Here is a 576,716-nt window from a genome sequence, read left to right as displayed (position 1 = left end):
TGAGTCTCGCTGCAGTCTCTCCCTACTCTTGTTCCTTGATCTCCACGCACATCAGCGTTCTGCCTCAGTCCTCTCTCACCCACTTTGTGACTTGATCTGGTAATTGTTTTCTTATTTATTCAACAAGAGTAGCGTGACATTTTAGAAAACATGCCATAAAGTCAGTGAGTACATCGCATAATACAAAAATATGATAAGGGCACAGAGCAGATATAAAAATTGGATTTTTGCAGAAAGATGCCGTTCTACGATGAATAAAGAGCAAAAATAAAGAAAACATACAGATTAGCTGCATAGTACAGTTTCCCGTTAGCTATCCTAACATAAAAACAAGTTACATCATCTAGATTCACAACCGAAGTACTTACAATTTAGATACAATTGTTTTTAAATGGTTGAGTTTGGGGCATACACCGATCTCAGGTGGCAGGTGCAGTACCAAGTGGATCATGTTCATTTTGACGTGTTCCAACTTCTTGGCATGAAGCAGGTCAGAATTCGGCAAGGTAATCCAGGCAAATGCCTTGCAGACGTTGAAAACAGTCAGCTGCCCACATGCGGTACATGGTTCAACCCTCTAATATTTAGCAATGTACGATGTCCTGGGATAAAGCCACATTGGTCCTTGTGTACCTATTGTAGGAATGACTCGGAGAAGCCTATTCACTAAGGTCTTGGCTAATATCTTCACGCCTGATCCCATCATTGAGAGAGGCATATAGAATCCTGGGATATCCGAGTTTTTTTTAAAGACTTCAATACTTAATTATACGGGCTTCTCTCATGGCCTCGGGTAATTGCCTGATTGCTTGGCATTCCCATAAACCTCAAAAGGTTTCTCTGAGAGGCGTGCATAGTATATTTGGTAATATTCTGGCGGTAGAGCATCCATCCCTGCAGTGGCGGTGCGTCCATTAAGGGCGCTGGGGCGTTGCCCCACAAGCCGCCCGCACCGGCAGCTCCCTCTGCGTCAATCATGTCAGTCACAGTCTCAGCAGACAGCATGAACTCGGACTGCCCACCCCCTTCAGATTCTGAAGGGGGAGGGCGGTCCGACGTCATGCTGCTGAGTGACTGACAATACATGCAGCAGACCAGGGGTGGCGCAGAGCGCACAGCAGGCAGCAGTGCGCATGCTGGGTGAAGGAGGCGAATTTTCGCTCCGTGCCCAGTCATGCGCACTACTGTCATCTGTGGCTGGTGCATGCCCATTAGGAGAGCGAGGGTTGAGCAAAGGCTCAAACCTCGGTCTCCTAATGGGCAGGCGGGCGGTGAGTCACCCTGCTGTAAGCCAATGCTGGCGCTGCTGGAGCAGCGTCACTGCGTCAGTATTGGCTTAGAGCTGCCAACCAGTGCTGTTGCCTGTTCCTAAGTTAGAAGAGGCGCCAACGGGACCCGGCCGAGAAGCAGAGAGGGGCCGCGCGGTCCGGACCTGGTCTGGTAAGCTAAAGTTTAGCTTTCTTTTTTAAATTGTAATCCCCCCACCCCCGGCGGCCTCCTCCCCTCTCCCGCTAGTATTGCGCGAGTAGTAGTGAAGTTGTATAGTTCAATATTTTGCTTAATTAAACTTGCAGCCTCCTCGATTAGCCAACTCTTTTTGAGATGTACTTACTACTTGATCAATTTGTCACAAAAGTGTTGCATTTTGGTTTGGAGGCAACGAGTAAACACGGCTGCCAGAGGATCGATCCCTGGCCTGGCAGCTGCTGTGTGTGCAGCTTATTGGAAGAGGTGCCGGTCTCCTCAGAGTTGTGCACACCAACATGATTTAAACTGGATTGTGGCCACCTAGCGGGATCTCCGCGCTGTGGCGAAACGTGAAAACCTATGCAGACTTGAGGGCGAAGAACTGGGCAGTGCTAGAAAAGCGCTAACTACATATAAAATGAAAATAAATTAAAATATTAGACAGAAGGGACAGCTCTGTAGTTTCCTTGGGCATCTGTAGTAGTTGTACAGAGATTGGTGGGTGCTTGGCTTGGCTAACTTTCAAACCCTGTGTCTTCAGTTGTTATGTTATGCTGTGTTACGTTACGTTATCTATATTAGGTGACGTTACTTTACAGGTATCACTTTTGCCTCTGGTGCAACCTTTCATTCCTGAGCTCCATTATGCGCTGCTGTAAACTGGAAGTGTCCGGTATGCAGATCGAATGGTATTTTCAGATGGGTCTAATTGGAACAAGAAGTGGGTTCTGTTCTGTTATGCTGTGTCACTTTACGTCACGGTATCTATCATACCTTACATTACCGATCTCACTTTTGCCACTGGTGCAACCTCTTTCGTATTCCTGAACTCCATTATGCGCCACTGTAAGCCTGGGTGTCTGCTATGCAGATGGGATGTTATTTTCAGATGGGTCGAATTGGCACAAGAAGTGGGTTTACTTGTCAAAGAAGGCGTAGGTGATATTTTTGTAAATGAAGACTAGACTGAAGCTATTTGTGGTGGGGTGTCAGCTCTTCACAGAGATGATACGTGATGCAGCAGGAAGCAAGTTGCAAACTGTGATGTTTTGCACCGTTTTCAAGGAAGAGAAAACAAATCTTTTTGCTTCAAAATGATTTTAAGGAGCATTATTTAGAATAACGCTAGCATTGCAAACAGGCAGGCTGTACATGCTTCATATACAGGCCCGCTCTAGGATTTTTCCTTTGAGAGGGTCGTAATTGTTGCATGTATCATGCAAGGACAAGAACAAGTGGTTGTCTGACCAGTACACACAAGTAAAACAAACCACGGCAAGAATGATGTGCGTGTGTGTGTATGTGAAGTGGGCTGCTTATCTGTCATTAAAACAAGAAACTGCAGTTTGCCATAACCTGTAGCAGAATTTTTCAAAGCCATTCACCAAATCACGCTTGAAGCTCAGCAGTCGAAACACAACGGGAAAGTACTTAACAGCCTTTCATTTTCTCATTTCGCTTGTTATGAAGAAAATAGCTGATCTATTGCAGCCTACCCCGGTAGGTTTTTCGGGCTCGCTCGCTACGCTCGCTCGCCTCAGTGCAATACCACGATAACTTCCCGCCTCACCACTTTCAAATGTCACCAGCCACCACTGTCCCTGGGGCTATCCCTGTAGAGTTCTTTCTCCAGCCCCTCTAACTGCTCACTGTGAGCCTTGGTAAGCACAATTCAGACAGTGCATCTTCCAATAGGTTTGACCACAATGTCAGGGATCGGTGAACAGTTCTGTAAGGTCCTGGTGTAGGGTAATATAATTGCTAGCGTTAGGATTAATGAGGGAGGTGGTTCCCTCTTTAATATCCTAAACATGCCACAGAGCTTCATCTACTCCTTGACGAGTTTGATTTTGATGCTCTATGGCTTACGGAAACTTGGTTGGTCGAATTCTCAGATCCTGCTGTGGTGCAAGCCCTGCCTCCGGGCTATTTGATTCAGAGAAGAGACAGGGAAACAGCTAGAGGGGGGGGGGTCTCGCCATCATTTATAAAGAAAAATATCATTGTAAACTGTCTCTTAACAATATCGCTGACTGTGAAAGTTGTCTATTTTCCCTCGGGTTTTCCCCCACATGTAGCTTTTCTGGTGTCCTCGTATATCGTCCCCCCGGCTACAGCGGTAATTTTACCAGGGATCTCCCAGACAATCTCTCTAAATTAGTCAGCTCCTTTTCTAACTTCACTGTACTAGGAGACTTCAATCTCCACTTTGACAATATCTCGTCTGCGGAGGCTGCGGCCGTAACTGATTGTCTTGGCGCCCTGGCACTGAAACTTAAAATATCTAGCCCCACCCACCAATTGGGTCATCTATTGGACCCACTTTTCTCCAATAGTATCGACATTACAATAGGTAACCATTCTCCCCTGTCTTGATCCGACCATTTTCTGATTTCTTTTAATTGGACGCACCAGGATGGTGCCCAAGTGACAACTAAGACCAAGATTTGGAAGCATAATTGGTCTAGACTTGATATTGACCAGTGGACAGCGACTCTTAAAGAATCTATCCCTCTCCTAGGAAAAGATCCCGAGATAGCCAATCTAAAAGTGACTAGTTGGTTGGAATCCTCGTTAGATTCGCTAATCCCTAAAAAATTGACCATTAATAAGAAAGACATTCATGGTCCCGAATGGTATAACCCCAATCTTAGGGCACTTAAACAAAACTGCAGACGTTTGGAAAGATGTTGGAGAAAGGACTTCTCTGCGACTAAAAAACAAAACTATAGAAAATCCATCAAATCCTACAAAGTTGCAATCAGACAGGCTCAAGCAGAATACTACGAGAACAAGATTCTCTCCGCCGCAAACGCTCCCCGAGAAATTTTTAAAATTGCCAAAACCCTTATTAAGCCTCCTGAGCCTACCCCCTTACTGGCCGACCCCTTAGGGCGGTGTAATGAGCTGGCCCAATTTTTCTTCAAAAAGATTGATAACATCTACTCTACTTTTCCGCCCCCCTCTGGTCTAGGAGGAGATACTCCATCCCATGGCCCTGTACAAACGTTTGAGTCTGAAATCACTGTTTTACCCTCGTTGGATCTGAACTCCTTAAAAGTTTATGCCCATAAGCTTAAATCCGGCTCCCCTCATGATGTGATTACCCCTGCTCTTTTTAACCAGGCGTTTGACACCATTGGTCCTGTTACTCTCGACCTCATTAATCTCTCATTTTCTATGGGGGTTGTGCCGTCTTCATGGAAACAGGCCATGGTAAGAGCCCTCCTCAAGAAACCCTCCCTGGACCCAGAAATTCTGGCTAATTTTCGACCTATTTCGTTGCTGCCGGGAGTCGCAAAAATATGTGAAAAGTATGTCAACAACATTCTTTCTTCATTTTTGGAAGAAAATGGCCGTCTTCCCTCCTCTCAAACCGGGTTTCGACCGCAACAGGGCACTGAAACTGCTCTGTTAACTGTGGTTGAAGAATCGAGGAAAATCTTAGGACGCGGGAGGGTCTGTAGCCATCGTTCTTCTTGACCTCAGCGCGGCCTTTGATACTGTCAATCACCCTATCTTGCTGGAAAGACTGAGAGAGATCGGAGTCTCTGGCATTCTGCTTAAATGGTTAGAACCTTTTCTTAGTGATAGATCATTTCAAGTCTTTGAGAATGACTTGGTCTCGGAAAGAATGCCACTGCATTGTGGGGTTCCTCAGGGATCTTCCCTGAGCCCCACGCTTTTTAATGTATATATGCGTCCTCTGGGTGAGTTGGTTAGGCCATTTGGGGCGAAGATTGTCTCATATGCAGACGACACAAAACTGATCGTCTCTCTGAACCATTTGAATAAGGAGCAGTTCGGTTTGGCTAATTGCATGGAGCATATTGCCAACTGGATGGATAATTCCTTCCTTAAATTAAATGGCGAAAAAACGGAGCCGATGTTCCTTGGGAAACCCACCAACATTAACCCCAAGGCTTTCTGGCCGAAGTGCCTAGGGGAGATGCCCACGCCTAGAGAACATATAAAGAGTCTTGGAGTGTGGTTTGACCACAAACTTAACTTCAATGTTCAAGCACAAAAAGTGGCAGCCACGTGCTTTGGAATCCTAAAAATGATCAGGAAGATTCTTCCAGTTTTGCCGTTTGAGGCTGGGAAATTGTTGGTCCAGGCCTTGATTCTCTCCAGAATCGATTATGCTAACGTCCTCTATCTTGGTGCCCCCAGTTCTGTGATAAAAAAGCTCCAAAGGGTTCAGAACTGTGCGGCCCGGTCCTTGATGCAGGCTCCCTACATTACTGCTTCCAGTCCTCTGATTGCCTCGTTGCATTGGCTGCCAGTGGCTGAAAGAATCCAGCTCAAGGCTCTCTGCATCATGCATAGAGTAATGTCCTTGAAGGCTCCTCCTATCCTCAGATCCATCATCTCCCCCTACTTCCCTAAGAGAACTCTACGCTCGGAATCAAAGCGTCTAGCAATAACCCCTAGAGTACAGAGAGCTCGGAGCGGGGGTCGGATGTTCTCCACCATCGCTTCTCAAAAGTGGAATCGACTCCCTGATAAGATTCGGCTCGACACCAGCCACTCTTCCTTTCGGAAAGCTCTAAAGACCTTGCTGTTCCCTTAAGATGTTCCCTTCCGTTTGCTTTGTCTTCAGCGCTGGGTGGCCTTTGGTAGCCATGCGCTCTATAAATATAGATTAATTCATTCATTCATATCCGGGACAGCAGTTTACTGGTTTTGTTACCGTGATCTCTATGAAGTTTATCTCGAATTCTGTCAGGATGTCTGTCCTTTCCCCACCGCATGTCCAGCACAGAGTACTTCCTACCTGGCCCTTGGGTCTAACACCTCCCTTGTCTGTAGTTGGCCATCTAAGTGTTCACTCTGGGCCAAATTCTTCTGTAGGCGTTGTCTAATACCATATATTTTATTTAGACACTCACTGTGCAGTACCAATTTCAGTGTCTCCCACTTTTTTGCCCTGGTTGAGGTCATTCTCCAATTTCATGCAAAAACATTATCAAGGACTTTTCGCATGCTTGCGTGGAAGGTGGGTGCATACAGTATTTCTGGATTTTGTCGCCATGTCGGTATGGGTGCTCTAACTGGAGTGTCAATATATTCTATCATAAGGGGTGAATGGTCTAAGAGGCATCTGTTCAGGTTTTTGGCCGTATGAACCTTCATGGCTAGATCCCTTGTGATTAATACATGGTACCGTCTACTTTCAGTGTCACATGGGAGCTCTCTCCACACGTCAAAGGTTTCATATTTGAGATCAAGATTACGGATTATTTTGGTATTCATTCTTTTGAGGTCCGTATTTTTTAATAGTTTTTAAATTAGCAGTTCATTGAGGACACCATTTTACTCCAGTTTAATTTTTTTAGCTACAGATGAGAGTGTTGCATCACACACTTAGTAGTGTCTTTTTTTTTAAATTAATTTTTGTATTATGTTTTATTTATTTATTTGCACTTTATGGACGCAACTCCCTCCAATCCCACAATTTGTTACCTGCTATTTTTCTGCACCTAGCACTATGACTTACCTATCTCTTACAAATGTATTTGTTCCATTTTTCTTGCTTTAATATTTTTTTGTACGGTTTTATTCTACGACTAGCATTCCTGGTTTGTGTTTTTAACGTCACCTAGTGTTATGCCAATTTAGGGGTGGGCGCAGTCTTGATCTGAACTGTGGCTGCGCTGCCCCAAGCCACTTGCAATCGGTCCTAAAAAGGTAACAAAAAATCTGCTTACCAGTAATTCTAATTGTCCTTCAGAGGAATCTCTATCAAAATCATAAGCACTGAATAGCTTTCCCCATGTGCGGGATTCTGGGGCACTTTTGGAAATAAACAAATATCTCTCCTCTGAAAAAGCTTGTTTTGTTTTTTTAAAAATAAAATAATCTTGACAGCCTTCGTAAGTCTACGTTAGACAATATTTGTTTAGTTTTAAAAAGTTGGCAATTTATTTTAAAAAGTACGGGGCTCAGGCCAAACACAATGCTGGCTGCATTGAGCATTGTGATTGGCTATGGGGAGTCTGGGAGCCGGGTGCTTCCCTGTTCCGGCATGAAGAGACAATGGAGGAGAGACGAGGAGGGACGTTGCAATCAGGTAAGATTTTTTTCTTTTTTTTAAACCCTCTAACCCCACTACTGATCCGTGCCAGCCGCCACTGCAATCCCCTCGGGCACTGGCCCGGATATGACATCGGGCCCCCATATATGAGCCACTGCCATGTGCCACTATCAGCTTCTTTCTGATCTCTGTCTGTGCTGTTGGACGAGGAGCCACTGAAATCAGAATATGGCAGTGAGCAGACTTCCCGATTTGGGATTTTATTAATGGACTGAACAAGACCTTGCCACAGAATGGGGAGGATGGATGGAATGGTAAGTAATCTGCCTTAGATAGAGTCTTTATCAGAAAAGAAGCCACCAAAGACAAGTAACTTGTTCTTCTGATAGAGAATTCTAACTGCAGATTCCTCTCCTGTAGATAAATACCAAAGCAGTACCTCCTAGGAGGAGGGTCTGTGGAATGGCTCATATAAGGAAATCCTGCAGAACAGTGACAAAGTACCCTATCAGGCAAACCAGGCTGTCCAGGCAGTAGTGTTTCATGAACATATGGAAAGACACCCATGTAGCTGCTTGGCAAATGTCCAGAACTGCCAGCCTTCACTCTGGTGGAATGAGCACCAAGCCATCTTGGGGTTACTTTTAAGCAAGCCCATAACAGATCTTGAATCATAACACAATCCACCGGGAGATGGTTCCCTTTTGCACTGCTTTGCCCTTTGTTACCCATGAGAAACAGACTAAACGTTGGTCATCCTCTAGGTAGTCTCTGGTTCTGTCAATGTAGAAACTCAGGGCACCTCTTAGGGTCCAGACGATGGACTCGTTCTTCCTACCTGGAGGGATGCAGTGGTGCATAGAAGGTGGGAAAGGTAACGGATTGCCTTATGTGGAAGGGTGTCACTACCTTTGAGGGGAGTGCAGTTTTTGTGCGGAGGACCTGCTTGTGTGTGAAAACGTAGGTGTACGGCTGTACCACACACAGCGCCTGCAGTTCAATGACATATCTTGCAGATGTAATGGTGATTTTTTTTTTTAAACACCATCGAAATTAACTGAAAACAAACATTACAGTTAGATGAATATAATAGTGACAACATTAATGTTTTGAACTTGAAAAAAAAACAGAAATTCACCAACTATAACTTGCGCCCCGGCCTGCACTGCTTACGACCTCACATATTACATCACTCATGACATGTTCTATGACATAATTTATGACATCAATGTTGACATCTTAAATTACATCATTGATGACATCATTCAATTAATATGCTAGTTTGTTTTATAACTTACATAGTGGCAGGTAACTATCATATTGTTTTTCAACCTAATTTTGTACAACCTGTGTCCCGCTAATCGGTATAAGTGTTTACAAAACGCATGTGCTCCTAATGCACCATAGGTGTGTAGAGGTATTGAACACGCTATAAATATTTGTATTGAAGAGTAATTCTGTGTGCAGGTGACAGTTGACAACTTATGTTCCACACACGTTTTTTGGAACTGCAGAAAAAGTTTCTAGCGGGGCAAAGATTCTATGTACTACATACTAAGTATTGTTAGCACCTTGAGTTACTAGACAGACTCGTCTCAGCATGACAATTTCTACTTAACAAAGAAGACTATGTGTACCAGGTACTAACCTATGTACATGTGCTTGTTTTACTTCAGAAAATGGGCTATATGTAAAGATTTCACCACAGTATGAAGACTACAAGTAGTATGATCTTTAACACCTTCGGACCATGGTTATTTTAAGTGAATCGTTGCTGTTTGGACACATTTTGCATACAGTGTAGACTGGTCTTAGTTGATAATTTTTAATACTCTGTGGTATATTTCTCATGAGAGTCTCACTGTCTGCAAACAGTGTGATACAGAGTAAACTTGCTCCGTAGAGTAGACAATGTTACCAGTATCCACTTTTCTACTTATATCCACTTCTTTTCTCAATGTAGGTTCAGTAACTGTCAGGTGTTTGATACAGGTAAAGACTGTCCATAGTAGGCCATTAGGTATGTAACAGGGATGCACTTTCTGATGAAACTTGCTTTCCTTGAGCAGTTGTATACAGATTGAACACCCTGTGCAGGATAGGTTACCCTACCCTTTCATCTGTGGGTCATAGTCAACATGAACTTGGCTACCCATGAAGTGTATGGTATAGGGTCAATGTTGCACATAACAAAAGCTTGCTTTACCTATAGGGGTTGATAGCAGTAATGATGCTTCGTAATATTCTAGGCTATTTTGCAGTAACTTTCATAGCTCTTAATGCTATACCCATTTATAGAGCAATGTGTACAAAAGAAGCTTGGATGATGTCATTGAACGTCATGAGTGATGTAATATGTGAGGTCATAAGCAGTGCATGGCGGAGGCACAAACCATAATTAGCTCTGGCAACTATAACTGGTGAATTTCTATATTTTTTTAAGTTCAAAACGTTAATATTGTCACTGGCATATTCACCTAACATGTTTTTTCAGTGTGCCCGCCATGCACTGCTCATGACCTCACACATGACATTACTCATGACATGTTCTATAACATCATTTAGGACATCACTGATGGCATTTCAACCAGGAATCTTTTCTTTTCCAGTGATGGGTGTGTGTAGTAGGGTGTGTAGAGGGACTGACCTCTCTACCCAGACCTTTCTCTGTAATGATGGGTGTGCGCAGTAGGGTATGGGGAGAGACTGCCTCCTCCTTTTACACCTATCTCAGATGACAGATGTGCGTAGTAGGGTGTGTAAAGGGACTGGCCTCTCTAACGAGACCTCTATCTGTAATGATAGGTGTGCATAGTAGGGTGTGAGAAGGGACTAGGCTCTCCTTTCAGACCTTTATCTCAGATGACAGGTATGCATAGTAGGCTGTTTGGATGAGCCTTAACTCTACTCACAACTCTTCTCAATTCAATGAGCATAAATAGTAGAGTCTGATAAACGCCATCACCAAGAAGATTCTTTCATACTGTAATAAGTGTGTATAGCGGAGTGTATTCAAACATCACCTACTCCTTCCTTTTTTTCACGATCCTGCGAGAGTCTTGTGAGTTTCTAACATTTAAAAAGTTATTTAGCCTTCTAATCAGTGGCATAGCAAGTGGGAGGGGGCAGTCCACCTCTCACGGGGCTGCAAGCGCAGGAATCAGCAAACCCCCCCTTTACATGCGCCCCCCACAGGTGGCAAATGCAGGGGCTGCCACTGGCAGCAACTGGTCTAGCTACACCTCTGCTTCTAATCATCTCAGTAATTATCTCTTACACACTTCCTCTCAAAGACAAGGACCACAATATGCATTTCAACTAAGAGTGTATTGAGAACTCATCTACTCCTTTTTACTATTCACGATCCAGAGAGTCCAGAAAGAATGTAAGAAATTAAAGACAATATACATTTATTTTCTCCACAGTACTTATCCCTTTGACACCTCATCTCTAAATTTAGGGGGACAACATGCCTTTCTGCTGCCCCTTTACATAACTTTTTTACTTCATTTCCACAACATCTCCAATTTTTCACTGTAAACAGTAATGGCGGTCATTTCATTTCTAACATTGCAACAGCCAGCCAATCAAAGCGCTTGCTCTCATGGGGATTCACGGGAGCCTCTCACTCCCGTGAGAGAGTGAAGGCTCACAGGAAACATTGGCCTCTCGAAGAATCACAGGCCTCTATTTTTGATTTTGCATTCTTGTGGGAAGCCCGAAGAACTCTTGCGAGCCCAACTGCCAAAATATAGAACTATTTTTGACCCTTCATTTCTCAAATACGACTGAACAGATTTACACCAAAGCACAATCTCCGGACCATGATCTGGCTTCCTGCCCGGTTTGGTGTAATTCTGTTCAGCAGTTTTTGCTGTAGCCCTGCATACAAAGGTCTATGGAAAAAGCATGGAGATTTTACTGTCTTGGAACCTCCCTTTTTTTTCGCGGCCCCCATTTGACGAATCATCCGGAAACCTTCAAGGAAGGAGCCGAGGTCGATGAACTATGTTTTGGGAAGGCTTTCTGTAGATCCGTCAAATGGGGCCAAAGTTATTAGCAAACCAAAAAAGGCTCCATCTATCGAAAAGCAGATCTAACTACCAGTAGGGGATGTATGATTAAACAACTACCACTTCAACAACGAATGCCTAAACCAAGAAGGCTGAACCACGACCAAAGCCAAACCACTACTTTTTTATCAACGACTTACTAAACCACGAAAATGAATTAATTGCCATGTTACCAGAATCTACCACTACGTTCAATTCTACGCAAGACTGAAACTTGAAACAATTGTATTTTAATTAAACAACACTTATTTAAACTATTTTTATTAAAGAAACTTTAAATTTACAATCAAATATTCATTTTTCTTTAAATAAAGATGAACTTACAAAGATATAGTAATGTATGGCAAAACACTATAAAATATAATTCCTTCATCTTTTTTCTCACAGAAAATAAAATTATAAAAAAATGGATTCCAGAACATATTTTCATTTTTTTAAAGCATTGTCTCATATAAAACATATAATTTACGTCCAACCACCCTTTTGTGACCATTTCAACTGTGAAAACCTTGATAGGAACAGTCACATCGAGCACAGTTCAAATTCACATAATTAAAAATCAAACCTACAGTGCCATCTACTGACCTAACATTTTAAATTTATATAAAGTCTATTATATCAACAGCGTAATTAAAATAATGAAATGTATAAATCAATTTAAAAAAAAAAAAAGTGTAACTTTTTTATTTAATTATTGACACTTACCTCTGATTTTGGAGGTCGTGGTTCAGGTACAGGTCATTGTTTGGGAGTCGTTGTTAAGCCCACTCGTTGTTAGGGATTCGTTATTATGGTTGTTTGCCACCAGTAGTCTATCTATATCTATATATATTACCTACTGGCGGTCGCAAGTAGGTAGTTATAGTTAGGACCTAGTTTCAATAGGAAAAGCATTTTTTAACTTGGCTATAACGTTGGCGTTGTTAGACCAATCTGCATGAAATTTTGCCCAAAAAATGTAACAGTGGGTACTACTGATTGGTAAAGTTTGGGGGTGATCCGTGTAGAGGGGACCGAGAATTTGAGACGCGAAATAAGGTTGCGTTTGTAATGGTAATTCCCATAGGAACCTTTAGCCACTTCTACAGCCCGAACCGCTGAACGGACTTACACCAAGTTTGGCAGGGCGGTAGATGTCGGTTCAAGGAAGTGTCTTTTGCTTATTTGGTGTAATAGTAGTAGTTTGTGAGAAATGTAAGTTTAAGATTACAGTGATGGGGACGTGGCCAAGACGCAAATGGAGTGAGACGTGTGAAGCTGGGTCTCCGCTCCATCGCATCCTGCTAACGATGTAATCCCCAGCCACCGGGTCTGCTGACTGTCACTGGATGTCTCGCTGGTTGAAGGAGAGGGCAGAGGAGCTCCCGGTTCCGGAAAAACAGCCCCGCTGGGGGGGCGCTAGAGAGCCCACAGCGGAATGGCTGCCTCGTGAGACAGCTCCGCCGACCAGGCGCACATAACGGCTTGCTGAGTGGCATGGCGGGCTCGTATCCTCATTCCGCCGATGAAGACTGACATCTGAAGAACGTGGCTCTAAATGCAGCGACCAGAGAGGTCCCCCATCGAGCGGCTGTCCAGTAAATTGTATTTTTAGCTGAGCGGCGAGCGCGGCGCCCGGCATAGCCAAGATGGCGGCGCCCTGAGGCTGGGGACTCGCGGACGAGTAGCGGAGAGACACGGTGAGCTCCCATGCTGGGTCTGAGCTGGCGGACACAGGCGACCGGCGCGGATATCACGAGTGCTATCACTGGACGCGGCGGTATAAGAAACGCCACTTAACGGACCCTAGCGCCGCTACAACGCCTGCCTGGCTGGGATGTGGGCGCGGAGGGGAGACCGCCTGAAATTGAATCGCGAATGCTTCCCGGGCTGACCTGGCGGCGCGGCTGTGGGAGAGACGTGCAGACGCGCTCCTGTGTCGAGACTGCCTACTACGAGGCTCCTTGGATGCTGGCCGGGGTCTGAGGCCGCCTGTGGTCACCTCTGTCACGATGGATCGTTGTGGGCGACTGGCGGCTGAGTGCTGAGGATTGCGCTGGTCCAGCGGCGGATATACCGCGTAATGCTGACGGCTGCCTGCGGAGGTGGTCCCGAGGTCACACGGGGCCTGGGCTCCGATGAGATCGTCCCTGAGGGGACTACCCCATGCGAGCATCCTGCTTCAAGACGATGTTAGGGCGCTACAAGACACACCAGAAGTGGGGAGCAACTCGCGCGCTGTGGCGACTGTGGAACTGTTCTGATAACGCGTAATGCGCACGTATGGACCGCTTGTTGGGGCTGTTGGTGCTCCTCTGTTGTGCTGATTTGCTGCTGGGCCGGTGCTCTCTTGGCCTCTGATGATCGGCCGGGCGACGGTCGGCCGTTAGTCCTACTGCGACCATTGGGAACGGCTTCGCTGTGGATCTGAGTTGGGGGGAGTTCCTCCTGGCCTGCTGAGCTCCTGGTGCCTGGCGTCTGGTGCGAGATACCTGGCCTGTCGGCTACTGCATGGAGAGTTACGTGTGCAGCATCGCGATGGGGAAACCGGATAAAACGCAGTCCAAGCTGCCATTTGAAGCCAAAAAACCCGCAAAGGAGGCGACGACGACGCCGGTGCCGCTGCCTGTGCTACCTGCAGAGGCGTCTGCGGGAATGGAGGGAGTATTGATGGCAATACAGCGCAGTTTGCAGGACATCAACGGCAAGTTGGACACCATAACACTGCGAGTGGACATCATGTCGGCCAAACTGGACGGCCACGGTCTGCGCCTGGAAGAGGCAGAGTCCCGTATCTCGGCGGTGGAGGATGAAGCACATGGCACGAAGCAACAATGCACTGAGATGGAGAAGCTGCTTGACGTTGTCCGCAACAAGGCGGAGGATTTGGAAGCGCGCTCAAGGCGCAATAACATCCGCGTCGCGGGCATTCCGGAATCCACCAACACAGGCAGAATGGAAACATATTTCGAGGAGTTGATTCGTGGCGTGTTTGGTGTGGAACACCTTTCAGCTATTTTTGTGGTGGAACGTGCCCACAGAACCCTTGCCCCGCGCCCGAAGCCAGGAGCTACCCCCCGGGTGATTGTCGCCCGGATTCTAAATTACCGTGACCGTGATACCATTCTGAGGCTGGCTCGGGAGAAACGGCACATTACTTATCAAGGCAACGCACTAGAGTTCTTCCCGGACTTCACGATGGCGGTTCAACTGGCACGCAAGGAATTCAATCCGGCGAAGAAGAGACTCCGCGAGTTGAATATTGATTAATCCATGCTCTATCCGGCGAGACTCCACGTGACCCATGATGGCCGACAGACGATCCTCCAGACGCCGAGGGCGGCGCAGGAGTTCCTCAAGAAGCTTGGAGGGAAGCGAAGGCAGCGGCGACAGACAGAGCAGCGACAGGAGGCTGACACGGAAGCTGATCTGGGCTGAGATGCCGGTCGCGCAATGATGGTCCAGAACTGGTAAGAATGGTGCATGTTCTGTTGTGAGGGACCGCTCCGCTGACTTCTGCTGAGACCCAGTGCCAGCCGGACCTGGTTGGAGTGCAGTGACAATGATGTATATAGCGGTGGTGGCTCGGGATGGGTTGGGTCCTCCTGCTTTGGACTCCCTGAACTGCGAAAGCTGAACTGGGTGCGACTGCATTGTGCGCTGCACTCGAGAGGTGGGGGTGCACGATCCATAGGACCATGATACCTGACTGCCCAGCTGGCTGCACTGTGGTCCAGATATATCCTGTGAAGCTGGCTGTGGGACGGCCCTTGAGGGTAGGGTGGAGGGGTGTGGTGGCCTATCCCTCAATTACATTGCGGTGGTGCACTGGCTGGCCTTGGGAGTGGACATAGTGGCGGTCAACTGGTGGCATGGGCCTGTTGGGATTACTTAGGATCATTTTTTTTTTTTTTTTTTTGTGTCCTCATACATACGCCAGATACAGATTGCTCTAGATGGGAACTATCCGGGCCCTCCACACTGACCATTTCGATTCCTGCCCTCGGGGCCTATGTGCAGCCGCCGGATTCCCCCAGAGAAGGGCTGTCTCCTTATCCATTTCCGTTTACCACTGGGAATCACGTTGGTGCTAGGAAAGGATTGACCACAGACCCCTGGCTTAATCATTGGACCCATCAGACTTTCTTTAACCAGGCCAGTAGAGGAGACCAAAGTGTCTCCGAATTTCTTTGATCACATGCAATATCTGACTGGCTAATCCATATAATATTACTTAGGATCATGACATGAGGAGCGGGTATGTGGGGTGGGGTATGCGATGCCCTGCAGTGATAACGAGTGCCTGGTCACATCCATTCTTATGGATGAAGTGGTGAGTTCTCGGTGGATCCCCGCAGCGGGTGCTCCCCATTTTCAGTTACACTATGTTGTTATGTAGGGGTGGGGTATGGCTTTGGCATGGTTGGGTTGCTGAAGTGGGAGGGGGGGTGGGCTTTCAAATGTTGGGGCATGTTCAACAGGTTATGGTGCATGAGAAACATGGCTGAACTCCAGTTTTGCATGAGGCTCTATAATTTTTTGCTTTGGATTATTTCTGATTACTATGGTGTGCAGGATTATCTGGCTGTTATTTGGAAACTGCATTGTGTCCGATGGCTGAGGTGAAAGAGCGCAATACGCCTTTAAATTTGCTGACCTGGAATATAAGAGGTCTTAACAACCCTAGAAAGATTAGGCAGATATTTGCATATTTGGACAGGCACCACATCGATATTGCCCTATTACAGGAAACGCACCTCGCGCCAGCCTCCCCCGGTCACGTGGGAACAAGATGGGCAGAGGTCATAAAAAGCTCCTCCTATTCGTCCTATTCCAGAGGAGTCATGATCCTAATTAAAAAGGGTGTACAGTTCAAGGTGATTGACACTATTACGGATGATGCAGGGAGATTTGTTCTTCTAACAGGGGTGTTACGGGGGCAGCAAATAGCGTTATTGAACACATATGGCCCGAATGTGGATGACCCTCACTTTTACCATACAATATGGCGTGCATTGGGTGACCTCCCTGACATTCCCGTGCTATGGGGGGGTGATTTTAATCTTGCACTCAATGATCAGCTGGATAGATCGGAGGGATCAGTGGAACCACACAAGAAGGCGCTGGGTAAGCTGAGGGACATATTGGTAGACAGACACTTAACAGACATTTGGAGGGTCAGACATGCGGAGCTCCGAGAAGCCACACACATCTCAGCAGCGCACGGTAGCTGGTCTCGTCTAGATTATTGGGTGGGTTCGAGTGAGACGATGTTGTGCACGAACTCCATTGCCCACCTCCCCAGAACATTATCGGACCATAGCCCGGTGATTCTATCCTTACATATACCGCACTACACGCCACCACCATATAGCTGGAGGTTTAATGCGAGGGCGCTGTTGGACTCGGATTACACAGATACCATACATCAGGCCATTAAGGAATATTTCGACGTCAATGCTCCTGCGGTGGATGATCCGGGGCTCCTGTGGGAGGCTTTTAAGGCTACTATCCGGGGGGTGTGCCTGGGCACAACCGCAGGTATCCTCAAAGACATTAGGCGCCAGCTGACACGACGTGAGGATAGGCTACGAGAACTGGAGTCGGAATATGAGCGGACACATAACACAACAATACTGGGCAACATCAGGGAAGTGATGTCTGAGTATCAATCCTATGCTGAAGATGAGCTTAAATACATAACCAAACGCACAACGGCACGACAATATGGTGAAGGCGGTAGACCTGGAAGGTGCTTGGCCGCTAAGATCTGCTCGGGATCTGGCCCACACACTGTGCATGTGGTAAGCGACCCCACGGGGTCGCTAAAGCATGACACGCAGGGCATTCTGGGGGAATTCATGGCTACATATGAAGCATTGTATGCCTCGCGCCCTACGGAACCTCCGGAGGTGATTAGAGATTACCTAGAGGACATAGCAATAGCATGGATGTCGGACAGACAGCGGGAATATTTATCGCTTCCAGTCACGGTGACGGAGGTGATCAAATCCCTGCCCAACGGGAAAGCCCCGGGCCCAGATGGGTTCACTTGTGAATTCTATAAGGCATTTGTGGACCAACTGGCGCCGTACCTAGTTGAAATGTATGGGGATGCCCATGAAAAACAGAGACTGCCACCTACATTACGTGAGGCCATGCTGATTGCATTATTAAAACCAAACAAAGACCCGGAGCAATGCGAGTCGTATCGTCCTTTGTCCCTTATTAATGTGGACACCAAGATCCTGGCGAAGCTTCTCGCCAGTCGGCTACAGCCCCTGATGCCTAAATTGATTCTACCGGATCAATCGGGGTTTATCCCCTCTAGATCTACCGCTCACAACACTCGGACAATTTTCGCCTTATCACATTATTTGCTTCCTACCACGAAAGCGGCGGCGGTATTACTAGATGCTGCCAAAGCATTCGATTCTATTGAATGGCCTTATCTATATACCATACTGCAACGTATGGGATTTCCCCCGCTTTTTCTGCAATGGGTGACTCTTCTGTATGCGGAACCGACGGCATGGATAAAGGTTAATAAATATGTTTCCGACCCGATCAAAATCGCGAGAGGCACGCGGCAAGGTTGCCCGCTGTCTCCGTTATTATTTGCTATTGCACTGGAGCCACTGGCCTGCAAAATTCGCCAAAAATACCATTACTCAGCGCTCCAGTTCCCGCAAAGACCACTTCACATCTCGCTCTATGCCGACGACATGACGCTGTACGTGAGAGACCCGGAGGTAAACTTGAACCCACTCTTGCGGGAATATATAAAATTCGGCCAGCACTCTGGTCTTACTATTAATTGGTCCAAATCGGTGATCTTACCTTTGACAGACACCACAGACCCCTGTTCAGTGGACTTTCCGCTGGAATGGCAGTCGGACCCCGTGAGATACCTGGGTGTCTGGTACCACCGAGACCCAGAGGTGGTGATACGCACGAACTATGGACGTGTGATCGAGACCCTAGAAGGTAAAATAGGGCGGTGGATCCAGCTGCCATTGTCACTGGCCGATCGCATAGCCATAGTCAAAATGGTCATTCTCCCAAAGCTATTGTACCTCTTTAACAATATTCCGATCAGGCCTCCGGCAGAGGTGTTTCGCAGAATCTCAGCCATGGTCCTCCGACTTATATGGGGGGGAAAGCACGCTAGGATAGAATTGCGTTCCCTCACGCTACCTTATGCCCAGGGGGGATTTAGAGTCCCAGATTTTCTACTCTACTATCTCTGCACACAAGCGCAATATGCGCATTATTGGTACCATCCGGTTCCGTTCCTGACGCATGCTGCTATCGAAGAAGGGGATGCACACCCTGTCCCACTGAGTGCTATCATAACGCACAAGAGACCTCCATTGCAAAATCGGGACATAAATACTATAGACACGACCAATAGAGCCTGGCACACGATGGGAGGGAAAGCGCACAGGCTGCCTCTATATGCGCCGGCATTGCCGCTGCAGCATCATCCTGAGCTCTCAGTTACCCAGGAGAAGGTTGGCATGGATTTGCTCTGGCAGGTGGGCCTGGCCACCATGGGGGACTTGTATGAAGGCGGTACTTTTAAAACACATGAGGAACTGACGTTCATTAGCAACCCAACACTATTGTTTAAGTTCACATACTATAGGCTACAGAGGGCGCTGCAGAAATTATTTCCAACGCATCCTGCGGAACCGCCTCCCTTGTCCGCCTTGCAGTTGTTGATCACAACCCCTACTGCAACAAAGCTGGTGTCCAGATTATATGCAGCGCTGCAGACAGACATTGCTGACACAACACACAAGGCAATGGAGCGCTGGAACGGTAGCCTGCCGAGTCCCCTGTCTGTGGAGGACTGGGGTGTGGCCTGTACGATCACTGGGATGCTGACGCCGAATGGGAACCTGCGAATGTTGCACTATAAATACCTCCATCAGACTTAATATACCCCTGCGAGGCTTTATAAGTATGGGCTGAGGGAGGACGCTAAATGTCGTTGCTGCGGGGTAGATCCGGCAGACTTCATACACCTGGCGTGGCATTGTGGAGCGGTGGCTGAATACTGGCAGAGGGTGGTACATGTATTGGGTGAAATGGTGGGTACAAACCTTGAATGCACAGCCCGTACATGTCTGTTGGGCTTACTGCCCGGAATCAGGGCTAACAAACGTAAATTCTGTTTGATTGCATTGCTAATTGCCAAGAGGCGAGTGTCATTGTGCTGGGGTGGACGTATGGTGCCCGAGATCAAACACTGGCTTCAAGATTTGACTTACTGCAGAGACACGCTGCAAACTTACGAGGAGGAGTTGCCCACAAGGTCCAAACCCAGGGACTACTGCACATACTTGATTCAATATTTACAATCGCACCAAGCTGTTTAATTTTTTTCTATTTGCAACGCACCACCGGGTATGATGAAATGTCAGTATAATGGCATGCTGGTGCATGCTGGATGAAGGATGTTGTTGTGCCATGACCTGTATTATGTTTACATGATGCCATTGTATTTTTTTGCTTACATGCTAATAAAACTCAATAAAAAAAAATAAAAAAAAAAAAAAAGAAGCCCCGCTGGGCTCAGGGGCTCTGAAATCCACGACTCCTCTCCGGCAAGCCTCTCCGCCGCCATCTTGGACGGAAGGCGCCGTTGTGGGGAACTTAGAGGGGCCGCGACTCTCAGTTTAGAGGCCACGGCTGCAAATGCAGAGCTGCGGATGAACCCGGGTGCTGCCCCCCACCAGCAGCCATCCTGAGACCTCCGGGAGGGGAGCCGCGTTTTGTGGACGTCCGGGACTTCTGTGACGATACAACCTGGGCAGGCCTTTATGAAGTGGCAGAGGGAGCTGCAGACGCGCCGGAGCAGTGGCGCAGTGAGTTTAAATGTGCGCCCTGACTGGGGACGCTATGGTGCCTGAGGGTGCGGCCCTGATGCAACTGGGGGCCTTATCTTTAACGTCCTGCTTGTGGTGAGTTACACTGCCGCCATCTTAGACTAGCAGCTTTATTGAGGTGTTCTCGGCGGACTGCATCAGTGGGACTGATATTGGTGACGTGTGGAACGGAGGTGCCAGCGGGATTGGTAGACTGCTCATTCCCAGTTTGTCGCAGAGGGTGTTGAAGCATGATTGAGCCTGCCGCTGTCCTTGCCGGGGGGGAGATGTGGATGGGCTAACTACCTGCATTGTGCCATCAAAACCAACACTGCTGTCTCCCTCTCCCCTGGTACTGCTCCTCACAGAGCTTGGGTTCGAGACGGTCACTCTTTTTGCTGCTTGGTGGCTGGGACCCATATTCGTATCCTGACTGGTGCTGGGGCCCCCGCTTGATTGAGAGTGGATTGGCGGGAGTTCCGTGGACGGAGGGGGGGGGGCCGTTGTTTCTTTTGGCCCTGTGACTTGCTGTGAGAGTTGGTGGAGTTGGAAGGGCTCTAAACGGCTTGTTGCTGCTGGGTCAATTTGCAGAGAGCCACATCTTGAGCCTGGCCCTCGCCAGAATCTACCCAGGGCTCTGGACGTAAACAGAAGGTGACAAAGTATGGTCTTCTAACCGGCCTCTCCCAGTATTCCCGGACCCACCAAGCAAGCTGTACATATAGTGGGGCAGCGGGGCGAACAGGTACAGAAGCAGGGCTCCCGAGGGTTTGGATGAATAATGAGAAAATGTTTCAAGGCAGTGTAAAGTGGATGATTTGACCGGGGATAAGGTAACTCCCCTTAAATGAGGCCTCGTTGGGAATTACTGGGTTGGCGGGCCCGCTCAGATTCCACTGCCGCTCTCTTGGCCTGCGGTTGGGGTCGACCTCTACTCACTCTCATTTCTCTGAAATCTGGGAGACGACTCACCTTGACTGCCTTGGGAGTTGACAATGGGTGCTGTCTAGCAATGCCTCCTAAATATAAGGTCAATAAAGACTCAGATTCTGCCTCTACCCAGGACAACCCTGTAACGTACTTTTGGTCTAAGTCTAATGTACAGTCACAGGATGTACCTGTACCTCTAGGCGCTGCTCCAGAAAAGGCTGGTTCGGAAATGCCAAGTACTCAGGCCTTCATGGCGTCATTCCTCCAAGAGATTATGGAGGAAATTGGATCCCTTAAGCAAGACTTTAAAGCGGGGTAGCAGGACATCCGGCGGGAGGTCACGGAGATTGGTGGAAGGGTGGATGACCTCGAGCGCACCATGGATGCTAGATCGGAAGACCACAAGGGCCTCTGGAGAAAGATGGCAGAACTGAAGGAACAAAACATTAATTTGCAGCTGAACAGGAGGACCTTGAAAAATACAGAAGGCGAAACAACCTACGTATTAGAGGAGTCCCCTTGGGGGCGGAGGGTGAGGACATCCTGACTTACACAGCGGTCCTCCTGTAGGCGATCAGAAGAATGAAGAAGCTTCCTCCCCTATGCTCGATAGAGCCCATCAAGTCCCAGGCCCTCGCAATCAGCATGATTTTATCCTGGATATAATTACACGGGTTCACTTCTACGCCGACAAAGAAGATATTCTGAAAAAGATCCAGGGAGTCAAGGCTCTTTCTTACAATGGTCTTTTAATTGAGGTCTTCCAGGACTTGGCGCCGACCACTCTTCAAAGAAGGAAAGATTTTAAATCGGTCACGGACAAGCTCAGAGACCTTAATATTAAATACTAGTGGGGTCACCCCTTTCCCCTGATGTTTACCTGGGAGGGTAAGCGATGTGCTTTTCGGTCATTGAGAGAAGCGAAACAGCTCTTACAACTCCTGCTGGAACCTAAGGGTGACGATCTGCCGACTCCTAGAGGGCGCCCGGGTGGATCCCAACGCCCGGACTGGTCTACTGTCATGCCACCTAAATACAGGCGATGCCTCCAGGAACAGGAAGCTTCACAGGGCAAACACGAGATCATCAGCCACATTCGATCCCTGAGCGACTCCTCTCCGCTATCTCGATCACCTGACCATAAGGACTAACTCGCCCTGGATGCGTTTACACTCATATGCTTTTCGTAGCAAATTCTTTGCGCTCAGCTATTGAGAACATTAGGCTTAACCTTTGTATGCAACTGTACCAACTTCATCTGTGCCCGGACAAGGACTGAATTACTGCGAGAGCGCAAATCTACCCACTAGAGCCTGCTCACTATGGGGGAAGAGCCTCGGACACTAATATCGATGGACTTGGCTCTGGCTCCCTGGATGATGACCCGGTGGTGGATGACTCTTTCGAACATTTTGTGTTGCTACAGGTCGCAGGATGCAGAGACCCACGAACCTCTTCGCACCTGTCCCCACCCCCCTTTCTCAGAGTCCCTCCGGAGAGTGATTTCTCCTGAATGGCCCGTCTTATAGACGTTGGGCTGTTCCTGGTAGACTCTGGTATTGCTTGTCCCAGTTGGCCACCTGTTGTTGAGTTCTTCCTCTTCCTCTTTATTCTATTCCTTTGTCCCCCTTTTCTGGATCCGCTGCTGCTGGGGAGATGGGGTCTGGGGGATTACATCCTTGGTTCTTGGGGGATTGCTGGGAGGTACCCTGGTTGTTCAATGGCTTTTGACGGGTTGGCAGCCATACTGCTCTGTTGTGGGGTTCTGGGGAGGAGAAGGTACACCCATGATGATGATGTGCAGGCAGTTGTGAGCGAACCCTCTTTTTAGACTTAGTATGACCAATCCTATTAAGTTTCTCTTGCTAACGTTAAGGGGCTTAACTCCCCCAATAAGAGACAACAGATTTGGAGATACCTAATCCACCAGGACCCGGACATCATTTTCATGCAAAAGACGCATTTGCTTTCCTCCAACACTCGTCTTATGTCCCATCCTAAATACCCTGCTCAATACTGGGCTTTCTCATCTTCTAAAACTGGAGGGGTAGCAATTCTCTTTAAAGCTGGCTGGAATGCGATGTCACCTAAAGCTACAATAGATAAAGCGGTTCTTAAAAGTTCACATGCACTGGGGTAGGCTATTCCTGACCCTTGTAAACATTTATGCTCCCAATCATAATCAGGATGTATATCTACGCTTACACCTTAGCGATCTCTTACGCACGTCACAACACCGATTATTCGTGAGGGAAACTTTAATTTGGTATGGAACCCAGACTGGGACCGCACAAAACACGCGTATCAAAGCGCTGGGGCTATGTCTGCAGCTCTACAGAACGCCATTACAGACTTCGGATTAGTTGACTCATGGAGACATTTGCTCCCTGACTAAGGACTACTCTTTCTTCTCTCACGTGCACCGATCTTATTCTCGCATTGATAAATTACTTTTTTTCGCTACCTCTCCTACATGCACTAGTCGGCGCGGAGATATCTGATATCTCTTTATCGGATCAAGCGCACGTCTTGATTTCTCTACAACCCCCCAATCCTCATGGAGAGACCCTACCTAGCTGGAGATTGCCTCCTCAGGTCCTCCGAGATCCTGTTGATGTGGCATATGATCGAAAGGAGATCGAGGCCTTCTTTGTAGTCGACGAACTTACTGACGCCTCCGCAGCTATTTTGTGGGACGCTTTTAAGGTCACCATCCAGTGTGTTATTTCCTCTATATCAATAGCCAGAACCCGTGAATCCTGTTTGCTGGAGGTTTCCCTCTCCGCGGACATTTAAGCTCTAGAACGGAATGATCACTTACGACCATCTCTACATAATAAACGTCTGCTCGCTGAGCTACGGGGTCAACTGCATTTACATCGTACGAATAAGGGGGAGAGACTTTTGCTTTCCCTTAAACAGAAGTTTTACACAGGAGGGGATAAGGTTGGGGTATAGCATAGCACCCCGCAGCGCAAATCGACATATAAACTCATGACGCGATGGTACTTCACCCCAATCCGTTTACAACAAATGCTCACACATTTCCCCCCGACGTGCTGGAGATGTCAGGATGACAGAGGTGACTTAATTCATATATGGTGGTCTTGTTCGAGACTCACAATGTTTTGGAAAGAGATTCTCAGCCATATTAAGGAGGTAGTGGGGTTCCCCATTCCTTCCTCTCCATCAGGCACTTTATTAGGTATCAGGCCTTTGACGTTGACAGCTATGACATACACAGATTGGAGTCTGCTTTTACATACGTTGGGAGCGGCCCAGCAGACCATAGCCTTATTTTGGAAGAAACCCCCCCCCCCCCCTCCCGTAGCCACATGGTTTCACCGGTTATGGCATGTCCTAGCCCTTGAACTACTTACTGCCCATATCAACCACACAGATGCTAAATTCACCCGCATCTGGCAGCCGCTTATACACTACTTTTCCAAGATTGAACATTCTCAACAGGTTCCCCCCCCGCTTACGAGCTTTGCAATTATTTGACGACCTTCTTGAGCCTTACTTTAGGGGCCAGCAGCCGGAATCCCCATCTCCGGCGACATATTAGAAAAAGCTTCACCTCTCTCGCTCTCATGAGGCACCCGTTTTCCCTTAACACCAAGGTATTCTCAGCGCATCCTCCCTTTTTCCCCTCCCCCCTGATGTTTCCCCCTTTATTTAGTAACAGTTGAAGACATGCCTCTGTAGCTCTTTGGACCAGAATACCCAAACGTTTAGAGAACAGTGCGCGTGCGTAAGGTTGATGAAACATAGCCGGAAACACACCGTTCAATATCTTTGACAACGACAGAGCCTTAGACAACTCTTGGACAACGGAGTATTTCATTTTGGCTCTTCCTGAAGTGAGGCGTGTATCAGAATAGCCGGTGAAGGGGTTTTAACACATCGCTTCCTCTCACGTCTCCGCTTCCTAGAATTGGGGGCGCGTTGGAAGGTATTTGCTTGGTCGTATAAGTGCTCACTGAAGCTCTGTGCCATTTAAAATGGAACGTGGTTTTAATCATATGTTCTTTGACAGGGCTGTATGTCTTATACCTGTTTGATTTTTGTTGTTTGATATATACTCAAACAGATTTGAATCAAAATTACAGTGATATCTCTGGCCGCGAAGCCTTCATGAACAACGACGAGCTCGTGCAGGGAAATGCACTGCTCTGATTGGCTGCCAACATTTCAACCAGGAATTGTTGGCAGCCAACTTGGGACTTGGCTTGAAGCAGAGTTCCAGAAAAAAAGGAAAAAATAAAGACACAGCTGGATTGCTGAGAGGTGGTCAGAGGCCACGCCCCCTTTGTCCACCACTCTGCAAACGTGCCTACAGGCGCACTGCTGCTTGGGGGAAGAAGTCCACTTCTTCAGCGATTATGTGGATGATGTCATCAGTGATGTCATTTGAGATGTCCTCAGTGATGTCATTTGAGATGTCCTCAGTGATGTCACTGGCCATGTCATGAGTGATGTAATATGTAAGGTCATAAGCAGTGCATTGCAGGGGCGCGAGTTATACTTAGCTCAGTTAACTATAACTGCTGAATTTCTCTGGTTTTGTACAAGTAAAATATCACCTTAACTATAATGTCCCTGTAACCCTTGGTTTTTTCAGTGAATATAGATATCTTGCCAGCCTTAGGGCTGGCAACCCTCCGTAACCTGTTTCAGTACAGTCGAGCTTGCTTCCAGATACATAGATATATATCTATTTCTCAGGAACCAAGCTTGCCTTCACTGAAACAGGTTACGGAGAGTTGCCAGCCCTGCAGCTGAGAAGCCTGCTGCAGTCACATCCAGAGAATAGTATTGTGTGAACGTGTGCCTGTTCCTCAAGATAGCTGCACAACAGATGTCTTGTAAAGGCACACCAGCATAGAGCGCAGCAGTCGAGCCCTCACTGTTGCCTGGGGCGGATGCTTAGCTTTATTGTGGCAGAAAGCAATGCACTGACTGGCAGCATGTTATCCCCAGCCTGGAAAGAGGCAGGCTTCTTCCTGAATGGTCAATATACACAAACAGTTGGTCGGATGAACATGCATCATCTCTCTTATCCATGCTAAACCTAAAGAATCTTCGTATATATCTATCAAGCACAATGATTTTGCCGCTACTGTTGTGGGATTTGGGAAAAAGAAGCATAGAATGACAGGCTCATCTGTATGGAAGTCAGTAGGGACTTTAGGCATTGATTTTGGGCTGGTCCATAAGATGTCTGTGTCCCTTGTAATGAGGAGAAAGGGTTTGTTCACAGTAAATACTTGAATAACTCCTACTTACCTGGTCAATGTACGTGTCAGAAGTGCTGTTTTCCATGTGATAACCTTTAGATGAGCTTTGAGGATTGGTTTGAAATGTGTCAGCATAAGCTGGCTCAAGAGCGTTGAGCTCAAAAGGAATGGGATGGTTCCACGCTGTAGGAAATGTGATGAAAAGCCCATTTATAAGCTGTTTTATTATCCTTTGCGAGAATAGTGTAGACAAGATGTCATCTGTTTATCTAAACCTCAATACTGGTGTCTGATGGACTTGTAATGATGATTATTTAAGGCCTTTCTTGGCTAGGCCCAGCAAGTATGGAAGCAACAGACACTCCTCCATCTTTGTAGATGACACAAAAACACTTCCACTTGGTATTATACTTCTACGTGGTTACTGCCAATTATGTCGGTTATAGAATGTTCCTCCATTTTGCTGGCACTTCCAAACGACCAAATTTTTGGTGGTCATGTACCAGGCTGAGCAACATGAGGTCGTGGTGGAATTTCTCTCTGTTGTGCCTGGAGAGAAGCATAGAGTGCATTTCCAGCAGTGTCGCTGGAAGTGTGAATAGCCCCAGGAGTTTTCTGTATCAGCAATGGTGAAGCCATACCAAGGCAATAGGAATCAGGGTTCAGAGACCTCATTCAACTTCCTCAGTACTCTGGGGATTATGTGAATTGGGGGAGAGGCATATGTAAAGACAATGGACCATTTGATTAAAAGACATTGCCCTTGCTTCCTAGGGGAAGGATTAGTTACTTACCTGTAATCCTAGTTCTCTTTCAGGGGTATCCTCATCAAAGTCATAAGCACTAGAATATTCCCACCCATGCGCGGGACCCCGGAAACATAATCATATATGTGACATACATATATGCATCTCCACATATATATACATATATAAATATAAATAATAAAAAAGCAAATGCAGCCTTTCACAACCAGAGCTGAATAATGCTGTAAGGACTCCCCTGTATATTATAAATAATATATCTAATATAAACAATATATCATAAAAACGGGGAAGAAAACAACAGCAAAGCATGTTTGAAAACTGTTTTAATGCTTAGCATTTAGCCGAAAACCTCAGATAGGACTGAAAGCATTGACAGCTCACAGGCTGCATTGCAGAAAACTACAGCCTAGAAAGGCTAGAAAGCTAACTCATGGCAACACAGAAAAAACTGGCACCGTGCCTTTAAGGCAGCCGTGACCCCTAGCTTCCCATCATGCCTCAGGGGTGACAGTTAGGTCAGCTGTTCTTTGCGGTGACACAAAGCCATGACACAAAGAGTTGATTCCTTAAGAATAAGGATCCTTTGCCCGGGGAGGCGGCAGGGTTGCTTATGACTTTGATGAGGATACACCTGGAAGACAACTAGGATTACAGGTAAGTAACTAATCCTTCTCTTCCAGGGGATCCTCATCAATAGTCATAAGCACTAGAATAGAATAGCGAGCCTCACCTCATCCACTGTGGGCAAAGGAAAATAATAATTAACAATCAAGCTCAGCCAACTAAACTTGAAAACCCAGATATTTCTCTTATCTGAACAGATTTCTCAAGGAGGCCTGGCCTACTTGAGTATCCGCCCTGGAGTCAGATTCAAGACAATAATGCCTTGTGAAAGTATGCACCGATCTCCAGGTTGCTGCCTAGCAAATTTCTGCCATCGGAACATCATGCAAGAAAGCTATTGTAGCTGCTTTCCCCCTAGTGGAAGATGCTTTAGGTGACAACAATAGGGGTTTATTTGCTAGCTGGTAGGCCAATTTTATACAGGACACTATCCATCTCGAAATGAACCTTTTGGTAGCTGGAAAACCTGTTCTCATGGAACCATAATTTAAAAACAATTGCTCTGATTTTCTTATGTCCTTCGTTCCCTCTAGATAGAACCTAAGCACTCTCTTAAGGTCTAAGGAGTGGAGTGACCTTTCTGCAGGAGTAGCGGGATTGGGAAAAAAGGACGGTAAGGAAATTGACTGATTAAGATGAAAATCAGATACAACTTTCGATAGAAAAGCAGGGTGAGTCCTTAATACTACTCTGTTGTGGTGAAAGATAGTATATGGCTCTTTGGAAGATATCGCTTGGATTTCGCTTACTCTGCGGCTCAAAAGGAGGACCCATCAATCTAGAGAGGACTAGATTCAACTCCCAAGGAGGAGAAGGAGGCCGAACAGGGGGATACACTTTCTTCAACCCCTGTAGGAAATCCTTGACCACCGGTAGTTAAAAAAAGGAAGGCTGGTTTGGAGACTTTCTGTAGGCCGTAATGGCCGCTAAATGTACTCTGATCGATGAATACTTTAACCCTGATTTAGCTAAGTACAGGAGGTGAGGGAGAATAACCTCCTCCTGCCCTGTGGTAGGATTAAAATGATTACGAATGCACCACAAGTAGAACCGTTTCCACTTAAAGGAGTACAGCGCCCTTGTGGAAGGTCTCTTTGCCTCCTTTAGTATATGCATACAGTCCTGTGGTAAGTTCAAATGTCCATATTGCAGGACCTCAGGTGCCATGCTGCCAAGTTCAGTGAGGGAAGGTTGGGATGTAGAATCTTCCCGTCCATCTTGGTCAGTAGGTCCGATCTGCAAGGAAGCCTCCTGGGGAGGTGCACCGACAGCTGTAATAGGTCCGGGTACCACCACTGCCGAGGCCAGTCCGGGGCTATCTGGATCATTGACATGTTGGACCGGATGAGCTTGGATACCACCTTCGGAGGCAGGGGAGGAAAGGCGTATGCAAATATTCCGGACCAATCCATCAAAAGAGCATTCCCCCTTGTCCCTGGATGGTGGAACCTGGAGGCGAAGGCGTGGCATTTTTTGTTTTGATCGTCTGCAAACAGATCTATGGAAGGATGCCCCCACTGATGGAAAATTTCTGCCCCTACCTCATCGTTTAGCACCCAGTCTGGCTGATCTTCGAAGTGCTGACTGAGTGCGTCTGCTCGCACGTTTCGTTCCCCTGGGAGGTGCACCGCTGTGACGGAGAGGCCTCGGGCTAGAAGCCAATGCCATATCTTTTGAGCTTCCAGGGAGAGAGGGCGAGAACGCGTACCACCCTGTTTGTTGAGGTAATACATGGTGGTCATGTTGTCTGTTTGGATGAGGCCTGAGTTGGACATGATCGAGGGCTGAAAAGCTTTCAGAGCTAGATGGACTGCTCGCAGCTCTAACATGTTTATGTGGTAGGATTGCTCTTTGACGGACCACCGCCCCTGCATCTGTAGGCAATCCATGTGTGCTCCCCATCCCTGTAGAGATGCATCTGTTACCAAGGACTGGGTCGGAACAGGTTGATGGAAGGGGACTCCCACTAAGAGGTTCTGTGGACGAGTCCACCATGGAATAGACGATTTTGCTGCTTGTGAAAGCACAATCCGGTCTTCCCAGTGACCCGATGCTTGGTTCCACTTGTCCTCCAGGTCCTGTTGTAAAGGCCTCATTCTCAGCCTGGCGTTGGGAATGAGGAATATGCAAGAAGCCATAGATCCCAGTAGAGACGCCACCTGCCGGACCGTTGGACGATTTGTCTGGAGAAGAACTTTGCACTTCTGTCGAATTGATGAAAGTCTCTGTTCCGAAGGAAACTCTCTTCCTAGGCTTGTATCCAGAGTGGAGTCTAGATAATGGATCACCTGAGTAGGCCGGGGAACCGATTTCTCCATATTCACGTGCAGACCTAGCCTGTGGAGTAGAGATAGACATATCCGGAAGCTGCTCTGTACTTGCTGAGGAGATGGACCTTTCAGGAGCCAATCGTCCAAGTACGGATATACGAACAGACCTCTTCTGTGTAGAGCCGCCGCTACCACCGCCATGCACTTGGTAAAGACTCGAGGGGCAGATTTTAGTCCGAAGGGCAACACCCTGAACTGATAGTGATTGCTGCCCACCACGAATCGCAGATATTTGCGATGAAGGGGAATTATAGGAATGTGAAAATACGCATCCTGGAGATCCACTGAACACATCCAGTCGTCTGCCTGCAGATGTGGACATATTTGATGAAGCGCCAGCATGCAAAATTTCTCTTTCAAGATGGTTTTGTTCAGCGCTCGAAGGTCCAGGATAGGTCTGAATTTGTGCTCCTGATCTCTTTTGGGTACAAGAAAGTACCTGGAGTACACTCCCTTTCCCCGTTAGGAGGGAGGGACTTTTTCTATGGCCTTTTTTTGTAGAAGGGTTATCACTTCTTGTCGTAGCAACTTTAGCTGGTGAGGACGAGATCTTTTTGGAGGAATGTCCTTTGGAGACACACGGAAACGTAGTGCGTATCCATTGCGCAGTATACTGAGCACGCAGCGATCTTTTGTTATGTTGCACCACTCTTTCAGATGACGTGAAACACTTCCTCCCACTGGAGTGGGCAACGGCGGCAGAGGAAGCTCTGGCTCATTGCTTCCCTGCTGATCTAGCTGTGGAAGAGGATTGCTGTTGATTACTGTAGGAGAGTAGGGTCTGCTTTCTATGTTCACCCCCACTTTTTGCTTTTGCTTTACTGGTTTTCGACTTAGATGTGGCTGTGGGCCTGCTAATCAGACCCACAGCCCTGCTGTTCTCTCTCTAAATTATACTATGTACTTTAGGTGCATAACCCATTTGGATAGGATCACCTTATTGGCCCCTGTACAGTGTACCCTAGGTACCCAGGGCATAGGTGTACCCTAGGCCTACCAGGGGCTGCAGCATGTATTATGCCACCCCTGGCCTGGCCTTCCATTTTGACACAACTGGCTGATCACTCAGCTGGGGCAAGGTCGTGTAATCACCCCTTGCTTAGGTGTAGTATTCCTATACCTAACTTACATATAGACACATGTGTACCTATCAGTCACTCCTATGGTAGGCCTTGACAATCCTGGAGGCAGAGTGCTTGGTAACATGTGAGATGGTGCTCTAGCATGAGCTGAGCCTGTCTGCGGCTTTCGGAACCTTGTCCTTATAGCTGTTCTATGATATAGCCTACCATATACTCTTAAAGTGCCTTATAATCTTAGACGGTTATGGTAACTATGGTTTGGCTTTATCGAAACATGTCGTGTAAGGTGTCTAACACTGTGGAATAATACCCCCATGCCATTTCTGGACATGAGAATATTATTCCCCCCTTCTAGAGGGAAAGACATGTTAAAATCATACTTCAACTGTTAGCCTCTGACCAAAGCCTCAGCATCACAAAATGGATGCTGCTGCCACGACACAAGTCTGACCTCCTGCAGCTGGGAGTGATCCCAGCCAGGGAGGCCTGGACAATAGGTTTCCTGCTTGGGGAGGTGCTAGCACCTCCCCAGACAGCCTTTAGTGTATTGGGGCAGGGTGGGCTGAAAGGAATGAGACATGCCTGGGGCACACAAGGTGTTCCTTGCATAGTCCAGTTCAAACCGGCGCTGGGGCACTCCAGCCCCAGCTCTGGCGCGAAACTGGACAAAGGGAAGTGGGTGTAACCACCCCCTCCCAGGTCCCACCCATAAGGCGTGACCTAGCAGGTATCCCAGCCCCCCAGATTAGTATAAGAGTGGGAGTTGGGCCTCAAGACTTTAGATTATCCTGAACCTGCAAAACTGAACAGAAACTCTGGACCTTCGACATTCGACGAAAGAAGAAGACTGAAGAATCTCCCTTGTAGCCAAGGAGTGGCTACCCTGTGCAAACAGGCACCATCAAGAGACTACCCTTTGCTTTGCCACGTTCTACGAGGAACCGACTGCAGAGCCCGACCAGAGCCTTGACTTCCAGACTTCTCCGACCCTGATCCACATCTACAGCAGAGCTGAGATCCGTGGAGGCGACGAGCGACGTGGGACCGGCTACCTGGAAAAAGTGGCTAGTAACTTAAAGCGCAGCTTCTGAGGTACCCTCGAAGTTGTGCACCGGGGATTGAGAAGCCCCAACCCCAAGCACCATCTGCACCGAAGATCAGCCCCCCACACTCCACGAGTCCTGCGTGAGGCCCTTCAGCATTTTCCTGCTTGCCGCGTCTGTCCGGTTGCTTGCCCGCTGGCTAGTGGCCTTTGTGACGACGCACCCTGAAATCTTCTGCGCTGGTTTGGCTCCTCCAGACTGGCTCCCGCTTCTCTGCAAGGAAGAAGCACCCCAGACCTTCCTGGTCTGCACCAGAAGCAAGTCCTCCGTTCTTCGTGGGTTCCGCTTGCCAAGGCTTGGTGAGTCCTAGTCCAACTTCGACGCCGCCGACAGCAAGAGCCTTCGTGGGACAGCTCGCCTCCTGGTCCTGGTCGTCCTCGACGCTTCCTGGTCCTCCTGGCTGCAGCGACAAGCTTCACCTTCACCTGCAATCTTCACGACATCGCCTGGTTCCTTCCTGGTTCCACGTGGTCACTGGCTAGTGACCTTGACTCTGTCCCTTCTGCTTGCAGGTTTCCTTTCTTCTTGATCCCAGCCTTGGGATCCACCGGACACTCTTCACTGACTGCCTGTCAGCATCTTTCTTCAGGCATCCATAGGAGTCGACGACGAAAACGACGCATCTTCACCCCTATGCACCCGCAGCCTGTGGGCTAGGTAACTTGGGTACTCCGGTGCTCATCAGGATAGTGACTATCCTAGTGTCTAGTTTTCAAGTCTCAACTTCCTAGCTACTCCGGAAGTGTCCTAAATCTACCGTTTTCTAAACTGTACTATTGCTATTGACTTTTACGCATTACGCGTGAGTGTTTCCACTCTGCACACGAATCCCGTGGGCCTCCCACTTACTAACTAACACTAGTGTAGTGTAGCCCCAGCGATTCCCTAGGCCTAGGCCTAGGCCTATTCTATTTCCGTGACAGTGGTCCTTATACCACTTACTTAGTATATGGTTTGCGTGGCCCCTAGGGCCTAACTGTATTACTTACCTGTGTGACTTAATGTATGCTTAAATAAGACTGTGTTGTACTTACCTCTAATCTCATAAAGAGTGCTGAGGGTTTGACTAGAATAAATACACTTTATTTTATATATATATCTGTTGTGGTGTCCTTTCATTTGGTATTCAAGGGATTATATATGGTATCACAGCTGGCTTCACATGCCATTCAGAGTTTAGCCTAAGACTGCTCTTGTCCATGCTACCACTAGGATAGCTGGTCTATAAGGTTGACTTTACAACCAATCACCATAAGGGTATTTGGACTGATATAAGGTGTACACTAGAACTAGTGACATCATACATCAGGCCAACTTCTCACATTGGTGAGCAGCGTTTGGGATCTGAGCTTGCTGTTGTAATACCATTGTAATCTTGAGATACTAAATTGAAAGATCACACAGATATTGTCTAGGTACATATAACATAGATTATAATACTTAAGTCCTACTGGACTTTGTAGTTGTAGGTTGAAGGGAGTAACACACCCTGACTACAACTACTAGAGAGGTTTAGTAGATACAACTAGTGTAGGTAGGTGCACACACCACACCCTCACTAGATCATGTCTCTGAGAGGAGATCAAGTAGATGCTCCCTCAGGAGGATCAGGTCTGCAAAAGACCCCCTCTAGATATGATACCTTAACATTCCAGGAGATGAGACACTTGTGTACCTCCAGAGGAATAAAACAGGGTGCAAACCCTACCCTCCTTCAGTTAAGACAACTCCTAGAGGAGTATGACATTATTAGGGCATCTCAGGCAGGTACCCTAGGTACAGAGGAGGGTCTACCCACCACAGGGGAGTCAGAGGAGACTTCAGATGAAGAGGTAGACAGCCAGGGCCAAGTAGGAAGACTTAGCCAGGCTAACCTAAGCTTACATGGGAGTTTACATGGGGTCCCCCCTTACAGACCCCCAAGTAGGCTTACACAGAGAAGCAGGAGGGACAGATCCCCTTCAAGGGAATCCATCCACTCCCATGTCTCTAACATCTCTAATGCTTCCTCTCACAGGGGAATGACTTCCCCTGAGAGAAAGGAGCATGAAGCCAGAATGAGGGAAGCTAATCTGAGGATTCAGAGGGAAGAACTTGCCCTTGCCAAAGAGAAGCTTGCTCTGGCTAGAGAACAAAAGTTGAGTGGGTCAGAACCCACTGGTGGCAGCAATATCCCTAAGGATAGAGACAGGCACTATGATAATAGAAACCTGAGCAAGATTGTCCCTCCCTACAAGTGTGGGGATGACATCCACAAATGGATAACTGCTTTGGAGAGAGCTTGCAAAGTACAGCAGGTACCCCAAAGTCAGTGGGCAGCTATCTTGTGGCTCTCCTTCTCTGAGAAAGGCAGAGACAAGCTCCTCACAGTTAGTGATGAGGATGCAGATAATTACACTGTCTTGAAGAGTGCTCTGATTGATGGGTTTGGCCTAACCACTGAACAATACAGGTTGTTGTTCAGGGATACCCAGAAGACACAGACTCAGGACTGGACTGACTTTGTAGATTGTGCCACTAAGGCTCTGGAAGGCTGGCTAATGGGAAGTAAGGTTAAGGACTATACAGGATTGTATAATTTGATCATGAGAGAGCAAATACTTAACAACTGTCAAAACCAGCTATTGCATCAACACCTGATTGATTCTGATCTGACTTCTCCCCAAGAATTGGGAAAGAAGGCAGATAGATGGGTCAGGACTAGAGTTAAGCAGAAAAACCAGAACCAGGGCGGTGATCAGAAAAAGGCAGACCAGAAGGGTAATGAGCAGAAACAAAAAGACCAGAAGTCTTCACCAGGCCCCCAAAAGGCTCAGGGGGAGGGTGGTCCCAAAAAGGATAAAAAGAAAGATGGCCAAAAGAAACCATGGTGCAACTATTGTAAGTCCAACTCACATTGGTTTAGTGAGTGCACCAAAAAGGATAAGCCCCCAGCCACCATTGCCCCTAAGGCAACTGTACTCCCTAGTTCAGCTGTAAGTGGTGGTTCCCAGCAAAAGGGTGTAGTAGGGTTAACCCTGGGAACTGAGGAGGATTCTGGCCTAGTCAGAGTACCTACTCAGGCTGTTCTGATCTGTGATGGGGACTTAGCTTTGTCCTCTACAGTAGGCCCCAGTAACCTGGGCAAGTACAGACAGACACCTTTTATCAACCAAAGAATGGCTCAGACCTACAGGGACACTGGAGCTAGTGTCACAATGGTGACACCTGCTTTTGTGGACCCTGGACAGATCATACTAGGTGAGAATTACCTAGTGACCAACGCTAGCAATGCCACTACCTCCCATAGTGTGGCTATTGTTAACTTCTCCTGGGGAGGGGTAACTGGCCTCAAGAAAGTTGTTGTTAGTTCAGACCTTCCTGTAGAGTGTTTACTGGGCAATGATCTTGAAACTTCAGTTTGGTCTGAAGTGGAGTATAGGACCCATGCAGAAATGCTGGGGATAGATGCACATGTCCTTGCTGTGACCAGGTCACAGGCCAAAAAGTGCACCACTGAACAAGTGCTGGATCCTGAAACTATGGACCAGTCACAACCCAAGAGAAAGAGCAGTAGGGTTAAGGCTGTGCCTTCCCCCCTGCCTCAGGTGGTGGATCAGCCCTCCCAGGAGGATGATTCTGAGAGCCCTGAAGGAACTGTCCTAGAAGAACTTGAACCTGATCAGGTTGAGTTTCTTGGGACAGGGGGACCTTCAAGGGCAGATCTGAGGCAGGCTCAATTAGACTGCCCCTCTCTTGAACCCCTCAGACAGCTGGCTGCTGCTGAGGCTGCAGGGAATGCTCAAGGTACCCATAGAGTGTATTGGGATGAAGGGCTACTGTATTCAGAGGCTAGAGACCCCAAGCCTGGTGCATCCAGGAGGTTGGTCATACCACTGAAGTTCAGAGGCTTCCTTCTAACCTTGGCCCATGATATTCCCCTTGCAGGACATTTAGGCCAGAACAAGACTTGGGACAGGCTTGTCCCTCACTTTCACTGGCCCCATATGTCAGAAGATACTAAGGAGTTTTGTCGCTCCTGTGTCACCTGCCAAGCCAGTGGCAAATCAGGTGGCACCACAAAGGCCCCCCTCATACCACTACCTGTGGTGGGGGTCCCCTTTGAAAGAGTGGGCATAGATATTGTAGGACCAATGGACCCACAAACAGCATCTGGGCACAGATTCATACTGGTGATAGAGGACCATGCCACCAGGTACCCAGAAGCAATTCCCCTGAGGACCACAACAGCTCCTGTTGTGGCAAGGGCCCTGCTTGGAGTATTCTCCAGAGTGGGCTTTCCAAAGGAGGTCATTTCTGACAGAGGTACCAACTTCATGTCAGGATACTTGACTGCAATGTGGAAGGAGTGTGGTGTTAACTATAAGTTCACCACACCCTATCACCCACAGTGCAATGGGCTTGTTGAGAGATTCAACAAGACCCTAAAGGGAATGATAAAAGGATTACCAGACAAGCTTAGGCGAAGATGGGACATCCTTTTACCCTGCCTTCTGTTTGCTTACAGAGAGGTCCCACAAAAGGGGGTTGGCTACAGCCCTTTTGAGCTTTTGTTTGGGCATCCTGTAAGAGGACCCCTGTGTTTGGTGAAGGAAGGATGGGAGAGACCTCTCAGACAACCCAAACTAGACATAGTGGATTATGTACTTGGTCTCCGCTCCAGGATGGCAGAGTATATGAAGAAGGCTTCTAAAAACCTTGAGGCAAGCCAAGAACTCCAAAAAGCTTGGCATGACCAAAAGGCTGTACTGACTGTTTACCAGCCAGGGCAGAAAGTGTGGGTGTTGGAGCCAGTGGCCCCAGCAGCACTCCAAGACAAATGGTCTGGACCCCACACTATTGTTGAGAAAAAGGGGGAAGTCACCTACTTGGTGGACCTTGGGACTCCCAGAAGCCCCCACAGGGTGCTTCATGTCAACAGATTGAAGGCATATGTTGACAGGGCAGACATGGGGCTACTCATGGCTACAGATGAGGGGCAGGAGGAAGAGAGTGACCCTCTCCCAGACCTGTTGACTCAGAACCCTGATGATGGCTCAGTTGATGGTGTGGTCTTTTCTGACAGCCTCACTGTCCATCAGCAACAGGACCGCAGGCAGGTTCTGCAATCCTACAGACACATGTTCTCTCTGACCCCAAGTCAGACAAACTGGTGCACCCATGAGGTGGACACTGGTGACAGTCTGCCTGTGAAGAGTAAAATCTACAGGCAACCTGACCATGTCAGGGACTGCATAAAAGTTGAGGTACAAAAGATGTTGGAGCTGGGAGTCATTGAACCTTCAGAGAGCCCTTGGGCTAGTCCTGTAGTTCTTGTGCCAAAACCTCACACCCAAGATGGTAAGAGAGAGATGAGGTTTTGCGTGGATTACAGAGGTCTCAATGCTGTCACTAGGACAGATGCCCACCCAATACCTAGGGCAGATGAGCTCATTGACAGACTGGCAGCTGCTAAGTTTTTGAGCACATCTGACCTAACAGCAGGCTACTGGCAAATCAGACTAGCTGAGAGTGCAAAGGCCAAAACTGCTTTCTCGACCCCAGGAGGACATTACCAATTTGTGGTAATGCCCTTTGGTTTGAAGAATGCACCTGCCACTTTCCAAAGGTTGGTGAATCAAGTCCTTACTGGGTTGGATGATTATTGTGCAGCTTATCTTGATGATATTGCTGTCTTTAGCTCCACCTGGGAGGATCACCTGGTCCACCTGAGGAATGTTTTAGAGGCCCTGCAAAAGGCAGGCCTCACTATCAAGGCCACTAAGTGCCAGATAGGGCAGAGCAAGGTTGTATACCTGGGCCACCTAGTTGGTGGGGGTCAGGTTCAACCACTGGAGAGCAAGATCCAGACCATAAAGGACTGGGCTCCTCCAACTACCCAGACTCAGGTCAGAGCTTTCTTGGGCCTGACTGGGTACTACAGAAAGTTTGTTAAGAACTATGGGTCCATAGTGACACCACTTAATGACTTGACCTCCAAGAAGATGCCAAAGAAAGTTCAGTGGACAGTAAGCTGTCAAAAAGCATTTGATGACCTGAAGCAGGCCATGTGCAGTGCACCTATTCTGAAAAGTCCAGACTACTCCAAAGAGTTCATTGTCCAGACAGATGCTTCTGAGTTAGGTGTGGGAGCTGTTCTTTCACAACTGAATGTAGATGGTCAAGACCAGCCCATTGCTTTTATAAGTAGAAGGCTGACCCCTAGAGAGAAACGTTGGTCAGCTATTGAGAGGGATGCCTTTGCTGTGGTTTGGGCCCTGAAGAAGCTGAGGCCATACTTGTTTGGCACTCACTTCAAGATTCAGACAGACCATAAGCCCCTCTTGTGGCTAAATCAGATGAAGGGTGAAAATCCCAAACTTCTTAGGTGGTCCATTTCCCTACAGGGGATGGACTTCACAGTGGAACATAGACCTGGGACTGACCATGCCAATGCAGATGGACTCTCCAGATATTTCCACTTAGAACATGAAGACTCAACTGGTCAAGGTTAGTTTAATGTCCCTAAGTTGGGGGGGGGGGGGGGGGGGGTTGTGTAGGAGAGTAGGGTCTGCTTTCTATGTTCACCCCCACTTTTTGCTTTTGCTTTACTGGTTTTCGACTTAGATGTGGCTGTGGGCCTGCTAATCAGACCCACAGCCCTGCTGTTCTCTCTCTAAATTATACTATGTACTTTAGGTGCATAACCCATTTGGATAGGATCACCTTATTGGCCCCTGTACAGTGTACCCTAGGTACCCAGGGCATAGGTGTACCCTAGGCCTACCAGGGGCTGCAGCATGTATTATGCCACCCCTGGCCTGGCCTTCCATTTTGACACAACTGGCTGATCACTCAGCTGGGGCAAGGTCGTGTAATCACCCCTTGCTTAGGTGTAGTATTCCTATACCTAACTTACATATAGACACATGTGTACCTATCAGTCACTCCTATGGCAGGCCTTGACAATCCTGGAGGCAGAGTGCTTGGTAACATGTGAGATGGTGCTCTAGCATGAGCTGAGCCTGTCTGCAGCTTTCGGAACCTTGTCCTTATAGCTGTTCTATGATATAGCCTACCATATACTCTTAAAGTGCCTTATAATCTTAGACGGTTATGGTAACTATGGTTTGGCTTTATCGAAACATGTCGTGTAAGGTGTCTAACACTGTGGAATAATACCCCCATGCCATTTCTGGACATGAGAATATTATTCCCCCCTTCTAGAGGGAAAGACATGTTAAAATCATACTTCAACTGTTAGCCTCTGACCAAAGCCTCAGCATCACAAAATGGATGCTGCTGCCACGACACAAGTCTGACCTCCTGCAGCTGGGAGTGATCCGAGCCAGGGAGGCCTGGACAATAGGTTTCCTGCTTGGGGAGGTGCTAGCACCTCCCCAGACAGCCTTTAGTGTATTGGGGCAGGGTGGGCTGAAAGGAATGAGACATGCCTGGGGCACACAAGGTGTTCCTTGCATAGTCCAGTTCAAACCGGCGCTGGGGCACTCCAGCCCCAGCTCTGGCGCGAAACTGGACAAAGGGAAGTGGGTGTAACCACCCCCTCCCAGGTCCCACCCATAAGGCGTGACCTAGCAGGTATCCCAGCCCCCCAGATTAGTATAAGAGTGGGAGTTGGGCCTCAAGACTTTAGATTATCCTGAACCTGCAAAACTGAACAGAAACTCTGGACCTTCGACATTCGACGAAAGAAGAAGACTGAAGAATCTCCCTTGTAGCCAAGGAGTGGCTACCCTGTGCAAACAGGCACCATCAAGAGACTACCCTTTGCTTTGCCCACGTTCTACGAGGAACCGACTGCAGAGCCCGACCAGAGCCTTGACTTCCAGACTTCTCCGACCCTGATCCACATCTACAGCAGAGCTGAGATCCGTGGAGGCGACGAGCGACCGGCTACCTGGAAAAAGTGGCTAGTAACTTAAAGCGCAGCTTCTGAGGTACCCTCGAAGTTGTGCACCGGGGATTGAGAAGCCCCAACCCCAAGCACCATCTGCACCGAAGATCAGCCCCCCACACTCCACGAGTCCTGCGTGGGGCCCTTCAGCATTTTCCTGCTTGCCGCGTCTGTCCGGTTGCTTGCCCGCTGGCTAGTGGCCTTTGTGACGACGCACCCTGAAATCTTCTGCGCTGGTTTGGCTCCTCCAGACTGGCTCCCGCTTCTCTGCAAGGAAGAAGCACCCCAGACCTTCCTGGTCTGCACCAGAAGCAAGTCCTCCGTTCTTCGTGGGTTCCGCTTGCCAAGGCTTGGTGAGTCCTAGTCCAACTTCGCAAGAGCCTTCGTGGGACAGCTCGCCTCCTGGTCCTGGTCGTCCTCGACGCTTTCTGGTCCTCCTGGCTGCAGCGACAAGCTTCACCTTCACCTGCAATCTTCACGACATCGCCTGGTTCCTTCCTGGTTCCACGTGGTCACTGGCTAGTGACCTTGACTCTGTCCCTTCTGCTTGCAGGTTTCCTTTCTTCTTGATCCCAGCCTTGGGATCCACCGGACACTCTTCACTGACTGCCTGTCAGCATCTTTCTTCAGGCATCCATAGGAGTCGACGACGAAAACGACGCATCTTCACCCCTATGCACCCGCAGCCTGTGGGCTAGGTAACTTGGGTACTCCGGTGCTCATCAGGATAGTGACTATCCTAGTGTCTAGTTTTCAAGTCTCAACTTCCTAGCTACTCCGGAAGTGTCCTAAATCTACCGTTTTCTAAACTGTACTATTGCTATTGACTTTTACGCATTACGCGTGAGTGTTTCCACTCTGCACACGAATCCCGTGGGCCTCCCACTTCCTAACTAACGCTAGTGTAGTGTAGCCCCAGCGATTCCCTAGGCCTAGGCCTATTCTATTTCCGTGACAGTGGTCCTTATACCACTTACTTAGTATATGGTTTGCGTGGCCCCTAGGGCCTAACTGTATTACTTACCTGTGTGACTTAATGTATGCTTAAATAAGACTGTGTTGTACTTACCTCTAATCTCATAAAGAGTGCTGAGGGTTTGACTAGAATAAATACACTTTATTTTATATATATATCTGTTGTGGTGTCCTTTCATTTGGTATTCAAGGGATTATGTATGGTATCACAGCTGGCTTCACATGCCATTCAGAGTTTAGCCTAAGACTGCTCTTGTCCATGCTACCACTAGGATAGCTGGTCTATAAGGTTGACTTTACAACCAATCACCATAAGGGTATTTGGACTGATATAAGGTGTACACTAGAACTAGTGACATCATACATCAGGCCACCTTCTCACAATTACCTCCTCTACCTCTGTTCGACTTTCGACCTTGAAACTGTGATCTTCCTTGGTTTTTGCTTTGGGACCACTGAGGGGTTTGAACCCTCTGTTGGTATCCCTTGCGCTGGTTGGGTCTGTATCTCCACCTGTATTCTTTTTTGTTCTCTAACCCCACCGGCTTCAAAGTGTCTGATTCGGCTTTCATACAAGCCATCTCTTCATCTGTGTGGGTGCCAAACAATGAAGAACCAGAAAAAGGCAGGTTAAGGATCCTTTGTTGAGCATCCGGTTTGAGAGCTGTAAGCCTTAACCAGGCAGACCTCCTTGCGCAAATGTCATGCGCATACGAATGCCTCGATAGAGTGGCACCATCGGCTGCAGTGCTAATCATTTGATTAGCTACCAGGGATCCTTCTGTAATGACTTCCTCAAAGTCCTTCTGATCCTCCTTTGGTAGCTTCTCTTTGAAACGATCCAAAGAGTCCCATAAGGCTCTGTTGTACCGACCCAATAAGGCTGCTGCACTGGAGACTTTTAGTGAGGACGCTGCAGACCCACAAACCTTTCGTCCCCAAGAATCCTGGGACTTACTCTCTTTATCCGGAGGGACCAACGCATGTGCAGAGACTGCGTGCGTTTTACGTGCCGCTGCGACGATAACTGAATCTGCAGGCAGATCCGTTTTCAAAAACACCGGGTCTGCATCAGCAGGTTTGTATTTTTTTTGTATTCTGGCAGGTGCAGCCTTAATCGCGGAGGATGTTAGAAAAATGTCCATCACTGGTTCCAGAAGTCCAGGAACCAGAGGTAGTAACGGACGAGAAGCAGATCTTTGGTGCAGCGTCTCGAAAATCACTGTTGTTGCGACCTGAGGGGTGGACATTTCGATGTTCAGTTTCTGGGCCCCTCTCTGTAGCACATCATGATATGTGTTAATGTCATCTATCGGAGACACTCTCGACTGAGGGCTGTCCGATAGAGTAGGCGAATAGTCCCTTTCAGAGGAGTGGGTGGAGGAAGATGACCATGAAGGAGACCTCCTTCTTCGGTGATGAGACGTAGAAGGCCAGCGTTCTCGAGATCTTCCTGCACGTACCGGCGAAGGAGATCTATCCACCTCTTGTACCAATCTTTGTAGAGGGGATCTGTGGATAGGGCTTCTATATTCGTCGTCCCTTCTCGATGCTCCCGCCGGAGCCTTACTCCAGTGATGGACTGGTAAAAGCCATCTTGGGGATAGGTGAACAGAAGGAGAGGCCCTCCTCTGATGTGATAGGGACCTTTGTCGTGACCTCCTCGAATGATGTTCTGGGGACGCAGATGGAGAATGCGTCGACGGACGTCTCGAGGAATGAGAGGATGAGTGTCTCGAGGCTGACTCAGTCACTAAAACCACTGAACCCACGACAGATCTAACTGATGTGGGTCTCAACGTCGAGCGTAGAGCCCGCTCCGACGGAGCACTTCTCGACGTCGATCTAGATCTTCTTCTAGCCGTCGAACTTCGACCAGGTTCTGGGAGCGATCTCGGCATTGACTCCGCTTGTTTCGACGTCGAATGTCTCAACGGCGAATGGCGCATCGACGACGTCAGGGTACTTCTTCGTCTCGACGTCGAGCATTGTGGGATCGACGACGCCGAAGGACTCCTTCTCCTCGACGCCGATAGTCGGTGGGATGACGTCGGCGGAGGGCTTCTGGTCCTCGACACCGATCGTCGCCGGGATGACGACGGCGGAGGGCTTTTCGTTCTCGACGCCGATCGCCGCCTGGTTTGCGACGGCGTAGGACTCTCTCCCCTCGACGTCGATCGTCGCTGGAGTGACGACGACGGAGGATTGTCAGCCTTCGATGCCGAACCGACGCCGACGGAGGTCTGCTGATCCTCGACGCCGATCGTCGCCGGGTTGACGATGGCGGAGGACTTTTGCTCTTCGACACCGATCGTCGCCGAGTTGACGTCGGCAGTGGACTGTAACTCCTCGACGCCGAACGCCGCCGGGTTGACGACGGCGGAGGCTCACGAATCCTCGACGTCGACGTTGAATGTAGGGACATACCTTCATGCCTGCATTCTCTCTATGGCGAGCCTGCCGTCGAAGGTTGTTTCTTGGCTGTATGCCCCTCCGGTGGCTGTTTTCTCAGCGCTGAGCCCGAAGCTGATGGATTCCTACTCCTAGAAGAGGATCTGGGCCTCTTAGAGCCCTTTCTCACCGGAGACCTGCCTCTGGAAGCCTTTTCTGCCAGCCCATAAAGACGTATACGCTCCCTGTCTTTCAAAGTTCTTTTACAGGGAGACTGGCAATGAGGACAAGTCTTGGGAACATGATCTTTAGGCAGGCAGAGAATACAGACTGAGGGAGAGACTGACCTGGCCTTCTTGTTTCCACAAGAAGGGCAGGGATCAAAAAGGGATGGCATTTTGAGTGGAAAAAAATGTCAAAATTAGTCAGAAAAAGTAAACACCTTACTTGACTAGATGTAAAATGTCGAAGTAAGATAACATTTTCCTGAGAATTGTAGATTATTTCTGAATACAACCAGAAAAGAGTGGAGCTGTGTAACCAGGGTCCTGACTGAAGGAGCCGGAAAGAACAACTGACCTAACTGTCACCCCTGAGGCATGATGGGAAGCTAGGGGTCATGGCTGCCATAAAGGCACGGTGCCAGTTTTTTTTGTGTTGCTATGAGTTCGCTTTCTAGCCTTTCTAGGCTGTAGTTTTATGCAATGCAGCCTGTGAGCTGTCAATGCTTTCAGTCCTATCTGAGGTTTTGGGCTAAATGCTAAGCATTAAAACAGTTTTCAAACATGCTTTGCTGTTGTTTTCTTCCCTGTTTTTATGATATATTGTTTGTATTAGATATATTATTTATAATGTACAGGGGAGTCCTTACAGCATTATTCAGCTCTGGTTGTGAAAGGCTGCACATATATGTATGTCACATATATGATAATGTTTCCGGGGTCTCGCACATGGGCGGGAATATTCTAGTGCTTATGACTATTGATGAGGATCCCCTGGAAGAGAAACAGCCATTATAACGTGTCTGTTCCACGCATGCCATTACAACGTATGCCGTTACTACGCATGCTCCATTAAAATGCGCAGCATTTACTATGCACTTTTTTACTACGCTTATGCTTTTACCACACATCCCTTTACAATGAATTTCGTTGCAAAGGTATGTATGGTTAAGGCATATGTGTAGTAGTAAGGGCATATGCTTGGAAACAGCGTTTGTAGCAACCCACGTCGTTAGAGGAAAGGGAGAGACTCTTCAACTTCCTAACAACGATGTGCAGCGCCCCTTAGATGAAGAGCCTGCACAAGGGAAGAGAGGTAAGGGGGATTGGGACTGGGCAGGGGCTACTATTTTAGGGGTTTGCGTTAAAAAAGGGCTGAGGGATGAAGGAACATAGGAGTAGTGTTTTAATGTTTAGGGTAGAGGAAGGGCTGTGGGGCATGGGGGGAGCACAGGGGTAATGCTTTAGGGTTTAGGGTAGCGGAAGGGCTGGGAGAGGTCTGAGGGCCAGGGGGTGACAGGTGTAGAATTTTAGGAATTTGGGCAGGGGAAGGTATTTTTTTTTAAAAGGGTTGGGGGCCTAGGGATAAGCCAGGGACAGGGATGAAGGTTTAGAGTAGGGGTCAGGGAAACTTTTGCCATGCATATGCCTATAACATGCAAGCTTTTACAACGACATTCATTGTAAAGGCATGTGTGGTAAAGGTATATTCGTTGAAATAACATGCATGGTAAAGGTTTGCTTTGTAATGGCATTCGCGTTGTAACGCATGCGTGGTAAAGGCATGAGTTACAACGGAATATGATGTAACGTCATACATCGCTTCCAGTTGCCAAAACCTGCTGACATAGTACTGGCATTTGTTGTAGAGTGTGGCAAAGAAATCCAGTGTGGGGCGGTATAGGGAGCTGGCTCTGTATATACTATACCAAGGTATAGTGTGCACCAAGTCCAGGAGATCCCCTGACGTATAGCAGAGGCTAAATTAGATAATCACTAACAGCTCTCTTTGTGGTAGTGTGGTCAAGTAGTTAGGCTTATCAGGAGGGTTTGTTAAGCCTTTATTGTATTCACTCAATCAAGACTGATGGCACACGCTCAGAGACAGAATCCAGACCAATTAGGTAAGTATAAAAAAAGGTATACTTCTGTTTTATTTATAGAACCAGGCAGGACTTGGCACAGGTAAGTAGAATATACTTTCAAATGCAAAATGTTAAAGGAAATACAGTTGTGAGTGGAATTGGAAACTGTTTGTTTTTGCTTTTAAAACTGTTTAGAATACATAGAAATTACTTTTGATTACTTTTCAGTTACTTTGACTACTTGGGGTGATATGCTGAGATATCACACAAGGGGACTTACAAATTACAGGTAAGTAGGACAGTTTTGGGTTTAAGGCAAAGTTACTTTGTTTTCCATACAAAAGTCAGTTCAACACAACATTTTTGGCACAATAATCATAACATTGGTTCCTAACGGAAAAAAGAAGGTTATCGGTTTATAGGTAAATAAACGACCTGCAAGAGTAGCTTTTGGGGATTAGAAGCAAGGTTTAGTTGGGCAATCAAATCGCACCACCAGTGGCACTATGGCAGCCGGGTGCAGAATGCAGGGGCCCAATGTTAGCCAATAGGGCAAGGGGGCCTTCGGTCAGGGTCTGCTTACGAGCAGGCCGCTCAGTTGTGGGAGCAAAGCTCCTGGGGCTAGGATCAGCACTGCAGGGCCCAACAATCAACCCATATGAGTTACACCACCTGCCGCATGGAGGCGGTCCCCGGTTAGCAAAAGATGCTGCTGGCTCAGTTAAGGAGGCTCCCTAAATGCGACCACCAGCTTTAGAGGTAAGTTGGGTTCTTGGGGGATGCCTGGACACCGTCGGTTGGGCCACCCAAGGCCGTGGAGCATCCGGTGCAGGGGTGTCTTGTGGCATCAGATCTTCTTACCAGCTCCGGTCGTGGATGAGGGGACCCTTCAGTTTGAGGCTGCAGGTGTCGGCTCGAAGCTCACGGTAAGTCGGGGATCACCAGATCCCAGGTCAGGATCGCTGGGAAGACCTCCTTGTGGTGTTGGGCCACTCAAACTTCGGCCGTGGGCGTTGGTGCAGAGTGGTGCAGAACTGCCTGAATCCAGGTTCAGTGTTTGAAGTCTTTGGCTGAGCAAATCCAGTGCTCACAGGAGACAGAGTCTTTGAGATGAGTGCAGAGCAGGTCCTCCGGGTTCAGGCGGCTGCTGGCACGCTGGAGTTTCGCTGTAGGCAGGTCGGAGTCATGACAGGCTGGTAGGGCAGGTGGTGTCCTCTTCTTCCTGGGTCAGCACAACTCTTAGGTCCTTCTTTCTTCCTTGAATCTGAGGGGGCAAGGTTCAGGGTCGCCCCTAAATACTAAATTTAGGGGCGTTTACAGGGGCATGTAGGTCGAGACCAATAGGTCCCTTCCTTGGGGCGAGTACACCCACTATTATGCCAACCTGCAGTGGGAGGGAGCATGAGCCTCTCTCTAATTGGCTCGGTCCCATCATCTTCAAAATGGAGGGGTCAGAGATGTGTTCTTCACCTCGCTTCCCAACCTGAGGGGTGGGGTTGGCAAAGGTGGGCCCACCTCTCCTCCTAACTTGGTTTTGCAACCGATTCTCCTGCCTAAAGTGGGTGTCAGAATTGGTGGGAGCCAGTTGCTAGGGTCAGCAAAAGGCAGGGACAGCTTACAAAGGTGTCAGGCCTTTCAAGCTTCCCCTTGTGGACCCTGGCCAACTACCATGTGCACACAGGAGCAGATCACAAATATTGCTGAATCATAGCCATGCTGGATAGCTTTGTTTGAGGTGCCAGAAGGCTGTCTTAAACTACTGGTAAAACTTAGGCAACAAAGTCCCATAGGGCAAGGGAGTACCAGCTGAGAAGACACCTGGCATCTACTAAGCAGAGAGCAAAGCTTGAAGATGAAATAAATATGCTTGTCAAATGTTTTTATCCTCTTGGACTCACGATCAGGTGGAGTGATAGGCAAGACTATGGAATTAACTTTACTGGTGGATGCCTATACCACCTAACTCTCTGGCGTAGGATGATGAGTAAGAAAAGAGGGGTCTGATGCTAGGCGAAGGCGTTAAGCGGCCTGCCAATTAACTGGTGGTCCCAAAACATGGTTTCACTCAAGTGCCCAGAAGGTATCAGTGAGGGCCTAATTAAATGACATTAGGTGTTATGTAGGGGCTTGATCAGTCTGTAGTAGCTTTGTCATAACATTAGTCTTCTTCTCCATAGTTGGAAGTTGTAGGTCTAATACTTCTGCTTCCCTTCGCATGACAACAAAGAAGGAAGCGTTTTTCTCAGTACCAGGAGGAGAGGTAAGGTCAGTATCTGGAGAAGTATCTAGGCCACTGGCATCTTGGAGTTCTTCGCACCAGTTTCCCTCCACATACTCAGGGACACAATCATCCCCTTCATCAAAACTGGCATTGTCTGAGTAAGTGCTGAAAAGATTTGGGCTCAAACGCTTGGTAAGGGCAAAGTGTCAGCACTTAAAGGAATTCCTGTTGGTTGGGCGCTAGTAGAAGCCAGGTGTGGCCTTGGTCGATGTGGATTCTGCTTGGAGCTGGATAGCACAATAGGCTGCAAATCCTCCTCTGGCACTGTTGTCACCAGTGTTGTTGCAAAGGGAAGGAGTGCAGCAGGTGGCGCCGGAACTGTGGTCAGCATACGTACCGGTGCTGACCCGATGCAAGTTCAAGGGGCATAGATGGCACTGAGGGCAGACCCGCCGGCAGAAGCCTGATTGGAGGCCCCTGAGGATCCTTTGAGTCCAAAGGTGCTTCAGGTAAGGTGCCACAAATTCACAGAATGGCCTCCCTGAAGGCCTCTACTTGCTGTGACGTTGCCAACGGACATGGAAATTCAGGGTACATCGAGACCAGATTCGGGATCGGCTCTGATGGAGATCAACAGCAAAAGAGGGTGGTACATTGACACCCGTATGCCCTCTCTGGAGTGCCAGAATGAAGTGAAGGGGCAAGTCCCGATTAAACTTTTTTGTGCTTCTTCTTCAACTTACCCGAAGTCTTCGATTGCAGGAAGGACTTCTGCAATGAGAATAGAACCTTCATTTTGAATTTGACCAGTATCAGCACACAGTCATTTGATCTTTAGTGGCATACCACTTCACCTCACTGTTGGAATGGCCTTCAGATTCATCTGAGTCCAGTTATCAGAGACCCTGGAATTGTGCTCTCATCCCAGGCACCATAAGCATACTTCGTGAATATCCATCTCAGACATCTGTTTGAGACAGTCACTAGGTTTTAAACCTGTTGTCTAGGGGTGATATTTTCTCTTGCACACACTGTGTATCATTTTTATGAAAAAAGGGTCTAAAAAGACCAAGAAGTAGCTCTGGATCCGCATCATGGAAAGTAAGCAACTGACACTAGTGCGCATGGGTGTCATTTATAAGTGGCTCCACTTATTATTGTTGTCGGCGGAATGATGACGATGCATAACCAAATGACCCCACCTACTGTCGCACAGGGGTACTGCTGTAAAGCTTCCAGATCCAGTCTGACGCTTGGGGAATATTCACAAGGTAAGGAATCTGCAGTCCGAAGCATTCATCACAAAAATTGAATAATATTCCACCTCAGTCTAGAGCTTGCTTAAGAACAATGTACTTGTGCACTATTATTCTGGACTCTATATGAGCATGCAGGTCGGATTCGGGACAGGCAGGTAGGGCAGTTGGTGTCCTCTTCTTCCTGGGTCAGCACAACTCTTAGGTCCTTCTCTCTTCCTCGAATCTGAGGAGGCAAGGTTTAGGGTCGCCTCTCAATACAAAATGTAGGGGGTGTTTACAGGGGCGTGCAGGTCGAGACCAATAGGTCTCTTCCTTGGGGCGAGTACACCCACTATTATGTCAACCTACAGTGGGAGGGGGCATGCGCCTCTCTCTAATTGGCTCAGTCCCATCATCTTCAAGATGGAGGGGACTGAGATGTGTTCTTCACCTCTCCTCCCCTCCCCACCTGAGGGGTGGGGTTGGCAAAGGTGGGCCCACCTCTCCTCCTAACTTGGTTTTGCCACCGATTCTCCTGCCCAAAGTGGGTGTCAGAATTGGTGGGTGCCAGTTGCTAGGGGCAGCAAAAGGCAGGGAAAGCGTGCAAAGGTGGCAGGCCTTTCAAACTTTCCTTGTGGACTCAGGCCATCCTGGAGGAGGAGGCATGACACCTCTGCCAAGGATGGCCTTTGTTTCTGGACCCAGAGAGCAGAGGCCCTCTACCCAGGGATCCATAAACCTGTCTGGCGGTGGCAAATGGCGGGCAGCCATTCAGGAACCACACCATGGCTGGTCGTTTTCCAGGGGGCATCTCTAAGATGCCCTCTGAGTGCATTTTACATTATATTCCACACTGCCATCAATGTGGGTTTAATGTGCTCAGAAGTTTGCTATCAAACTTCCCAGGTTTCATTAAAGCCATTATGGAGCTGTGGGGTTCATAATGACCTACTCTTTGTGGCTTTATTGCACTTACAATGTCTAAGAATGGACTTATGTCAATAAGAGAGAGGGGGGGGGGGGCCAGGAGCTAGTTAAAGGTCCAGTGCCTGTGCTCCTAACGTTAAGCGTAAATGCACAAAGGTGAGGACACTGTTCCTAGGGAGGTATGCAGAGTATTACTCACTCCTAAGAGGGAAAGGAGGCAAAAGGAGAGAGGGGGGGATAGGGGTACTAGGTGTACTAGGCCTTGGACTCAAACAGTGAAAGGGAAGAACAAGTCTTTTCCTTGTTGCCCTCACACACACATTGAAGGATGTCATGCTTCATCATCGGGCAGTTGCTTCTCGTCGGGCCGGCACTGCAATGCCCTACGGGTCCCCCAATTAGTCACTTTGTCGGAGATCTTCTGTGAACTGCCGTTTGGTGCATGCGGGTGTGCAGGGGGAGTCCTAAGTGAGGAGTGTGCAGGGTTCATGCAGTGGTTAAAATTGACTAAGGGTTACCAAATGTATATGTTTTAATATGGCGGTACCCGTGTCAAAGTAAGAAAACCCGTAAGTTAAGTGTTATCTCTAAAGCGTAATGCGCCTGGGTAACTCAAAAGGTCAACATGTTTCGCGCCTATGGGGTCCCATAGGATCCGTGGCGCTTCTTCAGGACCGTGTATGTAAAGTGTTGTGTAGTGCACGTGGTGAAAAGTGATGCACAGAATAGAGAAAATATATCAAGGATTATATGTACACAGAGGGTATAGTCGCCCTCCAAGGTGCTCAGGGCAGGCCCAAACCTGTGGCTACTACTGGTGGGCTACAACTAAATAGTTGAAACTGCTTCCTGATTGAAGGCCTAGGGAAAAAGAGAGACATAAAAATACAAGGTACGTACATCAGACATGTAAGTAGGCTCAATGGAAGCACACTGATGTACATGGTATCTTAATGCACAAGAGAGTCGCATTGTAGACATGACAGACCGTTCAGAATGGGATTGGGGTTGTACGTCCTGGTATGGACCTTAGATCAAAAGGCGGTCAGTGGAAGGCGCGCTGCCTAGAGCCACTCAGGAGGTAGATAAGGCGCCCGAACCACCAAAACCCCCAACATGTGCCACACCCAGGACTGTGCGGTGATAAGTAGTTCTCCGGAAATGCCAAGGCCGGGGGCACTATGGGACGTTTGGTCTGTTCAGGCATTAGGGCATCCAACACACAGTACTCAAGAATAGCGTGTCTGTGGAACACTCTAACCTCAAACAGTACCAAAAAATGCCCTGCGCCAAGACGAGTTATTGTCACCGTAGTTACTTGTGGACATAGTAGTAAGACAACAATAGCGGGATTTGCAGCGGAGCCCTTACCTAAAATGAGAGGGAGAAGTACTCCAAGGGCTAGGAACGTGGGTTACCCGCACCTTACCAGGCTGGGGGGGGGGGGGAAGAAAAAACACAAGGCGACAGGGCACATTGTATGAGTATCCTTAAACACATACATACAGCAGTACAGTGACTTACTGTTTGTCGATCCTCCTTCGGAGCCTCGTGGTGTCATACTTACAAAAAACTTCAGGTGCCGGCTCATCTGCACCTACCCGCACCTCACGTCTGCCCAGTAGTGAGAGGGAGTGCCGGGAGTTCACCTAATATGGCCACTTTGATTGGTCACCGGGCGGAGACCTCTTCCGGTTTGTCTAGTCATGACCAGTTTCAGTAGCGCATGCGTGAGGGCAAGTGAGCGTTGTGCGCATGCGTACAGGGGTGCGCATGTGCGGAAAATAGTGTTAAGTTGCCGCAAGTTGAAGGCAGATTTTATCGCCGGTTAAAAGGGGGTCAAGGGACGTGAAATTGATCCAAAGAACTGGTTCAAGGCGTGATCAGTTGAACAGACGGGATGTTAAAGTAAATTGTGTGTTAACCGGAATGGTACATTGTAGGGGCAATGTGGCTGCATGTGAATGTCCAAATACAGTCCTAAAGTAGTGTGGAGTGTTGACCTTCAGGGCTAAACGTAGTGGTGCTAGATTGGCGGTACCACTCTTATTTATCTGCCTATGGGTCTCCCCTTAAATGTGGCTATGTAAGTTCCAGAGAGGTGGTATCATGAGGACAAAGGTGAAGTCCTCAGTACCAAACGGGATGGAGTAAGCCGTCACTGGGTGTGCGGACCGACAGTTTCGGCTGAATTTCAAAAAGGCCCCCGGTTAGACTGGCTACATGGTCATGTGCGTCTCTATGGGTGTGTTACTTAAAGAAAAGGGGGGAAGATAAAGAGGGACATCCGCGGGTTCAGCAGAGCGCCTAGGAGCGTGATGTTCAGAGCTCGGTCCACGGGCTATCCTCGTTCATGCTGTGGCGGTCGGTATGGAGGCGATGGACCCAGCGTTGCTCTCGGTGTAGTAGGGAGGCACTGCTCCAACTCCGATTGGCTCCAATGATGGTCCATTGTATTTCATCACAGAAATGGCCTTTCTCAATGAATTGATTGGTCATCCTGGTCGCAGATCGTCCATGTCTGATGGTGCTCTTATGCTCACTGATCCTAATCTTGATTGGACGAATTGTCATGCCCACATACCTGAGTGGGCAGGGGCAGGTCAGTGGATATACGCAGTTGGCCGTGTTACAGTTCGCATGTTTGCGCTGCTCCCAGGTTATGTCACCCAGACATAGTGATTTTGTGTGTTTCGTTTGGGGGCAGGCAGTGCAGTGGCCACATGGGTAATGGTCAGTCACGGGGGGTAAGCTCCACAGGGTAGTGTCCTGAGCTGGTTTTCTTCTGCGTGGACGGGTATTGACCAGTTGGTCACGTAAGTTAGTGGTGCATTTATATGCAAAACGCGGTTGTTCAAGCTGTAGTGTATCAGTGTTCAGGATTCTCCAGTTTCGGTTGATTATCTTCTTGAGTTGGTTGGACAATGGGGTGAAAGTTGTGACGCATGTAATAACATTGCTGGTCTTCGGTTCTTTAGACTCGAGGAGTGCCTGATGATTATTGTTCCTTGCACGCTTTTTTGCTTTCTTTATCACCTGCCCGGGGTAGTCCCTGGCCTGCAGGTTGTTGGCCAGAAAGTTGGCTTGGGTGTCGAACTCAGGGAGACTACTACAATTCCGTCGGAGCATGAGAACTTGGCCGTACGGTAAATTTTCCCAACGGGCTTTAGGGTGGTGGCTCCTGAAACTGAGGAGACTGTTGCAGTTAGTTGCTTTTCTGTATATCGTGGTATGCAGGTGACCATTATCCAGGGTGATGAGTAGGTCCAGGAACGAGATAGCCTCCTTGCTCGATGTCTTCGTGAACCGTAAATGAGGATCGAGGGTGTTGATCCATTCATGGAAAGAGGTGGCAGATTCCTCAGTGCCTTTCCAGAGAATGAGGACGTCGTCAATATATCTCTTCCAGGTAATCATATTTTGATGAAAAGGGTTGGTTTCAGTGAAGATATTGACGTCTTCGTTGGCGCGAAAGTGCTCCCCATACTCGTGCCCTACACTTAGTGGTATATGGTAGTCTCGTACTGGAAGAAGTTATTCTTGAGGGCAACGGTCATGATGTCGATGATGAACTCGGCGGGTGTGTTGCTGGAAAGGGTCGCCTCTCGTAGGAGGTTGCCCACGACCTCGATGGTGGCGTCCTGGGGGATGTTTGTGTATAAAGCCTCAACATCGAGTGTGAGCAGTAAATTGATCTCCTCTGTGTTATCATCATTGATGTTTTGTATCAAGTTGAGAACATCACGGGTGTCCTTCAGGTATGCTGGTGTCCCTTGGACCAATGGGCGTAAGAAATGGTCGCTGAATTGGCTCAGGTGTTCCAGAAGGGAGCCTATTCCGGACACAATCGGTTGTCCTGGTGGAGGGGTGATGCCCTTGTGGATCTTTGGGAGAAGATAGAAGTACGGCATCTTAGGGTCCGTATTCACTAGAAAAGCCGCTTCTTTTGGGGAGATCCATCCCTCATTGGCTGCCTCGTTAACCTTGATCCGGATTCCCGTGAGAAGTCGTGTCGTAGGGTCGAAATCAAGTCTCTTGTAGTACTGTGTGCTACTGAGTTGGCGGGAGCATACATCTTCGTAGTCTTTAGTGTCAAGGATCACTGTGGCGCCCCCTTTGTCGGCGGGCTTGATGACGATCGTGTCGTCTTCTAGTAGAGATTTGAGGGCATCACGTAGTTTGATAGACATGTTGTTGAAGGTGGGTTTCCTCTTTACCTGGTTGGCCTCCGTAAGTACAGCTTTTCCGAATGCGAGTACCTCGCTGGGGACCATACCTGCGGTTGGGGTGAACTTGGAGGGGGGTCGTAGTCCCGAGTCTTCACTTTCTCTGGTGGATGTGTCACCGAAGAAGGATCTGAGCCAGATTTTCCGGATTTTCCGGAACAGTAGGTGAAGTTCCTCATTCATCCTGAAATTGTTCTCCCTTGGTGTGGGTACAAACCCTAGTCCCATTTCCAGGGCAGTCGTTTCTTCGGTGGTCAGCTGTCTGTGAGAGAGGTTGACGATCAGATTCTTTGGTTCGTCGTGCTCCTCGTAGATCTGGGTTGCGTCTAAGAGCCCCGCCATTGTACCTGCTTGTTCCCTCTTCTTCTTCCTCTGCCTCTTCCCCTGCCTCTGTTCTGAAAAGGAGGAGGAGGGTGTTGGAAGAGAGGTTGTTGGAATCCTGGTTGTGGGCCGGGGAACGCCGGGTACCACATAGGTCCCTGTGCTTGGAATGGTTGGTTAGGGAATCCGTACATCGGTGGAAACTGAGGGGGGTGATGGAGTCCTTGAGCATTAGATTTCCTACACCAGCTGTTCCGGCTGGAATTGCTGTTGTATGAGTGTCCTGAGTTATTGGAGGACGTCGAGCCGTCATCAGAGGAGGCATCGTACTCTGAAGGTTGGAAGTCTTCCTTGGTGTAAGGGTATATCTTCTCCCTGTCAAATTTCTGGAGTTTTGTGATCTTTGGTTACCAAATGTATATGTTTTAATATGGCAGTAGCGTGTCAAAGTAAAAAACCTGTAGGTTAAGTGTTACCTCTAAATCGTAATGCACCTGGGTAACTCAAAGGGTCAACATGTTTCATGCCTCTGGGGTCCCATAGGATTAGTGGCGCTTCTTCAGGACCACCAATACCAGTGGCATCCCTGTACGCAAGCGCACAACACACACTTGCCCTCACGCATGCGCTACTGAAACCGATCATGACTAGACAAACCGGAAGAGGTCTCTGCCTGGTGACCAATCATGCGGCTATATTAGGTGAACTCCTGGCACTCCCTCTCACTACTGGGCAGACCTGAGGTACGGGTAGGTGCAAATGAGCCGGCACCCAAAGTTTTTTTTAAGTATGACACCACGAGGCTCTGAATGAGGATTGACAAACAGTAAGTCACTGTACTGATGTATGTATGCGTTTAAGGATACTCATACAATGTGCCCTGTCGCCTTGTGTTTTTTCTTTCTCTCCCCCCCAGCCTGGTAAGGTGCGGGTAACCCATATCCCTAGCCCTTGGAGTACTTCTCCCTCTCATTTTAGGTAAGGGCTCAGCTGAATAGCCCCCTGTTGTTGTCTTACTACTATGTCCACGAGTAACCACGGTGACAATAACTCGTGCACCCTCGGCTCCCGTCTTCGCGCAGGGCATTTTTTGGTACCGTTTGAGGTTACAGTGTTCCACAGACATGCTATTCTTAAGTACTGTGTGTTGGATGCCCTAGTGCCTGAACGGACCAGATGTTCCATAGTGCCCCCGGGCCTTGGCATTTCCGAAGACCTACTCATCACCGCACAGTCCTGGGTGTGGTACATGTTGGGGGTTTTGGTGGTTCGGGCGCCTTATCCACCTCCTGAGTGGCTCTGGGCAGCGCGCCTTCCACCGACCGCCTATTGACCTAAGGTCCATACCGGGACGGGCAAACCCAATCCCGCTCTGAACGGTCTGTCATGTCTACAATGCGACTATCTTTTGCATTAAGATACCACGTACATCAGTGTGCTGCCATTGAGCCTACTCACATGTCTGATATACGTAGCTTGTATTTTTATGTCTCTCTTTTTCCCTAGGCCTTCAATTAAGAAGCAGTTTCAACTATTTAGTTGTTGCCCACCGGTAGAAGCCACAGGTTTGGGCCTGCCCTGAGCACCTTAGAGGGCGACTATACCCTCTGTGTACATATAATCCTTGATATATTTTCTCTACTCTGTGCATCACTTTTCACCACATGCACTACACAACACTTTACATACACTCGGTCCTAAAGAAGCGCCACGGATCCTATGGGACCCCAGGGGCGCGAAACATGTTGATCTTTTGAGTTACACAGGCGCATTACGCTTTAGAGGTAACACTTAACCTACAGGTTTTTTACTTTGACACGGGTACCACCATATTAAAACATATACATTTGGTAACCCTTAGTAAATTTTAACCACTGCACGCACCCTGCACACTCCTCACTTAGGAATCCCCCTGCACACCCGCATGCACCAAATGGCAGTTCGCAGAAGATCTACGACAAAGTGACCCATTGGGGGACCCGTAGGGCATTGCAGCGCCGGCCTGACGAGGAGCAACTGCCCGATGATGAAGCATGACATCCTTCGGGTGTGTGAGGGCAACAAGGAAAATACTTGTTCTTCCCGTTCACTGTTTGAGTCCAAGGCCTAGTACACCTAGCACCCCTATCCTCCCCTCTCTCCTTTTGCCTCCTTTCCCTCTTAGGAGTGAGCAATACTCTGCACACCTCCCTAGGAATAGTGTCCTCACCTTTGTGCATTTAAGAATGGACTTCGACACTGTAGGGGTACAGTGCTCATGCAACTGTACCCTAACCTGTGGACTAGTGCACTCTGCTAGAGGGTTGACTTACCTAGGCCCCAGGCAGTGGGTTGCAGGCATGGCACACAGGTATGTGTGCCATGTCAACTCTTCACTTTTCTCTGCACTAAAACATGCAGCCTGCAATGGCAGTGTGTGGGTGTGAAGTTGCAGGGTCTCTCAGGGTGGCACAATAGGTGCTGCAGCCCTTAGAGGCCTTCCCTGTTCACAGTACGCTAGGTACCCATGGTACCTTTTACAAGGGCTTACCTGTGATCAGAGATTTGCCAATTGCGGGTACAAAAGTCACAGTTTGGTAATGAACATAGGCCCTGGGAACCTGAATGGCAGGGACTCCGGGCACATCAAGTCACGTTTCATCAAATGTCAGGCAAAAAGTGGGGGGTAACAATGCAAAAAGGGACACTTTCCAACAGGCGGCCCCACTTGTGGAAGATTTAGTTCATATGATCCTGGTGGAGCTCCCACTCATTGTAGTCCAATAGGGCTAGGTGGAAAGTGTCTTTCTAACTATTTTGGTCTCCTGAAAAGTGCTTGACAGTGATGCTTGACAGTGATGCTAACCTGGTGGGAGATGACAGTCCCATAGCATCTCTTACGACAGACCTGAGCCCTCATTCCGCCCTGTTTGTTGATCTTCATGATCATAACTTGTCCTGCTAGTCGCAGGAGGAACAATGGCACGCACAGTCTTACGGCGCACTGGATGTTAAACTGAAGCATTTTTTCTGTTCCATCCCAGAAACCTCTAGTCAACAGTTTCTGCATGTGTGCTGCCCAGGAAGGAAGCAATTGGTGCTAGGCACTTGGTGAAAATCCAGGGTGCCAGCTTGAGACCAAATGGAAACATCTTGAAATTGATAGCGTCGACCTGCCACTACAAAGGAAAGGCAATTCCTGTGTTTCCACTCTATGGCAATGTGCAAATAAACATCCTGAAGTTCCAGGGAAGCTAGGTAATCTCCTTCCTGAAACATCAGGAAGACTTCTTGGAGTGCCAGCATGCAAAGCCGGTTTTTCAGGAGTAACACCCAGTTTCTACTTCTAACTATGGTCCCTTTAGTAAAAAGGTCCAGCAATTCCTGCTGCAAGATGGGCAGGTGGTCCACCGTCAACCGCCCTGATAGTGGTGGAATGGGCAGTGGGTTGGACAAAAATGGGAAGGAATAGTCTCTATGTACATTTGTCTGAATTGATGGCTTCCCCCTCATGAAGGAAACATTGAATCCTACCTCCGGCAGAGTAGCTGTGCGCCACCAAGCACATAATAAAATGGTTTGGGGACAGCACATTGTTCCAGCTGTTCTGGGCATTGTCTTTGCGACCCATGGCATGGGCCAGGAAGGGCTGAAACACCTGCAGGTTGGTGCATGACAGCCAGGACGCACTAAAGCTGTTTTGGAGCTGCACATTGTCCCAGCTGTCCTGGGTGTTGTCTGTGTGACCCATAGCCTTGGCCACAAAAGGGATGAAAGGCCTGCTGGGTTGGTGGAGGGTTCTGGTGTTGGTGAAACTGAAAACCCTGACCATAGCCATGGTGAGGGTAAAATTGGTGTTGGGGTCAAAAGGACCAAAGGAACATGCTGGAGAAGCATGAAGACCTCATCCAGGCGTGGCGCCGAGGTACCACACATGTATCCACCGCCCGACCTAGGCAGTCTGCCATGTGAACGCAGGAGCAGATCACAAATATTGCTGCATCATACCCATCCTGGATAGCTATGTTTGAGATGCCAGAAGGCTGTCTTGAACTACCGGTACATCTTAGGCAACCAAGTCCCATAGGGCATGGGAGTACCACCTGAGAAGACACCAGGCATCTACTAAGCAGAGAGCAAAGGTTGTAGATGAAATAAATATGCTTGTCAAATGTCTTTATCATCTTGGACTCACGATCAGGTGGAGTGATAGGCAAGACTTTGGAATTAACTTTACTGGTGGATGCCTGTACCACCTAACTCTCTGGCGTAGGATGATGAGTAAAAAAAGAGGGGTCTGATGCTAGGCGAAGGCGTTAAGCGGCCTGTCAATTAACTGGTGGTCCCAAAACATGGTTTCACACAAGTGCCTAGAAGGTATCAGTGAGGGCCTAATTAAATGGCATTAGAGGTTATGTAGGGGCTTGATCAGGCTGTAGTAGCTTTGTCATAACATTAGTCTTCTTCTCCATAGTTGGAAGTTGTAGGTCTAATACTTCTGCTGCCCTTCGCATGACAACAAAGAAGGAAGCGTTTTTCTCAGTACCAGGAGGAGAGGTAAGGTGAGTATCTGGAGAAGTATCTAGGCCACTGGCATCTTGGAGTTCTTCACACCAGTTTCCCTAATCATACTGGGGGACACAATTATCCCCTTCATCAAAACTGGCATTGTCTGAGTAAGTGCTGAAAAGATTTGGGCTCAAACGCTTGGTACGGGCAAAGTATCAGCGGCGCTATTAGAAGCCAGGTGTGGCCTTGGTCGATGTGGATTCTGCTTTCTGCTTGGAGTTGGATGGCACAATGGGCTGCAAATCCTCCTCTGGCACTTGTCACCAGTGTTGTTGCAAAAGGAAGGAGTGCAGCAGGTGGCGCGGAACTGTGGTCAGCATAGGTACTGGTGCTGACCCGATGCAAGTTCAAGGGGCATAGAGGGCAGACCTGCCGGCAGAAGCCTGACTGGAGGCCCTGAGGATCCTTTGAGTCAAAAGGTGCTCCAGGTTATATGCCGCAAATTCACAGCATGGCCTTACTGAAGACCTCTACTTGTTGTGACGTTGCCGACAGACATGCAAATTCAGGGTTCTGATGGAGATCAACAGCAAAAGAGGGTGGCACATTGACATCCTTAAGCCCTCTCTGGAGTGTCAGAATAGAGTGAAGGGGCAAGTCCTGATTAAACTTTTTTGTGCTTCTTCTTAAACTTACCCCAAGTCTTCGACTGCGACGAGGACCTGCTGCAGGAAGGACTACTGCAATGAGAATGGAACCTTCATTTGGACTTTGACCAGTATCAGCACACAGTCATTTGATCTTTGGTGGCATACCACTTCACCTCACTGTTGGTATGACCTTCAGATTCATCTGAGTCCAGTTATCGGAGACCCTGGAATTGTGCTCTCATCCCAGGCACCATAAGCATACTTCGTGAATATCCATCTCAGACATCTGTTTGAGATGGTCACTAGGCTTTAAACCTGTTGTCTAGGGGTGATATTTTCTCTTGCACACACTGTGAATATTTTTTTTGAAAAAAGGGTCTAAAAAGACCAAGTAGTAGCTCTGGATCTACATCATGGAAAGTAAGCAACTGACACTAGTGCGCATGGGTGGTATTTATAAGTGGATCCACTATTATCGTTGTCGGCGGAATGATGACGGTGCATAACCAAATGACCCCACCTACTGTCGCACAGGGGTACTGCTTTAAAGCTTCCAGATTCAGTCTGACGCCTGGGGAATATTCACAAGGTAAGGAATCTGCAGTCCAAAGCATTCATCACAAAAATTGAATAATATTCCACCTCAGTCTAGAGCTTGCTTAAGAACAATGTACTTGTGCACTATTATTCTGGACTCTATATGAGCATGCTAGTGAAAAAATGATTTTATCACCGATTAGGAAATGTAATATTAGATCTTGAAGAGAAGGGGGGCGTGGCCAACAGCCGAACATGGCGGCTGCCTTTTAGCAGAGCTCCGGACCCGGGCTCCTAAATCCTGTGTACATCCGATCCGCGCTGCACCAAAGTGCCCTTTTCGGTGCACCCTAAGCCCAGCGGAGTGGGGGCGATATTCGGACCGGCTCCCGGCCCGTCTGCTGCCTGGAATCGGGACTCGCTGATGCCCGGGGCCTTTTGAGCTGCATGAAGTGACGTGACGGACCTACTGTCGGGAACCTGCCCGCTGGCTGAATAGATCGAGGCCGGCCCCTGGCGGTGGCTGCTCAGCAGCGGAGGGCCGGCGGAAGGTGTCCGGACAGGGGCGGAGTGCTCCCTTGCCAATCCTGCACTCAGCGGCGGACCAGACCGGCTGTGACTGCTGGCGGCAGCCACGCATTGAGAGTAATCCCCGGGACTGATCTATGCAAGACCCGGGGATGCATTGCGGCCTAAGTCGGGCACACAGAGAGGGAGCGCTGCTTCGATAAAGCTGGATTGCGGTGGCCCCCCAGGTGGAGAGACAGGTATGCTGGTGGTGGTGGCCCCTGCCCTTGAAGGAGTGCCTGCCATACTGAGTGCCCAGCAATTGAACTGAGGAATACCTGGAGGGTGCTGACACTGGAGATTAACTGGCTGCCCCTGCTGGAAGGGAGGAAGCGGTGTGTTGCAGGCCGCATTTGTGGAAAGTTTGTGTCCTTGGCGACAGGGGGCCCCCCCGCAGACCTACGTGGGGCAGTAGACACTTGTGTGTATTAATTCCTGGACGGCCCTGATCTCGGCCCTGGTGGGGCACCTACACCTACATGTGCTGCGCTGCCGGAGTGTGCTGGGGTTTCCGCGGGGTCCTGTTCTGGGGAACGTCGGGACCAAGGTTGTCCCGGGCACTAGCTGAGACCTGCCTATGGTGTAGGCCCCCGAGGTTGTGAGACCGACTTTGCTGAGCTGTAATACGCCCGACTCTCCGCCTGCTCCAGCTACATGAGGAAGGGACGCACCGGTGGCCTTCCACGGTCTGCCCGACGGTGATGGGCCGCAATAAAGGGATGCAACAGGACGCTCGGCCCTTCCCGGACCCCGCAATGGCGCATGTGGACCTTAGTGGGGCGTCTCAGTTGCCCAGCTGCATCCCGCCTACAGCTGAGACGGAGCCTGTGGACAAACTAGACCTCATTCTGCAGGAGGTCAGGGACTCGAGGAGGGCCATTGAACAACAAATCGGTGCTCTCACCACGGGTCTCACGCTACTCAAAGCGGACCACGCTAAACTGGCGGACAAGATGAAAGATAATACCATGGCGCTGGCAGATCTCTCCCCGCAACAAGCTCCGAACACGACCCACGTGCAGCAACTACAGAAGCAAGTTAACACCCTGCTGGTCTGAGTGGAAGACGCAGAGGGAAGGACAAGGCGGTACAACGTCCGCGTCATTGGCCTGCCGGAGCGCTGCGAGGGACGAGACCCGGCTCCGTATATGAAGCAGTGGATCCGCGAACACGTTACCCTGCAGGGTCTCTTCACCCAGTACTGTGTGGAACGTGCGCACAGAATACCCACCGGTCAGCCCAAACCGGGCGCCCCACCACGTCCCCTCATTGTCCGGCTGTTAAAATTATAGGGACAGGGACACACTACTGCAAAAAGCAAGGGAGCTGGGCCAGATACACTTTGAGAATGCACAGATCTCACTGTACCCGGACTACACACTTATGGTACAGCGACAGCGCTCCTCTTTCATGGCCGTCAAGAGGAAATTGAGAGACCTGAACCTCAAATATGCCCTTCTCTTCCCATCCCGTTTGAAGGTCATCTATGACCGCAAGACTCATTTCTTTGAAAGCCCAGAGGATGCCAAAGAGTGGCTGGAGGTAATGGACCCCACAGAGACCGGTGATAATGCCTCCAAAAGTACTCAACACAGCTCCAATCGTGCAGAACGGCCTGGCGTCCGCCGAAGTAGACGTCTACGTGGAGACTCCCGAAGACCTAATCCGACGTCGCAGCAACAACAACAGGGCAAGGAGCAGGCACTAATGGCAGCCGCTACTTTTCGACAGCCTGCGCTTGTAGAAGACTTAGCCTCTTCTGAGGAAGATCTGAACAAATCGGACTCCGAGGGTAGTGTGGCTCTGTTTCCCTCCGTAACCCCTCAAACCGCGGATGGACTGTTTGGCTGACAACAGTATGATGCCACCACTAACAAACTGGACCTGAGCGCTGATGTGATATCCTTTTGGTTTTGCAGTAAACTACATGTATGGTCCAGCGTTGCGGAATGTGTTTATAATTTCTTGAGCCCGGGTTCCGTGAGGTTCGGAACTCGATGACATAATGGAGCGTGACCCGCGCTCTGTGGACGGCATTGGCGATGTTCCCCAATGTGCGAATGCTGTTGTGGTTCAGGGTATAGTTCTGTTTACTGTGCTTTGTTTTGTGGTCCGGTATAGTTCTAAGACCGGACCGAGTATTGGGGGTTTTGGGGAGGGGTACGGTCCTATTTATTTGTTAGTCCTGCGTAGGCTGGTCACTGTCACACATGCGTCTTGGTCTGACTGCAGGACCAATAAAATCTTTCAATGCATACACTCAGTCAGTTTAACATAGTACCGTGGAACGTTAGGGGACTGGGCTCCATACAGAAATGCCATAGGATACACGCCCAATTACTAAGGAGGAAGGCGCAAATAGTATATTTGCATGAATCCCACATGTTGAATCAGGAGGCGGTAGAGCTCCGAAAGAAATGGAGGGGGCAGGTTTTCACCACTAGCTACTCGGGGTATGCACGGGGAGTCACTATTTGGATTCGTCACGGGGTGCCCTTCACGCCACTGGAACACCGAATAGACAAGCAAGGGCGCTATATATTTGTACCTGGATCCCTTGATGGCCAAATGGTAGTGCTGGGTAGCATGTACGCACCAAATACCGACCGAAAGTTTCTTTACCACCCTGAACCTAGCACTGGCATGATAGGAAGCACACCCCTGGGTTATAGGAGGGGACTGCAACAGGATTATGGACATTTCCTTAGATAGGTCCCAACCCCCCCGAACGGTGCGGGAGTAATTAAGCAGGCGAAGGTGCTTTGTGGCTGGGCTACTGGTTGGGCCCTGTGTGATGTGTGGAGGATGCGGCACCCGACGCACAGAGAATACTCGTTTTACTCCCCGGTTCACATGTTGCACACCAGAATAGATAGAATTTACTGCTCTAACCACATCGCAATGCAGGTAACACACTACATACCTTGCAAAATCCTTTTCGGATTACAAGCCACTGGAGCCAACGATCACATGGGGTAGAGTACCTACTCCGTTGCCAACCTGGAGACTATGGCCACAATTGTTAGAGGACACAGTGTTCCGTGCCGCTATGGCCGACACCATTTCACATTACTTTACTGAAAATAACAATACAGCTTCTAGTGGTTCAATTGAATGGGACGCCTTTAAGCCGGTAATACGCGGAAGGACCATCAGCACGACTGTAGGGGCTAGGCAGGAGGTTAATAAATACCTCATTGACACGGAACACAAGATGGATCGCCTAGAACAAGAGGCAGCGCGAGATAGGGGGAAGCAGGGGCTACTTCAAGAAGTCCGCATACAACATGCGGAACTGTTAGAATCCCTTCGAACTATAGATTACCAGCGATACACAGAGAACCCACACGGAAGCGGACAAATCAGGGGCGCTGTTGGTGAAAATATTGAAGGATGACCCCCCCGGCCATGGTGATTAGGGAGGTCACTACCTTGGAGGGTGGTACAGCACATACACAAAATGACATCAACACAGCCTTTTACATTACTATGCCACGCTTTATAGCAAGCCTACAGATTGTATGGGCACACAAATTGATGACTTCTTACACACCCTGACGTGCCCACAACCGACTCCAGCTGCCTCAAAGGAACTTTCAGGCCCGATTACCAAAGTGGAGATAAAACTGGCGATCAAAGGGCTACCCCGCAATAAAACTCCTGGCCTGGACGGGTTGCCAGCAGAGTTTTACGACACTTTTCGGGATTCCCTCCTGCCCCACTTGGAACTCCTGTATAACACAGCATTGGAGAAAGGCGAATTGCCACTCACTACAGCACAAGCGTTGACGGTCACGCTCCCGAAACTGGGTAGGGACCCCACCGACATGGTAGGCTACCGTCCATTGTCGCTACTGGCAACGGAATATAAAATCCTTAGTAAGATTCTGGCAAATAGGCTCCTACCCCTTCTGCATAAACTAATACACATAGATCAAACAGGTTTTTTTTGCCAGCCCGTAGCTCGTCTTTGAACACCAGGAGATTGCATTACCTATTGTCGGCTGCCCCACCACACTATACTCACACTGGCTGCGTGTTGCTGGACCTCCTCCAAGCGTTTGACACACTAAACTGGGAATACTTGTTTAAGGTGCTGGGCAAATTTGGGCTACCGGAGGATTATATTAAATGGCTCCGCCTGTTATACCATGCCCCTACGGCTCATATCCATACTGGAGGCCATATCTCGGCTGCATACCCGATATTTCGAGGGACGAGACAGGGGTGCCCACTATCGCCACTCCTGTTTATATTGGCACTGGAGCCCCTGGCTATTAAATTGCGAGCGGACGCACAAGAGATGGGTATTCCGATCGGGCCCACCATACACCTTTTTTCGGAATACGCGGATGACATTATCCTCTATGACAAAGACCTTAGGTCCGATTTAACACCTCTGGCAGAGATATTTACTGTCTTTGAAAGTATATCGGGACTTGCCGTTAATCCGACAAAATCTCACGCCTTTTTCTTCCGGGAACAGGCCCTACTGATGACTGTTCCTTTCAGCCAAATGGAGATACAAGTTGCACCACATACATTTAAATACTTGGGCATACATATCTACCGGACTCCCATCGATCTGCTGGATGGCAACCTACACAGGGCAATTAGAGCCCTTCGATCTAGTATTGCCTTTTGGATTACGTTGCCGCTGTCGGTCATCGGTAGGGTGGCTATTACAAAAATGGTAGTCCTCCCGGGGCTAGTTTACTACTTTTCGAATTTGCCAGTACTGCTCCCACAGCGTACTTTTAAACTTTTAAATACCATGCTCGTCGATCTCATCTGGGGGTCTGGCAGGCAGAGGATTAGTCTCAAAAAGCTCCAACTCGGTACGGACAAAGGGGGACTCGATGTCCCACACCTTAGAGCCTATTATTACGCCTGTCAGTTGCAGTGGCTATCCTTCTGGACGGCCGGACGTAATCTACAGGAAATAGGGTACACCGAGCGAGACCTAGCGTCAGGAGACTTGCACACACTATTGCTACCACGCTGTAAACTCCCACAAGTGCTTCCTACATTGTTGCGTACAGCGCTGCAGTGCTGGAAAGCAGCCCTTCATTACACGAATACGCACCCTGCCTATGCAGGTAACATCCCCCTGGAGAGCATACCATTGACGGCAGGGCGTATAACGCGCCGCACTATTGCCCCCTGGACCGAAGCAGGAGTTAGCACGGTATCGGACCTGTTCCATGAGGGGCAATTGTTAGATTATGATAACTTTGTCAGGAGCACGGGAGTGCCGGATCATCTGTACATTCTACATGCGGCTGTGTCACAATATGTAAAAACACATTGGGCCCCGCACCGACAGAACCAGATACACACGAATTAGTCAAGATGCTATATTACATGGGACAAGACAGACACTTAGTGAAATGGCTGTACGTAATGATCCGTGCACATGCGGGAATAGCCCTCACCCAGTTACAGGATGCATGGTTGGGAGACATCTGGCGGGCCACAGAAGAGAAAGAGTGGGGGAAAATTATGGAACACCCTAGAAGGCTTACCGGAAACGCCAAATTTAAATTTATCCAAATCATGGTGCGTCACAGGACCTACCTTACCCCTCATAGATTGGACAAAATGTTTCCGCTAACACACCACTGCCCTAGATGTTACGCAGGTGGCGCTGAGCTGGCACATATGCTGTGGTACTGCCCTCACTTAGGGAGATACTGGGACTCGGTCAGACGGCTCATTTCTGCAGCCATACAGAAGGAAGTAGACAACACTACGGGGGAATGTATCCTGGGCCTCCATAAGTCCCCCTCTAAAAATAAGGTACAATACAGATTTGCAAACTTGTCGTTAATCCTAGCAATACGAGCCATCACTATGCGGTGGAAGTCCAAGAAACCACCCCCATACATATGTGGCATAGCGAGGTGATCAGGTGGGGTAGTGCAGAAAGTGCGGCCCTAAGGCGAGAGGAGGCCAGAGGGTTACGAAAAACCCCAAGATCACTGGAGTGGGATACAATGTTAGAATCCCTCAAAACGCAGGAGGTGGAAGTTGTGGTATCTCGTAGCAACTCGCAATAATGCCTGCGGATCCCAAAAACCCGTATTGCACACGTTACTAATATCCACGTGATAATATCTCACTGTCTGAGGTTGAATAGTGCGAAGCGTCGCTTCTATATTGATGTTGGTTTTAAAATGTGAAACTGTCAGCTGGGCTTTGTGTGGACGATCACCCTAAAAGATGTTATCTGGATGTGAATAAAGGACTGTAGGGAGGGGGGAGGGAAATTTTAGTTGGGATTGTTAGGTTTTATTATTGCAGACTGCGACACTATGTGACACTATGTGACCAGCACCAGCCCTAGGTAGTCGTGGCTGCCCGGACAATGATATGCATGTATTTGACATTGCGGGAGCATTTTCTCCGCGGATTGTTCGGATGGTTGGTACAGAAAAAAGATGCTAATAATACCATTTTCTGAGACACGACCATTTTATTGTACATGTTACAAATACTAAGACTACAAGGCTGAGGGTGCCATCTCACGTGTTTAAAGCATAACAGTGTTTGTATTGTATATCATGGAAAAATGCTAATAAAATTTTGTTACAAAAAAAGATCTTGAAGGGAAGCTTATGTGCTGTCTTATTCAACTGATATTTTCTATTGTTCTTTCACAAACTCTACATTTTTAACTTAATCCTGACAGAGAAGATTGAATGTAAAAAAATGTAAACATAACCAGATTATTAATTTGTCTATTTTATGTATGCAGTGTTTTTGTTCAATTCGTTTTTATTTTCATATTTAACAAAAGGCAAAATAAGTTACAACATATCATACACTCCTGTTACAATACATCTGGAGGGAGAAACAGCATTGATTAGAAGTTTCAGACAAATATGGTGGAAGACCAAATGAGATACATCAAGATCTGCTATCAAGGTGAAGTAAAAGTGCAGTGTTGGTATTCTAAGACGCCTGGTTCGACAGGAGTGTAACATGGTAAATTGAGTGGCTCATAAGGAAAGAGAGAGATAGGAATATAGGGAATGCAAGATTGAAAGAGGAAGGGAGGATGGGCAGGGGGAGGATGGAGTGGAAAGGAGGCTACATTGGGTTGGGCACGCACTTAAAAGTGCGTGCGCCCAAATAGAGGGGAAAGAGACCTTTATAAAGTAGAGTTAGAACTTGGGGTGGTTTGTTTTCTTATAGGTATTTGTCTAGGTCATCCCAAAGACGTCTGGGTCCAGAGAAGGTGTGTATTTTAGAGTATAGTATATCGTCAGCCCCCCCGGATTGAGCATAGTAAGATACGCCATTTGTCAAAAGAGCTTGGGGATGTCGCTTTCCAATCTGCGAGTATAGTCTTAGTCTCCAATGAGGTGAGGAGATCCACTAGTTGTCCGGTACTTCCAGTAATTTCAGAGGAAAGGAGATTAGCGTGGATGCCCAGTGCTGCCGTTAAGAAGTCAATTTCTATTGCTGACCTTGAAGTTTCTGCATCAGTGCTTGTATTCTCGACCACAGCGGGTGTGATATTTTGCAGGTAAGGAACATGTGTTGTAGGTCACTTGTGCCTTCCTCTCATCTCCAGCATAGGTCCGAATTTCTTAGCCTCAGTTTATGTAGTCAGTAAGTATTGCGAATTGACTAGGACCTTGACTGTGCAAGAGCTGGTGTGATTTTCATTGAAAAGGGGGACTGCCAAGTATCACCCCACCTTTTGTCTGTAAAATCTGCTTGACATGTTGATAGTATGTGCAGTCCCCATATACGGGTAAAGAGTTGCAGTGTAAGGGTGTTGGGTGTGTCCAGGAGTTTGTATACACATGAAGGGGTGTGGCCCTTTCTTCGACATTTTTCCAGGTAGGTCTGAGTGGTGTGGAGGCTTCAATCAGCTGAATGCACCTTTCAATCTCAGTAATCTACAGAAGTCAATGTTCGGGAGACCGAAACTCCACTGCAAAGATGAGAATGGGATGGGGTTTGCACGTGAGCACTGGTCACTTATCGAGGTAATACCTTTCCTAGCCCGTGTTTCCCAGTAGACTGTTTTACACTCTAGCTTGATAGCATGCTTATGCCATAGGAAGGTTATGGTGAAACCATATGTGCGATGATCTAATTGTTTGTCTAGCCGTAGGAAAAAGGCAGCAGTATCCATTATGATATGTCTGGAGTGTTTTAAAGGATGTTTTGAGAAATTCTGTATTGTGAGGGAGGAGGAGAGACGTATAGAGTAGGTTAAGTCAGATTCGATGGTAAGCCATGAGGGACAGCAGCTCTTTCGCGGTCGGAGCCACCATGAACTCTGTAAAATCAGAAATGCCTTTTAATAATGTCGATATTACGGAAGGTTTATACCGCTAGAGAGTTTGTTTTTCTTCATAATTTTCATGGAGATTCTTGGTTTCTTGTTTTTCCGCAGGAAGTTGGAGATTGCTTTATCTACTGATTTAAAGAGGGGGAGGGTGATCGGGAGCATCCCTGAAGTGAAATTAATAAGTGGGGCAACCATCATCTTGACAGTGTCCACATGTCCCCACCAAGTGATGTTCTTCAAAGACCAGGTTTTAAGAAGTTCTTTGATTTTGGGGAGTGTTTTCTTCTCATTGATATCAACAGAGTGTTTCAGATCCGAGCCAAACCAAATGCCTAGGTACTTGATAGCTTTCGACTGCCAATGCTGACCGAGGTCACCTATTACTGATGATCTACAGTGGACGTTTAGGGGGAAAACTTCGTTTTTTACTTTGTTTAGGGAGTATCCTGCCACTATTGAGTATCTCTCTATTTCTTGCATGATAATTGGGTTAGCATGTGGGGCATCTTCGGTGAACAGAAGTACATCGTCCGCATAAGCTGTCACCACTTGCCTACCGCAGCCGAAGTTGATGCCCAAAATACCAGGGTTATTTCTGAATAGAAAGATGAAGGGTTCGATGGCTAGTAGAAAGAGAAGGGGTGATGGAGGCAGCCCTGACAAGTGCCTTGGGTAAGGTTGAAGGGATGGGATAGTTAGCCACTGACTCGGATTATTGCTTATGGGTCGGAGTAAAGGGCCATAATCATGCTGATAAGGTCACCTCCATGATTGTATTTATAGAGGATTGCTTGCAGGAAAGGCCAAGAGACTTTGTTAAAAGCCTTCTCTGCGTCTAGTGCGAGGACCGCGGTTGGAGAGTGGCACAGTTTGGCCTTCTTTCTGACATTCATCAGCCAGCCCCAACAGCTGCAGGACGTCTCTGACTGCTCGGCCTCAGGCTCCCATTCACTGCCCTGTCGCCCCTCTAAAGAAAATTACATTCTCCAGGCGGATCTATGTACTGCCAAGCTGCTTGTTTTCAAAAAATTAACCTTTGAAGCCCCTGCCTCCCACTTTGGAGACTCTAGGAACTTTACGGGCAGTTTAACTTCAAAATACATGCTCACCACTGTCCTGAAGATGAACCCCAATAATTGGGTTCGAAACGCCGTCGACCACCCCACAACATGAATTCTTTATAACTTGTAAAGATCAATTATGGAATTCAACTACTATATTGTTGTCAATGCGATGTCTTTTTAAAACTACTATCACTATTTCACACCACGCTTTTCTTATTTTGTGAGCATTCTAAAATTGACTTTGTTTAAATAAATACCTGCTATCTTTTGACCTACATGACCCTTTACGTACTTTGTCTCCTGCTCCCTACGGAATTGATTTCACTTATCTTAAAAAACAAGTGACCCTGCCTGGGTCACCTTTTCTATTGGACCCTTTTGGGCCATCCTTGAACCATTGTTCTTAACTCTTCATTATCACCCCAGGTTCACATATCGGGGTACCCTTGTCTCCTAAAACCCCTTCTTTCTGACATGGCAGAATATTCTGATGTTGTCAGCAGCTAACCTCACTTTGAGAAAACCAGTTTGCGGGTTCGCAATCAGGTTTTGAATAAATAATTCCAGTCTGCGGGCTACGATCTTAGCGTAGATTTTACAGTCGATGCTTATGAGTGAGATTGGCCTGTAGATTTTAGCATTTAGCGGGTCCTTCACTTCTTTTGGGATTAACACAATAGTGGCTTCAGTCGCCAAGCCAGTAATGCACCCAGAGGAGGCGTATTGGTGAAAAACCACATGAAGCGGACCCGAGTCCTCGCAGCTAAAAGTCTTATCAAATTTGGCTGAGTAGCTGTCCGGGCCTGAGGCTTTCCTGGTTTTAATGGTCTGTATTGCAGGTCTGATTTAATCTTCAGAGATAGGTTTACTGATGATGAGGAGCCATGCTGTGATAGCTTAGGGAGGTGGCAGGATTCCAAATAATCATTAATTGCTGAAGCGGAGGTGGGGGTATTGGAGTTACAGAGTTTGGCGAAGGATTTGAAGATGTCAAGGATACCTTGGTTTGACAATGTGATCACACCATCGGTGTTGTTTACTGCGGCTACGTGACTTTTGTTTTTATTATATTTTTGGTAGTTTGTCAAGGTTTTCCCTGCTCTGTTATTGCAGAGTCTCCTAGCGTTAACTACTTCGATCCATTTAAGCGCTCTCTGAGTTGGAGTTGGATGTATTCGTATTGTACAGAACAGAGTTTGTTTAAGACCGCTGAGCCTTTGGTGTGACTAAGCTGTCGGTTTTCTAAATGGATATCCGTCTCCAGTGTCTTAAGACGATTAGATATATCTTTGTTTTTGGCTGACATGAGCTCGATCTACGTGCCTCTCAGGGGGGCTCTGAGGGCGCCCAATCTTATGGTGGGGGATGTGTCACTGGGGAGGTTTCCTTTGAGGAAGTTTTCAATGGTCTTTGCAATTTCTGTTCTGCTGCTGGGGATATCTAGTAATTAGTCATTTAAGCACCATTGTCAAGGTGGAGGGGTTGGATAATTGAGAGATGGTTGCACTGTCACACATGAATGGTCGGATATTTGGGGTGTGGGCGAGCTGGAGAAGGGATTGGCTCACTAGAATATGATCTATCCTCGAAAAAGAGTGGTGAGGTGCTGAGTAGAAGGTATAGTTGGATCCTGTGGGGTTGTATAGTCGCCATATATCTAATAGATTATTGTTGTTGCAGCAGAATATCATATGTTTGTAAGAGCTACTGCCTATACATTATGTGCTGAGGTCCTGTCTAGGTTCCCATCCAATGAGAAGTCTCCACCCACAATTACATTCAAGTTGTCTGGGAGTTCTGAGAGATGTTTGTCTAGGTCTTTCCAGAAAGTCATGTCATTGGTGCATATATGTTAACTATAACTCTAGATCTCTTTTCTTTACTTTGGAGATGTGCCACCTGCCCTCTTTGTCGTGGGTGTGTGATATGACTAAAATATCAGCAGTTTTTGATATCAGAGTGATCACTCTGTTCTTTTTTTTTTGGCAGGTGAGAAGCCACTGTCTGCAACCCATGTGCTGTCAAATCTTGCATCAAGCATGGATTGTTGGTGGGTCTCCTGTAATAGAATGAGGTCTCCTTTGAGTTTATTGCAATAGTCTGTCACCACTTTGTTTTACAGGTCAGTTAATCCCTTTAGTGTTTAGCAAGAGTGTGTTTTAAGGAATAGGCATTGTGGAGTGATGTAGACTTTTTGGGCGCTAGGATGCTGGCCCCTCGAGAGTGAACACTGGATGTGTGTGAGAAGTGTGTGTGAGGGCATATTTGAAGGCATAGGAAGACGTAGGGGTCATTTGGGAGCATGTGTGATGAACTGCTGTGGGGCGATGTGAGCCATGGTGTGGCGTGTTATGGAGAGGCAACCAAGTAGCCTGGGGACCGGGGAGAAATAGAAGGGGAAGTGAGGGGAAGAAGGGTGGGAGAAGAAAGCCAGTGAAGAGAGAGAGAGAGAGAAAGAGAGAGAGCAGAAGAAGAAAAGAGACGAGAAGACAAGCAGATATAACAAACAAACTAGAATGAAAAAATCCATCCCAAGCCCACCCGCCATCCAACTTTAGAAATGCGTGGATTTAGTAACGATGTTGGTTTGATTTAATCGCATTATGGGTTTTTGACATGTATAAACCAAATAAACTTGAGCCTGAAAAAGTTTAAAAGGGCAGCCAGGTAAAAAGGAAAATATGTTTACCAGTATTCCTAGTTCTCTTCCAGGGGTATCCTTATCAAAGTCATAAGCACTGGCTAGGGGAACCCGGAGCACTTATAAAATACATATATGTGTACATATATCAGTCTAAAAAGATATTTACACTCGCAACAATTGCAGCCTATGAACTGGCAAAGAAGTCCAAATGTTACTTTCGTTTAAAAAAAGAAAATCATTTTCTTTCATATAGATCACCACAGAGTATAAGTGAACGTAGCAAATCTTTGTCAAACTTTCTTTAAAAGGAAAAAAAAAGGACAGAACTATCCAATTAACTGCAAGTAATACATTCAGCTAATGCAACTGGCACTGTGCTTTTAAGAACCTCACAGTACCCTCAGTATCCCATCATTCCCCACAGGTAATAGGTCAGGTCATTTTTATGAGCCAATATAGGATCCTAGGTAAAAGTTAATGAGGGCTGTGGTATTTCTTGTCCAGGGAGGAGGGAGGGTTGATTATGACTTTGGTGAGGATACCCCTCAAAGAGACCTAGTAATACAGGTAAGTAACTTTTCCTTCTCTTCCAGGGGGATTCTCCTCAATAGTCATAAGCACTGAATAGAATAGCAAACTCGTCCCTCAGAAAGCAGAGAAGAAATAGAGATAATCCAAATATTTACCCACAAAGATTCCTCAATGATGCCTGCCCTACTTGAGTATCTTCTCTGGAGTCTGAATCTAGACAATAGTGCCTAGTGAAAGTAAGGGCAGACTTCGAGGTTGCAGCTTTGAAAATATCAGCAATGGGGACATTCCTTAGAAGGGCTATAGTAGCCGCTCTACCTCAAGTAGAGTGAGCTTTTGGCTTATCAGGTAAGGGTTTCTACCCTAATTGATTAGCAAAACGTATACAAGAATCTATCCATTTTGATATTGATTGTTCTGTAGAAGGCAAACCAGTTCTTACTGGTCCTTAATTGATGAAAAATGTATCAGATTTTTATGTCTCTAGTTTTGTCCAAATAGAATTTCAACACCCTTGATAAATCAAGGGAGTGGAAAGATTTCTCCGCCAGAGTTGATGGAGTTGGGAAAAAAGGGGGCAAAGAAATTGATTCATGTGGAAATCGGAGACTACTTTACAGAGAAAACTAGGATGAGTTCTAAATAAAACTCTTTGTGAAAATTTGTATATGGTTCATTTGCACACTGGGTTTGGATTTCGCTTACTGTACGCGCTGAAGTAATTGAGACTAAGAAAGCTGGTTTCCATGTAATTTGTTGTAAAGACAACTTGTGACAAAGTTCAAAAAGCGTTGCCATTCATTTTGATAAAACAATGTTAAGCTCCCATGGAGGGGGGGGAGAAAGAGTTCTAACTGGAGGGGAAACCTTCTTAATATCCTGTACAAAATCCTTAACTACAGATTTTTTTTTTTTTAAATGTGAAGGGGATTTTCTGGAGATGGTTATGGTTACGAGGTACACCCTGATAGAGGAGTCCTGAAAATTAGACAGGTGCAGGAGGTAAGGTAACAACACTTCAGCATGAAAGTTAAATGAAAATCCTTAAATACAAAAATCTATTCCATTTCGTAGCAATAGGATTTTCTTGTGGAAAGACGCTTGGACTCTCAAAACATCCATACAGGTTTGAGCTAGCTTTAGATGGCCATATTGTAAGAATTCAGGAGGCAAGTGGTCAATCACAGCGATGGAAGATTGGAATGGAGAATCTGACCTCCCAACTTGTAAAGGAGATCCTGCCTGCACAGCAAACTCTTGTGCAGGCGCCCAGAAAGGTGAGGGTCTGTGACCACCATTGATGAGGCCATTCTGGCGCTATTAGTATCATTCTGGTCTTGAGGTTTTACAGCTTGAGCAAGACTGTCAAAATGAGAGGGATCGGTGGAAAAGTGTTGAGAAATGTCCTTGACCAATCAATCAAAATGGCATTCGTAGTGGCCTTCTCCCTCGTAGAATGCGCCTTGGGAGTAGGTCCAAGGGGCGTTTGTGCTTGTTGATAAGCTAACTTGATGCATGAAACTATCGACCTGGAGATGGATCTTTATTGAGGCTGGAAAACCTGCTCTGATCGACTCATAGTTAACGAATAGTTGATCAGACTTTCTTATCGACTTAGACCTATCTAGATAGAATTTTAAAACTCTTTTTAGGTCAAGTGAATGCACAGCCCTCTCTGCTGGAGTGGAGGGACTGGGGAAAAAGGTCGGAAGTGAAATGGTCTGATTCACATGGAAATCTGACACCACCTTCGGAAGGAAGGAGGGACGAGTCCTCAAAACCACCCTATTGAGATGAAAAACAGTGTACGGTTCCTTTGAACAGAGCGCTTGTATTTCGCTCACTCTGCGAGCTGAGGTGATCCCTACCAGGAAAGCTACCTTCCACGTAAGGTGTTGCAAGGTTGCTTTGTGGATAGGTTCGAAAGGTGGACCCATCAACTTTGATAGCACCAAGTTCAGGTCCCAGGGCGGTGAAGGAGGCCAGACCAGACGGTAGACCTTTTTTAGACCTTGTGAGAAGTCCTTCATAACCTGCAACTGAAAGAAGGACGGCTGAGAAGGCGAACGCCTATATGCAGTAATGGCCGCTAGGTGTACCTTAATGGAAGGACACTTTAAGCCTGCCCTAGCTAGGTGAAGCAGGTATGGTAAAATTACTTCCTCCTGCCCCTTGGTGGGGCTACAATTGTTTTGCACGTACCACAAATAAAAACGCTTCCACTTGCAAGCATATGAGTGTCTAGCGGATGGTCTCCTAGCTTTTTAGGTCTCGGCCTGGCGAAAATCAGCGTATGCTCTGCACTGCCATGCAGAGAACCTTTTGGAATCGATACGATTCCAGCGTGCACGCGAGAAGACAAAAGACAAAAGATGTGCACGCGGAATTGGATGCTTTACTGACGGTGTGATACACTGGGGACTTCTTTTTGCGCGGCCAGTAAAGGCAGTCCCCACGTTCACATCTTCTGTCCATCCCATGACAGGCCGCGCTGTTTTTGTTGTAAAGAAAGATCGTCGCCCGTTTCAACTTTCCCTGTTACACCCGGCGAGGTTGCCTTTCTCTCCTCAGATCTCGCTTTCACCCACTGTAAGCTAAAGAGATACAATGAATCATGCTCTGGGTACCTATGATGTCGCCTTGCAGTTCACAGCCACCTCCACTAGGTGGCGTGAAAGACTGACTGAGTTTCACAGACATCTTCATTGCTCGCGTCTGTTCACGTTTTGATCGCATCCGGGCAGTAGTACTGTACAGCTTTACAAAAGTTTGTGAACGAATGTTTGAATATGCTTTTTCTTGTCATAAATGATAAAATAATTCCAAAGAGTGCGATTCTTTCAAATCGTGTTAAGGACTTATTGTCTATCTGAACATTACCAAACTGATAGCCCTATTTTAAAAACATGTTTTGAGTCCTCGTTCCTCTCAAGGCCAGTGTTCTATCTGTTGAAGCTCTCCCGTGTGTCACTGCACATGTACCGCATGCCAAACATGCATACACACCCTGCCGTTTTACCAACCCGGTTTGTAGAGATTGCGGCAGGGGTCACAAATACACTTTCTCAATTTTCGAGTACTGCAGTTAGGGTAAAACATCCCCACCTCGAATATTCATATCTTCTTGGTTTCGGGTGGAAGTACTGGAATACAAGTCCACTACGAATAAATAATGTTTTTTTGTTAATGTCGCCTCTAGTGAGTTTAACACTATAAAATATAATTGATCGATAGGCGAGGTTCTCCTTGTTGCAACGGCACACTGCTCTCTACAGCATTCAGAGGATAAGCAGAAGAATTCCTTAGACAGAGAAAGATTGTCGCTAGCCAGGGATGCTCATCGGAGAGCACTGATTTTGAGACACCATGCTGGGACTGAAACAAAGTGAAAAGCCTGGATTTCTTAGGTTCAAGGGAGAGGTGCAGATTCAGATTTTAGGATGCATAGAGGGTGTTGGAGGACATGTGCTAAGAGGAATATAGGAATTCATACGGCATTATCTGTTGCCTTTTTTTAACCCATTCTATGATCCTTTTTGGAGGCACAAATATAGTTCCATTATGCTGCTTGATATGGACTACTTGTTTACTCCTCTATTAGTCTGACTTGTTATGATGATGTGTGGTGGCAAGTTTTTGCCTAATTTATTTATTTATTTTAACTTTATTCGAGAAAACTGAGATAGGACCACCCACAGGTTTTTCTGACATTGCTAATGGAGCATCAACTGTAAGACGCCAATCTCTTTGGAGTCCCAGGCTGGACATGTTTAGTCTCAGCTTAAGTAGATCCTATCAAGGGTCAGCAGTCACCACTTGCAATTTTTGTCTAGTGGTGAGATGGTAACCAGAGATGCAGAGCCAGCTACCAATGGGATTGTTTGCAGGGTGCTGCAAGCTATGAAACTGGATCCTTGCTTAGTTAAGGAGTACAGGTCCCTTCAGCCCAAATGCAAGAAAGAATAAGCATTAAAAATGCTATAGGTCTCGCCTTTAATTAAGTTAAAGCCATTTGCTTTGCTATACAATACCATTCGCAAAGCAAATGGCTTTAACTTAATAAAAGGCAAGACCTATTGCATTTTCAATGCTTGTTTTAAGATGGTCATGCAGTCTTGTGGCGGTCCTAAATGACCATACTGGAGGACCTCAGGAGCCATGCTGCCAGGTTCAGTGATGGAAGGTTGGGGTGATGAATCCTCCTGTTCATCTTGGACAGCAGGTCCAGTCTGCACGGAAGTCTCCTGTGTGGGTATTCTGACAGGTGCAGAAGGTCCGGATACCACCATTGCCTCGGCCAGTCCGGAGCAATCAGGATCATCCTCGTGTGTGAGTATGAGAGTTTGGTCACCACCTTCGGGATGAGTGGAAGGGGTGGAAAGGCGTACACAAATGCCCCTGAAAAGTCTATCAAAAGGGCATTCCCCTTCGACCCTGGCCGGTAGTACCTTGAGGCGAAGTCTCGGCATTTTGTGTTTTCGTCGTCCGCGAAGAGGTCGATGCTGGCACGACCCCACAACTGGAAAATGTCTTCGACGACCTCATCGTTGAGCACCCAGTCTTGCCGGTCCTCAAATTGTCAACTCTGGGCATCCGCTCGTGAATTCTGCTGCCCCGGCAGGTGTACCGCTGTGATCGATAGGTTCCTTGCTAGGAGCCAATGCCAGAGAGCTTGAGCTTCCAGCGACAAGGTCTATGAGCGAGTTCCTCCCCGTTTGTTCAGGTAGTACATGGATGGTGGTATTGTCTGTCTGTACTAGAATGGATTTTGCCTGAATCGAAGGGAGGAAAGTCCTATGTGCCAGATGAACGGCTCTCAGTTCCAACATGTTTATGTGATACGACCGCTCTTTTGATGACCATTGACCTTGCGTCTGGAGAGGCCCCATGTGAGCTCCCCAGCCTTGGAGGGAGGCGTCCGTGATCAGCGTCTGAGAGAGAGGTGCCTGATGGAATTAAATCCCTACTTGCAGATTCTCCTTCATCCACCGTGGGATGGATGCTCTGGCTGCGTTTGAGAGATTTATCTTGTCGTCCCAACGAGCTGTTTGCTGATGCCATTTGTCCTCCAGATCCTGCTGCAAAGGACGCGTTCTCAGTCTGCCATTGGGGACCAGGAAAATGCAGGATGCCATTGACCCTAGCAGGGAGGCAATCTGACGAACTGATGACATTTTTCTGTCCACAATTTGCCTGCCTTTCTGTGTGATGGATAATAGTCTCTCCTCCGAAAGAAACACTTTTCCTACCTCGGAGTCTACAACCGCACCCAGATAATGAATTCTCTGTGTGGGTTGCTGAGTTGACATTTCCAAATTCACGTGAAGTCCCAGCTGGTGACAAAGATCTAAGCATCGCTGGAAATGATTCCTCACGCTCTGGGGAGAGGGACTCTAACAGCCAGTCGTCCAAGTAAGGGTACACAAAAATGCCTCTGCGACGTAGTGCGGCTGCCACTACTGCCATGCACTTCGTGAACACTCTGGGAGCTGACTTCAAACCGAAGGGCAGCACTTTAAATTGGTAGTGGGACGATTCCACCAGAAATATCAGATATTGCCTTTGATGCTGACTAACCGGAACATGAAAGTAGGCATCTTGCAGATCCAGTGAACACATCCAATCTCGCTGTCGAAGATGTGGATATATTTGATGGCGAGCCAACATGCAAAACTTCTCCCTTTTGATGGACTTGTTGAGTTTTCGCAGGTCCAGAATGGGTCTGTATTCTGATTTTAGACCTTTCTTCTTCACTAGGAAGTATCTCGAGTAGATCCCTCGACCTCGTTGTGATTTGGACACCTTCTAGATGGCTGACTTTCGCAGAAGGATATCCACTTCGTTCTGCAGTAACTTCATCTGTTGGCACGATAATGGAACTGGAGGGATTGAGGGAGGATGGCCTTGAAAACGTAGAGAGTACCCATTCTGCAGTGTAGCTAACACCCATTGGTCCTTCGTGATAGCTCGCCACTCTTTCAGATGATTTGCAATACTTCCCCCCCACTGGTGAGGTAAACGGCGATGGGGAAAGTGGGAACTCATTGTTTGGTTGGAGTCTTTGTGAAGGTAGTGGACTGATGCTGGTTTCCTCTAACTCTAGAGGAGCGACGGCCTTGGTACTGAGACCTTTGCAGACCTTGTTGGTTTTGATGCCTTGTCCAATGAGGGGTTTGAACCCTCTGTTGGAAGGGTCGTGGACGGTACGGCTTGAAACGTCATTGGAACTCTTTTTTCTTTTCTAGACCCACCGCCTTTAGTGTGTCTAGGTCCGTCTTCATCCAGGACATTTCCTCATCTGTGTGAGAGCCGAATAAAGATGAGCCGGAGAAGGGGAGATTGAGGATCCGAGACTGCGCTTCTGGTTTAAGCGCCGTGAGGCGAATCCAAGAAGATCTCCTAGCGCATATCCCATGGGCATAGGCATGAGCTGAAAGAGTCGCTCCATCAGCTGCAGCGCTGATCACTTGGTTCGCCACCAGGCTGCCTTCCTGCAAGATTTATTCAATGTCCTTGCGATCTTCCTTGGGCAGTTTTTCCGAAAATCTTTGAAGGGAGTCCCACAAAGACCTGTCATAGCACCCCAAAAGGGCCAACGCACTTGAGACCTTGAGCATGGAGGCTGATGTGCCGCAGACCTTCCTCCCCACGAATCTTGTGTTTTGCTCTCCTTATCTGGTGGAACCGTAGAAGAGGAGGCTACTGAATGTGTCTTTTTAGCTGCAGTGATTATAACTGAATCTGGAGGGGGGTCAGACCTGAGAAACAACAGGTCTTCATCCGAAGGACGGTATTTCTTTAGAATCCTCGCTGCCGCGGTCTTAAGGGTCGCCGGCGTGATGAAAAAGTCCATAACCGGCTGGAGTAGCCCCGGCACCAATGGTAACAGAGGTCTAGCTGCAGCTCTCTGGTGCAAAGTCTCGAAGATTACTGACGACGAGCTCTGCTGAGTGGGCATAGGGATGTTCAGCTTACTTTGAAAGCACATCCTGGAAAGTGCCAACATCATCCACCGGAGAGACCCTCGACGGTGGGTTGTCGGTAAGAGTCGATGAGTAGTCTCTTTTTGACGTACGTGTGGAATAGGAAGAGGGTGTTGGAGATCTGTACCTTCTCCTCTCCCTTCTGGATCTGGACCTCCTCCTAGAAGAGGGTGCAGGAGTGTGACTGTGATCTCTGCCTCTCGATGGTGTTTGAGCCCTGTCCACAGCTTGCACCAGTCGAGCCAATGGAGACCTGTGCAGGGGGCTTGAGTAGTGTTGAGCCCCTGGAGCTTGAGTAGGAGCCCAGTGATGCAGAGGCAGGTTCCATCTAGGTGAAAGATGGATAGAAGGTGACCTTTGTCTCTCTCGTTTCTCAGGGAAGCGTGCAGGAGGGGATTTTCTTCCCTCTGTTTGTGCAGGCCTGTTCGCTGAATCAGGGTGCACAGTGGACAATGGACTGCTTGACATAGAGATAACCACTTCCGGTGATCTAGAAGATGATAATCTGGAAGGAGAGCAGCGGGAACCTGTTCCCGACGTCGGTGATGGCGACGGAGAAAGGCTTACTGGACGTTAGTCTCCTCGAGACTGCAGCCTCGACATCGATCTCGAACGTTCCCTCGGGATAGACCGTCTCCTCTTCGTCGAGCGTCGACCCGGCGACGTTGGTGCTTGCTTCGACGTTGACCGTCTACTCTGCAATGGACTCGGCGTCGATCGTGCTGTACCTGGTGGAGACCTGTGCCTCGACGTCAAACGTCTAGCCGACGCAGCCTCGACGTTGGTTGCCTCTGCTCCGACGACCTGTGTCTCGACGTCGAACTCCGGTGTGCCGATGTTGACGGAGACTTCTGCTTTGACTTTGGTGACGGCGTCTTGTGTCTCAACGTCGAAGATCTCTGCACCGATCTCGACGGAGACTTGTTGTAGGAAGGTGGATATCTGACTATGGTTACCCCCAACTTTTTGCCTAGTGTCTAGCTGGTTTTTCGACTTAGTTGGCCTGAGATCCTGCCATTCAGGGTCTCAGGCTGTCTGCTCTCTCTTTAAAATGGACTCCATGTACCCTAGGTGCATACACAATTGGTAAGGATCACCTTATTGGACCCTGTACAGTGTACCCTAGGTACCCAGGGCATAGGTGTACCCTAGGCCTCCCAGGGGCTGCAGCATGTATTATGCCACCCCTGGTCTGGCCTTCCAATCAGACACAACTGGCTGATCACTCCGCTGGGGCAAGGCCGTGTAATCACCCCTTGCTTAGATATAGTATACCTATATCTACTCTTAAAATAGACACATGTGTACCAATCAGCTACTCCTATAGCAGGTCTTAACAATCCTGGAGGCAGAGTGCTTGGTAACATGTGAGATGGTGCTCTAGCATGAGCTGAGCCTGTCTGCAGCTTTCGGAACCATGTCCTTATAGCTGTTCTATGATATAGCCTACCATATACTCTTAAAGTGCCTTATAATCTTAAACGGTTATGGTAACTATGGTTTGGCTTTATCAAAACATGTCGTGTAAGGTGTCTAACACTTTGGAATAATACCCCCATACCATTTCTGGTGATGAGGATATTATTCCCCCCTTCTAGAGGGAGAGACATGTTAAAATCCTACTTTGCTGTTTAACTCTAACCAAAGCCTCAGCATCACAAAATGGATGCTGCTGCCACAGACACGAGTCTGACCTCCTGCTGCTGGGAGTGATCCCGGCACGGGAGGCTTGGACAATAGGTTTCCTGCCTTGGGAGGTGCGAGCACCACCCCAGACAGGCCTTAGTGTATTGGGGCAGGGAGGGATGAAAGAAACTAGACACTGCCTGGGGCACACAAGGTGTCCCATGCATAGTCCAGTTCAAACCGGTGCTGGGGCACCCCAGTCCTGGCGCGAAACTGGACAAAGGGAAGGGGGTGTAACCACCCCCCTCCCAGGTCCCACCCATAAGGCGTGACCTAGCGGGCAACCCAGCCCCCCAGTTTAGTATAAGTGTGGTAGCTGAGCCCCAGGAGATGAGATTATCCTGAACCTGCAACTTGAACAGAAACTCTGGACCTTCGACATTCGACGAAAGAAGAAGACTGAAGAATCTCCCTTGTGGCCAAGGAGTGGCTACCCTGTGCAAACAGGCACCATCAAGAGAGTTACCCTTTGCTTTGCTGAAGTTCTACGAGGGACCGACTGCAGAGCCCGACCAGAGCCTTGACTTCCAGACTTCTCCGACCCTGATCCACATCCACAGTCGAGCTGAGATCCGTGGAGGCGACAAGAGACGTGGGACCGGCTACCTGGGAAAAGTGGCGAGTATCTTCCAGCGCAGCTTCTGAGGTACCCTCGAAGTTGTGCACCGGGGATTGAGAAGCCCCAACCCCAAGCACCATCTGCACCGAAGATCAGCCCCCCACACTCCACGAGTCCTGCGTGGGGCCCTTCAGCATTTTTCCTGCTTGCCGCGTCTGTCCGGTTGCTTGCCCGTTGGCTAGCGGCCTTTGCGACGACACACCTTTGAATATTCACTGCTGGTTTGGCTCCTCCAGACTGGCTCCTGCTCCTCTGAAAAAGAGAAGCACCCCAGACCTTCCTGGTCTGCATCAGAAGCAAGTCCTCTATTCTTCGTGGGTTCCGCTTGCCAAGGCTTGGTGAGTCCTAGTTCGACTTCGACGCCGCCGACAGCAAGAACCTTCGTGGGACAGCTCGCCTCCTGGTCCTGGTCGTCCTCGACATCTCCTGGTACCCGTGGCTGCTGCGACAAGCTTCACCTCTTCGCCTGCAATCTTCACGACATCGCCTGGTTCCTTCCTGGTTCCACGTGGTCACTGGCTAGTGACCTTGACTCTGTCCCTTCTGCTTGCAGGTACCCTTCCTTCTTGATCCCGGGCTTGGGATCCACCGGACACTCTGCACTGACTGCCTGTCAGCAACTTTCCTTCAGGCATTCATAGAAGTCCACGACGAAACCCGACGCAAGTTCACATCTATGCAAGGGTAGTGACTATCCTAGGGTCTAGTTTCCGAGTCTCGACTTTCTAGCTACTCCAGAAGTGTCCTAAAACTGCTTATTTCAGAACTGTACTATTTCTATCGATCATACGCATTACGCGTGAGTGTTTCCACTCTGCACCTGAACCCCGTGGGCCTCCCACTTCCTAACTGTTGGTAGTGTAGTGTAGCCCCAGCGATTCCCTAGGCCTAGGCCTATTCTATTTCCGTGACAGTGGTCCTTATACAACTTCTTTAGTATATGGTTTGTGTGGCCCCTAGGGCCTAACTGTATTACTTACCTGTGTGACTTAATGTATGCTTGAATAAGACTGTTGTACTTACCTCGAATCTCATAAAGAGTGCTGAGGGTTTGACTAGAATAAATACACTTTATTTTATATATATATATGTTGTGGTGTCCTTTCATTTGGTATTCAAGGGATTATATATGGTATCACAGCTGGCTTCACATGCCATTCAGAGTTTAGCCTAAGACTGCTCTTGTCCATGCTACCACTAGGATAGCTGGTCTATAAGGTTGACTTTACAGCCAATCACCATAAGGGTTGTTTGGACTGATATGTACACTAGAACTAGTGACATCATACATCAGGCCAACTTCTCACATTGGTGAGCAGTGGTTGGGATCTGAGCTTGCTGTTGTAATACCATAGTAATCTTGAGATACTAAATTGAAAGATCACACAGATATTGTTTAGGTACATATAACATAGATTATAAATACTTAAGTCCTACTGGACTTAATTGTTGTAGGTTGAAAGGCCTAGCACACCCTGACTACAACTACTAGAGAGGTTTAGTAGATACAACTAGTGTAGGTAGGTGCACACACCACACCCTCACTAGAATCATGTCCCTGAATGGAGATCACACTGATACTCCCTCAGGAGAGGAGAATCCTGGACAGATTCCCTCTCGATATGATGCATTCACTTTCCAGGAGATGAGACAACTGTGTACCTCCAGGAGATTAAAACAGGGTTCCAACCCTACCCTTAGACAGCTAGTGGAGTTTCTGGAGGCCTATGATGCTGAAAGAGCTGCCAAGTATGGTGCCATAGCTGTAGATAAGGGCCTCCCCTCCACAGAAGAGACTCCTGACTTAACTGATACAGATGAGTCAGATGGGACTTCAGATGAGGAGGTAGACAGCCAGGGCCAAGTAGGAAGACTTAGCCAGGCTAACCTAAGCTTACATGGGAGTTTGCATGGGGTCCCCCCATACAGACCCCCAAGTAGGCTTAACCAGAGAAGCAGGAGAGACAGATCCCCTTCAAGGGAATCCATCCACTCCCATGTCTCTAGCATCTCTAATGCCTCTTCTCACAGGGGAATGACTTCCCCCCAAAGAAAAGAGCATGAAGCCAGAATGAGGGAAGCTAATCTAAGGATTGAGAGGGAAGAACTTGCCCTTGCTAAGGAGAAGCTTGCTCTAACTAGAGAACAAAAGTTAAGTGGGTTAGAACCCACTGGTGGCAGCAACATTCCTAGAGATAGGGATAGGTCTTATGACCATGGAAACCTAAGCAAGATAGTCCCCCCATACAAGAATGTGGATGACATCCACAAGTGGATGACTGCTTTGGAGAGAGACTGCAAAGTACAGCAGGTACCCCAGAGTCAGTGGGCAGCTATCTTGTGGCTCTCCTTTTCTGACAAAGGTAGAGACAAGCTCCTCACAGTTAGTGATGAGGATGCTGACAACTACAAAGAGTCCTGAAGAGTACTCTGATAGATGGGTTTGGCTTAACCACTGAGCAATATAGGTTGTTGTTCAGAGACACCCAGAAGACACAGACACAGGACTGGTCTGATTTTGTGGATTGTGCCACTAAGGCTTTGGAAGGTTGGTTAACTGGCAGCAAGGTGCAGGACTATACAGGATTGTACAACTTGATTATGAGGGAGCAGATCCTTAATAATTGTCAAAACCAGCTTCTCCATCAACACCTGGTAGACTCAGATTTGACCTCTCCCCAAGAATTGGGAAAGAGGGAAGATAAATGGGTCAGGACCAGGATTAGGCCTAACAATCAGGGTGGTGACCAAAAGAAAGATACCACCAAGCCTCAAGAGAAGGGTGGGGATAAAACAAAAGAGAAATTTTCCTCAGGGCCCCAAAACTCCACACAGGGTGGTGGGTCCCAAGCTCCCTCCTCTACCACAGTTAAAAAGCCTTACTGCCATGAGTGTAAAACTCCTGGGCATTGAAAAACTGACAGCAGTTGCCCAAAGGCTAAAAACAAAACTGTTCCTCCAACTACTCCTGTCACACCACCTATTACTGTCAGCAGTAATCCCCCAGGTGGTGGGAGTGCCCCCAAAAATTTGGTTGAGTTTTCTTGGGTAACACAGGGGGACCCTGGCTTAGCCAATTCCCCTACAGCAGCTACTCTTGTCTGTGATGGTGGCATGGGGTTTGCCAACTTCACTGCCTGTCCCAACACTTTGGGTAGGTACAGACAGGAGCCCTACATTAATGGTAGAAAAGCTGAGGCCTACAGAGACACTGGAGCTAGCATCACTATGGTGGCCCATAGGCTAGTTCCCTCTGAACAGCTTGTGCCTGGTTTCTCATACCAGGTAACTAACATTGATGGCAAACAGAACAGTCATCCCATGGCAGAGGTATGTTTCAGCTGGGGAGGTGTCACTGGCCCTAAAAGGGTGGCAGTGTCTCCAACCTTGCCTGTGGACTGCTTACTGGGGAATGACTTAGAACTCTCAGCTTGGGCTGGAGTTGAACAAGACACCCATTCTAAAATGGTAGGCCTTTCACAAAAGGGTAGTGAGGTTGTGCCAGCCACAACCCCTGTCCAAGTAGATTTCCTCCCTGAAAAGGTTGGAAGGGCAGTGGTAGCCACAGCCCAGGCAAAGACAGACTTCCCTGTAGAGACTGGCAGAGCTGTGACAGTCACAGCTCAAACGCAAACTGAGTGCCTCCCAGAAAAGGCTGGCAGGACTGTAATGGTCTCAGTCCATACTCAGACTGACATAGGTGTAGTGAAGCCTGAAACTATGGATCACTCCACACAAATAGAGAGTAGTGGAGAGGAAGAAAAGTCTCCCTCTCCCCAGACATTACGAAAAGGTCAGCCTCCTCAGGGATCTGACCTCACCCCTTTCGAAGGAACTGCCCCAGAGGTAGCCAGGCCTGGCCTGGCAGAGCCTCTGATGTCAGTGGCCCCTTCCAAGGTGGGACCCAGTCTGGTGCAGGTAGCCTGCCTCTCTCTACCCTGCCTCAGTCAGCCCAGGGCTGCAGAGGTCAGGGAGGCCAGTGGACCCCAAGAGGGCCCCTGTCCACAGGAACCCCCCCATCAAAAGAATGAGGATTGCCTGGCTAGTAGCTCTAGCCAGGTGATGGTTAAAAACATTCCTGAGGGATCCCCTTTACAGGTACTTAGGGACCTCCCCCAGAGGGATTCTGTTGGGCACAGGCAAACATGGGACTTTAGGGCCCCAAACCTGACCTGTCCCAACAGTAAGCCCACAAAAGGGACCCAGCCTCCAGCTTTAGGTAGCCAGAGGCTGACCCTGAGAGCACAGTGCAACTCAGTTAAAGAAAGAAAGGCATCCATGGTGGAGGATGATTGGAGGAAGCTGAGGCCTCACTTTGAGGACACTCACTTCAGTACTCCATCTCAACACCAGCCTTTTACTTTGCAAAGACACACCTAAGGTAGAGATTCCCTATGGTGGAGACCCTATGATACCTTTAGGATGAGGGATTGCTTAGTGGACCAATAGACAGGGGGTAACCATGCCAGTGCTGGTTCTTCCTTATATGGCCACTTGGGCAATATAGGCTTACCTGGTCAAGGACAGCCTTATCTCCTTTCGTTTGGGGGGGGGGGGGGGGGGTTGTATAGGAAGGTGGATATCTGACTATGGTTACCCCCAACTTTTTGCCTAGTGTCTAGCTGGTTTTTCGACTTAGTTGGCCTGAGATCCTGCCATACAGGGTCTCAGGCTGTCTGCTCTCTCTTTAAAATGGACTCCATGTACCCTAGGTACATACACAATTGGTAAGGATCACCTTATTGGACCCTGTACAGTGTACCCTAGGTACCCAGGGCATAGGTGTACCCTAGGCCTCCCAGGGGCTGCAGCATGTATTATGCCACCCCTGGTCTGGCCTTCCAATCAGACACAACTGGCTGATCACTCAGCTGGGGCAAGGTCGTGTAATCACCCCTTGCGTAGATATAGTATACCTATATCTACCCTTAAAATAGACACATGTGTACCTATCACCCACTCCTATAGCAGGCCTTAACAATCCTGGAGGCAGAGGGCTTGGTAACATGTGAGATGGTGCTCTAGCATGAGCTGAGCCTGTCTGCAGCTTTCGGAACCATGTCCTTATAGCTGTTCTATGATATAGCCTACCATATACTCTTAAAGTGCCTTATAATCTTAAACGGTTATGGTAACTATGGTTTGGCTTTATCAAAACATGTCGTGTAAGGTGTCTAACACTTTGGAATAATACCCCCATACCATTTCTGGTGATGAGGATATTATTCCCCCCTTCTAGAGGGAGAGACATGTTAAGATCCTACTTTGCTGTTTAACTCTAACCAAAGCCTCAGCATCACAAAATGGATGCTGCTGCCACAGACACGAGTCTGACCTCCTGCTGCTGGGAGTGATCCCGGCACGGGAGACTTGGACAATAGGTTTCCTTCCTTGGGAGGTGCGAACACCACCCCAGACAGGCCTTAGTGTATTGGGGCAGGGAGGGATGAAAGAAACTAGACACTGCCTGGGGCACACAAGGTGTCCCATGCATAGTCCAGTTCAAACCGGTGCTGGGGCACCCCAGCCCCAGTCCTGGCGCGAAACTGGACAAAGCGAAGGGGGTGTAACCACACCCCTCCCAGGTCCCACCCATAAGGCGTGACCTAGCAGGCAACCCAGCCCCCCAGATTAGTATAAGTGTGGTAGCTGGGCCCCAGGAGATGAGATTATCCTGAACCTGCAACTTGAACAGAAACTCTGGACCTTCGACATTCGACGAAAGAAGAAGACTGAAGAATCTCCCTTGTGGCCAAGGAGTGGCTACCCTGTGCAAACAGGCACCATCAAGAGACTTACCCTTTGCTTTGCTGAAGTTCTACGAGGGACCGACTGCAGAGCCCGACCAGAGCCTTGACTTCCAGACTTCTCTGACCCTAATCCACATCCACAGCCGAGCTGAGATCCGTGGAGGCGACGAGAGACGTGGGACCGGCTACCTGGGAAAAGTGGCGAGTATCTTCCAGCGCAGCTTCTGAGGTACCCTCGAAGTTGTGCACCGGGGATCGAGAAGCCCCAACCCCAAGCACCATCTGCACCGAAGATCAGCCCCCCACACTCCACGAGTCCTGCGTGGGGCCCTTCTGCATTTTTCCTGCTTGCCGCATCTGTCCGGTTGCTTGCCCGTTGGCTAGCGGCCTTTGCGACGGCACACCTTTGAATCTTCACTGCTGGTTTGGCTCCTCCAGACTGGCTCCTGCTCCTCTGAAAATGAGAAGCACCCCAGACCTTCCTGGTCTGCACCAGAAGCAAGTCCTCCATTCTTCGTGGGTTCCGCTTGCCAAGGCTTGGTGAGTCCTAGTTCGACTTCGACGCCGCCGACAGCAAGAGCCTTCGTGGGACAGCTCGCCTCCTGGTCCTGGTCGTCCTCGACGTCTCCTGGTACCCGTGGCTGCTGCGACAAGCTTCACCTCTTCGCCTGCAATCTTCACGACATTGCCTGGTTCCTTCCTGGTTCCACGTGGTCACTGGCTAGTGACCTTGACTCTGTCCCTTCTGCTTGCAGGTACCCTTCCTTCTTGATCCCGGGCTTGGGATCCACCGGACACTCTGCACTGACTGCCTGTCAGCAACTTTCCTTCAGGTATCCATAGAAGTCCACGACGAAACCCGACGCAAGTTCACACCTATGCACCCGCAGCCCGTGGGCTAGGTAACTTGGGTACTTCGGTGCTCACAAGGGTAGTGACTATCCTAGGGTCTAGTTTCCGAGTCTCGACTTTCTAGCTACTCCAGAAGTGTCCTAAAACTGCTTATTTCAGAACTGTACTATTTCTATCGATCATACGCATTATGCGTGAGTGTTTCCACTCTGCACCTGAACCCCGTGGGCCTCCCACTTCCTAACTGTTGGTAGTGTAGTGTAGCCCCAGCGATTCCCTAGGCCTAGGCCTATTCTATTTCCGTGACAGTGGTCCTTATACCACTTCTTTAGTATATGGTTTGCGTGGCCCCTAGGGCCTAACTGTGTTACTTACCTGTGTGACTTAATGTATGCTTGAATAAGACTGTGTTGTACTTACCTCGAATCTCATAAAGAGTGCTGAGGGTTTGACTAGAATAAATACACTTTATTTTATATATATATCTGTTGTGGTGTCCTTTCATTTGGTATTCAAGGGATTATATATGGTATCACAGCTGGCTTCACATGCCATTCAGAGTTTAGCCTAAGACTGCTCTTGTCCATGCTACCACTAGGATAGCTGGTCTATAAGGTTGACTTTACAACCAATCACCATAAGGGTTGTTTGGACTGATATAAGGTGTACACTAGAACTAGTGACATCATACATCAGGCCAACTTCTCACACTTGTGCCTCGATGTCGATCGCCGTCTAGATGGCGACAACGGAGTGATCTGCCGCGACGTCGAACGTCTAGCCAACGTTGACAGAGATTTGCTCCTCGACGTTGAGCATCACCTGCTTGACGACAACGGAGGGCCCTTTACCTTGCTCGACGTTGATTGCGAGGTCTTCGACTTCGCAGAAGTGTGATGTGCTTGCACCACCGCAGTCTTCCACGACGATTGCTTCTTCGCCGCCGGTAACTTCGACGCCAATCCCGATGCCAAAGGAGAACAGATCGGGACCCTGCGTCTCGATGTCAACGTGTTCTCTTTCTCTTTTGTCTCACTGGAGACCTACCTCTTTCAGAGAGGCCATACAGACGAATTCTCTCCCTGTCTTTGATGGTTCTTCTCGACAACTTCTTGCAGTGATGACAGGTGGCAGAAGAGTGAGAATCAGGGAGGCAAGGTATACACACAGAGTGTGTATCTGACCTAGCCTTCTTTTTGCCACAGGCATGGCAAGGGTCAAACAAGGAAGGCATTTCTGACAGAAAATAACCTTTTCTAGAACACCAAAAAGGTTAACCTCTCACTCTAAAGTCAAAAGATGTCGAGTGAAGTGGAAAAAAACACAAAATAGTAGACGTTTTTTGACAGGAAAGTCAAAAAAGAAAGAGCTGTGAATCCAGGATACTGACTGAAGGAGCCGGAAAAAACAACTGACCTGTCACCCCTGAGGCATGATGGGAAGCTGGGGGTCAGAGCTGCCTTGAAGGCACGGTGCCTGTTCTTGTGTGCAAATGCTTTCATTTTCTATGCTATTGGTTTACAATGCAGCCTGTAGGCTAACAATGTCTGCTCTTTTGCAGTTTTTCATGAGTTTTACTCATTAAAAAGAGTTAAAGTGGTACTTGCCCTCCTGTAGTTTATAAATACATTATGTGTTTGCAAAAGCAGTCATTTATTATTGCACTGTTTAGCCTCCTAGATGAGGGCTGCATTGGTATCAGAAAAAATTATATATATATGTGTTTATCATATATATATATTTTTTTATTTCCGGGGTCGCCGCACATGGGCGGGAATATTCAATGCTTATGACTATTGATGAGGATCCCCTGGAAGAGAATTGTTAGGTTCTTCGAAATGAGCCAATTCCATATGGTCTGTGATGTGAGGGACAGAGGTCAGAAATGTGTTATAGTCTTGCCTGTCTAAACTAACAGGGAGTTCGTATTTATCACAGGAAGGAAGGACTCAATGGTAGGCGATTTGCTCTCAGTTCTAGGAAATTTATATGGTCAGATACTTCTTTGCCTGGCCTTTGTCTTTGAGTCTGTAAATGACCCATGTGAACACCCCTTCATTGGAGGGAAGCATCTGTGACAAGAGTTTGGGTTGGGTGATCCTGATGGAAGGGTATTCCCACTTTTAGATTTTTTGACTTGGTCCACCATGGGAGAGACTGGAGTGCATAATATGTCAGAGTTAGTTTCTGTTTCCAGCTGTTCGAGGACTTCTTCCACTGATCCTCCTACACTGTTACAGTGGTCTCATGTGAAGTCTGGCATGAGGATCTATGAAAATGCAAGATGCCATTGACTCCTGTAGGGATGATATCTGTCGAGCTGAAGGATGATGAGTTCGGAACATCATGATGCATTTCAGGACAGATGACAGTCTCTCCTCCAAAGGATACACTTCTGCGGATTGGGTGTCCAGAATAGTACCCAATTAGTTTATCTTTTGGACGGTACATACTATTCATTTGTTCATGTTGATTTGAAGACCTAGTTGTGAGAACGTGTCCAGACATATCTGGAAATGCTTCAGAGTTGTTACTGAGGATGGACTCTATTAGATCTAGATAGGGGTAGACTTCTTTTGCTATCTTAAATGAGCTGCGACAACAGCCATGCATGTTGAAAACACTCTGGGGACCAGGGCCGGCTCTAGGGCGGTGCGAGCGGTGCCACCGCACCGGGCGCTGTCTGGGGGTAGGGGCGTCATTTTCACAAGTAATATTAGCATTTTAAAAGCACCAACCTGCTGGCGCCGTTCCTGGCGTCCAGCAATTTTTGTAAGCATCAATTAAAACGTCAAGATAACTCATGTGATTTATCGTCTTCCTGGAAAAAGACCGGAGGTTTGTCTATTGGAAGTTTTGACTCATCCGAAGATAGCGCAGAGGGTTCAAATGCCTGCTGCTAAGAACCTGTACCATGCAGATAACAAAGTGCATGTAATGTATATAGGTCAGTGGGTTACTGCTTCTGTAAGAGAGCTCCTTTTGTAACTTGTCGTTTGTAAGTCAAAATCGTAATATAGAACATTGAGCTATTAACTGTCCTCAAAGAGCTGTCTGTAAACTGTAAGGTATAGGTTAGAGTTATATGGTTTTTGCCCAGTCTTTCATTATCCTTATCTTGCCAAAAGGGTTCATTTGGGTGGAAAACAATTCTTGTTATTAAAGAGAACCCCTAACAATGGTGTTACATTTTAAATTCTGAATTTGTGCTTTTCCAGAATAAGGTCTCTTAAACTATATTGCCTACCAGTATCGATGACATGTTACTCCTACACTACACCTCGTAGTCCTGTCTGAAGTAACATTTCCTATACACTGATTTACACACCTATGATTGTCTCTGTGCAACGTGTGTGTGATGTAAAGTGCTCTGACACTTTACACTGGTGTGAGCGATGCTATAAAACTAAATGAATCCGAGAGACAGTGGTTCTGGAGACTTGAGGGGCACTGTTAAAGGGCAGTGGTGAGGGAATCCATGGCAGAGGTGGCCATTGGGGGGGCGCCAACAGACATTGTCGCACAGGGCGCCACCAGCGCTAAAGCCAGCCTTGCTGGGAACCGACATTAGCCCAAATGGTACAACTGTCAATTGAAGATCTTTGGATCCTATAACGAATCGTGAAAATTCTTTATGTTTCTGTATGATCAGTATGTGGAAATAGGCATCTTGTAGGTCTATAGAACACATACAGTCTCCTTGTTGTACCTAGGGATATATATATTGTAATGCTGGCATCCCTAATTTTTCTTTTTTTTTTAAATTTGTTTAGGTTTCTCATGTCTAGTATAGCTCTGAATTCTTATTTGGGTCCTTTTTCCCCAAATAGAAAGTACCAGGAGTAAACTCCCAATCCTTTTTGATAGTGCAGAACCTCCTCCACTGCGTTCTTCAGCACCAATGATTTGACCTCCTTGTACAACAGATCTATCTGATAGTCTGATGGTTTGGTTGGTGGTACTGAAGAAGGAAGGGATCTGAAACAGAGAATATCCATTCTGCACAATATTCGAGACCCATTTGTCTTTGGGTATTCGGAACACTTTTAGACATATTTTCCTGACACTTACTCTTACTGGAGTAGGGGACAGAGAAGGAGGCAGGAGGAAATGATTGTTTTATTGGAGGTTTTCCTGCAGATTCAGATGCAGTTTGTGGTTGTTGGAGACCTCTTTTCCCTCTAGAATTCCTGTGTTGGTACGTTTGCCCAGGTTGATGCTGCTGTTGATGCAACAAATGAGAGGTTTGAACCCTCTGAGGAAATTAATGCCTGTCATAAGGCTTGTATCACCTTCTGAACTCCTTTCTCGTCTCCAGACCAACTGCTTTTAAAGTGTCTATTTTAGAGTTTATTCTTGACATTTTGTCTTCCGCATGTGAGCCAAAAAATGTTAAGCCCGAGAATGGTAGGTTAGCAATCCTCTGTTGAGCTTCCAGTTTTAGGCCAGTCAGTCTCATCCAAGAGTTGTGTCTTGTTGAGATGCCATAGCAGTACCTATCAGCTGTCAAGTTTGATGTATCTGCTGTTGCCCCAGTGATCTGATTTGACAGTAGCATTCCTTCATTAAGGACCTCTTGAAGTCTTATCTATCTTCCTTGGGGAGTTGCAGAATATTATTGTAAAGAGTTCCACAGGGAACAATCATTTCTTCCCAAGTGAGTTGGTGCACTTGCTGCCTTCATGATTGATGCAAATGTTCCACAAATTTTTCTGCCCAATGAGTCAATCATTGTGCTCTCTTTTTCTGGTGGGGCAGTAGAAGTAGGAGCAACTGTATGTGATTTATTAGCTACAATCACTGAATCCGTCTTAAAATCTTTCATTAAAAAAAGGGGGTCCTGATCCAGTGGTCTGCACTTCTTTGAAAGTATGGAAGGAACAGGCCAAATCGATGCAGGCTTCAAGAATAGCAGCACTGCTGGTTCTAAAAGACCTGGGACCAAAGGTAATAGAGGTCTAGAAGACGTTCTTTATTATAAAGTCTCAAAGATGACTAAAGTGGAAGTAGTTGTGGCAGGTATTGTGATGTTCAACTTCGTAGCACCTCTCACAAATGGATCATTAAAGTTGGAGAGATTGTCTAAAAGAGAGACTAAAGTCTGATAAGGTTGAAGATTAATCCCTTATAGACGATAAGGTAGTTGAAGGCGAATATCTCCTATGGTGAGATTGAGACCTTGCCGATCTTCTACCTGACCGTCTTGAATGAGAAGAGGCAGATCTTGCAGTAAATCATCTTCTAGATCTAATTCTAGATCATGAGAGAGTTTGATGCCTTCTCCTCGGGGATCTTGGTCTTCTTCAAGGAGATGTCTGTCTGACTGGGGACAGAGAAGAAGCGGCTTCTCTTAATAGCCTTGGAAATGAGACTGGTCCAAGAGACAGCGAGATGGAACAGACCGACTCTGGCGTGTTCCTTGAGGGTGAATATATTCAACAGTAATCCGAACCAGGAGTACCTGCTTACTTAAGTCTTGCAACTATCATGGTGACAAGTAAAGTGATGAAGATTCTAGATCTTGATATCACAGATGTTGGTCTAGACCGCAACTGATGTAATGCTGACAGTGAAGTTTTCGACAGAGGAGGGCTCAACGTCGTTGAAAGATGCTTTACCCCTGACAGTGGTGTCTTTGATATCTGCAGTGGATGCTTCAACCTTTGTGATGTCTTCAATGTTGTCCACGTTGAGGCCTTCGGGAGATGTTTTGTCCTTGATGGTGGTGTCTTTGACGTCTCCAGTGGATGCTTCGACGTCTACCTTAGTGGTGTCGCCAACAGAGGGGAATCTATATCAACGGTAGTGGTCTTGCCGTCAATGGATTCTCAACGTAGATCAACTGTTGTCCTTTGATGTCGAATGGCACCTCGACTACTCGGAGCTCAACTTGGAGAAGAGAGAAGTCCTCGTCCTTGGACCCAAACCCTCAGCTTGGGACAACACCTGATGTCCCGCCGCCCTCGGCAACCCCCCCCACCCTCACAGACCATGCCCAGAACCTCGGCATCATACTCGACTCCTCCCTCACCACGACTCGTCAGGTCAACACCATTGCCTCCACCTGCTTCAACACCCACCGCATCCTCCACAAGACCTTCAAGTGGATCCCCCTGAAGCCAGAAAGACCGTCACCCACGCACTCATAACAAGCAGACTGGACTACGTAAACGCCCTCTACGCTGGAATCAACAAATCCCTGCTACGCAAACTCCAGACCACCCAGAACACCGCCGCCAGACTCAACCTTGGCATCCCACGACATAAGCACATCACCCAACACCTGCGAGTCCTCGACTGGCTCCCTGTCGAGAAAAGAGTAACCTTCAAGCTACCCACCCACGCCTAAAAATTCCTCCACAACACCAGACCCAAATACCTCAACGAAAGCGTCTCCTTCCACATACCCAAAAGAAACCTCTGCTCCGTCGTCCTTGCCCTAGCAGAAACCCTGCACATCCGCATCTGCAAAACCAAAGCGGGTGGAAGAGCCTTCTTCTACATCGCGGCCAAGGCCTGGAACGAGCTCCCAGTCAACATCAGATGCTCCCCTACTCTGCACACCTTCAGGAAGAGCCTCAAGACCTGGCTTTTCAGCTGACTAGGAGCTGCACCCCCCGCAGCACCTTGAGACCCTCTCGGGTGAGTAGCGTGCTTTAAAACTGATTGACTAATTGACTACGATGGAGTATCTGTCAAAGGCGAACAGGTAGGCAGGTTCCTCATCGTCATACTCCTCAACATTGATAGGTACCAATCTCTCTCCTCTTGATGCCTTCTCTCCTAGGATCTGCGTCTAGAGGAGTCCTAGGAGCGATAGAAAAGTGCTCTAGTGGTAGACTAACCTTCACCCTGGCTTCTTGAAGAACCAGCAGTCTTCTACTGATTTTCTAGTTTCTTCTGTAGTCCAAACAGTCTGATTTTTTTTCTCTGCCTCTCAATGTTCCTTAGGATAGTTTTTTACAGTGTCTGTATGAACTAGGTCAGTGATCTTCTGAAAGGCTGTGGATACAGACTCTAGGTGGATCTTTTGAGCCATCTTTTTTCCACAGTAAGAGCACTTCACAAAGAATGAAGGCATTCTGACAGAAAGATCACCACTTTTAGTCAGAAAAAAGGTGGTAAATTACTCTAATCCTAAAAGGACGTTGAGTACAAACCCGAAAACAAGTTTGAATAGAACTGCTCTCTGAATATTTGCAAAGAAAGGCAGATCTCAGTGCCACAGGATACTGTTTACGGGAGCCGGAAAAATAAAACGACTTGTCACCTGTGCGGCATGATGGAATATTGAGGGTACTGTGAGGTACTTAAAGGCACAGTGCCAGCTGCATTTGCTTACTGCATTACTTACAGCCTATAGGCTAATTCTGTCGTTCATTTCTTTTTCCTTTTAAAGACAGTTTGAGAAAGATTTCCCATGTTCATTTATACTCTATCATGACCTAAATAAAAGAAAATGTTGTTCTTTTTTTAAATGAAAATACATTTTGGACTTCTTAGCCTGTTTAAAAGCTGCAATTGTTGTGAATGTAAATATTTTAAGATTAATATAACTACACATATAGGTATTGTATAAGTGCTGTGGGGTCCCAGCGTGTGGGACTATTCTTGATGAGGAACCGCTGGAAGAGAACAAGAATTTACTGAAAGGTCTTTCGTAATCTTGACTCTTCTTCTTGCAAGATGATACTCTCAGTATATAGTTTGGCCATGGCAGGTCATGGTACCTGTTTGAACAACTATTTATGTCGTGAGAGGGAGAAACATCCTTCAGTAGCTATTATGATATTGCTTGGACCCCTGCAGTGTAGATTTGGAGACTTCAAAGTCTAACCTTTATTCAAATTAGATAGCACCTATCTGAATTCTGCTACCTTATGCCAATCAAATGGTATTCGGCAAAACACCCCCAATCAGAACTGGTAACAATGAGGATGGAGTGAGGAAGTCATTGTTTGAATGTTATTGGGAGAGCTTCCCGTGGAGGCTGATGGCCGTTGGCCTCTTGAGCTTGTTGGCAGATGATGTTCCAGGCGGCTGCCAGCAGACCTGATGACGCACTCACAGTAACAATGCTCTTCAGATCTGTTGTGCATGGCTAAGCAGATCGGGCTAGTCACTGTTGTTGTTTATGTTAAGCCCGTGTGATTTGCATAGCCCGAGCAGCTCACGTTGGCTTCATTTGAATTTAAACAGGTATTTTTCACTACTGTGAGAGAAAATTGTCGGAAGCGCAGGTAGAGCAAGCCAATTTTAGCGCACTGGCAGACCGCTTTTTATTTATTACATCACAGTAAAAACATACTTGAACAACGCGGATCTTCTCAGTCAAGCCTGACTACACGGGCGGCCGCGGCGGTCACGGCCCCACTTCGGCACACATGATGAGCTGCACCACTGCTGGCAGACTCCCCGCGCCGATCATGCCAGTTATGCAGCGCCGCGGCCGGACGGGCCATCATGCTGTCAGTGACAGGAGTGTGCGACGAACTCGGGAAGCTCTTAACGCCGCTGCTGCGGCCGGCTGAGTGGTGTATAATTTAAATGTTTATGAGCCACACTGCCAGAGCTGCTGGCGTCTGGAGCAGCAGAGCCGGCGCGCTAACACCTGCGCGGTAGCCAGTTTCAGTGGCATTGAAAATGCGTGTCTTAGCATTTCAGTGCGGTGATGCGGAACACCGCACTGAAATGCGTTAGTGTCATACGTGATGCGTGATAATTGGCAGGACTGAATCATGGAGGAAAGATGGAAAGATCCGCCATGCTCCCAATTTAGTAACTTGGTTAAAGATAAATGTATCTCAATTACAAAGGGCATCTGAGTATCAATAAGTTGGAATGAAAGGAGTTCCTGCGACTCAGGATACTCGGGAGTCGATCTGAAAAGAAAGGCTGGCTTCAGTGAACTTCTTTAACTATCTAACTACACATGCCGGAGTAGCGTAGGCAAACTTCCAAGAGGGTAATGTGGGACAGGACTAGGTATAGTACAACGCAATTATCGCAGCTGCAATTGAGATGTCACCGTTCAGCTAGAATAATGGGTTGAGAATACCTTAATAACTCATCATGAATATTTAAAGTACAAATGATAAATAAGTTCAAATGACTGACACACTGTAAACAATACAGAGTGGATGTAAAAATACAGCTTTTAAAGTTAAGGCCACTGTGAAGCACACTGCATACTGCTCACACCCATCAGCAAAATTCTGCAAAGAAAAGCACAATACTACAACAATACAGTAACAAAACCTTTGGTAAATGTAAGTCATGTGCGCAAACAATTTAAGGCTTCTCAAGCCTCGCCCAAAATAAAGCCACATGAGTACAAGCCAGTTAAGTGCACATGTTTTGAGCATGTCAGTGGTGCAAGTTATGGCATCTATCGTGTAGCGGTAACCACAACTGGCAAATTTCAGGTTTCTCACGTTTGGGCCAGAACCACAACTACGGTGTTTTTTCCATTGAAATTTATTGCGTTTTTTTATGGAGCATTTAAGTTCCAACCACTGCTGCAAAGACCTTCGGTTAATTTTCACTACTATACTTCAGCCTTCCCTCCTCCCTCACCAAATAAGGGTTGAGCTCCATTGGCAGAACAATTATTAAAAATCTATCATGTTCAGAGCCTGGAAGGGTGTGTATTTAAGTGATATATATACATGTCATTAGGTCATAAATTTATGACACAGACATATCTTTGCTAGAAGGAGTGCAAAGGGGTTATTTTTGAGTTAAACAGTTCCAATAGAGAGCAAGGTCAATATTTGAATTTGATATGGTTTGAAAAAAAATATCTGGTATTGGCTACTGGGTATATTTCCTAGAATTAAATGACATTATTTAATAAGACCTCAGTGTTGCTTTTTATGCACCCGTAATCCTAAAACCACGAAGATACTCTCATCGAGTTCTAAACATAGCATCGTAGGAAGCATACAAATACTTGCATTGCACATTTCAAATATTCTTCACATTCCACAAATCACTTCTGTGCACTGCACACTGTGCACTTTTCCTACATGGCAAAGCTTAGGAAACCCAGGATCTCCATGTAATTTTGAGACAGTCAGCAAAGGATTCTTGGGGCAGTGGGTGCGTGAGGGAAGTTGGAGCTTCATTCCATCACCAACAACATTCCGCATCAGTTCTGAATCGGGGGGAAAGCTTCAACCGAATAACAAAACCAACAAGTGACACGGGTTGAAATTGCTCAACAAATAATCTGTATTAAACAAAACAAAGTACCAAAGACATTACCCTCGCGTTTTAAACAAGCATAATAAGCAGTTCATTTCCGGAATCTAAGGGGATTAAATCTCACATCTCATGATACAAGTACTACGAGTACTCTTTAAGGAAACACCTTCAAGGCATTCACCGTCACGAAACATTAAGTGCTTAAAACAAAGTCAACTACTTCTTACATAAATTACTTTCTTTGAGAATTAAATGAAGATCGGTTTATGTTCAGGCTGGGAGGTGCAGGAGTGAGCCGTTGAAGAAGTCTTGGAGGCCTCAGCAGAACTGCAAGAATGGAGACATGTAAGAGTATTTATCCCTTACTTTTAAATCTCCAGCCTACCACAAGTGCCTTCAATATCGAGCCTGGATGGAAACACTAGCAAGATGGCCTTGTTATGGACCTTATACGACAGACAGATAACAAACGACAAACATAATACACCGTTCCTTTTGTAGCATTAGACTCCTTCATGAAAAAGATGGCACCAGCGCAAAACCCAGAAAGAAATTGCATCATGCATTAAGTGCAAGCAACGTGAAACCCAGCAGCAGAAAACAGGCATGCTACAGAACTCTTCGTGCAAGAGAAACTGCAGGAAAAACTTAACCTACAGTGACACCACTTTAAACACCCACTCCCAATGCAAGGGAATATTCAGCACCAAGCATGCATGATTCATCTATAAAGGATGTATTCAGAAGCAAGAACAGTGGATGTTTCAGAGTTACAAAATACAGAACGCATGCAAGTAAACCCGTGCTTTAAGGGTGAAGCTAGACAGCAACACAGGACAGAGCTTGAAAACTGCAGTAGCAGACTCATCAGCCGACCAGTCGCAGAATATTTCCACATAAAAACTAACCCCTGCACCAAGAGCAAGCAACATGCTATAAACTGGGAGTGTAGCATATAGAAAGCTGTAATCTGTATAGAGATGCAGAAGGTGGATCTAGAAACAGCTGGCACAAATGTATGGCTGGTGGTTACAGCAGACGGAAATGCAATGAACAGACCATACATATGAGGCATATGTATCAGAGACTATACATCCTGCATCACTTCATAACAAAGCCTTTCAGAAACGTTCATGCATCCAACAAGGCCTCAAATGCAAGTGGGCATGCAAGATAAAGTGACAATGCGATGAAGAGGCATTACACAACTGGAGCTCAAGCCCTTTACCAAGAGGGCAAGGTTCATTTAGACCCCACATTGCTGGAACCATGCAAGACACAAATGGTAGTTTCAGCGAACGTGTATGAGAAAAACGTGCGAAGAACAACAAAAATGCAAACTACAAACAGCACTGACAGAAACAAGCCACAGCACACAGATTTCTCCATGCAGCAAAAGGGCGCACCTCATTTTGGTCATTGGGTGACATCTGCATAAAATCTAAATTAAATTATTATAACGAAAGAAGTGGATGCAGGCATCTCTTTCATTAAAAAAATTGGATTATTTCCAACGACTTGTCTGGAAACTTGTTAGATCTTCAGTCGGCAAATTATTCTCGTTGATAAAGGGATGTAAAACGAGACAGATAAAAATCATTCAGTGCCTACAACTGAAATTCCCCGTTCTCGGAGATTAAGTGGAATGTGCAGTTTGCCAATCTGACTAGCAGGCCATTACAATCTAAAATGTCCATCACCATATAGTGATAGCTCTCTCATTAACTGACGCCCAAAATGCAAAAGAAACAAGTGAAACAAAATGAAACACTCACCTTCCATCGGTTTCCACATTCATTACAGAGGACAAAAGTGGTCATTGGCTCATCCGCACTGCGGGTCTGCACCTATAGAGGATATTGAAATAGAGAAAATCACTTATCACATCAACTCTAAGACAACTGGAACACAGGCTCCTTAATGTTCCCATCTACCGAGAACATCAGCGAACTGTTGACAAAGAACTAAAAAACTAAAAAATCCTTCAGTGTAAATACTTTTTACAGGGACTCATTACTGAAAACCTGCTGCCACACTGGAGCACCAGACATTGCACACATCCTGTGGAGAGGTGAGGTTGAGAGCCATGGGTTCCCATACTTCTCGCCTTTCACCAGCTCCACCTCTCGTTATCTCCTATGGATTACACCTCACTTCCAATGGGGAAAAAAAAGGGGTGATACACAGCCAAAGTAGAGTTAATGGAGTGTGAACTAAGGCAAAAAACAGAAGTGGATGGTAAAGACTGCTGTCCACACATTACCTGATGCCTGTAAACAGGTTCATTACCTAAGCAAAGGTACTTCAGTAGGCTTCAGTAGATCACTTGTATACACACACCCCACTAAAACCTAATCTGCCTCTAATGGAGGCCCAACACCTATCGAGCACTCTACAGATTTCCAAGCAGAACCCACTGAGAACCACACTCTGTAGCACTCCGCCAGGAAGCACTTAATAAACTGCGTCTTAGTAAACAGGTCTACATTAGTCTTATAAGCTAGCTCTCCTGCAAAGGGAAAGGACCTCTCATCCAATGAATTGCCAATTCCCTTCTCGCCAACAGTAACAGCACTGCCACCAGCCCCCTCACAGACTTTGGTTTATTGGCACCATATCCAAGTATTGCAACATTCGGCGTATTCAACTCTCCAGCCCACCACCGAGTTATTGCATCCAGCAACTGCCTCCAGTAGACCGCAAGTATTCGACATTCCCGTATTAAATGGATAAAGTCAGCCTGACGATGACGACATTCGGGTGATTTAACACACTCAATTTTGTGTAGTTTAACGGGTGTAATACTGCCTGTGCAACATTTTGACATGTATTAGCTTATGTTCATAGTTCCTGAAGCTTGTTTCCAATTGAACACAGTTGGCAGTTATGATTGTCCCATAGGTCCCCCAGATCCTTCTCCCACAGGGTAACTCCTGGTATGTGATCTACAAGCTGTTCACTGATAGTTAATCTGTGAGACGATCCCTTGGAATATTCAAGACTAAGCAACTTGGTGAGAGGCACAAATTCTGGAGGTTCTTGTGGAAACTCCGATATATAGGGTCCGATTTAGAGTTTTGGGGGAGAGAGTACTCAGTTGCAAAGGTAACAAAGTACTCTCTCCACCAAACTGAAGTTCCGTATATGGAGGCAGGACGAATGTAGGTCAGCAGCGGAGACTACTTCGCCTCTGCCATACACCTCCAACCTGACCGACAAAGGTTGTCACAGGCGTAGCCATTGGACCGCTCGCTTGATTTAGAGTGGCTGTCAAATAGCCAGTTTTCACTGTTCATCACCGCTTGTAAATAAACCCAACACAATGGGAGAAATTTTGGGCACAGCCAGATTGTCCTAAAGCATGTTAGTATTTCCCATCTCAGACGTGCCTGTCTGCCGACCCATATCAAGCGGCTAAAATTTGAACTCAGTGAGGCCAAAAAGGTTTGCCAGTCGTATACATAAATTCATGAAGAGGTAGATGACTTTAGGTACAACCTTAATGGCCCCTGCTATGCTTGCAATCGAAAGGGGCAAGTGTATCTCTCTGTCCACCTTTGTGTGGAGTCTAGCCACTTCCGGGCCATAGTTGTCCCTAATGACGGTTTCTTTGTACCTATGAATAATGATGCCCAAGTATCAAATCAAGTCCTCCCTCCATACTAATGAACAGCCCATTGTAATTTCAAGGGTGGATGGCGTCAAAGGCTATATTTCAGATTTGGTCCAATTAGGCGAGATATCACAATATGTATCAAAGTTAGTAACGACAGCAGAATTCAGCTGACAAATTATCTATCTGGTGCTTTATGAATAACATTATATCGTCTGAATTAGACCTGTCAGCCTTAGGCTGGGTTTTGAAAACGTTTTGCCTTCACTCTAGGAGGCTGGCTTAGTATACGGTGCTCATTTATGTTAGTGTGGCACCCTGTACTAATCCAGACAACCCTTATGGTGATTGTAGTGGTCTTAGACAACCTTAGAAAGCTCTCTAAGTGGTAGCTGTGGAGAGCAGCCTTCGGGCTTACTCCAGAAGGAGTGCAAAGCAGCTTGTTTTATCAGTAATTAATCTTATGGTGTAGGTTAAGTGAAAAAGAACCACACAGTGTAGTTATAAAAATATGTATTAATTATAAACACTCACTAACACATTGCAATATCTCCTACCCGGAGATGTAACCACAATACTTTGATAATAGAACACGTAAGCAGCACAAATACACAGTGGTCCCCAGGGGAGACTAAAGCATATACTAAAATAGTGGAATGCGAACCACAACCTAAGTCGAGAATAGACTCAGAAGATGTAGAATAGCCGGGACCCAATGAACCATCCAAGGTAAGTATCTAGGTAACCCACGGAGGCCGTGTGCAGAGTGGGAACACGGCCACGTGCTCAATACAGGTCAACTGGTAAGTCAAGGTTGCAGTTTTAAAGAAGAAAGAGCCTTACCTGCGGACCCTGAAGAAACCCCGTGGAAGACAGAATGTTAGAGAGACACCCCACCAGTGGATACCCCAATAACCAGGATACCTACACCAGTGAAGCCGGGTGCACAGATGCAAAGTGATGTTGGAAACCGCCATAGACCACAATGGAGGACTTCAGTAAAGATGCCGCTGGCGAAGAAGGTGAAAGAGTTCGGTGGAACCCAAATGTGGATTCAAGATGAGAGGTATCTGCAAGCAGAGGGGACAGAGGCTAAGCCACTCAGGAGTGATCAGGAGTCACGGATGACAAATTGCAACCGATGTTGGAGCTGTAGGTGAGTTGACGGTGCCCTTGAAGTTGCAGCTCTGTGGACCAGGCAATGCTGTGAAAGTTCAGGAGCCATTCACGAGCTGTCCCACATTGGATGTCAAGAGCCAGGGGGTCAGTGTCCGGCAGGGGCACCAACTAGCCTTGGCAACGGCAACCAACGTAATAGTAAAAAAAGGTGCAGTGTCAGGACCAGCAAGGTCCAAGTGACTCACCACGAGCAGGTAAGTCAGAGCAGACCCCGAGCAAGCAGGAGAGCCCATTGGAGCCAAAGAAGACCCTCAAGAGGACCCCGGGCCGAAGACACAGGAGTCACAAGAGGACCTCGAGCAGCTCAATGAAGGCCCACGGTGCAGAGGATGCGATGCAGGCGAAGATCTTGGTTGCAGGAGATGCTTGAGGCTGGAGCTTCTTGGAGCCCGAAGATCTCTGATGAAGAGAGTCAATAAGCCTTGTCAACAGCAAGTTGACGCGGTGCACAGGGGTACTGTTGCAGCTGTTACGACGAGGGATACTGGCTTCAAACTAGCTACGAAGACAGTGTAGGCCTCGAGGGAGTTGCAGAACCACCACCTGTGTTGCTGAACCTTTCAGAATCGATAAGAGTTCAGCAACAGCGGACCGGTTAGCTTTGTTGTGGTGCCTGCAGGTGCAGGGAAGTGACTCCACCACTTCAAGGGAGATTCCTTTGGGGGTTTCGGATATTCACAGGCCTGTAGAAGATCCTGTATGGAGCACAGGCACAGAAGACGCTGGAGACTGCCTGGAGGACGAGACCAGGAGCAGCAGGAGTCTTCCCAGTTGCAGTCTTGGTTCCCAAAGCGACGTCAAAAGTGCCCAGATGGTTGAAGATGAAGTGGTTTCGGATCTAAATCTTGTCCCACGACGAATCTAAGGAACCACCCTCAGTTAAGCCCTTAAGTACCATAAGGAGAGGGTTGGGACGATTCAGGGTACTCTCCCAGAGGAGGAGCTGGACAGTAGGGAGGATACTCTCATGTGCTTTGTCCAGTTTCGCACCAGAGCGGGAGCCAACTGCTCCCTGAACTAGTTTCAACTGGAGTATGCAAGGAGGGCACCAAATGTGCCCTTCAAAGCAGTATAGTGGTGCTGGCAAGCACCCCCACCCTGTCCCTATACACTGAGCTGGGAGGTGGTCACACCTCCCTGTGACAGGAAACAAATTGTCCTGTCTTCCCCCGCTCGAGCTTGGCTCAGCAGGAGGGCAGAATGGTGCCTCTGGTCGGCAGCAGCCATAGGTTGCTGTCCGGGTCTAGAAGACTGGTACAGAGAGCACTGAGGGCCTCCCGAAGGAGCTTTACAGTGCATGGATTCATACCTCCAACACCGTTTACGGTGTTGGGGTATGATTCCAACATGTTTGATACCAAACACGACTGGGTTTCTTACAGCCAGTTTAGAGTTAGCCATCGCGTAATGACGCATGGCCACTCTACATATTGTAATGGCTGATGCACTTACAACCCGGGAGAAGGGACTCCGTGGGTTGTAAGGGTGTCCTGCTGATGCAAGGGCACCCCCACACTTATAACCAAGCACCCTGCCTTCAGTTTTGACAGGCCTGCCTTAAGGTTGACTTATAGGTTTTGAGTGAGGAAACATATCTGCCGTAAGTGGTGCTAGCAATTTGTATGGTCTCCCATTGGGTGGCGTAATACATGCTTCAGACATACAAGGGTAAATCAGAAGCCAATCTGGGGGGTACCTACATACTCACCATGTCCAAATTAGGGAAGGAACAGAGACTGGGGTCCTGATCCAGGCAGACTAGTCAGTAAAACATAATGACACCAGCAAAACGTGGGGGTGACCATGAAAGCAGATCCTACTTTCCTACATTCACCCTCCTATTTTTCTGATTAGTTTTTTTTTGCTGGCCTTAGACTCTTTGCACTTTATCACTACCAACTAGTGCTAAAGTGTTTGTGCTTACTCCTTAAAACATGGTAAAATTGGCTAACACCTGATTGGTATATTTAACTTACTTACAAGTCCCTAGTAAAGTGATCTACTATATACTGAGGGCCTGTAAATTAATTAAATGCTACTAGAAGGTCTTCAACAGTGATTGTGCCACTCACTTAACTAGCCTTCTAAAACATGTCCTAGGTCTGCCCTTGCAGCCTGAATGCAGTTTTAAGCTGTCAATTGATTTGCCAAGCCTTAAGCTCCCCTTTATTAGCATGTAAGGCACCCCAGAGATAGATAGACCCTAGATAGCCAATAGGGCAGGGTGCATTGTAAATGGCAGGGAACATTGTAAATTAATAGATGGACATGTACCTTTAAGTTTTACATGCCCTGGTAATGAAAAACCCACAAATACATGCTTTACTACTGTGAGGCTTACCTCTCCCATAGGATTACATTGGGTTGCCTTATCACATTCAATAAGTGCTTTCATGTTTGGTGTCTAAGAAATTGTATTTTAAAATCTTCTTTGATGGTAAAGTTGGATTTTAAATTGCAATTTTAAAAATGCTACTTTTAGAAAGTTGGTATTTGGGGAAACTAGAAACCCTGCGTCTCACCTACCTGTTGGGGGAACATTTCGCTGCCCTGCCACTACAGCGCTGCTGCCGCAGTCCCTGGGCCGCTTCTTGCTGTGTGTCTCCCCCGCCGCCGCCGCCACTGCTCCTCGCGGCCGAGAGCGGGGGGAGACTACAGCCCCCAGGCTCCCTTGCGGCCGCTGACGCCGCCAACGTGCCCGGAGGCGCTCAAAAGATTGCGGCTCCCTCGGGGGAGCGGGAAACTAGAAACCCTGCGTCTCACCTACCTGTTGGGGGAACATTTCGCTGCCCTGCCACTACAGCGCTGCTGCCGCAGTCCCTGGGCCGCTTCTTGCTGTGTGTCTCCCCCGCCGCTGCCGCCACTGCTCCTCGCGGCCGAGAGCGGGGGGAGACTACAGCCCCCAGGCTCCCTTGCGGCCGCTGACGCCGCCAACGCGCCCGGAGGCGCTCAAAAGATTGCGGCTTCCTCCGCGTCGCGGGACGCGCGCGGGCGGCGCCGGGCTAAGCCCGGGCAAAGGGCGGGCCGTCTGTGGCCGTCCGGGGCTGACAGAGGCTGGGCTGGGCCGTATTATTTCTAACCCGCCCAAGACACCCCTGGATTCGGAAAAGACTGGAGAAGACCGGTTGGACGATTCATGAAGGTACCTTGCATGGACCATTGAAACCAGTTTTTTGTCTGATGTGGCTCCTATAGTTTTGCCCAAATTTCTGGTTTTACTTCACATTGGATTCTTTCTGACACTGTTTATATCATTCCGGATATACCATGAGTAAATTGGGCAAGGTATTAAAGCCTGCTGCTTCCCGCCATAACACTAGATTACATCCAGCTACGACTCAGCCTTTACCGACACTTACGGCCATTGACAAAATGTTACAACAGACTATTGGAGTTGTGGCCACTGCAATAGAAAATACAAAAAGGAGACTATCTATTACCCCCACATTATGCTTACAAGACTATGGGGGGGACTGCTCTGTAATTACTATTGATCCTATGGTTGCTGATTCCTATCTTGTCCCTACTTATGCTGAGCTCCCATGTTCTCAGATGCCTCCAGATTCTTTGAGGAATGAGGAATTAGTTCAGGCTTCCGTGATGTCTTCTAATAATGTTGAGGACCCTCACTCCATCCCGTCCTCTTCTTCCCCTATAGTGATTGTAAAATCTGGGAAGCCAGGCCTTAAGTTAAGGAAACATTGTATCCCGAAAAAAACTAGGAAACCTGGGAAAAAATCGCAGGCCAACCATAACTTGGTAACCCCACTGGATAGTACATTGCATCCCCAAGCGGGGGTGCCATGTTGGGTGGCTGATCTACAGGCATGCTTGGAGCAGATTATTGCCTCCCATATTAAACCCCTTGTTTCTAAATTAGATAGAATTGTTTCCATTTTAAACAAGAAGGAGGGGGCCATAGCAAAGCCTATAATTGCCAAGGATAAGATATTACCACCTGTAACTGGTAGTCTGAGGATAGCAACTGATGATACTCGAGTGGTACAGAACTCAAACCAGGGAGCTCCAATAAGCACTTACGAGCAAATAAACCCCATGCCTTCACTTCCCCCCGTACCAGCGGTAGTGAGCTCTACTTCCCAGCCTCCAAGGACTCCACTCGCTAATCATAGGCCACAATCTAAGGAGAATATGATGCTCCCAAAAACTGTTTCATCTATGGCAAAGAGACCCGATGAACCTAGGGCTGTCCCTTCCCAGTTGTCTTTCATAAATCTGCCTCCAGAGGCACAACCTTATGTGGTAGTTCTAGTAGGTGTCCCGGCCCTTGCAGAGGGGAAAAAAGAATATGAGAGTGACCTGAAAAATACATGTATTCAATGGTTAAGCAAAAACAGACCTCTCCCCCCCCCAATATTTCAGGGGAAATCTTGGCGGTGAGAAGAATTGATTGGATAGGAAGGGGTCCCAAAACAGTGGCAGGAGATGCCATAATAATAAACTTTAGGGACCCTGTTGCAGTGGACTATATCTGTAGAATCCCTTCTTGGTGGAATTCTCAGATATTTCCCCTGCACTTGTCTTATTTCTACCCTACCCTAAGCTCAAATCCGATTTGTGTACAGAGGCCCCAATACGATAGGAACCAGTTCCTGCCATCTAATAGGACCTGCCAGTGGAAGCCATTCATGGAATGTACCTCAAATCCCATCACCCCCTTTCAGTCATAGGCCCATAGGAACAGGTTCAGCGTTCTAGAGGAGGTAGATTGACTGATTTATGGTGAAACTCCTAGCATAGAGTCAAATAACAGTGATTATAAGGTTGATTCTGGACCAATGGTGAATACTACACCTCCGTCCTCTGGCGCTGATTCCTGCTGTATTGGTACTAGGAGGGCGCAAAAGAGAATCGAGGACATTCCTGTTCAAGTACCTTTAATAGAACAGGGGAAGGAGCAAGGTTTTGACAAAAGGAAACAGGGATGCCTAAAGATTCTATCATGGAACATAGCTGGTCTAAGGAATAAATTACTAGAACCGGAGTGGTTTGCCTTTATGGCAAACCATGACATCTGTTTGATGCAAGAAACTTGGGCCCTGGAAGGGAGTGTATGTCATGGTTTTGCGACCTTTGACATCCCTGCAGTTTCGTCAGGCAAGGGCCGCCCTTCTGGTGGCTTATCTATTTGGGTAGGAACACATTTAGGTATTCAGGCCGTTGAGCTTGGAACAAACTCTTTAGATATCCAATGTGTTCTATTAACCCTTTCTGATAAGTCTCGAGTGGCCTTTATAAATATTTATTCCAGGCCCGCCTTGAATGGAAATGAGTCAAACACTATTACTATCCTTGACTCCTTCATCCAGTCTCTTGACCCCACTATAACGATAATCTTAGGTGGCGATTTTAATTGCCAGTATGAACCTTTGACCATCCCTGACCGTGGCAATTATGATGAAGTGGATTCGCTGGGGTGTATTCCAGCCCCCGCGATAGCCCCAGTAAGGGCTTGGACCAAGCTGGTATTGCAAATCAAATCTCTTACACTCGCAATGTCCTTATGGGCATGCAACGGAAGGTTTGATAATCCTTGCTCTGGTCTACCAACATTTAATAGGTCTAATAGCACTTCTATTTTAGACTATATTCTAATAGAAGCTAAACACTGGGATAAGCTAAAAGATTTTGCGGTTGTAAACAGACATGATAGTGATCATAATGCCCTGGTTCTGACGCTCAAGCCAGGTGCTTTTGGCCTATTTAACCTAGACCCAAGTACATCGTCGGTTCCTCCACCGCATATTTTGTCTAATAACAGGAGAAGGGTCAAATGGCCAACATGTCTGGACTCACCAACACGTCTTGCAGCAATTTATCAGATTGCCACTCCACTTATCAGTGAAATGGGGGACCTCGTCTCCCCTAGCCAGGCCTTAGAGATACACAGGAAATTGACCACGAGCCTTGGTGAAGTATTTTATCCAGTCGCCAGAGCTCGGAACGCAAGGGTCAAAATACATCCCTGGTATGATCACGCTTGTAAAATCGCGAAGAGAGATATGCTTGCAGCAATTAAATCGAAGGTCACCTCTAATATCAGAGCACTTAGGTTATCCTATAAGAAGGAATTGAATAGGGCCAGGAAAGAGTGGGAGGAATTCAGATGGAATGACATGAGACAAGCACTCCTTCTCAAGGATCATAAGAGATTTTGGGCCATTGTCTCTCTTTCTTCGAGAGGCGATCAGGAGGAGGGGGTACCTAATATTGCTCCCTTAGTATGGGAGGCACATTTTAGAGAACTTTATTCCAGCCCCGATTTGAGGGCTACTGTCGATTTGGCACAGGACAATACACCATCTCAAGGGACTGCTGTATCTGCAGACCCCTTCTTTCTCCACAGCCACTTAGGATCAGGGACGAGTTCACAGGATTTTACCGTTGGGAATGAGGCTGACTATTATTCTGATTCAATTTCTTTGAAAGAAGTTGAATCTGCAATCGAGGGATTGCCCTTAAATAAAGCGCCAGGCCTTGATAAGCTCCCTGGGGACCTTTTTCGTTCCCAACCTAAAATCTGGGCCCCATACCTGACCGTCCTGTTCAATGCGGTCCTGCAAGGTTCAGCATTGCCAGAGACATGGCTTGGAGCCGAGATCGTTCCAATATTTAAGAAGGGTTGTCCACTTGCCCCATCCAATTATAGGCCCATCAGTTTACTGGATACCACTCAAAAACTGATGGGCAGAATACTTCTGAATAGAGTATTAGATTGGATGGAGGCGAACAAAATATTGACTCCCTTGCAAGCTGGTTTTCGAACGGGAATTTCTACCCTTGACCAGATCTTTCGGCTGCAGGTCCTCTACTGGAAAACCACAAGAGTGGAGGGTGGCAGCCTCTATCTCGTCTTTGTGGACCTGCGGGCCGCATTCGATCTGGTCCCCAGGGAGAAACTATGGATGGTGTTGAAGGATCTTGGTCTCCCAACCTTTTTACTCGACGTCTTGGTCCGCTTTCATACAGGGAACTTTGCACAGGTGAGGTGCGGGAAGAATGGGGAGCTTTCAGCCCGCTTTCCCGTAACCCGTGGGGTTCGCCAGGGGTGTGTACTGGCTCCCACACTGTTCAGTTTATATGTAAATGGTCTGATTAATGAATTAAATAATCTTAGGGATAGTGACGCCCCGTTTCTGGCTTCTGGCCGGGTGCCCACTCTGATGTTTGCGGACGACACATTGTTGCTGTCGCGGACATCAACGGGTATCCAGAGGGTCTTGGACGGTTTTATGATCTTTTGTGCCTCGAGGGGATTGGAGATCAATCTGGTGAAAACTAAGTTTATGATCTTCAATCCCCCGAGGCACACCCGCCCGAACCCTGCACTAGCTGGTGTCCCCCTAGAAAGAGTTAAGACCTTTATTTATTTGGGAGTCACGCTGACTGAGCACTTTGTGTGGGATGCCCATGTAGCTAAATCCTCCTTGAGGCTTTCGCAGATAGCAGGAGGAATTGGAAGATCACATAGAATCTCCATATTTAAACCAGTTACTCCTGTACTTGAAATTTACAAAATACAGGTGAGGTCAGCGGCCTTGTATGCTGCTGAATTGTGGGGACATTCAAACACATCCAACTTGCAGAAGGTAGAACATGCTTTTATGCGTGGTTTGGTTGGTCTTCCCCAGAGTACCCCTCTAACACCATTGCGTTTGAATATGGATCTAGAACCCGTTAGTGACCTGGCGGCTATACGACCTCTCCTCTTCTGGAGAAGGCTATGGTCTGTCCCCGAACTTGCAACTTTTAGAGGGGAATTTATTCCAGTTTGGAGACAGCTAAATTACATGAAAATACCATGGCTACTCCATATAAAGACTTCCCTGTACCAAGTTGGTTTGCCCCATCTTTGGGATACCCCGGCCATAAGCTGTGTGAGGACTCAGAAGTCAGAGATATTGGCGGCTGTAAGATCCTATAATCTTAAAAATTTATGCTGCTCGACCACCTTGGGGAGGTTGATTTCTGCGTTCTTAATGGTGAAAACTGATTTTGGCTTCGAGGTATTCTTGGACTTAGTACAGCCTCCTTTAGCTAGAAAATTATACATTCAGTTGAGGCATGGATCCCTGCCAATTGGGGCATTAACATCTAGATGGGATAAAACGAAGGAGGGCATCTGCCCAGCCTGTAAAATCTGCAATGAAGATATTATTCATATTATGTTCTTCTGCCCAGCTTATAGTATGATCCGAAAATGTTGGCTTGTCCCTTTGTGCAAAAATGTGGGCCTCAGACAGTGTGCACAAGCATGCAGAGTTTTGACGCATGATACTAATCCCCTCATTGTTTATGCAGTTTCCCGCTTTTTACATGGCATGTGGCGGAGATGGATGAGTTTTAATTGATGAAATGCTTTGCCTTAGCTTCTTTTTTTATTCCTCTCCTTTAACCATGATAACTCATTGTTTAATAATTGTCTTAAAACAGTTTCTTTATTTATGGTCTTATCCTTGTACCTGTATATATTTTATTGTACTTTTATGGTCTGATGACCGAAATAAAGTTATTCATGGTCCATGGTATTTTTCTGTCCTGGTGCCTGCAGCCATCACTGGGTGTAGCTGGCAGCTGCATTTTGTTTATTCTTCCCAGAAATCACACAATAGAAGGATTAGATGTGCCTGGAGGGGCCATCATGAGCAGGAAGGGGGTGAACCTGGGCACAGCCCCAGTTACAAGTCAACACGCTGTGCCCTCCCTTCACACAAAGAATTTCACACCATCTCATTGTTTATGTAGTCAGGCTGGAGCCAGGGTAGGGTAGGCAGGAAACTCCAAACACTTCAATGGAAATTCTCTAAAACAACATCTCCTACTCTAAAGAAGGCACCAGGTATAAAAATAAGACCCTCAGACCCCTCTTCAGTTCACTTTCTGGACCTGCGGAAGGACTCTCAGAGGACTGCCTGCTGCTCTGGCCTGCTGTGTACTTCAGAACACAGATATGCTACACCTGGAAGGACTTCCTTGCTGCCTGAAGCCTGCCTTGAACATTCAGAAGCCTGCCCTGCTAGTTGAACCTAGTTCCACCTCTTTAACCCTAGGACTACCAGAGTGACTCAAAGGGCTCGTTGGATGCCTCCACATCAGAGCCTCTGGGACTAAAAAAGCTCCAGCCATCTTGAACCTGCACTTGGGCCTAGACCGAATGAGTCCTGACCCTCCTACTGGTGCCCCCCAGGTCTTTTACCCTTGGAAGTGGTGCTAAAGGTGATAGCCAAAATCCAAAACTTGATACTTAGGGAGTTTTTGGCTAAGACGTGCTCTGAGAAACAAGAGGAGACAGGGACCTACCTGCTTGTTAATATGCCCACAGTGCATCACCAGTCGGCCTGACTTCGCAACAGCTCCCGCTACATTATTCTTTCAGCAGAAAATCCTGTTTAGCTGTCCTTCAGAGAAGGAATATCTGCCACCTCACCCTTGGACACCACCTGCAGCCTTGCCCCACTGAACTTTACATTCTCAGAAGATTTTTCTCAAAATTTCTTTTAAGTCCGAAGGTAAGCAGTGACAAGGCCTACTCCACAGTTTGTATCTGACCTACGCTCTATCGCTGGCGGCTATATTTTTCAACTATGGCTGGATCTTGCGGGACTAGATGTCTGCGGTTGGCGCTTTGATCTTTTAGGGGCTACTTTTTACCTTAAACTTTAAAACTTCATAAACTTGGTTCTACTAATTGGATTTTTGTTGTGTTGGTCTCAAATCAATTGAAATGTACTATATTTTTCTAAACTGGTATTGGATTTTTCTTTTGTTGTGTTTTCACTTGATTACTGTTTGTATGCTCCATAAATACTTTACACATTGCCTCTAAGTTAAGCCGGACTGCTTTTGTGCCAAGCTAGCAGAGGGCGAAGCACAGGTTCATTTAGTGACTTTTGTGGATCACCCTGACTGGGTTGTGGCTTTTGCTTGAGCAGGGTGAATACCCCACTCAACCAACAACCTAATTTCTCACATTGGCAATAAGTGGTGGGGTCCAATACGTGTGTTTGTGCAGTACCATACAGTGATTTGTGTAACGCAAAAATCCCTTATAAATAATTTGACACCAGAGTTCACCTCTTCTTAATTTTTACTTAATTATCAACAAGCTGTTTTCTCTTTTTCCTAAATCTAAGTGCCCTACGTCCCTTTTGTGTACCATGGAGATGGATCTGCTTAACACTGGCACCCTCACCTGTGCTGAGCTGCAGAGGCTCTGCAAGGAAAAGGGGCTGAATGCAGGCAAGAAGGAAACAAAGTTGGACCGCTAGATAGCCCTCAGAGCTTATGAAGAAGCCACAAGTTGCAGGCCACACCAGAGGAGCACAATCCTGATAAGGAGGGAATACGTTTGGATGATGAGGAGGAGTAGGATCTAAACATGAATCCTGAGTGGCAGAAAGATCACAACTCACTTCCAGAGGAAGCCCATGAGGGGGAAGGAAGTAGTGTGTCTGTCCTGGGTCTGTCTCCAGAGGAGCTGGAGAACAGGAAGGCAGAAAGGGAGCTCAAACTACAGCTGGCCAAAACGAATCTGGAAGCGGAGGGGAGAAAGTCTGGGGCAGAGAGGGCCTTGGCAAGAAAAAGGGGAGAGGCGGTGAGAGCCATAGCCAAAGAAAAAGCTGAGGTTAAGAGGGCCATGGCTGAGAGAAAGCTATTGTTGGGGCATTAACAGCACATGAAGGAGCTTGATCTCAAGGCATGGCAAACTTCAGGATCTAGCAGTGATGGTGGCATCATACATTGTTTCCTGGAGAGCTGAGGGTCCGCATACCACAAGACCTGGTGCCCAGTTATATAGTGGGAGATGACAGACAAGTAGTTTTCCACTTATGAAGAAGTCCTGAGAATGCACAGGGTCCCAGATGAGTATTTGGGAGCTACCTTATGGAAACACATGCCTGCAGTGGGAGAGACACACTTCTTACACTTGAGGTTAGTGACCTGACAAAATACATCCCTATGAAAACCATACTGGTCTCTAAATGTGGGTTGATCCATCAGAAGTTCAAGGATTGCCACACAATTCCAAACCAGTCTTGGGTGGCTTTCCTGGACTACTACAACAAAGCACTGAATGGCTGGGTGAGAGGCAAGTTCTCTAGGGTAGTCCTGCCATGCCTGTGGATGTTAGCTTGGAAATGACCTGGAGCATACTGCCTGGAAGGAAGTGGAGCTCAGATCACACCTGGAAATGTTAGGGTTACCTGATTGGGTGTGCATGACCACAAGGTACATGGTTGCACAGGAGGCGAGTCAAGGATGCCTGGAGCCCGGAAGAATACGCAGGTAGCTGCCAAGAAAGTAAAGGACAGGGGGCGTGGGAAACCAGCCCCTGAAACTCCCATGATACAGGCGGATGGGCAGAAAGCCCAAAACCGGTCCCAAGATGCTTGTTTTCAGTCCAAGGAGGACCTGGCCTGGCAGTTCTGGCTGAACCCTGTTCCCAATTGGCGCAGGGTCAAGGGGCTGGGTCCAAACTGGAATGGCATGGTGAGCAAAGAAATGATGGATTTAGGCCCAGATCTCTGTACTGGGGTGAATGTATGACATTGTTCTGCATTCTGTCCATCAATTGTTCTTTTTGCATTTGTCACAGGCGGATGAGGTGCCAGAGGAGGCAACCGGAGCCTACTGAGGAGGACTCCGCCTCCTTAGGAGACAAGGGCATGAGGAGACAACCTGGAACCCAGACATCTGGAGACACCGCTGGAGATCACCTCATACATTGGGAGAATGACCTCATGTATAGTGTGCCTAAGGTGCCAGTGCATGGGGCAACACGTGTTGGTGGCCCCTGAATGCTACTAGGCCTACCTACTGGGACTAGCTCATTAAAAAGAAACCTTGATAGGACATCTGCAGCAGGACAAGATCTTTGCCAGGCAGCTTTTCTCCCACTTTTATTGGCCCCTAATCAAGGCATCCTCATATATATTCTGCAGGGCATGTCTCACCTGCCAATCCAGAGGGAAAACAGGGAAAACGCTTAAGGCTTCCCTGAATCCCTTACCTGTCCTTGGCACCCCCTTTGAAAAGGTGGGCATGAACCTTGTTGGTCGTTCGGATCTCAAAACTGCATCGGACAACAGGTTTATCCTGGTTTTGGTGGACCATGCAACTAGATACCAAGAGGCAATATCTCTTAGAACTGTGACTGTACCTGCAGTGGCTAGGGCCTTGATGGGGATGTTCACCCAAGTAGGGTTTCACAAAGAAGTGTTCAGGTCTGCCTACATGAAGTCTATGTGGGAAGTGTGTGGAGTAACCTACAAGTTCTCCACACCCTATCATCCGGAAACCAATGGGATTGTTGAAAGATTCAACCAGACCCTAAAAGGCATGATTATGGACCTGCCTGAGCCCATGAGGCAGAAGTGGTATGTCTTCTTACTATTTCTACCATTTGCTTATAGGGAGGTGGCACAGAAGGGAGTTGGGTTTAGCCCACTTGAGCTCCTTTATGGCCACTCTGTTAGGGAACCTCTCAGTCTGGTGGAAGAGGGGTGGGAGCAAGCTCTCAATAACCCCCCCCCCCCCACAATGTGGTTAGCTACATGCTAGCTCTCAGAAACCAAATGATCCAAGTTCTCTGGGAACATGGAAGCCAGCCAGGAAGTCATGAATCTCTGGTATGACCAGAAGGCCACTCTGTGGAGTTTCAGCCTGACCACAAGGTACAGATGTTGAAGCCGGTAGAGCCCAGAGTCCTCCAACACTCTTGGAGATGGCCCTATGAGGTAAAAGAAAGGAAAGGGGTGACCACCTACCTGCTGGACCTCGGGAACCCCAGAAACCCTCAAAGGTTCTTCACATCAATCACCTCAAACCCCACTACAAGAGGTCTGAGGGCAACATGCTGTTAGTGACAGTTGAGGAAGACGAAAGTGAACCTCTCCTTGACCTCTTATCTAGGAAAAAGGATGGTTCAGTGGAAGCTTTCAATCTCTCCCCTACTCTGACCTCAAAACCGCAGAGGGACTACTGCCAGTTGTTGGGACAGTTTGCTTCACTGTTTTCTCTCACTGCTGGGCTTACACATGTGTGATATAGATAATTGGGACAGCCTACCTGTCAAAAACAAAATGTACAGGCTGTAAGACAAAGTGAGGTCCAGCATTAAGGAGGAAGTCTCTATAATGTTGGAATTGGAAGTGATTGAGCAATCCAGTAGTACCTGGCCCAGCGGTGCTGATACTCAAAGCTGCCCCCACTGGGCCCCGCCCCAGAACTCAGGTTCTGCGTGGACTAAATGGGGCTCAACTCAGTCACCAAGACTGATGAACACCCCATTCCCAGAGCTGATGAGCTCATTAGTGTTAGACCTGTCAGCCTTAGGGTAGTCTTCCTACAAACATTTTGTTTTCCTTCTCCATATTTTTGTTAGCCTTGGGCCTCTGTCCACTTTACCACTGCTAACCAGTGCTAAACTGCATGTGTTCACTCCCTAAAAGAGGGTAACATTGGCTTACAGCCAATTGGCACATTTAATTTACTTATAAGGCTCTAGTAAACTGGTAATACATGTACCCAGGTGCTGTAAATTAAATGCAACTAGTAGACCTGCAGCACTTTTTGTGCCACCCCCTTAAGCAGCCTTTAAAAGTGTCTCAGGCCTACCATTACAGCCTGTGTGTGCAGTTTAAACTGCCATTATGACCTGGCACAATAAACCTTCTGTCAAGCCTAAACCTTCCTTTTAATATATATAAGTCACAATTAGGGTAGGTTCTGATTATCCCATAGGGCAGAGTGCAGTGAATTTAAAAAGCTGCACATTGTTTGAACATTTCTTTGATTAATCATAATTTATAGCTAAGGCTTGATAATACGCCTGAATAAGTTAATGGCATATTCCAGAGACATATAGCGATTTTTTTTTACTGATGCCCTGACGTTTGTGGTGAAGTGTACAACAAAACATAATGAATATTATGAATTACGAGCTCATGAAGAAAGCTCATGCAACGCCTGCAATAAATCTACCTAATTAATTGCAGATAGTAGAAACTGATGTCATTGATGTAATTAAAGGATACCGCAGTGGTCCGGTATCTTGACAACTAGAAACAGATATTCATATTTGAGAAAAGAGATTGATGGTCAATTTACATTTTTTATAAATCAACTTTATTGATTTTAGGGGGGCCGCTAGGTGGCGCACAAACAAAATGGCCGCTCACCTGTGAGGCTCTTGCTACTTGGCGGCATAATCCGGCAATAATCCTGACTACAGCTGAGATCAAAAGCACTTGCCGCTTGCTCATGACCCTCTTCCCCAACTCCGCACCAACTATCAGTGGAATCGGACGCTCTCAGGCTGTCTGGCACCCGCCTGTGTCCTTGGGCGGGGTGGCGCTGCGGTTACTGCTGGAGGTGTAGCTGGCTCTGACTGCCACACGAGGCCCGGGGATTCCACGTGGTGCCTAGGCCGCCAAAACAGACACGGAACGGAGGTGAGCGGATTGCTCTAGTTTCCCGAGCGCACCAATACTCTACCAGATTTTGGGCCTTCCTCCAGTCTCATCAGCACTGGACCGTGCCGTTACGGAGGAGAGACGCTATTGCCCTTTCAGCCTGGCACGAGCTGCTGCCCTACCGGCCTGTCGCACATCCCTCACAGCCTCCGGTATCGACTGCGTCGTCAGTGACAGGATCGGATTCATCTGATCTCCCTGGTGCCTGGAGCTACATCAGATAAGGAATTGAGAGGCAACGCTACGGGACACAAAAACAAAATAGACCAGCTGCCATTGATTCCGGAGTACCGCAGACACCACCGAAGCGCGCGTGCACAGCGCATAGCAAACAGAGCCCCGCTCCTCAGCCGAGGCTGGAGTGGCGCTGAGACGCCTGGAACACCCTCCTTGCCTCATTTGCGGGCGGCAACTATACTACGGTAAGGAGCAGGGCCACAACTCCCACTGGCACACCTGGTTGACTCTAAGACATCCTACACCCCCTGCACCGTCCCAAGCCCATACTAGGACATAAGGAAGGCCTACAATACCGAACTGCATGTGGCCTATATTGATCAGATCGTACACTGCTAATACCTGACTCCTCAACCCCGTATCCCAGAGTTACAAAAGTGTGGCGTAAGCACCTAACTTCGTGGCACTGGGTTTCTCTTACTGGGAAGTGCCACACCGCATTGAAACTTCAGAAACAGGCACTGCTGCCCCCACCTACCACCCTATACTACAGGCCTGCGACGACACTGCTACTATACGTTGACTGCCTGTCATAACACCTATGTACACATGCATGCACAACCGCGGGGAGAATGACGCCGCCATGCCTGCTGTGAGGTGAAGCCACATGTCAAATAGCTCCGGTTGGGACCTATTGTGGTGAGTCGCGGAACGGTAGGGGAAGCTGCAGGCTCCACTGTGACATACAGCACTGGACACTACTGAGATACCGCGAATAGCCGCAGTTGTGCTCCTGACATACTGTTTGAGAGTGGATTATGGCCGGCTTGGCTTGTCCATGCGCCGCCCTACTCCCAACACCTGCAAACCGCATTTATTGACCCCCCTCTTTGGTTTGAATCACCGGCATCGTTTCATACCTATTGTAGAATGGGGAAGACAGACGTCAGACAGTCTAAACTGCCCTTTGAAACAAAAAAAGCCAGACTACCATCTCAAGCAAAATGGACTTAATGAACAACCGCATGGACTTCATAGTCCAAAAACTAGACAAACATGATGAGAAAATCAAGGAGGCGGAAAGGCAAATTTCAGAAAACAAAGACACTACGACGCAGGTGAAACAGCAAGTTACACAGATAGACAAGCTCCTTAAAGTAATTGCCGCAAAAAAACGAAGACTTAGATCCGCGCAGCAGGCGCAACAGCATCTGAGTCATTGGGATTCCGGAAAGTACCAACACGGGGCGCATGGAGGAATTTATAGAGTGCCTCCTGACAGTCATATTCGGAGCCGAATCATTCTCATAGCACCTGATAGTAGAACGAGCACACCGCGCACTGGGCCCTAGGCCCCCTCCAGGCAGTAACCCCACCCGATCATAGCCCGCTTGCTCAACTTTCGAGATCGTGATGTCGCCCTGAAACTTGCCAGAGAGAAAAGATACCTGCGGTTCGACGGCGTTGAATTTACCATTCATCCAGATTTCGCAGCAACAGTTCAGGAAGCCCGCCGTAAATTCTTGCCTGCCAAACAGAAGCTTCGTAAGGCGCAAATTGACTATGCTCCTATGTGCCTTGCCCGCTTGCGGGTTACACATCAGGGCAAACAACACTTCTTCCTAAATGCGCAGCAGGTACATGATTTCCTCAAGAGCGTCAAAAAACATTCTTCACACCGGGATGACAGAGACCGCCCTTCTAGATCTCCATCTCCAACGACGGACTGATGCACTAGCAAAACGAAGTTCCATGCGGCGATGTGAAGCGCCATAAATTGGTTTCCGGGACTGTTTCTGTTCTGCCCTCAGACTCTAGTTTTGGAACTCTGCGGCTGCGGGGGCGCGGCCTGCGGAGTAGGGGGCATTGTGCATCGGTTGCAGATGGATGACCAGCGATGGACTGGAGTCAGATAAGTAGTATGAGAGACACATTTGTTGGGTTATGGGCAAGGCATACTCTGTGACAGTAACAAACTATGCCAAGTACCCCCCCTTCTCCACATTTCCCTCCCATTGTGGAGTTGTTCGTACCATCCACTGGAGAAGGGTGACTATCGTTCTGCCTCTAGCGATCCCCCACTTGGGTTTTCCCCTTACATTTAGAGAACTTGTTTGGACTATAATCGGATGGGTGGGTTGGGTATTGGGAGGGCAGTACAATGCCAGCACGACTGTGGTGCTGTTGTGGGGGTGTGGGGGGGGGGGAGGCGGGACGGGTAATTGTTAGTTTTTATTCTATCGTTTGTGTTTACTCAGCAAAAAGACTTGCGTCTACACACCATGAGATTAAATCCCATTCACGTCAGGTTCCACTTTGACCATGGATCCATGGCCCTATTGACTGAGGTGCAAAAGATACATCTGCTCATTTGGAATGTTAGAGGCCTAGGAGACCCCCGTAAGCATCAACAAATTTTTGCGTACCTTGACAGACACCAAATTCATATAGCCATGCTGCAAGAGACGCATTTTGATCCACGCCGTGCTCCTGTCTTTGCTAGTAAATGGGCTGCAGATAGAGTTTTTTCCTCGTACTCCACATACTCTAGAGGCACGATGATTCTTATTTGAAAGAATTTCCCCTTTATACTCAGTGGGATCAGTCATGACTCACAAGAGAGGAGCTGCATGGCTTGGGGCAAGCTAGGATCACAGTCCGTCACGCTCGTGTGTTGCTATGGTCCCAATACGGATGACCCCGACTTCTTCGCCACACTCTGGGGACAAATCCTTAAAGTAGGCTCCACGCACATTATCTGGGGCGGGGACTTCAACACGGCACTTAACCCCTCTAGAGATAGGTCGAACGCCCTTCCGCACCACTACACTAAAACACAGGGCCTATTGACAGATATATTCGCTGACCATGGTCTGATCGATGCATGGAGACATGTACACCCAAATACTCTGGATGGTACGCACCACACAACAATGCATGCAACTTGGGGGCGCTTGGATTATTGGGAGTGGGCCCGTGGATAATCAGCGTGGAACACCTGGCCAAAATGTATTCTGACCACGCACCGGTGCGCTTGACGTTAACTCCCCCTGACCCGCTCTTCCCTGCCAGGAGCTGGAAACTCATGCCAGATGCTTTATTAGATATCGCTTTTAGGGAAGAACTAGGAGCGTAAATTACAGAATTTTTTCAGAGGAATGTTAGCTCGGTCACACATGTAGGCGTGGTCTGGGAAGCCTTTAAAGTTACAATGAGGAGCTTCTCAATCCCTAAAAGCTTTGGTGTTCTAGGAGATATACGACGTTACCTAGGAAAGATAGAGGGTGAATTAAAGCAATTAGAGGGTGACATGGGTCATGACACAACTGGGGCGCTACTTGTTGCGTTCGGGGATAAGTTGTCTGATTACAAGGATACTGCTGAAAGGGAATTGCGCTTCCGGGGGAAATACTGTACAGCCCGACAGTAGGAGGAGGGAGAGTGGCCTGGCAAGGCTCTAGCAGTGGAGATTCGTACACCTCGCTTCTCCAATCATATACTGGAAGTCCAAGATAGTACTGGGACACGTCATAGAGATAGCCAAGATATTCTCGGTGTATTTGTTTCATTCTATTTCAACCTATACAGCACTCGCAGGACACAACCCCCTGATCTTTCCGCATTCCTGAAAGACATAGCTCTTGGCTGGCTAGGAAAAGATCAGAGAGAGTTTCTGGTGGCACCCCTCGAAAACGACGAGATCAGGGCTGCAATCATGCAGATGAAGTCAGGGAAAGCGCCGCGGTCTGATGGCCTTTCTATTGACTTCTACAAAGCATATGTTGACCAGTTGATCCCCATACAGAAGGAGGTCTATGAAGAGGCGCATGAGCGTGAGGTCCTCTTAAACTCTTTTAGAGAAGCTCTTATCGCATCGCTTCTGAAGCCTGGTAAACCCACAGATCTATGTGATTCCTACCGTTCTCTTTCCTTGATTAATAACGGGGCAAAACTCCTCGTCAAAATATTGGCAAATAGCCTCAGCCTGCTAATGGAAAAATTAGTTTTACCTGATCAGTCCGGCTTCATTCCGGGGAGGGCGACGTAGCACAATCTCCGCACCCTCTTCTCTATTCTGCAAAATATTGATCCGCAGCTGGCCCTAGTGGCAGTCTTCTGAGACGCCACAAAGGCCTTTGATTCAGTCAAGTGGGATTACCTCTTCACCATACTTCAAAATATGGGGCTGCCAAAAGGCTTTCTGTCTTGGATACGACTCTTGTATACATCCCCAGTAGCCAAGGTTTTGATTAATGGGCATACCTCCTCCCCCTTCCCAATCACACGGGGCACTCGTCAAGGTTTCCCCCTTTCCCCTCTCCTTTTTGCGCTGGCAATTAAACCTCTCACGGCCAAAATTAGACAGCACCATCAAGATAAAGCACTGAGATGTCAACTCCGTACTATTTTAATCTCATTATATGCATTTTGTGCGGTCCGGTGGGCTCTCAGGAATACACATCAATTGGTTGAAGTCTCAGATTTTTCCCCTCACGCCCTCAGTGAAAGTGTTCATGCCGGACTTCCCAATCGAATGGTGTGAAACAGAGGTTAATTATCTGGGGGTATGAATCACCACTGATCGTGAGGAACTGATGCGTCTGTACTACGGCAGGGCGTTGGAGAGCATTACTAGTAACGTCACGAGATGGATTGCGCTCCCACTTTCTATGGCAGGACGTACCTCGCTCATTAAAAATAGTCATTCTCCCAAAACTCTTTTACTTTTAAAAAAATATCCCTTATGACCCAGGTAGACAATTCTTCTCTGCGCTACGCACGGAGCTGATACGACTAACTTGGGGAGGCAAGCAGACTAGGCTACAATGGGATACGCTTACAAGACCCTACTCCCAGGGAGGGTTTGATATCCCTGATCTAGAACTGTACTATCTGTGCGAGCAGGCACATTATGCTCACTACTGATTTCACCCACATAAGTATATGCCACAAGTGGCTACGGAACACTGGTTAGCAGACCCTAACCCACTGCAAGTGGCTATACTGTTCTCCGTCACACATCGAGAGACTGTCCCTACGCCGGTCATGTGTACGGTGCGAGCATGGTAACGCATTGCCAAATGTATTCACACGGCCATGGTACATTCCCCTCTCCTACCTTTGGTCGACCACCCTAGGATGCCAGTACTGCAAGAAGAAGCTTTGAAAAAAACTAAAGCGAAGTTCAACATTACCTGGTGGGGTGATCCCTATTCAAATGGCAAATTTTGTACCCTACAGCAGCTGTTTGCCAGTGCGACGCCCTCTCCCTTGGACACCTTTCTTTATGTTACACTCCGTCAAGGCATACAAGAATACACTCCCGCGTATCCATAAGAGCCACAAGGCCTCCCCCTGCTACATTCAATACTGTGCAGTGATGACGTCTCACATCTGGTAGTGACATTATACCATAGCTTGTATACCATTCCAACTTCAGCCCAATGCCCTGCTAGAGACAGTTGGACCACTGACTCCGGACATAACTGGTAAACAGTGGGGCTATTGCTGCACACAGACGGAGCGAATCTCGTCCAGCAGCCGCCTGCGCATTACACATTACAAGTTCCTGCACCGCACTTACTACACTCCTGCTAATCTGTACATGTACAAACTGAGCGATAACGATAAATGCGATAGGTGCGGCGTAGGAGCGGCAGGCTTCCTCCATCTCGCATGGGAATGCGGCACTATACAGGCATATTGGCGACAAGTATTTCACACTTTAGAACAGATGGCATCACTACAGCTACAGGCTTCTCCCCTACTGGCGCTGCTAGGTTACACAGAGTATATCGGTGTTGCACATGGACGATTTGTTTAATTTGTTCTCCTACTGGCCAAACGAAGAAGAGCATGTAGATGGGGACGGGGCAGAGCGCCCAAATTTAAGGAATGGATCAATTATATGATATTTTGGCAGGAGCAGACATTCACATATGCTGAGCTCCTCCCTCTGACTTCACGCCCTAAGGATGTATGGGAACCCCCTAAAAACATATCTAGTTGCACACCCTACAGATGCCCCACTCACAACACATTCGCCCTCAAACGAAAAAGGCCTGCATGATTCAAATGATGCTGAACTACATTCCTAAAGCACATTGTATTGACAAGCTACAACTCTCTGCCCAATTTGGCAAATTGGCTTGATTGTTTTGGGAAAATTACTGTATTTGACTGATGTAATACTGAGTACTGCTATTTATGAAGATTTGGAAACTGCTGTGCATCTATATGTGCCTATTTAAACTGAAAGAGCAATCTACCCAAGTACTGTATATGCTGCGTCGGGTTTATATTTAATAAATAAATACATAAAAAAATAAATTTTCTTGATTTTATTGAATAAGCCCATAAAAACAAAAAGTGTTCAGTACCTACATCATCTTCCCATCCCTGTACCTCCAATAATGTCATCTTAACATGTACCTCATTGTTCATTTGCCAGCCCATAGTAATCCCACCATCTCCCCCAAATCCTGGAGTGTTTGACAGGAAATCCCGGGCCTTATAAATGGGTTCCTCTTGGTAGCACATCAGTCCATTGCTATATGTCATTCTGATAGTGTGGGAGGGTCTGGGGATTTCCATTTAAGAGTCATTTTCTTTTGCAGATTATCATAGCTATTCCTACAAGTGTGTGCCCCCCCATTCACACTGCTCCCTCCCACCCCCAAATTATCTAAGATACCCACAAGGCCACTCTAGCGACAGGTCTACCAGTGGACCTGGCTGCCAAGACAGTAGGATTTTGTGAACATGTGCACCAACGGTCATGTCACAGCCTGGCATATGTTCAAAAGTGGCACTACCGTGCCAAGATAGTTGTAGCCACTTTCTGCCCCTTGCCTCTGCTGCTAAAGATTTAACCGAGCAGGGTTCATGAAAGCAGTTTTGTGTTGTCATGAACACTGCTAGTATGCAGGACAGCAATCTTGGCCTCGGTTCCAGGCTTCTGATAACAGGTGGAAGAATATTGCTGGGGGGGGGGGGGGGGGGGGGTGGAATGAAACACAATACAGCTACAGAGTGTTGTTTAGAAACACAGCACTCTTATAAGTTGAACTATGATCCCCTCGCAAAGGTTCAATCCATTTTATTTGATGGGCAAACTGTGCATGCCTTAGGCAGCACAGCATATCTGCTAAAGTGTGGCTGTCAGGGCCTACATCAGTGGATCCCTGAGTCCAAGTGCAGGTTTCCTAGCATGTTATAGGGCTGTGATCCAAGTCCTATCCAAGTTTCTATCAAGAAGATGTGAGAGGGAGGCGGGTCTTCCCATTTTCAAACCTGGCCTTGATGTTCTGTCTGGCTCCTCGTTGGGAATCGGGGCTTGCTGGGTCTAATGCCTAGTACCAGATTCCTGCTCTGCTGCTGCCTTGAAGCCTTCCAGTTGCCAGCTAAAGAAGCGAGGTAAGCGAAAAAAAAGTTATTTCTCTGTGCATGTGCATGTAAATGTTTGTCAGTGAATGATACTGAGTGAGAATGGATGTGAGTGTGTTTGAGAGTGTCAGAGTGAAAATGAGAATGAATCTGAGTTTGATTGTATGAATAGAAAAAAATTAGTTCGAGGGAGTGGGTGAAGGAGTGTGAGATTGGAGACTTTGGGAGGGTCTCAAGGCGCTGAGGGGGGGTGCCGCTACTGCTCGAAGAGCCAGGTCTTGAGGAGTCTTCTGAAGGCGAGTAGGTCTTGGGTCTGTCGTAGGTGGGTAGGGAGGGTGTTCCAGGTTTTGGCGGCGAGGTAAGAGAAGGATCTGCCGCCGGCGGTCGTACGTTGGATGCGGGGGACACCTGCGAGGGCGAGGCTGGCGGAGCGGAGCTGGCGGGTGGGGGTGTAGAAGTTGAGTCTGCTGTTCAGGTAGGCTGTTCCGGCGTTGTGGAGTGCTTTGTGTGCGTGGGTGAGGAGTTTGAAGGTGATCCTCTTGTTGATGGGGAGCCAGTGCAGGTCTCTCAGGAGGAGGGTGATGTGGCTGCGGCGGGAGGCGTTGGCGATTAGTCGGGCGGAGGCGTTTTGGATGCGTTGTAGCCGCCGTTGGTGTTTGGCTGGGATTCCTGCGTAGAGTGCGTTGCCGTAGTCCAGTCTGCTGCTGACGAGGGCCTGTGTCACTGTTCTTCTTGTTTCGGTCGGGATCCATTTATAGATCTGGCGGAGCAAGCGTAGGGTGTTGTAGCAGGAGGAGGAGACGGGGTTGACTTGCTTGGACATGGAGAGGGAGGAGTCGAGGATGAATCCTAGGTTGCGTGCGTGGTCGGATGGTGTCGGTGCTGTCCCTAGCGTGGTCGGCCAACAGGAGTCGTTCCAGGCTGAGGGGGTGGGTCCGAGGATGAGGACCTCCGTCTTGTCCGAGTTCAGTTTCAGACGGCTGCTCCTCATCCAGTCGGTGATGGCCTTCATGCCCTTGTGAATGTTGGTTTTGGCGGTGTGGGGGTCCTTGGTGAGGGAGAGGATGAGCTGGGTGTCGTCGGCGTAGGAGATGATGTTGAGGTTGTGGTGGCGGGCCACTTGTGCGAGGGGGGCCATGTAGATGTTGAACAGCGTCGGGCTGAGGGATGAGCCCTGGGGGACGCCGCAGATGATGTCGGTGGCTTCTGACCGGAAAGGTGGGAGGCGGACGCTCTGGGTTCTGCCGGAGAGGAAGGACGTGGTCCAGTCAAGGGCCTTCTCTTGGATTCCGGCGTGTCTTTAGGGTGTGGTGGCAGACTGTGTCGAATGCGGCTGACAGGTCCAGGAGGATGAGGGCTGATGTTTCGCCGTTGTCCAGTTGGCGTCTGATGTCGTCTGTGGCGGCGATGAGGGCTGTCTCGGTGCTGTGGTTTCGTCTGAATCCGGATTGGGACGGGTCCAGGATGTTGTTGTCTTCGAGGTGGCGGGTCAGTTGAATGTTGACGATTTTCTCAATGACCTTTGCCAGGAACGGGAGCAGGAAGATGGGTCGGAAGTTCTTGAGGTCCTTGGGGTCCGCCTTGGGCTTGGGAGGGTGTGGAAAGTGAGTTAGGGTGTACCTATCAATTGTGCAGCAGGTGCAGTTTCACCAGGGCACAAAGTCCGTGAGTGATGGAGTGAGTATGTGTAAATGTGTTTCTAAATGAGTGTGAGAACTTGTGAGTTTGAGCATGTTTGTGTGTGATTAACAATGAGTGGGAGTGAGTATGAGTTACAGTGAGTGAGGTGGAAGACAGTGAATGCAAGAAGGAGTGAGTATGAATGAGAGACTGTAGAAGTGGATTTGTGTGTTTAAGATTGTGAGTCTGCCACTGGCCAAGGTATACATCATATAATTCTGGGCTTATGGGGGTAAACAAGGTGGCATGCTACCACTGGCATATTTGAACTAATTCATGGCTTGAGGCCTATGGCAAAATGCAGGTCTATAGAAAAACCCTGTAGGTAAATGCTGGTGCTTACATACTGGAGAAAAGTATTGGCATGGGAGCACTGTAGGAAGCTGGCTTTTTATCTAGAGTACCAACAATAAGTAAAAAGCAAACAAAATAAAGGAGGTAGACTATGTAGAAAGTCCATGCAACCCTTATTGGCTTACAGGGTTCAATTAGAAAATCCTAAATGCTCTCTTTTGTGGTAGTGTGGGCGAGCAGTTTAGGCTTATCAGAGGGTAGTATTAAGCATTTGTTGAACACATTCAGTCAATAAATGAGATGTACACTCAAGAAGAAACTTGAGAACAATTTAGAACAAGAACAGGTATTTTCTTATATTTTTTAACTGGTAAAGTACTTTTTGGGTTATCCATTTTTAGAGCTAAGCAAAAATGGCACACTAAAGCGTTCCTAAGGAAACGCTTTCCTAAGGAAAAAGAAGCATATCCTGCATACAAGTGCTTGCAATCGTATTTCAGGAATCCCCTTTAGTGCTTACAGTGCTAGGGGGTCAAGGTTATAAGGTTATAAGATCCACCAGCAGTTTGGGTTTAACTGCCTGAAGTGTCCGAGTGCAGAGGTGCTGGTCGGGTTGGTAGCCTTGCACGCAACACTGTAGGCAAAGAAGTGGGGCACCTAGAAACAGGGTGCAGAGGGGGACTTGGGGACAAGCGCAGAAGCTCCCAATGGAGGGCTCAGTTCATGATGAGCAAGGTGGCACAGTCGGTGTTCGTGGACTCAGGTGCTCAGGTGCAGAGGGTTTTGGTTAGCTGTACCTGTGCGTCAAAGGCACTCAAAGTCCTCAGTCAGACTGACTGACAGTGGGGGACAAAACAGGACAGCTGGGCCACTCTCTGTGCTGGCCTCCGTGATGCTGATTTCCCTCATCGGTTGGTCGGTCTTTCCGGTGTTGGAGTCCGAATTGGACTTCAAACAACAGTTGATTGCTGCAATAGGTCCAATATCCCGGGTAATGGTGGAGGGCAGATCCTAGGGGTCCTGGTGTCTCTAAACTTGGTGGGGAGATCAATCGGGCCTCCTGGAGCACACCGCGTAGCTGCAGTGTCAGTGGACCCAGTGGTCAGCAGAACAGCGAAACGGACGTTGCGGTCAGTGCCTGAAGGTTGTAGGGAAGTGGTTACTTCACTTCAAGGGAGATGCAGGTTGGCCAAGTGCTGGCAGCCCTCCGAGGCTTTTGAAGGATGCACAGCTGCTGCCAAGTCGAGTTGTCACACTTGTTGGGACAGGAGCAGGTAGGCAGACTTTGATACCAAAAATCTACAGATGGTACAAAGTTCCTTTTTCTTCAGCTTTTTTAGTCAGGCGAATCTGAGTTCCTGGTGTCAGGGGCCCACCTAAATACTGAATTTAGGGGCATTAATGGGAGTGAAGGATAGTAGCCAATGCACTACTTACCCTTGGGGTCACTACACCCCCCATAGGACCACTTCCTGTGGGGAGTGGGCATAACCCTGTCCCAGATTTCCTAATTCCACCAAAATAAAGATGGTGGAATCCTTCCTTCATGTAGTACAACAGGCAGTCCACCTTAGGAGTGTCACTAGCCTGGTGGTGCAACACGCCTACTTGCAGATCTGCTTTTCAACCTGTCCTGGTGCCAGAGGGGCCTCAGGACATGTGGTGGCGTCTCCCAGGTCTGGGGGAAGCTGGGGTCGTATATCAAAGGTGGCAGAGGCTTTGAAGCCTTGGTATGAGAATTCACTAGCCATCCTGCTGGAGGAGGTGTCAACACCACCTGCAAGAGAAAGCATTGTTTCTGACCACTGAGAGCGCGGGCTCTCACCTCCAGGGGGTCAGAAACTCATCTGTGGTGGCAGGCTGGAAGATACCAGTCAGCCAGCACACTAAGAAGCAAGTAGGTTTCCCGGGGTTACCTCTAAGGTGTCCTCTGGGAGCATATCTTAATAAATACACTACTGGCATCAGTATGGATTCGTTAAGACAAGGTGCTTGATACCAAACACCTTAGGTTTCAGTGAAGACATCATATAGCTGAGGAACTTGTAATGACCAGTACACAGGACATATACTTAAGAACTTAAGATGGCGTCGCTGGTCACTTGTACTATCTAGTAATCAAACTGGACAGCACAGTGGCATGTCTGCCCATGAAGATTTGTCCTCACTTGTAATATAATGCACCCTGCCTGAGGGCTGGAAGGCCTGCTGTAGGGGTGACTTACATACATTGCTTGCAATGTCTGGGCAATGGTAGGCTGCATGAGGTGGGTGGTGGGTCCTTTGGGGTGGCACAATACATGCTGCAGCCCTTGGGGACCCCCTCTTTAGTACCCATGCCCAAGGTACCACAGCTACAATTTACTAGGAACTTACAGAGGTGCTAAAGGTCTTGCCAACTGGGGAACAATTAAACAGTTACCTTGTTTTAGGGAAAGAGCACTGGAGACCTGGGCAGCAGGAACCCAGTACACGTCAGTCAATTACATCAAATGTTAGGCAAAAGTGGGGGTGACCATGTCAAAAAGGGGCACTTTCCTAAAGGCACCCATTGCAAAATACTCGGACTTTGGAGGTAATTCTTAGCATAAAAGAGGGCACCCAAAGCAAAATGCAGACCCTGAAATACTGGAAGTAATACTTAACATAAGGGGACACCTATGGCAAACTGCTGGTGCTAGCATACTGGAAGCAATGCTTTGCCTTAGATGGCAGCCATAGCATATTGGGGATGAGAGGAGGGGTAGGTGGAAGCCAACCATAATAAAATGATGGCTCGGAAATACTGGGAGACATTTTTACATACCGGCCAACCAAAGTATAGGGGCAATATCAATGGCAAAAGCCTGGTATTGAAATATAGTATGAAATTCTTGGCATAAGTGGTATCCATCACAAAATGCCACAAATGGCACAATAAAGGTAAATCTTAACATAGGGAGAACGCTAGAGGATTTTTTTTTTTTATTGGGTGAATTCCTGGCAAGTAAAAGCCCCATTACTTTCAAAGAGCACAAGTCGCCACTACGCTTTGGTTAAGGTGTAAAGAGCTGGTAGGCCTTCAGGGTGTTGCTTACTGGCCAGTGCATAGCAGGATTTTAATGCAGAGGCCTATCCATATTGGCAAGGTCTTTATCTGCACCATATCCTTTTTGTTTGGTCCTCGCAATTCTCCCAAGAGTTGGTCATCCACAAAATGGTTCCTCATGTGGACAATGTAGAAGTGCCTGGTGGTGGTGTTCCTGCTGGGACTTTCTCCTAGTACTGGAGGCCATCTAGGGCATATCCCTGGGCTCCTTGTGGCTGCACTGAGTCGTTGATCTGGACGCCCCAGAAACAGTGAAATCTCATGCTATTTGTATTAATGTTTTGCTCCTCAACTCAAGCGCTGTGCCGGTTTCTACACGGTTTGAATAGCTTCATTCAGGGGGAACAGCTCCTTGCCACTCCAGATGGCCTTTGTTTTTTCTCCTTCCGACACAGCTGCTATCTCCTTTTCCATTTGGCATTCCCCAAGAGGACAGTCTTCTAATACCTTCTGCTCAATGAGTTTGATTATTACTTCAATGCAGAAGCAGAACCTCAAGTAGGGTTAGGACTCAACTCTACATTGCTCCTTAGTAAATAGGCAGTCTGGCTTATGAATCTGCAAGGCAGGCTCTTCTCTGGGGATGCAATCCGGCAATTCCATTTCTGCAGCAAGCAGCTGCTCTTTTTCCAGGCAGTAACCAGCAATTCCTTGCAAGTACCTTGTCCATGCAGTCCCCACCTGGGAAGGATGCCTGCAATCCAGGATCTGGAGATCAAGTCATTCTCACACACATTACTGTGATAGTCCTGGCAATTGTCAATTAGAATCCATATACATTGACCTGGCACTCTATCCAATATGCCTCTAGTTTTATAGATGTAGTTTCGGATCTCTGAGATCCATTTATGGGGTTACTTACATGCAGGTTCTGACATTTTATGAGCTCCAGATTGGATAGGCTAAATTCTTTGTCACTCACATTCAGCAAAAAAAGTGTAAGTAGCTGGGTGTTTCTTGTTAGAAGAACCTGAGAAAAAAGAATAAGAGAGCCCTCCCCAAACAGATACTATATGAGCTATCTGCATTTACACCTCTGGTGAAGAATGAAGTAGAAAGGGCCATCGTTCTCCCTTCTTTCTGTCACAGGCACATTGCCCACTACAAAGAAGCCTTGGAATGTTCATATAAATCGCAATCCTCCATCTTGATTAATGGCGACACACAAGAGATTCACATTGGATCCCTGTCAGGTAAAGAACAACAGATAGCGCATGCCTACCCTAACCCATAGATGCAACATGTCCAATGCACACATACTCTTTACATGTACTATCAACCCACCCAGCGCCACTTACCCTAGTTGGTCACAGACGTCTGGTTTGAATTGTAAAAGGAAGGTACTATAGGTAGCTGCCCATAAGAACAAGTTACTTGCCTTCGGTAATGCCCTATCTGGTAGAGACATCATCCAGCCGCAGATTACTTACCTTTAAATTTCCCAGGCGTCAGACTGGATCTAGAAGACTTTTCTTCGAGCAATACCCCTATACGCGCTGATGGAAGGCATTGGTTGACTCCACGTGACATTGTTGGCGTCGTATGCACCGTAGTGACAACCGCGTCACCTATATAGGCATAACCTCGATGCGCTGTTGTCAGTTACTTTTCATTAATTTCCACGCCAGAAGGGCGGAGCCATGAAGTACACTCACAATGGTGTGTTTTGAACAACTAGGGCCCTAAAAGGGATCAGCCCTGACCTAGAAACCTGTCCACAGAGCGGGGAGGATGGCTGGTGCGGTAAGAAATCTGTGGCTAGAACATGTCTCTACTAGATAAGGTGTTACCAAGGTACGTAACTTGTTCATCTGATAGAAACATCTAGCCGCAGATTCCTTACCTTTGAACAGATACCCAAGCAATAGGAGGAGGGACTGCAGACAAATTTAGACCATAAAGTCCTGCAAGACAGAAAAGCCAAAGAAGCCTTCTCTGCGGACCTGACCATCGATTGTAATGCTCGCTAAATTTGTGCAGAGATGCCCACGTTGCTGCCTGACAAAAGTTGAGGTCTGGAACCCCACATTGCACTGCTGTGGAAGCAGCCTTAGCTCTGGTGGAATTAGCTCTTAAACCTTCACAAGGCTGTTTCTTTACCAGAGTGTAGCAAACCTTGATGCAGAGGATGACCCATCATGAGATATTCCTCTTCTGCACCACACACCTATCTTTGCCTCAGCATAGCCTACGAAGATTTGGTTGTGTCCCAGGAATTCTTTTGTGCGGTCAAGGTAGAATGACAACGCTCTTTTTGAGTCCAGGCAGTGGAGTTGCTCTTCTTCCTTAGAGAGATGCAGCGAGCATAGGAACTGGACAAGGTGACAGATTGCCAACATAGAAAGTTGTTACAATTTTATGAAGGAAAGAGGCCCTAGTGCGAAGCACCAACTTGTCAGGAAATAATGTCAGGTAAGAAGGCTTGGATGACAAAGCCTGCAATTCGCTCACCCTCCTGGCGGAAGTGATTGCCTCTAAAAAGGCTGTTTTGATGGTAAGCAGCAGAAAAATGTGCAAAGGTTCAAATGGAGCGCTCATGTTATGTTATGTTAGAACTATATTTCTTGAGCGCACGGCTACCCAGAACGGGTGTCCCGGCGCTTTGGCAGAGAGTCCTAAACACAACCAAGAAAAACCCAGCGGCAGAAACACTGTAGGCCCACTGGTTAGGCGGAGAAGAGGAGCGTCTTGAGCTCCTTTCTAAAGGCCAGAAGATTGTTAGCCTTGCGGAGTGACAGAGGGAGCTCATTCCACAAACTGGCCGCCATAAACTGGAAAGACCGGCCTCCCATCCGCACGCGTTTGATCACTGGTACCTCCACTTTAGCCAGGTCAGCAGATCTCAAACTCCTCCGGGGAACGTAGAGAGCAATCCGCTTCCTGAGGTAAGCTGGGCCAATGCAGTGGAGGGCTTTAAACGCCAACGTGAGGACCTTGAAACTAATTCTGCTAGGGATAGACAGCCAATGCAGCCTACCGCGCAGTAGAGAGGCACTGGCTCTCCGTGGAAGGCCAAAGATGGCTCTGGCCGCCGAGTTTTGGACAACTTGCAATCTGGATACCAGATATTTAGGCAGACCAGAGAAAAGTGCGTTAGCGTAGTCTAAACGCGAGCCCACAAGTGCTTGCACGATGTTCTTGCGATATTGAAGGGAAAGCAGTGGGAGAAATTTCCTCACCATCTTCAAGATACCGAAGCATTTCCCCGCCAGGCCCGTGATGTGGGGGCGAAAAGAAAGACTGTCGTCAAATACCACACCCAGATTTTTTACTTGGGCAGATGGTTTCTCAGGGGGGAACATGTCGGAAGGCCACCACGATTTCCAGCCAGGGTCCTCAGCGCAGCCAAAAAAGAGCAACTCGGACTTATCCGAGTTACATTTCAGGTTCTGGTGCTGAAACCATGCAAAAACAGCACTCAGGCAGTCTCTGATTCTGTCGCCATTAAAAACCTCTCCCTTCCTGCAGGTAAACAGGAGCTGGGTGTCATCAGCGTATGAGATGACCCGGGCTCCAAATGCCTCCGCGACCTTCGCCAAAGGGGCCACATAAATGTTAAATATGGTGGGGCTCAGGATGGATCCTTGAGGCACCCCCACCTCTAGCGAAGGCATTTCCGCGGAGAACGGAGGAGCCCAGATCACCTGCCGACGGTCGGTTAAGAAGGATTGAAACCAGTCCAACACCGTCCCCCGCAGACCTACCTCCCTGAGTCTTAGGAGGAGGCCGGCGTGTGGGACGGTGTCGAATGCCGCCGACAGGTCCAGCAAGACCAACATAGCCTTTCCCCCAAGATCAAGCGTTTCCCTGATGGCGTCGGTCACCTCCACAAGAGCTGTCTCCGTACTGTAATTGGCACGGAAACCAGATTGGGAGTCATGCAGCAGTTTGTTATTCTCTATAAAGGTGGTAAGAGTATGCTGAACATGTTTCTCCGCCACCTTCGCCAGAGCAGGGAGGAGGGAGATTGGTCTATAGTTGGCCCACTGTAAAGGGTCGAGCAGAGGTTTCTTAATCAGGGAGGTAAGAACCAAAGTAAGGTTCCACTGAGGCTTAATGAAAGGGGAAGGTGGGAACCTATGTACAAGGCCCTTGAGGAATCTATTTACAATGGGAGATTTAAATAATGAGGGTTGGTCTGGCAGCAACAGAAAGGCAGACAGGGCTGAAAGGTCCCCTTTTAGAGCGTGCAGAGCAGAGCCCTGCTGGGCAAGGGTTATAATAGAAAGCAAAACATCAGAAAGGGAAAAAGAAAGAGGGTTGATAGACTTTTCAGTACAATATATTACAAATTGTTTCCATCGGCAGGCGTATACTGTTTCGGTGGAGGGAAGCCTGGCTGCCAAAATAACATTAAAGACTTCGGGAGGAAGGTCGAATGCTGTCAACAGCCGCCGCTCAATCTCCATGCAAGAAGACCAAGAGTTGACAGGTTCGGATGGAGGACCCTGCCCTACTGCTGCGACCGAAGATCCTCCCAAAGGGGCAGAATTTTTGGAGGATTTGGAGGACCGATGCTCAGTTGGAGAAGCTCGGCATACCAGACTCTCCGTGCCTAGTCTGGAGCCACAAAAAAACATGGGCCCTGTCGCTCCAGATCTTCTTGAGAACTCTGGGCGGAAAGGCGGGCAGAAGCCCTGAGCTCCACTCAAGACAAAAAGCGTCTCCAAGCAAGAGCCGCCTTGGAAACTCCGGCGTGCAAAACTGCTGACATTGCACGTTCTCGGTGGAGGAGAACATATCTAAGCAAGGCTCTCTCACTACTGAAAGAGACCTTGCGCTACCTCCGGATGGAGATGCCATTCATGATCCGCTAGGCATCGACGGCTGAGTTTGTCTGCCCTGGCGTTCAATGAACCTGCCCGGTGTTCCACTAGAAGTCCAGAGACGCAGGGCCTCTCGACAAAGGGTCCACGACCCCATCCCACACTGTTTGTTGCAGTACCACATGACGATGGTGTTGTCCATCAAACACTTGTACTAGCTTCCCCTTGATGGAAGGAAGGAAGGCTTTCAATGCCGAATTGCTCGGAGCTTCAGCAAGTTGATGTGGAGTCCGGATCCAACAGGAGACCAAAGTTCACTGGTCACCACCTTTCTCCAGATGGCCGCCCTACCCCAGAAGTGGCACATTTGTAACTATTGTGAGACCCGGTTGGGGAAGGGAGCGAGGTCTGCCTGTGACCCAATTGCGGTTTGTCAGCCACCATTGCAATTCCTGTGCAGTTCCCTCTGGGATCTGGACCATGTCACTGAGATTCCGCTGATACTGCGCCCACTGAAACTTCAGGTCCCACTGCTGTGCCCACAAATGTCATCTCGCATGTGTCACTAACGGAATGCAGGAGCCATGAGGCCCAGCAGCATCAGAATCATTCTTACTAAAATTCAGGATAGAGGCTGAAACATCGGTATCATAGCCTTAATATCCTGGGCGCGCCGCTCTGGAGGTTAAGCCCAAAACTGCACTGTGTCCAGAACAGCTCCAATGAAAGTGAGCGTCCGAGAGGGAGTCAGCTGTGACCCGGCACGTTGACGGTGAACCCCAGCAAATGTAGGAGGTCCACCGTAGTCTGGAGGTGGGAGACGACAGCCTGGGGATGCCCGCCATCAACAGTCATTCGTCGAGATAGGGAAAGACTGAGACCACCACCAGTACCTTGGTAAAAACGTGAGGGTCGCTGGTAAGGTCAAAAGGGAACACGGTGAACTGAAAATGCTCATCGTAAGAAAGTAGGATCTTTCTGGCATAGATACCCCCACTTTCTGCCTGGTGTCAGTGTGTTTTGACTGCAGTTCACTGGGATCCTGCTAACCAGGACCCCAGTGGCAATGCTCTCTCATCGAAATTCACTGGTAAATACTTTTCACACTCCACAATTAGCATACTGGGGTACCACTGTAAGTCCATAGTATACGGTACTAAGATGCCCAGGGCATTGGTACACCAGGGGTCTCCCATGGACTATAGTATGTAATGTGCCACCCATGGGAGTCTATGGCAAACTGTGTCTACAGAGCTGCCATCGCAGTCTGTGTGACATGGTGCATGCACCTTTCACTTTAGATACAAGTTTTTCTTATATCCCAGTCACTGCACTATAAGTCATTCCTAAGGTAGGGCCTTCAATCCAAGGGCAGGGTGCATGGTTCTAAGTGTGTGGGTACCCCTGAACGGGTTGAGGTACCCTTACAAACCCAAAAATCCATTGTCTTGGGCTTTGTAAGTGTGGGGCAGCCATGTTAAGGTATGTAGTGGACACTGGCAAGTCGAGATGTCCAACTACATAATGGCTGCTCCGAACCTAGTCATGTTTGGTATCAAACATGTTTGAATCATGCAACTACACCGATTCCAGTGTTAGTTGCATGATACCATGTTCTGGGGAGCTCCTTAGAGGACTCCCAATACCTATCTATGTAGCCTTACAGGGTCTGCCTGCCAGCTTGTGCTGCTGCCGACCCCAGACACAGTTCTGCCCCCCTGCAGAAGAGCTTAACTCGGTCAGGGGAAGCTGAACAAATGATTTCCTGTGCAGGAGAGGTGTGACCACCTCTCATTTAGAATTAGGTAAGGTGGGGCGCTTCTAAGCGCCACCAGCCTGCATTGAAGGACACATTTGGTGCCCTCCTTGCATACACCAGTTTTGCCCAGTTCAGGAGCCCTTGGCTGCTGCTCTTGCGTGAAATTACACAAAGGATAGGGTAGTGTCCACCCCCCTGACCAGCTCCTCCTTAGGGAGATGCCCAGTGATCCTCTGGGTGGCCACTTGATTCTGCCATCTTGAATCTTGGCCACTGGGAGCATCTGACTGAAGAGGCCAGCTGAGTAGCGTCCTTGACCTTCCCTGATAGGTGAGTCAAGCAAAAGACGCCCTTCCCCCTTTTAGGGTTACTTAAGGACTCACCTGAGGGTGGGTCCTTAGATTCGTCCAGGACTTTATCAAGATTCGTCAAGACCTGTCTCAAGACGCTTCTGCTGTTGGGCACTGGAACTCTGCTGCTGGATCGAGCAAGGACCAAAAACAAGACTACTCTTGGTGAGAAGATTCCTGCTGCAACTTCGTCTCTGTGCTCTTCCAAGTTTCTGCAACTCCATGGCTGCGCATCCTCCAAGTCATCAAGGACTCTGCATGCATCCAAATAAGAAGGAATCTCCCTTTGAGAGAAGAAGTCACTTCTCTGCATCCGAAGGCACCTCTACATTGACAAACGGATTGCTGATCCTGTTCTCCGCCAGACATCTCCTGGCTCTGTAACACAGGTGGTTTTTTGTTGCCTCCCAAGAGACCTGACCAGTCTTCCCTGCAACTTGGGAGACTGTAAACCCTATCTAACTGACCTGAACCACCTCCCTGTACATTACATCTGCCATTCCCTGCCAAGGCTTCTTGACTCTCTTTACAGAAGATCTTCGAGCTCCAAGAAGCCCCAGCATCAAGCATCGCACAGCTCTAATAACGACGTCCTGCCTGCATCCTCTGCACCATGGGCCTCCATCTTCTGTGTGCTGCTGAGGCTTCCCAGTGACTCCCTGTGCCTTCTGCCAGAGAGTCCTCAAGGGGGCTCCAACGATTTCTGCTGGCTCTCCTGTGTGCCGAAGCTGGCCCTGACTTACCCTTGCTGGGTGAGTATAACAGACCTTAGTGGTCTGCAACCAAGAACCAAGCATATTTTCCTTTGTTCTGACTATCGAGGTTGCCAAGGCTTGTTGGTGGTCATGCCGGCCACTGACCTTCCTGTATTCACCCTCCGTTGTGGGACAGTTTTTTAATCGCTCCTGTGCTCCTGCATCATCGCTTGAGCTCCACGGCTGCGCCATCAAGACCGTTGTGCTACCGCAAGTACCTCTGACAAGGGGTGGCATTGTACTCTTGCACCTCCTGGACACACCAGGGTGGTTTGGACTCTGTCCCCTCTGCTTTCAGGCACTTCTTGTCCAGAATCCACATTTGAGTTCCACCGACCTGGTCTACGAGTTGCTGCAGCCGCCGGACGTCCAATATCCACCATTTGCTTCAACAGGCGATTCCGACACCACTTTGCACCTATGTAACTGGGCTCCCTGGTGTAGGTATCCTGGTTCCCTAGGTATCCACGGGTGGGTGGGCCCTCCAACCTTCCCTTATCCAACTGGTGACCTCAGGGTCCTTTGGGAAGGGTCCTGAAACAAGAAAATACAACATAAACTTACCCTGTGTTATCCTATGGACGTTTTACCTGGTGTAACCACTCTAAACCTGAGAGCCTTGGGGTCCCTAACTACTCATCTTTGGTGGTTCCTTCCTTCCCCTTGGCTTCTCCATCCTTGGATATCAGTCTCGTTTTAGTACTTACCTCACATAACACTTTCTTAGTATACATTTTGGCCCACCCATGGGGCCCCATGTGTTTTTCTATGCTACTTTCCTGTTTTTAAAGTATTTCTTGTGTGTATTTGTTATCTCCGTGTAGGAGATATACCAAGTTAGCTCTTAGTGTTGTGTAATAAATACTATTGCATTTTTATAAACACTTGTGTGGTTCTTTCTTGTGTGAAAGATTACTTACTATGTGGTAAATGCACCTGCTTACACCCTCCTGAATAAGCCTTAGCATGTCCTCCACAGCCACCAGTTGAGAACTTTGGTTTTCAGGGACATGAACACTATCACTAAGGGCTGCCTGGACTCAGCGCGCAGTACCTCACCATAGGTGAACACTATATACTGAGCCAGCCTCCTACACTCGTGGCCTACCGTAAACTTCAGGTAGCGGCGATGAGCAGGCAGGACAGAAATGTGGAAATAGGCGTCCTTCAAATCCAACGCTACCATCCAGTCTTCTGGGTCCAGTGCAGACAAGACCTGAGCTAATGTGAGCATCTTGAACTTTTCCTTTTGGAGTACGTAGTTGAGGGCTCATAGATCTAGGATAGGACGAAGGCCCTTGTCCTTCTTTAGAACCAGAAAGTAGCAGGAATAACAACCATAGCCTACTTCTGCAGCAAGAAACCTCTCTATGGCTTCCTTGGCCAAGAGAGTCATGACGTCCTCCTGAAGCAAAATGAGATGACCCTCCATCAGCCGGTTGTAAGTTGGAGGCATGGGGGGGGGGGGGTAGACTTGAAGGGAAGGGAGCAGCTCCTTCGGACTATCTGGAGGGCTCAACTGTCTGATGTGATGGTCTGCTAGTGGTAGAGGTGATGGCTGGTCCTGCGACCATGGTCTAGAAGGGAAGATTAGAAGGGTTTGGAGGCTGCAGGGGGGTGGTGGACAGACCCGACCTCTGGCCGCTCGACCCACGGATCGGAATGAGCAGTGACCTCAGCTGTGCAGAGGCTGAGGAACTTGAGCTGTCTTGTGGCTGGGATAGGGCTGGCATGGCTGAAAGCCCCTTCCATAGCCACAAAAGGCAGGCTGTGTACATGTGGCCACTGAGAGGTGCAAGCACTTGGTCGTAGCCTGTGCAGCCCCATGTCTGCCTTGTCTTCAAAGAGACGGGTGCCATCAAAGGGCATGTCCTTGAGAGAGGCCTGGACATCCCTCGAAAAGCCAGAAGTTCTCAACCATGCATGGCGTCAAACAGCCACCGTCGCTATGCCCAGGAAGTCGGTCATGACGAGACCACCACAGATGGCAAACTTTGCTACATCTCTCCCATCTGACACTGCTTGGGAGAGGACGGCCCCGGCCTTCTCCGGGACCTGTGGCAGCACTTGCGCAACCGTTTCCCACAGAGAGTGAGAATAACGGCCCAATAAGCATGCAGTGTTTACCGACTGCAATGCAAGGCTGGTGGAAGAAAGAAAAAAACGTTCTTACCCCAACTCTCCAGCCACTTGGAATCCCCTGACCAGAGAGGCGGAAAGGAATGTGCCATGGAAGTAGAGGCTTGGACCACCAAGCTCTCTGGGGAGGATGGGTAGTGAGGAAGCCAGGGTTGCCCAGAGCAGGGCGGTGACAGTGGGCAATTGTCCTATTCACAGGAGTCCCTGTGCTGGACGTAGACCAGGTTCCCAGTAGGACAAATGTAAGGGCCTCATTAAACGGCAGCAAGGAGAGACCTCAGTCAAGATATTAGTCTTGACTGCCACAGAAGGGAGCTGAAGGTTCAGGACCTCAGCTGCCTTTCGCACCACCATAGCAAATGTCGCTCCCTCATCCGTAGCCATGGTAGGGAGTGAAAGCATGCATGGAGAGATGTCCAGTCCACTGGCCTCACCCAATTCCTCATACTTGTCCATTTCCTAATAAGGCTAGTCTGCTAAGGGTCCAGAGGCCCCTCCCAATCTTCTCCCACTCCTAGTGCCTCAGAAAAGGGCTCAGGAAACGACCTAGGACCTGGAGGTTCTGTCGTCGCGCTACCGGCTCAGGGTCATCGGGGATCAGATTGGGGTTGGCACCACTGCCTGGCACTAGAAGCATCGCCGTCGCAGCCAGTGCTGGGGTAGGTCGCAGTGACACGACCAGCGCTGCATCGGATCCATTGGGGACATTGGTGGCAAGGCCGGAGCCGCCGGGGAGGAACCTTATGGAGCCCCCTTGGCCCCACGGGCCCGAACGCGCGCCAGTAGGGTCAGGTCGCCCGAAAATGAGGAGCATGGCCTCATAAAACTCTTGAAGTTGGGTGGGGGCCGCTCAAGCTCCCAAAGAAATCGTGGAGGCGCGGAGCCAACCCAGAATCAGGTTCCCAAGAATGAGGCCTACAACGCCAAGGCTCCTCAGTCACGTTGGCCGACAGACAGGAAGAAGTCGATGTACGTTTCAACTTCTTGTACTTTTTGCGCCTCTTACCTGAGTGCCCTGATGATTTTGAGTGCGACGAAGAGGACTTGGGACTCCTGGAGTGGCACCCAGACCTTCCTCCTGACCAGTACCGTGAACGAGATCTCCTAGGAGTCGTGCGACGCAGTGCCGACTGTCAGACCGCAAGTAGATTTAGGGACCACTCCCTCTAATCCTTCGGAACCATGGCCCGGCAGTCAGAGTATGACCGAGTCATAGGGCGATAGTCAGCATTGGGGGTTTATCACGCCGATTGGGGCGTACTCATATGCAATCGGTTTTGGAAATCTACAGGGCTAAATGTATCCCCCTAGTGTGCTATGGCAATGGAAATTGGGGATATGGCCCGGTCGTTCCACTCCAAGTTGCTAAAAACAAGTTTTTAAGGAGACTTTTGGGAGTTTGTCAAAGTATACCCTACGAAATTGTCCATGAAGGAATAGGTATACATTTTTTAATTAACCGACTCCGACTCAGTCCATTAAAACTTTGAGATTCAATTTGGACAAAGAAGGAACTGAGTTTCAGTAGACTGATTTTACAGGATTGCCTGCAACTAGATCCCTTGGCTGGCATACGTGGCGCACAATTTACGGGCGTTAGGGAGGCCAGATATGTTTGTTAACACCTCAAACATAACTTGTGCTGATGGCAAACGGGTCGAAACCGCTTTTAGGGACAAGCGGACATCAGAACATGAGGACCTTGCTTTAACGAAACACTCTATGTGACATGCAATATTGGTGAAAACAGTTAGCAATATTGAACCATACTTGACTTGGAATATGTCTCGCCACCAACGCCGATTACTGACCTATTTCAGACTAAATTTACTTCCCCGCTAGGTCCCTTTTAATTGTGGTTATTTTAAGTATTCAGATTTGCCCCTTTGCAACTGTGACAACACGTCGCTTAATGACGCATTACACCAGGGAAATTCGAAGGTAGGAATCTGTGGCTAGATGTCTTTATCAGATTCCAATTTTAACAGCATTCACTATCGGTAAGACTCCACTAGGGAAAAACACACCACAGCAGAGATGAAAATACTAGAGGTCAACTAAGTAAACAAGCATTTGCAATGCAATAGGTCTCGCATTCATGCGAGTTTAAGCTATTGGCATTGTAAATGACAATGCCTTTTATTTATGTTTTAAAAACTAAAACAAAAATAAAAGGCATTGTTATTTGCAATATCAATAGCTCAAACTCGTGCAAATGCGAGACCTATTGCATTGCAAATGCTTGTTTATTAGGTTGAGCCTGGGCAGCGCATGTGCTGCTCTGTGAGCCATGCTGTATTGGAGTATGTACTTGAAGCCCCGCCCATTCCCCATCCATATTTGTCATTGGCTTGTGTCGTTGTCCTTCGAAAATGCTGGCTTCTGATTCGCTATTAGGCTGGTTAGTCCCTCCTTGGTACCGCCTTGTTTTAATTTGTAACCTCCCATGAGGACTGGCCCTTTTACTTCGATTGTTTCACAGTACAGTACAGAAGAGTGTTCCTTCCGCAGATGACTAGAAGACCTTTGTTAATCATGTTTGCTTGCCAAGTGAGAGTCATGAGAGGATTTTTTCAGAATATTTGCTGAGTGGCTGATGAGGGGTATGTGAATAGTCTCTCTGTCTTTTCTGAGATCTCCTACAAGAAGAAGATTCTTCGCTGTCGGTATCAGGGACAGGCTCTTTCCTAGTTTTAAGTGTCTGGAGCCATAAACGGAGCCTCCCTTCAAGGTCTTTAAGAGACTTGGCAGAAAAGGTTTGACATACCTCACGGTCCGCAGCTTTGTGGGCAGGGTAAAGGCAGTAGATGCAGTCTTGATGTGGGTCATCTGTTTATAGCCTCTGCATTATATATACAGAGAGAAACACTTAAACAGTCAACTGTCCATGTTTCTGGAAGAGAGGCAGGTTCTCCATGAAACCCAGTCGGGGTTTAGGCCACGACACAGTACCGAGTCGGCCCTTCTTGCCTCAGAGGCCCTGAAAACCGCAGCCGATGAGGGAAGAACTACTGCACCGATCCTTCTAGACCTTAGTGCTGCTTTTGACACGGTCACCCACGGCCTTCTTATGGAACGGTTGGGGGAGGCCAGGGTCGGTGGTGGGACATGGGAGTGGATTAAACATTTTCTGGAGAACAGATCCTTCCAGGTTCTACAACATCCCTTTAAATCCAGAGTCTGTCCTCTGTCTCAAGGGGTGCCGCAGGGTTCGGCTCTCAGACCCACCCTATTTAATATCTACATGCGCCCCTTGGCAGATATTGTGCTGAGACATGAGGTGAAATTGGTGTCATATGCTGATGACACGCAGTTGATCGTTACCCTGGAGCAAAAGAAGGCAGGAACGGCATCTGATTTCAAGGTATTCCTGGGGGAGTTTGCCAATTAAATGAAGCTCAGCTGTTTGCAGCTGAATGCGGGAAAGACGGAGGTGATGGTAGTTGGTAAGCAGCCCTCTCTTTGGTCACATTTATGGTGGCCGGAGGAGCTGGGACCGACTCCGATCCCTAAGGCTAAGGTCAAGAATCTGGGAGAATGGTTCAACGACACCCTCTCTTATTCTGAGCAGATATCAGCTGTGGCTGGCGCCTGCTATGGCATTCTTAAAATGTTGCGAAAAATCCTGGATCTACTCCCACTAGATGCCAGACGTACCATTGTACAGGCCCTTGTTACGTTCCGTCTAGATTATTGCAACATCCTGTACCTAGGGGTGACACAGAAAAATCTGAACATCCTGCAGAAGGTTCAGAACGCTGCAGCTCGGTTAATTCTGAATACTCCTAGACGAGCCTCGGTGGGGGAGGCCTTAAGGAAATTTCACTGGCTCCCCAAACAGGCCAGAGTCACCTTTAAGGCCTTGTGTTTTAGCCACAGGATCTTCAACAAGAAAGGTCCTAGCTTTTTGCACCCCCTTCTTACCGCCTATAGACCTGCACGCTACCTAAGGTCCTTGGGCACAGCAAAGTTGATTGTGCCTAAGGTTCGGAAGGTACGGGCAGGTGGGAGCTCTTTTGGCTTCCTTGCAGCTAAGGCCTGGAATGACCTTCCTGTTGAGTTAAGGACGTGCCCGTCCGAGACTTTGTTCCGGAAAAAACTTAAGACTCTTTGCGCAGCCCCCTGGCGGTAGGAAGTAGGTTTCCGTAGCTGTTCCTTGGGGGACCTAGGCTGTAAGGCGGTTGGGGGGTTCTAGCCAGATGTCATGGGACACTCAGTTGCAGTACCAGGCGCTCTATAAGCTGTATAATAATAATAATAAATATATATATATGTATACTGAAATAACCAAAGGTTACAGGGATGTTATAGTTAGGCTGACATTTCACTCGTAGAAAACCACCAAAATGCAGCATTTATAGTTACCTCAGCTAACTTTAACTCATGCCCCCGCAATGCCCTGGTAATGACCTCACATATTACATCACTCACTCATGACATGGTCACTGACATCACTCGTGGCATCACTCATAACATCTCAAATGACATCTTCTTAAATTTCTCAAAAATTACTGAACGGATTTTGCACCAAATAACAAAAAGCACAACCCGCATAACAACATCTACCTTTCTGCCAAATTTGGTGTAATCTCGTCCAGTGGTTCGGGCTGTAGTCATGTTGACCGGACCTATTAAATTAACATGGGGAACGCACATTTTTTTAACCCTATTTTTCTCAGCCCCCACTTCACGATTCGCTCCAAAACTGTCCATGTGCAACAAGATTCACCGGAGCACTTTTTTGGGACAATTTTGTTTTCATTCGTCAAACGACGCCAAAGTTATAGGCAAGTCAAAAATGATTTTCCTATGAAAACATGGTCTTAACTATACCTACCTACTGGCGACTGTGATTAGAGACCCTGTTTGCTGCCTTTGCTCTTTTCGAGGACTCCATTTTCCAGGGGGCCAAGCGGGACGGAATACTCGCCGCACCTGAGTCACCTGAGCCAAGGGATTTAAAAACTACTCGCCGCTCCCGCTGCGCGGGAGCCGCTTCGCTATTTAGAGACCCTGTTTGCTGCCTTTGCTCTTTTCGAGGACTCCATTGTCCAGGGGACCAAGCAGGACGGAATACTCGCCGCACCTGAGTCACCTGAGCCAAGGTATTTAAAAACTACTCGCCGCTCCCGCTGCGCGGGAGCCGCTTAGCTGTTTAGAGACCCTGTTTGCTGCCTTTGCTCTTTTCGAGGACTCCATTGTCCAGGGGGCCAAGCGGGACGGAATACTCGCCGCACCTGAGCCAAGGGATTTAAAAACTACTCGCCGCTCCCGCTGCGCGGGAGCCGCTTCGCTGTTTAGAGACCCTGTTTGCTGCCTTTGCTCTTTTCGGGGACTCCATTGTCCAGGGGGCCAAGCGGGACGGAATACTCGCCGCACCTGAGTCACCTGAGCCAGGTCTTAAAAATATTTTATTGATCCCGCTCCGCGGGCGCGCGCCGGGAGAAAGCCCGGGCCAAGGGAGGGCCCGTTTGAGCCCGTTCGAGGCAGGAGCAGGCTGGGCTGGGCCCCCCCTCTTTGGTGTACCCCCCGTAGGACTAGCTGCCTCAAGGACTGAGAACACTGGAAAGAGGACATATGCTATCTTTTTGGCCGATACTTGGATTTGAATCAAGCTGCTCGAGCATCCTCCCATTTGAAAACGTACTATAGCTACTGGATCTACGAGGTTGGCCTCTAAGGGTTGCAGTGTGGCAGGGACTCTGGGTAATTTTATCACCCGTGCTAGCAACGTTCTCGCTTATGAGATTGCAGCTACAGAACGCCGCTTATCCATTGATCCACTGTCAGGAAAACGCTCTTCTTTGGGAGGTATTATGTCCGCACTTTCCCCTGAAAAGGCCATGAACTTGCTTGCTGATGGCCAACTAGCCGAGCCATTGCTAACAGATTTAGCCTCCACTGTTGGTTCCATGCCATCCAAGCCCACTGATGTAGAGCTTATAGAGACTAATGTAATAGGCCCCGAGCCTCTCCAATCTTTACAAACTTTGCAACAACAAGGTCTATGACGGACCCGTCTGTGAGAAGCAAGGGGCCAGGAGTGAATCCATCAGTAGTAAAGGGGAAGAAGCGAGAAGGGGGCTCCATGAGGAACTCTAATAATAAAAAACAAAAAAGTACGCCCAGTATAAATTATGGCCCTAACTCTTTAACCCAGGAAAATGGCCTACCCAAAGACTCTATGTTGGACACTATGGCTTCTATTTCAATTGCAGCGATAAGGGAAGAAGACTCGCAGTGTTTAATTAATGATGCTTTTTGGGCAAAAATGGAAACTCCAATCGCTGGGAGTATATCTCCTTTAACTAAGCGACTATCCATATTGGAAGAAAAATTAACGCTGATTCTTAATGCAATTGATCTGAATTGTGCAGCGACGGCACAGTTGAGTCAGAAGGCTCTCTGTCAACAAACTGTTTTATCGCGCGTTGATAAACCAAGTGAGACGGGTCAAGATCTAAACCCCCCTAGCAAGCCACGATCAATAGAAAGGGATATAGTATCTAATAAAGATGGAAATGTTTCTTTTCCACTTATCTCCTAAGTCGCGCAGGTTTCTAGTGATATGAGTGGACCAGGGCGATCTTTACAACATCATAAACTATCGCCTTCCACCCATATCAGTAAAAACACATCTACAAGACAAAAAGCTATACCGAGAATTGACCTCCCCCCAGAGTGTAGTCCCTATGTCGTAGTCTTAACAGGAGTTCCTGAACTCCCCCCGATAGAGCTGAACCATATATGTCTTTGAAGCACAAGGTAATTCATTGGTTGAACTCAAACAGACCCTTGCCGCCCCAGATAGATGGGGAGATTATGATGGTACGCAGAGTGGCGTGGGTAGGCCGGGGTGCGAAAAGTGTAAGGGGAGACTGCATCGTTGTTAATTTTAGGGACAAAATGGTGGTCAAATATTTGGGAGATGGGGGGTGGACCAGAACAGTTGATGGAATTCAAACCTCCTTCCTACCATATTTCTACCCGTTGGAAGTATTCAACCATAGGATGGGCTATGAGAAATTCTATGGGGTCATAGGGGAGATGGGTATGAGGCCGTATGGATTTGTAGAGGCTCATCCCCACGACTCATGCCCTACTATACCATGTCATAATAGGTACAGTTCGCTCAAATTTGTCGACTGACTGTATCCAGTTGTTGATGCTAGACCCTGTAATGCCATCCAGGGGGAGACTCTTGACCGGGTGGGTTGGCAGGTAGCCTCCCAGGGACAGGCCATTGCACAGAATGACGGTGCGATATTATGGGAGGAAAGGAATGTCCCAAAAATAGAGGGGGGGGATTGGAGCTCCCCTGACCCCAGCTTGATTCTTGATCAAGACGAAAGAAGTACAAAAGGGATATATCAACAAACAAGGGTGAATACACTGGAGGCACGATATCTTAAGAGAAACGAGACCCATACTGATATCCTTCCCAACCACCTGATGTCCCCTAGGCTTCCCTTATCACCAGGGACAACTGACAACATTAGGGAAACAATAAGAAACCCCTTTGGAAACAACACTACCCTGCAAACCATAAATACTGATATCCATTGTTTAAATCATGGAGAGGGTTTAAAAATTTTATCCTGGAATGTGGCGGGCCTCTCCTCACTGATGGACTCCCCGGACTGGGGGGAGTTCATCGATGTGCATGATATTTGCCTATTCCAGGAAACATGGGCATTGAAGGCTTATCACCGCCTAGGGTTTGTTACCTATTGGGACCCGGCAGTGAGGGCTACAAGGGGGAGGCCATCTGGTGGGCTGAACATATGGGTGAGAACACATCTGGGCTGCGTAATCAGGAAAATCAACACTGACTCGGCAGATATTATGTGTTTAGCCATGGTTTTCGAGATAACCATGAGTTGAGTTTGATTAACATTATTCTGGCCCAGTGAACTATGGCCAGGTTTCCAGTACTCTCACTGGTTTAGAAGAATTTTTGTGCACACTTACTAATCAAGATCAATTGATTATTGGCGGCGATTTTAATTGCCATTATGAACCTCTGAATGGGTTGTCCACCCCTGTCTCACAGGAAGAGGACCAAGTTTGGGCAATCCCCCCATGCAACTCATATACCACGAAGGGTTGGACACCTTTGGTTCTCCAACTCACTTCGTTAACCCTCACTTTTTCATTAAGGGCATGTAATGGAAGGCTCCCTGCAGATAATCCAGGCAAATTTATATTCGAAAGGAATGGACAAGCCTCCATTATTGACTATATATTGCTCAATATGGGACTGTGGGCTAGGATCCTGGAGTTTCAAGTAAAGCAACGCAGTGAAAGCGATCACAATCCCATTGTTGTAACTATGGAGGGTTTTGGGAATAGCTCATATCAGGGCAGGGACATCGACCCTATAACAGCAATAGTCACAACCTGCGGTGCTCGTAGAGTTAGATGGGAGAAGATTGCCCAATCTCAAATGGAGATAAAAGATATGTACAGGGAGATCTATCCCCTCTTGGAGCGGGTGTTGGACCAGGCCGCCTTGGGTGAGGGTCCCCCAGAACAGGATAAGATAGGCTCCACACACGAAGAACTTTGCGGTATCCTGGCGAGTCACTTCAACCGGGAACTTAGGAGGAAACCGGAAGCCACGAGGGGGAAAAATGCATGGTACAATAAATCCTGTAGGGAAGCGAAGCTAGCTCTTTTAACAAACTTAAAAAGGGGAAATAAGATATTGATCAAGGAAGCGAGGGAACACTTTAAGAAAGCTACCAAAGAAGCAAAAAAAGAATGGGAGTAATCTGGCGTCGACACTTTGAAGATCTCTACGCTTCTAAATCAACAGACTCAGAGGTCTTTGTTCCTCCGCTTAATGAAACCTTACCCCTTAATTTGGGTGAGGTCCAAATCTGTATGCTTGCAGAGGTTAAAGTGGCTCTGAGTAAAGTTTTGCCAAACAAAGCCCCAGGCCTAGACAGGATCCCAGGTAACCTATACAAGAGTGAGCCGGTCATCTGGGTCCCCTATCTACAGGCTCTTTTTAATGCAATCTTTGCTGGAATGCGCCACCTTCATCATGGGCCGGCGCTGAGATCATTCCTATCCATAAAAAGGGCTCTCCCCTTGACCCGGCAAATTATAGGCCGATTAGTTTAATTGACGTGGCACAGAAGATCTTTGCGCGTATTTTATTAGGGAGGCTTCAAGAATGGATGGATGACTCAAACATTTTAACACCACTGCAGGTGGGCTTTAGAGCTAAAATGTCAACAATAGATCAACTGTTTAGATTACAGATGATGTACTGGAAATCTATTATTTTAGAAGGAGGCAGCCTATATCTTTCTTTTGTTGATTTAAAGTCTGCCTTCGATATGGTAGATCGCCGACAGTTGTGGGAGCTGCTGAAAGGGATGGGAGTGCCCCTTTATCTATGCCATTTTTTAGAGTACTTACACAAAGATACCTTCGCCAGAGTAAGGTTCGGCCTAAACGGGGAATTAACTTCCCCTTTTCGAGTTGAGAAGGGAGTGAGGCAGGGCTGTGTACTCGCGCCAACCCTCTTCTCTCTCTTCTTAAATGGGTTGGTCGATGAACTCTTGGATTTAAGAGATGTAGATGCACCCAGGCTGGCAGGCAGGAAAATACCTGCACTAATGTTCGCAGACGACACCCTGCTTTTGTCCAAGACGCCCATGGGGATGGAACGAGTCTTGGATGGATTTGCTTCATTTTGCAGGAAAAGGAACCTGGTCATTAATGTGAACAAGACCAAATATATGGTTCTGCACGCGGACACTACAAATTGCCCTATTCCAAAACTGGATGGATTACATCTAGAACGGGTAAGCATTTTTGATTACCTGGGCTTAACACTTAATAATAAAATGGATTGGGGTTCCCAGATATTAAAAGCTAACCTCAAATTCACACAGATAACAGGGGGCATTTTAAAGATGCATAAAGATAGCCCATTAAAGTTAATTAGCCCACTCGTAGAGGTATATAAGGCCCAGGCGAGAGGTGTGGTGGTATATGGCGCTGAACTTCGGGGACACCACCCAGCTCAGATTTTAACTAAGTCAGAAAACCGTTTTATGAGACAACTTTTGGCATTACCTATAAGTACCCCTATGCATCCACTTAGGATGGATTTGGGCATACACCCAATAGCTGACCTGGTAGCTTCACGCCCGGTTATATATTGGCGCCAATTATGGAGCACTCCTGCGCTTGACAACTTTAGGGAGGAACTGAAATCAATCTTGATGCTCCCAAAGGCAGGCGCCATCCCGTGGCTTGCCTATGTCAAAAAATCCCTAAGGGCAATTGGGAGAGAAGATCTCTGGCATACACCTGAGGAGTTATGTCCTGCCCTATCAAAAAAGTCCCTGGCTAAAGCTCTAGAGGAACACAAATTGATGCAGATTCTACGGTCAGAGAACAGAATTAATCTGACTTCGGTATTCCTCTTTGTGAAAATTGGATATAGCTTTGAGCATGTATTGGATTTGATCCAACCGTTACTTGCTAAGAAACTATACATACAGTTTAGACATGGATCACTCCCTCTATACTCTAGGACGAATAAGTGGGTAGGCTCTAGCAGGCAGCCCTGCCCTGGCTGTTGCGCTGATGAAGAAACAGAGGTCCATGTTATATGTTTTTGTATGGCTTATATAAATCCCAGCAGAAAATGGATCATTCAGCTTGCTAAAAACTTGGGGGCTAGAAATTATAGAGATCTTTATAGGCTGTTGAAATATGATGCATCGCCTGTATTTGTCACAGTGATTGCCAAATTTTTATTCTCAATGTGGCTGACTAGAAGACGCTTAATACAATAATGAGGTATTTGTATGTATTATCTTTTTAACCTCAGTGACAAACCTTTTGTATTCTTTAAGTGTATATTTATTCTTTTAATCTATAGTTTTAATGCTGGTTTTTAAACTACTTTTATTGTCTTAAAATTGTGATGTTTGAACTTTTAAAATTTGCTGTGAAGAACGGGAAAGAACTGCAGTAGAAAATCTGAGGGACTGGAGCTTTTCACAGGAGAGCTCTAAAGGGCGATTGGTTAAAACCTAAAGTCTGGTCTCATTTTTAAAATGATTATGATAGGTTACTAAAGTGAGATACCTAGGCCTTTTCTAGTAAATACTTATCAGTACATTGCTTTATTAAGGTACCGGGGGACTACAATCTCGACGACATGTAACGATTCAAGCACGTGAATCTATGTTATTATCAAAGCTTTATGTCCTGGAAGCAGATCTGCTCCAAATCTCCCATTAATAATGCAAATTGTTGGAAATTATAAAAACCTTCTCTAAGATTTACTTATACATTAGCAATAATATTCTATACTGCTACATTTTTAGGAAATGGGATAATCTTACAACCATGCAACCAGTCACGTTTTGTAGACATCTGAACAACTTCTTTAGCAATCCGGATTGAAACCAGTTTAATTAGTCAGTCCCAATTGCATCCAGAAGTATTAGAAGCTGCTTCAGACAAGATCTGATTTAATATAGGGATTGTAATTGTATCCCCGCCTTCCTCCCCCGGAGCCAAGTTTCCTAAAAACATAAAAGATAATTGTCCTTCAGCAAATCTTTCAAGCTCTTACATCTCTAACAAATATTTTAACCCATGAACATTTCAAACCACTATGGACAGACTCTCCGGAGGATTATCCTAATCAAGGTCACTTAGACCACTAAGCTCCAGCAGTGTGGGGACTTCTTCATTCAGACATTTATATCTGTAATCTTTCACAGAGGCAAACTTTCGTAAATTATCAACCCCCCCCCCCCCCCACCATATGTGGTTGATAACTACTAAGCCTAGGAACCAAGATGATTTCTGGTCTTACTCTCAACCCCACATGACAATTCAAAAAAGAGCTTGAGTACTGACACTTGACTTCAGTGGGAGGTACTATCCCAATCCCTTGGATGCCTAATTATTTCTCAGTTAATGTGATTAATTTCTTAATTACATGGGAAAACAATATGACTTTTAATATTTGTCTAGCCCTTCCATAAAACCCATTGGGTGTAGTTCTCTAGACTCCACATCCTTTAAAGAGGGAAAGATATTAAATATATCTAGTTTCTTAGATCTATTTAGTGGCTTAATCTTCCTACCTTTTTCCCTCCTTTGAGAATATCTAGGAGCATAACTAGGGATTCATTTTGTACTTTTGATTCATCCCTAAATCTAACCATCTTTCTAGGGGACTTTGGTGTGAATTTGAACATAATTTCCTTAGTGCTATTGTTACTACATTTCACCATTCTGTTCCACTGATCCTGGAAAATTAATGCAGGTTGTGATGTGACACTACCAGGTACTGGACACCCTTTACCATCCCTACTACTCTCAGCTGAAGGTTGTTAGCCACTAAGACATCCCTTTGGTTCCTCAGGATTATCACCCTTTTGCTGCTTAGGGATTTTACTACTTTTACAGAGGAGTATAAACCTGTTTGGCTGGATTTTATCCTCTCGTTGTTTGTTCCACCCCTATTAGTGAATTTATATGGCAATCTGAACAAATTGCTTTTTTACTTTTGTTTTATTCTCCTGTGCATATGGTGCCTACTGAAAAATACCAAATCCCCTTTCTTTTTTTTTTTTTTTACAAGCATGGAATTTTAAATACGTCGAAGTCTGCAGATGCCCCCAACCATTATTCAGGTTATTATTTCGAGCTTCCATTTGGATGTATTAAAGATGGCATGAATGCATTACTTACTTTGAGCTCCTCAAGAGTACTTCTTAGCAATTCTGAATGTTTTTATAAGCTCATCATAATTTAGCACCATTGATTCAAAAATCCCATGTAGGGTTTTCTGCAAAACTACTAAGATGTTTAAACGAAGATCCAAAAAGCTTTATTCGACAAATAAATGTCATAAAAGCGAAATACATCTAATAAAACTAATTTTTATTACAAAAAGTTTCAGTGCAAATTATTTTAAAAATACAATAAAAAGATTAATAAATACACATCAATCTTACACTTGATTAAAAATCGTATTAAACATCTAGAACAAAGCATTAGATAAAAAATTGGATTGTCCTAATTAAAATTACAACAGGTAATTAAGCATACACAATGATTAAAAAGGATAAGCTGCAGAAATAGATGCCAGACATCGATTAATTAATTGGTTAAAAGAGATTTTGATCTTATAGCCCACATCCAGCTCAGATACTTGGCCACAGCTGTTGCAATACATGGGAGAGTATAATTTCGCAATATCTTCATTGCAGTGCTACATATTCTGGTAGACAGCAATCTGCATAATGGAACCAACCACGCTTTGCACGGAGCTGTGTATGCTGGGCACACAAAGAGAACATGAGCGTAAGACTCTTCACACTTATCGCAAAAGGGGCATTTACTATTGTCCTTTCTTGCCCACTTGGCTTTGAAGGTTCGCAACGGCAAAGTCCCCACTCTAAACTGGAAGTACAATTTCCGATCAGGTTGGGGTTTCACTATTAAGAAAAGCCCTGATTGCGTTGAGCTATCACATCTATTGTAGGTATTATAATTGAACATGTTCTAGTATCTTTCTTTTACGATTTCTTTAGATGGAATTGGATTGATCATGGGGTTTTCCCATAAATCTTTCATGCTCATGTTTATCAATAATGCTCTGATTTCACAAAGCCAGCGAATCTTATGAAAAGTGTCTGCCTTAATTATATCCCTAAGGCCTTCAGCGTATGGTAGCAGTTCTGGTGTTATCCAGATTCTGCGCCAATACAAAACTGGGCGCAACCTGGCAAGATCAACCAGCGCTTTACGGCCAAGGTCTATCAACAAAGGCAGTGTCGGAGTGCTTTGTGGAAGAGCAGTTGTATTCCATAGAAAACAGTGAGGTGTGGCATGTTCTCTAGACCCTAGAGTTCTGCCCCGTATACTACCGAGCTCACAACCTTCATTTCATATATTTGTAAAACTGGGGTAGTTGGCTTGGTCAGAGAAGCATTGAAGTCTTTTTGTAAAATACCTGACAGCTGTCGGAGCTTTAGTGTGGCGGCATCAGTTTGGCAGCTCCATCGCATATCTTTCTGCAACAGCACACCCAAATAAGTGAAAGCATTTACTTGCTCCAATAAACGATTCTCCAAAAGTATTCCTCCTTTAAAGGTTCTATGTGGTTGAACGCCATGAACTTGGTTTTAGATACGTTTATTTCCAAACTCCAAGTGGTGCAGAAGTTTTCAAAAAGATTTAATGCTTTCTGCAAGCCACTTGCGGTCTTAGAAATTATCAACGTATCGTCGGCGATCATCAGAATGGGTATTTTGATACCTGCAAGGGTTGGGGGGTCAAAGGGGACTGATGATAAATGTTTGACGACGCCATTAATAAAAATAGTGAATAATGTAGGGGCCAACACACAACCCTGTTGCACACCCTTTGTGACAGGGAAGGAAGCTGTAACATTTCCCTGCTTTCCCCAGCATATTTGGGCAAAGTTTTCGAGCTATAACGGATAACAGTTCAGGCGGCATCCCCTGTTCCTGAAAAACAGCCCAGTGTTTGCTCCAAGAGACCAGGTCAAAAGCTGACTTCAGGTCGACAAAGGCAGCGTACATGCTGCCCTACCCTAAGATCACAGCCCGACAGTATATTAATCTAAACCTAAATACCTGGTCTATCGTGCTGACATGCTCTCGAAAGCCAGCTTGTAAGGGAGTGAGGATGTCCTGATCCTTAATCCATTCCTGCACTTTGCCTAACACCAACCGTGCAATTACTTTATGTATGGAGTCAATTAGGCTTATAGGCCTGTAGTTTCCTGGAAGGGTTTTGTCTCCTTTTTTATACACTGGAATGTATATGGTGCTTTACCCTTCAATACTGCCAGGAAAACTACTTTGACATCAGTAGCATTAAAAGCGTAAATAATAAAATAGGTGTGGGGCAGCGTTGGAGCGCTCTCCTCTACAGGGTCAACAGCGTACTGGGATTCAAAATGGCTCACCCATTTGTCTTGTGCTACATAATTTTGTGGCTCTGCTCGAGGGCCCTCCTTGCCCCATGTTACCAGTGTCCAGAACCTTCGGGTGTTGTTATTAGGACTTGCCATTCTTAGATCCTGCCACCTTTTCTCATCCCGTTCCTTTGTTGCTTTGGCTTGGACCTTCCTATACTTTACCCTAGCTATCCGGGCACTACAAGGCTCTCTAGATGTAATTGTGTCCGCGAGATCACTCCTGGCTTCTTTACACTCATTGTTATACTAATGACATAAATTTGATCTAGGCGTATTTTTAGCCCTACTCTCTTTAGTAAAGAGGGGTTGTAATTTAGAGAAGAATGTATTATGGGATGCAGTTACTTCCACGAGAGGAGCATGGCAAGATTGCAGTAACTCTAAGTCAGAAATTGCACCCTTAATTTCAGTTGCAATAGCGTTCAAAATATGTGGTTTCTCCAAAATAACTTCCCACTTAAGTCGCCTCTTATCATTGGTAGACACCAGGTCGCGGGTGATAAGCTGTATATCATAGGAGCTGTCTGCCTGTGGGGTCAACAATAAAAAAATTGAGCACAATGGGTTGTGGTCACTCTCCAGGCGATCACACACCTCCATATCTATAAGTGTGTGCCAAATCTTTAAACTGATTAGCATGTAATCAATGCGACTCATATATCGTCCATTATTAAAGGTATTGGCCCCATGCCTAACGGAGGGGGTTCTTCCATTTGCCACCCTTAGACCTCTTCCTAAGCAGATAGATTTAATTTGAATTGCCACGTCAGTCCACCTTTTAATCGGAGTCAGCGCAAGGTTGGGGATTCCCCATTGTTCGTCCTCCTCCATTGTCAGCTCATGATCATCATGCCCAAGTGGTTCAAAAGTTGAATTAAAGTCACCCGCCACTATCACCTGGGCGTCTTTAGACAGATGGTCAAGGAGTTCGTCAAGGATGGTTATGGCTTCCGATCTCTTTCCCCCACTGGACCCTCTGGCATAGATATTATATATATCAATCATCCCACATAAATCCGTAGCCATTCTAATGGCTAAAATATCGCTAGACTTAGTTGACAATTCGGTAATCTTTAGGTTTAGTGCCTGCCTGACCCAGATTGTTAATTCTCCCAAGGGCCTTCCTTTATCCCAACACCTAACCTTGCTATAATAATTTTAGGTACCCTGGTTTGAAGTGGGGCTCCACTGACTATGTCTCTTGAAAGAGGCATATGTCATGCTGGTCTATAAATGTGTGCCACTCCAAGAAAGCAATCTTAGGCATCAATCCGGCTATATTCCATGATTGAAATCTTAAACTGGCAGTGGAATTTGATGTTTCAATATTCTTGTTATGTACCAAGGTCCTTTGTATTGCGTGCTCCTTCATTTTTTCGAGGACATGATCTTTAGGAGTTAATTTATGCAAGGCTAGGTTTGGTTGAACTGATGTGAGTAGGATAACACTAATCTCGCTGACAGATGGTAGACTAACACATGTAGATGGAACATCAGCGAGAGGAAGATACCTTCAATTTATCGCCCTAATTGGAGACAAGCTCATGTTTATAGATAGTTCTGGGGGATTAAGTTTGATACGAATACCAGAACAGGTGATATTATGTGTACGAATATCAAAACCAACAAGATTTTCTACCATATAACGGTGACAGAGTGTCAGTGAGATATAGTCCAATAATAACTCAGGAGACGAGTGTCGTGCAACCCTGAGGATGTCTTCTCTAATTATAAGATGTTTAAACATTGACGTTCCAGATGCAGTTAAAGTCTTTATGTTTGATAATACATATTTATTGGATTTATGTGCATTAGTATTGCCTTCGGATTGTCCTTATTTGCAGACCTAGAGGATCTGGCATCTTCATTATCAAAAAGGCGCATTTCTGGCTGTGAGTTGGGTTTTAATGACCCTACTAACTCCATTGTGGAGGAAAAGTTCAATAGTGCAACTGGGGTACCAGAAGGCATAGACTGGCGAGGATCAAAGGTGAGGTGCCAGAAGCCCTTCAGGTTCTTTCTCCATAGTTGCAACAAAGGCGCTCCAACTGGGGTCGCTGGTTTTACTTTGTTCCATATCCTCAGACTCACTTATTGATGAAGGGGCTGAATCAACAACTGATCTGAGTCTAGCTCTTTCCCCAAAATGTTTCCATACAAAAACCTTTACACGCGACACAAGTGGAGCAAGATTCTGGTCTGGGGTGGAGGGCAGGGAGAGTCTTGAAGAGTCACAGAGTTATTATGCTGATCATCATTAAGGGCATTGTTCGGGTTCACTTGAGCCTCAATGTCTCCCCTACCAAATAATTTCAAGGTACATTTCTCTGCCTGACATTTTACTTTTATTGCTGTTACTGGCATTCTTTTTGGTTGTTTTTTCCATAGTCTGGCCATCTGTTTCCCGCACAGCTGGTACTAGATTGCGAGCTTTTAACTTAAGTTTTGCGATTCGTCAGCGCTCTACTCCCCAACTACTAACTTTCAAGCAGTGCCGCCTTATCTCTCAGACTTTAATCCACAGTGATGAGGAAGAGTACGACAAGTACCAACTGTTGCAGAATTTCATAGGGATACCTTACTGTCCAAAAAGATCCACACTTACCTCAGAATTACAGTATCCAGAAAACCTTGAGGTGTCGCACAAAACACACTACTTGGTGGCTTGCTCTGCACACGGGTGCCAGGGATCCAAGGGAGGGCCTCCTGTTTGTTCAATTGCCCTTACGGCAGTACACACTTTCCACAATTTTGGCAAACTATATTATCAAAGAAGCTTTTCTGGGCCATGCTTTCAGAAGTAGATCAAATACTTGGGCCATGCAATGTAAACATCAATCTTAAAACAAAACAGCCAGGCAAGTACAACCAAATGAAAGCAAGTGGTACTCACTCTCTGAGATTACTGAACAATACTCACCTGCTCTCTACAACCATTTCTCAGAGATACAGTCGGGGTCCTGAAGTATTTTGCTGTTTTTTTCCTCAGGCTGAGAGTGCAATTGGCATGTCATTGGCTTCATACCTACAGTCTCCATCCCTGACCGACCTGCTTACTTTTTTTTTTTGCCAGCAGACCTGACTGTTACAACCAATGCCATCAGATGTTGCTTGGAGCACCAACAGGGCACGGCGCACATCACATGACATCATTCAGGTGCCACTGAGACACAGTATGAGATATTGCTCAGGCTGTGGCACGAGATCCTAGGCTGGGCGAAGCCTTCTGGCAGATCCAGATGCATAGACCGGAGGAGAGACAGGAACGAGGAGGAGCCAAAGAGGGGTGCAAAAGCAATGAGAGTGACGTAGAAACAGGCACAAGCACATCACACTCCCAACACTCCCACTTTGTGAATTAAAAAACAAGTTACTTACCTTCGGTAACGATATATCTGTAAGAAACATTTGTTAGTTAGATTCCTTACCTTAGAATATCCCCAGGCGTCAGGCTGGATCCGGAAAGATTTTTGTCAGCTATACCCTTGCACGTCGCTAGGCGTCGTCTGCGGCTCTGCGTCCGTCGTCGGCATCGTGATCGCCGGGATGACGTCGGAGTACTTAGACGCCGCCCTCGCGCGCGGACGTCAGTTCTTGTACATAGCTTTCCGCGCCAGGAACGCAGAGCCATGCAAGAAACCAACACTGGTGCCATGAATCTAGAGCCCTGAAAGGGATAACCTTAACCCTAGATATCAGTTCGCAGAACGGGGAGGATGGGTGGGGCGGTAAGGAATCTAACTAACTAATGTTTCTTACAGATATATCGTTACCGAAGGTAAGAAACTTGTTCATCTGAAAGAAACACGTTAGTTAGATTCCTTACCTTAGAATAGATACCCCAGCAATACCAACCCCGGTGGTGGGTCTGCGAACCAAGATCACACCAGGAAGTCCTGGAGAACAGAACGGCTAAAGAAGCCGTCTCTCCGGATTGGCTGTCCAGGCGTGAAAGCTTAGAAAACGTGTGCAGCGAGGCCCACGTAGCTGCCTGACAAATGTCCTGCAGAGGGACTCCTCGTTCCAGGGAGCAGTAGCCGCTGTGGCCCAAGTGGAATGGGCCCCAAAGGAGGTTCCCTCTTAGCCAAGAAATAACAGGCCTTAATGCACAAAACGACCCACAGAGAGATGGTTCGCTTGTGCACTGCCCGCCTCTTCTTAGCGCCCACGTAGCTAACAAAGAGTTGGTCGTCCACCCGGAACTGTTTCGTGCGGTCCAGATAGAAGGACAGCGCTCGTTTTGGGTCCAGACGGTGGAACCTCTCTTCCTCTTTCGAGGGATACGGAGACGGAAAGAAGGTGGACAATGTAACAGACTGGCCGATGTGAAAGGCAGTTACCACCTTAGGGAGAAAGGAAGGACGAGTCCTGAGAACAACCTTGTCTGGATGGACAGAGAGGAAAGGAGGCTTAGAAGAAAGAGCCTGGAGCTCACTCGCCCGTCTGGCAGAAGTGAGGGCAACCAGGAAAGCAGTCTTAAGAGTCAGAAGACAGAGAGGACAATTATGAAGTGGCTTAAAAGGAGCGCACATCAGATAGGTTAACACCAGGTTCAAGTCCCACTGAGGCATTATGAAAGGGACAGGAAGAAACATATGAGTAATGCCTTTAAAGAATCGAGCAACAACAGGGGACTTGAAAAGAGAAGGCTGATCAGGAAGCCGTAAGAAAGCAGAAACAGCTGAAAGATATCCCTTGAGGGTGTCCAGAGCAGAGCCATGCTGGGCCAGGGAAAGAAGAAAGAGGAGAACTTCTGAAAGAGGGGCAGAAAGGGGATCCACAGCCTTTGCTGTGCACCATGCCACAAATTTGTTCCACCTACAGGCGTATACCGTTTTAGTGGAGGAAAGCCTGGCTGCCAGAATGACATCGCAGAGTTCAGGAGGCAAGTCAAATGGCATCAACTGTCGCCGCTCAATCTCCACGCATGGAGGTGGAGGCTGGACAGGTTCGGGTGGAGGACCGCCCCTGCGACAGAAGGTCCTGCAGTCGAATCGAGGGATCGATTGATACACTGAGTAGCTCGGGATACCAGTATCTTCGTGCCCAATCCGGAGCCACAAGGATGACTTTGGGCAGAAGTGGTATAGGCGTTAAGGCGTACAACAGACTGCAACTCCACTCACGACGAAAAGCGCCTCCGAGCGAGTGCCGCCTTGGAAATTCCAACGCGCAGAACTGATGACATTGCGCGTTCTCTTCGGTGGCGAATAGATCTAACCAAGGCTCTCCCCACTGCCGAAAGAGGCCTTGCGCCACACCCGAGTTCAGACGCCATTCGTAATCCATCATGCACCGGCGGCTGATTTCGTCAGCCTTGGAGTTCAGAGAGCCCGCCAGGTGGTGAACCACCAGGGTGATGCCCTGATGTTCCAGCCATGTCCAGAGGCACAGAGCCTCCTGACAAAGGGTCCACGACCCCACCCCGCCCTGTTTGTTGCAATACCACATGGCGGTGGTGTTGTCCGTGAACACCTGCACTACACTTCCCCAAACAGAGGGAAGGAATGCCTTCAGTGCAAGCCAGATCGCCCGCAGCTCCAATAGGTTGATATGGAGCCGGGACTCCGCCGGAGACCAGAGGCCTCTGATCTCCGCCTCTCCCATGTAGCCTCCCCATCCCAGGAGGGACGCATCCGTCACCACTACGTGCTCCAGTTGGGGTAGGGAGAGGGATCTGCCACTGACCCAATCGCGGTCCGTGAGCCACCACTGCAACTGCCTTGCAGTGCCCTCCGAGATCAGGACGTGGTCGGGCAGGTTGCCTCGATGTTGAATCCACTGGAACTTCAGATCCCACTGCAGAGCCTGCATCCGCCACCTGGCGTGATGTACCAGCAGGATGCAGGAGGCCATGAGACCCAGCAGCCGCAGCACCAACCTGACCGAAACTCGGGATAAAGGCTGAAAGATCGGAATCAGAGCCTGAATATCCCGAACTCGCTGTTCCGGAGGATAGACCCGAAACTGCGCCGAGTCCAGAACCGCTCCGATGAAAAGGAGCTTCTGGGAGGAACTTAGATGCGACTTCGGCACATTGATGGAGAACCCCAGCAAATGCAGGAGGTCGGCCGTAGTCTGGAGGTGGGAGACGACTGCCTGGGGCGAGCCCACCTTCAACAACCAGTCGTCGAGATAGGGGAAGACTGGAACCCCTAATCTGTGCAGATGAGCTGAGACCACCGCCATCCCTTTCGTGAACACCCGAGGGGCACTGGTGAGGCCGAAGGGGAGCACGGTAAACTGAAAGTGCTCGTGGCCTACCGTGAACCGCAGGTAACGCCGGCAGGACGGGGATGTGGAGATATGCGTCCTGCAAGTCCAACGCTACCATCCAGTCTCCAGGGTCTAGGGCAGCCAGAACCTGAGCTAAGGTGAGCATCTTGAACTTCTCCTTCCGGAGGAAGGCGTTGACGCTCCTGAGGTCCAAGATAGGGCGTAGGCCCCCTTTGCCCTTCTTGGGAACCAGAAAGTTGTGGGAATAACAACCCCGACCTACTTCTGGGCCAGGAACGCGCTTGATGGCCCCCTTGGTCAAGAGGGACGTAATTTCCTCCTGCAGAAGTTGCAAGTGATCCCCCGACATGCAGTGGTACTGCAGTGGCATGGCTGGAGGGGTCGCCTCGATGGGGAGGGAGTAGCCCCTTCGGACGATTTGCAGCACCCACCTGTCCGATGTGATGGTACGCCAGTGGAGCAGGTGATGGCGAACTCTGCCTCCCACTGGCGTGAAATGGGCCTGAAAGTTCAGACTAGGAAGGCTTTGAGGCAGATGCTGCTGGGGCGGAATCCATGTCCGCGACCACGTTGAGGCTGGTTCTGCAGCCTGTGGCTAGACGGATGTGTGGGGGCGCCCCTTCCTTGGTCATGAAAGGGCGAAAAGCGGAAGTTTGCGGGCGCGGGCCGAGAGGCCCAAGGACTTGGCCGTAGCCCTGGAGTCCTTAAAGCGCTCCAGGGAACTATCCGCTTTGTCGCCAAAAAGGCGACGGCCATCGAAGGGCATGTCCATGAGGGTGCTCTGGACATCCCCGGAGAAATTTGTGGACCTCAGCCAGGCGTGGCGACGAATCGCCACCGTGGTAGCAATTTCCCTACCTAGCGAGTCCGCTGTGTCAAGCCCAATTCGTATCGAGTACCGTGCTGCATCCCGCCCCTCAGCAAGAGCCTGGGCGAGCCGTGTCTGGGCCTCCTCCGGACACTGGGGCAGCACGTCCGCCACCGTATCCCACAAGGAGTGGGTGTAACGGTCCAAAAGGCATGCGGTGTTGATAGACCGCAACTCAAAACTAAAGGAGGAAAACAGCTTCTTCCCAAACTGTTCCAACCTTTTGGATTCCTGATCCTGAGGAGCGGACGGGAAGGCGGTCTGGGAGGTAGAGGCCTGGATAACCAGGCTCTCAGGGGTGGGATGCACCAACAGAAAGCTGGGCTCGCCCGGGGCGCCGGGCCACGTTCCGGTACACAGGAGTGACTGTGGAGGGCTTGGACCAGGTGCCCATCAGAACGTCAGTCAGTGCTTCATTGAACTGCAGTACAGGCTCCGTGGAACTTACTGGCAGTTGAAGCACTTCATGGGACGACTCCTGGTGGCCCGCATCACTGGGGACACCCCCGGCCCCTACCAACCACGCACGCAACCTGGGAGTCATCCTCGACTCAAAACTCGCCATGACCAAACAAGTCAACGCAGTCTCCTCCACCTGCTTCAACACCCTCCGCATGCTCCGCAAGATCTACAGATGGATCCCGACAACACGAGGAAAACAGTCAACCAGGCCCTAGTCAGCAGCAGACTCGACTATGGAAACGCCCTCTACGCCGGAGCCTCGTCCAAACTCATCAACAGACTGCAAAGAATCCAGAACGCCTCGGCACGCCTAATCCTTGACGTCCCGCGCCGCGACCACATCACCCCCCACCTGAGGAACCTGCACTGGCTCCCCGTCGACAGAAGAATCTCCTTCAAGCTCCGGGTCCACGCATACAAGGCACTCCACAAAACCGGCCCAGCCTATCTCAACAGTCGACTCTCCTTCTACGTACCCAACAGGAAACTCCGCTCCACTGACCACGCCCTGGCCACGGTCCCGCGCATCCGTAGAACCACTTCCGGAGGCAGGTCCTTCTCCCACCGCGCCACCAAGACCTGGAACACCCTCCCCCTCAACCTACGACAAACCGAAGACCTGCTGACCTTCAGGAGACGACTCAAGACCTGGCTCTTCGACCAGTAGCAGCAGCACCCCCCCCCCTCAGCGCCTTGAAACCCTCACGGGTATGTAGTGCGCTTTACAAATGATTTGATTGATTGATTGATTCAGTGAGGAGGTTAGTCCTCACGGCCACCCCAGGGAGCTCCAGATGAAGGGCTTCGGCAGCCCTGCGCAGCACCACAGAATAGGTAGCACCCTCCTCCGTAGCCACGGAGTTAGGAGAGATGAAGCCAGTGTCAGGGGAGGTGTCGAGACCACTGCCCAGTCCTGACTTAACTGGCACTATTGTGCCAGAGGGTCCTCAGACCCCTCCCAGTCGTCCCCGTCATCCGACTCCTGATAGACAGGCTGCAAGGTCGGAGCCGAGCGGTAGATGAATTGCTCATCCATCGGCGCCGGAGACGGCGCCGCTCCAACGCCGGACCCGGACTGAACCTGGGGATGACGTCGTCCGAAGACTGCGCCGGGGGCAGCACCAAAGTGATCGGCAGAGGGGTTGTAAGGTCAACCGGCGTCGATCGGGATCCAGGCCTGGATCCCACGGGGGCCTGCGGCGTCGGGACCGAAGTCGACGACGGCGCCGGGGCCGGAGCCGCTGGCTCGCTAGGCCTCTCAGTCGGACCTGCGGGGCCCGAAGGCACGCCGGCAGGCCTCGACGGCGGAGAGAGACTCCTCATGGCCACGAGGAAGTCTCGGATCTCGCTCGGAGTCGTATTAGGCCCAGGGACCGGAGGGTATGGGGCCGGATGCGACTTCTGGGGCTCCGACGGAGCCGCACGGGTGGTGCCACCCGAACCCTCAGCCGAGTCGCGCGACCGGCGAGGGGAGTCAGAAGAGCGATGTCGCCTCTTTGACTTCTTACTGTGCCTCGACTTACCGGAATGCGAGGACTTCGACCCCGACGAGCGGTGATGGCTGCGGCTCCGTGACCGGTCCCTCGACCGCCTCCTCAACCGGGACCTTGAGTGGCGCGGAGCCGACTGCCGGATCTCGAGCAGCTTGCAGGACCGCTCCCGCCTAGCCTTCGAGGTCAAGGCCCGGCACTCAAGGCACGACTCGGTATCATGGTCGGCCCCAAGGCAGTAGAGACACCGGCGGTGTTGATCCGTGACCGTCATCAGGCGATGACAGGCGTCGCACGGCTTGAACCCGGGCATCCCTACCGGCACCAGGAGTCGAGGTCGACTTGAAAGAGGAATCAAAAAAGTTCAAAATGTTTAGTCAAAAAGTGACTAATGGGTATGCTCTTCCCGGATCTGCGCTTACTGGTTCAGAAAAATAGAACTGACGTCAGCGCGCGAGGACGGCGTCTAAGTACTCCGACGACGTCATCCCGGTGATCACGACGCCGACTGACGCGGAGCCGCAGACGACGCCTAGCGACGCGCAAGGGTATTGCTGACGAAAATCTTTCCGGATCCAGCCTGACGCCTGGGGATATTCTAAGGTAAGGAATCTAACTAACGTGTTTCTTTCAGATTAAAATATTTAATCATTTGTGTATTTGTGTGATGAATGCTTATCTCTGTATTTTTTGCATATTATTTTGCTCTTCACAGCATTGAAAATGCTTACACCGGGTTTCCCGGATTCCAATAATAATTGAGAGGGGGTAATCAAGTTCCAGTAATAATTTTGTGGGGTTCCACAGAAGTAAAAAGGTTAAGAATCAAGGCTCAGGCATGGTCTGAGCCCGAGCCTGAGCTGATTGGAGTGGATGCTCTGGTGCTGAGCTCCCCACCAGGGCCCTCGTTCGATGCGGATGGGGCGACTCCAGGAAATCCCCAACAGTGAAAGCAGTCAGTGTGCAATCATGGGCCTGAGGCTGGTGCAGCCCCTGGAAGTGAGAGTGGCGGCTATTTCGCGGCCCACAGCCGGCTTCAGAATGTCAAAGCGAGGCCGGTCCTCCAGTAGAAAACTACCCAGAGGCCCTGCTGGAGAGTGTGGGAAGGCGGGTGGCTTTGAGGAGGGGGTAGGACCTGAATGATTGCTGTTGTCCTGCTGGGCCTCTCTCCTGACAGCGACTGCGATGGCCATCGCGATGGACCCTTTGCGAGGACCGAGGAGGCACTCAGCCCCCGTGCCTCATGTAGCATGAAGTGCTGGGCCTGGGAGGATCTTGAGGAGTCTACTGAAAGCGACTTGGAGACTCCCCCTTAGACTTCTTGGGGGATTGCTCATGCTTGGTGGACTATCTATGTGCGGAAGGACAGCTTCTTTTGCCACAGCACATGTTGGACAGGAAGGCGGAAGTCCCCGAGTGGAGGTGACTGTACGCTGGAGGCTGCCAACTGCAGACCCGGTCCATGAGGGGGTGGTAGTGAGGTGCTCTGGGGTGGCGGTGGCCTTGGGCCACTGTCCATTACTGCTTTATACCCCGCACGCTAGATAAAAAACGGCTGGGGGATTTTTGTGACCACAAACAACAGGCATCCTCAGGGAGTGGCCACAGCGGAGGAATTGGCCTGCCGGAGTGGCATGCAGCCATGGCAGCAAAGAAAAGGTACGTGAGGAGTCCTGTTACGAAGAAGGACTTGACTGCCTGCCTGGGGGGGCCTCCATAATATGATCTCCAATATGGTGGTAATGGAACTGCAGGCTCACAAAAGCAAATCTGCCATCGGGTCTTTTGGAGGTGATGAAGGACCTTCAGCAGCTGGGTGACCGGGTGGTCACTAATGAGGACGATATTGTGGGCATGAGCCAAGAGGTAGACAAGCTCCAAGAGTCACACTCAAATATGGAGGAAGACTTTAAGGTGTTGTGGGAGAAATGCATGGACTTGGAGGACTGCTCAAGGAGGAACAATGTGCTGATATTTAACGTCCCAGGTATGGGAAGAAGGGGACTATGTGGTGGACTATTGCAAAGCTCTCATGGGTATTCCGTGCTAAAGGACAACCCCCAGCCAGATATACCCATCATCCGAGCACAGAGGGTAGGTGTGTCCCGTGACTAGCCCAGGAGACATTATAGCTAGACTTGGATCGTCCTAGTGCAAGGACGCTATTATGAGGGAGGCCAGGGAGTCGGACGGCGTTGCTTACCAAGACCGAGAGGTGGATCTGTACCGGCCGCCCTCAACAGAAGACGCTTGTTAGCACTGGTTACTGCAGAACTCAGATGGAGACGAATACAGTACCAATAGATGTTTCTCTTTGCGCTGTGTTTCTGGGTGGAGGCTAGGACCCACATAGTCTGCACAGTGAAGGAAGCGCAAGAGGTTCTGGGACCCTGCAAGGAACGCCGGGTTGCCCCGGATCAAGCAGCTGAGAGCCAAGTATCAGAACAGGAAGCTATCCCGACGACGGGGACAAGGGACAACAGGGGCAAACCGTGGGGCAATAGGCACAAGTCGGCCCCCAGTGGCAGAAATGGTGGAAGATGGACAAGGGGGTGGAGCTGAGGTGGAGTCATGTATGAGGAGCATGTATCCAGACTGTTTCGGCCCGCATCAAACTTCCTATTGCATGTCTAAGTTGCATGTCTAAGTGAGGGCATTTGGTGTGTTTCCCCGCTGCAAGAGAAACACCCGTGGGAATAATATGTATGCTTCCCTGAGAAGGGAAAGATTACTTTGTTTTCTTGGTTGGGCCTGGACTGCTGCCCTGAAATGGTTGGTGAATGTTAGCTTGGAAGGTTCGCTGGGGGAGGCCTTGTTTAGGTTAGGGGGCTCTGAGGGGGAGCGGGGAGAGCCACTTCATGGCTCACCAATATGATTTGAATGTATTGGCTCCTTTATCTTTGGTGTTGGGATGTTTGGAGAGAGGTGGGATGGGTGGGTGAAAGGGGAGAGGATGGTTTATATTTACTTTGGAGGGGTCCACAAGCACAATCATGACGTTACATGCGCTAAGGGTCGACCAGGGGGCTCTTTGAATTGCTATATGACGGTCCGGATATGATTGGGGCACCGGAGGACATTTCAATCCTTCATACACCCTAGCCCTATGGTTATGATACTTACATGGAATGAGAAGGGGCTGAATTCCCCTGTCAAAAGGCATATAATCTGGAGGGAGGACAAAGGGTTGCTCCCAGATATGTGTCTCCAGGAGACACATTTGAGATCCTGGGATAAGCACTATATGAGCCACCGGATGTACACCACCCAATCATTTGCAACCTCATCTACTAGAAGGGGGGATAGGTGTCCATAAGGACTATCCACTCAAACTGATCAGAGTTAGGAGAGATACACAGAAGGGGTGCTATGTTTACGTGGAGGGGAAGGTACGAGATCGCAAGCTGGCTATCCTCAATGCTTACGTTCCGAATGAGGGCGGGCACAGTATATCAGGAGCTTGATAGATGAGGTCAAGACACGAGCACCAGAACATCTCCTCTGGGTAGATGATTTTAACTTGGCCCTAGAGGCGCAGATGGACAGGCACCCCCAGGAAAGATATACAAAAGGAGCCTTCCCCCAGGAGTTGCTGCATTGTACGGCTGATTTGGGGGTGGTGGATCAACCTGATGTGGAGGCCTCAATTTTTTCTTGAGGTGACTGCGAGCATTGTGCAGGGCACTATAACACTCTCAGATCATGCGTGGGTCCTGTGGGAGGGAGATGAACAAGAAAGAGGAGGATGAAGAACACCACAGTGGTGGTTCGATCTGATCACATACTTAGGGACCACACCAGCCGACTAGCACTACAAGAATCTATAGGGAACTACTTTGGAGAAAATTATATATATGAGAAGCCCACTGCCATGATCTGGGGCGCATTTCAGGCGAGCGTCTTCAGGGGCCAATGTATAGCGGAGAAGGCTGCGCTTCAGGGGCTAATTAATTTTGAGACAACGGAGAGGGCGGAAAAGATATTACTTTACCTGAGGCAGTTATTTTCTGAGCGAACCAATAAGACAGTAGCCCTGCTGGCAGATCAGTGGGTGTTATTCCACAAGTGAAGAGTAAAGGGGATGTAATGAGAGCGGCAGGGCACGGAAATGTATAGCCATTAACGACTATCATGAGTCCCTCTATGCCGAGGAGCCAGTGCACTTAGAAGAATTGTAGCCATTCCTGCAAGAGGCCTCTCTCCCTAGATTTGACACAGGCCAAAGCAGATGACTTGGAAAATTGATGTTGCCCGAAAAGGTCCTGAAAGCGATAAAAGATCTGTGTCCTGATAAAGCTCCGTCGCCTAACTGATTCACAAATCGTTTTTATAAATGTCTTTCGGCAGAGGTGGTCCCGAGATTGACAATACTGTTCAATTCCTTTCTGCAAACAGAGATTTGTACGGTCTCAATGCAGCAGCGGAAATCACCTTAATCTACAAGGAGGGTAAACCCACGCACCAGTGCGAACCCTACAGGTCCATAGCACCTCTGAACTCTGATCTGAAAATTTTTAAGAGAATCTTCGCGAATAGGCTCTTGCCGCACCTCCCGTTCCTGGTCGATCCCGACCAGTCGGGATTTGTTCCCCAGAGACATGTTTTTGACAGTATCTAACGAGTATTGCATCAAATTGAAAAGACCAGTTATAGCAAATTCCTATGGCAACCCTGTCAATTGATGCAGAAAAGGCCTTTAACACAGTCAACTGGGTTTACCTATTCCAGTTACTCTCAGCGATCGGACTAGGGACGAAAATGCAAACCTGGATATCAGATTTTTACAAAGACCCCACCGCACCTGTCCGGGTGAATGGCTTGGGCTCTGCCATGCTTCCCCAAAGATGCGCACGCGAAAGGCTGCCCCCTTTTGCCTATGCCTTCCATTAGCTCCATTGAGCCCCTCGCGGCTACCATACGCCGACACTTGGATATCAGGGACATGGCTTTTGGGGATGACCACCATAAGATTCACTTGTTTGCAGACGATGTCCTGTTGACCTTGACTGACCCCGAACAATCCATCACCCACACAATGGAGGCCCAAAAAGCTTATAGCAAAGTGTCTGGCTTCAAAGTTAACCTTAGTATGGTATCCCTACAGCCTGCATATTGGTTATTCTGGAGACCACACCTCTGTGCTGGGCAGAGAAGAAGGTTAAATATCTAGGAATCTACATTACACTTTTGCACCGCCTATCTATAAGCCAAATTACCCTAGACTCATCCATGCGATTACCAGCGATTTGAGTAAATGGAAGAGGCTCTCCCTGTCCTGGTTGGGTAGAGAAGCGGTTGGCAAGCAAAACATCCTGCTACAGGTAATGTATGTTTTTCAGTCTTTACCGGTGGTGCTCCCAGGAAATTACATGCGGCTCTTCAAAAGACACAGATGCCTTCATATGGGGTGGGAAACATGCGCGGGTCTCCAGAAGGGTCCTGCAAGCCAACAGATGCTCTGCAGGGGAGGAGTAAATGGGGAGGGGTAGGACTGCCGGATATTACTAAATATCATCAAGCGGCAAAGCTATGATTATTCTGTGAATGGTTCCTACATGTTCCACATGGATGCAGCAGTGATGAACCGGGCACCATGGGCCATACCTTCGCTACCCAAACATGCAAGGCCACCGGTCTCCTACTACTCTGAGTTCCTGAAGCCAGTAATGCGGGAGTGAGACTCTCTCATGAGGGCTTCTCCTCTCCCAATAGACCCCTGCTGGACAATCAGACAAAGCAGTGCCTCTTAGACCCCCACACAGCGTGGGAGAAGCGGTTTGCCACATATAGCGGGTCTTATGTCCAATATTTATTCTATATCATCGAGGGTGGGCCATGTCATAGAGTGGCTGTATATGACACGTAATCAAACGGCCCTGGGGAAGAAGACCTTGCAGCACTAGTGGGAGAAGCTAACTGTGCAGCGCACAGTGTAAAAGTGTCCTGAACCACAAAACCATGTACAAAATAATGATGGACTGGTATGCAACACCTGTGAAAATGTAACACGTATATGACACCGCAGATGGACTATGCTGGAGAGGGTACGGCCTGATAGGAGATACGATACACGTGTGGTGGGCATGCCCTTGACACCAGATCTTCTGGAAAGAAATGTTTAGCCATATCAGGGGGGGTGGTTGGATACCCATTGCGCCCAAATCCGGCACCACTGAGCCTCAACGTCAGATTGCCTGAGCTCAAACGCCTATCACTGAGGGAGTGGCAATTAACAATGAATATGTCTCTTGCGGCCAAACAACCGCTTGCCATGCAATAGAAAACTAACCAGATATCCTCCATGTCAGAATGAGAGGGGAGGCTACGGACACTGTTGGCAATGGAAAAACTGTCTTGGGGGCTACTAGAAATAGGGCAATGGAAATTGCTTAACAGCGAAAGAATATGTCACATTTACCTAAGTCTCTAAGATCCCTGTGCCTCACCAAGTGATTTGAGGGGTGTGGGTGGAAATTTGTAGTTGGGGTAATGATTCATTGAGTTCCTGTAGAGCCCCTTCTGGACTGTGTAGTATTGCCGGACATTATTGCGGACTCCTGGGGACTAGGAGGGGGATGGGGGAGTGGGTGGGTTCTTATTGCGGCCAGATAAGAAATGGTTTAAAGCAAGTTATATGATCTGTACTGTCCATGTTAGTTGTGTTGTTGATAAACTAAAAATCTAATGCTAACAATTATAGAACTCAAAAAGATAAAGTCTGACTTGTCCCTCCTATGATTCAAACTTGAGGCCTGCAGGTTAAACCAGAGATCAGCTGCTGGCACATAGGTCTCTGAACTATATGGTCACAGTTATGCAAAGATCAGTTACTGAATATTCAATAATGCCTCAAACCTACCACTCCATGCTCTTCAGCTTGTGAATAAGAAAGCATTAGAGCAGCACAAAGGACGGTGTGCAATTAGACTCTGTGGTGTAAATATTGCTTACCTGAGTGTATGTGCAGTTCTTTTTATTGCAATTGGTACACAGGAATAGGTCAGTCTCTGTGCCGCTTGTCTTTGACAGCTGATGCTCTCGGATTGACTCTTTTGTCATTGCTTTTCTGATCTCTTTTAGCTCTTTGCTTGCCATTTCCTGTCAAGTAAAATCAAGAAGTAAACGTGACTTACTCGTAAGCCTAATCTCAATATATGTAGGCTATACCAAGAACATGTTTCACAAGTAATATTTTTATTTTTCAAACTGTGCTTCCTTCAGCCTGGCTCTGCATTCCCTTAGTTATGTTCAAATAAGGTTTGTGTTAACAAAGTCTGGCTCTGCAAAACGCAAAAATGTTTTAACACTCTTCCAAATATCCAGGCACTCCAAATTCCCAGGCTAGGTCGGCATGCTCCTGGCCATCCCTGGCACACCACTCAGCCACTCTGCAGACCCGGCATACCCTTTGTCTGGCTCTGCAAACTTAATCCATGCTTATGGTGGTGGAAGTGGGCTGTGGTGGGTGGAGTCACCGATGAGGTAACATTTTGAAATTGTAGTATAGGGTTATATGGTTTGCAGATGGAGAAGAATGATGAGTTCCACAACACGCAGATAAGAAACCAGGTACAAGAAACTAGGGGATAGATGTCCAGAGCTGGCCCAAGGCAAAAAAATACCTTTGACTGCTTTCCTTACCTATTTTTTATTGGCAGCTGGAGGTTACAAATAGCCACATGCAGCCCTTCTACAAGACAAATCGATGATTATGGGAGAACTACAAAAATGACGAGGACCAGACAACAACAGATGTTCTGACTTTACCCTAAAACTGCAGTTTTTTTCATTTCTGTCAATCATGACAATGGGGAGCCAGATGAGTTCCTTGCAGGGTACAGCAGAAAGACCAGCCTATAGTAATGGAGACAGGGCTTCGGGTATACGCTAATATTGAACACCGATTACATAGTGAAAACATGCTGTAAAGGTTGGGAGGGGCAGAAAAAGCTTCAAAGTTTATCAAAAGGAGATCACTCTTCTGACAGAGCAGCTCTGAGAAAATCCCTTAAAGCAAGAGAAGATATAGATAAGGAAAACGTTCCTTAGCTGTATCGCTCAGTTTAAAGCTCGAAGTGTTGTAGATCACATGCTGAGCAATTTCTTGCCTCCTAGTTTCTATCTCAGAAATACTATAACTTGTGTTTCCTATAAGAGTTTGTTTAGGAATCTAGTGTGTGCAGAATGGCTCAAGGTCAGTCCCCCAAAACCCACAATGCAATGGTACCCAGACTCACCTCTTATATATTTTGCTTAATCAGAAAGCTGGTGTCTGTATATGTGCGGGAAACCTTAGTACAATAAACCGCTAATAGCACTTTCCAAGCAGTGGAGCATGTGAATCTACAGTACTATAAGCTGTAAACTGAATGTTAAAAGGCATGAATCATCTTGATTTGAAAAATGTGCTGGTGTAGATTACATACTAGACAGAGAATGAAAAGAAGTGCCCTCCACCACCAAGGCCATGGATTTTATTACACTGCATTGTAGAATAATACTAAGAATGTAGTTATTTACCTTCGATAATGCTCTTTATGCTGAGACTCTAATGTTATCCAGCTTTCTCATCTTAAGAATAACACCAGGCGACAGATCTGATCCAGAGACGTTATTTCAACAATTCTCTTGAGAGTCGATAGGCAGCGCTGTGTGGATCCACAATGACCTTGGAGTGACTGAGAGGAGCAGCATAAAGCACCACACCTATCCGCTGGTGGGAGTATCTTAAGGTTGACCGTTCTGCACCCTCTGACACAGATTTTGCAGGTGACAAAACCTAACTTGGAACATTATTTTTGGAATCCACTCCACAGAATGGGGCAGGTAGCAGTAGGGAAACTGCGAATAGGTAGAGCATCAACCATTGAGTAACACTGAAGGTAAGTTACTTGATCTTCTGATGTATATCTAAAACCACAGATTCCTCGTCTAAGAATAGATACCATAGCCATACCTCCCAAAAGTGGAGGGACTGGGGAGTGGACTCAGACCAAAATGTCTTGTTGGACCAAGCATGCAAAATAGTCCTCTAGTCAGACAGAGTCATCAAGGCAGCAGTGTTTTATAAACAAGGGCTCCAGTTGCCACATCACAGCCCTGCAAATATCCAGAATCTGCATTCCCTTGCCAATTCCGCTTTGCGGCCTAGGCCCTAGTGGGATGAATCTGCATGCCGTCAAGGGGTTGCTTCTTGGGCAGCACATGCCAGATTTTATTTCAGAGGAATTTCCATCTTGACAAAGTCCTTTTCTGCACCACCTTCCCATTCTCTGCTTCAGAAAAATCTACAAAGAGCTGGTTATCTGCACAATGGTCCTTTATGCTGACAATTTTAAAGTACAAAGCCCTTTTCAGATCGAGATGATGGATTCTCTCCTCCTTCTTCAAAGGATGAGGTGCAGAGAAAAAGGCTGCCAAAGTTATGGTTTGCCCAACGTGGAAAGGCATCACAACGTATGCCCGCTTTGTCATCAGCACAAACTTTTTCAGACGGAAGGTGGTATAGGGCGGTTGCACCAAGAACGCCTTCAGTGTACTCATGTGGCACACAGAGGTGACTACAATTAGGAAGTCTGTTTTGAGCATCATTGGGCGCAGTGAGCAGCTGTGCATTGGCTCAAATGACGTGCACATAAGAAATGTCAACACTAACTTCAAGTACCACTATGGCATTAAGAGTGGCTTAGTGGGAAATATGTGAGACCTTTGATAAAACGCATCACAAAGGCTGATTTAAATGGAGATGGTTGATAAGGTAACCAAAACCGAAAGGACTAACAGAAAACCCTTAACTGTGCCCGTTGCCAGGCCTTGGGGTGCAAAAGATAAAATAAACAACATATTCAAATGTTTGGCCTACACAGGGTCAGGAAGACAGGCATCATTCAAGGCAACAAACGTCTCCCAGAACCCAGGTAGATGGACTTTGTAGAAGGGCATCAAGCTGCAAGGATAACAATAATTACTGTGGTCGAAAGATCAAATGCATTTAACTTTCACAGCTGAATCTGCATTCCTAGAGCAGTATGTTGGAGACTTGGGTGCAGGGTCCACCCTCCTGTTGATTTCAAAGTGGTAGCCGGTTGGAGGACAAATACTGAAGCTCGGGAGCTCTGGGGACCATAGTTTCTGGGTTCAGGCCAGGTTTATTAAGATGACTTGGACTAGGATTGCCCCGACTTTCCTTAAAACTCAAGGGAGGAGTAGAAAGTCATACTGGACATACATTTCCCATCGCAGTTGCTAGTGACTTCCTGGAGGAAACTCCAGTGCACTTTAAAGTTGTCACTGCTAAACAACTCTAATCAGGCCATAAGCCACTGCTCAAAGATGCCACTTGCCAATTGGAATGCCACCCATGATACACCAGCGGATGTCTGCTTAGATCCAATGCTCTGACACTGCCTGATGGTTAGCTACCAGAAAGAGTTCTACTTCTTTATCCACTTGCATAGGGCTCCTGGCACAGGAAACAGGGCCCCACTCCATCCTAATTGCTGCAGTACCGCATGGGAGTCACATTATCCATTACGACTTGCACCAGTCTCCGCTTGATGATTAGTAGAAATGCTTTCAGGACCAGATCTAAAAGACTGATGTGAATCTGAATCTCACCTGGAAACAAGCGACCTTTGATCGCCGCCGCTCCCAGCTGACCCCCACCACAGCAATGTCACAACCACGAAGTCTGGAAGGGAAAGGACACATGGCCTACAACAGTCCGGTTGGCATTTGTATGTCACCACAGGAGATCCTGAGCAGTCTCCTGCAAGATCTGTAGGAATCAGAGAGGAAGCCCTAATGCGGGGCCCACTGCAAGGACTGCTTTTAGGAGGATTGCGCCCAAAATATTGGGATCATATCCTAAATGACCTAGACTTGTTGCAGCGATGGAAAGGCCTTAAAATTTACCATAATTCAGACAACCCCAGTGCCTCAGTGTGGCACTCAGGTGAGACTTTAGCTCGTGATTGAAACCCCAAAGATGTCAGAAGTTTGGTCGTCATCCAGAGCTGGTCTATGAATGACTCTGGTAAATATCTTTCTTGAGCAGTCAATCATCAACGTATGAGAACACAAGTATTTCTGATCATTGAAGGTGCGCAGCAACCACCAGCATAATTTTCATCCACACCCTAGGGGTAGAGGAAAGGCTGAAAGGTAGCATGGCAATTTGGAAGTATTCTGACCCCTGTGTACTGCAGAGAACAACTGTGGAACTTCAGAAAGTAGGCATGGAAATACATGTCCTGCAAGCGCAGAGAAACCATCCAATCTCCTGGGTCTAGAGCAGAAAAAATCTGGGACAAGGTGAGCATCTTGAATGTGTCTTCTCTAAGTGAGTGACCAGGTAGAACCCAATCTTTCAGTGCATGGATGTGGAGGGTTTTGGTTACTGTGTAAACTAAAGTATCAGTTGTCATGTTATGAGTGATGTCAAGAGTTTGCTCCAAACTTGTTGCAGCAGAATGAAGCAGCATTCTACGCATGAAGACCTATTCAAGAGAAAGTGGGAGCGACAGTTACGCAGAAAGCGTATATAAGCCTCTGTCAAATTTTAGAAGAGCCCATGTCTTTGTTGGTGGCCTTTATACCGTTCACTAGGGGTGGGCGGAATTTGCGTAATCGCGTTACGCAAATCTCCGCGAAACGGTAAAAAATCTCCGCGAACACGCAGAAATTCCGCGAACACGCGGAATTGCTTGTTCGCGATGCTTTTTTCCTGTTCGCAATTGCTGTTTGCATGCTCGAGGAGAAATATCTCGCGAACATGCATTTTGAGAACGCGAACAAGCAAAAATTTCGCGAAATCGCGGAAAGCAGAATTTTTAGCAATTCCGCGTTCTCCGCAGAACGCGAAATTACGCAAATTCCGTGAGCGGAACGGAATTTGCCGCCCAGGCCTACCGTTCACGCCTTCTATTGCAGTTTGTTTATGATAAGACTTCCAAGGTTTGCATGGAGGCCAAAAGTAAGTGCTCCCCAAGGAGCTATGGTCGGAGTCTAACCTCTGTAAGAACTGTTAAATCACAACTAAATGTATGGAGTCCTCCCAAGAGCAAAAGAAGTCAAAACTTGGAGGCATGGTCATACCATCAGTAAACCACAGTATGGATCAACCCAGGAGCAACAGAGGAGTGACCAAGCAATCACACGAGGAATGCACGGATACAGAGAGCCAAGATAAATGACAAATATCTTGGCTTGCAGGACATGTATTTTCAAACTGCAGATTCAACACATTAGAATGCTCCCCAGGCGCTAGACTGGTTCTGGAAATGTTGCCAGAAATTATCATGAGAACCGCTAGGTTGAGCTGTCCAGCTCTGTGCTGTCTCCGGTGTCTGGGCACCTCGCATGAAGGTTGTGCATGGTTGCTGGACAGATAGTGCTTTTAGGTCACTCATGTGACAAGCCAGCATGAACGCTATGAGAAAAAACTTTCTTCCGGGTTAATAACCTCAGAGGGCAACTGTGCATCAGTTCAAACTGGACACACATTAGAAAAGTGAGAACCAAATTCAGATCTCACTGGGGCATCACAGACTATTTTTGGTGGAAACATTTTGGTCAGTCTTTTTAGGATGCAAATTACAATACGTGATTTAAACCAAGATGGCTGATCAGGTAACCGTACAAAGACCGAGCGAGCCAACAGATAACCTTTAACTGTAGTCACAGCAGGGCTTTGCTGGGCTGAAGAAAGGGAGAAAAGAAGGACATCTCATAACTGGGCTTGCAGGGACTGAACATGACTAGAGGAACACATCACACAACAAACCTCTCCCAGCGCCCTATACGGTATTGGTGGAGGATCACCTGCCTGCCAGAATGACACTGACTACCTCAGAGGGAAGGTGAAACAAAGTTACCTGTCACTCCTCGATCTCCAAGCATGGAGGTATAAGTTGTACAGGCTCGGGTGTTGGCGCCTGCCCTGTTATTGAGACGGAAAATCCTCCTGAGGATGCAGCCAAATCTGTGGACAGGTGTTCATGGTCAGACGTTCTAGGTACCACACGGTCCTGGCCCAATCCAGAGCCACTAGAATGACTTGGGCCGAGAAGTTCCTGACCTTCTTCAGACCTTTGGGCAGCAGAGGTAGAGGTGGGATGGTGTACAGGAGTCCCAAGTGCCAGTCCAACCAAAAGGCATCTCTGAGGGAGAACTACCATAGGAACTCCAATGCATAAATGTTTGGACACAACGCATTCTCAGTGGTGGCAAATAGATTGAGTATGTGTTCTCCCCACTGCTGAAAGATGCCCTGTGCCACCTCTGTAGCTGTCATTTGTGATCCGCTAGGCAATGCCGGCTGAGTTAATCTGCCCTAGTGTTTAAAGCTCTTGCCTGGTGCTCAATGACGAGGGAGCCCTGTTGATCGCAGTTGCAGAGACATACAGCCTCTTGTCACAGTACCCACGACTGCCACCCTGCCCTGCTTGCTGCAGTACCACATGGAGGTGGTGGTGTCCCTAAGGACCTGCAACCGTTCTCCCATGATGGACTGGAAGACGGCTTTCAGTGCCAAGTGAATTGTCTGCAACTCCAACAGATAGATACTGAAGCGGGTTTCTGCCAGAGACCAGTGTCCACTGATCTCCACCTCTCCAAGATGACCGCTTCAACCCAACAACATACATCCATCAAGACGATAAGCTCTGGGTAGGGTAGAGATGGAGGTCTACCACTGGTCCAGTTACGGCCCACTAGCCACCACTACAGGCCTTTTACAGTCTCTCCGACACCTGGATGAGATCTGAAAGATTTCCTTGGTGCTGAGCCCACTGAAACTTCAGATTGCAGAGCCAGCATATGTCACCTGGTGTTGTCCAATAATAGAAAGCAGGAGGTCAGGAGACAAAGAAGTCCTAATGCTGCTCTCACTGAGACCCAGGTCAATAGTTGAAACATCAGGAACATAACCAAAATGTCCTAGAGCCATTGAGGAGGAGGGAAAGCTTGAAAGAACACCATGTCCAGGATGGCTACAATGAAAGGAGGCCTCTGTGAAGCAGTCAGGTGTGACTTTTGCATGTTGATGGAAAGCTCCAGGGATGTCCACAGGTCAGCCTTCGTCGGGAGGCGGTTCACAACTGTTTGAGACGAGCCCGCCTTTAGCAACCAGTCACTAAAGTATGGAAGGACTGGTATTCACAACCTCTGAAGATGTGCAGCAACCACCCCCATCACTTTCGTGAACACTCAAGGGCACTAGTAAGGACAATGTGGAGCTCTGAAAACAGAAAGTGCTTGTGGCCTACCTGAACCCGCAGGTAGCATATGTGGGTCTGCCAGATAGAGATATAAAATTAAGCGTCCTGCAGATCCAGTGCAATTACTCCATTGCCTGGATCCAGGGCTGATAGAACTTGGGCCAGGGTGAGCATCTTGAACTTGTCCTTCTTCAGGAAGATGTTGAGAGGGTGAAGGACTAAACAAGGAAAAAGTCCTCTGTCCTTTTCTGGCACCAGAAAAAAAGGAGTAGCAGCCTGTCCTCACCACTGATGCTGGTACCATCTCTATGGCTCCCTGGTCCAAGGGAGCCTGAACGTGCTTCTGCAGAATGGACAAGTGGTCCTAAAAAAGTCACTAAGTTGTACATGACATGTTCAGAGGGATGGAAATTAAGGGTAGGGCATATTCATGCTGGACAAGCCGAAGCACCCATCTGTCTAATGTGATGCCTTGTTGCATGCAGAGTTGCCAACTTATCCAGCCTCCAACTAGGTTACCTTGTGCTGATGAGGAATAACTACAGGGGTTTTGCTGCAGTGGCAGAAGGAGGGGTGGGGATTGGGTATTTGGTAGCCTGTTGCCCCTGGGCCTAAACCGTCTTTGGATTTATCTGAGCACATTTGCCACTCAAGTTCGAGTCATGCCAAAAGCCCAGACACTACAAACATACCTAATGAGGGTCCATCACCAATATATATATGTGCCAATACTTACATGGTTTAAAACGTGTTGATTTAGGGGAAGACATCCCTTACACACTAGAATTTATATTTAATAATGAACTATGTTAGAAATTGAGGGAGCAGATGCCAGGTCCACTACAGCAGGCGCAGAAAGAAAGGACAGGCGTCTACACGTGGAGGTAGAAATTATATGTGGCCCCAACAACCCTTACGGGACGGAGCGCACCCGAATAGGAGCCGCATGAAGTCACCTACCAGTGCACGAGGAAATTGCTGAGAAGAAAATCTCCAGATCCAGTCTGGTGCATGAGATTAGTCACATGGTGAGGAATCTGCAGGTTGAAGTATCCATCAGAATGAATAATATTTGCCAAACTGTCAGCACAGTGCATGTTGGGAGATGGAACCTGTTGGATCCTTAAAGGTGTAGTGCATGCTTTTCAGCCTTGCAGGCCTTTGACATGACAGGCCCCTATACTTTCATGTTTCTCTCTGTCATGTAAGAGTTTGAAAGGTCAAATCTAGCACATCAGCACAGATTTTGAATAGATGCTGCAATTATGCCTTAAGTATTATTTAAATTTGGTTATGACTAGAGATAAGATTTTGGAATAAACTGGCCTGTTTTGGATCTATAGCAGCTGAATGCCTTTTTGGAAAATGGCACTTTTTTACATCTATTTCAAGACTTGGAAGGTTTTTACTCTATAAAAAAGTGTTCTGAGGTTGCTGCATACAGGAGGAAACATTCAATATACTGACTATGAACATGGATCCTACAATGCACAACATTTTGTTTGGCTGTCTTTTGTCAATGGAAGAAAACATTGGAAGGAAAATTATTCCACTTACTTCAGAGCTCATCTGCGAAATCTGCTCCGGGGTTATTGCTCCACATAAAACATTCTTCCTTAGCTCTGGATTTCTGGAGTCCTTTAAGTTTGAAATCCTGCTCCGCACTCGATTCTTATACCTAAGGTCTGTGTTTTTAATTTCTTGGTAGATACGTTGGAGAAAAGTTAAGGAGTTCACAAAATTACCATACGAAATTAGAATGATCGTAAAATTAATAGAGCAATATTTGCAATACTATAATCCATAAGGTAATAACTCACACATTCTTTAAGGCTTTTGATTCTATACTAAACACTGTGGGTTGATAACTTACCTAGTGAGTGAAGTACGTTCCCTAAATTCCTCAAATTTAGCTATGTGGTAGAAATGTAGGTTAGTCAAATTAATGTACCACCTGTAGAAATAATCACCATAGTCACTCCTATACTCTTAGTCCATAAACCTCATCAGTTCTATGCTCGGGATGTCCAAGCCATTGCCAGACTTTGGATAAATAGTCCTTGACAAGATCAGAAGTTAGCGCGTAGAAACATGAGACTCAGTCTCTGACTATACACATTCCTTGGCTAAATCTCACCAATCAGTATTTCTTTTGTCCTTCTAAGACTGTGTTATTATTGTGGCCGAAACATAGTCAATGAAATGGAAGTTCAGTTTGTGCAACTGAAAAGGTTGAAGGGCTAAGCACAGGAGCCACTACAGTGGGTGAAATTTAGTTATTAACCTGTATTGGTGAAGTACTTCAGAATTGGTACGGTAGGTGACGCCATAACAACTTAGGATAAGATACCTTGACCAAACAGATAAGGGTAGAGATCAGGGTGCCCAACGTATGTTAGGAAGGTAAGACCAATTACATTTTTGGGATATCCAAATAAGAACGATCTGCATAGAATGGAAAATAAAGTAACTAATTTACATTGTGAGAGATTATCCAGAAAATATGGTAGGGATCCAGCCCTCATAGATCTGCTTTAGACAGTCTTGCTATTGATGTATATCTTGGTGGTGCAAATGAGGTTTTTCTACTGCCATGACCTTTGTGAACACAGTGGGGGCAGCCAAAATCAATGACAGCTACATGGTAGTACTCTTCATTATAACAAATCCCAGACAATTCCTGCAATCCACTACAAATAGGATATAAAAGTAAGAGTCCTAATGGTTCAGTAAGTTATGAATTTGAACAGTATGCATAATCTGTGGCAGGTCTGTCATTCAGCACTCATCATTTTTGAAGAATTTGTTGAGAAACATCACATTTGGGTTCTGTTGTAATCAACCCACTTCTTGAGAGACTACGAAACACATGGAGTGGCAACTATGCCATACCTTGTGTAGCAACCTGGTACTCTCTGGTGAAAATAACTTTTTGAATCTCAAAAAGTATCGGAAGATCTTTGGGCGGAACTGCTGCGGCAAAAATTGTACATTTCTTGGTAAGAAGGTACCAAAGGAAAGGTTGTTTGGTAGATGACATCTGCATCACTAGACTCTCTGGAGAAGCGTACACAAAACAGGTGTAGGAGTATACTTTCTGAAGACCACATCAGTAATTGCCTGGGCAGACTCCAAGTTGTCCTACACATTTGTAAGGGAGCACATTAAAAATTCCTTGAAAAGTAATGGCCTTGAGGTCTGCTTTCTTGGCGTAACATTGGTAAAAAGATTTGCTTCAGGATGTTCAATATGAAGAGGAATGTCCAGTGTCTCAGCTGCCTGACAGGTGACTCCAGTAAAGTAAGATTGATCAGCCAATGCCGACATTTACCGTAAGAAAACTTATTTTCGTAAGTTTAGAGCCTGCTTTCATTTTGTGACTTTATAATAGGACAGAATCTGCCTGGAGAACAATGTTTGACTTTATGAAAGGACAAAATCTGTCTGGAAACTGGGCGGACATTCTTAGCCTCACTCTTGTTATGCTCATCCCTAGGTAGCTCATTCTTAAGGAATAAAGAGTAAGGAGTCTAATCCAAAAAGGTAAAAAAAAAAAACCCTGAAGCCATCTTCATAATTGAGTTAGTCAATAACGAGGGGCTTGACGTCAGCAATGGTGCCATAATCAAAATGATCAATTTTGAGGCAGATACTCAACTAGGCATGACGGCTCCATTAAATTTGATGCAGAAGTACCAACTCTAGAATGGCTGTTTCTAGGAAGCACCACGCAAGGAGACTTTCCTGTTGTATGGGTTGCAGCATGTAGATCAGTTCTGATTAGTTTAACCATTATGGTCTTCTGCACTTACTCTCCTGTGAAGCCAGTGTTGTATTTGAAGAATGGCTTTGTGTCAGAGTACTGGATCTGGTCAGAGGCCAAGCACTCCTTTTAGCAGAGTCACGGGCAAGCTCTGTATTCAACTCCTGAATTGCATCATGACAGCTATCACAAAATGGATGAGAGCTAAGAGGACCCAAGGCATACATATTTGTATTTTGAGGGGATGTGTTGCAGCCATTAGCTTGCAAGTTTAGTTGCACAGCTTGAAGCATTAGACTTTGAGGACAGCATCAATCTCAAAAAAGAGAAAATTCATGAGAAAGTTTGAAAATGAACTATGGAAAACATCAGAGGCTTTAGATCCTGCATCTGGTGAGCCATGGGAAAAAAGAGAAGTGACTGTCACCAGTGGCACCATATATGGTACTCCTAAAATGACTTACTATGGTTGTGCTGTGCTTCCTGATGCCGGTCAAGAGATACAGCTAAGAAAAAGTCCCTGTCCAGTTTGATGCCTGGAGATAAACTTCAGATAAGGAATCTGTGTGAACAACCATTAGAAATAAATTAACACCTAGGATAGTTCATCTTCTCCAGAATTTGAAATTTTAAAATATAAGCAGGTTACAGCATGGGGATACTCTACCTACAGTTTCTTGAACTTTAAATTATTTCTAGGTGCCAGACTGGATCCAGAGATTTTTTCCAAAAATGCACCATGAGTGCTAGAAGGTGATGCTGCATTGCTCTGTAGTGACCACACATCACTGCAGAAGTGACTAAGTGGAGATCCATATAAGTGCTGCCCCTATGCTCTTAACCTTTCTCATTCCGCACTCTCAGACATGGAGTACTTCGAACATATTACAGGCGACAGTGTGCCAAAACCTAACTTGGAACCTTATTATGATGTTCCAAAACTCCACAGAATCTGGAAGAGGCTGGCAGTGAGAAAGTTGAAGTTAAGAATCCCCCAGAAACAGCATTACCAAGGGTAAGCAACTTGTTTTTTTGATGGATACTTGTAATAGCAGGGTCCTTACTTTGAGAATAGATACCACAATAGTAACACTCAAAGGAGAAGGGCCTGAGGAGTGGCCTTGGACTAGCCAGTCTTGCAGAACCGAGTGGAGAAAATGGTCTTCTTATTGGACCATTCAAGGTAGTAGTCTTTCATGAAAATGGTACCACTGTTCATGTTGCAGCCAGACAGATGTCCAAAACAGGAGCCCCTTGCTAATAATGTCAGAGTGGCCTGGTCCCTGGTGGAATGATCCCACAAGCATTTAGAGTATTCCTTCTTAGCCAATGCATAGCAGATTTTAATGCAGAAGATTGCTCAACTGAAACGAGTCATCTTCTGCATCACCTTACCTTTCTTGGACTCACCGAACCCTACTAAGAACTGATCCTCCACAAAATTGGCTTTTGTATGGTCACTGCAGCACGTCCATCTCTCTTAGGGTCAAGTTGGTGGAGCTTCTCCTCCTCTTTCAAGGGATGTTGCGGAGCAAAAAATGTCAGCAGGCTAACTGATTGGTTGATATGGATGAGAGAAGACCAGCTTCAGCAGAAAGGCAACCAAAGTTCTCAGCACCAAGCTGTCTGAAAACAAAATGGTGCAGGGAGGTTGCACAGAAAGTACCTGCAATTCATTCATGCAGTGCGCAGAAGTGATTGCAACAAGAAAGGTTGTCTTGATCATCAGAAGAAATAACGACAAACTGTGCATAGTCTCAAATAGAGCACACATAAAAATGTCAGGACTCAGAAACATAGGTGAGATTTCAACACTAGGCGAATCAGAGGGCACAGACGAAACCTGTGAATAAAGATGATCCAGGGCTTGGCAGACTGTCTAAATTGAGCCAATGTTAGCTATGTGGCAACCTGTAAGAGCTGGATGGTAATTATAATGTGGCGCTAGCCTTGAAATAATGATATGTGTAACTATGTCCGGAAATTTTTAGCTGTGTGCCTTGTAATCAATGTATGTGATATCATGGGCTTGTTTAATAAAAAAGATTTTATTGTTTTTTTTAAAAAGAATGTCAGGACTAAATTTAGGTCCCACTGGGGCACGAGAATTGACTTTGGAAGAAACATGTGCATCAATTCCTTCACATAACGCTAACAGGTGATTTAAAAGGGTCAAGGCTGTCAGGCAAACATAACAAGGTTAAAAAGGGCAAACAAGCAACACTTGCCTATGCCCACTTTAAGGCCATGCTGTACCAACAACAACACAGGCAATGCATCCAAATGTTTGGCCTTCAGGCTGTTGAAATACAGACCTCATACCAGGCCACAAAGTATTCCCAGTGCCTGGCGTAGATGGATTTAGTGGGTGGGTGTCTGGCTCCAATAAGTACATCTACCACTACAGATGAAAAATCAAAAGAAGTCAAATGTCATCGTTCAATCTCCATGCATGGAGGTGTAGGTAGTGGAGATTCAGGTGTATGTTGCAGAGATTTGGGTTTAGGTACCAGTCCTTCCTTGATGGTCGGTAGAAAGGTATTCAACACCAGGCATATCACCTAAAGCTCCAAAAGACTGATGTGGAGCTGGCGATACGCGCTGAAGACCAGAGGCTTCTAATGTACACCCCCCCAGATAGCCTCCTCAGCACAGCAATGATGCATTTGTTACAACTATGACAGTTAGGTATGGAAAGTTGACTGGCGTGCGCATTGTCAGGGTGGAGCTCATCTGTCACAACAAGGTCCATAGTTATCAGTCGCATCAGTGTCAGAATGGAAGAGAGATTCTATGCTCTGTTACTAATGGTGTTGATGGAAAGGCAGAGGCTGAAGGCATGACGCTACAACCACTGGTTGTTCCTTAGTTATTTCTTAGCACAACATAGGCCTGGCAGGGGTGGACACTGGATCAGAATCACAAACTGGCATCGCAATTGGATCCTGGATCTACGCTGACAGAGGTGGAATCACCACAGAAGGAATTGCCTTGACTTTGATGCCGGAGTGGAAGTCTGGACCAGCTTTGGTATGGGTTCAGGAATGGACCTGAGAAGACAATCAACAATGGGGAAGTTCATGCTGATGGAATTTAAACTGGAAGCATCTGTAGCTCCGTGAGGCCCAGAGCCGCACCAGAGGGAACAGTTAGGGATTGGAAAATTTGCAGCACGACCTCCTTAAAGGCCAATATTAGCTACAGATCGATGGCAGCCCAGGAATTCTGGGGTGTGCCACAACCAAATGCACAACCAGCTTAGAGCCTGAAAACGTCACACCCCTCAATAGATATCTCTTGCGACTTCAAGCCAGACTGAGTGGCAGGATAAAACCTGGTTGGCTTTCTTGTGCACGTTGCAGGTTTTCTACTTATTGTAACACTTTGAGCAAAAACAAGGCTTCATGCAGGAACAACCTTATGAAGGAGACCAGCTAAGTAACTGGTAGCAGAACCTCTGTTTTGAATGCGACCTCTTATGCTCATCATGAAAGGCTTCACCTCTTGCTCCTGGATTGCCAGAATCGGCCCGTTTGCGAACGGGAAAAAGCCTTTTGGGATGTATCATCCCAAAAGGCCATCGTAAAATAGGGAATCGCAAAATTTGCGATTTACTATTTTGCAAATGCATTTAAGGAATCGCAAATTGCGATTCCTTAAATGCAATTCCGAAAGTAGCCAAGTTGTGCGAATTTGCCATAAGAAATCGCAAATTACCACCAACTTCAAGCAGTAGTAGTAGTAATTCGCTAAAAATCACTATTAAGGACTTGCACTTGATACATATGCCCCTATAGCACACATTTGACTGCAATCATTATACAAGTGTTACAGAAAAGTTTGCTATTGCAACACTGATAGTGCAGGACTCTGCATATGACAGTATGATTCATATTTCACGGCTCATTAAATCTCTTTAATTTTGTGTGCTAGCGGTCGCCAAATGCAAATTCTGCCTACTTCTAAGCTGCAACTGTACTGTAGTTTGAATTGTTACTTTGAGAGGTGGATAATAAGGTTGGGGACAACTAAAATATAACGAGGGTTATAACTTTACTTAACATGGCACCTCTTGCGAGTTTGAACACTCCCCACAGCGACAGGCCTAAGAGTGCATCTGCATCATGCCATGTAGCCTCCTCTTAATATATTTACGATGTGCATTATTTGGACGTATCTTTATTTTGTTGTTCTTTTTGTGAGCAGTTGCTCAATTGCACTCACAGTTTCTGGTTTTAAGACCAATCTGACTCAGAGGTATTGTCTATTTCTTGCAGTTCCTGCAATATCGTGTCCCAGTGTGTTGTGATTGGTGTTTTGCGTAACCCCAGCACATCTTCTCTACGCAGATCCACACTTTCTGCCTAGGCCCATACCTGTAATGAGCAATTCCAAGCAAGCGTGACGGCTGGTTCAGAGGAACGCCACCTTTTGGTAATCAACCGTTTGGCCACAATTAACCCCCGAGCAATAAAACGAGAAGTCACTTGGTTCTTAGTTCTACTATAGAGATGCAGGATACATGCTTCCCAGAAGAGGGGTACAGTGCGGCCAATGTAGCGGTTTAATGATGTCACCACCAATTCCCAGTACTCCCTCAAATGTTGGCAGATCCATACGATGTGTAACAGATCCGCGTCCGTGGTGTGGTGTTGCGGGCAAGTAAGATCTGCGTTGCTGAAATATTTATTGATCTTTGCTGGGTAAGATATACCTTCTGTATTATAAAATATAGTATTAAGCGGAAACACATATTACGTGAAACACTATTTGCCCCTCCAGCACCTTGTTCCACTCAGCGTCTGTGATGGGATGCTGAAGGTCCCTCTCCCAGCTCGTCCGCAAGGGGAGTAACGCTGTCGCTGTGGGGTGCCTGAGGGAGGCAGTGAACCATCTAATTAGGTGACTCCCTGTCCCATGACATGTAAGCATTGGATAGTTAGATGTGTTGGGAGCTCTTTTGAAATATCACCCCTGCGTTTGTTCAATGCTGCTATAATCGTGCGATGTATGATGAACTGTCCTGGCAGAAGCCCATTATTCTCCATCAGGGAGGCAAATGGTATCAGATTGCCTTCATGGTACAGATCTTCGGTCTTGTGAATCCTGCCATTACTCAAGTGTCTTAGTTCTTAGGTCGCGATAGCTGTGTGACCCCTAGGCATACCTAGTAGCAGCAGCACTGGGGCGTATGGCTTTGTATCTCGCGTGATGAGCAAGCTTCTGCGATAGCATCTGTATGCTACATTAAGAAGTAACTGTTTTGGCGTTTCCTGGTTATTACAGGATGGAATAATGAGAGAAGGGCCTGATGGGACAAAGGAGGTAGGTGCGTTGCCGTATCTGATAGGTGCCACTCGGAAAACCACTGAGCCTCCCTCTGCAGCTGTGCAGCAAGATAGCATTGTTCTAGATTGGGTAATGCAAGTCCTCCCTGATTTGTTGGCAGATAGAGTTTCCAGAGGGCAACTCAGCTACGGGAAGACCCCCAGATGGGTCCCCTCACCACCCCTTCCAGAGTTTGGAAGAATGCTGGTGTTATATATAGAGGGAGTTTGGTAAAGAAATACAGAAGCCGTGGCAGAACCACCATTTTTACAAAGGCTATGCGGCCTATGATAGACAGAGGAAGCGCACTCCAGAATGATATTTGAGAGAGGATTGAGGTCATTGCTCTACCCACATTGCCCTCAAGTCCTCTTGTTGATGGTACACCCGAACTCCTTAGTAACAAAAGGTATCCGTTTGCCACACTTTGCTAACATTGTTGCTTAAGTATTGTGGATTGGGACATGTTTTATCAAATAGGTAAAGGCAGGACTTAGCCACGTTTATTTTCAACCCTGACAGGATTGCAAAGTCTCCTAAGGTCTGTGCCACAGCTCCTGGGATTGCGTGCACATCTTTAAAATATATGAGGAGGTCAACTGCATATAGAGAAATAGTATGTATTCCGTCACCCAGTGGGATCCCCAACCCTGCTCCCCATTCTTGGATGGCTTCCGCCAATGGCTCGATGGCTAGGGAGAATAGTAATGGGGATAGTGGGCACCCCTGCCTGATTCCTGGCCTTACTCTATTATGAGCTGAGATATATGGGTCTGTCTCCACTCATCATTGGCTCACTATACAGGAACTGGATCATTTTGAGGAAAATGTCCCCAAACCTGTAACGTGGAAACACTGCAAACAGGAATTCCCATTCTAGGGTGTCAAAGGCCTTCTAGAGGTCTAGAATCAGGCAGCCGGAAAGGGACCATCGGTCCGGTGCGTATTTAGCCACCCTAAAAAAACGCCGCAGGTTTAGTGAGGTACTCCGCGTCAGCAAAAAGCCATTCTGGTCAGCATGAACCAAGGATTGGACCAACGGAGCCAGCCGGTCCGCCAAAAGCTTCGCCAGGATTTTATAATCTGTGTTTAATAGAGCCAGAAGCTGATACAAGCTCAGCTCTGCTAGGTCCCTATCAGGCTTAGGGAGCGAAACCAGCTGCGCCTCGGCAATGACTTCGGAAGGGTGGTATCTTCCAAGGCAGTGGTGTATAGTGCATGAAGGCACTGGACTAGGGTTACCGCATATGCTTTGTAGTATTCTGCCAGGAATCCGTTGAGGCCAGGGGTTTTCCCAGTTGCCTGCGCTGCTATGACCTCCCTGGTCTCATCCTGCTCCATTGGGGCGTCCAATGCTGCACACTGCTCTGGTGTTATAGCAGGTAGCTGTATGGAGTTCAGAAAGGCTCTTGCTCTTTCCCGGTCATGAGGGATGGTGGTTTCAGATAGCGCTGTGTAATATTTCATCATTTCTGCGTGTATCTCGTGCTACATGCACACGGTGGGCCCTGCTACAGAGTATATAGCATGTATAGGGTGTTGAGGTTGTTCCTGATGTAGTAACCAAGCCAGCAGTATCCCTGGCCTGTCCGATGTTGCATGTGTACGCACTGAGTGTGCTGTGTAATACAAGCACCGCAATCGCTCTAACAACTCTATGTTTTTGCTGCGCTTTTTGTTTAGATGCTGCGGGCCTCTTGTGCCTGTTGCCACTGGTGTTTCACATGGTAATAATTCTTGCTCTACTTCCCCTATCTCCCTTGCCAGCTGTTTAAGCATTTTCCATGTGAGTCCCATACTATGCCCTCAAATGATCATCTTAAATGCCTCCCACTCAGTGAATGCACTGCGTGTGGTGCCTGCGTTAATGTCAAAGTATTCTGCCATGACCGTCCCTAGCAAAGCCTGGAATGAAGAGGCTTCCAGAGCTGCCTGTTGGAGGCGCCATGTAGGAATTGGATGTAGACCTACATCCCAGTCGAGTTGCATCTGCTGAGGATTATGATCAGAATGCGTGTGGCCGAGGTAATCTATGAGCTTAACAAAGGGTAAAAGTGAGGGAGAGCTCACAATGCGTTCCAATCTCACATGGAGATCATGCACATGAGAATAGAAAGAATATATGCGGGTATCTGGATTACTATTACGCCATACATCTGACAGTGACCATTGCGTCAGCAAGGTGTTCAGGGCTAGGGTGTTTGAGGAGGTCACTGTGCATGTTAGGGGAGGGAATGAGCGATCCACATCAGTGTCCAGCACCAAGTTAAAATCCCCTCCCAGCATCCAAGGAATCTCACTCCAGGGAGCAAGCACATGTGTGAGGAGACGTAGGAAGGTAGTTTGTTCCACGTTCAGGGCATATATGGATCCTATCAAGATGGTCTGACCATTCAACCGGCCTTTTACAAAAACATATCTGCCGTCTGGATCTGCTTTCACCTCCTCGGCCGCAAAGGGGGTTCCATATCAGTGATTCTCTTGCCTGAGTGGAGAAGTTGGTGCTTAACACTTGCCCCCACCAGCGTCGACGGAGTTGAGAGGCCTCTATGTGTTATATGTGTTTCATGCAGTAATGCTATATTAGTGGCCCTACGCTGCAGATATGAGTATATGGAATATCGTCTAGCTGATGTGGGGAAGCCTCTCACATTCCAGGTGATTATGTTAATTCGTGCAATGCCTTATGGTACTGTGTCCAAGTGTTATTTGTAAGATGTAGATAGCCTGATTGTTCTGTCCTGGCTATTAGTGGTTGGGTGTGTGGGTTTCAGGTGGTGCTCGCTTCACTGGTGGGTGCACAAAATAAAAACAGGGTATAACATTAAACCATGCATAACATTATTGGAGCAGACCCGAAACGGAAGCCCTCCCAAACTTCGTTGTGCTAGTATACTGCTTCCGACAATGTCAACTAGAGCCAGGGCCGGCTGGTGCAGTGATGGTTATTCCTGTGTGCCCTTACAGTGTGGCATCCATAGGGTCCAGCACAATGCAATAAGTGTCAGATAGGCCCCCTGGTCCCCCGCTGCATAGCACAGTCATGTTGCAGTTTCCCCATCCCTGGGAGGCTATTCTGACCAGCGTACGCAGTCTGTGCGAGAGGTCCCAGTCTCGAAGGGGCCACCGACCCATGCGGGGCCGCAGGCGTCCATCAGGTTGGGCAGCAATCTGTGAGTAGCGAAACAAAGTCTTCTGAAGTTTGTGGCATCACCACAGAGTCGGCGAGTCAAGCTCCTCGGGCCATGAATGGGTAAGAACTTCTTCGTTCATGGACTGTATTGACCCTTTGTCCCGATCTGAGCTGAGCATCTAGTCACTGATTGCTGCTGCCACTTGCAGCGCCTCTCGCCGCTCCACTATTATTTGCATCAGATCAGAGAGTGTGATCGGTGAAGCCGGTTGGATCGCTCCATAGTGTTTGATGCGTATCCGTTTGCTACTCTCACGGCGCAGCCTCGCTTGAGTATCAGATGCCGCACATCTAGGCGTCGGACCCATGCCCTCCAACCAATCCCAAGCCTCCGCCGGTGAGTTAAAGAGGTGGGTGGCACCTTTAACAGATACTCAAAGTAAAGCTGGGAACAGCAGCGAATAGGCTCCGCTTCACTGACTGGAAGGACCCCTTTGCACCTCTACAGTGTAGACCGGGAACAACATGACGTATTTATTTAGCACAGTTATCTTTGGTGATTCCTGTGTTGTGTCTCGATCTCTGAAGTTCAGCAGTCTGATCAAGAATTGCATGGGGTTCGTTCCGGAAGGTGGCTTGCGAGACAGCACCCTATGTGCCTGCTCCACCACAAACAGAGGAAATAGTGCATTGCCAGGCAAGAGCTCTCTTCGCCAGCGTTCTGCATAGGATACTGTGTCCTGGCCTTCAATATCTTCTGGGAGCCCCACCACACGAACATTGTTACACCTTGATCGGTCTTCGGTATCTTCTAGCCTCTCTTCCAGGACTTGGACTCTGTCTATTAGGCTGTGTAATGAGGGCAGTGTTTGAGCTAGTGGCTGGTTGTAGTTCCGCAAGCGTAGTTACATTGGCCTGCACATTGTCAGCTTGTTTGCAGTAATCCGCATGTAACAATGTAAAGTCTGTGGCAACCTTGTCTATTTTTGCCTCCAGAGATGATCGGGTTTGATCAAGCGTTGCATCAAACTTCTCTACTGCGCTCAGGACAGTGTCCATGTTTGTGGCTAATGTGTGGTGCAGAGGATCTGCGCTCTGGGCAGCGTGTGCCTGGAGTGGTCCCTCCGAGTCCGAGAGGGCCGCCACCTGAGGGGTATTGGATCGTAGGTGACCCATAGCCAGTTGTTGAGCCATGGGCATATGGCTGTCGGGTCTTGAGTCTTTAGCGTAGGTAGAGCTTAACTGGGGCTAAGATGCCACTAACAGCTCGAATGAGATGTCCGTATCATCCTTGCCCCAATCCCAAGGGGGAGGCTGATTTGCGGAGGTGCCTTGTGTAGCTCTCGGGGGAGCTGCAGCAGCTTCTGAAGGCCTTATTTTTGTTCTTCGTACCGGGTTCTAGTTTAGCAGGGTGTCTAATGTGAGCTATGGTCTCCAACCCATATCTGCTGTACCATCAACCCCCTCAATTGTTCATTTTGATTTCCTTCAGTAGTGTTCACTAAATTCGAGGTGCCTATTGTGTATTCTTCCCCTTTTTTTGTGCATCATTTTTTTCTTTGCTTTGAGTGTTGATAGGGCGAGGTAGACCCTCCACGATGCGCCGCATCCGTCCCCAGGCCAGCATCACCATAAGGGCCTCACTCCACCGTCCCTCTGCCCTCCTTTATGGTCCCCTTCATGCCTTTCGCCTCCCCGGCTCCTCGAGTGTGCTCTGGAAGCTCGGCTGTCGCCTTCACCTAATGGAGGCACTGCGCCTTCAATGCATTGCAAGAGGGTCCCCCCAGTAGCCGAAAGCTGTATTGAAATTTCTCTGTGGGGGTATAGGTGATTCTGAGCAGCCTGAGGCAACTGGTATTAATCCGAACACATTTGTCAGTTTAAAAGAGGTGGATGCTGCGTCGGTATGATGGCTCAATGAGGGCAGGAGCGGTAGGAATGGACCCTCCGTGAATATGCATATATATATGGCACTGGATGCTCCAAGTGAGAATCACAATTCTCTTGGCACTGCAAGGCTTTTCTCCTTGTTGCTCACTGCTTACAGTGAACTATCTGTTACAATTGATAGCAGATGTAGAACCTGGGTATGTAGCATGGTGCCTTTTTTTGCATAAAAGAAAAAGGCAAAATTAACTTCTTACTTGAAGAATAATAATTTATTGGTTATTTGGGAGGCTAGATTGACCGATTTTTATTTATTCAGAAAAAAAAGAAAAATAAATAAAAATGCTATATGCCACTAAAGAACTAAGGGCCATAAGTACTAAAATATTGATTTCACTTGTACTAAAAATAAATTCAAAAAGCGTTTGCAAATAGTGCACCTCCTTTTTTGCCAATTGATTCAAATTTTACAAACCGACCTAAGTACTCTTAGGTCAGTTACCTAAATCAAACACAAGGAGATGATGGACGGAGCAGTGAAACATTTCAGACACGCACCCCCAGTCACAGATCTGGGTTAAATCCATCATTGTTCCTTAGCTCACTTTGCCACCCCAGTTCAGACACAGCTATATGTAAATCAGTCTTGACCCTGTGCCTCATGGGAACAGTCCAGCCCGAACTGCCAAGCCATGTCTTCCCTGGAACGGAAACAAGCATCCTGGGACCGGTTTCAGGCTAACAGCCCTCATCAGCCAGGCTAGCTTGAATCCAGTGGAAAAGAGAGCAAGGGACCCACGTCTGGGCATACCCTGCCAACTTAAGGTTAACAAAGCAGACACAAGGAGATGATGAACGGAGCACTGAAAATTTTCTGAAACTCACCCCCCATTCACAGATCTGGGATGAATCCATCATTGTTCTTTAGCTCACTTCGCCACCCCAGTTCAGACACAGCTGTATGCAAATCAGTCTTGACCCTGTGCCTCATGGGAACAGTCCATCCCAAACTGCCAAGCCATGAATTCCCTAAATCACCATTTGGAATGGGTCTCAATTCAACCTACCTCTTTAGTATTCAAGAGGTAGGTCACAAATTGCAACTCACTCTCAATGGATGACATAAAATGAAATATGGGCTGCTGATGTCAATAGGCAGCCTTGCATGTGACTGAATTTAAATAAAGTATAACTACACGTATTGTTTAAATACTTGCTATCTTCCTTGAAGGAAACAGCTGCATTATATATAAATATATATATATATATATATTATATTATATTGTAATTGCATTTATATAGAGCTTACTACCCCTGACGAGGCGTCGAAGCGCTTTTTCGGCGAGTAGCACGCTACTCCGGAACCCATAAAGGATTAGTATTGAATTAGTATAGTGAAATATGAAAGTAATTTGAGTGGTGGATATTTTAGTCAGTTATTTGGATTGAGAAGGGTAGCAGAGGAATAGAAGAGGGACAAATGTTTACATATATATATAGCGCTTGCTACCCATGATGGGGTGTTGAAGAGCTTTTTCGGCGAGTAGCACGCTACTCCGGAACCCATAAAAGATTAGTGGTGAATTAGTATAGTGAAATATGAAAATAATTTGAGTGGTGGATATTAGTCAATTATTTGGTTTGAGAAGGATAGCGGAGGGATAGAAGAGGGAATAAAAGGTCTGCATTTATATAGTGCTTGCTACCTCTAATGAGGTGTTAAAGCGCTTTTTTCGGCAAGTAGCACACTACTCTCGAACCCATAAAGGATTAGTGGTGAATGAGTATAGTGAAATATGAAATTTGAGAAGAGGACATGTTAGCCTGTTATTTTGATTGAAAAGGATAGTGGAGGGATAGAAGAACAAACAATTTAGACTTTTTGTTTTGAGAGGTCATAGCAGTAGTGGGATGCTTGGGATGAGTAAAAAGGGATGTGGAGGGGAGGAGTCAGAGAGAAGAGTTTAGAAAGGCTTGTTTTAGGGAATCAGCATATAAAAGAGGTGTCAGATCGTGCAAGGAGGGGTAGAGTAGGGGAGAATCTAGATAGGGCTATTTTGGGAATCATAGTAGTGGTATGGGGTTTGAGATGAATGAGAGAGTGGATGTAGATGATATATTGATAGAAATATAGGGTGAGAAATAGGGTGGTGCATTGGAAAGAGTAGTAGAAAGAGGTTTGAGATGAGTCAGAGAGTTGAGGTAGAAGATATATTGAGAGAGATGCAGGGTGAGAAATTGGGTAGGTCATTGGATATGCCGAATTAGAAGAAAGTAAGAAATATATAGATCCATAAGTACATGGAAAGGTTATAGATGCATAAAGGAAGTAAGCATATGTAGATTTAAGTTATTGATAGAGGTATAGGGTGAGAAATTGGGTAGTGCATTTAATATGTTTTTTTTAATTATTACTATTATTTTTTACCTCTTTTATATATAGTTTGTACAAGACCACTGCTCACATCCAATTTATTTTTTTTGTTTTACATTCCCCTCTTCAAGTGGGTTACCACCTTCTTTGAGGAATCGGTACCTATGAAAGGTTTGTAACCGCAACTGTGGTCACAAACCACATATATTGCATTCTAGATGGTAATATGGAAGGAATGCCCTAAACATGCACCTTCAAAATTGCAATTCAGTTTGCAATTCTAACCCATTTTGCAAATCTTTGGCAAAGAAAAAAATAATTTTACAAACCATTTTAAAGGAAATAACAGGAAGAAAGCAGGACAATAAAGCCAAATAGACTGCAGCCATGAAAAGTAAAAACTGACACTGCGGCGTTAAGAGTTCCAAGAGTTCCAGTATCCCATCATGCCCCCTCAGTGACATCTATCTCAGTTATTTTGTTTTTACTGTAGAGTTAAAGGATACTAATATAAAAAACCATTAACTTGCTTTATGCCTTTTACAAGGAACGAGGGTGGGTTTCTTATAATTTCAACAGAGATTTCTCTGAAGGAGAAATAGGATTAGAGGTTAGGAATCATTACTCCTCCTTCAGAAGATCACCACCGAAAATCGTAAGCACCGAATAGAATAGCAAGTCCATATCTAATAAAAAGCAGTAGGGCGAGAAAAGATAAATCAAAGAAAACTACACAGAAAGGTGCCCTCCTTTTGCATTTGTTTTAAAATCAGAGCCAAGACAAAAGTGCCTTGCAAAAGTGTTTACAGATCTCCAGGTCTCTATTTTACAAATCTCTGCAACTGGAATATTCCTCAATAAAGCAGAAGCAGCCTTTATACCTTTAGTTGAGTGGACTTTTGGCTTGTCAGACAGAGTTTTATTTGCTTTTTCATAGATTAATAGAATTCAGAGACTATCCACCTGGAGAGTGACTGTTTGGAAGTGGTAAGGTCAATTTACAAAGGAACATCGTTATAAATATTTGTTTGAATTTGCTTATATTTGTTGCTTTATCTAACTAGAACTTAACAATTCTCTTAACGTCTACTATGTGGAGAGAGCTCTCTGCCAGGGAAAGGAGTGCTGTAAGAACGTTGGTAAGGTAACCGTTTGAATTCCATGGTAATCCAAAATAACTATGCAGAGAAATTTAGTGAGTCCACGTAATCAGTTTTTTCTTATGGAATACTGTTAACAGTTCATGGGAACACAATGCCTGAATTTTGTTGACTCTGCGTGCAGATGTTATAGCTAGCCTTACCAAGGGAAAGACTTTTTAATAACCTCTAGGAAGGGCTTAACAACTGGGAACTTGCACAAAGATGTTTGTGAAAGACTTTTCTATAGGCGGTAAAAGATGCCAAATGGACTTTCACTGAAGAAAATTGCAAGAGAATTCCAATCCTGACCTGGTCAAATGAAAAAGATATGGTAATAGTGCTTCTTCTTCTTGGCAGGTAGTAGGGTCAGAGTTGTTTTGAGAACACTAGATGCACAATCCCATACACCGGAAAAATATGATGGATGTGTATCTTCTTTCAGAATGTTCATACACTCCTATGGGGGAGTTCAAGTGCCCGTATTGAATGAGATCCTGAGCTAGGCTGCCAAGTTCAAATATGGCAGGATGAAATAAAGAATCTGGCCCCAAAACGTTTGCAGGATATTCAACGTGCAGTGGAGCTTCCTGTGTGGTCACTGTAACAGGTGAAGAAGAGCTACGAACTACCACTGTCATGGCAACTCCGCTGCTATCAGAATCATTCGGGCTCTTGAGTAATTCAGTTTGATAAAGACTGCTGGTATTGGGGGAATTTCAGAAAAGTGCAACACTTCTGATGGATAGATAACAGTCTCTCCTCTGAATGACAGACATTTACCTTCAAGGTACTCAGAACTGCTCCCAGATAATACAACTGTACAGGAGGTCGATGTTGACTTTTCATGACTGAAATGCAATCCCAGTCAATTTAGAATTGTGACTGTGGAACTGTACATTCTGATGAGCTAGTTTCAATGTTGAGTTCTTGATCAGCCAGTTCCCTAGATATGGGTACAAAAAGATCTTTTGAGTTCTGAGATAGACTGCTACCACAGGCTTGCATTTCAAGAAGGTCCTTAATGTAGGCTTGAGGCCAGCTGGGAGTACCAAATACTGATGATAATTGTGGGGCTACAGGAGATGTAGATCTGGATGGCAAATAGGCTCTTGAGTGTTCGGACGTCTAGATTGTGTCAAACCTCCTGGTCTTCATCTTCCTAAACCACTGAGCAAACTTCTGAATCACCAAAGTAGTTGCCATGCTCCTCAGTGTAGAACGGCGCTTTGACATCGCAAGCGCCCTCAACGTCAAATGTCTTCTACTCTTCAACATCAAATGTCTCCTCCATGTTGAGCCAGTGCACAACAGCAAAGAAGTTGATACAGTATCTTAATTTAATGGGGCACACCACTGTTTCTCATGATGGATTCTCCTTTTGGATCTCTGTCTGGAGGAGTCCTGAGATTGCAACAGGAACAGTGGCAGAGAGCTGATCCTCTCCTCACTCCTCTAAGCCCCTAATTCTTCCTCAAAGGGATCCCTGATGCCCGAGCTGTTCTTCCTAGCCATGAAGGCCAATCATCTCTTGGTCCTTCCGGGTCAGCAAGGAAATAGTTCCGACAGTGGTAACATTTGTCAGGAATGTGGGTAACTAGTAGGCAAAGGATACAAAGACAGTAAGGATATGTTTTTGCCACAAGCTGGGCACTTCACAAAACAAACTGCACATTTGTAAAGTGCAAAAAATATTTTCAGTCAGAAAAGGACAGAAAAACCTCAGGATATCAAAAGACCACAAGAAAGTTGATTAAAAGAAGGTTTGGAAAGATTTTCCATTGAAAAAGGCTGGGTTCAGTGTTCAAGGGTCATGTTGTTATACGGTTCCTACTAATCTAGTAGGACTGTATATTTGGAACAACAAAACAAAATAATATAGAGACTGAGTCTTCTTATATAATTAGTGAATGTTGGTTTGTTTTGGCTAGCTAACAGTGCCACGTCCAAACTCTCAAACCTCAATAGTTATAGATGTAAATTACATCATGACTCAGATTCCCAAGGAAATCGTGGAAACAGATCTAGCCCTTTCGTTTGTCACTCTTGTATGCCTAAAGTGTCACAAAGAAAAGATATAATATTGCATTTTCAAACATTTATTGAAAAGCTCTATTTGCAAATAAAACAGGAACTGCGATTGTAAGAAAGATGAGACATCATTGTAAAGAGCATTATTAGAACAGTGAAAAATACAAACAATTCAATCATCATAATTGTTCATTACACTGCTAATATTATGTTTCTCCTATCTATTGCTAGCCTCTATGCTATAGACAGTATATGAAGAGTACCCATCTGAACGGTTTGTTGGAATGACCAAACCCCAAACCTTGATAGTGTATGTCCGGAACAGAGGCTTTGTGCATCAAATAATGCACCTACGAGTGTACAACTATCATCCTTCGCAGGATGATGGTCGGGGACAGCTGGCCTGCATTTCAGCAGCGTTCTGTGATGACTCCTGCAGAAGGGCACCCCTCACCGACTTAAGCACGGATGCGGATTAAATAATAAAAACAGAAACCTCATGAAACTGTATCAATGGTGCAGGACAATGTGCTAATTAGACTAAAACAGAAGAATCGTCTCTTTGTGAGCACAGAAAATAAAACAATTCCTCGGGTTCTGAATTTGTACTACCCTGTAACTAACTGTACAGACTACTGAATGTCAATGCCTAACAAAAAGAAATATGTACATGGGCCATTCTTGCAATAGAAATACATGCACTAGCACCATTAGAAATTGAAGCTAAATTAACACAAGAACTAAAATGGAAGCTAAATGCAATCCGCATAACAATGTGAGGGGCCGGAATAGAAGAGGAACCTGCCACTGGCAGAGCATGGTAGGGTAATGTGGGGCAGGGAGCACTTAAAGCCGCCATTTTCAGTTTTTACTTTTCAAGGTGGGCCAATAAGAGCGAAGTAACTGTAAGTTCATTGAACTTTCAATAGGGGTTTGACTTTTTATTTCCATTTAATGAAAATCCGATGTGAATACTGGGTCCGATATCTTATTTTTCACAGGATTTGCATCAGTCTATTACACCTAAAAAAAGGGAACTGCAAGCAAAATGTGTCTGCAGTCTTGTGGTTTTCTGTCTGTAGGTACCTCTGCCCGCCCTTATCAGAAGCCATGCAATTGTAATTATAAACACAGACTATTCCTAACGGCTTTTGCGGCCATTTTCAATGCAGGTGCAAAAAACATCCATAATTGCACCAACTAGGTGAGTAATTTGTTTGCATCTTCCAATGGAGACAAGTGTTGTGATGAAGGAGAGAGGATGTTAAAGGGAAACTTAGTGCCAAACTCTGTCACATTCCCCACAATGCCCAAATTAATCTGGATCTTATTTGGAAGTCCATAGTAATTGACTATTAAATGAATGCAACATCTCCGGAAATGACTTGGCACAAACCTTCGTGTATCTCTTTGCATTCCAAATGAACCCTATCCTGGAATCCATCTGCAAAGTGAAATCTGGACAAAGATCTCGCTCTGCAGGCAATTTTTACAAACAGTGAATTTCACCTTGGTAAAATGTTCTGAAGAAATTTCCCCCACCACTACTCTCAATATATCAAGTCAGAGCTTTCTTTACGTCTTGTGTAAAGATGGATCCTTTAACTTGGTTGAATGCTTGAAGCGAGCTAGTAATAATACAGTTTAGTTTAAATGAAATTCAGAGTGAACCTTAGGTGCATTGGGAGAGTAGTCTATCACTAAGAAGTTCATACAAGGTATGCTAGAACACAACTCCCTAAAAGTCTGAAAACTCAAAGGGACTCAAAAGGATATAATCTTCAATCTGGGCTGCAATATGTTCACAGTCTGCACCAATAGCAATGTAGTCATCTGTCAAACAAAAAAGTATAGTTGTAAGTAGGCACTGTATTAATAGCAAACGAAAGTTCAGAGCTCACTATGCATCCACAACATTCACCATTTGATGTTGTGTGCACAGTACATGGTTTGGTGACAGATCTAAAGCACTGGTATAGTCCCCTTATACTTTGCTCACAATTCCCCTTGTATTCCACAAAGACAATTACACTATTAATTTGCTCACAATTCCACTCGCATTCCACATAGACAATTACACTATTAATGAGCTGAATCTGCATTTACTGCAAGACTATTCAATCTAAGAGGGGCATACTTTTCCAGTTTCCTAAAACCCTCTTACAACTGTCCATTTATCTTGATGATGCAGGTAAAGATTAGTTACTTACCTGTAATCCTAGTTCTCTTCCAGGGGTATCCTCATCAAAGTCATAAGCCTTAGAATATCCCCGCCCATGCGCGGGATCCCGGAAAGAGTATATTATATGTGTCCCACATATATATATCCATACATATATACCTATATGTATACACAAGCAACTGCAGCCAATAAACGCTAGAGCTGAAACATGCTGTAAGGAATTTCCACTATACATAAAAAAATAGCATTATAAACACGAGAAACAACATTATAACTTGTTTAGAAACTGTTTTAATGCTCAGAAAACAGCAGAAATTCTTATAAATCACTGAAAGCATAGGAAGCTCCCAGGCTGCATTGCAAATACCCAGTCTAAAAAGACTGAAAAGCTAACTAATAGCTGCATAGCAAAAAACTGACACCGTGCCTTTAAGGCACACCTGACCCCCAACTTCCCATCATGCCTCAGGGGTGGCAGTTAGGTCAGTTGTTCTTTGCGGAGACTAAAAAGTCATGGCACAAAGAAATAATAACCTCTGAAAAAGATAGCACACCTTTGCCCGGGGAGGCGGGAGGGTTGCTTATGACTTTGATGAGGATACCCCTGGAAGAGAACTAGGATTACAGGTAAGTAACTAATTCTTCTCTTCCAGGGGATCCTCATCAATAGTCATAAGCATTAGAATAGAATAGCGAGCCTCACCTCACCCCCCTGCGGGCAAAGGAAAGAAACAGAGAATGAACAGTATGCTTAGCTAGACCAAGCTACCCAAAAAGGTTCCTCAAGGAGGCTTGGCCTACTTGGGCATCCGCCCTGGAATAGGATTCTAGGCAGTAGTGCCTGGTAAAGGTATGAACCTATTTCCAGGTGGCCGCCTTGCAAACCTCTGCCATTGGAATGTCATGCAAGAAAGCTACCGTGGCCGCTTTCCCCCTAGTAGAATGAGCCTTAGGGGCCAAAGGTAAGGGCCTTTTTGCCAGCTGGTAGGCTAGGGTAATGCAGGAAACAATCCATCTGGAAATGGATTTTTTAGCTGCTGGGAAGCCTGTTCTCATGGCGCCATAGTTGACAAATAGTTGATCCGTCTTCCTAATGCCTTTGGTACTTTCTAGGTAGAATTTAAGTACCCTCTTGAGGTCTAAGGAATGAAGCGACCGCTCAGCCGGGGTTGCTGGGTTCGGAAGGAAGGATGGAAGAGAAATGGACTGATTAATATGAAAATCAGACACTACCTTAGGGAGAAAAGATGGATGTGCCCTCAAGACCACTTTGTGCTGGTGAAAAACTGTGTACGGCTCTTTAGTACACAGCGCCTGGATTTCGCTTACTCTGCGTGCCGATGTAATGGCTACCAGAAAAGCGGCCTTCCAAGACAGATGCTGCAAGGAAGCTCTGTGGATTGTGACTCAAAAGGTGGGCCCATCAATTTGGACAATACTAAGTTCAACTCCCACGGAGGAGAAGGGTTTCGAACAGGGGGGTAAACTTTCTTCAATCCCTGTAAGAAGTCCTTGACCACCTGCAGCTGGAAAAAAGAAGGTTGATTGGGAGACCTTCTGTACGCTGTAATGGCAGACAAGTGGACCCTGATTGATGCATACTTTAAGCCTGATCTCGCTAAGTGCAGAAGGTAAGGGAGAATGACATCCTCCTGCCCCTTCGTAGGATCAAGGTGTTTCTCTCTACACCAAATGAAAAACCTCTTCCACTTAAACGCATAAGACGCTCTTGTGGAGGGTCGCTTCGCTTCTTTCAGAATATGCATGCAATCAGGCGGCAGACCTAAATGTCCGTATTGCAGGACCTCAGGAGCCATGCTGTTAAGTTCAGTGAGGGAAGGTTGGGATGCAGAATCCTCCCGCCCATCTTGGACAGCAGGTCCGGCCTGCAAGGCAGTCGCCTGTGAGGTCGCACTGACAGATGGAGAAGGTCCGGGTACCCCCACTGGCGCGGCCAGTCCGGAGCTATGAGGATCATCTTCATGTCGGATCTGAGCAGCTTGGATACCACCTTCGGAATCAGGGGCAGGGGCGGAAAGGCGTAGGCAAATGTCCCTGACCAGTCCATCAAAAGAGCATTCCCCCTGGTCCCTGGATGGTGGAATCTGGACGCGAAGGCGTGGCATTTTGAATTTTCGTCGTCTGAAAACAGATCGATTTCTGGACAACCCCAACAATGGAACAGGTCCGCCACCACTTCGTCGTGTAGCACCCAGGCTGGCTGATCTTCGAAGTGCCTGCTGAGTGCGTCTGCTTTGAGATTCAACTCCCCCGGAAGGTGCACTGCCACTACCGAGAGGTTCCGGGCGAGCAGCCAGTGCCAGATCGCCTGTGCCTCCAGGGAAAGAGGACGTGACCGAGTCCCGCCCTGTTTGTTCAGGTAGAACATGGTTGTGGTGTTGTCGGTCTGCACCAGGACTGAATCGGCCTTGATTGCAGGGAGGAACGCCTTTAGAGCAAGGTGGACTGCCCGGAGTTCCAGCATATTTATGTGGTAGCCCTGCTCTTCTGTAGACCACCGACCCTGTATCTGGAGGCACCCCATGTGGGCCCCCCAACCTTGCAGCGACGCATCTGTCACCACCGATTGCACCAGAAGTGGCTGGTGAAAAGGGACTCCCACCATCAGATTGTCCTGACGAGTCCACCATGCAAGGGAAGATTTCGCCACCTGGGAGAGAGAGATTTGATCTCCCCAACGGCCTGTGGACTGATCCCATTGGTCCTCTAGAGCTTGCTGCAAAGGTCGCATTCGCAGTCTGGCGTTGGGAATGAGAAAAATGCAGGACGCCATGGATCCCAGCAGAGATGCTACCTGCCGGGCTGACGGCCTCTGCATCTGCTGCATAAGCCTGCATTTCCGCTTCATTGAAGACAGTCTCTCCCCCGAAGGATACGCTTTTCCCACGCTTGTGTCCAGAACGGAGCCAAGGTAGTGGATGGTCTGAGTGGGCTGCTGCACGGACTTTGCCATCATGACGTGAAGGCCGAGAGCGTGCAACTGTCTCAGACAGGTCTGGAAGTCTTTCCTCACCTGTTGCTGGGATGGAGCCTTCAGCAACCAGTCGTCTAAGTAAGGGTAGACGAATAGACCCTGCTTGTGTAGGCAAGCCGCCACCACTGCCATACATTTGGTGAAGACTCGCGGAGCCGACTTGAGCCCGAATGGAAGGTCTTTGTACTGATAATGCTTGCTTCCGACCATAAACCGCAGGTACCTGCGGTGATGTCTCGCAATTGAAATGTGGAAGTACGCATCTTGGAGGTCCACCGAACACATCCAATCCCCTACTTGCAGATGTGGACATATTTGATGACGCGCCAACATACGAAACTTCTCCTTGACGATGACTTTGTTTAGGAGACGAAGGTCCAGAATCGGCCGAAACTTGTGCTCTTGATCTTTTTTGGGCACAAGGAAGTACCGGGAGTACACTCCTTTTCTGATTTGCGAAGGAGGAACTTTTTCTATGGCCTGTTTTAGCAGAAGGGCCCTCACCTCCTTTTGGAGCAGCTTTAAGTGGTGAGGACGGGACTTTTTTGGCGGTATGTCTTTTGGACGCGCTCGAAAACGTAGCGCATATCCATTTCGCAGTATATTCAGCACCCAGCGATCTTTTGTGATGCTGTCCCACTCTGCCAGATGTTGTGACGCACTTCCCCCCACTGGAGTGGGCAACGGTCGTAGAGGAAGCCACAGCTCATGACTTTCCTCCTCTTGTGGTAGTGGAGGACTGTGGCTGGTGTCCACCTCTGCCCCTGGTGGACTTTCCGCCTCGAAACTGCGATTTTCCTTGGGTTTTACTCTGAGACCACTGAGGGGTTTGAACCCTCTGTTGAGGCCCCTTGCGTTGGGTGGGTCTAAAACGGCGCTTGAATTATTTTTTCTTCTCCAACCCCACAGCTTTGAGGGTGTCCAGTTCAGTTTTCATGCACCCCATCTCCTCATCCGTGTGAGTGCCGAAGAGGGAGGTGCCAGAGAACGGAAGGTTTAAAATCCGTTGCTGCGCATCCGGCTTGAGCCCCGTCAGCCGCAACCAGGACGACCTCCTGGCGCATACGCTGTGTGTGTAAGAATGGGCTGAGAGCAGTGCACCATCCGCCGCCGTGCTAATCGACTGATTAGCCACCAGTGACCCTTCAGTGACTATTTCTTCGAAGTCCTTTTGGTCCTCCTTTGGGAGCTTGGACTTGAACCGCTCCATAGAGTCCCAGAGAGCCCTATCGTATCTGCCCAACAGCGCCGCCGCGCTGGAGATCTTGAGGGAAGCCGCTGCGGACGAGCAGGCCCTGCGCCCCCAGGAGTCCTGGGTTCTGCTCTCCTTATCCGGAGGAATGGAAGAGGACGCCGATACAGCATGACCCTTTCTTGCAACCGCCACGATTACTGAGTCCGCAGGAGGGTCCATTTTTACAAAGACAGGATCAGAGGTAGCCGGCTTATATTTTTTGAGGATACGAGCCGGAACCGCTTTGACGGTCGCTGGGGTGAGGAAGGTGTCCATGACGGGTTCCATGATCCCTGGGACCAAAGGCAGCAGTGGACGAGAGGCAGACTTCTGATGAAGTGTTTCGAAAATCACTGACGTGGTGACTTGGGGGACTGACATCTCAATCCCCAACTTCTGCGCCACCCTCTGCAGCACCTCATGGTAGGTGTTGATGTCGTCTATGGGCGAGACCCTGGACACTGGGCTGCCCGATAGCGTGGGTGAATAGTCCCTTATTGAGGACCTGGTGGACGAGGAAGATGACATTGATGGTGACCTCTGATCCCGGCGACGATCACAAGCCTGTGATCCGGCTGAACGCCCCGTCCGCCTGGGGGAGCGCGATCTGCGTCGCCGGCTCTTAGGCGACTTCTCACGTGCTGGCCTGGGAGGACTTGCTCTGTCCACTGCCTCCACCAACCGTTGCAGCGGAGAGTCATGCACTTGACTGACATATGTAGGAGAGTAGGGTCTGCTTTCTATGTTCACCCCCACTTTTTGCTTTTGCTTTACTGGTTTTCGACTTAGATGTGGCTGTGGGCCTGCTAACCAGACCCACAGCCCTGCTGTTCTCTCTCTAAATTGATACTATGTACTTTAGGTGCATAACCCATTTGGATAGGATCACCTTATTGGCCCCTGTACAGTGTACCTTAGGTACCCAGGGCATAGGTGTACCCTAGGCCTACCAGGGGCTGCAGCATGTATTATGCCACCCCTGGCCTGGCCTTCCATTATGACACAACTGGCTGATCACTCAGCTGGGGCAAGGTCGTGTAATCACCCCTTGCTTAGGTGTAGTATTCCTATACCTATCTTATATATAGACACATGTGTACCTATCAGCCAATCCTATGGCAGGCCTTAACAATCCTGGAGGCAGAGTGCTTGGTAACATGTGAGATGGTGCTCTAGCATGAGCTGAGCCTGTCTGCAGCTTTCGAAACCATGTCCTTATAGCTGTTCTATGATATAGCCTACCATATACTCCTAAAGTGCCTTATAATCTTAAACGGTTATGGTAACTATGGTTTGGCTTTATCAAAACATGTCGTGTAAGGTGTCTAACACTTTGGAATAATACCCCCATCCCATTTCTGGGGATGAGGATATTATCCCTCCCTTCTAGAGGGAGAAGACATGTTGTAACCTACTTACCCGGTTAAACTTAACCAGAGCCCCAGCATCACAAAATGGATGCTGCTGCCACGACACAAGTCTGACCTCCTGCTGCTGGGAGTGATCCCGGCAAGGGAGGCTTGGACAATAGGTTTCCTGCCATGGGAGGTCCGAGCACCACCCCAGACAGGCCTTAGTGTATTGGGGCAGGGAGAGATGAATGAAACGAGACACTGCCTGGGGCACACAAGGTGCTCCATGCATAGTCCAGTTCAAACCGGTGCTGGGGCACACCAGCCCCAGTCCTGGCGCGAAACTGGACAAAGGGAAGGGGGTGTAACCACCCCTCTCCCAGGTCCCACCCATAAGGCGTGACCTAGCAGGCAACCCAGCCCCCCAGATTAGTATAAGAGTGGTAGCTGGGCCCCAGGAGATTAGATTATCCTGAACCTGCAACTTGCACAGAAACTCTGGACCTTCGACATTCGACGAAAGAAGAAGACTGAAGAATCTCCCTTGTGGCCAAGGAGTGGCTACCCTGTGCAAACAAGCACCATCAAGAGACTACCCTTTGCTTTGCTAAAGTTCTACGAGGGACCGACTGCAGAGCCCGACCAGAGCCTTGACTTCCAGACTTCTCCGACCCTGATCCACATCCACAGCCGAGCTGAGATCCGTGGAGGCGACGAGAGACGTGGGACCTGCTACCTGGGAAAAGTGGCGAGTATCTTCCAGCGCAGCTTCTGAGGTACCCTCGAAGTTGTGCACCGGGGATTGAGAAGCCCCAACCCCAAGCACCATCTGCACCGAAGATCAGCCCCCCACACTCCACGAGTCCTGCGTGGGGCCCTTCTGCATTTTCCTGCTTGCCGCGTCTGTCCGGTTGCTTGCCCGTTGGCTAGCGGCATCTGTGACGACACACCTTGAAATCTTCACTGCAGTGTGATCCCTCCCGTCCCTACGTCTTACTCCCCCCTCAATCCTGTAAAGCGCTCTGATACCCTCACGGGTCTGGTTCGCGCCATATAAAACTGTAAAATAAAATAAATAAATAAAAATAAGAAGCACCCCAGACCTTCCTGGTCTGCACCAGAAGCAAGTCCTCCGTTCTTCGTGGGTTCCGCTTGCCAAGGCTTGGTGAGTCCTAGCTCGACTTCGACGCCGCCGACAGCAAGAGCCTTCGTGGGACAGCTCGCCTCCTGGTCCTGGTCGTCCTCGACGTCTCCTGGTACCCGTGGCTGCAGCGACAAGCTACACCCTTCACCTGCAATCTTCACGACATCGCCTGGTTCCTACCTGGTTCCACGTGGTCACTGGCTAGTGGCCTTGACTCTGTCCCTTCTGCTTGCAGGTATCCTCTCTTCTTGATCCCAGCCTTGGGATCCACCGGACACTCTTCACTGACTGCCTGTCAGCAACTTTCCTTCAGGCATCCATAGAAGTCCACGACGAAACCCGACGCAAGTTCACACCTATGCACCCGCAGCCCGTGGGCTAGGTAACTTGGGTACTTCGGTGCTCACAAGGGTAGTGACTAACCTAGGGTCTAGTTTCCCAGTCTCGACTCTCTAGCTGCTTCAGAAGTGTACTTAAACTGCTTATTCTGAAACTGTACTATTTCTATCGACTATACGCATGACGCGTGAGTGTTTCCACTGAATCCCGTGGGCCTCCCACTTCCTCACTGTTGCTAGTGTAGTGTAGCCCCAGCGATTCCCTAGGCCTATCCTATTTCTGTGACAGTGGTCCTTATACCACTTCTTTAGTATATGGTTTGCGTGGCCCCTAGGGCTTAACTGTATTACTTACCTGTGTGACTTAATGTATGCTTAAATAAGACTGTGTTGTACTTACCTCGAATCTCATAAAGAGTGCTGAGGGTTTGACTAGAATAAATACACTTTATTTTATATATATATCTGTTGTGGTGTCCTTTCATTTGGTATTCAAGGGATTATATATGGTATCACAGCTGGCTTCACATGCCATTCAGAGTTTAGCCTAAGACTGCTCTTGTCCATGCTAGCACTAGGATAGCTTGTCTATAAGGTTGACTTTACAACCAATCACCATAAGGGTTGTTTGGACTGATATAGGGTGTACACTAGAACTAGTGACATCATACATCAGGCCAACTTCTCACAACATATTCCCGCAGTCTCCTTGTAGCCCCTGAGTCCTGCCAATGATGTGCTGGCAGCAGCCATCTGGGCGACAGTCGTACCGCAGAAATGGTCCCTTGAGTCTGAGGGGAAGACCTGCGGAGTTGGCTGGCAGACTCTTGTGGAATTGCCGGTCGTGGAGATGCCTCTGAGCGTGAGGAGGAATGGCGCGAAGCCGACTCCGTCACCAGGACCACCGACCTGTCCGAGGCCTGTCTCGACGTCGAGCGTGGTCTTGACGTCGATCCGTGGCTTCGCCTTTTTTCTCGCCGGGACTCTCCTCTTCTCGACGTCGAACGACGCCTCGATGTGGACCGGCGGCCATGTTCAGCCGGCGAAGAATGCCGCCTCGACGTCGAACGGCGGTGTGAAGCCGACGACGGAGGCCCTCTCTCCCTCGATGCCGAACGCCGTCTTGACGCCGGCGGAGATGCTGCCACTCTCGACGTCGACGTGGATGGTACCCTCGACGCCGCCTGGATGACGACGGCGGAGGACTCTTCCCTCTCGACGTCGATCGCTGATGGAGTCGCGACGACGGAGGGGATCGTGCCCTCGACGACGGAGGGGTGACACTCCTCGACGCCGATCGTCGCCTGGTTGACGACGGCGGAGGTTCCCTGCTCCTCGACGCCGATCGTCGTCGAGATGACGACGGCGGAGGTTCCCTGCTCCTCGACGCCGATGGGTTGACGACGGCGGAGGTTCTCTGCTCCTCGACGCCGATCGTCGCCTGGTTGACGACGGCGGAGGTTCCCTGCTCCTCGACGCCGATCGTCGCCGGGTTGACGACGGCGGAGGGGTGGTGTCTCTCGACGCCGATCCTCGCCGGGTTGACGACGGCGGAGAGGCTCTGGTTCTCGACGCCGATCGCCGCCGAGTTGACGATGGCGGTCTAGACTTCGACGACGAACCTGCTCTCGACGGCGAGCCCGCTGTCGAAGGTCTCTTCATGGAAACATGACCTACCGGAAGATCTTTTCTCAGCGCCGGTCCCGACGCTGAGGTGGAAGGGCGAGAGGACTTGCTTCTAGATGTATCTCTAGGCCTCTTGGAGCCCTTCCTCACCGGAGATCGTCCTCTGGATGGTTGCGCCAGGCCATAAATGCGAATTTGCTCTCTGTCCTTCAAAGTTCTCTTGGACAGGCTCTGGCAGTGAGGACATGTCTTGGAATCATGATCCTCCGGTAGACACAGGATACAGACCCCATGAGAGTCAGTCCTGGCCTTCTTCTTGCCACAAGCAGGGCAAGGATCGAAAAGAGATGGCATTTTAAGGTAGAAAAAATGCCCAAAACTGCCTAAAAAAGACAGCCTCCTACTTCTTTAGATGTAAAACGTCGAAGTAAGGGAAAAAACAGTTGAAAAACAGACAATATTTTCTGACAAACTCAGAAAAAAGTGGAGCTCTGTTGCCAGGATCCTTCCAGAAGGAGCCGGAAAGAACAACTGACCTAACTGCCACCCCTGAGGCATGATGGGAAGTTGGGGGTCAGGTGTGCCTTAAAGGCACGGTGTCAGTTTTTTGCTATGCAGCTATTAGTTAGCTTTTCAGTCTTTTTAGACTGGGTATTTGCAATGCAGCCTGGGAGCTTCCTATGCTTTCAGTGATTTATAAGAATTTCTGCTGTTTTCTGAGCATTAAAACAGTTTCTAAACAAGTTATAATGTTGTTTCTCGTGTTTATAATGCTATTTTTTTATGTATAGTGGAAATTCCTTACAGCATGTTTCAGCTCTAGTGTTTATTGGCTGCAGTTGCTTGTGTATACATATAGGTATATATGTATGGATATATATATGTGGGGCACATATAATATACTGTTTCCGGGATCCCGCACATGGGCGGGAATATTCTAATGCTTATGACTATTGATGAGGATCCCCTGGAAGAGAACTGGGATTTACATGCCTACACAGTATTTCATCATGGTTATGGAGCGTTTCACCTGGATTCTTCACCTGCTGAAAGGTGACAAAACAATAAGCAGAATTAAACCCTGAATCTGGTGTGAGAATCACAACTCACCAATAATTCCCCATTTTTCGGGGATGCCCTTGTCACATGGTCCATGGGGCCATTATCGTTTTTCCCTATGTTAGCATTAGCCTGTTACAGACTGTCTTCTGCTTTGCGCACGTTACTACACAAACTTATATTTCTTGGTGCCACATTGTAACTTTCACATAGAACATGCTATTGTTTTTGCGTTCTGTTCTTTCCTGGGATTTAGTCTGAACACAGGAGACAAGGTCTAACAATAATGTCCCTTGTTATTCTGTTCTGGTCAGGCCCTAGTACCTAGACAAAACATGCAGATGCAGCTCTTGTGTGGGAACATGTACTTTGGTCAGATAGGTATACACAGGTGGGTAACACACACACTTGGAGAGGAATCTTTCCAGAGAAAGGAGCGTGACAACACCTGTGATGAAGATCTTACATCTATAGCCTGAGGTACGGGTCTGCTAAACACTCAAAGATCTTCTGATCTATAATCATTTTGCTTTTGTAGAAGGGGAGGGAGGTTAGGCTACACTGTCGTATATAATGACAGCATCTTTTTTTTATTTACGGACTACTTGCTATGCTAACTGTATTTTTGTTAGGCGTTTTTCTACTTGTTGTGGCCTGTATACTGCATACTAGAGCACGATAGTTAAAATAAACATTTTAAACGTTTCTATTGTCTCTGTCAGATCTTATTGTGGACTGGTATGAGTGTGGCAGCGAAAGGGTGTGTCCTGCAACCGCGATTCCGGGTCGGGAGTGTTATGTTCTGCGGTGTCTAATCACTTGTTCCTCTGTGAGTGAGTAGGAGGGCTAGTGAGACACTATAGCTAGTTGGTCCCCGGGCCCATGGGTACTCAGGTGGTAGGGTGACTCAGTCCTTGCCTAGTAAGGTTCCATGATCCCAAGCATAGTTCTGTGGCTCCGCAGAATCCCTGCAACATGACGCCGCTAACTTTTGGTCTGGTCCTAATTCACGGGATCCATGAGTAGCGCTTGTGCTGATCCACAATACCCTCACACCGGCTCCCGGAGACGTCCGTGGTGGGAGGGCTTTGCCTCCTCAGTTGGTACGGGACACCTATTACTAGAAGCTTTTCAAGCTTGAATTTTAAAAGGTTTTTGACCCGTTTTGTGCTACCGACAGAACCCTTTCTTTCTTTTTGTTATGGCTCAGTTCTGGCACATTGCCGTGTGGCGGTTACACAACATTTGTTACAGAATGGAGTCCCCATCGTCGAGTCTACTGTTGTTTTTGTGGTTGAAGCGGATCCTGCATACTGCTTCAATGTTTTTTATTCATGGGTTACGCTTCTCGCTGTGGATGCGAATGATAATTCCCTTCATGCTTATTCGGTTGCTGCTGTTCCAGAGGCATATCATCCTTATGCGGTGGTTGAAGTTCCTCCTACGGCCTGGGAGCACCAGATTTGGTTTAATGTCGTCCTTCCCCACACTCTTTCTTTCATTCGCATGGGCCCCGTAAGTATTGATGGGGCCACATGGCCTGTATTGGCTGGTTTTACTCCGCATCCTAATTATCCTAATGCTAATTTAGCGGAGGCTCATTTATTGTATGGGCAGGTATGTCTTCTGTATAGACGCCCGATTCAATTGATTTCACATGCCTTTTTGGTGGCGCCACCTGGGGCTGCGCCTCCGGTGCAGGCGCATGGTGGGGGCCTTCTGATTAGCCCTGTTCTTATTAATTCAGTAATGGGAAAACGTCCTCAGGCTCATAAGGACCTTCCATTTTGAATTGCTCAGAAGACTGAACAGCTTGATGCGGCCTTCCCTCACACAGGTCTGTGGAGAAACACAGGATCCTCACAATGTGTTTACCTAGCGGTCTGATTCCTCCTCTGGCAGAATGCAACACCTGGGGGACGAGGTTTGCCTCAGTGTATACACTTTGTTTTGGCACCCCATCCATGAGCGTTCTTCCGAGCGTTCTAAAACAAGTACAGAATGAACACGGGGCAGGTTCTGCCCAGGATTTGGGGATGAAATTGGTGGGTATTTTTCCCTTTGTCTCCGAAATTATTCTTTCTAATAATAAGGGTGAAGCAGTTTGCTTACAGGTTCACCAGCGCCTTTCGGCGGTGGCTGAAATTGATCGAGAATGTGAGTTGCCGATTATTATTGCCGATGTTTATACATCCTTGGGTCGCAATAATTTGGGAGTCAGACCTTCTACTCAGTCTCAGGGGAAACCACCTCCTGAAAAGGTGGGACGTCCAGTCTTTCCTAAAAAGACATGTGACATAATAAACAGCAACAGAAGCCTAGGTCTCGTGCTGGATCCCCACCACCTGACGCTTCTGAACGTAGATATGATTTACGTGACTGCTCTAAAATTAAAACTCCTGAGAGGTTTCAGGTTCCTCATCCTCGTTCTCCTTGTTCCTTTCAAGAATCTTCGGTTCAACAATTTGGCGGAGGGGGACGTCGGAATCGCAGACAAGGCGAGTCCACGCAGCCTAAGAGGGACCCGTAACACCAGTTTGATGTGAAAGTCAAACGGGAGGAACCACCTCCATATCGAGCCCTGTTTCAGAAGAAGAAAGTTGCCGCTTTGACAGCAAAATATCCTCCAGACGATGAGACCCCTCCTCCTGGACAAAAGTTGGGCGTGACTATTCGACAGCGCGGTGGAAGTTACTGTAGTGTGGCAGACACTCCGCCAGTTCGCGTAGCTCCCCCGATAGACTTTATTATGTAGACCTTCAGATTGAATGCGATATTAAACGCACCATAAATGCTAATTTTTGGGACAACTTGACGTCTTATATCATTTTACTAGCGGAGGTGGATTGGCCACCCACGTTTGTTCTTGCTTGTCCTCGTGGCAAGGAGGTGATTCTTCCTTCTTTTTTGCAATATGTCCCGGTTGAGACTAAGCATGCCTATGCTTCGGAGTAGGCTCTTGCCTTATACCGTAGCCAGGCTGGTTGGAATAAAGATGCTCCCTTACATGTTGTGCCTATACGCTCCATTCCTCAGCCACAGCCTCAATAGCCAATTAAACGTGATATTAAGGTGTCTGTTAAAGAAATTCTCACTCAATTGGAGTATCAGGGTGTTATTGAACCCTGTGTGTCTGCAAAGAATAATCTCTTTTTCCGATTTTGAAACCCGATGGTTCATATCGCATTGTTTTGGATTACAGACATTTGAATATCCATACCCGTACCTTTGCGTGCAAAACACGCATATTACAGCACTGATTAATAATATTGTGCGTAAAAAGTTTAAAACAACTTTGGATATTCCAAATGGTTCCTTTAGTCACAATTTGGCTCCTGAGAGCCGTGACGTGTCCGCATTCAGCGCCCTCGGCTCTCAGAGGCACTATGCGAGATTGCCTATGGGGTATAGGAATAGCCCCGGGTATTTTGCATCTTGCATGAGTGGATTGCATCATCTCGCGTTTCTCCACCTTAGGGTACAAAGTCAACTTTGCAAAATCACATATAGCCTTTTTGGCCGGTCTTTGGGGGTTTAGCACCCCACTTTATGGAGAAGTGTGCTCAATTGCCGCCTCTATCTACAATTAAGAAATTACAGTCTCTGCTAGGTTTTTTAAATTTCGGCAGAACTTACTTTCCTGACTATTCTGAAGCTACGCATTGATACACTCTTCCCTTTCTGCTTCTTCTTGGCTTCCGGAACACACCGCAGTGTTGCACACGTTACGATCAGACTTGCTTGCAACACAATATTTACCAAACTAGATGAGATACTACCAATTAAGTCATCCGGATTTTACTCAGAGCAATCGGTTTCACTTATGTGACTTTTAATGAGGGTGACAGAGTTCCCATGGCCTACAAATCGCATCTGTATACTCTCGCAGAGTTCTGTTATTGAAATTGTACAAAATGAAGTGTCTACATTGTATCATAGTCAACATCAACTTAGATCAGTCATGCAATTTGGGTGGACACTACAAACACTTAAAAACAGGCGAGTTCCCTGGGATTACCTGAATGCAAGTGTGCTGTTCTTACCTTTCAATTTAACATGTAACAACAATTGATGGCAATAAAAAACGCTACATACACTATGCTGCATATAGAAAAACTCAAACAACTACCATTTACCGTAGCAGAAATTAATTCTGCAGTCTGGTTAATACATGGGGTTATTTTGTTGCCCATCTCTATGTTTCAGTTTACTGCCTGCATGAAACACTTTCCTGTAGGCAGATATTAACCCCTTGGGAGCAGTTACATACATGAGTTATGGTCTTTATCATTTACATATCGCTGTCAACGAGCTGAAAGATACGTTTTTCTTACGGGGAAGCGTGTGATTCCACTGTTGGATATTCCCTTATGTGTCAACATGTGAAACTCCATGGCGCTTGTAATGTTTCAGACCCTAATTTGGCTTATTTTCTTAAAGGAACTCCTGTCCCCACTATTATTCCCACTCTCACATTGCTTTCCAATGGCAGTTATCTCGTCCTTTATAATCCGGACTGCTGCGGTCTGGGATCCCATACGTAGTGACTGCTTCCCAGCTCATTACTACAACGTCCTGTTTCCCCCTCCACATGGGAGTGTAGATAGTTCGTTCTGGCTTTCCATAACAACCCTGAAAACAGATTTCAATTAGCTAAGCAGACTCAAAGCCCTATTGTTTCAACAAGAAGTAGCTCTCACGTCAGCTTGTGAGACCTTCGAATTGTAGGTGGCGAGAACGTCCAGTGAAATACAACCATTGTTAAACACGAATCTCCCCCTCCATTTCGGGGAATTCACATCAAATATTTAATGTGTCTGATACGACAGGCTTAGTGCACTTTTTTAAAATTGTGAGCTCTGGCCTCGTGTCCTCTTTCCAAACAATTATTGGAGTAATCCCAGCCTTTATACATTCAAATTTTTCCAGCATGTTCGGTGGGTTCCCACTGCTGCTCGTCGTGATTTGTGGCATCGCTGTCCTCTTTCTTCTCTTCTGCAATGGTTGCTCGATCTGTGGCTCTACCCAGACAGGAACAGCTGCAGCTTTACCGTGAGCGGATGAGTCAGCTTTTTGGATTGATGCCACTAGGAGCTCTGGATGTCGATTTCCGTCTTACTTTCCAATATGCCTACTTCACCTGTGTGCAACCTGTGTCTTACTGCATCTGGTGCCTCTTTAAGTGGGCCCTGGATATCTGCCTAGCTACACCCTCACACGCTGCCCTGGATTATGATCTGTTGATGGGTCCTTTGATGTCCCATACCAGGACTGTTCCTTGGGTATGCGGTTTGTGTATAATCCATCGTTGGGGCAAGTGGCCGAAGAGGCTTCCTGTGCAGGTGCACACCGACTCTTGGATCGCAGTTTTATTGAAGTCAACACAGGTTCTCTTTGGATGGTCCTAGCAACCACTGGAAATGAGGAACATGTCTGTTCTTTTGGCTTGCTCAATTGGATGGCTGCGCTTTTCACATTGGAAGGTTCTGACGCCTTACTGGAGTTAATGGCGTTCCACAAGCCAACCTACATATTAGGTCCACACGACACGCTGTAATTGGATATATTTTTGTGTACAAGACATTCTCCTACCTGTTCATTTGGCCATCTTCTGTCTCGGACACTTGCCAAAAACGCTTTGGTTCTGCTTACCCGACTTCTGTAGCCATTTTGTGCTACCGTCCTGACAAAGGGGAAGGTGTCACATGGGGCCATTGTTGTTTTTCCCTATGTTAGCAAGAGCCCGTTACAGACTGTCTTCAGCTTTGCACACGTTACTACACAAACTTATTTTGCTTTGTGTCACATTATAACTTTCACATAGAACATGCTATTGTTTTTGCGTTCTGTTCTTTCCTGGGATTTAGTCTGACCACTGCAGACAAGGTCGAACAACAATGCCCCTTGTTATTCTTTTCTGGTGAGGCCCTAGCACCTAGACAAAACACGTAGATGCAGCTGTTGTTTGGGAACATGTACTTTGGTCATATAGGTATATACGGGAGGGTAACACACACTTGGAGAGGGATCTTTCCAGAGAAAAGAGCGGACAACACCTGTGATGTAGATCTTCCATCTTTAGACTGAGGTACGGGGTCTGCTGCTAAACACCCAGAGATCTTCTGATAATCATTTTGCTTTTGTAGAAGGGGAGGGAGGTTAGGCTACACTGTCGTATATAATGACAGCACCTTTATGATTTACGGACTACTTGCTATGCTAACCGTATTTGTTAGGTATTTTTTACTTGTTGTGGCACGTATACTTCATACTAGAGCATGATAGTTAAAATAAACATTTTAAACTGTTCCAGTGTCTCTGTCAGATCTTATTGTGGACAGGTACGAGAGTGAGAGCGAAAGGGTGTGTCCTGCAACCGCAGATCCTGAAAGGGTCGGGAGTGTTATGTTCTGGGCTGTCTAATCACCTGTTCCTCTTTGATTGAGTAGGAGGGCAAGTGAGATACTATAGCCAGTCGGTCCCCGGGATCATGGGTACTCATCAGATGGTAGGGTAACTCAGTCCCTGCCTATTAAGGTTCCATGATCCTAAGTATAGTTCTGTGGCTCCGCAGAATCCCTGCAGCACCCGAGTCCAATGTGCAATCCTGCGATGTATTTCACGCTGCAACTGTAACTATCAATTACTGAAAAATCAGTAGCTCCAAGGGGCTGTGCGAGCAAGAAAAGGGGACTCTAATTGTACCACTTTCATAAATTCTGGTCTAACAAGACAGGCTACACCCAAGTACAAGTGTTCAGGGAAATGACTGTCACATAGTTCCCTCTGTACTGAAAATCTCGGAGACTCTCCCTTCTGATGCCTACTTATTATGTGGGATGTACTCTTGCTTCTTTTCTGTACCTACTAGCTGTCATCCTATCAGCCTAGAATGTCATTGAAATGTGTTATCCATGGTGGGTCACTCCGATACAGGTCCTTGTACCCATTTACCAAGTCAGAAGGGAAGTATAGTGACACTTAAATGTACCACTAAATCCACTTAACATCAAAGAAAGTCGTCTGTTTAGGCTCTGCCAGCAATCCAGACGATTCCAATCTATGATAATGTTACAGCCCTGGCTGTAACCCAACTGCTCATGTCAGTAATGTCTCTGAAAGCTTTTACTGAATAAAGAATATTCACCACTGCATTCTATTATCATCCCCTCTAATTCAGGTGAGCAATTGTGCAGAAAGAGGCAAATCATTTTGCAACTTCCCGTCCAGATTAGCTGATATCAAGTAAGGGACACTGGCCTTAGGATGCATAAAAGTGGTTTCCCAAAATCTAGGATAAGTACGTTGAGGTCACATCATATATTCCGTATGTGCTCATCCAGACAGTGCGCTTGCTTAGTTGTTTCAGTTATAACCAGGACCACTGCAATTACGCGATCCTGAAGCCGCTGGTTTTTTTTTGCATAAAATCAATTACCCCCATTTGTCATACTATCATTCATCTGCTGCATAATCTGCATATTTTAACAAAAAAATTGTTTCTTCTAGCTCAAACAGATCAGAAGTCTGGAGACGTGGAAGCATGGTCGCTCCCAGTGGAAGGCCCTTCTCATGGTTTAGCTTGTCGCCTTTCAGTCGCTTATTTCTATATTTGATTGTGAAACTGGAACTAATGAGGTGAAAGTTTTGCTCAGACAGAATTACCATGAGTGAAAAAAGGCAAAATAATCAAGTAATACTATAAAAAAATGTCTGTATAATGCGGCACAATTTGTCTTTTCATGCCACATAATTTAGTCACCCCTTCTGCATAATTTGGTGTTTGGTAAGAAAAAAAAGCAGTTTGCCAAAGCGCCTAGGAGGCAGAGTGCAGGTAGGATGTAAAATACTATTAAATGCGGTCTTTACAATTGTCACAGGGCAAACTGTACCCTTAAGAATTGTGGACATGCCTAACCAAGATTCAGGCCAACTTAAGCTTAGCTGTATTAGAAGAGAGAGAAAGGCCATTTCCTGCCGATTTAAAAACAAAGCACTGTATAAAACATTTCATCCCAAAAAACGAGGAAGGCGGTTGTCTTTGAGGGTTGTGCTTCATTAGAAGTTGTATTCATAGCACACCAAGAGATCAAGGAAGGTAGACCAAAAAGCTGCTGCACAGAAACCAGTTGTTATGCGGTTTGGATTATTTCCAGGTCTTTATGCAGTAGTCCAAAGAGAGGGACAAGGGGCTTTATTTAAGGAGGTCCAACGTACATGCCCCAGAAGCCTATTTTCAAAACGGGGTACGGAGTTCCTCAGGTACAGGAAGAAGAGAGATGCGGACCAGGAGGAAACCCAGTCAGTCACCAATAGGTTGTAAGGAAAGGTATAGGGGGAGGGCCAGGGGAGTGCCCTTTGCGGAACTAGAGCTCTCACACACCCAGCAAGCTAGGTGTCATGCTTCATCATATGAGCACTGCCCCTCGTCAAGTCGGCGCTGCAATCCTTGACGGGCTCCCGGAACCGGGGCTCTTTAACGGGGATCTTTTGTTCCTGCCGATATGTGCTTGGGGGTGAGGGGTCTAGTGGAATAGATGTAGCAGAAAATGGAGATGTTTAAAAAGGGTTAGTCAGTCCTAATCATGTATTTATTCTGAAGGTAGACTTCCCTATTAAAATAAGTGTAGAGTGGCTAAGTCGTAGAATTAAGGTGTCTAGACGTGTAGCTCTACTCTAAAAGATCTAGGTTGCTGCCCTGTGGAGATAAAGTGACAACATGAAGATAAAAATTTATAAACATCATCTCTTTATCTAGTACATTATTGGTCAAGGGTGGTGTTTGTACAAATCACCATGCAAAAACGTGTACAATACAACAAGTTAATCGGTGTATTATTGTTAAAAACCAGTGAAAGGGGTGGTGGTGTAGACCTCTAACTACTAATGTTAAGCTAGTGGAACTCTCATGGACAAGCAGGGGTACACTCACCTAGTGAATTGACTAGATGTGCTAGCAACGGTGCTGGCGGTTATAGAGGACACCAATTGGGTCCTACAATAAGAAAAGGTACATAAGGAAAACAAGAAAAATAAGAAAAAGGATAAGAAAAATTCACTTCGTCAAAATTAATCCACGTGATCTGCCATGATGCCTCAGGACATATTGAGGCGTTTTAGCGTAGTAATTGAACATGCTGTCCATCATGACAACAAAAAGTGGTAATGGACTCAGTTAGCCCGGAGACCAAAATCTAAGGTCTGTTTTGGCTCGTCGTTCCCAGCGTGGTAGAGAACGAGGGAGAACGATATAGCGTAGCTCACAGAACAATGGAAGACTGTACTCACCAACGTCAATAGACGTAAATCCCGTCGACCTACCCAAAACCGCCAGGGACCGGGGTGGTGAAGTGCTTCTGCCGCTACGGGTAATTGTAGTGTTACTGAAATTGATAGTGACGTGTCAGTCGTGCGCCGTTGTGTGGCGCGATGACGTCAGCCGTTGCCAGGTGATGGCCTCAGACGCTCTGGTAGAGGAAACGTAGCGGTGTGACGGAGTGTTACAAAACCGTCATTCGAGACGTGATGCGTTGCTAAGCAACATGAACGTGTGTGTCGCGCTGCAAAGAGGTTGGGGGAGGAGACAGTCTCTGGGACGTGGATGATGTTAGGGGGAGACGCGCAATAGTAAGCGTCAATTTTCACATGGTTTATACAAGGTCTCACTTAATACAGTATAAGCAATGGGGACACACGTACATCAAAAATATGTGTATCGGGTCTGCCGTGGACGTGAAACTAGTGCATAGTCACTGGGCAATTGGCTATTTCCAAACCACATACTTAGAATGATGGTTAAGTCATGTGTAGCAGTTCCATTATATCGTGGAGGCAGAACAGTTAGGATGAGCCTGTAAAATCATATTCAGTGATGGTTTTAAAGGCCTGTGTGTCATGGTGTTGAAATAAATCCACCCCATGAGCGTGAACATGTAATCATGGTATGGAGCTCCAAGGGATGTCATCATTAAGGCCTAAGGTGTCACATGAGAGTCTATGCACCCACCTCTGTTCAATCCTGAATAAAGAAGTTTTGGAAATCTGTGTGTGGGATTCTAGTATTACCCAATGTAATGACTCAGGGGAGTGATGTGACTCTAAGAAATGTCTGTAAAGTTTGGTCGTGGTGCGTTGACAACGTATGCTGCTTCTGTGCTCTATTATGCGGGTTTTAACTGGTCGCATTGTCATGCCAATGTATTGTAACCCACAAGGGCACGTGATCAGATAAACACATTGTTTGGTGTTGCAATTAGTGTGTTTCTTGATAATCCATTTAAAATTGGCATGTAGAGTGACTTCTTGGGTAGTGGTGGTGAAGTCGCAGACGGTACAGGTACCACAGGGGAAATGACCTCTAACAGGTGGAAGGCCCCAAAGTGTAGTCTGTGAAGGGGTAACTTTTCTCTTTTCTCTAATTGCAACACCAAACAATGTGTTTATCTGATCACGTGCCCTTGTGGGTTACAATACATTGGCATGACAATGCGACCAGTTAAAACCCGCATAATAGAGCACAGAAGCAGCATACGTTGTCAACGCACCACGACCAAACTTTACAGACATTTCTTAGAGTCACATCACTCCCCTGAGTCATTACATTGGGTAATACTAGAATCCCATACACAGATTTCCAAAACTTCTTTATTCAGGATTGAACAGAGGTGGGTGCATAGACTCTCATGTGACACCTTAGGCCTTAATGATGACATCCCTTGGAGCTCCATACCATGATTACATGTTCACGCTCATGGGGTGGAGTTATTTCAACACCATGACACACAGGCCTTTAAAACCATCACTGAATATGATTTTACAGGCTCATCCTAACTGTTCTGCCTCCACGATATAATGGAACTGCTACACATGACTTAACCATCATTCTAAGTATGTGGATTGGAAATAGCCAATTGCCCCGTGACTATGCACTAGTTTCACGTCCACGGCAGACCCGATACACATATTTTTGATGTACGTGTGTCCCCATTGCTTATACTGTATTAAGTGAGACCTTGTATAAACCATGTGAAAATTGACGCTTACTATTGCGCGTCTCCCCCTAACATCATCCACGTCCCAGAGACTGTCTCCTCCCCCAACCTCTTTGCAGCGCGACACACACGTTCATGTTGCTTAGCAACGCATCACGTCTCGAATGACGGTTTTGTAACACTCCGTCACACCGCTACGTTTCCTCTACCAGAGCGTCTGAGGCCATCACCTGGCAACGGCTGACGTCATCGCGCCACACAACGGCGCACGACTGACACGTCACTATCAATTTCAGTAACACTACAATTACCCGTAGCGGCAGAAGCACTTCACCACCCCGGTCCCTGGCGGTTTTGGGTAGGTCGACGGGATTTACGTCTATTGACGTTGGTGAGTACAATCTTCCATTGTTCTGTGAGCTACGCTATATCGTTCTCCCTCGTTCTCTACCACGCTGGGAACGACGAGCCAAAACAGACCTTAGATTTTGGTCTCCGGGCTAACTGAGTCCATTACCACTTTTTGTTGTCATGATGGACAGCATGTTCAATTACTACGCTAAAACGCCTCAATATGTCCTGCGGCATCATGGCAGATCACGTGGATTAATTTTGACGAAGTGAATTTTTCTTATCCTTTTTCTTATTTTTCTTGTTTTCCTTATGTACCTTTTCTTATTGTAGGACCCAATTGGTGTCCTCTATAACCGCCAGCACCGTTGCTAGCACATCTAGTCAATTCACTAGGTGAGTGTACCCCTGCTTGTCCATGAGAGTTCCACTAGCTTAACATTAGTAGTTAGAGGTCTACACCACCACCCCTTTCACTGGTTTTTAACAATAATACACCGATTAACTTGTTGTATTGTACACGTTTTTGCATGGTGATTTGTACAAACACCACCCTTGACCAATAATGTACTAGATAAAGAGATAATGTTTATAAATTTTTCTTCTTCATGTTGTCACTTTATCTCCACAGGGCAGCAACCTAGATCTTTTAGAGTAGAGCTACACGTCTAGACACCTTAATTCTACGACTTAGCCACTCTACACTTATTTTAATAGGGAAGTCTACCTTCAGAATAAATACATGATTAGGACTGACTAACCCTTTTTAAACATCTCCATTTTCTGCTACATCTATTCCACTAGGCCCCTCACCCCCAAGCACATATCGGCAGGAACAAAAGATCCCCGGTTCCGGGAGCCCGTCAAGGATTGCAGCGCCGACTTGACGAGGGGCAGTGCTCATATGATGAAGCATGACACCTAGCTTGCTGGGTGTGTGAGAGCTCTAGTTCCGCAAAGGGCACTCCCCTGGCCCTCCCCCTATACCTTTCCTTACAACCTATTGGTGACTGACTGGGTCTCCTCCTGGTCCGCATCTCTCTTCTTCCTGTACCTGAGGAACTCCGTACCCCGTTTTGAAAACAGGTCTTTATGCAACCATCTGGTGAATTGAGGATTATGCATTGCAGGCACTGAAAAGCCCCAGAGAAGAGCTCAGTGATGGCAGATTGGAATTGAAGATCTTGCCCAACATCATTGTGAGACAGTTCACCGTGCACAGGAGCCTCCTCGGTGTGGTTACAGCAATAAGTGAAGCAGGTCGCATTAAGAATCATATTACGGCCAATCGGGAGCCACCAAAACCATTGCCGGATTGAACTTTCTTAATTTTGCTATGCATATTCATACCGGTATTTAAACCAAGCACAGAAACAACAGAGAGCTGAATACGGGTGTTGACCCAGCAATGGTGCAGTCAATACGGAGGGGAAGCAACAGTAGGTTCTGGTGTGTTGGGGGGTAACGCTCCTTGAAGAAATGCGTTTTCAGATTCTTCCTGAACTGGGGGTGGAAGCAGTTTTGATGTCAATTTGGTTACTATTCTAGATCCTGGATGCTTCAAAGGACTATCTTCTAGTTTTTCCTTGTTACATCTTTCGGTTCCATTGGAAAGCAGGGGGTCAGAGGGAATGCATAAATAATGTCTATAACAAGTCTACTACAATGGAAGTCTCCATGGAAAGCGTTTCTGGAAATCAGGACACAAAGTCCCGACATTTCCATGTGCTGCTATCAGTTTTCCAAGCTTCAAACAAATGCAACAGAAAGTCATAATTCCTTCCTCGTTTCTTTTCTTCCATGAGGTGACGGCTGTGCTTGTTAACTTTCTAATTCTGTAGCCCCGGGAGACACATCACCATCACAGCGATTACCCTAAAAGGACAACACGAGCAGATTGATTGTGACCCCAGGATGTGGTTCCACTCTATATGTAGAGGGAATGCTTTGTCTTAGTGCTGTGCTGTCCATCTGAACAACAATATACATTGCAGAGATCAATGGAATGATGTACTTGAGGGCTAAGTTGACTTGCTTTAGTACCAGCATGCTGATGTGATATTTCTTCTCTGAAGGAGACTATTTAATTTGAGCTGAGAGGTCACCCATAAGTGCTATTAATCCTGAATCATTTTCAACTTGTTGCACCGCCGCTGAAGGGAATGAAAGGAATTGTAATTCACTTCAATTTGTTTTTCTCAGGCACCAAAGCCAAGGCTCCTGCCATTTGAGAGTGTCTGTCTTCCAGGCACTCCTGAACAGGACACATTAACAGTCTGGGGTCGGGTTCTAGGAAAATGCGAGATGTTTTGCTGCATATAAGTGAAGACACTAGTATAGCTGTTGGAATGGAATCTTCTTCCGCAGCAGAACCTTCTTTTGAGTAGGTAACGAGTGTCCTCTGAATGAAACAAATGTTCAGATTTTGATTCCAGTCTCCTGAGTATTAGATACCTCGAACTGTTTGGAGGATCAACTTAATAATAGCTGACTTGCACTCTCAGTTCTATAAATAGATCCAGAGTTGTTGTATGGCCATGTTGGAATTTGAAGGTCAAGCTGGCTTTGAACAGCAAATCATCCAGCTAAAGCTATAAGGTACCTTTTTCATTAGGGCTTCACATGCAGAGTTCTCTGGGGGCTGACTTTAAACCAAAAGAAATTATCTTGCACTTGTGGTGGGAGTTGACACCTGAAATCCCAAGGATCTTTTCTTTGATTTTTGTATAAAAGAATTCGAAAAATATGCAATCTTGCAGATCTATGGAGCGCATACATTTTTCTTGGTGTACATGTGGGAGGTTTTGAAGGACCAGTATCATGAATATCACTTGACCTATTTGTTACCGGATTTTAGATTTAAGATGTTTCTTTACCAAGCAGTAGTAGTTACTTCCCAAGACTATTTCACCACCTTTGGTGTCTTCATAGAGTCACATGCTTGAATCATCCCAGTCGACAAGCTGGAAGTCCCACTGTAACATTAAAATACTAGGATAATGTCATGGTCTAGGAGGCTACAGGCACTGTAATTTAAGTAGCTTACTCGCACCATTTAAAAAATAACCACGTCTCAACCAAAGACGTCTGAGAGCAGCGAAGATCACAGTCCCCTGAGGCCACCATTCTTCAGATTTCATAGTACTAACGTGAAGGAGTGATAGGTGAGCCTCTTGTGAGGAGGCGGATGGGTCAAATCTATGAGCGATACCAAAGCTGCAGAACTATTGTTACAGGTAAGTGACTATTTTCTTTTTCAGCATTGGATCTTTCATGGTTGAATCAGGACAACAAGTACAATAAGGCAATATACAAACATAACAGTGGATGCAGGTAAAGACAACTGGCCTCACTTGAAACAGATGATGGAGCATCCGTGCCACTGCCGTCTCCCTTTGTACTATCGTTATTAAACAGTAATGCAGGTCAAAGGTGTGTCAATTGTTTCAGGTTGATGTTCTTTCTATACATGTCTGACAGAGGCACTCTGACAATCAGAGCGGTCTGAGTGGTTGCACTCCTTGAGCCTTGTAAAGTGCAGTCTGACAGGGCATTGGGAGAGTTTACTTACTTTGGATTGAAAGAATAGCAACATAGTGGACTGTGCCTTGCTTTGAAAAGGGGTGTCCTTTTGAGGATTTCCTAATGCTACCAATAATTGTTGAGATTCACAAAATCTTATTTGGTCTATTGCTAAGGAATTGGAGACATCTCCTGACATTCAAAATGTGAAATGCTCTTTCAACTGCATTGGAGGGATTCTAGAAAAATGTCTTAAATATCACTGGCTATTACAGTGATGTCAGTAGGTACCTTGGGGATAAAACTAGGGTTTGTTCGTAATGTGGCCAGGCCTTTGTGAACTTGGAGAAACCTATTATTGTGGAAGCCTGTATTTCACTAACTTGTCTTGCAGGTTTAATGCAAGCAGAAGAGCGACCTTCCAAGGTACATACTTTATTCCTGCTTTATGGCTGGGATTAAGGAGGTTTTGCATTAGTTGTGATAGGATCGTATTTAGTTACAGTGAGACAGGAGGATGTCTCAGGATGAAAAACTCATTAGAGTTATTTAGTGAACTCCTTGATCAGTCTATTAATGCATTTGCTAAAAAAAAGAGCTGCAATATAACTGAGGCACGTCCAAGGCCCGGCTGTGCCATTTCAATCAAATATTGGAGGATCTCATCCAATAAGACTGTTCATAAATTAAAAATACGGTCATTCTAACGCATGAAGAATCATTTCCATTTCGCTCTGTAGATATTTGTGGGTGAGGCTCTGGCTTGCGAACATCTGAATTTCCCTGATAGATCTAACCACTGAAACCCACTTTTTTCAGGAATCATGCAAACAAGTTCATTAATGCTAGGGTAGGATGCAGAATTTTGACGCTGGTTCGCGACAGCAGGGCCATAGATGGTGTTACCAGGACCTGTGGCACTTCTCAGAGGAGAATGAACTCCATGAACCAATAATCTGTGTCACGCTGCAGCAATTAAGATTAGGCAGCACAGTTCTTGCCTCATCTTGCTCAGCACTCTCAGGATGAGAAGAAGCAGAGGGGCAGCATAGACAAAGACATCTGACCATATTATTGACAAAGTCTGCCCACCATGTGGAGTTTGGGTTTACCCAGCATTGGACGATCCTGTTAAATTGGCTTTGGCTCAAATCCCATTTGTGAAACTCTCCTGCTCATCCGCTGAGGGTGTCCGCACAGTTGTTATTTGGACCTGTTAAGTGTTCTGCAGTTAACAAGATTAATGCGAAATGAACCAATTTCAGAACATCAGGGCTTCCATTGAGAGCCTTTGCGACCTTGTACTCCCGGTTTGTTACTAAAAAGAAAAATCAAGGTTGTGTTGTCCATTTGAATTAGGACTCAGGAAGCCTTGATTCTTAGCAGAATTGACTGCAATCCCAGTCTGACAGTTGGGAATTCTAACACCTTCATAGGGAGGTAGTGTTCTTGCAACCGTTCGCCACTAGTAGTAAGGTTCTGTGTTCCCAGCCATCTATAGAAGCATCAGTGGTCATCATAAACTTTGCAGACTTCAGATGAGTCCTGAGTTTGTATTTCATCTTTGGACCCACCAAGGTAATGCTGCTCTCATACGTTGCAGAATGGTGATTATATTGTTAAACAATCTGTACCAAAGCCTATGGTTGCCTAATTCCTCCAACAATGGTCTCATATGCAGGTGACAAAATGGTATCAGAGAGATGCAAGATGACATCATTCCCAGCAAGCATTTGAAAAGAAGAACCATTACCACTTTTTCCCCCTCCAATTATTTGACTAAATTATGTATTAGCTGCAGTCTGTCCTTTGAAGGCAATGCATTGTCTTTGTGAACATCAAAGGACTGCTCCCAGAACCTGAATTAGTCTGTGAGGCATTGGCAATGATTTAATTTGGTTAATCAAAAGACTCAGCTTTCAGAAGAATCATAGATGAACCTGCATAGATGGTCTGGTGGAAAGATATAAATGTCATTTTATTAGCCAGCCATCCAAGTAGTGGAGGATTTGGTGACTATGTCTCCTGAGGTAAATTGCAAATGGTGCAGATTTTATGCCAAAAGGTAGCACTTCGATCTGATAATGGTAGCTGGCCTCTTCAGAAACGAAAGATATTTACAGTGTTTGGGATGAACGCACCCTGCAAGTCTAGGGTTAATATTAATTCCCCTTCCTTAAGAAGTTGAAGGACGTCCTGCAATGACACCACTTAAAATATTAGTTTTTTTGCATTATTTGTTTTGTTGGTGAAGATCTAAAATGGGTCTCCGTTACCCTGACGTCTTTCTGGAAAGAGAGAAATGAGAATAGAATCCCAGAGCTTCCTACTGCATCATGGAGAGAATTTCGCTTTGAAGATGGTGCATATTTGGTGCGATGCTGTGCTTCATGGAAGTAGAGAGGGGTTTGGCTGAACTCCAATATGTGTCCCTGTCTCACTAGATCACAGAGATCCAAAAGCTCGAAAGTGATATATTCCCACTATTACAGGCAAGGCAAAATGCTCCCCCCTCAGCTCTCTATTGGGGTTGGTGAGGCTCATGCCTTCACTGAGTCAGTGTCTCTTGACCTGTGTCCATTGCTCTTGACTGGTTGACACTTTTACGCTTTGGCCATTGTTATATGTAATTTTATGCAGGCACTCTGTACTGCTAATAAGTATAGGATAGCTGGCTGTATGCTTGTTGGCGCATCCGGTACGGTGGGTAACAGCACTGTTGGTATTCTCCTCTGTACGGAGTCTGTCCTCTTATTCTGAATCCTCGAAAGACTGTTTTCCTCTCTACTTCAACTCTCCCAGCAAACTTGCAATTTGTATGTCTGTTTGTATGTGCTGGGGCACAACACCATTTCTTCCGATTAACCATTAGGAGGAATTTTCAGAATCCTGTTTGGACCTCCTGTCTACAGTAGGTGCATCAAAACCAGCCACTCCACACAGTATTTCTGTTCCAGATAACTTTCTAAATCCTGTAATGGTGACATCCGTTGTTGAGTCAGTTACTGCAGCTGTGGCTTTTTATCTTAATCAAACAATCGCTTTCACTTCTGCATGTCTGTCCTCCTGGATAAAGTCAGGAAAGGCACAATGTCTGACCACATTTGCCTCTGACACCTTTCTAAAATGGCTGACGATTTCACTGACCTAATCACAGATGCAGACATGGCCGACACACTCTTGTCTATGTTCTAAAGGCGCCTATCTTCTATGTCAGGAGGAGCTGTGCAGGGTATGGGTTGATTCCGTGACTATCTCTGTGCATGTTGCATCCAATGGAGCTAGCCTGTGGCTGTCTGACTGGACATGCAAGTGTATTCTCTGGAGCTCCATATTTTTTCTCTAGGCACAGAACCACTGCTTCTGAGGAGGCGAGTTAAGATCGTTCAAAGATGTCAATTTAACTTGTAGAAACCTTCCCAATAAGGGATAAATACAGTAAATCTCACTATCCTCCTCTCACTATTCTCCTGATCATCATCAGTACTGTAATGTCCTTGGCCAGATGGTGAGACTGTAGGAGGTATCGATGGTTGAGGTGAAATCGATTGCTGTTTTAACTCACAAGGCCTTGAGGGGCCGAAGTTAATGGTAAACACCCTGGTGAAGAAGGTGGTGGCACTTTTGTTAGCAGTGGTGGGTGTAACAGAGATGGCTTTTTAGGTGTTTCTGGAAATCTGGCTTAGTAGTGCGTCATTTGCCTCAGGTCTCTGACCAAAGATGTCTGAATGTATATCTTTGAAGGTTCATAATACCCTTACCTTATTAACATGCTCATAACATGAATCAAGCTGTCAGAGATCTTATTATGGTTCATTGTGAAATAGTAAATAAGAACTTCTAAATTCCCCTGTCACATTGGTCTCCTGGAATGGGGGTGGCGAGTTCTTCCTTACCATACCGCTGCCAGTTTACTTTCAGTTGAGCACAGCTGAAGGCTGGACCAAATGGATTTTCTTCCTCAAATCCCTCAGTGTCTACAAATGTTGGCTGGTGGCACCTAACTGGGTGAACTATGCTCAGGCAGCAGCATCTCTAGAATATTTTTAAAATGGTAGTCATGTTACAGGAGCAGTCCTCAACAGATGTTTTACCTTCGACGGAGACTTCGTGATTAACGGTGGCATAGTCCATTAACTGTGTGCTGTTAACTATTCTGTCATTAAAGGTGCCATTCACAGCGGTTTCGATGTCATCAGCGGAGTTTTCAGCAACAGAACAGAGGCCAGTGTAGTAGACAGTGCAAATGTTGGCTTCAATGGTGTCTTTGGTGGTTTTGCTGGAGTCCTCGTCATCAAGAACTCCTTTGTTGATGATTGATGATGCTATTTTCATTGACAGTAACAGTAAGGCTGCTGGTGGAAGACAGCTTTTGCTTCCAGATAATGGAGACTGAGATAGATGATGTGAGATTGAATTGTTTGGCAGTGGAGGTGCAGACCACTGGAGTGACTTATTTTTGCTGAATGACATATCTCAGGAGAAGTACAGCACTGTCTGGCAGTTTTCTTCACTACTTTTATTAGTTATTTGTGAGGTTGCTCATTAGAGTCTAAATGTTATTCCTCATCAGAGACTGTTTTATGCTCAAAATGAGCCCTTTTTGATTTTCTTAAGCGTTTTTGAGAGGCATTAGTCTTCACCAGAGGTGATTGTGTATTTTGTCTTGGACAATTTTCTTTCCCTGTCTTTAATTTTTTGTTGTTGACATTTTCCAGCAAATCAAGAAGTCCTACGTTTTGTGAACCTGATATAAATAGTAGACCCATTACTTGCAATTACTATCTAGGCTGAGTCTCTTTTTCACCAGCAGGTACCATAAGTCCTAAAAATAGCTTTTTTTTTTTTTTTTAGATGAATGGCTTAAACTCAGCCTGAAGCAAGTTTCTTGGCTAGAAGTCTCCTAGAAAAGTTGAGTGAGCAGTGCAAAAGAAGATTATAAATCTAACATATATTTTTCTGTTGATAAGTAGGCAGAAAGGTTGAATAAGGGTTCAAAATGAATATTATACATACAAAAATACATTTATCTATTGAATATGAGCAGAACTCAAAGGGAATCCCTTCACACATGACGTGCAGTCGAAAACTGAGGGAAAGAGACCTTTGGAGGTCTGATCTTCAACTGTGCTCCCACCTCTGATGTTAGCCTCTTTTTGAAATGAGGTGATTAGGCTACTTAAGTGACAATGTTAAGCTGTGTTTAACATTATAATGCTATTTCTATGTTACCAGTAAGACTCTAAGCACGGATACATGGACGATACAAGTACATGACTCTATAATTCAGTGCTTTAAAAACACCATGCCCATTTGACGTTTTGGCACAAGCTCGACTGTGTGCTCTTGAAGGAAGTGCTGAACTTCCTGCATGAGTAAATCTAGGAGAATATGTCGACAACCTTTTTGGACTGTACGGTGGAGAGGACCAAAGCCTGAATTTGCACCTATTCTTGACAATATCTAGTGCCTAATTGCTGTTTTTTATCCTCAGCAGCAATGGGGAATAGGATGTTACAGAGCAAGAAAGTCATTGTTTAGTATTAGGAGCTATGGAAATATGCTGAAAACAAAGTCTGATGTAAGGTTTTTTTTTTTTAACACACGTGTGAAAGGTTACTTATCTATAACTACATTTCTCCAGTGCTATTATCTTTCATAGATTCACATGCTTTAATCATTTTCCTTTGGATGGTGGGTGTCCTACAGTAAACTTACATTTGCAATATAGATTATTACAGTTTCTTACACAATCACCTCTTTAGAAAAGATCCAAAGTCTAGTCAATGAGGGGAGAGAGCTCTGTCCTTTATTGGTCCCAGAGGATGCCTTACCTCAGATTTCCAGAGCACGAGTGCTGAACAATAAATGTTTGAAGATGAGTCTATATGGAAAGGAAGGATGGCTGCGAGGAAAACTATGAAAGATATTGACACTGGAAAACTGCAGTTTCAGAAAAGCAACTTTTCTCTTCTCCAGCATTGGATCTTACACAGATTCACATGCTTAAATCAGAATAGCAAGTAGTATCAAAATCAACACATCTATGTTGCAGAGAGGGATAATGTTTGAAAAGTGGCTCATCTTAATTGAAAAAATGACTGTTTGTCTCAGCGATATCTCTGGCAGATACTGCAACCACACTGTACTGCTGAGTAAAGTGGTTGTCAACTTTTCCATGTAGCTGGATTGCATGCTACTGTAACTACCAAACTTTTTATAGTATGTGTCGTAACTGTCCCAGAAAGATTCTATTCTGCTTTTGTGACTAACGCCATCCATCTGTAAATTCTATATTTTGACAACGTATAACCTGATTTGAGAAGGCCTTTATTAACGCATCAGACTTTGTGGATTTTTTTGTTCTAGATCGAATTTTAAACATCTGCACACATCAAGAGAATGTGGAGCTCTCAGCTACACCACAGGATATTGAAAGAAAACCCAGAGTACAACTTTCAGTATGAAGTGTAAATTAGTACAAAGTGTGACTTTGTACTTGGTGTGATGCATATAAGATTCTTTGATTGCAAATGCATGCATTTCATTAAAACTTTTGGCTGACATAAATGCTAGTAGGAGGGCTGTTTTCCAAGAATGATATTTTAGGTGTCACTTCTCAGGTAGGTGTCCTCTGGTAAAATTGTGACTCTTTTTCCTGGTATTGGTCCTGGTGAAGATGCTGTAGTTGACACAGTGGTTGTTGATGCGATCGTTGGGGCTGTCGTCACGGTCGCTGGACAAGCGCGATTTCTTTGTAGATGGTTGGTGGTGTTTTGACGTCAGAGTTTCAGTTGACTATGGGTCGCCAGCAGGAGTAGACACCAGTGTGGAAGTTTGAGATTTCTTCATTGACGCGAAAGTCAACTGTGTAGTTACAGAAGAGAGGGGGTTCTTAAGGCATCAACAGCAATATTATCTTTTTTCATATTGAGAAGTCCTTAGTGATATTGTCGAAGACAAAGGCTTTCTTTTCTTAACTTCATACTCAGGTGAAGGAAAGGCAAGCATGTGTGATTTTTAGGGCTCCTTATGGATCTTTGACTCTGGTTTACATGAGATGGAAGCTAATTCATCCACTGTGCAAATTTGTTTTGGCACTTTTGAAAACTCCAGGCGATGCTTGTGCATTTTTTAATCTTATGCAGAGCGACCGTTTTAGATAGCCACATTCACAAAAGAGGGGATTATCAATTTGAAGCCACCTCAGTAGCCTTCCCCCAAACACAGTCACTTGGCTGAAAATGTCTTGCATATTTTACAGGCTCTCCTTTATGATCCAGATATACGATGTATATGCACATCCTATCAGACTCATCAGTGTAAACCATCATTTTGCTACATGCCCACAGGCTTTAAAGAGGCTTCTTTCCGAAGATTCCATGCTGATAAATTTTTATTACTCACCAAATCTCAGGTTAGTTGAGCAAGGGTCACATACAAATAAATACCTTGGAAAATCTTAGTGAAAGTTTTTCCATAAAAAGAGGACTTGTTTATTTTAGGTTAGGGCTAGGCTTTGGAACTCATTTTTCAGACAACATGCGGGAGAAATCAGAGGAGAGATGGCCTCTAGGAGTGATGAAAAACTGGGCACTCTCCAATCACTGGATAGACTCAGGATTTTTTTCTAATGAGGTGACTGTGTTACTACAGAGACGCTGGATTGAGGCCTTTCAGGCTGTTATGCTCTATACTATCATTTGATATCACCATAAGTGCTAATGACTAGGACTTTGAAAAGTGAAGTGCAAAGGACATTATCTCTAAACCAGCGGTTCTTAACCTTTTGACCAGTGTGGACCCCCAATGAATCATTACTTAAATCCGGGTACCCCCACTGAGTCATTATTGAAAGTCGGGGACCCCCGGAATACGCAATTTAAATGATTTTGAACCTCAAAATAATGCGCTGGCCGCCAGTGGTCCCGGAGTTGTCAGTGGCGGCTGGTGACATTTGAAAGTGGTGAGGTGTAAAATGATTGTCATACTGCACCGTAGCGAGCCCGAACAACCTAAGCGGGGTTCCGGGGGTTTCTCCCCTCGAGAGCATTTTGAAAAAAGAGTGGACAAATGGTGCATTTTCAAGCAAATTTGAGAAAGCAGGAAGGTTAATAAATGAATACCTCTTTCTCAAAACATTGGTGTTGTGCCCACTTCTGAATCTGGATAGCCCCGCCGACAAGAAACCTACAACAAGTGTTCTTTAGAGCTCAAATTCAGTAAAAACAAATGCTGGTTCACCATCCCCTAACTTTTTGGAACTGGATTGAGCGCCCTGATAAAATGGTATAAACAGGTAAAGATCGATAAAGACTAATGACCCACGACAACACAAAAAAAGCTTCTTTTCATTGCGGTTGCAATCAACGAAAAACATGTCCGCTACAAGACGCCGACAATCTTGGTCTCGTTTCATCCTGCCTCATATATGTCATCAATTGACTTTGAACCTAAGACTGCACGATTTCCCTGCTGTTGAGCAGCACTCATGCTTCCGACACCCCGATATAAGCGCATGTGCCTCAGTTCTGGTTTGGAGTTTGCAGAGTTATTGCAGCATTTGACACTGACTGAGGTCTATGAGACTGAAGATAGCGGGCCCTATTCTCCAGGGTCAAAGACAGTCAAAGACTTTTCAAAGAAATGCTCCTATCATTTTCATACATTGTAAATACAGCGGCCCTTACTAACATGGAAGCTAAAAAAAGAATATTGTTCAGGTACATTCACACCGTCGTATTTTAAAAATAAATAAATATTACGATTTCTGATGTTACTGCTTCTTCTGTATTTTCCTGTTCAAAAACACCTTCGATTAATCTATTTTTAACTTTTTTGTACAATAATTTTTTTTGTAGATAGGCTCTCTGACATTTTATCAACTTCATGCAACCCTTGAAACAGGAAGTGAATCCGCATCGAAGAGCAAACTGCAGATCCATTATAACAGCAAAAGCTAACCGATAATGCTTCTTTCAACATGCCTAGAGGAAAACTGAGGGCCCACCCAGCCGAGCAGTGGACTCTTACTTTTCAATATGTGACATAGAACTTTCTGAAATTGACGCAATGGATAATTCATAAGTGTCTCATGGAAATGCACACTTACGTCTATCAAGATTCTCAACGATGATCAGGATCTTTCTTTTGGTGACGAAAACGATACAACCAACCAAGATGGTCCGAAGTACACGAGCAGTAGGCACTGAACACGAGGTGTGTCGTGGTGATGGTCTGTTGCGACGACGTCACGTCACAAATGAAATGGCCAATCACTGTCTGCATGGCTTCACATAAGTCACAGTGATTGGCCATAAGTTTTCACCAAGTGCGGCAGTGCCACCCACGCGCGGCACCCAATGCTATTTATGCCTCAGACTGCGCGGTGTCTCAGCCAATCCAGACGCTGCATTAGCCGCGCCAGGATTGGCTTGAACAGGGATACTCCCCGCCCATTAGGAGACCGGGGGCTGCGGCATGAAGCAACCCTCGCTCTCCTAAGGGGAAGGCTAGTGCGCATGTTCGGGCTGGTCGTAAAAATGACCAGCCCAAAACCGAACATGCGCACTATTGCTGCTGCGCACTGTGCACTGTCACAACATTCTGTCAGTCAAACCCTGAGTGCTGCCGCAACCCCATCCCCTTCATCGTCCGATTGTCTTGGGCGTGGCCCGGTGGAATCAGCGTCAGTGAGCGAGTTATTTATTACAGACAACTTAGAACTAGAAGTAGAACGAAATTATGAATGGGGCCATGTGGCATTAGTGGGGCAATGCCCCAGCGCCCAAATGGACGCACCGCCACTGGGAGTTGTGCCAGCTCGCTGAGGCCTCGGGCTGCAGAGGAGTGGCGGGACTCTAGGGGGAGAGTGCCTAGAGCCGTGAGAGCCGAACGGACGCAGTTTCTACCTGTGGCCCATAGCTGGGGGAGCCGACGCGGGCCAAAGAGGAGCTGGGCCCCCTACTCGAAGGCACTGGTGCGGCGGCTCTTTCGGCCGCGGAGAGGAGATTGCTGGGTCCCGCCTGCAGCGTTATGACTCCTGCAACGGCCGCGACTATAGTGGGCACAGACTGAAGCTGGGCGTGGCACAGTAAAAAGAGATTGGAGATCCCCGGGACAGGATGACGGGGGTCCAAGGCACAGTGCTGTGACAGAGGTGGGCCTCAGGCTGCTGAGGTTTGGACTAGCTGTACTCGACCCCCGAGCAGCATGGACTCAGAGCCTGGCTACCCACTGGATGATTAGTGTGCAATACAATCCGGGTGATTGACTGGATGACTCGGATCTGGTATGAGGAATGGCCCTATTCCAAGGGCAGGGAAATCAGCGTCTCGTCGTACAGTAAGCCTGAAGCCAAAGCAGCAGCCAGCGGGGTTCGACCAGGCCCACGGGATGACCTGCTGCTTGGCTTCCGGCTGGGGGCCGCCAAGGGGAGGCCTGGGGGCCTTGAAATGCCTGACGAATCCCAAGGTGCTAGTTGGACATCGGTGCCCGGAGGAGTGGATTGGCTGAACCTCGTAGCAGACGGTCCTTGGGTGGCAGGTGAGGGGGCAGCCAGAAAGGCTGCGACTACAAAAAGCTGCAGGTGTAAGTTACTGCTGCGGTTAGCTTGTGGGGAGTTAATAGGGAACAGTTGCCCTGCCTGCTGTGATCATCGGGGTAGGGGTGGTTCCTATGACTAGCCCATGCCTTTGAGGGCTTTGGTCTGGGCAAGGGGCCTGGAGGTTGCTTGCTGTCTGGAGGAGGGAGGTGCTGGAGGGAGCCACAATACAGTCTGTGGCGGTGACCATGGTTAAGGAAAGATAGGTGCACTCACACACAAGCACACAATACACAACGCCTCGGCGGCCATCTCAGCGGCCCACCAAGGAGGTGTGGATTCTGCATGCATGTCCCCAGAGTATGAGCTGGAGCCCTCAAAGGCAGAATTGCTGTGGGCCATTTATGGCTCTAGAATGTTGCTTGAGAAAAAACATTAAGTCTGTCTCTTTGGATGTCAGTTTACTCTGAGATGACCTGTGAACGGTGGCTGATAAGGTTAACCATAGCTGGGGGTAATACAGTGACTACCTTAAGCAACAGATGGCTAGGCTGACTACAGTTACCAAGGAGCTGGAACACAGGGTGTAGGACGCAGTCAGCCACGCCTGCCGCAACAACATTTGTGTGGAGGGGTACCAGCAGAGGATTGAGGGGGTGTCTGCGGAAGCCTTCTTGGAGAATTGAGGGTGAGGCAGAAGCTCCGACCACAGGGTCTTTCAAATTTCTTCATGGTTGAATAGACGCTAAATAGGCCCTGAATAGGGTTTTGGGGCCACCCTCTCTGCCTGGTGCACCTTGAGGGCCATTACTGGCAAGATCTTGAACTATCAAGATAGAGATTGTATATTGCGCGTTGCTAGAGAACGAGCAGTTCCTCTGTTCAAAAACAGCAAGGTTGCCAGTTATGCGGACTACACTAGAAAGGTGCAGGAGCAGCGGAAATCGTTCCTAGCTGTTAAAACAGACAGTAAGTGGGGGGCATGGCTTAGCCAGCTGCAAGATGGCCACACCTCAAGTGGGCTCCGCCGTCCAAGCCACAAATTTGAAGGAATCCTGTGGACTGATGGGTGCCTGTCGACCCCCAAACACTGTTAGAGATGCTAGTCCTCTTGGTGCTCCAAACGCTGACCCTGCAGAGTACCTCTGCGGCGGGGAACACTGTACATGACGGCCAAACATTACTGCCAGCATTTTCCCTCCATTTATTCAAATCACGCCCCAAGTGGGCCGGCAAATCACAGTGCCTGCAAAGCATAATGGGGCTGGTAGTTCCTTACTCATGTGGGTCTGTTTGTAGCCATCACTGATTTTCAAAGTTCTTTAAATGGTGCTTTAAAACAAGGAAACAGTTCTCTTTACAGGCCGCTCCTCCTGTTCCACCCGCAGTCAATATAAAACAGCAGGCGGCCCCGCTTGGGATCTTGCGGTGGTGCTTCTCTCGACCTAGGCGGGCCGAATTATTTATTTGAAAAGGTTTGCCATCTTGTGAGATGCACTCCCAGGAAGTAAGCAGACTCAGGAACTGAAATGTTAAAACACACTGACCAGCAGTTTAATGTGACGCGTTTCAGGCTTACGCCCTTCTTCAAAGCCAACTGCTCTCCAGGACGGCCAAACATTACTGCCAGCATTTTCCCTCCATTTATTCAAATCACGCCCCAAGTGGGCCGGCAAATCACAGTGCCTGCAAAGCATGATGGGGCTGGTAGTTCCTTACCCATGTCGGTCTGTTTGTAGCCATCACTGATTTTCAAAGTTCTCTGAATGGTGCTTTAAAACAAGGAAACAGTTCTCTTTACAAGCCGCTCCTCCTGTTCCACCCGCAGTCAATATAAAACAGCAGGCGGCCCCGCTTGGGATCTTGCGGTGGTGCTTCTCTCGACCTAGGCGGGCCGAATTATTTATTTGAAAAGGTTTGCCATCTTGTGAGATGCACTCCCAGGAAGTAAGCAGACTCAGGAACTGAAATGTTAAAACACACTGACCAGCAGTTTAATGCGACGCATTTCAGGCTTACGCCCTTCTTCAAAGCCAACTGCTCTCCAGGACGGCCAAACATTACTGCCAGCATTTTCCCTCCATTTATTCAAATCACGCCCCAAGTGGGCCGGCAAATCACAGTGCCTGCAAAGCATGATGGGGCTGGTAGTTCCTTACCCATGTGGGTCTGTTTGTAGCCATCACTGATTTTCAAAGTTCTTTAAATGGTGCTTTAAAACAAGGAAACAGTTCTCTTTACATGCCGCTCCTCCTGTTCCACCCGCAGTCAATATAAAACAGCAGGCGGCCCCGCTTGGGATCTTGCGGTGGTGCTTCTCTCGACCTAGGCGGGCCGAATTATTTATTTGAAAAGGTTTGCCATCTTGTGAGATGCACTCCCAGGAAGTAAGCAGACTCAGGAACTGAAATGTTAAAACACACTGACCAGCAGTTTAATGTGACGCGTTTCAGGCTTACGCCCTTCTTCAAGGCAACTGCTCTCCAGGACGGCCAAACATTACTGCCAGCATTTTCTCTCCATTTATTCTAATCACGCCCCAAGTGGGCCGGCAAATCACAGTGCCTGCAAAGCTAGATGGGGCTGGTAGCTCCTTACCCATGTGGGTCTGTTTGTAGCCATCACTGATTTTCAAAGTTCTTTAAATGGTGCTTTAAAACAAGGAAACAGGGGGCGTGGCCAAGATGGCGCGGTGAGCGGTCGCCTTCTCTGCGAGCTCCTGAGACCCTAGGCCCCTAGACCGCGTTTTTTCGCAGAATCTCCCCCTGTTCTGCGGGGAATTCGTGGAAGAGGTGGTGGAGTGCCAGCGGATCTCTCTTGGAGCCTGAAGTCCACGGGAGGCGCCTCTGGAGCCCAGCGGCACGGGCAAGGGCAAGAGCGGAGCGGAGGCAGAGCCGAGAGCCGGGGCCGGCCGGCGCAGCCCAGGATCGTCACCTAACTGAGGCCCCGGACCCAGCAGTACGGGCCGCCGCTGTACGGCGGTGAAGCTTGGAGGAAGGCTGCCGACGGACCAGAGGGGCGCGAGACCGTCTTGCAGCTGCCGGGGGCGGCATCGGGCCCGGGTGCATACATCGCTCCCCTGCGCTTGGCTGGAGGCGCGGCCAATCGGAGAGGCGGTGTGGGACCCGAGTGAAGCCCCGGCGGCTGCTGGTGAGAAAGCCGGGAACCGGCGGATGCACAGCGCAAGGCAGATGACTCAGAGTGCGGTGGGAGGGGGCTGCTGCGACGGACGGAACCTTTCACGAGCTCGGCGGCCTTCCTGGCAGGCAGAAGGTGAGGTGGCGGCCGGAAGGAACCACGGTCCTGGGTGAATTTCCAGCCCTTAGAGAGCAGCGATACCCCAGACGAGGGGAGGCAGAAGCGGAGGCGACGGGGTTCTAGCCCAAGGCGGTGGTGCAGAGCAACAGCGGGGAGAGGGAGCGGTGGCGGCGGGACCCGCGGACGCCCAGGCCTTCGGGACCGGCTGCCTGAAACCGGAGAGGGAGCTTTCGGGAGGGGCAGCCAAATAGCAGAGAGAGTGGGGATGGGGGACCATCCCCCCCCCCCGGCGGCTGTTCCCCTGATCGACTGGCACCGGAGGGAGAGCGGCGGAGCGGACGAGGGCCCTGGACTCCAGACGAAATAAGGCCTGGTGCGCGTGGAGGAAATTGAGGCCTGTGCGTTTCCCAGCAGTTGGGCCCGGACACTAGCAGGAGGTCACTCGGCGGCGCCTCCTACGGGGGGCCCGAGGCCGGCCGCGTACGGAACGGAGCAGCTCGCAGGGCGCCAGAAGCTGCGGGGGGAGTGCGAACGCAGGTCCCGGGACCTGAGCCCTGGTGGGGGGGCCTGTTGCTTGGCGCGCGGAGCCGCTGGGGACCTGAGGACGGAGCCGCCGAAGGGTGTGGGAAGTGGACGCAGCCTACGTGGCTTGCAGGTGGCAGAAGAAGGAAGAGAGCCCCGCGGGGTGTTGGCGCCGTTGACGGCGGGGGCTGCCTTACATCCCCATAACAATGGCAGGCACCAAAGGAGGCAAGAAGGGGGAACGCACTCTCCCCGAGTTACTTGGCAGGCACCAACAGAGAGTGGACAGGGGACAGCCGTCGCCATGCTCTTCCGGAGGCTCGCAGGAGGCCGGCGGGGGGGAGCCTCCGGTCACCAGGTCCTTCATGGAGTCCCTCTTTGGCTCCCTCAGGGACGACTTCCAAACATTGAAAAAGGAGGTGGCCAGTGAAGTGCGGGAGATGCGACGAGAGGTAGATGGCCTGGGAGAACGTGTGGCCACCGTGGAAGGGGCAGGCCAGCGGAGAGACGAAGACTTCGAACAATTACAGCAGGAGGTGCTGCGCCTTAGGGACCAACAGCTAGACCTCCAAGCGCATAACGAAGACCTCGAAAACAGATCTCGGCGGGATAACATTCGGGTCCGGGGCATTCAGTCCACAGAAGAGGGGACAGACAGTGCGGGTTATCTCCGGGGCCTGTTTCGGGAAGTCTTGGGGGAGTCGGAGGACTTCCCCATCCGGATCGATAGAGCACACAGAGTGGGGCCGCAACGAAGGGCATCGGCACCACCCCCGGACATTCTGGCCTTTCTTCCAGACTTTCCGCTCAAAGAGCGCATCCTAGCTGAAGCACGGAAGCGGCAGCCGTTGACCTTCCGAGGACACCCGGTCGCCCTCTACCAGCACTTATCTGCCATCACGCTTCAGAAACGCAAAGCATTCAAAATCGCCACTGACTTTCTGAGGGAGCATGAGACGCCCTATGCCTGGGGTCCCCCTTTTCGACTTATATTTCGGTGGAATGGTATTCTGCACCAACTACGCTCCCTGCAAGAGACATGCAGGGTCTTGGGCATCACCGCGATGGAGGACGACGCAACTGCGCAGCGGCGGAGGCGCTCTACAAGGGATGGCTGGCAGCGGGTGTCAAGGCGACGCTCACACGAACGCTCCATGAGGCCGGATTCGCCCACCATTAGGGCCAGCATGGAAAACACGGTGCTCGGCGTGGCCAGGGACACGGCCCCCGGTGACGTGGCACTGACGGCGTAAGAACACTCCAGGGGGAGATCATCATAGCCTACTTCATACTGCAGGTTTGGGGGCTTGGGGGGGGTGGGGGGGTCCGCGGGGAGGGGACGGTGGCTGGACGTCCACTTAAGTACTCTGCCACGGACTTGTCCCCTTTGGGACTTGACTTGGACTATGGTGTGCCGGGGGTCGGGGAGGGGAGGGGAGGAGAGGGGGGATCCAGGGTTGTTGGCATGTTGCCGGTGGGCGGGCTGGTTGGTAGTTCGGGGGATTTACATGGGTGGTTGGGGGGGGAGGGAGGGTGGCCCGGGGGATGGGTTGGAGTGTGGGAGGGGAACCAGGAAGGGAGGGGGGGTCGTCCAGTGCATAATCGGGGTTCCGGCAGCAGCAGCGGCACTCATGAAGCAGACTCTGGGTCCTCAGAGGGCCTGCGCTATCCCTACTATCCTTCCACATGCCACCCACAACACTTAAGATTGTGACGCTTAATGTCAGGGGCCTCAACAACCCGGTTAAACGGCGCGCTGTGCTGTCCCTGTTGGAAAGCACCCAAGCAGACATTTGTCTCCTTCAGGAGACTCACCTCTTGCCCCGGGACTGCCTTAGACTACGTTCACACAAATTCCCGACACAATTCTTCTCGTCCTGCAACACTAAGACAGCGGGGGTAGCGATCCTGGTAGCCAAGCATTTTAGAGGAGAGGTCCTCCACAAACAAGCGGAACAGAAAGGCAGGCTGTTAGTCTACAGGTTTAGAGTTGGGGGTCTCCCCTTTACGATAGGGTCCCTCTACAGCCCGAACGACCAACAGGAGCGCTTTCTTCGCTCAGCACTGGGGGACGTTACAGCTACACAGGACAGGCACATTATACTCGGAGGGGATTTCAATATGGTCTTTGACTCAGCTCTCGACAGATCCGCAAATCGCTTACCGCAGACCGGGGAGTTCTCGGCCGGGTGCAAGGCACAGCTGACGGACATGGACCTCCATGATCTTTGGCGTCGCATGCACCCTACTGATAGGGGATATTCTTATTACTCACACGCACATAAAACTTATGCGAGGTTGGACCACTTCCTGGTCACAGCGCCGGTGTGCACCCTGGCCATTGCGGCGGAGATGGGGGTGGTCTCACTGTCGGATCACGCCCCGGTTACTGCCACGCTTTGTTTGCCGCCGATCTCATGCCACCTCGGGTCTGGCGTCTACGGGACACCTTACTGCACAGACAAGCGGTGGTCACGCGCGTAACGAATACGATTCGGGAATATCTGTCCCACAATGACGACTCTGACACATCCCGGGCGACCCAGTGGGCTGCTCTGAAGGCGGTACTCCGGGGGGAATTTATTGCTATCTCTTCAGCGGACAATAAAGAACGGCGGCATAAGCGGGAGGAACTTACCCAGCGGGTCCAGGAACTTGAGCAAATGCATTGCAGGAGGGGAGCTCCCCGGATCTGGCGGCAGCTCAAGGAAGCGAGAAAACTCCCGACGGCCTTGGACATGGATTGCGCGGCCTTGCGCCTGAAGCACGCCTACTACACGGGGGGACAGGTGTGGCCGGCTGCTGGCGAACAGGCTCCGGGTGGCACGACAACAGCAGCTAGTGAAGGCAATCTCCGACCCCACGGGATCGATGGCCACGGAGGATGCCCATATAGCGGAGACCTTTCGCAGGTTTTACGCCAACCTCTACGCCGGGGATCCCCCGGATGCGCCCGCAACGGCGACGTACCTGAGTCGGTCTCTCTACCCTCCTTGGCACCTTCGCAGGCGGAGGATCTTGATAGGGATATACGGGTCGAGGAAGTGATATCCGCCATTGCAAACCTTAAGCATGGCAAATCCCCAGGGCCGGACGGCTATACGCCCCTCTTCTATAAGACGTTCTGTGCGACGCTGGCCCCGCTCCTCACGCGCCTTTTCAACACGTTCTCAGAGCCGGGCGCCATTTCGCCGGACCTGCTGCGAGCTTCTCTCTCGGTTATCCCCAAGCCAGGGAAAGACCGGACGCAGTGCGGTTCTTACAGGCCGATTTCTCTTTTAAATATAGACCTCAAGCTGTACACCGGGATCCTGGCGGCCCGCTTGGCCCCCCATCTACCGGGACTTATAGATCCGGATCAGGCGGGCGTTGTCCCGGGACGCCAGACAGTGGACAACACCAAGAGGATTACTCATCCCATAGAAAAGGCATCGCGGATTCCAGGGGAGAGAATGTTGCTCTCGGTGGACGCAGAAAAGGCGTTTGACCGCGTTCACTGGCCTTATCTGGATCGGGTGCTACTGAAGGCGGGGATAGGGGAGAAGTTCCGCTGTATGATTCTCAACTGCTACAAATTCCCGACGGCGGTGGTGCGGGTGAATGGCTACAGCTCCAGGAGTTTTAACATCGAGAGGGGCACGAGGCAGGCATGCCCGCTGTCGCCTCTCCTCTTCGCCCTATACATGGAGCCCTTTGCCCAGAGGATACGTCACAACTCAGCAGTAACGGGGGTGAGGTTTGGTGGCTTTACTCATGCCATTAGCTTATACGCTGATGACGTTGTACTATCCTTGGAGGATCCGCTCCATGCCCTTCCGGCCTGTATCGAGGAGTTGAACTCCTTCGCGGCGGTCGTGGGCTTCAAGATGAACATGGGAAAGTCGGTGGCCTTGGATATATCTCTTGCGCCAGTGACCAGAACCTACTTACAAAGCCTTTTGCCGATAGTCTGGTCAACGGCTCTGGTGCCCTATCTGGGGATCCAGCTGACCCCCACCTTGCCCGCTATGGTGACGGCTAACTATGCCGCCTTAGGCAGAAAGATTCGGGAGGAAATAGGCCGGTGGGACCGCAGCACCCTTTCGTTGTTGGGTAGAATAGCGGCCGTTAAAATGACGGTCTTGCCTCAGATTCTATATTTGTTTAGGGCGCTTCCGCTGCAGCCGCCGGTTGGATGGATTCAGAAGATGCAGTCTGACATGGCACGTTTTATATGGCAGGGCAAGAAGCCCAGGGTGAAGAGGGCACTCTCAATGTTGGCACCGGAGGTCGGGGGACTGGGAATCACGGATCTCCGCAAGTATTTTCAAGCTGCGCAGTTGCGCTATCTGGTGGAATGGAGCAGGTGGGAGTCTGATAAGCATTGGCTCTTTCAGGATCAGGCGGTGGCGGGCAGGCCTCTGCAGGAGGTGCCGTTCCTGTGCAGGGCCCACCGCCCCGCAAATGTATACGCCTCCTTTATCACGAGGGTACCTCTGCGGATATGGGACGCCACCAACACCAAGCATGGCCTGACGACATTCCCTTCGCCTCTAACGCCCCTGGTGGATAATCCTGACTTTACCCCGGGACGGGAAGGAGGGGCCTTCAATCACTGGCGTGAAGCGGGGTGTAGGGCTTTATGCCATATGTATGACTCGGAAGGAGTCATCCCCTTCACGCACTTCCGACAAGAATACAAGCTCCCGGAGACCGAGAGGTTGCGTTACATGCAAGTTCGCCACCCTCAGACGCGAGAGACGGCTGATAGGAGACTCTTCCCTTATGAACGCTGGCTTCTATCTCGCACATCCGATGCAAAGCTCATAACGGACCTTTATCAGTTTCTCCAACCACCCTCGTCGCACTTCTAAAATCCAGGGAGGGAGCGCTGGGAGAAGGAATTGGGTAGGTCCCTGAGTCATAAAGAATGGGAACAGGTAGCATACATAGCCAGACACTCGGCATATCACACGGGCCTCACTGAAACCTTCACTAAAGTCTCGACCTACTGGCATTATACCCCGGAACGTGTACACGCCATGGACCGCAGTAAAGATGACACCTGTTGGAGGGGTTGTGGACGGGTGGGTACACTGACGCACGTTTTATGGGACTGTCCCCTCCTCGACTCCTACTGGAAAGAGGTGATCGACGATATTGACTCCCATTTTGATACTGAACTGCCACGCCTCCCAGCATATATATTATTAGGTCTCCCGAACAGGTTAATGTATCCCTTAAAATCCCGCAGAGGTAGGCAGATCGCCATTACGCTGGGATAAGCGATGCAGAACATTCTCGTACACTGGCACTCCACTACACTCCCCACGGTCACGGGCTGGCTCCATAGATTGTGGCATGTGCTAGGAATGGAGAAAATGTCGCTTACAGTGGCAGGGGATGCGGAGCAGTTCATTGACCTCTGGCAGCCGTTTCAGTCCTTATTGGTCACAGAATTCAGGGAATTGACCTGCCCGAGATATCTTCGACTCTTGCGGCTCACCAGGCTAGAGGACTCGGCCTCCTGAATAGGCTCGGAGCAGGGATCCCTAGGAGATGGCGAGAGGGAAGGACGGGGATGATCTTTACTATGCACTGGACGAGGGGAGGGGGGGGGGAGGGGGGGGGGGTCAGAAGTTGGGGTCCCAGAAGGGTGGTTTAAGGGGGAGGAGTTGGTACTATTGTTTCTCATTTTCATTCTGAGTGTCATAACGGTCTGTTGTCTCAGGGGACTGTTCTTTGAAGGGCCTCCCACCCAGTACAGGGCCCTGGCCGCCACGTTCTGACACCTTTTTGGTTTGTATTCTTGGGGTTTTTCCAGGATATCTTGATAAAATGTTCTAAACCAAAGGGGTTGTCTTCCAGCATCAGCTTCAAGAGGATAGGTTTTTCCCCGTTTGAGACGCGGCCGGCCCAGATGGGTTGTAGGCGGCATGCTGTGTTTAAGTATGAACTGTCTGCTTTGACTTCGACTATGCTTTGTCATGCTGATATACCCATGCAGTAATCCGCCGGCCCGCTGGGTTGTAGGCGATAAGTGCTGATGCCGTTGATGATGCTCTTTCAATAAAAAAGATGTAAACATAAAACAAGGAAACAGTTCTCTTTACAGGCCGCTCCTCCTGTTCCACCCGCAGTCAATATAAAAAAGCAGGCGGCCCCGCTTGGGATCTTGCGGTGGTGCTTCTCTCGACCTAGGCGGGCCGAATTATTAATTTGAAAAGGTTTGCCATCTTGTGAGATGCACTCCCAGGAAGTAAGCAGACTCAGGAACTGAAATGTTAAAACACACTGACCAGCAGTTTAACGCGACGCGTTTCAGGCTTACGCCCTTCTTCAAAGCCAACTGATCTCCAGGACGGCCAAACATTACTGCCAGCATTTTCCCTCCATTTATTCAAATCACGCCCCAAGTGGTCCGGCAAATCACAGTGCCTGCAAAGCATGATGGGGCTGGTAGTTCCTTACCCATGTGGGTCTGTTTGTAGCCATCACTGATTTTCAAAGCTCTTTAAATGGTGCTTAAAAACAAGGAAACATATATACATATGTGAAAACATATACATGCAGCCTAAAATGTTTCCAAAATTACATAGGTTTGCATTGTAAGATAAATACCTTCCTCACCCATAAGGAAAAGAGGACATGCACTGAACAACTGTCATATATCAATGCTTTATTGCCACAAGAAAAACTAGTAATTGCAGGCATTTGCCTGTAGGCTGCATTGCAAAGCAATAATGAAACAAAGACAAAAAACTGACACCTTGCCTTTAAGGCCTCCAAGGGTTAGGGTACCGTGCCTTTAAGACCTGCAGGAGACCCTCTGCTCCCATCATGCACCACAGGTCACAGTTAGGTCAGTTCTTTTTGACGGTGTATTATGTATAGACACCTGAGTAGAGGATGCAATTAATATAGAACAACTCCAGTAATGCTCGTCCGGGGAGGCGGGATGGTCGCTTATGACTATGATGAGTATACCCCTGGATGAGAACTAGGATTACAGGTAAGTAACTAATCCTTCTCATCCAGGGGATACTCATCAATAGTCATATCTATGAATAGAGTAGCAAGCCCATACCCAGTACCTCGCGGACGACCAACAGAGTTTACAGAACATGAAAAACCATTACATTCAAATTGCAATCATGCAAACAAATTCCTCAAAGAGGCCTGCCCCACCTGAGCATCGGCCTGTGCATCAGAATCTAGACAGTAATGGCGTGTGAAGGTATGCACCGATCGCCATGTGGCTGCCTTACAGATTTCAGACATTGGAACATTGCGAAGGAGAGCTGTGGTAGAAGCTTTCCCTCTGGTAGAGTGTGCTTTAGGTCTGCCTTGTAAGGTCTTGTTAGCTAACTGGTAGGATAAAGCTATACAAGAGACAATCCATCAAGAAATGGATCTTTTAGATGCAGCTAGACTGGTGTTAGTGGAACAGTAGTTGATAAAAAGCCGGTCAGATTTCGTAAGTGTGTGAGTTTTGGCAAGGTAAAACTTCAACACTCTCCGGAGATCTAAAGAGTGTAATGATCTCTCAGAGGGAGCTGATGGTTTAGGAAAGAAGGTGGGCAGAGTAATAACCTGATTGATGTGAAAATCCGAGACCACCTTAGGAAGAAAGCTCGGATGTGTACGTAGCACCACCCTATTGGCATGAAACACAGTATAACGTTCCTTACAGCACAGCGCCTGAATCTCACTCACTCTGCGGGCTGAAGTGATGGCTACTAAAAAAGCAGCCTTCCAGGTCAAATGCTGCAAAGACGCCTTATGAATAGGCTCGAAAGGAGCACCCATCAGTTTAGTAGGAACAATGTTAAGTTCCCAAGGCGGAGAAGGAGATCTCACTGGGGGATAAACCTTCCTGAGTCGCTCCAGAAAGTCCTTGACCACTGGCATTTGAAAGAATGAACTCTGGGTAGGAGGCTTTCTGTAAGCTGTAATAGCAGCCAGGTGAACTCTGATGGAGGGATATTGCAGGCCTGACTTTGCCAAGTATAACAAGTAGGGAAGGATCACTTGCTCCTGACCCTTAGTCGGATCAAAAGCGTTGTCCTTGCACCACAGGTAGAATCTCTTTCACTTGAAAGCATAAGATTTCCTGGTGGAGGGTCTCTTTGCTTCCATGAGAATGGTCATACAGTCAGCAGAGATGTCTAAGTGTCCGTACTGGATGACTTCAGGAGCCATGCAGTTAATCGCAGGGACGAGAGGATGGGATGAAATGCTCTCCCCTCGTTATTGGTCAGCAAGTCCAGGCGGCAGGGCAGCCTCCGGTGTGGAGCTGCGGACAGCTGCAGGAGGTCCGGATACCACCACTGGCGCAGCCACTCTGGTGCTATCAAGATCATTCTGGTGTTGGTCCTGTAAAACTTCTGTATGACTGCCGGGATCAGAGGGAGTGGCGGAAAAGCATACAGCAATGTCTGCGACCATCTGATCAAAAGTGCATTCCCCCATGATCCTTGTTGTGGGAATCTGGACGCGAAGACAGGGCATTTTGTATTTGCCGCATCTGAGAACAGGTTGATGGCTGGCACTCCCCATTGCTGAAAAATGTCCTGAGCGACTTCTTCGTTGATCACCTAGTCGTGCGCTTCTACGAAGTCTCTGCTGAGAACATCTGCCTGTACGTTCAAGGTTCCTGGAAGGTGAACGGCTACGATCGTGAGACTCCTCGCCAGAAGCCACTTCCATATGGACTGGGACTCCAGAGACAGGACCCGTGACCTGGTGCCTTCCCTGCTCTTTCAGATATTACATTGTTGTTGTGTTGTCTGTCTGAATGGAGCTGGACTGTAGGGGCGGGTACAGAGACTTGAGAGCCAGATGGACTGCCCTTAGCTCCAAGAAGTTGATGTGATAACTTCTCTCTGTCTCGGACCAGAGACCTTGTACCTGAAGCTGGCCCATGTGAGCTTCCCAACCCTGCAGTGAGGCATCTGTAACAACAGTCTGGCTCGGAGGGACTGGTGAAAAGGGACCCCTTGCAGAAGATGTGAACGTTTCATCCACCATTTGATGGAGTCCCTGGCAGCCTGAGGAAGAGAGACACGATCTTCCCAACGGCCTGACTGCTGTGTCCATTGATCTTCGAGGGACTGCTGTAGAGGCCGCATGTGAAGTCTGGCATTGGGCACAATGAAGATGCATGAGGCCATCGATCCCAGCAGTGATGACACCTGCCTTGCTGTGGGATGTGTAGTGCTGAGAAGAGCGCGGCACTTGATCAACATTGATGACAACCTCTCCTCCGAAGGACACACGCTTGCCCTTGCGGTGTCCAGGGATGCGTCCAGATAATGTATCTTCTGCGTGGGGTTGAGGACTGACTTCTTGTAGTTGACTTGCAACCCCAGGGAGTGAAGCAGGTTGAGACAGTAAGTAATATGGCTCTGGAGTAGTGAAGGTGTGGAACTCTTTAGGAGCCAGTCGTCTAGGTAGGGATAGACGAAGATTTTCCGCTTGTGGAGGAAAGCAGCTACCACCGCCATGCACTTGGAGAACGTCTGGGGGGCGGTTTGAGCCCGAACGGAAGTACTCGGTACTGATAGTGCTGTCGAGACACCTGGAACCTGAGGAACTTGCGATGTTTCACTGAAACAGGAATGTGAAAGTAGGCGTCCTGCAGGTCGATGGCACACATCCAGTCTCCCTGGTGAAGATGTGGGAAAATCTGGTGCAGGGCTAGCATTCGAAATTTCTCTTTTCTTAATAAACTGTTCAGCAGGCGCAGGTCGAGGATAGGTCTGTACTCTTTGGCTACTCCTCGTTTTTGGACCAGGAAGTACCGTGAATATACCCCTTGGTTTTGCTGGTGAGGTGGGACCTCTTCTATGGCCTTCTTAGAGAGGAGGGTATACACTTCGCCTTGTAACAGTAGATTGTGTTGTTGAGGAAGGCACTTCAATTGTGGGGCAACTTGCGGGGGAGGGGACTTGAAACTCAGCAAGTAACCATGCTGTACAATATTCAGCACCCATCTGTTATGGTTTCCCACTCTTCCAGGTGAAAAACAATACTCCCTCCTACCGGAGTGGCGAACAGGTGCGGAGGAAGCAATGCCTCACTGTTTTGGAGGCTGCTTGGAGGAGGACTGCTGTTGTTTATTGTTCCCCCTTCCTCTGCCAGGACGCTTCTGCTGGAATTGGGACCTCTGCTGGTTTTGGGAGGACCATTGAGGGGTTTGAACCCTCTGTTGGAAGGTTCGCTCGTCGTTCTGATGGAAGTGTTTACGAAACTCCTTCCGCTTTTCCAGTCCATCTGCTTTGACCATGTCCAGCTCTGTCTTCATCTTTGTCATCACCTCATCAGCATGAGAACCAAATAAGGAGGAGCCGTTAAAAGGAAGGTTGAAGATGTTCTTCTGGGCGTCCGGTTTAAGACCTGTGAGGTGCAACCACGCTGAGCGCCGCAAACGGATGCCATGTGAATAGCCGTGCGTGGCGAGATCTGAGGCGTATGCCGCCGCGCTGATGACCTGGTTGGCTACTAAACCACCCTCCTGCAGGATCTCATGGAAGTCTTGTCGATCTTGTTTGGGAAGCTTGTTGGTAAACCTAGCCAGGGAGTCCCAAAGAGACCTGTTGTGGCGCCCAAGAAGGGTTGAAGCACTTGCATTCTTCATAGCTGATGCAGAAGTATTGCATAGCTTCCTGCCATAAGAGTCCATTTGCTTACTGTCCTTTTCTGGAGGAACTGAAGCTGATGAGACTGCAGAATGCGCTTTCCTGGTGGCTGCCACAATGACTGAATCCGCCGGAGGATCAGACCTAAGAAACAAGGGATCCTGGTCTGGAGCTTTGTACTTCTTTGCGATCCTCGACGGAACTGACCCCACGGTGTCAGGGGTGAGGAACGTGGCCATAGCTGGTTCTAAAAAGCCTGGCACCAGAGGTAGCAGAGGTCTGGGAGCTGTAGGATGGTGCAATGTCTCAAAAATAATCAACATAGGGACCACAGGAGTGTACAAACTGATATTCAGTTTCTTAGCTCCTCTGCCAAGTACGTCAGAGAAAGTCCCAATGTCATCGATGGGAGACACCCTTGAAGGTGGCGTAGATGAAACGGTTGGCGAGTAGTCACGAACAGAAGACCTCATGGACAAAGACAAGGTGGATGATCTTCTGCGCCTCTTGTGTGGAGGTTCGTGGCGCGAGCTGTGACGACCCCCCCTTGACCGTGATCGGCGTGTAGAGGGCGACCTTGGTCTTCTGGAAGGCGACTTTGAAGGAGCGCCTCTATGAGGTGAATATGTCCGAGAGTAGTCCGAGCCCGGACTTCTGCGGTCAACTGTTCCGACGCCCTGCAGCTACCGAGGCGACGGACCGTAAACCCTGTTTTCGCCAGCTCTAGGAGATCTCTCTGGAGAAATCTGCACAATATTCAGCCCTGGAGATGATGACTGGGCTCTTGACGACGATCGGGATCTCAACGTTGATTTGCGCCGGGCCTCTGCAGTTTTGTCCCTCGACGTCGAACGCCTCGACGTCGATAAGGTGTGTGTCACCTTGACCGTTGATCTGTGCAGCGATCTGCTGTGGGAACGTCGTCCTGTCCTCGACGTTGGTCTCTACATCGACCGCCCACGGTGATGGGGGGGACCTTGACGTCAGCTGTCGGCAGCGACGGGGGGACCTTGACGTCGACATCCCATGACGCCTCGCTGACGTCGATCTCCTCGACGTCCAATGATGTGACCTCGACGACGCTCTTGAAGTCGACCTACTGCCTAATGGAAGACATGATAAAGTGATGTGCTGGGCAACGCCCCCTCTGATTAATTTGTTATTCCATGCCGAACTGCCTGTGACCAAGGAGCGGGAATGCTCCGAAACGCGTAAGGCTTCATCAAAATGATCGAATAAAAGAAGTGCCTGGTGCCGTAAATACCCTGCTTTGGAGTGCGTCTTTAAACGGTGGTCCTTTGGTATAAAAAAACTAAATATATATATATGTATTTTCTATATACTCCGGGATTGCGCACGTGGGCGGGGATTATTCACAGATTATGACTATTGATGAGTATCCCCTGGATGAGAAGCAGAGGTTGCTTGCTGTATATGCTCCTTCATACTGTTTTTACCTGCACAGTGACCAAATGACCTACTTGGACAATGTATCCATATAGTATGTTCCAATAAAATCAGTAAAAAATGTTTTATTTTTAAAACAGAATGTGGTGCACTGCAGCTGAAGTACATGCTTATGTACCCCTTACATTCGAAGGTCACTCGCAGGGACAAGCACACTTTTTCGAGCAGCCACTGGAGGTCTGGGAATAGTTGCAAAAGTGAGACAAAATAGAGGCCCTCGGGGTGGGAGGACATAAACGTACTGACTTGGGGACTGGGATATCTGAGGTTCTTGTCATAGCCATCTGTGGAGTGGGCTACCAGATTCTGTATCATCGGATCTGCTTCAAGTCACGATCCAAGAAGACGGCGCCATGCAGGTGTTGGGGAAGGAACTGCCCCGTGGGCAAATGGCGGAGAAGGTTCAATCGGCTCTCCCCTTGATAGGCTCGGAGCCTGGAGTCCCCAGCGTCACGGTAGACTGTGTGTTGGGCACACTACTAATTGACTCGATGTAGAGCTAATTCCACTGTTGATGTTATGTTTTAATCTCCTATCTGTGAGACACTGCTGGTGGGTAGTGGGAGTGATTGCTATGGAACTGCTGCTGCTTCTAAATTGCTTGTAGGCCTCCTGGGCACTTGTGTCACATGTTGGCGGTGCATTCTGGCTCTTACGGTCTGCAATCCTCAGTCTATCGAGGGTGGCGGGGCTTCCACTTTGAAATCGGAGGTTACTGACATGTTTGAAGCATGGAGGAGCCTGGAGTCTGGGCAAGTGTTTTTGAGTATGTTTGATTGGGGAGGGGCCTGGTGGGGGAGTCTTGTGATTCAGGTCCTGTTCTGGCACAAATACTGGATGGGCACATATAGATCTATTGTTCCACTATGTTTGTCCAAAGGTGGGGGGCATTGTCTGTTATGTTTTTACTGTTGTTGTCGGATTTGATGCAGCCCGGGGGAGGGCTTCACAGTGCTAATGAGCGTTGGGGGGGGGGGGGGGGGGGTTCCAAATCTGTAGCATCATAAATTTAGTTGATGAATATCATTTCTTGACATGGAATGCCTGCGTGTTGGGATCTACACTAAGCAGTACAGGGTGCTCTCTTTTCTGAAGCGTCATAAAATCAGCATAGCTTGTCTACAGGAGACGCATTCAGATGATGCACAAGCAGTGTGGCTGGCTAAGAAGTGGAGGGGTCAGGTGTTCCATGTCTCCTGTTTCATGTCTCCTACTCCATGTACGCCAGGAGGATGCTAGTCTGGGTGGCACTAGGTATACTATTTTGACGTACTTGTGCAGAGGCCGATGTGGAGGGCAGACGTGCTGTAGCAGGGTACGCTGGACGATAGGGCTTTGCTTCTGCTTAATACCTATGCCCCGAATGTGGACGATCTGCATTTTTTTTACAGGGTACAGGACTTGGTCAGGCAGGATGCAGACACGCCTCTCTTGTAAATGGGTGAATTTAATTGTGTGATCGATCCGATACCTTGATAGAATGCCGCTGCGGGCGGGCACCAAACCTTGTATGACTACAGCCCTGGGGGAGGTGATGCATAATTAGGGATTGGTCAACACCTGGCATGCACTTCACCCTTCGCTGAAGGAGTTTACATGCCAGAGTGCTGGTGGTGGGGATCCTCTCACAGAGCATGTGTCTGTCTCACATCTAGCTAGATTCTTGTCTGATCACTCCCTGGTATGCCGCACGTTAAAATGGGTGGGGGATGCGGCTCAGAGTTCGGTGTGGAGATTCCCGGTTGAAGTCCTGTCGGACGCGGGGGAGTTGCTGACTTAGGCGGTTACTGAATATATGGAGCACAACTGGGGCTTGACCACTTGTTAGGCCACAGAATGGGAAGCCATAAAAGCAGTGTTGCAAGTGCAGTTTATTTGGTAAATTTGTGGAGTGAGACATCAGCTTCACGGAGCTTCACACGGCAGAGACTAGGCTGGCTGTCATTCAGGTGCGGGACTTGCCTGACCCGACATTACGAAGGGATGCAGTTGAGGTATGGCGGGGCATAGATGATACTTGGCACATAGTGGACAAGTACACATAGTTTCATCAGCAATTGCATCAGGAGAGGGACAAGTAAGGTAGGCTGCTGACATGGATTCTGTGCAGAGAGGCGGCCATTGCCCCATCTCCCACTTGATTAACGTGTAGGGCGCAACGGTGACCTTGAGGTCGGACACTGTGCTTTAACGCCTGACTTAGTTTAATACAATTGTTTGAGCAAGAAAACAATTAAAACGATGAATCCTATGGACTTGTATTTAAAATGTGTTCGGCCAATCCACACAATTGTAACTTAGAAGTGAAGTAGAAACTGTTGAAGAGTTAAGGCTTTGATAAGCCAGTCATCAGGGGTCTCCAACCTTTTCTATCAGAGCTACTTCTAATGAATGAAAATCGTTCCGAGCTAATGCTGACTTCGATCAGTGTTGCAGTAGTGACCACATTAGATATGACCACATAAGTGAGCACACCATGCATGATTAAAGTAGTGACCAGATACAAAAGGGTAACAGTTCCTAAAATAGAAAGTGGCAGACCCGGTATGGTCTGCTACATAAGAAAGAAAGAATAGAGTCTAAAGATAAGGTTCTGAAGTGTGGGGTGAAGAGAAGACCAGATACTCCTGGGTAGGTGCTTGAAGTGCCCTCACACACCCTTGCAGGTGCAAAGCATCATCATAGGGCGAAGCTCCTCGTGGGGGTGGCGCTGCAGTCCCTCACGGGCCCTCAAAGGAGGGCGCTCTGTCGGAGATCTTTTATCGGAGTAGCCGTAGTTGTGCATGCGGGTGTGTGGGGAGGATGTGTGAGGTGGTGAGGCTAAAAAGGCCCTTCGGTACCCCAATAGTTTATTCGTGAGTCCTTAGGGTCTGAATAAAATGTAACGGGGAATAGTGCGTCGATAACGCTGAAGTGAGTAGGGGAGAAAAAATAGAATCCCGCTGCTCTCAACCCGTATGTGAAGATTTAAGGTGAGAGAGAAGGTGAGAAGTGGGTGGTCAACATGTTTCGCGCTGCCCGTGGTCCCTAGTGGATCCTTAAGCGCTTCATCAGGACCTTAAGAGAAGGAAATAAGGGATTCAGGAGGAGAAAACAACCTATAATCCCTACTTAGAGAGGGGAATCACGTCTTATTCGTGTCCCAAGCGTCGAACCCGTAATAATATTGATCTGGGCTGTACCGGAAGGGTGTGCCCCGTGTATTCCGATCAGGAAACCTAGTTAGCCTCCAGGGTCGCCGGTAAAGTAGTGACCACCCAGAATACTGACGAAATATTGTCAGTCAAAATTTCGCATCCAGAATAGATATATTATATGGATATATCTTCAACATAAATAGATGTGGAATTAAGAATGTAACTTTATCTATACTTACCTTTATATACTTCAGGATGCTGTGGTTTTAGATTTTCTGGATAAACGTTTTTGGCAGGACGATATTTAAAACTTGATATTGTTATAGAACACCAACCACAACAACACGTAAGACTGGGTTACCAACAGCAATACCTGGAAAAGCTTTATCAATATAAATAAAATGCCTCCAAATGACTAATGACATAATAGCTGAGGAAATATGGATTTTTATGATCAATTGTGTCCCCTATCTTAGACCCCAACGGCTCCATGTACGTGCTACAAGTACATGTATGTTCCCTCCACTTCCAGCTATGAAGACGCAAATACATGTGCGTCCAACGTTAACGTGTCCTCTTTCAGATCCACCATGAATGGGTCGAATATTCCGTTCCTAAGTATGCTTGGCCACCGTCTTTATATGGTGCACCTTTCACGTTTTTCAGCTCTGGCAAGTAGGCCCTGAATTCTGCCATCAAGCCTTTTCCTGCCTTCTGCCTCTGAATGCTCCAGCATGGACCTGCATCTGTATCCATGACCTTTGTCTTACTCCCTGCGCGGCTAACGGTGCCTGGCTCGGCCTGTTGCCTGCCAAGACTGTATTTTGCCTTCAAGTTATCTGCTCCGCTCCTCGACCAATACATTCCTGTCTAGTAGTTTAGGTAAACATCCTTCCAGCTGCAGAGCAAAGGGCCCGGCCTCACTGTCTCCGTGCAAGTAATTCATAGCTCCTGTTACCATGGTAGGCCCATGCCCCCTCGCATCTCATGTAGACGCTTATACACGCACTAGCAGTCAGTATAGAATAGCCTCTGCCCAAGAGACCTTTCCTTCCAGATAATACAGTTCCTTAAACACAAGATATTAGATACGATTTGGGATTAGGTTGTTCTGACATCCCAGACTTCTGTCTCCTCATGTAGGGCTAAATGTCAAGTCACCTTCACCCTCCAGTTACACGTCAATCACACGTCATGCTTCTGCGCGCGCATCTCTGCCATGTATTTCTGCTGACATTGCAGGATTCTCTTATGGATCCACCCACCTGTGACATCCTCATAATGACGTTTCTAGTACACGCCCTTATGCACGCCTATTATAACGCCTTTTTCATTACGTATGTGTATTCTTATCTCTCCTATCAGCTGTTACGCCTTCTACATCTGCCTTTACTGTAATGCATTGACTATATATATGACAACCTGTCAATAAAGTATTGTCTATCCCTTCCCGAACCTTCGTGGTGACGGAACCCGATTGCCTGGTTCAAACCAATTCCTTTGTAAGGAATAAAACCCCTTTTAAAACCTCAAATACCACGGATTCTGCCTCTTATTTTTACTGAGTTATTCTTATTGAACTTTACCGCATAAATTAAGTCTAGGTAATTTAAATTTACCACATAATTGGCGCCCGAATAGGGACTCCTCCCCCACCCCACACGCCGGAGGTGCGTTGCAGGCCCGGTCCCCTGCCACAGCCGGACGGACAACTACGCGTACCCGCAGGATTTCCTGTACCTCCCTCAGGCCAACGGAGGTGACTGAGGCTGCGATCAACACCCAGACGAGGCGGTGAGGAGTGCGGAGGATCCCGACCAGAGCCTAGCTGAGAGAGCAAGATCCGAGGTATACAGAGGCCCACCAGGTTCCGAAGTACCTACGTCACGAGTCGAGTCGAGTCGAGTCCAGGTCCAGTCCAGTTCAGAGTTTCCGAGGCCTTCCGTTCCGTGCTTCCCGGTGAGTACCGTTGCTGGGGACGCATCTAGACGTGCGCATTAGTTTGTGCCGGTCAAGACGGGTTTGGGTACACATATCCGGTCTGCACTGTTCCAGCAGTGTATCTGTACTGTTTAGCAGTACATCCAGTATTATGTCAGTTAGCAAATTTTATTCTAATTATCGTCGTTCATTTTTAAGATGTTTTAAATGTGTTTTTATGTCGTGGTATGAGTGATTGTTCGATCTTCATTATTGTGTTTTATTGTATTAATTGTGTTCAAGTCCGAGTAAGAATCAAGTAGCAAGGTTTAAGATGCCGTTATTCTCAAAATTAAGACAGATAAAAACTAGAAAAGGGATACTCGAGGAAGCCGTTCCCATTCCACCTAGGGACACTCCAGGGTACTTTATGTACCATAAACATGGCCTAGATGCCGTATTATATCTCGATTTATGGGTGGACTACACCAAGGATTTAGCAGAGAATCAGAGATGGCCCGCTGCTGGGACATGGGATGCAGATTGCATCATGAGAGTAGAAGAAGCATTATGGAAAAAGAAAGCCAGACAGTCACAGAAAGATGCCATTGAATTATGGCGTAAAGAATCGCATAGACGCACAGAGAAAGCGTTCAGAAAAGAAGAGAAAAGTAGGGAGGATTCAGACAAAGCCCGAGAAAACATATTAATTGAGGAAGGTATCCGAGTAAAAGCAGAACAAGTAGACAGACAACGAAACACTCTTATGAATGGTATGTATCCTCTTCTGGCCGAGGGTTTACCTAAGGCCACCCTGGAAGTACCAAAAGATCTGCCACCTCCATTGCTTCCGACTAAATTGCACCCCAAGACCGCAAGGGACATTTTTCTTTCTTCCTATTTAGACGATGCAGCTCCCGAATATGTTAATGTTCCGCCGCCGCACACACCACCTGCTAACGGCGCTCGACCCCAAGATAATCTGCCCCCACCTCCGCAGCAACAAACTCCTTCTCACGTTCCAAACCTTCCGCCTGTTCCTACACTCCTTCCTGCACCTACTCTCCCTACCTTACACCCAACAAATCCTTTTGGACCTGGCACCTCAGGAGGTGCGATAGGAGGTTTTTCTACGCCACCGCCAACACATCGATCGACTTTTAGGGATTTAGCACACCAACGTACACCTCAAACAGCTAATTACAATATATTTAATGAGCCTCTTACAGACTGTAGATATGACCCAGTACCCGGTAAAGACGACAGAATGATGCTATCATCAGTACGTCTACGGTGAGTTGCGAACTATTTAATGATGCTACCAGGAATGATTGATCATCTAGACAAAATATATCACTTTGTCCAAACAGGGCAAGGTGCTGAAAGTATTGGCGAGGCCATGGCATATCAGAAAGTGGACACGCAAAAACTATTGTTACGCTTCTTCATAAACTGCTTGATCAGAAACAGAGATAGGCCTGATGTAGACCCGGAAGAAATACAAGTACTTAACAAATGGGGTCAGAATATAGCAGACGGAAAACATGATAAACAGAAGAGTATAGAAATTATGCACCGAAAGATCCGAAAAACAGTAGAACAAATACATGAAAGAGGAATAGATGCAGATAAGACTGAATCGGAGGAGGAGGAAGAACAATCAGAAACGACAACAGGACAATTACAATTACCAGCTAGAGAAATGATAGCTTATGTAGGTAAGGGAAGATCTTTTAATAATTCAATACGTCCGATACGTCCAGAAAGTAAGAGAATTTTTCGAGCAGCCATGTCAAATCCAAGGACCCCTGAACACTTATTTCAGGCTACTGATAAAATACTTCAAGAACGAATGGGGTACCATGTACTCGATTCTATGGATGAACAAGAATTAGCCAGGTCAGCAGTAAAATGGGCTGACAGTTCTGATAAATATAGTGATGATGCGCTAGCACACACGTTTCTGAATCTTTCACCAGACGAACAGCGTTTAGCTGGTATATACATGATACAACACCTCCTTATATTGTATAAAAGCCAACACTCCGATCCTGGTCCCCTACCTGAGATACTGATAGAACTACTTATGAATAAATGGAGAGGTCTAGGTACCGATCTAATTAAAGAAATTCTAGAACATCGGCACAGATACAGTGCCTTCCTGTGTCCAGAGCATGATTCAGCTCCCTCCATGGAAAGAAAAATGTATTACATAGACAGACAGAATCCTTTACGCGAAGTGCACCCAGTTAAAAATGATGATAATACTTTTACACGCGTGTTTGTATACACGCCCATAACTAAAATAGAACTATTGGAAATGAAAAAATTAGTGCCCAGCCATGACAAAGATCCAGCAGGTTTTCACCGTGAACTAAAAGACATGTTACTCATGGGTGATTATACCTATCCTGACATTATGAAAATATTAAAAGTATTATTGCCTGCCGGTATTTACGAGAAACTCAAAGAAAAAGAATGGGAGGTGGGAGAGCAAAAGATTGATTGGACTGACTTAGAAAACGAGGAAAATGCCCGAACTCCAGGCCGAGGGCTTGGGGACAAAACTAAAGCGTTACCAGGATTATTAGTACAAGTATTGCCACGTTTATTAACTACGAAAAAGGAAGACTGGGGTGCAATCTCAGCTTGCAAACAGAAACCCGATGAAGACACTAGTGATTTTTATTCCCGATTTGAAAAATGTTTTGGTATTAATAGCGGCCTGAAAGCAAGTAGCGATTCATATCCACATCTTTTTGTAACAAAATTAGTCGAGAATTCCCTGCCACAGGTCAAGAACAGAGTATTGAAAGTCGAGAGCACTTGGCAAGCTAATACCCCTTCACAAATGTTACAAATGTTACAGTATCACCAGAATAGAATTAGAGAAGAACAAGAACACGAACAAAGACGTATGAAAGACACGAAAATGAAAATGCTCGTTGCTCAGTCAGTTCCAGCTGACGGTCATAAAAAGGGTGCGACACAGTCCAGTAATTCAGCGGTTCCTGTTAAAGGGACATGCAACTATTGTAAACAGCCAGGTCATTATATAAACGATTGTGCAGTTCTGAAACACAATATCTCTACGGGTAAAACCAAGGAGAGACCACGTCCACCTAGACAGGATCAGATCCAACCACAAGTACCTCAGCATGTACAGCCTATGCCAGCTTCACAACAGACCGTAGCAGTACCACAGCCACAGCCTATTGCCGCAACACAAAATGCGACACAACAGATGTACCAGTATGCACAAAATGACTATCCCGATTATCAGCGATACACATGAAACAGCCTAGAGAGGGAAGTGGGCTTACCCCTTATTGAGGTTCCTGTAGATCAAGAGGGTCCTTATGTACATAGTCAAGTATTAGGGAAAGACAGAAAGTTTTTAATTGATACAGGCGCAAGCAGAACAACTATAAGTCACGACGAGGTTCCAGGGGCACCCCTCTCAGGCTCACAGAATATTTCCCTTGGATTTTCAGGAAAGCCTATTGTTAACGAAGTATCGCAACCTCTTCCTCTTGCAGTTGGTCCATTGACACGGACTACAGATTTATTGCTTACAAAATTATGCCCAGAAAACTTGTTAGGTATAAAGACACTGAAAGCTCTAGGAGCTGTAATATGTTGTTCTCCGGAAGGAGTGCGACTATTTTTGCGTGACTTTAAAGGTCACTATGTATTTAGAGACATGGATCACCGGTTACAGAATGTACCTGCACATTTATGGGCACAAGGCCCCACTGATGTAGGTTGTATGCACATTACACCATATCGAGTCACACTCAAAGCAGGAGTGGTATTACCACGAATTCGACAATACAAGTTACCTCCAGATGCTGTAGTGGCTTTGCTGCAAATCATTGACGAGCTCATTGCACAAGGAGTGGTTGTGGAAACCGACTCCAATGTATGTAATTCTCCGATCATTCCAATTCTTAAACGCACTGATCCAAATGCACCCCCAGTTTATCGATTAGTTATTGATCTGCGCGAATTGAATACATGCATTGTACCACAATATCCCGTGGTTCCAGATATCTCTTCATTATTGACAGCTATTAGGACATCAATTGACAGTGCAAGTTCCACATTCCGTGGAAGTTCTTTTAAACCGAACACAGACCCAACACTTGACTATAGCACGACTGACAGGTTATGAATTAACATTGTTCCAGCCACACATAGAAATCAGACGCTGTAGTACATTAAATCCTGCCACACTTTTGCCATTAAGTGGAACAGACCCATTGGCACATGATTGTATTGAAGTCATTACTATTACGACGAAACCCAGACAAGACTTGACAGACATTCCATTACCAGATCCAGACCTGACATTTTATGTAGATGGTTCATGCATGAGAACAAGTACAGGAGAGTTAGTGGCCGCTTACGCAGTCACGACAGACACCGAAGTTATTGAAACGAATTGTATTGATACCTTGTCAGCTCAAGCAGCAGAGCTCATCGCTCTGACACAAGCCTGTATTCAAGCCAAAAATAAGAGAGTTAACATATACACAGATTCACGTTATGCATTCGGAGTTGTACACGACTTCGGAGTCCTTTGGCGAGAGAGAGGTTATTTAACTTCTCACGGTGCCAACATTCAACACGGTCCCCTCATTCAAGCTCTGTTAGATGCAATACATCTGCCTACTGCGATATCTATCATGAAGTGCAAGGCCCATACAAAAGTCACCGATATCATTTCCCAGGGTAACGACTTGGCAGACCGAACAGCTAAGCAAACAGCTCAGAATCGGACTCACGCAACTGACTTGACAAAGACAATAGTTCCGACATCGACACACTGCATGACAGTTAGGGATCCCGCCCTTGATGTAATTGACATACAGACACATGCTACACCAGAGGAAATCAAGAAATGGACGGAACTAGGAGGGATCCAAACAGATCAGGGATGGATGACGAAGGGAAAATCCACATGGTTTCTCCCCGACTCCATGGTTCAAGTTATCATTAACACAATACATAGTCCAGCGCATCTAGGAGAGAAAGCTATGCTAGACAGTATTCAAAACATTTGGTTCAATAAACACTTACGAGCAGCAGCCAAACAGAAAGTGCGTACTTGCATGATTTGTTGTCAGTTCAACCCAGGTAAAAGCATTCCTGTAGAGCAAGGTGGATTTCAACCTCCCGATCACCCTTTTGAAGTCCTCCAGATGGATTATATCCAGATGGAACGATGTCGAGGATTCAAATATGTCCTCGTAGTTGTATGCGCACTTTCCTGTTGGACAGAAGCATATCCCGTCTCAGATTACACTGCTCCAACCACTACCAAGCAGCTGGTTCGTGAATTCTTCCCACGGTATGGTTTGCCCCGTATCGTGTACTCAGATAACGGTCAGCCGTTCTCATCCGAGCTAATGAAACACATTTCACTCCTGTTAGGCTATCAATGGAAATTCCACTGTGTCCGGCATCCCGAGGCAGCAGGTCTCGTGGAGCGTCATAATCAGACTCTGAAAATTCGACTTTCTAAAATCTGCAGAGAAAAAGGTGTCGACTGGATAGTAGCTTTACCAGTTGCGCTCTTTTACATGAGAATGGTAGCACATTCTCGAACAGGGCTATCCCCGTACGAGGTGGTCTTCGGTAGGCCACCAAATATGTGGGGGACGCCTATACCTCGAAAAATCACTGATGTTGATTGTAATATGCTGACAGATTACCTTGCTTCCTTGATGTCTGCACTACAATCTTGCCGTTCACAGGTAGCTGCAGCCTTTCCCGACAACACCGAGGTGAAGCCCCATGAAGTGGTTCCCGGGGACTACGTGTTTATAAGAAATTTCGACAGAAGGAGTCCGCTGGAGCCCCGCTGGCAAACGCCGAAATTAGTACTTCTGACCACGAGGACAGCAGTGAAGATTGAGGGTCGCAAGGGTTGGCTACACTCGAGCCATATCAAGAAATTTCACGGACTACCTTCTGATTTGAACTCTCAGCCCTGCCCTCCTCCACAGACTGACTCAAAACTCCCCCTGGTCGAGAAAACTGCTTCCCAGGAATATAAACTGAAACTAAGGTCTAGCAAGTCAGACAATTTAATTGTTTAAGTCCTCTCCTAGGTGAATCGGTTAAATTAGTCTCTGACATGTATCCCCTAGACCGAAATAGAGAAAGAGATAGACAGAAACAGCTCAAGAAACGTGCATATTGTAAATCACTTCGTAGCCACTGTATAGTGACATTATTGTTTATGTTTTTTCTAAGTCTTCTGATTATTGCTGCAAGTATACTGTTGCACATATACTACCCTATTTTCAAGCGTGCACATTCTGCTTTCAATGTTACTGCCGAACACTCTTTTAGCGAATTACCTCCGCATGAGTTGTCCTACAGACTTGCGCTGCGCAACAACACATTCATTAGTATGTTACATCACTCCCATCAGACCAACAACGCTACAAATTGTTGGATATGTGGCCGACTCCCTCCCTACCAGAAATACAAGGGAGTTCTGCCCCTCTTTCCGTACCCGTTCACACATAATGGTTCCTGTGGTGCCTGGTTTAGTTTGATTAATTCTTTAGATTCAAATACCGTAGTTTACCAGGGCAACTGGGTATGGGGAAACCTGAACTTAGTTTTGCTTAAAGTCTGCTACACTAACAAGGAGGGACTTCCCAAAAAGACAGGAACTGATCTAGAAAATGAAGTATATGGATTAGGTAACTTTACACTTAACCTCATGATTCTGAATGTTGAATCCGAAGCTGCACCAGTCCTGCCTGCTATGTCAGTATTACCAGTCAAAGGTGAATTATGTGTAAGAAAGAATGGTTCAGTACACCTGGGTCATAGTAAATGTACTACTGTGATCGAATTCAGTGATCTAGGCAAGTCTACATTTAGAGCTTCCCGTCATTCCTACTTCCTTTGTGGTCATACCGCATATATACGTTTACCTCTAGATTGGGATGGAACCTGTTACATTGCATTCCTTCTGCCACCTGTTTTCCTAGCCCCTCCTGATTATCATAGAAATACCCATCTAGTACACAATAGACCCCAGAGAGATCTCCCGATTGTCGACTACACTGAAACGGCATGGGAGCAATACACAGACTTCAATAAAGGTTTCTTTCCCTACATAGGTGCTGTAGTTAATAGTAAACTGATACGAAAATTAACCAGAACCCTTGAAGCAGTAGTGAATGAAACTACTTCTGCCCTAGGCAACTTAACGGAAGAGCAGTCTGCGATGCGGATTGTTGTTCTCCAAAATCGTCTTGTCCTTGACGTCATCCTGGCCGATAGGGGCGGAGCCTGTAGAGTCATCGGATCGAGCTGCTGTGTTTTCATTCCAGAAAACGCGCCATCAGTATATAAAGCCATAACTCGTCTTCATAAGATTGCAAGTCAGATACACCAGAATCCAGGCACCTGGACTTGGTCTGGTTGGTTCTGGAGTGTGTTGTCAGCCTGGGGATGGAAGGTCCTATCCTTCCTAGGTATTGGCCTTCTCATAGTATTCAGTTGCTGCCTGTGTCTACAATGTGGGCCAGCGATTTGTGGCCTGTGTGCCACATCGTGTATTCCACATTCAAGTTCTCATTCAAGATCCCGTAAGAAGAAAGAAGAGCAAATGATGTTACATGAACAGATTGATGGATTCATGAGGATCGATATATCATGAAGGGTCCGTAGGGGACAAGGAGGGAATGAGGAAATATGGATTTTTATGATCAATTGTGTCCCCTATCTTAGACCCCAACGGCTCCATGTACGTGCTACAAGTACATGTATGTTCCCTCCACTTCCAGCTATGAAGACGCAAATACATGTGCGTCCAACGTTAACGTGTCCTCTTTCAGATCCACCATGAATGGGTCGAATATTCCGTTCCTAAGTATGCTTGGCCACCGTCTTTATATGGTGCACCTTTCACGTTTTTCAGCTCTGGCAAGTAGGCCCTGAATTCTGCCATCAAGCCTTTTCCTGCCTTCTGCCTCTGAATGCTCCAGCATGGACCTGCATCTGTATCCATGACCTTTGTCTTACTCCCTGCGCGGCTAACGGTGCCTGGCTCGGCCTGTTGCCTGCCAAGACTGTATTTTGCCTTCAAGTTATCTGCTCCGCTCCTCGACCAATACATTCCTGTCTAGTAGTTTAGGTAAACATCCTTCCAGCTGCAGAGCAAAGGGCCCGGCCTCACTGTCTCCGTGCAAGTAATTCATAGCTCCTGTTACCATGGTAGGCCCATGCCCCCTCGCATCTCATGTAGACGCGTAGACGCTTATACACGCACTAGCAGTCAGTATAGAATAGCCTCTGCCCAAGAGACCTTTCCTTCCAGATAATACAGTTCCTTAAACACAAGATATTAGATACGATTTGGGATTAGGTTGTTCTGACATCCCAGACTTCTGTCTCCTCATGTAGGGCTAAATGTCAAGTCCCCTTCACCCTCCAGTTACACGTCAATCACACGTCATGCTTCTGCGCGCGCATCTCTGCCATGTATTTCTGCTGACATTGCAGGGTTCTCTTATGGATCCACCCACCTGTGACATCCTCATAATGACGTTTCTAGTACACGCCCTTATGCACGCCTATTATAACGCCTTTTTCATTACGTATGTGTATTCTTATCTCTCCTATCAGCTGTTACGCCTTCTACATCTGCCTTTACTGTAATGCATTGACTATATATATGACAACCTGTCAATAAAGTATTGTCTATCCCTTCCCGAACCTTCGTGGTGACGGAACCCGATTGCCTGGTTCGAACCAATTCCTTTGTAAGGAATAAAACCCCTTTTAAAACCTCAAATACCACGGATTCTGCCTCTTATTTTTACTGAGTTATTCTTATTGAACTTTACCGCATAAATTAAGTCTAGGTAATTTAAATTTACCACATAGCCACAGCAGTAAGTGCCAACTGGCACAAAGGAAATACAAACAGTTATAAATCGTAACGCACATCATAAGTTATTGTTCAAAGAGCAGCTTAAATATGTTTTGGACTTTCAATCACTTTATTTTGAAACATCAATATATCACTTTCCCAAAATACACATTTATCTATGAAATAGGCCCTTTTCCTTTTGGGTAAAAACAATCTAAGAACATTTTATCTTTTTCAAACAGTATGGCTTATAGAGTGGGCTTTGAAAAGTGACCTATCTCCATTTGACTTTGCTAAACTGAGGGTAAAGATAGGTGGCCATGGATGGACTGGCCTATAAAGCAACCTCATGATGCCTGAAGGGCTGGTTTGAAAGCTCAGTGTTTGATCCAGTTTTTTGGCTGCTTGTAGGTCTGTTATATTGCCTTGTGGGCTGGTTTTTACTCATATTACCAGAAACATTGCCTGCAACAAAGACAAATGCTGTTATGTTATGTTGATTTGTACACCCATTAGTATCCAAGCTCTTGAGCAACAGTGTAGGAGTGTAGTTCTTGTGGCGTTATTTGAAGAGCCTGGTCTTCAGCCTCTTGTGGAACTCTAGAAGTGAGGAGAAGGCTCTGATGTTCTATGTTTTGGGTACTATGTATAGGAATAAGCAACCTCCTGTTTTGCATTGGTGGATGCGGAGTGAGGAGTGAGTGAGAGTGAAGAAGAGCATAGGTCCCTGGTCAGCTGGTGAAAGAGTATGGACATGTTGAGGTATGCAGGTCCAGTGTTGTGTAGGGTTCCGTATTTGTGTTGGAGAAGTTTGAATTGGCTACATTTGTGAATGGGGAGCAAGTGGAGCTTTCTGAGGTGAGGCGTGATGTGAGTGCCTGGGAGTTTGAGTATCAGTCTTGCATCTGGATGATCTGGAGTCTGTGTAGGAGTCCTGCGTAGAGTGCATTGCTGTAGTACAGCATTCTAGTGATGAGTGCCTACGTGATGGCCTGTCTGGTGTTGTGTGGCAGCCACATGAAGATCGTTTATAGCATGCGTAGGATGTGGAAGCAGGAAGAGATCACTGTGTTGATTAGTGCTGTTATGTTGAGCTTTGTGTCCAGGATGATCCCCAGGTTTCCTGTGTGGTCATTCGGTGTTGGCCCTAGCTCCGATGGCCACCAGGTGAAGTCCCATGAGGAGGCTTTGTTACTGAAGACCAGCACTTCCATTTTGTTAGACTTATGTTTCAGGCAGTTGGTACGCATCCAGTCAGTCATCATAGTTATCCAGTTAGAGAAGATGGTGCTGGTGGTGACGGTCTTATCTGTCAGGGAGAGGAGGAGTTGGATCTCGTCTGTGTAAGAGATGATGGTGATGCCTTGAGACCAGATGATGTCAGCAAGTAGTGTCATGTAGACTTTGAACAGGTTGGGGCCAAGGGACGATCCCTGAGGGACTCTGCAGAACAGGCTCTTGGTTTCTGAAATGAAGGGTGGCAGTCTGACCCTTTGAGTTCTTACAGTGTGGAAGGAGCAGATCCAGTAGAGTGTGGCTCCTTGGATGCCAATGTTGTGAAGTCTTCTGATGAGTGTTGTGGGATACCGTATTGAAAGTTGCAAATAGATAAAGCAGGAAAAGGTCCGCTGATTCTCTTCAGTCCAGGATGGTTTGGATGTCATAAGTTGCCGCGATGAGTGCTGTTTTGGTGCGGTGTTTTTTTTCTGAATCTAAAATGGGTGTTGTCCAGCAGGTGGTGAAGCTCGAGGTGGGCTGAGAGTTGCTTGTTGATGGTCTTCACAATTACTTTGGCTGGGTAGGAAAGCAAGGAGAAGGGTCAGAAGCTGCCAACTTGGTTTGGGTCAGCTGATGGTTTCTTGAGGAGGGTGTTGACTTCTGCATGTTTCCAATTATCTGGAATGTGGCGAAGGTGATGAAGGTGTTGATGATGTGGGTGAGGGCGGTGCTGATTGGTGATGTTCCCAGGTTGTAGATATGGTGGGGGCATAAATCCGTTTGGGCTCTTGATTGGATAGCCAGCATTATTGTTGCAGTGTTGACTCTGGTGATGTTAGTCCATTCGGTCAGGTGGGGAGTAAGTTGCGATGAGCACGTTGGGGTCGGGTTGTTGTTCGAAGTTGCTGTAGATGGTTGCTATTTTGCTGTGGAACAAATCTGATAGGCTGTCCCCTGAGTTCTTGGGAGGGGGTTCTGTTGATGGCCGTGGAAGGTGAGGTGTAGTCATTTAGGATTGAGAAGATCTCCTTGTAGCTGTTGATGTTTCTCTCAGTAGGTTTGCCTGGCATCCTTTTGTGGTGTCTTTGATTTGCTGGTGGTAGCGTCTGAGTGCTGCCTTGTAGGTAGTTCTATCGGTGGTTTCATGACTGGCTCTCCGTCTCCTTTCAAGTTGTTTGCAGTGCCGTTTGGTGTCTAGAAGGTTCATTATGTATAAGATAGCCTGTTTGTTGAGTTTGATGGGTGCGACGGTGCCCGCTCAGTTCTTGATCCAGCTGTTAAAACTGGTTACGCCCTTGTCGAGGTTGTCTGTGGAGATGGGTTATTTCGTGCTGAAGGCCCTGAGCCAGTGTGCTTCTGCGATTTTGCAGCAGCTGCGGCTTGAGAGGCTGATACAGGTTTCAGTGTTGACTTGGGGTGTGTAGATTTGGATGTGGATGATGGAGTGGTCGGTCCAGGTGAGCGGCGAGGTGGAGATGTATTTTATGCTGTCCCTGGTGCTGAAAATGGGGTCCAGTGTGTGTCCCATGGTGTGTGTTGCTTCTGAGATGAGCTGGGTAAGTCCAATGTTGTCCAGACTTTCGAGGAGTGCTTCAGAGTTGGGGTTGGTTCTGTCTTCCAGTTGGAAGTCAAGGTCACAGGGGAGTACACAGGCTCTGGAGTCGCAGGTGAACAGGGCAACGAAGTCGGTGATGAGGCTGGTGAAGGTGGCTTGTGGTCCTGGTAGTTGGCAGGCAAGGGTTCCGTTCAGGGTGAAGTTTTCAGAGATTTGCAGCTAGAAGTGCATATGTTCCAAGAATGTGGTGGCGATCTCCGTGGATGTCAGGTGCGTGTTGCTACTCAGCATGTCCCAAATCTCGGTCGCATGCTTGCTGAATGATCATGTGTCGAGAAGCATGCTGGTGAGTGAGTGTTGTTGAGCTGGTTTCCTTAGGCGTGTGGTGTTGAATAGGTGTGGTTGCTGGTGCTTACTTGAGGGGGCATGGGTGGGTAGCTGCAGGAGAACCGGCAGTGAGTGCACGTGGAGGCTACTGCTGTGGTGTGGTGTGGCAGCAGCAAAAGGGGCATCCCGGGTTGAGTGATGAAAGAAGCCCTGCGTAGTATAGCTGGATCTTAACTGGACCAGGATTCCTGGTGCTATGCTGGGCATGACCCGTGCACAGGAAGGCTGGCCTTTGGCACACCTTCAGCATGGTCGCACCTTCAGCACGGTCGCACAGCAGCTGCCATTTAGTAGGTCTTGGAAGGGGAGAGGAGAGCACTGCAGCTAAAGCGGCGCAAGAGAAGAGGCGGGAAAGAGAACACAGCAGGAGCACAGGTAAGGAGGCGGGAAGTGCAGGAGGGGGTGTGGTCTTTGGGGAGCACTAACAGAGGGGCAGAAGGTCAAAAAGCAAGAGAGAGGCAAAAGAGCACAACAACACTAAAATGCATTATAGAGCACACAGGAGACGATGGAAGAGGACAGGTGTGAAACCGAAGAACAAGAGTTAAATCAGAGTTTTGCGGATGAAAACCCTCCAGAAAACAGAGGCACAAGAAGTGAAGGAATGAAAGCCAAGTGCAAGAGGTGAAACAGATGCACAAAGGGTGAAACAAATGCACAAGGGTTGCAAACAGAGGCACATGGGTTGCAAACAGATGTGCAAGGAGTGAAGAAATTAAAAATGAAGCACAGGGACTGGGACAGAAGCAGATGCGAGATGATGAAAGCTTGTGAGGCACAAGAGATGATGCAAGGCACAGGAGCAGAGAGCTGGAGGGGCGAGTCGGGAGCTTTGAAGTGAGGACACAGGGTCTGAAAGGACCTTGACTGGCCGGTCCAGGTACGTGTGGGACTGTGCCTAGGCACCTACTCTGTGTTCCTGCATGCCTTGCAAAATACCTATTTAGTGTATCTTTACAAGTTCAAAACTGTTCTGATTTCCAAATCTAGGACACTTTTTAGCTATCTGATTTGCTAATGGGGGGGCACATTTATTTTGGTACCCGGGTCTATTTTCTGTCCAAGTTCGACCCCGTGTTAATGATGAAAGTCTAGCAGCCTGTGCTGTATTGTTTGTGTGTAAGCGTGTAGCCCTGCCACTGCTTTGGCCGGCTGCCACTTTAAGGGTTCGAAAGATAAGTAGTGCTACCTTCTTCAGACGGTCAGTCTGAATAATATACTGAATTGGTCTGCACTTCAGAGAGCTTATTCCATGATTCTGGGGAGCTACCAGTAGCTCCAGAGCTACCCATTGGAGACACCTAATCTACATATACTGTCTGTTGACTTGCTTTTCCCAAGATGGACAATGTCTTCGGTACCTGACTGCAGTATTGCATGTAAGTGCAGATCCTCTCAGAGCCTCTGTAAGAAGCTCTGGATGCACTTGCCTGTAAGGATGCAGAAGCTGTTATTGTCACCTCCACTAAATATCAACTGAACTCAACCATGAAAGCTCGCCTTGCAAGTAAAAATGCAGCATAGTCAAGTCATTTCTATAAGAGTACCATCCCATTCAGTTTAGACAATACTTACTCTCTAGCTGAAGGGCTGCTGTCAGCATTTCTCTGCATTTATTGCGTACACTATCAGAGGTGACAGGGATCGGAGGAAACGTGGTGATTTTCGGAGTTGTTGGAGTCTTGGGTGGATCTTGTTTTTTTGTTTTGCTAAAAAGAACACAAAGCAAACATAACGGAGACGGGATAATGCACTTTGCCACCATTTTAAAGATTTGATAGTAGAATACATAGGAGCTGCCACGAAAACAGTTTTAAAATACCACTTCACACAAACCATGAAGGATGGAGTGTTACCATAAAACAGTCAACTGAGGTGAAAGAGAACACAAACGTTTTATTGTTGACAAACTGCACAGAAAATGAGGAAATGCTTCTGAGTAAATGACAGGTTAGCAGGAGTTTTCAAGAGATATTTGTCTCTTGCAGTGCTCTAACTAGGAATATTTTGGGACCCTCTTGCCATATGAAGGGACTGAACAAAATTTGGGGTGGTGGACTGATGTTAAGGACACCACATAGAAATGTGCTCACAATACAAATAACTACTATTACAATTGATAATCTAAGGTAAACTTTTACCATCACATGAATATCTTTTTTTATGTACACAAATAATGTTCATGGGCGACTTAATAATGATTTAGTAAAAAAATAAAAGTCTTTCAAAATGACTAGTGCCGGTCAGTGTGATACAATTCTCCACTGCGTTTTGGTCCCAAAAAACAAAGTAAGCTGCTTTCTAGACCAGGACCTACAAAATGTTAAGTAGCGTACACCACATGTTCAACCTGTACGTTCATACCTCGGCTAGCTATTTCGGTCACAATTTCGAGTTTACACCTAAGCAGAGGATATGTATGTACTAGTCTGCTTCAATAGCAATATGATTTAGTAACAACGTATTCCTTAGCCAATAACTAAACAAGTTCGTGATGGCTCAAGAAAAGTTGAGAAAAAAGAGATTAAGGTGAACAGTAGAAGCAAGGGGCGGTGGAAACCTACTAACGGCTTCCCCCCCATCTCTGGGCATTTATGTCAAACTCCAATTGAGAGTAAAGAAAGAAAATTAACCTCCAACATAAATGCTTAAATACTGATATCTTCATTTTGCAGCTTTGTGGGGGAACACTTTTTAATGCACAGAAAAACGCTCTCCAATTATTACAAAAAAAGCCTAATCACAAATTTTTTCTTCGTTTTGATCCTTTACTAAAACATCATATATGTAAAAGAAGTAATGGAAATTCAAAACTGGGTTTAAGAAACACAGAACTGGCCATCAAATACACTTATTTCCTACTTTCAAAAGAGAGTAAAGAAGACTAAACAGATCCAGGAAGAGACAGCCTCATACAAAGGAAAAAGCAGCCAAGAAACTCTTAAGGCCGAAAAATGAATGCTGAATCGTCATTTTGTTTTCGGTGAATCGAAGGGGGCAAAATTAATCGGGCCTACAATTTCTGCCACTGAAGGAACTTTGTTGCCATCATGACGCAACAAGAGTGTCCTTCCCATTCTATTTTTCACGATTCCCTTGGCAGACTTTATGGAGTGCAACGAATGTGCTTCTCCCCATTTAGAAGAGCACCCCTTCCCATGCAATGTAATATGCTAATATCTTAGCAAATAAATAAATAAAAAACGGTACACTAACCGCATTCCCAGGATTTAGGAGGGAAAGTGACTTCCTGGTTGCTATTACTACTGCGAGAAGGGTAAGCGATCTTAAAGCTCTTTGTACTGCTGAGCCCTACATGGTCTTACATTGTAATGAAATATCTAACGACACCCCACCCCTCTTTTCTCCCCAGTGTCTTTTCAGGCTTCCATATAACCAGACAATTTACTTACCAACTTTCTATCCAATTCGACAAAGAGGCCCAAAAAAGTTCGCTTAACACTTTATTAAATACAGACAGGCCTTTTATATTATTTACAAAAGACCAAAGCCATTCATAATTCAAAGTGGCCTTTGGCAAATTATGGTGCTGTTTGTACTTGGACTTGAGACTACAGTTTAATGAATAGTCTCCTGTATCATAGCATGCTGTCAAAAGGCAAATAAGTCTCCGTCAGGTAAGCCAGATGCCCATTCTACTCTACATGTAAGGCAGTGATCACTACTCTTATGAGAAATGTACCATTGGCAGATATTTGCAGGTCGTTTGTGGAGATCAGGAGACACACTGGCAAAGCATTACAGTATAGCATCTGACTCCAGCAGGTATAATTTAGTCAAAGCGTAATCTAATGGCATTGCATTCGAACATATCCCAGCAGCTGGTTCCCATTCTCTGAGGTTGGAGTCAGGGGCGTAGCTTAGTCAGTAAGTGTTTGTGTGTGTGTGTGTGTGGGGGGGAGACTTCAGGTTTTCCAACATTCACACTAGCATATCATGCTAAAATACATTATATGAAAAGCATGGCATGAGGAGGGCCTTAAGGAGCAGTGGAAAGGGAGAACCATTTTTAAGTCCTTTAAAACAAGAACAAAAGTGTGTGTGTGTGTTTTGTCTGTGCATTCAAACAAAAATCCAACTTGAAATCCTACAAACAACTCACCATTCTCGACTTAAAGCAGCTATACCCAACTATTTAATAGAGAATACATTTATAAGGATGACTTGACATGGTGCTTTCACTCAAATTTACTTCGCCAAGTCTGACTTGGATTGGTTGTATGAGAAAAAGACTTGAAAGGGTGTTTTCCTGAGGCCTCTTTTTATCAGAATTTTTTTTTGTTTTCTTCTAAGATTCTGTACGTGTTGAGACACTCTATTGTCCATATAAAATAAGTACATTTCCCTTCTCTGCCATGAGAAATAAGGGCCATATGTATCATTATTTCAAATGGCGATTACTTAATTGTGTTTCTCGGCGAATCCTAATTAGGTAATCGCTATTCCTAATGTATGAAACTCCATGAATTTCATTTAGCGATTTCTAGTGGGGCGCAAATCAACCTACCTCATGAATATTAATGAGGTAGGTAGCAATTTGCAACCCATTAGGAATTGCTAAAATCACAGGGATGGTGGCCCGCTGGGATCAGCAGACCACCATGTCTGTGATTGCTTTTAAATAAAGAAATATTTTTTTTTAAATGCAGCCCGTTTTCCTTAAAAGAAAACGGGTTGCATTTAAAAAAGAAAAATGAAAAGTTTTCTATTAATTTTTTAAGAGCAGGCAGTGGTCCGGGGTACCACTGCCTGCTCTGGAAAAAACGTTTTCGCTACCATTCCCAAAGGGAAGGTGGTCCCTTAGGGACCCCTTCCTATTTGCGAATGGGTTACCACCTACATGAAGTAGGTGGTAAAATGTGAATGTTTTGCGACTGCATTTTGGTTGAAAAACATTCTTACATACTGCTGCAATTCAGTATTAGGAAGGGACCCCCTCAACACACCCGTTCCTGATACCAAATCAGTATGTATTCACAATTCCAAACTACGATTCGGTAACATGTTACCAAATTGCAAATTAGAATTCATACATAGCAAATTGCATTTTACCGGTCACAACCGGCCCGATTCTGTGAATCAGGCAATTTGCGACTGGTAAAATGCATGATACATATGGCCCTAAGTTACGTACCGGTGACTACAGCTCACTAGCATTGATGTTTTGCAAAGCCACATGCTTGAACAATTCACTATCGTCAGGCTGGGAATCCCTGGTATTATTACATACTGGTAAAGAATCTTAGCATGTCCAAGTTGAATATAATTATTCACTCAATAGCGCCTTCACTTTCTTTAGTCGTTCTTTTTTCATAACATTTTACTCTATAGATTAGAACATTTTCTCGTTCAGTTAACAGATACTATGACATTTGAGGCTAAATGGCCCTACATATGTTTCTAACTTTAACAAGTATATTGTGTCACACCTGCCTGTTGCCAATAGCACCTTCACTTAATCCTAAAATATCCAATCTTCAACATATGATTTGAATGTGCTGAGCAATCTACTTCCCTGAAAGGCAACCTTAACTCAGATTTCAAAACCCAATAGTTATGGTAAGACATATAGTGAGTCTCTGAAAGAGGAGCAGGGGCAGTTGCATGTGAAGCTATGAAAGACACCAAATCTACATACATAACTATAGTTACATGTAAGAAACTTACTTCTTCTCCAGCACTGAATATTTTATAGTCACATGTTGGAATAAGAGTAGTCAACAGGTGAATAACAAAGTATAAATTAAATATAAGGCAAGTGGAAAGAAACGGCCGCGGTCCGTGCAGGTAACAGCGGTGGGGCAGTGGGGCGGTGTAGGGGGGGGGGATTTCGAAGGACGATGCAGAGGGGAAATCAATTATTTAATTTTCCCTCTGCATCGTCCTTCGAAATCCTGCCTTACACGGCCACCACCCCACGGCTTTTACCTGCAAGTACCACGGCTGAGTGGAAAGCAGGCTCAGTGTCCGCAAAACAGTTTGAGCAGATCTGCCTGGCCCACTGAAGAATCAGCTGCCATATTGACACCCTGGAAATAGTCTTTGAAGAACACGTTCAGGTAGCTGTTCTCCAGATATTGTGTATCAATACATTATAGTAGAATGCTACTTTAGAGAGAAACTACCCGTTAAGTCCGCAGTCACCTTCACTGTAAGAAGTTTGCTTTTTTGTGACAGTAGTGACACATGTAGATATCCACCTTGCAATGCCTTGTATTTTCAGAGGGCTCCCCTTGCTTAAGCAACCAAGAGAGAGAAGGGGCTGACCTGAATTTCTGAAAACGTTAGTCTTGTCAATATAACATTTGAGGCATCTGCAAACATTAAGAGTACAGAGGTCTGTCAGCTGTCAAAGACTTATCTGAGAAGAAGGAACGCAACACTATAGGTTTATTAAGTTTGAAATTCAAAGGCAAACCGGTAATAAATATAGGCCTTGTTCTCAGTGTACCTTTAACTTCGGAGAAGTGAAGAAAAAGCTCTTTAATCATTAATGCCTGAAGCTCGCCTATACTCGTCGATGTTAAGGTTAGTCGATGGACAGTTTACCAGGGTAGGTATTTCACTTAACTTAAGGGGAGAAAGGATATGTTGGCCCAGCAGTGTTCAACTTCCAGGGTAAGGAAGGGTGGTGTACCAGAGGATATTGTCTTGAGAAGACCCATCATGAATGTGTTTATCATTCTTTCTGGGGGGAAAAGTGAAGACATTTGAGAAGAGCACCTGTACCTCTATAAGGCATTCCGATAAATGCTGACGGAGATGTATTTGTGATAATCTTTGGCAAGACAGAGAAGATAAGGCAACAGGTGATGGGATTGCAAAGATACCAAAACTATACAGTGCACACTAAATACAAATGCATGCACAGTTTTTTATTGTGGGAATGGTTCACATCCTCTTTTTTTTGTCCTCATATCACCATGGCTGCTGCAAACTCAGGCTGTATTGCAATAGGTAACCGGATACCAGCCTGCTGCCTTTGCGTTGGGCTCACTATGCCAACCTGGGCTGAAAGCCCATTTCCATAAGTGCTTAGGTATAATCATAGGACCGACATACCACTCCACCTAAGAAATCAGTCCATATCATGTCCGCCCCACCTCGATTGCTCCCTATATCTAGGCTACAGGTCAGGTGTGCTACCTTTAACCAGTTCATTGGAGATGGAGTCAATGGATCTATCCTGCGTTTGCAGATCTCCCTTCTAGCCAGAAATACTAGATAGAAAAGCAACCCCCTTGTAATCTACTCAGTAGGCTGTGTGATGCAGTATCAACCCCCAACAGAACCAGCGTTGAGCTCAGATTTATTCTGACACCCAGGATTTCATCAATGATATCGGCTACAGTCTCCCAATACCAACTGATCATGGAGCATGTGAAAAACATATGCTCATTATTAGCTTCGGAATGGCCACATCTCCTGCACGTGAGAGTCAGATTTTGAACAAATAATCAAACCTTTTTAGGGGTCCAAAATATTCTGTTGAGGGTGAAATAATGATTTATTTTCAGATTAGCAGGTGTGACCGTGGAGTCCAGCAATTGTAAAGATGTATGCCACAAATATTGTAGTTCAGGTCCGAGATCATATCCTCTCACACTCACCATATTTCTATTGTCGGCATCCAGGAGCTTCCAATACCAGATGGTAACCTCTTTACTCGTAGGCCTCACATCTTGCAGAAGAGACTCATCCTCCCAGACACCACCTATCTCCAGACTGGCACTTGCATTCCAGGAGGAGAGCTGCAAGTATTTAAATCTTGATAGGGAGCCCCCAGTCCTGGTCTTAAGTGCTTCCCAAGGTAATAACCCCTGCACTGTAAACAACTCCCTCCCCGGGTAGCTATCCCGTCCTTCCTCAGGGTATGACTCAACCCATCCAACAAACACTCTGAAGTGCTCGGGGAGTCCCAAATTGGCAGGAAATCTGAGAAGTAACTCATACCCAGTATAATCCTGACTCTGAACCATAAACTAAGTGCAGCCTTTAAAACTTGAAATCAGCCTTTTTTTTTTTAAAGAATTGGGATGCCAAACTTATAAAGAAAGCCTGTGGATCCCAGCTTTATGGTCATCCCTGCTAAGATCCCCCCCCAAGTTGAACTGTCCAGGTTTCCAAAGGAGCATCGTATAATTTTTTAATTGAAAAGCCATTTAGTACAGATTCAGGTCCGGTAGAGCTAGGCCGCCTTTCTTCAGCCTTCACCTCAATTTTTTCCAAGCTAGCCTAGCCCCACCAGTGGCCCAGATGAAGCTTGTTATTTCCCCCTGAATTTTAGCTATAACCGATCTAGGAATGTAAGTGGGATACAATTAAAAAGATGTCAACTTAGGGAGTATCAATACTTTAACCAAATTCACTCCCCCATAGATTGTCAGTGGAAAGTTCCTCCATCTAGTGAGCAACAATTGATCTCCTTTTCCACCCTCCCTATGTTATGAGACGGGACTACCTCCAAAGGATGGACCATAAATATACCAGGGTTTTTTATATCAACCTTAATCTCCTCGCCCCAATTAGGGGTGTTCCAACACATGATCTCTGACTTGGTGTTATTCATGGAGTATCCTGATAGAGCCCCGAACTCCCCCGCAAGCCTTTATACCCAAGGGATGGTTTTGGCAGCATCCGATGTATATATTATAAGATCATCGGCATAAAGCGCTATCTTATTGCTATAGTGAGCAGAAGAAAGTACGTCCCTTCAAAGTAATTGGGCAAACGGTTCAATGTAAATGCCAAAGAGGAGGGGAGACGGGGACAACCCTGTCTTGTACCTCTGCCAATTCCAAAGCTCTTAGTCAATTATCCATTAAACAGAATTCAGGCAGAAGAGTTTTCATATAGCCTCCGGAGAGTCGAGATAAAGCACAAGCTTAAGCCTAGTGCTGCCAGGACCTCCCAAAGGTAAGCTCAGTATACTTGATCGAAAGTCTTGGCAGCATCTACTGTGACCATTGCCAAGGAGATCTAATAGGTAGTAGCCAGACCAATACATCCGATTAGTTGTTGAGAGAGCTTGTAGATCTGGCGCTCCAGGACGAAGCTCTTCTGATCAGGCTGAATTAACTGGCAGACTAATTTGGCTAGCCTTTCGGCCAAGAAGCCATAGAAAACCTTATAGTCAGCATTTAATAAAGAGATATGGCCGGTAAGAGTCAGCCTTTCTAGGATCTTTAACAGGTTTTAAAGAACAAGTTACTAACCTTCGGTAACGATGTATCTGTAAGAAACATTAGTTAGTTAGATTCCTCACCTTAGAATATCCCCAGGCGTCAGACTGGATCCGGAAGATTTTTCGTCAGCAATACCCCTTGCGCGTCGCTAGGCGTCGTCTGCGGCTCCGCGTCCGTCGTCGGCGTCGTGCGCCGGGATGACGTCGTCGGAGTACTTAGACGCCGCCCTCGCGCGCTGACGTCAGTTCTTGTACATAGCCTTCCGCGCCAGGAACGCAGAGCCATGCAAAGACCGACACTGGTGCCAAAAATAAAATCTAGGGGCCTGAAAGGACAACCTTAACCCTAGATGTCAGTTCGCAGAACGGGGAGGATGGGAGGGTCGGTGAGGAATCTAACTAACTAATGTTTCTTACAGATACATCGTTACCGAAGGTTAGTAACTTGTTCATCTGAAAGAAACACGTTAGTTAGATTCCTCACCTTAGAATAGATACCCAAGCAATACCATCCCCGGTGGTGGGTCTGCGAACCAAGATCACACCAGAAAGTCCTGGAGGACAGAACGGCCAAAGAAGCCATCCCTCCGGACTTGGCTGTCAAGGCAATAATGCCTGGCAAACGTGTGTAGAGAAGCCCACGTCGCCGCCTGACAGATGTCCTGCAAAGGGACTCCCCGTCCCAAGGCAGTAGTAGCCGCCGTGGCCCGAGTAGAATGGGCGCGCAGCCCAACAGGAGGGTCCTTTTTAGCCAAGGAATAGCAGATTTTTATACACAAAACGACCCACCGAGAGATGGTTCGTTTGTGCACAGCTTTCCCCTTCTTAGCGCCCACGTACCCAACAAAAAGCTGGTCGTCCACCAGGAACTGTTTTGTGCGGTCCAGATAGAAGGAGAGCGCACGTTTTGGGTCCAGACGGTGGAGCCTCTCTTCCTCTTTGGAAGGATGCGGAGGCGGAAAGAAGGTGGGCAAGGTGACAGACTGCCCAAGGTGAAATGGAGTCACCACTTTAGGAAGAAAAGAGGGACGAGGCCGAAGGACAACCTTGTCCGGATGAACAGATAGAAAAGGAGGCTTTGAAGATAAAGCCTGGAGCTCACTCACCCGTCTAGCCGAGGTGATGGCTACCAGAAAAGCAGTCTTTAGAGTTAGAAGACGAAGAGGGCAATTGTGAAGAGGCTCGAAGGGAGCGCACATCAGGAATGTCAAAACCAGATTCAAGTCCCACTGAGGCATCACAAAAGGGACAGGAGGGAACGTGTGTGTAATGCCTTTGAGAAAGCGTGTAACCACAGGGGACTTGAAAAGAGAAGGCTGATCAGGAAGCCGCAAGAAGGCGGAGATGGCAGCAAGATAACCTTTCAGGGTGCCCAGGGCAGAGCCCTGCCGGGCCAGAGAAAGAAGGAAGAGGAGAACCTCAGAAAGAGGGGCGGAAAGGGGATCCACAGCCTTTGCTGTGCACCATGCCACAAATTTGTTCCACCGGCAGGCGTATACCGACTTTGTGGAGGGACGCCTGGCTGCCAGAATGATATCACAGACTTCAGGAGGCAAGTCAAATGGCATCAACTGCCGCCGCTCAATCTCCACGCATGGAGGTGGAGGCTGGACAGGTTCGGGTGGAGGACCGTCCCCTGCTGCTGCGACAGAAGATCCTCCCGAAGGGGCAGACGTATCGGGGGATCGGTCAACAGACTGAGTAGCTCGGGATACCAGTATCTTCGTGCCCAATCCGGAGCCACCAAGATGACTTGGGCCCGGTCGCGCCTGATCTTCTTCAGCACTCTGGGCAGAAGTGGTATAGGCGGAAAGGCGTACAACAGACCGCAACTCCACTCGTGACGAAAAGCGTCGCCGAGCGAGTGCCGCCTTGGAAATTCCAACGCGCAGAACTGCTGACATTGCGCGTTCTCTTCGGTGGCGAATAGATCTAACCAAGGCTCTCCCCACTGCTGAAAGAGGCCTTGCACCACTTCGGAGTTCAGACGCCATTCGTGATCCATCATGCACCGGCGGCTGAGTTCGTCTGCACTGGAGTTCAGAGAGCACGCCAGATGTTGAACCACCAGGGTGACGCCCTGGTGTTCCAGCCATGTCCAGAGGCGCAGAGCCTCCTGACAAAGGGTCCACGACCCCACCCCGCCCTGTTTGTTGCAGTACCACATGGCGGTGGTGTTGTCCGTGAACACCTGCACGACACTTCCCCTGACAGAGGGAAGGAAGGCTTTCAGTGCAAGCCGGATCGCTCTCAACTCCAACAGGTTGATGTGGAGACGAGACTCCGCCGGAGACCAGAGGCCTCTGATCTCCGCCTCTCCCATATGGCCACCCCAACCCAGGAGGGACGCATCCGTCACTACGACATGCTCCGGTTGGGGAAGGGAGAGGCTCTTGCCCTTGACCCACTCGCGGTCCGTGAGCCACCACTGCAACTGCTGTGCAGTGCCCTCCGAGATCAAGACATGGTCGGACAGGTTGCCGTGATGCTGGGCCCACTGAAACTTCAGGTCCCACTGCAGAGCCCGCATGCGCCGCCTGGCGTGATGCACTAGTAGGATGCAGGAGGCCATCAGCCCCAGAAGCCGCAACACTAGCCTGACCGAAACCCGGGATAGAGGCCGAAAGATGGGAATCAGGGCCTGTATATCCCGGACCCGCTGTTCCGGTGGATGGACCCGGAACTGCGCCGAATCGAGAACCGCTCCGATGAAGAGGAGCTTCTGAGAGGGACTCAAGTGTGACTTCGGCACGTTGATGGAAAACCCCAGCAAATGCAGGAGATCCGCCGTAGTCTGGAGGTGGGAGACGACTGCCTGGGGCGAGCCCGCCTTCAACAACCAGTCGTCGAGATAGGGGAAGACTGGGACCCCTGATCTGCGCAGATGAGCTGCGACCACCGCCATCACTTTCGTGAACACCCGAGGGGCACTGGTGAGGCCGAAGGGGAGCACGGTAAACTGAAAGTGCTCTTGGCCCACCGTGAACCGCAGGTAACGCCGGTGGGCCGGCAGGACGGGGATATGGAAATATGCGTCCTGCAAGTCCAACGCTACCATCCAGTCTCCAGGGTCTAGGGCAGCTAAAACCTGAGCCAACGTTAGCATCTTGAACCTTTCCTTTCGGAGGAAGGCATTGACGTTCCGGAGGTCCAAGATAGGGCGCAGGCCCCCCTTGCCCTTCTTGGGAACCAGAAAGTAGTGGGAATAACAACCACGACCTACTTCTGGACTCGGAACGCGCTCGACGGCCCCCTTGGCCAAGAGAGCCGAAACTTCCTCGCGGAGAAGATCCAAATGATCCCCCGAGATACGGTGGTGCTGTGGTGGCATGGCTGGAGGGGTCGTCTCGAAGGGGAGGGAGTAGCCCCTTCGGACGATTTGCAGCACCCACCTGTCCGATGTTATGGACCGCCAGTGGAGCAGGTGATGGCGAACTCTGCCGCCCACTGGCGTGGTATGGGCCTGAAAGCTCGGACTAGGAAGGCTTTGAGGCGGATGCTGCCGGGGTGGATGTGGGCTGACCACGTCGGCCTCCATTTCCGCCACGGCGGAAGCCACGTCCGCGACCGCGCGCAGGTTGGTTCTGCGGCTGGTGGCTTTGCGAACGTGAGGAGGCGCCCCTTCCTTGGCCACGAAAGGGGCGAAAAGCGGAGGTGTGCGCCCGCGGAGCCGAGAGGCCCAAGGACTTGGCCGTAGCCCGGGAGTCCTTAAAGCGGTTCAGCGCACTGTCCGCCTTCTCACCAAACAGGCGAGTGCCATCAAAGGGCATGTCCATGAGGGTGTTCTGGACATCCCCGGAAAATGACGTGGACCGCATCCAGGCGTGGCGGCGGAGCGCCACCGTGGTGGAAATCGCCCGACCTAGCGAGTCCGTGGTGTCAAGCCCACATCTTATGGCGTGCCGTGCTGCATCCCTCCCATCGGCCAGAGCCTGGAAAAGACGTGGCCGGACCTCCTCCGGACACAGGGGCAGCACGTCCTCCACCGTATCCCACAGGGAATGGGAATAACGGTCCAAGAGACAGGCGGTGTTTAAGGACCGCAGGCCCAAACTAAGGGACGAGAACAGTTTCTTGCCAAACTGCTCGAGTCTCTTGGAATCCCGGTCCGGCGGAGCGGTCGGGAAGGAGGATTGGGAAGTAGAGGCCTGGATAACCAGACTCTCGGGGGTGGGGTGTTGGGACAGGAAGCTGGGGTCGCCCGGAGCAGGGCGGTGGCGCCTGGCAACGTTCCTATCCACAGGAGGAACTGTGGAGGGCTTGGACCAGGTGCCCTGCAGAACGTCAGTGAGGGCCTCGTTAAACGGCAGCAGAGGCTCAGTGGAGCTTGCTGAGGTTTGAAGCACCTCAGTGAGGATGTTGGTCCTCACAGCCACGGCAGGCAACTCGAGCCCAAGGGCCTCAGCCGCCTTGCGCAGCACCACAGAAAATGCTGCACCCTCCTCCGAAGCCACGGTCGGAGGAGAAGTGAATCCAGCGTCTGGCGAGGTGTCCAGCCCGCTGGCCTCCCCCAGTTCATCTGCCCAGTCCTGAGAAAGCTGTGACTGAACAGCCAGAGGGTCCTCGAACCCCTCCCAGTCGCCCCCTTCTTCCGATTCCTGATAAACAGGAGGAATGATCGGAACCGGACTGTAGAGATGGTAGGTCTCTAGCGGCGTCGGATGCGGCGTCGGCGGACGCCGTGCCGGCGTCGGGTCCGGATGAGGGCTAAACTGGGGCGTCGGCGTCACAGGCGTCGGCGGCGCCGGTGACGGCGTCGGTGGTTCAGGCGTCGGCGCCGGTGGAGGAGTGACAAGGTCAACCGGCGTCGACTGGGGCCCAGGCATGGGCCCCGCGGGGACCTGCGGCGTCGAGACCGGAGTCGTCGACGGCGCCGGGGCCGGAGCCGCCGGCACGCGAGGTCGCCCAGTCGAGCCCGCGGGGCCCGAAGGCGCGCCAGCGGGCGTCGACGGCGGGGCCAGGCTCCTCATGGCCGAGAGGAAGGCGCTGATCTCCGCCGGCGCCGCGTCAGCCCCAGGGACCGGAAGGTATGGGGGCGGACGCGGCACCTGCGGCTCCGCCGGAGCCGCGGGGGTGGAACCACTTGGACCCTCGGCCGAGTCGCGCGACCGGCGAGGGGAGTCCGAAGAGCGATGTCGCCTCTTGGACTTCTTTGAGTGCTTGGACTTACCCGACGACTTGGAGCCCGACGATCGATGGTGGCGTCGGCTAGGGCTCCGCGAGCGATCCTTGGACCTCCTCCTGGACCGGGATCGCGCACGACGCGGAGCCGAGTGGCGAAGCTCGAGAAGCTTGCGGGACCGCTCCCGCCTAGCCTTCGAAGTCAGGGCCTGGCAGTCGTTGCACGACTCCGCGTCGTGGTCGAGGCCTAAGCAATAGAGGCACCGGCGGTGGTGATCGGTCACCGACATCAGTCGATGACAGTCTTCACAAGCCTTGAACCCAGGCATCCTACCGGCACCAGATGTCGACAGACAGGGATCAAAAATGATCAAAAAGAGTTAGTCAAAAAAGACTAAAAGGGGTAGCTCTCCCGGATCTGCGCTTACTGGCGCGGAAAAAAGAAGAACTGACGTCAGCGCGCGAGGGCGGCGTCTAAGTACTCCGACGACGTCATCCCGGCGCACGACGCCGACGACGGACGCGGAGCCGCAGACGACGCCTAGCGACGCGCAAGGGGTATTGCTGACGAAAAATCTTCCGGATCCAGTCTGACGCCTGGGGATATTCTAAGGTGAGGAATCTAACTAACGTGTTTCTTTCAGATATCAATACTAACATGGATTCCCTCCACCAATCTGCGTGTTCTCCAAATAAATGGAATTAAAAAATTTCTTCCAAAGTGGTACAACCACTTCCTTCAAGAGGTTGAGGAGGACCTGCCGCCTTCCCGTTCTTGACATGTGTCAGATGTTCCAAAATGTATACCTCAGTAATCTGCGCCTCAAGGCACTCCCTGCCAGACTCCGTGAGGCAAAGGGGGTCCCTGTTCCTTAGCCGATTAAAGTCTGGGTATACCTCTTCTATATATAATGCTGAGAAGAGGGAGACTAGATGTCCTGCCTTTCCTCTGCCTTTTTAGAAGTATCCCGCTGGGAGTTGATGAACAAATCCTTGATGGTGTTGTTGGGCCTCACCACTCTAGCCTTCCATGCCAGGAGTGAACCTGATCATTCCCCATACTCAAAGTGGCTCAAACCCTTGGCCTGCTACTTTTCCCTACACTTCTTATCAAGCTTGATTTTAAAGTTTATCTCCGCCTCTTCCAACCTCTTCAGTGCTTGTTCCCTGCCCAGTGAAGAGTTTTATGTTTACAAGGTAGCCTCCAATACTCTGATTTCTTGATCATGACAAGTGACCTCTGCCCTCTCTCATTTGTTCTTAAAATTAGCGTGATTTTGCAAAATCCCTTGAATAAAGCGTTTAAAGCACCCCAAACTATAGCAAGGGACGCAGATCTCATATTATCAAGAAAATAAATCGGCACTAGCTTTTTTCAGGGCTGATGCGACTATCATCCAGAAGGAGAGCACAATAGAGCATCCGCCTAGAGTTCTGTCTGCCTCCTGGACATTGAAGGAGCATGGTGACAGCTGAGGGTCCAGAGATGTGCCCTGGTAGGTGGTTAACTTCTTATCTTATCCACTAGGGCACTGTTCACAAAAAGTTAATCAAGTCTTGAGAAATGGCTGTATTTTTTACTATGGAATGTATACCTCCTCGTCAGGCCCCTAAAATAGTGCCGCACATCTAGCAGCCACAGGTCCTGTAGCATAATTCTTAAAACCTGCCTAATCCTAGGTGTATGGATACAATCTCTTCTAGAAGATCTAGGGTGATATCTAACAGAGTGTTAAAGTCACCCCCAAAATCAGAGGTAAAGATGACTCCATCAGGTTCCATTGCAGGGTCGATAGATGTTAAGAATCATCAGTGTTCGGGCAATAAAATCCTGCACACAAAAATCCATAATCAGCGCATCTCAAAGCTGCCAAGATATACCTGCCTGAACTATCAGTTTTTGAGGAAGTAACCTCCAATCCTGCTCCTTACCTCAACAGAATTGCAACCCCTTTGCAATACTCAGCTTGGTCCGAGACAACATAACTTTCTATCTACCTAAATTTAGAGAAGAGAGCTTTGCTCTCAATTGTAGTAACATGGGTCTCCTGAAGGATCATAACATGGGCTGAGCTCTCTTCGAGATATCTAAGCACCAGCCTCTGCCTCCCCTTTGACCTAAGACCATTAACATTCCAAGTTAAGAAAAGTATCTCCTTACCTACCCCCATTTAATTCCAGAGGATTTCCACCCTTCTTCCTGCAGTACAGCTAAGGCCTATTATCGAGAAGAAAAAAAAAATGGAGCTTGGTGAAATTGAGAACATTTTTTAAAAATATTTTTCCCCGCTGCTCCTCACCCAGTGCCCTTTCACTAACCCTCCCTTGGGGAACCTTCCCACTACTTATGGGCACTGTGGCTGCCTAAGAGCGTCCCCAGGAGGTGAAAATGTAGACAGAACCTATATACTAAACCACCACCAGAGGCCCTTCATAAATCCAGACTTCAGGCATTTGCACCCCTTTAAATGCAGTTGATCAGCGCACCCATGTCTTCCAAAGTAAGATAATTATGCATCCGATTGTTCCACATAATGCGAAACATTGGTGGAAATTTTTGTTGCGCCTTGGCCCCCAACTTGTGGAGCTCTTCCATTCCCCTACCGAGCTCCCACTGCTACTGGTCTGTTGTCTCATATACATCGGACCTGATGGAAAATAAATAGTCTTTAGGGGTGAGTGACTCGCACTTTAGAGCAATAACCAGGATGACCTCTTTCACCACATATGAAAGGAAATTTACCAAGATCGTCTTGGTTTCTGACGTTGTAGATTCCTTTTAAAAGGATCTTGTGCGCTCTCTGCATCTCCTGTTCGAGGTTGATATCCAGCCTGTTCTTGAGGACCTTGTCCCTTAATAGTGAGGACCTTGTCCCTTAATAGTGCTATTAAGGAAGACTTCATGTCACCTCCTTTCTCTGGGACATTGCGAATGGTTCACAATCCCCTGATTTTGTTTGGTCATCAAACTTATCCTAGTAGTACTCTTCTGCACATCTTGTTTAGCCAGGACAACCTCTTCCTCTAATGCTCTAGTCCATGCGGCCACTACATCCAGTTTCTGGGACAAGGTAAAACAGGAAGCTTGAATCCCGCATTGATTGGCCTCGGATACCTCAAACCTGCTTTTAATCTCCTCCTTAAGACCTAAGAGGATAGCTGCCAGTGATTCCTTTGTCTATACCGCGGCCGTCTCAACGCCATCTTGCCCCTGAGTGAGGGGCCTTCTCCTACTGATCTCCTCTAAGGAGGCAAGAACCTCAAATCTATTCCTAATAATTATTTGAGTAATGTTCTGAATAGATCCATTCACTCCTGGGCTAGTTTCTGCATCAAGTATGCCCGTATTACTCTTGCTGATCAGATTTGTAGGAGCAAGGAATGCTTCCATATTTGGACTCCGCCTACCTGTAGCCTCGTCTAAGGCCCCCTCAGCACTCTGAAGGGAACATGAGGCCATAACTTTGAAGAAAGAGTTAAGGGAGGGTGTTATTATTTCCTGGAGAGCCAGTGTTTTCCTTGTCCTATTCCCAGATATCTTATTAGTCGGCTCTGCAGGCTTCCCAGATTTAAAATATTCCCCGCAATACAACATCGAGGATTCACTGTGACTTTTTACGACTACAGATGAGAAATCCACTTCATGACTTACCCTTGAGACGGCCGATGTATGCGTGGGTAGTGTGTTCCTCGATGTCTTAGACAAACTGTGACCCTCTTAGCCACAGAAATAAGATGCCAACTCCTCTTAGTCCCTCTAATCTCCTCCGCCTTGCTGTCGCTGGGTGCTGTAGACTGCTGTGCACCACCGTAATCTCTAGGGCAATTCTCCCCAATCCATCCACTGCACCCAAGTACTTTCTCCAAGTCCATCCCTCAGGACTTGTGCTGATGCTGCCTCTGTGGGCCCATGCAGGGCCGTCCTACTGCACTGGAGCTCCCGCGAGGCTTCTTCCCAGTGTGGTATTCCAGCCCCAGTCGCCGTGTCGGGAGCCAGCGGCTCTATCATGTAGATAATGGCAGAAAAGAGCAGAGTGACCCCCAACCCCTAACCGATGGGTGTGGGGGCTACCCATACCAGATATGTGCACAGGAAAGCGGCGTGGGTTAAAGTGTACACATCATGGCACGAAACGCTTCCCTCCCAAGGAGATCGCAGCTGCTAGTGTACGGCCTCCATGTTCCCCTTCCAAAACCGGAATGGTTCACATTCTCAACAGAACCTATCTATACTCTGGCAGAATATCCAGGAACTAAAACTCTGTATAGTCAAGAGCCATGTCACAAAGTTGCTTGGAACCCTGGGGATCAGACAAAATGGAAAAAAGCTGTAGGCAAGGATCTTGACAAAACTCATAAAAATGCTTCCCCTTTGGATCTTGGTTCCCAGTACCTGTGGCAAAGCATCATAATTTCGTATTCAAGTATGTGGTATAGAGATTCTACAGTGGATGACCCAAAAGTTGGAAAATTGTGTGAAGCTGATTTAAGTTCACATTTGAAGCAATCTGACTGATGGCTCAGAGCAGCTGCGTAGTTTGTTATTGAAACTTGTTAGGTGTTCAGCCAATAACACCATTTAATTGCTGTGTGCCCAATCCCAGAGCTGTCCAATCCAAGAGCCCCCAGATTCATACAAAACATTGAGGTTGAGCTCTCTGTTCTTATGAACACCAACTGGACTTACAATGTGGGTAGAAAGGCTTGGAGCCCCAGGAGTTTGACGCTCAATTCCAGGATGCTAATGTGCAGTATTTATGTCTTCGTCCACCACTTAGCCTTCCTTAGTGGACCATTCCTGCAGATGCAACCACCCAACCTTCTACACGTTTCTGTGCTGAATCCTCTGGGCACAGGTATGCTTTCCATTGAGCAGCGCCCACAACTACACACAGCAACACTATCACTTTTAACAGAAGTGAATTTACATTTTGCTTAGAGTGAACCCCTGACAGACACAAGTAGACTTTGTCAAATGTTGCACTGAATTTGTGTTTAGCAACTAGTCATTCAGGAAGAAGCGGTCTGAAGTTCTTGCTTCCTCAATTTCACTTTGAGAGTGGCACGAACTTACTGAAAATTCTTGGTGTGGATTTCAGTCCATAGGGAATGACCTTGAACTGGTAATACTAACTGGCCATGGAAAACAAGCTACATTGTCAGTGTTTGGCGTGGACCAGAATATAAAAGTACACAACCGAAAGTTCTAAGAAATTATGAACTCTCCTCTTTTCAGCTTGACAATAAGAAACTTGTTTAACTTCCTGAAATCCATTATGGGTCTCCAGCCTCTTGTCATCTTTTTCACCAGGAGGAACCAGGAATTAAGTCACTAGGGGCCAGATTGTATTAAAGGGTTTTACCCATTCTGTGTCTATGGGAAAATGTGTTCATGCATAGGGACCTCTATGTGTTAGTTCTTAGGTACCAACTCTGGTATCCTTCAGTTAAAATAGCCAGGATGTGTTTCTGCAAATCTGCTAGATGCTGGTGTTTTTCTGCTGTTGGCGGGGTTAGCGGTGGTTCCTATAGGAAATTTGAGGTGTGCCATTATTTAAAGCACATGCTGATCGGTGATGATTATTCCTCAACGAACCCCTGAGATCTGCCACGTATGAAGGAAAAGGTGGGAGTAGCCCTCAGCAGTAAAGTATCAAGTGTGTTTAGTGTTATCCTGGGTTCTTGGCTGTGATCCTACGTGGCATTTAGAAGCTGAGTGGCTGCAGGACTGTCTTTGCTGGCCCCATGGTGGAGAATAAGTTCACTTACCTTTGGTAATGTTGTTTCTGGTTAATGCTTTGCTACCCACATATAGCTCACAATTTGATTGCACCCAGGCACCAGAGTGGATCTGGAAAACCTTCAATGTCAATGCTCTGATACAGCCGCAGTTGGCGCCATAGGCCTCCACTGCGATTCTGTCAGGCCCAGACATGATAATGCAAAGCTGCATATAGGAACCACAGCCCTGATGTAAATTTACCTCTATTTTACCACACCCTCAGATGCAGACGCATGACGATGTCAAAAGTGGCTGTGGGAGTATCTACCTTGGAACCCTACTAATTCCGAAAATCCACTTCACAGGTGGGTGGGTAGTGAAGAATATGCTGGTAGTAACAGTATCTACCAGAAAGAGCATTACTAAAGCTAAGCATCGTCTGATGGATATTTCCATTCACAGATTTCTCCCCTTTTGACTCAATACCAAAGAAATTACCATTGCCAAAAGGAGGAGTGTTTGAGGGATAACCTTACACTGGTAAAAACCTGCAAGACCGAACGGGCAGGATGGCCACCCTATGCAGAACTGAGAGTCAGGCAGTAGTTGCAGTGTGGTATGGTTCCTACTAATTAAGTCGGACTGTGCAGGATAGTCATTGGAGTCAGCAGGGTTGGATCTCAGTCACAGCAAATGTTCCAGGATTATCCACAGACGTGCTCCTCTGAGGAACTATGCTCAAAGGCAGTTTATATGATAAAAGCCTGTTTCCATTCGCACTGTGTTGGAGGCGCAACGCTTATGTTATTGTTTGACTTTCCGATTCAGAGCTGTCTCCAACCAGACAACAAAATACCAGGGCAACATGCTCAGTGTACTTTAGCCTTGAACAGCATGTACAAGTATCATGATAAAATGTGTACGAAGAAATGTGCTTGCAAGGAGAACACTTTGAGTATGTTATCATATACGTGCAAAACATGTAGAAAAGTCACTGTCTAAAAAGATGTACATTTTAAACGTGTAAGCTAGGATGGACACTTTAGTGCATGGGTCCTGTTGAACCCCACAACACCCACTCCTTGGCCCGAGAGAGACTAATACTTCAAACGGTCCACAATGGCGGATGCGCTCTAAGCGAGCTCCGGTGGCCTGGTCATAATCCAGCATTCATCCAGCCTCATCAGCCTGCATCCTACCCTCAATTTCCTGGTATTCCTGTCCTTCATAGCCGCATCACCCAGAGGAGGCAGCTAGACCCCGATCGCTGCTGGGACGGCCGCCCCCGAGGCTCGGGCTAATGCAGCTTCACAGATTCTCCTAGTCTTATTGCCGGTTGAGCTGGGCAGTGCCCGGAAGCAGCCAGACTGAGGTGGCAGGCAGGCAGCGGAGACATCGGCAGTGGACCCCGAGGCCGGAGGGTAACACTGTCTGCCTATGCGGTGCCGGGGAGGCGTGCGGTGGACCTGCTGTCGGGTGCGGCCTGCCGCTGAAGCGGCCGAACATCTGCTTGCCCGGCAGCCCCTGGAAACCGGCCGTGTGACTGTCCCAGAGTGGGGGCTGAGGATGGCGGCGGCCTGTATTGAGGTGAGCTGCGGTCGTGTGCGCCGCCGCAGAGTTGTGATCTGGTTGGGAGACGCCACGCCTGGTGGCCTCGTTGGCCGGTGACACTGGATCCCCCTTTTTGGACTACCGCGGTCTTCCTGTCGCCACAGGCGATCTGACTCAGCCTCGTGTCTCCTGGAGTGTGGTGGCTCCTTGCGACCTCGGAGACTCTAAGGCCTCCCCCTTTCCTCCTCCTTCCTCCCCTCTGACTATGGGCTGAAATCCTAGCAGCCAGGAGGCTCCTTGGGACGCCGCGCCCATGCCTGGTCCATACGCAGTAACCCGCCTCCCTGGACTACTGGTGCCCGACCCCTCCCTGGTGTCTGACCCGGCCTCTACCAGCCCAGACAATGCTGTGCTAATGGCGGCGATAACCCAGTGTCAGGACACCTTGGAGGCCAAAATTGGGGCGGTGGAGTTAGACGTCACGCTGATCCGCCAGGATTTCCTTAAGGCGGTTGACAGGATAACGGAAGCTGAGACCCAGATATCTACTACGGAGGATACAGTTACATCACACCAAAAGTGGGAATCTTCCTTGGAATCCATCGCCAAGGGGCTTGCGATTAGGGCGGAGGATGCAGAGGGCAGGGCTCGGAGGAATAATCTTCGTTTCGTGGGCTTTACGGAGGGCTGCGAAGGCAACAACATGGAGCAGTTCAAACTTCACTAGGACTCTCATCTCATTTTAATTTTTACAGACTATACGAGACTGGTGCAACAACGACGACAGTCATTCACAGCCTGCTTTTCCCAGCTCGGCTGCGGGTTATTTATAGATCGCGTACACTATTCTTTGATACCCCGAAGAGGTTTTTGCCTGGGCGGACGAGAGGCAGAAACTCAAGCCGCACACTCCGCCGTCTATCGACTCAGAGTCGTCCTCTGGAGAGGCCATGCGGAAGACTGTCAAAACTAAGGAGAAATCGAACCATAGCTCACGCTCAAGGCGCCGCTCCAAATCACGGCGACATACAGCTCCCCAGTGGATGAAGACGAGCATGAACTAACACAGTGACACAATGGAGACTGAGGGACGCGAGTACGATATTTGGATGATGAAAACATTCCAGGGCCTCTGTGGGACCTTTCCCTCCATAACTCTTCTCTCAGTGTCCGAGACCTTTATCTATGCATGGGGACAGTTCAATGGGGTTCCATTGGTTTGGGGTAATGCCCTGCCCCTGTTGGAGCAGAAGTAGGACCCAAACCACAACAAATACTTCAACCGTTATGAGGTATTGGGTGGGGTGGGAGGGGGTGGAAAGGGGTTTGACTAGTTATGTTGTGCCATGTTTTGTTAACGCCTATAATTTTCATGTCATGTGACAAGCAGTGCTCTTTGTTTATTCTTCATGCCATGCCATATGTCAGGCTTCAAATCGTTACTTGGAATATACGGGAGGCACTGGGCAAGATCAATAGAGGGGCGGTCTTTCGACAGGCCAAACATGCTTCAGCTGATGTCCTGCTACTGCAGAAAACTCACCTTTTATGTTCCAATGCGCCATGCCTCTCTCGATTTGGCTATATCCAGGTCTTCCATGCTGGATTCACCAGGGGGTCCCGTGGGGTGGCGGTCCTTATTCATCGGAGAGTCCCCTTTACACACACTAAAATATGGTCTGACCCAAGGGTCAACATATAGTTGTGACTGGTACGTTATATGGGGAGCTTATTACATTTGGTAGTGTTTATGTGCCCCCCCCCCCCCATTGTCTGAATCGTTTGTGGAATGCCTGACTAGAATGATATTAGAGATACCCAGGGGCCTCTATTATAGATGGTGACTGGAATGACGTCTTGATATTGAGTCAGGATAGATGGAGATCGCGTGGAGGGCCAGAGCTACTCAGTGAAACACGACTACAGACACTGGTGCGAGATATGGGCTGGGTGGTTACGTGGCGACATTTACACCCAACAGTGCAAAGTTATACATACTACTCTACAGTACATGATTAATTCTCAGGTTTAAATTACATATTTATACTGACCATTTATTATTATCGAATTGCGGCAGCAGATATCGGTGAGAAAGTGCCATCTTTCATGCATGGTATACCCCCACTTTTTGCTGAATTGCTGATGTACTTTGACTGAGTGTGCCCTGGGCTCCTGCCAATCAGGTACCCAGGGCCTGTGTTCCTTCCCTAAAACTGCATGAAGCCTAAACCCAATTGGCATCTCTGGCCACATGTCAGCCCCTGGTAAATGGTACCCTAGGTACCCAGGGCCCTGTGACCAGAGAAGGTCCCTAAGGGCTGCAGCACTTATTGTGCCACCCTTAGAGGCCCTGTCCCCTGACACACACACACTGCCTTTGCAGGCTGAGTATCTTGGTGCAGAACAAAACAGAGAGTCGACATGGCACACATCCCTGTGTGCCATGCCCACAACACACACTGACCTGGCATACCTCGGTTACCCCTCTAGCAGGGTGACCTATGCCAGTGGTGTGGGTACAGGTGCATGAGCCCTGTACCCCTACAGTACCCAGGTCCATTCATGAGCACTGTAAGTGCTGTGCTGCCATTAAGAGTATATGGTGCTGGGAGGTCGTCATCACGAACTCCACAGCACCATGATGGCTGCACTGAAGACTGAGAAGTTTGATATCAAACTTCTCAGCACATTAAACCCACACTGATGCCAGTGTGTGATTTAATGTAAAATGCACGACTGAGGGCAACTTAGAGTTGCCCCCTGATTTAACCCACAATACACGTACTGTCTGAGGAGCTGCCTAGGCTGCCACACAGCAGACATGTTGCTGGACCCCTGGGTAGAGAGCCATCCGCTCTCTTGGGCCTGCAACCATGCACATCCTGGGCGAGGTGCTAGGTCTCCTCCCCCAGGATGAGCAGGGGAAGCTTCAAAGGCATGCCGCCTTTATAAGCTTCTCCAGGCCACTTGCTGCACTCAGCAACTGGCCCCCACCGGTTCTGACCCCCCACTCTGGCAGGAAGACTGGCGGGAAAGCCCAAGTGAGGAAAGGGGGTGTGCCAGCCTCTGCCAACCTCACTCCTCAGGTGGGGGAGGCAAGATGAAGCACAACTCCGGGCTCTCGCCATCTTGAGGATGGGGAGCCCTGCCCAATCAGGATTAGGCTCCTGCCCCCCTGCAACTGAACAGGAAAGGGGGTGTACCCACCCCTGGGAAGGGACCCATTGGTCCCTGACCTCTACCTACCTGTAACGCCCCTAAATTTCGTATTTAGCGGCACCCTGAACCTTCCTTCCTCAGATCCCAAATCCGAAACAAGCAAGAAGAACAAGAAGAAAGACCACCTGCCGTGCAGCTGCTAACAAGAGGACGACACCAACTGACTTGTCCCCAGCCCTACAGGCCTGTCGACCCTCGAACCTGCTCCTGCTGAAACCCAGCATATCCAGTGGTCAGCAACCTCAAAAACCCCGGAGGACCTGACTGCCTTGTGACTCTAAAAGACTGGGAATCCCATGAGCAGTGGTTCTGCTCAAAGCAAGTAACAAGCCCCTGGTGCCTACCAGGAACCGCGACTCCTGCACACTCTGCACCCGCCAAGCCTGGCCTGTGCCGGAGTGGACAAAGACCCAGAGGACGTCCCCCCGGCGACTTTGACCCCGAATCCAGCACCCAAGGACCTACCTCGATGCTCCGGACGACGCCTTCAGCCTCAGAACCAGGGACCCCTCCAACCGCGACCAGCTGAGGGTAAGATCTCCCGACGAGAAAAGACACCCATGCACCCGGCGCCCTGCGGCCCCCTGTGCCCAGCTCCTGGGTGCCTACCTAACCTACAGCTTCCCAACTTACCTCTCGAAGTGGTGGTCGCACCTGAAGAATCTTCGTCCCCGAACTTGCAGCCTTTGTTTGTCACTGAGCTTCTCCACTGAAATCCATTGAGCGCCCGACGGCTCAAAAGCACCCCGCACCCAGCCGCCCGAGTGCCCCTGGGAGTGTAACCTCTGTCCTATTTTTCTTCCCCACTTGCCCTGAGTAAGTGACCAGGAGCCCAGCTCCCACAGCCGCGTGGCCTGCCTGCTAGCAGCCACCAACCAAAGGCCCCCTGCCCGCCATAGGCTAACATTGGGCCTAACTCTCTCTGCACCCAGCTGGCCCTGTGCCACTGAGGGTGTAACAACTGTACCTACCTGACCATGGGAGACCCCCCCCCCCCCGAGTCTTTGCCCAGAACCTTAACTCTGCCAGTCGAGTACTTACCCAAAAGCCAATAACTCACTTTTCCTCCATGGGTAACATTGACTGGTTTCACTGGAAAATTCTTCTAATTGTCGAGTTTTGAAACTTTGAAATATTCACTAAAAATCAGCCAATCAATGAAAACGAAATTACTCACCTGCTATCAGGAGAGATCCCAGTGCTGGATCTTGGTGCCCAGCACTGACCCTGAAAAGTAATTACAACCGTACTTACCAATAACTTGATTTTCCTCCATAGGATAACATTGCCTGGTTTTGCCAGAAATTCTTCCAAGTGTCGATTTTTGAAACATTCAAATATTCCTTAAAAATCGCATATGTAACAAAAACGATTTCTTTAAACTGTTTACAGGAAATGCACCAGGGTTGAATCCAGGATCCAACCCTGAGTAAGAAAATAATTCGTAAAGTAACTGAAACTGCATTTACTTAAAAAGTCCCATTGAGCTCAATGTTATAATTGTGTTGCCTATTGCAAAAACTGTATCTATTGCATTCAAAAGTCTATTGCCTGTTGAAAGTATTTAACTAAAGCATCTCATTCTGAGAAAGTATATTTTGATAACTATTGTTGGTTCTAAAATAAAACAATATATTTTTATATAAAAATCATTGGCCTAGAGTTCAGTTCTTGAGTGTGTGAGACCATTAACTTACTGAGTGTGTACAACAAATGCTTTACACTGTCCTCTGGTACTGCCTTACTGCTCGACCAAGCTACCACTTTAGAGAGTAAGGTTATATCTAACTTTAGCCTCTGCCAAACCTCTGGGGACTGTAGACTCTGTGCACACTGTACCTATTTGGGAACAGTATACACAGAGCCACTTTCTTACATTGGGGGATCAGCGGTGGGATACAAACTTGCATTTGTTGAGACTACTTGGTTACCATCTGGTCACATGACAGAACTCTTAAAATTGCCTTTAGAATTCTGATTGGTCTTTCCAAAATACTAAAAGTCTTGTCAGAGCCTCGCTTAAGTCCCCTTGGAATTTTAGAAAAATTAAAGTCACTATAGTCAAGAGTAGAGGGTTAGAACTGTCAGGTTAGAATGTCTCAAAGAAACCCAGATATTACTGAAGATAATACCATGCAGGACCTGGTGGAGGAGCTCGACCTCACACTTAAATTACACTTGTCTTTCAAGGAATTGAGGTCCCTATGCAAACTTAAAAGTATACCAATGGGCCAGTGTTAGACCTGTCAGCCCTTTGGGTGGTCCCTCCTCATCATTATTTATTTTGTCCCACTTTTGCCTCAAACCCTGTTGGTATTTTTCCTTTTTGGGAACCACCAGACTTTTTAGTATTGATGCAGATTCAGGGAGCCATTTTATCTACCCCTGGAACTTCTGTCTGAGGGCATGGAGCACAAAATGGTGGCCACCTGTGACATCATCAGAACCCACTGGAACCTACTAGAACCTTCTGCAACATTCTGGAGCCCTGTGACAGTTGGAGGCGGTTTAGAATGTTGGGAAGCTAAGACAGAGAGTTGGCAGTTGGAGCTGGCAGTTGGCACCTGACTGGTGAAGAGAGAGCAGCAGAAACCTGAAGGAGGAAGGAGTGAGGCAGCAGGGGTGGAAACTTGTGCCTGGAGTGGGGTCCATAAACCCACCCTTGATACTAGTCCCTACTGACTGAGCCCAGCCTGGAGCCCTGTGTGGGAAGAAGCAAGAAAAACCATCTTAAGGACCTGGACAGCAGGAACAGGCCTTAGAAGCAAAGAACAGCAAAGTCCTGACCTGATTATTGGTTTTCCTGGAGTCCGACGTCGAGAAGGCTAGAGACCCGGAGCCCGAGGTGGAGAAGCGGCGCTGACTGGGAAAGCAGACGTCGTACCCGGAGCCGCCAGAGGTCGAGAGGGGGCGCCGACGGAGGTCGTAGAGAGTACCAGAGGTCGAGGAGGAAGTCACCCGAGGTCGAGTGAGCGGCGTCAACGGGGGAGTGAAGTCCGCCCTCCGGAGTCGCCGCAGACCGAGGTGAAGCGTGCCGGAGGTCGGGAGTGGAGATCGCACTCCGGAGTCGCCGGAACCTGAAGGGAGTCGTGCCGGAGGTCGGGAGTGGAGGTCGCACTCCGGAGTCGCCGGAACCTGAGGAGAGGAGCACCGGAGGTCGGGAGTGGGGATCGCCCCCCGGAGCCGCCGGAAGTCGACATCGAGCCAAGGCCGGCCGACGTCATCGAACCTGAGGTCGCCATCGGACCGGAGCCGCCCGAAGTCGACATCGAGCCAAGACTGCCCGACGTCATCGAACCGGAGGTCGAGATCGAGCCGAGGCCGCCGACATCGAACTGGAACCGCCTACCGGCGTCGTCAAGAACTGACATTGTGCCGAGGCCGCCGACATCGAACCGGAACCGCCTCACGGCGTCGACACGACTCCAGCGGCGTCGGAGCTTCAGAAAAAGGGCAGTAAGTGGAATAGAGGGCGCCTAAGGCCCTGTGGAATCCTGAGAGACTACCCTAGGGGCTAGAGAGGTGCTGGAACCAGCTTGATTGTGCCAGGGGTGAGCTGAGACTAATTCAGAGGGGTTGTGGAGAGTGAGAGAGCCAGGTCTCTAGAATTCCCCCCTTGATCTACCTCAGTTTAGGCCTCAGCCTTGTCCAAGCCAGGGAGTAGACACCCTCAAGCCATCCATCTAACCACAAGCTGTGACTGGGCCAAATCAGCCCATAGTATTTTAAATGTGATCTGATTTTACAAGTGTCACTGTTGGCTTTTAATTATTTATTGAGAGCACTGTATCTATTGTATTTATCCTATTTATTGCTTCACCGTATTTATTGTTCCACAGTATTTATTGTCGCACAATATTTATTGCCTCAAAATATTTAATTGCCTGTTATGTAATGCACTTATATTTATGCCTTAATTATTTATGATCTCCCCTATTTATTGAATCATTAAGACAGTATTTATTTGACCTGCACTTTTTAAGAACAAGCCTTGTGTTCTGTGATTGCATTATTTATTTATTTAATCAGCAACTAAGAGAAAAAGAAGATAAAGAGAGATATTTTCATAATTTTTACGGTGTAGAGTCGTTTTTGGAACGGATGCACGCATGGTTATTGTATGGGTATGACGTATGCTTAGCACGGTGCCTGATTCCTGACCACTCGAGCCAAGCTGCCACAGTGTGTCTGGGAGAACACCACCACCCTGCCAGTGTGGGAGTGTGTTTTTCCAACAGCCAGCATCTAACCAAACAAGGGCTCCAGGAGCTCCTGGCTGAGTATGCCAAGGAACACCCATCTGAACATGGTGATGACCAGACAGATGATGAAAGGGAGGAGGATGAGGAGGATAATGACCCCCCTCCAGTAATCCCTAGGGAGGAGAGGGCCACCATACCCTTGACTCCACGAATCAACCTCTGGGAACCTAGAGACCACATAGGTGGACCAGGTACCAGGGAACTCACTGGGGGACCCCCCAGTGAAGAGGACAGCTTTCTGGCAAAGCTGGCCAAAAGATTGGATCTAGAGTCCAGACTCCTGGCTCTAGAGAAAGAAAGAAAGGAGATGGGTTTAGCACCCATCAATGGTGGCAGAAATACTAAGATTAAGGAGGAAACTTCTGATCCTAAAAGCCCCAAAGGGATTGCCCCTAAATTTGAGGAAGGTGATGACATCACCAAGTGGCTCAAAGCCTTTGAGAGGGCTTGTGAAATGAGAAGAGTAAAGAAACCTCTCTGGGGGGCACTCCTGTGGGAACTGTTCTCTGGTAACTGCAGAGACAGGCTTCTGACCCTCTCTTGGCCAGATGCAGGGTCCTATGGCCTCATGAAGAAGACTCTGATTGAGGGATTTTGGCTCACCACTGAGGAGTATAGAATTAGATTCAGGGGGGCTCACAAAACCCAGACCGAGTCCTGGATTGACTTCGTAGACTACTCAGTAAAGACACTGGATGGTTGGTTAGCTGGACATAATGTGCATGATTTTACTGGACTTTACAATTTGTTTATGAAGGAACATATACCAAGTAATTGCACAAATTAAAAGTTGCATCAGCATTTGGTAGACCCAGGTCTAATTTCTCCCCAAGAATTGGGAAAGAAGGCAGACCAGTGGGTCAAGACTAGGGTGACAAGGACAGCCACTGGGGGGGACCAGAAGAAGGTGGTTACAAAACCTCCCCAGGGGAAAGGTGGTGAGAATCCCCAAGATAAAAAGTCTGAGTCTTCCAAAGGGCCCCAACAACCTGTTCAGGGGGGTGAGTCTCAAACTCCTCCATGTGTGCCTCAACCTTAATGGGGAAGAACTATGATCCCTCAAAGGCCTGGTGCAACAACTGTAAGAAGTTGGGACACTTAACTGTAGATAAATCTTGCCCCCACAACAAGGCCCCTAAGGCAACCAGTACAACTACACCTGGGGTGGCAAGTCTACAGATGGGATCAACAGTGTGCTCAGAGCAAATCAGGATGCACACTAAAGCAGTTCTAGTTTCAGAAGGGGAAGTTGAGTTTGCCACTGTCGCTGTGTGGCCACCCAACTTAAAGAAGTATTTACAGTACCCCTGGGTTAATGGAACTATGATAGAAGCTCTGAGGGATACAGGTGCCAGTGTCACTATGGTGAGAGACACATTGGTTTCCCCTGAGCAATACTTGATTGGGAAAACCTACCCAGTCACCAATGCTGACAGTTTTACCACAAATCATCCAATGGCTAAGGTGACATTAGGCTGGGGGTGGGGGGGCTTACTGGCCTGAAACAGGTAGTGGTCTCTCAAAAGTTGCCCGCTGCATGTCTGCTAGGAAATGACCTGGAAACCTCAGCCTGGGCTGAGGTTGAGCTAAAGACCCATGCAGCCATGCTGGGTATCCCTGAATTGGTGTGTGTGCAAACTAGAGCACAGAGCAAGAGGAAGGGTGAAAAGTAGGTTTGGAGCCTGAAAGTATGGCCCAACTAACCAAGAGAAAAGGTAAGAAGACTGGGGGACCAGCTTCTGTATAGCAAACCACTCGGGACCCCTCTCCACAGGGAGAGGACTTGGACACCCCAGAGGGAACTGAGCCCATGGGGCTTGACCCTTACCAGGTTGAACTCTTGGGTCCAGGGGGACCCACTAGGGAAGAGCTGTGCTAGGGTCAGAAAGACTGGCCCACTCTTGAAAGCCTGAGGCAGCAAGCTGTTTCAAAAGCAAAGGGAGATGTCAGTGGTGCCCACAGAGCTTATTGGGAAGAGGGATTACTCTATGCTGAGGCAAGAAACCCCACTCCTGGAACAACCAGGAGGGTGGTAGTGCCACAAAAGTACAGGGAGTTCCTCCTAACTTTGGCTCATGACACCCCCCTAGCTGGACATCAGGGGCAAACCAAAACTTGAAAAAGGCTAGTTAGTCACTTTTACTGGCCCCAGATGCACCAAAAGATGAAGGAGTTTGTCAGCTCCTGTGTTACCTGTCGAGCCAGTGGCAAGACAGGTGGCCACCCAAAGGCCCCCCTGATTCCACTACCAGTGGTGGGGGTGCCCTTTGAAAGGGTAGGTGTGGACATTGTTGGTCCACTTGAACCTCCCACAGCCTCAGGGAACAAATGTATTCTAGTAGTAGTGGATCATGCTACTAGGTACCCTGAAGCAATTCCACTTCGGACTACTACAGCCCCTGCAGTAGCCAAGGCCCTCCTGGGTGTCTTCACCAGGGTAGGGTTTCCTAAGGAGGTGGTTTCAGACAGAGGTTCCAACTTCATGTCTGCTTACCTGAAACACATGTGGAAGAAGTATGGAGTGCAGTACAAGCTTACTACACCCTACCATCCACAAACAAATGGCCTTGTTGAAAGGTTCAACAAGGCATTGAAAGGCATGATCATGGGATTCCCTGAAAAACTCAAAAGGAGATGGGATGTCCTATTGCCATGCCTGCTTTTCGCTTACAGAGAAGTGCCACAGAAGGGTTTTCCCCCTTTGAACTTCTGTTTGATCATCCTGTGAGGGGACCACTCTGTCTTGTGAAAGAGGGTTGGGAGAGGCCTCTCCAAGAACCCAAGCAAGACATTGTGGACTATGTGCTTGGCCTAAGGTCCAGAATGGTTGAGTACAAGGAAAAGGCATCCAAGAATCTAGAGGCCAGCCAGGAGCTTCAGAAGCACTGGTATGACCAAAAAGCTGCACTGGTTGAATTTCAACCTGGGCAACAGGTGTGGGTTTTGAAGCCAGTAGCACCAAGGGCACTCCAAGATAGATGGAGTGGCCCTTACCCTATCCAAGAAAAAAAGAGTGAGGTCACCTACTTAGTTGACCTGGGCACTAGCAGGACACCCAAAAGGGTTACCCATGTGAACCGCCTTAAGCTCTACAATGACAGGGCTGACATCACCATGCTGATGGTGACTGATGAGGAACAGGAAGCAGAGAGTGAACCTCTCCCTGATCTCCTCTCCTACAGCCCAAAAGATGGGTCAGTAGATGGCGTTGTCTTTTCAGACACCCTCTCTGCCCAACAGCAGACTGACTGCAAGCAAGTCTTGCAACAGTATGCTAGCGTCTTTTCCCTGACCCCTGGACTGACAAACTGGTGTACCCATGATGTGGACACTGGTGACAGTGCACCTGTCAAAAACAAGATCTATCGACAGTCAGACCAAGTCAAGGAAAGGATCAAAGCTGAAGTCAGTAAGATGCTGGAGTTAGGGGTTATTGAACCCTCTGAGAGCCCCTGGGCCAGCCCAGTGGTTCTGGTCCCCAAACCTCATCCACAGAGTGGAAAGAGAGAAATTAGGTTTTGTGTGGACTATAGAGGGCTCAACTCTGTCACCAAGACAGATGCTCACCCCATTCCAAGTGCAGATGAGTTGATAGACAAACTAGGGGCAGCCAAATTTCTCTACCTTTGACTTAAGGATTAGTTACTTACCTGTAATTCTAGTTCTCATCCAGGGGTATACTCATCAAAGTCATAATCTATGAATAATCCCCGCCCACGTGCGGGATCCCGGAGCATATAGAAAATACATATATATACATATATATGCATATGTGAAAACATATACATGCAGCCTAAAAATGTTTCAAACATGGCAATGCTGTAAATTACATAGGTTTGCATTGTAGTGCCCCCTAACCCATAAGGAAAAAAGGAAGCACCAAGACAATTGTCACACAACAATGCTTTATTGCCATAAAGCAAACTTGTAATTGCAGGCACTTGCCTGTAGGCTGCAGTAGAGTATCAAGAAACAAAGAAAACTGACACCGTGCCTTTAAGACCTGCAGGAGACCCCTTGCTCCCATGGTGCACCACAGGTGACAGTTAGGTCAGTTCTTTTTGACGGTGCACTCGCACCTGAGTAGATCTGCAATTAATAAACAATGCCTTGAGGAGAAAAAGCTCGTCCAGGGAGGTGGGAGGGTCGCTTATGACTTTGATGAGTATATCCCTGGATGAGAACTAGGATTAGAGGTAAGTAACTAATCCTTCTCATCCAGGGGATACTCATCAATAGTCATAATCTATGAATAGAGTAGCAAGCCCATACCAAAAGTCTCGCGGACGAGCATTATAGCATTTAGAACATGCATTAACATCACATAAGCATAGCAATCATGCAAACAAATTCCTCAAAGAGGCCTGCCCCACCTGGGCGTCGGCCTGTGCGTCTGAATCTAGGCAATAATGGCGTGTAAAAGTATGTATGGAGCGCCATGTAGCCGCTTTGCAAATTTCAGACATGGGAACGTTGCGAAGGAGAGCTACAGTAGAAGCTTTCCCTCTAGTAGAGTGTGCTCTTGGTCTACCCTGTAGCACCTTGTGAGACAGCTGATAGGACAAGGCTATACATGAGACGGATGTATGACGTTACAACGCACACTTTTACAACGCATAATCCATTACAACGCATGACATTACAACGCATTTTTAAAAACTACCTTTACAACGCATTTCCATTACAACGCATACTACCTTTACAACGCACACCATTACAACGCATAATATTAAATTGCATTTAAGGTAAGTATTAGATAGTATAAGGGTAAAATTTACTTTTCTAACTCCAGGGGGTGCAACAGTAGAGTAAGTGTTGGATAGTATAGGGGTAAAAATTACTATTCTAACTCCAGGGGGTGCAACAGTAGGGTAAGTGTTGGATAGTATAGGGGTAAAAATTACTATTCTAACTCCAGGGGGTGCAACAGTAGGGTAAGTGTTGGATAGTATAGGGGTAAAAATTACTATTCTAACTCCAGGGGGTGCAACAGTAGGGTAAGTGTTGGATAGCATAGGGGTAAAAATTACTATTCTAACTCCAGGGGGTGCAACAGTAGGGTAAGTGTTGGATAGTATAGGGGTAAAAATTACTATTCTAACTCCAGGGGGTGCAACAGTAGGGTAAGTGTTGGATAGTGTAGGGGTAAAAATTACTATTCTAACTCCAGGGGGTGCAACAGTAGGGTAAGTGTTGGATAGTATAGGGGTAAAAATTACTATTCTAACTCCAGGGGGTGCAACAGTAGGGTAAGTGTTGGATAGTATAGGGGTAAAAATTACTGTTCTAACTCCAGGGGGTGCAACAGTAGGGTAAGTGTTGGATAGTATAGGGGTAAAAATTACTATTCTAACTCCAGGGGGTGCAACAGTAGGGTAAGTGTTGGATAGTATAGGGGTAAAAATTACTATTCTAACTCCAGGGGGTGCAACAGTAGGGTAAGTGTTGGATAGTGTAGTGTAATATTATGCGTTGTAATGGTATGCGTTGTAATGGTAGTATGCGTTGTAATGGAATGCGTTGTAAAGGTAGTTTTTAAAAATGCGTTGTAGTGTCATGCGTTGTAATGTCATGCGTTGTAATGGATTATGCGTTGTAAAAAATGCGTTGTAAAGGTAGTGCGTTGTAAAAGTTGCGTTGTAATGGTTGTTCCCCCATGAGACAATCCATCTAGAAATGGACCTCTTGGAGGCAGCCAGCCCGGTATTCGTTGGACCGTAATTAACAAAGAGCCTGTCAGACTTTCTAAGTGAAAGGGTCTTAGCAAGATAACATTTCAATACCCGCCGGAGGTCAAGAGAATGTAAAGCTCTCTCCGGGGGAGTGGTTGGCTGAGGAAAAAAAGTGGGTAACGTAATAACCTGATTAATGTGGAAGTCCGAGACCACCTTGGGCAGGAAGCTCGGATGAGCACGTAGTACCACTCTATTAGCATGGAAAACAGTGTAAGGTTCCTTGCAGCAGAGGGCCTGAATTTCACTCACCCTGCGGGCAGAAATGATGGCTACTAAGAAGGCAGCCTTCCAAGTCAGATGCTGTAAGGATGCCTTTTGAATAGGCTCGAAAGGAGCTCCCATCAACTTAGAGAGAACAATGTTGAGTTCCCAGGGAGGAGAAGGAGACCTCACTGGTGGAAATAGTTTCTTAAGCCCTTCTAGGAAATCTTTGACTACCGGCATCTGGAAGAATGAGGCCTGGGTAGGAGATTTTCTATAAGCTGTGATAGCAGCTAAGTGGACTCTGATGGAAGTATACTTTAAACCAGACTTTGCCAAGTGTAATAAATAGGGGAGAATAACCTGTTCTTGACCCCGGATCGGATCAAGGGCGTTATCTCTACACCAAATGTAGAACCTCTTCCACTTGAAGGCATAAGACTTCCTAGTGGAGGGCCTCTTTGCTTCTCGCAGAATGTTCATGCAGTCCGCAGGAAGATCTAAATGTCCGTACTGGACGAGTTCAGGAGCCATGCCGTCAAGCGAAGAGAGGGGAGGTTGGGATGGAACACTCTCCCCTGGTCCTTGGTCAGTAAGTTCGGCAGGCCAGGCAATCTTCGGTGTGGCACCTCTTACAACTGTAGTAGATCCGGGTACAACCACTGACGGGGCCACTCCGGAGCTATCAGGATCATCCGCGTTCTGGTCCTGTAGAATTTCTGTATCACAGCTGGGATGAGAGGAGGAAAAGCGTATAGCAATGTCCGTGACCAGCTGATCAAAAGTGCGTTCCCCTGAGATCCCTGTTGGGCGAACCTGGAGGCGAAGACGGGGCATATTTTGTTTGCCGCGTCTGCGAAAAGATCTATGTCCTGTACTCCCCACTGCCGGAAGATCTCTTGAGCGACGTCTTAGTTGAGCACCCAGTCGTGCGCTTCGACGAAGTCTCTGCTGAGGCCGTCTGCCTGGACGTTCAGGGTCCCTGGCAGGTGAACAGCGATGATCGAAAGGCCTCTAGCTAGTAGCCATCGCCAAATGGACTGAGCTTCCAGAGATAGGACTCGTGATCTGGTGCCTCCTTGCTTGTTCAGATAGAACATAGTTGTTGTGTTGTCTGTCTGAACCTGCACGTAGTTGGTTTGGAGGGACGGATACAGGGATTTGAGAGCTAGATGGACTGCTTGAAGCTCCAAGAAGTTTATGTGATAACTCTGTTCGGTATTGGACCAGAGACCTTGTACCTGAAGCTGGTCCATATGAGCACCCCAGCCCTGCAGGGAGGCATCTGTGACCACTGTCTGTGTCGGAGGCGCCTGATGGAAGGGGACGCCGTGAAGTAGATGGGAGCGTTTCATCCACCATCTGATGGAGTCTTTGGCAGCTTGGTTAAGAGAGATGAGATCTTCCCAGCGGCCGGACCTCTGCGACCACTGATCCTCTAGCTCTTGTTGCAGAGGGCGCATGTGAAGACGTGCATTGGGCACAATGTAAATGCACAAAGCCATCGACCCCAGAAGTGACGACACTTGCCTGGCTGTGGGAAATGCCGCGTTGAGAAGCGTGTGGCATTTCTGAAGCATGGATGATAACCTCTCCTCCGAAGGACACACGCTTGCCTTTGCGGAGTCCAGAGAGGCGCCCAGGTAGTGAATCCGCTGAGTGGGATTGAGGACCGACTTTTTGTAATTGACCTGTAATCCCAGCGACTGTAGGAGATTGAGGCAGAACGAGAGATGGCGCTGGAGTCGAACAGGAGTGGAACTCTTCAGGAGCCAGTCGTCTAGATAGGGATAGACGAATATCTTCCGTTTGCGGAGGAAGGCAGCTACCACCGCCATGCACTTTGAGAATGTCCGCGGGGCGGATTTGAGGCCAAACGGCAGAACTCTGTACTGATAGTGCTGACGAGAGATCTGAACTTCCGGTGTTTCACTGAGATAGGAATTTGGAAGTAGGCATACTGTAGGTCGATGGCACACATCCAGTCTCCCTTGTGAAGATGCGGGAAGATCTGATGCAGAGCCAGCATTCTGAACTTTTCCTTCCTGACAAATCCGTTGAGCAGACGGAGGTTGAGAATGGGTCTGTACTCTTTGACTACTCCTCGTTTTTGATCAAGAAAGTACCGGGAGTATACTCCTTGATTTCTTTGCAGGGGCGGAACTTCCTCTATGGCCTTCTTGGAGAGGAGAGTAGCTACTTCGCCCAGTAAAAGCCGATTTTGGATTTGAGGGAGGTGCTGCCTCCGTGGGGATACATGCGGAGGGGGAGACTTGAACTTCAGCAAGTAGCCATGCTGTACAATATTCAGCACCCATCTGTCTTTTGTAATTGCTTCCCACTCTGCCAGGTGAACACTGATACTTCCTCCTACCGGAGTGGCGAACGAGCGCGGAGGAAGTAAGATCTCACTGTTTTGAGGGCTGTTTGGTGGAGGACTGTTGCTGCTTTGCATTTCCTCTCCCTCTGCCACGACCCCTTTGTTGAAACTGGGACCTCTGCTGATTTTGGGAAGACCATTGGGGTGTTTGAACGCGCTGATGAAAGGCACGCTTGTCGCCCTGGCGAAAGCCCTTTCGATATTCCTTGCGCTTTTCCAGCCCAACAGCTTTTACAGTGTCCAACTCGGCCTTCATTTTGTTCATTTGGTTATCAGCGTGAGCCCCAAACAAAGATGACCCGTTAAAAGGCAGATTACAAATTTTTTTCTGCGCATCAGGCTTGAGGCCCGTCAGCTGCAGCCCGGCTGAGCGCCGAGAGCAAACGCCATGAGAGTAGCCATGTGCGGCGAGGTCCGAAGCATCCGCAGCCGCACTGATAATTTGATTGGCTACGAGCCCACCTTCCAGGAGAATTTCATTAAAATCCTGCCCGTCTTCCCTTGGCAGTTTCTCAGCAAATCTGGAGAGGGAATCCCACAGAGAGCGATCATACCGTCCTAGCAGGGCTGAAGCACTAGCCACTTTCATGTGTGAGGCAGAAGTGTTGCACATCTTTCTGCCATACAAATCCATTTGCTTGGTGTCTTTCTCCGGGGGGACAGAAGAGGACACAGAGGCAGAATGGGACTTCATGGCAGTCGCTATTCTTGAAGGCACAGAGCCCACCGTAGCAGGAGTAAGAAATGTGGCCATCTCTAGCTCCAACAATCCTGGCACCAATGGTAGCAAAGGTCTTGGTGCTGACCGGTGATGCATCATATCAAATATAATTGACGTGCGTGCCAGAGGGGTATGTAACGTGATATTCAATTTCTGCGCACCTCTACCCAGGACGTCAGAGAAAGTAGCGATGTCATCCACAGGGGACACTCACGACGGGGGTGTAGAAGACAAGGTCGGAGAATAGTCCCGGACCGAGGACCTTGTGGAGGAAGACCAGGTGGGTGATCTAGTGCGTCGCCTCTTGTGGGGACGGTCGCTGTGATGACCCCTGGACCATGATCCGTGTTTGGAAGGAGATCTTGGCCTTCTGTGAGAAGAGGGACGATCCCTGGATCGTGACCGGCGTGGAGAAGGTGGCTTTGGACTACCAGGAGGGGACTTGCTCCTACGCGGAGAAAGCCTGGAGGGAGAGTACGTGCGGGAAAAGTCCGAGCCCGGACTTCTGCAGTCACCTGTACCCACATTCTCCAACCAGCGAGGGGAAAGTCCAAACTTTTCCGGTGCCTTAGGTGATTTTTCCGGAGAGATCTGCACAATATGCAGGCCTGGAGATGATGATCGATCTCCTGAAGATCTAGATCTGGCTCTTCTCTCCGTGGTCACTTCTGCTCTTTCCTTCGACGTCGAACGCCTCGACGTCGATGATGTTTGTGTCACCATCGGTGCCGATTGTTGTGAATGGCGCTCCGCCCTCGACGGTGGTCTCGACGCCGACCGCCTACGGCTTTGCAGAGACCTCGACGTCGATCTTCGTCGTCGAACAGGTGTTTGTCGTCGAACTGGCGACTTCGACGTCGACCTTCGTCGTCGACCTTCCATGACGTCGGCTTGGCGACTTCGACCTTCCATGACGTCGGCTTGGCGACTTCGTCGTCGACCTTCCATGACGTCGAATGGGGGTTGACCTCTTTGACGTCGAATGCCTTGACGTCGAATGGCCCACTCACGGCGAGACATAAGTCGTCGCATCTCTCGACGCCGATCCCCTCGAGGGTGGCGGAGAGTGTCTCGACGTCGACGGAAGCCTCGACGTCGACGGAGACAGTCCAGATCTCACCGGACTAACAGCCTTCGAGCCCGAAAGACTGCGCCTAGACGCCGACTTACTTCTCTGCGGCGGAGAATCTCGACGTCGAGATGAATCTCTTGAAGCAGAAGTCGTTTTCTGTTTTTTCGACAGTACCTTCGACGTCGACGGCGAATCTCCTGGAATCTTGGTCTCTGAAGAAGGTGGTTTTAAAGATGAATGGTCGCCTTCACGACGGCTTCTTTCCTTCTCCAGCTGGGCATGTAGCTTGATGCGCTCTCTATCGCGCAGAGTGCGCCTGGAAAACTTCTGGCAATGGGGGCACCGGTCAGGATTGTGTGAAGTTGGTAAACACACAATACACACAGAGTGTGGATCCGCCAGTGCCATATTATTGCCACAGGGAGGGCATTTCCTAAATAAAGCAGGCATTCTGACTGGAAAAAATGTTAAATTCTTCAGGAAACCAGCAGAACCCGCTTTCAGGAGCCAAAAAATGTTGAATTTTCTGAAAAATTCTGTATTACCAAAATTTCAAGCTCCAGGATCCTCATAGTAGGAGCCGGAAAAAAGAACTGACCTGTCACCTGTGGTGCATCATGGGAGCAAGGGGTCTCCTGCAGGTCTTAAAGGCACGGTCCCCTCACTCTAATGCCTTAAAGGCAAGCTGTCAGTTTTCTTTGTTTCTTGATACTCTACTGCAGCCTACAGGCAAGTGCCTGCAATTACAAGTTTGCTTTATGGCAATAAAGCATTGTTGTGTGACAATTGGCTTGGTGCTTCCTTTTTTCCTTATGGGTTAGGGGGCACTACAATGCAAACCTATGTAATTTACAGCATTTCAATGTTTGAAACATTTTTAGGCTGCATGTATATGTTTTCACATATGCATATATATGTATATATATGTATTTTCTATATGCTCCGGGATCCCGCACGTGGGCGGGGATTATTCATAGATTATGACTATTGATGAGTATCCCCTGGATGAGAACAGGAGGGTACTGGCAGATTGGCATGGCCGCAGGAGCAAAAGAGAAAACAGCATTCTCCACACCTGATGGGCATTATCAGTTCACTGTGATGCCCTTTGGGTTAAAGAATGCCCCTGCCACCTTCCAGAGGCTGGTGAACCAAGTCCTGGCTATGTTGGAGTCCTTTAGTGCAGCTTATCTTGATGATATTGCTATCTTTAGCTCCACCTGGCAGGATCACCTGATCCATCTTGGGAAGGCTTTAGAAGCCCTGCAAACTGCAGGCCTAATTATCAAGGCATCCAAATGCCAGATAGGGCAGGGCACTGTGGTGTACTTGGGCCACCTTGTTGGTGGAGGCCAGGTACGACCCTTACAGCCCAAGATCCAGGCCATCCTGGACTGGGCAGCTCCAACAACCCAGACTCAAGTCAGGGCATTCCTTGCCTTGACTGGGTACTACAAGAGGTTTGTGAAGGGATATGGGTCCCCTCACAGAACTTACCTCCAAGAAGATGCCCAAGAAGGTTAACTGGACAGTTAGTTACCAAACGGCTTTTGACACCCTGAAAGAAGCAATGTGCTCAGCACCAATACTAAAAGCTCCAGATTATGCCAAGCAGTTCATAGTGCAGACTGATGCCTCTGAGCTAGGGATAGGAGCGGTCCTATCCCAGACTAATGATGAAGGCCATGACCAACCTGTTGCTTTTATAAGCAGGAGGTTTCTCCCCAGAGAGCAGCGTTGGAGTGCCATTGAGCGGGAGGCCTTTGCTGTGGTTTGGTCCCTTAAGAAGTTGAGGCCATACTTGTTTGGTACTCACTTCCTGGTTCAAACTGACCACAGACCTCTCAGATGGCTAATGCAAATGAAAGGGGAAAATCCAAAACTACTAATGTGGTCCATCTCCCTACAGGGAATGGAGTTTGAAGTGGAACACAGACCTGGGACTGCCCATGCCAATGCAGATGGACTTTCCATTTTCTTCCACTTAGACAATGAAGACTCCATAGGGCAAGGTTAGTCTCATCACCTTTCGTTTGGGGGGGGGTTGTGTGAGAAAGTGCCATCTTTCTTGCATGGTATGCCCCCACTTTTTGCTGAATTGCTGATGTACTTTGACTGAGTGTGCCCTGGGCTCCTGCCAATCAGGTACCCAGGGCCTGTGTTCCATCCCTAAAACTGCATGACGCCTAAACCCAATTGGCATCTCTGGCCACATGTCAGCCCCTGGTAAATGGTACCCTAGGTACCCAGGGCCTTGTGACCAGAGAAGGCCCCTAAGGGCTGCAGCACTTATTGTGCCACCCTTAGAGGCCCTGTACCCTGACACACACACACACTGCCTTTGCAGGCTGAGTGGCGTGGTGCAGAACAAAACAGAGAGTCGACATGGCACACATCCCTGTGTGCTATGCCCACAACACACACTGCCCTGGCATACCTCAGTCACCCCTCTAGCTGGGTGCCCTATGCCAGTGGTGTGGGTACAGGTGCATGAGCCCTGTACCCCTACAGTACCCAGGTCCATTCCTGGACACTGTAAATGCAGTGCTGCCATTAAGAACATATGGTGCTGGGAGGTCGTCATCATGGGCCCCCACCGGTTCTGACCCCCACTCAGGCGTTAAAGCCCAAGTGAGGAAAGGGGGTGCGCCAGCCTCTGCCAACCCCACCCCTCAGGTGGGGGAGGCGAGGTGAAGCACAACTCCGGGCTCTCGCCATCTTGAGGATGGGGAACCCTGCCCATTCAGGATTAGGCTACTGCCCCCCTCCCACTGGAGAGTGGCAGGATAGGGAGTGTACCCACCCCAGGGAAGGGACCCATTGGACCCTGACCTCTACCTACCTGTAACGCCTCTAAATTGAGTATTTAGGGGCACCCTGAACCTTCCTTCCTCAGATCCCAAATCCGAAACAAGCAAGAATAACAAGAAGAAAGAAGACCTGCCGTGCAGCTGCTAACAAGAGGACGATACCAACTGACTTGGCCCCAGCCCTACAGGCCTGTCGACTCTCGAACCTGCTCCTGCTGAAACCCGGCATCTCCAGTGGTCAGCAACCTCAAAAACCCCAGAGGACCGGACTGCCTTGTGACTTTAAAAGACTGGGACTCCCACGAGCAGTGGTTCTGCTCAAAGGAAGTAACAAGCCCCTGGTGCCTAGCAGGAACTGCGACTCCTGCACACTCTGCACCCGCCAAGCCTGGCCTGTGCCGGAGTGGACAAAGACCCCGAGGCCGCCCCCCCCCGGCGACTTTGACCCCGAATCCAGCACCCAAGGACCCACCTCGACGCTCCTGACGACGCCTGCAGCCTCAGAACCAAGGACCCCTCCAACCGCGACCAGCTGAGGGTAAGATTTCCAGACGCGAAATGACACCCCTGCATCCGGCGCCCTGCGCCCAGCTCCTGGGTGCCTACCTAACCTACAGCTTCCCAACTTACCTCTCGAAGTGGTGGTCGCACCTGAAGAATCTTCGTCCCCGAACTTGCAGCCTTTGTTCGTCACTGAGCTTCTCCATTGAAATCCATTGAGCGCCCGACGGCTCAAAAGCACTCTGCACCCCGCCGCCCGAGTGCCCCTGGGAGTGCAACCTCTGTCCTATTTCTCTTCCCCACTTGCCCTGAGCAAGTGACCAGGAGCCCAGCTCCCACAGCTGCGTGGCCTGCCTGCTAGCAGCCACCAACCAAAGGCCCCCTGCCCGCCATAGGCTAACATTGGGCCTAACTCTCTCTGCACCCGGCTGCCCCTGTGCCGCTGAGGGTGTAACAACTGTACCTATCTGACCCAGGGAGACCCCTGAGTCTATGCCCAGAACCTTAACTCTGCCAGTCGAGTACTTACCCAAAAGCCGATAACTCACTTTTCCTCCATAGGGTAACATTGACTGGTTTCACTTGAAAATTCTTCTAAGTGACGAGTTTTGACATTCTAAAATATTCACTAAAAATCAGCCGATCAACGAAAACGAAATTACTCACCTGCTATCAGGAGAGATCCCAGTGCTGGATCTTGGTGCCCAGCACTGACCCTGAAAAGTAATTACAACCATACTTACCAATAACTTGATTTTCCTCCATAGGATAACATTGCCTGGTTTTTGCCAAATTCTTTTAAGTGTCGATTTTTGGAACATACAAATATTCCTTAAAAATCGCCTGTGTAAAAAAAACGATTTCTTTCAACTGTTTACAGGAAATGCACCAGGGTTGAATCCAGGATCCAACCCTGAGTAAGAAAATCATTCGTAAAGTAACTGACACTGCATTTACTTAAAAAGTCCCATTGAGCTCAATGTTAGAATTGTGTTTGAATTATGTTGCCTATTGCAACAAATGTATCTATTGCATTAAAAAATCTATTGCCTATTGAAAGTATTTAACTAAAGCATCTCATTCTGAGAAAGTATATTTTGATACCTATTGTTGGTTCTAAAATAAAACGATATATTTTTATATACAAATCATTGGCCTAGAGTTCAGTTCTTGAGTGTGTGAGACCATTTGCAGACTGAATGTGTACAACAAATGCTTTAAACTGTCCTCTGATACTGCCTTACTGCTCGACCAAGCTACCACTTTAGAGAGTAAGGTTATATCTAACTTTAGCCTCTGCCAAACCTCTGGGGACTGTGGACTCTGTACCTATTTGGGAATAGTATATACAGAGCCACTTTCTTACAATATCTTACCTAGAGGCCTGTCAGATCACTCTCCAATAGCGTTGACATTGCGGCTGGACATAGCCCGCCCTTCCTTCAGATGGCACCTTTCAACATGGCATCTCCAGGATCCACAATATAAAACCTACATATATCAGGCCATTACTGCCTATTTTACTGAACCTTTGGGAACAGAGAGCTCGGCGATGACCATCCGGGAGGCTATAAAGCCAATCCTCAGAGGCGCAGACATATTTTGCGCCGCCCAGCGGAAAATGGACCAGGAAGCATTGCTCCAGGCAGAGGCTCAAATACTTGATTTAGAACAACAGAGTCGGGATGTGAACGGTAGGAAAATTCGCAGCCAGTTCATTTTTGTGCAACAAACACACACTAACATTCTGCAGGATGAGGCCAGTCCGGCCTGGCTTGCCTCACGCAGCTGAATATATCAGTGGGGGGACAAGTCGTGCTCTCTCCTGCACCGCCTACGCCAGCAGGCGACTCACCCACTAACAACACCTGGCATTCTGGGTGAAGATGGCCAAACGCTGACAGACCCAACCCAAATCGCGTCTAACTTTGCGACATATTACGCCAATCTATATACCCATAACGATGTGCTACCTGAAACGGTGATTAAATGCTTTATAGAAGACTTACCCCCTAAAGCACTGTCAGATACGACACGGGCAGAACTAGATGCTCTATTAACAACTGAGGAGCTGAGTTGCGCACAGACAAAGCTCCGGGCCCTAACGACTTCCCATGCGGGTTTTACAAGCTCTTACAGTCCCAGTTCGTTACTCATTATCTGGAGGTGGTAAACGCTCGAGAAGGGAACACGTCCGTCTGATTGGCGATGTGAGAAGTTGGCCTGGTATATGCTGCTCACTATTTCTAGTGATCACCTTGTACCATGCCAAGCAACCCTTATGGTGGTGGTTGAAGTCAACCTAGATAGACCAGCTATCCAAGTGGTAGCGTGGACAGTGCAGTCTGCAGGCTAAACTCTTGAGGGCATGTGAAGCCAGCTGTTTTACCATATGTAACCTCCTTGAATACCAAATGAAAGGACACCACACAGATATATATTCAAAAGATATATGTATTTATTTACTAAAAGTATCCCCTATACTCTTTATGAGCACAGAAGTACATTCGTTAAAACAAGGCAATGTACTAAAATAGTGGTATAAGAACCACGTATAGAAAAGTAAGAAGGCCTAGGGCCTTTAGAATTGCTGGGACTACAAGGAGCTAACAGTAGTTAGTGACCAGGAGGCCCACAGGATGCGTCTGCAGTGCTGAAAGTTACACGCGTGCACCTATTGGATTCAATGGGTGCGTAAAAGTCACAAAGTTAAAGCAAAGAGAGTCTTCCGGATGGACCAGAACCTAACAACTGGAAACCTAGACACTAGAGATGTTTCTCTACACAGGAGCACCGGAGTGCCAGCGTTACCTCACCCACAGGAAGCGGGTGAATAAGTGGCAAAGTGCGTCGGGTTTCGTCGTGCAGGTCTATGGAGCCTGAAGATGAAGATGCTGCAGGCGGCCAGGCGAGAAGAGTTCCGGTGGATCCAAGGGTGGATCTGAAGAGTAGAAGACCTGCAAGCAGAGGGGACAATGTTCAGAGTCACTAGCCAGTGACCGGCGTGGAACCAGGAAGGAACCAGGCGATGTTGGGTGCCAACAGGTGAAAAACTGAAGCTTGTCTCTGCAGCCACGTGGAAGTGAAGATGTCGACGACGTCCAGGAGTCACTCACGAGCTGTCCCACGAAGGCTCTAGCTGATGGCGGTGTCGGCTTCTCGATGGGAGAAAACAGGCCTTGGCTAATGCAAGTCGAGTGGCAAAAAGCAAAAGGGCCCCACGCAGATCTCGTGGATGCTGGAGGGCTGGTTTTTGGTGCAAATGCTGCTCGGTGTTGGGGCTTCTCAGGGCCCTATGCACAACGATGAGGATGCCTCGGGTGCTGCGCAGTCAGCGTGTCGTGGATGTTTCAAGATGGCCGGTCCCACGTCTCTCGGTGCCCCCACGGGTCTCTTCTTTGCAGGGACTGTGGGTCGGGCTCTGAGATGTCTGGGAGTCGTTGAGTTGCTGAATGGTGCCGGTGTTCACAGGGTGGTCACTCCTTGACCACAAGGGAGATTCTCTTCAGTCTTCTGTGCAGCAGAACGTCAAAGTCCAGTGATTCTTCTTCTTCAAGTCGAGTTTCAGGATGATCTAAAGTCCTGGGACACAGCTCCTACTCTTATTCCAAATCTAGGGGCTGGATTACCTGCTAGGTCCCTCCTCTGGGTGGGACCAGGAAGGGGGGTGGTTACACCCCCTCTCCTTTGTTCAGTTTCGCACCAGGGCTGGGGCTGGAGAGCCCCAGCTCCAGTTTGAACTGGCATATGCACAGGGACACCTTGTGTGCCCCAGGCATGTCTCAATCTATTCAGCCCTCCCTAACCCACTACACAAAATCCTGTCTGGGGTGGTGCAAGCACCTCCCCTGACAGGAAACCCTTTGCCCAAACCTCCCAAGCTGGAAGGACTCCCAGCAGCAGGAGGGCAGACTTGTGTCTGTGGTGGAGGCATCCATTTTGTGATGCTGAGGCTCTTTCTAACTTTACCCGGGTTTCAGGTTAGGTACATGTCGTGTCCCTCTCGAAGGGTGGAATGCTACCCCCGTCGCCAGAATTGGCGAGGGGGTAGTATTCCAAATCGTATGACACCTTACTCGACATGTTTTGATAAAGCCAAACCAGAGTTAGCATTTGACCGCGAGGTTCATAATGCACTTAAGAGTATATGGTATGGCAATATCATGGAAACAGCTAAAGGACGTTGTTCCAAAAGCTGCAGACAGGCTCAGCTCATGCCAGAGCACCATCTCACATGAAACCAAGCACTCTGCCTCCAGGATTGTTAAGGCCTGCCATAGGAGTGACTGATAGGTTACCATGTGTCCATATATGTTAGATATAGATATACTGTATCTAAGTAAGAGGTGATTACACCAACTTACCCCAGCTGAGTGATCAGCCAGTTGTGTCAAATAGTGAGGCCAGGCCAGGGCTGGCATAATACATGCTGCAGCCCCTGGTAGGCCTTGGATACACCTATGCCCTGGGTACCTGGGGTACACTGTTACAGGGTCCAATAAGGTGAACCAGTTCCAATTGGTAATGCACCTAGTGTGCATTGGCATTCATTTAGGGAGAGAACAGCAGGGCTGTGGGTCTGATTAGCAGGCCCACAGCCACACTAAGTCATAAAACCAGTGAAGCAAAAGCAAAAATTTGGGGTGACCATAGGATAGCAGACCCTACTCTCCTACACAACCCCCCCCCCCCCCCAACGCAGGGACATTAGACTAACCTTGACCAGTTGTATCTTCATGTTCTAAGTGGAAGTACCAGGAGAGACCATCTGCATTACCATGGTCAGTCCCTGGGCGGTGCTCCACTGTAAAGTCCATCCCCTATAGGGAAATGGACCACCTGAGTAGTTTGGGTTTTCACCCTTCATCTGATTTAGCCATAAGAGGGGCTTATGGTCGGTCTGAATTTTGAAGTGAGTTCCTAATAAGTATGGCCTCAACTTCTTCAGGGCCGACACCACAGCAAAGGCCTCCCTCTCAATAGCTGACCAACGTTTCTCTCTAGGGGTCAGCCTTATGCTAATAAAAGCAATGGGCTGGTCTTGACCATCTACATTAAGTTGTGAAAGCACAGCTCCCACCCCCAACTCAGAAGCATCTGTATGGACAATAAACTCCTTGGAGTAGTCAGGACTCTTCAGGATAGGTGCAGAGCACATGGCCTTCTTCAGGTCTTCAAATGCCTTTTGACAGTTTACTGTCCACTGAACCTTTTTGGGCATCTTCTTGGATGTCAGATCATTAAGAGGAGTCACTATGGACCCATAGTTCTTAACAAACTTCCTGTAGTACCCAGTCAGGCCTAAGAAAGCTCGGACCTGAGTCTGGGTAGTTGGAGGGGACCAGTCCTTGATGGTCTGGAACTTACTCTCCAGTGGTTGAACCTGGCCTCCACCTACAAGGTGGCCCAAGTATACAACTATACTCTGCCCTATCTGGCATTTAGTAGCCTTGATAGTGAGGCCTGCCTTTTGCAGGGCCTCTAGTACGTTTGTCAGGTGGATCAGGTGATCCTTCCAGGTGGAGCTAAAGACAGCAATATCATCTAGATATGCTGCACAGAAGTCATCCAACCCAGTGAGGACTTGGTTCACCAACCTTTGAAAAGTGGCAGGTGCATTCTTCAGACCAAAGGGCATCACCACAAATTGGTAATGACCTCCTGGGGTTGAGAATGCTGTTTTGGCCTTAGACTCCTCAGCTAACCTGATTTGCCAATAGCCAGCTGTCAAATCAAATGTGCTCAAAAACTTGGCAGAAGCCAGTCTATCTATGAGCTCATCTGCCCTTGGAATTGGGTGTGCATCTGTCCTGGTGACAGCATTGAGTCCTCTGTAATCCACACAGAACCTCATTTCTCTCTTTCCATCTTGTGTGTGAGGTTTGGGGACCAGAACCACTGGGCTAGCCCAGGGGCTCTCCGAAGGCTCAATGGCACCTAACTCCAGCATTTTCTGCACCTCAGTCTTTATACAGTCCCTGACATTGTCAGGTTGCCTGTAAATCTTGCTTTTCACAGGAAGACTGTCACCAGTGTCCACCACATGGGTACACCAGTTAGTCTGAATGGGTGTCAAGGAGAACATATGTCTATATGACTGTAAAACTTGTCTGCAGTCATTTTGCTGATGTTCAGTGAGGCTGCCACCTAAGGCCACACCATCAGCTGAGCCATCTTCAGGGTTCTGAGACAACAGGTCTGGAAGAGGGTCACTCTCTTCCTCCTGCCCCTCATCTGTAGCCATGAGAAAGCCCATGTCTGCCCTGTCAACATATGCCTTGAGTCTGTTGACATGGAGCACCCTGTGGGGGTTCCTGGGAGTTCCTAGGTCTACCAAGTAGGTAACCTCTCCCTTCTTTTCAACAATTGTATGGGGTCCAGACCATTTGTCTTGGAGTGCTGCTGGGGCCACTGGCTCCAACACCCATACCTTCTGTCCTGGCTGGTACTCAGTCAAAACAGCCTTTTGGTCATGCCAAGCTTTCTGTAATTCTTGGCTTGCCTCCAGGTTTTTAGATGCCTTCTCCATGTACTCAGCCATCCGGGAGCGGAGACCAAGTACATAGTCCACTATGTCTTGCTTAGGCTTTTTGAGAGGTAACTCCCATCCTTCCCTCACCAGACATAGGGGTCCTCTTACAGGGTGCCCAAATAACAATTCAAAGGGGCTGTAGCCAACTCCTTTTTGTGGGACCTCTCTGTAAGCAAACAGAAGGCAGGGTAGAAGGATGTCCCATCTTCGCCTTAGCTTTTTAGGTAACCCTTTGATCATACCCTTTAGGGTCTTGTTGAATCTCTCAACAAGCCCATTGCATTGTGGATGGTAAGAAGTGGTGAACTTGTAGTTGACACCACATTCCTTCCACATAGCTGTTAAGTATCCTGACATGAAGTTGGCACCTCTGTCAGATACTACCTCCTTAGGAAACCCCACTCTGGAGAAAACTCCAAGTAAGGCCCTGGCCACAACAGGAGCTGTTGTGGTCCTAAGGGGAATTGCCTCTGGATACCTGGTGGCATGATCCACTACCACCAATATAAATCGGTGCCCAGATGCTGTGGGGGGATCCAGTGGACCCACAATATCAATCCCCACTCTTTCAAAGGGAACCCCCACCACAGGTAGTGGTATTAGGGGGGGCTTTTGTTGTGCCACCTGATTTGCCACTAGCTTGGCAGGTTACACAGGAGCGACAAAAGTCCTTGGTATCTTCATTCATGTGAGGCCAGTGAAAGTGAGGGACAAGCCTGTCCCAAGTCTTGTTCTGGCCTAAGTGTCCTGCTAAAGGAATATCATGGGCCAAGGTAAGAAGGAAGCCCCTAAATTGCAGAGGTATAACCAACCTCCTGGTTGCACCAGGTTTTGGGTCTCTAGCCTCTGAATAAAGGAGCCCATCATCCCAATATACTTTATGGGTACCTTGAGCATTCCCAGCAGCCTCAGCAGCGGCTTGCTGTCTGAGGGGTTCAAGGGAAGAACAGTCTAAAGGAGCCTGCCTTAAGTCAGCCCTAGAAGGTCCCCCTGTCCCCAGAAACTCAACCTGGCCAAGTTCAAGCTCTTCAGGGACAGTTCCTTCAGGAGTCTCAAAATCAGTTTCCTGAGAAGACTGATCTTTACTTTCAGGCAGGAGGGAAGGCACAGCCTTGACCCTTCTGTTCTTCTTCTTGGTAGGTACTTGGTCCATTGTTCCAGGCTCCAAGACCTGAGGCTCAGTGAGGCACTTTTTGGCCTGTGACCTGGTCACAGCAAGGACATGTGATGAAATCCCTAACATCTCTGCATGAGTCCTGTACTCCACTTCTGACCATAGAGAGGATTCTAGGTCATTGCCCAACAGACATTCAACTGGGAGGTCTGCACTTACCACAACCTTTTTGAGGCCAGTTACCCCTCCCCAGGAGAAATTAACAATTGCCACACTATGTGTAGTAGAGACATTGCTGGCGTTGGTCACTAGGTAATTATCACCTAGCACTATCTGACCAGGGTCCACAAAGCCAGGTGTCACCATTGTGACACTGGCACAAGTGTCCCTGTATGCTTGAGCCACTTTATTGTTAATTAAAGGTGTCTGTCTGTACTTGCCTAGATTACTAGGACTCACAGTAGTGGACAAATCCATGTCCACATCACAAATCAGAACAGCCTGTATAGGAGTTCTGACTAGGCCAGAATCTCCCTCAGTACCCAAGGTTAACCCCACTACTCCCTTAGCCTGAGGACCAACACTGCCAACTGTACTAGGGGGTGCAGGTGCCTTAGGGGCTGCAGTGATGGGGGCTCCAGTTTTCTTACACTCACTGGTCCAGTGAGAGGTGTTTTTACAGACATTACACCATGGTTTTTTCTGACCTTCTTTCTTCTTCTTAGAAGTTTGGGACCCACCCTCATTATTCTGTTGGGGGCCTGGAGAAGACTTCTGGTCTTTAGGTTTCTGTTCCCCACCCTTTTGGTCTGCCTTCTTTTGGTCACCACCCTGGTTCTGGTTCTTTTGCTTAACCCTGGTTCTAACCCATTTGTCTGCCTTCTTTCCCAATTCTAGGGGAGAGGTCAGATCTGAGTCAATCAGGTGTTGATGCAACTGCTGGTTCTGACAATTATTTAAGATTTGTTCTCTCATAATTAGATTATACAATCCTGTCTAATCTGCAATCTTACTTCCCAGCAACCAGCCCTCCAGAGCCTTAGTGGCACACTCAACAAATTCAGACCAGTCCTGAGTCTGTGTCTTCTGGGTGTCTCTGAACATTAACCTGTACTGTTCAGTGGTTAAGCCTAACCCATCAATCAGAGCACTCTTCAGGACCAGGTAGTTTCTAGCATCCTCATCACTAACTGTGAGGAGCTTGTCTCTGCCTCTACCTTCAAAGGAGAGCCACAGGATTGCTGCCCACTGCTCCTGAGGGACCTGCTGTACTCTGCAGGCCCTCTCAAGGGCAGTTATCCATTTGTGGATGTCATCCCCAGCTTTGTAGGTGGGCACAATCTTACTCAGGTTTCTATTGTCATAGGACCTGTCTTTATCCTTAGTGATATTGCTGCCACCAGTGGAATCTAATCCACTCTCTCTAGACTGTCTTGCTCTAGCAAGTTTCTCCTTAGCCAAGGCAACCTCTAGTTCTTGCCTTTGGATCCTAAGTTCAGCCTCTCTCATCTTGGCTTCATGCTCTCTTCTCTGAGAGGAAGTCATCCTTCTCTGATTAGAGGCATTGGAGCCTTTAGAGCCATTGGAATGGTCAGATCCACTTGAGCTGGATCTTCTTACCCTCTGTCTCTGGTTAAGCCTGCTTGGGGGTCTGTAGGGAGGTATCCCATGTCCAGTCCCATGTAAGCTTAAGTTGGCCTGGCTAAGTCCCCTGACTGGCACCTGCCTATTTCTATCATCATCTGAATCATCTTCCCACTCATCTTCTTCTTGAGTGATAGGGACAGGGGCATCAGTATTATCATCTTCAGATGGGTGACCTCCATCTCCAGACCCTGTAGGGACTGAGTCAGGGGCCCTTAGAGTATCAGAGTAATCTAATAGCTCTAGGAGTTGGGCTATAGTAGGGTTTTGACCCTGCTTAAGACTTCTGGTGTTACACAGTTGTCTCAACTCCTGAAAGTTTAACATAGAATATTTGGATGGTGCCCTTTGAGGGTCACTCTCAACAGCTGGAAGCCCAGTGGCTCCTGCTGCTCCAGCCATTCTCTTAGTGAGATGGATGTGTTGCAATCTACCTACACTGGTATTTTCCTACTGGACCTTCTCTAGTTAGTTGTAGTCAGGGTGTGCTACTCCCTTTGCTCTACAACAACTATGTTCAGTAGAACTTATGTATACTAGTCTTGTTTTATATGTACCTAAAGGTACCTGTATGATCTTTCAAAGGATATTTTCAAAGATTACAATTGATAAAACACAGCAAGCTCAAATCCCAACCGCTGCTCACCAATGTGAGAAGTTGGACTGGTATATGCTGCTCACTATATCTAGTGATCACCTTGTACCATGCCAAGCAACCCTTATGGTGGTGGTTGAAGTCAACCTAGATAGACCAGCTATCCTAGTGGTAGCATGGACAGTGCAGTCTGCAGGCTAAACTCTTGAGGGCATGTGAAGCCAGCTGTTTTACCATATGTAACGTCCTTGAATACCAAATGAAAGGACACCACACAGATATATATTCAAAAGATATATGTATTTATTTACTAAAAGTATCCCCTATACTCTTTACGAGCACAGAAGCACATTCGTTAAAACAAGGCAATGTTTAAATATACAAAAGTTGCACAAATATGGATGGGCCCGGGTGGCCTGCTAAACCATATACTAAAATAGTGGTATAAGAACCACGTATATAAAAGTAAGAAGGCCTAGGGCCTTTAGAATTGCTGGGACTACATGGAGCTAACAGTAGTTAGTGACCAGGAGGCCCACAGGATGCGTGTGCAGTGATGAAAGTTACACGCGTGCACCTATTGGATTCAATGGGTGCGTAAAAGTCACAAAGTTAAAGCAAAGGGAGTCTTCCGGATGGACCAGAACCTAACAACTGGAAACCTAGACACTAGAGATGTTTCTCTACACAGGAGCACCGGAGTGCCAGCGTTACTTGACCCACAGGAAGCGGGTGCATAGGTGTCAAAGTGCGTTGGGTTTAGTCGTGCAGGTCTATGGAGCCTGAAGATGAAGATGCTGCAGGCGGCCAGGCGAGAAGAGTTACGGTGGATCTGAAGAGTAGAAGACCTGCAAGCAGAGGGGACAATGTTCAGAGTCACTAGCCAGTGACCGGCGTGGAACCAGGAAGGAACCAGGCGATGTCGGGTGCCAACAGGTGAAAAACTGAAGCTTGTCTCTGCAGCCACGTGGAAGTGAAGATGTCGACGACGTCCAGGAGTCACTCACGAGCTGTCCCACGAAGGCTCTAGCTGATGGCGGTGTCGGCTTCTCGATGGGAGCAAACAGGCCTTGGCTAATGCAAGCCACGCAGGAGTCGATGAAAGCTTGGTACTCTAACCAGCAAGGTCAGAGAGGCTGCTCCTTTTCACAGGAGCAAGGGCCAGTCTGGAGCAACCAGACCAGCAGTGTTGTTCGTAGATTTCATCGCCAAGATGACCACTGGTCAACGGGCCAGTAACCGGGATGACGCGTCGAGTGGCAAAAAGCAAAAGGGCCCCACGCAGATCTCGTGGATGCTGGAGGGCTGGTTTTTGGTGCAAATGCTGCTCGGTGTTGGGGCTTCTCAGGGCCCTATGCACAATGATGAGGATGCCTCGGGTGCTGCGCAGTCAGCGTGTCGTGGACGTTTCAAGATGGCCGGTCCCACGTCTCTCGGTGCCCCCACGGGTCTCTTCTTTGCAGGGACTGTGGGTCGGGCTCTGAGATGTCTGGGAGTCGTTGAGTTGCTGGATGGTGCCTGTGTTCACAGGGTGGTCACTCCTTGACCACAAGGGAGATTCTCTTCAGTCTTCTGTGCAGCAGAACGTCAAAGTCCAGTGATTCTTCTTCTTCAAGTCGAGATTCAGGATGATCTAAAGTCCTGGGACACAGCTCCTACTCTTATTCCAAATCTAGGGGCTGGATTACCTGCTAGGTCCCTCCTCTGGGTGGGACCAGGAAGGGGGGTGGTTACACCCCCTCTCCTTTGTTCAGTTTCGCGTCAGGGCTGGGGCTGGAGAGCCCCAGCTCCGGTTTGAACTGGCATATGCACAAGGTCTAAAACCCAGAAGCTTTTTAGGGGACATCCCTAAGCACACTGGGAGACATGCTCAAAAAGGTTTGACAAAACGGCAAACAAATAGTTCAAAAAATGGACAGAGGTATCGTTCTCTGGATCTGCGCTGATGATAGGGAAAGAAAGAACTCAGCTCGCTAGGGTGGCAGCTATATAGGCATCTTGCACATCACATCCGGCGCCAGAATGTGGGTGTCAGAAAGGCAAATTATATGCAGATCATGAGGATCACATTTACCATCTTTTATTTGTCACACAATGACAAAAAAATTCTCTAGGTCAAAAGACATTGTGTGTAGCTGTTTTGAAGATCATCTGAAGAACACATGTAAGGACAAAAAAAACTAAAAGGCTAAGCTCACACTGCTCCAAGATTTTGTCACCAGTAGCTGTACAAAAAAACTGAGGCAAATGCCACCTACTGGGCATGATGGAATACAGGAGGGCTGTTCATATTAACATAGCTGCAACCCATAAGGTTATTGTCCTGATTCCTTCAACTCCATTTCTTTTGTTTGTTAAAATGTTTTTTTAAGAAAAGTCTCCTATTTTCTAGTGACTTTTCTATTCTCCAATATTACTTTGGATGTTTAAAACTAAATTAATGGACCTCGCCAATTTAATCCTATTTTATAGGTTGCAATAATATTTTTTTTTTTTTAAAACCTTTATTCGTGCATATTAAAAGAACAAATACGGGCCTACAACCTTCAGGCCGGCCACGATACGGTTAAGCACTGATATAAACATTACGGCCCCTGTGCTTCAACGGTCAAGGTTAGCAACGATTTATGGAACATACACTGAAGAGATCCTTGACCCCAGGGAAAGGAGAAGTGAAGGTTAATTTTAAAGTTTTCAAAATAAGTTTATCAGGGAAATAGTCAGTGAAGAATAAGAACCAAGGAGATTCGAGTCCGCACGATATCTTCACCACACGGGAGAGCAGCAGCATCATTAAAACAACAATGGAAGTAAAATCGCAGGCAGTGAGGCAATGCAGTTATATAACAGGATAGTCACATGAGCAATTACGCACCCCTCCAGTGCCGCCCCCACTCAGTCAACCCCCCACCCGGACCCAGAATCGAAACAAGTATAGCGCAGAAAGAGAAAAAAGGCCCATAGAACTAATTAGAAACAGTAAGTTACCCCCCCACCCTACACCAATGCGGAGGCTACGGCCTTCCCCCCCCCCCAGCATAGTGCCTGTCGCCCAATAAACCCGAAATATAGACAAGAAAGAGAGTAAGAATAAAGTAAAGAAAGATAAGAAAACAATACACCTATGTTAAAGGGGGTGAGAAAAGAATAGGACTATTCTAATCTAAACTCCCAAAAAGAAGGTGGGGAGGAGCCTACGTATCATCAGAGCGCCCTGAACCATCGGCCATCTTTGGCTTCCACACCCTGAGAACCCACTACCCCAAAAGTAGTCGTGTGAAAATGAATTGCCCCAACAATTTAAATGAGGGAAGACAAATCGCGACGAATGCGCACAAAGTACACATACAGTTCCAGTCCCAGTCCAGCCCCTCCGTGAAACCATGGCGATAGTAATCAGTCTAGCCCTGGCCCGATCGCGGGCTTGAGATTAAGCCAGCCCCTACATGAAGGCCCCGCATCCCGTGCAGACAAAGACAATATGGCCGTTTGGGAGAAGATGGTGAAGTAGAATCCCAAAATGGCCGCCGACCATCTGTAGAGGTCCCTTTGTGCACCACATAAAGTCCAGACATGGCATGTAGAGTACAGGAGTTCCACAGAAAAGAAGCAGTAGGCCACCGTGAACGATTCCTCGAGGATGTTAGGTGTTGCTCAGCTGGATACTCTTGCAGACGCGGTGAGGCAGGCAACAATGAAGCAGGCAGCAATGAACGGGGAAACAAAGTATCCGCTGTTAAGCTGGAGAGCAATTGATCCTGGGTACCGGGAAAGCCAGATGCAGGCACCAGTGTAGCACGATCACACACAGCCGTTGCGTCCCCGCAAGAGGACAAAAGCACTGGCAGACCCACGCCGTGTTGATGACAGACGGAGCGCTCACGGCCCGCAGCCGACAACAGGGAGTCAAACTGCTCACTTAGCGCCTGAAAGCGAGCAAACATTTGTAAACGAAGGTCCCGCAGGACGGCCAATACGGAGCCGCATGTCAGCGGAAGCTGCACCCCCACATCGGCAGCAATCCGGGACGGCACTGTGGAGCTGGTGTCTGGTGGAGGGAGGGCGATGCGGGCAGCGGGCAAGACCGGAGTATCACCCCCCAGCCGCGAGCAGGCAAACAACGCCATGTTTTACCGCCGGACGGTACAATGGCCAGGGGGGGGGGGGGGGGGGGGGTCGTAGCAAGGAGTCAGTTCCCCTCAGGTCTGCGCCGCAACTGGGAAAGCCAACAGTCGCCTCCCTTCCCTCGGGTTCTCTGTGCAGCCGACTAGGCAATAGAAGAAGGGGGTCGGCAGCCTCCAACAGCGCGGTCCACAGATCGGGGCAGGAGACCCGCCTCACCGGGGCTTACCTTACAGCCCCAGCCCTTCAGGCGCAGGGTGCAGGAGGTGTCTGGCCGTCCCTCCCCAGGCTCATCTGGCGACAGTCCGTGGTGTTAGGTGAGGTCGGGACCGCGGGGCTCGGATTTGCGCTAGCGGGTCCGGGGACTGCGGAGCTTCCAGGGGGCCGGCAAAGGCCACAATGGAGCAGGGGTCCAGGGCGGAGAACAAAAGCACCAAAAACTCCGGCATCCGGGCGGGCTGAGACTTCGGGGAAGTGGCGGCGTGGACAGCGCGTCGTCGTACACGTTTCACCTCGAGAATCGGCAAGGATAGGAATCAGGATAATAGTCCGGGGCCAAGGGCCGACGGAGCCGGGCACTCAAGCGTCTGCTCCGGTCGCCATCTTGGCTCCTCCCCCGGTTGCAATAATATTTAATGTCACAAGAAACTATTTGGTCTTTCTGAAGTAAGGCGAAAATTAACACAAAAGAAGAAATATTTTAGGAACTGCTCCGGGATCCTGCATGTGGGTGGGACTATTCAGTGATTATGATTATCAATGGAAATCCCCTGAAGGAGAAACTGTACGACTGACCAACCAACCATTCTTCTAGATTCTTTGGAAAGGAATGCAAGCAACTCAATAAATATGTTCCCATATACTGGAAACAGACTGGTAATTGCCCATACAAAACATAATAGCACTGTAATAGATTGCATGCGCTAGAGTAAACAAATGTGTTTACTTATTTTTTTTTAATATCTGATTCCTAGATCCATCTTTAGGAATCCTCCCTAGATATGGACAATGTGTGAGTCACTGTTACATGACCACTCTTCGTAATTCAGCTGAGAGGAGACTTTCTAGAAATTTGAAGACTTTCAATGAGAAGTCATGGGATACGTTATTTGAAGGATGCAAGTGCCTAGACAGAAAGATAATGTGAAACTGTGACCAGAAAACCCAGTAAATTTGGAACCAGCAGGAATGGTGTACTGTATTGTGTGAGAAATTTATATTTTTCTGTAAAGGCTCACACACTTTTGTATAAAGCCATCCTGCGATATTTAAGGCTAACCTATATGAAACAGTTTAGATCTCTGAAGAATGGAATTTGGAGAAGAGCTGCATTATTTTTCTTTATACAGCCTGGTAGCCCAAGCAATTAAGATTGCCATGTAAAGTGCTGACTACAGTATAAAGGTTGCTACAAGAAGAAACATTCACTTTCGTCTTAAACTTTTAATATCTTTGCGACAACAACTTGAGGACTTGGAAATAAATCTTTAAACCACCATTTAAATTAGCATACCTCTGAATATATACTGTGAAAGTTATCAGAGGAAACATTATGACTTTCCCTCGCAGAGATACATTTATTGACTTTGAAAAGTCGGTTATAGAAGCATTAATGTCCAACAAATTATTTCTATACATTACAGGAACATTTCTTAGCTGGTCCAAATCATTCTTATTACATCGCAAATAACTGATAAGGCTTGGAAACTTCTCATCTGAAAGAGACACGTTAGTGATAGATTCCTTACCTTAGAATATTCCAGGCGTCAGACTGGATCCGGAAAGTTTTCTGTAGCAGTACCCCTGCGCGTCAGTAGGTGGCGTCGAGCGGCTACGCGTCCCTCACTGGCGTCGTAAGCACCGAGATGACGTCACGGAGACTACTTAGGCGCCACCCATGCGCGCTGATGTCAGTTCTTTCTTTTTCCGCGCCAGCAAGCGCAGATCTGGAAAGAGCACGTACCTTAAGTCACTTTTTGACTACTCTTTTGAGACTTTTGTCTCTCCCCTTTTTTCTCCTGGTGCACGTAGGGACACCTGGATTTAATTCCTGTGGGGCCTGCCGTCGCAATATGTTGGTGGCGGACCCCCATGATGTTTGCCTCTACTGCCTGGAGACCGACCACGACTCCCGGACCTGCCGGGACTGTCGGACCATGGCCCCGAAAACTGCTGGAGATCCGGCACTCGTCTCAACACCGCTCCAGGTCCAGGGACCGTTCCCGGGACCACTCGCGGGGCCGCAGTCGTCGCTCCTCGGGCTCCAAGTCTTCGTCCTCAGATTCCGGTAAGCGACGACATAAAAAGAAATCAAAGAAGCATGTTCGCTCCCTGACGTCCCCCGTCGGTCCTAGGATGTGGACGAGGAGGACAGGGGTTCTGCCCCTGCGGCTCCCTTGGGACCTGGGAGTCCCGCGGCCTACACGCCTTACCCGGGTCCGTCGGCGACTCCTGAACAGGTGCAAGAGTTTCTTGACCCCATGGACCGTCTTTTTAGGCCTTGGACTCACGCCGGCGCGCCTTCGGGCCCCGCGATCCTGTGTCCAGATCCTGATGGCCCGTCGGCGGATCCAGCTTTGGCGCCACAGGATCCTACGCCGTTGGCTCTGGCCCCGGCGCCACGAGGTCCGGCGCTGCTGGCTACAGTGGGTGCCGTTCGATCCGCCCTTGCCCTGGTTCCAGGACCATTTCGTTCCTGCCTGGGATCCGCATTGGGACATGGTGCCGGCCCAACCCCGGCCGCCACTATTCACGACGCCGTTTGTCCCTTCTCCGGCTCTACCGCCACGGCCGGTTCCTCCTGAAACGGAGGTGGAGGATGACTGGGAGGGGTCCGAGGACCCTCTTGCCCGTCAGTGTGACTCCGAGCCGGACTGGGTGGACGATCTGGAGGACGCCGGCGACCTTGATGTCTCTCTGATACGGGGTTTGCCTCTCCCCCGCCTACAATGGAGGAGGGCGCTTCATACACGATGGTGCTCCATCAGGCTGCTGAGGTCCTCAACCTCGATCTTCCTACGGTGGCCCTCAAAACTAACCTCCTCACCGAGGTGCTCCAGACGGCATTTACTTCGTCGGAGCCACTGCTTCTCTTCAATGACGCCCTCATCGACGGCCTGTTGGGCACTTGGTCGCGACCGGCCACGGGGGCCCATGTGGATAAGGGAGTTGCCAGGCGTCACCGCCCGGCGCCTGGTGACCCCGCGTTTCTGACCACTCATCCCACGCCTGAGAGTCTGGTCATCCAAGCCTCGACGTCGCAGAGTGCCTTTCACACGGCTCCGCCGGATAAGGACTCTAAGAAGCTGGAACAGTTCGGTAAGCGGTTGTTCTCTTCGGCCAGCTTGGGGCTGCGGTCGGTGTACACCGCCTGCTTATTGGGCTGCTATTCCCACGCGGTGTGGGATACCATTGCTCGGGTGTTGCTTCAGTGTCCTGAGAAGGTCCAGGCTGTACTTTCCCAGGCGGTTGCTGAGGGTAAGGATGCGGCTAAGTTCGCCATTCGGTGGGGTTTGGACACCACTGACTCGTTGGGCAGGGTGATTTCTACGACTGTGGCGCTGCGTCGCCACACCTGGTTGCGATCTACTGGGTTCTCGCCCGATGCCCAGAGCTCGCTCATGGATATGCCCTTTGATGGCACTCGCCTGTTTGGCGATAAGGCCGACAGCGCACTGGAGCGTTTTAAGGACTCACGGCCACGGCCAAGTCCTTGGGTCTTTCCACGAAGAGCCCAGCCACTCCTGGTTTTCGTTCCTTTCGTGGCCAAGGCAGGGGCGCCCAGGCACGTTCCTTCAGCAAGCCTGTGTAGAACCAGCCTCAGCGCGGCCACGGATGCGGTTTCCGCAGGGGCGGCTCTGGAAATCAGTGTGGGGGTCAGTCCACCTCCGCCCCCGCTGTTTCTACCTCCAAACCTTCATAATCCAAGCTTTGTGGAGCACCCCACGCTGGTGGGTGGCAGGATCCGCCACCGCCTCCCCCAATGGCACAATATCACATCAGACAAGTGGGTGTTGCAGATCCTCCGCAGGGGTTCCTCCCTTCCCTTTCAGTCCTCCCCTCAAGCCATGCCACCTGAGTAGCTTCTCAAGGAAATGAGCTCTGCTCTGCTAAAAGCATTTGCTAGAAATAATGCACTCTCCTCTAGGTCAGTGGTATTGAGAAGGCTCTGGCCACTCCCTCAGGCTGGCTGCCCAGTTTTGACCTGAGCTATGACGATAAAACTGGCCATGACAAGTCAGGGAAAAGATCTCGGAGATCTCATAGCTACATGAATAAATGCAAGGCAAGCATATTCATGAAATTGACAGGCCACAGATTCAGGTTGTTTTGCTTGAAAATCTCACCAGTATTAAAGGCAGCATAGGCTTAGAATGTTTGTCAAGTGAGAGAAAATAACACTTTCACATTTAAAACGGTGTTTTTCATGTCTGAACTTCAAATATGTGTCATGGCAGCAAAGAGAGGAGGCTCACTGACACTGAGCTCTGGCGAGTGTGGCATGGTCTGGTGAGTGGGTGCCTGCTCACAGTTCACCTTTCTTGTCATGCTCCAATTGATATCCAAGTAATCAAACCAATGGCAAAGGGCAGACAACGAAGGATCAGGGGCTGGACTTCAAGTGAAGCGCTCTCAACACTTGTGACAACAGGTGCGATTCTGCAGAATTTACTTGATTGTATCGGATTTGTTTAATAAATAATGTATAAAGGAGTGTAGTCTGACAAATAGCACAGCTCTCTAGGTCTTGGGCTGTCAGGGCTGTACAACCTAAACAACAACTCTGCTGTCTGAGGCTTTGGTAATTCTCTTCCATGGCGAGGAGAGCAATTAGCGAGGAAAGAATTTTCTTTATTATTTTCAAAAAGAAAATCCTGCTTTGGTATTGTTTTGTAGAAAAAAAACAAAATAGTTTGATGCAAGGCTCTGTCATGTTGTTGGTGAAACTGCAAAAAGCATTGGCAGGAACCGCTGTGACTGTGGTTACTGCCAATGTCTTAGAAGTGACAGCCAGTCTGGCAGTCATTTCTGAATTAGGCTGAAGGCACCTCCGTCAGGGCGATGGAGTAATGTACTTCATCACACTTGCACAGAAACGGGCCGCCCGCCTAAATATAAATTGGACCCTAAGTGACCCTGTAAGTATTCCTTTAGGAAGTGTCAAGTGTAGTTGGAGTTGTAACAACCCTAAGAGGTAGGGGACAGTTGTAACGGGCCACAAGATACTCTTGGCTTGGTCTTTAAGCAACTGTGGTGTTCTTTTTCTTCTTGAAAGCTGACTTTTCATGCCTCTTATGTCTGTGTTCTGACCTGTTGCCTCTCCTAAGTGTGCAAAGGAAGGTTGAGGGGGAACGGGCACAGTAGGAATAGGCATCCTTTCAGGAGGTTGAGCTGCTTCCAATGTGGACAGTCCCCCAGGTTGCAAGGGAAACTGTAGTAGGTCATCTACAGCTGAGTGGGAAGCTCCGCATCCAAGGATTTTTCTGACTCCTGTGAAGAGGATATAGTTGTAATCTTCATTCAACATTGTACACGACACATGACAATGGAGCATGAACCCTTGGTGTCGAGTGCTCTGGATTTTAACATTCATGGAATGCTGAATAAGCCCCTCAAAGTGAAGTATGGCCTCAACGTTAAGTGGATAGCTATAATCATAAAGTAAAATGCCTCAACATCAACTGTTTCCGATGTTGAAACATTGCAACGTCAGCCCAGAATGCCTTTGAATGGAAGAAAAGTCTGTGTGCCAGAGGAGAGGATAACAAATGACAAGCCCATCATGGTCATCCATCCAAGACCTTTTCCCTCCGGAAAAAAAAGAGATCTGGGAGGATGACTGAGAAGAGATAACACCACAAGGAGGAAACAAGCATTTGCCTTTTATTTATGAGTTGTTTTTAAAACAGATAAATAAAAGGCATAGTCATTTACAATGCCAATAGCTTAAACTCTTGCCAATAATAGACCTATTGCATTGCAAATGTGTTCGGCGCCCGTGCTATATTTTTTTTTTTTAAACGTTAGGAGAGATCATGTCCTGCCTGCAACAGCAGGCAGGACAAAGCTATTTGAGAAAATAGTGCTCGGAGGCTGAAATTAAAGCCTACCGAGTGACAACAAATGTAACAGAGGGTGTCGCCATGGGAGGTTACAAAATAAGACAAGGCGGTACTAGAGAGGGACTACTAAGCCTATTGACCAATGAACAGCCACAGTTTACAGTGGACAATGATACAAGCCAATGAACAATATGGGCGGAAAGTGGGCGGAGCTTAAAGTCCCTACTCGAATACAGAATGCCTCGCAGAGCATCGCATGTGCTGCCCAGGCTCAACCTAAAAAGCAATTACAACAAAATGGTCGCACACTGCTGACCTACCTGCGTGTTACCCCAAAGAACTGTGGTCCCTGTAGTTAGCATCGGCGGATACACCTATGCTCGTGTCGTGAGTGCAAGTGTGAATAGCGTTAGCCATCCCTGGACACGTGTTTCGAGGTAGTTGCCTCTCGTCAGCACGGAGTAGGAAAGAGTGTAGGGTTGCAATGTAAGCTGCTAAAATCATTATCAGGTCTAGTACCTCTCGTAGCAACGCAGGTGCGTAACCTGAGTCCGTCGACTCCCCGGCTCAGAGAGCCACTAAATAGTTACAACAAAATGGTCGCACACTGCTGACCTACGTGCGTGTTACCCCAAAGAACTGTGGTCCCTGTAGTTAGCGTTGGCGGATACACCTATGCTCGTGTCGTGAGTGCAAGTGTGAATAGCGTTAGCCATCCCTGGACACGTGTTTCGAGGTAGTTGCCTCTCGTCAGCAGGAAGTAGGAAAGAGTGTAGGGTTGCAATGAAAGCTGCTAAAATCATTATCAGGTCTAGTACCTCTCGTAGCAACGCAGGTGCGTAACCTGAGTCCGTCGACTCCCCGGCTCAGAGAGCCACTAAATAGTTACAACAAAATGGTCGCACACTGCTGACCTACCTGCGTGTTACCCCAAAGAACTGTGGTCCCTGTAGTTGGCGTCGGCGGATACACCTATGCTCGTGTCGTGAGTGCAAGTGTGAATAGCGTTAGCCATCCCTGGACACGTGTTTCGAGGTAGTTGCCTCTCGTCAGCAGGGAGTAGGAAAGAGTGTAGGGTTGCAATGTAAGCTGCTAAAATCATTATCAGGTCTAGTACCTCTCGTAGCAACGCAGGTGCGTAACCTGAGTCCGTCGACTCCTCGGCTCAGAGAGCCACTAAATAGTTACAACAAAATGGTTGCACACTGCTGACCTACCTGCGTGTTACACCAAAGAACTGTGGTCCCTGTAGTTAGCGTCGGCGGATACACCTATGCTCGTGTCGTGAGTGCAAGTGTGAATAGCGTTAGCCATCCCTGGACACGTGTTTCGAGGTAGTTGCCTCTCGTCAGCAGGGAGTAGGAAAGAGTGTAGGGTTGCAATGTAAGCTGCTAAAATCATTATCAGGTCTAGAACCTCTCGTAGCAACGCAGGTGCGTAACCTGAGTCCGTTGACTCCCCGGCTCAGAGAGCCACTAAATAGTTACAACAAAATGGTCGCACACTGCTGACCTACCTGCGTGTTACCCCAAAGAACTGTGGTCCCTGTAGTTAGCGTCGGCGGATACACCTATGCTCGTGTCGTGAGTGCAAATGTGAATAGCGTTAGCCATCCCTGGACACGTGTTTCGAGGTAGTTGCCTCTCGTCAGCAGGGAGTAGGAAAGAGTGTAGGGTTGCAATGTAAGCTGCTAAAATCATTATCAGGTCTAGTACCTCTCGTAGCAACGCAGGTGCGTAACCTGAGTCCGTCGACTCCCCGGCTCAGAGAGCCACTAAATAGTTACAACAAAATGGTCGCACACTGCTGACCTACCTGCGTGTTACCCCAAAGAACTGTGGTCTCTGAGCCGGGGAGTCGACGGACTCAGGTTACGCACCTGCGTTGCTACGAGAGGTACTAGACCTGATAATGATTTTAGCAGCTTACATTGCAACCCTACACTCTTTCCTACTCCCTGCTGACGAGAGGCAACTACCTCGAAACACGTGTCCAGGGATGGCTAACGCTATTCACACTTGCACTCACGACACGAGCATAGGTGTTTCCGCCGACGCTGACTACAGGGACCACAGTTCTTTGGGGTAACACGCAGGTAGGTCAGCAGTGTGCGACCATTTTGATGTAACTATTTAGTGGCTCTCTGAGCCGGGGAGTCGACGGACTCAGGTTACGCACCTGCGTTGCTACGAGAGGTACTAGACCTGATAATGATTTTAGCAGCTTACATTGCAACCCTACACTCTTTCCTACTCCCTGCTGACGAGAGGCAACTACCTCGAAACACGTGTCCAGGGATGGCTAACGCTATTCACGATTGCACTCACGACACGAGCATAGGTGTATCCGCCGACGCTGACTACAGGGACCACAGTTCTTTGGGGTAACATGCAGGTAGGTCAGCAGTGTGCGACCATTTTGATGTAACTATTTAGTGGCTCTCTGAGCCGGGGAGTCGACGGACTCAGGTTACGCACCTGCGTTGCTACGAGAGGTACTAGACCTGATAATGATTTTAGCAGCTTACATTGCAACCCTACACTCTTTCCTACTCCCTGCTGACGAGAGGCAACTACCTCGAAACACGTGTCCAGGGATGGCTAACGCTATTCACACTTGCACTCACGACACGAGCATAGGTGTATCCGCCGACGCTGACTACAGGGACCACAGTTCTTTGGGGTAACACGCAGGTAGGTCAGCAGTGTGCGACCATTTTGATGTAACTATTTAGTGGCTCTCTGAGCCGGGGTGTCGACGGACTCAGGATACGCACCTGCGTTGCTAAGAGAGGTACTAGACCTGATAATGATTTTAGCAGCTTACATTGCAACCCTACACTCTTTCCTACTCCCTGCTGACGAGAGGCAACTACCTCGAAACACGTGTCCAGGGATGGCTAACGCTATTCACACTTGCACTCACGACACGAGCATAGGTGTATCCGCCGACGCTGACTACAGGGACCACAGTTCTTTGGGGTAACACGCAGGTAGGTCAGCAGTGTGCGACCATTTTGATGTAACTATTTAGTGGCTCTCTGAGCCGGGGAGTCGACGGACTCAGGTTACGCACCTGCGTTGCTACGAGAGGTACTAGACCTGATAATGATTTTAGCAGCTTACATTGCAACCCTACACTCTTTCCTACTCCCTGCTGACGAGAGGCAACTACCTCGAAATACGTGTCCAGGGATGGCTAACGCTATTCACACTTGCACTCATGACACGAGCATAGGTGTATCCGCCGACGCTGACTACAGGGACCACAGTTCTTTGGGGTAACACGCAGGTAGGTCAGCAGTGTGCGACCATTTTGATGTAACTATTTAGTGGCTCTCTGAGCCGGGGAGTCGACGGACTCAGGTTACGCACCTGCGTTGCTACGAGAGGTACTAGACCTGATAATGATTTTAGCAGCTTACATTGCAACCCTACACTCTTTCCTACTCCCTGCTGACGAGAGGCAACTACCTCGAAACACGTGTCCAGGGATGGCTAACGCTATTCACACTTGCACTCACGACACGAGCATAGGTGTATCCGCCGACGCTGACTACAGGGACCACAGTTCTTTGGGGTAACACGCAGGTAGGTCAGCAGTGTGCGACCATTTTTTATTTTTTTTTGAATTTTTTCATTTTTATAAAACGCTCTACACATCAGAGACTTCTCCTACAGAGCAGCATATCTCTCAGTTCCTGTCTGACATCCGCCGGCCTTCTTCTTCTGCTCAATCAAACCTTTCCAATTTATTTATTTATTTATTTATTTATTTTAAAGATTTTGCCATATAGTTTTTTTTTTTTTTTGTTTTTTTTTGAAAAAGTTTATTGAGCAGTAAAAAGGATACAAGCACGGGCCTACAACCACCTGGGCCGGCCGCTAGAATCAAAAAGGATCACACAGTGCTAAAGTCAATAACTGGCCCGTGGGGGCTCCGCACATTACAGAAGCTCCGACTGCACATAAGGGAATCAGGATACATACATTTGACATAAATAACAACTAAAAACAAAAGGCGAGGCGAGACGACATGAAATGGGCATCGGACCACAGCAGGGGGACTCTACATCCGACCACCCGATGGCGGTCAAGAAGAAGGAGGACTAAGAGGTCAGGGGGGGGTTCACGGGAGAGCCAGGTCTATACTCGGATATTCCAGATACGCAAGGAACCATCAAGGATCAGGGGGACAAGGCAACCTCGGACGTATCCACCAGGGGGGGAGCACAGATATTCCCCCGATACTCATTCCACTGCCCCCAGATTCTACCCCATGCCCCCGGTTTACCACGAGCCACATACACAGTCTTCTCCCTGAACATGCACCAGTCCATGTTCTCCTTCCATACAGACACGGTGGGAGGCCGCTGGGAACCCCAAAGCTGCGCTATATCTCTCTTTGCTATCATGTTCCCCAGGGCCGCCCACCGAGTCTGGGCCGCGTTATAGTCATTGGGCTCCCACACATTCAGAACACAGCGACGCACCTCCGGCAACAGAGCAACCCCGGTGACTTGTCCCATAACCTCATGCACCCGGCGCCAATATTCCGCCACCTCGCAGCACTCCCAGAGGATGTGGAGAAAGGTGGCACTAAGCCCACAGCCCCGCTTACAGAGCCCGTCCTCAGAAAATCCCATCGAAACTAAACGGGGACCCGTCACGTAAACACGGTGGAGAATCTTAAGCTGGACCAGACGAAGACGGGCCGGGATGGCCACCTCCTTAGGGGACGACAGTGCGGACTGCCAGTCCTCGTCGTCCAACTCCACCCCATCTCCCGTCCATGCCTCCCGAAGACGCACCAAGAGGTCAGCCCGATTATTAATCAGTTTTTTATAAATCAGAGAGATAGTACTGTCGGGCACGTGACCATCAAGTATGCGGTCCTCAAGGGGCGAAGAAACCGGGACCTTGGTCCCTTCCCCAAAGACCGAGAGCAGGGCATGCCGAACCTGGGCATAACGGAAGAACTCCCTTTCAGTAAGCTCGTATTCGCTCCGGAGCGCCGCGAAGGTTTTAACCGCGCCCTTAACCCATAAGTCTCCCACTCTGCTAATACCGATCGTGTCCCAGTGCTCAAAGCCTTTCGTTGTCCAGAGGCTTCCCAAGCGGTCTGAGGCGAATAAAGGAGTAGCACACGTTAAACGCTCACTCCAGCCCATGGCTACATTCGCCGCCTTCCAGATCCTTACCGCAATCCTAGTAGGGCCCGTAAGGGTCCTTCCAGCCGATCGGGAGTAAAGCGCCCTGTTATAGTTACCGCCGGGAAGCAGGAATTTATCCATCTCATATGCCGGGTTCAAGCCAGGCGCATACGTGGCATGGTTAATGGCCGATAGCTGGGAGGCCCAATAGTACCGTCTAATGTCGGGAAGCGTGATGCCCCCGTCGTACCAGGGGAGAGTAAGCTTTGCCAAAGCGATACGCGCCCGCCCGTCCCACACCAGTCTCCTCCGCAGGCTCTCCACCTCCCGAAAGTAGGCCACCGGAATGACGTCGAAGGAGTTCTGAAGTGCATAAAGGAATCTGGGAAGGGACATCATTTTAAACAGCGCTGCGTGACCAAGCGGGGACAAGGGCAGCTTACACCACCGAGCCGTATCCACCCTCAAAAGCCGAAGTGGAAGCAGGAGGTTCTGCTCATAGCGAACCGCCGGATCCAACGAAACGTACACCCCCAGGTATTTAAAGCCGGACCGAGATAGTTGGATCGGAAGCCGAGGCGGCAAGAGAGGAGGGCCACCAGAGATGGGATACACGCAAGATTTAGACCAGTTAATCGTCAGACCCGAATTTCTCCCAAAGGAAGTAAGGACATCAAAGAGAACATTAAGCGACTGCCGCGGCGAGGTGAGGTACAAGAGAATATCATCCGCGTACAACGAGACCCGGTCCTCGAAGCCCGGGGCCCACCGGATCCCTCTGATCGAGGGCTCCCAGCGGAGCCAGGCAGCGAGCGGTTCCAAGGCGAGAGCAAAGAGCAGAGGGGACAACGGGCACCCCTGCCTAGTACCCCTTCCGAGAGCGAAAGGCTGAGAAACCCGCCCATTGACAACCACCTGAGCCATTGGTCCAGCATAAAGAAGCTTCACCCAGCCAAGAAATCCCTCCCCAAAGCCAAATTTGGCCAAGACAGCCCAGAGGAATGGCCACTCGATAGTATCAAAGGCCATCGTGGCATCTAAAGAAACCAGTACGGCTGGTTCGGAGAGGTACTCCGCCCTGGCGAGGACGCCGTGGAGACGCCGCAGGTTAAGAGCGGTATTACGATGAGGGATGAAGCCGCATTGATCCGGATGGATCAGATCACAGATAACGCTCAGCAAGCGAGTGGCGAGGACTTTAGCCAGTATCTTGGGCTCGGCGTTTAATAGGGAAATAGGCCTGTAGGAGGCACAGCGGTCTCGTGGCTTACCATCCTTGGGGATCACGACTATAGTAGCCAGACGCTGGTCGGCGGGAAGGGAACCCTTCTCGAGCGACTCCTGAAACATACGACGGAGGAAAGGCGCGATTTTATCCGGGCGCAATTTATACAGTTCAATAGGCAGGCCGTTGGGGCCCATAGCCTTGCCAGAGCGAAGGGAGCGAATCGCAGTGGCAATCTCGTCAACAGACAAGGGGGCGTCCAGCTGCTCACGGTCCTCGACGGACAAGCCGGGCAGAGCAATATCCCGCAGCAGAAGGCGAGAGTCATCCTCATCCCTATCGGTCACCGGGGAGTACACCGCCCGGAGGTGGTCAGCAAAACACTCCACAATCTCACCAGGCTCAGTCACACACGCTCCATCCGAAACCCGAAGCTCCGGGACCACACGATTCACTCTCTCCTTCTTGTCCAGCCAAGCAATCAATTTACCCGCCTTGTCCCCGGCGTCATACAATCTACCCTGCTGCTCCCTATACATAGTCTTGGCAGCGTCAGTGACAAGAGACTTGTATTCAAACTGCTTCAAGCTGAGGGCATGGAGCCCACCCGGAGTGACACCCGCCTCCAAGGCCGCCTCCAGCCCCGATATGTCAGCCTCCAGCTTCACCACCGCATCATTCCTGATCTTCTTAGCCACCACTATCTGGGAGAGGGCATGTCCGCGGAGTACGGTCTTAAAAGCTTCCCACAGGGACATTGAGGACGACACCGACCCCTCGTTTTCAAGGAAATATTGGTCAATCGACTTGACCAGGCTATCGCGAGTCGTGGGGTCTCGCAGGTACCAAGGGTTAATGGGAGCGATCCGCCCTGCAGACCGCGTCCCGGTGTCAAAGAGCAGCCACAGTGGGGAATGATCAGAGATACCCCGAGCCAGGTGCTTAACCTCTCGAATCCGGGTAGTCTGGGCCGCGGGCATAAGAAAATAGTCTAATCTGGAAAGACTCCCATGCGCCCCAGAGTGAAAGGTGTACTGACATTGTGTCGGATGCATTAATCTCCAACTATCTATCAGACCAAAGGTCTCCAAGAGTCTGCCGAGCCATGCCTGGGCAGCGGGGAGGGCCCTGGGCGGGTGACGGTCCAGGTCACCCGAAACCACCGAATTGAAGTCCCCGCCCATAAGCAAAAGACTGTCCGGAAGCTCAAGCAGCATGCGACCCAAGTCTGAGAAGGTGGAGTTCTGGAGGCCCGGGGGAACATAAACTGAGACCAAGGAAAGGGACTGCCCCTCCCACCTCCCAGTCAAAGCCACATAGAGCCCTCTATCATCCGGGACTACCCTGGTGATCTCTAACGGAAGTGAGGATCGCAGGAGAATTCCCACCCCTCTAGAACCAGTGGTGAAACCAGAATGGGCCACGAGGCGGTATCCCCCCCTGTTCATGGCATGACAGACATTACCAACCAGATGAGTCTCCTGTAAGAACACCACATCAGGAGTCAGACGACGCAAATACTGCAGCACAACACCCCGTTTGATACGGTCCCCCAACCCATTGACGTTCCATGACATCAATCTCAACCCGTCCCCCCCCATCCCCTCCAGTAGATCAAAGGTCCCCCAGCAAATAGCGCAACACCCGAAACTGGACCAGAATCAGTACCTCGCCTTGAAAACAAAAAACACACATCAAAACAACCCCTCCCACCCCCCAACCCCCCCCCCAAATCCAACTCCCCCCACCCTGCACCCCTGCGGTCCATAAAACCACCCCAACTTGCAGTGTGCCTGTCGCCCTACAAACCCCATTCTACGAAAAGACCCCGGAGGAGGAAAGGGACCCGTCCCCGCCCGCCCCCCACACAGGTCATAGTGAAACAAAATGAACAAAAGAAGTAAAATCCAGCCGAACAGTACAAAGTGGCAAAGTCAAGGACCAAAAGTCACTCCAAAGGGGACCCGTCACTCTCGGTACCGGCAGAGGGCCCAGGCCGGTCACCCCTGTCCGGCAGCGAGTCCAGCCAGTCACTCACAGTCGCGGGAGAGTCAAAAAAGGCAGTCCGATCCTCGTGTTCCACTCGGAGCTTTGCGGGATAGAGCATAGAGTACTTAAGGCCAAGGTCACGGAGACGACGCTTCACCCCCTGGAAACCCATCCTCTGTTTCTGGACAAGTTGGGTGAAGTCCGAAAAAAGTTAATAGACGAGTTCTCATGATGAACCGGGCCGTGGACCCGTGAGGCCTGCAGAATCGCATCTCGGTCTCTGTAGTGGAAAAGTTTGGCTACTATAGGCCTCGGGGGGGCCCCCGGTCGCGGCCGACCGCCCGGAACTCGATGGGCCCGCTCCACGGCAAAGAACTTACTCAGGCCAGCGGGGGCCAGCTGTTTGAGGATGAGCTCCTCGACCAGGAGGTTAACCGGGCGGTTGTCGGAGGACTCCGGAACGCCTATGACACGGATGTTATTGCGTCGGGCTCGTCCCTCAAAGTCCTCCAGCCGCCGGGACATCTGATCGTTAGCCAGCTTGAGGTCGCCAAGAGTGGTCCGCAGGTCCGACACATCCGCACCAAGGGTGGACGTCCGCACATCAAGCGCTTGAACCCTCTCGTTGGTTTTAGAGAGATCCGCCCGAATTAGTGTGACATTAATAGCCACCGTGTCGATTTTACGGGCCAAGGCCTCGTACTGCGTGGCGATGGTCTCCTTGATGCTGTTAATGGCGCCCATGATGTCCTGCAGGGACAGCTCCGGAGAGACGGACGTGCCACCACCGGCATCGTCTGGGGGGGCACCGGCCGCTCCAGGGGACCCTCTGCCATGAGTGTAGCGGTCCATGTTGTTCGTCTGGACCGGTCCCCCGCGGAGGGAAGTTTTAGTCTTACGCCCCTCGGGGCCCCCCTTGCCCCCCATGTGGGCCACGCTCGCCGAAGGGGACCGCCGATCAAGGGTCGAAGGGGCACCGGCACAGCAGACGGGCGCCGCACCAGAGTCCGCAATGTGGCGGTGCGAGGGGACCAAAGGCAATGGGTACACTTGTAGCAGGCGGAGACAAAGGCCTCAAGCAGAGGCCAAGTAAACACCCAGCCGCACCAAGCAATTCCGCCGTCCAGCCCCTCTGAAGTCCAAAAGTGAAACCGAAAGTGAAGGAGCGGCCACTGGCACAGCGCTGATGCCGCTGTTGTTCAATTACGCCCCGGCTCCACAGTTCACCCTCGCACCGGGCACAGCCATCGGTTGGGCCTCAAAAGTTCAGACCACGATAAATCAGGATTCCCAGGTCCGATTCGATTTCTGAAAGGAGGTCAGTGTTCAGCCAGCCTTCATCTTCCAGATTCCGTAAACCATATCAGGATAAAATCAGGATAAGTTCCGAGGAGCAGCGAGGGTCCGGGGAGCCCTGTGCTCACGCGACCATCTTGGATGCGCGCTAGGCTCCTCCTCCAGTGTGCGACCATTTTGATGTCAACCTAAAAAGCACTAACCTTGCACAAAATGATATACAAATGCGAAAGGTGTGGAGTGAAAACAAACAAAAAACACAAGTTTCAGTCGAAAATAGACTTTGAAGAAGGCTGCGGTGCACAAGGGATCTTTCTCAGTAAGCCAGAAAAAAAACCATGGTTTGCAATTGTATTTATATGTCTGAGTGACCGTGAAGTGGCAGCGCACACTGTTTTCAAAGCTTTTGCCCGAGGCTCAGAGTCTCTTTAATTTTCTTTCTTTTTCATTTAAGAAGAGGTCCAAATGGTGGAGCATTTAGTTAAATAAACTTTAAAAGAGAAATGGCTTACTGGCTGCATTTTTAAAAGTAAAATAAAAGGGAAATATTGCTTTTGATGGGAATGTGTTACGTCAGTGCATTTTGAGGGTAAAAAGTACAGCTACATTCTATGGCCCATTCATGTAGACAGAATACCACGGCAGAGAAATGACAGTACGTAGTGAAAGTGGCAAGCTGATATAGGTGCTTCTGCTGAAAATGAAACATATTTGTGCACACAGAGCTGATATTTAGTGATAAAAATACTTCACAAAGAATGAAAAGCAGGAGGATCAGGTTGGGGGTTCAGGGGGTTTCGGGTGTTGGGTACAAAACAGGGTGAAAAAATTCAGAGGGACAATAGGCAAAAAATTCAAACAAAATACTAAAATGTTAAGAATAATGACAGAAATTAGAGCAAATTACAGCTACTTAGGCTCGCTTTTTGGCTCACAAGAGGAAAGGGGTAAAATAAAAGAAAAGGGGACAATATATCAGCTTAAATGGGTAAGGTGACTGCTCGGTTAATGTAGGTGGGTTAGGGGACAGGTATAAGCGAAATAGGATTATGGAAATGTTGAGATTTAAAAATCCCGACATGATTGCACTTCAAGAAACACATATACCTTGGGAAAAGAGGGGGCTAATCACGATAAGGGGATATTCTTTAATGGTCTGCTCTACGCGCAAACCTCCAATATTAGAGGGGTGGCTATTTTAGCTAAGAACCAAATAGGATCTGCTAGGCGGATATTGGGCGACGCAGGAGGGCGGTGGGCTTTAGTGGAGCTTGAATATGGAAGAACAATAGGGACGGTGTATGGTTCAAACCAGGATGAGCCTAAAATATTTGAAGATTTGGAAATGCAGTTAGCAGCTTGGCCTACACCTTTAATTATGTGCAGGGATTTCAATATACATTTAGGAGTAGGCGATGTGATGCCTAATAGATATCAAGGATATAAAAGTGGGGGGAGATTCAATGTGGTATATCAGAGGCTGGAATCTGGACTAACTTTTTACAACATACATTTTGCCTCTGTCACCATTGATCACAACATTTGTTTTATCAGCTAGTCTGTTTAATGACTGCGATCTGCAAAGCAATTTTTTTCTTTTACTTATCAACTTTTCGGTTCGATGAACACTACTCGTTAGACATACACTTATTATATACAAAAGACAGTGACATATATATTTACATTTGTACAGTGACTTCAAAATGTGTCAAAAATACCATAAAAGCTATCAAATAGATCTATTTTACATAACCATAGTCATTTGTCCGAAACTTTTTGATTTGTGGAACTTGAGCCGATTGGCTCCTATAGTTCTAGCTATTGTTGCGGTCCTGAGCAGAGTCGGGTACTTGTGGCTATAAATGGTTTAAACAAGAATGCGAGTTGTGGTCTTTCTGTGCATTTGCTTGTGTAGAGGAGCTGATTCTCGCTTTGTCTTCTACAAAGGTGTTCACGATCTCTGCTTGTACGCCAACGCGTTTCGACCTGTGTAGCTGGGGACCTATGTGGTGTTTATAAGGTCGTCTTCAGGGCAGATGTAAGGATGGAATCGGACTTCTGTTCCTGTAATTCAATCGTAATGGTATCTAATTACTGTTTATGCCATATTTGAAGGTTGTGAATAAACAAGAAATAACCCTGTGTCAACTTACGCTCACTCCGAGACAAGGTGGCTTGTCTTCTATGTGTTGCCTTGTTCCGTGTAATGCCAGCTGGTGGGAAATGACTTGCCTCATGTGTATCTCGATGGTTTCTTTCTAGAAAATAGGAAGTAAGAGGAGTTGGCATCTACACCCTCTTAATGGCGCCAATGCTGTATCATTATATCTGGCGGGTTTCTAACTTGCAGTGGTATTTTTCTTGCTGTAACTGCTCATGCGCTTTGATTAATCGGTTTCTTTACTACTTATTGTTCGTGGCTCGCGGTGATTATACGTGCCTTAATAGTGCTGTTTGAATTCTGGGGCGTGACCTCTTTGGTGCATGCAGGAGATTTCTATAATGGAGCTCCGCTTAGTCGTGCCTAAGTGAACACCATGCTGGTTACGATTGGGAATCTCGATTCAACTCATTGAGCGTGCATGGGCCGGTTCCTTGCGTGATGTTAGATCGGATTTTTCAATCGCGTCATGCTGTTTACAAATGGCCCGTGAGGGCTTGCTATTCCGTACCTTTTTAATTGTGCGTGTTTTGGTCCGCTTCTTCGGTGCTCCGGGGTCTCCTCTCTCCTTTCCGGCTGCTGTCACTCTTCTGGCGTTTCTCGAAGTGGTAGGAAGCGCTCTTGCGGTTGGTGGATTTATATGGAGTTACGACGTATTGGCGCGCTGCGTGCTCCTGGTTGCAGCTGTTTTAACTTGGGGGTGTGTCGTAGTCATGGTGACCGGGTTGTTGACACTCGCAAGCACTGTTTTAAATTAAACTTTATTACGCCGCTACCTGTTTGGTAACGTCTTTCGCGGTCTAAATTACTGATTGTATTAATCAAATACGTTAGTTAAAGTTTTGTTGGTCCGTTCTTGCTGACTAACGTTTTGGGGTTGCGCTGAAGGGCGCTCTTTCTAAGTCTTGTATCTCACCTCTCCAAAGGAGGAAAACATCATCGATATAACGACGCCACATTTTTATGTGGCCGTCGTATGGGTTGTTATTATACACCCATTTTTCCTCGTATAGGTCCATAAACATGGGTGAATTTATGCGGAATTCCAGGTGGCTTGTCTTCTATGTGTTGCCTTGTTCCGTGTAATGCCAGCTGGTGGGAAATGACTTGCCTCATGTGTATCTCGATGGTTTCTTTCTAGAAAATAGGAAGTAAGAGGAGTTGGCATCTACACCCTCTTAATGGCGCCAATGCTGTATCATTATATCTGGCGGGTTTCTAACTTGAACGAAATGCTCAAGAGACTGGATGTTCCATTCTATCAAAACCGCTGAACGCTTGAGCCTAAAAGAGTTGGAACTAATCCAAGAACTGGAAGAAGCGTTCCTAAACAACACAGCAATAGAGGACGCTAAGAACATCCTATCCAAATTGGAAAAAGAAAACACCACCTTCAAAAAGAATACTGAAGAAGCAAAAAGATTTAAACTACAGAAAGACATAATAAACTTCTCCATATCCAAAGCCTATCCCTACCTGGAAAAAGAATATTAGAGCCAGCCCCAAAACATTGGAATATTAAACGTATACGGAGGCAGAAGCAAGAGAAGGTTTCTTACATTCTCAGAACCCTCTTCCTCATCCGGGACATCCAGCGACAGCGAAGGCCCTACAGATACCAGAAACTTTCAACAAAGGCCATTCTACCAACAGGCACCTTTTTTAGACAGAGGCAACAGTCGACCGAGAGGCCGTCCACGAGCCAACAGATGGTACAACCCCCAATCGAACCAACACCAGGGAGAGATTACAACCAGGAGGAACGTATACCGGTGGTAAGGGAAGAAATAGGCTCCATATACAACCTTTCAAACGAAGCCCTTCTTCCAGCTGAAATCCAAGTACTCCAAAAAGGCCTATCATTCATCCCCACGGCCAGACCAGATTTAACCCAAATGAAAATGGAAATAATTCAACTCTTCAGAAAAATGAGACTCAAAGTATTTTTCCAAGATAGAGAAGAAATTACTTCTCGGAACTTCTCTGGTTTGAAAAATCCATCGTCCTTCTTTCCAAATGCACAAAACATGCCCGTAGAACTCTTAACTTTTGAGAAGAATGTTCTAAGAGATCTTGACAATCTAGACAGGAAGAAACCCTTCATGAAATGGAACCTGTCAAAACAAGAAACGGAAGCTCTGGATCACCTGCAACATAACAAAAATCTCATAATCAAACCGGCAGATAAGGGAGGAGGAATAGTCATCTGGCAGAGGGACAAATATGAAGCCGAAGTACACCGCCAACTAATGGACAAAAAATACTACAGGAAAACTAATGAAGATTGGAACTCGAAGATAAAAAGTAAACTTCTTCCCATTATCAACACAGGCAAAGAAGAAGGTTGGCTGACAACTAAAGAAGCACACTATTTGATCAACGACAATCCTAGGACACCCATTATGTATGTCCTCCCAAAAGTGCACAAAGACCCCAGAAATCCTCCAGGGAGGCCCATAATCTCAGGAGTAAACTCGATACTGGAGAGACCAGCAAAATATGTGGACACTTTTTTAAAACCACTGATCAAAGACACTCCAAGTTACGTGAAAGACACTATGCAGGCTATCATCACGCTCGAAAATTTTCCCTTCGACAAAGAAAATGAAATCCTCGTAACCCTGGACATTGTCAGCCTATATTCAAATATTCCCCAAGAAGAAGGCCTAGAAGCAATACAAGTTTTCCTAGACAAAAGAGTTCGACCGCACACTGTGCCAACAAACCATCTTGTCCAATTAGCAGAAATTTGTCTCAAGAACAACTTTTTTTCCTTTAATGATACCCAATATCTACAGGTTACAGGAACCGCGATGGGATGTCCCTTCGCTCCAGAAATGGCCATAATGTTTATGGCCCTATACGAGGAAAAATGGGTGTATAATAACAACCCATACGACGGCCACATAAAAATGTGGCGTCGTTACATCGATGATGTTTTCCTCCTTTGGAGAGGTGAGATACAAGACTTAGAAGCGTTTGTGACATGGCTAAACAACAGGAGTCCAAACATTCAATTTACCACGAACCATCACAGAACAGAAATGAATTTTCTGGACCTACTCATCAGACACGAGGATGGTCACCTCTACACAACACTGTACACCAAAAAAACAGACAGAAACACATTTCTCCATTTCTCAAGTTTCCACCAACGTAACCTACGTGAGAATCTCCCTTACAGTCAATTTCTGCGAATTAGGAGAAATTGTTCGAAAAAAGAAGACTATTTTGAGAATGCTAGCTTCCTAATGGAGAAATTGCTAAAAAGGAACTACCCTAAAAAACTTCTGAAAAGAGCACTAAAAAGGGCATGGTATACGCCCAGAGATTCCCTTCTATCCCCAAGACCAGACACAACAAACCCAAAACTGGTATGCGTCACCACTTTTTCAAACAGAACAAATGAAATGCAAAAGATCATTCGGAAAAACTGGGACACAGTAAAAGGAATTCAACCATTCGCACAGATACCAATTTTTGCTCTAAAAAAAAACACCAGCATAAGAGAAAAATTGGTACGCGCAAACACCAACTACAAACAACCAGGGACATCATTGAGATCTATGCTTTCACTACCCCCTATAAAAGGCCATAAAAAATGCGGTACATGCGTATCATGCGACAGCACAATAGAAGGAACAAAGTTTGAGTATGGGCAAAAATACATGATTCACGAAGATTTTACCAACTGTAATACACAAAACGTCATCTATTGTGTTTTATGCCCATGCAAATTGGCCTATATCGGAAAAACGACACAACCTGTGAAAAACCGCATCTCGCAACATCGATCAAGAATCAAGTGCAAAACTCACAATGCACCAATGGTCTCCCACTGGATTGAAAAAAATCACAGCATAAACGAACTAAAGTGGACAGTTCTACGCCATATTCAAGGCAAGAATGTGGACGCAACCCTTTCGAAAGTGGAAGCCAAAACGATAATGTTCCTAGGTACCACCGACAATGGATTAAATGAAATGACAGAAATATCGAACATCATCTGATAGGGGCCAGACATGTCACCTCCCTGAAAAACCAAGCACGACAACGCAACAACCAATGCATAACACAATTGAGTAACCAACACCGGCCAAAAGAGAAAGCACATTTGATGCCACATGAACTCGTGTAGAACTTTGGATACATTTACACACTCAGTATCCAGCATAGCCAAAAACAACAGCAGACAATGACTTACCCCAGCACCAGGAATGAACGAAAACACGAAACATAGTTCAAGGAAGTGAGAGGATCATAACATCAGCGCGCCAACAAAAACATGACTCCTCTAAGAATCACGCGTCTGACAACAGCCCAAAGTGTGAGATCGGCACCCCTCTAACAACGATCATGTTCCCAAACGCAACCCCAACACGCCAGTAAGCAAGAGCGGACAAACATAGCCTCACTACAACTAATGCAAATAGTCAATAAAATAAAGCAATCGAGACCGCAATAGACGCATCCAAACAGGTAGCGGCTCAATAAAGTTTCTTTCTAACTGATTCTTGAGGGTGATAACAAACTGATCACCATGACCACAAACACACACCTCCAAGTCGTAACAGCTACGCTGCATGCCAACGCGTTGGAATTCCGCATAAATTCACCCATCGAAAGAGCGCCCTTCAGCGCAACCCCAAAACGTTAGTCAGCAAGAACGGACCAACAAAACTTTAACTAACGTATTTGATTAATACAATCAGTAATTTAGACCGCGAAAGACGTTACCAAACAGGTAGCGGCGTAATAAAGTTTAATTTAAAACAGTGCTTGCGAGTGTCAACAACCCGGTCACCATGACTACGACACACCCCCAAGTTAAAACAGCTGCAACCAGGAGCACGCAGCGCGCCAATACGTCGTAACTCCATATAAATCCACCAACCGCAAGAGCGCTTCCTACCACTTCGAGAAACGCCAGAAGAGTGACAGCAGCCGGAAAGGAGAGAGGAGACCCCGGAGCACCGAAGAAGCGGACCAAAACACGCACAATTAAAAAGGTACGGAATAGCAAGCCCTCACGGGCCATTTGTAAACAGCATGACGCGATTGAAAAAATCCGATCTAACATCACGCAAGGAACCGGCCCATGCACGCTCAATGAGTTGAATCGAGATTCCCAATCGTAACCAGCATGGTGTTCACTTAGGCACGACTAAGCGGAGCTCCATTATAGAAATCTCCTGCATGCACCAAAGAGGTCACGCCCCAGAATTCAAACAGCACTATTAAGGCACGTATAATCACCGCGAGCCACGAACAATAAGTAGTAAAGAAACCGATTAATCAAAGCGCATGAGCAGTTACAGCAAGAAAAATACCACTGCAAGTTAGAAACCCGCCAGATATAATGATACAGCATTGGCGCCATTAAGAGGGTGTAGATGCCAACTCCTCTTACTTCCTATTTTCTAGAAAGAAACCATCGAGATACACATGAGGCAAGTCATTTCCCACCAGCTGGCATTACACGGAACAAGGCAACACATAGAAGACAAGCCACCTTGTCTCGGAGTGAGCGTAAGTTGACACAGGATTATTTCTTGTTTATTCACAACCTTCAAATATGGCATAAACAGTAATTAGATACCATTACGATTGAATTACAGGAACAGAAGTCCGATTCCATCCTTACATCTGCCCTGAAGACGACCTTATAAACACCACATAGGTCCCCAGCTACACAGGTCGAAACGCGTTGGCGTACAAGCAGAGATCGTGAACACCTTTGTAGAAGACAAAGCGAGAATCAGCTCCTCTACACAAGCAAATGCACAGAAAGACCACAACTCGCATTCTTGTTTAAACCATTTATAGCCACAAGTACCCGACTCTGCTCAGGACCGCAACAATAGCTAGAACTATAGGAGCCAATCGGCTCAAGTTCCACAAATCAAAAAGTTTCGGACAAATGACTATGGTTATGTAAAATAGATCTATTTGATAGCTTTTATGGTATTTTTGACACATTTTGAAGTCACTGTACAAATGTAAATATATATGTCACTGTCTTTTGTATATAATAAGTGTATGTCTAACGAGTAGTGTTCATCGAACCGAAAAGTTGATAAGTAAAAGAAAAAAATTGCTTTGCAGATCGCAGTCATTAAACAGACTAGCTGATAAAACAAATGTTGTGATCAATGGTGACAGAGGCAAAATGTATGTTGTAAAAAATAATAGATATCAAGGGCGAAAGCCTAAAGTCTACCGAGCACTAACATCACTGGTTAAAAGCCATGGGCTAATAGATGTATGGGAATCCAAGTTTCCCTCTGACCCAGGATACACATACTTTTCATACCCCCACAAGAAATATGTCAGGCTGGATTACTTTTTTATATCAAAGCAGACTCTAGGAGGGGCAGAAATAAAAATATTGCCGAAATCGATGTCTGATCATAACCCCTTGACTCTCGGGCTAAGATTGCCGCAAATTCATACGCACCAAACACAATGGACATTCGACAGGAAATTGTTGGTTGATCAAGAATATGTCTGTCATTTTAGAACCTGGATCAAATAATTTTTTAATATAAATAGATTTAGTGCCTCACGTAATGCGGTCTGGGATGCGTTTAAGGCAGGAGTAAGGGGGGAGATGGCAAGTTTTGTAGCTAACAAGAGACAGCAACAAGGGAAGATTAGGTAACTACATGCCAAGCTTCGGAACTTGGAGAGAGAGCATCTGGGTAAGATAGTGCGGGGGATGGAGGCAGCTACAACTCAGCTAGATATTATCTTGGTTAGGGCTGAGAGAGGGTCTTATTATTCTGAAAAGGCTGCAGCAAGCTATCAGACTCATAGGGTGGAGAGCTATGAGTATGGCGAAACAGTAGGAAAATTACTTGCCTTAAAGACTAGACAAAAATCAGCGAAGAGTCAGATATCCCTAATAACTAGGAGGGAGGCCTCATATACAGATCCGGGGGACATAGTTGGTGTTTTCCATAAATTTTATCAAGAGCTTTATATGAAGGAGAAGCAAGGCCCCCACGGGGATTTTTTTGTGAGGGCCAGTAAAGAATATAGGACTTTGGGGGGGATGTAAGTGAGAGGTTGGAGACTGAATTTACATTGGAGGAGACATAAACAGCGATACAGCAATTGGCTTCAGGCAAGGCAGCTGGCCCCGTCAGAAGTCCATCTGAATTTTATAAAAAGTTTCAAGAGCAGCTAGCTCCCTTGCTCTGGGATCTTTTTCTGGGGGTACAATATTCTGGGAATCCACCTGACTCTTGGAGGGGTACTAATATCGTCATTTTCCCCAAGAAAGATAAACCATTGGATAATTCATATAGGCCCATCTCTTTAATAAATGCGGATGCAAAAATCTATTCTAAAATCTTGGCGAACCGTCTCGAGAGGATCATAGCCAGCCTTGTATCACCTTGGCAAGATGGCTTCGTACCAGGTCGAGATACAACTGACCATGTAAGACGAGCCGTGGCCCTATTTGATATCACTGGGGAGGCTAATGGATATTTGGCTATGATCCTCTTCGATGCGGAAAAAGCATTTGATCGTGTGTCATGGGAGTATCTGTCTGGTGTCCTAGCAGCTAAAGGGTTCGGCCCTCAGGCCATCACTGCAATCAAAGCGATGTATAGGGCTCCCTACGCGAAATTACAGCTGATGGGTAGGGAATCTGCTATGATAAGGGTTTTACGAGGAACAAGGCAAGGCTGTCCTTGCTCCCCAATTTTATTTGCCCTATATATAGATCCACTTATCCAATCGCTTATTGAGAACTAGGCAATTGTACCAGTGACGACCCAGGGATTTAGTACTAAAGTACTAGCTTACGCAGATGACAATCGCAGTACTAACACCTAACCCTGAGGAAGCAATGAGGGAGATCGAAGCTATCGTTACTATTTTTGGAAAGGAATCGGGGTATCTATTGAATAAAACTAAGACCCAAACAATCTGTACTAAAAATTTTACTTTTCAGGATAGCCGACGAGTAAATATAGCTACCTATCTTGGAGTCAGGATCACTTCGGATATCGGCTTGATTGCCCAAATTAATTTAAACCCCGTGATTAGTAAGATTGCCAAAGACCTTATGCGAATGAATTCACTTAATTTAACCATTATAGGCAGAGTCAATGTCCTAAAAATGATTATGTTTCCTAAGGTGCTGTACCTATTTAGGGCACTTCCGGTTGAAATCGAAAGGATCTTTAATAAAAGCTTTAGATTCTTTACTCAGTAGGTTTATCTGGCAATATGGCAAGGTCAGGAGATATTTAAAGCTTCTCACTCTGCCACAAGCACGGGGTGGGTGGGCCGCTCCTAATCTAACCTTTTACTATTGGGCAGCTTTGTTACAGCAAATGAATATACTCTTTTTTGAAACCACTGGCAGTGCCAGTGGGACACAGGCTGAGGACTTCCCAACAATTTGCGAGTTGGCACTTGGGGAGAGGGCAAAAGCATTGATTTTACGTGAGTTGGAACCCAGTTACTATAAGAAGCTTCGATTTAAGATTATATTAAATGCGTGGAAAATCTGGGGCAGAATACAAAACATATGAATATTGCGAAGATAACTAAGTATACAGCCATTTGGAAATGATCTCTATTTCCCCCTGTGTGTTATAATGTTATAGCCAAGCAATGGGAGCAACTTGGTCTACGGACCATGGGAGCTATCCAACCAAATGGCCAATTATATCTGTTCAATGAGCTACAAAGAGAGTTCGGAATTCCGGATGGGCACTATCTTAAGTATCTACAAATAAAGGGGGGTCTTGGCAAAAGGAGATATGCAATTTCTAATGCTAAAATTGCACTATTCGAAACCATGGGGAGAACAGCCTGTAAAATTTAACACCTTTATAGTATGATGATGGAGCTAGCCTTGGATGATACTGAAAAAACTGAGACTAAATGGGCCAGCAGATTAGAGGATGAAGATGTCGATATGGATATGTCACTATGATTAGTTAAAAAAACGCTCCTATCCGCCAATCTAAAGTCACAACATTATAAAACGATTTATAATCTGTATTTTACTCTGGCCAAATTATTCAAATGGGGGAAAAGGGAGGACGACAAATGCCCTAGATGTGGGGTAGGACCGGCAGAAGAGATTCATATGTTTTATGAGTGCCCACAACTTGATCTGATAAAAACCGAACTGGTAAAGTTTTGGGAGAAGATCCTTGGAAAAACAATGGTACTAACCCCTTTGCTTATGATGATTGGATATGACAGTAGTGTTGAGCTAGATCAAGCCCAGACTAGTATCATATTTATTTCAGTTGTTATATTAAGGCTACTCATTGCAACTAGATGGAAGGATCCTATGCCCCCAAGTTCCTATGAATTCTTGGCTCGCTTTATAGCCGTATATAAATTTTAACAGGCTTTATAAACTCGTATGGGGTACCAGGCTAAAAGGTGGGGTATAAAATTATGGGCTCCAGTTACGAAGTGGCTAAAAAGGGTAGGATAATGCACATGGATCAAATTTGTGTTGATATGAATTTTTCTTGATTTATTGTCTTTTCTTGGCCTTTTTTTTCTTTTATGTAACAATATTAATTTGGAATAATAGATAACTATTGACAATGTATAACAAATGAATTAATTTTTCATGTGAATATATGTATAATGTCTCTTTGAATAAGTAAAAATAAATTTTAAAAAAAGAATGAAAAGCTTTGTTGTGTGGAAGAAATGGGTGTACTTTTAGACAATTAGAAGTTAATGCTGGAGACAAAATTATTTTATTCAAAAGCAAAGGTTACCTTTTGGATACAAAATCGATGTATTCTTGGACAACGTGAAAACGATAACTTGGAACAAAATTAGTTCATGTACTTACTAAGGAAATCTGATATTTGTACGAAAATAAGTAGCTTCTGAAAATTACATGCTACTATTATGGGATACAATGAATGCATTTCAAATAAATTCCAATCTGATCATATATCATGCTGATTTGGGGACAATCACTCTTGGTATTATGGTATAAGTTCCGTGATGCTAGATGGCTCGTTTTGCTGCTGTGGCTGTTATTCCAAGTCTCACGTTGAGACCTTCCAATATCTCTATTCAAACCTTTTTTCCTTGCCATATTATAACAGCATATACCTGAGCACTATGTGACTTGTGCCTGTAAGATAAGAGCCTGTTACTAAGTGGATGTGCTGGTTGCCTGCCCCTGAAAGATCGCTCATTTTGCACGTTTCATTTTGCCACCACTTGCAGATATTCTCTAATTTATATTGTATTTCTTTAGAACACAGCACTATCAAACATGCCTTCCAGCCTCTATTTTTGCAACTGCTACGGATATATTTACCTCTGGTCTTTTGAGTCACCACTCGCCAAGGAAGACGTCGGTAAGGGTAAAATCTTCTTCTCTTCACTTTTTTCTTCTGAACCATCTGCAATAGGAAGGCAAATGAGAGTGTGAGAACCATAGCAATGCCTTTAAGAGTCATCATCAAACATACACAGCGCCACACAGCTTAAAACATACAGATATCAACAAAGGCAAAGTCTACAAATACAAAACAAAGCTGGGAAATCAGGACGTGCACATCTGATAATCCATTTAGGCACTTCAAATGCTTCTTCTCTGTATGCACTGAAGCCACAGAGAGCAGGACTAACTAAAGTAAACCAAGCATTTGCAATGCAATCGGTCTCGTCTTTGGGACCTCATATGTATTTAGCTATGCAGCACATTAGCCTGGGTACTGAAACATCTACTGTTCTTTAACATGGAGAGAAAGTAAGCATCAAACTGCGTGACACACCATGTATCGGAACAGATGGAGAAAAATATTGCCTTTCAGCTGGAAATGGTATAGTCCATAGCTCTGCTTTTAATATAAAATCAGGGCCTTCGGGGGTCATATCACTGAAAATACAAGATTTGAAAAAAATATTATTGTCTACGGGTGCTCGTGGAAGACCATTTCTATGGACTGGAATCTATTTTACTGACCTCTGCTTATCGTTTTCTATCGAGCAAGTTAAATAGAGGCAGTTGCCAGAAAAATAAAAAAATAGACAGTCCCTCAGCAGAAAGAATTTCTGGTATTTTACTGATCTCTGCTGGTAGTTTTCTATCAAGACAGTTAAATAGAGGCAGTCCTTAAGCCGAAGCAGACAAGTCCTAGGGCTGATCTCCAGAGCCCACAAATGAAAATGACATACACATTTAAGTTTATAATAATAAGTATATGCTAAAGTATATACAAGAGGTCTCGAATGCTCAACCTAAAAAATTACTCTTATTTTATGTTATCTGGGTCAGAACCCATATGATCCTTCAACTCAGATCTAGATGCAATTTCATGTTGTGATTTCCTGTGATGTCACTGTCCGCACAATAATCTTGTGATGTAATTTCCGATTATGTCATTAGTATGTTAATTAGCCATTTTCACACAGGAAAATCCTACCTCTTTTTGTCACAGAATGCAGTAAAGTAAGGATTTGAGGTCTTTGTGTTGGTGCTTTGCTGATAGTCCAGGACTGGCTGAAAGAAAATTGACTTGTTGACATCCATGTTTGCTCTAGACAAGGTGACTGCCCATGCCTCCAACAGTTCCTATGTACCCTTATTTAGTATGTGGGTTTGTGATTCACAGAACACCGTGGAGGCAGGGTACATTGTCGCAATTGGTTGTGAAAGGGGTTAAAATACATTTTTAAATGAACATGCGTATTTTTTGCCATTTGAAGCACAGAAAAAGATGCATTCGCAGTTGCCTGGGTACCAAGCTAGGAGAGAGTTTGTTAATTGACTGGCACTGTATTTTCTTAATGCCCAACACAGCCACGTGCACATTCGCGCTTCTGGCAATGGAAGAGTTATGTCTGGTGAATTCGCGTACTAGCCTAACAGAAAAATTAGAAGAGAAAGTTGTACTGATTCTGCCTTTAAACGTTATTACTATCTGATCATTGATAAAACATAAAGGAAGACAAACGTTTCTCAGATGGGTACTTCTTATGTGATATAGACAAAGAAATATAGTTTCTGCAGTTTGCTAACTGGTTTCATTTTAACACGCATATATAGCATTCTGGAGAACGGCGTGAGTTCTGTGAAAAATATACTTTTATTTCTTATGAAACTAAACTTTGCTTGTCGGTCTACTGTTTCAGCGATGGCGACTGAGGTGGGAATGGATACTTAAAGAATCACAGTTCAAGAATCTCCTCTTGATGCCTAAACTTAGCGGCCATGTTGAAATGGCAACGTCTGTCCCCATTTTGTCAATTCTCTAACACGTAGATAGTGCAAACTATTTGAACAAGCAGATCAGAAAAGAAAATTGCGTTTGTTTATGGAATATTAGCTTGCTGTATTTCACATGTGTGGCAATATTTTAAAGTATTGATTATCACGAATTGTTTTTAATAATGCTTAATTGTTATATTGTCAAAAGGCAGTGTAAAAATCATCGCTTTTAAGATTAGTTGTACTTGACTGGATTTTTCTCGCTTCTATATCTCTTTACCCATGGCCCATTACCTCCCTCCTAAAATGGTGGTTTCTGCCATTGTGTACAGGTTTGAACTACGCGGCGCTAGTCCGCTCTTTGTGTCCATGGTGCTGGTGCCTGCAGAGGGGAATATGGCTGCCTCTGGGGATAGCGGTGAGCGGACTGCTCCTGGAGAAGGGCTTGGACATTAGCTTGGCTGCTCTGCGTAGACCTGATCCTTATATTCGGGTAATATTGAACGTGGCCAGCCTAGTAGCGCTCTACACTTTCAGCCACACAGCGAGCGAATGGGTGAGTGCAGAAGGAAAGGCTCAACAAGAGAGGCAGAGAGTAGAATAACAAGCATTTGAAATGCAATTGGACCGCATTTATGCGAGACCTATTGCACTGGAAACAGGAGGGCGGGCAAGAAAGCACGAAGAGGAGTGAGGGGGCAGGAGGAGGGGCGAGAAGTCGCGGACAGAGGTAGGGGGGAGGGGAGACAGGGAAGAAAATAGTGTTCAGAGTAAAGGGGGCAGTAGCCATGGAAAAATACAAATGACAACATGGCTGTCATGAGGAGGGACTAACAAGCCTAAAACCAATCGGAAGGAAGCATTTAGGACCTAAGCCAATGAAAAAGGTGGGCGGAGCTTCCATGAAGCTTCCACACTATACTGAATACTACATGCCTCGCAAAGCAAGCGGCGCATGCGCTGCAACGCTAAGCTCGACCTAACAAGGGAAAGCCTCAGTAAGCGATAGCTTTTGTTCTTTTTTTCTGGGCTGAATGGGGGTATAGTCCTTCCAGACCTTAATAGCAGCCCTTAGGTTAAGAAAGGCAATATTAAGTTAACTGACTGGGTGAAGCTCTCACTCAAGTGCCACCTACATGACAGTTGCTGGGATCAATCTCCGAGGCGGAAGAGGAGACAGGAAATGAACCAGTGTAGTCAGATGGTACCACAAGATAGACCACAGGAGGAGCTGGGCTTGACTCCTAAGTACAAGTCTCAGGATTCACCAGAGCAAACAGACAACTAAGTGCCCTAGAAGGGATACTCAACCGTTCAAAGCAATGAACTTGTAGCACTGCATCCAGTACAGGAGACTAGCTTGACCCTACAGTACATCAATGACTTATGATTCCTCAATCCCCTAACACAGTGGGCCAAAACTGATGGTCTAATGGAGTCTCTGCAGAGGTTTTAGTCCCTCAAGAGCCCTCAGCTAAGGAGCATTGGATCCTATTCCCTCGACCACGACAAATGGATTCAACTGAACCAGTCTATCTGGAATCAAGAAGATGAATGGTCTTCTAACCAGGTATTTTCAACCTCCCTGGGATTTCTCATCCCACTTTGAATGTGGCTGAGGAGAATGACCATGACATGAAAGTTGAAGGATACCAGCCTAGAGAGTGGACTTTCTTTGATACCTCACAAGCAGAAACGGTATTATGCGCTGCGCTCTGTGGGCCATTTACTTACCTCCTGACTTATTTCCAATAATAAAATCTATTGTCTCGGGTCAGATTGGCACTCTCTTACTGTGCATGCAAGCCAGGTAGCCTTGGAGGTACTTCATACCAATAGTGGCACTCGAGAGCACAAGAGTCTACTGGGAAACTATTCCTCAAACAAGAGACACGCAGGTTATGTGGGTCAGACGCTGCCAACGTACATAGTTGTCCTTCAGGCAGTTTCAACAGTTCAGGAATTAAAGATAAAGGGAAAAAATAGTGCAACAAATAAAGATCCAAAGATTTTAGAAGGGACTAGAAATGGTGTCAATAACTCAATGGAGTGGGGTCGTGCGGCTCATGATTTATGCTGGTATGTACAGGACCTGCAAAAACAACTATGAATTAACAGATATAGAAGCAGATTCTGGCCCACTATTAAATGACAAGGTACCCACAAACAAGAGAACAGGATAGAGCCAAGATGTAAAGGTGTCGATGTTTTTATTTATTTGCTCCTTCGCCAATTGAAAAAAGATTTACAAATTTTTTGTGTGTGAGAAGTCATTGCCACCTATATGCATGTGCCTGTCAAAAGGCAACTGTTAAATCTTATTTTTTAGAATTTTTTCTGGAGCCTGCAAATTAGCAGAGATGTTCTACGTTCTTCAATTCAAATTAGACCCATGACAGAGAAGCAATACATTGTAGCTTACACATTCTGCATGATCGAACTATAGCTCTTTTTTTCTGAATCAATATGTAAAAGCAAATTGATTAGCAATTCAATTGTAATCATACCAGAGGACAAAGGGGGAGCATTGGTTATCATGGACACCACAGCTTATAGGACAGAATGTATGAGACAACTGAATGTGGAAACATCATATCGACCTCTAACAAGTGACCCCACTAGAGGACTAGCTTTCATAATAAGATATAGGGTAGACAACGCAAAGAACAATGGTTGGATAACGCCAGAAGAGACAGATTTTCTGATAACTGATGAACCTATCACTCCGTACTTCTATGTCCTTCCGAAGATCCGTAAGTCACAAAGACCACCACCTGGGGGGCCCATTATTTTTGGAATTGGTTCCATTTTAGAACCGTTGTCCCAATTTGTGGATCATTTTCTGAGACCTCTGATTCGCCAGATGCCTACTTATCTGTAGGGTACAAAAGATGTACATCGTCAACTCGGGGACTTAACTTTTGAAGCAGAAACAGATTACTTGGTATCTTTTGATGTAGAATCACTTTATACCTGTATCCCACAGGACCAAACACTGCCCACAGTGGGAGCCCTTCTTCGGGGAAGTGATCTGGATACGATTACATCAGCCTCTTTCATGATGAAGTGTGCCATGCTGGCAATGAAAGAAAACTTTTTTAGTTTTGAAGACTGTTTATGCCTACAGACGTCCGGGACTTCAATGGGCAGTACATTCGCCCCCAGTCTGACGAATCTCTATATGCATACATTTAAAAATGTACAGGTGTTGGTAGCAGGGAACCCAAACCGTGCTAACATTATTCTATGGAAACACTACATTGATGACATCTTTGTGATCTGGCGCAGAGATGCTACCTCTATTGAATACTTCCATGCCTGGCTTAACAGTCAGAATTCATTCGTGAGATTCACCTGTTAATAAAACAAAGAACATCTACCCTTTCTAGATCTACTAATCTTTCCATCTTTGGGGCACCTTGAAACAAGTATAAGGAACATGATGCGAGTTTGACAAGCAATCTCCTCAACAGACATTATCCACTATCCTTAGTAAAAAGATCTGCCAAAAGAGCACGGAACAACAATCGAGATGCTTTGCTTAACACTTCATCAGTCAAAGAATCCGTAGACGGATTAGTTTGTGTACATACTTTTAGTTCTATGTCCAACTAGATCAATAAAGTAATCTGCAAGAATCGGCACATTTTGAACAAAGGAAAGCACTCTCTACAACGTCCATTGTTTGCTTTCAAAAGGAGCAATAATTTGAAAGACAGACTGGTCCGTACTAGACCCTAACCTATGTTGAATATTAGACAAGATACCCTTTGGGATTTTCCATCAATCCAAGGATATTACCTGTGTGGGTCATGTGGGGTTTGTGCTCAGACTTGTGCCACACAGGCCATTAATATTGGGACCGGGAAACCTTGGCTATTGAAACAACATACCAACTGCAATAGTGAGAGATTAAAATATCTCATGGTTTGTCCCTGCAATCTCAGATACGTGGGAATGACTATACGTAAATTGAAAACTCGGATCATGGAACACAAAAGTACCATCAGGTATAAGAAACAAGCCACTAACCTTACTAATAATTTATTGGAAAAAAGGCCATCTTCCGGAGGACTTAAGGTGGACAGTACTGGACTGCCTTTTTAACAGAGAATGTTGAGGATGAGTGGGTTGTTAAAAAAACATGCTTGACTCGCTTTTCTACAAGCGACTGACACTTAGGTTCCGATAGTTTATTACAACAAATTTGGGTCACTTTACCTTTGTTTAACTAACAGGGACAGATCTGTCATTCTCATTATATTATAGGACGGGCTGGCTTCTTAACAAACTCTGCAAGGTTAATATAATTTTCTGGTCTTTGCACATGAGACCCATGCTTTTCTCATTTTCTTGGCACAGCGTTCCATCCAGCCTAATAATAACATCATAGCCTTGAGATGGTACGTTGTGGTGCAATCTATGTACATCTATACAACAAGGTACTCACATAGGACTATACTCCTTTGTTATATTAAAAAATATATGTTTATTTTTTTAAACATATTGAAATGCCCCGTCTATTGACTAGGTTTCTCTATTTTGACTGCTTTCATTATTCTTCTGTTAAGACATGATTTGATCCTCACTAGAGCCATATTTGCTGACACCCCTGAGTTGCAGTTTATTGTATGTCTCCCTTCTGACAACTATACAGGTCGGTGTCGTGACTGCCCCTTGAGCGTTTACGCCAAGGACAGCCAAGACATTGTACCCGACTGCAGCGGGTGTCTATTCCAGATACCGGGTATGATATTTTCACGATTGGGTTCTACTTTTTGGGGTCTCCACACACCCTAAGTTCCACTGGGATGTATGTAGATATAATTTGTGATGACACGGTTGCCTCACAATTTTGAAGTTAAGGCTTAATTGGAATACCATTTTTCTTTTTCAAATCTTTAAACTGTATGATATGTCTTTATGGTTCCTAGCAGGTACTACCAGTGAATCCACCACTCTGAAAAACCCATGGATCACTGGTTTTGTATATAACGAATATATATCTTCTCCTATAAATTGTTTGCATCTTCCACTTTCACAGCAGCAGCACGAAGTAGATCCTGAAGAAGGCCATGACGCGGACTTGGTCACCGGCCGAAACATGTTCATCCTTCAACGGCACAACGGGGTTGAATGTTTTCCGTAGTGTTTTATGTTTTTAATCCTAGCACAGGGCAGCCGGAATAAAGTCATACAGCAAACCCTGGACCTAGTTTTAATTCACTTTAACACTTCACCGCCTGTACTGCGTCCTTCACCACGCCCACAAACTCTCAATGGGTATTTAGTAACTACCTTCCTGGTATACAAAACATCCCTGAGCTCCTCCCTCTCAGAGAGGGGGTTGTAGCCCGCACAATGACTAGGTTTCATTGTGCAAGGAGGTTCCCCAATGATGAAGCATGCCACTTTTGATGGGTGAGGCAAACAGTCCTCTGAAAGGGACGTCCTTTTTGATCTGGTGTTTTTGTATTTAATCTAGACGACACCCCTAGACCCGAGGGCTCCTCTGTGTTTAATTGTATGGACTAGGAGAGTTAGCCCTCACTGGACTTTAAATCTCCTCTGGCCCTTTATGTGTCTTTCTGTTGATAAAAGTTCCCAAATGTTCGACTGTCGATTGAGAAATCACAGTTTTTATCTTTGGCTGAAGCATGATAGAAAAGGCTACGAGCCTGATGTACTATCTATTCTTTAGTCGCATCTCAGCTGCTTTTGTCATGCAGGGTCTATGATATGCACCAGGGCATGTACGAGTACCCAGCATAACAATGCAATTCAGTAGGATCTGCAGAATACCTGGCCTTTTAATATTATTTTAGGCAGGATTACCTTTCAGAATTTTTGCATTTAAGTCTGCGATTGAAAGGCAGAGGCCTGTGTTGAACTGCAGGCCTTCATTGCTGCTTGCAAAATGCAGACATTGCAACAGTAAAAGGAACTGGGACTGAAAAGTGAAGCAGTGGCAGAATTCAAGGGAAGATCGTGAGGCGCAAGCAGCAGTTACCGACCAGTACCTGCTCCCCATGATATTTACAACGCTAGAGCTGCCCATCATAACACTTTCACAAACTTGGCATTAGAAACACCTTTCCGATGTCCAAATTTATGTAATGATCTGCAAAGCATCGATGCATACCAAGCAGATCAGAAGTAAGAAGGGAGTGCCCTTTCACCCACAACCCCCTTTTGCTTACAAGTTGCAGGGAGTTGCAATGTGGTCACTGCACCTCACAAATTCATTCATGAATCATAATTGAGGCTCCCTGTTTTCTGTTTTAACAGATTTTTACGGCTAAATATAGACAGAAAACATTTACTTTCTTGTCTGTATTTATTTTTAAATGTGGATAAAAACGGAAATTGGGTTGCTTTTTGAGTTATTCTAAATGCTGTCTGTCATGAGTGCCAGGCCATAACTGTGTGGATTAAGAGGGTTAAAAAAGAAAGGAACTTTTGTAACGAGGCTTTAACAGCAGTAGATATGCATAAGATTCATACTGAAATGTGCATATTTTCATATGAATGCATTGATTTATCTTCTGCGGGTGTTCCCAGCATTGTAACCTGGCTGGCACTCAAGCATAAGTGAATATTTATCGGTTAAATAAATGTGGAAATATACTAATTTCAGCTTCATTTCTCCACAAAACCCAAAATAAATATGGATAAATACAGATAAAATTAGCAAAAACAAAATATGGATAAATACAGACAGAAATGTCAGCATAAAAAATATACCATAAAACCGGAGGCCCTAATCATAATATCACTTTTGCAGAGCACAGGTGTGATTGCGGAACTCGTTAAGCCTGCAGTTTTGAGAGCAAACTGCTTTGTGCGTTGTTAGACCTCCCATTTATTACAGTTGAAGGCATCCCTACAGTAATTCAATGAGTGATGGCAGCTAGCTGCCTAGATTAAAGACACGCACTGTAAATTCAGGCATAGCTCACATGAGGCAGCAGTTCTAGTCCTTGGATTATGGAGTTACATGTGCTTGTAGAAGTGAAGCATTGCTCACTGGTGCCCCGTGTGGATTAGGATCTCTGTATGAAAACCTTCATCTCCTTTTGTAAATTGAGGACAATTTTCAGCAGGGGAAGGTCTAAGACATCATTGCTTCGTTCACTAAAACACGCAGTGTTGACCACTGATGATTTAAGATTATTTTAGAAAAAAGAACATGATATGAGCTACACAATTTACATTCTCAAACAATAAATACACTTAGTGGTAAACACAGACTTTAGCATTGAATGTAAAGGGGACACACCACAGAGTAAAAGTGCCAAACAGCTATGTGAAGAGAGCCGGGTAAAAGGCATATCATTGTCCAAACCCAAAAACCAAGCAGCAGTGTTCAGAAGATTTTTATTTATTTATATTTTCTCACCTAGAAGTTTCTTCCAGCATTTGATAAGTGTTTTAGCCAGCGTTATCACTTCCTCGTCGCTAGTTTGCTTTCTGAGGGCATTCACGGACATTCCAATCCTGGTGGACTGTAAGAAGAAAGTTAAGGACAGTAAAGGATGAAAAAGAGAAACGTTTAATCGGCCTCTTAGATCCTGAAAAGGAAGCCAGCAACTACCAGTTCTCAGTTTCATAAACAGCATGACCAGTAAGGGAAGAGTTATTATGTAGTTTTTTTTTTTACTCTTTTCAAAGGTCGTACAACCCCATGCTAAAAAATATCTAACTTAGAATGTGAAGAAAGACTAGCTGTTAATGGGTATGTGGTTGCTAAGATTATCCAACAGAAGGAAAAAGTTACCTTGATGGTAAATCAGTAACTGTTAGACCTTAGTTCTTTTCATTATCATCTTGCAGGGTAGTCTGCCATGCACTTTCGAGACTGGAAACTGATGCTAAAACTTATTTCATTGCTTTTGTGAATTAGCCCTCTGCACGCAAGCATTCTGTACAGATAGCACGACCACCTCTCTCCTGGTATGCCTGGCCTCAGAAGTTCCCTTCTGGGGGAAAAAAGGGAGCTTAGTAATATGTATTGTTTAGTACATCGCTATAGTGTCAGTGAATAAGGGGGCAATAACAAAAAGGAACCTTTGAACTAAGGGCTATTTGTATAAAGCCATTTTGCAATCGGAAAAATGCAATTTGCAAAATCACAGGGTTTGTAACCTCAAAATGTTTTTTAAATAGGCATTGAACCATTTGGTGCGTCAGAAAAAGCCTTTCAGATTCACAAATTTAGTTAAGCCACCCATACAAATTCGCAATTAAGAAGGAGATTGATGGGGCATCCCTCCAAACTGAGATAAGGTTACTGACACAAGGTTACTCACACCTCTAAAGAGGTCGCAATTTCCAAAGGGGAATGAGTCCTTCTTTGACAACTTCCATTAAATGAACAGTGTCGGGTGGAGTAGGTAGTGGTCGAGAGGGCCACTCCCTGCTTCGCCTACTGTTTTCCTAAACAGGGTTTTATTTTTTTCCTTTTATTAAGCATCACCAGCTCTTATAAGAAACCAGGGCTGCTCTAAAAAGAAAAGTGCGCTTGTGAATGCAAACACAGGGATGGTGGTCTGCTGTGGATGGTAGTTTGCTTTTCGTTGCAGGGCCACCACCCTGTGTTCAAGGTAAATCACAAGGGGTCGTGAATACCGACCTGCCTAATTATTATTCATTAAGAAAGTCATTCGGTCACCCTCCCGGCGACTGGAAATTTGAAGAGTAGGCCAACGACTTCCTGGACAATTTCACACTTGTGGTTAATAGAGAAGCCTGCCAGGGCTCTCTGCTCTGGGCCGTCAATTTCTGTAATACGGGTATTCTGCAGGAGCATGATGTGCAATAAAACCAATTTCCACACAGCACCTTTCAGCAGACTGATCTATGTGCATGAGTTGCTCGTTACCTCACAAGGCTGAAAGCTGTGGTATTTTCCATGTAGGATCACCAACATTCTGGATTTCGCAAGAGGAAGAAAGGCTTTAAATACTAGCAAACTTCTTTCAGTTCTAACACGTTCATTTGAAGGGATGAGTCTGGCTCAGTACTTAATGTAACTCTGTGCAGTTTTCGGCAATGAACTCTCCAACCATACTCCAAGAAAGAGGTGGTGACCATGAGCTGTGGTTGAGAACAGGCACAAGGGACATTCCAAAAATAGTTAGAAGCAGGTGCCTACTATGCGTCATCAGAACCAAGAAAGGCTGGACAAGGCACGTCTGAAAGGTCGCCCAGTAGCTGGTCCTAATGTTCCTCCAGATCTAACTGCACATAATGAATGTGGTGTCTGGCACTTGAAACCACAACTGTCCAGGATACATGCAGTCCCATAAGGAAGAGAAAACACTAGACTTACAAAATCTCACTGGCTCATCACAGAAGGCCAAGATGGAGTCTAGGAATGCTCCTTTGACATGTATACTTATGGAGAGGACCTACGAACCCCAGAATATTTACAATTTTCTGAAGGTCAAAGTTACGCCGCACCATGCCTTCTCTCCTGTGCTGCCCAGATAAAACAATCATCTAGGTATCCATGGCAGTGGAAATGTAGCTGCTGGAAATAGGATACCACCTGGGCCAGGCTCATGGTGAACTAAAGAGGTGGCTCTGAGGCCAAATAACATTAGCTAGTATTGGCTGTTACTGGTTATATAGGTTTGCCAATAATAAAACATGGTACTTTCTCTGTTACAGTAGTATAGGTACATAAAAATAGGCATTTGGTAGGTGCAATATATAGTCAGTCTTTGTGTCTTGGACAGCTACTAAATGGGCCAGAGTCCACCCCTTCCTTTTTTTCCTTACATAACAATAGTATGAGTTGTATACAGCCACCTTTCCAGACATATCACACCTAGAAGGAGAAGCTTCTCTACCTCCTGCAGAAGTTGCTGGGATGCAAAATGGGCAGAAGTGGTGATGGAAGCTGTAGAGCAAAGGGATTCTTAACCTCTGAGAGGAATTAAGCATCAGTGGTTACTAAAGTCCAATGGTGGCAGGGGAGATAAAGCCTTTCCATACTGAAGTGTATGAGGGCCTCCTCAGAGGCATAGAGGATGTGTTGCCTTGGGGAACCATTGTGTCTTACTGGTCTCTTAAAGGATGGGGAATGGGCCACAACGCAAGCCATTCTTCTTTGAGGAGTGGAAAAATGTGATTAAGTAGTAGAATGAAAAGTTTCTCTCTTTTGATCCACTTGTTTGTGATATGCAGATCTAGAAGTGATATGAATTCTTTCTTCAGGCCTTTTCTTGAAGCAGAAAATATCCTGAATGGATTTATTTCCCCAACTGGCATAGGGGAACGGACTCTTTGGAATATTTTATATTTTTTGTATTAATGAAGCAGTATCGCCTTGACCATGTCATCTAGATAAAAATTAGACAGCGACTTTGGTGGAATAGTGACTGCAGATGTTTTGAAACATATTGAGTACGTCCAATCTGTAAGAAACTGAGTTATTAGATGAGGGGGTTAAATACCCACCTCAATTAATAATCACATTCTTTGTCACAGTGAACCACCGAAGTCACTAAATAATCCTGAGCTCAACCCCCTGGTAGCTATGGCACAGAGTAGGCAGGCTTAACTTAGAGGCAAAATACAAAAACAATAAAACCCCTAAAAGAATAAGATAGGATACAATTGAATAAAACATTACATCAAAGTGACAGGAATCCAATAAAGGGAACCAGTTATATGAATTTTTAAAGTTTTAAGATAGCCTGGAAACGGCTTGTCTCTGTTCTGCAGGATTGGAGTTTCCAGGTCTGCGACAAGCTCTTCTACTCAGTCTCTCTAACTCTTAAGTGCAAATTACCTCAGGGATCCTCTTTGAGTCCTACCCTGCTCAATGTCTATGTTCGTCCTTTTGGTCTCAGCTTAGTCTCCTATGCAGATGAAAGCCAACTGGTCATCTCCCTGGCAACAGGACAGCATTCAAAAGCACCCCAGCTACAGCCATGCCTCACAGAAGTTGCAAAATGGATGGATAATTGCTCTCTAAAACTTAACAGTGAAAATGCACAAGTCATGAGAATAGGAAACAAACCAAACTGCATGACTCCGGAGGGTTGGCCAGACAGTCTTGGACCTCTGCCTTAGCTGTAACAGCCATCTAAAATGAAAAATTTCCTAGTAGACACGAAGGAAAGTTTCAATTCTATTAAGGACTCGGAGGCGAGGATTATGCTCTGCTTTCTTTATTTTCCAATACCAGCAGATTCAACATTTACTAAAAAAAAAACTCTCTTTCCCATGAACAGGAGGGAAAGGGCAGTCCGAGAGGTCAACCAATCAGCATCCACGTCAGTCCTCAGGATCCGGGAACTGCCTCTTTCTTTGACTGCGAACCGGCCAGAGATCAACGAATCCCCTTAGTCCGTCTTAGATGAGTCCGCCCCTGAAAGGAGTAAGACAACTTCGAATGAATCCGAACTTAACTATCACAGTGTACCACAAAGCAAATCCTCCACTGAGGAACTGAGATAAGAAACACACAAGGATAATTGATTATCAATTTCCAATACGGTTATACCCCAAACCCGTAACCCTCTCAACCGAAAGGAGAGAGCAGTACTTATACCTTACGAAGCTGTCAATCCACAGGTTAGGGCGGGGAAGAGCGACTGACCCCTCAGGAACTCCGGGAGGGAATAATCCTCGCCTCCGAGTCCTTAATAGAATTGAAACTTTCCTTCGTGTCTACTAGGAAATTTTTCATTCTATGGCAGGACCGGAGGCGAGGATTATGCTCGTTCAAAGCTTGTCCACCACCAGGGAAGCCATGTCAATGACCGGTTTAAAGTAAAACCTTTTAAACATCCAGTCTGATGCCCAGTCAGCGGCATTGAGAATATCCTCGAGCCGCGCTCCGAGGGAAAAGGCTTTGGAGGCCATAGCTCCTCTCACTGAATGAGCACCGAAGTGCGAGATGTCAATGCCGGCTTCCTTCATGGTCCATTTGACCCATCTCGCAATGGTGGGAGAAGAGACAGCCTTGAAGGGTTTCCTCAGAGAGATCAGTAGTTGGTTTACGCCGTGGGGACGGTGCTCACTCATCATGCTCTCATACGCCTTGAGGCAGCGCACCACACACAACTTGGGTTGATTGTCAAAAGCCGGGTAAGAAATTATCCTAGAGCTTGACTTAGTGCGGCGAGAAATATGAAAGGTGACCCCTTGCAGGGAAAAAATGCGACCGCTGAGATCAAGGGCTCTCACATCCGAAACTCTTCTACAGGAGACTAAACAAAGGAGCATGGCCAACTTCGCGGAAAGCTGTTTGCGCGACAAGGATCTATTCGAAGGCCAGGCCTGAAATAGATGCAAAACTTTGTTCACATCCCACAGCTGGGAGTACCGAGGTAGGGGAGGCAGGGATAAGCGAATACCCCGCAATAACTTACACACGAAAGGGTGTTCCCCCACCGCCTTGCCCTGCACCGGGTCATGGCCCGCCGAAATCGCTGATCTGTAAGAATTTATGGTGCGGTAAGCCAAACCTTCTGTGGCTAGGGAAGCTAGGAAATTCAGGACGTGAACCACTTCGCACCCCACGGGATCCTGACCCCGGCTAAGACACCAACCGACACATCTGGACCAAGCCGAACGATATCTTTTGTTGGTGCCGTCTGCCCATGCTGCTGCCAGGATAGTCTGAGCGTCTCCCGATAAGCCACGGAGTCTCCAACGTTGCCGGAAATCCGCCAGGCCATGAGGGGCATGCGATTCTGCAGAACTAACGGGTGAGGCTGACCTTGGGGATCCCGAAGAATCGTATGATCGAGGGGTAGAAGGATTGGAGAATCCCAAGAAAGTTCCAGAAGAACTGGAAACCATACTTGCGACCTCCAATAAGGCGTGACTAGGACTACCCTCGCCTGCTGTCGGCGAACCTGTGCTGAGAGGCGCATGACCATCGCAAACGGTGGAAAGGCGTACCCCATCTCCTGGGACCAGTCCTGAAGGAAGGCATCCGTTGCCACCGCCAGGGGATCCGGCTTCCAACTGAAGAATCGGGGAAGCTGATGGTCCAGGCGCGAGGCAAAGAGGTCCACTGAGAATGGGCCCCACAGGGCGTGGAGGCGCCGGAAAACGTCGGGGTTCAGTTGCCAGACGCTGACATCCGACCACTCCCGGGAGCACCAGTCCGCTACCACATTGGCCGCACCCGGAAGGTACTCCGCCGTTACCGACACGTTGTTGTTCAGGCAAAACGACCAAAATTCCTTGGCCATGTCCGCTAAGACCTTGGACTTCATGCCGCCCAGGTGGTTTATGTACCGTACCGCGGACACATTGTCCATCTTGAGAAGGACATGACAGCTGATCGTGTCCTTCGTCAAACATTTGATGGTGAAGGACCCGGCAAGTAGTTCCAGACAATTGATATGAAGGCGTTGTTTGTCTGCGGACCATTTTCCTCCGGTACATGAGTCCCCGCAGCGAGCTCCCCAGCCCGACCGGCTGGCGTCCGACTCGATGACTATGTCCGGAGCCGAACCGAAAATGGCCCTCCCATTCCAGGCCTCCATGTGATCCAACCACCACTGCATTTCCAATCTCACTTCCTCCGTGAGGGGAACAAGCTCCGAGTACTGTAAACCCTTCCTGAGGTGAGTGGCTTTCAGTCGCTGCAGGGCCCTGTAATGTAAGGGACCCGGGAAAATGGCCTGAATTGAGGAGGAAAGGAGACCCACTACCCTGGCCACTTGACGAAGGGAGGTGGTGGGCCGTGCCAAGGTGCGCCGGAGTTCCCTCCGGATCTTTGAAACCTTCCTGGAGGGGAGACTTAATGTCTTCTCCACGGAGTCTATGACAAACCCCAGAAACGTTGTTTGTTGGGCCGGAACCAAGAGAGACTTATTCTCGTTGATGACGAAACCTAGGTCTTGCAAGAGACAGACCATCGTTTGAAGTTGCTCTGCCAGCAAGGCGGAAGACTGAGCTACCAGGAGGATGTCGTCTAGGTAAATCAGGAGGCGGAAGCCCCTTGCTCTGAGGTACTCCACCACGGGCTTGAGCACCTTGGTGAAGCACCAAGGAGCCGAGGAGAGACCGAAAGGTAACGTCGTAAACTCGTACACCTGCCCCTGCCACAGGAATTGAAGGAACCTGCGATGCGGGGGAAAAATCGGGACGGAAAGGTAGGCGTCCTTCAGGTCGAGGCGCACCATCCAGTCGTTGGGACGCAGGAGGTCGCGCAGCAGGTGGATTCCCTCCATTTTGAAATGGCGGTAAACCAACCAGCTGTTGAACTCCTTCAGATTGATAACCGGGCGCTGACCCCCATCGGTTTTGTCCACTAGAAAGATATTGCTTAAGAACCCGCTCGGGTAGAGGGAGGAGCCCACGATCGCCCCTTTGTGGAGGAGATCGCGAACCTCTTCGTCCACCAGAGCCCTCTGGGTAGACGTAAAAACTAGAGGCCGAGGCCGGGATTCCTGCCGTGGGGTGCCGTAAAACTCTATGTGGAACCCTCTTACGGTCTGAAGCACCCATGCATCTGACGTAATGGCCTCCCAATTGTGAGCGAAAAACGCCAACCTGCCTACCACCTGTAAATGGGGGTAAGGGGAGAGACTCACCTGTTTGATTTTGGAATTGTCCTCTGCCACCTCCCCTGGCTCCTCTGCCTCTTCCGTTTCTCAGAGACTGGAAGAATTCCTGCTTGGGCTGATCACCCGCCTTCTTGAAGCCTTTGTTGGGAGCTTGATTGTAGAAGCGGCCGGTCGAGCGCCCGCGGCCACGACCGGCCCCGACAAAAACCTTCGGGTGAAACACTCTTTTAATGGACGCTTGAGCCTTATCGAGTGTGGTGAAGGTGGAAACAAACTTAGTGAGTTATTTCACAAAAGGCTCGCCAAAAAGTCCCCCATCCGCCACTGCGCCCGCCTCGGAGGAGGCCAGGTCCCCCAATTTGGGGTCCACCTTAAGTAACAAGGAGCGGTGCCTTTCTGCTGCTAGGGCGCAGTTCGCATTCCCCAGGAAGACGATAGCTCACTGGGCCCAGCCTGAAATCGACTCCGGGGAAAGTGGCGTACCAGAGGCTTTTGCTTCCTCCGCAAGGTCTAAAATCTTAGTCAAAGGGCCGCAGGCATCCAGGAGCTTGTCCTGGCAAGCTTTCCAGGACCTATCAATTCCTTTCTTGGGGTCTCGAATATATTTCTGGAGAAAAGTGGCCATCCGCGCATCAATCTCCGGAGTGACCGCTACTTTGCCCGGAAGGGCAGGTCGAGGGCACTCTGCCCTCAGGCAAGCTCTAACCTCCTTTTCTAGGGGTTTCCTCATCCTGCTGGCGACAAATTGCGTTACTTTTTCGCTTGGGGTCCACATCGATGAATGGGGATGGACTAGGTCCTCTGGGACTAACATGTCCGCAGGACCTTCTGGCACGCTCGGTGGTGGGCGCCAAGGGTGGGAAGGACCAGGTTCGTCAAGGGACTCTGAAGGAGACTCACAGTCCTCATCCTCTTCGATGTCTGGGTAGAAAGGGCCACCCTCTTCTAAAGGATCTACCTGGGACACAGGGGAACGCGCTAGGAAGGAGGCTTTAAGGCGTTCAAAGGCCCCCTCTTCCAACGCCGCTTCTGCTTTACGCTTAGGGCGTGCTGGAGCCTGTCGTTCCCTCGAAGCATAGGCACAAGCGACTTTCATAAGCCGCCTCTCAAAGGCACCCATAGCTGTAGCGACGGCGTGATGGATGGAAGCGTCCACCGCGTCGCAGAAACCATCATCCACCGGGAAGACCTGAAAGGTCTCTTCCTCGAAATATTCCCCTTCCATAATACTGATGGGTGTCCCAATGCGACTGAAAAGCCTTTACTATTTGCGAACCCAAGGTTCTAACACTATGGCAGGAGTGAACCCCCAAAATTTGGACTTGCAAGCAAGAAGTTTCGGGTAACCAATCCTGGGGCCTACACCCACAATATCAAGGGGTATTTTCCCTTCTCAAGTTATAGGCAGGAGCTAAAAGCCTGGGCCGGCCCCCAAACGGTATGACAGCCTTTAAATGTATTTATTATGTCCAATAGCTCACTGGGAAATTACCGACCCTCGTGCGGGCGTCAGGCTGCGATCAAGACAGACCCGAGATCGGGTGTCAGAGCTCCAGGCAGGCGGGCGTCTAGCTCGGCGGGTACGCGACGAAACACTTCCTGACAGGAAAGCGTTCCTGCAGAGCGAGTGAATTGCAAGAGAGACGCACGGTACTAGCGCACTCTGGCGGCGGCTTCCGCACACCGCAAGCCTGCAACAGAAACCGCGAAAGGAGCGATGAAAACGCTCCCGCGGTAACCAGAACCTTGAAGGCACCTGAAAACCAAAGCGCACCGCTCGCGCGACACAGTGCCCCCAAACACTACGCATTAAACAATCACCAAAGAACATAACCATAGAGTGATAGGGAAAAGAAACTTATCTGCTGGCAAGCAGGAAAAGAAAGAGGAGATATCCCAGCAGTTCCCGGATCCTGAGGACTGACGTGGATGCTGATTGGTTGACCTCTCGGACTGCCCTTTCCCTCCTGTTCATGGGAAAGAGAGTTTTTTTTTGTAAATGTTGAATATGCTGGTATTGGAAAATAAAGAAAGCAGAGCATAATCCTCGCCTCCGGTCCTGCCATAGAATCTAGGAATCTGGCTGCTGAAATCTAGGAATCTGGTTGAACAGTAAGTTGCCATTTAAGGCCCAGGTGAAGAAACTGGCTGCAGTCTGTTTTGGCACGTTAGAATCCATTAGAAAGGTCTTAGAGATCCTGCCAAACCCACCAAAAGAACTGTAATCCAGGCTTCAGTTACATCTCGCCTTGACTATTGAACTGTATTGTATCTGGGTATCTCTCAATCCGCATTAATAGGATTGCAGATTGTCCAAAATGCCACAACTCGCCTTTTATTGAGACTGCCTAAACACCCTTATGTATCAGCTTCTCTGGTCCAACTCCATTGGCATCCCATTAAACAAGCATTTGCAATGCAACGGTCTCGCCTTTAGGATCTTAAAAGTATTTAGCCATGCAGCATATTATCCTTGGTGTTATATTAACTCTTCTCATTTAGCCTTACACAACTACTATGACCGCATGGAAAGAGCATTTGTTCTCAGTGGGACGCCATGGAAAGGGGTTAACGTAACTGTTCGTTCCAAACAATAAAGTTTTACAAAAACCAATATGCATTGACAAAGCTAATGCATTGACAAAGTCAAAAGGCTGGCAGCATAAGTCGGACCAGCTAGCTTTGCAAATGCTTGTGTTGCTATGTCAGGGACGTGGAGCAGCAGAGGTATGTGGAGGTAAAGAACAGTGTGGTATGAAACTGAAACTGATCATGAGCAATAGCTAGACTGAAACAGAAGCGTGTTCTGTACTCGAGAAAGACACAAGCCGAACTTGAAATATGATCTGCGAAACTTGTTATGGTTTGAGATCGGGCTAACCTTCGCTGGAATGTCAAGGTTGAACAAGCACTGGCAACAACATTAGGTCTGGCTTTAACACCTCCAGAGTTTTCTGTTTGTATAGATTTAAGTCATCTATATGCATGATCGGCTTGAACTCCAAGCCATACGAGAAATTGTGCAGTTTAAATAATGTTCTAACCTGTAAACGCTCTTACATTTTGCACAGTGGGGTCATGGAACCCATTCTACAAACTTCAGATTTAAGACGTGCACTGGTAGCTCTGTACAGTACAGCACCCCAAACATTCTGAAATCTAGGCAGCTTGTTATGAATGACGCGGTAATTGCGAGCTTATACCGCTAAATATCGCACATTGAGGTCTTTGCTGAGTGTGTCATTACGTCACAGAATAAGTGCAAACTCAAATATGCACGTAAATCTTCTGCCGTTAAATCTGAGTTGGGTGACACCACAGAGGAATAATGTGCGATGAACACAGCATGCATGCTGTTCCAAGTTACACCAATGCGTCAGTGGGGTAACAAAATCTTAGCCTCCACCCCTCCCCCCCATGGACGGTAAGGGGGCCCTCTACAATCATCTGGCCTCGCGCTGTTTTCAAACCCCTTGCCCTTGCATGGAAGCCAACATGTTCTGTAGGGATGGAGACATCACTGCGTATGAAAAAACATTTCAGATGTTGTTGATTCACAAAATTGGGGTTCCAGAAGTCAAAATGATTGGTGATATGGAGAGATCCCAGGGCACAGACACAGCAACATAAGCATATCAAAGATAACAGTGAGCAAAAATGCTGCCGATGTGAGATTGGAAAGTCAATTTGCAGCGCACCAATGGATGTTGTTACTACTATTTTATCTTTCATATTTCTCAATTCCATCATATTCCTAGTCTGTTTCAATCAATCAATCAACTTTACTCTGAGGCATAATATGTGGGGCAAGATTGCGTCCAAGTGAATCCACCGCTCTAACCTCTCCCACAGCCAGTCCTCGAGCTACTAAACATGTGAGGATTTTCGGAGCAGGCGTTTTGGGTCACAGCTGCCTCAGCGGACCGGCGGCACTGGCTGATTGTTCGGAGGTCGACTCTTTTGCCTCCGGTCTCTCAGCAGGGGCGTCTTTGCCTGCAATGGCGGGGCGCGGTGGCAAAGGTGCTAAACAATGGGCTGCCCTACCAGCTCCTTCTTTCTCGACGATAACTGGCCAACCTCCCCCACGGCTTGAGACAGCGACAGGGAGTCGGACCAGTGGCACGGCGCGCTAAACGTAAACAAAGCACGTTGTGATTTACACGAGTCCTACTGCTTTGAAGACACAAACAGCACCGGCTCGACTGTCCGGCTGTTTAGAAAGTGAAAGTGCGCACGGCGCGCTAAACGTAAACAAAGCAGGTCGTGATTTACACGAGTCCTATTGCATTGAAGACACAAAAAGACACGAACGAGAGTGGGGAGTGAGAAGCAACATCCTTTAAAGTCTCAGCCTCGTGACCCAGATCTGTAGCGGGCAGCATACCAACAAAATATGCTACACAATGGTGATTGCATTGACTGGGAAAATGGAGCAGAGGGGTATGGGGGGCAGGCGTTGGTGGTATAATATTAATTAGGGCTCCCGGTTTTATGGTATTTATTTTTTTGACATTTTTGTCTATTTATCCATATTTTTTTCCCCAATTTTATCTGTATTTATCCATATTTATCATGGGTTTTGTGAAAAAATAAAGCTGAAACTGGTATATTTCCATGTTTATTTAACCAATAAATATGCAGTCATGCTTGAATGCCTGCCAGGTTTCAGTGATCAGAATATCTGCAGAAGATAAATCAATGCCCTTATATGAAAATATGCAAATTTCAGTATCAGCCTTGTGCATATCTACTGCTGTTTATGCCTCTTTACTAAAATTCATTTCTTTTTTTAACCCCCTTACCTATCAATCCACACAGTTATTGGCCTAGCAGTCATGGCAGAGAGTATTTAGAATCACTCAAAAAGCACCCAATTTCCGTTTATATCCACATTTAAAAATAAATGCAGACAAGAAAATAAATGGTTTTCTGTCTGTTATTTATCTGTAAAAAAATCAGTAAAAACGGAAAACAGGGAGCCTTGATATTAATGTTTTGTACAAATGCTCTATTCTTGATATTTGAAAATCACAATAAAGAGACGTTTAAAAAAAAGTCTCACCTCACTTTTCATCCTAGTCATTTCTTCCTCAGTATGATGGCAAAACAAGGAAGGACCTGAGAAAGGTTTAGTTGAGGATTCTGATCTATGAATCTGGTTTAAAGAAGTAAGGCACAATCATGATGAACAGCTTAAGGTAATCCCATGGCAGCAACCTGTGGCTATTAGTTCTCCTCAATCAATGGCTGCACTGACACTTTGGCTTGAGACAAGGAGGACTTTGCAAACCATTGCCTGAAAGTCTTCTCTGCAATGTTTTTGCAAATCTTCTGAGAAGCTCTAAAAGCCCTTCCACATTTGACAGGTTTTATGATACAGTAATACAGTAGCACTCGCAGCCATCAGGGATGCGGCTGCTTTCCCGCAGATCATCATGCTTGCAGCATACCCTCTTTGACCGTACTGTGCTGATGACTCTAGGACCAAAGCTAGTCTCCTCGAGCTGAGAAAATCAAGTTAATCAAGCTTGGGGTCTGCCAGATGAAAAATCAGCAGCCTGTTGTTTTTATTTATATTTGTTTAATAAGCTGAAGCAGTTCCTTTCACCACGGAATGAGTAATGAACTTGCCTCCTACAACTCCAATAAGTTTGGAAACAGTGGCAGTAGAGGCCATGGCGAGGCTCTGGGTTGCAGAGTCTTCGTTATGACATACACTGCTTGAGGAGTTTCCATAGGAATGCTCAGTTTCAAAGCACCTCATGCCAAGACTGCATCAAAAGTGGTCATATTGTCTGTCACAGGGACCATCAATGAAGTCAGTGTACAGGTCAAAACATAGTCGTCATTATTCGAGAAAGAGGTTTGCAAACAAGAGAAAGCTCTGGTATGCCAATGCTTCCTTGGAATATGTATTAGATCCCAATCCTTTTAAGAAGTAAGGGGAGCTTGAGGTGGTATAGAAGAGACAGGGAATTTCCTAGACACTGTAGGCGTCTTGTGTATAGGCGACATTGAGGAGTGTCTAGAAACCATTCTGGGAGATGGTGGCAGATTCAGAGGCTGTAGCCGTGTTTACAAAGGATCCAACAGTGGTATGACAAATCGAGTTGGTCCTAGCTTTTGAGGAGACTGCTATGGATAATGCAACTGGCTCACACTCTTCTTAAGGTTAAAGACACCTTCAGGAGACAGGCTCGGTGTTGAAAGACTTTTTTTAAGTGCTTTATTTTCTAATAGAACAAAAGTGCAGTGCATGCAGAGCACATAGTACATATAGTGTGGCATGTAAAATTGAGAATGTCATGTAAACCGTTTAACATGCCATGTATTATTTTTAAAAAGTGTGAGCGACTTACAATGCTGCATAATGGTACTCATTTTATTGGTCAGGAGTGACATATAGAAGCAAGAGCGATAAAAGCCCTGAAATAAATTGAAATGGAGAATTAATCAGGGACAAATGTCCAGTGGCATCGTGCAATCATATAGTTTGGATTAATCTGGAGCAGGATAGTATCCAGTCTGCCACGACCACAGGTATGTTCTTACGGAAACGTAAGATACGGATCATGGCATCCTCAACTGCTTCCATTTGTAGAGCTCTGATCTCCATTTGAAAATTTCAGGGACGTGCGTAGATATCTAAATAATTGCTATAGCCCGCTTAGCTATCATAAATGTCAAATCAAGAACATTACAGGTCATTTTATTGTGTGTGGATCATGGCATAAGTACCAGAAGACAGACCTTTGAGTCTAGTAGCTGCTGCTTACCCATCCAGGCTGAACGGGGTAGAGGCTGTAGCCTTAAACCTCGAAGCTGGGGAACCGGGTTCGAGTCTCGGCAACGATGCTCAACATACTGTGATTCTGGGCAAATCACTTAATCTCCTCATGCCTTACAAAAATGAATGTGTCCTTCTGTAACGAAACTGGTGCTCATGTAAAGCGCTCTGATACCCGATTCGAGTCTAGTTCGCGTTATACAAAACTCTCCCCAAAACTTTATTTAAACGTACGTCTGTGACTTTAGCCCAGTAAATTCCGATATTTGTACATGGAACGCCATGTGAATAAATGTGATATCAGGACCTGCGCCTCTGGGGCATGAGTCGGGTATTCCAGTGAATATTTTATGTAACCTGGCAGGGGATATGAGAGATGGAGGTAACTGAATTGCAGGAAGCGAGTGTTTGCAGAAGCTCTCCTTATGTACTTAACTGCGTTTGCCCATTCCCCATCTGTCAGGACTATTTCTAAATTATGTTCACAGTCAACCTTAAGACCAGAGTTTTCCTGAATGAGTAGCGCAGAGAAATTTCTAAAAGTGCGACACCATAGGGCGAGCTGTGCCCCAGGCAAAAATCATCTGCAATGTGCGATTCACTTCAGGTTCCTCACGGCGAGGCCCCAAATAGATTTAATAATAGGAGTCAGTTCTGCATGGTTTAAAAAGTGGCATGGGGATATTAGTGTTTCTTGTTGCAGTTCTCTGAAAGTCATGAGAAGTCCAGACTCACAGAGTTGTCCGATATGTATGACAGTGGCATCGGACACACCTGGATGCAAAGCCGGTGACATTCGTTCATGCCCAAGATCAGATGCCACAGTGCATAAAGATAACTTATTTTAGCCCTTTGAACTTACCTGTGCCAACAGTGCCTAGCAGCCACCAACAGGCACAAACTATAGTTGGGGAATCAGTGGTCGCTAAATAAAAGTTCTGCGACTGAACTGTTACCTATAGTGGGGGCAAGTTATTGCGGTTAGAGAGCAGAAGGTGATATTAGCCATGGAATTACCCATTGAACGTGCTTGGCAATGTAATATGTCTATCAGTCAGGTGCATTGAAGCCTCCTTCCTTAATGGGTAAGTATAGTTTGGACAAAGCAATCCTGTGCCAACCAGTGCTCCAAATCAAGCCCCCTCTTATCCTCTCAAGTTCTCAGTAAAAGTGGCTAGTGAGTGCAACTGGAATAGTAGTAAAACCATACAATAATCGGGGAAAAGGATCATTTTGGATATTGAAATTCTACCTAAAGAGGAGAGGAGCAGCTTTTCCAGAAATGTGTAGAAGCCCTTGCTTTAGCTAGTGCCCTATCTAGATTACCCGAAATTTACAATGGTGACATCTGTAAATATTCACCCCTAGGTACATTATGAAATAATGAGAAAATGTAAGTCCACCAGTGTCCAATTCGACAAGCACATGAACCACAGAGTCTGTTAAAGGGAAAAGGTATGATTTAGTCTTGTTCAATACAAAGCCCAACAACCTACGAAGGCCTCAAGTGCATGCATGGCCACTGGAAGGCCGGTGCACACATCATGTATGTATAACAACGCATCATCAGCATCAAGCGAAACGATGTGAACTTGTCAGTTTAGGTTTAACCCCACCTTCCGCCTCATGTAATTGGCAAAAGGTTCCACTGCCAAAGAGAACAGCATTGGAGACAAGAGGCACCCTTGTCTGGTACCCCACACTACCGAGAGATCAGTGCACCTGTTTTTATGTGGGTCATAGGGGTCTTATACAGAAGTTTAACCCAAAAGGTGAACATTTCATCTATTCCTACAGCTGTTGGCATATGGAAAAGGTAGCTATAGTCAATTGAATCAAATGCCTTTAAGTCCAAAGATCTTATTGCAGCTTAAGTTTCACTTCTGTTCTAAGACATGGAAACATCTATACTTTACTTTACATTACACTTTGAGATAGACCCATTCTAGTCCATGTAAACTTGTTGATGTAAAACTAGCTACAGTCTATTAGAAAAAACTGTTATATTCCTGAGTTAGGCCCATATAGCAAAGCAGCTTATTTATTACATTGTCCTCACAATAACATTTCAGCTGTGAACGTTTGCTTATATTTGTGTGCACTACAATGTTGGATTAGTTTCCCTGACACTAAACTTGTTTACACATCTAGCTTCGCACAATATTATCACAATGCCGTGAACTTCATGTACAAGGTCTCTTTTCGCACTATGTACAAATGTGATCTCGATCTTCATCTACGGGGCCACAGGGCTATATACATATCCATAACATCACTAATCTATACGCACCTCGCAAGGCTGCTTTCTATTATAAAACATGAGCATCCCGATAGATTAGTAGAGGAGGCACTTCAGCTGACACCGAGGGTCCCTACTTGCTGAGACCTCACCACACAGTGGTCTGACATCTCGTGAGGGGCGACCAGTTCATGACTAAGACAGGGTTGGTCATTCGCTCCTATCAGGTAATGGGGTTGGATCGTCCCTTGGGGGGGATTCTTGGCTCCACACCTACACACATTCTAGGTACACTTAGAGTAGGGTTCACATAGTAGGAGTATGCCAGATTACTGCCTCGTTATATGCTTGCATATATACATTGTTTTAGCACCATGGTAGAACTATATCTACTATTTACGCTTTTGGTGCTCGTTATCACTTTTATCTGCTACTTTTATCTGCTTCTGTCTATTAATCATTGCAGTGCATGTATTTTATACAAGAATAACACTGGCTCAATAAACATATTGAAAACGTCTCACTGTGTATTCTCTGTATACTTCTCTGAGAATAGGTGAGCACGAGTGACTGAGCAAAATGTTTTGTACTGTTTCCACGATCTCTGAGGGTTCCGGGTTGTCATATTCAGTGGTTGCCAGAAGGCATTCATTCCCTGATAAGGGGGGTGGGGGGGGGGGGGGGGGGTTTACGGTGGGACTGTGAGCTAGCCCAACAGTCAGTTGCCGTTATCTAAAGCTCCTAGGGTCATGCCACACGCTATTGGACCATTTATCACCCCAGATATTTTGCCTGGTCCCCAGCGGACAAGGTCACCCAATATGTAGCCAACCGACTCAGAAGGACTTTAGATCAGGAGGTCAGACCTAGATTTAAGACAGAATGCTACTAGCCTGCTCTCAGGGGGAGGTGGCGGGGACCCCAGAAATAGATTTTAAGATGGCCACGTTCCTGGCAAAATTTATTAAAGACCCTAAAGAAGGGTACTGACCGTTCCTGGCATGCCTACCAGGATAAGCTCCTTGACATCTCTGGGGTGCTCACAGAAATATTAGATATGGCGGGAGAGCAAGAGAATCAGGTTCCCGGATTTCACCGAAAATTCAGTGACGATGGGCACAGAGAACCATCATACTGTTGGGTACCGCAAATTGTGCTCTCTCGACAGAGAAGCGTAGATCTTTTCTTATCAAAGTAGATCTCAAACTCAGTGATCTGGTCACCTCATAAGCTGGGCGGGAGCCTCTTCAATGATCCATTCATAAAGGAGTCCAGCAAATAAGTGTCCAATTTAATTCTCAGGGCAAAGCACAAGCGGCCATTCAAAAAATATTTGGACAAAAGATTTTTGGAGGGGAAAGCAGAGAGAGACCTTAGCTGGCTGTTCTGCATACCATAAAACTCAAAGAGGTCAATTTAACTGCTGAGAACTACTCCAGCAAGTTCTTTCCATTCAGGGGAGCTAAAAGGGGACGTCGCTCCTGAGGCAGATTCAGGGGCGGCAATGTATTCTCCTTTAAGTCTTATCCTTTCTTTACAGGTCAGAGTAGGGGGGAGGTTGGCACACTTTTTTCACAACGGGCAGAAATTAAACAATGATGCCTGGGCACTGCAAAACATCAGGAATGCCAAATTGGAAATTTACGGCTCGTCAAAGCAATGGCAGAGACGTAAATCCATAATTTTCTCACAGGAACACTATCTGATACATTAAGAGGTGACGATTCTAGTGCTGAAAGTGGCTGAGGTCCGGGCGGTACCCCATCCCAGGAGGTTCATCTGAAATATATTTCTAGTTCAGAAAAAGACAAAGGTTTAGGGACAGTAAACAATGAGTGGGTGATCTTTCAGCATGTTAAAATGGAGGGGATCCATCTTTTCAGACAAACTCAGACAAGAAGACTAGACCTAAAGGTTTCTGCAGTTCCAATGGAAGGGAAAGAAATACGAGTTCACGTCTCCATCCTTCGGCCTGTCGTCTGCACTGTGGTGCTTCAAGGAAGCAACAAAACCGGTATGGAGTTTCTCGGCGCAAAAGAGGTGAGGCTGATAGGTTCTCTCTACAATATTCTCCAGATAGACCTATGCTCTTGGATGCAGATGGATCACTTGTACCCTGACAGTTTCTATGCTTCAGGAAAGGGGTTTGTGATCCATCAGGAAAAATCAGTACTGCACCCCACCCAATCCATTCAGTTCCTGGGGTTTGTTGTGGATTCAGTCTCTGTGATGATCAAACTGCTGAACTCAAATATAATGAATATTCAGAAAGAGCTACAATGTGTCTTGACTAAATCCAAAATATCTCTCAGGAAAATGTCTTGCATTTTGGGTTTCCTAGCCTCTTCGATCCAGGACATATTTCCAGGACCACTGCATTATCGAGTGAGGAAAAGCTTGAAGGACACGCACCTGAGAAGAGGTTTGGATTTTTCTGAATTGGTGGAACTCTTGAAGGATGCCAGAAAAGAAATACCTTGATCACTCCCACAATTGCAAGCTTGGAAAAGCAGAGAGATCTTTCGGTTCACCATCAGATATGGCAATCGATTCAGATGCAAGCATATCAGGCTGTGGCACCAGTTGTTGAGTCCGATCTACGAGAGGGCAATGGTAAGAAGAGGAACTAGGCTTGCACATAAATTGCCTGGAGTTATAAGCAGGATTGTTTGATGTTAAGTGTTGGACGGAGGGTTTCACGAAATGTAGCATCCTCCTCAGAATGGACAAAGTCTTGGCGGTCCCTTAGATAAATCATCTTGGAGGCACTTGTTCCCGCCTGCTCATGGAGATGGCCAACGTTTCTGGCTCTTTTGCCTGGACAATCAAGTGCCAGTCACAGCGGAGCATCTGCTAGGGCATCAGAACACGTCGACAGATTGGCAATGCTGACATTTCCAGGATGCCAGCAACACACAGGGTATTCCAGGCACTGATAGAAGTCTGGGGCCCTTGCCATATCGAACTTTTTGCCTGCAGGCTCGATAATCAACTTCTGAGGCACTACAGTTGGAGGCATGACCTAGAGGCAGCAGCAACAGATGCTTTTCTACAGGTATGGTCATCGGAGACCAACTATGCTTTTCAACCTTTCGCCATGATTGTGAGGGTAGCGTCCCGGGTGGCACAACAGGAAGCATATGTAGTTCTGATCACCCAGATATGGAATCAGCAAGTTTGTTTCCCAATTCTGATGGAACTTTCTTGGGATTCACAGATTTCCCTCCCTGCCTTCAGAAAATGTTCTGAATCCGGAACGGGAGTGCCAATGACTAGTTATGGGATAGTTATTTCAGCTTACGGGATGGAGAATTACAGGTAGCGTTGGATGCTCACAGGCAGTTCGGACCATGCTCAAGACCTCATCAAGTAAGCCTGGGTAAAGAGTACAGTTAAAAGATATAAATTAGCTGGAGGCTGATGGCTTTGTTGGTGTAAAGAACAAGGTATGCATCCTATGTGGTCAGACCTTGTCCACATTTTGAACTTCTTGTTACTTATGGTCTAGGAGGGCCAATCTTACAGGTTGGTAAACAGTTTTTGGCAGCCAATTTCAGCAACTCATGTGCATTGATGGGGTGACTATGGGTAAATACCCTCTGGTGTGCTGACTGCTCAGTTGAGTGTGTTTTCTGTTCCCCCTACACCAAAGTACTCTCACTTATGGGAAGTGAACCGGGTGCTGAACTTGTTTCTCTTGTGGCAGAACAGAGAATATATTTCCAAGATGGAACTGACAGTTAAGTTAACAATGCTTCTCTGTCTAATTTCTTGTAAAAGAGTGCCTGATGTTAAAGCCTTCGGTCTGACAAGCAGAATGTACAACTCACACGGAGTTACCTTCTTAATTTTGGAAGGCCAAAATGTAATGCCAAAGTGATAGCTTACCTTAAACTGAGGGATGCTCCCAAGTTGTGTGTGGTTAAATATATTACAGCTTGGGGGGCGTGGCTTGGCAGCAAACAAAGAGGAGCGCACTTTAGCTGATCTCCGAGCTCTAATTTAGTCTGAACTCCCATCGTGAACTTGTGACAGATGCCACAGAAAAGTCAAACAAGAAATAATTTTCTTTGTTCTCTGTAAGAGACTAACTGAGCCAGCTCTGGTTGTCAATGTTTGTTTCAGTTATTTGTTGTTCTTTCTGTACCCTTATATATTGTTCTTTAATGACTGATTTGTTTATTGTATGCTATTCGAAATATAAATCTTTTGCATTTGGTCACCCGGTTGTTGCAATTAATATGCTTACAGGAAAAAGGAAGAAAAAAATCTTTTTATCATAATAGATTTCAAAAATTTGCTTTTTGAGTGCTATTAAGTATCACTCTATTGACACAAGAAAATAATTATTTCAAATTAGTTATTATTCAAACAAATCCCCTGTAGGTATCTTAACCTTTCTTAATCATTAAACCCCGGCATCCATCATTTATCCGGTACTCCAGGGGGCATTCCTGATCGAAATGCGGTTTGGAGGAGTGTGGGGCTTATCCGAGGGCACCCCCACCCGCAGCAGGAAGAGTGTCTCTACGCAAAGTAGAAGCCATAAGCCGGTGAGCTGACGACGCAATAACGGAGAGCCAAGACGGGGTGGTGCCGTAGTGGAGGTGCGGCTTCTCATCAGTGGCTGTGGATCTGGGAAGGCGGTGAGAGTGACGAATCCGGGTCCATTATGGACTTCAAGGGGAGGAGGCGCCGTGGAGAACCCGGGCAGTAAAAGCCACGACTACTGGCTGCCAGAGAGGACAGCCCCGAAGAGCTGCTGGCCGGTGTGGCACCGTCACCTCCCACCTACAGGCACAGATGCGGGACGGAACCATGCCCTGAGCAGCAGGTACGCTGACCGTGGTGAGTCCATGGATAGAACAGAGGGGCGGGAGTGTGTGACAGGCCTGCTTGCACCGCCCTATAGTCAAGGCCAAGATGAAGTGCAGCGTGAGGGAGCCCTGGGAGGAGAGCAGGGAAGGAGCCGATACGAAAGGCAGCCACACGAACTGTGGATCCTCACGGGCGAAGGGCGGCCCCGCTCCCATAGAGGAGGAATGCATAGGAACGGGTGAGAGCAAATCCTGCATCAGTGTTCAGGCCACAGCATCAGGGATGCCTACACAGAGCCCCAGAGGGGGAGCGATGAAGTCGGGCAAGTGCCCACTAAATAATTGAGCCTGGAGGAAGAAGGGGGACGGCTTGGCCTAGTAGAGTACAGAAGGCCGAGTGAGGATGGTAAACCCTCTCCACATCCCGTACAGAACCCTGAAAATGGGTCGGACCAGCAAGGGGATGAGGAACAAATTAATGAACGGAAGCCGAGGGCTGAAGATACCTCCTGCTGGCCAGTAGAGAGAGAGAAGGGAAACTGAGTCCGGCAGAGCCTGGGCCTATATCCTGGTACAAAGCGACCTGTGAAAGAAGATCTTGGCGAAGGGAAGGGATTTGAGACTGGTCAGTGACCTGGATGGGGACTGGGGGCCAGGTGTGAGGTGTTGGAACCCCCTCCAGCACCAAGAGAACAGCCGAGCAGGCCTGGGCGCGAGTGTGGCCTGGGCCACAGTGAGACACCCACACAATGGAGGCCCTTGAAGGGCAAGAAAAACACGCCTTCCCCTACCTTCAACCCACCCAAAATTGGAGGAAGCAAACCGAGGTGAACTCTATCGGGCAACCGGAATAAGAATGTTGAAACCTAAAGGAATGGGAGCGCATCAGACCACCAATTTGGACAATTATGCAGTCCCAAGGCTTGTGGTGATGGCAGAGGGTTAACCGACAGAAGAGCCCTTCCTAGGAGAAATCATGGCAGCGATCCAAGATGTAAAAGGCACCCCAGGGACCCAAAATTGATACCGTGATAGCTGAAGCCAATTTGATCATGGTAGATCTGCAAAAACTGAATGAAAAAGTCTCAAAAGCCGAGACACACATAGCCCAACTACAGTCAACGACGAAACGTCTGGAAGCGCAGGTGCAAACCCTAACTCAACAGGCCACATCCATGGCGGTAAAGCTTGAAGATCAGCAAGGAAGGGCAAGAAGGAACATCATTAGGGTGGTGGGGGTCCTGGAGGGGGCAGAGAGCCCCAGTGCAGACCTCTTCCTGGAAGACCTCATTTTGATAAGCTAAAGCCCAAAAGATTGTCCAAATTTTTCTCAGTGGAGAGGGAGCATAGAACCCCGATGCTGCTGCCTAAGCCACGGACCCCTCCGTGCACAATAATCGCAAAAAGTTTTAACTACCGCAACTGGGATGGGATCCTCCAAGCAGCACAGTCGAAAGGTGACATACATTACATGAATACCCGGGTCCGCTTCTTTCGTTCAGTGCCAACGGAGGAGCTTCGAAGCAGTGAAGAGAGAACTTAGAGAAAGAGAAATTAAGTATATGATGCTCTTCCTAGCAAAACTTTGCGTAATTGCAGAGGGTAAAACGTGGCACTTTGCGTCTCCAGAGGGTGGCTGGAGGGGTGGCGCACAGTAGGTTGAAACAGAAGCAAAAGACCAAGACAAGATCGTGGCGGAATGGAGAGGAGCAAGGAGGCCAGGGAGTTGCAGGACAGGAAGACATTGGGGATCTCTACAGATGAGCAACAGGTGGATGGAGTAGGTGACAAGAGTTGATGTACTGGGCCACCTGGAAGGTAAGAGTGAATGGGGCCGGGTTTTGACACTGATTGAGAGGAAAGCTCCAGGTGGCAGTGGAGCACCAGAACCTACATGAGGGAACTGAAAGTGGAGAGTCAGACACTCCACCGCGGACAATACCATTGTATAGCACAGATACCGGTTATCTTGGCGCTGATAGATAGATAGGTCCAAGTGATAGATAGGTCCAATAATCGTGATAGCTAGGTCCAATAATCGTCTCTGTCATCTCCACCAGGAAGCCAGGAGGGTTGCTTATGACTTAACCCCTTCTGTGCTCATGACGGCCGGGAGCCGTCATGAGTCACAGTGGGGCTGTGCTCATGACGGCTCCCGGCCGTCATGACACCCACCCACGGGGGAAGTGCTGGCGCTCCCCCGTGGAACACCGATCTCGCTGCCTGCACCGGGGAAGGCAGGGGAAGCCCTTCCCCTGCCACGTGATCAATGACGTCAGCGCGTGAGGCGCGCTGACGTCATTGAGGGTTTCCCTTTGTTTACACGACGCTCTGGAAGCCATTTGTTTTTTAAATGCCCTGTGTGTGTTGGGGAGCAGCCCCTTGGGTAACGAGCGCTCCCCTTGGGGGAGCAATTTGTTTAGTTGGGTCTGGCCCCCTTGGAGGAGGGGTAGATCTGATAAGAAAAAAATATTTTAAAAAGTAGGTGTGCGCCCACTAGGCCACCAGGATGTTTTTTTTGTGTAAATGCCCTTTTGTGTCGGGGAGCGGCCCCTTGGGCAAGGGTCGCTCGCCTTGGGGGAGCAATTTGTTTAGGGGGGTCTGCCCCCTGTGTCCACTAGGCCACCAGGGATTTTTTTTAAAATGAGATTATGTTTTTGGGGAGCGGCCCCTTAGGCAATAGTCGCTCCCCTTTGGGGATCATTTATTTTGGCCGTTTCTGCCCCCTTTGGGGGCAGATCGGCCTTGTGAGTCTAGGCCCATCCGCCCCCACGTGGGGCAGAAGCCATTAGACACCAGGGATTGTTTTAGTGTTGTTGGGGAGCGGCCCCTTGGGCAAGGGTCGCTCCCCTTGGGGGAGCAATATGTTTTTGGGGTGCGGCCCCTTCGGCAACGGCCGTTTTCCTTTTGGGGAACATTTATTTGGGCCATTTCTGACCCCTTGGAAGGGCAGATCGACCCAAATAAACAATTAATTTTATGGTATGCCCACTAGGCCACCAGGGATTGTTTTTGTGTTGTTGGGAGCGGCCCCCTGGGCAAGGGTCGCTCCCCTTTAGAGGTTATTTATTGTGGTCGTTTCTGCCCCTTTGGGGGCAGATCGGCCATATGTTTTCAGGCCTATCTGACCCCTAGGGGGGCAGAAGCCAGTAGACATGAGGGCTTTTTAAATGTTGGTGTTGGGGAGTGACCCCTTGGGCAAGGGTCGCTCCCCCTTTATGAGGGTGAATTTTTGGCCTGTTTCTGCTCCCTGTGTTATTCTTTTAGGCCCACCTACCACCTTTGCTTGGCTGGTGAATAGTATGTGGACTAGTGCATTATTTGCATATGTGATTGTAATGTTTTATTTCTCCTTTTTATTCTAGTGTAAAGCTTTTGATTCCTGTTTGCGGTTTTAGCAGAAAAAAACTTTTTTGTTGTATTTACTCCAAATGAGTATTATTGTCATGCATGAATGAATTTTTTTGCAAGTGGTGTCATAATGGCAGCATATATAGTTAGTGTTTTGAGCATGAAATTCTTTGCGATTTGTTTTGCATTCTCTTATGTGTCATTTTATTTTATTTTTATTTTTTAGTGGGATATTGTTGATCCTTACTGTGTCTGTGCGGAGTAGGTGGTGGTGAGTCTAGCTGCTTCTGGAAAGTGAGTGGTATGGTTTTGGAGTATATAGGTCTTTCTGATAGACGCATTTTGCCTATTACTTGTTTTACAAAGTGTTTGTTGTTGTTGACTTGTTTGACAAGTTACCTTTATTAGTAGGGATTATGGCTAGCCGTAGAATGACTGCTCAGCAGGTTGTTGGTATACTGCTTGAATCTTCCTCTGTGCAGGATTATGAGACTGACCGTGCGTCTGAGGGGGAGGAGGGAGGGGAAGATTCAGGCAGTGAGTTTTCTCTCCACATGGAATCATTGGATGATGAAGATACTCTCAGAGTGGATGAAAGTACTCTCAGTGCGGATGAAGTGCCTGTTTTAGAGGGCGACACTGATGTGCCGATGGTGCAGCAAGTGACATCGGTATTGCAGCCTGAGGCTGCAAGGCTTCCTACTGGAAGTGCTGGACACTGGGTTGATCCTAACATGGTGCAGCCGGTGTTGCCTGCCTTTAGTGTGGATGCAGGATGTAGAGTGGATTTTGTAATTTTTTTGCCTATACAGTTCTTTCAGTTGTTTATGGAAGATGTATTTTTGGCTGTGATTGTTGAGCAGACTAATTTGTATGGTGAACAGTTTTTGAGGGACCACAGTGCCACACTTAAGCCCCACTCTAGAGCTACCCGGTGGACTCCCACAAATCTGGATCAGATGAAGAAGTTTTTGGGTTTGACTTTTTTGATGGTCTTGATAAGGAAGCCGTCCATAGCTTCATATTGGTCTACCAGTCCCTTGATGGCAACGGCCATATTTCCTGTGATTATGACCCGTGATCGGTATTTACTTTTGCTTCGGATGCTGCATTTTGTTGATAATACTTTGGCGTTGCCACAAGATCACCCTGACTGTGACCGACCTTTTTAAGATTCAGCCTGTTATAATTCCTCCCACGTCCAAAAAAAACAATCCCTGTAAGAGATGTAGAGTCTGCTTGCGAAGAGGTGTGCGGAAGGAGAGTTGTATGCACTGTGCCGATTGCCCTTCTAATCCTGGGCTGTGTGTGCCCTCATGTTTCAGATTGTATCACACTAAAAAGAGTTTTTGGGAGCAACCGTGAGTCTAAAAGTGTACTGCCTGGTCTGTATGGTTTGATATAGTTGTTCAGTTTCACATTTGGCAATAGAATGATGTCTTTAGTTTCTGCTGTTGTTTTTGTAGTTATAGTTTGGTATCTAGTTGCAATTGGTTTGTGTTTTCGTTCTTGTTTAAAAAAAAATTATGACGTGTGCGTGGACTGGCGCTTGGCCGGTGGTTTGCGTGGATTGGCGCTTGGCTGGTGGTGTGTTTGGACTGGCGCTTGGTTGGTGGTGTTTGGACTGGCGCTTGGCTGGCAGTGTGCATGGATGGGCACTTGGCTGGCTGTGTGTGTGTGTGGATTGGCGCTTGGCTGGTGGTGTGTTTGGACTGGCGCTTATATGGCGGTGAGTGGACTGGCGCTTGGCTTGCAGTGTGCGTGGATTGTCGCTTGGCTGGCGGTGTACATGGACTGGCACTTGGCTGGCAGTGTGCGTGGACTGGTGCTTGGCTGGCAGTGAGTGGGCTGGCGCTTGGCTGGCGGTGTGCGTGGATTGGCGCTTGGCTGGTGGTGTGTTTGGACTGGCGCTTGGCTGGTGGTGTTTGGACTGGCGCTCGGCTGGCAGTGAGTGGACTGGCCCTTGGCTGGCAGTGTGCGTGGATGAGCGCTTGGCTGGTGTTGTACATAGACTGGCGCTTGGCTGGTAGTGTGCGTGGACTGGTGCTTGGCTGGCGGTGAGTGGGCTGGCACTTGGCTGGCGGTGTGGGAGTAGTGACTAGCTGCTGGTCACTACACACACTGCTAGCCAAACGCCACTCCACGCAATCCGTGAGCTGGTGTGGTTGCTGTGTCAGGAATGTGAGCGTGTGAAAGTGATGGGCCCTTGAATGGCGCTGTCTGCTGGTGTGAGTGTTGTAATGTGCTGGGCCCGCAGCTGGCGGTGTGAATGATTTGTATGTGTCACACGTATGAAAGGTGTATGAATGGCCTGTAAAGAGGTTGGTGCCTTGGCGTGGCTTTACAGCTCACGAGCTGTGAGTCCATGGTTCAGGTTCTCGTACTTTCAATTATTATGCAATTCTTTTTTGTGAAATCTCTAATTAATACAACTATATATACTGAACCATCGTTAACTCTTGTGCCAAATCCAACCAGTATGTATGTGTGCTTGAGGAATAGATGGTTGTGTAGAAAAAAAATTCTATTCTGTTTTTGTCAAGCAGGGTGTACCTTGTCCCTTTTTGTGAATATTGTAATTTGTTGGTTTTGTGCCGGGTGGTGTGAACGGTCTATTGTGTATCATGTATGAAAGGTGTGTGAATGGCCTGTAAAGCGGTTGGTGCCTTGACGTGGCTTTAAAGCTCACGAGCTGCGAGTCATTGGTTCAGTTTTTTGTCCTTTCAATTATTGACAGTGCATTTCATTTTTATGAAATCTCTTGTTAATAAAATTGTATATACTGAACCATCGCTCGCCCTGATGCCAAATCCAACCAGTATGTGTGTGTGCTTGAGGAATAGATGGCTGTGCAGTAATCTTTGTCTGTTTTGTCTCTCTGCCAAGCTGTACATTTCATTTAAGAATAACCTAACAACGGTAGTTTTTGTCGTAAACTAAACACCCTTGGGAGTGCATGGTGATGTCTCTCTTGTGGATCCCAACAAGTTATCTTACCCACAATGTCCTGCAAACCTCAAAATGTGACTGTGACATTTTCCCTTGCATTATTGTGCCCAAATTTTCACACGGCGGAAAGTAACTACAATTTTCCAACCCCCCTGCATTTCTCCAAGTATCCCAATAGAAATGGTACCTCACTTGCATGGGTGGGCCAAGTACCCGCGGCAGGGAAGGGCCCAAAACCTATTGATGTGACATCACAATTACCTATCACAAACCATCCTGGTTTTGCAAGGGGGGTCCCATGAGTTTTTGGTCAGGGGCTCGGCGGCCATCTAGGGAAACCTACCTAACCCACACATTTCTGAAAACTAGACACCCGGGGGCTTCCAGGGAGGTATGGCTTGCATGGATTCCCCAACGTTTCCTTAACCAGAATCCCCTGCAAACCTCAATTTTAGCAGAAAAAAAAAATCACTTTTTTCACACATTTTTGTGTGGGAATGTTGTGGCATCACCGGGCTCACACAAATTTCCCATCACCCAGCGTTCCCCCAGGTCTTCTGATAAAAATGGTGCCTCACTTGTGTGGGTGGCACAAGTACCCGCGACAGGCAATGGCCCAAAACATAGTGAGGCGACATCAAAATTGCCTATCTCAAAACTACCTGGTTTTGCAAGGGGGGTCACCTGGGTTTTTGGCCCCGTGCTCGGCGGCCATCTAGGGAAACCTACCAAACCCACACATTTCTGAAAACTAGACACCCGGGGGCTTCCAGGGAGGTATGGCTTGCATGGATCCCCCAACGTTTCCTTACGCAGAATCCCCTGCAAACCTCAATTTTAGCTTAAAAAATTCATTTTTGTGTGGGAAAGTTGTGTCATCACCGGGCTCCCACAAATTTCCCACCACCCAGCGTTCCCCAGGTCTCCCGATAAAAATGGTGCAACACTTGTGTGGGAGGCCCAAGTACTCGCAACAGGGAAGAGCCCAAAACATTTTTTGATAGGCAATGTTGATGTTGCCTCAAAACGTTTTGTGTCCTTGCCTGTCACGGGTACTTGGGCCTCCCACACAAGTGAGGCACCATCTTTATCGGGAGACCTGAGGGAACGCTGGGTGGTGGGAAATTTGAGGGAACGCTGGGTGGTGGGAAATTTGAGGGAGCCCGGTGATGCCACAACTTTCCCACACAGAAATGTGTGAAAAAAGTGAATGTTTTAAGCTAAAATTGAGGTTTGCAGGGGATTCTGGTAAGGAAACGTTGGGGGATCCACGCAAGCCATACCTCCCTGGAAGTCCCCGGGTGTCTAGTTTTCAGAAATGTGTGGGTTTGGTAGGTTTCCCTAGATGGCCGCCGAGCACGGGGCCAAAAATCCAGGTGAGCCCCCTTGCAAAACCAGGTGATTTTGAGATAGGCAATTTTGATGTCGAATCACTATGTTTTGGGCCCTTGCCTGTCGCGGGTACTTGGGCCTCCCACACAAGTGAGGCACCATTTTTATCGGGAGACCTGGGGGAACGCTGGGTGGTGTGAAATTTGTGTGAGACCGGTGATGCCACACTTTTCCACACAAAAATGTGTGAAAAAAGTGTTTTTTTCAGCTACAATTGCAGTTTGAAGGGGATTGTGGGTAAGGAACAATTGGGGGATCCACGCAAGCCATACCTCCCTGGAAGTCCCCGGGTGTCTAGTTTTCAGAAATGTGTGGGTTTGGTAGGCTTCCCTAGGTGCCGGCAGAGCTAGGGTTCACAAATTTTTTTTCACTGCAAAATTGATGTGTGAACACGTTGCGTTTTGCGCCGTTTCCTGTCGTGGGCACTAGGCCGACCCACTCAAGTGAGGTACCATTTTTCTCTTAAGACTTTGGGGAACATGGGGTGGGTGGAAATTTGTGGATCCACTCAGATTCCAGAACTTTCCACCACAGAAATGTGGGGAAAATGTGTTTTTTTGGACAATTGTTTAGGTTTGCAAGGGATTCTGGGTAACAGAACCTGGTGGGAGGCAGTCAAGTCATCCCATCCTGGATTCCCCTGGGTGTCTAGGTTACAAAAATGTATAGGTTTGCTAGGTTTCCCTAGGTGCCGGCAGAGCTAGTGTTCAAAAACTACAGCCAGACACTTCGCAAAAAAAAGGGTAAATTTTCATTGTGAAAATGTGGTGTGTTCACGTTGGGTTTTGAGCCATTTCCTATCGTGGGCACTATGCCTACCCACACAAGTGAGGTACCATTTTTATCGGGGGACTTAGGGTAATTCAGATTTGTAAAGCAATTGTTATTACCTATTGATTTTTTTTGCATTTCTGCCTTCCAAATGAAAGACATTGTGTAAAAAAGAAGTCATTTTGAAAAATGACCGATAATTCTCATGCTAGTATGAGTATTCCCAATTTCGAAAAAAGTGCAAATATGTACTGTTTCTAAACTCTATGATTTGTTCCCATTTCAGAAATACATAGGTGTCTTTCATACCAATTTTTCCATGTATACATTTTCCCACAACAATTGCTATATACCCGGAACATAATAAAAAACCATTGCAAATTGCTGCTCAGTTTTTGACTCTGGGTTCGTCGGGTTCTTGGTGAACCTACAAGTCCTATATATCCCCACAACCAGGAAGGACCAGCGGATGTAACGGTATATTGCTTTCAAAGAGCTGTCATAATTAGAAGAAGTTACAGGTGAAAACGTTGACACAAAAGGCTGTTTTTTTTTAAACTAATTTTTATTTTTTCCTATATTTAACTGTAAGTTTCTATAAAGAAGCCTTGATGGATCTACGCAAATGACCCCTTGCTGAATTCAGAATTTTATCTACTTTTCTAAAATGTATAGCTTTCCAGGATCCATTATTACTCTCACACCTATTTCTACCATTAACTGGAAGGAGGTTGAAAGCACAAAAAATAGCAAAAATAGGCTATGGCCCAGAAAAATGCCAAAACTGTGTAAACAATGTTGGTTTTCTGACAAGAGTCTGTCATTTCCTAAAAGCTGGGGAAATGGCGATTTCAGCCCCACAAACCCTTTTTTGATAACATTTGCAGGGAAAAACCCAGACGCTTTCATTTGCAGCCCGTTTTTCCCATTGTTCCCCCCAAAAAAAACCTTTTGCTGTATTTTGGCTAATTTCTGAGGCCCCTCCAAGGGAATCCACAAACCCTGGGTACCTTTAGAATCCCCATGATGTTGGAAGAAAAGGACGCAAATTTGGCGTGGATTCCTTATGTGGTCAAAAAGTTACAGGGGCCTAAGGGCGCACAACCCTAAATAGCCAAAAAAAGGCTTAGCACAGGGGGCGAAAAGGCCTAGCAGCGAAGGTGTTAAATGGAGCTTCCCCTAAGGGAGAACTGGGATTACAGGTAAGGAACAATTCCTTTACTCTCAGTGGATCTCCATTGATAGTCACAAGCACTGAATAGAGAAGCAAGCCCATCCCCACCAAGAGCGGTGAAAAAGACAGAAGAACGACCAAATCAAGCAAATACATTTTTCAGGGATGCCTGTCCTACTTGAGCATCTGTACATCCAAGTCCAAACAATAATGTTTGGTAAACGTGTGAACAGATCTCCATGTAACTGCTTTGCTAATTTCAGCTACAGGGACATTTCTCATTAAATCAGCAGCAGCCGCTTTGCCCCAAGAAGAATGAGTCTTAAGTCTAGCTGATTTAGTTGTATTATCTTTTTGGTAACAAAAGGATGCAAGATACTATCCAACGAGAGATGGATTGTTTGGAAGTACTAGACCTGTATAGAACAGGCTGTAATTTATAAAACAATTGGTCCGACCTATGCAAGTTTCGTGCTTAGGCTAGATAAAAATTAAACACTCGTCTAACGTCAAGGGAATGGAGAGTTCTTTCAGCCAGAGTGGAAGGATACTGAAAAAAGGTGGTAAGGAAATCGTCTGATTGATGTGAAAATACGAAATTACTTTTGAAAGGCATTTCGGGTGAGTCATCATTACTACCTTATTTTAATGAAAAACGGTGTAAGGTTTGTGAGAACACAACGCCTGGATTTCGCTAACCCTACATGCTGATGTGATCACTACGAGGAAAGCAGTTTTTCATGAGAGATGGTGCAAGGACGATTTGTGAATGGGTACAAAAGGGTCCTGCTAGAGGCGCGAGAGAACTATGTTGAGCTCCAAGGAAGGAGAAGAACACCTAATGAGGGGGGAAAGCTTTTTCCACCCTTCTAATAAGACTTTGAAAACAGGATTTTGAAAAAAGAGGTTTGTGAAGGACATTTTCTGTAGGCAGTAAGAGTTGCCAAGTAAACCTTTACGGAAGAGAATTGTAAGCCATGTAAGAATAGGTATGGAAGAATTACATCTTCTTGGCATGTTGTTGGGCGCACGTTCCTATTGGAACACCAAATGCTAAATCTCTTCCAGTTGAAGGAATAGGCTGAACAAAAATATGGTCATTTAGCCTCCTTGAGAATGTTCATGGAGTCATGCGGAAGGTTCAAGTGCCCATATTGAACTAGGTCAAGAGCCATGCTGACAAATTGAAGGAGGAGAGGTTGGGGTGAACCATTTGGCCTCTGAATCTTCTTAGAAGATCGGGTGTGCACAGCAGCTTGAGATGTGGACACTCTGACCGGTGAAGAAGGCCAGCGAACCAGCATTGCCTGGCCACTCCAGAGCAATCAAGATCATTCTGGCTCTCGAGTAGGACAATTTGATGATATCGATGGGATCAGAGGAAAGGCGTAGAGATATTTGCAGGACCAGTCGATCCATAGGGTGTTCCTCAGTGTCCCTGATTGGTAGAACTTCGAGGTGAAGCCTGGGCATTCTTTGTTTCCTGGGGTAGAGAACAAATTGATGTGCGAAGCGCCCCACAGCCTGAAGATGTTCTACACGACATCGTCATTAAGGGCCCATCAAGGTTTTCCTGCAGGACTCTGCTTAGGAAGTCTGCTTGAACATTTTGCACATCTGGGAGATGAGTTGCCGTGATCTGTCGGTCTCTGGCTATTTGCCACATCCAAATTGTCAAGGCCTCGTGGGATAAAGATCTGGACTTCATCCCCCCTGCTTGTTGAGGTAGTACATAGTTGTTGTGTTGTCCGTCTGAACAAGCAGGCATTGGAATATGAATTACAGGAGAAAAGCTTTCAGCGCCAAGTAAACTGTGCGGAGCTCGGGGAGATTGATCTCAAATGTCATCTCTCTCAAAGACCATGTTCCTTGGATTTGGAGATGTTCCATGCATGCTCCCCACCCTAGTAACGATGCATCCATTACTATGGTCTGGGGAGGACATCCTGATGAAATGGCACCCCTTGAAGCAAATTCGTCGGAGAGCACCAACATTTCAGAGACTGTGTTGCATGGGGGAGTGTTAATGTTAGTAGGGATTTACAGAGCGCACGTACGCCGATTGGCTTCATGGCGCTAAGGCTCAAAAGGTTGACAGAAAAGACAAGATCCTGTCCTTCCAATTGCCCGTGAGTTGATCCCACTGATCCTCAAGACATTTCTGAAGAGGACGCATGTTGAGACAGGCATTCGGTGTAAGGAAGATACATGAAGCCATTGAGCCGAGTAGAGAAGACACTGTCTTCACAGTGGGCCGAGAGGCTTTCATGAGAGAGCGACACTTCATACGGATTGATAAGCTTTCCCCCGAAGGACACACACTTGCCTGACTGGTGTCGATGGAGGCCCCCAAATAATGTTGTGTCTGAACAGTAGACATTGACTTGCTGTGATTTATATGTAACCCTAATCTTTGAAGGATAACCCTTGTCCACTGATAATGCAGACGGGCTTCCTGAGGAGTCGAAGTCTTGATGAGCCAATCGTCTATGTACGGGTAGACGAAGACTCAATGTTTCCTGAGGTGGGCTACCACTGCTGTGCACTTTGAGAAAGTTATGGGGGTAGACTTGAGGCACTTTGTAATGATAAGGATCTTGACCCACGACGAACCTCAAGAATTTGCGATGCTTTTTGGCTATTAGGATTCTAAAGTACGCATCATGGAGGTCTATCGAGAAGAGCCAGTCTCCTTGGTGTAACTGAGGATAGATCTGATGCAGTGGCAGTATTCTAATCTTTTCACGTCAAATCCAATTGTTGCCTGGCTTCAAATCAAGAATGGGTGTGAATGCATTTCTGGGGTCTTTTTTCTTTACCAGAAGGTATAGTGAATACGTGCCAGTTCCTCGTTGTTTGGGAGGAGCTTACTCCACTGTATGCTTCCGCAGAAGGACGTTGACTTCCGAACTTAGCATCTGTAGATGGTGATTTGATGGTTTTGGTGGTCTATTCGGTGGAGGACTTGTGAACCTAAGAACATACCCATTCCGAACAATATTTAGTACCTAGGCGTCTTTTGTGATGGATTGCTACTCTGCCAGAGTGGGTAATGGAAATAGAAGAAGGAAAGATTCATGGCTTGGAGCCTGCTGTAGGTTTTCCCCCTAAGCAGGCTGTTGAGTGGTTCTTCCTCTATGTTGCTGCCAAGGCCTATGCTGCTGGGATTGCAGGCGACCTTGGCACCAGTCAGGGGTTTGAACTGAGGGAAAAAGCACAGTTGGTAGTGCTTGTAGGGGCTTCTTGTTCTTTTTGCTTTTCCAGGACAACCGACTTGAGGGTCTCCATTTCGGATTTCATCCAAGCCATCTCATTATCAGTGTGACTCCTGAATAGTGTTGATCCTGAGAATGGGAAATTAAGGATCCTTCTTGTGACTTAAGCTTGAGGGCAGTGAGACAGAGCCCAAAATGCCTGTTTAATGCAACCCGGTGACAGTACTTGTTTGCCGCTAGCAAGGAGGAATCAGCTGTGGCACTGATGATCTGGTTAGAGACCTTGATCCACCTCATTGACAACCTCCAGTAAGTCCTCCCTTTTTTGTCTGCACAGAGTCAATTAAGACCCTATCTCACTTTCCCTGAAGAGCAGATGCACTGGCTGTCTTCATAGTGGTCGCAGCTGTACTGCATAGCATGCGGCCTACTGAGTCCAGCTTCTTGCTTTGCTTGTCAGGTGGTAAAGTAGATGAAGAAGTTGTAGCATGATGATTTTTTATCCGCTAAGATGACCACAGAGTCTAGAGGCTGGTCAGAGTGGAGAAAAAGTGGATCCTGCTCTGGATGTCTGTATTTTTGCTGTAGCCTAGATGGTGCAGACTTAGCTGAAGCTGGAGTCAGAAATAATTCAATCGCTGACTCCAATAGACCCGCGACCAAAGGAAGGAGAGGTCTTGAAGCTGACAGGAAGTGGAGCATCTCAAACATAACCGATGTGAAAGGAGTTGGAATAGGCATCAGGATATACAGCTTTGCAGACCCTCTCATCCAATGGAGAAACCTGTGGGGGTGGAGAGTCTGACAGCGTTGCAAAATGTCTTCCTGTGCTGGAAGAGGAATAGAAGGAATGGTGTCTAGACCTTGTGCATGATCTTGATCATGATCTAGCTGCATGATGATGGCGAGAGCGTCTTGAGGATGGACGAGACGAAGAGCCCCAGTATCTGTGGCAATGTCTGAAATGGTGCGACTGATCTCAAGTTCTCAAACAAGATCTGCGTGGAGAAACTCTAGGGCTCGGAAGAGGGGCCTCCACAGGTGAAAGAGGACAAACTGGTGATGGTGGAAGAGGTTCAGGAGGAGGAGGAGGAGGTGGTGAAGGCTACGGAAGTGGTGGTGGTGACAGAGAAGATGGTGGTAGAGGAGTAGGAGAGTCTGGCAACACTAGTGGAGAAGGAGAGTATACTCTAGAGTATTCAGAGTCGGATTATACAGTCTCCGTTTCCATCTTTCCCAACGTCTTGATGTTCTAGACGTCGACCTTCTCCTATGTCTCGACGTCGATCCACTCCATGACGTCAACTTTTCTCTCTGCCTCAATGTCAACACACTCCTCGGTTTTAAACGTCAACCTCCTTCTCTGTGTGTTGCCTAGACTTTGAACTACCCTGTCTCAACGTCAATCTTCGCCTCTTCCTCAACGTCGACCCAGCCCTTGATGGAGTCAAAGTTGGTGCTGTACCTTGTCTCAACAACGATCCTCTCAACGTCGACCTGGGCTGAACTCCTCTTTTTGGACCTTCCATACCTGGGGTCCTCAGAGGTAGATGGAAGTGCACTGGTAGAGGAAAGACCCTCTCCTCGCTCTGATGTCCAACCTTCAGACTGCGCCCCCTGCCGAGCCGCTCTTCTGGGCCACCGAGGCGAATCTTCTCACTTTCCCTCATGGGGCTCCTTGAAAACTTCCTGTAGTGCTGACATTTGTCAGGAACATGGCTTTCTGGGAGGCAGATGATGCAGACGTTGTGATGGTCTGACATGCCCTTCTTTCTCCAGAGGCCAGACACTTGTCAAATAAAGATGGCATTTTATTCGACAAAATACAGAAAATGCAAAGGACAGTTGAAAACCTTCGAAGGAAGTTGTTGTCACAAAAAACCACTGGTGTCTTTTTAAGAGAAAAAGCCAAAAAGGCAGAGCTCAGTGCACCAAGATCCTGTCACCAGGAGCAAGAAAAAAGAACTGAAGCAACTGCCACCTGCTGGGCATGACGAGATACTGGGTCCTTAAAGGCACAGATGCAAATTTTACACTCACATAATGACAACCTATAGAGAGGGTTACACTGTCCTGCTATCCTTCATCTTTCTACTTTTACTAAAAGGGTTTGTGTAAGAGATATAAGCTGTTGTTACTAGGTATTGGCTTTAAATATACATGTATATAGGTTTCTTGACCCTTTTTAAGTACAATATTAAGAATTCGGCCGTTGTAGCCTTCCATATAGTCTGCATAATGTTCTTCTCATAACTGTTTATACAGGCAATGTTCTTCTCATAACTGTTTATACAGGCCTTCCTGAAGAAAGGGGAACATCTCCACATAAGAAGATAATACTATGGAAAAGTGCTCCGGGATCCCCGCACGTGGGCAGGGCTTTTCAGTGCTTATGACCATCAATGGCGATCTCCTGAGAGAGAACATAAATACAGCATGTACTTTAACATATTACTTAAATGGATACACAGAAAACGTGTTTTTTCAAATAAGTCTTATAAACCACTTGAATAAGAGTACTGTATTAATTTCCAAATACTTCAATCCTCTGTCTTGACAGCACCTTTACAGTTTGATGACTCTCATGTGAGCTTAAAACATGGAACAATCCTCCATTCTATTCTTATTTATTGCAAGCACAAAACCCACATGTTTTGCGGAAAAGCTACAGCCTTGTCAATCTCACATTTCACCACCACCTCTGAACCTTGACATCTTGATTTCTCTCCCCCTTGGATACCGAGGCTGCAGCCAAAAGTGTGAGCACTGTACCTCTCAGTAACTCAAACAGGGATTTCCACGTAGTAGCATGGAAGGAACTCTATACCTCTCTACGAACTTTACAAAACTTTCTTTCCAAGAAGCTCCACACCTTTCGCTATTTGAATTGTTTCTTTAATGCTTCTGTTCCGCCTGTCTACTGGTCCAATGGTTTTAGGGTGGCATTGCGCAATTTTCTTAGGCAAAATACCTCTATAAAAAATTCTCCATCTCATGAAAAACCAACTGAGGACCAAGTCCATAAATAAACCTACAGGAAATCCTTCCCTAAGAAAAGCTTCAGATAAAAACTCTGTTAAAGACTGTCTACATCGTGAATACATTTTACCTCTGGCCAAAGTAAAAATATATCAATGAGGACTAAAATGCAGATTGGCCTCCTACCACTCAGACTGGTCCAATGATATCAAATGACAATTATTCCCATGGGCCTTTTGGGAATTTTTCCACATGTAATAGGAGGAGTTCTCACTTTCCTAACCTTGTCACTCATGTGACATGGCACACAATTTCTTATGGTTCTTTCATGGAATCTAATTCGGGCCACCACGTCACAACGAAGAGTGGATTTAGTCTTGCAAGTTCCCAAGAGATCGTCAAGCACTAACTCTAACAATTTGCTTTTGGATTGAGGTGGCAGGTGCTAGACTAGTTCCACTAGGCACTATTCGATCTAATAGATCTAATTCCTATTTAATCAACCAGAATCTCAATAATTTAGGTTTGCATACCTTCTTTTTTTCACACCCATTTCTTTATTTGGTTTTAACTTCCTCCACAATTCAATTTTTTCTTGTTTCCTGCTCCCACTCTTCAGATTATAATGAAGACCAAGTTACTGTTCACACACTTATTCCATCCTCATGCCCCTCACTACTATCTGCATTTTGCCCCTCCTCTCTTCTTAATCGAGATAAGCAATCAGCAGTATAGTTGCAGACTCCAGGAATATGCCCATTTGAAAAAAAGCAATTATCCACTTGGTTATGCGAGTTGGGCTGGAGTTAAGCCACTACTTTTTAAATACCTCCATCATCAGCCTATGATCAGTCAAAATTCGAATTGTGTTAACTCACAAGAAATGTTTGAATTTGTTTAGGCTCCACATCACAGCTAGATTTTCATGCTCAATAACAGAATATCTCTTTTTAAGCACCCCCCGAGCTTCTAGATGCAAATGCCACAATCCTGAGAGATTTCTCCTGAGACAACGGCACTAAAAACTGCCCTAAACCCTTTACACTTGCATCTGTGATGACAACATTTCTGTTTATGTTAAAAATCTGAAGAATAGGAATATGCTCTAAATTTCAATTCACCGCCAGGATCAACTCCTCAAACACACACAACCACTTATAGTTAACACACTTTTTCAATATACTCCGATATTTGTCTCACTTTTTGAGGAAAAATGTTGATTAACTTTGCACAGAATTAAACCATACCTAAAAGCACGGACAGTTATTCTTTGCAAGCTGTGAATTCTAAAATGGAGATGATTTTAACCAGATACTCCTTTAGTGCTACCACAGTCGGGAATATGTTTTGTGCCACATATTCAATTTCAGTTTTCCTAAAGCAGCATCTTCTACCTTTCCAAATCAAACCATTTACTTCTAAAGTTGCAAGCACATTTCTTAATGGATCATTAAGCTCAGCAATCGAATTCCCACATTTCACAATGTCATCCTGATGAAATGAACACCCTCCATATCACCAGTCTAGACATCTTGCACAGGAACCTCGCTGAAGCAATAAAAGCCAAAAGGCATTGTTGCAAAATGGTAAGTACCAAAAGGCATAATAAATTTGATCAAACTTTTAACTCTTTATATAATTTAACCTGGTGATATGCCGATGTAAGGTCAAAAGTGCTAAAACACTTGCACCAGCTAATGAGGATACCATTTCTGAGATCTTGGGTATGGAACTCTATCAACAACTGCACACATTTTTCAAATCTTTCACATCTAGGCACAGATATAAATCATCTGATGGCTGGCACATCACTACTTTCAGTGCCATCCAATCTGCACATTCCACAGTTTCAATTAGTCCAGCTTGCTGTAATTTGTTTAATTCCTTTTTCACTCTTTCTTTGACACTGAAAGGCATTGCTTGACCCTTACTTGTGACTGGTACTGATCCTTTAATGATGTGATTTACGTGTAAATCGTTTTTTAAACAGCCTAAAATATCCTCAAAGACATTGGGGCAATCCCTGAAATTTGTGCCAGAAAATTCTCCTTGGATTGTATTTTCACTTTGAAAAATATTGTACATATCCAGTACGTTGTTTTATAAATTCTGTTGATGAAGCTCCAAAACGATACCCATGTTACCCTGGTGCACACAACTAACAAAATGTTCTCCTACTCTTGGTTCATGAACCTTGGCAACGCAAATAGGGCCTTAGGATTGAATGTTGGCACTGAAATACCTCAAGAGTTCTATGGTGTTTCTACAACAATGAAAACACTAAGAGGGTAACTGATCCTAAGAAAGTGCACGTCAGGATGGATAATAGCAAGGGGGATCTCCCTTATTAGAAAGTAGTCCCCTCACACACCCGTGAGGGTGTCATGCTCTTATCATCGGGCATAGCTCCTCATGGGGTCAGCGTTGCAATACCCAAGAGGGCCCGCAAGAGGGCTCTTTGGCGGAGATCTTTTAAATATAGCCGTGATAAGTGCGGATGTGTGGGGCGAGTGGAATGGTGAATTAAAACTACCTAAGGGGTACCATGAGATAAATTTAATCAGGGCCCCACTTGGTATGGATTAAAAAATTTGCGTAGATTGTTAGCTTCTAATTATGAAGAACGGCAATCTATCAATGTGCGTAAGTCGACGTGTTTCAAGCCTTGGGGTCCAGGAGGGATCCATGGCGTTCTTCAGTCCCAAAAACAATATTATGTATCCCTACCCTTAATCAGAATCAGGGTTAGGTGCATGGATTTTTGGTAGCAAATGATTACCGTAAAGTGACTAAGTAGGTAAGTAAGTCAAGCAAGTACCCCAAATGAGGTCTCCCAATCCAAACCTACAGTCACAGAATTTTTGCACCTTGGGTCAAAAGCAGAGGACCGAGTCTAGGCTGTGGTGGTAATATTGGATGGTCGCGGTATCTAATGTATTTACCTACCCTGCATTCTACTTGCCCGGATGAGCAGAACATGCAAGTGTTTGCTGGTGACTGATCCAATGTGTTTACAACATGACACATAATGAACAAACATTTAAGGTAGTCTAAAAATAAGGAGAGTACTAACCACACCATACTAAAGAGTGCCTTGGTGTAGAAGGAGAAAGATATGTAGTGCATAAGTAAACATACAATAGTCAAGGAGGTTTGTTGTATTGCAGGTATATGTCTAATTTGCACCATAGTACTGCTATTAAGGTTCAATGCTTCAGTGCAATGCTGTCAGCACCGCCTATGTAACTCAACAACAAGAGAGGGAGGGAAGCTACTGGAGCCTATGTAACATATCTAGGCCCATCACCTTAGTAGTGAAATATTTTCAGTGAATGTCCAGCTATACAGTTCTGATTTGATTCTTACGGTTAAGAAATCAATATAAATCAAATAATAACATGGTACTGTTGGAATTTCACTAGCAGGCTGTTCTCTGGTATATGGTCACCGGGTCACACTCAATATTGATTAGCATGACTTTTTCAATAAAGCCTCAAAAAAGACCTAACACAATTGCACTTGCTCATCATTTGAGGAAAGTCACCTTTGCCTTCTCAAAACTACCAACAGGTATTTGCATGTAGAACAGACAATTCATCCCAAAATACCTTTGAGATGCCATTAATCTAGTGTGGGCTAACCCTGGGGAAATCTTGGAGATAAAGAATAGGCTACTTACTTGTAGTCCTAGTTCTGCATTGTAGGAATCTTCACTAAAGTCATACATGCTAGAATCATTCCCTACTGTGTGCGTGGACCCCTGAACAGTTTTGATAAATTTACAGTCCATTGAAATGTCATACAAGATGTTAGTGTCCATCTGCCTTCATGACAAGCAGCACCCTCTAATAGCCTATTAGGGGTTCTTAAATGAATCTTAGTGTTTTAAGCCTGAATTGTAGCAAATACTAATGTGCAAGGAGGAATATGTATGAAGGAGAAGGAAAAATGCAGCCTGATAGACTTACATTCAAAGGTGAGAAAAAGCATCCTGCCTCTTTAAGAGTCCATTAGTTTCCACTACCCATACACCGGTAGTTACCACACAAAACTTGTTCTTTTTTTTAGGAAACATCAACGAAGGAATTCATTTCATATTTGCTTTACAATGCACAACCTTACCCAGCTAAGGAGGAGGGTGGACTGTTTATGATTTCAATGAAGATTTGTACAGTGCAGAACTAGGACTACAAGTAAGTAGCCTTTTCTTCTTATGGTAAGATCTTCATTGATAGTCATAAAGAACAAGTTACTCGCCTTCAGTAACAAAATATCTGTAAGAGACATAGAGTATTTATAAATTCCTTACCTGAGAATTACCTCCAGGCGTCACACTGGATCTGGAGAACTTTTTTGTTAGCAGTACCCCTGCGCATCGATAGGTGGTGTTGGTCATCTCCACGTTCGTCGTTGGCGTCGTGGTCGCAGCAATAACGTTGCGGTATCTACTTAGACGCCGCCCTCGCGAGCTGACCTCAGTTCTTTACACGACATTCCACGCCAGAAGTGCAGAGCCATGCAAGACACTGACCACTGGTGCACAAAACAGGGCCCTGAAAGGGAGTCCTCAACCCTAGAAGTCAGTTCGCAGAACGGGGAGAATGGGTAGGGCGGTAAGGAATCTATAACTAATCTATGTCTCTTACAGATATAGCGTTACCGAAGGTAAGTAACTTGATCATCTGAAAGAGACAATTAGTTATAGATTCCTTACCTGAGAATAGATACCCAGCAATACCAACCCCGGAGGTGGGTCTGCAAACTAAGGTCACACCAGAAAGTCCTGGAGAACAGAACAGCCAAAGAAGCCATCTCTCCGGACTTGGCTGTCCAGGCAGTAGTGTTTTGTGAACGTGTGCAGAGATGCCCACGTAGCTGCCTGACAGATGTCATTGAGGGAAACTCTACGTTCCAAAGCAGTGGTGGCTGCCGTCACCCTAGTGGAATGGGCACGCAGTCCCACTGGAGGCTCCTTCTTTGCCAGAGAATAGCAAGCTTTGATGCACAAAACGACCCACCTGGAAATGGTCCATTTGTGCACCGCCTGACCTTTTTTGGCACCCACATAGCCAACGAAGAGCTGGTTATCCACCCGGAATTGCTTTGTGCGATCCAACTAAAATGAAAGCGCATGTTTTGGATGCAGACGGTGGAGCCTCTCTTCCTCCTTAGAAGGATGCGGGGTGGAAAGAAGGTGGGAAAAGTGATGGTTTGACCAATGTTGAAAGAAGTAACCACCTTGGGAAGAAAAGAGGATCGAGTTTGAAGGACAACTTCATCCGGATGAACAGCAAGAAAAGGAGGTTTTGAAGAAAGAGCCTGGAGCTCACTCACCCTGCGAGCAGAGGTGTTGGCGACCAAAAATACAGTCGTTAAAGTGAGAAGTCTGAGAGGACAGTTATGTAGCGGCTCCAAGGGAGCGCACATAAGTTAAGAACCAAGTTCAAGTCCCACTGAGGCATGACGAAGGTAACAGGAGGAAACAGATGAGTAATGGCCTTAAGAAAGCGATTTACAACAGGGGACTTGAAAAGAGAAGGCTCATCAGGAAGCCTAAGAAAGGCTGAAATGGCTGAGAGATAGCCCTTAAGAGTGCCCAGAGCAGAGCCCTGCTGGGCCAAAGAAAGGAGGAACAAGAGAACCTCAGAAAGCGGGGCGGAAAGGGGATCCACAGCCTTTGCTGTGCACCATGCCACAAATCTGTTCCATCTGCAGGCGTATACCATCTTAGTGGAGGGACACCTGGTTGCCAACATAACATCACAGACTTCGGGAGGAAGGTCGAAGGCTGTCAACTGTTGCCGCTCAATCTCCACGCAAGGAGGTGGAGACTGGACAGGTTCGGGTGGAGGACCGTCCCCTGCTGCTGCGACAGAAGATCCTCCCGAAGAGGCAGTCTGATCGGAGGATCGATGGCCATGTGTAACATCTCAGGATACCAGACTCTTAGTACCCAATCCAGAGCCACAAGAATGACTTGGGCCGGGTCGCGCTTGAGCTTCTTCAGCACTTAGGGCAGAAGTGGTATAGGCATAAAGAAGACCGCAACTCCACTCGCGACGAAAAGCGTCGTCGAGCGAGTGCCGCCTTGGAAATTCCAATGCGCAGAATTGCTGACATTGCGCTCTCCCCACTGCTGAAAGAGACCTTGCACCACCTCAGAGGGAAGACGCCATTCGTGATCCATCGTACACCTGCGGCCGAATTTGTCTGCGCTGGCGTTCAGAGAACCTGCCAGGTGTTGAACCCCCAGGGATATGCCCTGATGTTCCAGCCATGTGCAGAGACAGAGAGCCTCCTGACATAGGGTCCACGACTCCAACCCACCCTATTTGTTGAAGTACCACATGGCGGTGGTGGTGTCCGTGAACACCTGCACTACTCTTCCCTGGACAGAGGGAAGGAATGCATTTAGTGCAAGACGGATCGCCTAGAGCTCCAGAAGGTTGATGTGGAGCCCGGACTCCGCCGGAGACCAGAGACCTCTGACTCTCCCATGTGCTGCCCCACCCCAGAAGTGATGCATCCGTCGCCACTGTGAACTCTGGTTGGGGAAGGGCGAGGGTTCTGCCGTTGACCCAATCCTGGTTCGATAGCCACCACTGCAAATGTTGTGCAGTGCCCTCAGAGATCTGAACGCAATCAGACAGATTCCCCTGATGCTGTGCCCACTGGAACTTCAGGTCCCACTGCAGAGCCCGCATATGCCACCTGGCATGATCTACTAGAAGGATTCAGGCGGCCATGAGGCCCAGCAGCCGCAGTGTCATTCTGATCAGGATAGAGGCTGAAAATTCAGAATCATAGCCCGAATATCCCTCGCTGCTCGGGAGGATAAGCCCGAAACTGCGTCGTGTCCAGAACCACTCCGATGAAAAGGAGCTTCTGAGAAGGAATCAGGTGTGACTTCGGCACGTTTATAGTGAACCCTAGCGAATGCAGGAGGTCCGCCGTAGTCTGGAGGTAGGAGACGACAGCCTGGGGCTTGCCTGCCTTCAACAGCCAGTCATCGAGAATGGGAAAGACTGGAACCCCTGATCTGCACAGATGAGGTGCGACCACCGCCATCACTTTCGTGAACACCCGAGGAGAGCTGGTAAGGCCAACGGGGAGCACGGTAAACTGAAAGTGCTCGAGGCCTACCGTGAACCACAGGTAACGCCGGTGGGCTGGCAGGATGGGGATATGAAAGTAAGCGTCCTGCAAGTCCAACGCTACCATCCAGTCTCCAGGGTCGAGGGCAGACAGGACCTGAGCTAGGGTCAACATTTTGAACTTCTCCTTCCGGAGGAAGCGGTTGACGGTCCTGAGATCCAAGATAAGACGCAGGCCTTTGTCCTTCTTGGGCACCAGAAAGTAGTGGGAATAGCAACCACAACCTACTTCTGGGGCAGGAACTCGCTCGATGGCTTCCTTGGCCAAGAGAGCCGTAACTTCCTGTTGAAGAAGGGCCAGACGATCCTCCGACATGCGATGGTGCTGAGGTGGCATGGATAGAGGGGCAGTCTCGAAGGGGAGGGAGTAGCCCTTTCGGACTATCTGCAAAACCCACCTCTCTGACGTGATGGTGCGCCAGTGGGGGAGGTGATTGCAAATCCTGCCGCCCACTGCCGATTGGTGGCCCTGAAAGGTCGGACTAGGAGGATTTGGAGGCTGCTGCAGAGGGGGCGCTGGTGGACTGCGCCGCTCACTTGCCCCCAGACCCAAGACGGTGGGTCCCACCTCCCCAGCCGTGCAGGGGCTGGACAGCTTGCGCCAGCCTGTGGCTCTGGGTGGAACATGGCGGGGCACCCCTTCCGTAGCCACGAAAGCGGCGAAAAGCAGACTGCGCAGGGCGGGTGGTAGAGAGGCCCAAGGACTTGGCCTAAGCCCGGGAGTTCTTGAAGCGCTCCAGTGCGTTGTCCGCTTTGTCGCCGAACAGGCGACGACCATCAAAAGACATGTCCAGCAAGGTAGCCTGGACATCCCAGGAAAAACCAGTCAACCTCAGCCAGGCGTAGCCTCGAAGGGCTAGTGACGTTGAAATCGTCCTGCCTAGCGAGTCAGTGGTGTCCAGTCCACATCTGATGGTAAACTTGGCTGCGTCTCTCCCCTCAGCAACTCCACGGGAGAGCACAGCCCAGGCCTCCTCCGGGCACTGTGGCAGCAGCTGCGCTACCATATCCCACACAGAGTGGGTGTAACGGCCCAACAGACACGCAGTGTTTACCGACCGCAGTCCCAAGCTGGAGGAAGAAAACATCTTCTTCCCACGATCGTCCAGCTTTTTGTATTCCCTATCAGGTGGTGCGTTAGAAAATGCGCCTTTAGACGTAGAGACTTGGACTACCAAGCTCTCAGGGGTGGGGTCTTGGGAGAGGAAAGAGGGGTCGCCTGGGGCCGGGCGGTGGCATCGGGCAATCATCCTATCCACAGGAGCCCCTGTGTTGGGATTGGACCAGGTGCCCAAAAGGATGTCATTAAGGGCTTCATTGAAAGGCAGCAGGGCCTCCGAAGACGCCGCTGCCGGTTGAAGCACCTCAGTCAGGAGATTCGTCCTGACCGCCACCGTAGGTAGCTCGAGGTTGAGGGTCTTGGCCACCCTACGCAACACCACTGCGTATGAAGCACCCTCCTCCGTAGCCACGGTAGGAGGAGACAGCATGCCATGGTCTGGGGAGGTATCCAGACCACTGGCTTACCCAAACTCCTCTCTCCAGTCCGGTTCATCCAACTAGTCAGCTAAAGGGTCTACAGACCCCTACCAGTCCTCCTCGGGTTGCCAATCTGGCCTGTAGGAAACACCAGGAAAGAACGAAGGTACAAAAGTACCGTTAAGCGCCAGATCCGGCGTCGGTCCGGCTCCGTGTCCAAGTCAGGGTGGAGGCCGGGGTTGACGCTGACACAACCGGCATTGGGTGTGGACGTGGTACCGGTGGGATCGGCGCCAGGGGAAGTATTATAAGGTCGACCGGCACCGATCCGGATCCATGCCTGGATCCAAGGGGACCCGGCGGCCGACAAAGGCCCAGGGCCTCCAGGTGAGTCCGCAGGGCCCGAAGGCGTGCCGGCGGAGTCGGGGTGCCCAAGGATAGCATGCATCGATTCGTAGAAACTCCAAAGCTGGGCTGGGGTCGCTCCGGGTCCCGGAAAGGGAGGGAAACTCGGAGTGGACGCTACAGGCTCCGCACATGGAGCTGAGGGACGGGCACTGTCCGCATCCCTCGTCGCGTCGGCTGGGGAGAAGTCGAAGAGCAACGATGCTTCTTCGACTTCTTCTTGTGCATCCACTTACTTGAGGAATGCGAAGACTTCGATGACGAGTGGTGGTGACTCCGCGACTGGTTCCTCAAACCCCCACGCGACCAAGACCTTGAACGGAGCGGACTGCCGGGCCTCGAGAAGCTTTCGGGACCGCTCCCGCAAAGACTTCAGATTCATGGTCCGGCAGTCGGAGCAGGACTTGGGATCATGGTCGTGCTCCAGGCACTACAGGCACACGCAGTGCGGGTCCGTAACCGACATCAGCTTGCGACAGGTGTCACAAGCCTTGAAGCCGGGCCGAGGATGACTGGACATTCCTGCGTGCACCAGGAGTCGATAGACTCAAAAACGTTGTCGACAAAAGTCAGAAAAAAGTCAGTCAAAAAGTGAATGGAGGTACCGCTCTCTCCGGATCTGCACTGGCTGGCTCAGAAAAAGAAAGAACTGACGTCAGCGCGCAAAGATGGCGCTAAGCAAATACCACTACGCCAACGACGAACGTGGAGTAGTCCGATGCCACCTATCGACGCGCAGGGGTACTGCTGACGAAAAAGTTCTCCGGATCCAGTGTGACGCCTGGAGGTAATTCTCAGGTAAGGAATCTATAACTAAGTGTCTCTTTCAGACCTCTAGAACAGAGTAGCAAGCTAATTCTATCAGTCACTAGGTGGCTGTTAGGAAGTAGGATGAAAACAAATAGCCTTAAGTCTACAATGAAAAGTTTGGCAAAAGAGATTTGCAGGGTTTTCTGGCCCATGATTTATTGCCTGAATCCAAGCAAAAGTATCTTGTGAATATGTGGACCGGTTTCTATGTGGCTGCCTTACATGTCCGCAATTGGTATATTGCAGATCTAAGCTGTTGTGGCAGTTTTCTCCTTGGCAGAAAGACTGTTAGTCTTCCCTAAATGATACTATCCATTGCTTGAATGTGGCTTGGCCTAGTCTGATTTGACCATAGTCGGTCAAGTGCTGCTTCATTTTTCTCAAGTCTTTTGTTCTGTCTAGACAGAAGCTAAGGATCCTTTGAATAACTAGTGGATGGGGCGCACGTTCTACAAAGGGAGGAAGAAGTAATATTTTTATTACTATGAAAGTCAGAAATGGCTTTTGGGAGGAATGTGTCATGAGTTCTCAATACCACCCTATTACAGAAGAAATAGTTTAGGGTTCTACCACAGATAATGCAGGCAAACTACTCCCTCACGTAGCTGAAGTGATGTCATCTAGAGAAGCTGTCTTCTAGGAAAGATGCTGAAATGTAGCCTTGTGTATCTACTCGAAAGTGCAGCCCATATACCTTGATAGAACAATGTTCAACTACCATGTTGGAGAAGGGTGTCTAATTGGAGGGAACACTTTCATATGTCCTTCCAAAAAATCTCTGATGACTGGTACTTTAAAAAATGACTGTTGGTTTAGAGATTTTCTGTAGATCGTAATAGCGGCCTGAAGAACTTTTATTGATGCAACTGAAGTTTGGCTTGGGCTAAATGAAAAAAATATGGCAAGATAACATCCTTCTGACAAGTGATTGGATTGTGCCATTTATCTTGGCACACTATATACAGAATCTTTTTCATGTCATGGAATAACCTATTCTTGTGGGGAATATTTCACCTCTTTCAATATCTCCATACAGGCTGGTGGAAGATTTAGATGACTTACTGTCTCACTTCAAGAGTCATGCAGCCAAATCCAATCATGTTAAAGTTGAGTGCTGGGTTCCCTGGTGGAGTCTGGTCAGCAGTTACAACATGCATGGAAGTCTCTTGTGTGGATCAAGGGACATTTCAAGGAGGTCCAGATTCCACCATTGCCTCAGCCAATATGGCGCTATTCATATCATTTTCGTTGGATATCACCACTGTTTAAGTATTATTGAGGGAATCAAGGGACTGGTGGAAAGGCATAAAGAAATTACCTTGACCAAATGGTAAAGGGCATTCCTTAGAGACCCCAGATATGGTTCCCTGGAATGAAGTCTTATCATTTTTGGGTTGCGGTTGTGCAGATTTGAAGCAGTCTAAACAAGGTGTTCTCCACTCTTCAAAGGTGTTGTTTAATACTTTCTAGTCTAGGACCCATTTCTAAGGCGCTTCGTAATATCGACTGAGAAGTGCTTCTTGTTGATTCTTTCTCCTTGGAAGGTGCATCACTGTTGGGTTCTGATCTCTGACTATCGCCCAGTGCCAGATTGTCTGTATTTCCATGGAAACTGTTCTTGACCTACTGCCTCCTTGTCTGTTCAGATATGCATTATTATATGTTTGAATTTGAATTGTTACTCTCTTTTCAGGGATGAACCACTGTGCGGTCCAGAGATTGTATATGGTACGAGACTTCTTTCCATGTCCACTGCCCTTGTACCACCAAATGAAATTGAGCTCCCCATTCAGATAGGGAAGAATCTGTCACTATGCCTTGTTACAGTGGCTCTTTCTGCAAAGGAACTCCCTTGAGCAAGTTGGGCTTCTTGCACCATCTTGCTAGATTGTTTTGCAGAAGATGTTAAGGTGAAATTGTCTTCCCAATTGTTCCTCATTTGATACCATTGGTCCTCTAGGCATTGTTGTAGGTGTTGCATGTGTATCCGTGATGTTGCCTCCAATGAGAATAGTCTTTGCATTAGAGTTGAAATTGATTTTGGACTGTTGATCTGAAGACCTAGGCTGCTCAGCAGGTTTATAGTTGTCACAAAATTCTTCTTCACTCCCCCCACTATGAAAATTCAGCAGCCATGTCCTCCAGGTAAGGATAGATGAAAATTATTTCTCTCTTAGGGGGACTTGTACTACTGCCTTTCATTTTGAGAAGGAGAGTGGACCAGACTTGAGGCCACAAGATAGGACTGTATATTGATGGTGTTTGGAATCCGAGGAATTCTCTCTGGGGTTTTGCTATTATGAGTTAAAAGAGCAAATTTTGCAGATCTATTGCATACATCTATTTACCATGTGCGGCGGCAAATGTGGATTGCCCTGAAGCAAGACCAATATTCAAAATGTTTCCTTTTTGGTGAATTAGTTTGTGAATCATAGTTCTAATATCTGTATTCTTTTTTCAGGACCATGAAATGACCTTGTGTAAATACCTAGGCTTTTTTGAGCCAACTAACTTGGCTCAATCGCCCCTTTTTAGGTTGAGCCTGGGAAGCCCATGCGCCGCGAGCCATGCTGTATTGGAGTATGTACTTGAAGCCCCGCCCACTATCTCTCTATATTTATCAATGGCTTGTGTCATTGTCCTTCTTAAATGCTGTTTTCTGATTTATTAGGCTTGTTAGTCCCTCCTTAGTACTGCCTTGCCTTCATTTGTAACCTCCCATGAGGATTGGCCCTTTTACTTCGGTTGTTTCACGGTACGTCTTCTTTAGTCAGTAAGCACTATTTTCTTTAATGGATTTCTCTTACTGCAGGAGGGCAGGATGGTCTCTTGTGCACAGTTGGGACCATCGGCTTGTTTATTTAACTCGGAGCAAACGGGGAGCTCTCCAGGGGCCATGGGAGACAGAAGGGTGCAACTCAGCGATGCCTTCAAGCATTTGGAATGCAATAGGCCTCGCATTTGCAAGAGTTTAAGCTATTGGCATTGTAAATGACAATGCCTTTAATTAATGATTTAAAATACAAAACATCAATTAAATGCATTGTCATTTACAATGCCAATAGCTCAAACTCGCATAAATGTGAGACCTATCGCACTGCAGATGTTTGTTAAAATAAGACTGATGTTTCTTTCCTGAGGATGGGAATCTGGTGCTTTGATGTGGTTTTTAGAGGGACTCTGGCAGTTCGGGTTGGACTGTTCCCATGAGGAGCAGGGTCAAGACTGATTTGCATATGGGTGGGTCCAAACTGGAGTGGCATAGTGAGCAAAAGAATTATGGATTAAACCCAGATCTCTTGACTGGGGGGGGAGTGGTTATAAAGCTTCAGCGCTCTGTCCATTACCTTATTGTGTTTGCTAGCTCTTGATGCGATGTAACGCATGCGAAGTAAACAATGTCTCTCCCGTAGGAGCTACAATATGTAATATCCATTTATCTCTTGTAATTGAAGTACATTCTTCCAAGTGCAAAGATAACCTTAACCCCCACCAGAGAGAGAAACAGGGGGAAGGGGGGGGGGGGGGGGAGTGTTAGATCGTCACTGGGTTTCTTTTTGGCTGGGACCACTAGTATCAGGTGGAAGACGGTTCGTCACGAGGATGGGACAAGGGAGTACTTTTCTTCCTTGAGGGTGTGAGGAGAGCTATGTTAATTCATTTTGCTATTTTGTGTTCTTTCTGTTGTGACTCTGCTGTAAGGGGCATACTGTGAACTGTTGCGTTTGCCATGTGGGGAAACGTTCACTTCAGCTGAGTGAAATTTCCATTTTTCTGAACTGGGCACTTGAATGACATGCAAGAGTGCCTTCTTCTGGAGATGGGAAGCTTCAATAATGATGCAACAGGTCCTTGACTGAGTGTGAGACTCGAAGACACACCGCGCTGACTTTGTGGAGGTCAGAGACAACCTTTTTCCTCCCAAAGGAGTGACATTTCTCGAATAGAGTAAGCATTTTTAAAGATGATGTAAAAGACGCCATGTGAGAATGAAACAGAGTTCTGCAGCCAATTGTTTTTTTACCAGAGGTGTAAAATCTCACATTTGCTCCGAGATCTACTCGCAGGAGCTGTACGGCGGGTAATGCGTAGGGGACGTTCCTGGACTCTTTAACAGACTGGACTCACCTTTTTTGTTTTCAGTCTAGATTCTATTCAGGCATAGATGTGTAGGTAAGCACCCAACCTTGGTCTCTTGCCTCTCATCCTGCAGATTGTGTGGCAATGAATGAAGTGGCAGCATGCCAGCAGGATCATCACAAGGAGGAAACTGAGGGGATTCCTAAATTAAATTTGTATATCACTACAATGCACTGTCGCTGAGATATTTTGTGATCTCATAACTGCTATAAGGTATGCAGATTCAAACTTTTACAATGGTCTTAGCAGCCTATACTATATACACTTTTCAAATTTGCATTTTATAAGAATTTCCAATCTAAGATTACCAATTAAACATCAAACATACATTTAACAGAGCACGAAATATATCAGAAATTGTTGCCAAGAAAATATGTAAGGTAAATGTACATTATGTTTTACAAGCTGGAGGGACAAATAAATACTACTGCTTCCTATAACTGTTTGGTTGCCTATACTGACAACCCTGCATACCTGCAGCCACTGTAGAGGTAAAAAAAACAGATTTGCCGAGCAAAGTAGAGGGGTAGGGAGTGGGTGACGGATCAGAACAAACAGACTTGCGTACATATTTGTATGTATTTGCACTGCACAGTGAGGCACCATAACTAGAATACAACAATATTTAACCCAAAAAATATTTCAATCCCAGAAAATACATACATAGCAGGAACATAAGAAAGGCCCAGAAGAGGAACATTGAAACCATTCATAACAGCAGTAAACTTTAGGCACTTCAAAATAGGCTCTCCTGCTAGACGTGGTTACTTGCACTTTAGGACATTCTGAGGGCATCAAATTATTCCAAACATCAAGAGTGTTGTGACTGACCTGTAACAGCTCTAGGGTTATGGGCATGCTCTTCAGCTCTTTCAATAAATCCAGAGCATCATCCTGGAAAGAAAGAAAACAGAACATTTATGAAATGCATCCACTTAAGAGAGATTCAAGTGTGGGGTAGGAGAGGTTACAGAAAACCACTAATGGGTGAATAAGGAATAGTTTGCAACTGGGGCGCTCCGATGTGCAGGGTACTTACAAATAATGTTTTTTCCTTTTTATTTTTATTTTCATTCCCATTTCTCATTATGAGTTAGCTCTATCAACAATACTATGAGCCAATGAGGAGTGAGACTCAAGAGTAGATCAATGGTGCCAGAATAGGGAAAAACATCCAAATCTGAATGTGATTGCATCATTATTTAAATGTATGCCACCGATAAGTCGGAGCTACGGCGAAAAATATTTTACTGGTGGGTTAAGATTGGTAGCGATAACATCACACGGAGGAATACCGGTAAGATGAAGAGTAGGTATTAACTCCAAGAAGTACTGCCGGGTCATAATTAGTAGTGGCAGCACAAGCACAATAAAGAATTAACAAAGGGATCACCAAAAAAAAAAAAACAAGTACATGACGAAATAGGAGGACCTGATCAATCAGAGAACACGCACTCATATTTAAATCTGGCGTGTTCCCGTGATTCTGTTTATCGAATCAACGAAAAGAACACGTGTGAGGCTTGAGCATTACAGCCACACGGAAGGTAAGACACCCGTTAGGCAGGTAAAATAGTAGAATTAGGACATCTCTAAAAGGAAAGCTCTAAGTGTAATGAGAAAAAAAAAATTATTTTCCTTTTAGTAAAAAGTAATCGCAGTAAAACGGGAGAGGAGGCTTGGAAATCTAGGTCCCTTAATCACTGCTAGCGGTCCAAATTGGGATTCAAACTGACAATGACCCTAGGAAATTTTAAATAAAGGTCTGACCTTTTTTTCTTTTCTCTCGCCTTTTTAAGGATATATCAGTTGGATAGAATATATATCCCAGCGACTACAAATAGTATGTTTATTTCAGGCCGAGGCTAACACTAAGGGTCCTCAACGTTTCTGAACTATACAAAATAGAAAGAATACCACGTGAGGCAAGCGAAAGCGCTAATATTTAGGTACGATTTGTTTTCATTAAAACATTGGAGTGTCATATGGATTTTAATAAAGAATGGGGTATAATATAATTACAGACGTTATAAATTCTCTTCTGTAGGTTGACAAGACAGGAAGGAAACTGTACAAAATAAAGAAGGGCTAATATACAGTCCGTATCTGTGCTAGATATCAACAGGGGCACAGCAGTCAAAAAGAACAGGTGAGATTAGTAAAACCAACAAGAAGGTGGGTGGCAATTTACAACAAATACAAATTCTAATATAAGTAGCAATGTGACAGAGTTATTCTCGAATCAAGAGTGGTTTATTGTTGAAAAAATCTTTCTCTTATAATAACAATAACGAACTATGAAAATAGCGTGATTTTAACCATATTATTGGGGCACTGACAAAGGATGATAGTAAGAGGATACCAAATATTGAATTGTGATATATAGGGTTCTTTTGAAATGAAAATCCCCCCAGATTTTTGATAAAAATATTGTTTTGTTTATATTCGTTACATACAGGATGCTTACAGCGACTGTATTATGAAATACTCAGAGGGACTTAAATCTATTACGGTCTTGAAAAAGATGGACTATCAATAAGGAACCATCGAAACGCGTCGACGCAACTAACAGCATAATCTATGAGAATCATGGTCTTGTAAATGGTGTAAAGACTAAGTATATCAAGGCCAAGTTGTCCATTTTTGTCTCTATTGATATGCTCTTTCAATGACAAATTGTATTGTCAAATCTTCTCTCTGTTTAACAAATGTTGTTTTTGAGTATATAATGCTTTGTATAATGTTATAGTTGTAATGTATTTTATGAATTAATTGTGCCTTTTTAAATATATGTGTTATACACAGTTTATAATAAACTTTTTTATGTCATTATAAATGCATAATAATATGTTTTTAACAAGGTAGCCTTTGCGTCAATATTTGGGAGCTGAAAACTTTATAAAATTGTGTGATTGAATATGAGGAAGGGATTACTGTAGGTGTCTCAATGATATTCTAAGGGATAGCTGACTTTCAAACTATTTAATAGTACTCCAATCCCTTAGTGTTATAAGGGGTCTCTCTCTATTTTTGATATATAATGGAAATAAGCCTAAGAGAGAACTGGAGTTACAGGTAAGAAACTATTCCTTCCCTCACAGGGGATTTCCATTTATAATCATAAGCACTGAATAGAGTAGCAAGCCTCCCCTTACTAAGAGTGGTTGAGAGGACAAAGAATCCACTACGGCAGTTTAAGCGAAAACATTTCTGAGGGAAGCCTGTCCTACTTGAACATTTGGTCTAGTGTCAGAGTCTAGGCAATAGTGCTTGGTGAATATATGAACAGATGTCCACGGGGATGCTTTGCAAATATCTAGAGCAGGGATATTCCTTAATTAAGCAGAAGTAGCTGCTTTACCTCTATTGGAGTGTGCTTTGGGTTTGGCTGACAGATATGTTAGCCCTTTGATAGCACAATAGGATACAGGAAACTATCCATTGGGAAATGGATTGTTTGGAAGTGGCTAACTCCACACAGACCAGACCATTGTTGATAAACAATTGGTCCAATCTGCTAGTGTCCTTAGTTTTATTGAGATACAATGTTTGAACTCTCCTCACATCCAGGGAGTGAAGAGGTCTTTTAGCTGGAGTTGAGGGATTCTGAAAGAATGTAGGTAAAGAGATGGTCTGGTTGACAAAGTCTGAAATAACCTTCGAATGAATTTCAGATGAATTCTCATGACCACTTTGCTAGAGTGGAATACTGTACGTGGTTCGTGAGAACATATTACTTGGATCTCGCTAACCCTGCGAGCTGATGTAATAGCTACAAGGAAAACTGTTTTGCAAGAAAGGTGTTGCAGGGAGGCTTTGTAGATAGGTTCAAAGGGATCCTGCATAACACGTGAAAGTACTATGTTAACTTCCCAAGGAGAAGAGGGAGGCCTAATGGAAGGTAAAAGATTCTTCAAACCTTGTAAAAATAAATCCTTTATGACAGGGAGTTTGAAAAAAGAGGTTTGTGAAGGACAATTTCTGTAGATCTGCCATGTGAAGCTTTATAGAAGAGAATTGTAAGCCATATTTAGCTGGGTATAATAGCTATGGAAGAATAACATCTTCTTGACAAGTAGTAGGATTCTCGTTCTTGGAGGAACACCAAATGCAAAATCTCTTCCACCTGAAGGCATAAGTGGAACGAGTGGAAGCCCGCTTAGCCTCTTTGAGGATCTCCAGTCTTGTGGCAGGTTCAAATGTCCGTACTGCACTAGCTGAAGAGCCGTGCAACAAAATTCAAGGAGGAGAGATTGAGGTGAACCATCAGGCCTCTGAATTTTGTTAGGAGGTCTGGTCCGCATGGCAGCTTGAGATGTGAATGCAATGACCGGAAAAGCTGGTCCGTGAACCACCATTGACGTGGCCACTCTGGAGCTATGACTACCATCTTGGCTTTCGAGTGGGATAGCTTGATTAGGACTATCAGGATCAGGGTAGTTGGAGGAAAGGTGTAAGGAAATTCGCTAGATCAGTCTATCCATAGGGCATTCCCCAGATTCCCAAGCTGTAGTATTTGTTGTTTTATGCGGTGGCAAATAAGTCGATGCCTGGAGTGCCCCACATTTGAAAGATACTTTGTACGATATTGTCATGAAAGACCCACTAGTGGTTTTCTTCGAGCACTCTGCTGAGTGCATATGCGTGCACATTTTGATCACCTGGGAGTTGAGTTGCCGTGACCTTTAAGATCCTGGATAAAAGCCACCTGCAGATCGCCTGGGCCTCGCGTGACAGGGCTCTGGACCCCGCCCCCCTGCTCGTTGAGATAGTACATGGTGGTATTGTCTGTCTGAACAAGCGGGATGTTGGTTGTGAATGATGGGTGAAAAGCTTTGAGCGCTAGGAGAACTGCGCAGAGCTCTAGGAGATTAATGTGGTAAGTCATCTCTCTCTGAGACTATGTGCCCTTAATCTGTAGGCCTTCCATGTAGGCTACCCATCCTAGTAGTGATGCATCCATCACTATGGTCTGAGAGGAGACCTGTTGGTGAAATGGCATGCCTTGCAGGAAATTGGTTGGAGAGCACCACCATTTCAGGGACTGTTTTGCATGAAGGGACAGTCTGATCCTGGTGGCCCAGTTGCCGGTTAGTTGGTCCCACTGATCCTAAAGATATTCTTGGAGAGGCTGCATGTGTAAGCGAGCATATGGAGTGAGAAAGAGACAGGAGGTCATTGAGCCGAGAAGAGTACTGCCCTTACTACTGGATGAAATAACTTCAAAAGAGAGTGACATTTCTGAAGGATCGATATGCGTGTCTCCTCTGAAAGACATACTTTTGCCTGCTTGATGGCAATGGAGGCTCACAAATAATGCAAAGTCTGAACCGGAGTTGGGGTGGACTTGTTGTGGGTTATATGAAGGACCAACCGTTGAAGGTGACTGCAGGACCAGTTGGAATGAAGTTGGGCTTCTTAAGAAGTTGATGCTCATGAGGAAATATGAATTTTGTGATCAGTTATGTCCCCTATCGTAGACCCCAACGGCTCCATGTACATGCTATAAGTACATGTATGTTCCCTCCTGCTCCAGTTTTGAAGACGCAAATATATGTGCGTCCACCGTCAACATGTCCTCTTTCAGATCCACCATGAATGGGTCAGATATTCCTTTCCTAAGTATGAAAGGCCACCGACTTTATGTGGTTCACTTTCCACATTTTACAGATTCAGGCGAGTAGGCCCGAATTCTGTCATCAAGCCTTTTCCTGCCTTTTGCCTCTGAAAGCTCCAGTCTGAGCCTGCATCTGTGACCATGAACTTTGTCTTACTCCCTGCGCGGCTAACGGTGCCTGATCCAGCCCGTCGCCTGCCAAAAACTGTATTTCACCTTCAAGATTATCTCCTCCGCCCCTCATCCGATGCATTCCTGTCTAGCTGTTTAGGTAAACATTCCTTCAGCTACCGTGCAAAAGGGCCAGGCCTCGCTGTCCTCATACAAGTAATTCATAGCCCTGTTACCATGGAATATTCCTACCCCCTCGCATCTAGTGTAGACACTTAGACGCTTGTACACGCACTAACAGTCAGTATAGTCAGTATAGAATAAGATTCTATCCTAAGAGACCTCTCTTTTTGGATAACACAGTTCTTCAAACATAGGATATTAGATATGATTTGGGATTAGGTTGACATAACCCCAGACTTCTGTCTCCACATGTAGAGCTAAATGTCAAGTCCCCTTCCCCCTCTAGTTGCACGTCAATCACACGTCATGCGGCTGCGCGCGCATCTCTGCCAAATATTTCTGCTGACATTGCAGGATTCTCTTATGGATCCACCCACTTGTGACATCATGTATAATGACGTTTTCTAGTTACGCCTATTCTAGTTACGCATGCATATTTTATTTTGTCTTATCAGTTGTTACGCCTACTACATCTGTTTCACTGTAATGCCTTTTCTATAAAAATGATTACCTGTCAATAATATATGCCCTTCCTTCCTGAACTTTCGTGGTGATGGAATAGAATGCCTACAATTCGAATTGTATTCCTTTGTATAGGAATAAAGCCTTTTAAAACCTCTAATACCACGGATTCTGCCTCTTATATTTACTGAGTTATTTTTGATAGACTTTACCGCATAAAAAAATAGTACCGGTAATGAAATATTTACCACATAAATTGGCGCCCGAACAGGGACACTTTCTCATCTCACGCGCCGGTGGTGCGTTGCAGGCCCGGTCTCCTGCCACAGCTGAACGGACAAAAACGCGTACCTGCAGGATTTCCTGTATCTCCCTCCGGCCAAGCGGGGACGACTGAGGCTGCGATCAACACCCAGACGAGGCGGTGAGAAGTGCGAAGTATCCCGACCAGAGCCTAGCTGAGAGAGCAAGATCCGAGGTATACAGAGACCCGCCAGGTTTCGAAGTTCTGAGTCGAGTCGAGTCGAGTCCAGTCCGGTCCAGTTTCAGTTCCGTTCCGAGGCCTTCCGTTCCGAGCTACCCGGTGAGTACCATTACCGGGGAGGCATTTAACGTGCACATAGTCTGTGCCGGTCAAGACGGGTTTGGGTACACAAACCCGGTCTGCACTGTTTTAGCAGTGTATCTGTACTGTTTAGCAGTATATATAGTATGTTTTGCATATAAATAAATATAAATAAGTATTATCTAGTGTCAGTATTATGTCAGTAACTAGTTTTCTATTAGTTATCATTGTTCGTAAAACTGTTAAGTGTTAAATGTTTTGATATACGTTCTATATACTGTGGTGTGAATGACTGTTCATTATTGTGTTTTTATAAAGTGTGTTCTAGTAATAAGGTCTAAAAATGCCACTCTTTTCGAAACTAAGACAGATCAAAACTAGAAAAGGTGTACTCGAAGAAGCTGTTCCCATCCCACCAAGGGACACTCCAGGGTACTTTATGTATCATAAGCATGGCCTAGATGCCGTATTATTTCTTGATTTATGGGTGGACTACACCAAAGAATTACCAGAGAGTCAGAGATGGCCCGCAGCGGGGACCTGGGATGCAGATTACATCATGCGAGTAGAAGAAGAATTATGGAAAAAGAAAGCCAGACAGTCACAGAAAGATGCCATTGAATTATGGCGTAAAGAATCATATAGACGTACGGAAAAAGCACTCAGACAGGAAGAGAAAGGTAGAGAGAATTCCAATAAAACCCGAGAAAATCTATTACTTGAGGAAGGTACCCGGGTAAAATCAGAACAAATAGACAGACAAAGAAACGCCCTTATGAATGGTATGTATCCACTTCTGGCCGAAGGGTTACCTAAGGCTACTCCGGAAATACCAAAAGACTTGCTACCTCCATTGTTTCCGATAAAAGCACATCCCAAGGGGCATCCCAGAACTGCAGAAGATGTTTTCCTTTCCTCTTATTTAGACGACGCAGCTCCCGAGTATGCTAATACCGCACCACATAGACCGCTTACCGATGGTGCTCATCGCCAAGACCCTCCGTCTGTACCTCCGCAATAACATGCTCCGACACACATTCCGACAAGCACATCTGTTTCTACAGCTTTTCCCGCAACGACGGTTGCTGTCTCACCTTCAACAAATCCTTTCACGTCCAGCACCCCAGACGGTGCTACAGGAGGTACGACAGACATTTTTTCTACGCCACCCAGAGGAAATAAATTTTCCCTTAGAGAATTAGCACACCAACGTACGCCCAAACTAGCAACTCCCGACATGCTCAAGGAACTTCTAGTAGATTGTAGATATGATCCTGTGCCCGGTAAACGGGACGAAATGCTGCTGTCATCATTACGTATTCGACGAGCTGCAATATATTTAACGAAGCTACCAGGAATGGCTACACATTTAGAAAATATATATCACTTTGTCCAGTCAGGACGAGGTCCTGAAAGTATTAGCAGAGCCATGGAGTACCAGAAAGCGGAGGTACAGGGACAACTGTTACGTTTCCTCATAAACTGTGTAATCAGAAATCAAGACCGGCCTGGGGTAAATCCGGAAGAAATGCAAAAACTTGTCACTTGGGGCCAGAATATATCAGAAGGGAGACATGATAAACAGTTATGTATAGTAGCTATGTACCGAAAGATCCGCAAAGAAGTAGAACGAATACACGAAGAAAGATTAGAGGTAGACGCCACTGACCTAAACAGAGAGGAGGAGGAGCAAGAATCAGAGCAATTAGACACGATAGCTTATGTAGGTAAAGGAAGATCCCATAATAATACCAGAGGTTTTAACGACCCAATACGTCTAATACGTCCGGAATATAATAGACATTTTCCAAACCCTATGCTAAATACAAACTCCCCCGAACACTTATTCCAAGCCGCTGATAAATTACTCCGAGATCGAAGGGGGTATCACGTGCTCGATTCCATGGACGAACAAGAATTAGCCAGGTCAGCAGTACAATGGGCTGACAGTCCCGGCGAATACAACGACGATGTACTTGCACACACGTTTCTGAATCTAGACCCATATGAACAGCGTTTAGCTAGTATATACATGATTCAACACCTCCTTATATTATATAAAGGCCAACACTCCGATCCAGGACCCTTACCTGACATATTGACAGAACTCCTCACGAATATATGGAGAGGGTCAGGTACTGATTTGATTAAGGAAATTCTAGAATCCCGAAACCAATATTTAAATTTCGTATGCCCAGAACACGTTCCAGTTCCCATCATGGGAAGAAAAATGTATCACATAGATAGACAGAACCCGTTACGCGAAGTGCACCCAATCAGAGGTGCCGGTGATAATTTTACACGCGTGTTTGTGTACACGCCTATAACTAAACTGGAACTATTAGAAATGAAGAAAGTAGTACCCAGCCATGACAAGGATCCAGCAGGTTTCCACCGTGAGATAAAAGACATGTTACTCATGGGAGAGTATACCTACCCCGATATTATGAAAATATTAAAAGTCCTATTACCCGCCGGTGTTTATGAGAAACTCAAAGAAAAAGAATGGGAGGTGGGAGACCAAAAGATAGATTGGACAGCATTAGAAAACGAAGAAAAGGCCCGAGCTGCAGGAGCAGGGCTTGGGGAAAAGACTACAGCACTAGCAGGATTACTAATACAGGTACTGCCACGTTTATTAACTACGAAAAAGGAAGACTGGGGTGCAATCTCAGCCTGTAAACAAAAACCAGATGAAGACACTAGTGATTTCTATTCCCGATTTGAAAAATGTTTTAGTATAAATAGTGGCATAAAAGCCAGTAGTGAGTCATATCCACATCTGTTTGTGACAAAATTAGTTGAAAATTCTCTGCTACAAGTCAAGAATAGAGTATTGAAATTCGAAAGTACCTGGCAAGGTAATACCCCATCACAGATGCTACAGATGTTACAATATCACCACAATAGAATTAGAGAAGAACAAGAACACGAACAAAGACGTATGAAAGATACGAAAATGAAAATGCTTGTTGCACAATCAGTTCCAGCCGATAGTCATCAAAAGGGTGATCCCGCAAGTCCTGCGAAAGGGACATGCAACTATTGTAAACAACCAGGTCATTATATACACGATTGTCCAGTCCTGAAACATAATATTGCCACAGGTAGAACGCATGAGAGACCACGTCCACCTAGACAGGATCAGAATCAACAACAAATCCCTCAGAATGCACAACCTAGGTTAGCTCCGCAACAATTAGCTCCGCAACAGGCAGCTCCACAACAGATCGTAGCACCACCACAAGCGCAGCCTATTGCTGCAACTCAAGCAACAACACAACAAATGTATCAGTATGCACAAACAGATTATCCCGATTATCAGCGATACTCATGAGATAGCCTAGAGAGGGAAGTTGGCTTACCCCTTATAGAGGTTCCTGTAGCTTCAATATGTCGATGATCTGCTGATCACCGCCCGAAGCGAACCTGAATGTGAAACAGCGTCACTGACGGTTTTGAAATTTCTGGCTGACAAGGGGCACAAGGTGTCCCCTTCCAAGCTGCAATTCTGTGTCCAGCGAGTTGTTTATCTTGGGCACTCGCTGTCCAAGGAGGGAAGGCAGCTTACACCCGATCGCATCCAGTTAATTGCTAACATGCCACCACCCAAGACACAAAAGGAGGTGCGGGCTTTTATAGGCCTCACTTCATACTGTAGGCAGTGGATCCCTCAATATGCATTTATAGCAAAACCACTCATCCAGTTGACAACACAGGAGGCAGCCACATCGACTGTCCTCCCTTGGACTCCAGAACATACACATGCCTTTGAAAGCTTAAAGAAAGCTTTATGTCAAGCACCTGTCCTAGCAACACCATGTTACAGTAAACAGTTTACACTCTTTGTTACAGAACGCGAAGGTACTGCTTTGTCAGTACTCACTCAGGAACAAGCAGGATCACACAAACCATGTGCTTATTTCTCTAGTACATTAGATCCAGTAGCTCAGGCTCTTCCAGCGTGCCTGAAATCAGTGGCAGCAACAGCTTTAGCAATCAGACAAAGCGATGCCATAGTGTTAGGACATCAATTGACAGTACAAGTACCACACGCAGTAGAGGTTCTCTTGAACCGCACACAAACACAACACTTGACTATAGCAAGACTCACCGGTTACGAATTAACATTGTTTCAGCCACACATAGAAATCAGACGTTGTAATACGTTAAATCCTGCCACACTGTTACCAGTAGGCGGAACAGATCCATTGGCACATGATTGTGTCGAAGTCATTACTATCACGACGAAACCCAGACAAGACTTGACAGACATCCCTTTGTCAGATCCAGACTTGACATTATATGTAGATGGGTCATGTATGAGAACAAGTACAGGAGAGTTAGTGGCCGCTTACGCAGTCACAACAGACACTGAAGTCATTGAAACAAATTGTATTAACACTTTGTCAGCTCAAGCAGCAGAGCTCATCGCTCTGACACAAGCCTGTATTCAAGCCACAAATAAAAAAGTCAACATATACACAGACTCACGTTATGCATTCGGAGTCGTCCATGACTTCGGCGTACTGTGGCGAGAGAGAGGTTATTTAACTTCTCACGGTGCCCACATCCAACACGGACCCCTCATTCAAGCCCTATTAGACGCCATTCATTTACCTACTGCAATATCGATTATGAAATGCAAAGCCCACACAAAAGTTACCGATATCATTTCTCAGGGTAATGACCTAGCTGACAGAACAGCTAAACAGACTGCTCAGAATCAGACTCACACAACTGACATGACAAAGACAATAGTCCTGACACCAACACATTGCATGACAGTTAAGGATCCCGCCCTTGATGTAATTGACATACAGACACATGCTACACCAGAAGAAATAAAGAAATGGACTGAATTAGGAGGGATCCAAACAGATCAAGGATGGATGACGAAGGAAAAATCTATATGGTTTCTTCCCGACTCAATGGTCCAAGTCATCATTAACACTATACATAGTCCAGCGCACCTAGGAGAAAAAGCTATGCTAGACAGCATTCAACACATTTGGTTCAACAAACACTTGCGAGCCGCAGCGAAACAAAAAGTTCGTACCTGTATGATATGTTGTCAGTTTAATCCAGGTAAAAGCATCCCCGTAGAACAGGGTGGATTCCAAACTCCCGATCATGCTTTTGAAGTCCTCCAGATGGATTATATCCAGATGGAACGATGTCGAGGATTCAAATATGTTCTCGTAGTTGTCTGTGCTCTTTCCCGTTGGACAGAAGCCTACCCGGTTTCAGATTACACTGCCCCGACTACTGCCAAACAGTTAGTTCGAGAATTCTTCCCACGGTACGGTTTACCACGTGTTGTCTACTCAGATAACGGCCAGCCGTTCTCATCCGAACTAATGAAACACGTTTCCCTTCTATTAGGCTACCAATGGAAATTCCACTGTGTCCGACATCCCGAGGCGGCAGGTCTCGTGGAACGTCATAATCAAACTCTGAAAATTAGATTGTCCAAAATATGTAGAGAAAAAGGAGTTGATTGGATAGTAGCCTTACCAGTTGCGCTCTTTTACATGAGAATGGTAGCACATTCTCGAACAGGGCTATCCCCGTATGAGGTGATCTTCGGTAGACCACCAAATATGTGGGGGACGCCTATACCTCGTAAAATCACTGATGTTGACTGTAATATGCTGACAGATTACCTGGCTTCCTTGATGTCTGCACTACAATCTTGTCGTTCACAGGTATCCGCAGCTTTTCCCGACAATACTGAGGTGAAACCCCATGACGTGGTTCCTGGGGACCTGGTGCTGGTCAGGAATTTTGACCGGAAGACCCAACTGGATCCTAGGTGGAAGTCGCCGAAGTTGGTTCTACTCACCACAAGGACAGCTGTGAAAATCGAGGGAAGGAAAGGGTGGTTGCACTCGAGTCATATCAAGAAATTTTATGGACTACCATCCAGTGTAGATACTCAACCCTGTATTCCCTCACAGACAGACTCAAAGCTTCCCTTGGCTGAATTAACAAAACCAGAACTTTATAGACTAAAATTGAGGTCTAGTAAGTCAGACAATTTGATTGTTTAAGTCCTCTCCAAGGTGAATCGGTTGAATTTGTCTCTGACATGTATCCTCTAGACCGGAATAGAGAAAGAAATCATCAAATGCTGCTCAAGAAGCATGCGTATTGTAAATCATTTCGTAGTCACTGTACAGTAACATTATTAATTTTGTTTTTTCTAAGTCTTCTGATCATCATTGTCAGCATCCTATTGCACATGTATTACCCTATTCCTAAGCGTGCTTATAATATAACTGCAGAACATTCTTTTAGTGAATTACCTCCACACGAATTGTCTTATAGATTTGCGCTGCGCAATAACACTTTCATTAGTATGCTACATCATTCCCATCAAACCAGCAATGCCACAAATTGTTGGATATGTGGCCGACTCCCTCCCTATCAGAACTATAAGGGAGTTTTGCCCCTCTTTCCCTATCCGTTCACACACAATGGCTCCTGTGGAGCATGGTTTAGTTTGATTAATTCCCTAGATTCAAATTCCGCAGTTTATCAAGACAACTGGGTATGGGGAAACCTGAACTTAGTTTTGCTTAAAGTCTGCTACCCTAACAAGGAGGGACTTCCCAAAAGAACAGGAACTGATCTAGAAAATGAAGTATATGGATTAGGTAATTTTACACTTAACCTCATGATCCTGAACGTTGAATCTGAAGCTACACCAATCTTGCCCGCCATGTCAGTATTCCCAGTAAAAGGGGAATTATGTATAAGAAAGAATGGTTCCATACACATGGGCCATAGTAAATGCACCACTGTAATAAAATTCAGTGATCAAGGCAAGTCTACATTTAGAGCTTCCCGTCATTCCTACTTTATATGTGGCCAGACCGCATATATACGTCTACCTTTAGATTGGGATGGTACCTGTTACATAGCATTCCTTCTACCACCTGTTTTCCTAGCCCCTCCTGATTATCACAGAAATACCCATTTAGTACACAATAGACAGCAGAGAGATCTCCCAATTGTCGATTACACTGAAACAGCATGGGAAAAATACACAGATTTCAATAAAGGTTTCTTTCCCTATATAGGTACAGTCACTAATAGTAAGCTGATACGTAGATTAACCAGAACCCTTGAAGCAGTAGTGAACGAAACTATTTCCGCCTTAGGCAATTTAACAGAAGAGCAGTCTGCTATGCGGATTGTTGTGCTTCAAAATCGTCTTGTCCTTGACGTCATCCTGGCCGATAGGGGCGGAGCTTGTAGGGTCATCGGATCAAGTTGCTGCATTTTCATACCAGAAAATTCGCCGTCAGTATATAAAGCCATAACTCGCCTTCATAAGATTGTAAGCCAGATAAACCAGAGTCCAGGCACCTGGACTTGGTCCGGTTGGTTCTGGGGCGTGTTGTCAGCCTGGGGATAGAGAATGCTCTCCTTCCTAGGTATTGGCTTTCTCATACTATTCAGTTGCTGCTTATGTTTACAATGTGGGCCAGCGATTTGTGGTCTGTGTGCCACCTCGTGTATCCCACATCCAAGTTTTCGTTCGAGATCCCGGAAGAAGAAAGAAGAGCAAATGATGCTATATGAACAGATTGATGGATTGATGAAGATCGATATCTCCTGAGGGTCCGTAGGGGACAAGGAGGGAATGAGGAAATATTAATTTTGTGATCAGTTATGTCCCCTATCGTAGACCCCAACGGCTCCATGTACATGCTATAAGTACATGTATGTTCCCTCCTGCTCCAGTTTTGAAGACGCAAATATATGTGCGTCCACCGTCAACGTGTCCTCTTTCAGATCCACCATGAATGGGTCAGATATTCCTTTCCTAAGTATGAAAGGCCACCGACTTTATGTGGTTCACTTTCCACATTTTACAGATTCAGGCGAGTAGGCCCGAATTCTGTCATCAAGCCTTTTCCTGCCTTTTGCCTCTGAAAGCTCCAGTCTGAGCCTGCATCTGTGACCATGAACTTTGTCTTACTCCCTGCGCGGCTAACGGTGCCTGATCCAGCCCGTCGCCTGCCAAAAACTGTATTTCACCTTCAAGATTATCTCCTCCGCCCCTCATCCGATGCATTCCTGTCTAGCTGTTTAGGTAAACATTCCTCCAGCTACCGTGCAAAAGGGCCAGGCCTCGCTGTCCTCATACAAGTAATTCATAGCCCTGTTACCATGGAATATTCCTACCCCCTCGCATCTAGTGTAGACACTTAGACGCTTGTACACGCACTAACAGTCAGTATAGTCAGTACAGAATAAGATTCTATCCTAAGAGACCTCTCTTTTTGGATAACACAGTTCTTCAAACATAGGATATTAGATATGATTTGGGATTAGGTTGACATAACCCCAGACTTCTGTCTCCACATGTAGAGCTAAATGTCAAGTCCCCTTCCCCCTCTAGTTGCACGTCAATCACACGTCATGCGGCTGCGCGCGCATCTCTGCCAAATATTTCTGCTGACATTGCAGGATTCTCTTATGGATCCACCCACTTGTGACATCATGTATAATGACGTTTTCTAGTTACGCCTATTCTAGTTACGCATGCATATTTTATTTTGTCTTATCAGTTGTTACGCCTACTACATCTGTTTCACTGTAATGCCTTTTCTATAAAAATGATTACCTGTCAATAATATATGCCCTTCCTTCCTGAACTTTCGTGGTGATGGAATAGAATGCCTACAATTCGAATTGTATTCCTTTGTATAGGAATAAAGCCTTTTAAAACCTCTAATACCACGGATTCTGCCTCTTATATTTACTGAGTTATTTTTGATAGACTTTACCGCATAAAAAAATAGTACCGGTAATGAAATATTTACCACACTCATACGAGCCAATCGTCGAGGTATGGGAAGACGAAGATTCAGTGCTTTCTTAGATGGGATGTCACCACTGCCATACACGTATGGCAGTGGTGCACACATCATGGAGTGTGTGCGAATGATGGAGCTGCACGCTGCGCGCATGCCCCGCTCGTTTGCCGCGTGTTACAAGGATGCCAAGGGCACGATGCGCATGCGTCGCCACAACGTGGCGCAGAGGTTGAATTGCGTTCGCTTAATATTGCGGATGAGGGATGCGTATAGACGCGCACGTTTTATCAGTGGGGCGAGACACACAATCGCCATTCTAGCAGTGATAATGGCTGGCGAGGGCTCCGTTTATTAGGTGGCAAGCCCTGTGACATAGGCAGTCTTCTGTTGTGTGTGCAAACATGTCATTTCAATTATTGGTTTTATTGTAAAGCGCTCCGACACCTATGGGTAAAAGTCCACGCTATATAAAAATGCATTTAAAAAAAATACACTTAAAGAATTTTCTGGGTGCTGACTTTAGGCCAAATGAAGTACTGTGTACTGATAATGGCCATGCCCCACAACGAACCTTAAAAACTTCTGATGCTTTCTGTCGATTGGAATGTGGAAGCATGCATCCTGAAGGTCGATGGAGCAAAACCAATCTCCCTGATGTAATTGGGGATAGATTTGATGTAATGCCAGCATCCAGAACATTTCTCGCCAAATTCACTAGTTGGCTATTTTGAGATCGAGAATGGATCCAAATTTGTTTTTGTCCTTCTTTTTCACCAGGAAGTACCTGGAATAGATAGGTGCCTGTCCCCCCGGTGACTGGGGGAACGAGTTCCACCACTTTTTCCTGTAAGAGGATGTTGATCTCCGACCGTAGCAGTGTGAGATAGAAAATGGACGGTTTAGGACTGGACGGTGGCAGACTGATGAACCTGAGACAATATCCATTTTGCACAATATTCAGAACCCAGGCATCTTTGTGATGTTTTGCCACTCTGCCAGATAATAAGTAATGGTTCCCCCCTCCGGAGTGGGTAATGGAAGAGGGGGAAGAAAGGACTCAAGGTCTTAACACTGCTGCCTGTTTCCCTCCCTGGACAGGCTGATGGGTAGAGCACCCTCTTGTCTGCTCCCGTTGTTGCTGGAAAGATATCTGGTGTTGCTGCTGAGATCTGCCTGTGTACCACTGAGGGGTTTGAACTCTCTGAGAATAAAAGCGAAGCTGGTAGGGTCTGAAATATTTGCTGTGTTCCTTCGGTCTCTCTAGGCCCACTGCTTTTATAGTGTACATTCACTTTTCATCCTTGCTATTTCGTCGCCAGTGTGGCTTCCAAAGAGCGTGGAGCCAGAGAATGGAAGATTATGTATGCGTTGCTGACTCCTGGGCCCGAGTAATGTCTATGATGAGATCTGGATCTTGATCTTGTATGGTGTCTATGTCGCCGAGTTGAATGGTATGAAGATGTTGGTGAGAGCCTTGAAGTGTGTTGAGAAGGACTGCGCTAGCGGTGGCGTGTTTGTGAGTGCGACCTATTTCTAGGAGTTGGATCTCAAAGAGGAACTTGCGCTAGTGGAGGAGGCGTTATTGGTGAAGGTGCCGGTGGTGGAGGCGGTGGTGGTGTTGATGGAGGAGATTGCGCAGGCAACGTAGAAGGGGACAAGGGTACCACAACGGAGGGTGAATATGCTCTCGAATTTTGAGAGTCAGGAAACAAATATATTATTCTCCCTTGCATCCTGCTGTCTACTCGACGCTGATAAAGTCATCGATGTCGACATCTCACTATGACGTTTGGATGGTACTGCACTCCTACACGTCAACCTCTCTTGACCCTGGGTCACTACTCCCTGGCGATGGAGCGCTCCTCGATGTCGAACGGTGTCTGCGAGTCGACGGTGTATGGCCCTTCGACATCAACCGGGGTTGCCTAGACGACTATCTACGTCCTTTCTTCGATGTCAGACAGGTTAGGCTGTACCTCGCATCGACGTAGATCCTCTTGACGTTGACTGGAATCGATGTCATTTTTGGCCAGAAATAATCTTATCAGACCTCCCATGTCCTCTGGAGGTTGAAGACCCAGAGCCCTGGTGGAAGCTTGATCTTCCCCTTGCTCTGAGGTCGCACCATCAGGCTGTGTTTGCTGGCGCCGTCTCTCCTCAGTCCCCGGAAGGTGAACCTTGTCTCTTTTACAAACGGTACAGCGCAAAAAGCTCCTGCGGTGATAACAACCTTTAGGAGCATGAGAAGGTCGAAGGCAGATGATACAGACTTTGTGGGGATCATTTTTGACCTTCTTTCTCCAGCACTCTGGGCACTTGTCAAATAAAGATGACATTTTATTTGACAAAATACCACAGTTTTCTGTCAGAAAAAAACAAAGAGAGGCTTGGTGAGATGAAAAACACATGTAAAGGTGTCACCAATTTGTTTCAGAATTTTGAAAAAGGCTGAGCTCAACGCTCCAGGGTCCAGTCAGCAGGAGCCAAAAAAAGAAACTGAAGCAACTGCCACCTGCTGAGTATGAAGGGATACTGGTGGTCTCTGGGTTTTTAAAGGCACATTCTTTACTTTTAACCACATAATGGCAGCCTATAAAGCTACAATGTCCTTTTCTCCTTCTTCTTTATCATAAAAAAGGTTTGCAAGGGAGATTTACATGGCTTGCTATGGCATCATAAAATTATACATATATGCTTCATTCTGGACCTTTTTTTAGCTCATTATGAAGAAGTGGGCCATTGTAGCCTATGTCTATAGGCTGCTTTATCTGTTTTCTTTCTTAGGTGTCTCTGCAGGCCATCCCAAAGAATGGCGAAAATCTACACTTAAGATAGGTATTGAAGCAATGCTCTGGGGTATCCGCACATGGGCGGGACTGTTCAGTTCTAATGTTAATAATGGAAATTCCCCTACGAGAGAAGACTTCTTTAAAAAGCATGGCCAGAAGAACACCGTAGTTCCCTGGAGTATTTAGACAGATGAAATAGGGTGTTGAAAATCGCAAACTTTGCTGTACTACAAAATATGGCTTATTGTAATTTTAAAGTCACATCCTCTGACATAGGAAGTTGTATGTGAAGACCATATCTTGTCCAAAAAGCTCAACATTTCTATGGAAAAAACTGAAATTAACACTTTTCTGAAATCTACTTTTAAACACTACAGTCCATTGGAACACAATACATGTAATTGTTGATTAGGAACGTTATGCCATTATTGAGTCATTTAAGTGAGGACGTGACCCTAAACATCAGTGGCCATAGAAATCCTTCAAGAATATCTCAAAAACCGTGGTTAGAATCAATTTTTTTAAATGTTGGAGTTCTACTGGAAACAAAGGGGGCAAATAATGACTAGTATAAGTCTTATGTGTTAACATACGTATCTTTGTGTCACTCTATTTTATTCAGAACAGTTTATCTTCAATGGCTTGATTGCTGAATCTTATTACAGCACTCTGCATTTGGCTATGACACTTGTCAAATGCCCTCTCCTGTAGCTCTGTCATATAGCGATGGAGAGGGCATTTAACAACTAGCGTAATACTTGGGTATGGGCTATGTATTATGCTACGCCAGTGGAAGTATGGACAAATAAAACAGTTTAATTAGAACTATCAAACAGACACTATCAAATCAAATCACCCACTCAAAACAAAAGAACAAGTGTTTCATTCAATCTCATTGCCATTGTACAACCCAATGCCAGAAAACCGTGCTTACTGCCTAATCTACTGCACATTACATACAGGAGAGAAACACTCTCCTAATGCTTAAAAGGCCTAGTCAATGTGATATTACATCACGGCTTGGATTTAACCTCTTCTGATTAAAAACCCTTGGATATAACAATTACACATGAAAAACAGCGTGGCACTAACCATACATGCAAATATATCTCTTTCCTTCTCCCATTACTTTTAAAACTACGCTTCATTGCTGCTCAAATCGAGCCTAGCCGATATCTCTTTTCCCAGCTCCCTATCTTCACCACCTCCTCACTAACTTGCCTACTGTATATAACCTCTCCCAACCTTCTACCCACTTCCTTAATTGTCCACCTAAATTGTAATCTTCTAACATGCATCCTGCCTATCAATCCTAGTCAACTTGCTTGCACGCTACCCTTTAAGGCAATCTGAAAATGCTTTTCTACACTTCCCAATTCTAATTGCTTCCATCTCCCTACTCACACACACCCCTACTTTCCAATGTATAAAACCTTCTTCCTACCAACACGCTTCCTTTTTCTATTTATTACTCGCCCTCGACCCCACCAGCGCTTTCTTCTCTCCAGCCTCTCCTTATATCCTCTATGATAACCATATCTCCACTTTTCCTCTTAACGCCAGGCCTGCTACTATCTCTAATGTCCTTGAGTTATCCCTATCAGACCTCCTTTCTCCACCTTATTCCAATTCAGTCAAATTACCACGAAGCATCCTTCAGTCAGTATGAACCCTCTGTTAACAATGACACCTTCTCCTTATTCCTCCTCAAAGCTCAACCATAGCCACTCCTCAAACACTAAAATCCCAACTTCTTCTCCAAACTTATCAATGCTAGTTTAAATAATAGAAATTCTCTCAACATGTGATCTTGCAAGAAACCCTCTCTACTAAATACATGATAATAAAGAACCCTCTAGCCAAAAACACTAGAAGCGGACTAGCTACTGTTCACAAAGAAGCCCATCAGGCCAGAAGAATTGAAGACTTTGAAGTCCCTCACTGTGAATCATTATTTCCATTACTAACTCTCACTTGTACATTCTGGTTTAGCTACAGTCTCCTCTATTCAGTACAGCATTTGCTGAACCCTTCTTAAGACTCACTGAGATCGCCTTAAAGCACCGAAACCTCTAGAAGCCTGTGGTTTTTAACACATGGCTTGATAAACCCAAATCATATCAAGCAAAACCTTCCATGGTCACCCTCGAATTAATGGATATTTTTCAACTAAATTATGGACCAACACATATTTGGCGAGATACACACTTGATGAAATATTTGTAACTCCAAATGTATTCCCAGTAACTGACTGCCATTGTGACATCAGGCCTGATCTTCGTGCGATTTCTTTTACCCGTTCTACTCCTACATCACTGAATGTTAGTCACCACTAAAAATAACAAATGACAGATCATGACATAAGCAAGTCATTTGAACTTTTACCTAAACTTTACATATCTCATTACTTCAAAGCACACCAATAACAGTTATACAGTTCTACCAAGGTCTAACAACCTTCATAAGCTTATACCTTCCACATTCACCTCAAAAAACCAACGTTGCAGGAGGACTGGGTGACCCCAGGAGTGACTTCACTAAAATCCGGCAGAAGGAACCTAAAAAGATTCAAGAAAAATGCAACAATAAAGACGGTTGTGCTACAATGCCACTTCAATACTATAAGGACACTTTGAAGAAACCAAAATGAAAACACTACTAGCACAGGAACTAAGAAGCAGCGTAGCCAAGAAAGAACTGCATAAAGTTGTTAATGAATTCCGGAAACCTGAATGTGTTCACCTGAAAGCTTCACCCGCCCAGGAGCTATGCAACTCTGAATAACCACTTCATCAAAAAAGCAAAATATCAGCAACTCTACCTTTAGAATCAAGAAGAACGTAGTTCAGCCCCATCATGAAAACTGCAAACAACCTCCAATTCAAATAAAATCATGGAGTGAAATGATTTCACTTTAACTTTCTTACAGCAGAAGACTTCACCAGCACAATAAATGACTGTGGCTCATTCAGATGCCCAGTTGATCCATGCCAAGCCCATTTATTAAAGGATATCCTCCTCAAAGATTCTGCAGCCATCGAAATAAGGACCATTATCAATAATTCTTTAGCAACCTTCCAGATAAAGCCGAAATTACTACTATAAAATTTACGGTGAAGAAAGTGGATTAGATCAATCTATCCTAAATTAATTTTGACCAACACTGAACATTTATTTTTTAGGCACATTGTTTGAAAGTTCTGCATTCAAACAAATATCTGCATTCACAGGAAATGTCAACCAGTTTTGGGCTCTCAAAATGATTGCACTATGAATGATAGCAAAATAAGAGTAGCAGCCCTACTTCCACGTGATCTACCTTTGGCTTTCGATATGGATCACCACTCAACCCTAGTACAGACACTTCATGACTTTGAATTCAAGGTACCATCCTGAAATGGATTATTTAATAACTTGAGGACAGTGTGTTCACCACAACATTACCCAGCTTCTTCTCTTAACAGTTCTACTGCACAGCTACAAATCATTGCTCCCCTCTTCTTCATCATATACATTAGTTCACAAACTGTCATCATTACATCCTTTAATCTTGGCTGTTAAAACTACCCTGATGATATGCAAATATTGAAAACTTTAAAAGCTTATGTGATCTTGATTCCTGTAACATGGAGAAATGAGCGCCCTTGATCACTTGATGGCTGCCAACCACCTAAAGGTCAACACCTCAAAAACAGAGATTCTAGCATGCGGTCATTGGATGAATCATCACTCCTCAACCAATGTACTCCGATATTTGTCTCACTTTTTGAGGAAAAATGTTGATTACCTTTGCACAGAATTAAACCATATCTAAAAGCACTTTCAGTTCTTCTTTGCAAGCTGTGAATTCTAAAATGGAGACGATTTTAACCAGATACTCCTTTAGCGCTACCACAGTAGGAAATATTTTATGTGCCACATATTCAATTTCAGTTTTCCTGAAGCAGCATTTTCTACCTTTCCAAATCAAACCATTTACTTCTAAAGTTGCAACCACGTTTCTTAATGGATCATTGTGCTCAGCAATCGAATTCCCACATTTCAAAATGTCGTCCTGATGAAATGAACACCCTCCATATCACCAGACAGTCTAGATAAGAATAAATGACGAGGCAGAAGCAGTGAGGAAGGTAGAGAAAAAGGCAGGGAACAAAGAGCCTTCCAAAGTAGGATGAAGAAATTAATATCAAATTGCTCCAAAGTATCATGTGTAAACTGACCACTTTATCCTACCATTATTGAGACAGATAAACTGACTGATTCATTGAGGTATTTCTAATGTTTTTGTCAATAATCTTGGTAAACATCCCAATCTGAGTAGCACTTTTCCAAAGTCAGAAGGCAAGGTAGCCAATCTCATGTACACTGGAATAGCATTTAATACTGGGGAGAAGAAAACAACCATCCCTTGAACACAGGCAAGTACTGTCTTGAATGTGAGAATGTGATGGGGGCCAACATTGGAAGCCAAGAGTGCTCTAAGGGCAGCAAAAGACTTGTTTGTATTTCTCAAAGGCCCTTATTGGAGCATTTTGAGCCTTCTTAGGTTTGCTTATCAGGGAGATAGGAAGACCTACATATAAAGCATTATACGAATCCACCCAGAGTTAATAAGCGGCCACACCTCTAATACTCAGTATGTTTCAGAGAGTAGAGATTGTAGGAGTTTTTAAATGTTCCCACAGGTTCTCACAAAGTATAGAAGACAACAGTGATCCCCATGGGACACCACAATCAAGTCTGCAGTCATCCAGTAAAAATTAATCCAATCTGACCAGCTGGTAGTGGTTCTCCAAAAAGGGAGGAAGCAGTATGATCTCCATCTACTGAAACCAAACTGCACTAAGGAAAGAATCAAATGCCAATCCAGGAAAAAAGACTTACCAGAGCACCTTTCTTCTTCAATAGGAGACAAAACCTTTTTACCAGAGCTCCTTTCTCCTTCAATAGGTATAAACTGTGCATTTGGTGCTTGCAAAATAATTTCAATACTGCAAGTGCCGGGAAGAATCAATGGCCCCCATGCCTGGTACTGTTTGTCAGGTGAAATTGGGATGCCAGTTTCCGGAATTAGGTACATCTTGTAGCCATTAAAGTTTACAGAAGGTGCTCAGCACAAATCTCCTACATGCAATCAGGAAACCATATCTTCCCTGGAAACTGAACACAGAACTTTCAAGCTTATGGACATACCCTGAAAGACCATCCATAAGGGTCCGTTATAGCACTCATCTTGGAAGACAGCCCTTAAGATAGCTTTCGTTTCAGCCCATCATGTAAGTGAAATACATATACTGGGTTGTCATCAACTGATCAGAGTATTCCATAAAACCAGTGTGGTCATGAGAACAAACAATAGTGCTTTTTCCCCAGTTGAAAGAACACTTCACGTCCTCAGTGGCAAATGTGTTCTACAGTTAAGTTTAAAGAAAACCAAAGAGCTTAGAAAATCCTGTTGTTTTTTTCAACTACAGTCCAGTTCATATATGTGTAGCCAATTGACAATCTTAGCAGGTTTCAGCCTATCTGGCAACATTATACAGGTTTTCTACCACTTTTTTTCATTTTATGAAAGGTCTGTGAAAGATATTGCTAGCAACTTGCTTTTATACTAGTGGTTTAGTTTCAATTGGCTTTTTAATTACAAAAAAGCTATTACATCTGGCAAATATAGCCCACAAATACACTCCTAATTTTTCTTCTTAGTAAAACCAGTTTTTTCAAGGAAAGAGTGCAACAGTGCGTGTTTTTTTTTACTTAAAGCGTTTTAGAGTTGCTTGCGCAGGTGGGAGTACTTTGTGCTAGGTCTACAACAAAAATTCCTTTAAAGAAGAAACAATTACAGGTTAAGTAATTTGTCCTTTATCACTACAAAATTAATACCTACGTTTTGAGGGGAAAAAGCCCTTCTGACAAGAGCATCAGCTGGTTCTGTAATCTTTCCTTTAAAGAAATACATTGTGGTGTTTGCCTGTGCTTAAAATGGGATGTTTCTGTAGTCCAATCATCTCACTGTATTCCAATGTGGGTTCTATGACATTGATCAAACCTACCAAGTGTTCCATTCCATTTATTTTACACATAGAGAAAGAGTGTAGCAAGTAGGAGGGACGGCTAGCTCAACTGGGCAGTGATAATAGGTTGGAGACATAAAAAAGGAGCGAGGGCACATATGTGATAACAAAACAGAGAGGGATGGCAGTAGAGAGAATTTGCACAGCGGAGGTGAAGGAACAACAGTGAGGGGGGTGACCAGAGAACATAGAGGAATGAGAAAAGGGCTGATAAGAGAAAGAACAGGAGAGAGAATCAGATGGAGGACAAAACAAAGTTATCACGTCAACAAGACTAGTGAGAGGGCCAAATAGACGAGGAGAGGAAAGTGTAAGGAAAAGCACTAAAATGAGAATGATCTTATTAAATTAACGGCTGGAGTGAGAACAAGCAGATATTCTATTAATTATGCTATTAAAAGTGGGATACTAGTATCTAATCCAGTAATGTTATATCCATTTAACATTGTTTATCGAAGTGGTAGGCACAACTACAAAGTTGTTTGTTACTTCGGCTATACTTTATTGTTAACATCAAAAGAAAAAGCAATGGTAAATCCAATCGGTCTGGCTTAGTTTAACTGTATGTTTAGGGGAATGATTTAGTTACGGCTGACAGTTAATAGCTCCATTTGATAATATGTGTTTATATAGGTACAGTTATGTTGCTCATTGTAGTGTGTAAAAAGCAGAACTGTTTATGTTGCTATTTGAGCTTGGAGAGTCGAGTGCAGCTAGGAGTGCATACACTATGTCACGGATAAATCCAGATTACTTTGCAATGTGCAGAGGATCTTTCACCATGCTGCAATAATAGTAAATCCGGATGGCGGTGTGGGCCTCTTGGGATATCCTGACAAAAGGTGGCCCTCATTTACAGAGTGAAGGTATCTAGGCATTACCGTGCCACTACCATAGTAGCCTAGACTGGCATACTCTGGGTGTTAGACCTGACAGCCTTTGGTGTGGTTTTCTCCCAAACCTTTAGCCTTCTCCCCTCCTGTTTGCTGAAATTGTTCTTTGTTGGCCTGACTCTGAGCACGTTACCACTGCTAATAAGTGCTAAAGTGCTTGTGCTCACTCCTTTAAACATAGTAACATTGGATTAAACTCAATTGGCACATTCAATTTACTTATAAGACCCTTGCAAAGAGGTACCACGGGTACCCCGGGCCCGAAAATTAACTACTACTAGTGGGCCTTCAGCACCTATTGTGCCGCCCACTTAAGTAGCCCTTTAAAACATGTGTCAGGTCTGCTATTACAGCCTGTGTGCAGTTTTAAACTGCCAATTCGACCTATTAAAATAATTCTTTGCCCGGCCTAAACCTCCCCTATGAATACATACAAGTCACCCCTAGTGTAGGCCCTAACCAGCCCATACAGCAAGGCTCATCGTATTTGTCGCTTGTCTGATTATATATTCCCCTCCTATATCATTGCAGCTTCAAAACAGTATTCTCATTAGGTTATGTATTTTGCCTGTATTTTCTCCCTTTCTTCCACCCGGTTCTTATTTCCCTACAGTTGGTTCAGAGGCTGCCTTAGAATGTTGGGATAGCAAGCCTTTGTAGAGAAGCTTGTATTAGAACTATGAGAGCTGTGAGAGGCAGGAGCTGTATTGGATGGTGGACAGGGGAGATCTAATAAATACCAGAACTTACAATCATGTAGAGTCCTCTTTCCAACAGTATTTAAAAGGTAGGACATGTGTTTTTAAGTTTTAAATGTCACGGTAGTGAAAACCTCCTGCACTGGTTGATCACTACTACATGCTTACATTTTCCCTTGGAAAACATTGGATTTTAAGTCACAACTCTAAAAATGCTACTTTTAGAAAGTTGGTATTTTCTTGTCCTAACTATTTGATGCTTGCAGCCTGAGTCGCATGGCTGTGAATATTTGACCTTTGTGTATTCCTACCAGACTATAAGACAAAGGCAGACTAGGTGTTAGAAGGATGGGCCATCCTGCCAGGACAGGCGAGGTGGAGCTGTTCCCTGCCCCAATTATATTTCAAAGGGCTGCCTCCAGCATACGAACAAAGAACCTGATACCAGCCCTGCGTCACCTCAGACCTCTTAAAGCCTGGGCAGAGGAAGGAAGGACATTGCCAGGCCTAGATGAGGGAGTGCCTAGATGTTTCTTCCATTTCAAACGCTGGTAAATATTGGACCCTCAGACCAACTCTTTCGTTTACTCCTTGACCTGCGGAGGAACCACAGAAGGACTGCCATGCACTTCAGAGGACTGCCCAGCTGCTTGAGGCCTGCTTTGTACTTCAGAGGACTTCCCTGCTGTCTGAAGACTGCCTTGCAACCCTGGGAGGACAGTCCTGCTGCTTGAGGCCCGCTTTGTTGCTTGACCCCAGGACTACCAGCGTTACTTCAAGGGCTTATTGGCTGGTCTCCTGTTCTGACCTACAGGGACACATAAAGCTTCAGCAACGTTGTCTGAAGTGAGTCCCACCCTCCAAGCAACGAACCACAAGTCCTGGACCGTTGGGTGAAAAAGGTGTCGGAAAAGCCAAATACTGAAACTTGGGATGTAGAAAACTTTCCACCAAATGTGGCCTGTGAACCGACAGGAGACCAGGACCTGTCTGCTCGCTGATCTGCCCACGGTGCATCGCAGGTCAGTCCGACTTCGCAGTAGCTCCCGCAATGCTCTTCACAACTGCAGCAAATCCTGTTCAGTGGCTCCTCTCAGAAAGGGTATCTGACCTCATGGAGTTCTTGTCGATTACAGCCCACAGCTTCGACCCGCTGGAGAGTTTCGATTTCCCAAAAAGTGTAAGTCCAAACATAGAAATCTTCACTGCGACTTCGTCCTGCGGCTCAACGACGGATGCATCTCCTTGAACATCGTCAGCTGAACTGATGAAGAACTTTATCTTGTCAGTAACCTTTTCTTCAAAAATTCTTTTAAGTCCGCAGGTAAGCCAAGAACGGGCCTAAACCACCCTGTGCATCTGAACCACGCTCAGTCATAGTTGGCCACAACCTTTGACTTTACCCTGGTTTCGCACAACTAGATTCCAGAGGTTGGCAATTTGATCTTTTAGGTGTTATTTTTCTCTAACAACTTTGAAAATTCATAACTCTGGTTCTACCAATTGGATTTAATTTGCTTTGGTGTCAAATTATTTATTTACATTTTTCTAAATGTGTGTGGGATTTTTCTTATGTTGTGTTTTAACATTATTACTGGGTAAGTGCTGGATAAATACCTTACACACTGCCTCTAAATTAAGCCTTACTGGTTTAGTGCCAAGCTACCAGCGGGTTAAATACAGGTTAATTTAGCTACTTTTATGATTCACCCAGACAGGGACTGTGGATGTTGCTTGAGAAAGGTCTTCACCCCTCCACCAAGAACCCAACTTCCTACACTAGGCATGATTTTGTCAGTGTCATGTTATCTACACCTTGCATATGATGGGCACCTCGGTTATTAAACAGCTAACAACAGAATTTATTCGGCAACCCTAATATATAATGCTAGGGATGCCGTAATGGGCATGCGGGTCATATTCTACCCAAAATAGGCAGTAGAACCTGCAAGCATAATGAACGTGACAACCCGGCATTTGGGGGGAAAAGTACAAGTAAAAAGGTCAAAATAACATAAGGGGTAGCTCTGCAGACTACTGACAGATGAGATGTGTACCTCAACTATGCTACCATGTCCCAACCAAAAACTATTTACTTTTTCTTGAAAAACAGGCACATTGATTTTTTTGCCGGAGAATATTTCCACAAAACCAGGAGAATTTTGCCAGACGCACAACTAAAAAGAGTACCCAGCTGCACCACCAGAATTAGTAGACTACTAACATATATATTGAACAACTGTGGATGTTCATTAAGTTGTCTATAATTGCAAGAGGACATAATGGGGTAAGAACCAAACTCAGTTCTTAAAATAGAATTTCAATCATTGAATAACAAAACAACAGTAAGATTCTAAAACATTTTGCTCAGTCCCAGCCACCTGCCCCATAGGAAAAGTTAGAAATGAAATGAAATGAAAAATTATATTTATATAGCGCATAAACTACCCGGAGGCCTCGCAGCGCTTTAATTGATCACTGTGGCGGGCCGCAGGGTGAGACTAGCACGCTTTTGCGAACAGGTGGGTTTTCAAAGCTTTCCTAAAAGCCAAAGAAAATTAACAGCTTTTATTGCAGCACTACTGCTACAGTGCTGGCCTCAGGTTTGCTCCGTCATTTACACAGAAACAGCTTAGTTTTTCATGATTACATTTTTTAAAACAGATGTTATGCAAACAAGCTGTAGTGAAATGTAGGGTGTGCCTGTGATAACCTAATCTCAGTTTCTAGTTATGATTCACCCAAGTAAACAGATAAGCAAGTGGCCAATCTAAATTGAGCAGTAATGCAATGCAGTCTGTGAACGTGCCATTCAGCTTAGCTGAGTGTACTTCAAACTGTCACGTAATATTTTTACAATGCACCGCTTCTTTAAAAAGGTGATCTGTTTCGTCATGGTTTGGAAGTCTAGAAATCTAAAATTATTCCATAAGAATAGCCTATTCAATTTGCGCTGCCAAATAAGATCATGATTTAGCTACAGCACCTTAACTAATTTTTAGAAAAACCCTGGCTATATGGGATAAAGTACCCCCTGCCATACATTAAAAGTATATTACAAGTCACCAAGGAGTTCCATAACCATTTAGAGGAACAAGGTGGACGGCTGAATTCCTCTATAATGTTATGGAACTATGAGGGAACTTGCATTGTCCTTAAAATGTATGCCAGGGGGTACTTTATCTCATATAATACATGGTCACACCATCACCTTTCCCAATATCCACCTAAAATCTTGGTCTGTAGCTCTTTCATATGAAAGAGCAAGCATTTTTGGAAAACTGAAGAATACAAATAAAACCTCTAGTGCAAAATTAAACACTTCTAAAACCAGTTAGATATTTGTTGCTAACAAATATTAGAAACCGTTCAATACAAGCCAGTGTTTATTTAAGCTGTGATAGCTTGTAATATGCAGAAATATGCAGAAAGATTCTAGCTTTTCTCTAAGGAGTGCATAAAATAAACATATTCTTTCTGCTTGTCATGGCATGCTATTAAAATAGAGTAGAAGAAAGAAAAGCAATGTTCTGTTGCTTTAAACAGCTGCTTCTATTATGCTCCATGACTGACATGCCTTTCATCTGGGCTGCTGGTTTTAGCAGCAGGCATTATGATGTCAGAACTCTACTGTAATAACATAAAATAGTCAATAGGCCTCGAGAAATCTACTCGCTATGGTGAGTCAGATTTCATCAGGGCAAGCTATTTTTAGGGCCTACTGGCCCATTCTGGTGAGCTGACAAATAAAAGATGTGCTATTCACTCACAAAGTGAATGAGCAATAAAGATGCCTTTAAATCTTATTTTTTATCTTGTCATATGTGCTCTGCATTCAGAGACAGAGGTAAAAGTCAGTTTGTCTTCTTACATATACTTTTTTTTCTCCGACTGTGAAGTTAGAGGGTTTTGTAAAGTGAGCCGTCTAACAATCACGCTGTGCAAAGCGTGTGAAATTAACAGCTGTAAGATGTCAGGCTTTTTTTCTAACAAAACATTTAAATAGCTAATAAGTGAACTGCACAAACATTGCAAAATATATGTCAGTAGTTATGAAAGTATATTTTGGATTTCTGTGTGGTGAAAAACTTTTTTTATAGGACAAAAACAAATCAGAACACTTTACTTCGTGACGCGCAAATGATAAGTATTTTTTCTGAAATATTGTTTAGGTGCAATAAAGTTATATTAAAGTAAGTTATGTCCATGTGTACCCTATATAAGGGCCAGATTCATATTCTACATGGAGCAAACGTTTAGTCAATCAAATCAAAACCATATTTTAGAACCTTATTTTGGTTGCGAAAATTTAACTGTTCTGGGAGACTTAAATTATCACCTGGAGTTGTTGGGAGGCCAATGATACTCTTTCCCTGCTGGATGTTACGTCAGCCTGTGGACTGACTCAACTGGTCAGAGGTGCTACCCATCCAGCGGGTCATACGCTTGACGGGATCTTCTCCAATGATGGGAGGTTGTTGGTAAAGGACCCCTTCTTCCTCTCATGGTCTGATCACCTGGCCGTACCGTTTGAGGTGTCCTGCCCGACCGTCGACAGGTACGAAAAAGTTCTGAGCAAAAGGGAACTACGTAGGGATTTTAAGAATATCACTAATAGTTCCTTTGCTCCCTGGACTTCTAGCCTGTCCATCTTCCAGGAGGATAATGTCCAGGTGGCGGTCGCGCAATTCGAAAAGGCTGTCACTGAGGCACTGGATGAGTTGGCTCCTATCCGGGCGCGTTACTCAGCGAGAAAAAAGCCATCTGCCCCTTGGTTTTCGGAGCATTTAAGATTTCTTAGACAGGAAGTCAGGAGACGGGAGCAGTTATGGCATACTAGCTGGGATCGGGGGGACAAGGAGGCCCACAAAACCCTGATGAGGAAATACAAGATGGAAGTGATAAGGGCTAAACAGGAACATTTTACGGCCCTTACCACCTCACTCTCCTCTCCGAAGGAGCTTTTCAGGATAGTGGACTCTCTTATTTCCCTTCAAACCTCGGACCCTGTTATTGCCTCGCAGCAGCTCTGTAACAGCATAGCTGTCTTTTTCCAGACGAAGATCTCTGACATTTATTCCGCTTTAGAGCTGCAGAGGACTTTAACCATTGAGCCCCTTGTACCTGTGGATGCGGCTCCTGTTCTCACTGCTCTTACTGAGAAACCCTCTCTGGGACGTTTGGAATCCTTCCCTCCCCTCTCTTTGCAGGATTTAGAGAACCTCCTGAACAATACCAAGTCAGGCTCGCCATTGGATACCTGCCCGCTTAAGATACTCAAGCAGCGCAGGGAATCCCTCCTGCCCCCTCTCGTTGACATCATGAATAGGGCCATGAGGGATGGTATTTTTCCCCCTCAATGGAAAAGGGCGGTAGTGAAACCTTTACTCAAGAAACCATCTCTTGATCCTGGGGTTCTAAAGAACTTTCGCCCCATTTCACTGCTCCCTGCCCCAGCGAAGATGTTAGAAACTCATCTGAATAAACATCTTGCAGCTTTCGAGGAAAGTTCGGGTTGCCTTGATTACTCCCAGCATGGTTTCAGGAGGGAACATAGCACCGAGTCGGCCCTCACCATAGTGCTGGATAATATCCGCACACGTGCGGATGGGGGTCAGACCACCCTCCTGATCCTGCTAGACCTCACGGCAGCCTTTGACACCCTTTCTCCCTCAGTTTTAACATCGCGCCTGAGGGAGATCGGGGTTGAGGGAGCAGCCCTGCATCTATTGACCTCTTTCCTCGATCAAAGAGTGAAGCTGGGGGAGTTCCTATCTCCATCCATGTCTGTGCAATGTGGGGTCCCTCAGGGGTCGGCATTAAGTCCGACCCTTTTTAACATATACGTAACCCCCCTTGCCAGACTAATTAGATCTTTTGGGATGGAGGTAGTTTCCTATGCAGATGACACGCAGATCCTCGTCTCTCTCTCCCAGTCAGTTAGCTCGACTGCCTCCAATTTTAGATCTTGTATGGAGGCAGTCGGTCAATGGATGATTCATAATTCATTGAAACTGAATGGGGAGAAGACGGAGGTGATGGTGTTCGGAGGAAAGGAAGAGGTATGGTCAATCGACTGGTGGCCGGACTCACTGGGAGCGTGTCCTGTCCCCGCCTCTTCGGCCAAGAACCTAGGAGTTTTGATCGACCCCACCCTCAGCATGTGTCAACAAGTCAATAGAACTGTCTCTACTTGCTGGGGCATTATACACATACTGAGGAAGATCAGGCACTATCTCTCGCAGCAGGCAAGGAAACAAGTTGCTGTTGCTCTCATTGGCTCCCGGCTGGACTACTGCAATGCGCTATATGCGGGACTGAATAAAAGTCTGCTGCAGCGCTTGGAAATGGTCCATAACGCAGCAGCTAGGTTTGTCCTGGATTTGCCCAGGCGTGCCTCGGCTACCTCTGCCAGAAAACTGTTACACTGGCTTCCTATAGAGGACCGGATACTTTTTAAGACCATGTGCATGACCTATAGGGCCCTAGCAAATGGTAGCTCTACTGGAATCGGATCTATTCTATCGTTCTACAGCCCCTCCAGGAACTTGCGCTCTTCTAATAGACTTCTTTTATTAGTCCCCCGTATCCGGAGAACTAAATGGGGGGGCAAAGCCTTTTCCATTCTGGCACCTAAGTGGTGGAATGCTCTTCCACTGGAACTTAGGTCCCTTCCCACTCTACAGCTATTTAGAAATGCTTTGAAAACCCGTCTTTTTGCGAGGTCATACCTGTAGTTGTGTTCTGCCTTCTGTTTTTGATCTGTTTTGTAGGCGCCTTGATGCCTTCGGGTTTTAGTTGCGCAATATAAATTTTATTTTATTCATTCATTCAAGTTTTTTTGTAAGGCAGAAATGCTAAACTTACATATGTGAAGGTGCTCTCGTGTGAAATAAAGAAAAAGGCAGCTCCATAAAATACAATATTTGCCTAGGATCACACAATTTGAGACCGGTTTAGTACATTACAGTTAGGTCGAGTAGATTTTACAGGTCCAGTAACATTTTTTGATTTTTCGAGGCCTGGTCGAGTTCTCACGTCTTTTCTTTATAATCAGCAACAGGGTGAGTCACAAGTCACCAATTATAAAGTAATCAGAGACTGCTGTTTATCCAGGGATTACAGATTCCCATGAATTATAATGAAATAAAATATCCCCAAGAATACATAAGCAGGGTAACGCTAGCAATGGAAAAGTACTGTGAACATATACATAAAGTCACCAAGACTAAGGCAGACTCAACTGCAAGGCGACTTACAATTAATATGGTATTAATGTTCGCGGTTATATTATCACTTGTAAGCCTACTTTGATGATTTTTTATTCAACACTTGATTTCCTTTGCAAATGCTGGTGCTTTTCTCCCATATTGGGGAGAGGAGTTGGCCTAACGGCTAGGGCGATTGACCACAAATCTGGGAAACCAAGTTCGAGTCTGGACGAGCAACATCCTGTGATTCTGAGCAAATCACGTATTCTCCCCGTGCCTAACAAAAATTAATGTGTCCTCATGTAACGCAACTGGTGCTCATGTAAAGCGCTCTGATACCCGATGCCTTCGGGTCAAGTTTGCGATATATAAAACTTTGTGGAAAAATATAATCATAAATTAACTACTTAAAACAGACCACTTTGATTCCATGTACACTGTAACTCTTTCACTACACTTAGTGTCTAGAAACCAAAGCTCAGGAGAATCCACTGTTTGCAGGACATGGAAAGCTGCGCCTTCCTTCATACGTTCCATTTTTTCTGGCCTGTTTTCTACTTTTCCCACAATATGCTTGATAATCTGTCAGGCCACCTAGGTTGCTCAGTGTTTTTGATTTCTACCATCAGAAGCAACTCTTACCTGTAACTCCAGTTCTCCAGTGCTGGTATATTTGTAAATCATTCCCCGTCAAGCTGGAAACCCCCCGTAATTTTAAAATAGCAATAAACAGTGTTACGATGTCCACAGGCCCATCTAGTTAAAAGACTTGAAGCACATCCACCTCCATTTCAAACAATCTGAAATCCAGCCAATGAGGTGGGTTTGCAGAGCTCTCTATTCACCCTGTGGGGGACCACAGCTCAGATTTCATAGCACAAATGTGAAGGCTATATAGAATTGTTAGTGACGAACTGGAGTTACAAACAAATAACTAATAGAGGTTGAAGCATTGTATCTTTAACTGATTCACATGCTTGAATTAAAATAATAAGCAGGAAGAATAAATTAAGTGGGAAACATGCTCACCTTCAGTGAAAGAGCAGAAGTAGTACCTCTTAGCACATTGAAGAATCAGTTGCTATTTTCAAGTCCAGGCGATGTGCCCTCATGAACATGTGCCTGCTTTTCCATGTAGACGCTCACATTTCTGTGAGCAAAACATGTAGAATGCAACTCTCGCCTCATGTTTCTGGGACAATGCCGTCTCCCTACCTCCTACGCGGTTCTTCACTTTCTTGTGACAGCCAGTAACCCAAGCCTGAAAGCCAGTGGGTAATGTCCTGTTTAGACAGGGATGGGCATCTCTGCGGGGACCCAAGCGAGATGAAGAGTTGGTCGATGTTCTTATACCCATTGTTCATTCCAAGTAAAATATAATGCATTGATGAACACTCAGAGAGTATAGTGCTCTCTCATACAACTTTGAAAGATTTGAGACAAAAGAATGGAATACTGCTGATTTGATCGAATGGAAGCTCAAGGGTATCTTGGGCGTGAACCTTGAGCAGGCGCACAATACGACAGTCTGGCATCAAATGCAAGAGTGTCTCTTTTATTGCAAAAGTTTGAAGCATTTCCTCTCTCCTTGACAAAGTCAGTGCCATTTTCCAAGAGGCCTGTGGGCTGGCTCAAAGGGTGGGAGCACTGATTCACTGAGTACTGTTTTCTGTTCCCATGTTGAAAATGGGCGCCAAAATGGGTGAAAGACCCTAAATATCCCTCCCATGAACTGTTAAATGATCCTTTGAGAAGAAGGGAGAATCGCTTAACATTCTTAACCTTAAAAAAGCTACTCAGTGGACTCTTAGATATGTACTTAAAACTGTCCGTAGCCAGTTGGTAAAAATATGGCAGGATCTGATGCAGCTGCATAGCTATTAGCCTTATGCTTGCACCAGTTTTGCCCTGCAATCAAAAGAGAAGACACATGTTTGAATTGTAGGTGGGAAGGTACAAAACTGTTAAGCTGAATGACTTCCAATTGTGGTGGACAACATGATCTTTGTGCCTGGAAAGCAGCAAGGGGTGGATTTTCACTGAAGATGGGGATTTCTGGACGGCCATATCCGGTATGTGTACAACTGACATAACTAAACAGGGGCTATCAATATCAGTGAGCAGTATTCAGTCTTGGTCTTCCTCAGCATTCTTGGAACAAGGACAAACAGCAAAAAGGTGTAGGCATAGAAGTTCTACCACATCATCAAGGAAGCATTGCCTCTGGAGCCTGTACCTGCTTGCATAGTAAAGGCATTTCTTGTTCTACAAGCTTTAATGCAGATCTTGGTTGTGTTAACCCTACTTCCTGAAAATGTGTTACTGTTGATCCTGATGAAGCTCCCACTGGTGGCAACTTGAAAATGGAGGCGTGAATATGTGAATGCTTTTTCTGGATCCCAGGCAGAGGTCCCAGATATGCCTACTTTGTTTTTGAATGTCCCATTCTTGAGTAGTTGCGACTCTTCCAAATGCGTTGAAAACCTTACGCCTCCCTGTTTGGCAATATAATAAATGGAGATCATATTGTCTTCTGATTAGGTCAGCCTAGCCTGCCAGTAGTAACAGGAATGCTTGGAGGCCCAATCTAATGGCCACAGCGCAAAGATGTTTATGTGGAGGAAAGGGATTCCTCTTTTTATTTGAGACCTCAGTAAATAGCTCCAGCATTAAAATTCCACAGATTTCTACAGAACAGTCTCCTATCATGAAGATTAATAGTTTTGAATGTGTGTTCTGCATAGATGTAGCCCACAAACTTACACCATAGTAGTGCTTTCTTGAGGTGGCAAGATACCTTCATAGTGGCTTTGCATGATCCTGTTGACTGCTGCCATTGCAGGTTTAGACCTTGTTGAATCGGTCTCAACCACAGTTCGTAAAAAGGAATTAATGCTATGCAGAATGACAAACGTTCCAGCAGCAATACGCACGTCCTGAAGTTTTTAACTCAGTCCAGTGAAAGGAAACACCTTGACAAGTTGCGTATGGAGGACAGCTCCAAAAAATTGTTTCAGTTTATTGGGCGTATGAAAGACTTTTGAATATTGAGGGTTAGGCCCAGCTGACGAAAATGATCAATGTAAGACACTATTCAGACGTGGGCATCCTCTGCCAAGGGTGATTTTTATTATCCAGTTGTTTAGGTAAGCTCCTCCAAAGAGAGGCTGCAACTGGTGCCAAACACTTCTGAGATAGATGGATTTAAGGTCGAAAGGGAGGACTTTGAACTGGTACTGCTGCCTTACCATGCAGAATCATAGATACTACTTATGGTTCGGGAGTAGGGGTACGTGGAAACAGGCATCCTGTAGATCTAAGAAGATGAGGAACTCTCCTTCCTGTAGCAACAGATGGATCTCTGTCAGGGTGATTATCCGAAAGGAGTGTTCTTTTAGAAACCGGTTAAAACCACATAGGTCCAAGATCAGACTCAATTCCAGTGTTTTCTTCTTCGTTAGGTAGAACTTTGAGTGCAAGTCCAGGTAGTGCTTTATTTGAGCCGGTGGTTTCCAGTGCTCGGCTCCAGCACTGATAACAGTCTGTCACATGATGGCACTGTCTGGTTAATTTAGAGAGGAGCACAACAACGGTTGTTTTTTTATTCAATATACAATATAAATGACTGATACCTGCCACCCAAGCCATTCTTATCTCTTTGAGGGCCTGGAATAGTCTGAATTGTCACACCTGTAGGAGTGCGATGGTTAGTAGTTCAGTTGGTACTGTCATTGGCAGCTCTGGCAGTGGCAATGGGTGGTGCAATCTGCAGTGGCCTCCAGATGACTTCCCTGGCACATACTTTTTTACAAATGGAGCACTGAGCCCAGGTTTCTTTTGGGTCAATGGCACCTTTTTCATCACTATTTTGATAAGAAGGATTATCTGTTGGAGTTCTCATAGATGCAGGTGGTGTTCCTTACTCAGTAGGCGATGGGGTGATTTTGGTTTGAATTCCAGGGTGTGCACAGACTGGACCATCTGCAGTAGCCAGCAGTCCATACCGATTTCAAACCATTTGGTTGTTGTAGGCCCCTTACGTATGCTTGTGAATAGACAAACCTTCATAAGGTTGTCAAAGAGGCTAATCTGTACAGGAGAGCAGCCAGGGAACATGCTTTGCGCTTTGCCTGCATCAATTTTAAAAGTTTGCAAGGCATCATTCACTTACTTTCCAAACTATGTTTGCCGATCAAAGGGAATCTCCAATACTTCAGCTTGCACCTCGAGGAAATGAGGTGGATTTAAGTTAGCCTTTCCTCCTGGCCACTGCAGCCACTGCCCAGTGGTGCAATCCTGTTTAGCCATGCCCATTGCAGCATCAACTATTGATGCAAATGTGTAGACTCCTTCCTTAGCCATGGCTCTAGCCTCCTACCTATCCTATGGAGTCAGATGAAGCAGTGGCTACCTGTTCTACCACATCTCACAGCTGTACCAACCTAAGAATGGCAGAGCATCCACTGCCTTTCTTGAAACTACTGACAAATACCAGACACTGTGCTCCACATTAATATGATTTTCTTTAGGATATAGGAACACACATTAATAAAAGTGTGTGACTGACACTGCACTTACTCAGACCCACCCAGATGGCTAAACCCCTGCTGTCTTTCTCAATCCAACAAACTTTTAAATAGCAGGATTCAAGAGTTGAATCGTGTCATTTTTAGGGGGAGGTTATAAATAACTGTATTATGTTCATTGTTTTAGTCTTTTCATTTATTTATATATTTTATTCATACACAAATTATAATGAGAGCAAAGACATACAGCATTTATTGAGTGATTGAGGCAACATTTACTGGACTCTTATTCCGATTATATGTGATTATGCAAGTATGTGATATAGAGACAAGTTCTTAAGAAGTTTGTAAAGGAGTCACTAGTAGACTATGCATTGGTGATGCACAAGATCAAAGTTGCCTTGAGCATCACTACTAAATGGAAACATGGGTTACTGGGATCTCTGTTGGGCCGCGGCCGCTATTATGGAATACGACTTCAGGGGGATGGTCAAACAAGCTGGTGTGGAATCTGGTACTATGTAATTCTTTTCAAGGAACGTCAAAACCGTTTGAACTATTGCTAGCAATGTCGACTTGCTTCAATCCGTCTTTCCACACATAGTCCAAGATGGTTATCGATGTCACCATCCGTCTTAGATACTCTTTGAATTTATGAAAGAAGCACTGCCGTTTTACTGCAGATATGAGCAGATTAACTATCTTAGCTGACTCTTCTGAAAGGCATGGTAATAGGAGATGTAAACTGATGGCAAATCAGGTTGCAGGTTTTTTATTTACATTTTATGACATGAGATGCCTCCATTGCTCATCATCTTGGTGTGCTTCCTCGTTCACTTATGTTCCAGAACCTGACTTCCTCCTCTTGCTGTTTGGCATAATGGTCAGTGTATTACTGGACTTCCATGCCTTTGTTCATAGCAGTATTAGATACAGAGCTCAGAAGTGGAGGTGACTCGTGAGCAATTAATAATGGAGGCTGAGGCAGCAGAGATAGTACATGACAATCCTGTTGAGGAGGCAGTGAAGGTGGTCCCTGTGCAACACAACAGAGCTGAGGGACCAGGTTTTAGAAAGGCTCCATCATCTACTGCAACTTATTCTAGAAAGTCACAGGACACTACATCCAAGGTGGGTCTTGGTGCTCATAAGAGGCTTCAAAGGGATCTTCCCAATACCTTTAGGCACCTACCAGCACAGGATCTTGCATAGCATATTGCTCAGAGCGTTGTGGGTCATGGAAATGTTCTCTAGTGCCTTCTCCATGAGGTGATCGTCATATTCCCCTTCCTTGTAGTCCAGTATGTAGTGGACCTCTAGCTGTGTTGGGCTGGAAGCTGGGCCCAAAGCTTTGTTCACAGATATCCACATCCAAATCCAAAACGTAGGCAGGTAAATGCATTGACACCTTCAGTAGCAACTGTGAACAGTCCAAAACTCCAAGGAAGGAAACGGTATTATAAGCTTTTGGTGTCAGGATAAATGACAGTATCATCGCTGATATTGTAAACAGCGGTGGTAACAACTAAGCCTTCTTGCTCGACTACAGGGTGGTCCTCGGTAGTGTGGCAGTCTACAGAGAGACCAAGGTATTTTGCCAGTGATGTGATCAGAGGCACCATCAACTAGGGTAGCATCAAAAATAGTAAGTTCTTAGTTGACCACAGGTGGCTCCCTATCAAGTTTAGGGAGGGGGGGTGGGTGGAGTTGGCTAAGGCCTCACTAAAACTGTTTTTTTCGCACTATGTTGTACACATAATGCTCTGGTGCTTTTTATTTATTTAAACAGTTTCTCTGAGGAAAGTTTGGTTTTCTCTTTGTGGAGCCAGAAACAAGGGTTACCTTGAAGAACTCTACTTATGGAGCTTCCATATGATTTATTTGTTCACACCACCTTTGTGGAAGTGCTTGTTGGGGGTAATTGACAGAATCATCAGCTGATAAGAGGCATTCCTTTTTGAGGGGTAAAAGATCGTTTTGATGAACTATTAGGACAGCCTCCTTTCAATGCTTTTCCAAGACTTTGAGGGAATCGTCTAGCAGATATCAGGGTGAAAAGCCTTATGGGTTGAATAGAAGCAATAACTGCCCTGAAAGTGCTGGTTAGTTCCTTAGACTACAGTAGCAATATGTTTTGAAAACAGATTTCCTTATCTGCCATAATGGAAGTTGAAAATATCTCCCCTGTGCCAGACAAGGTATAAAATGCCTCAAACAGCACACAAGAGAGTAAAGCTAGGATTTCCTTGAGTACATGGAAGATGTTCAATACTGAGTCAAGTACTAAGTTGGAAAGCAAAGAGCAGAGCTCTTTCCAGGGACTCCATTATACAATTTGCAGTAGCAATTTAATCTAGGGTAGCACATAGGGGAAGTAGAGCTCAACACACTGACCTGAATGGTTTATTTTTTTTAATGAGGTGGATGATCTACTATACAACGTTGTTGGGCTTCTAGTTATTTTTCCACACGGTTTATACATGTAAATCCCAGCCTGAAGACAGAGACTACTTTAAGCTTGTGTTGTCCCACATTTGATGAAAGATCTAATGCGGGAAAACAAGGTCCCGCTGGCTGACTCTTTACTATAATATAGGGTGCCTATTGCAGTCTTGAACCAAGCTGATAACTGATGTTTGGTGGCAGGTATATATATATAGTCCTGGGAAACAATGCTTTACCTGTGGTCTACTGGTCCTCTCTGGTAAAATGCACTCTTTCCACATAACTAGGCTCCTTGTTGCACGAGGATATTAAAGTCATATTGTACAGTCACCCGCGCACTCATCAGCAGCAGAATCGACTACAGCAACACACTCTATGCAGGCATTACCCTGAAACTCCTCAAGAAACTGCAGAACATTCAGAACGTCTCAGCTAGACTCATCCTCAACATCCCCCACCGCAGCCACAAATAGGACAACCCGAGACATCCACTGGCTCCCAGTTAACAAAAGAATCACCTTCAAGCTCCTCACACACGCCTGCAAATCCCCACACGATGCAGGGCCTGTGCACCTTAACCACCACCTCGCAATCCACGAAACCACCTGAGAGCTCCGCTCTCCCTATCTGGCCCTGGATACCGACTCACACATCCGGAAGACCACGACCGGAGGAAGATCCTTCTCCTACCTCGCAGCAAAGACCTGGGACACCCTGCTTCTGCAACTTAGGCAATTGCAGTCACTGCCTCAATTCAGGAAGGGCCTCAAGACCTGGCTCGTCGACTGAACCACAGCGCCTTCGACAGACCAGTCACCTCCCCCTCGCACCCTGAGACCCTTAAGGGTGAGTTGACACCCTTTATAAGCCACCTGATTGATTGATTTGTGGCATTATGTGGATGTATATATCCTTTGTACATGGTGTCCGCATAAGGACATGGTAACTGCAACCCATAATTGAGGGTCCTCTCCATGTTTCTTACTAATGGAAGTGATGTTTATCGTACAGCTCAGAACTGCTGACTTTCTGGGGACATGGAGAGAATACACATTTTCGATCAGAGCCAGGGCAGGTCACCATCCAGGTCAGTACTCCATCAGGGAACAAAGGTACATTACAGGAGAATACTATACTAAGCACAACCTGTTTTGACAGATCTGCTTTAAAATGGCTTAACCATACTTGGGATGTCTGGCACGCCATTCTATAACTTCCATACTTAAGCCATCTATTGGTTCCTGCATTCAAGTTCTATGCAGTTATCTGGAAACAGAAGAGACCTCATTTGAATGTCTGGTCTCTTTCACCTGTAAAAAATAACCTTTCTTTAGCCAGCTTGGCTAGTTCCCTTTGCTCATTTATGGAGAAAGGCTGGACAGATGAACCCTCTTTGATTTGCCAACAGTTATGGTTCTGAACACAGGAAGACTCTTAAACTGGTCTTGACTATCTGACTGGGACACTATGAAAAGGATAGGAACCGACCCCTAGGGATTGGTACTTTTATTTGCCCGGACTTCTGCAAATGCTCTGCAGCAACAGCTGGGGGAAATATCCAACAAGGACGAGGTTTTTCAAATCAAATGGTACTTTATTCGGCAACTCAATGCCATAAAAGTGAACATGTTAAAAGGATACATTTCATCAACAAACTGACGATGTTTTTATAAGTTGCTCTATTTTCCCTCCCCACAGAATAACACCTCTGATTGTGATAAAACATATACCACTGAAGAAGCCCTCAATTGTGACCCGCCTTGAAGACCCAAACTGTACTGCCCACAAGAACGGAGGGGCAGTCTGAATTGGAGAGCTGGCCACCTCTCAAATGTCTTGAACTATAGGGAGTCAAAGAACTGAGCCTGTCACTTAACCACCAGTGAGGAGCCGGCTGGCTGCAATTGAACCAGATGTCATATGTCTGATCCGAGGGAACACAACAAACTTGGGCCATCCCAGGACTAAACCTGGTTGAAACTCTGCACTCTCTTGATCTCCCAATTATATGGTAGACTATACCCTCTGCCCACACTCAATGTGACAAAGGTTTTACCCTTCCAACTTTAATCTTTGCTATTTGTCTCTGTGGCTTGTAGCTCAGATCCCCGTAAACTCCAAAGGAGTTACAAGTCGTATGTGCAGATTAGCACAAACTTTACTTTTTAGTGGATTGCCAGGGTCCATATGTGTACTTGTCTCCTGAAACAATTTGAAAATAGCCAGGCATTTGAGAGAATAAGCCCCTAAAGTTTAGTACTTTAAGGGAACAACTTAGGGTGTTGTTTCATTTCGAACACCATTATTGTCACCTTAACTGTCCACAGACTTCAAGGCTAGTTGGCAATTAATGCGGCCCTCCTTAAGCTGTGTCAAAGTCCAAACCACATAATCTGTAACAGCCCATCAGATCCACAATGGCTTTACTGGAGAAAAGGCATTTGAACCAGCATTTTTATGATGCATGATTCCCAGCTCTCTTTTCAGTGACAGGTTTGTAAAACCATTTTTGCGGGATCCCAAGGGCATGTGCTCAAACCACTGAGCCATCTTCTGCAGCATCCCGAAAAGCTAAAAATTACAAGAAAAAGGATATATAATGCAACATTTGTATTATTGAAACATTCTGTCACCTAAAAAGCAGTAGTCATTGTGGAAAAAATTAAACCAGAAGTTTCCAGAGAAGGCAGAAGACTTGCCACCCTACACCCATGCAATAATATTGCCCAAAAAATCAAATTTACTTTAAATTATGGGGCACCTGCATATAAGAACTAGAAACTGCTTGGGGCTGTCTGGGTTTCTTGGCGTGTTCATTATTTTAACTGCCTACTTTACCTACGTACTTTTAAATATGCAGCTATTATTGAATAGTACTGAATTTAGTCAGAATGATTACTGTGTCAAATAATCTTAGTTGCAGACTTCTAGTGTAACCCAGACTGTGTGAGCCAACTCCTCTCAGACAGTGAAGTGTACAACAGTTGCTTGCTTGGCAACTCAGAGTTCAATAATAGCTGATGTATTTGTCCACCAGTGTGAAACAGCAGTCATCACAATGGTACTTCAACAGAAAGCATAAACGACCACAGATCCCACAAAAACAGCTTCTAATGGTGCATAAGTGATATGAATTTGTAGTTGAAGACTTTAGGGGACATACAGTACCATCCAGTAATGTCCACCACATTTAGACTAGAAACCCTGGCCGACACCAAACCTATAAGGGAGTCAGCAGTGCAAACCCAGACTGTGAACAAACTCAGAAGAATGGTTAAACCTTTGGGTGCAGTGTATACTACCTTACTGATGAATGGCTTAGAACCAAGTTGCGGGCAGTCAACCTGAAAAGAAAGCCAGGGACTCAGACGTGACATCAGTCTGGCCTCCCCAGAAAACCCACCTCAAGAGAATCCCATCAAGACCTATTCCCCCTCCCCAGTGCACATTAAGTAGCTGTTCCTACCCCCATCTCTGCCATAGATTAACAGACAACTATCAAACTCAAGAAGGTTCAAAATGAGGACAGGGGCATTTATGAACTGTGTGTTGAGGATTGTAGTGTAAAGGGAGAATGGATTCTCAAGCTTGGGCTTATTCCAACCCAACCACCCCAAAGAACATTTTTAACCAGTCCCAGAAGAACATTAAATATGCAAACATAACAACGATTTTTTGACTGGGGTGCAAAAGAACTAAGGAACTATAATGAAGGGGTTTCAGAAGAAAAGGCCTCGATCTGGGAGCACATAAGAACTCCTCGGGAACTACTGAAGTAGAGCAGTATGAGAAATAAGTAATAACATTTGCAATATTGAAGGATTTTTTTTTTCAACAATTTGAGGAGGTGGAAACGTGTGCAGCAAATATAAGACCAGTAGATCTGACCAAATCTTTTATAAACCCTTTTAAAGGATTGAAATATGGAGCATTAGAGGAGGGATAAAGCCATCTGCACGGGTGTTGTCACCTTTTTCTGTAAGTCTTTGCTTGTTTAACTCAGGAGTAAACCAGTAGGTAGGCGGACTTAGTCGGAGGTTGAGTCCAGTTTTTGAATGTGGCAATCTTCTCTAAGTATACTCATTACAGTATCCAATTATTCCTCTAGAGCATAACATAAGAGTGGACCATGGGTTACGGAGAGCTATTCAAAATTGACCAGAGCTAATGTCCGTGTACATGAGGGAGAAGAGCAAACCCCGAGCAAGGCCAATTACCAAGGTATCCATATGAAAGGAATGGCAGCATGGTCAGATCATGTTAAATGAAGAGGAAATACACTGTTAACTCTTTAATCAATTTATAGTACTGTGCCACAAGAGAAAGGAGTGGGCTTGATCCCTCTTGAGATTATATTTTTTTCGCTCCCTTAATGGTCCCCTACTCTGCTGAAGGGGTGTTTCCCCCAGAAATCAAACATTTATAGCTACCAGGATATCCTGGGCCTCAAGGCTGGATAGTCTGCAAGCTTACAGAGACAAATGGTGCAGCCGTTTTACTCTTTGTATTACAACCCCGCAAAAAGTTCCAAACACGTGACCTGGGTCAAGTAATACCTCCGGGCGGAAGTTAAGGCATCAATCCGTACGCCCACGCGTGAGGATGCAAAGTGTGTGTCCCTTCCTAACCCTCAACATGCAGCTGGAAATTGTGTCTCAGGCAGGTAAGTCAGCCTTGCCTCAGACCCGACTGACGCACGGCAGGAAGGCAGTGTTCTTCCTTGGGCGCTTTTATATAATCTTTGGCCACTGCATTAGTTGCCTCAGATTGATAAGAAAACGCATAGTTTTTCTCTTACCTTGTAGGTCACATGAAGTTAGCCCAACTAATGCACAGAGCAAACTTCATCCAGGCAAGCACTTCTTTGCTACTGGAAGTATCGGTACTAAATGTCATGTAGCAGTGTTGAGAAAGGCATGTAAACTCACTTTCAGATGTAAAAACTGCAGGTAGTCAACACCTGCCGATTGAAGCACTGATTGGAGCCTAAGAAAAGATGTAATTCTCATACCCTGCTACTCTACCGGTTTAGGGTGATTATCTTTAGTTTATAAAACGTTTCCTTCTCAGTCTGTCGTTGGGGGGGGGGGGGGGGTCTTCCCGACCACGAACGTAAGCAAGTGCACTGATAGAATTCAGTAGCGATTGTTGGGAGTTTTTTAAAGCTACAGACACAATATGCTAAACAGTCCTGCCCCCGGCGGCAATATGGGACGCTAGAGCCACCTGACCTCCCCTTTAACACCCATTGAAGTAAAACCAATGTTGGATTCTAGGAAGTTCTCTACCCGTCTAAATTATCGCGGGGATATCTCTGGTGTCGTATTATATAGTTTGGGTTGGCATATGATCTCTTAAACTTCTGACCATTTTGAGCGCGTCCCTCCCGGACAGCAACACTGCCGGGCTTTGGGGCGCTTCACCTCGCAATATCAATCATGTCGGCTCTTTCATGGCGGTTTCCCCTCCATCCCCAGACAGCGGGTCCAGGCCGGACCCTTGTGCACCGGGGGTGCTGGGAATCCGGCCAGGACTCACCGTCTTCCTTTTGGACACCATCTTGTCTAGTTTCTTGGCGATGCGCAACACCTCGTCCTCCTTCACCATCATCGTCCCGTCAGAAAGGGCGAAAAACTCTGTGACGGAGGCGCTGCGCCGTAGACTGCGGGAACGCTACACCTCAGCTGCCGCTCCGATGCAGTTGCACGAGCACTATTTCCCACAACTACTAGTCACCCAGTCCGCTCTACACAAACACCAGAAATCCTCACAGACACACCCCTTCCAGCTGTGGCCTGGAGGCACCGTTTGAACAGTGCGTGTGGGGTATCGATGTCCTCTTTTGGCCGGCGGGATTCGTAGTTCACAGCTCCTCTTTCCAATGTTAAGTCTGAATCTAGGGGCAAATAATAACTACATATCCTGTCGTGACCCGCGCGGCTCGATGTCTGCAGTTTCTGACGGGAATTGTAGTGTTGGTGCTCAAGCACAACGTGAGGCAGCACATTACTCTTTGCAGGTGGCGGCCTACGTTTCCCAGAGTGCCGTTGGAAGGCGCTCCTAGCGGAATATTCCAGTCAGGGATGAGCGCATGCTATGGATAGGATGCCGCTGACAGGGCTGTAGCTGTGGTACCTGAGCTGCGCCCTTCTTGGTAAACAAGCTTAATTACTGTTCAGATTTTTTCTTCTTTTGCCAATTGAACCATTGTTCATGAAACGGCCCTTTGTTCGCGTCCGGATGTAAAAAATATCTCAGCAGGTGTCGTTTTTCGCATAACATGTTTTGCGGACACGTATATTTCGAGAAAGGCGTGTCCCAGGTAATATTAACTTCAAAACATACCTACGAAACTAGAACACCATTTCTGTTTCTTCCTCCACATTTTGCTAAGGGATAACAGCAGCAAAGGGATAGAGTCACGAGGGGCGGAGTCTGATAGTCGATTTACAATTTTGTTTTACCCGTTTCAAAGAAATTAGTAAATTTGTTCCGGGTGAGTTAATTGGACGCATAGTGCATTAAAAATATATTACGCGTGAATGCACCTGCTGCAGAGAACCCTGTACTCTTAAATTGATAGCTCACAGTCATAGTGCCAATATCGGCAACTGTTGTCACATAACACATAGTAAATATATAAATAAACCACACAACACTTTTTGTAAGTGGAGAAATATTGCTGCAGGTTTATTAGCATAACCAATATGCAAACATGGTGGGTTATCTTACGGGCGATCCGATCCCAGGGCAGGCCAACCCCTAGCAGCCTGCCCGTCTGATAAGCCTAAATTACACCATGGCAGTCGCCGATTGGTGCATACCAAACCTTGGGAGGGGCCACCCCTCCCATCCGTGGACCACCAGTCCACGTGCTTACTCACGCCCCCCCCCCCAAAAGAGGTGGGCGGAGCGTATGCTGGCAGCCCCCGGTTGCTCAGACCCACAACCGCCGTATGACTAAACGGGGTGCCGTAGTTCTTCCAGGGGACACTCTAGACATCCCTGGGTATCCTGGCTTAGCACCACGCTGTGCTGCTGCATGAAGTACCCCTTGGTATCTGCAGACTCTGGATCGCCCTGTAACTCCTCCACAGCCTTGGGAGTGGCCACCGTCACTACCAGGGCCCCCCACCAAGGTAGCCTTATTTCCTTACAACCTGCTGCAGCCAAAGCTTCCCCTCGGTCCAGAGGAAAGGATCCATGCCTAAACTAGAGAGGTGCACCCCATCTCCCTCCCAGCACCCTGTGGACTCGGCGTGTATAAGACCATGCCTGATGAAGCCAGAAACCACTTATTGCCGGGCTTCTCCCAGGTCCAGCCAAAACAAGTCTTAACCAATACCGGACCAGAGGCTATCATGCCCCATCAGGACAGGTGCCCCCATCCATTCTAAACTCCCCATGGATTTATGACTGAATTAACCTGCCTAAAAATAGGCGATGGTCCAATGATACATTTGCCTGGCTGAAGAACAAGACGTATTCCAAGCCACTCCTGCCAGGAAGTGCCAATGCGAGTGTAGTTAAGAGTTGACAAGCCCGCTCTACCTCCTCTTACCTCAGATAGCTGAGTCTAGCACTAGTCGGAGTATAACCATCACCTTCCGACAGTCACCACCCTAAGTGAAGTCTTGCCCTCCCAAACTTCTGCTAGCATACCTGGGAGCAGACAGGACAGCGTGACCCAGGGGGGAACCAGAGCGTAAGTACCTCTCTCTGTTGAATACTGGGAATGCCAGTAGTTCTCCTGCTACTTAGTAGCCCAAAATGTTTCCCAGGAGTTTCCCCCAATCATATGGACCAAATCGCCCTTGTTGGAAGGCCACTTCCACAACCTGCATAGCTGCCAGCCAGTGCTGGAGGGCGGGAGAAGTTGCCCTTTACCGTTACTCCCATCAATGGTACCTGTTTCGTCTAACTCAAGGACGGGCTGCCAAGTGGGCTTACCAGGCTCCGCCCTTGAACAAGAGGTCAGACCCAAGCCCCTCTAAGTTCTGCTGCTTCACCTGCCCGTTAACACGAATAACTGGAGCAACTGAACCACTTTATCGCCGTGCTACCTGTCCTTTAGGACAGGTGCGCGGGCACCTGTCCAAGCATCCAAACGCAACCAGAAAGTCGGACCGTACCCAGAACGGTAACCCCCAACTTGCCTCGAGGCGAAACCGACCATGCTACTGCCTCAACAAGGTATGTCCTGTGCCTATTCCGTGTCTGGCTGTAAGGGTTAGACGACAAGAGGGCGAGGAAGGGGCGGGCACAGCCTAAATACCCTTGCCCCCTCCCCCACCGCCGGATGTAACCATTCGCCGGACGTCTTCCCTGGCTGAGCCCAGGGACTAGACCGGCTGCCCCCAGTGCCTTCATGCGGCACTAAGGCGGCCGCCTTGTTAGGGGGGCTGCTGCGCAACCCCCCGGGGCAGCCTTGCATATATGTGGATTGTAATCCAGGCTAGTTTGGCAGATTGCTGCTCACCCCTCACTGTTACCTCTGTAGATCACTATAAGATCACAGAGTGGATAACCTGCCACAGCCAGCATAGCAACACAACACATACCAACACAAAAAGGGACACGTAGAGCTAATTAGAGCTGCAAGCAAAACAGATATAACAAGCATTGGCATAGCCAATAGGCCTCGCCTTTGGGACCTTATATGTGTTAGCCATGCAACAGTTGATGTTGTTGCACCAAGGATATTGTGCTGCATAACTAAATACTTATAAGGTCCCAAAGGCAAGACCTATTGGCTATGCCAATGCTTGTTAATCGAGAGGTGGGGCTGACCATCAGAGGCCTGGCCGTGGCCGCCTTTGTTTTGCAAACGTCGTTTGATAGCAGGCCCCATACTGGTTGAAAGAATGCTCTAACCCGCTGGATTCAACAGTAGCTACAAAGTTTTAGGAAAGGCAGGCCATGTTTGTTTCCCATTCATGTCAATTCAATTCAATTCAAATAGACTTTATTCGGATTTCAAAAACCATCCATAAAAGCACAAAATAAATTGTTAAAATACACGTATAATACTACAGTTTTGGGCCACAATTCATCATTTACAAATATAATTTATAAAAGCAACAATGAAAACTCAATGACCTTTTTTGCTGTACAATGCACAAAACCACCTTAAATACGATATATGGCGGTACACAGAAAAAGGATAGCTTTCAATATTACGAAAACAAGACAAATACATTACATCACATTAGGTTAGTGCAAATCTCAATATAAAATTAGTCAATTCTCAGAGACCTGCGTGAACGTACAATGGCGTTAAGAAAATTACTGACTCTAAAAATCAATTCATCTGATCCCAGCATTAAAAAGTGTCTATAAGCATAATTGTGATCGGTCATGTCGTACTTTCTACAGTAGGGGATTAAATAATGCCTTGTAAATTTCTTATAGAAACCACAGCCAAAAATAAAATGTAACATACTCTGGCTTCCACCATGGTCACAAGGGCAATTTAATTTTTCCAAATTTTTGATGTAACCCAGTGGAAAGCAGATGAGATTTACAATGCTCCGGTCCCTAAATCTGAATAGTAAGGTCCTATTCCACCTGCCCAGTTTTTTACGTAAATAGGGCTGTGGTAGCATCGGGAATTCGGGGGATGATTCCTGAATTTGTAAGTAATTAATTGTAGAATGTTTCACGGAATCTACTCTTTCCCTCTCTTTGTGGAAATGCTGATAGAGTGCCCTTCTCACCAAGTTTTTGTGGGAGCCATCGATCTGATCGGGGTGTGTGAAAAGGTGACCATAGTTGACACTCACGAGGCTCTTTTCTACCGCATTAATCCATGGAATTAAACCGACATTCTCGCTATTCAGGCAATCCATGATAATCTCACGGGACAGGGAAGCTGCCGGGTTTTTCCAGACCCTTAGCCAAAACAATGCGGGTCTGGCTCTTATAAAATCCTCAACATAGTGTAGTTTTAATTCGTTATGGCATACAGTGGTTGGTGCACTAATGACTCCCCCCAAGATTTTCCGGCAAAATCTGTTCTCTTCTCTCTGTAATTCGGAACAGTTCGAGAACCCCCAGACTTCAGCACCGTATGTACCAGTTGGAAGACATTGGGTCCGATAGATTTGTAGTAAACTGGAAACCACGTCCGCCTGGCGCGGTTGACGGAGAGAGGTAACAGAGTTAATCGATTTGGAGAGTTTATTTCTCCCCATTGCAACGTGGGTTTGCCACGAGCCGCTATTAGAAAATAGCAGGCCCAAATATGGGAAAGTGCAAGTGCTTTTTAAGAAGTTTTGACCTATCACAATCTTTGGGATTTTATCATTTTTAGGGCCGCAGGTCATTATAAAGGATTTACTAAAATTAGTGCACAGACCTAAATCAGACATGTAATCAACGAATCCCGATATTAAAGTACGCAGGGCATTCGGAGTGCGGCCCATGAGTACCGCATCATCCGCGTAGAGTAACGCCGGGATTGGTTTCTCATTAATGATGGGGACGTCTTTTGTCAAGTTACATAAAGAGTGGGTTAATTCATTGATGTATAGTATAAAAAGCAAGGGGGCCAGAACGCAGCCCTGTCTCACCCCCTTGCCTATTAAAATTTCATTTGAGACCTCGCCTTCATTATTTATTCGGACGCGGGCCTTCAAGTTGCAATGGAGATTGGCCAAAAAGTGGACGAGTGGTTCATCTAAACCATAATTTAAAAGAATGGACCATAAGCGAGAGCGGTTTACAAAATCAAATGCTGAGCTTAGGTCCATAAACCCAAAGTACAGAGGGGATTGTTTGGCTCTTGTGTATTTAGCCATTATAAGGTTGAGGTTCAAACATTGTTCCACCGTGCCAAGTTTGCTCCTGAAGCCTAGCTGGCAACGGTGGATAATAGAATTTTCATCTGCCCATGTGCTAATTTTATTAAATAGGACCCTACCAAGGACCTTCAGGGTATTATCGATCAATGATATTGGTCGATAGCACCCCGGGTCCAACCTATTTCCTTTTTTAAAAATAGGTACGATGGTGCTGCTGGACCATGTCGGGGGGATGGATTTCTTACTCAGATTGTTAAAAAGGTTACAGAGTAAGGGGGCCCAGAAGCTTGTATTGGATTTTATCTGGTCAATAGACAAGCCATCCGGGCCTGGTGCCTTATTACCAGCACTATTTGTAATGGCTTCCTCCACCTCCTCTAATGTTATGACTATGGTACTGTCGGGGAAATTATCCTCAGTTGGATCTCCAACTTCCGCATAAAGTTTTGAGAAGTGGGTGACCCATGAGTCTCCTGTGATATTGCAATTGATCGGGGTGATGTTACTTCCCAGGGCTCTCAAGTTCTTTACATCTCTCCAAAACCCAGTTGAATCTTTTAAGGCAGCAGATTTCGTGAGATTATCCCAGTGACTTATTAAAAGCTCCTCAGTTCTAACTTTTAGTGCGTGTTTGTATTTAGAGCGTAGTGAACTGACAAGGGACACATCTCGGGGTTTAACTGCCAAGGCCTTTCTAAGTTCTCTATTGGCCCTTGAACAGTTAGTATCGAACCATCTCTGGTTAGTTACATTATGTTCTTTTGACGGTCTGGAAATTGCCCTTTTTATAGCTATGCATAAATCACAGAAAGACTTAATTATATCAGGGCCACCAAATGCTAAACAGTTAGAGATCAACAGAGGATTATTCCTAATCACAGTAGATAGGATCTCTTGGTTATCGATCCCTCTCCAGACAATCCTGAGCCCGTATGTGGAGACGGTAATATTTTGGGCTCCTGTCTCATGTGGGCCTATAGGTTTTTTAATAGATTTAAGTTGGATTACTATGGGCAGATGATCACTATATGAACTACTAACAACCTCGGATCTGAGTAACACTTCGCTAAGGAGGGAAGAGATAAACATATAATCAATTGTAGTTGAACTACCACGGCCAATATAAGTAGGCGCCGGCTCAATTCCCTCAGGGGTTACACTATGGCTCATTACATCGTCTAAATCCCTACTATGCAATAAATCCAATAGTTCAGCACCACGTCTACACGGCGGGGATGTATAATGAATGTGAGCATTAAAATCTCCGCCGACACAGATACCATCAAATTGGCCAAACTTTTCTCCATTTGCAACTTCATCAATAAAATTGAACAGTTCTAAAAGGATGGGATTTGGATGGTTAATAAAATCGTTATTATAAAAGTTTATGAGACAAATTTTTAACCTTGCAACATATTTCACGGCTATCAGATATTTACTGACCACATGTAAAGGTTCAATTTTCACATCCTTGGAGATTTTTGCCCAGATGGATAAACCACCACTTGGACGTCCCGAAACAGAGGGCAAAGCAGCAAGATTATGGCAGAAAAAACCCTCAAGTAATTGGGCGCATGTGCACCACGTTTCTTGCAACATTACCACATCAAAGTTACTTATCCAGGTAACCCATTCTTTAATTTTCATCTTACTTGAAAGCCCAGCAATATTCCAACTAATGACACTAAAAGTATCAGTTAGTGGAATAGTGGTGGGAGAAAGAAGGGCAATAGGAGAATCGGGGCGTGCTACATGGGGTGGAATTAATCCATCTGGGCAGGGCTTATAAGTATTTATGGCTTTTGCCGTTTCCAAAGGCATTGTGCTGATAACCTTATCAAGTTTTATAGGAGATGTTAGTAGTGGTCAATCTAGGCTTCCTGATTCGGATAGAACAGAAAATCTATTGGATAAAGGAATGGTATTGGAGGCCATTTGAAATATTCTGTGTGGGGGCCTATAAAAGTGGCCCAGTGGATGAAGAGTTATGGCAGTAGATGTGCTAGCATAGGTGTTATGTGTGTCTATAAAGAATCTTACAGAGCTCGGGTGTCGGAAGTTGATCACTATACAGTCCCCACTAATATGTTTATGTTGTGGGCCCACCCAACTTACCCGGCGAGTTGATATAATCTCATTTGATATGTTCCATCTTGCCCCTTTATGTTTAGTCAGCCAATCAATGCATTTGTTATGCAGTTGTGGCCATGACTCGCTTTGGTTTTCTTTAAGGGCTGGTACGCCTGCTAACACTAGAACATATGGGCAGGCTTCTGGGGGTAAGTGAAGTGGTGGCCCTAAATTATTAGTGGTACTATTTCTTACTGACGCACCTCTGCTTATGCTTACACTATCTGAGGTGTTACCTGTCCTATCTTTTAGGGTTACTGATGGAGTGATAGTGGGGTTAGCATCCGGGCTCACGATATTAGTTGAAGCTCTTCCTGCTACTCCAAAAGAATCATGGTTAGGGCCCATGGTCAGTGCGGGTGGGGTATTAGCTAAGGTGCTGCTAGATGAGACGGCTTTGACAGCTGTTGAGCTTTTGGTGTTACTATGGCCGCGATCATCAGCAGCGGCCAAACCCCCCTCCCTCAGACCATTACATAGTGATTCTAACTTGCTCATAATTTTTTCACCCCGGGCTGCATCCACACTAATAATGCCTTTCCTTTTAATTTCCTCTTTTTTGACAAGGTTTTCAATTTTGTCCAGTCTCTTAAAAACAGCATTAAATTGTTTAGCTATTTGAATTTCGACTTGCTTAAAAATGGTATCAACAATGGTTTCTATCAAATTGCCATTGACTTTGGGTGGGATATTTCGGTCGATGGACTCAGTCTGGGTACTGACCGAATTGTCAGTACTCTCATCACATGATATAGGGACCCCACAAGTACCTTTATCCAGGGCTGGAGACTCTGGTCTACAAATAGAGACAGTGAGTCTTCCCGTTCCTTCATCCAATGGTGAGAGTTGCGATGATAAGTCCTCAATGGTACCTGATATCACTATTTCACAGTCATTTCCTTTGTTTTTGTTCCATAGACTTTGTGGGGTCGGTTGAGTTCTACAGTGTCTTGGTTGTTTCCTTTTATTTATAGTACATTTCACTGGGCCTCTCTTACGTTTCTCCCTTGTTGTTGTGTTGGAACATGGTGTTTTATCTAGTGCGGGTTCCACTAATCGGTCAGTTACAGGTACAGTCACCAAACTGGTTATGTCAATAATGGGAGTTACAGTATCAGCTTGAGCTGGTGGTTTGATGACCGTTACTGTAGGGGAGAGAGGGAGACCCAAGGTAGGTAAAACGTTAGGAGACTGGGAACATGGTAAGGTAGTAGTATGGAGTCCGAAGGACATCCTGCGTTCGGTATCAGCAATCTCGTTAGTAACCATAGTAAGGGCGTTAGCCAGTAATGTATCAATCGATGTGGACTGGTCGGTTGGGGTAACAGTAGTGGCAGATGTGGGCTTCATCGTGCGTTTCCCCATGATTTGTATAAATACCTGTACAACCTGACGATGCAAGGGGGGTGGCCCAGCCCTGCCTCTGTCTGCCCCTGATGGCCACAGACGGCCCGCCCTCTGCCCGGGCTCAGCCCGGCGACGTCCGCCTGCGTCCCGCGACGCGGGGAAAGGGTCTGCTGAAGTAGCGCCACCGGGCGCGATTTCCGCCGGAAATGGGCGTTTCTCAGGTGGAATGCTGGGGGCTGTAGTCCCCCCCCAACAGCGGCCTCGATGGAAGGAGAGGCGGCGGGGGAGGCTAGAGGCAGAGTAGCGAGGTGGCGGTGAAAACTCTGTCCCCGTGCCCAGGAGCCAGGTTGGTGCTGCTGCGTGGCTGTGTTTAGGCTGTTGTATCAAACGCGGTCCCCCCGCTCCACTGGGAAAGGGTCTGCTGAAGTAGCGCCACCGGGCGCGATTTCCGCCGGAAAAGGGCGTTTCTCAGGTGGAATGCTGGGGGCTGTAGTCCCCCCCCAACAGCGGCCTCGATGGAAGGAGAGGCGGCGGGGGAGGCTAGAGGCAGAGTAGCGAGGTGGCGGTGAAAACTCTGTCCCCGTGCCCAGGAGCCAGGTTGGTGCTGCTGCGTGGCTGTGTTTAGGCTGTTGTATCAAACGCGGTCCCATTCATGTAAATGATCGCTTATCTGGCTGCTGGGCATATTGAGTTACCGACCATTAACCTGGTTCTCAGCCTTTTATGGACTGCAGTAAAACACATTGTAATGCAGCTGGAATCCCAGCAAGTGCAAAACCTGCCATTTGAAGTTGTGAAAAATGGCAGTGAATAGTGAGGAGTCAACTCCTGGCTTTAGCAATAGTGAAGTGTCAAAGCCACTCTTCCCCTTGTACAGATATGTAAAACTTGCAACAGCGAATCAACAACATGATAGACAATTGTAAATTCAATACAGCACATGAATTGTGTCCGTTTGTTCATTCTAAAGCACACCTGTAGACACATTATTCAGACCTCTCGTGTTCCCCAGGGGCGTGCTTCAGCCTCTCTTTACGTCTGTGTATTATAAATTCAGAATTACCAGCCCCAGCATGCAAAGAAAGAGTGGGGCATGGATAATGTCGCATAAGGGCCTGGGAAGACGGAGAGCTTTGACAGCACTTTGTTGAATGCTACAGTCTACAAAATGCTCCAGTGAGTATTCACCAAATAATTGTGCATAAATATGCACCACTTGTTCACCAATACCAACCGAAGGCAGGATTGCATTCATTTGTATGCCAGTGGCGTAGCTAGGGTGGGGCGGTGCGGCACTATTTGGGGGGAGGACAAAGGTAATCAGATAAGGCTCGGCTTGCTTTCGTGGACGTTCGGGGACGGGCAGAGAAGGAATAGGACTCGGGCAATGTCCTCTTCTTTTTTGTGCTGGCAGCTGTCCCCCCTCTCTTCCTATTATTCCCTCTCTTTCTGTCTTGCTCCTCACTTACTGAAAACCGTGACTTGAAGAAACGGGTCACAACCTCTTTCCTTCTTTCATTTAGTTGCTTCACTGGGAAATGGATCCAAAAAAGAAAAACACTCTTGCGAGAAATGCCCTTTTTCTGACATTTTTCTATTCCAAAGTGCAGCGGGATGGAGAGAAATAGAAGGTTTAAATATGAAAAATGAATAGATAACTAAATAAAGCAAGACAGAGGGGTTGCAAAGTGGCCAGATTGGTTTTATTCACATCCAAATACATCAGCATCACTTTACAGTGTTTCTCAGTGAAGCGCTACTTTTGTTTTCTGTCTTTCTTTGAACAGCATTGTTGACCCCAGGTGGGAAAGTATACCATTCCTGGAGGTACTGCAATACCTGGTTGGTGGGTGGATTGGAAAACACAATGTGTACTATGGCTCTGTGTTTATGGATGTGGTCTTTTTAAACCACACTGCTTACGTTTTGTAAGGATATAAGCAATGGACATTGAAACGGTTCCCTTCAGGGCCCTCTAGTCATGTCCTTAACTTTTCAGGTAAAACCACTCGCTGATTTCTGAATAGTGAGTGGGAGATCGTTAAGGTAACCATGTTGTTTCTGCTTACATTTCACATGCTTTACTTAATCTTGCATTCCCTATGGGTGGTTGCTTTTACTTTTTAGGTCTCGCTGGCGTTGCAGCCAACGAGACTTATTGTTGCCGTGTTTGCTCCCAAGGGAGACAGACCAGGGCACGCGCAGCCATCGGGGTCTGTGGACGCGCTTCTGAGACGCGCACAGACACACACGCGCGCGCACACACTCCGCCGCTGCCGACCCCCCTCACCGCATCCCCGGCTGCCTAACGCGCGCGCACACACCTCGCCACCGCCGCCTCGTTTTAAAGATCTTAGATAGCTTCTAGCCACCAAGGTGGTTAAATAAGTTCAGCAGTAATAGAAAGGTTGTTTTACAAATTGGTTGCTTTTGCCCCTACGTTTAGACATTAGAAAGATATTAGTAAGATCTGCAGTCTGTGACGCCTAAAAGGCACAGAGGAGGCAACGTAATGCAAAATAAGATATTATAACCATATCTCCTCCCTGGTCTTACGCTGTAATTTATGCGCACCGCTACTACAACCCCTTGAGTTATCCGGTCAGTAAAAAAGAGATGAAGAGAGATGGTTTGTCTGGATCAAGGTTCACGTTTAACCAAAGGCTAATGTTTTTATCGTAGTCAGCTCATTCAAGCAGCACGATTTTTCCGAGCTCTCCTCCTTTTTTCTCTTGAAATATACAGGTTAGTAAGAGTGGTACCGGCTTACTTACAGTCCCAATGCAGTCAATTTCTTCTGACTCCAAATCACTGACGTGCACAGACAGATCAGCAGTTATTGCTCCAGTGCTAGCTAACTAGTAATCTAGCTAGCGTGTGTAACAGTATCCCATGTGCTGGGGGTTCTGAAGGAGCTCCTCCGTGCACAGTCTGTAGTGCTTCCTCCCTGAACACTCCCCCCCCCCCCCCCCCCCCCCCCCTAGTTGAAGTGCAGGGCCGGGTGCACGGCTGCGCCAGGAACAATGGGACCGTTGTACGCTGAAGCAGGCACGGCCAGCGGACCCTAGACCCACAGCCACAACCGCCCGACAAGACCTAGGACTCCACTGTGCGGTACCCGCTCGGGTCAGAGCCAACACCACGCCACCGACAGACAGCCATCCCACATACTCCACCGGAGAGCCAAAGCCCAGCGTAGCGTTGCGTCACAGCTCCTCAATGCGGCCCAGCTGGAGTTACGGAAGTTATGTCATTCCTGAGACTCAGGTGAGCGAGTGTGTGTGTGTGCGTGGGGGGGGGACACGAGCATGATGCGCAGGCAAGCGGCAAAGGGGGATGACCTCCATTCACTCCTAATCATACTTAATAGCGTATAATAAAAAGCAAAGATGTTTTCATTAGTAACATTAATGAGGGCCTGGTTTAACGTAGTGATACATTAAAGGCTACGAGGCCTAATAACTATTTAAGATTTATTAGTGTATATAAATAGACGAGCACCGATACACACAAAGCTTTATCTTGTATTTGGGCTGGGAACCAACAAGCAGGCAATTAGAACAGTTGTGAGGTTCTATTCTGTGGGCACAACAATTGGCGGGGTTGGTAGGAATAGCGAGAGGGGTAGTAATACATGCCAACATTTTAGAACAGATAAGTGGGAGATTTTGAAAAACAAATCAGGAGAATGAATTGAAGCAGAGGCAATTTCAGACGGGAGAAAGCTAAAATAAAGCCAATTTGGCCTCCAAATATCAGGAGTCTCCAACCTGAATCCGGACTATTTGGCGTGCATGGATAGTGTACAGCACATCTCTCCACTGGATAGGACATCAAACAAAACGATTCTTGGGTGATTCTCGAATATAGTGTTTTAGTACTTGCAAATATTTTCTGTCTTGTGGCAAGGCAACCATTACACTCAAAATCATTCTCAACATAGAATGTATCACAATGCTTACTGGAAATGTTCTCGGTAAACTCCCGATTTCCAAGTTCGGGCCACGTTGGTGGTCGGCTCATCTTTCCCCAATGCGTCTCACGTTCATAGAAACTTCCCCATCACATTCATACTCATTCTCACACGCTTGTACATATTTTGAAATCTTTTACTATTCCAGCACTTTCCATCTTGGATGAAGAACCCTTTGTTAATGCGTTTAACAATTCTGCAAGGGTGGGAGAATGTGTAACTCTCTTTTTTTCTATCCTGACATAGTCACCCATTTAAACAAGCATTTGCAATGCAAGAGGTCTCACATTTACGCGAGTTTAAGCTATTGGCATTGTAAATGACAATGCCTTTTATTTATGTTTTAAAAACCAAAACATAAAAAGGCATTGTCATTTACAATGCCAATAGCTCAAACTCGCGTAAATGCGAGACCTATTGCATTGCAAATGCTTGTTTTTTTTAGGCATCATATTACTCTTATCAAGTGCATAATTTGAATTGAGCCACATCCAAGTGTTTATAGCGGGCCCAATTGGGTTATAGCTGAAGGCAGTGCGAGTTTCTCTCAGTGGGAAAGTATGGTGTTCAGTGGGGGAGAGGATGTGGCACTATGGCCAGAGCTGTCGAATTTGGAGCTGGGGAACCGGGTTCAGCCTTCATGACCAGTCCACCAGACCACTCAACTGAGGGAGCACATTCCCATGCTAGACCTTAGAAGGTCCCACTAGACCTTAGAAGGCTTGATGTCTTAGCACAAGCAGGTGTACCCTAGTGGTGTCAATTGTGGGTTAACCTTGAAGGCCTGTCCACCACAATCCTTACTGAAGTTCATCTCCAGTCTTACGGGCAGGCCTACGAAGCAGCACACCTTAGAGCAACAGTGATCCAGTCGCTGTGACTCTGTCACTGAGGACACATGAACCTTGAGCAGGTTAGGGCGATGCGAACGGTGTGACCGCACTGGGTACCTATTTCGGGTGGGTGCGTAGAGTTTGCAAGTATATTATGGTTTGAAAAAAACTTGCTGCCTCCTTCATGGCCTCCAGCAATTTTCAAAAACAATAAAAATGTCATGATAACTTTGGTGATTAATGTTCTTCCTAGAGAGAGATCGGAGTTTTGTCTAGTGGAAGGGTTGACTCCTGGAAAGGTAGCACGGAGGGTTAATGAGCCTGCTGCAAAGAACATGTACCATGCAGATCACAAAGTGCACTGCTTTAATGGGGGGACCATGATGAATGGTCATTTAATGTCAGCTGTAGCTGATGGATCCCTGAACAGTGTCATGTATGTGCATGTTTGCATTGTGCTGAGGGGATTACCAGGTAATTATTCACGCAGCTCTCTGATGGATGTCACATGCGGTTTTTCTGAGTCCCCAGATAGATCATGCAGTCTGTGTGTTCTCTTTTGTACTGCCAGTCACCGGTGTATTTAACTGGGTAGCCTTGGACCATGTCATGTATGTGCATGTAACTTGCATGATCGAGGTAACTATTAGCGGCGATACTACGGGTCTCTTGGACCTCTTTCAAGTGCTCGCCGTCCTTTTTCCCCAGCAACCGCCCCTCGCCAGGGGTGGCAATCTGAGAGATAGCCCCGGGCCCCACAAGCTCTAGCTACGCCTCTGTTGTATGCTGAATTGTGAATCTTTTTTTGAATTAAGTTGACACTGTTTTGGGTGTTTAATTTGTAACGTGTGTGGCTCTGTATACAAATGATGAATTGTATGCAAAAGTATGTTTAATAGTGCGAATTACACAAGAAAAGATATACGTTAGCAAGTCTGTGACGAACTGAGCCCAGCGAATGAGTGAGATGGCGTCGGGGAGGGAGAGCGCCCACGGGGTGGAGGCTAGAGGATGAGGGGAGGACAGTATGTGTTGAGTGAGGAGACGGTGTAAGAAGGAGAGTCTGTGATGAGTGGGAAGATATAATGATCAGGAAGAGACGGGGGAAAAGAGTAGATGATGGTAAACCGGGAGATGCAGTGACAACAAGAAGAAAGTTGAGTTGTTTCTGCGAAAGGAGAAAGGATAAGAATGAGAGGAAGGAAAGAGCGAGGGAAGAGTAAAGAGGGAACTAGTGTGGGAGTATGTAATGAAGAGGGACTGAGAGCCCATGGGGAAGGGGGAATGAGAGTCTGAGAGGAGGGAATGAGAGTCTGCGAGGAGAGAATGAGAGCAGTCTGCGAGGAAGGCAGAGACTGAGTGCCCGTGATGAAGCGAGAATGAGAGTTTGCAAAGAAGAGAGAATGGGAGTCTGGGAGGGAGAGAGAATGAGGGCTTGTGAGGAAGAAAGACAGTAGGCTGCGATAAATGAAAGGGAAGATGTGTTGATATTTTTGCCATCTTGTTGCCAAGTATTCAAAGAGGGCATTACAGGCTGGCTGTGCCAGGGGATGGTCATCCAGGCTGCACCAGTAGAGGGACACGCCGGAGACAGTGTGGGGAACGCAATGCTAACAGCGTAAAGCTTCTGATGCGGCCTCCAGCTTTCTCCTTGGAGCATTACTTCGCTGTAAATATTCGGTTTCCTGTGTACACCCCGCCAAAGTGCAAGAACTTGAAAAAACAGATGGCCCTGTCAGCTCTTTCCAAGCACTCGTGCCTGTGGTTGTGGCGGCATCCACCTTGCGGGCACGCTAATTGGAAACAGATGACCCCAGCGCGCGTCTGCTCGCTCCCACAAGGCGGATGCTGCCACAAGCACGAGTGCTTGAAAAGAGCTGACCAATTCCAAAAGGTCATCTCCTAGAGCAACGCATGCGCGCTGCCTAGGCGAGACCTAAAAACATACTAGTAATTATTGTGTAACGTCACCAATCTACAAACATTCATTTATTGTACTGTTTATTTTCTAAAAACGCTTAATAAAAATCATTTGAACGTTAATAACATACTTGTGTCCATCACGCTGCTAAACATAACGTCCCAGACGAAAGCCGCACCTTGATGACCACTGTACATGAATGGAAACACTTTCCACATTAGCCTCAAAACTGATATAACTCATCCAAACCATGTAGTATGCTACCAGCATAGAAAAGGGGCCCAGTGCCCAATTTTCAGGGATTAAAAACAGTAAGATAACATAATGTACTTTCTGGAGATTTTTTTGCAAAGTTTAGTCACAGGTGTCACTCCTTAGAAAATAGCACAGTGCCTGCTGCAAAGCACAAGGTGTACCATGCAGGTCATAAAATGTTCTTTTATTTACACTGCGCTGCTCAGTCAGTTACAGATTGTCTGCAGAAATCCTTGTGTTACCTGCAGGTCACACGTTAAAATCGTTGTAATATAGGTCAGAGAGTTATGCAGTTTGCATGTATCGAGGAACTATATGCAAACTGAAAGGTTTATCTGTGGAACGTTTCTATTCTTTCTCAACCTTTCATTATTTTGAGGTTGTTAAAAAGAGTTAATATATCCAGTATTAAAACATGTGGGAGTGCCATATAAATGGTTATTGTTATATTCATACCAGAGCGGGGGCAGACTGGAACTTAAGTGCACCACCATATGAGGCCCACTCGGGCCACAGCACTAAATGACACACACACACACAGATCTCTGAGGGGGCCAGAACCACGAGCGGTTCAACCCCTTTTATTTATCGCCTCAGCTGCACCTGGCTGAGGAATTTGCATGCGTGCGCCGAGGCTTATGGAAAGATCCCAGATTGCTCAGTACATCCCATTCAACGACAGAGAGGAGGGACCATCCCCACACTGGCACACTCAAAGTCATGAAGCTGGCTACCAGGTAGGGCCTCAGTTCATAACAGTGGGTCCTCCCACTCAACAGAGCTGTGGATTTCTCCACCACCACAGCCTTGGACCTTATTTCACCTGTGAGAGTCGATTGCACTCCTTGATCCCGTAGTGAAGTGTTAAAGCCACCGTCGCCTTCATATTTTCATCCTCTGGTGTAAGCATGTCACTACGTCTTGTTATCCTCTCTTTCCTCCCTGTCAGGGGCCACAGTTGAGATGAGATGTTTTGCGTGGTCAGCTAGTGCCCTCTTCGGGCGGTTACCACTCCCATCACCTCCGTCACCATCCATGCTCCCCTCTCGAACGGAGCATGGAACTTCCAACCGGCGTTGAAGTCCCTCACCAGGACACAGTCCCCCACCTCCAGGCACCTTTGCACTGCTTGCCGAGCCTGACTGGCTCTCTCGTTCATCTTCCATCGTCTTATTTGGGCGCCTGCTTTATCCAGCACATCCGGCGCCAGCCTAGGCCGGTCGTGATGCTGTCCTTGATGTGCCTTTTGACAATTAAGTGCATGGGGGGTGCAGTGTCATGCAGTGAGGGATGTTACGACATGCTGTAAGGAGTAAGTGTAGTTCCCACTCACAGTCACTGTTCTGATCCACTGCCACAAAGAGGGCCTTATTCAAGGTTGGCACGAATCTCTCCACCGTGCCGTTGGCCTGGGGCCAGTGCGGCGTAGTTTTCTAGTTTCAGATCTCCAACGCTGCCAGGTAGTCTTGACATTCAGTTCCTTGAAACAGAGGGCCATTGTCTGCCCAAATTGTCCCCGGTAGGCCATATACTGCAAATGTTTTTCCCAGGAGCGGTTTGACAAGGGGGAACGCCGTTGTTGCCACCAGCTCCACAACAGGATGGCAACAACCATCATCAGTCTCCCAGCTGGGCAGATCCCAAAGTCCAAGCTCGCCTTCTGCCATGTGGCCGTTGGTGTGCCTTCAGTTGCCACCGGCGCTGGTGAAAGAGGGGCTCCCTGTGATCTGACGTGGCTGGCACAGGCACTGTAATTCTACCCTGGTATATATGCCCGGGAACCATACTTTTTCTCTCATTCTTGCCGTTTTCTTTTCAGCTGCCTGGTGGCTTTCATGCTCCAAGTTGAGCACTCGGTCCTCCAGGGACGTGGGGATAACAATGCAGTGCCCTTACGGAGCTGCACCTCGATTTGTCTGATTGGGGTTACTTTACTCATCAACCGGGCCTGCTTAAAACAATTTTAAGGAAATAAGTTAGAATATTATCAAAGCAGGATGACATAGGGACTATAAGAGTCCTCTAGCAGCAATATTGGGATACTAGTCAGTTCTTAAATGGAAATGGGCAAATTGAGGCAGCCTTACCTTGATTCAGCTCTGAATAAGCCAATACTAAAGCAAATCCTTTCGGTCAGACTCATGGCTATGCCAATAAAAGACATTAATACTCACTGGAAATCACTAGAGGTGGTTAACCTCCTGCAGACTCTGCCATCAGTTTGAGGAGTCCCTGGCCCACCTACTTTGCATCTGCCCTGAACTGAGTCTCGCACGTTGCACTTTATTAAAACCCTTGTTTTTAAAATACGTCATCCGTACCTGCATGGACGCAATGAAGCTTCTTTTTAATTTAGAGATCCCCATGGAACTGGCTAGATAAGCTAAATTTGCACGAAAACTTAAAGAACTTTTAAGTAAAGATCGAGCCTTGGCTTAATGTAAGACTCTAAGCCCAAAGCCGTTAGCACATATCAAGTATCAATGGACCTCTATTTTATGCTTTTGAAACCGTTCTGAAATGTATGAAATTAACTGACACAAAATTGTTTTTATTAACGATTGAAGAAGGATCTTGGAAGTACACACTACGCATGGTCTTTTGTAACAATTTTTATTAATTGAAACAATATCTCCCTACTCAGACAATACGTCCGGTTATGGAGGCAATTAGCTAGGACCAGCCAGTGCTTAATTTGTAAAATATTAAGTGCAGGTGCTCAATTTTTTTAGGAGGCCACACCCACTTTCCCAGCTCCACCCACGTCTTCCACAAGCTCCACCCACTTACTCTTTTGGCTCTACCCACATCCTCAACTGGCACTCATGAAAGCCAGATGTAATACCCCGTGATTCCATGATATATAGTAGCTCATGTCCATCAAATATCCAGGTACATTAGGCTTGTACAGTCGTAATATGCACTATAACGTCTTCAAATTCACCACCCACGCACTGCCCCTAGTGTCCAAGCATAGTCCAAATGTCGACAAACAACCACCATGTATAATCCAATTGCAGCCACATGAGCTCTGACACTACCTTACATTTCCAACACAGCTCCATAATGCACAAGACTGCGAAATAATCTATTCTGCAACCCTAGGTAGTGTACAGTGGTAGGTGGTGTTCCCCTCAGAGCTGAAGGTGTGATAGTGGTGCGTGTGCGCCACTGCTTTTATAATAGGGTTCCTCTTAAGTGGTTGTGATAGGCACCCTCGAGCAAAGGGGATAGAGGGACTCCTGCTTTGACTGAGGCACAATGTGCTGTGAGTGAGGGAGGGCTGACTGAGTTGATTTCAGGGCTGGAAAGGCAGACCCTTCCTGAAAGCAGCCTTCCAGCCACCATTGGAACGGGGTAACTAACCCCTTCCAATCTACCGGCTCAGCCCCTCCTAGATTCTTATTATGCAAGGAGCATACGGGTAGTCGATTCAATCAAAGCAAATAGATTTATTTTTGTACAGCAGGAATGCTGAACTCACAAATTGGAATGTGCTCTTGTATGTGATAAAGAAGAAAAAAGTGGCTTTGAAAAAAGTAATGTTTCCATAGGATGACCTAATGAGACCAGTTTATGGGTCATGTATATAACATTTAGGTCAAATGGATTCTTCAAGTTACCATACCTGGTACCTGGAAGTTATGATATTTATTTAGGTCTGCAGAGGTATCAATATGTGGATGGAGCCTAAACCCCTGTCTCAGTAGGACTCTGAAAGCTCTTTTTTGTTGATGACATAAGGTCAAGCACCCTTTAAACTGTGAGGAATTACAAAACGTCCATGTGGACTAGTGTATCCATGGGCTCTTAAACACAAAACTGCACTCTGAAGTCTTAAGTTAAAGATTGCCTCCCTCCCATCTGTGGTGCTGCCAGAGTAAAAAATAAAAACCTGTAAATTATCACGTATCTAAGGCCAGCTGGATGTAGAAACACAATGATCACAACTGCTTGGAGGGCAAGCATTCTTTGTGGATGTACTTACACAAATTCTGCACAGTCAAAACATGTACGCCGGCTACCAACATATGGGCTGAGCCAAATCCCCTCACCTGGTTGTGACGCTTAAAGCCCTTTTCTTAACTGATCACGTAATGTCTGGCGACAGTTCTGCTGTCAAGCCAGGCCTAAAAACGGGTTAAGTTGTCTGAGACTATAGCAGGAACAGTACAATCTTAAAAATTGCTTGGTTGTAATAACCTGATGCTATCTCCGATGTATGGGAAAAATCTGAGAGTTCTTCAAATAGGATGTAGTGAGTCATTGTCTTCACCTCAATCATAGATTACATGTTTTACACTGGCTGAGGCCGGCGCAGTAATCTCTCATACAATTTAGCAGACCATTTAGGATTGTCATAAACATGTGCGAGGTGCGTGGACCGGGGGATCAACAGGGGGTGAAGGAGGAAGGCATGGATCAGCAAAACCCGGATCAGTTGAAGCCAAGGAGGAAGACAGGGTGCGGCAAGCGCTATATAATGAAAGCATAATTATAATAAGAGTAAGAGAGAGTTCACACTCCAGGCTGCACTTACTTTGCCCTTGCCGTGGCCTAAACGACTCCGACTTCTGATGTTTAGCAGCTACGTGGAGAGACTGGTGCGCCTTATGTGCTGCACAACTGCAGCGCAAGGCCTGCCCCGGGCTGTTCACTCAACCGCCAGCATCCCGGTGCGGTGGGTCGGCTCCCTCCGGTGCTGGTGCAACATTTGTATTAATTTAAATTAACTGCAGTGAGAGCCTGCCGTGCCCGTAAATTTAACTCTGGCCGCTGGCGGCAGCAGGACGTATGTGCTACAAAACCTGTCTTGACCTCCTGACTCTGAGTCACGGAAGTTATGAATGTAGCAAATATGTCCTGCCGCTGCCGGTGGTGAATCCTAGTATAAATGTTACATTAACACTTAGCAGCCACAGCTGCAGACACCGAGACTGCCCCGGGAGCAGAGTGCAGGGCACACTGCCACTCTTACAATAGAATCAAGCTAGAAGTAAAATGAAAGACTGTCGTGGAAAAACTCAACTTAGCAACATCTGCACAGCTTTAAGTGAGATCGAATCCAGTACGAAAAAACGACATTGATGCATGGCTTTGCTGGAACAGTAAATTAAAATATGGTAAAAAACAAACACGTGGCAGCCTGTCAGTAGCGCCGGTGCTAGCAATTAAGTGCCGGTGCTGAGCACCGGAAAGCACCGGCTCAAATTAAGCACTAGGATCAGCAACTAGATACTTCTCATACCACTGGATCAGTAGGACCTGGGGCACAATTGACAGTAGTACCCCTTCCCCCACGATCTGCCCCCCTGAGTAAAAGTTCTGGAGAATGTTTGTCTGTAAGGTTATTAGATAATCACTCTACCAATCAAATGAGCGAAACCCAAATTCTTAATACTACTACACTTGAGTCGCCATTGGGAAGAGGGTCCAAGGTAACACATTGAGGGTCTTATCCTGGAATCTTGCTGGTCTTAAAAGCAAACTGTCCTGCCCAGACTGGGGGCTTTTCGTGGAAAACTATAACATATGCATGTTCCAGAAAAATTGGGCTCGGGAAGATCACCAGAGGGTAGGCTTTGCTACATTTAACATCCCAGCTATCTCGGGGGTGGAGGGGGTAGACCCTCAGGGGGTCTATCCATTTGGGTAGGCTCGCATTTGGGCTGCAGAGCCAAACAGTTGACCACCCCCTCAAAAGTCGTCCAGTGTGTTGTACTTACTTTCTCTACAAAGATGAAAATAGCTTTTTATTAATATCTACTCTCGACCTGTTGCCTTTAGCCAGGAATCCGTCACCTTAGACCATTTGAGTCTCTTTATTTCTACTAGTGATCCAACCATTTGGTTGATCGTAGGAGGTGACTTTAATTGCCAATTTGAACCCCTCATTGATTTACCCTCAGTGAAGAAGACCTACTATGGCTAATCCCAGATCCACAAATTCAACCTATCAAAGTTTGGTCCCCGCTGGCACTTCAGATTAATTCAATTACCCTAACCGACTCCCTAAGAGCGTGCAACGGCTGTATAAAATCAGATACTCCTGGGCAGCTAACATTCAATAGAGTAGGTCAATCGTCCCTGTTGGACTACATCTTCGTGTAGACCAGACTATGGCAAAGGGTTTGTGATTTTGCTGTCATAATGCGGCCGGACAGTGATCATAATGCTCTGACTTTGGATCTGGAATTGCCGTATTGGGGTTATATTAATTCTAACCCCACTTCTACACCCCAGAACATTGGTCCAACACTCTCAGACAATAGAAGGAAAATCAGGTGGGGGCAAATAAATCAGTCCCTTCATAAACTGGCCACAGTCTACCAGTCAGTAATCCCAATATTTACAAAAATGTGGGAGGTCTCCTTCAACCTCTGAGAGGGTTGCAAAACTACACACAGAGCTAACATCTAAATTGGCAGATATATTTTACCCAGTGGTACCCCATAGGGCGAAAAGCTGGCCCAAATGTACTTGTTTTAATACCAAATGTCGAAAAGCCAAGCAGGCCTTACTGGAAGCCATCAAAGCAAAGTACAAGCTCCGACCCAAACTCAATCGGGTGCTGTACATAGACAGCATCCAGCAAGCTAAAAGGGATTGGGAATTATATAGATGTGAGGCCCTCAAATCGGCTTTAGCCAACAAAACCATGAAGGCCTTCTGGACCTTAGTTAGCTCAGGTGATATTGAAGGGAAGCCAGCTATTGAGCCGAACATTGCATCTGAAGTATGGGAGAACCATTTTCTGGCCCTATATACTTCCAATGTAGCCGAGTTCGTAAATGTAGATCCTTTAATAACATCCACTGAGCACGCTTAGGAGGCGGCTACAGGGATCACCATGTCTGAAGTGCTAAATGCAATTAACAAGCTCCCTTTTAACAAAGCCCTGGGTTTAGACAAACTACCGGGGGATCTCTTTCAGGGAAACCAAACATTTGGGGACCTTACCTATGGGCCCTATTCAATGCCATTATGAATGGCATGGACCTCCATGATACCTGGCTTGGGGCAGAAATTATCCCATACCTCAAAAAGGGCTCACCTCTTCTACCTGACAACTATAGGCCGATCAGTTTGATAGATGTTACCCAGAAACTCTTTGCTTGGGTACTTCTAGATCGCCTTCAGGCATGGATGGAAGATCAAGAGCTCTTGAGCCCTTATCAAGTGGGTTTCAGAATAAAACACCTCTACCGTCGACCAGATATTTAGACTCCAACTTCTTTTCTGGAAATCGGTGACATTAGAGAGTGGCAGTCTCTATTTAATATTTGTAGACCTGAAATCGGCTTTCGATCTCGAACCAAGGGACAAACTATGGGTTGTAATCAGAGATTTGGAGATTCACCCCATCTCCTCAATATTTTGATGAGGCTCCATGCAGGTAATTTTGCCCAAGTAAGGTTTGGAAAATACGGTGAATTAACCCCCCGCTTCTCTGTTAATGAAGGGGTACGGCAGAGTTGCATTCTCGCACCTACTTTATTTTGTTTATTTATTAATGGGCTCGTAGACCAACTTAGAAAGGTTAAGGAAAACAATGCCCCTTGGTTAACCACTGACAAGGTTCAAGCGATGATGTTCGCTGATGACACCCTTCTACTTTCAAAGTCGCCCATGGGAATCCAGCGCATTCTCAATAGCTTTGTTGCCTTCTGCAAAACTAGGGGGTTTGAGATCAATACATTGAAGACCAAATTTGTGGTATTTAATCCTGCCAGCAAGTCTCACTCCAACCCCTTTCTGAATGGCACTATGCTCGAAAAAAAGAGTGTCGTTTTTTGACTATTTAGGTGTTACTTTGACAGAACACCTGGAATGGGGGCCGCAAATGACTAAAGCAAACTTTAAGCTAGCTCAGACAGTGGGAGGACTAGCGAAACTACATAGAACTTCTGCATTTAAACCATCTGGGCCAATAGTTGAAATCTATAAAACACAAGCAAGGGGTGCTACACTATATGGGGCAGAACTCTGGGGGCATTGCTCCACCACCAGTCTATTAAGGTAGAGAATAACTTCATGAGGCAGATGTTAGGTCTCCCCCCTAGTACTCCCCCATCCCTTTACGCCTGGATCTGGGCATTAGGCCCATTAGTGAAGAGATCGCCCTTTGACCATTCATCTTTTGGCGTAGGCTATGGGTGACCCCGGAACAGGCCGCCTATCGACTCGAGCTTAAAGAGCTGCTGAGTCTCCAGGGCACTAGTAGAATACCTTGGCTCATATATATAAAGGATGTGTGTAACAAACTGGGTAAAGCAGGTCTATGGAGATCTCCTGAGGAATCATGTCCTCTAATCTCGCGATTGGATTTGGTAAAATCCTTCAGGAGGTATAAACTTGCAGTCATTCAGGAAAGCTCGTCCTGCGGCCGTTTGACAGCCACATTTTTACAAATCAAAGACGAGTATTGTATGGAATCTTTCCTGGATGACATTTAACCAACTCTGGCAAGGAAACTGTATGTAAAGTTTAGACTTGGGACTTTACCACTCTATGCCTTCTCAAACAAATGGTCCAAAATTCAATCTGGTGGATGCCCTGCCTGTAATTACAAGGAAGAGTCCGAGCTACATGTTTTCTTTTTTTGCCCCAGCTGTACATTAACCTGGCAGCGTTGTCTCATCCAACTCTGCAGGAATGTTGGTTTTGTTCATTGTGCTGAAGCAATTAGAGTCCTAAAGTATGACACCAATGCCCCATCGTCTTCACCGTATCTTGCTACATAACCTCAATGTGGCTTGTACGGTGGTCCTTTTTAAACTAGTAACCACGGTCTTCGCAATCTATATTGAATCCATTTCTTTTTATCCTTGTATTTATTTCCTCAATTTTAACTGTTTTATTGCTAATATCTTCCTGATGTACTACGCTTTTTAAACATCTACTAAACGAAACCTGGCTGGGTTCTTTAAAAAGTGCAATAATTCACAACTCTTCCTTCTAAGATGATGTTTTATGTGACTGCATTGCATTTTATCATACGGCAAGGCACTTTATCATGGCTAAAAGCCTCCAATTTTACTGTCTTTCTTTATTGGTATGTGAAATAATTGTATGGCTATGTATCATTTATGATTTACTTGTCTATAACCACCTGATGATTCTTTTATGTATTTGTACTTTTATGGGCCGTGAGACCGAAATAAAGTTATGGAATGGAAACAATAAAATAATTTTACTACAGTGACCCCCGCATTATGATGGCATCTGCCATTGAGCTCTGCTCGTTTCGTATCCGCCACAGGTGTGATAGCCGTGTGTTTTCCTTGGGATGACGCTGGTTTTGCATCTTGGAGGAAAAACTTCTATGCATTGTTTCTGATGGCCTCTTCCTCTCTCTGGAGGCTTTTGTTAGCCACTATGGCTTGCTTGATGTCCTCAAGTGTCATTGACCTGGGGCACGCTGTCATTGCTACCATGCGTTCAAACTCTTCTGCCCCCTCTCTGTCTCTCCTCAGCCCATTCGCATGGTCTGGCGGTGCCGAAAAAGGAAGCCCGCCAAGTTGCCAACTCCTAGTACATATACCACACAAAACCTGTAGGGTAGCAGCTGCACGGCAACCAGACTCACCAGTGGCTTGTGGTCGGTTATTACCTTGAACTCCAACCCATATATGTCCAAGTGAAAATGGTGACATGCCCATTTAATGGCCAGACCTTCTCAGTCAATGTTCCTGTATCACCCTTCCGTGACCCTTCTTACAAAAGCCAGAGCGGCTCACACCCGCAGCTCCTGCTCCTGTGTGAGGGCTGCTCCTAAGCCAACTGGGCTTGCGTCCACCACTAGCTCCGTTATCACCAGGGTGACACCCACGGTGTGGGCTCTGAGACCTTTTCTATTGCGTTCATCTGTTCTAGTTTCTCCAGCTCCGCCTTGACCTGCGCAGGTGGAGCGGCATTCAACGGTGTCAAAGGGCAGTTGCCTGGAATGTTTTGTTAATATGCAGTTTGGCTGGGGCCCCTTTTCTGCACCAGAGTCCTCGAAACAGCTCTGGGAATTGCTCCAGGTTGTGATCCACCTGTAGGTCATGGATTTCCATGGTGAAGAAGACTAAACGCAAGTCTTCGGCTGTGTGACACCCAATTAATGTCCCTTCTCCATCCACAGTCACGTGGAATATAGTTTTGACCTCTCTGTCTCCATGGTGGACTGTTACATCCATTGTCCCTACCTGGGGAGCGGTTCCATGCCCCCTAACATATTTTGGTTTGTGATGGTCAGATGGGTGTTGGTGGGTGGAACAGCAGATCTTGCTGGTGGGTCATCACATTGTCCAGTGACCCTGTGTCAGTTAGGGCTGGCACAGTGGTGCCAGTGATGTTCAATTGCAGGTCGCTTATGGACGCCAGCCCCCAGAACCTGGAGCTGTGTATGAGATGAGGAATGCTTCTTTCTCTTCGGGGTCTTCCTCGTCCACTTCATCTTTCCACCCTTAGTCCCTGGTTTTGCCTGTTGGCTGGGGTGTTCCCCTACAGTCAAGTGGCAAATGGCTCTCGGCAGTCTTCTTGCACCCACGTCCACTACTTCTGCAGACCCTTGCAAAGTGGTTGGGCTAGTTGCATGCAGAACATGTGCACCCTGCAGCTGGGCAATTTTCTAACAGGTGGTATTCCAACATACAGTTCCTGCAGGAAGAGTCCGCCTCCAGCCACATCTTCTCCCTTTGCAGCAGTGGCCTACTGCGAATGGTATTGACTGTTTCAGACTTGATGACGGGCAACTTTGGAGTATCAGCATGCCCAGCCTCCTTGTTGAGCGCGACCTCCATCTCCTCTGCCCTGGCGCAGGCCAGTTCATATGTGCGGGCCAGAATAAGCATATCTTCCAGTTTGATCTGCGGCTGCCGGAGAATGAGCCTCCTCAGATTAATCAACCTGCATCCCTGTATCAACTGCGTCCTGACCTCCTCCTTCTTGCCATCATCCGTACAAGTGCTGGCTTAGGCCCACGTAAAAGTTGTCATCAACTCCCTTTCCCTTTGCCGGCCTTGGCGCAGCTTGAAGCGTTCAAAATTGGGGTTTAATTGGGGGCCTGAGTGCGAATTGAGGGTGGGTTTAGACGCGTCATAGTCAACCTCCTCTGTGTCCAGTAGGTGTTTGAACAGTTTGTATGTCCCTTCCCCACCAAAGTTCAGCAACAGGCACCTTTCGACCTTATTGTCTCTCTCCCTCGTGGCCCTGAAGTAGTTCTCAAGCATCCCCACCAAGGTTTTCCACCAGTAAGCAGCCGTGGCCGAGTCCACCACTGCACGGTGTCAAAGTGCCGATTGCTGAGTGGGCACTTGCAGCTGTCCTAGCAGCCTCCGGTTTAGAGCCTTGGCCAGCCCCACGAGCCCCACTGGCCTGTGCATCATCTGCCATTATCAGTCCACCAATCGGGAGTAGGCAGGGGCCCTAGCTGTCTTGAAGCCGTGGTGAGGGGTAGTCTTCTCCACACAGTGCAATGCACAGCCCATGTGTGTAGTTCCCACCCACCGGGGGAACAAACGTGCAGCAGGGTCTTCTGACTCCACTTGTGTCCCATAGGCAGGCACCTCCCACGATGTCCGCACTCCCCACAGGCCCAGCGTGATTCACTGCAGCCCTCCGGCCGCAAGCACATCGATAAGAACAGGAGGCGGGTCGGGTTCGCACATCGCAGCAGTCCCACGAGCAGGATGCAGCACCTCAGGCTGCCAGCAGTGTTCCCCTCTCGTCACCAGTGCTAGAGCGGGGGCAGGCTGGAACTTGGGCACCAACATATTAGGCCCACTCGGGCCACAGCACTAAATGATGCACACAGACCTCTAGCGGAGACTTGACCATGAGCGGTTCATCCCCTTCCATTTATCACCTCGGCCACGCACGTTGGGGCTCCTGGAAAGTGGCTGGATCACTCTTATTTGTAACCAATTGGCTGCTAATCCTTTTCCCTATGAAATGCTTATCCCTTTTTCTAACATTCAGGGCACTTTGTGCTTAAGCCTTCATAACTTTTTTCTACAAAGCATATCCAAGTCAAATTTGTATCTTTTTTCCCTGAACATCCTGGGAATTCTCTTCTCTTCTGCAGAAAACCAAGAAAATAGCCAAATTATAATTTTTTTGTTTTTTTTTATATCGGGGAAAAAGTTCTGTGAAAGAAAGCATATTTTTTTTTCGAAAAATGCCATCAACAAAATGTTTGCTGTGCTTGGATCAACAGCTTGCCAGCTTTCAGGAACAAGCAATGTTTTATTTAAAAAATGACCACTGTTTTAGCAGTTTTCTGAGTGGTAATCCATTATCCTAATTGTTGTGGTTTTAACCAACTTGCATTGTGTGGTGGAACAGGTGTGATACCTGTGGGTTATCCCGGAAAGCTATACATTACTGCAAATGAGCCAAGATTCTGAATTCTGCAAGTTCATTTGTATAGTTTTAGTATAGTTTTCCCAGATAAACTAATTGTTGAAATTAAAATATATATATATATATGTCGGAAGAAATAGCAATTGGTGACAACATTGTCATCTGTATTTTTTTTGCGCCAATGGGCAATTTACAAAAGTAATACTGTTACGTCCATATGACTATTCTGGTCACCGGGATATCTAATAGGTCTTGATTGTCCAAAAACATGTGATACCCAGAGCCAGCATCTGAAGTGCAGCTTATAATGATTTTTCTTTGTTTAGTGACCCTGCAGCAATTCTTCTAGAAATATCTAATAAATGAAAAATGGTATTGATGGAAAACGATGCATTTTTGTAAATTTGCCAATGATACAGAGTTTGGGAATATTTAATTGTACAACTTTGAATTTCAAAATACTACCCAGTGTTCCCACATTTCTCTCTCAATGGGAACGTTACCTCACTTGTGTGGCTGTGCCTAGTGCCTGTGACAGGAACAGGTCAAAACAAGGACCATTTGAGACCATATTGACTTCACATGGTCTCCGGTTTGATGTGTCCATGTCACGGGTAATAGCCCCAGTCGCACAAGTGTGAACAGTTTTCATCTGGAATAGTGTGGGAACACTAGGTAGTGGGAATTTTATGGATTACTTCAGATCCCAGAAGTTCCCCCACAAAAATGTCTGGAAACTGTAATTTTAGTCGAAGTTTGAGGTTTCCAGGGAATTTTGAGTACGAAAACTTGGGAGATCCATGCAAGTCAAACCAATCTGGACTCTCCCTGTTTTTTCAAAATTTTATTTAGGAAACCATAACATATTGTAATTTGAATAAATCGATCAAGTAAATTTAACAAACAAAGGGGCACATGCATCAAGCCCGCATTCTGCGATTCCCAAATAGCGAATTTTACCGATTTGCTATTTGGGAATCGCAAAATGCTATGCATGTAGGTATCGCCCAAAAAAATTGTGATTCCTACACATTCCTTATTTGCGAATCACAAATAAGGAATGGCTTCCCATTGATTCCTATGGGCCTGAAGGCCCATAGGAATCAATGGGAATTGCATGCGCAATTTGCGAGTGCAATTTCAAGGGTGCAAGGGTGCCAAAAGGACACCCTGATGCACCCCTGAAAGTGCAATTAAAAAAACATGTTGCACACACACATGCCCCAAGGGCATGTGTGTGTGCAACATAGAACTTTGAAAAATGCACTTTTTTGTATTTTTAAAAGTTTCCGCAAATTATTTTAAGTTGTTGGTAATTTGCGTTTCTTAACATCTAAATCGCCATTTATTTATTTTTGTTGCATTGCATTTAGGGAATTGCAATTTGCGGTTCCCTAAATACAATCGCAATATCAGAAATCGCAAATTTTGCGATTACTTAAATAGCGATTTTTGCATGTGGGTTGATGCATCCCAAATGCAAAAATTGCGGTCGTAAAGGGGCAGATTTTGCGACCGCAAAAAACAATGATACATGTGCCCCATAATTGCTAAAATGTTAGTACATAAATACCGCTGTAGAAATAATATCTGATAGCATATACTGTAGTTAAGCATTGAACTGATTTACTATTGAAAGCCTCTACATTTGGAAACGTAAGTTTCCAAAGTCCCATATTCAGTGAATTTATTATTAGCATATATTCTTTCGGCATAGATTTTATTCACATTCTCAAACTTTAGTCATGTTAATTACCCATTTTACAAATGTAGGTGTTTTTTTAATTTGACAAATTTTCGGTCATTATTGACCTAACTATCATCATCGCAATAAATACTTTACATACCTGGTACTCGGATACATTAGTTGGCTCAGTAGTACAGCCTAACAATGCAAATTCTGAATCGAAGTTAAGGAGGTTCTGGAATAAGTGAGTCAGGTTGCGAAATGTTTGTTCCCAGTTTTTATACAAGAATGGCCATGAGCAAAATATGAAGACAATTTCCTTGGGCATAAAGGTATCTCTTGGATAGCATAAACTCTTTCTGGCTCATAGTTTGTATAAGAAGGTTGGGGATAAATATATTAGCCATTTGTTGTAGAATTTCAATAGGCAAAATGAGGCCCTATAAGTATTATAATATTTAGAATTGTTTTTTTTTGTTGTTTTTTTTTTAACTTTATTGTGCAAAATAGCATCATTACAAATATGGGCCTACAACCACCAGGGCCGGCCGCTAGTATATGCATGTCAATTGCTTGACGTCACGAAGCAGCGACTGATCCCCAGAGGTTCAGCAGGGTTACAGGAGATATTCTCGGCAACTCAGAAGCTAGGCAGGATCCAAATATTTTAAATTTTAAAAGAAAAAAACAAACAAAGAAACAATGAAACAAAACTCAAGGCGAGAAACAGTCTAGATGGTGTCGAGCGCCGATGGGGGGATCCCACCATACCAGGTAGAGAATCAGTAGGACAATAGAGATAACCAGTGGGGGGGGAGGCAGCGGGGAAGTCGGAACAATCAGCCAAAAGGGTACAGTATACCAGGAACCTCAGAATCAGGGGGACAGAGAAATGTCCGGAGTATCTACAAAAGGGGGCGTACAGATGTTACCTCGGTAGGTGTTCCACTGACCCCAAATTCTACACCACGCCCCAGGCTTGCCATGAACCAGATACACCGTCTTCTCTCTGAACATGCACCAGTCCATGTTCTCCTTCCACACTGACACGGTGGGAGGCCGTCGGGAACCCCAAAGCTGCGCAATATCCCTCTTTGCAATCATGTTCCCAAGTGCCGCCCACCGGGCCTGGGCGACGTTGTAGTCATTCGGCTCCCATACATGCAACAGAGCGACCCCAGTGACACACTCCATTACAGCATATTTCGATTATTACTGTTTTCCTTTTATACCCGAATCTGACTTTTTGGCTCCAGTATCTGCTGATTCGTCTATTTTGAACAATATTGAATTATCAATAGCACTTTTCAACTACAAATATGCCCTACAGATCCTGCATTTTTGAGCGATGACTTGGAGCTGAAACCTGCAGGGGTTTCCAATTTTTGTCCATGACAAAACCAATTATTAGGTCAAAGCCATTTGTTTGCCAAGGTTCAATAACCCCCACCATAAAAAATTAGGAGATCTAAGCGCAATCTACAAATCTCATTTGGAGAGTAATATGTTGGACAATGAGTGTAGACTAAAACTGTTTTTTTTTATTTTGACGATCTCTGAAAGAGTTGTATCTAACTTTCTTAAGAACACCTCAGAGGACTGGGTATGTTTGAAAAGGAGCACTTGTGCATTATTTCGATGATGGTGTTATACATTTGCTGGTAGTTCAGAAATGATCCATCTTGAGCTGGAAATAAGACAAAATGACATAAAGTAACAGAGCTGTAACTTTGACTCTCTTGGTTCAGAAATGTCTGGGTTGGATAGGGATTAGGGATGAACTAGGCCTCCGGTTGGCAGAGAGACTGTTGGGGCTTTAGGGGCCGGGTGTTGTGATGCCTAGGTAAGCCAGCCTTACCTCATATTTGTTTCATAAAACGGGTCATGGAGCAATACCTTTTTTATGTTTAGGCCTATTTGTTCCCGTGATTTCTAGTGGACTTCCCCCCGGTGGGGGCATATTAGGGTACACTCCCACCATTAAGCCACTGAGGGTGGCAGAGAGACTGATGTGACCCTCCAGGTTGGGAGTATGGTATGTTACATGGGTGGGCGACACTTAATCTTTCTTTTTTTGTGGGGCTATCTTTTTCCTGCTGGCTAGTGCACTTTCTGCCCCACTGCCCCTGAGCAGATTGGGCTTATGTCCACCCCACCCAACCCTACTGTGGAGAGCAGAAAGTTTCGGCCCTTTCTGGGATGGCGCAGTGCACGATACCTGAGTGGGCCGCACCCACCCCTCTTGTTTTTGGGGCAGATTGGGGATAAACTGTGCCAAATCTAACCCAAATGGGCGTGATGCATTAGAAAGAATGCTGCACCTGTTCTAGATTGGGGGTGTGTGTGTGTGTGTGCTCGGGCGTGCGTGCGTGCGTGCGTGTGTGTGTGTGTGTGTGTGTGTGTGTGTGTACGCACGCACGTACGCACAGGATTCTCATGGCCTTACCCATAAGGTCTTCATGCGGAGTAAGACCAGTCTTTTTGTTAGGATTGCTTCTAATGCTCATTAGCACGAGTGGAAGTGCATTGGTTCACTTGAAAGCTGTTGAGGCACACATATTTGCTCGTTTGGATTTTATTGTTTCTCAACCACCCCAAATGCTCTGGTCTGTAACTGCACTGGAACATTTGCTCAATTTGTAAAGCTGCACATAGTAGCTTTAAGATTTCATTCTTGAAGTGGGTACCTCTGTCTCAGTAGAAGTAGTAATTCCACATCTCAGAATCAATTCTTGCAATGATAGTTTGGACACAGCCATACCACCACATGTCCTAGTTGGATAGGCTTCACCCATTTGGAGAATATACAAACTATTGCTACAATATATATAAGCCAATTGTAAATGGGCATTTTAATGTAATCTTCTTGAAGCCTAGAAAATGGTCCCTGGGGGTTTCCTGTGTGACTCATGGTCACTAGATTTAGTTGTCCTTGATTAATCCTCTGACAAGTAAAGCATTTTTGGCATATATCTTCTGCTACAGCCCTGGCTGAAGTGACTGTTTTGCCCTTATTTGTGGACAGTCCTCACCTTTCCATCTCTCCCTACCTATTTCTGTTCATAAATTTACCTTGCCATGGATGGCAGCAGTGCATCAGGAAGCACATATGGGTGATCTTGAATTACCCACACATCATTATAGTCTTTGTTTACTACCAGTCGTTTCCTACCTTTTCTTTGTATCCTCCGGAACTCCCTCCTTAAGTTGTGTCAGTCCATCATTGTTGCTTCTAATGGATTTAATAAAAAAACTATTTACATTAGGCTCATCAGTTTTTATCTGAAATTTACCTTGTTCTTTCTCTTGCTCTTTTGATGTTATTACTATAGTGCACAGTGCCTAGCAGCCTGGTCTGCTTAGTGATTGCCTGTCATGATTATGTCATCACCAGTCTTATTAACAATACAATTTACAACTGAATTTTATTTAGCTTCCTGCAGATCCTCTAATAAATTAAAAATAGGTTAAATCCTAATCACAGTAACAGAGCACGTCATAAAACCCTTTGTGACCACAGTTTCTCAAAATGATGTACCACTTCAAAACCGTACTGGCCAGCCATATATATTGTCACACTGTTTATTACCCAGACAGCATGCCCACATCAGGGCAATCAATTCTGCTACTTGTGCTTAAGTGACAGTACACAAGTATGATGTTTCCATAATTTTCCAAATACAGCAGACTGCATAAGTTGCTCTCAATATTCCTTGATGGTGTCTCAGCCAAGAACCATCTACAAACAGAGAATAATCACGTAGAGTGTATTTTATGTCTGGTCTTGGTTTGGTACACAATTCGGTTTCATCATTGCGATCGTTGTCAGAATTGTCATCATTGGTTGGACTCGGCAGTAGCATTGCTGGATCCAAGGTATCACACTTTCTAATTGAAATATTATCATCTGCCAGTATTATTTGCTAATATTTTGTCAGGCAGATGTTTGTAACGAATTGCAGCTCGACTTCCTTGTGAACGAAATCAACACAATGCCTTTAGCTACAACAAATCACGCATTCAACCAAAACCAATATTGTCTGCTTACTCAACATAAAGTGGAAACAGAAAAAAAAAATCAAAAGTCAACCTCACTAAATAAAGAAGAGCTAATATTTTTGCTGCACTGTCAATTACACTAAGGCAGATTTTTGACCAGGGGTAATCCACCGAATTAAAACGGCGTGTTTGCTCCAGTGCACCAAAGACTAAGCAAACACCAATCTAATTATTGTTAGAACACATTCAACTCCATGATTTTTAGAAATTCAGAAGTCAGTATCTCAACGTTTATGCGGCACATCACAAAACACCCAACCACTTGCAGACAAGTTCAACAATATAACTCGAGATCTTTGATTGTGACAAATCAGATTACCTTATCCAGTAATAAGCAATACAATCCTTCAAAGACTCGTATGACAGAAGAGCTCAATGAGAGGATATTTCAAGGCCACAAAAACGTCCAGGGGAGCACGATTGGCAGGTGCGCAAAATAATATAGAAGGAGAGGGTGGATGATCATTTTAGAAAGGCCAATACGCCTGATCGGAGCAAGAGGCCATACCTTCCAGAATGCCACCTGGGAAGTCGGGAAGGTTACTGCACTCGTCAGGATGCCATCCAGTAGGTCATAATTGGAATGATAGATCTTGACAACCCCCCAAGAACCGGAATGATGTACCTTCCTAACAGAGGGAATATCCTCTGAGCCAGGGTCAGGTGAGTGTGCTGCAGATCAGGGCATACAAATTCTCCCTACTTCCACGGATAGAGTAATTTCACAGATACACGCACATGCACTCATCACACACTTGGGCCCATTTCACTAACACACGCTCGATTACTCTATTAGCACTGGACATGAGAGAAACTCCTGAAACACCCTGTATCTACAGTAAGGTCAATGCGACCAGATTGTTATTGTCCTGAGTCATGGTTTTAAACAACAATAATCACATTAGAGTATTCAATAAACGACAAGAAATAACCACCAACACTGTGATTCAAATAATGGTATTTTATCTAAAATTAGTTCAAATGAAAGTCAATCAATTGCAAAATCAATCATTATTCTCATAGTTACCTATTCTAGCTAAATGTCATAAATGGGTCAGGACAGGTCTCTCAGTAAAGTCTCCCGAGTCGCCGTCCTCACAGCATCGATCCTCATCAACACAGGTTTGGGAAGAAGTGGCCTAAGACCCTCCCTAGTCTAACAATATTTATAATAAAACTTGCAAAATAAAGCAACATAAAAAATTCTAAATGTTCATTGAGTCACCAAGCGAAACGAGCAGGAAAGGATGTTCCATCGCAACATTTGTAAGAACCTCCGCTCAGAAAAATCACAAAAATAAAAAGACGGAAGAAGGAAACTCGAGTTTTGCAAAAGAATACATTTCCTCGGAACCATAGCGAAGCCACCGCTGTAATCACAAAGTTCATTGTGGCTTTCTTTTCCTCCAAGGACAGTTGGAAGCTTGCCTGGAGTCGCTGTCATCACGGAAACTTTCAAAACTCCAGCAGAAGCCATGGTCAGGTGACTGTCAACCATGTTCAGCAAGGCCTTTTCGTCATATTTTATTCACTCGAGTGCAGGCTGTAAACGGCAGCCATCTTGTTTTAGGCCAAAACAGACCATCTTAATTAAAAGAGACACAAAACAACGTTACCACAGCATAATGATAAAACAGTGTTAATCCCCACTAATACCCTTATGTGTATGTAATTATCTAGCCTTTTGCAATACAATAAAGCATTAGTACACGTTATTTCTCAAGCGTTTTGTGCTTTAAACAAATAGCACTTTGCAACATTCATTTAATTAAACCTGCACATTATTATTAAGCAACATATATGCATTCCCACGTGTAGTTTTTCTCTTGTTAGTTATATTGGTTAGCCAAAGTTTCTCACAAAACCAATAATTATCGATTACAGATTAATGATTTTAGTTATGACATATAGACAAAACCGGAGCTTAAAACTCGATAAATTTTCAACAGAAAACCCTGCTCCAGCAATCCCCCCTTTGGTGATATCATCACCAAATAAACAACCCCAAAAAAAAAATTTAGTCCCATTTTAGGAGAAATTGAAAATGTCTTTTTTTTTTTTCACAACACTACACACCAGACTCCCTTTCATCATCCCTCTTCGCCTCCAAGTAAACACTCTCCCTTAATTCCTCTAATTCTATCTCTTGTCGGTCTCTTTTTGACCTCTTATGTTTCTTTTCAATATTTCTTTTGATTAATTTCTTTTTCCCTCCCCTGTTTTTACAACACAAACACACCAATCTTAGTATCAATAAAGCAACAATTACACAGGTCAAAGGAAACAATATCTTACCTATAATAGTACTACCTATCTTAGCAATAAAACTCTTAACAGCTATCACTTTATTAGCTAATTTAGTCCAGATACTTTCAGCTTTCAGTGGTACTAATTCTTCATGCAAATCAGTAATATTTTTGATATAGACCTTCAGGTCTTTGCTTTCGTCAGGAATGTAAGTGCAACAATGTTGAACTTTCAGCATTCCACAGACTCCACCCTCCTTGGCCAATAGAATATCAAGGGCAAGTCGATTTTGCATAGACATGGCACGTACGGCAATCATCTCCGTATTCACCAAAAGAAACCCTCCAGCGGTACTTGTCGATAAGCGATCCACCACTGTTGACAGTTTCCGAATCCCATATGCATTTAAAGAAATTCCCACTGCCGGAATTAAAGCTCCAAATATATCACCAACTATTTCTGACCAAGTTTCTCTCCTAAAAGGTGTTAGTAAACTAATATGTTCTACATCTTCTATCCTATCTATATGAAAAATCTTTGGAAAGACCAGGCCCACATAACACGTGCCATACCAATGGTCAGGCAACCTGTAATAAGCCTTGTTCCCACAAACATAATACACCCCTGGGAAAACTGGATCTTCTCCTCCCTTGAAACCCCATCCTGTTGCAATGAAGTATGTATCATGACACTCACTAGTCCCAACAAAATATGTATCATATTGGGATTTCTTTCTAGTAATGCATAGTTTACCTTTCTGTGGTGCATCTAAAGCTAAAGTTGGACTAGCCCCACTCCTCAACTCTTTCCCCATCTCTATGTCCCAAATTGTCTCACTCATTTTATATTTCCCTGCCTTTTCATGCATGCTCATTCTCTTTTCCACTACCATGTTTAGGAAAGCCTTCTCCTCTTCTTTCAAGCTACAAGTTAAATTGTTCTTAAAAATGTAATCTAATGTTAATTCTTCTTTCTCAATAAAACTTTCATAGGCAATTGCCCAAAAATATTATCTTTGTTAGACATCTCATAATCTATTTTCCCTAACAAATAAAAAACACTACTTAGCACACTAAATGAAATTCCATACGTAGCTGGTAAATGGTGATAAGTAACACCCTCTGAAACGGATGCAGGTAATTGCATACATACGTAGCAATCCCTAACTTCCATTGTCTTCACGTATTCATACAACAACTTTGAAAAAACATTGCTAGAAAAATCATTAATTGACCTATCTTTATGTATGTAAGTGTTACTAATTCTAGTTGGAACTACTTTCTGCGAACTCTTCTCTATATTAGTCACATTCTCAGTGTGTATTCCAAATGTACCTATTGTAACTCTAAAAGTAACTAATAAAGCTAGTACACCCCATAATAGCATTAATAATCCAGTACAGCAGCAGCACATTCTACACCATCTTTTTAAGAAGGCACATCTACTTTGATTATTTTCTATGTTAGCCATTTTACTACTTTGACCGTGTCTTTTGACTCCGCCTCTATTACTTCACTACTGGAACTTCTAGAACTTTGGATTACTTCAAACCGCTAAATTTCAGACTTTCTTCTCTTCACTTTTCTCCATGTGACTCCTTTAGTTCACTCAATTTGGATATTCATCACTCTTCACTTCAACTTCTTCAACATCAAATTGTATTAGATCTCCAACAACATCCTCAGTATCCGACTTTTCTCCGATGTCAGTCAAGATAACTTTCAGGATTTCACCTGTATCTTCCTCAACCAACTCACGTATGGTCTCCTCTGGATTTCCTTGACTTTCTGCCTCTTCACCTTCAGACAGTGCCACGTACGTCCATTCCGGCGACCTATACTTCTGGTTAGGTTTTCTTATTCTTTTAATCTCCTCTGGTTCCTTCAACTCTTTTCGCTTTTCACCTTTTGCTGGATTTTGACTCGACACTTCGTTCACTTGTTCAGCTTTCGATGTATTTGCTTGTGTCAGTCTGTACCTCAGCCTCTTTATCCTGTTAGGCCAAAGATCTCCTCTTACAACCTTTTTCGGTCTTACTTCTTTATTATTTCTCTCTCCAATCCAAGTTCTCTTTCTCAGAACTCGACCCTCTGATTTCTCATTCTCACTTTCATCTGATTCTGTCTCATTTGCCTCTTGTTCTTCAACAGTTTTCTTTTGCTCCACAGTCTTTACCACCACTGATTGAGATTTCCCTAACTCTGTCCCTCCTCGGGTCTCCGACACGCAATCTTCTTGCTGTCTACTTGTCCCTTCACCTAACTTATCAGGAAAGTTCCCTACACCTCCTCGGGGGTCTTCCGCAATCTGTCCCTCTCTAACTTCTTCTGACCCTACTTCTTCATTTGTAATCTCAAGTGGATTTTCAACCTCTTCATCTGATTCAGGTGTAGTTTATGTGGAATTGCTCCCTTCTCACCTACTACTTGTTGGAACTTCAGGCCCTCTTACAGAATCTGATCTCTCTTCTGAGACTCTCAATGTCTCTCTTGAAGCCTCTCCTGGAAAGAAAGAATCACCTGACTCTCTTTCTCCTTCACCTCTTCCAGAATTCTGATTCCTTCTCACTGGCTCAGTCTCTGCATCATCACTGGAATCTGACTCTTCAAAATACTCCTTACCAGTCCCTTCTTTTGGATTTGGAACTCTCAGAGTATGACTCGCATGCACCCAGTTTTTCACACCGGCACACTTTACTGCAGTTGTCGTAGTCAGAATAACTTGTCTTGGCCTTCCCCACCTTGGAACCAAGCAATTTCTTCTTCTGTGCACCTTAATCCTCACCCAGTCCCCTGGACTCAGATCATGGGCTTGCTTCTTCTCAAGTGTGGTAGCGTCTCCTCCAACCTGGTGAAACACAGAATGAACTGCGTCAGCCAGGCCTTTACAGTAATCCAAAATCATGTCATCAGTTATTGTCATTAACTTATTGACAGGCACAAATGCATGTCGCATTGCACGTCCCATCAAGATCTCATGTGGACTCAAACCAGTAGTTCTATCTGGAGTAGATCTAATAGTCATTAGCACTAGAGGCAAGACATCAGGCCATTTCATTCCAGTGGCTAAACACATCTTACCAATTCGGTTTTTGATTGTGCCATTCATCTGCTCAACTACACCAGAAGCCTCTGGTCTATAAGCACAATATAGCTTCTGCTGTATGCTCAATGCTTCACAAATTAAACTCATGAGCTCATTATAGAAGTGTCCACCTCTATCAGACTCAATCGTTACTGGAAACCCGTACCTAGGAATCAATTCTCTTAACAGTAACTTTGCCACTGTTATTCCATCATTTCTCCTAGTCGGATAGGCCTCTACCCATCTCGAGAACAAACAGACTACCACCAGAACATACCTCAATCTGTTCACTTGGGGCATTTCAATGAAATCGATTTGCATTCTCGTAAAAGGACCACCTTCTCTGCCTATCGTTCCCAGACTCACCACTGTCTTTTTCCCAGTGTTAAATTGCTGACAAATCAAACATCTTTGACAGATGCTTTCTGCAATCAACCTGAACTTTGCATTATACCAAGTCTGCTTAAAAGACCTGCTCATCGCATCCCTTCCCAAATGTCCCTGGCCATGATACATTCTTGCCATTGTCGACAGCATAGAGTTAGGCATGACTGGTCTACCATCTCTATAGATCCAGACATGATCTGTCTCTCTTGGGGCACAACCTGCCTTGATCCAATCTTTCTTTTCTTCATTTCCTACCTCATCCTGCAATTGTTTCGCTTCATCCCACGTTTCTAGGACATTAGTAAACATCACAGAACAAAAAGACATTTCCTTTTCTCGTGCCTTATTAATCGAATGATTGTTTTTAGCACAATATTGTGCTATGTCATTGGCAAATCTATTACCAAGGGTAATAAAATCATCTCCTTGTCCATGAGCAGCACATTTTACAACTGCTAATTCTTTAGGCAGCTGTATCGCCTCAAGCAATTTCCCAATCACTTCAGCATTCTTTATTGGAGTCCCACTCGACGTCAAGAAACCTCTCTGTAGCCAAAGCTGGCCAAAATCATGCACGACTCCAAATTCGTACTGACTATCAGTCATTACAGTCACTCTCAGATTCTTACCAATCTTGCAAGCTTTCGTCAATGCCACCAATTCAGCAACTTGAGCAGACTTCACTCCTTTCAATGGTGAAGCTTCCATAACTTCTGAAACTTTGCACACTGCATATGCTGCACATAGTACACCATCATCATTCCTCAAACATGATCCATCCACAAATAGCACATGATCACTCTCAGGCAATGGAAGTTCTCTTATGTCTGGTCTAGGTTTTGTACAGTAATCAAGCACATCCAAACAATTATGATCAACTTCATCCTTTACACCCACATTTTCAGTATCAGGCAATAATGTTGCTGGATTCACATTCACACATCTCTCAAGGGTCACATTTGATGCTCCCAGAATGATTTTCTCATATTTAGTCAGCCGACTATGTGACATATATTGAGTTCTGCTTCTTGTCAAAAGAATTGCCACATTATGAGGTACGAATACCCTTACAGGATATCCCATTATTATACCCTCACTCTGTTCCAAACTTCTGCATGTAGCAGCTACTGATTTCAGACAACCTGGCAAACCCACAGCTACAGGGTCAAGTGTCGATGAGAAGTACGCAATAGGCCTTCTCAGTTGTCCATGCTTCTGGATTAACACTGAAAGTGCACATCCATTTCTCTCACTGCAGTACAACTCAAACTCTTTTTTATAGTCTGGCATTCCCAAAGCAGGGGCTTCACACATTCTGCTCTTCAACTCCTCAAATGCTGCCATTTGTTCTCCATCCAGTTCCAATGGGTCTTTCACCTCACTTTTAGTCAGCTTAATCAGTGGCTTTGCTATCAGGGAGAAATTACTAATCCACTGACGACAATAACCCACCATCCCCAGAAACATCCTTACTTCTCTCTGGGTCATTGGGGCTCTCAGTCCTCTGATAATTTTAATCATGTCATTGGTCACCTTTCTCAGACCTTTTTCAATATTGTGTCCAAGATAATGCACCTCTTTTTTGCAAAATTGCAATTTGGCTGGAGATACTTTTAACCCTCCATCTGCCAGATGATTCAGTAATGCTATGGTATCTACTTCACAAGCTTCACGTGTCTTTGATGCCACAAGTAGGTCATCAATATACTGCACTAGTACTGAGCTTTCAGGCATGATCAAACTCTCCAATGATTTTTTCAATAACTGATTGAATATCGAAGGACTCTCTGTGTACCCCTGTGGGATTCGACACCATGCTAAAATACGCTGGCCAAACCTAAATGCAAAAATCGGCTGGCTGTCATGATGCAATGGTATCGAGAAGAAAGCATGACACAAATCAATCACTGTGTACCACTCAGCATCATGTGGAATCTGATACAAAATCACTGACGGATTTGGCACAATGGGACAACATGCCACCACAATTTTGTTAACCTTTCTCAAATCTTGTACAATCCTGAACTTCCCATTAGGCTTCTTTAGCCCCATTATCGGTGAATTACACGGGCTACTCAGTAATTCTCTCAAAACTCCTTGCTGGATCATTTTCTCAATAATAGGAGTTATTCCTTCAATTATTTCTGGTGTCATTTTGTACTGAGGAATATTAGGATAAGTAATTCCCTCTTTCACTGAGATTTTCACAGGATCTACATTATTCATCAATCCCACATCTTCTCCAGTAAAATCCCAAACTGTCGTTTTCACTGTGTCTCTCAACTCTGGAGGCAAATCCTCTGGATTAAACACAGCATATGTACCAACCATCTCACTCTCTCTATTATCTAGAGTCATTCGGTACAAAACATCCTCATCTGGTGTTTCAAATGCTATTCCATCCGGAGTACAGAAAATCGTACAATTCATCTTGCAAAACAGGTCCCTACCTAACAAGTTCACTGGACTAGTGTCACAAACTATAAATCTGTGCATGTCTGAAAATGTCCCTATTCTTACTCTTACTGGTTCAGTAAGACGTGTCTTGATTTGTGTATTAGCTACACCAACTACTTGGATTGCTTCATCCGAGAGAGGAAGATTTCTAATATCTGCTGACCTGACAGTTGATCTCGTCGCTCCTGTGTCTACTAAAAAAGTAACACTTTCTTCATTTATTTTCCCATCTACAAATGGTCCTGCCTGGTCTATTTCTAGAGTTGCACCAAGTATGCACTCTTCCTCCTCTCTTCGGCACCGTCAATAATCACCTTCGGACTCACTCCCTTCATTCTTTAACCAATACTGTTGTACCGGGTTAGAACGCCTTGGTTTGTTTACCTGCTCATCATTGTAGAATCCCGAGTCCTGATTGTACTTTTGGGACCCTCTATTCTGCGGCAAGGGCGGTCTTGGCTCTTGACTCTGCTGTTTAACACCCTTCTGCTGTTGCTGCTGATGATTACGCCCCTCAGTCTGCACCTGTTGATTTAATGGTTTACTTTCATTATTCACTAATGGTGTATTGGTACACTCGGATCTCCAATGTCCCAGTTGACCACAGTTGTGGCACGGGAACTTCTTTTTCGCCTCCTCTAAATTCCCCTTTCCTTTCCCTACATATCTGGGCCTATTCCCTGGATTATTTGCCTGTTCCACCAACTGTGCTTCTTGTCTCTCCGCAACTTTCACCTGTGCCCACATTGCCTTTTCTTTCAGCTTTCTCTGTTTTGCTTCAATTTCATCACTGAAGTACTTTTCATGTCTCAGGATCTCATCTATTTTCTTACTCTGCCAGTCCACTGTATGCTTACGAATTCTCTCACTAATCTCAGGTCTCAGGCCATATACAAATCTGTATACAAAATGACTCAAATCCTTGTCACCCAGGTGTTCATCCCCACTAAATTGTTTAAAAGCCAGTATCAGCCTCTCATAAAAAGCATGAACTGATTCTTTTGCTTCCTGATGTGTTCGATCTATCTTAACCCAGTCTGTCTCTTTTGGAGGTACTTTATTTTTCAGGAATACAATTACCTGATCGTATTTTTTCATTACCTCTGGATCTGGTGCTCCTGTTTTCTGATCTCTTGGATATTCCTCAGCAGGCCAATTTACAACTATTTTACACTCAGCCCACAAGTCTGCTGGAACAATTATATCAAACAGACTATTCAGATCAATCCACAGCACCTTCGATAATTTCACAAATCTGTCTACCTGCCTATACCACACGACGGGCTTTTCTCTCAGTCGAGGGAAATCATTCGTAAATGATAAAATATCCTGTCTGGTCCATGGAACATGTACATATCCTCCTCCAGGTATTTCTCTCATAGGATAAGCATCCACTGTTTTCTCTTTTTCTCTCACAGGAAACGCTGAATAAGTCCTGTCCACTGATTCTTCCCTTTTCTTGTACCACCTGTCCTTCCATCTTTCTAAATCACCCCATTTCCGCAACAGGGAAATCATTTCCTTAATCTGCCCTGTTCTGCCTACATTATTTAGATTCTCTATGTCCTTTTCAGAAAAATCCACTCGGTACGGTCTCTGCAGAGTTTTCACCTTATCCATATCAACTCCCAATTCACCCGCTATTCCTTTCAACTTGTCATGTGTACTTTTAGCCCTCCAAGTAATGCTTTTACACATATATAACAGCTCACCATCATGATGATCTTTCAGTATTTCTGTAGTAACTGTCCCTGCAATAAGCTCCTCTAATTCTATGCGCAACCTTGCTACATCAACTGCTTGAGAATCTTTCTCTTTCTTTTGAAGAATTTTCAACCAATCATTCAAATCTTCAGCTGTTATTTCCGTAGACTTTTTCACTGCAACCACTTTCTCTGGTATCCTTTGTGGTTCCAAAATCGGCATCCCTGAACAACTAGTATCACTAGTATTAATTCTTGAATTAGGCTGCACCTCTAATCCTCCACTACAGGTATCATGTCTTGACTGTGTCAAATCACCTCCTTTTGTCCTTATTCCTGACTCTCCTGAAGGACCAGCCAAACTTGTTATTTATTCCCAACATATGGAACCATCAAACCACTCTCACCCGTCCTCTGCTTATCAAAAATAGGCATAACCGGACCTATGGTTACAGGCACCGTAACAGCTTCCAAATTCTTTGTCAGCTCTCTAATCTTTTCAGTCAGCTCAGATGTAGTTCTGGCTAATTCTCTCGTATTCTCGTCACCACATCGATTCTCTCTCTCTCTTTCTCTGAAAGAGCTACCACTTTTTAAATCAGGTGTCACAACTTCTGTCTCAATGATACGCAAAGTATCTCTTATTGGAGTAGCAACTGGTGTGCTCTCTTCTGGTTCTGGCCTATATGGAGGTGGTCTCTTGTAAATCATGTCGTCCAAGACCTCATCCTCATAATCTTTAACTCCATACCTTTTCACTTCTGCTTCAGGAACCTTTCCTGTTTCTTTTCTTCCTTCCTTCTCTTCAATTGCCCTCATAGGATATAATCCTTCTGTCATGCTAGCATCTCGCCATCTCCTCATTCGATCATGATGAGTTTCACGATCATATTTCCTCCCAAACATATACCTATAGTTGCCTCCAGACCTCTGTTTTTCTCGCTCATGTACTTCATCTTCCCATTCCACCAACGCCTCAAACTGTGTCGGCCTTGGTCTTGGGTCAAGACACAACATCTTCTCCCGTAAATTTCTCAACACGGCCATATTAAATGAACCATGCTCCGGGAAGCCAAAACACCATCCTCTCTAGTGTACTTAACCCAATTGTCTAACCATATACAGGTATGATACCCATATTTCGCAACCATGAAGGATGCAGGCGTTTTCGTTGGAGGTAACAATTCACCTTCTCTTGTTTTAATGTCTTTATCCTTGTCGAACCATCTTTTTATTTTACCGAACAAGGATTTCTTCTTTTTCTCCTCTTGGTAATACATTTTAGCATTTACCAAATCTTTTTAATCCCTTCCGTAACGCAACTGTACGGTAAATCTTTCGTCCAATAACAGCGCGACTCACACCAACGCACCAATCCTGGAGCGTCTACGTCACCCTGTACTCCTTCCAATCCCTGCGCGGCTCACACCAACGCACCAATCCCAGCGCGAGCACTGTTCTGATCCACTACCCAATCAGAGCGCGGTCTCTATGACGTCACCAGTCGCTGACTGCAGCTTATGCTCTGTCTCCTGTCACTCGTCTACCCCTCCTTTACAAAACCTTCTCAGTAGACTTCGTTTTAAATTTCTACAAAATTTATTAGTTACAACATTAAAACATCTCCATTGTCTGCTTCACTAACCACAGAACAGTAAAGAAAATCTTTTTCACAAGAATCCCGTCTTTCCCTGAAACAGCCCTCACTTCTGCTCCACTACGGAATTAATACTCTCGTTGACACAGTAGCACATCCCTCTACTCTGCCCTTCTAACATGCATCCATTAACTGTTTCCTCTAGGACTGCTCCAAAGAGTCTTACAATCAATTAAATGCTCATACATTCACGCACTTTCACACAAGAAAATGTAGTACATACACACAGAATCCTGTCTTTTCCGAGAACAGCAAACAATCTGCCCCACTACAGAATTATAACACACGTTAACCAAGCAGTGTATACCTCTGCCCAGTCCTTCAAACAAGCTCAGAGAATACCTATTACTTCTCCAGCTGTAAGCTTTAACGGCAAACTTTACGGATCCCTGGGACTTAAGACCAGAGTTTCACAGATAACCTTCGCTACCATACGCACTCCTTTTATACCAAAAATATGTCCCTAATAGTAACACACGACGATGTCACTGATTCCGAACCCAGACAATGTGACGCGCAACTTCAATTGTCACACATTTCTCCTGCATACGTACAGGACCAACAATCCCGTCTTTCCCGAGAGCAGCATACACTTCCCTCTGCCCTACTACGGAACTGCCACCAGCTCCCAAGTTCCAGAAGCACTACATAAAACTCAATACGACGACTTCAACATATAGTATTAGTACATATACCAACATCAATCAATAAATCAATGAATCAAAAAAGCCAATATACAAGCAATCTAATCAGATCAAGACAATAATCAAAACCATCCTCTGCTACCAGGAAATTGCTGCAGATCAGGGCATACAAATTCTCCCTACTTCCACGGATAGAGTAATTTCACAGATACACGCACATGCACTCATCACACACTTGGGCCCATTTCACTAACACACGCTTGATTACTCTATTAGCACTGGACATGAGAGAAACTCCTGAAACACCCTGTATCTACAGTAAGGTCAATGCGACCAGATTGTTATTGTCCTGAGTCATGGTTTTAAACAACAATAATCACATTAAAGTATTCAATAAACGACAAGAAATAACCACCAACACTGTGATTCAAATAATGGTATTTTATCTAAAATTTGTTCAAATGAAAGTCAATCAATAGCAAAATCAATCATTATTCTCATAATTACCTATTCTAGCTAAATGTCATAAATGGGTCAGGACAGGTCTCTCAGTAAAGTCTCCCGAGTCGCCGACCTCACAGCATCGATCCTCACCAATGCAGGTTTGGGAAGAAGTGGCCTTAGACCCTCCCTAGTCTAACAATATTTATAATAGAACTTGCAAAATAAAGCAACATAAAAAATTCTAAATGTTCATTGAGTCACCAAGCGAAACGAGCAGGAAAGGATGTTGCATCGCAACATTTGTAAGAACCTCCGCTCAGAAAAATCACAAAAATAAAAAGACGGAAGAAGGAAACTCGAGTTTTGCAAAAGAATACATTTCCTCAGAACCATAGCGAAGCCACCGCTGTAATCACAAAGTTCATTGTGGCTTTCTTTTCCTCCAAGGACAGTTGGAAGCTTGCCTGGAGTCGCTGTCATCACGGAAACTTTCAAAACTCCAGCAGAAGCCATGGTCAGGTGACTGTTAACCATGTTCAGCAAGGCCTTTTCGTCATATTTTATTCCCTCGAGTGCAGGCTGTAAACGGCAGCCATCTTGTTTTAGGCCAAAACAGACCATCTTAATTAAAAGAAACACAAAACAACGTTACCACAGCATAATGATAAAACAGTGTTAATCCCCACTAATACCCTTATGTGTATGTAATTATCTAGCCTTTTGCAACACAATAAAGCATTAGTACACGTTATTTCTCAAGCGTTTTGTGCTTTAAACAAATAGCACTTTCCAACATTCATTTAATTAAACCTGCACATTATTATTAAGCAACATATATGCATTCCCACGTGTAGTTTTTCTCTTGTTAGTTATATTGGTTAGCCAAAGTTTCTCACAAAACCAATAATTATCGATTACAGATTAATGATTTTAGTTATGACATATAGACAAAACCGGAGCTTAAAACTCGATAAATTTTCAACAGAAAACCCTGCTCCAGCAATCCCCCCTTTGGTGATATCATCACCAAATAAACAACCCAAAAAAAAAAATTTAGTCCCATTTTAGGAGAAATTGAAAATGTCTTTTTTTTTTTTCACAACACTACACACCAGACTCCCTTTCATCATCCCTCTTCGCCTCCAAGTAAACACCCTCCCTTAATTCCTTTAATTCTATCTCTTGTGGGTCTTTTTTTGACCTCTTATGTTTCTTTTCAATATTTCTTTTGATTAATTTATTTTTCCCTCCCCTGTTTTTACAACACAAACACACCAATCTTAGTATCAATAAAGCAACAATTACACAGGTCAAAGGAAACAATATCTTACGTATAATAGTACTACCTATCTTAGCAATAAAACTCTTAACAGCTATCACTTTATTAGCTAATTTAGTCCAGATACTTTCAGCTTTCAGTGGTACTAATTCTTCATGCAAATCAGTAATATTTTTTATATAGACCTTCAGGTCTTTGCTTTCGTCAGGAATGGAAGTGCAACAATGTTGAACTTTCAGCATTCCACAGACTCCACCCTCCTTGGCCAATAGAATATCAAGGGCAAGTCGATTTTGCATAGACATGGCACGTACGGCAATCATCTCCGTATTCACCAAAAGAAACCCTCCAGCGGTACTTGTCGATAAGCGATCCACCACTGTTGACAGTTTCCGAATCCCATATGCATTTAAAGAAATTCCCACTGCTGGAATTAAAGCTCCAAATATATCACCAACTATTTCTGACCAAGTTTCTCTCCTAAAACGTGTTAGTAAATTAATATGTTCTACATCTTCTATCTTATCTATATGAAAGATCTTTGGAAAAACCAGGCCCACATAACACGTGCCATATCAATGGTCAGGCAACCTGTAATAAGCCTTGTTCCCACAAACACAATACACCCCTGGGAAAACTGGATCTTCTCCTCCCTTGAAACCCCATCCTGTTGCAATGAAGTATGTATCATGACACTCACTAGTCCCAACAAAATATGTATCATATTGGGATTTCTTTCTAGTAATGCATAGTTTACCCTTCTGTGGTGCATCTAAAGCTAAAGTTGGACTAGCCCCACTCCTCAATTCTTTCCCCATCTCTATGTCCCAAATTGTCTCACTCATTTTATATTTCCCTGCCTTTTCATGCATGCTCATTCTCCTTTCCTCTACCATGTTTAGGAAAGCCTTCTCCTCTTCTTTCAAGCTACAAGTTAAATTGTTCTTAAAAATGTAATCTAATGTTAATTCTTCTTTCTCAATAAAAATTTCACCAAAAATGTTAGCTGCTTTGGCTGGATTCAGCTTTTTATTCATAGGCAATTGCCCAAAAATATAATCTTTGTTAGACATAACATAATCTATTTTCCCTAGCAAATAAAAAACACTACTCAACACACTACATGAAATTCCATACGTAGCTGGTAAATGGTGATAAGTAACACCCTCTGAAACGGATGCAGGTAATTGCATACATACGTAGCAATCCCTAACTTCCATTGTCTTCACGTATTCATACAACAACTTTGAAAAAACATTGCTAGAAAAATCATTAATTGACCTATCTTTATGTATGTAAGTGTTACTAATTCTAGTTGGAACTACTTTCTGCGAACTCTTCTCTATATTAGTCACATTCTCAGTGTGTAATCCAAATGTACCTATTGTAACTCTAAAAGTAACTAATAAAGCTAGTACACCCCATAATAGCATTAATAATCCAGTACAGCAGCAGCACATTCTACACCATCTTTTTAAGAAGGCACATCTACTTTGATTATTTTCTATGTTAGCCATTTTACTACTTTGACCGTGTCTTTTGACTCAGCCTCTATTACTTCACTACTGGAACTTCTAGAACTTTGGATTACTTCAAACAGCTACATTTCAGACTTTCTTCTCTTCACTTTTCTCCAAGTGACTCATTTAGTTCACTCAATTTGGATATTCATCACTCTTCACTTCAACTTCTTCAACATCAAATTGTATTAGATCTCCAACAACATCCTCAGTATCCGACTTTTTTCCGATGTCAGTCAAGATAACTTTCAGGATTTCACCTGTATCTTCCTCAACCAACTCACGTATGGTCTCCGCTGGATTTCCTTGACTTTCTGCCTCTTCACCTTCAGACAGTGCCACGTACGTCCATTCCGGCGACCTATACTTCTGGTTAGGTTTTCTTATTCTTTTAATCTCCTCTGGTTCCTTCAACTCTTTTCGCTTTTCACCCTTTGCTGGATTTTGACTCGACACTTCGTTCACTTGTTCAGCTTTCAATGTATTTGCTCGTGTCAGTCTGTACCTCAGCCTCTTTATCCTGTTAGGCCAAAGATCTCCTCTTACAACCTTTTTCGGTCTTACTTCTTTATTATTTCTCTCTCCAATCCAAGTTCTCTTTCTCAGAACTCGACCCTCTGATTTCTCATTCTCACTTTCATCTGATTCTGTCTCATTTGCCTCTTGTTCTTCAACAGTTTTCTTTTGCTCCACAGTCTTTACCACCACTGATTGAGATTTCCCTAACTCTGTCCCTCCTCGGGTCTCCGACACGCAATCTTCTTGCTGTCTACTTGTCCCTTCACCTAACTTATCAGGAAAGTTCCCTACACCTCCTCGGGGGTCTTCCACAATCTGTCCCTCTCTAACTTCTTCTGACCCTGTTTCTTCAGGTGTAATCTCAAGTGGATTTTCAACTTCCTCATCTGATTCAGGTGTAGTCACTGTGGAATTGCTCTTTTCTTTTCTGTTTACTCCACTGCTCGTTGGAACTCCAGGCACTCTTACAGAATCCGATCTCTCTTCTGAGACTCTCAATGTCTCTCTTGAAGCCTCTCCTGGAAAGAAAGAATCACCTGACTCTCTTTCTCCTTCACCTCTTCCAGAATTCCGATTCCTTCTCACTGGCTCAGTCTCTGCATCATCACTGGAATCTGACTCTTCAAAATACTCCTTACTAGTCCCTTCTTTTGGATTTGGAACTCTCAGAGTATGACTCGCATGCACCCAGTTTTTCACACCGGCACACTTTACTGCAGTTGTCGTAGTCAGAATAACATTGTCTCGGCCTTCCCCACCTTGGAACCAAGCAATTTCTTCTTCTGTGCACCTTAATCCTCACCCAGTCCCCTGGACTCAGATCATGGGCTTGCTTCTTCTCAAGTGTGGTAGCGTCTCCTCCAACCTGGTGAAACACAGAATGAACTGCGTCAGCCAGGCCTTTACAGTAATCCAAAATCATGTCATCAGTTATTGTCATTAACTTATTGACAGGCACAAATGCATGTCGCATTGCACGTTCCATCAAGATCTCATGTGGACTCAAACCAGTAGGTCTATCTGGAGTAGATCTAATAGTCATTAGCACTAGAGGCAAGACATCAGGCCATTTCATTCCAGTGGCTAAACACATCTTACCAATTCGGTTTTTGATTGTGCCATTCATCTGCTCAACTACACCAGAAGCCTCTGGTCTGTAAGCACAATGTAGCTTCTGCTGTATGCTCAATGCTTCACAAATTAAACTCATGAGCTCATTATAGAAGTGTCCACCTCTATCAGACTCAATCGTTACTGGAAACCCGTACCTAGGAATCAATTCTCTTAACAGTAACTTTGCCACTGTTATTCCGTCATTTCTCCTAGTCGGATAGGCCTCCACCCATCTCGAGAACAAACAGACTACCACCAGAACATACCTCAATCTGTTCACTTGGGGCATTTCAATGAAATCGATTTGCATTCTCGTAAAAGGACCACCTTCTCTGCCTATCGTTCCCAGACTCACCACTGTCTTTTTCCCAGTGTTAAATTGCTGACAAATCAAACATCTTTGACAGATGCTTTCTGCAATCAACCTGAACTTTGCATTATACCAAGTCTGCTTAAAAGACCTGATCATCGCATCCCTTCCCAAATGTCCCTGGCCATGATACATTCTTGCCATTGTCGACAGCATAGAGTTAGGCATGACTGGTCTACCATCTCTATAGATTCAGACATGATCTGTCTCTCTTGGGGCACAACCTGCCTTGATCCAATCTTTCTTTTCTTCATTTCCTGCCTCATCCTGCAATTGTTTCACTTCATCCCACGTTTCTAGGACATTAGTAAACATCACAGAACAAAAAGACATTTCCTTTTCTCGTGCCTTATTAATCGAATGATTGTTTTTAGCACAATATTGTGCTATGTCATTGGCAAATCTATTACCAAGGGTAATAAAATCATCTCCTTGTCCATGAGCAGCACATTTTACAACTGCTAATTCTTTAGGCAGCTGTATCGCCTCAAGCAATTTCCCAATCACTTCAGCATTCTTTATTGGAGTCCCACTCGACGTCAAGAAACCTCTCTGTAGCCAAAGCTGGCCAAAATCATGCACAACTCCAAATCCGTACTGACTATCAGTCATTACAGTCACTCTCAGATTCTTCCCAATCTTGCAAGCTTTCGTCAATGCCACCAATTCAGTAACTTGAGCAGACTTCACTCCTTTCAATGGTGAAGCTTCCATAACTTCTGAAACTTTGCACACTGCATATGCTGCACATAGTACACCATCATTATTCCTCAGACATGATCCATCCACAAATAGCACATGATCACTCTCAGGCAATGGAAGTTCTCTTATGTCTGGTCTAGGTTTTGTACAGTAATCAAGCACATCCAAACAATTATGATCAACTTCATCCTTTACACCCACATTTTCAGTATCAGGCAATAATGTTGCTGGATTCACATTCACACATCTCTCAAGGGTCACATTTGATGCTCCCAGAATGATTTTCTCATATTTAGTCAGCCGACTATGTGACATATATTGAGTTCTGCTTCTTGTCAAAAGAATTGCCACATTATGAGGTACGAATACCCTTACAGGATATCCCATTTTTATACCCTCACTCTGTTCCAAACTTCTGCATGTAGCAGCTACTGATTTCAGACAACCTGGCAAACCCACAGCTACAGGGTCAAGTGTCGATGAGAAGTACGCAATAGGCCTTCTCAGTTGTCCATGCTTCTGGATTAACACTGAAAGTGCACATCCATTTCTCTCACTGCAGTACAACTCAAACTCTTTTTCATAGTCTGGCATTCCCAAAGCAGGGGCTTCACGCATTCTGCTCTTCAACTCCTCAAATGCTGCCATTTGTTCTCCATCCAGTTCCAATGGGTCTTTCACCTCACTTTTAGTCAGCTTAATCAGTGGCTTTGCTATCAGGGAGAAATTACTAATCCACTGACGACAATAATCCACCATCCCCAGAAACATCCTTACTTCTCTCTGGGTCATTGGGGCTCTCATTCCTCTGATAATTTTAATCCTGTCATTGGTCACCTTTCTCAGACCTTTTTCAATATTGTGTCCAAGATAATGCACCTCTTTTTTGCAAAATTGCAATTTGGCTGGAAATACTTTTAACCCTCCATCTGCCAGATGATTCAGTAATGCTATGGTATCTACTTCACAAGCTTCACGTGTCTTTGATGCCACAAGTAGGTCATCAATATACTGCACTAGTACTGAGCTTTCAGGCATGATCAAACTCTCCAATGATTTTTTCAATAACTGATTGAATATCGAAGGACTCTCTGTGTACCCCTGTGGGATTCGACACCATGCTAAAATACGCTGGCCAAACCTAAATGCAAAAATCGGCTGGCTGTCATGATGCAATGGTATCGAGAAGAAAGCATGACACAAATCAATCACTGTGTACCACTCAGCATCATGTGGAATCTGATACAAAATCACTGACGGATTTGGCACAATGGGACAACATGCCACCACAATTTTGTTAACCTTTCTCAAATCTTGTACAATCCTGAACTTCCCATTAGGCTTCTTTCGCCCCATTATCGGTGAATTACACGGGCTACTCAGTAATTCTCTCAAAACTCCTTGCTGGATCATTTTCTCAATAATAGGAGTTATTCCTTCAATTATTTCTGGTGTCATTTTGTACTGAGGAATATTAGGATAAGTAATTCCCTCTTTCACTGAGATTTTCACAGGATCTACATTATTCATCAATCCCACATCTTCTCCAGTAAAATCCCAAACTGTCATTTTCACTGTGTCTCTCAACTCTGGAGGCAAATCCTCCGGATTAAACACAGCATATGTACCAACCATCTCACTCTCTCTATTATCTAGAGTCATTCGGTACAAAACATCCTCATCTGGTGTTTCAAATGCTATTCCATCCGGAGTACAGAAAATCGTACAGTTCATCTTGCACAACAGGTCCCTACCTAACAAGTTCACTGGACTAGTGTCACAAACTATAAATCTGTGCATGTCTGAAAATTTCCCTATTCTTACTCTTACTGGTTCAGTAAGACGTGTCTTGATTTGTGTATTAGCTACACCAACTACTTGGATTGCTTCATCCTGTGGAAATGTGGATTTTCCTGATCAGTTATGTCCCCTATCTTGGACCCCAACGGTTCTATATGCATGTTACAAGTACATGTATGTTCCCTCCAGTTCCAGTTTCTAAGACGCAAACATATGTGTGTCTACCGTCAACATGTTCTCTGTCAGATCCGCCATCTATGGGCTGGATATTCGATTCCTAAGTATGAAAGGCCACCGACTTTATATGGCTAAGTTACTCCATTTTTACAGTTCAGGCAAGTAGGCCCGATTCTGTCCTCAAGCCTTTCCCTGCTCTCTGTCTTTGACAGCTTCAGCTTGAGCTCGCATCTGTATCCATGAACTTTGTCCTACTCCCTGTGCAGCTAACGGTGCCTGCCTCGGCCAGTTTTCGCCTGCCTGCCAAGAAGCTGTATTTCACCTTCGAATTATCTATTTTGCTCTTCAGCCGATGCATTCCTGTCTAGTGATTTAGGTAAACATTTCCTTTAGCTCACAAGCAAAGGACTCAGCCTTTCCGTCCTCCTGCAAATGATTCATAGCCCTGCTGCCATGGAAGGTTTTCTGCCTCTCGCATCTCACATAGACACTTAGGCGTTTGTGCACGCACACAGTCAGTATAGACTAGATTTTGTCCGAGAGTCCTTCCTTGTGGATAACATAGTTCTTTAAACATAGGATGTTAGATATGATTTGGGATTAGGTTGACTTGACCCCTCAGACTTTTCGTCTCCATATGTAGAGTTAATGTCAAGTCCCCTTCACCCCCTAGTTGCACGTCAATTACACGTCATGCTGCCGCGCGCGCATCTATGCCAAGTATTATCTTATAGATCCACCTATGTCTGATAATCCTAACCAATCATGTTTCTTTTATTCCTTATTACGCCTAGTTTCGATTACGTACCTGTCATGTCACTTTTCTTATCAAATGTTACGCCTTCTACATTCGTTTCATTGTAATGTACTTATTATAAAAATGCATGTCTGTCAATAAAGTATTGTACTTCACTTCCTGAACCTTCTTGGTGACGGAACCTGAAGGCCGCGACTCGAGTCGGCCATTTTGAATGGAATAAAGCCCATTTAGAAAACCTCTTATACCACGGATTCTGCCTCTTGTTATTCTGAGCTATTTTACTTTATCTTAAGATTCCGTATGAAATTCAGTCCGGTAAAGAAGATTTTATTTACCACATAATGGCGCCCGAACAGGGACACTTTCTCATCTCACGCGCCGGCGGTGCGTTGCAGGCCCGGTCTCCTGCCACAGCTGGACGGACCATAAACGCGTACCAGCAGGATTTCCTGTAAGCTCCCTCCGGTCAAGCGGGGGCGACTGAGGCTGCGATCAACCCAGACGAGGCGGTGAGAAGTGCGAAGTATCCCGACCAGAGCCTAGCTGAGAGAGCAAGATCCGAGGTATACAGAGGCCCACCAGGTTTTTCGAAATCCCGATGTCCAGAGGGTCCGCTGTCCGCAGTCATCAAGTCCTGTCCATTCTCTGAGGCCTTCCGTTTCAAGGAGCTACTCGGTGAGTACCATCGCCGGGGAGGCGTGTTGACGCGCACATAGGTTGTGCCGGTCAAGACGGATTTGGGTACACAAATCCGGTCTGCACTGTTTAGCAGTGTATATGTACTGTTTAGCAGTATATCAAGTATTCCGAAGTATTCAGTTATTGTCAAGAATTCAGCGTGGTGATTAGTTAGGCAGACTGTCATCATTGTCGGTCGTTGTTAAAATGTTTAATGTTTAATGTTTAAAGTGTTCAAAAAATTGTGGTATGAATGATTGTTCATTGTTCACTGTTCATTATTGTGTTTTTTCGTATTAAGTAAGTTCAAGAGTAAGTATCAGATCAGTTGTCAATATGCCGCTCTTCTCGAAGTTAAGACAGATTACTACCAGAAAAGGGGTGCTTGAAGAAGCAGTTCCTATTCCTCCTAGGGACACTCCAGGGCATTTTATGTACCATAAGCATGGCTTAGATGCCATATTGTTTCTTGATCTATGGGTAGATTATACCAAGGGATTACCGGAAAGTCAAAGGTGGCCCGCAGCGGGAACCTGGGATGCAGAGTGCATCATGAAAGTGGAGGAAGAGTTATGGAAAAGAAAGGTCAGACAGTCACAGAAAGACGCTGTTGAGTTATGGCGTAAAGAATCTCATAGACGAACAGAAAAAGCACGTAGACAAGAAGAGAGGAGTAAAGAAAGTTCAAATAAAGTTCAAGAAAATCTATTAATTGAGGAAGGTATCCGAGTGAAATCAGAACAAATAAATAGACAAAGAAATGCTCTTATGAATGGTATGTATCCCCTTCTAGCCGAAGGACTACCTAAGGCTGCTCCAGAGATGCCAAAAGACTTGCCACCCCCATTATTTCCAATTAAGGTACATCCAAAAGGGCATCCCAGAACCGCAGAAGATGTTTTTCTTTCCTCATATCTAGACGACGCAGCTCCCGAGTATGCTAACGCCACACCACATAGACCGTCTGGCGGAGGGGTTCAACGTCAGGATCAGGTATCCAACCCCGTGCAACAGCAAGTCCCGACACAAGCTTCGGCAAGCACATCTGTTTCCGCATCTGTCTCCGCAGTCGACTCTACAGAGGTATCGACACCCATAGTTGCTGTGTCACGTTCAACGAACCCATTCACACCCGACGCCCCAGATGGGGCCACGGGAGGTGCTAGCAGTACCTTTACACCACCTAGAATAAATAAACTTGTCTTTCAAGAGTCAGCACATTCACGTACACCAAAATTTGTAAGTGAACGTACGCTTAAGGAACTCCTTGTTAATTGTAGATATGACCCGGTGGTTGGTAAAGAGGACGAAATGGTCCTGGCATCATTACGTATCAGGCGAGCCGCAGAGTATTTAGCAAGGTTACCAGGAATGACTACGCATCTAGATAACATATATCATTTTGTTCAAACAGGACGAGATCCAGGATGTATTAACAAAGCTATGGAATTCCAGAAAGTAGAAATACAGGGGGAACTGTTACGTTTCCTCATAAACTGTGTAATCAGAAATCAAGATCGTCCGGGGGTAGACCCGAATGCAATGCTTATTCTTACAAGATGGAGTCAGAATATATCAGAAGGGAGACACGATAAACAAAATTGTATAATAGCCATGTGCCGAAAAATCCGTAAAGAAATAGAACGTATTCATGAAGAAAGATTGGGAACAGACGAGTTTGAGCAAGATGAAGTGTCCGAATCAGGGAATTCCGCAAGACAGTCAGAGACCATCGCCTATGTAGGCAGAGGAAGATCCTGTGAAAATACTAGATGTTTTTCTAATCCAATACACTCTGTATGCCCAAATAATAGCAGAACGTATCCGACGCCTGTAATAAATCTGAAGTCTCCTGAACATTCGTTTCAAGCCGCAGATAAAATACTACGAGAACGAAGAGGTTACCACCTCCTCGATTCCATGGATGAGCAAGAATTAGCCAGATCAGCCGTTCACTGGATTGACAGTCCTGAAAAATACGGTGATGAGACCGTAGCACACACATTTTTTAATCTCAGTACAGATGAACAACGTTTAGCTGGAATCTATATGATTCAGCAACTCCTTATATTATATAAAAGCCAACATGCTGACCCTGGTCCTTTACCTGATATATTAACGGAACTACTCACGAACAGATGGAGAGGTTCTAGTAACAAGCTAATTAAAGAGATATTAGTGTCACGTAAGCAGTATGTCCTTTTTGTAAGTCCGGATTCTCTCTCGCTGCCCCGCAGAGAAAGAGCGCCGTACTATATGGATAGACAAAATCCTTTACGAGAAGTGCACCCAATAAAAGGCGAAGACAATGAGTTTCACCGTGTATTTGTTTACACACCCATATCAAAAATGGAATTATTAGAAATGAAGAAAGTAGTACCTAGTCATGACAAAGACCCAGCGGGTTTCCACCGAGAAATTAAAGACATGTTACTAATGGGAGAGTACACCTTTCCTGATATTATGACGATATTAAAGGTGCTTTTGCCTGCTGGCATTTATGAAAAACTGAAAGAAAAAGAGTGGGAAGTGGGAGACCAAAAGATAGACTGGACAGCATTAGCAGAGGAAGAAAGGGGCCGAACTGCAGGTTCAGGGCTCGGGGATAAAGTTAAACTGTTACCAGGTTTACTAGTACAGGTACTGCCACGTTTATTAACTACAAAAAAGGAAGATTGGGGTGCAATCACAGCCTGCAAACAAAAGCAAGATGAAGACACAAGCGATTATTATGCTCGATTTGAAAAATGTTTTGGTATAAATAGTGGTATAAAAGCAAGTAGTGATTCATATCCACATTTATTTGTGACAAAATTAGTGGAAAATGCATTGCCTCCAGTAAAGAATAGAATATTGAAATTCGAGAGTACCTGGCAAAGTAACACTCCGTCGCAAATGCTACAAATGTTACAGTATCATCACAATAGAATTAGGGATGAACAAGAACACGAGCATAGACGCATGAAGGATACAAAAATGAAAATGCTAGTTTCTCAGACAGTACCAGCAGATGGTCACAAAAAGGGTGTGACACACTCTGGTGATTCTGCAGTTCCTGTAAAGGGAACCTGCAATTACTGTAAACAACTGGGCCATTATGTACACGATTGTCCAGTCCTGAAACGTAATATAGCTACAGGTATTGCAAAGGAGAGACCACGATTAGTTAGACAAGATCAGAATGAACAAGGAGCTATGCAGCATGGACAGTCCATGCCAGTTCAGCAACAGTCCATGCCAGCCTCACAGCAACCCATACAGTTTGTGCCAGCTGCACCACCGTTGCCTGCTACTGCCACACAAACCACAACACGACAAATGTATCAGACTGCACAGTATGAATACCCTGAGTATCAGCGTTACGCATGAACCAGCCTAGAGAGGGAAGTTGACTTACCGCTTATCGAGATTCCTGTAGATCAAGAAGGACCTTATGTACATAGTGAATTATTAGGTCAAGATAGAAAATTCTTACTCGATACAGGGGCAAGTCGAACAACCATAAAACGTAGTGAAGTTCCAGGGGCACCCCTCTCAGGCTCTCAAAATGTTTCCCTTGGTTTTTCAGGAAAACCTATTGTTAATGAAGTATCACAGCCTCTACCACTTACGATAGGACCTTTGACACGAACTACAGATTTATTGCTTACTAAATCATGCCCAGAAAATCTGTTAGGAATTAAAACTCTGAAAGCACTAGGAGCCATAATATGTTGTTCTCCGGAAGGAGTAAGGTTGTTTTTACGTGATTTTAAAGGTCACTATGTGTCTAGAGACATGGATCCCCGACTACAGACTTTACCAGTACATCTATGGGCACAAGGCCCTACGGATGTTGGCTGCATGAACATTACACCCTATCGAGTCACATTGAAAGCAGGAGTGGTACTACCACGAATGCGACAATACAAGTTACCGCATGATGCTGTAGTGGCTTTGCTGAAAATCATTGATGAGCTGATTGCCCAGGGAGTAGTTGTAGAAACAGACTCCAATATATGTAATTCACCGATAATTCCGATTCTTAAACGAACTGATCCTACTGCCCCACCAGTGTACCGATTGGTTATTGATTTGCGTGAACTAAACAAGTGCATTGTACCACAATTTCCTGTGGTCCCTGATATATCATCATTATTGACAGCAATTGATTCCGAAGCAACATTCTTTACTGTAATTGACCTCAAGAATGCCTTTTTCAGCGTCCCAATAGATCCGGAAAGCCAATACTTGTTCGGATTCAGTTTAAATGGGCGCAGCTTTAAATTCTCACGCGCTCCCCAAGGATTCACAGAAAGCCCCAGCATCTACAGCCAAGCACTGAAACGAGAACTTGACAGTATCCACATGCCAGTCAATACTGCACTGCTTCAATATGTTGATGATCTGCTGATCACCGCGAGAAGCGAGCCAGAATGTGAAAAAGCTTCTCTGACAGTTTTACATTTCCTAGCCGACAAGGGGCACAAGGTGTCCCCTTCTAAGCTGCAATTCTGTGTCCAGCGAGTTATTTATCTTGGTCACTCGCTGTCCAAGGAGGGAAGGCAGCTTACACCAGATCGCATCCAGTTAATTGCTAACATGTCAATACCCCAGACACAAAAGGAGGTGCGAGCTTTCATAGGCCTCACTTCATATTGTAGGCAGTGGATCCCTCAGTACGCATTTCTAGCAAAACCACTCATTCAGTTAACCACACAGGAGGCAGCCACATCGACTGTTCTCCCTTGGACTCAGGAACATACACAAGCTTTTGAAAGCTTAAAGAAAGCTTTATGTCAAGCACCTGTTTTAGCAACACCATGTTATAGCAAACATTTTACACTCTTTGTTACAGAACGTGAAGGTACTGCCTTGTCAGTACTCACTCAGGACCAAGCAGGATCACGCAAGCCATGTGCTTATTTTTCCAGTACATTAGATCCCGTAGCTCAGGCTTTGCCTGCATGTCTGAAATCAGTGGCAGCGACAGCTTTAGCAATCAGACAAAGCGATGCCATAGTATTAGGACACCCATTGACAGTACAAGTACCACATGCAGTAGAGGTTCTTGTGAACCGAACACAAACACAACACTTGACCATAGCAAGACTTACCGGTTATGAACTGACATTGTTTCAACCACACATAGAGATCCGACGGTGTAATACATTGAATCCTGCTACACTATTACCTGTAATTGGAACAGACCCACTAGCTCATGATTGTGTTGAAATCATTGAAATAAAGACGAAACCTAGACAAGACTTGACAGATGTTCCATTGTTAGATCCAGACCTGACGTTGTATGTAGACGGATCGTGCATGAGAACAAGTACAGGAGATTTAGTGGCCGCGTATGCAGTCACAACAGACACTGAAGTTATTGAGACAAATTGTATAGATACTTTGTCAGCCCAAGCAGCAGAACTTATTGCTCTAACACAAGCCTGTATTCAAGCCACAAATAAGAAAGTTAATATATACACTGACTCACGTTATGCATTCGGAGTTGTACACGACTTCGGCGTGCTGTGGCGAGAGAGAGGTTATTTAACCTCCCATGGTGCCCACATTCAGCACGGACCCCTCATTCATGCTTTGTTAGACGCAATACATCTACCCACTGCTATATCGATTATGAAATGTAAAGCACACACGAAGGTTACTGATACCATTTCTCAAGGCAATGATTTAGCTGACAGAACAGCTAAACAGACTGCTCAGAATCACACATTAGACATGACAAAGCCAATAGTTCAGACACCAACACAGTGTATGACAATTAAGGATCCCGCACTTGACGTAATTGACATACAGACACATGCCACAGCAGAAGAAATAAAGAAGTGGACTGAACTAGGAGGGATCCAGACAGATCAAGGATGGATGACGAAGGAGAAATCTGTATGGTTTCTCCCTGATTCCATGGTTCAAGCCATTATAGCTACAGTTCACAGTCCAGCACATTTAGGAGAGAAGGCTATGCTAGACAGCATTCAGCACATTTGGTTCAACAAACATTTACGAGCAGCAGCTAAACAAAAAGTTCGTACCTGTATGATATGTTGTCAGTTTAATCCAGGAAAGAGTGTTCCCGTAGAGCAGGGTGGATTTCAGCCTCCTGACCATCCTTTTGAAGTCCTCCAGATGGATTATATTCAGATGGAACGTTGTAGAGGATTCAAATATGTTCTCGTAGTTGTCTGCGCTCTCTCCCGTTGGACAGAGGCGTATCCCGTATCAGATTACACTGCCCCGACTACTGCCAAGCAGCTAGTTCGAGAATTCTTCCCACGGTACGGTTTACCACGTGTTGTATATTCAGATAACGGCCAGCCTTTCTCATCCGAATTAATGAAACATGTCTCACTTTTGTTGGGATATCAGTGGAAATTCCACTGTGTCCGACACCCCGAGGCAGCAGGTCTCGTGGAACGACATAATCAACTTTTAAAAATCAGATTGTCTAAAATATGTCAGGAAAAAGGTGTGGACTGGATAGTAGCCTTACCAGTTGCGCTATTTTACATGAGGATGGTAGCACACTCTCGAACAGGGCTATCCCCTTATGAGGTGATCTTTGGTAGACCACCGAATATGTGGGGGACGCCTATACCCCGTAAAATAACTGATGTTGACTGTAATATGCTGACAGATTACCTGGCTTCCTTGATGTCTGCACTACAATCTTGTCGTTCACAGGTAGTCGCAGCTTTTCCCGACAACACCGAGGTGAAACCTCATGACGTAATTCCCGGCGATTATGTTCTCGTCAGGAATTTTGATCGGAAAACCCAACTGGAGCCAAGGTGGAGGCTTCCTAAGTTGGTCCTGCTGACGACCAGAACAGCTGTGAAGATCGAGGGGAGAAAAGGCTGGGTGCATTCCAGCCATATCAAGAAATTTCATGGACTTCATCCTGACACAAACAGTACTCCCCGTGTGTCTTCCCCCATTGACTCAAAGCTAACCTTGGCTGAGGCCAGTAGCACCGAACTCTATAAGCAGAAACTCAGGTCCAGATCCAAACTGTCGGACGATTTGATTGTTTAAGTCCTCTCCAAGGTGAAGCGGTTGAATCTGTCCCGACATGTATCCCTTAGGTCTGAATCACGTAGAGTCCAGAATCATAATGAAACGACATGCTTATTGTAAATTACTGCGTAGCCACTGTATTGTGACTTTATTAATTTTGTTTTCCTTGAGTTTTTTAATAGTTACTGCAAGTATATTGTTGCATATGTATTATTCTGTTTCTAAACGTGCTTTCAATATAACTGGTGAACATTCTTTTAGTGACCTACCCCCACATGAGTTGTCCTATAGACTTGCGCTGCGCAATAACACCTTCATTAGTATGTTACATCATTCCCATCAGACTAGTAATGCCACCAATTGTTGGGTGTGTGGCCGACTCCCTCCCTATCAGAATACCAAAGGAGTTCTGCCTTTCTTTCCACATCCGTTCACACACAATGGCTCCTGTGGAGCATGGTTTAGTTTATTAAATTCCATAGACCCAGACACAGCAGTTTATCAACAACATTGGATATGGGGAAATCTGAATCTAGTTTTATTCAAAGTCTGTCACCCTAATAAGGAGGGTCACCCCAGTAGAACAGGAACTGATTTAGAAAATGAAGTGTATAAATTAGGTAATTTTACGCCTAATCTTATGATTTTGAATGTCAAATCCGAAGTTGAACTAATTCTGCCCACTATGTCAGTATTTCCAGTTAAGGGTGAATTATGTGTAAGAAAAGTTGGTTCCATACATATGGGCCATAGCCAATGCGTTACTACAGTAGAATATAGTGATCAAGGTAAATCTTCATTTAGAGCTTCTCGCCATTCTTACTTTATATGTGGTCAGACGGCATATATGCGTCTGCCTCTAGATTGGGATGGTACCTGTTACATAGCATTCCTTTTGCCACCTGTTTTCCTAGCTCCCCCTGATTATTATCGAAATGTTCATTTAGTACATAAAAAAGAGCGTAGAGATCTCCCAGTTGTCGATTATACTGAGACGGCATGGGACAAGTATGTAGATTTCAATAAAGGTATCTTTCCCTATATAGGTACAATATCAAATAGTAAGCTGATACGTAGACTAACCAAGACTCTTGAAGCTGTAGTAAACGAGACTATAGCCGCCCTAGGCAATCTGACAGAGGAACAATCAGTGATGAGAATTGTTGTTCTCCAGAATCGTCTTGTCCTTGACGTCATCCTGGCCGATAGGGGCGGAGCTTGCAGGATCATCGGATCCAGCTGCTGCATATTCATACCAGAAAATTCGCCATCTGTATATAAAGCTATAACACGCCTTCATAAGATTGTAAGCCAGATACACGAGAATCCAGGCACTTGGACGTGGTCCGGGTGGTTTTGGAGTGTGATATCAGCCTGGGGATGGAGAGTTCTATCCTTCCTAGGTATTGGCCTTCTTATGCTCTTCAGTTGTTGTTTATGCCTGCAATGTGGACCAGCGATTTGTGGTCTGTGTGCCACATCATGCATTCCATATCACAGTTCTCGTTCAAAATGCCGGAAGAAGAAGGAAGAAGAAATGATGCTCCATGAGCAAATCGATGGAATGATGAAGATTGATATCTCTTGAAGGGCAAGTAGGGGACAAGGAGGGAATGTGGAAATGTGGATTTTCCTGATCAGTTATGTCCCCTATCTTGGACCCCAACGGTTCTATATGCATGTTACAAGTACATGTATGTTCCCTCCAGTTCCAGTTTCTAAGACGCAAACATATGTGTGTCTACCGTCAACATGTTCTCTGTCAGATCCGCCATCTATGGGCTGGATATTCGATTCCTAAGTATGAAAGGCCACCGACTTTATATGGCTAAGTTACTCCATTTTTACAGTTCAGGCAAGTAGGCCCGATTCTGTCCTCAAGCCTTTCCCTGCTCTCTGTCTTTGACAGCTTCAGCTTGAGCTCGCATCTGTATCCATGAACTTTGTCCTACTCCCTGTGCAGCTAACGGTGCCTGCCTCGGCCAGTTTTCGCCTGCCTGCCAAGAAGCTGTATTTCACCTTCGAATTATCTATTTTGCTCTTCAGCCGATGCATTCCTGTCTAGTGATTTAGGTAAACATTTCCTTTAGCTCACAAGCAAAGGACTCAGCCTTTCCGTCCTCCTGCAAATGATTCATAGCCCTGCTGCCATGGAAGGTTTTCTGCCTCTCGCATCTCACATAGACACTTAGGCGTTTGTGCACGCACACAGTCAGTATAGACTAGATTTTGTCCGAGAGTCCTTCCTTGTGGATAACATAGTTCTTTAAACATAGGATGTTAGATATGATTTGGGATTAGGTTGACTTGACCCCTCAGACTTTTCGTCTCCATATGTAGAGTTAATGTCAAGTCCCCTTCACCCCCTAGTTGCACGTCAATTACACGTCATGCTGCCGCGCGCGCATCTATGCCAAGTATTATCTTATAGATCCACCTATGTCTGATAATCCTAACCAATCATGTTTCTTTTATTCCTTATTACGCCTAGTTTCGATTACGTACCTGTCATGTCACTTTTCTTATCAAATGTTACGCCTTCTACATTCGTTTCATTGTAATGTACTTATTATAAAAATGCATGTCTGTCAATAAAGTATTGTACTTCACTTCCTGAACCTTCTTGGTGACGGAACCTGAAGGCCGCGACTCGAGTCGGCCATTTTGAATGGAATAAAGCCCATTTAGAAAACCTCTTATACCACGGATTCTGCCTCTTGTTATTCTGAGCTATTTTACTTTATCTTAAGATTCCGTATGAAATTCAGTCCGGTAAAGAAGATTTTATTTACCACAATCCGAGAGAGGAAGATTTCTAATATCTGCTGACCTGACAGTTGATCTCGTCGCTCCTGTGTCTACTAAAAAAGTAACACTTTCTTCATTTATTTTCCCATCTACAAATGGTCCTGCCTGGTCTATTTCTAGAGTTGCACCAAGTATGCACTCTTCCTCCTCTCTTCGGCACCGTCAATAATCACCTTCGGACTCACTCCCTTCATTCTTTAACCAATACTGTTGTACCGGGTTAGAACGCCTTGGTTTGTTTACCTGCTCATCATTGTAGAATCCCGAGTCCTGATTGTACTTTTGGGACCCTCTATTCTGCGGCAAGGGCGGTCTTGGCTCTTGACTCTACTGTTTAACACCCTTCTGCTGTTGCTGCTGATGATTACACCCCTCAGTCTGCACCTGTTGATTTAATGGTTTACTTTCATTATTCACTAATGGTGGATTGGTACACTCGGATCTCCAATGTCCCAGTTGACCACAGTTGTGGCACGGGAACTTCTTTTTCGCCTCTTCTAAATTCCCCTTTCCTTTCTCTACATATCTGGGCCTATTCCCTGGATTATTTGCCTGTTCCACCAACTGTGCTTCTTGTTTCTCCGCAACTTTCACCTGTGCCCACATTGCCTTTTCTTTCAGCTTTCTCTGTTTTGCTTCAATTTCATCACTGAAGTACTTTGCATGTCTCAGGATCTCATCTATTTTCTTACTCTGCCAGTCCACTGTATGCTCACGAATTCTCTCACTAATCTCAGGTCTCAGGCCATATACAAATCTGTATACAAAATGACTCAAATCCTTGTCACCCAGGTGTTCATCCCCACTGAATTGTTTAAAAGCCAGTATCAGCCTCTCATAAAAAGCATGAACTGATTCTTTCGCTTCCTGATGTGTTCGATCTATCTTAACCCAGTCTGTCTCTTTTGGAGGTACTTTATTTTTCAGGAATACAATTACCTGATCGTACTTTTTCATTACCTCCGGATCTGGTGCTCCTGTTTTCTGATCTCTTGGATATTCCTCAGCAGGCCAATTTACAACTATTTTACACTCCGCCCACAAGTCTGCTGGAACAATTATATCAAACAGACTATTCTGTAGTTATTACTCCCATTTGTCGTAGTTCCGCCTGACTACGACAAATGTTTAGTACCCATTCAAGCTGGCGACCCTCCTGGCATTCCGTTCCACCTGAGACCTTATATCGACATTCTTATTCTATTAATTTAGGCCTTTCGTGATATTTTTAGTGCATTTTTACTATATAGTTTGAATTGTATAAATGTAAACATTACTCCCCCTTGACTTTCGTGGTTCCGCCCGACCTACACAAATGGTGTATGACACTTTCTAAAAATGGCGTCCACACGCTCCCCTCTCTATGGTGCCTTTTTCACTTGATGCTCGAAATACCTATGGCTTGGAAATCAGGAATCGAGGTGGGACCTTTCTCACCTGATACGATTACTCCTATCAGGCACATTCCTTCACTTTCTTTGAACGCCACGTTGATGCACATTACCCTCTCAAAGATGGCGACCCCTTCTAGAATTCATTCAGAAATTGACGTTATATCGACATTTTTATTCACTTCTTTGGTTATTTCAGATACTCCAATTGGGACTTCCCCCCAATTAATCACAGTTTGTATCAATAGTGATGTAGGGAATGGTCATTTCATTCACCATTTCTCAGATTCACCCGACTTTTAACTAGTTTTTCACCACTCAATGATGGCGACTATTTTGCTTTCACTGTGGATACTCTATTCTTACTATAACGATATACCGACATTTGCTTTTATTCTATTGGCAATTTCAGAAACCTTAAAAGGGACTTTGCCCTCACAAATGACAGATTATATCAAGACTTATTTAGTGAGGGGTTATTACTCCTCTTATTTACCGGATTACCTTAAGGGTTCTTACAACATTCAATGATGGCGGCTATAGAACTTATTCGTTTCAATGGGTCCTTCGCTTTCCGTAGGATCTTTCCGCGCTCTGCAACCAGGTGTGATCAATTTCAACCTGTTACATACACTATATAAACAGGACTTTTTCATCACAGGTCCTGTTGCCGCTCGACAGGACAGATGTATTTTGACCTCACCTCTGAGATACGGACTCGGGTAAGTGCCAGCACAGGTTTCAGTTCCCTGCATTAGAGGTTGTGTGACTTTTGTGCTCTTGACTTAATTGCACAAGGATACCTGCCTTGTTATTTATAGATGATATTTTCAATGTGGACACTATCGTGGTTGCATCCAGAACTTAGATAGTTATGGGTTGCTGCATCCAGAACTTAGTCAGTATGGTTTGCTGCACTCGCGCTTTTGATCGCTTTTATATATTTTTAACAATTCTTATCTGTGGGTGCATTTTGGTTTAAAGGCATGCAATCGCTATTTTGATCGCTATAGCAGCACTCAAAAACTCTTACCTGTTGTTACCTCTTGATTAGAAGATATGTGATCACCTTAATACAATAGGTTATCTTACCCTGCCAACTTCCCCATTAAGAAGTATCAGTTGACTTTTTTCAGATCATTGTTGGTATACTTTTATTTATTTGTGTCCTTCATTATAGGTATCTCTGACCATGTTATAGCTGCCCTCACAATTTGAATGAATTTTGATACTGACCACCACTATTTCTGTCAAGCCTCATTTGGGCCAATCAACAGACAACTTCGTTACTCCGATTATTCAGTTCTTTATTCGACATTAAGTGAGTATAACCTTATTCACTATTACTTTAGTCTTGACCCTTCCCTCATTCAGGTCCTTGATATACCAGTGGACGATACACATTACCTTTTTCTTTTTAGAAACATTGACTTCTAACTCCTACAATTTTGATAACTGAAGCTATGAGGGAACTGAAACAAGAAACTTAGAACCCGAAGACGTCATTAATCCCTCTCAAGTTTCCTTGGTGTGTATACATTCTCCTTTTCCCCTTTAGTCATTATGTCTCTATATGTTTTGTCCTTTTTCTCCCTCCATTCCGTTTTACTTAGACTTGAACTCATCAATATGGTCTATACTAGGTGATAATTCTTATACCTTATTGTCCCCTTCAGGTTTATATTTTCTTTTCTTTTGGTTAGTCTTCACTTGCCTTATGGTTAGAATTAGCCGAATTAGGCTTTCTTTGCGACATTTTGAGAGGAGTGTTCAAATATTTGGTTTATACACTCATTGACTATAGTCATCATTCAATTTGTCACATTAATATTGTTATATTTAGCAATTGTGATTTCATGAACACATGCTTTTCCTTGCAATATCACAAATTGCTTTTTAATTGTTTTAGCTGACATGACAAAATTGCATTTGAATTTGCTTCGTACACTTTGGTATCAAATATGCGTCTATATATGTCTAGCATATATATTTTTTATTATCATGTTATATGTGTTTGTGCCTAGTCCTTATGTTGTATACTTACAATGCGCTTTTGTATAAATCTGTTGCAGCCCTGAAGAAGTCCAGAGGTGGACGAAACGCGTCGGCTGCTTTGGCTGTGTTGGAAAATTGTTTTTTAATTGCAATATTCACTGCATAATAAAGAAGAGCTTTTTTGAAAAACGAAAAATACCTTAAGAACTTGGACTCTATTTGAATTACATTGTTTAAGTGGTGCATTTGGTGTTGTTTTTGTAGACTATTCAGATCAATCCACAGCACCTTCGATAATTTCACAAACCTGTCTACCTGCCTATACCACTCAACGGGCTTTTCTCTCAATCGAGGGAAATCATTTGTAAATGATAAAATATCCTGTCTGGTCCATGGAACATGTACATATCCTCCTCCAGGTATTTCTCTCATAGGATAGGCATCCACTGTTTTCTCTTTTTCTCTCACAGGAAACGCTGAATAAGTCCTGTCCACTGATTCTTCCCTTTTCTTGTACCACCTGTCCTTCCATCTTTCTACATCACCCCATTTCCGCAACAGGGAAATCATTTCCTTAATCTGCCCTGTTCTGCCTACATTATTTAGATTCTCTATGTCCTTTTCAGAAAAATCCACTCGGTACGGTCTCTGCAGAGTTTTTACCTTATCCATATCGACTCCCAATTCACCCGCTATTCCTTTCAACTTGTCATGTGTACTTTTAGCCCTCCAAGTAATGCTTTTACACATATATAACAGCTCACCATCATGATGATCTTTCAGTATTTCTGTAGTAACTGTCCCTGCAATAAGCTCCTCTAATTCTATGCGCAACCTTGCTACATCAACTGCTTGAGAATCTTTCTCTTTCTTTTGAAGAATTTTCAACCAATCATTCAAATCTTCAGCTGTTATTTCCGTAGACTTTTTCACTGCAACCACTTTCTCTGGCATCCTTTGTGGTTCCAAAATCGGCATCCCTGAACAACTAGTATCACTAGTATCCAATCTTGAATTAGGCTGCACCTCTAATCCTCCACTACAGGTATCATGTCTTGACTGTCTCAAATCACCTCCTTTTGTCCTTATTCCTGACTCTCCTGAAGGACCAGCCAAACTTGTTAATTTATTCCCAAAATATGGAACCATCAAACCACTCTCACCCGTCCTCTGCTTATCAAAAATAGGCATAACCGGACCGATGGTTACAGGCACCGTAACAGCTTCCAAATTCTTTGTCAGCTCTCTAATCTTTTCAGTCAGCTCAGATGTAGTTCTGGCTAATTCTCTCGTATTCTCGTCACCACATCGATTCTCTCTCTCTCTTTCTCTGAAAGAGCTACCACTTTTTAAATCAGGTGTCACAACTTCTGTCTCAATGATACGCAAAGTATCTCTTATTGGAGTAGCAACTGGTGTGCTCTCTTCTGGTTCTGGCCTATATGGAGGTGGTCTCTTGTAAATCATGTCGTCCAAGACCTCATCCTCATAATCTTTAACTCCATACCTTTTCACTTCTGCTTCAGGAACCCTTCCTGTTTCTTTTCTTCCTTCCTTCTCTTCAATTGCCCTCATAGGATATAATCCTTCTGTCATGCTAGCATCTCGCCATCTCCTCATTCGATCATGATGAGTTTCACGATCATATTTCCTCCCAAACATATACCTATAGTTGCCTCCAGACCTCTGTTTTTCTCGCTCATGTACTTCATCTTCCCATTCCAGCAACGCCTCAAACTGTGTCGGCCTTGGTCTTGGGTCAAGACACAACATCTTCTCCCGTACATTTCTCAACACGGCCATATTAAATGAACCATGCTCCGGGAAAGCCAAAACACCATCCTCTCTAGTGTACTTAACCCAATTGTCTAACCATATACAGGTATGATACCCATATTTCGCAACCATGAAGGATGCAGGCGTTTTCGTTGGAGGTAACAATTCACCTTCTCTTGTTTTAATGTCTTTATCCTTGTCGAACCATATTTTTATTTTACCGAACAAGGATTTCTTCTTTTTCTCCTCTTGGTAATACATTTTAGCGTTTACCAAATCTTTTTAATCCCTTCCGTAACGCAACTGTACGGTACAATCTTTCGTCCAATAACAGCGCGACTCACACCAATGCACCAATCCTGGAGCGTCTACGTCACCCTGTACTCCTTCCAATCCCTGCGCGGCTCACACCAACGCACCAATCCCAGCGCGAGCATTGTTCTGATCCACTACCCAATCAGAGCGCGGTCTCTATGACGTCACCAGTCGCTGACTGCAGCTTCTGCTCTGTCTCCTGTCACTCGTCTACCCCTCCTTTACAAAACCTTCTCAGTAGACTTCGTTTTAAATTTCTACAAAATTTATTAGTTACAACATTAAAACATCTCCATTGTCTGCTTCACTAACCACAGAACAGTAAAGAAAATCTTTTTCACAAGAATCCCGTCTTTCCCTGATAACAGCACTCACTTCTGCTCCACTACGGAATTAATACTCTCGTTGACACAGTAGCACATCCCTCTACTCTGCCCTTCTAACATGCATCCATTAACTGTTTCCTCTAGGACTGCTCCAAAGAGTCTTACAATCAATTAAATGCTCATACATTCACGCACTTTCATACAAGAAAATGTAGTACATACACACAGAATCCTGCTTTTTCCGAGAACAGCATACAATCTGCCCCACTACAGAATTATAACACACGTTAACCAAGCAGTGTTTACCTCTGCCCAGTCCTTCAAACAAGCTCAGAGAGTACCTATTACTTCTCCAGCGGTAAGCTTTAACGGCAAACCTTACGGATCCCTGGGACTTAAGACCAGAGTTTCACAGATAACCTTCGCTACCATACGCACTCCTTTTATACGGTAAATATGTCCCTAATAGTAACACACGACAATGTCACTGATTCCGAACCCAGACAATGTGACGCGCAACTTCAATTGTCACACGTTTCTCCTGCATACGTACAGGACCAACAATCCCGTTTTTCCCGAGGGCAGCATACACTTCCCTCTGCCCTACTACGGAACTGCCACCAGCTCCCAAGTTCCAGAAGCACTACATAAAACTCAATACGACGACCTCAACATATAGTATTAGTACATATACCAACATCAATCAATAAATCAATGAATCCAAAAAGCCAATATACAAGCAATCTAATCAGATCAAGACAATAATCAAAACCATTACTCTGCTACCATGAAATTGCTGCAGATCAGGGCATACAAATTCTCCCTACTTCCACGGATAGAGTAATTTCACAGATACACGCACATGCACTCATCACACACTTGTGATGAGTACAGGCCCCAGCTAGGCCCGCAGAATACAAGGGTTCGCTCTCCTGTAACGGAAACTAGAAGGAAGTTGGCACGGAAACTGCAAAGTACAAAGACAGAGTTTATTAACCCTTAAGGGTGGTCCTACAATCCATACAACACTCTTCAGTATTGCATAGAGTAGCACAAAGAACTCGCGTACACAGTCCCCTTTTATACAAAACAGAGGGGCTCATAAGTGGGTGGATACAACATGAAGCAACATTCATTACCTTTTATGGACATTTTCGATACAGAATCAATATGTGGGTGGAGTAACTAATTTCCTGAGCCCGCGAAAACATGGTCAAGCAAGGGCTAACTGATAACAGATGTGGTCAAGTCTGGACATGCGCCAGATGGACAAAGGAGCTATTTATAGACTGTTACTAGGCAGATTACAAGAGCAACTAACACGAAGATAGGACTCTTCTCGTGCTGAGCACGTGGAGACATGACAGTACAAAATGGAGTCCGGACAGTAGGCAACATAAGACGAAAGACATGCTTTAACTAGGGAGAGAATTCATGTCTTTAGTGAATGCTTAATCATATCGCCATTTTAGTTTTCAACAGACGACCCTTTCAGTATTTACTGAAGACATTCGGCTTATTAGGATAATCATCATATATGTCAATTTTCATCATCTCTTCCACCTCTTTGGTTAAATGTTTCTGATAGGTGATATTGGCAATAGCTTTCTTATCAGGAATACAAAATGACACATATAGAGAACAGAGTAAAGGACCACATTGGACACAAATGCAACAAGAAAACAGAATTGCTACGATAATACAGAGACCAGTTAAAACCTTCCACCCCCATGTGGTGATCAATGCCCAAAACCATCCAGAAAAGGCCCAAGTGCCATTTTCTGTATGGATTTCAGCTGCAATTTTATGCAACTTATTGATGGCATTATAGACTGATGGCGTGTGGTCAGGAATAAACACACAACAACTACTTCCGATAATTTTACATGCTCCACCTCGGTCAGCTAACATAACAACTAATACCATACGATTCTGTAATGCAACAATTCTAGTAATTTGTAATTCTTCCGTAAGATTCCCAAGAGCAGCAGCGGTTTGATTTGTCACAGCCTCTACAACTCTTGTTAATCTTCGAACTTTCCTACTATTTAGGGCAGCTCCAACAAAGAAAAACAATCCTAAATTAAAATCAATGTACTGCTGCAGGCTAGTATCAGTTTGGTCAACATCATCAATAGATAGAGTACGCTTATACCTATTTACAGTCACATTATTCAACAACTTCAAATCTTTATGATAAGATGCAGGTGCCAAGAATACAGGAGGTAATAGGAATGCTACATAACATACTCCGGACCAACCGGCTGGCAAACGATAATAACCCTTATTCCCACATACGAAGTATGTATTATGGGATGCTAAGAAGTTACTATTATTCAACCCGTCAATGTTCAAGATAGTGATACAGTCACTAACACCAACAGGAATATAACCCACACTCTGGACGCACAGGTCCGCTTGAGCTTGTGCCACTTGAATCACGAATCGGTCCTTCCCCACAGTGTCTCTAGTGTTCGTGAAAATGTAGGGAATCGATTCATTGTCTGGTCGATACTCTTCCCATTCCCATATTGTCCCATTCGCTTGTGGGTAACCATCTTTATCTTGATGACATTCCCTATTAAGTCTAAAGAGTAATCGTCCCACTGTATGTTTCCGTGTGGCAAAAAGCAAAGTATACCATGCTCTACAGGAGCCATTATGAGAAAAAGGAAGAGGTATGAATGGCGTCCCTCCTTTCTTCTGATGAGCTGGCATCATACCACATATCCAACAGTTCGTAGCATTTGTGGCGACATGGGTATGATGCAACATCTGAATGAAAGTGTTATTCAAATAAGACTGACGATGCTTCAATTCTTGATATGGAAGGGTATAAAAGTAGTGCTCCTCAGGCACTGGAGTAGTCAAAACAAGCAACTCTCGGGCAGGAGTCACATCCTCAACAAACCATGTGGTTATCCCAACAATAGCTACTGTAATAATACCTGTTGCGCAAAGAATCTTCCTCTTCTCCATTTTAGAATGGAAAATCAATACCTTCCTGAAACTAAAAGGTTGTCAGAACTCTTCCCCTTAGACAGCGGTTGATTTCTTCACCAGCGGGCCAAGACGGGTGTCACTACGCTAATGCAGGGCTGATCCCCCCCCCTTGCCTCATTGGCTCTCCGTTTCACTAACCTAAGGGCCGTTCTGACAATTTGTCCCGATACTGAAGAATTCACTTCCTTGGTCTGAGATGATATCGCCTTACTTCTGGAATCGTTTGGTCCGAGAAGAGCTCCTCGCTGTCATTCGGTTCCACAACACGGCCTTTGTGGGTAGTCAGGATCTCTCGATGGTCGGTCAACACAGCAGGCTCCACCAAACCTGGCGGCAGTTTCCGACAGTGCGTGGAATGAATCCAGTTCTTCCGATTGGAGACTCGCACCGCTGTTCTTGTTGCCAACAACACCTGCTCAGGACCCGACCACCTCGGCTCCAGACTGTTCGTCCTCTCAAACGCTTTGATTAGGACATAATCTCCAGGTCGAAGAGAATGGCCTTCACCAGTGGATCGGTCAGGGAGCGCTTCTCGAACCTGTTGATGAATAGAAACCAAATTATCAGTCAACTGTGCCAAGTAATCGCTCATCATTACACAAGGTATGTCATATACTGAATTTGGCTTTGGTGTACCCCAAATATTCATTGGGCGTCCGAACACGATCTCATATGGCGTGAGACCGGTTCGAGAATGCGGTATCGATCTGATTGACAATAATGCCAGCGGTAAAGCATCTGGCCAAGTCAAAGAAGTCGAAGCTTGGATCTTCGCGATCTTAAGCTTCAAAGTACCATTGTACTTCTCAACTAATCCCGCAGACTGAGGGTGAAACACTGCATGAAATTTCTGGGAAACTCCCAGTCCTTTCAGTACATACTTAATAACGTCTGCTACGAAATGGGGTCCGTTATCACTCCACAACCGTCTGCAAACGCCATATCGAGGGAAAAACTCCTTCAATAGCATCTTGGCTGTAGTCATTGCAGTATTGTCTTTCGTAGGGTAGGCCTCAACCCATTTGCTGAAGGCACAAACCACTACTAGAACATACTTCAGATTGTTACAGCGTTCAAGCTGAATGTAATCCATCTGCAATACCTCAAAAGGTGCAGTGGGTGTTACAAACCCTCCTGCTGGAGTTCGTGTCCCTTTTCCAGGGTTGTACTTCAGGCAAATCATACAAGCCTGTACCACCTTCTTTGCCGTACTAGCAATCTCTGGATGCTCCCAGACTTGGGTAAGCAATTTTACAATTGCGGAAGCTCCAACATGTGCTAGCCCATGTGCCATCTGAACCATAGGTTGTACAAAAGCTGTGGGTAACTTCCATCTATCCATCTGCTTATTTCTCCAACAACCTTCATCATCCAATTCCCCATCATTAGACCATTGCTCCCGTTCCTTATCGGAAGCGGTCCTCTGTATTTCCAGCACTTCTCTCCTTGCATCGTGCCATCTTTCTGCCTGCGACTTCACAACGTACATTGCAGTAGCACCAGGCTGCATCGCAGTCTCTCGTGCCACTCGGTCTGCCAAAGCATTCCCTTCTCCAACTTTATCAACCACTTTCTTATGGGCACTACATTTAATTATAGCAATCTTCTTCGGATATGTTAATGCAGTCAAAAGGTTGTGAACTAACTCTCCATGCATTATCTGTGCTCCATGCGACGTTAGAAACCCTCTCTCCTTCCAGAGTAGGCCGAAATCGTGCGCTACTCCGAAGGCATAGCGGCTATCTGTATAAACATTCACACACAATCCTGCACTGAGCTCACATGCTCGTGTTAATGCTATCAGTTCCGCTGCCTGAGCTGATTTCTGTGGTATGCGTGCTGTCTCCACTATTGTTCGCAGTGTGGTAATTGCATACGCTGCTGAAGTTGTACCATCTGGTAGCTTCAGGCATGATCCGTCCACCCACAGTTCTCCATCTACATCTGGAAAGGGCGTATCCTGGAGATCAATACGACCCTTTGTCTGTTCCTCAGTCACCAGAATACAATCGTGTACTTTTCGTGCTTCAGACTGAGTTTCCGGGAACGGCAACAATGTGGCCGGATTTAACGTTACACACCTCTTTAACGTAATATGAGGAGCCAAAAGCGTCAACTCATATCCCGTTAAACGGGCACTGGTCAAATGCTGCGTCTTTGTCTGATTAAGCAGGGCATCAACAGCATGGGGGACTAATACCAACAGTTTGTGAGATAACACAATTCCCTCACTTTGACGTATTGACACAGCTGTCGCCGCAACCGAGCGAAAACACCCAGGCAATGCTCGGGCAACCGGATCAAGTACAGCCGAAAAATATGCACAAGGGCGCTGCTTGCCGCCGTGCATCTGCACTAGAACTGATAATGCACATCCATCTTTCTCATGCACATACAGTGAAAAGGGCTTTGTATAATCAGGGGTCCCTAACACTGGTGCTGAACAAAGGGCCTGTCGCAATTGCTGGAAGGCAATTTCACACTCATTTGACCAGGGAAGAGGAATCGGTGTGTCTTTTGTCAAAAGGGTTAATAATGGCTTAGCTATGTGTGAAAATCCTAATATCCATTGCCTACAAAAAGAAACAAGACCCAAAAATGCACGCACGTCCTTCTGTGTAGAAGGCACTGGCGTGTCCAAAATTGCTTGAATACGATCTGGTGTGAGTGCACGCTCCTCCTTAGACAAAAGGTGACCCAAATAAGTCACCTTTGGTCTACAGAATTGCAATTTCTTCCTCGACACTTTGTGATTGTGAGATGCCAAAAAGGAAAGCAAAGATAACGTACTCTTCTCACACAGCTCAGGAGTGTCAGCCACCAACAAGATGTCATCGACATATTGTATAAGGGCGACACCCTCGGGCAGAACAAAGGAATCCAATTGCCTTTTCAATGCTTGACTGTAAATGCTAGGGCTTTCTGTGTAGCCCTGAGGGACTCTACAAAATCGATAAGACCTATTATTTAAAGTAAAACCAAAAAGGTATCGGCTATCAGGATGAATAGGGATCGAAAAGAAGGCATTTTTCAAATCAATAACTGAAAACGTGGTCGCCGTTGGCGGGACCAGAGTAAGTAACGTCGTGATATCAGAAACCACCGGATACTGAGGTATCACGATCTTGTTCACTTCCCTCAAATCAATGATAAACCGATAAACTTTAGCATCCGTGTCTTTCTTTAAGATGGGTAAAATAGGACTGTTGCAAACATTATAGGGAACTTCTTCCACTACCCCCACCTGAATCAAATCCTGCACAATCTGAATGAGCGCCTCCTCCCCCTCCTGGGAAATGCGATACTGAGGGAGGCGCGGTAACACCGCAACCTCCTGGACACTAATATGGACTGGTGGAATCACCATCTGTCCCACATCGGTATCTGAAGTAGCCCACAAAGAATGAGGGAGAGAAGCTAACACAGAATCCTCCACGACCACACACATCCGATCTTTCATCGGGTGATTATCATTTAATATCACACGTACTCCAGCGGGGGAACAGCGGATCGTAGCTCTGAAGTGCTTGAGCATATCGAGACCCATAATGTTGTCAGGCGTGTTCGGGGCAAGCAAAAACGGACAGGGCGCAGAAAAGGGATCAATATGGAATGCAAGGGGTTGGGAAAGAGGGCTTCGAGAGAGTGTACCATCAAACCCTACCGATGTAACCATTAAGCCAGACGGGGGAGCCCTCGGAACCAATTGTTTGGACAGCGCACTGCGGGTCGCTCCTGTATCAACTAGGAACCGATCAGTAGAACCCAAGACCTTTGCTGAAACATAAGGACCCTTCTGATCAACCGGCACTTCAACTGATTCTAACCCCCATCCGACGCATTCCTATGCATGCCGTGAATCATGGTACCCAGCGCTGTCAGTTCCTGACATTTGATACTGGTGCTGTCGATCAAATACATTGGGTCTATCTCGCTGCTGCGCGTTAGGTTCAAAGCGAGCACGATCATTAGAATTCCCTCTGAAATTCGAGAAACCCCCTCTACCTCTCGGTACACCTTGATTACGCCCCTGACGAGATGCATACAACGCCGGACAATCTCTGGCCCAATGACCCGACTGTTTACAATATGCACATTGATTCCTATTTACATCTGATCGACCCGAAGGGGGGCCATAGAATCCTCCCCTACCTCGATCGACACCCCGCCGAGGCGGACCATATACTTGCGCTAACATCACCTTCGTTTTTAAATCTTTCGATTTCTTCTTCTCCTGCCCCTTCGCTTCTTGTTCCTGACGCTCATAATACTGAGCTATAGTCAGGAGGGATGTCGGAGACGCGGTGGACCAAGAACTTTCACTCGCTTTTAAACGAGCTGCTATTTCCGGTAACAAATTCGCCACATATTTATCAGCAAAAAGGTGTCGACCCGCATCATCCGTAAGTGACTGACCACTAAAATCATGAAATGTCTCCTCAAAGCGCGTAAAGAAATCTGCAACTGATTCATCAACCTTCTGTTTACACGAGGCTAACATATTCCAGTCAATCTTTTTAGGGGGAATAATTGTTTTCAACTTGGTCAAAATAGCAGCGGGGAGATCTAAAATAAGCTGGGGCGGTTTTTGCGCGGGCTTTCTCTCCCTATCCTCATCCTCAATCTCAGACCACTTGGCCCTAAAAGCGGCTTGATCATCCACCTTCCGCACAGATCGCCACATATCCGGTGGTAAGATAAGCCCAAAGAACAAATCTATATCTGCCAAGGTCATAGTACAAGAATTCAAGGCCCCTTCGACTTCTTCGTAAAAGGCCGCTGGATTCTTGCGGGGGTCAGGCAATGCATTCTTTAATGCCATAACATCAGCCCTATGCCAGGGAGTATAGACCCAATTATACACAAAATATCCCTTAGCATCGGCGGAAGTAATATCCGGACTAGTTCCCGCTCCTTTAGGAGGAACATACAAAGGTGCCGCCTCTCGCATGGGTTTAGCATGCACTAGTTCATTCTTATCTGACTGGGAGGAAGACGGCTGCTGGTCATCCGCCTGCAAGGTCAAGCTCTCCTCCTCCCTGTTCCGGCGCGCTTTGTCCCGCAGTTGAAGCATCTCATCCCGTAGCGCAAACAGCCGTCGGACCGCATCAGGCACCTGAGAGGGAGAGAAAGTACCATTACGTAGTGCTCTAGAATCCGACACTATCTCCTGTGGCTCAAAAACATCAGAATATTTTCGAAAGGCAGCAACCACTTCATCAGAGAAGATGGCAGCAAAATACAACTTCTCCCTATCCTGCCATCCTTCCAGAAGCGGTAATAACTCTGCAGAAGATATCTTATTTGAGACTGCACGAAAAGAAAGTTTCCGAAGCTCACCCGAGCGCTCAAGATATAACATGGGTCGCGTGTCTATCTTATCTTTACCCAATCCAGAATCCTGAACTGCCGGAGCAGACGCACCTACATAAGGTGGCGGGGAACGATCTAATAGGAAAAAATCATCATCATGATTAGTAAGGACAGGATAAAGTGGCTGACGGACAGCATATTGACCCGAGACTTGCAACCTATGCTCTTTCTCTTGTCTCTCCGTTAGTTCTCTTTCCTCCCAACGCTTCGCTTCCTGTGCTCGCACATGATCATTCTTCCGTTGCTCTTTATCAAACAGCGCTTTCTCACGTTTTTCTCGCTCACGCACTTCCTTCACCCATAACCGCACACACTCAAACATATCTTGACGAGCACGCCGTTTACACATACACTGTTCCACATACTCAATCTTACGCATATCAAATGATCCATACAAAGGCCAGCGCAACTCAGGATCCTTTTTGGTGTATTTCCTCCATACTGTGCTGTACATTATAGAAGAAAGACCATGTTTCACATACATATCCCTATTAGGAGTCCCCTCTGGGGGAGCCGGAGCAGATTCCTCGAGGTTTAACCGGTTTCCAAAGCAGCAGCACCACTTACGGAGTGCGCTAAAAGCAGGCATGCTCAAAAATAATGCAAAATATGCAGTATTATCAAAAAAATGGCACTTAAACTTTGCGCCGTTCAAATTTACACAGCTCCGGAGAAATATCTCCACATTACCTGCCTATATGTGTTGCAACGCATATATTCTCTCAGTAATCAATACAAGATGTGACCGGTCATCACAAATCAAAACTCAAATGGCCAACCCAGACGTCAAAAACTCGGAGCAAGTACCGTACAACGGTTCTTACCAATCAAGAGTGTCCAGATTCCAACTGCCAAGCTCCAAAATTCGCCCAAACGGCTGTCACGGCAAAACCGACAGAAGAGGTCTCAGTCGAGGACCGGCGCCACCCAGATGGTCAGTTCGGAAGGGAAGGAAGAAAACCTCGGGATGCCAGGACTAAAATGCCTCTGGCAGTGATCACATCCCCGGCCAAATTCCTCACCTTCGTCACGACCAGTCCTTCGAGCATCCGAGTCGCCGATGAGCCCCACGTGACGGGCGCCAATTGATGAGTACAGGCCCCAGCTAGGCCCGCAGAATACAAGGGTTCGCTCTCCTGTAACGGAAACTAGAAGGAAGTTGGCACGGAAACTGCAAAGTACAAAGACAGAGTTTATTAACCCTTAAGGGTGGTCCTACAATCCATACAACACTCTTCAGTATTGCATAGAGTAGCACAAAGAACTCGCGTACACAGTCCCCTTTTATACACAACAGAGGGGCTCATAAGTGGGTGGATACAACATGAAGCAACATTCATTACCTTTTATGGACATTTTCGATACAGAATCAATATGTGGGTGGAGTAACTAATTTCCTGAGCCCGTGAAAACATGGTCAAGCAAGGGCTAACTGATAACAGATGTGGTCAAGTCTGGACATGCGCCAGATGGACAAAGGAGCTATTTATAGACTGTTACTAGGCAGATTACAAGAGCAACTAACACGAAGATAGGACTCTTCTCGTGCTGAGCACGTGGAGACATGACAGTACAAAATGGAGTCCGGACAGTAGGCAACATAAGACGAAAGACATGCTTTAACTAGGGAGAGAATTCATGTCTTTAGTGAATGCTTAATCATATCGCCATTTTAGTTTTCAACACTTGGGCCCATTTCACTAACACACGCTCGATTACTCTATTAGCACTGGACATGAGAGAAACTCCTGAAACACCCTGTATCTACAGTAAGGTCAATGCGACCAGATTGTTATTGTCCTGAGTCATGGTTTTAAACAACAATAATCACATGAAAGTATTCAATAAACGACAAGAAATAACCACCAACACTGTGATTCAAATAATGGTATTTTATCTAAAATTAGTTCAAATGAAAGTCAATCAATAGCAAAATCAATCATTATTCTCATAATTACCTATTCTAGTTAAATGTCATAAATGGGTCAGGACAGGTCTCTCAGTAAAGTCTCCCGAGTCGCCGACCTCACAGCATCGATCCTCACCAACGCAGGTTTGGGAAGAAGTGGCCTTAGACCCTCCCTAGTCTAACAATATTTATAATAGAACTTGCAAAATAAAGCAACATAAAAAATTCTAAATGTTCATTGAGTCACCAAGCGAAACGAGCAGGAAAGGATGTTGCATCGCAACATTTGTAAGAACCTCCGCTCAGAAAAATCACAAAAATAAAAAGACGGAAGAAGGAAACTCGAGTTTTGCAAAAGAATACATTTCCTCGGAACCATAGCGAAGCCACCGCTGTAATCACAAAGTTCATTGTGGCTTTCTTTTCCTCCAAGGACAGTTGGAAGCTTGCCTGGAGTCGCTGTCATCACGGAAACTTTCAAAACTCCAGCAGAAGCCATGGTCAGGTGACTGTCAACCATGTTCAGCAAGGCCTTTTCGTCATATTTTATTCACTCGAGTGCAGGCTGTAAACGGCAGCCATCTTGTTTTAGGACAAAACAGACCATCTTAATTAAAAGAAACACAAAACAACGTTACCACAGCATAATGATAAAACAGTGTTAATCCCCACTAATACCCTTATGTGTATGTAATTATCTAGCCTTTTGCAACACAATAAAGCATTAGTACACGTTATTTCAAAAGCGTTTTGTGCTTTAAACAAATAGCACTTAGCAACATCCATTTAATTAAACCTGCACATTATTATTGAGCAACATATATGCATTCCCACGTGTAGTTTTTCTCTTGTTAGTTATATTGGTTAGCCAAAGTTTCTCACAAAACCAATAATTATCGATTACAGATTAATGATTTTAGTTATGACATATAGACAAAACCGGAGCTTAAAACTCGATAAATTTTCAACAGAAAACCCTGCTCCAGCAAGTGGACTGCAGGTGCGAGCGGGAAAGCACAGGACTTTGCCCAGTTCACTCGGAGGCCGTAAACGGCTGCAAAGTCATTGAGGACCCAGCCCAGTTCATTAGTGTTCCAACGGAGATCCCGAAGGTAGAGCAGGAGGTCATTAGCATAAAGTGAGACCACTTGGACGCCATCTCGCAACTGTAATCACAAGAAGGTTGAGGCAGACATAGGTGATTGTCACACATATAATCACAGAGTCAAAGTAGATATAAATTCAAAAGTCCACAAACAGATCCAAGCTGTAATTCGGTTTTCATTATTTATTTTTCTTTCTTGTATTTTCCAAATATCATTACATAGACATGACAGCCGACACGTGTTTCGTCCATCCGGACTTTTTCAAGGCTGCAAACAAATAAATACAAATATACCAATTACAAAACACACACATATACTTATTATATATTATTTAATGATTAAAAATGCATATACACCATTAAAAGTCTCTTTCCAGAAGACTGATCGACATGAACTTATATTATATCAAATTATTCAGTCTTGACACTCGATTGTCATGTGGGGCTAGTGTCATCCTATTCATATTAAAAAGATTGTAAATCTGATGCCCAGTTTTGGCATAGAGAAATAGAGAGCCACCACCAAATGAAACATCATTGATCTTATTGGGGTTCAAGTAGATTACATATATAGATAAGGCCACCAAGTGTTCATATGGTCACCATCCACAACTGACCTTGTTGAAACAACAGTATTTCTTCACGTGTTAGTTTGGTACGAAGTATTGTCACTTCTGTTCTCTCTGGTGGATTCGTATTGTTAAATACATCAGCAACCCATCTCTAATGGATAACGTTCCTATGAGCTGTACAGTTCGCCCAGTCGTAGTTGATTTATCTAACGGCCAGAATATCACCGTTTTCAGCAGGTAATGATACACCTGTGTGTCGGAAGACCCATAGCGTAAGACAAAAGTAAAACACATTCACTCCCTCTCTTGTTGATGGCCATAGTATTGGCCCAGACACCATTGTTGGTACAATCGCTCAATGGTTAAATGGTAGTAAGCGTGGGGTCACTACATAAGCCCACTACCCATTTGCCACTAGTTGTCATACTTGTTATTTACACGGTTATAAACAATGGATCAATAACACTAGTAGATGTCTAGTTACAAATACTCACATATTGGTATCCACCATAACACTAATTTATTGTCAGCCCTATTGTTATTTTGGTACAAATCATATGCACCCTTAAATGTGTATAACGTTACTTTTCCCAAACTCTGATAGCTATTTATGTCTTTTATACTTACACCGGCCTCTTTAAAGATAGTCAAAATATTATTGCACACTACGAAGTCACCCTTAATACAGCAATTCCTTATAACTGGTGAAAGTAGTGTTACAATGGCCCAAAATTATTCGACCCTCATTTTACAACATAGTGTTATATATGTTCACATTTCAACAAGGTACTCTATTCCTTCAATATGTCGGTTTTGTTATAATACAACACCCAATCTCGGTAAAATACTCAATCTCAACTGACACCTGTTCAGGGCACCTACAATAATTAGCTTGTACCCTACTTTGCGATATCCCAGCAGTAATTGCCACAGTTGGAGCAGTAGACACATACCTGTCATCGGGGTCAGTAACCGCGTCCGCACTGCCTCAAGCTCGTACCGATACTCGGCTTAACTTCTGTCCCACTGTTTATATTGAGACACGTACCGGCGTGGTAACGTGATTAGTCATGGAAGAAGAAAGCGGACAATACCGTCTACACTTAGTGTTGAAGGTCGCGCCATTTTGGAAAGGTTACCCAGTCTATAATCTTCAGTAGGGCGACCTAGATACCCTCTTTTCTTTGTACTCGTTTTGAATTTAGTTTGTTATTCCGTTAATTCCCACATGTATATTATTTACTAAGTATTTACTGATGAGCATTAATTGGTGACCACATAAATCACTGTTTTTATTCAGTTACGTAACGGTGAGGTGGCGTGGTTTATCATGAAAGACGAAAAAACGGACAATACCGTCGGCACTTAGTGTTGGAAATCGCACCATTTTAGACGATTATACAGTCTAAAAGCATCAATAGTGCGACCTAAATAACCTTTTTTTCCCTTTGGACTCGTTTCGATTTTGGTTTATATTATTACATCATCTACCACATGTATATTATTTATTAAATATTTACTAATGCGCATTAATTAGGGACAGCATGAAGTCGTTCATGTGGATAGAGGAACAACCAAATGGAAACTATCCCCCCGTCTACGAACATCAATATGTCCTCTATGGCGATCTGCTTGTTAAATGAATTGTGCCTAATGCTTGTAGTGAATAGGGGTGATATTTCTTGTGCATGTTGAAACGTTACACCCTAAACACGAGGTAGCCTCATCCTATTAAACACATAGACAGGTTTTGATGGCATGTTTGGCCATGACACTCCAATGCTCATTACATACAGGTGGAGGATGGATCAACTGTGGGGAACATACTGTCCTTACTGCTCCTCCAATATTATTCCCATAAATCAGCCTGCTCCCTCCTGCCTTAAACGTGCCACCAATGGCTATGAAAGACTCAAAACCCAGGGGGGAGGAGGGTAGCGGGGTGGCAACCCTGCCTCGTGGCTTGACAGATCAAAAAGAATTGGAGACAAGTTGTATAAGACAAATGAGGGTCAGAGGTAGGAAATAGAGCAGACGGACATATCGGGTAATGTGAGGGCCGAAGCTGAGGCGACACAGCACAGCAGATAGAAAATCCCACTGCAAGGTATTAAATGCTTTCTTGGAACAAGGCTACGGGCCATTTTTCTCGTTGACTTGCATGGAGTGGAGGTAGTTGTAGGTGGGAGAAAGCCAAAATAAAGCAATTGTTTGTTTTAAAAATTGAGTCTGGGGGCGTGGCCAAGATGGCAACTCGATAGGACCTGCGGCACCATCGCTCCCGCCGGCGGCCCAGCAAAGCACCGGCGTTCCGCGGCTTATAGCAGGCAGATCCTTAATATTGGGTGCCCACACATCAAGGCCAACGCAGAGACGGCCACGGAGGTGAGCTACTGCCGAGTCTCCCTTCCGTGACGTGGGAAATAGCAGTGATGCAGGGAATGGCCCTGCCGGGGCGCGGCCTAGCGTGAGAGCGGCCTCGAGTTGGTGCGGCAGCGGCCGGAGAGGCGAGGCCCGAGAGCAATTCCGGCTCTCGTGAAGACAGCAAATCAAGGGGAGCAGGCCGAGCTACCTAACCGCTAGTGCCCGGAGCGCAACGGATGACCCGTGAGCATCTCACCCCGAGCAGAGAGCCAGCAGGTTCCCGTCGACGCACCGACAGCAGCGGTGCAGTGGAAGGCCCGCCATCTTGCGGCACGGCCTAGCAGCAGAGTGACGACTTTGAAGCCGAACGGCGGATCGCAAGGCTCACGGAGCTCCGTCAACCCCGCCGCGAACCAGGCAAGTGCTCAGCACCGGGTAGAAAGTTACAGTGTGCGTTCGACACTGGGTGTGAGCGGAGAGGGGTGGCGGTTCTCACCCGGGGGCCTGGGACACAATTGAGGTGCGCGGGACGCCCTGAACCAACCGTGATCAGACCTGGGACTGCATCGGCACCGTTTGGGGGAGATTCGGCAGTGGTCCGGCCCGGAGTCCCGAGGGGGTCTGGAGCATTGCAGCGCTTTGGGGGTGTGACGGTAGGCGCCGGACTTATGAAGATTGCAGTAACGAGCTACACCAAGCACCGGGGGTCGACTCATGCCCCCCTTGACCGCAGGACCTGCCGCTCCCAGAACTCTCCGAGTGCCACAGACATAGCGCCAGAAAGCTAAGTTGTCACCAACCATACTGAAGGAGATAATTGCGCGTCACAGGGCGAGTGGCGCCAGCGGCTTTGCACTGGGGACCGAAGGGGGACCATCTGAAGTTGCGTTGTAGTCGGCCAGACGACACGCACAGACGGCCTTCAAACAGAGGGTCAGCTTAGGCTTTACAAGACACAGCAGGGACCGGGCAGAGCCGAATTCGCGCGCAGTGCCTCAGAGAGGGGGCCTTGGGGGGGGGGATATCGGGGCCACTGCATTGCACCCTGCCTCAATCCACACGGGATCCATCAGCACACGCTCCAGCTGCCCGCTGAAGCACAGCATGTCCTCTTCCCGAGGACGGAAAGAGAAAACCCTGAAGGACGTATTTATTAAGGCCCAGGGTGAAACCCAGGCGGGCGACACTTCCCCGAGCACTGAACTAGCTGTACAAATGAGTGCTGACGGCGAAGAGCCCATAACTAAGGCCTTCCTGGGGTCCTTGTTTGTGTCATTGCGAGAAGACCTCCAGACACTCAAACGAGACCTCACGGCTGAAATCAAAGATGTCAGAAGGGATATGGATTGCATAGGCGAGAGGGTCGCAGAGCTGGAGGAGAAAAGCGACAGAAGGGACACGGAGCTGTCGTCTCTTCAACAAGAAGTTGTCCGCATTCACAACCAGCAGGTGGAACTACAATCCCACCTCGAAGACCTGGAGAACTGTTCCCGCCACCATAATATCAGGATCCGAGGGGTGAAGACCAATGAGGAAACGGACGATATTTTCAAATATACCAGGGAACTCTTTAACCATGTCCTGGGCAACCCTCTAGACACCGACCTTAAGCTTGACAGGGCGCACAGAGTGGGCCCACCACGCCCTGCCACAGCCCCGCCATCAGACATTTTAGTCTGCGTTCAAGACTATCGAACTAAGGAAGAAATCCTACAGAAAGCCCGACAAATGCACCCCCTGACGTTCCATGGACAGAACATTTTCCTGTACCAAGACCTGGCAGCCCTTACATTGCAAAAGAGGAGAATCTTCAGACCTGTCACCTCGTACCTCCGCCAACGCAACATTTCCTATAGCTGGGGTCACCCGTTTCGTTTAATCTTCCGGATGGACAGCAAAATCTTCCAGCTTCGCTCCCTCTCGGAGGCCTGCCGCCTGCTGGGTATTGACTCCCCGACGGAGGAGAGTAGTGACGATGGCCCTACCCCCATGCAGAAGACACAAGACCACGCTGGAGACAACAGGTTCGGCAACGCCGGCTTAAGCGACCAGATGCCACAGAAATCTCCATGGGACAGAAAGCAGTACTCAAGACTCTGCCCACAGAATTGGCAAAAACGCAGCCTGGCTGATGCTCATCAGACCCATCGACTCCTTTTGATATATCCTTCTTGTTAGTGGGCAGCTGGCAAGAGGGTGGAGGGTCGTCCCTGGCCACAATATATCCCCCATGCAAACTCTAACCCATCATCTGAGGATGATGGACTTTCTTGTGGTTCTCACTATTTCCCTTTCTTACTTCTGCCCTATGCAGAAGGGTTTCATCTGGTTATTTGTTTGGGGTTATTTTTTAGCGGTTTTGGGGTCCCTTGTCCACTCTTTTTAAATAACAATCTAGCTTCCCACAAGAGCCTTCCGGTACTACGACCCGCTCCTTATGAGCAAAGCAACGGATTTAGGATTCCGTCCGTGGCCCTAATCATCCCTATCTGAACATATGGCTCCCACCACACTTAAGATACTTACCTTGAACGTAAGGGGACTTAACAATCCCGTTAAGCGTAAAGCAGTCCTGTCTTGTCTGGAAAACACTAATGCAGATACATGCCTCCTGCAGGAAACGCACCTTTTACCCAAAGATTGTCACCGCCTCAAATCTCGCAAGTTCTCAACCCAGCTGTTCTCCTCTGGCCCCACCAAATCAGCAGGTGTCGCTATACTCGTTGCCCAGGGGTTCCGGGGGGAAGGTCCTTCACAAAGAGGCCGAAATTAGGGGGCGACTCCTTACCTATCATTTCGCCCTCGGAGGTCTCACATTCACGGTGGGCTCCGTGTACGCCCCCAATGAGGGACAAGAACGGTTTCTACACACAGTGCTCACTGGAGCGACAGCCACGACGGAACGACAGATGTTATTGGGGGATGACCTGAATTTGGTATTCGATAATGAAGTAGACAGATCATGTCAGCGCACAGGGCAGACGGGGCACTATCGATGACAGGGCTGGCGCTCTTGCAAGACTTAGGCCTCAAAGACCTATGCAACACTCTTTTTTTCACCATGCAGCAGTAGTAGAACAGTTACAGCGCTCAATAAAGGACTACCTCTCTCACAATGATAATAACAACACTTTCCTAGCTATAGAATGGGCAGCGCTTAAGGCGGTTATATGCGGGGAAATTGTGGCTATCTCCGCAACAGAAAATATAGAGCGTAAGCGCAAGAGGGAAGACTTTACCCAAAAAACGAAGGAGCTAGAACAGATGCACCAGCGGACAGGGGCACCACGGGTTTGGTGTCAATTGAAAGCCATGTGACAGCAGCTCGCAGCACTAGACCAAGACAGGGCAGAATATGCAGCCCTTAGGCTGCGGCATGCCTATTACACAGGGGGGATAGATGCGGTCGCCTCCTTGCCTACAAAATGCAGGAGACCCGACCGAGGCAGGGGGTCCAGGAGATTCAACTTGGGGATGGTCGGTGAGTTTTGGAGGACTCTAAAATTGCTGAGGCGTTCCGAGACTTTTACGCCTGTCTGTATGCTAGTTCGCCATTGTCCGCTGCGGATGTGGCCGCTTACCTCGCGACCACTGACCAATCTGCTCTGACTAAAGCCCAGCCTGATCACCTGGACGGAGACATAAGAATAGAAGAGGTCGTTGCAGCCTTCTCACGCCTTAAGCCTGCCAAGGTCCCAGGTCGGATGGCTTCTCGGCAGTATTTTACAAAACATTCTGTACACTGGTGCCCCCGATCCTCACTAAGCTTTTTAATTTGTTCACAGAACCTGGAGCGATCCCCGGAGACATGCTTGAAGACTCCATAGTGGTAATCCCGAAATCGGGAAAAGACAAGACGACATGCGGAGCTTATCACCTCATATCTCTTCTCAACGTTGATATTAAGCTATATACCGGGATACTGGCTGCTCGCCTGGCGCGCCTCATGCCCGGTCTGATAGACCCAGATCAGGCAGGTTTCATCCATCAGCGCCAAGCAAGCGATAATACAAAACGGGCTCTCCACCTTATCGAGAAAGCCTCTCGGACGCAGTGGGAATACATGCTACTCACCATCAACGCCGCGGCCATACCTAGAACAGGTTATCGAACGGGTGGGGATAGGGGAGAAGTTCCGAACACGCATCTTCAATTGCTACTGGTTCCCGACAGCCACAGTACGAGTAAATGGCTACACATCATCCCGGTTCCCCATAGAGAGAGGTACGAGACAGGGGTGCCCCTTGTCCCCCCTTCTCTTTGCATTTTATTTGTATCTCTTGGCCTACCATTTTCGACACAACCCAGCGATAACGGGGATGAATTTTTTTTTTTTTTTTTATTTTTTTGTGTGAAAATTTTTATTGTGCAGAAAGAAGGGTACAAGCACGGGCCTACAACCACCTGGGCCGGCCGCTAGTAGGTAAAAAGTTCAAACAGTGCAAACACAATGACTGGCCCACCGGGGCTCGGCACCCTACAGAAGCTCAGACTGCACAGAAAGGAAAATCAGGATACACCCTTTTAACATAAATAACAACTTTAAAACAAAAAGCGAGGCAAGAAGACATGAGATGGGCGTCGGACCACAGCAGGGGCACTCCCATACCACGGGGATTAAATTTGAGGGTGATATCCACACGATCAGTCTATATTGTCGAACCCAGCTCTCACATTACCAGTGTGCCTCACAGAATTAGAGACCTTTGCGCAAGCCTCGGGGTTTAAGGTAAATATGGATAAATCGGTTGCGCTCGACCTCTCCCTAACGTCATCCACCCGTGCTTACCTCCAGGCACGTCACTCCATTCAATGGGCGACAGGCCCGTTCCCTATCTCGGTATCCAGTTAGCTCCCTCCCTACCAACCATAGTGACTACTAATTACGCACGGTTACGGGTGAAAATCCTTAAGGAATTGAGCCAATGGAAGCACTATCCACTTTCCTGGCTCTGTAAAAGCAGCAGTCAAAATGACTATATTACCTCAGATCTTGTATCTGTTCCAAACCCTGCCTCTCCGAGGGGTGGATGCAACAAACACAGGCTGAACTGGCACAATTCATTTGGAATGGTCACAAGCCACGGATGAAGCTGGCACTGACGGTGCTTCCGCCGGAGGAGGGGGGCCTTGGCGTTCCCGACCTCCAGCTATATTTTCAGGCAACGCAACTGCGTCATTTGGTGGAATGGAGTCGGAGAAACGCTGGCTGTTCCAGGATCAAGCAGTAGCTGCCAGACCCTTACAGGGGATCTCCTTCCTCCGGAGGGTACAGAGACCGCTCAACCTGTACGTGTCCTATATCACCCAGGTCACCCTTGAAACATGGGACCGCACCGACATCAAACATAACTTAACTTCCTTCCCTTCGCCGCTTACCCCCCTACTCGATAACCCCGATTTCCAACCAGGCATGGATGTAGTTGCCTTTACACAATGGAGTTCCTCAGGATGCCGCGCCCATGGCCATTTTTTGATGTAGACGAGATCATACCATTTCAGCAGCTCAGGTCAGATTGCGGGTTGCCTGAAACTGAATGGCTCCGATATTTCCAGATTAGGCATTGGGCCTGACCTACCCAGGTTAGGCCGTCTGCCTGTAGACACCTCCGCTTTTGAGAAATGGCTTATCACCCGCACATCAGATAAAAAACGAATTTCGGATCTGCATAGGATGTTGCTCCTCAGGAACACACACACACACACACACACACGTACGTACAATTCAGCCGCGCGAGATGGGAAAGAGACTTGGGCAGAACACTTAGCCACAAGGAATGGGAGGGGTGTATTATAGAGCCCACCATTCAGCATACCACATGGGACTGACTGAAACCCTTACTAAACTGGCTACTTATTGGTATTACAACCCCGAGCGCCTACACTCAATGGATCCCACTCAAGGAGCGGAATGCTGGCGGGCATGCGGGAACCAGGGTACCCTAGTATACCTACTTTGGGAATGCGATCATCTCCAGACATATTGGGCTGAAGTACTTGATGAAGTGGACAAGCACCTAGACAATACCGCGCTTTCCCGCATACGTCCTCCTGGGCCTTCCGAACCCTTTGACCTACCCACTAAAATCTGGCAGGGGCCGCTTGATTGCAATAGCGCTAGGTTCGGCAGTGCAAAACATTCTGACACATTGGCGCACTTCCCAGATCCCTACCTTCACAGGTTGGCTATATTGCCTCTGGCATATCCTGGGAATGGAGAAGTTTACTTTGACAATAGCGGGGAAGGGATCCATGTTCACTGATCTATGGCAACCATTTTTGTCCCTTCTTTCCTCTGAATTCAGGGAAATCACATGTCCCAGGTATCTTCGCCTCCTGCGGCTCTCTGATCCGCAATTGACAGGGTCATGATGGCCCGGTTTACATGGCGGAATCAGACAATGTTTCATTTGTTTCTTTGATGGACAAGGGAAGGGGTGGGGGATGGAGGGGGGGGGTTAGAATAAGTTTCCTTTACAAGTCATGTTTTGTTTGATCTCATTGCAATGTGTTCTTTACATGCATTGACCTCCTTGCTATGGCGTACATTAGTCGTGTGCATACGGCTATGAGACTGCCCTTGAAATGCCGAACCTGTTGCAAATTTTCAATAAACAGATTTAAACCATAACAATTGAGTCTCCTGCCAAAATCAGGTATGTTGGCATGTATGCTATGTTCAGTGCAGGCATACACTGATTGTTTTCTGCTTTAGAAGACAGACAGACTGGGTGAATGTTACCACAATGAGTAGAATTAGTTTTAGAGATAAGTATGGGTAGTATGATGGAGTCACCTAAGAAGAAATATCAGTACAAATATATACATTTAATAGTTATGATTCCTAAGGTTTGCCTTCCAGAACCGTACGTTGAACCAATCTGGATACAGTTCGCTGAAGAGTGGTCTGTGTGGCTGATCTCTGCTGTGCTGCAGAGGCTGTGTGTGAGGGGAGGATAGTTGTCGGTATTTCACTTGCCTTTGATCACCTTGGATAGTAACTTACCTATGTCTTCATTAGTTATTTGGAACCTAGCCCACCAGCGTTTAAAAATCGGAGAAAGCACTGATAGCAACATGGAGGGTGATTGTCATGACTTGTACTGCTTTGGCCGGTAATCCTTCCAGATGTAATGTCATCCTAGGCTTAGGTGGTTGGGGATAATGTGCCTGATTCACACACAAAATCTGAAATTTGCCCCTGTAGGTTTCTTTTTTTTAAGTTCCACATATTTTATTGAGTTTTATATTATAAGAACATGAAGACATACATAAAATAACAGCCACAAAGTTATACATAATAGTGTCAAGCGGAATAAGAGTGAAGGAAGTGCTGAAATATCTTATCATAATATATAACCCATAGAACTTGAAAAGAAAAATAGGGCTACTAATAAATTACTGTCTAATACAAACGAAAGAAATATATACATTTAGCTATTAGTGAGAAAAATATCCAAAGTCTTCCAAATGATGATATAATACAAAGCGGCTTCTTATTCGTATTGGACAATAAGTCAATTCCAGTTCTCCTGTATAATATTTAGTCCCACCAGGCAGTTGAAGATATATTAAAGACAGTTTTCCAATTCATAATATATCTATGGTATTCAAAATTAGGGATCTGATATTTAAAGAATGTAACTCAGAAAATTATAAAAGCATATTACTGAGGCAAATGTCTGATATATAAAATATACCAGCATGAATCCATTTTTCCCAACAAGAGACCTGGGTACTCAGTTTAATCAGAGGATTATTCCATAAGCATACCTTAAGTATTTTACCAAATACTGCATCCAGACTTAATATAGCATTTTTAGTAGCATTAAGGATTGGAGAAGAAAGCTTTGTTTTCTTAAGATCCATAGTAAGAATAACTGGTAAAGGGAATGGTGCTACAACAGTTCTTTCAAGTAATATCCATAGGGTTGTTATGTGGGAGTCCGCATTAAAAAAACATCAAGCACTTTGTGAACCCCAAAAAGGAGACATGGTGTTTCTTAATATATGGAGCACCAACACCTTCTAATTTAGCAGTCTGTATTCGATGAGTGAAGTCTTATTATTCCAAATACTTTTAGTAAGTGTTTTATTAATATTGGTAAAAAAAGAAGAAGGAAATGTTACAGGCAACATTGATGATAGATATAATACTTGTGTGGCTATTACCATGTTAATTGCCTCAATTTTCCCTGACAGTGATAAATTGAGGGAAGCCCATGAATGTAATTTTTCCATAATCTTAGTTAATGCGTTTTTGCAGTTAAAATCAACTGTATGTTTTATAGTATTTAAAAAATAAATACCAAGATATTTGAGAACTGTATTATTCCAAAGAATGCCTGTACAATGTAATGTGTTAGCAGTACGAAAAATATTTAAAGGAAAGAATTCAGTTTTATGAACATTTAAAGTGTATCCAGATACTGAGGCATAGCCATCAATAATATCTGAAATCACAGGAATAGTATGCATAGGGTTCATAACATATTTAATACATCGTCAGCATACTCAGAAACTTTGAGAACCATATTATTGATGGTAATACCAGTGATTTCCTCAGTAGAACGAATAAGAGTTAAATGGGGTACAATGGATATTAAAGAGATTAAAGCATGGTCTGATATACTTTTTTTTTTGTTAAACCTTTTTATTGGATTTCATATTTATACATGTCATACATTAATCACACTTCATACTTGTCTGCTGCGGTATTCCAATCAACATTAACATTGACGTGACAACGAGCAGCGAGGCAATTAATCAAGTAATCAATTTGTCGATCAATGGAGGGGGGGACCTCCCGACCACCTCCGCCGGAGCTGCCGGGAGGCAACGAGGGAGCGGTCGTTGGCAAGGTTACTGCGTTCCTCCGACCCGTATGACAGTCTCTAGCTCATAGTCCCCTGCTAGGGGTGTCAGCAAATGGTAATCCAGGATCTAAACTGAACTTGGGGATTCGCAACTCGGGGGGGGAGGGGGTTGGGGTGGGGTCGCATAAGGCGGGGGCAAGTGTAGTGGAGCTACGCGCGGCGTAACACGTTAAACTGGGTATTTTTAAATCTTTGGTTGCGGGACACTTTTTTGTGGTGGTCTAGCGCTGTCAGCCACTATCTATCATGGAGGTTGTGGCCGAAGTCCTCCTACCAGCAGAGCCGTAATCGTGTCAGTGGTACGTGTGTGAGTTCCATGATGGATTTATAGATCCATGTGATGTGGTGTCTGCCAGCCCCCATATGTAGTAGTGTGTGCAACACCGGGTGAGTCGTGGGTTCCCCGTCCCCTAGGTCCCAGGTCCGTCGGCAGTTCGCCACCAGCTGCCGGTGTAGCAGGAATTGGCTGGCCGGAAGCCCGCTTTCTTCGGCCAAGTCTGCGAACGAGAGCAGCTGGCGGTTGGAGAATTGGACTTCAATTTCGGTGAGCTGGTGTTCGGTCCAAATCCTAAGCTCTCCCGCAGTGTAGAATTCATGTCCTTTAGGGAGTCCTGCCAGCGGCAGTAATGGGGAATATATCGGAGTCCCCTTGGACATGCGGTGAATCCGTATGGTACAGGTTCTGGCCGCTTTGAGCAATAATGGATGAGCCGGGTTGGGTTTGGTACCCGGAAGGAGCATTCGAGTCAGCTCCGGGACTGTTATCTGTCTGCCCTGTGCTACCATTTCCCCGAAGTTGCGGTGCGCTGTCCAGCGTGATAACCACTGTAGCTGTGCCGCTAAAAAATAGGCTTCGAATGACGGGGTGCCCATCACTCCCTTTTCGTGCGGCAGATGCAGGGCCGACAGGGCCACCCTGCAGAAGCCCCTCCTCCAGATCAGGGAGATTAGTAATGAATTGAACTGTTGGAAGAAGGTCCGCGGCGAGATAACTGGGATGTTAGTAAAGTAGTAAAGAAGCCGGGGCACCATGATCATTTTGGATAAGGCTATCCTCCCGATGATTGATTTGACTTTTAAGTCCTCGGAGGGCCCGGTAGTGGTTGCCTTCCAGGAAGTCACGGGGCTCATGGTAGAGTCTGACACCTAAATAGCGCGGTGCGTCGCCTTTCCATGCCAGTGAGGCATCTCCCAGACGAATTTCCCTATGTGGGGTATTTGGGTGCAGGGGATAGATAGAGGAATTCACCCGTAACCCTGCAGCCCTCTCGAATTCTGTGAGCATGGTCCATAACGTGGTGAGGTCTGCTGTGATGTCTCTAACATAGATGAGGAGATCATCCGCATATAGGGAGACGCAATGAGTGCGACCTCCCAATGGGATGCCCCAGTGCTCGCCCACCTCCCGCAGTCGTGCCGCCAGCGGCTCCATGGCGATGGCAAATATGACGGGGGACAGGGGGCACCCCTGGCGGGTGCCGCGCATGATCGGGATGGGGGGGGACACATAGCGGCCTATCCGAACCCTGGTGGTAATGTCAGTGTATAATAGCCGGGTGTACACTATAAATTGAGGCCCTATGCCCACCCTCCGGAGCACCACAAAGAGGTATTGCCACGCCAGGGTGTCAAACGCCTTCTCAAGATCCAGTACAAGGCACGTCGCACATGGGAACCTGCCCCGCACCCCATCCTGGACCTGGAACAGCTGACGTATATTCTGGGAGGTGTTTCTCCTGGGGACAAATCCACTCTGGTCTGCGTGTACCATTCTGGGGAGTATCTCCGTGACCCTATCTGCCAGGATCCTCCCCAGAATTTTGCAATCGTAGTCAGGAGGGAGATAGGACGATAGGAAGCTCGGAGCAGAGAGTCCCGATCGGGTTTGGGGAACGTTACCAGTACAGATTCCCGCATCGATATAGGGAGTAGTCCCACTTCGAGCGCCTCCCGCAAGACTGTGTCGAGCTGCGGGACCAGCTGCTGGGAGAATGTGGAGTACAGTTCTATCGGGGAAACCGTCGTGTCCCGGAGCTTTGTTTTTGGCCAAGCGGCCAATGGCGGATTTAATCTCCGCTGGTGCGAGGGGGTCGTCTAATGTTGTGCGTTCCTCATCTGTGATTTGGACTATGGTGTCTGTGGTGAGTTTATTCCGAATGTGTTCCCCCCTGTCTCGAGTCGGCTCCTTGTAAAGCAAGGTGTAGTAGTCCTGGAAGGCCAATAAAATGTCCGCCTGCACGTAGATCACCTCCCCCGTGGCATTACGGATGCCGGTGAGCGGTTGTGTTTGCGTGTCCTGTCGAATGAGCCAAGCTAGTAGGGTACCGGCGTGGTTTCCCTCATTGTGGACTCTAGTGGTGTATGTGCGAAAATTGTAGCGCCGCTAGTTGCGTGGGGGGAGCTCCCGCTGATCAGCTGTTTTAGATAACTGCGCCACTTGTTGTTCTGCATTTTGTACCGCCCTCTCCAGTGTGTGTTTCACTCATGTGATTTGCCTGATGCATGCTCCCCGTAGGACCCCTTTAAAAGCGTCCCATTCTAGGGACCTAGTCGCTGTTGTGCCGTTATTGTAAGCAAAGTAGTGTAGAATGGTTTCTGACTGCTCGCGGTGGAATACAGGGTCTGTGAGGCAGTCTTTGGGGAGGCGCTAGGTAGGGATCGGTGGCACGGGTGGCCGCCATGCGAGTGACACGCTATGTGCGTCGTGATCCGAAATGACCCTGCCCAAATAGTCTGAGTGTCTGATGCGTGGAAGGAGAGACTGTGAGCACATGAAGCGGTCTCGTAAGTTGTGAGGTAGCGAGTGAAATGAATATATTTTGGTGGTAGGGTGGGTATGTCTCCATGCATCCACTAGGGACCAGTGGGCAACCCAGGCGCGGAATGCGGCTGTGTGCACGTGGGCTGGGGAGTGTTTGGTGGGGGGGGGGGATCTATCCAGTGTGAGGTCCAAGGAGCAATTTTAATCCCCACCCAGTATCCATGGGGAGTGCGTGAATCCCGCCAAGGCACTCGTCAGGGTCCCCCAAAATGGTGTCTGATCTATGTTGGGGGCATAGATGCTGCCTACGAGGATGGGCTGCCCATCTAATAATCCTTCTAGTAGCGCGTAGCGGCCCTCGGGATCCACCCTTCTGCCGGTTTCGCGAAAGGGCAGTCCAGGCCGAATCCAGATCAGCGCTCCTCTCGTGAAGGCGGAGTAGGTTGTGGCGCAGAAAGAGCCGCGCCATTTCTTTTGGTGTTTTCACAATTTCTCCTTAGTGAGGTGGGTCTCCTGGAGAGATATGATCTGTGCCTGCTGCCGTTTAATATGCGCGTATATCGCACAGCGTTTCCTGGCCGTGTGCATCCCTCGTACATTGAGGGTAAAAAACTGTGCCATGGTGGGTATAAAGTTGTGCCTTGATAGCGCTGGACCACTGGGGGCATGGAGTCTCCTATCTCTAGCTAATGGATGTCGCGTGCAGAGCTGTGTGGGGTTATAGGTGAACGCCCCTGCCCTGTATATGGGAGGTAACCAGAGATCATGGTATATGGCGTGGGTGAACTAAGAACTGGGGTCGGGAAACAGTCCCAATACTGGAGGAAGGAGAGCGTGAACAAGAAATTAACAATTATGGGGTGGTGGTACGTGCATGCGAGAGTGGTCCTTGGGCGGGTCCGTGAAGGATCAGTGTGCGTCATCTTGTCCCTGGCAGTGTCAGAACAGTGTTACATGCGTAGCATGGGAGGACTGCAGTTGTGTCGGGGGCCCCCATCCCTCTGCTAACAGGGCTACCCCTCATCTACGTGCTACGAAAGCCTGAGAACAATGTTCCTACAACAGTTTCCTTTATATGACCCTGCGTGTTCTCTAACTTATGAGATCTGCTGTCTGGGGGGTGACTCGGGATAGGGTGATCGAGTCTCCCTTAGATGATGCGTCGTCGCTATCGTCTTCACACGCCGAGAACAGGCGCGGGGCTCCGTCCAAGTCATCTGATGGCGATGAGGCCTGCAATGTTGTTACGGCTCGTAGGGTGTCTCGGCGTTCCTGCATGATTTGCTCCAGATCCGGGGAAGCTAGTGCGGGGCTCCGTGCTTTAGTGTTCTCTCCATTGCAGCCCCTGTGTGGGTTGCGCTTTCGGTGTCGCGGCGCTCTGTTTCTCTGTCCTCGCATGGTTCCTGCCCCGGATAGCTGTGGGCAGTGCAGGTCTGCCCAGTCCCTCGCCTCCTCCGCACATGTAAAGAACAAGGCAGAGTTGTTGTAGATAATTCTGAGTCTAGCAGGAAATAGCAGAGAATATTGAATGTCATTTGCCCTTAGCCGCCGCTTCACCTCCAAGAAGAGCGATCTCTGCTGCTGCACCGCCCGTGCATAATCTGGAAAGACCATCACCTGCTTGTCCTCGACCCGGAGGGGGCCTGATCGCCTGGCGGCCCTGAGCACCGCATCCCGGTCTCTGAAGTGAAGGAATTTCGCCAGCATCGGCCGGGGGGCTGCCCCAGGCTGGGGTTTTCGCACCGTGACTCTGTGGGTGCGCTCAATGGAGAAGAAGGCCGAGCGGTCGGCAGCCGGGGTAAAGGACTTCACCCACGCCTCCATGTGCCCCACCGGGTCCTGCCCCTCAATTCCTTCCGGCAGCCCAAGCACCCGTATGTTACAGCGCCTTGAGCGTCCCTCCAGGTTGACCATTCGTTCCTCCATTGTGGAAAGGCGGGTCAGGACATCGCGAATTGTCTTCTGTTGGTCTTTTACTGCTGGTTGCAAGTCCGCCATGATCTTTCCCCCTTCATTGACCTTGTCGGCCAGCTTGCGGTGGTCGTCCTTAATGAGGCTGATGTTGGTCGTCAGAGTGCCAAGCCTTTCTTCCAGTGACACCCTGGAGAGTTCGATGGCTGCCAACACGCGGTCCAGTTTGTCCGATATGAACAGGTCCGGTGGGGTCGCCATCAGCTTGGTCCCCGTCTTGAGATGCGGCATATTTTCCGGCACCGTCTCTGGGACCGTGGTGGTCTGCGTGGCCCTAGGTTTCCCCATCGTGTCTTCTGGGGTGTTCAGACCCACTCGGGCCTGTGTGTGGTGGCGCTGGGGCCTGGCGGACGCTGTATAAGACCTTGCCTCCTCTGATGTGGACTCTGGGTAAGCTCCATCCCCCGTCTGATCCGCCAGGCGAGGCAGGTGTTCCAATTGTCCAGTCTGGGGATGGTTCTCCCCGACCACGCTCTGCGGTGGGCGCCGTATGGGTCACTCTGTGGAGTTCAGCCTTTACTGTTAGGTGACTTGTATAGCCGGAGGGGCCCAATATCTTGTGGGGTCAATGAGGAGCTTGTTGTGCTGCACTCTCTGCAACCGGCCGGCTGGGGAGGGTCAAATACCGACTTGGGTGCCAAACGACCTGTTAACCCGCCATCTTAGGGTCAGGCATTAGTCGAGTTGGGCCTCGGTGGTGGGGGGGTACCACGCACACACCCCAGTATCAGGTTCCCCCCACCACACACCGTCTTTGAGGCCGTGTCGTCCACTCCCAATCGGTCCGGCTCTCTTCTCTTTCTCCCGGGTGGCTCAGCAGTCGTGCTCGCCGGGCGCCATGTTGGAGTCAGGCAGCCTCGGCCCTGATGGTGCTCCGGTTTCCGACGGCCCGGGAGGGGGAATCCGCCTGGTGCCACCGATCTCCTGCTGCTCAGCGCGTTGCCTATCCTCTGTCTCGGCCGGCTGTGTGCAATCCGGTTCGCCTGCCCATCACAGGCTGCTGCGGGTTATGCGGCGAGGGGCTCTGGGGGCCCGTCTGATGCGTGGGGTCTGTCTGCGGCATCCTCTCCGCTGAGTGCTGCTGCCAGACGCCCGGGGCCTCAGTTCGTCACCTCCCGGTCTTCCCTGGCTCGCGAGCGGTGTCTCGGGTCGCGATTCTCTCAGCTCACCTAGACCCTCGGATGTTGGGCGAAGGCTCGGGCGGCCACCATCTTGACTCCCAGCATCGTGTCCCTTAACGTCCCCGTTTTGCTCGTGGCCCCGAACTACTGCAGCAGGGGTAGACGCCGTCAGATGCTCCGTGGGTTCCGGTTGCTGGAAGTCTGTTTCTTTTGCCGGGATCGACACTGGAAAGCGGATGAACTGTCTGCCAGCCGTGGAGCCTCAGCAAGGCACGTCCACCATCGTAGCCTGCTTGGCCACGTCCCCCAGCATGGTCTGATACACTTATGGGTTCTATTGTAGGGTTGGATATTGATTGCCATAAGTTCTTAAAAGAAAGCAAATAGTCAGCACAGGACTATGTAGCATGAGCGCTAGAGTTAAAATTGAAGTCCTTACCACTGAGTTGATAGACCCTCCAATGATCAACAAACTTAATATTAGTTAGGAATGCTTTGAATTGGACGTATGACCTTGCGGACTGAATTTCACAGTCGAAATTCCATCTAAAAGTAGATCAAAATTCATCTTTCCTCCAATGATAAGAGGTACATTTCCAGTAAGCAGAGTTTCTGAAGGAATTGGTTTCCAAAAATTAGGATCATCTTGTGGAGGGCAATAAATATTAAAGAAATGAATAGGGTATTTGTCATTTAAAGTTTGAACCTAAACATACCGGCAATCAGAATCTTGTTTGCAATTCAAAATGGAAATGTGTAACTTCCAACCAATCACCTGGAGGCCCACTTAGTCTAGCAAATGTTTCCATGTCCCTTCAATATGTGTTTCTTTCAAGCATAATATACCAGCGTGTAGTATTTGCAATTATAAGGCAGTCCTTTGTCTCTTAAGACTGTCATTCATCCCATTAATATTCAGGGTAGCTATACGAATCTTACCAGTAACATAATCTCTGTTGAATCGCATTCAAGTTGCCCCTTCTTTTTTAAATTTAACACATAAACCAAAACTGTCCTAAAGTATTTGCTGCTGCTCTCTGCTTTCCCTGTATGTGTTAGTCCTATCCACAATAGCACCAGGTATTCCATATTTATTCCTCTCTTCTTCTGTTGAGACCAGCCCACTCCCCCTCCCTTCCATGCCACCCCACACAGAGCGCACCCTCCCCAACCACACCCTCCCACCACCACCATGAAGCAGTCAGGTCAACCGTGGCCTGAGTGATGGCTTCTGTTATCATTCCAAGCGCTCTCCCCACTATCATACAGACTAGAAAAAAACAAGAGGAAATCTTCATAATAAAGAGAAATATAGAGGGAGGTATGTAAGAGTAAGCCCCCCGTATTCTCCTATAGAAAAAAGACCTAACCATTTAGGGGGGGGGGGGGGTCTGAACTCTAAAATACTAGGATCAGCATAATGCTTATATAGACTCTCCCCACTTCAAAGCGATTTGCTCATAACCCTGGTTTCTCTATAGCTGACACTAAAGAGAGTTCCTGCATATAGTTCTTGGCTTTTATTTTGTATGCAAATGTTCCTCTGAGGTTAACTTTCATACAAGCAGAATTCATTAGAAACCCATTGCAACCAAGAAGCTGAAATGGCTTGATGAGTTGCCTCAGCTACCACCTCCTCTCCACAGTGGCATGACAGAAATCAGGTCGTACAAAAAAGCTATGACCTTCGTAACTCCGTCTAGCATGGGGGTGGGCCTTTTCAAATATTGCTTGTCGGAGTAAGAAGCTGTCCAAATACACCAAAATAGCTCTAGGTATGTCTACCTGGTCGCCTCATGGCTTTTTAAACATCAAGGGGAAGTGATGTACCCGCTGTACCTCCAAGTCCCAATTCCACATTGTAAGGTCCGGAAAGGCCCCCTTTAACAGGTTCAGCATGAAAGCTGTGATATTGCTCCCTTCTGCTACCCCCAAATATCTAAAATTATTTCTCCGCTGTCTATTTTGAAAGACCGCACTTTTTTGGAATCCCAGGAGATATGTCATTCTCTTTTATTGTGATATTTCACTTCCCATCATTAAAATGGATTTACTCCTGCCATGAACTAGAACAAATCCATGACTGCTTCCAGTGTGGGATGAGGTCAGCCCCAAGTTTGTGAATACTCACGAATGTGTGCCCAATCATACAGGGTATTACCACTTTGCAACATCCAGTTCCCTTGCCCTACCATTGCTGCTCTTAGATTTGCTCACAAGAAAATATTGTGTGAGTAAATCTGCTTGCTACTGTAAAAACCTACATTTCTGAACTACGAAAGTGGTTTTGCACTTTTACGTTCAGCTTCTTATTCTGAAAAGTCTTATTTACATGTGCAAATACCCTTACAAATGGGTCCCACTGTGTTTTCGAAGTGAAGGAAGACAGTGTACACAATGCTTCAGTTTTCGAAGGGCTTTTTTGGTTAACTGACATTTTTAGCCACAGTCCAGGAGGCCCCCAAACTGTTAGGGGCCAATCAAATCTTCAGGGGTTCCCATTTAGTCCAAGACCAATTAGTATCTGTGAGATATGGGAGACTAAGGGGCCTCTTTTCATATTCTGTAGGGCAGCTCCATCATTTTGTGTTACACAACTGATCTTCAGCTGTACTAAGCTGCAGTCTTTCCCAACCACATAATCATACGTCCGCAAGCAATGCTGTTTAGACAGCAGTTATATAGCTATGTATTTGATGTGTTTCCCTAAACAATTACAGTGTCTGGATCCTAGTTGGTCTGGGCAGATGGTTCTACCAAACTTTCTCTCCTCCAGCCAACAATCATTACAACAAACCTGGAGGTTCTCATCTTCAGCATCTCGCAGTCACAATTCATAGTCACCTTGAAGTTTAAAGGCAGACACACGTCCAAGCACAATCGTTACTTTCGCTGCTCTACAATGACTTCCTCCTGATGTGATCCAGTTCTTCATCCTGAAGTGCTACGCCTACACTAACGTCACTCAGGTCATCCTAAAATTGAAAATTCCAAGGGATCTTGACAGCTGAAGACTAGGCCACTATCTCTCAGTATTCAATCAATTTAAACCAAATTCATCCAAAACAGAACTCCAGACATAGAGCGATCGGAGGAACTAACAACCCTTATCAATCTGACCCTAGAAATTGAGTGTACTACCAAGCGAAGTAAGACAGCTGAGAGTGTCTGCAGATTCTAGTCTTTCTCTGGTTTCCCCAGTAAACAGAGTAACAAAAAGAGCCCTCCGCACTACGCAGACCTTGAGTTTATCCAGGCAGAGCTCATATTATATTCACATAACATTCTTTTCTAGACTGACACTACAGATGGCAACCCTTCCTCACAAGAAGAAGCACATTGGTGGATCCTCCTATATACTATTTTTTTTAACTCTTTTTATTAAATGTACGACTTGCAACATTGGCACATACAGCAATTAAATACATGTGTACAAAGTGTTTTAATTTTCGCGCTACCATTGATTCCACAAGTATCCATACATAGCTGTTAGCGAATTATTTTGTTGAATTATTCAGTACTTGGCACATCGGCTCATTCACTGTCTTCTAATGAGGGTTCTTCAGATGGTACTGTACAAATATCCCCTCTGAATTTGTTCCATCTTCCCCACACCCACACCCTCTCCCACCTCCTATATACTATTGACAAATGTTTTGGAACTCCCTTCAGGCAGAGTTAAGAAAAATGTAAGACCACCACAAATTCAGAATGTCATTGAAGACTTGTCTCTTCTCAAGATGATGCACCAAGAACAACACCTAGCCCCGAGAATTCTATGATACTAATACTGTTATAATGGCTTCTCCTCTGCTGCTCTTGGGTGTACCTTGGCTGGTGGTATAAGACCACGTTGTTTTCCCTGTCTCTCTGGGCATATTACATGCCTATTTGTTGAAATATCAGTCTTATCGTTTGCCCCTGTTGCTCTGGGTGTGTACTCAGAACATACACAATGGCCCTTTATTTTGACCAGTTAGGTGCTCAGCACTGAGATTTGCCATCATTTGGGGACATATTCAACTATGGATATCTATAAGCATTCTCCATTATTGTCAGTTGATTTGAGTGGTTCTCAGTCACCAGGCTCTTGCAAATGTTCTATATTGCAATTCTCTGCTCCCTCATATATGCCCCTATACTTCAGAGTGTGGTTTGAATTGCTTTATAATCCACCAACCATAAATAAAATAACAATATCATTCAAATTCCTATTCATTTATCCTTGTTGGTTTTGGGAGGAGTCCTTGGACATGTCCTTTCGTCATATAATGGCTGCCCTCTGCCTCTCCATGAAGGATAAATACAATTACAGTTCACAACACGAAAATAGAAGCTCATAAATAACAATGCAAGAAAGAAGATAGCATTACTCAGCCATGGGTGGGGCACTGGAGTGGCATACAACCAACAAACAAGGTTATAGAGAGAAAGGAGCATTATAGAAATTACAAAGAAACAAACGAGTGAGAGATAATTAAAATGTTAGCAAGAAAGAAAGGAGAACAGGAAGGGGCGTATCACAGGCCCCTACTTGCAGTGCAGGCAGGGCACCACCCTTCAGGAGATCCCTATTCAGCCCAATATCTGTGAGGAATGGGTCACACAGCCCCACACATACAAGAGGTATATTATGGCAGCAGCAATAGAGATCACTTACATAGCGATCAGGTTCGATATAGACAGCGGTAATAATCTTACCTCACACAGAAGCGAAATAGTCATTGCAGCAGAGCAAGCTAGTCTCACTCATTAGAGGAACTGCATTGGCATTGGCAGTACAGATTTGCCTCTGGCACCGAACAGGCATCACACACACAGGTGTTTGGCAGAGCTCCAGTGGCTCTAATGCAAGCAAGGAAAGTGCAAACAGTGTTCTTAAATAATAGCAACAAATATCAGGGCTTCGGTGTAGTGGGCGTTGTCATGACCACACAAGGCTGCCACATAAATCACAGTGAGGTCAGCATTCCAGGCAAACACTGGCCCATCGTTGGCCAGGAAGTGTGAGGAATGAAAAACCGAGGAGATGGAGACAAAAGGGGACACATATTTGTGAAAGACTAGCTCCTGCATGGGTAGGCGGTATGTATACAGCATAGGGACTTATAAATAAAGAAGAATACAAACCTCCTTTGCGCCTACGAGGTGTCGGTGTGCCTGCCACCGTGGCCCCGAAGATCTCACAAGCCCCTCATGGCGCTGGCTGAATCTGATGCAGTATTGATAGCTTCCCCCAAACACACACATAGAAGTACAGTTTAGACAGTAGAGAGGCAAACTTCCTTCACTCAACACCCACACGTGCAGGTGAGGCACATGTGGCAGCAGTACAAGACAACTGCAGATTCCTTACCCTGTGAATTTCCCCAGGCACCAAACTTTAATAGCAATTCCCTTGCACGTTGACAGGTGGCATTGTGCAGATCCACGTCTGGTCTGTCCCACCCTGGACATGACGTTGGGGCCACTATATCTGCACCCCTTCCGCACGCTGATGTCAGTTCCTTTCTTTCTGCACCTGCCGATGTGGTTCATGTCTACTATAATCCAGTCTCTCCTGACAGAGAACTGTCCCTCAATTATAAAGTGTGCAGACAATGTCACACCCTAAAACAAAAGGGTTTTAATCATGCCGTGAAGGTCACCAACAGATGATTGTTATGGACACCCATGACATCTGTTATGGGGTCCTCAGCTCTAAACACGATTCGGCATTGTGTCTTTCCTGCTCAAAAATCAACAAGAAGGCCATCATTCTGCCAACACAAGAAATCAAACCTACTCTTCTAACAGAGGTCTTTAACCCTGCATAATGCATCTCGGAGCCCCTGCTCCCCTTTAACGAGGTTTTAACTCATGTTCTGGTGAGCATCTGCTCAAAATCAGGATTGTGCACTCCTGTCAATAGACAGGTGGCACAGACCTGCTCTCATAGATCCGGACTTCCCCTTACAATATCCTACCCCAGAGTGTCTTTTCCTCGGGGCATCAACAAGCTGCTTGAGCCCCAATACATTCCTTACTACACTGCCTGAAAGTGAATCAAAAAGGAAGGAAACATTCGGCAAACAAATGTTCTCCTCGGCCAGCCTCAGTCTCAGGTCGGTAGATACCACATGCTTCCGGGGCAGAAATTTGCATATGTTATGGGACAAAGTGGCGGATATATTGCCAATGGTCTCGGATGACTTCCATCAAATCTTGCAAAAGCTAATCTTGGACGGACAAGATGCAGTGAAATTTTCTTTTAAATCTGGTCTAGATACTACTGGCTGGGTAGTACAGTTGCCACTGGCCTTGGTGCTTAGCCGCCTCACCTGGATTTGCTCCACTGGTTTATCAGCTGATATCCAACAGTCTTTTTTGGACACATGCTATTGACGACTCTAGTTTGTTCAGAGCAAAGGTGGACTCTGCCCTTGAGAGGTTTAAAGACAACACACTCTCTTTTGGTCTGACCAGAGCACCTTGGGTGTTCACAGAGGTGATGGTGGTGGTCACAGCCCATATGTAGGGATTGAGAATACGTGTCTTCCTGTATCTTAGCGACTGGCTGCTGATGGCAGAGGTGCCTCAGATACTCACCTCCAGAAGACAGCCAACTTTTTGACATCAGTGGGTTTTTCTTTCAGTGTACCAAAGTCAAATCTGAGTCCTTCACAGCAGCTCCCCTTTATTGCAGCTATTCGGGACACATTGATCTTCCAAGCCAGCCCCACTTCTCATTGAGTCCAGGAAAGTTGGGCAATGATCCCGATATTTCAACTCTTGACCTCAGTCTTAGTGAGAGCAGCTCTGAGACTCTTTGGCCTTTTGGCCTCCTCTATCCTGCTCGTGGATCACTCCAGGTGGCACATGCTGGCTCTGCAGTGGGATCTGAAGTCTCAGTAGGTTCAGCACAAAGGGGACCTATCGGAGTCCATTCAGATGACGAAGGGGAATGCGGAAGATCTGCAGTGTCGGCTGATTAACCACGAGTGGACCAGCGACAAACCCCCATCCCTACCCCTTCCAGAGCTAAAAGCTGTGACTGATGCCTTGTTGCTGGGTTGGGGAGGACATCTGGGAGAAGTGGAGATCAGAGGACTCTAGTCTCTGGCAGAGGCTCGACTCCACATCAACTTGTCGGAATTGCAAGCGATCGGCTTGGCAGTGAAAGCATTCCTACCAACCATAAAGGGGCAACTGATGCAATTTCTCACGGACAACACGACCTCCATGTGGTATTGCAACAAACAGGGCAAAGTGGGATGGTAAATCCTGTACCAGAAGGTCATGTACCTCTGGAAGTGGCTAAACACTCAGGATTTCTCTCTAATTGCTCAGCACCTGGCAGTTTCTTTAAAGGTCAGGGCGGACAAACTCAACCGGCAGTGCCTAGGGGATCACAAATTGGAATTACACTTGGAGGTTGTACTCCAGCGGAAAAGGGCAAATTTACATATCCTCCCTGCGTCACAGACCCGTCATCACACTAACTCATTCACGCACGCATCCATTGGTGGGGCCCATAACACCAACACTCATACATCTCACTTGAATCTGGACACAGGAGGAAGAGAAGCGCTGGACATGTGGGGGTACCTTATTACCTATAGAAAGAAATATGTACAGTATTTACATATTATACACCTGTCTTTTATAGAATCCTAACTTTAACATCAAGGTTGATGGTGATTTAGAACCAGCTAAAAACACATTTAAAGCCTCGGAATCTTTAATTAATACCCTTTAAAGAATCACAAACTCGTTCTCTGTTAATAAGTTTTAGTTTATCTAACTAATTCACCTTCATTGGCATGATCGTCATCATAATCAATCACAATCTTAATAACATTAACATAAATCAGTATGACATTTATATTTACCTAATCTCTGATTTTGCCGACCATTCTCCCCGCAACCTATTAGCCCTGCATAAATCAAATCTCTTCTGATGTAACCCTCCAATCGAATGCAGGCTACAACCCCAATCAGTCCGGAAAAAGTTATTTTCGCTCAGCACGACACAGTCCCAAAGATCTCCAGGGACCCATCACTCGTGCAAGCAAATCGGCCAACGGGATTCGAATCGCCCTCCTGGAACGCAGCAGCCACAACCCTTCTATTAACCCCCCTTTTATAATGAATTTTGGGTAACATGCTACATTTGCTACGTTGGAAATGGCTCTGATTGGCCAAGCCATCAAAATTTGCAATTTCAAACCGTATTCACAAAGTTCCTTGTTTCTCATGCTCTACTGAAGATGTCATCCCATAGTTGGGACAGTTCTCATGCGAAAGGGTCCGAAGTATCAATATTTCGGTAGTTAGGGACAGGTGTCCTTTGTCTTCTCTTTCAGTCACAATAGTTTGGCTTTGGCAGTCCTCCACGTTCCTATCCTTGACAAGGAACACTGTGACTCGGTCAAAGGACGCCTGGAGATCTTCAGTGCTATCCGAGTCTTCGCAGTAGACATCGCTCTCACACGGCGGTGGCCACTTCCGAACTCCATTTTGGATATATCGGCCTAGTAGGCCTGAATGCCAACTTAAGCGAAACAAACATAAAGAATAATTAATATACGGAAATGAAGATTCTAATGTTTAAACCCACACTAATCCCTTTATATATTAGTATTTTCCTAGCTTATAGCAACATTTAAAGCAATAATACTCACCATTTCGTCCCAGCAGGAACGCAAGACATCACAAAAACAATATAAACCATGCAATTTTCTATATCAACACAATCTACCGTTAATATGCGTACCATAGTTCTTCATTAGGGTTAGTCGCCATGCAATTTGCATTTAGTCCCGCGTGAAATTCGTGTTTATTAAGGTGTGAGGTTGATTAATTAAACCACGGCAAACAATTAATACAAGCTAATAGTTAGAAAGTTACGTAATTAGTATTTCATCATGCAAAATAGAGAAGGTATACAAAATTTTGTTTTACCTGCTCCACCAGTTGCACAGTGCATCTTCCAGGAATTGGGAGAACCCTGGCTCAATCTATTCACAACTGCAGAGAATGTGCAGTGTCTAACCTTTTGAGTGTTGGAGTTCCCAAGGGAGTCCTCCCCGGGAGACATTTTCTGGCAGAATTGGGGTCGGAACTCCTGTATGCCTTTCTGCCCCTCCCTCTTCTTCCCAGAGTGCTGAAAAAGAACAGGAGAAACCAGGCCCAAGTCATCCTAGTGACTCCAGATGGAGCGAGGAGAGTATGGTGCCCAGAACTTTTGGTCATGATCATATGTCCTCTAAACCCGCTGCCCTTTCGTGAGGACCTCCTGCCGAAACATCAAGGACACCTCTTGCACCCGAGCATGCACAATTTACACCTCCAGGCATGGAGATTGAGCTGCAACAGTGACCGCTTTTGACCTTCCTCCCAAAGTGATTAATGTCATCCTGGCAGCCAGATGTCCATCAACCAAGTCTGTTTTCTCAAGATGCTGGAAGAAATGTGTTGTCTGGTGCTCCTCCTGACCTATCGAACCTCTGAATGCACAGTTATCAGATGTTCCCTTATTTTGCCTGTCTTGGGCCCAGCAAGGCCTTTCTGTGGCAACTGTTAAAGACTACCTTTCAGCCCTTTTGAACTTCCTACATTTATCTGACCAGCCATCCCTCTTCAAGTCACATGTTGTGATGCCTTTTTTGAAGGGGCTGATATACATGTTCCCATCAGCACTATTTGTGATGTTGCAGTGGGATCTTAATTTGGTACTCACATACCTGATATGTATTCCCTTCACACCAATGTACCACTGTCCTTTTTGCCTACTTACCTTCAAAACGGGATTCCTCATTGCCATAACATCGGCCGGCCGAGTGAGTAAACTCCAGGTGTTGTCTGTAATCCCACCATACATATCCTTCTCTCCAGATAAACTGGTCCTCCGGACAGAAGCGATACCAAAGGGGATGATGGACGGAGCGCTTGAGCAAATCAAACACTCACCCCCAGTCAACTGATCTGGGTTTAATCCATCATCATTCTTTAGCTCACTCCACCACCCCAGTTCAGACATGGCCATATGCAAATCAGTCTGACCCTGTGCCTCATGGGAACAGTCCAGCCCGAACTGCCAAGCCATGTCTTCCCTGGACCGGAAACAAGCATCATGGGACCGGTTTCGGGTTCATAACCCTCGTCAGCCAGGCTATATTGAATCCAGTGGTAAAGTGAGCAAGGGACCCACGTCTGGGCATACACTGCCAACTTAGGGCGAACAAAGCGATACCAAAGGGGATGATGGACGGAGCTCTTGAGCAAATCAAACACTCACCCCCAGTCAACTGATCTGGGTTTAATCCATCATCATTCTTTAGCTCACTCCACCACCCCAGTTCAGACATGGCCATATGCAAATCAGTCTGACCCTGTGCCTCATGGGAACAGTCCAGCCCGAACTGCCAAGCCATGTCTTCCGTGGACCGGAAACAAGCATCCTGGGACCGGTTTCAGGTTCATAACCCTCGTCAGCCACGCTATCTTGAATCCAGTGGTAAAGTGAGCAAGGGACCCACGTCTGGGCATACCCTGCCAACTTAGGGCGAACAAAGCGATACCAAAGGGGATGATGGATGGAGCGCTTGAGCAAATCAAACACTCACCCCCAGTCAACTGATCTGGGTTTAATCCATCATCATTCTTTAGCTCACTCCACCACCCCAGTTCAGACATGGCCATATGCAAATCAGTTTGACCCTGTGCCTCATGGGAACAGTCCAGCCCGAACTGCCAAGCCATGTCTTACCTGGACCGGAAACAAGCATCCTGGGACCAGTTTTGGGTTCATATCCCTCGTCAGCCAGGCTATCTTGAATCCAGTGGTAAAGTGAGCAAGGGACCCACGTCTGGGCATACCCTGCCAACTTTAGGGCGAACAAAGCGATACCTCCGGACAGAAGCTGCATCCTGATTCAAGTTACTTAAACATAGGACAATCCATCACCTTCCTGGGTTTTTGTTCACTGCCTCATCCCACCAAGGTTTAAGAACACGTTAATCGACCCGACCCTAAGGCGACGCATGGCTTCGGTGTGGACCGAACCAGAGAGTAGCAATAGGACAACCAAGGTTTCATCAGTTTCTGTGGGCTAAAACAAGAAATCGGAGCAAAAGAGTACCATCTCCAGATGGATCGTGCTCCACATAAAGATCTGCTATGGGCTAGCCAAGAAGCAGCCTCCAGAAGGCGTGAGTGCTCACTTGACCAGAGTGAAGAAGCGTGTCACTGCACTAGTGCGCTTTGGGTCACACTTTGGCATCTGCCAAGCTGTGACATGGACGTCCCTCCACATGTTCAAGAAACACTACTGCTTACGGCACCAGCGTGGACAAAGATCAGAAAGAAACTGACATCAACGCGCGGAGGTGGTGCAGATATGGTGGCCTTGACGTCATGTCCAGGGCAGGATGGACCAGATGCGGAGTTGCACAACGCCACCTGCCGACGTGTGAGGGAATTGCTGCAAAAGTTTCCAGCTCCAGTCTGGCACCTCGGGAAATTCACAAGTTGAGAATCTGTGGTTCGATAGAATCTCTACCAGAAAAGGTGTTACATAGGTAGGTAACTTTTTCTTATAGTTGTTAAAATGGCCACAAGGAGCAGCAGAGCACATTTGCTGAATTTCTTTTTATTTTAGCAGAATCTTCTTAATTATAAAGTGCTGGATTACACTTGATTACAGAAGCCCGGATGTGATGGTGACCGGGGGAAAGGGGCAAACGACATGTACGTTAATATCTGCTATTATAATTATGCAGTTACTCCTATTGAAAGTGTGAGGCATAAACAGGCATTGTTGGTGATTTGCTGAATACCAAACAATATTATAGTCAGTGCTGAAAAAAAGGATTGCCCTTGATCCAGCGGAAAGGGGCGACATTTACATATCCTCCCTGCGTCACAGATCCGTCACCTCACTTACTCATTCACACACGCATTCATTGGTGGGGCCCATAACACCAACACTCATACGTCTCACTCGTATCTGCACACAGGAGAATGAGAAATCCGCTGGACATATGGGGGGTACCTTATTACCTATAGGGAAGGAAATATGTTACAATATTTTACACATATACATCAATACCCATAGAATCCTAACCTTAACATCAAGGCACTCCACCACTTGGTCGATGGACCAATTAGTTGGACTGGTTGATGGTGATTTAGATCCAGCTAAAACACATTAAAGCTTCGGAATTCTTATTCAATGCTCTATTTAAAGAACCACAAACTCTTTCACTGTTGATCAGTATTTAGTTTATCTAATTAATTGCTTTAGTTGCATAATTTAGCATTTCGGTCAACCAAAGTTCCAATTTAATTAATCAACACAATTTTGCATGACATTTATATTTACCTATTCTTGCTATCGGGGTTGTTTCCCTAATTCGGTTAACTCTGCATAATTCAAATCTCTTTTTTTATTAAATAGTCCTAATCGAATGCAGGCTAAGATTTTGATGTCCGAAAAGTTCCTTTGCTCAGCAGGGCACAGTCCCAAAGATATCCAAAGGACCAAGCAATCGTGCAAGCAAGTCGATCACGCAAATCTGGACACCACTCTGGAACGCTTTCTTCCCTCGGGACGCACTAGCACTAGACCCTCCCTATTCTGCTACCCTTTTTATAATAAAATTCTGGGTAACAGGAAACATTTATTGAACTGAGAAGTACGGTGATTGGTCCATCTGGCAAAAATTGTTATATGGTCCAGTTTTCTCACTGACTTGGGTTCTAAGAGAACTTGCTTGGTCATGTCCTCAGTTTATGTCATTCATGCAACAATGTTGATTCTTTAATATAGGTGACTATTGTTTCTTCGAGTAATTTACACTGACTGAAATCTGGCAGTCCTCCATGTTCCTATCCTTGACCAGGAACACTGTTCTCTGAATTGAGGATGCCTGGAGGTCTTCGGAGCCATCCGAGTCTGCGCAGTAGACATCACGCTCACAAGACGGTGGCCACTTCCGAACTCCATTTTGAATGTCATGACCTGGTAGGCCCGAATGCCAACTTAAGCAAAAACCAACACAAAAGAATAATTAATATGCGGAAATGAAGATTCTAATGTTTAAACCCACACTAATCCGATTATATATTAGCATTTTCCTAGCTTATAGCAACATTTAAAGCAATAATACTCCCGATTCGGTCCCAACTGGAACGCAAACGTCACAAAAGCAACATAAATCATGCAATTTTCTGTTCCCACACCTCCTATTGTTAATAGGCGTACGACATTTAGTCATTAACTTATTCTGCCATGCAGATAGCAATTAGTCTCGCGTGTAATTTGTGTTCAGCAAAAATGCACTTTGTTGATTAATAAATCACAACACTCAGTTAATTCAAATTAATATATAAATTGATTACGTCATTAGTATTTTCATGCAAAATAGAGAAGGTATACAACATTTTGTTTTACCTGCTCCATCAATCCCCCCTTTGGTGATTTTTAATATCACCACAAATTCCCCTAACTTTTGATAAAATATTTACGGAAATGAATTCAGTTCTCTTAAGTCTTGTTATGTCACATGATTGTTTCCCCTGTTTCCTCCTCTCTTGTTTTCTTAAACATATTCTCTTTCCATTCTTCCAAATTCAAATTCAAATTTATTTATTATGTTTTGGCTCTCAAGAGGGCCACATAAACATATGCAATACACAACAACAAATACACCGAAAATACAAGAATTTAAAAACAAAATTCAACCCGTCATAGCTATACATCAGAAAATCAATCTAACAAAGCCGGACAGACAAAATATCACCAGAGATATTAATAAATAGCTAAAAATCCTTTAAAAAAGTTAAAAATATAAGAACAGAACATTTCGTTCGGAGGACAATAAAGTGCATGAAGGAAATCCTTTAAAGTGACAATGCTAAGGCGGATACAAATTACTTTTAGCCATCGATTGCGCAAATTACGTAACATAGGACAAATCAATAATACATGCATACAGTCCTGGGTGTTCAGTTTACATAAATTGCACAAAGCAGAAGTGCCATGCCATTTAGATAGCAGTAGATTAAGTGGGATTAAATCATAGCGTAACAAAAACCAAAACCTACGTATCCCATGCGGTAGATTCCATAGGGCATAGGGTTGTGGCTGTTTCAACCTATAGGAGGAGATGAGAGGTTCCACATTCCTTTTATCACCAACTGATTTTTTATCGGAGAGGAAACAAAACTCCCACGAAGCCTCCTTGAGAACATGTTTTAACTGCGTGGAGGAGTAGGAGAATAGAACACTTTCATCAAGTTTCAGACTCTTTACAGCCCTTCTAAAGTTGCTTACGATTTTAGAGAACTCTTTAAAATTGCCCAAAAGTTCATTTTTGAGGAGAACTCGCAGGGTGCCATCTCGCGCTCTAGCCAAACTGGCCACCCATCTTATTAGGGCGCATAGACCCTGAACCCAGGAACTCCTGAGTCCAAAGTCAAGCCTACAGGCGGCTAGTGGGCAAGCATTGTTTAGAGTCGAGAGGGATCTTAAGAGTTTCCCCTCAATCTTATGGCAGAAGTCCCAGTTTTTCACCTCTATTAATTCAATACCATACAAGATAGTTGCGGGGATTTTTACTCTAAAAACTTCTAGAAGACTGGAAAAGTGTCTTTTCCCCGTTGCCTGGTATAAGGACTTTAACCCATTGCCATGGGCAAGAGCTTTGCGGGAGCAGTGCTCTATATGGAGTTTCTCACTCATATTGGCCGAAAATATTTTTCCCAAAAAAGTATAGGAAGTTACGACCTCCAATCTATGCCCTCCAATAGCCCAACCGTAATTTGTCGAGCGGCACTTCTTCCTACCAGCTATACACATCACTTTACTTTTGGTAATATTAATCTTCATGTAGTGCTCACCAGCGAAGGCCTGTAGAGCCTGTAGCCGATTTGCAAGACCAATTGGAGTCAAGTCAAGAATCAGAACATCATCGGCATACATCAGGCAGGATATTGGAGTCCCTCCTATCATCGGGGCAATCCCCTCACTGGCCGACACGGCAGCAGGGAGGTCAGCCGTATATACGGAGAACAAAAGGGGTGCCAATAAGCAGCCTTGTTTAAGGCCATTCCGAGATGGTATTTTGGCCGAAAGCCCCCTTTCGCCCCCCATTAAGACCCTGCACCAGGTCTCAGTGTGCAGAGCCCGCACCAGTTCCAACAGGGGGGTAGGGACACCAAGCGTCGCCAGTTTTCTCCACAGCGTTCCACGATCTACTTTATCGAACGCTGTGGAGAAATCAATGAAGGCGGCATATACCACTCCTCCTCTCACCTGGACATATTTATCTGTGATCACCTGGAGGGCGGTCAGGTTATCTAGCGTACCATGCTCCCTTCGGAAACCAGTCTGTTCAAACGGCAAAATATTGCCATCCTCGACCCAATCAGAAAGAGATCTAAGGAGACATTTCGCAAAGACCTTTCCGATGGAGTCGAGGAGTGCAATCAGGCGGTAATTACTAGGGCTATCCCTTATACCCTTTTTAAAGATAGGGACCAAAATACTTCCTCTCCAGGACGCAGGAACAAATTTGGAGAGATGGCACGCCTTAAACAAGGGGTACAAAATTTTGCTCCAACTTAAGGGATCTTGTTTGAGGACCGTCATAGGAAGCTCATCCGGTCCCATGGCCCCAGAGGGCCGCATATTTTTTATAGCCGTCTCGATTTCCTTCTCTGAGGGAAGGAAAACCAGGTCTTCAGGGGCAGCATATATGGAATTATCAATACCTGTGGTCCCGTTCCCTGCGTAGAGCTCTCGGATATGAGAGGACCATACCTCTTCTGGTATAGGAATGGGGGTGGGGGTATGGCGCGTACCACATCCCTTCCCAATTATTGCCCAAAAGTCTTTAATATTACCATGTACAGCAGATTCCCTTAGTTTAATCCAAACTTCATCCTCCCTTTCCTTTTTAATTTTTTGCTTGAGTCTGCTTCTCTTTCTTTTTAACCTGGCAATTTCTTTCCCACGTTCCAGAACCCTTTCTAAATACTGTTCGCGAACTAATTTATTTATTTCCCTATTCAGGGTACGCAATGTATTGGGGACTACCTCTCCTTTCCTAGGGGGAACAGTTTTTTTTGCGTTTTTTTGCGTTTTTTCCATTCTTCCAGTTCGATGTCTATTTCTCTTTCCCTTCTTTCTCTCTCTCTTTTCTTAGCAACTTCTCTTTTTATGTTATTTTGTAATTTTCTTCTTTTGATACATAAACATCCTAGTCTCAGTATTAATACTAATAATATCACACAGGTAACTGGAATTAGAATCTTACCAATAAATGAACTAC

At 46.5% G+C, this 576,716-nt stretch overlaps 1 protein-coding gene and 1 long non-coding RNA gene across 4 annotated transcripts; both read right to left on the bottom strand.

The window, feature by feature from the left end:
* Positions 1-99,672: 99,672 nt before the first annotated feature.
* Positions 99,673-460,642, bottom strand: TCEA2 (transcription elongation factor A2). 2 transcript variants are annotated; one of them, XM_085614606.1, is made up of 10 exons: positions 460,600-460,642; positions 415,247-415,309; positions 363,613-363,718; positions 354,318-354,402; positions 271,177-271,310; positions 201,056-201,112; positions 181,182-181,336; positions 172,357-172,503; positions 101,445-101,516; positions 99,673-99,996 (listed from the first exon to the last, which is right to left on the bottom strand). In XM_085614606.1, exons 2-10 carry the CDS (start codon positions 415,271-415,273, stop codon positions 99,988-99,990), a joined length of 792 nt encoding a protein of 263 aa, XP_085470732.1. In that variant the 5' UTR covers positions 415,274-415,309; positions 460,600-460,642; the 3' UTR covers positions 99,673-99,987. The 2 variants fall into 2 exon arrangements, with proteins under 2 accessions (XP_085470732.1, XP_085470731.1); XM_085614605.1 differs by having other exon boundaries at positions 460,359-460,612.
* An 80,958-nt stretch (positions 460,643-541,600) lies between these two features.
* LOC146812588 (uncharacterized) lies at positions 541,601-544,350 on the bottom strand. Of its 2 annotated transcripts, XR_014966876.1 has the most exons (3): positions 544,260-544,350; positions 543,352-543,555; positions 541,601-543,002 (listed from the first exon to the last, which is right to left on the bottom strand). It is a non-coding gene; the product is annotated as an uncharacterized LOC146812588 (long non-coding RNA). The 2 variants fall into 2 exon arrangements; XR_014966875.1 differs by lacking the exon at positions 543,352-543,555 and having other exon boundaries at positions 544,260-544,347.
* Positions 544,351-576,716: the final 32,366 nt, after the last annotated feature.

The sequence above is a fragment of the Triturus cristatus genome, chromosome 7 (assembly GCF_964204655.1).
Source record: "Triturus cristatus chromosome 7, aTriCri1.1, whole genome shotgun sequence".
In the NCBI taxonomy this organism is placed as follows: domain Eukaryota; kingdom Metazoa; phylum Chordata; class Amphibia; order Caudata; family Salamandridae; genus Triturus; species Triturus cristatus.
This window is presented reverse-complemented; position numbering and strand designations above follow the sequence as displayed.

Excerpts from the sequence above, each read along its gene's own strand:
- TCEA2 (XM_085614605.1), bottom strand. The coding sequence starts at position 460,430 with ATGATGGTGAAGGAGGACGAGGTGTTGCGCATCGCCAAGAAACTAGAC. Across the intron at positions 415,310-460,358 it reads TGGTGTCCAAAAGGAAGACG|GATGATGCTCTGGATTTATT; the intron begins GTGAGTCCTGGC and ends CTTTCTTTCCAG. Across the intron at positions 172,504-181,181 it reads TTTCGCAGATGAGCTCTGAA|GAAATGGCAAGCAAAGAGCT; the intron begins GTAAGTGGAATA and ends TTTACTTGACAG.